Source organism: Acanthopagrus latus, chromosome 20 (assembly GCF_904848185.1).
Source record: "Acanthopagrus latus isolate v.2019 chromosome 20, fAcaLat1.1, whole genome shotgun sequence".
In the NCBI taxonomy this organism is placed as follows: domain Eukaryota; kingdom Metazoa; phylum Chordata; class Actinopteri; order Spariformes; family Sparidae; genus Acanthopagrus; species Acanthopagrus latus.
Window position 1 is genome coordinate 8,411,648 of NC_051058.1, and position 528,933 is coordinate 8,940,580.

Here is a 528,933-nt window from a genome sequence, read left to right on the forward strand (position 1 = left end):
TCTTTACTCCTGATTGGCTAATGAAGCAGCTAAAAGGTCAATGCTGTACTCAATTAAAGGTGAAGGCCCAGATTTTTTAAGTGGGTGCATTAAAAGCTGCAGTGCTTCTTGACGCATGAAAGAAAATCACTGCGGTTCGTTTTTTCTTCTCTTTACATTAGAAGTACAGGTAAGATAAATGCAGTGACAGTGGGTGGAACCATGGAGGGCCACAGCTACCACTGAGAACACTGAGGTCATGCGCGCCATTTAATTTAAAGGTTTAAGGAGGAGTTTAATTTTCATGGTTGAAAACTCAATATAATAAAAACATTTGTAATTCTCTGTTTCTATTAACTTTGTCTAAATATCTGTAGATGGGAGGTCAGCTTCACAGGTAACGTTAGCAGACAGTTAAAGTGGCTTTACACTGCTTTGCTATGTGTTTTTATTCATTTTTTTTTCATAATACAAATTAAAAAAGAAAGTTTAAAAAAGTGACTGGACAAGAAACAGCTGTCCGTGATGAGAGGGACTTCCAAGCATAATTCAGAATTGTAGAAACTTTGTTCTCCTCTTTTCTACTATACTACTCTCTGGTACTAACGTCACTATATGTTCTGTTTGGTGTTTTTTTTTTTTTTTCTTTAATTTTTTTTGTCTTTAAACCATTAAATCCCCTAATCCCCACCTTGATCACAATATAACACAGTACATACAGTTGTTACAAAATGTTACATAGTGCACCTTTAAAGGATCTGTGTGCTTCCTCCACCAAGGAGTTCTACTTTACTGGGTCCAGATTCACATTTTTCCTCGATCATTTTTCACCACGACCTCTCATTCTTTTTAAAGCAAGCAGTGACAAAAGTGAGCTCATGCCTGTTCTCTCCGGACGACACAGACAGATTGATTTGTACGGAGCTGTAAATAAACCAACAGAGGGAGGCAGTGCAGAGGAGGAGGAGGAGGAGGAGGAGGAGGAGGAAGAGGAGGTCACCGTATCAGGTTGGTTTGAACTGAGATCTGATAAGCACCTCATGGTTCACTCCCATGACGAGGCTTCCTCTGGCGTCCTGTCTGCGGCCGGCCGCGCTGATTACAGCCCTTAGTTCTCTTCTGGTCACTCTCTGTCCCTCTGATGGTTGTCTCAGAATCCGCTTCCTCCATTCATAGCTCTGTCTGCCTGTGTCTGTGTGTGTGTGTGTGTGTGTGTGTGTGTGTGTGTGTGTGTGTGTGTGTGTGTGCATGCATTTATGTAAACCAACCAAGTAGCTTTTCCGGGGGCTGTTCTGCGAGGAAAGGTTATCAAAACACAACAGTGCACTGGGAACTGTAAACATGCTTAAACACAGATCTGGGGCTGAGGGCCATTTTCCTTTGCACTGTACTGTGCAGTCATCCCCACTGCCACCATTCACTGTCAAATTACACCGAGCGCTGCAGATAAGAAGCTCCAGAACAGGCCCGAGTTCACCTGGGTGTTCTCCCAGCTCCATAATCACAGTCGACTCGCAGGTCGGCTGTGATTACAGAGCTAATGGCTGCAGTTGAGGAGTGTTTTTTTCTTTTTCTTTTTTCTTTCTTTTTTTTTTTTTTTACAAAAGAGGAACTTATTTATTCAAGGCGCATTCATCAATGGTGCAGAATGCCAAGAATTATATATAAAAAAAAAACAACAACCAAAAAAAAAACAAATTACACCTTCAGCACGTTGCTTGTTGTGACACGATACCAGAGTATTAGAAGCTACATCTTATTAAATTTCAACATGGTTTTCTTTGGTAAGCAATGACTCTCCACAAAAATGTGAAAAATGTAATCGAATGATATTAGCGAGTAGTCTCCACCTGCTTCTAGTCTTCCTGCTAAGCTAGGCTAAACATGTCCAGGTTCCATTTCTCAGGTATCTGGAAGGTGTATTTTTTATTCAGTGGTGTAAAAAGTACATACAAGTCAAAGTTGAGTCAAAGTAAAGAAAATGTGTTAAAATATTAGATTGGTAAAAAGAAAATGGAAATACTCGAGGTACTCGAGTAAATGCACTCATTTACATTCCATCACTGATTTCCTTTCTTGCTTCATATATCGTTTTTACAGTCATTATAATAATGTCACATGATAACACAACTGTGCAGATGCCGTCAGGAAACTTTAAAGGTTCGAAGAGACGTTCAAAGAAAAGTGAAAAATGAAATGAAAAGGAATATTACATAAATAAGTTTTTGGAAAAACATAGGTTGAAAATACAAAGGGAGTAGAATACTGAAAAAAAATACAGAAATAAATCAATCTCCATATACATAAGTTCTAAAACAGAACGGGAAACTAAATGAGAAAGATGAAAATAGCTTAAATTGATACAAAGGTAAATAAATAAAGTTTATGAGCGGGTCAAAACAGAAATATCAATTCATCAAGATCAAAAATCTGTTATTGCCGACATTTATTTTCAGCATTATTTTTGGTGCAATCAGTGACATATTAATATATTCATTGAGCTGTTCATTTGTTTGTTTGTTTCATTCTTTTTTATTTTGTCAGTTTCTGTCCTCTGTACAGCACAATGGAGGAAAACAATAATGAGACGAAACAGCTTTTACCAGCAGCGACAGCTCCTGCAACAATATCAACCCTTTGAGACATTCTTCTATGTAGCTGTCTTTCATACTTTGTCTGCTTTGGCTTGTGCGCAGTGGTAGAAAGTATATGAGTATATTTACTCAAGTACAGTGCCTGCTTATGTGTTAAAGCATCAGAACTATTATTTCATTATCATGTGTAAAATTATTAAACTCTCTGAAAGGAAATATTCTGCCCAACAATACTTTACTGTAATAGTATAACTACATTTAGTTGTTAATATTTTTGCAAACATCAATATTTCAATTTAATTTTAAATTGGTGATGTACAGAAAATTATAATGCTCATGTGGAATTATATTTCCATTTTCCAGTTTATTTCATTGCTTATTATCAATAATATGTCACCTTTGGGCTTCCATAAAAGTGATTCATATTTTAAGAATCATGAATGATCAACTACATTACTTGTGTCGTCTCCCATGATGATTAAATATGAATCAACTCTTCTCAAACCATATGAAAACATGTTCATATCAAACTCTGAAGAAAACACCGAACCGCACCATTATTCTGCTTATTTTGTTTTATTGCACTTTTACCATGATGCAAAGAAATGGAAAAAAAAACAAAACAAAACAAAAGATTCCCACAGAAACAATGAGTTGAATAAAAAAGAGAAGCATTTTCATTTTAAGAACACATCATCTAAAAGGTTCTCCATGGATCCACCCGTACGTCCAGACACACTGTACTGACCTGACACGGGACTATGGAAACTTAAGACTATAACAAAACCCTCATGGAACAGGTGGAGTCAGCACACACGTACATGTAAGACCTCCTTAACTTCTCTACAGCTCGTATCCTGGAGGAATCGGGAACCTTTCCGCTATGAAAACCAGACATTCAAGTATTTCTATCATTGCACAGGCACTAGATTTTCCTACTGTATATATTAACTTTCAGCCAGCGACTGAACCGTTGACACTGACAGCCACTCTTATCAGCTGTCGGTTATGAATGAAATATACATCCTGAAAAATAATCTCTCCACAACAGCAACATCTGGACATCAAATATATTACAAAGAAAACAATAATATAAAACTATTTAAGTGTCACATTTGGCTTTTGGTACTGTAAATCTAACCTCATATCATGTCGGGCTGAAAGAAATGAGAACAGTAGTTGGGTTAAATGTTGTAAACACAGGCGCAGACTTGCTCATTTGACTTAAAAACCAATACTTGTGGCTGCTAGGAACCGAGTTTAAAGCGAGCTTGATGCTTGGAAACGTGGAGAGGGGTTCATTTGACTGAGAGGCACCGACCTGGTAGTTACTTCTGCACGTGCTCAGTTTGCCCTCTTTTGGACAAACGAGGAAGCACACCACTGTGATGTAAAATTCAATTCAGACGGTTCATTTGAACAAACAGAAAAGTGATGTTGATCTATTTTAAACAATAAATATGATTTTTCTTTTTTTCTTTTTCTTTTAAAATAAATACTCTCCCAAGTACAAGTAACATTTATGGGCAAAATTAAAAAGGACAAATCCAGGAGTAAACCTGCACTCCGATCAAATATCTCCATCTTGAATACCAATGATAGAAGCTGAATCAGCTCAGCAGAAATAAAAAAAAAATTTTTTTCTAAAAAAAAGACACTTTGCAATAAAACTTTTTTTTTCCCAGCAAATCAATAAAACATCATTTTTGATCATTAAGACAACGAGAGTCAACCTCCACCATTTCCAACATTTGCAATACCGACAATACGTATAAACACATAATTCAGCTGAAGGGAAGGGAGGGAGGGGTGGGGTGGAGGGGAGGGGTTCTTTACAAGTCCCTCAGAATTCACTGAATTCAAAAAAGGGGTCCTGAAAGAGACAGAGAGAAGGCGTCTCTTGCAAGACTTTCATGGTTTGGTAGTGCTGCGGTGGGTTGGTGGGTGTTCGGGTTCGGCTGCGTTGACACTATCCTACACTAGAGTCAGGCAGAGATTTTCAAGGAGTCTGGGTCGGTTTAGTCCGTGACCCGGCACCCAGATCTGTCCGGAAGGCTTCGACATTGCCTGCGTCTCGAGCAGTCACTGCACTGTTTGTCAAAGTCCTATCCAGCAGGCCTCCACGTCTTCCACACAGCTTATGTTAACTTCAGGCAGGTGGGCTTCACTGTGAGTTCAGCAACAAAAAAAAACAAGCCCTCTGAGAAAATCAGCACAGATGGAGAGCATCTGTGTTACAGGACGCCAGTTCAGTTCGAAGAGAAAGACTGGACCTCCCATCTCCAGGGATTCAGTCCGATCCAGCTGCCAGCGCCCTCAGACAGCTACCTCCGCCGTGGGCCGGTGTGGGCGTGGTCCGTCCCCTGGTGCCCCTGGAGGTCGTCCTCTACGACGTAACTGTAGCCCTCCTTTTCGATGCATTCTGACATTGCATTCAGCACCTTGTGACCATGACAAGAAGAGATAATAGGTTTAAGGAAGGAGAAAAGCTGCTGTCATTTGTTATAGTCACTATAAGAGGTCACAAAAGGTTCAAGTCATTTTTCAGAAAGTCACAGATCGATATCATTCCTGGATGTTTAAAGAAGTTGTTCAGTTTTTTGCCCCACGTTCGATGAGAAGTTTGATACCACACATGTCTGTACATTTAATATGAAGGTATGGTTCAGCAGCCAGCTAGCTTAGCTTAGCATTAAAATTGGAAGCTACAGTTAAGCTACAGTGACCCAGGCAGCCTACCAGCAGCTCTGAGGAACATGCTATATCTTGTTTGTTTAATCTGTACAAAAACAGAAGCGGGAAAACGTTGTGTGAGTTTTTAGAAGTGGTGGTAGGATAGTGTAATGCTAAGCTAAGCTAATGATTTCTAGGCTGTCAGGGCCCACTAATGTTCAGGTTCATTCTTTTATTTTGGGTGTTTTTAAATACTCAAAACACCATTATTTCTCTCACACTGTCCATTGCTGCAGCAGCTCAATTCACCCTCTCTGGGGATGCTCCATTTTAGCTTGGCCAGCTCTGATTGGTCAGCTCTGACAGGCTTGAGCAGGCACCACCTTCTGTGTTTTAAAACCATGGCAGGGAGGATTTATGGAAATCCTGACGGTGTGTTTGAAGGCACAGCTCGTGAATACAGGCTTTGTGCATATCTCCGCGGAGTGAGTGTTTTCATGATTTCGTAGTATTAATATTGCAGACCTGTTTTGACTAAACATAATCACAAAATGTTGAGTGATTTCTTTAAAGATTCGGGGAGGACTTAACACTGTACATCAATGACTGCAGTGCTGCTAGAAGGTCAGCGAGCCCTTCAGCATCTACTGCCGTCTCAAAAGTGATCAGACCTTCATCTCAGTCCTAAAGATAAATAGACTGTATGCGGCACTGACCAGGCGTAGTCGTCTGTCCATGGCTTCCAGGTGTGGCTGGATGAGGATGGGACTGAGGCGGTCCCTCACCAGGGATTCTGCCATGAGCACGGACAGCTTGTATTCTTCCTTAGCCAGCAGCTGCAGACGCAAGTGGGTCGACTTCCTTACCCTGCAGAAAGAGAGCAGCCGGAGGGGAAACAGTCAGTGAGGGCTAACATGAAAGTCCTGGTTACAGCTTGTATGACTCGCGGATCAGTAAAGCTACGCACTTTTTATTAAGCTGACATAAACACACACTGTCAAAGAAGCCTTACCTGCAGCACTGGGTCAGCGGCACCAGGATGGACAGCTCGTCATGGGAGTGCTTTCCAAAGCTGCGGTCAAAGATAAAAGAATGGATGGTTCAGAAAGTGATCATCGGTATTCAAATGTTCCTTCCTGTGTTGTTGTGCATGTTACTGCTTGCAACGTTCACTGTTTAAGGTTTAAAGCATCAAATGTTGCACCACCGTGATTCTACACTGGAACAGAATGGACAAACCGAACAGAAACTCAAGTGGGGGCGGCCACAGTGGAGGGTGAGATGAGGGGTGTTCAGTTGGTTGGAATTTGCAACAACATTGCTAGATGCTGCTTAATCCCACACAATGGAACTTTAAGGTTTGATTAAAAGTCATCCAAAAAGTATGCCAATAAACATGATTTTCTTCAGGAGATGCTTCTGCAGCTGTAGTACGTCTTTATTACTTAATTTGAGAGTTTAACACCGCGTGTTTTTCTTACTAATTCTGAACATTAGGTCCAAGACACCTTCACATCATGTATGTGTTCTAGTAATTCTCCTATTTGTAATTATTTTTGTGGACCTATATACACTGATAGGTTACAGCTGAACCGACGAGTGGAGTTATGATAGTTGTGAACAATGACAGACTGTAATGCAGCAACTCACCCTCTGCCGTTGTCCAGGTGGATGATAAAAGTCTCGTTTCCAAACTTTTCAAACGTCTCATAATGGTGGCGATCCATGTTTCCTGTGACGGAGCACAAGGAAATAATTCAGCAAAGAGGGAAAATGGAGGCATAATGAAATAAATAAAGCAAATACATGTGACTGATCATGTAGTTTACAATACATGAGTGCATGCAACAGTAATGTTTTTTTATTTCCATTCTTGACCTCTGAACTAGTGCACAGGTCACAACAGGACACTGAAATCTTGGATGATAACATCTGTTTGGCTGAATTTGTATCAACTCAGAACACGTCACACAAAAACCCGTTATTGTTTGTGTCACGTCAACTCACCCATGAGGAAGTCAAAGATGGTCATGTCCATGATGTCCAGAAGTCGTGTCCCACTGTCATAAGGTGGAGTCTGTTTGACCTCCTCGCAGTAGTCCGGGTCCACCTCCCACCTGAAAGTGAAATTTCAAACGATGTCTTGTTCACAGTCTCGTTTTTATTTGAAAAAACATCACAAAACCTGTTTGATTCCTCTTCAAGATGCTGTTTACTCCATGACAATTTGACGATTTTCTTTTTAATCAAAACAAGACGGCTGCTAGAGGAACCCTGTGGATTTTTTGGCTGCTAGTAGCACTAAGGAAAAAAGAAATATTTCTACATTAAGTGTGGCATGATCTGTACAGTTTGATTCAATTTCAATGAGGGTCGTTTTCATGATATTGTCCCTGGTCAGTGGGTGTGTCTGAATGCAGGGTCAATCTCTTACTCTGCCTTCTTGCGTTTGTGGTAGGAGCGTCTCCACGGGTTCCTCCAGGTCTTGCGTTTGGCGAGGGCCAGGTCCGGGAGGAAGGCGGCCAGGGATCCTTCGATCTGGTCCGGTTTACCGCACAGAGCGTGCTCAGTGGAGCAGTAGTACGAGCACTCTCCATAGAAACACACGTTGTTGGCTGACAATTGAAAAAAAACAAAAGAACACAGGTTGTCTTGGCTGCTTGCGTTTACTCTGTCATAGTACTCCCACTATGAAATCGACAGCACATATATTAACAAAACTATATTCTCAAGATCAAATTGAACTGGGGTCATTCAATCAGCTATATTAGTTGCTGAGACTGTCAGTAGATTTAATCCATGTGACAAAACTTCCTTGTGTATAATAAGTACAGTAAAGGTTGCAATCGCTAATTGTTCGAGCTAAAATCCCCTGATAACACTAATCCCATGCAGATGAATATCCCAATAACTGGAGGCAGAGCAGCAGCTTCTCTCTGCATTATGAAGAAGGAAACTCTTCATTTTTGCTTCACATTTTGAAAAACACGATGTCAATAGTAATATATTGTTTTCTGAGATCACCTCATAAATTCTACTCTTGGATGGAAGCTTTGTGAACGTGACCTAACTATAAAGAGCAGAACTGACATTTGTGCGGGGTTTCTATCAATTCTGTGGATGTACTGAAATCAATCCCATGATATCGTGATTAAATGTTGATGGACATTCTCAGTCATCCAGGGCAGTATAGGTCAGTGTAGCGCCGTCTTGATTAAAGTTTTCAATGCTTCCAATATGCCTTTCTTCTCTTTTACGGCGCGTACCTGGTGAAATGAAGAAGGTCCTCCACAGCTTTTTGTCCCGTGTGACGTCTCGGATCTCCTTTGTCATGTTGACGAGCCTGCCGGCCACAGGAGGGACGCGGCGGAAGTCCAGGACCCTGCAGGACAGAGGAACAAACTGAGGGGTCAGATTCTGCCTCCAGAGTAAAGAAAGAAATAAACACGCTTCTTACAGTACAACTCCAGAACTCACTTAAGAATCATCATGTTTGTAGGTTCTCTTCCTCGTCAGACTAATCCAGTGATGGTTGTCAGTACATGAATGAGTACAGCGCAAGCAGGAGCAGCTAATAAATAATTCTGAATACTTTTAATAGTGCCTTTTTGCCAAATGGGTGAACATATCTCTGGCGTCAGACTTTGAAACCATTGGAATACAGTGATTAATGTGGATAAAGATCGCGCATCATAAATGATACATTTATGAACACAAAGAAATTGTTTCAAAGTGAGAACGATACGGAACATGATCTTGCCACATGTTGTTCCTGGCTGAAACCCTGAACATGTTGCTTTGTTCGAGATATTTGTAGAGTGTTAGAGAGCAAGCAGGCTGATGTATCCACTGACCAAGAATAAAGGGAAATCCCACCCCAGATGGGACTCGAACCCACAATCCCTGGCTTAGGAGGCCAGTGCCTTATCCATTAGGCCACTGGGGCAGACAGCGCAAGCCTCAAACTAAAATCATGTAACTCCACATCACCGCCAACAGGGGGCACTGTGACGTAAGTAATGACTTGCCAGTTACACCACATGGCGGTAAACCTCCCTGTGGTTTTTTATGTGGCTATCATTCTCCATCAAACACACTTTTAACTTCCTCAGCTCTCTGACAAACATATTTCCAGATATACGGGACCAATATCTCTATTCCATCTCGAGAGGCCGCCGTGATTTTGTGTCTTTGCCTCATTTGACAGGAAACCAGCGTTAGTGTCGACGTGTGTGTTCGTCAGACGGAGAGCGAGGCAGGCCTAATAAAGCTGTCTTTTCACTGAGAGATGGCGTGGCTGCCTTCCTGCGTGCGTGCCACACGCCTGTTTTATGCACGTGTGGCCTCTGTCGTCAACACCACCCGGGCTGCAACATCAGCACAGCCTCTTTAAAAATTGATACCCCTGACATCACCTAATGGCCGGGCCCGAGGGCAGAGGCACACACTGGGAGAGAGAGAGAGAGAGAGAGAGAGAGAGAGAGAGAGAAAAGAGCTGTTAACTGAGAGCTTGTGGCATAAATGATGACATCAAGTCGCGAGGTGGCGGGTGCAGGGAGACAGACGCACACGCTCACGTCTCTATCCACGGACACAGGACGAGGCACGGCGCAGCACCGCCTGGCCTGCTGGGCCCGGGCCTGCTGCCATGTTACAGGAAGCAGCCAGGGACCGACTCCACTCCAGCTCATCACTCAGGTCTCTTTTTTTTCATCCCTTGTCCCTTTTGATAAACCTTACTCCCAGTGTGGCCATTTTAAACCTGTGATATATTCAGGGCGGGACTGAGAGACCAGCTCCGAGCCGTGCGTGACCGGCGGAGCGGGAAACATTATTGCAAAAAAAAATGTAGAAGAAGCCCAGTGGGTCTCGTGAATCTGGAGCTACGGGGGGCAAACTGCATGTTTGTCTCCAATAACTTCCAGGGAGAAAACCCCCCCAGCTGTCTACCTGGAAGTCACTGTGGTTGTTTTTGCATTATCGTGGTGATTCGGTCTGTATAACTTCATATTTTAAACTCATATCAGTCTATGCATCTCTTTATGTATTCTTGCTGAATGGTCTTTTTTATTTTCCCCACCCAATGCAGCGATACCAAGTGCACTTCCCACTGAAGTCCAATCATATAATTAATGATGCTTACAGCAGCGTAGCCTACATAAGAAAAGACAAGTGACTTCAGTGCCTGTGTGTACACTGCTTTTAAAAGAGCCCGTGTGTGCCTGTGAACCCCCTGGGAGGCAGTGTAGCCTCAGTCTCTGCACCACCAGCACCAGCACCACCAGCAGCAGCAGCAGCAGCAGCTCTGCAGCCAGGCTTTAATTTAGAACAGACAAAATAAGGAAAAAAAATAAAGTGCTGCTTTTGGCAAACCCCTTCCTGACTTATATTTAGAATGGGCACAGGGCCTTTCATGCCTTTGGTTTCCTCCTCTTCCCCTTAACCCACACATATGCCGGGAGTGTGTGAGCGTATTTTCGTGTGTGTGTGTGTGTGTGTGTGTGTGTGTGTGTGTGTGTGTGTGTGTGTGTGCGTTTAGAGGACCAGATGTGGAGCAGACTGGTGAAGAAAGCTGCTTCTAATGCAATTGCCGCTGAACTGTGTCATCGTGCCTGAAGGGAGAGCAGATTCAACATCACCCTCACCCTCCGTGGCCCCTATTGTGTGTGTGTGGACTGGTGTGTGTGTGTGTGTGTGTGTGTGTGTGTGTGTGTGTGTGACCTGGGTATCATCTTGTACCACCAGCACTCACGCACTCCAACACAATCCCTTGGCTCATAATAACAGGCGGCCGCGGTGACGTCGGCAGGGCTTTAACAGCAAACGCTTTCTCTGGTCCATCAGAGAGCCTCGCGAGGTTTTCTCTTTTCATTAAAGTCTCTCCGGCAGGCCGGCCGTAAAAGTGTTAACCTTGTAAAGGCGGTGAAGTCAGAGGAGCGTGGTGGTTAGCAACGCAAGGAGGCTGCAGTCATTGTTCAGTCAGATGCTAGCTGCGGGAGGGAGGCATTCATTCTCTATGACTCATGGCCTCTCGGAGCTCACTGCCTCTACTGTACAGGCCCGGCTCACACCGCTCACTGGGTTTGAAAAAAAAAAAAAGAGTTCTGAGGGAGACGGTGAAAAGGAGAGGCAAATGTACAAATAAGAGCAGACAGTGTGCGGAGGGCATTCGTGCACAGAGGAGAAGGCATGCCTGCACACAGATGCATGCACATCTGTACTGCTATACTTAAGGGGGTAAACTTGTAGACACATACAGCTGAGCTTTACTATTTTAACACAGGCACCCAGCAGTGGCCCTTCAGGTAAGGTGTTCAGCAGGTTTTTCTACCCCCCCCCCCCCCCACCCAAAGGTGGTTAATGAGCTGACACAAGGAGAGGCAAATTAGCAATCAGGGAGGAACAAAACCTGCGGGATGGAAAGAAGTAGCAGGGCTTGAAGGAGTGTGAAAAGATTCAAGAGCATCAGCTTTTTTCACATTTTGTTGAGAGGGTCTGCAGCATCGGGGCCCGAAGTTACTCCATGTCTTGGAGTATATGACCAAAAGTTAGTTTATAAGAACGGTTGATGTACGTTTCTTTATTACTCTGAATGGTTGTCCTACACCTGCTGACCAGTGTTAATTTCATTAAAGGAGCAGTATGTAGCTTTGTAATAGAAGTTTTATCAAAAAAGAAAGATCCTCATTGACTGATTTTTATTTTATGCTTCAACAAAATTAATAGACAAACTCTCTATGTTTTCAAGACTGAATAAACAAACCTAAAAGGACAATTTCATACTGTTTTACCTAGTTTATATGTGGCAGACCCTGCCGCCTCTGTGTTCTGTGGAGCTTGTTTTCCTCTGAGAACAGCTTGTTTGTTCAGTTATGGACAAAATAAATATTTTGTATTATTATCTCATTAATAGTGTAAATATCAAGAGTTCAGAGTTTGAACGTGTTCTCTGAAACTACATAGTGATGAAACATATATAGAGATGACAACAAGCTAAAAATAGATCTTTGATGATAAAAAATGTAGGTTTTGTCTTTGTGGACGAGGCAAGACAAGAAGGGACCGACATGTTAGTGTCGAGCTCTCGGACATTCAAACAACGGACGGCTTTTCCCCCCACAACCGTTCATCTAGTCTATCTGTCAGAATTCAATCAATACGTCCCTGTCATTGATTGACAAGGGCAGAAACCCAGGTGACGCTGTCCCTAACCGACAATATGATCCCTTCTCATCGATCAAGTGGAAATAAGACAAACACCCTGGAGAGACGGCTGAAGGTGTTCCACCCTGCTGTTAATCCACAGTGAGTCAGCTAACTTAACTGTCATCATTTAAGAGAGGCATATTTGCTAACGCTAAGCTGGACCAAACCATGTTGGCAAAGCCTGTCAGGAAGCCGTTTTCTTCTTCAGGGTGGTAATGACTGGCTTAATCTGTGAAACGTGATGTCATAACTTGTCCGGGACAAGTATATGTTTTGGTCGGACAAACGCATTGCTCTGTCACATCCTGCCCTTTTGTTGGAGTAAAACATTTGTGTGTCTCGATGCACAACACGTGTAAGAGGACAAGCAGCTAGAAACAGAAGTTCTCACTGAGTAATCTTGCAGAGAAAAGCTTCATGGCTGCTTGAACATGGTATCGCAGCTACTGTCTAGTCAACGTGTTGTTTCTAAGATAACAGCACACAAAAAGTTGCTGAAATAGATGCATAAGAACCGTTTTATGAAAGCTAGACCAGAATCGCTCACAGCGCTCACTGACGCTTATTTCACACCAAGTTGCCGGCTGCTGTTTCTGCGTCTTGTGTACGGTGGCCATTTTCCTCTGATGTCACGCTCGGGGCGGCAAGCTCAAATGATTGTTTTAAGTCGTATGCATGTGGGGATTCAGACAAATAGTTATCATTTCACAGCTTTTAAAGAAAAACTGGGCTATATTTCCAGAATTTAGCATTAGCATTTGACCTGATGCTTCGTGTAGGGGGCATCCAACAGGAATGTTAGCTAGGAAGTAGGAAAATTGCTAATGTGGGATGTTAGCAGGAACAGGAGAAATCGATGGCTCCATTCTATTAAGCATCCCAGTAAACCATGTCAGTAGGTGAACAAGCACAACACAAGAGCCCCTACGACCACCTTAACTAAATGGAATGCAGCCATCATTTAGCTGGTTGCACTTTTAGCTATCGTCTAGCTTCCAGGAGACAGATGGCCGAGTATGTGACAGGGCAGTGTCCCACGAGCATGAACAAGACACACACAGCACCCCCTGAGACTGGCTGAAAGAGACTCACCTGTCCAGGTGAAAGGCAGCGATCTCAGCGTTGTGTCTTTCAAAGTCAGAGAAATAGAAGAAGTCCGGCGGGGTCTCCTGCTCCCGGGTCTGCCTGAAGAGACACAGGGAGAAGGGATTAGAGGTCAGGTGTGAAGACAAGGTTATGACAGTCAGCAATATGCAAAAGGATCGGTGTCGACCTGAAGATGCAGCACCCTGAAGCTAGAGCTGCAACTAACCGTTGTTTTCTTGATCAAGTGGGTTGTCCTCCAGAGTGTCAGTGGCAAAAATTACCCATCACAAGATGAATGTTGTCTGGATATATTCAAGCTACTTTCGTAAAAGACTAAGAAAACCTGAAAATGGTTACATTTCAGAAGCAGGAATTTTAGAATTTTTGCTTTTTTTTTTGCTTGACAAATCACCCGGAGAAATATAATGCTCATTTTCATGTTCATCATCTCATTTTGGGTTCCTACGAGAATAGGTTTACATACTTTCAAATGTAGCTCTGTATTCCCCCTCTGTCTGAAATGATATGTTATAGGCTACTGTCTCTTTAAGGCCCTCCTGAATACACAGTCTGCTCTGATTGGTCAGCTCACACACACCTGAGCCAGCACCACTAACAACAACAGAGCAGCTGTGCCAAATGAACGCTTACCTGCCAAACTAGGGATAAATTGGTGACATATGTGTGTATTAAAAGCACGATGACTGACGAGGCTTTCAGGATCAGTGTTTTCTGTGGGAGAGAGGAGCTACTTTAGGTGGATTGTGACCTTTTTAACTTTCAACACCTTTTGTATTCGCTAGAAAGAAGAATATCTGGTCGTGGGTTTCACAGTTCAGGTATGCAAGACGACATACAAACAGGCGTTCAACATTACAGCACTTGTTCGGTATATTCACAATGACTTTGGCACGTTACAATCCAGAGGAGACGGGTAGGTGATAAAACGCTCTGTCTTTACACCTGTGTACCTAACTCTGCGAGCAGAATTTGTGAGCTATAAACAAGCCACAATAAACCGGTGTCCTTGCCTCGCAAAAAAAAAAAAAAAAAGGCTCCCCACTTCTGCTACTTTGGTTGTTTTGTGGGACAACAAGAAGCGGGAACAACTGAAGGTCAGACATCCTCCTGAAGCAGCACCCACTCCTGTTCTCCATCGGTACCTATTTCTGTCCGGCTCTGATCCCCCCCCCCAAAAAAAAGTGCTTTCCACACACATTCTGCCTTAAAGCTCTTACTGGAGGGAAAAGAGGCTCTTAAAGGCTTAAAACCCAGAGCTGATGGAACACAGGCCAGGACGGGGCAGGACAAACAGGACGGCTGGGGTAAAAAAGGTGAAGTCAAAGGAGCTGGAGGTAAAAAGACTTCCCTGAGAGGGTGCTGGTGATTGAAAATATGTCAATGTCTTTGAAGAATACAAGGAGAGCAGAGCGGTCCCTTTTTTTTGTCTTCTTTTTTTTTCTTTACAGAGAAGCTGCATATTTGAGTTAGTTTTCCTTTTATACACTGTCTCTGCCTTCTCTTTGCTTTTTTTTATTGACAAGAGTAAATACTTTCCAGGAAGGCAGCTGAGTGTAATGATTTGGACTGCAGCCTCTGCCATTTCTGCTTCAGCTAGCTGAGGGAGGATGAGAAGAATGGAAACTATCTTGGCAACTTCTCTTTCTCTCCTTCTCTCTCTTCTCCCTCCGGATGCCTCTGTGTTTATTTCGCTCAAAAATGCTCTATCTCACCACCTCTGCTTCTCTGCTCTCCCTCACGCAGAACTGTTTTTTTCTCCCTGCTTTATTTTTTTCTCCCTGCGTCCACGGCTTAATACTTCATATCTCTGTGCCTCACTCTTTCTCTCTCTCTCTCTCTCTCTCTCTCCCTCTCTCTCTCTTCCTCCCTTTTCTCCGTTTCCATCCGTCGCTCCCCTTCCTGGCTGGCTGATTGTAACGCCACAGCTGCGCGGCTGACATATGCACCAGTCATTAACTAACCCAACATGGAGCCCAGAAAACACACTCATCCACTAAAAAAATCCCTCACTCTCCTCCTCTGTATCGCTCCTGTTGTTGTCTTTCTCTAATCATCCTCCAACCTCCATCTCGCTGCGAGCATTTGACAGACAGCCACATCCAGATGGGTGGCCAGGTTCGACCGGAGTAAACAGAAAAATCATCATGTTGACTTAAAGTGACAGCTGCTCCTAAATGAAAAATACGACATTTTCTTTTAACCTGTGGTGGTATTTATACATCTACGGTGTGTTGGTATGTGTTGCCAGTTTTGAGGACTGTGACCTTCTATTGAATATACTAGTTGGCATAAAGCGACTAAAATACGTTTGAAATACTTGACATCACCATGTCTCTTTCAAGAAATCATGACATAATCCTGAAATAATCCACAAACCTTGTTGTGAGCGGTTTCAGGAACACATTTCTTTCTACCAGACATCACCTGCCAGCCAAGTCACCGTGCAGAGGGAAAAATGCATATATTCATAGATGAGAGGCAAACTTGGCTAGCTAATGTTACAGTTTAGCAAAGGAGGACACCATACATGTTAACATCCCGCACTGTCACACGTATACATATGATACAGCTGGCTATTGTTACAGTTTCATGTAGGAACTATTTTCTTCTGACCGAACTACACCAACCAATCATATTATACCACAGAGGGAAGCATTCATTTTTTCATACGCAAGAGGCCAGCTAACTTAGAATGCTAACTAAGTTTGCTACCGAAGCTTACTATCATTACAGCTTAGCCAAGGAGGATGCCATCTGAGTTCACATTTTGCGCATGAGTCTAGAGGTCATGGTCCATGACTCTAGAGGCTAGCTAGCTAAGCTATATCTAGCTAATGTTACAGTTTCTTGTCGGAACTATTTCTATCTGACCGAACAACACCTACCAATCATATTATACCACAGGGGGAAGCATTTGTCTATTCATAGGCAAGAGGCCAGCTACTTTAGCTAGCTAACTAAACTTTGTGTTCACATCTTGTGCTGTCACAATTATGAGTCTCTTGTCCATGACTCTAGAGGCTAGCTAATCAAGCAAACTAAGTTAGCTATCATTGCAGCTCAGCTAAGGAGGATGCCATTAATGTTTACGTCCTGTGCAAACCTGTTGTTGTCGAATGGATGCACCGTTCCTTCTATGTAAAACTGTTCACAACAAACTTTGCCCATTATCTTGAGTAACCTTTTCCAGTTTCTCAGATACATTTCTTTGGCGCTTTGAGCACCACAAGTTGATTGTCATCTAGTTCCCATTATCATGCAGAGAAGGCAGACATCTTTACAGCTGACATCTCCAAATGTCAGCGATTCACACCAAAACAGTCCAGGTGGATAAATAGCACTACAGGTGATCACGGGGTGAACTGTCCCTTTAAAATAGCTTTGAATACTGTTTGGAGGTGTTCAGCTCCCATTTTTACAGCAACCTGCCACGATCTGCATTACAAATGTAACGTATACAGTGTCAGGACAACATTTCTCAACCCCAATGTCCTCACTCTCTTCACCTCTCTCGCGCTCATCCCTCACTTCGCTGCCAGCAGAGGCCGAGCGCCTTCTGCTGATTGTATCGCTCCCCTTCTTCTGGATAGCCTTGCTTCAGGGACACAGCTCTCACTCTACATCAAGGAAAAATGAGGCTGACTTTGAAAGCGGAGAGCGGTGTCTATTTACACCAGCGCCGCTCAGCTGCGCAACGGGACAATATCATTCAGTCCAGCATATGAGGCGGCTACAACTGTTTTATCGATGAGGACAGTTGTGCTAAGTCAGGTCCTGGATTTATTTCCCGCCAGATGTCAGGAAGTCTACGGCATAAATCTGTGATGTTGGTTGGGAGACTATAATACATCAAGTTTGGGATAAGGGAGTGGGAGTGAGCGTCAGGTGGAGGGATTAAAACTGACATCCAGTGAAATTTTATACGGTGGAACTGCATGACCGGCAAAATAACAGCACGATTAAGAGGCTCTTCACAGTTTTTGTCCGGTTGACAACGGCTCATCAATTCTAAAGGAACTGGACAACACTTATTCATTGAAAGGGGAAGTCTGATGCCATTCTCATGTTTGTACGCAAAATATGAAGTAACTGTCGGACACCTCTTAGCTTAGCTTAGCATAAAGACTGAAGACAAGGGAAATCAGCTCGCTTTGCTCCGTCTAAAGGAAACAAATCTGCCTTCCAGCACCTTCTTTTTACTTTACACGGGGTATTTTTGTCAAGGAGCTTCCATTTACTGCAGGAAAACCGCAGCACTGATGCAGTGATAATTAAGTCGGTCATATTGCTGACTAAAGCGTGAGCTCAGCATGCCCCAGATTTACCAGAATGCGCTAAAAAAGCTTAACCCTATATTTTTCACTTAACAAGTGAGCAAAATAATTAGCAGCCACAGATCATGGTTCGTCTTCTATTTAATTATTTTTAGTAATTAATGATAAAACTACTATACGATAAATAAAATATACACTAAAATATTGCATGTATTTGTTTTGCGTGGGGTTATACGCTGGGCTATTTCTTAGCCAAACACAGAAACTTCTTCAATTCTTAGAGTCACCTTCAGTAATCTAATTAATTACTAAATAATCTAATTAATGAGCTTCGAGGCCAGCTTTAAGAGCCAGTGAACAGATTCAGACCGAGCTGGGCTAGTTGTTTTCCCTGTTTCCAAAATGTACGCTAAGATAGGCTAACCGCTGGCATTAGCTTCATATTTAAAGGAAAAAACATCCGAGTGGACTCAAACTGCTCGTCTGGCTCTCAGCCTGACAGTCATTTAATGTTTTTTTCCAGAAATCTAGCATTATCCTTCACGTCACTTTACAATCTGCTCATATAAGGTCAAGATAAAAGAGATGAAGACATGTACCTTTCTACAAATCGTTACATAGGGTCCCTTTAACCATCCCTCTGCATCTGAGCAAAAAAAGTCGATTTCCACCTCTGCCCGACACGATCGTGCATATAGTCTCATGACCGTGCTGACCATACACAGGTCATGGAGAGTATAAGCATGGGCAAACAGTCGAGTGCATTGACTGATGGTTATTCAACCTTAAAGAAATCCACCAGCATACTTCACACAGTCCCACTACATTGCTGTCTCCACGGGGCCGGGGACCCACAATAAGCTGCTTCATTCGCGCCTCCATCCGTGTGCGCTCCGGTGTGCTCGACGAGGTGCATGTGTGTCGTGTCGCAGCGGATGAATGCCAATGCGATCGAGCGCCGTGTGAATACGAGCATGTGTGGCCTTGTGGCCCCCGGCTTGAGATGCAGCAGCACACTGATGCCCTCCTCAGCGCTGAATGCCGGCCAGGAAGCAGGAAGGCTGGATAATTACTGTGATCCACATCCAATTCAAATGTCAATAAAGTTGTTTAGAGCATGGCATGACCCCCCCTCCCCTCCTCCTCCTCCTCCCGCTGACCGGGAGAGAGGACAACTGAAGAGAGAGGAAGGAGTAAAGAAAGGAGGAGAGATTACCAGTGACAAAGGCAGCCCAGCTAAATGGGGGGGGGGCAAACTACAGTAGATGTCTCCTTGTGTTCTTTGAACTAACAAACATGCAGCTGTTCAGGCGTTACGTAACGTTGTGCTCGGGGTCCCTCTAACAGCAGCACCTGTGTTCAGACAAATCCGAGCATGTTCCGATCAAGCGGACCATAAGGGGCGTGTTGTTTCAAGGAGAGCTGCGCCGTCTCGGTGTTGAGGCGTGGTGGGGGGGGACATACATAAATGCATGACCACATAATAAAGTCTAAAAATGTCTGAGCACACAGTATGCACTGAGCTCAGAGAAAACAGAGAGGAGGGCAGGGATGTCAGTTTGCTCGAGAGCCACTCGTCCCTCTCACTTTTGGCTGCCTGCTTGAGCTTAACCTTTAAAATATTTACAAATCCGGAGCGGATTTATGCTGAATGATAAGTAGATATCTTGTATAAACCTGCCAGAAAAAAAAAAAAGAATATATTTCTTTACCACCTAACTGAGGCAAAGTAGAACTGTCAAGCGCTATCCTTTAAGGGCGGCAGAAACAGCATATTTCCCTGAGTAGGATTTGGTGGCGCCGCCTGTCTGCACTGACATCACATCCTTTATCATCGGCAGCAGGTGAGACATACTGTGCCGAGCGCGGCCAGTCTGACCCCGGCCTCGCTGTAAACACATAGTTTACACTGGGTGGCCAGACAGTTTCTTGGCTCCGCTCCCCCCGGCTGCTCCGAGGGGCCCCCGGCAGCCAGCGGTGCAGCGGAGGTCTAACCGCCAACGCACAGCAGTGTGAGAACACAAAGCTGAGCTGAGCGTGCCGCATCTGGAAAATCTACCTGCGCACACGCAACACAGCTGACCTCCGCAACACCGGCAGGAGAGAGAGAGCAAGGACGGAGGGAAAAGGAAGAGGCATTTCCTTCTGCCCTGCTATCGACATCAAGTCAGGGAAAAAAAAATGGTATTTTGCCTCGAGCAGCAAATAAAAATACACTCATTAGATTGACTCTCTCCCTGTAAAATGCTAGCGTTGGACCCTTTCCCTGCCTTGGGCGATCAGTTGAAAGTGAAAGGAATACTCCTACACAGCAAAACTGAACACTGGCTGCCTTGTCCCCTTTGGTACAAGACTGACCAGGATGGCAAACCTGTAGCATGTGTGCAGTCGACTGGTATCAAAGATCAGTTGCTCCTGTGATTCAGTGTTGCTTTTTTTCCATGCAACTGGGAGGCTTTCAAGAGAAACATTCACAAAAAAGGGTTCAGAATGTTAAAGCGATAGAAAAAGAGAGTCCAGCTTGATTAAATCTTACATTTCTCATACTGCAACCATGTCATATTAAGCATGTTTAAAACTAGCGAGCATTTTCGTCTAAAGACTAGATCTAAAATTGCTGCCAAAAGTAACACTGGTAGTAATTTTATAATAATTAATCATCCCAAGTCTGATGCCGATATAGATCTATATGTAATAGTCCAATATCCACTGACGATGTCGGCCAAATGACATATCGGTCGAGCTCAAATGCAAAAAGGCTCCTTTTCTTGAGCCCTCCTGGGTGCTCACATCCCAAATCCATGTTCCCACTTTGAGACGTCACCGTCACATCCAAGCGGCCACAAGTTCTTCAAAAAGTTGTGACAGTTCGGCATTATGCAGGAAAAGCACTTCACTGTGACTTCCTTCCACACGGCTTCCTCTGAATGCATTTACTTTCCTTCTCCTTTCAACTTCGTTGCGGCACGGCGCCCGCTCACTTTGAACAATCCTTGCGCTCCGATCTCCATCATTCCGTTTGATCAGAAGGCCTTGGAATCGCAGACGGGGAAGCATCATCGATGCATTTTCCTTTTACTTTACAATGAGTGTGAATATCTTATCCAAGGTATAACACCCAAAAATACCGGCACGTCACGGTCCGTTTGGGGCGTAGTGTGAAGAGGATGTTTTAATGTAATTTCAAAGTCAAACTGCCAATCGATCACCATCAGCCTGCAGCCACGGTTGTAGGCCACAGGGCGGAGGAGAAGCGGAGCAGAGGAGTAAAAAAGATCTGCTGTAAAATATAAAAGGACAAGGGCATCTTCCAGCCCCAGCGGGTTCTCACCAAAGGGCTGACTCCACACACTTGTCACACATCATCCGTCAAACCCGCGGGCACGGCAAAGTGAGCACACACACTCAAAACTTACATCTATATATACCCATACGCACATAGGATCATACATGCGCGCACACACACACACACACACACACACACACACACACACAGAGGATGGGTTCTTTAAACCCTCAAGAGGGAGGTGTTGAGCTGCGACCAGGCAGGTAAGCTGTAAATGCATGAGAGGGTAAGATAGCGAAATCCCACCTAAGGGCAAAAAAAAAAAAAAAAAATACAGCATCACCACCTCAGGGAGAGCAGAGATGAGAGGAGGCGGCACATTGTTTTATCTCGAGCATAACGCGCGTGACGGCTGACCTTTTGAGCGATGACATTTGATGAATCGAGAGAAAAAAGCCATTCAGCAGCAAATGAGACAGGCGCACCTGAGTGTTTGCATTGGTGGACGATACGTGTTACTGTTTACTGGTGCTGCCGCCGTCGTAACCCTCCGCTGTAATCTTATACGGGTGAGGGGGGTACGGAGTGCAAATGGGGATCAGTGACAGGTTATTTTATATGAGTGAGAGCTGTGAAGGTGGTACACAGGGGTGACATTTAGTGTTGGACAGGGAAAAGACATACAGGGAAGGACAGAGAGGGAGGGAGGGAGGGAAGGAAAGGATAAATAGAGGCTGAAAGAAAGAAAGAAAGAAAGAAAGAAAGAAAGAAAGAATAATTATAAGTAGAGGCTGAATGAAGGAGGGAAGGAAAGAAATAAAGACAGAAGAATGAAGGGAGGAAAGAGAAAGAAGAAAAGAAGAAAACAAGGAAAGAGGAGCAAAAGAATGGAAAGGAAGAAAGAGAAACAGTGGTGGAGAAAGAAGACAAGAAAGGGAAGAAAAGCAGGAAGGATGATGGAATGAATGACAGCGGGGGGAAAAAGGAAGGAAGGAGAGAGGAAAGAAAGAAAGAAAGTTAAGCTCATCATTAAGCTGCTTCAAAGTTGGATATGAGTTGGTTACGTCACCAGCTGCCATATAGAGAGCTGAAGTGGGTCGTAATGGCCGTATGTTGTTTCAAAGGGTTTAGGATTGGCCTTCAAACCCCCCACAGTCAGACCGTGTGCGCGTGTGTGTGTGTGTGCACGTGCACAGTATAATAAGTCAGGTGTTTTCACTCAAGGATTTTTAACTAACTCACCACAAATATCCTGAAGGCTCTCCAAACAACCTTCACACCATGATCCAGGTGTGTGTGTGTCTGTGCGTGTGTTTGCCATGTGTTTGTGCACAGTTTGGGCTCCGCGTGTCGCAGTTTTTGGAGTAGCGTGATGGCTGCCATAGCTCCCCAGGCACTGCAGTGCTCTTCATCCTCCTCCCTCCTCCTCCTCCATTACTCCCTTACCCCTTCAGATCCTGGGCCTGACATACAGAGAGACAGCTGTTTCCTCCCAGCGAAGCTCTCTCACTCACTCTCTCTCTCTTTGACACACACACACACACACACACACACTAGTAGTTGCGTGCACACTCACACACACATTTGGGGAGACATATTAGGATAGACACAGAAGGAGCAGGAGAGCCACATATAAGCATATATAGGCTACACGGACACACACACACACACACACACACACACACACACAGACTGGCAAGTGATGAAAGTATAGAAAGATTGCGGACTGACAACAGGGATAACACACACTCATTGCAAAAAAAAAAAAAAAAAAAAAAAAAACAGTGTCACATCCTGCTTTCCATGTAGAAAGCTGTTCTCTGTGGAAACATCCACGTATTCACACTAAATGCATCTTCCTTCTGAGACCAATTCTTAGACGCAGCAGTGATTCACACACAGCGCATCACAAAGCGTATGAATAATGTCAATTTAATGAATTATGCAACAGAGATGATTTCTTATTTTAAAAAAGAAACTACATCCTGTTTCAAGTTCAGCCTCCGAGTCCTCGGGGGCCGGCACCATGTAAATGATGCCATCCTGAATAAATAGCCAACTCCTTCGCAACACAACAGATTGTTTTTTTTTTTCTTTCTTTTTTGTTTTTTTTTCTCAATCTGGAGCCACTTCAAAGAGGCTTTAGCAAAGAATAGTCCTAAATGAAAATCAGAGAGCAAAACACAGCTATTAGGGGTTTAACGCGTGGCAAGACGCCACGAAGAGCGTTAGCTGCGAGAGAGAGAGGAGGAGAAGGAGGAGGAGGAGGAGGAGGAGGAGGAGGAGGAGGGAGACGCAGGAAGAAGGATGTTCGGCTAGATGGTTACTGAGAGGCTTTTTAGATGATGTGGACGGAAAAATGAAGGTGCACTGTGTAGTTTTGGGAAAGAACTGATTGACTTGTATACGCCTAAACAAACTAAATAAACAAACAAACAGCACAATTTCATACTATTTTATTTTGTTTATATGTGGCGGACCCTGCCACCTTTCTAGCTTCAAACCTCATTTTCCTCCGAGAACAGCTTGTTTATTCAATTATTGTATTATTTACTCGTAAATATTGTAAATATTACATTTCTGACTTTGAATTTCTACATAGTGCCCCTTCAGGATTTGCATTCTCTTTGCAATAATCCTTTATGGAAAGGCGTGTAAACGCACGCAGTAATATCACAGGAGGAGATACAACGCTCTGCCCGGCCCCCTCTTCCTCTCCTGCCGCCTGAGCCGCTGTCATGTCATCCTGTAAATATCCCCAACAGATAAACAGGCCATAAAGATGAAGCCATCATCTCAACATAATCTGAGACAGATATACCGCTGCCTCTGACAACAGGGGATGCCGAGTGTACGCGTCCTAATACAGCACCACCTCTCGTCTCGCAGCTCTTTCCTCCTCACCGTCTCTTTGAGTCTTTCTTGATAACACATCACCCCTGCTACGTCTCAATGTCAGCCTCTCTCTCCATCTGGATCCGCCGCTCGCTGAAAAAGTAGAATCCTCCCAGGTCTGATGTTTTTTTGTATCTTGTTTTTTGGAGCACATGTTGTTTTTTTTTTTTTTGATGTGGTTTGACTGAGCGCCAGCGGAGCACAGCGGCTCTCCAACAGCGAGAGAGGACAACCGGCGGGACGCTTCCAGGAGTCCTCCTTTCCAGTGCCGGAACATTCCAGGAAGTGTCCAATCACTTTTTTATTTCATTTCAAATGCATCAAAGCCAGCGGGAAATCAGGAAGGGCTCCAAGTTAATTAAATTGTCTTGGATTAAAAATTCAGCTTGGGAACGCAATTATACACCGCAAAGCACCTGACGCCATTCCTTCGAAGGTGGAAGGAATAAACAGAAGGAGACTAGGATGGATGTATGGATGTATAGATAGATAGATAGATAGATAGATAGATAGATAGATAGTTAGATAGATGCTGCAAAGCAGGAAACATGAAGGCACGATAAAACCACGCCGAAGACTTGAACTGAGTCTCTTAACGGAAATGTAAACATGCGTCATTGAATTCCCATAGAAGCCATATAAGAGGACAACTGAACTGTTCTCCTAATCTCCATTTCTAAAGCAGAGGTGGATTACACATGTGTGTGTCTTGGTGAGTGGGAAGGGGAGCTGATGAATTTCCCCGTGCGGTACAAAAGATGATCCTTAATCTGCACCATTCATTCAGTTTTCAAAACGAACAGCATCAATGAAGCAGTGCCGCCATCGGTCGGCTCGCGTGTCAGAGCTGCGAGCCAGAGCGCAGCACGCCCGCCTGCATGTTGACCGAATAATCACATTGTGCAACGCAATTATATGGACCATGAACGTATGGCGAGTTGAATCATGCCTTTGAATATTCGCACTGTGATATTGCGGGTCCAACTTTCAGGACTAAATCTGTGTCAAGGGGAGATAATAAGAGAATGCAGTGGCCGACTTATGGTTTGCACAATTCAACTAAATCTGATATTTTTATTGAGATTTTGTTTTGCAGGTCAAGTGTAGGAGACCTCCTTCATCACAGATTCCCTTTAAAGAAACAGCAGCCAGTATATTTAAACAAGACCAAGAGTGTACAGCAACGCTAGCAGCTTTTTGAGGCTGTAATTAGCAGTGCTTTGAACTAAATGCTAACACGTGCATTCTAATAAGGTGTTATAAACCCTTGCATCGATCTAAAATGGATTTAAACAAGACTAAGAGTGTACAGTGGTGCTGGCAGCTCTGTGACTTGTACCTGTACTGCACTGTTCTGAGATAAATCTAAACATGTTTAGAATTATAATTCTAACATGTTTATGTTGCATAGGTATAATGTTGTAAAAAACCAAATAACTACTACCATACTACTTTTTTAAGGATACTGAAGAATTAATATAAGGTGTTTTTAGCCCTAGCATGTATCTAAAGTAGTATCCAACCATACATAAAGTGTCCAGTGGTGCTAGCAACTCTGTAGTGTCGTACTGCATTTTGCATTTGTTTTGAGCCAAAGCCTAACTTGGTAATACTCTTTTGAAAAAAACAAAAAACAAATTCAAGACAAGACAAATTCAAGATACAGAATGATTAAAATAAGGTGTTATTTGCCATAGCATCTGTCTAAATTTGATTTAAACAAGGCTACAACAATGTGGGCAGCTTTGGGAGGTGGTAGCCTCGGCAACATAGCAGTGCTTTGAGTTAAAAACTAACATCTGCTTGCAAACATGTTCGGAGTGCAGTCCTTTGAGCTAAATGCTAACCTCACACAAGACTCTAGTTACATTTGTTCAATTTAGTTGTGATTGTTATGACATTTGCTCATGATTGATTTGGATAGCGGTGCTTGCTGTGCTGAGTATAGCCTGTTTTTCAATGTGACACTGATCAACAGGCAGATCGATATAGCCATTCAAACTGTTAGCGCTGTTAAAATGCTAGCAGCTGAGACTGTGATTGAACCAAAGTGAACTTACGTGATCCATTTCTTTCATTCCCACCAACCAAAGTGTGTTAAACTTTACTGTATAAAATTATACTGTGGTTCCAGTTGCAATAATAAAACATTACAGATGACTGGTGTTTATTTCAGTAGAAGGGGAAGCGCAGTAAGAGCTTTGTATAGTGCAGATTAAACAAGCCTTTTCTCTGAGACGGAAATAATTTCTTTGGTTGAGCTCAACCTCAATGGTGGAGAGAAAGCAGCTAGAGTATCATTATGAAGCCCCGCTCTCTTGATGAATTCCAGCCATTTTTGATCAGGGTTATTTATTTGCTATTCAAGCTTGCCAGCTAGCAATCTGTGGTTTTGGCTCTGCCCATTTAGGTTTAAATTAAGCGCTGTGATTTTATCTGCTGCCCTCTGCCTCTGAGTGTCGTTAGATTAACTTAAAGTCTGGCCTGCTGCTTCATATACAAAATGTAGGCGTAAATAATAAAGAAAGAGTATCAAACCGCAGCGGTCGAAGATAGACAGTGAATGCGTCATCACGTTCAATTATCCATATCTGTAATTGCTGCACATTTGACTTCATTGGAAGTGCTTCAAGTGCCAGTTTGTAAAAATAGCTTCCATTCAGAATGAGAATCTCCACGGGATGATTAGGGGACGGGCTTGCCTAAGACTGATTGCCGTGGCCTTTCCAGAGCTATTCTGGCTCTGCTGAGTGTGTGCCTTCCACTCAACATTGATCTATCGACCCACAGTCCAGTAAAACCTCGCTCGGACCAAAAGGTGAATCTCATTTCTAAACACACACACACACCCTCTCGCACACACAACAACAGCCACACACACAGACACAGCCGAGCCCCGTGAACACACACGCGCAAACACACAGACACAGACTAACAAGCATGTTGATTTTTGATGACAAGATTGATGTAGCCCCTCTGAATTCTCCTTGCGTCAACAATAGCCAGCCCCTCTGGCTCTCCGTTGTGTGTGTGATTGTGTGCGTGTGTGTGTGTGTGGTCTTGCGCCATTGAACAGTCTTTGTAGACTTTGTGACAACGTTGCAATCACCGCGATGTAATTGGAATTGAGCAGCTCATCCATGTTACTGTAGGTAAGGGCGAGGAAAGCGATTGCTATTGTCTGCTGTAGTGAGATGCAGGTTGATGCCTCGGGAGTTAAAGGTTAATTATAGAAGATGTCGCCATATTCATGAACAAAAGAATCACTACATGCCACTATGAGAAGGCCCAAAAAAACATGCCAGCATATTTTAGAGCAGCTACAATGATTTTCTTCTCATGCTGATTCTGGCGGCCCCTGTGGACAGAATTGGTGTGAGTGCCACCGAGTCCTGTTCAACGAATGCTTTTGTTTCAGTAGCGAAGAGTGCACAGTCGTATTGAATGGAATTGAATTGAACACTGAATTGTTTTTAATTAAATGCTAACATGTTTAGAATAGCCTATTAAAGCTAATATTAAAGCTAATGTGTTTAAGTTGAGGGAGTGTAATGTTTACATGCTTCCAATTTCCTTTAAAGAAACAGATACAATTATAATTAGTTTTTGTTAAATAAAAAGCAATTCAAATGTTTAAAATAAGATGCCATTAGCCACATATCTGTCTTAAAACTAATGTAAACAAGGCTAAGCAGCTGCAACAATGCTAGCAGCTTTTACAGGCAGTACTTAGCTGTGCTTTAAACTAAATGCTAACATGTTCAGAATGTGGTGTTCTGAGCTAAATGCTAAAATCTGAATGCTAACATGCTCAGGATGAAAAAACTTGATGTAAAGCAACCTGCTTCAACCCTGTCAATATCAAAATCAGTCATAAGTTCCTTCTAGTATCTTTAAAGTAAATGTATGTTTCATTACAAGATGTTTATATAATTTGATGGTAGATCATATTCTATTAAACTTCATTTCAACATAATTCCTTTGTAAATACACTTGTTGACGTTTAATAACAGATAATTGCAGAGGGATTCTCACGAGGATGCGTAATCCTTGGAAGAGAGGAATCAAGTCTCTTAAATTTCAATCCTAACTGAAAGCCTTCCCCACTTTGTGTAACCGGCCTCCTCTGTTCATCACTCAGCCGCAATTTTCTCCATCATCTGTGAGCTCGCTCACCGACCATGAGCTTTCCTCTAAAGTGTGCGGCAACAAAAGCTTACGGCCTCCAGCCTCAATGAGACTACACGCGGGGCTGCTCCTTCAGAGCGCAGTCATGGCCGTTCTTTCTCTCAGCATTTCACCCTCTCTTTTCTCCCCCGCCCCCCCTTGTGTTTACAGTGCACACATGTCAGGGGTCTTCACTGAGCACTTTGTCGGTCAGGTCACATCATTTCTTCACGTTTTCTCATGGCCAGATGTGTGCCCTGTGTCATTGCAGGCAGTTTGGTTTTGCAGGTTGTAATTTGCACAATAGATAATCTTGTACCTCAATAGATTGTTTTAATATCTTGTATATTAGGAATCTTTTATGGCAAGACAAACTGAATCCTGCCTTTGTGTATTAATTGCTCAGTTATCTCATGCCATATGTCACAAAAAATCAAATTCCCTCTTTTGTCTTCTGAACAGGATGGCCGCTGCAACAAGTTAACCCTGGCGATCATATTAATCCTGACTTGACTGTTAGCTTGTGGATCATAGCAGCTCAGATAGCAATATCAGGGCAGGATGAGTGCTTTTTATTAATAATGTGAGATGTCGAGGTGGAATCTATTGACCTCCTCTCACCCCCCTCCGGATGTAATATAAGTGAAGAAGGTGTGGGTGGAGGTCAACAAGCTCTCATGGCCCCATCTCTCAGTGCTGCTCAGCGTAGCTATGAGCTCGCTAAACCATGCTGACCCTTGAGCAAGTCAGTCAAATCCTCTTGATTCACCGAAATCGTATTCAAATGATTGGCCTGATGAGGACACTGGCTCAAGATTCCAGAAGCCATCGACTGACAGAGCATGAGTGAAATTTGGCTGAAAATCCGAGAGATAATGATGTTGGCATTTGACAACCTGAGAACGTAACTGCCTGCATTAACATTACATGGTGTTGCTTTGACACAAGGAGAGGTTGCATCAGAATCAGCACATTGAAAGAGGAATGTAGTAACTGAGAGCGTCTCTCTGAAGAGCATGCGTGATTGACAACAGACGGGCGGCGAAGAGCGAGGGCAGACTATCCACTAGTTAAGTGATCACGGATAGCATCGTTCCCTTGGAAGGATGACAGAAAGTAACAAAATAAAATGCTAAAACAGGTCGCCAAATAAACTTGGGCTGCCATTACTATGCCCCTTCAAGTAAAATCTATGTGTGGGAAACACTGCCTTGATAATAGAGAGAGCCGAGAGTTGAACTCAAACAGCCAACCATTTAAAAGACATGTGAGAAATGAAAGCCGCAACAGAGATAAAGATAGTCGGGTTTCCAACTTTTCATGTTTCATGATACATTTTTCAGTTATATTGCCCAGGCTAAGGTCTTTGTGTTTCATTGTCACATCCTTCAGGTTGGACCCACCAGCCACTACTTACAGTGCTCTACCTACTGTAGCTAAGAGGCTACTTTGGTTAGCATATCATAAATGAAAGGCAGTATGGAAGATAGTACAAATATTTTATCCAAAATTGTGTTTAATCCTTTTTTTGTACTGATAATATGAATTTATATCAGTAAAAATGATCAGTGGATCAGATGAGAAATGTGCAGTCCTCATAAAATCCTCATTGACTATCACAGTGGTGCTGGGATCAGATGAAATACAAATACATTATTGTTTAAAAAACAAACCGAGCAGAAAACAGGAGAAGTTCTCTGACGTGAACAGAGAAGTGCCTGAGACGAAACCAATAAGCCAATTGCCTCTCTCTCCCTCCCCGAACAACATTTACTGCTAATTATCAGCTGCTCTGTCCTCCTCAGCTTCTCTCTTTAGCACTCGAAGCACGTAGCACTCATCCTTTCGCTCACTTCTCAGGCCATTCTTCTCCGGTCCTATCTCCCTCTCCCTGTGCACACGCAGCCTTCATCTGCCTGTAACCAAAACAGCACAGGAGGATGCCGGGGTGTCGCCGGGCCTGATGGGACAGCGTGAGTTCTGGCGCTTTTCATTATTCATGCCCGCCCTCCTCCTCGCTGCACTTTTCTCTTCTTCCTCCCTCAATCACCCCCCCATCCGCCCTTTTGCTCTCGCAGCGTGCAATGGATTTATTAGAAGGTATTACCAAGAAGGCCCGGTGTTACCGCGCTTACATCCTGATGGACACAAAGGAGAGGAGAGGAGAAGGGAGGAGAGGAAAAAATTGCCTGGAGAGGAGGTGGATCAGACAGGGGAGGAAGAAACACACGAGGTAATACAGCAGCAGCGCTCGGAGGAAGAGGAATGTTGCTTGAAATACATTTTTTATCATCTGTGCCTGCAACGAGACACATTTATGTTTTAATGATGCAGCAGGGTTTTAGTTAAGTTATGTTTTGTATTAACATGAGTATAAGCCCTCTCTTCTCCCATCAAACACTCACTTAAGGCTGGGAGATATGGCCTTTAGATTATATCGTCATACTTTGAGGCTATGATATATACTGTAAGTCTATAGTCTGCTCAAAGGAACTTCATAAGATGCTAGTTCTGGGCAAAAAATCTAATATTTTTTGTCAAATTCTTCTATATAAATAGAATGTTGCATCAATATTGTAGGAATGACTGCTTGTACTTTCATAAAACATTGACACAATGAGATTTTTGATTTTTTTTTTGAATCATTAATGTGCATGTAGATAGACATAGGACAACAAATTAGAACAGTCTGGTAAGTTTTAATATCTTTGTGAGGTGGTTGATATGATGTTTAAAGGATACATATCATTTTGAGACATATCATGTTCAATTTCAGGTTCAGACTTTCAAGAAATTACTATAATAAGTTTGTATGTGTTAATGCTCAAAAAACAGATCAGTTTTCTCATATTATCCAGTGCTGCAGCTCTGTATTGCCCCTCGGTCTGAGATGCTCTGTTTTAGCTCCTGCGTCTTTAAGGATCCACCTCCCGCAAACCCAGTCTAATATAATTGGTCAGCTCACACATGCCTGAGCCAGAACCGCTGCCTCTGGTTTGCTCTGTCGTGTTTCCAGCTTCCACTTAGCTTCACTTCTGCTGGAATATAGTGTTGATGGAAAGAGTTGGAACCTTTGTTGGCTCTGGTGAAAAAAGCAATTTCAGATCCAATAGAGTGTGTTGCAGGGTGTTAAAATCTGTCTGCAGACTTGAAAAGGCCATCTCTATGTTGAGGCAAAGGCAAGAAGTACATGGCCGTATTATCTGCATACAGATGGCACTTGCACAATTTAAGCCTTTTTGGATATGTTGCTTACATAGATTTATAAAAAGCAAAGGTCCCAGAACAGAACCTTGTGGGACACCCTTTGTAACAGCGACTCAGTCAGACAAGACATCATCATGTCTAACAGTCTGTGAAGTGTTAGTTGGGTTGTGGAACCACTTTATCGCTTTGCATCCAATCCACTCCAGACTGCATGTAATCAAAACATTGTGAATCCAAATGTGACTTTGTTTGGATATGATGATTTCCAAAAATCTAAGACGATATACAGCCTCATATCACCATAACAATACTGTATTTATTTAGCGCATCTGTCTCTTCTCATCAGATTGAAGGTTGGAGCCCCTGACTGAACACATTACGACACTTCTGTGATTCATGTGTTGCTGACGGAGTGGACAATTCTTAATCTAGCCGGTACATTAATGATGACCCAGTCAGCGTGCCTCCATGCCAGAGACGGTTCAATCCAGATTATTGCTCTCTGTTTGACACAGCTTAATGGCACAAACACACATTGCAGACCGGCGCTGGCAATATTAATCTTCTTTTGAGAGCGCGGCCCACTCATGTTACACACACACACACACACACACACACACACACACACATTCCCTGAAGCAGCAAAGATGTGCTAGGCATTTGCATACATGACTCTAGGTCTGATCATTTATGTGTATGCAAGTGCATATTAATGACACACACATACTCAAGATGCTCTATCGTGCCATGTGTGGCATCAGAAACAGAACATGAAAGCAGGCCTCTCCTCTCCTAAGCTCATCAAGCGCCTCTCAGAGCTGATAGACTGCAGCTTACTGTTGCAGTAGCAGTCGCTGCTAGAGGCTACACCACTGAGAACAAAGCCGAGGCTCTCCGAAACATCACACAGGCCAGCGCCATCCAAACCCCAGAAGAACCTCTCCATCGTGCCGCTCATTGTGAGGCGGACTTATCAGGCGGTTCCTGAATAGGACGCGCTAATAGAATTATGAGGAGGCAGTGAAAGGAGATGAGAATGGCAGCAATGTTTCTGCTGAGAGCAGATTCATTTCCAGAGGAGGCGAGACGGTCTCGTGGACATGTGTTGTAGCCATTGTGTAGACTGCAGTCAATAAGACCAGGGCTGACACTAAATGAACTCCCAGGCACGGAGTAAAGGCGCCCAGGGGAGTCCACCATCCACATCTGTGATTGGGGAGCAGGCAAAGAGAGAAGGAGGGGCAGTGATGTGAACTGCAAGCAAGGAAATTTCCAGCAAGGTTTAGATGCTGAGAGAGCAGGTGGAAAAGTGGAAAATTCAAATTGTATACACACACACACACACACACACACACACACACACAAACACACACCAGCTGTCTTCCACACAAGCACAAACATCATTGTACAGTGATCATGTGAAGAGTGTGTGTTACCCCAGGAGAGAGGCTGACTATCTGGAAACAGCTGGACACGGAGATGAACGCTGGTACGCGGCACACAACCTCACACCGGGGTCAATCAGCTCAGCAGCGTGACACAATGTGGTTTAATAGTTTGTAATGCTCTAGGGTCCTGTCTCACATTATTAACTCTGTCGTAAAGTGCTTAAGGTCATTTAAAAAGCATTTACGCAGCGTATATGGCTTCAGAAAGCCTTGTTTCCTAAATGGGTTTTGATTCAAAACATTGATAATCCTATCATCAAAAATTCTAATTAGGGTTTTAAGGTGCAATATATATATATATATATATATATATATATATATATATATATATATATATATATATATATATATATATATATATATATATATATGAGTTTTGGTATAAAATGAGAATCCGCAAACACAGCTCATCACAAAATGACTGCTGGAGAGGAAATTAGGCTGAAGCTCAAAAGGAAAAGAAATTCTTCCTCACAGCAGGTTCGGACATCTTTGCTGAGTCCAGGCTCCTCTTTGCAAAGTGCTCGCTCGCTCGCCCGCTGCTATTCACAAGACAGCTTTGTGTTTGGCTCTCGCTTCTCAGCACTCAGGACGGAGCATCAATTTATTTGGCAAATAAGGCAAATTACAGCGTCCCAATTAGAGGGGGGGCAGAGTGTTCCCTACACTGCAGACATCATTTTTTGACTGATAAGATGAGAATATTTTTAAGACACAAATGAAGTCCAGTGCAAATTCGAAATACACTTTTATATGTTTGGTTTTTTTTTTAAGATGGACTGACTGAAACCATTTGAAATTAAATGTGCTACTCCTCTTTAACTCTTCAGTCTTGCTGTAAAAAAGCACCTCTGTAATATATATGTACATCTACAGTATAGGTGCATGTGCAGGCAGGGACGGTTCAGGCAGCCATTATATTACTGAGGTTAAAAAAAAAAACCAACCAGCTTCACTGGGTGAACTGGGTGGATAACAACATGTCTGCTCTCTGAGTGCATGATCAGATTTTGTAGGACACACCGAAGCCCATAGGGACATGCATATGGCAAATTGGAAATCTGGTTATCCAAACATTTAAAGGAGCCGGAGCTTCTCCGGAGGCAGTCTCGTAGACTGAGACTAACCTCAGTGGGCAGAGCCGAAGTTGTTGAGGTGATAAATTATAGTTAAGAAATGACTCATTATTTTCATGACAGGGTCCCTGTGGTAGGGCTGCAACTAATGAGTTTATCTATACATATCTGCTCAAACACAAAGACATCCAGTTACTACGATCTGAGACGAAGAAAAGAAGTCACGTTTAAGAAAGCGATCAAATGATTTGGGGTTTTTTTGCTTGGAAAAAAAATCAGATGATGTTTAAGGTTGTCAAAATTCTTCAAATCTAACATTTGATTCGACATGGGAGATTATGGTCAGTTTCCACCTTTTAAATCCAAAAAATGTCAGCACTGATTGCTCGGCTATTGTGAGACTCGCATCTGGATTTTTAAAGATCATTGGTATTGTGCCCGGACAACTGGTAATTAAAATTTTCTCAATTATCTTTAAAAGAAGAGGCTTTTCATGTTCACAGCGTGACTTCTTTGTAGTTGCTTTTTGTAGGTTAGTGTTGGACAAGTTTAAACAACATTTTCCAAAAAATTAAGGTTCTAGAATTGAACAAAAATACCACCCTTCAGTGATCCAACAATAAAATCCACAAAGGACAGAAATTCACTTTGCTACAAAGTTCTGTTCCTCAAACCTGTCCCGAGTAGACCCTCTTCTCAAAGAAATCAATACAGGATCTCTGAAACATCTCCAATCAGAAACAATCAGCTAATTGACACACGGGATAGGAGGCAGAAAGTGCGACTGCAGCCTACAGGTAAAGTAGCTGTGTCGTCTTTGAAGTGTTGGATTTGTGCCGATTGCGAGTCTGCACGTGTAACAGGAGCGCTGGGGTTTGGTGAAACACCGATACTGCCTTTGAATTCAGTGATCATAATCGAAAGCTCATTTCCACACTCCTATTAATTAATTACTATTACTACTGCTACACTATTGATTGATTATTGGCTCACATAGGATGCTTTGAGGCGAGTGCTGCTAGTTTGGTCCGCCCCGGCTAAAGAGCTAACCTTGGAGAACCACGTTAATGACTCGAAATGCATAAATGGTGCATGCTGTATCTGCCGAGCTGACGCCAGCCCGGCCAAAAGAGGATTTTGTTAATTACGGGGACTATATGTTCTGGTGAATTAATGCACATATTTGATATACATCCAATCAAAAAGGAGCAACTTGTAAATCATCCCTCATCAGACTTCCTGACAGCTCCCAACACCTCAGGCAAAGAGAACTGCCCCTCGTATGAATTCCTGACATGTTCTGATTCCTCCATCCAAAAAATGTTTAATGCCTAAAAACTTCACTCTTTAAATAGATTCACACATTCTATTTCCCCAGAGGCATTATGGTCTACACTTCCTGTACCATGTGTCTGGACTTGTTTACATAATGCATATGAGCACAGGTGTGTAACTGAAAAGCTCCTGCAGAAGTGCCCATGAACATGCCCAGGCTCTTCACACACTACACATACATTTCACACAATGTAATGGTTACATTACACCATTTCTCCTGCAGAGATGAGAGCAGAGAGCCCGTAACCTCCCTAGTTACCAAACATTACCCGGATATAAAGATGAGAGGTGTTTGGCTAGAGGTGAGTGGCGCTTGAATAATGAAAGTGTGCCACCAGAGCCTTTCTGTGTGCTCCAAATGGCCGGGCCACATGTAGATGTCATCAGATTGCCTCTGATTGGGGCTGAAGTCATCCCTCTCCTCTTCTTGTCTTTCATGTTGGTCACATTAGTGACAGGAGAGTAATCAAAGCTGCCATTAATGCCCGGCCATTTCCTCTGCCCTTGTCATGTAGGCCCACGGGGCAGGACTGCGCTTCCACTGGACTGAAGTGCAGCTTGGGGAAAGGAGGGGGGGCTAAAACCACCCAGCTAATGGATTTTCCTCATTTCCTGCGGCTCTGGACTTGAAAGAAAAATCACAAAGATGCCGTTGATGGAAGGAGTAGTGATTTGTTAAGAGTGTTGATTTAGAGACTAAATGGGACATCTTTTAATCACCATACACTTTAGACATGTTAAATGCAGCCGTCCATCTCAGACCCAGGACCTCTGTGTTGTGTTTTAATGTAGGATCCCAAGCTTAAGCTTGGTTTGCTTATCTGTGAGCTTTAAAGTTGCCGTTTTATAACCTTTTCAGCAGAGCCAGGCTAACCATCTCCACGAGCTTTCAAGCTATAAGCTAAGCTCATAGCGTCTTTGCTCTAGCTTGATATTCAGCATAGAGACATGAGAGTGAAAAATGAATACGTGTATCTACCAAAATGTTGTGACAGTGTTTGGTTTAAATGCACATTTTTGAGTTTCTTCCGTGAGGGGTCTCTCAGTCAAACCAAAAAAGAAGACATAAGTAGCGAGGGATCATCGGAACTGTTGTCATCACTGTTACACAACCACCATTGCCAGTCAAAACATATCTATGTGACTAAGACATGAGTGCTCGCTAACGAGGTAATGTTTTAAAGTTTTCCCCACGTCACATTTAGTCACTTTCACAGACTTCCTTCTGCACCTTCTGACTCTCTCCTGGAAGTTTTTCGACATTTCAATGCGTAAGAAGAAGTTAAATATCATATCTGTAACAGCAGGTGCATCCTCATAAACACCGTTGCTGTTTTCAGCAGATACTTTACTATTTCTGCAATGTGAAGTACATCCGCGGAGTGTTCTCAAATGCAAATTTGTGCATTTTAAATGAAAAATTCACTAATCCGATGACAGGGAGCATAATATGTCAAGTACGAGACTACATTTAACCTATATATAAATGTCATTAAGCTGGGATGAAAGGACTTTTCCCTCTTATTCTCCTGTAGTGCCTCGCCTCATTCAGCTTGGCTGACAATGAGGACAGAGTGGAGCTGAATTAGACATGAGAAGATAAAACCATTCATACATCCGTTAGCAACGTCCCATTAAATCCCGCTGAAGTGGCCCATTCTGCCAGGCATCGCTTCATCCTGTCTGCCTCCCACGTCGTCTCTATCCCTCTCGCCCTTCTTTCTCTGACTCACACGGCACACTATAAACTCCCAAAATGCCTTTCTTTTTTTTTCTGTTCTTAATCTTGTGGTTGTTGTGCACGATTACGTTTAACTGTGCCTCAACTTGCGAGATTTACTTTAATCAACCCCGGCTTAAAATTACCCACCTTCCACTGCTACTAGTCTCTGGCATGTGACCTGTGTCTTGTCCTGGCGCTCTGATCACGGGCCGCAGACTACGTGTGTAATTAGCAACGTAAACCCCCACCCCCGCCTCAAATTCTTTCATGTCTGGATTGAAATTTATTGCCGAGACAATTAGTCTAATTATACTGTTTGCCACCTTGCTCAGAAGGCGGTGGCATGCCACTGTAGCAGGATCCAACTTGTGTGCCTCTGTGAGTCTCCACTTTTCGCCTCGCATGTTATTGCTAAAGCGCAAACAGGAATTGTGTAAAAATGTGCACTGATGTGATTTGGCAACACGCCCCGGTGGGCGACTGGCGCGTCTGATTTATGACACACAAATCTCTGTGGATCACGGTTCGCGCCTCATGGCTAAAGTAATACACACATGACGAGGACGGGGGTAGGGAGCGTTTATGCTTTTGCTCTCTTGTTGCTGCCGGAGAGAACCAGGGGCTCAAGGGTCCCTGAGCGTTTTTTTTTTTTTTTTTTGAGTGACAAGAAAGCAGCCCTGAAAAAGTGGGTTAGCGGAGGAGAGATGGTAAAAGAAAGGAATAATAAAAGCTGGGTGGTGAAAAGGAAAAAAAAAAAAGACATGAATCAGCAGGGCACAAATCAAGGGATTTGGGATTTGGGACCACTTTTGTCAAAAAAAAAAAAAAAAGCGGCAAATGAGAGAGAGGGGGGAGGACAGACATCGAGGTCTTGTGAGCTGTGAGTGACTGCAGCCAGAGCCTGTGGTGTTCTGAAATCCAAGGGCTGTGTCTGGTAAATTGGTGGGTGGGGTACATGGTGGCTGTTGATAAGCAGATAGAAAAACAGGGCCAAGCGCCTATAAATACACTATAAATACACACAGGGAAACCCTGGAGCCACAGGGCCAGCATGGTAAGGGTGCAGAGGGAGGGGAGGCTCCGAGTCGGAGCTGGAGAGCACTGCTGGAAAACAACAGAGACGGATGGAGAGGGAAGAGGGGCGGATGGAGGCAGAGAAGGGAAAAACTGAATGGAGAAACAACAACAATGGGAGCACCAGTCAGATGGCAAGAAGAAGGTATCCAGGAGACTTTACAACAAAACATACAGGCAATAAACTTTATCAGATCACACTTACGCCATGACTCAGCCCTGCTCTTACATAAGAGCAGCAAACGAAGGGGAAAAGGGTGCAGCAAACCAAACCACCGCTACAACCACACAAACACAATAGGATGGACGCTGCTGGAAAGCACACTTCAGAACTGACCTTGTTAAGTGTTTATTAGGCCTGTCTGGGAGGCTTTATGAGCAGGGGAAAACAAGTTTTTGCGAGAGGAGGAGCAATAAACGACAGATTCAGATTTTCCAGGGATGCAAGTGGCTGCGAGAGAGAGCAAGTGCTGGGGGGGAAGAACGGAGAGCAAAGTGAGCCTGTTTGTCCCAACTGAATCATTCCTATCATATCGGGAGAAAACGAGATGTCGGACGGAGGGAGAACTCTCGCTTTTCTATTCTCCCGAGACCAGAGACTGAGAGAGAGGTGTGGCCGGAGGAAAAAAAAAAAAAAAAAAGGAGTGATGGTGAAAGGGAGTGACGAGGAGAAGAACAAGGGACAGAGAACAACAGGAAAAATGGCCTGGAGAGGATTTCTAAAGAGGTGGAGAGGTGGATGAGGGAGTGAAACAGTGTAAAGTGACAGAAAGAGAGAGGAGGAGGAGGAGGAAAGGAGAAAAGGTGTTGATTAAAGGGGAACTTTGTAGTTTTTGAGAAGAATTCAAACTCATGAGGTAATAATACAAACTCAGACATATTTATAAACAAGCTGTTCTCAGAGGAAGTCCACGGAACACTGTTTGAAGCTAGAAAGGTGGCTGGGTCCGCCACATATATACAAAGTTAAACAGTATCAAAATGTTTTGTCCTTTAAGGCCAGTTTGTTTACTCTGTTTATTCAACTCATGAAAGCAAAGAGAGGTTCATTTATTTTGTTCAGGCATTTAAAAAAAAAAAAAAAAGTCGGTGGAGATCCCCCGGAACTACAAAGTGCACCTTTAAATATGCAGTCTTTATATTTTGGAGTCTCTGTTGCACTTAACTGCAGCTCTTCCATTACCGCACAGCCGAATAAAGGGGCGAATATCGGCTGAGAGCTCCGACAAACTCCTCTTAATGTTTCCTTACACTGCATGACAGATGTGAAAGCCCCTCTTCAGTCTGACAAATAAATTATGAGTTGTACTCTCGTATTAGGCGGAGGGAGCGTGCTGCACGGCGTGCGCTGTGTGTTTAAGCGGTGCGCCTGCTTGAGTTGTTCGTGAGCGGTGAATTAGGGGTGGACATGTGGAATGAGAGGTGAAGGCCTCTGTCCCGTACCAGACGGCGGGGCTTTTCATTTCGCCGCACCATTACCTTGAATGACGAGGCAGCCACGCCCCCTCCGAAAGTTCGCTCGTGCTTGGGCAGGAACTGGGACTCCAAAGCTCATATTTGCTGGACAAACATCTCAAATACCCCCACATCTCCTCCTCCTCCTCCATCTCCTCCATCTCCTCCTCCTCCTCCTCCTCCTCCTCCTCCTCCTCCTCCGCCTCCTCTTCCTCCTCGCAACGAAACGCTGCAATGAGTTAACAGCATCACAGTTGGTAGGAAAGCGTTCCCTCTCGCAGCACGATAATCCGTGCCATTTTGCCAAGCTGCTTTCTCCTCGCTGGTCCTAACAATGCTGAAGTCACTTTTCCTCCCTCTCTCTCCCTCTCGTTCTGCGAACAACAACAAATCATAATCCTTTGGTGAGCCCGACCATATGGTCTTTTCTTTATCCTTTCTTTATCCACACCCCACTGACATTAATAATCTGGACGACTGGGGAGATGGTATAGGGCCCAGAACGCTCCCAACATTCAAATAATCCCTCTGTCAGTTTTGTGCCGCTTTTAACCGAAGCTTGGCGCTCTCATTGAAGTGGGTTGACTGTGATGTGTAAGGACAGACACTCGCCACAGAGAATTACCACCTGAAAAAAACGCTACCTGCAGGGGCACTGAGCGCCAGACAACTAGCTGGTGAACACAGCTGAACGATTACAGGCTAAAGAAAGCAGACAAAGAAAGGAAGTGGAAAGACTAATGACCAAAAAAGCCAAACCATGACAGATTGCAAATGCTGATCCTTGTCTGCTTAAGCAGAACTAACATGTAAGCCTGAAGTAGCTTGTTTGTTTTCTGACTGTCGCAGTGCCCCCCCGTGCCCAACAGTATCAGTAACAACTGATTTAATACCACACAACACATGAAAAGCACAGCAGTAATGTTTCTTCACACCTTAACTTCAGACAGATCACACACTCATAATTCATTCTTCAGTAATCTATTTACTTTGTAACTGATGAGAAGATGACTACATTTGCATTTTTTAAATCTCTGCCATGTCACACTGTTGTCACTATTCGTTGTTTTGCATTTGCGTGAAAGTAATGAATCTGAACTGTTATGCAGTTAAAATTAAAGTGCGCCAATAAAAAACGTGCATCTCCGTCTGAGTATATTACGACGCCACTTAAGCAGCATACCATGCTGTCATCACTTTCTCATCAATTATGCTCACTTCCAAGACAACCAGAGCTCTTTGAGATTCGAGAGGGACCGACTGGTACGTTACAGTACGCGCAGCCTCTTTCCACTCTGTTTCATGTGAGGCAGCGATTCATGTTGGGACTTGGAGGTTATGGATGGCTTTTTAATCTCCCCATCTGAGCGCGGTTGCATCACTTGTTTTGACTATACAGCCTCCTCCTGTTTCCCTCTGAAGGGGATGTCAACGGTGGAGCTCGAGGGCGTGGGGCACGGGGGGGGTTTGCAGATACTGAATTGTACGAGCGAACTACTTTAATCAAGCGCATGCAGTATGCAGCCGCGTGAAACAGATGTTGTTTAATCCGCATCTATAGCAGTGCCAGAGCGCTGACAGCTGTGGTTCACACAACCTCTTTCCCACCGTAACCTTAGTCGCCACTCTGCTGTTTGCTAATTACGTATCGCAACGTACCCTCATAACGCCACTCTCCCCAACGCCTCCCCTCAGAGGGCCACTCTACGGGGGAAGAGAAAGCCTAATTAGACCAAGTGTCCATCTGCTGAAAGGGAGAGGTGGAGGGTGAGTTGGAGAAATTAGACAAATGCAGTAAAAGAAAAAAAAACCCACGATGCCCAGAAGACCTTGTGGGGCTATAATTAAACCTGACAATCAGGAATGTTGGGGAACGACGGGTGAACATGGTATTTTACCTCCTGCTTCATTACAGTCTAATGATCCCCTTAAGGTGTTTTCCCTGACACTAACTACAGCTTATAAAAGGGATCAGTTTCTGCCGCCGGGACAGTGCGAGGAGACTGAAAGCTTTAATGGCGAGTGAAGGTGAGGACAGAAAGCAAAGGAAGAAGATCACAGGGTGAAAGTTTGAGCTGTGCCGACCAGAATGGAGCCTCTGCTACACTATAAAATGCTGGATACTTCTGTAAAAACCAGAGCTGTGTCACCCTGTGGCAGGAGAACAGATACTGTGTGTTTTGTATGAACCATGGAGCACAGATGTTTCTTTGTGCCCCTCGCAGCTCTTGAAGAAAAAGTTAAAGGAGGTGTATTGTACTTTTTCGCTTTCGTCCTTTCATTCAGTATTTGTGCATGTAAAAGATCTCGGAAGGTGAAAAGTCAGCACTAGCAGAAACTGCTCTCTCCCACTGAAAACAGAGTTCCTGAAACGCCTCGTCAGTGGTCCAACGTTTCCTTTCCTTGACTTTGTGACATCACGCCATGTCACCATGTCACCATATCACACATTTGCATAATCTATCCATAACAGCTAGTTAACGACACATAAAAAAGGATTTAGCAAAGCTGCTCTGTTGTTGTTAGAGGTGCTGGCTCAGGCGTGCGCGAGCTGACCAATCAGAGAAGACTGGTTATTCCGGAGGGGTCCTTAAAGAGACAGTGACTAATAGGAAGTAGAATTTTATAAGAATTTTAGTTGAAAACAGTCAGCAGTTAGCTCTCTGATAATATGCTGCCCTTTGATGCATGTCAGCTGTTCTAGTAGTAAGCCGAAATAAAATGAAGGAACCTGCAAATGAGCATAATATGTCTCCTTTAAAGCAACTGTCTTTCTGGTTGTTTTTTGTAAGTGTGTTTGTCTCTTTAAGTGAAAGCATCCTCCCTCTATAATTAATGAGACTAATGGCACTTTCACCCGAAACGCATTTGGAGCAGTTTCATCAAAGTCTGGGAGCGTTTACAAGAACATTCGGCCAGAACATTCAGGCCCAAGACAGGTGGAAATGCCTCCTCCAAGAGAAGTTTGGTGCTGTTTCTTAGACATGTATCTAGGCCAACTGCAGGACACAACCCAAAAATGCGAGAGGCCGAGTGGTGCATGGAGATGGATGCTGACATTTGATAGCCGACGGCCGAGCAAAAGAAACTGCAGTCAGGAACGATGCTCATGTATTTCTTCACATGCTCCTAAGTGGAATTTAAACAGCACAGAAAGCAAATGAGCCCACAACTCTTGGCTAAAGTTAAAGGGACTGAAGTTTAAGATTTATTTTGATTCACCGTGCTGCCAAAATCCCAGACAGGTTTCCAAAACTCTGTCCAGCGAATGAGCAAGTTTTGGAGACTTTTGTTTATAAGATCTGTTTTTTCTTGTAATCATGCAGCCTGAGACTGAAACCAAAAACAAACATGTAAGAAAAAGCACATGGATCGCCCCATAACAAGCTTCTTCAATTGTGATCCCACTACATAAAGTGTAAAGAACAACAAGCTAAAGAATATTTGCTTTGTAATCTGAGCGATTAAAAAAAAGGGCTGGCGTTTCCAGTTAGCTCAAGTACCCGGACGCCAGATTCAGGACACATGACACTGTCCTCCTCTCCCTTTGTTCATTGATTCATGGAAAGACATAAAAGCCTCATTTCCAGTCATGAAGCAGCCTCTGTGCCTCTGCCTTCAGCATCTGGTCCTCAATAAGAGTGCCGGCGCGGAGGGGCCGGGCCCGGGCCAGATGAATCAATGTCTGCCGCGATTGTCACATCAGCTGTTGAGGTGTACTGTGTCCAGACAGAGAGTAAAGGCTTGCCTTTGAGTGACAGCTCCTTCAAAGCGGAGAGACAAGATGACAGATGGTATCAAAGCCCCGCATCCCCACAGAAACTCAGAGACGGATCGGGTTCTCTGAAATGTTTATCGGCGTAATTAAGCTTCTTTCATTATTATTTCGAAGAAACAATGAGGAAGTTTATCAGGGATGAACCGTGATCGTGACGGGCCAGGAACAACTTGCCTGTCAGACTGCAGAGAAATGGCAGCGCAGTTAAAAACGCGCGTGTGTGTGTGTGTGTGTGTGTGTGTGTGTGTGTGTGTGGCGCTCCGGCATGTACACACACTAACGTGCACACAGGCGCGTGCACACACAGATGGCAGAGGAATTTAGCCGAGGCTTTGATATGCAGATTGGATGCTGGCTTGTCATTTCTGCTGGCTGCGACACCGTGTTATCGTTCCTTCAGCACAACATTAAGAGCTGATAACATTTACCTGAAGGGGGCAGCTGACTGATAATATCGTCAAGACGTCTCCCGCTCCTGGAGGCCCTGGGCCCGGGCCTGTGTGGAATTTGCCACAACGGGATGGCACAGAGTGGGCACGCACGCACATGGATCAGCACAGCGTAGACAAAGAAATATGACCACTTTTCCGTCTCCTAGGCAACTACGGTATGAACAGTGTGACAGTTTGGAAGGCTGTATGTCCAAAGTCGTGAGAGGTGGCAGTAAGAGTGTGACACACACACTTGAGATCTCAGCGTGTGTTTGTGTGTGTGTGTGTGTGTGTGTCAGATCTCAATCCCAGCGACAGTGGTGCATACTGACGAGGCTGTGAGAAGACCCGATGCTGATGTTGTGTTGTTTTTTTTTTTTTTGGAAAGTCTAGAGAAAAAAAAAAAAAAGGTGCAAACCAGAGAAAAGGGAGTGGATGTTTTGCTTCTAACAGACGTGTCAAAGTTAACGATTATGCTAATCTGCCACAGTGATTAAAACTGGCACTGTGTGTTGGAATACATTACCGGGGAAAACATCACTGGTTTAATAATATCTACATTCTGCATAAATCATGATGGCTGATTACCGCAGATGGCAGAGTGCCAACAGTACATTAACAGATTATTACAGTGGGCTACTTGCTCATGTGCAGCTTTTTTCCCCATCCCCACCGGACCGCAGATTAGTTGCATAAGCTTCTGTTATTGAGTGTTCATAACATGTTTCTCTACAGTGCGTCGGGCCATAGGTCTGCACTGCTTATTGAACATTACCATGACAACTTCAGCCCCACATCAATAAGTCATCGTCAGAGTGGCACAGTTAACCATTTATGGTATTTCATAGATACTTGCTTGGGAAATAGGTCCTCCACCACTTTACATCAGAACATTACATTCATTTAACGCAGCAGGCTAAGAGGAGTTATTTTTGTCCTGTAGGAAGTTCAAGAGGTGGTTCGTTTTGTCGTCTGCAAGGGTCAGGGACATGGGGCTAAAAAGCCTTTTCATGTTGGCCGGAGTGCACTGGAACACACAAAATCTATTCCTATAACTCCTCCATATTCGTTCCCAGCTCTGTTGTAGGCCTTGACCACCTGGCTGAATAAGAAATAGGGATGAGCTGATGGACACTGTGATTCAACCCTATTTTTATGAAATAAGTTTTAACAAAAGATAACATTGTACTGCACGACTGCAGGCAGACAAACACCAGCACCAATAGATCTGGGCACAATCTGTATGCTGTTTGCTCATTGCCTCACTGACGCTGATGAGATAAACTGAAATTCGGTATTGAGTGACAAGAAATGTTTTGATGCTGGATAGTATCGAGGCAGTTCAGTTGGTGCCCTAGAAGTTCAATACCCAGCCCGACCCGGATGACAGGAGACAAAAAAGTTGGGACCACCTCAGCAAAGATGTTATATATGCCAATCTGGTAAACATCATCCAACCCTGATAAGAAGCCATGATTTACTGGAACCGGACGGAGTAGCACAGCTTGCACTGATGCCCCACGGCATGGACTTGTCCAATCCTGGCCACTTCAGCTGCCCTACTTTCCATCAAAAACTGAGGAGCATAGAAACGAGCGGATTCATTTTTCAGCACATGTGAATGGGGCAAGGTGGGAGTCTTGTGTAACTTCTCGCAAAGCAAGCTTTTCACAGCAATACTAGGCTGGAGTGCCCATTCTGCCCTTCTCCTGATTTCATCAGGGAGGAATACTGGTGTATTAGCCTCGTATCCATTACCAGTAAAAACTAATTTCTATCATATTTCTCTGTACCATCAGGGTGAATTTCACCATTTTCTGTTTCATCAGTTTCCTTCATCTCTCTACATGTGCGAAGATCAGAGACATGTCGGGGAAACACAGTTTGCACATGCTCTTCATTATTGCACCAATGGCCTGCAGTGTGTCACAGTCTCTGCAGGGAAGACAGTAAGGGGGTCAGATTACTAAGCCTGAGGGCTCCATTTGATCATACAGTATGTACTGCTCTGCTGCACTCTGAACAATATGTTCAACCCCTGCAAGTTTCACCTATGGTATACGTGACGACTGGTGCGTATGTGTGTTAATCTGAGCACTTGAACAGTTTTGTGGGGTTTTTTTTTTCCTGTTCCTCCACAAAATCTTTTTCCACAAACACTTTCTGCTCCGGCACGAGCGGCACCGCGCTCGATAATAACCCGGTGAAACAATTAAAACACAGGGGGAACAGTCAAAACATTAAGCATGGAGCAGCGCAGGGCCTTAAGTGCTGCTAAATCACACATCTCGCAGTGGCTGTAATTTTAGATTAATTATTCATCTGCTTTCTCGCGCAACGGAACCGGCGGTGCAGCCGAAAAATGAATAGAGCGGAGATTTGTCCTGAGGTCAGCCGGTGCATTTAAAAGAGATTATTGTATTCTGCTATTATTCATGATCCCCGAGTGTTCTGTTTAAGATGTGCAGCATGCGCACGCCGCATTGCATTTACGGTCCAGGTAGACTCATAACCTGTTTATGAGAAACGTGGATAGCTGGGAGACACAAAGATGTACAAGTGTGGTTAATTCTTTTTCATTATATTCAGAATGAGATATTTAGTTTATTCATTCATTCATTCATTCAGGGGGCAATTGTGATTGTGATTTGAATTGTATCTGATTTGAAAAGCATGTAATGCATGCAAATATACACACTGTGGATTTCATGTATGTGCTGTAAATATCCAATTATTCTTGTGTTACCGTTTACGTCAAGGTTCGGTGCAGCCACCTAAATGTGCCGCACCATTCCCACACATGTGAACCAGCGGTCTGAGGGTTAACATGCCACTTTGTAGCCTCTCAGCTCCAGCGTTGCCACTTTGCTGCCGTGAATTTCCTCCATTTCCAAACAGCGGCGTGCCCCCCATCCGAGCTCTGAATGACTTGTCCTGAGGCGCTTCATCCCTTTTATTTCCTGATCCAAAGTCAGCGCACAGCCACAGAAGCCCTTGTGAATACAATATTACACAGTAAATAAGCACACGCGCAAGCAGCCGAACCGACAATATATGTATGGAAAAAAAGAGCGGCGACAGTGGAGGTCGGTCCACAGAGAAGTCAGTTTGTTTGGCATGTCTTTGCGGGAACAATCGCTGAATTGTCCTGTCCTTTATCAGCCTCTCAGTGTTCAGACGTCGCCTTGTTCCAGGACAAATCTGGCAGCTTTAAGCGAGGATAATAAGGGTTTTTGTCGAGACACGCTCTCCCATCTTCAGCCTCAATCTTATTCTTTCACCTCCCACGGCTGATGCTGCTTGATGATACAACATCAGCCCTTCTGCTCAGCCAACTTCCAACTAATATTTCACATTTAACACAGACATTTCCTCCAGGCTGTTATTTGCGCCGCTGTCAATATGTTATTGACACAAACGAGGTGACATTATGTGGCGCCCGTCTCTTGTCTCCCTGACGTGTCAATCAAAAATTACTCACGGACCTGACTGAGCACAGATATAGATCGCTCGGTGGGGAGGAGCAGCGGAAAGGAGGAGATATCTCTTCTAGGAATACTCGCATTGATTGTGTGCGACTGAGCCAACGGTTGTCTGATTGACAAGCAATACAATTAAGTGGAAGCAAGAAGGAACGGAAGACCATCATCATATCAATCATCAGTCCTTCCCCCGCCTTCCTTCGTCGATCATCTTCGCTCATGATCTAATGAGCTTTGTGCACTCAGAGACTAATTTTGCTGTAAATATTGCGATCATGTCTTCTTGGTTCACAGCAGCACTAAGTCACGGCGACAGAAAGACAGAGAAAGACAAAGCAAATCAAAAAGTGTTCCCTAGGCAGTAAAACAGACTACCTCAGAGTAGACTATTAAATCTAAACTGTGGGGGCTGAAAAGTTTTAAAGGTACGATGTGTAACAATTTTAGTTTTAAATATTTTTTTAAAAATGACTCAAATTATCACCAGAATGTGAACAATCATCAGCTTTGAGGTTATGTTAAAGTATTGTGTTGCAGAAATATCTACTGAAGTTAGCATGCTAACCAGACAGTCCAAAACTCCTCTGCTCGCAGTGAGAAACAAAACTCCCCTTGTGTAACATGCTCACAGCCTGGATTGCTAACTGTTGATAAGCTAACAGCTGCTACAGCTGCAGTTAGCGGTTAGTCTTATGATATGCTGCATTGTCTGGAATGTGAATTTGACAGGTGCTGCTGCTAAATCAAGTATAATCATCAAGAATTTTAATTAAAAAGTTCAAGAATTTGCCAAAATTTTCATCACAATGTGACTAAAGAGCAGTTTTTACATTCTAATGTATTGCGTTGCAGAGCTATCTACTGAAGTTAACATGCTATACAGCTATCCCTAGCCCTGTCCCAGTCCAAAGCTCCTTTGTTTGTGGCGTTACCACTCCCTAGCCTGAACTGCTAACTGCACAGCTATCTGAGCAAACTAGCTAAGAGAAGCTACAGTTAGCAGCACTAAGCAGTTACTCTGGTAAAATGCTTTCCCCTATTTGTTTTGAATTTGCATCTCCTAAATATTGCACCTATAAAATTATTAGTCTACTTAAGAATTTTGAGGTAATCAGTTTCCTTTTTTTTCCCTCAGTAAAGTCACTTCATGTACCCACAGACTGAGGTTCAAAGTACAATGCAACAGCTGAGATTCAAACACACCATATATGGCATGGGTCTATTTCAGTACACAGAGGTACTTGTAACAAAGGTCTCCGTTGGTCGTTAAGGTAACACAGGCATTCCTTTTCATTGCACTAAAAGGAACATGGACATTCTGACAGCAAAAGGAACATTACATGTATTAGAATTATATAACAGGTACAGAGGGTACAAAATGTTATATTACTGGAGCAACTCTCCAAAAGGGACTTTTTCTCCCACTGCTCTACAGAGTGGCCACCAGTCCGAGCACCAGCTGAAGTTGTTTTCCTGTCTCTGATGGTCAGAACAGTCATAATTAGTGACGCTTCTGGCAACGTTGCATTAAGTGAGCTAATGAGAGTTATGATTAAACAGCACTTATAGTAAGGTCAATCAAAAGAGAAAAAGTCATTGTTATGCACTCACAGCCATAATAAGCCTCAAACCTGGAGGTTGTTGAGGGCACATACAGCCCACACTAGTCGGCACACAATAATTAAATGCACTATACAAGAAAGGATAAACAATTCTATGAGCGCTCTAGCGGTGTCCCTCCAGGTTGCAGTTTAGGTCCCCTTTTAATTTAGCATGTATGCTAATAATCAACCATCTGTCCAGAAGTTAATGCCCAAATGTTGCAAGCTTCATCTTTACTTCCAGTACCTATAAAGAAAACTTCAGCATGCTAATCAGATTGCTGTAGCCCATCCCACTCAAAAGCTAGCCGTGTAAACACCAACACTCCCCTGGTCCCTAAGCTCCCAGTCTGAACTTCTAGCTGCACAGCTAACTGAGCTAACTAGCTAATAGCAGCTACAGTTAGCAACATTTAGCAGTTACTCCAATGACGAGCTGCTCCCTATTTGTTTAAAGTATAAATTCGACAGGTGGGAAATTTTTAGATATTGCACCTTTAAACTGCTTTCATTGCTCTGTGTTGTTCACTAACGTTGTAAGCGCTGTTGTTGTTTTATGTAATTTATGTCTGTTTTGCAGTTGACCTGCCCCCAATTTTCCATGAGAAATAAAAGTATGTCCTCTCTGCATGCTGCTGTGCACCGCTCAGTGGCAAAGACAAATTTATAATTTTCATATTGAGTATTTTTTCCCAGCCAACCACTTGGATTTAGCAATAGTATTATTTTTGCATATTCAACTTGAAAAACCCTTGCTGAGCCTACAGGCTACAGCATAGCTGCACCATAACATGAAACTATCGGGACAATAGGGACCATTTTGTTCTTGTTCTGCCAAAGCACTCATTTGCATTTTTTTTCATTTAAGGAAGAAAAATCTACCTCAGTCCCTGTCCCTTGTCTTCTAAAGACCCATGTGCTGTGTATTTATGGGTTATGAGAAAAGTAAATGTTTTTTACCACATATGTTAGAAAAGTGTCCCGACTTGACAGCTTAAAGTGTTTGTGTGCCGGAACAAAAAGCAGACATTATGGAAATGCCGCAATTCAGGGTTATTTCAGTCCTGGCCACAGGCATAACAGGATGGAGGGGATGACGAAGATGATAATTGAGCTTAGTCATCAAACGCAGCTTTAGTCAGGTTACAATGCAGTTGTTGTGACAGAAAGCACAACTGTGATGTTTTCATCCGTCTACTTGAGCAACACAGGGCAGGGCATCAGCCGGGATTCTTAGCGGTGTCCCCTTGAAGACCTGTAGTCTTAACAAATATTGCCAAACAAGCCTTCAGTTAGATGAGACTAGTTAAGAGTTGGTTTATTTTGTGTCTGGAAAACTGGACCGCAGACAGCAGCTCAGTGGGCTGACTCATCTGCGTTACATCACAGTGGACAGGTAGGCCATTTTGTGGCGTCTCAGCGCGGTAGAAAAATGATTCAGCCTGGTCACCTAAGGTGTGTTTTACCTGATCTGCACATTAAAAGGGCAACCGCCGCCACAAAACACAGTGTCAGATCATTCTCTCTCCCTCTCTCTTTCTCTCTCTCTCTCTCTCTCTCTCTCTCTGAGGAAGAAGAAAAAGGGAAAACCTAAAGGATCAATACGGCAAGCCTTCAATGGATTTCTTCATCTGCGCCGTTCATTAAGGAGCCCGCGAGAGAGAAAAACAAGCAGCGCAAGAGTGTTGCAGGGACGGGGTGAGGATGATGGAGAACGCCCGCGAATGAGAAGAGAGATGAAAAGAGCGACCGATAAACAGAGAGTGCAGAGCAGGTTTCCACAGATATGGATGGTTAGAGGGTCGATCGTTACCCCAGACACCGTGAGCCTGCCTGCCTGCCTCTGCTGCCTGATTGCCCGGGACACATTTGCATTAGAGCTGAGAGGAGCCGAGCAGAAGAGCACAGCCGGGGAAGTCTTTGATCTCTCAGCCTCTGTCTCTTTGATGCACCATGTGGAAACACAGCAGCAGATTTGGGGGGGAACCAGGAGATGATGTTGGGTGTTAAGTGGAAGTGGTAGAAGTGCGCGCGTGTGTAAGTGCCTGTGCACGTGTGTGATGATGTACATCGCGGGAAATGACTGCGCAAATCTGCCAGGACTCTGATTGCAGTCCAAATGAGCACACACGCACACACACACACGCATGGCAGCACGGGTTGCCCTGCTTTGTTAAAGTCAAGTGCATTCAAGCAGGAGGGAATGAAAAAAGCCCCTCCACCCTCCACCCCACCCCAGCCCGCCGCTTCACTCTTCAGGATTATCAAACATCGCGGCAGCTCCGACAACCACAACTGTCAAGCAACAGATTTACATCCAAACCAATCACCCCTCGTGCGCTTTTTTCCCTCTGAAAATGTCATTTCACATTCCAGTCCCGGGTTAAAATTCGAGGCAGCGCGCCGAGATTATCTGCGGATTTCGACTCCGTGCGTGTATCCGCGGCACCCTCTGCCCACTCGCCCACATCCCCTCCGGTCCGCGCCTCCTCGCCTCTCCTCCGTCCTCCCTTGCACTCCACACCTCTCCTCTCCCGTCCCCCTTCCCGTCCTCTCACCTCGCTATCGTCTCTCCTCTCGCCCAGCCTGTCAGGATGATTTCAGGCTTGTCTGGCCTGACTTAGCGTGGTAAGATTGAAGCAGTAATTACAACAGTCTCTGAATAGCTCTTTCCTCCCACGGAAAAACCTCGCTACCTATCATCCACAGGCTTAACCCCGCTCTCCACGCTGACACGTAGGGGCCAGACAACGGGTTTTCTGTGTAGAAAACCATTAACCCACAATTAAATTACAATCACCATAACAAAGGACGGGTGACATTTAAATCCACCAATCGAGGGGGGATTAGGAGCAAAGACCACTTCTCTCGGGATGCGTTATCGTCTAAATATGACAGTGTGGATAAAGGAGATGTGAATTAATCAAATATTACAAAGTATCTACCAGTGGGGGCAGTTTTGGTGGACTTATCTTCTTCTACAAGTTAAGCCAAAGAGTCTTACAGGATGCACAAAGCTGGGGTGAAAAAGAAAAGGAGACTGTCGCTTTTGCTCCTCTTCACCTCTTCTGGTGAGACGTTAATGATATGCTGTAGTTCGCCAGTCGAACGGTCTCATATCACAACTGGAGTGGGATTCAGACAGAGATGAGGCGAGGAACAGAGGTTTAGCGGTTGGATCGCAAAAGCTCCCAGCAATTATGTCTGGTATCATTACAGAGAACCAGCTAAGAAAGCTAATGACAAAATATGTGGCCCCTGGGTTAGCGTGAGCGATAACTGGGTGGCGGCTGCCTTTAAGCACAGCTGGGCGTTGAACCAAAAATACACACCTCAAGCTACACACATGCAGACCACAACACTTAATTCAACAAGATGGGAATGGTTTTTAGTCATGCAAACAAGCTAAATGCTTATATCATGCTAACATTCGCCCAATAACGATGCCAACGATGATGTTAAACAGGCGTATCTACCATGTGCACAATCTTAGTTGAGCATGTTAGCATGCTGATATCTGCTAATTAGCAGCATATAGAAAAACAATACTAACAGGCTGATGTCAGACATGTAGCTAATTTCCATTTGCATCTTAGTTGTCGATAAGCATGTAAGCGTGTCAATATCTGCTAATTGGCACAGAGTCGCCTGAGGCTGGAACAAGAGACACTGTGGCGCTACATGAAAGGTGGTATCATCCTGAAGGGAACATGAATTAAAGCCACATGTGGTTAAAAGTTTCACACTGAAACTGCATGGTGACAGCAGGACACTGACACTTAGCTGACTCGATGGGTTGACATCATGGAAACCAGAAACCTGATTGGATGAATCAGTCATAATATGACATGGCCTGCATTGCCTGAGGCCTGAGGACCTCCAGCGTGACCACTAAAGGATGCGGCGTGTCACCTGACAGCCCTCCGAGGTGAAATGCCTACTCAACACTTGGCTCTGACACAGCAGAATGATGTCGGCCTTCAATCGAATATCAAGGTTGCCCTGATATGAAAGCAATTTGATATAGCCAGAAAGGAGAATGAGGAAATGAGATTGATGTTGTGGGGAGAATGAGTAGGTGGTCTAATGCGAAAAAAAGGAAGTCAGTCGAGGTAGAAAAGCTGCATAGTTGGTGTTTTATGCTGAAATGGCACTCGGGCTTTGACACGATATCAGAGAGAGCTTTTTTTGTGAAGAGAGCTTTTTTCCTCAGTGAGACCGGACCCGTCAGTGAGCAGTAGAGAAGGGGAGGTGAGAGGGCTGTCCAGCCGCAGGAACAACTGGGCGAGCAGGAACTACTGTTCAAAGACACACAACACATAAAATGCATTTTTGCCGCAAAGCAAAGTGACTTACTTCATGGGTTTAAAGAGAGCCTGGCCATAGTTCATGAAGGTCATGATGAGCTTCAGCTGAGTGCCTCCAGACTTCATGGCTGTTGAAGGGAAACAGACAACACGGCTTTTATCAATACAGAAACTAAAGGTAACTGTGTTTTTCTGGAGAAAAGAGCTCTAGTTATCCCTTTTGTACTTCAACAAACTTAGTCACCACAGTTAAGTTATAGTTGCACAAAAAAATGTCTAGCTAGATATCTAGATTAGCTTGTGTTGTTAGCTAGTTAGCCTAGCTACGACTCAAAACACTAGACAGACTATTGTTTTCAAGCTAGCTCATTTCTGTACATTTTTCTGTTGATTGTCCAACAACTTTAATCAACAGAAAACATCAAACTGAATATGAAGAAAATACAAGTTATTGCCTTTAGTGTCTTTTTCTTTTTTTCTCTTTTCTTTTTTACTAGTGTTCAACTTTTAGCCAACGGGCAACTTAGCCCGGCTGCATCTGACTGCACCGAAGCTCCTAACTATTTCCACCTCAAGCCAAATGCAACAAATTACCAAGGTGATCAGAAAATGTACCTGCGCAACTTCCCCAAACCAAATGTTACGTTTTAAAATGATTTGTTAGAAGTCCAACAGCTAAAAAATGTGAGAATCGAGACAATAAGCCGATCCACAAATATGACGAGCTGAAACAAGTGAATGTCTGAAAATTCTGCCAAATAAAATACTGAAAATAAAGACTTCAGTGTGACTTTCTTGAAAATACCCTCTTCTACGAAAAAAACACTGGAAATGAAAAACTCATGCTTGACAACCGGTTCCAAATTGCCTGATTCCTCAGAAATGCTAGAAAAGCTTATCAGTTACTTTCATCAATGCAGGCATGTTTTTTCTGGCAGTTTCGCATTCAGGTCACAGCTAGCTCGGCTCGCCCGTCAGCTCCAAGACGGAACCGGTTCGAGACTTAACACCAGTCAAACAGTGGACTTTCTGCGCAACTACCCGAGTCTCACGCATACCTTTTCTTCCCTGCTTCTATTCACTCTTCAGACTAAGAGATAAGAACACAGAAAAACCTGTTAGGCCAGGGTTGCAGCTGTATAAAGTCTGAATATACAGTCACACCATGGACATTTGCTTATCTACAGTATTGAATTCAACCATCTCAGTGATAACGAAACAAGAATGTTTCAGGATAATATCTAGTTTCAAGTCTGTTAGAACATAACATTAATGATGATTATACATAATTGAATAATGAATAGTGAGTGTGATGTTTTCTCAGATGGTTATCGCACTGTGTCACACAAACCGAGAATCGTCCGCGGCGCTGGTATCAATAACATCTTCAGCCCATTCACACATCAAAAAACAGGACTGTATGTTGTGTTTACCCACCAAATGCAATATTGACTGACGCTGATTTTACACTGTTGAGACACGTCAATCCACACCTGAAGCTTCAGCTTCCTCTGCTGCGCGCGTGTGTGTGTGCGTGCGCAGATGTGTGTTTTGTCCGCCCGAGTGCTGATGTCGCCGCGTTTGTTTGATGGGAAGGGAGAGTGAGGGGGTGAAGGACGGCCGGCGCTCGCTCGCCCGCCGCTCTCTGTTTACTCTCTCTGTGTATTCTCTGGTGGGTCCATCTGTCTCCCCCTCTCTTTCTCTCTCTCTCTCTGACTCTTTGTGTTTTCTAGTCATCCTCCTCTCCTTCATGTTTTCTCCCCTTCTGTACATGATAGCGCGGTCTAAACCAACTCCTGGGACCGGACTTCAGTGCTAGTGCGAGGACTTTGCTGTGCCTGAAATACAACTAAATTCAGACGCACAAAATGAAAGGAGCAGAGCAGCCGCCGTGCCTGCCCCCCCCCCCCCCAGCTGATCGATCGAGAGCAGTGTTTCGGTGGCCTTTTGCCCACGGACAGCCTTCTCAATCAATGTTCTCATTTATTTTTACATACGGGAATCATGGGGACAAGCGAAAACGTTTGCGGAGTTGGATCAATGTCCACCTGCTTCTGTGGTGAAGCTGCGTGTACCGGAGACATTTTAAAGTTGCACTTACATCGTTTTGTGTAAGAAGAGAAAGATCTTCATTGCCCAATCAAACCAAATAAACAAACTCTATTCATTTCCTTGACTGAATAAACTGAATAAACAAACTGACCTTAAAGAGCAACACAACTTCACGCTGTTTTACTTTGTTTACATGTGGCGGACTCTGCCACCCTTCTAGCTTCAAGCAGTGCTCCGGGGACCTTGTTTAACTCTGAGAACAGCCTGTGTATTCACTTATGTGAAAAATTGTCTCATTACCTCATTAATATTGTAAATATTGAAATTCTGTGTTTTCATTTCCTCTCAAAAACTGCAGAGTGCCCCTTTAAATGAAGGCGCGTCGAGCTGTAATTACTGGGAATAAGGCAGCGCGGACGTAACGTTTCATTTCGGCCTCCAGTCGCAGTAAGCAAACCGCGTTTTTTGTCCAGACTTCATGATGCGATGTGTTTACCTCTGTCTCTTTGCGAGACGTGCAGCAGCAGCAGCAGCCTCTCACCATAATCTGTAAAAACATTGATCATATCTCGAGCCTTTGCACGCCATGTCTTTATCGATAAATGCTGCTGGAAAGAGGTTACTGTATAATACATCCGAGCACTCTCCTATCCTTAAGTTTAGATAATAACCGACTGCTATTGGCTTCTATTGGTATTCTGCCCGAGGCCTGTGTTAAGGCTCTGTAATTACTGAGCCACCATGTATTTAGCTGGCTCGAGATGCTGAGAAACTGCTTCCCCTATCCACCCTGCCTGAGAGACAGAAAAGCAAGACGGAGAAAAGAAAAAAAAAAATCTGAGAGAATTAAACAACATCTGGAGTAGGAAGACAGAAACAAAAGGAAAGAAATTCTTCTGTTAGCGACCTGGCAAGGGTTTGCTAGTTTTTAAAAAACAGCTAATCCCACTCCAAGATAAGCATTTAATCTTTGCTGTGGGCCACTTACAGTTTTTTATTTTATTTTTTTGTTCTTTTTTTTTTCACACCATTGGCAGATGAACCTAAAAATCTGTAATCACTTTCCACAGCAAGCGCAAGATGGGCGACCTCGAGTTGACAAGCGCTCTTGGAATGTTGGAGCCAGACGGAGCCAAAATGAAAGACAATCCCTCCAAAAAGGAAAAAAAAAACAGAGGATAGGCTCCGTATAACTAACCCAGAGTGGATCAACACCTCCGTCAGGTACCGCTGTGAAGGCTTCGGCAGCTTTCTGCAGAAAACCTAGATTTACTAGTGCACTTCAATCAAATAAAAATGATGAAAAAAAGCAGTGAATCAAACTGTGATGTGTGGCTGCGTGGAGACCAGGTGTTCTCTCAGGGCTGTTGCACTCCGTGGGAACACATCAGACGAGATTGCGCTGTTCTATTATTCCCTCAGCCTCGCGAGGGAGGAGGAGGAGCACCACGGGCTGATCAGATTCAGCGCTGTCGTGCGATAGCCTGTGGCTGGCTTCCACCTCTGTGCAAACTTGTGCATCAGCGCCTATAGCAAGGAGCGCAACTGACACTCACTCACTCGGCGGCCCATTCCTCATACTTCAACCGGTAGACCTGCTTACATTAGACACACGCTTTCACCTTTGGCTGACTTATTTTAAGACTGACATGCAGCGTTGCCGGATTTGGCTGTTTTCCACCTTATTAGTTGTGGGTGACCATTTCTTCTCATGGGGTCACACTACAGAATTGTTTCCTGACTCGTATGCTTCTCATCCCTTGTCTGTCCACTGTTAACTGTGCCCTCGGAGATGTCTTAACTTGTCCTGCTGCTGTGTTCCTTTGCCTTTTTGCCATGCTGCTTGTGAAGATTATTCTGAAAAAAACCAAAATTTTTTCACAATTTTCTGTAATCACACAAAGAAAATGGGCCCCCCTAACATATACAGAAGCCTCTCGGGGCTTCCATATAGTCCCATTTCACATCCAAACATAACAGGTGTTTGCTACAGGCCTGTGTTCCACCAATACATATTAGGTTTGGCCCATCATTGACAAAATTTTGGGCAGCTCTGGTCTAAAGCATCTGTCTGCCAGCTACGTGCCTGTTGCTCATGTGCTGCACATAAAGATATAGTGGAGTGATGGCATCCTGATCAGAGAGAATTTGCAGCAACTGTGTTGGGATCCGAGCTTCTCTGTTCTTTGTTTACATCTTACAAGCTGCTAAAGGGCTCCAACTGATTTTTTAAATTTTATTTTGTTTTTCAAATATCAACATGAATGTTTGCATCCCGCAGCATGCTATGTCATTAGGATCAGATGTTTCCTGTTGTTCAGAGGCAGGTATTTGGGCTCGAGCTTTGTGCGTGCCTGCGGCATCTGGACACACAGCTGGCACACACAGACGCCGAGCACAAAACAGCGCAGCCTTACTCCACGAGACAAGCAATATCTGTGCCCATCAGTGACGAGTGACAAAGTGACCTCAAACAAGACAAGGAACTCCCTACAAGCTTGTGTATTATGGGCACAACAAAGGTAAACTATTTAACATCCAGCTCATGTCACATGTGATCACTGTTACACCTCGACACACCCCGAAACTCTTTGTAATGGCCAACAGTGTGAGCCATCTCCCCACTGAAGCCCTCCTGCTGGCTTCACCCCCCCCCCCCCCCGCTGTCTAATGACTCACCAACGCTGGTGATCCTCTGGGTGACGAGGTCCTTCAGCAGAGCGTCGATGACTGGGTTGTGTCTGGAGTACAGCTCGTATCGATTAATCCCAATGTGGAAGCGGAGCCAGTTGGGGTAGGAGTCGGCCGTCAGCTCCCCCGTCGGGCTGAACTCGTCCATGTTGCCTTCAGTATTCCTGCATGAGGGGAGCGGGAGGGGGGTAAGGATTGTCACGGATTTAATGTAAGGAGCGGTAGGTGCTGTGCAACAGCTGTGGAGTTACCAACAGTAATGTGATTGAACTATAAACCATGTAAACCTTTAAAGGGGCAATACGTAGTTTTGGGGAGGACATTTTAATCAGAGAGAGAGATTGTGAGTGACTGGTATTTTATGCAAAAACAAACTAAATAATCAAACTCTCTTTGCTTTCATGACTGAACAGACTGAATACAATTTCACACTGTTTTACTCTGTTTATATGTGGCGGACCCTGCCACCTTTCTAGCTTCAAACAATGTTCTGGGACCTTATTCTCCTCTGTGAACAGCTTGTTAAATCAGTAAGGGAAAAAAGAAATGATATTCCTGAGTATATATATATATATATATATATATATATATATATATATATATATATATATATATATATATATATATATATATATATATATTCTCCAAAACTACACATTGCCCCTTTAATGTGATCTCTGTCTAAATCATGACATTTGTTTGTTTACAGTCTTTGTAACATTTACCATGCCTGGTCCTCCGCTGCTTTGGGGTCGAACCTGATGTCCGTGTTGACGTTAAACAGCGTGTCCTCATCCGTCAGAGGTGGCACGGATCGCTTATACAGGGGATGCTCGTAGAGAGCCGACAACCTTGAACCCTTCACGGGCATGTTCTTGGCCACCGAGGCGTCCTGGATGAACTGTCTCTTCCTGTCGCCGCGCAGCCCGGGATGCTCCAGCGCCCTGAACGCCTGCGTCTTGTCGGCCGTCACCGGGACCCTCTCCAGGGAGTGGGAGGACACGTTGGAGCCGGGCTCGTTGCTGAAGTCCTGGAGGATCCGCAGGGTGTGCTTGTTAGGCCAGCCCTGCTTGCCCCAGCTCTGAGGCTCCTCGCTCGGCGTGTGCGAGCAGGAGCAGCCGCCGCTGCCGTGCCTCTCCAGCTTCGGCAGCAGGTCTATCATGATGTGCATCGAGCATGCGATCAGGAACACCATGAGGATCAGGAAGCGGAATTTGCGCAGGAGGATCATCTTCATGGTCTCCCGTTTGAGCAGATGTGAGTACTTGCTGCAAATGATGAGCACGCAGATGAACAGGCTGACTACATCGCTGATGATGTTTATTAGACTGGACGCCAATCTAATGAAATATACATTGAACACGTAGGAGCCATCTTCACTTGCCGTCTTGAGTAAAGGATTCAGTGTTCAGCCTTTATGTTGCCTTCAAACACCAGACTCCTGCCTTCATTCGCGCGGCTCGTCCTGGGCGAAGATTCCCGTCAGACGCGCAAAATCATCCGCAAGCGTCCAGGTAGCGCAGGTCGAGTCGGCTCAGACCAGCGGTCGATTTGCGCAAGCCACATCCTCCTCACGCCGCCCGCTCTCCCCCTTCAGCCGCCGACCACGAAGTGTCCGAGAGGAGAACGCGGAGGAGAAGAGGATCCGAAAAAAAAGCAGCCGTGACACGCCGGAGGGGAGCGATCCGTTAAGGGTGCGTGTCCAAGGGGGTTCGAGAGCGCGCGTCGGTGTCACCATCCAGAGCAGAGGAGCCGATCATAGATCGCCCGGAAAGTGGAGCTCTGTCACATTTAAATGTTGTTGTTGTTTCTCTTCTCCTTTTTTTGAAGGGAAAGTCCCCGAACAAAGTATTCTTGAGCTCTTCATCCACCTCAGCGATCCAGGCAGGGTGCGTAATTCTCCCGAGGGGGGCAAAAAAAAAATCACCCAACAGGCGTCAAATCACGCAGGTTAACAGGAGACAGGAATCCTCCCGCAGGGGCCAGGCAAACCTCTAGGACTACAGCGGGATAAAGAGAGAAGGCGCTCTCTGTAGCATGTGTGAATCCGGGTGGGTGTGTTAAATATGATGATGAAGCCAGGACTAGATCCAGCCTTTTGCGCAGCGTCACTGTACGCAGATTGGCTGAAGGGGAGAGAGAGAGAGAGAGAGAGAGAGAGAGAGAGAGAGAGAGAGAGAGAGCGAGCATGTGAAGCATATAACTGCTCGTCTGTATTCCACTTGGAGTAAATCCTGCCTGCACAACCCGGCCGCGCAAGAAGAGGGCGTCTTTCCACTGGACAATTTTTCAGCAGCAGGAGCGTTCAGCGAAGCGGGCCCCCTTTTTTTTCTTCTTCTTCTTCTTTTTTTTTTTCTTCTCTCCATTCTGAAATTCATCTGCTGGAATCCCTCAGAAATGTCTCCTCCGAGACGGCAGTCAATCCATCGATGATACATTAGACAGGCCTATTAGAGCGCTCATCAGTCTGAGGATCCTCTTCCATCCTGCACTGCTGCCACTCAGCCGCAATCACATCTTCAATAATGTTGAAAGGCTGCATGAAATGAAAACCACAAAGCACCTCTCAGCGCTGAGCTTTTTTTTTTAAAGCGGGGGAGGAGGGGAAAAAAGCGAGAAATAAACCGACTTTCTCTGGCGCTCTGACCTCTAACCCATATTCCACATGAAATCTCCACCCAGCCGGCGCACTAATGTTTCTTTTTTACGGCTAATTGGAGCGGCATTACAGCTGCATCCACGCTTCCTACTGGCTGTAAATAGGCAATAGAGACAGGGTAATAAACGGCCTGCATTTTTATAGTATGGCATATATGCATGAGTAAGTGATCATGCTGTCTGTGATTACCTCCCTAGATTAGTTTATAATTAAAAAGAGCCCAGAGAGAGAGGGAGTGGAGGGGGTGCCACTTGTACTAACAGAGTAGATTCATAAGAGAGAAGAAGAAGAAGAAGAAGAAGAGGAGATGGTTTAAGATAGTCTCAGTGGGGGGATTTACCCAGTGGAACAAAACATTTGTTGTGAATGTTAATGAAGGCAGAATTAAAAGAGCGTAGAGAGTTTTGCTAATCTGGAGCTCTGGTGTGTGTGTGTGTGTGTGTGTGTGTGTGTGTGTGTGTGTGTGTGTGTGTGTGTGTGTGTGTGTTTGTAGAGTGGAAATACAGTGACACAAAGTACTTGGTTTCAGTTGCTGTGTCTGAGCAGATGGACTTGACCTGCGGGGTTCCACAAGGCTCCATCTTTGGACCTCTCCTGTTCAGACTTTCCACACTCCCGCTCTTGCAAAGTTATGAAGTGGCTTCTTGCCATAATTCTGCAGGTGACACATCTCATTTACACGTGTCTCCTCATCGACTTCAAAATCTTGTTGCTAACACACAGATCGCTCCATGGCTCTGGCCCAAAATACAGCAAGAGTTGAACCAGAAAACAATCACGCATCATTTTGTCATCATGCCACCTAGACCTGGTGATAGGTGTGATAAAGTGCCCTCTAGGGTGCCCTTTCTGTGTGCGGGTGCCCCACCGCCTACAGCTGGTGCCCTGTCGATTTTTTCCACTCTTGTCCCTTAAACATCCCGAGTCCTCCACTGGGAAATCATTGATGGCTAATAACTAAATCCTCTTACATTTGCTTTTAAATTGCCTAGTTTTTTTAACATGTGGCTCATTCAATATCTTTTTAATTGATTTGTGCTATATTTGAGCACATAAACATGGGAGTACGTACTGTATTATTTGATTTTACTATCATCACCTTGATTTAAGCTGCACTGGTTTCATTTTCAGTTCCATGTTTCTTGTATTTCTTACCTGCACTTCTGCGCTTTCTAAGTGTAATCCTGTCATATGAATTTTCCTCTATTCTCTATTCCAGTAAAGCACATTGAGTTGCTTTGATGTATGAAATGGGCTATACAACTAAATTTGCAGGTTTAATCCAAAGAGAAGCATCAGGTGTCAAACAACCAACAATGGACTCGAGAAACCACCACATTGTCTATTGTGTCAGACGTAGAGAAAAGATTGTTGTGCTGCCAATAAAGGAAGTATTCCCCCATTGCCTAAATTGCGGTGTAATTGAGGGTTTACATACATAAGATACGCTGACTGCTGACATTTTGGGGCCCTTTAACAGTGACTAATTCCCAACAAAGCAAAGAAGGTCCATCAGATCGCCTCCTCTGGTGTTAGATGTCAGCGATAGTGCAAGCAGGGAAGACAAAGTGATGCTTGTTGCCTGTCTGAATCTCGCGCCAGCCACTGTAGCCTGTGGCCGCGTAGCCCGAGGTGAAACAAGCTCAGATGAATGTGTATTGATGTCAGTCAGACATGGATCACAGCAGTCGATGGGTCAATGGTTCCTCACAAGGCCTGTCTTGTGCAATCGTAGCTGAGCTTTTTCATGAGGAATCAACAGACGGGCTGCTTGATTCTCTCGCTCTCGCCGCTGGGCTGAGCCGTCAACACAATCTTTTTTTACTCTCATTTCGTGTGCTGTCGAATGACATTAGCGCCCCAGATCTGGTAATAAAAGCAGACTGTTGTGAGATGACAATTTGCAACTCCAAATTAATAATCTCACTCTATTACTAGGCAGAAATGCACGCTATCATGACAGAGCATGAAAAAAACAAAAGGGTTCCGACTTGAGGACTTCAAGTGTCCATTTTCACCCTATTGTCTGCAGTGTTCATATTATCTGTATGGCTGAGCTTTCTTCGACAGAAGCTCCTTTCGATCACAACCTGTGACGTAACAAGCTGATTGAGAAACACCATCCTCCTGTATCTCATGTGTCAACAGTATTAGAGGCGCCCGGGCCTTGTACAGGCAAGATCAAGAGGAGGAGGGCAGGGTATCCTAACAGATAGCTGACTATAGCACAGGTCGTAAATACACAAGATTTACTGTATGTCCTCTACGCCTCAAAGTGTCTCTCAGCGAGATAGCTCAGCGGATGGCAAGATAGCACTATCCGTGTTCCTATCTGCACTATCAGAGTGAAGGGTGAGCTTTGCCACTGTTCAAAGTCTGCCGCAAAGATTCAGGCAAGGGGTAATTCAAGTTCAAATGACGAATGACATTTTCATTTTGTCACCTACCCATATTTAGTGTAAAAAAAAGTGAATGACACAGTTTTCCTGGCAGAACCATCATCTTTAAATGGTAAATTTATAGTGAAGGGTGCACTGAGTAGATTTGGACAAATTCATTTGAATTTAGAAAACATACAAAAATAGACATTTATTTGATATAGTCCCATATCATAAGGTCCCCAGAGTGAAATACGGTCCCCACTTAAAGGTGTATCATCAATATAAACAAAGTAAAACAGCAAGTCATTGTGTTGTCCTCTGCTGATAGTGATGTGGTAAAAATAAAAAACTAAATAAATGAAATAAGAATTAAGATTTTTCTCTTCTATTTAAACTGTCTTCCCTGAAACTAAGTACTGCATCATTAATAAAAGTTTCCATGAAGTGGCTAATAGAATTCTAGTTTCTTTGGCATAGTTACATGTTTCTTGTAAAAAAAAAAACAAAAAAACAAAAACAAAACACAGGCAGTGCAGAATGTAGGTGACGCATCGCCCAAACAGAGTTACTGACGCCGACTCTCCCTGGACTGACAACTCCCAGAGAAGCCGGTCGGACCAGGACCAAAAAACAAAGGGAATACAGCACAGAGGTGGCTTTCTTGGCAGATTTAGCATTTAGTTTGGCAACAAAGCCACCAGTATCTGTCTGCCAGGAAACTCCATAAGTCATCTGTAGTTGTTTAAGTAACAGGTAAAGCTGTCTGTCAAGAATTTCTCAAGGGTCTAGGGCAACAGTGGGAAAACCAGCAAACATTTTCACCATGACACATGACCCAGTTTCACCCCAATCACTGAATAAAGTTGTGTTTATGCAGTAATCCATGGGGTCCATTCCCTGGCAACACACTCCTCTGGCGAAGTTCCTCTTTCCATGGCAGTGTCAGAAAATAAAGAAAGTGTTTATCGGACGAAACATGAACATACTCCCTCGAGTGCAGGAGGAGTCATCAGCAGTTTGTTTGTTATTTTTTTCATAAAGAAGGATGAGGAAGTTGCGACAGCACAATGCACCTTGATGGATCATGCCTCACTTGAACTTTCAGCCAGGAGTGTCCAAAGGACTAACATGGGTATGTTTTTTTATTCTGACGTGTTATAATAACATGCAGCTTGCCTGAGTTGTTTTCAAACCAGGCTCAGTTTTCAAATAGATGGGTTACAATTGCTGTATGGTTTCTGCAGCAGATGTAACCATCGGGCAGATTGTAAATGTACATTTGAGTGAAAATAAAATGTGAAAGTCACCCTGAAGCTGCACGGAAATAAAACGCTGACAGTTGTTTATTATGGTGAGAAGAGTAAGTGGGGCGTCGACCTTCTGTGCTTCACACCCCTCCACTGTTTTCTGCCATTCATACATCCCTCTATATCGCCGGCATTCCATATGTATTGTCTGAGTAAATTCATTTGTCTGAATTTGCCCTTGGCGTGACCAGGGCTGAGTGGGGAACAAGACTAATTTCCATCCCTGAGCAGCGCCACACTCACTGCATCTGATACGGCACATTTGAATGGATATTACAGATAACAATGCCCTCTGTTGGCCCCAATAAGCCTCACGCCGCTCTCGCTGCTCCTCCACCTTCTCCACCCTCCTCCTCCTCCTCTTCCTCCTCCTCCTCTGTCAGCCCCTCCCCACCGTGTACAGTTGCTCAGTTCAGGAGCCAGATGTGTAAACACAGGCACGTTTGAAGTGTCATGATAATCGCTCCTGTAAAAAACAGTCACCATCACAGGAGACCCGCTGACATTTCTAAAAATCACAGGCTTGTTTCCTGAGTCACTCTTGCCCAAAGCGGCTTCTTCTTTTATTTTCACGCGCGAGGGCCCCTCTTGATACAGTTTGTCTTCTTTTGTCAGCCCCTCGCATCTATTTCTTTGCAGTGTTTGAATGAACGATGCGCCTTTTGTTTACACAATTATCATTTGTGGGTGTCAGCGCAAAGCAAGGTTGACATTCTGCTTGATTGCATATTAGGGACGTGCGAGAGAGATGTGTGTTCTTCTTTGTGATCGTCACTTTGTTCTTTCCCTTACACAAGAATGGAAGTTGTTGATAAAAAATAATTGGCATCTCATTTAGAAGAAATGTAATATTCATAGACAATTCATTGTTCCTCGAGATGATGCCTGAGGGCTTACAAAAAAAAACATCTTGGCAGCTCTTTACAGATCCGTAGCTCTACACCAGTATTAGTGTATCTACAAAATATACACCGTATTCCCTCATGAATAATCATGACAGAACAGTAAAATTAAAGTGGGTTGTTTTGCTCTCATTAGGATAATCACAATCAGCGAGTTGACAGCTAAAAAGCTACCTGTAGCCCTTATTTTAATGCCAGTACAATATAAATGGCAGACAATTACAGAAAAAAAGTGCAATAAATAAAGTGTAAAAATGAAACTGATACACGGTGAAATAAAAGTGTTTCCCCACAAGTTGGAAAACACCTGCGAACCATCACCAGTCTGCAGTCTGCTCTATAAAGCTGTAATTAGGCATAGTGCTGGTTTTAGCAAAGCAGTCATGACAATGGCAACGCGCTGATGCAAGCAAGTCTACTGTTTACCGCATTCACCATCTTATTTTGTTTTTCACAGCAAAACAAATGCGTTTGTACACTTTCGTAAACCCACCAAAAAATATGCACACGACTCCTTTCACACTGGAAGGAGACAAGTTTGTTTTTCTGCATTTTTTCTCTTTTTGTGTATCACGTCTGTCATCACAGATGCGTTGATGAAACTGGGAAGACAGAAAGCATCAGATCATACATCACATCCGACTACATCCCTAACATTGTGTTAAAAGAAGTCTTAATCAATAACACTCTTAACTAGAACAGCAGTGCGATCTCTCGCCTCCCTGGAGGTCCAGCTTTTGTTTTTCTTGTGATTTAGTTCTGTTTCCTGTTTTATTGTTGTTTCTCATTATCCCCACATCCCTTGTGTATACAGTCTGCATGCTGCCTGCTTTCTGTGCCAGTTCATCTTTGTCTCCTGTAGCAAGCCTTCCAGCATTTCCCCCTAGTGATAGCCTTTCTTGTGTTTATTTTTCATCCTGTTTCTGACCTTGATCTGAACCTGTCTTCAGAAAAGACTTTTTGCCTTTTAAACCTAACTGTCTCGAGTCGTGCATTTGGGTCCTAATCTAGTGCGTCAGACCTTGTCAGGCAGTAAGTAGAGTGCAAACATGATCAAGCCTGTTCCACTATCAGACAGAACATATTAAAATCCTTCGGATCCAGATTTTACTTGGACCCGCATCTCACTTGCAGATACCAACCACATGAATACATCCGATCACAATTGTTCATTGAGATCCATGCATTATACCCAGAGAAATTCAAAAAACTGTTGAAACATTTTTAAGTGTTAAAGGTGCTGAGCTACCCGTAAAAATTCAGACTGCAAATAGGGAACAACATATAGCAGAGCACATCAGAGTTGCCATTACCTGCAGCTCGCTGTGGCAGCTGTAAGCTATTTAACACAGTTAGCCCTGCCACTAACTGTCCAAACTGGGAGCACGGGGAGATATTGTTGTTTACATCGCAACCACAGGAGCTTTGGATCAGGACGGGCCAAGGCTAGCAAATTAGCACGCTTTATTTTGTAGGTATCTGTTCAATGCAATACACAGACATCGTAATGTCATCAAAATGTTATTCCTTCATATTCCACTGATATTTTATCAACCAAAATTAGTGCACCATTAAAGAAAGTAAGAAAAAAAATCCTGGATCCCGTACCAAAAGTTGAGCTCTATTCTGTGCTGGGACCCATCTTCCATCTGAGTTTTGTGGAAGTCTGTTCAGTACTTTTTGTGTAATCCTTCTCACAAGCCAACATACACACGGACACAAGCGAAATCATTACCGCCTTAATGAGGGTAATTGAACTCATCACTTTTTCTGGAGCTGATAATGGAAGATGCTAAGGAGCGAGTCATCTCGACTCTTTCTCATCTCCACTGTGAGTTGCACATGAGCGGTGCACTCACAATGTAACACTGGTTACCTTTTTAATATCTTTTACTTCAGTCTCTCACTTCAGTCGGTTACTCACCTCAGTCAGAGGCTCTAGGCAGTAATTACCTAGCTTAAGATCAACGTAATTTGCGTGCAAATAAATCATTAAATTAACATGCAAATAATTCATAAAAACACACCAAAAATATGGTTGCCTACAGGAATGGTGCCATTCAATACTATGATAACTGCGCCAGGAGATAACAATTACGCCACCACTGATAACCCTGGGAATAAAACTTTCTCTTTCTGTTTTCGGTCATGTCATCAACCAGGCAAGTGATTTTGGTGATCCAACCCCAAGAGGGAAAGGATGAGATGCTGAAAAGGACGGAGTAACAAAAACAGAAGCAGGTCCTGTGAGCTCGAGCATTGTATCAAATATCACCAAACAAGGAAATAAAGGAAAGGATGCATGTTCCTCCTTAAATCAGGATTCTTAAGTTGTGCTACGGGCTCCTCAGGGTCATCTCTTAAAACATCTTAAAAGCCCAGACTGTCTGTGGCTATAATAAGATGTTATTGAGAAGAGTTCTCCTGACCCTGTCTGCCTCCCTCTGCTATCAGACTGTGGGACTGACTCTCCTTGCTGCTCCACCTTGGGGTTATTTTTAAGTCTGTTTTGGAGGCTCACGGTCAGCTCTATACTTACCCAGGTATATGTGTCATTTGGCTTGTGTGTGATGGGGTGTTAGTTCAAACTCTGAGTGAGTACGGCGTCCTGCGGAGGGGGAGTGAAAGGCGAGCACTGTGCAAATGAGTGTTTGGGGTTTGTGCAGGAGTGTGTGTGTGTGTGTGTGTGTGTGTGTGTGTGTGTGTGTGTGTGTGTGTGTGTGCGCGCCTGTGGGTGGATACCTGGGTCACTAGGTACAGTGATCAGTGTGTTTTGGGGCAGCTGCATCCAACCAGAGGCCCTTGCTGTGTTTGTCCTGCTGGCTGCCCTGTAATCCTATAATTAGAGGTTGGGCGGACCACTTTAATGAAGGTTGGCTTGGATGGATGAGTGTTCCTGTTTGGATCATTTTTGGAGCGTGTGTTTATTTTAGAGTGTGGCTCCGTTGACTGCCAGGCCTCCCCAGCATGAAACTCGTTCCGGTTCCAGACATAACAGCGACCCCTCAGCACCGTCCCTGATCCTCCACCAATAACAGTCATCTGCAGCTAATTTGTTTGTTAGCTCTCGCTCTGATTGCCTGGCATGCTCCTTGACCTGGAGGGTAACCTTTGAAAATATGCTGCTGCATGCAGAGCCCAATGAGAACAAAAAGAAATGAGTCAATGTTTTATCAAATACAGTATTCTCCCTCTTCCTGAGATAGTGAAAAGAAGAGAAAATTAATACCACTTCCACCAGCAGTTTGTTAGCTTGGCGTAGCTTAGCTTAAAGTCCACACAGTTTCAAAGAAAACAAAATCCAGTATCAGCACCCCAAAAACTCACTGACATACTAGTTATATCTCATTTGCTCAACTTAACCAAACTGATAAACTTGTGTTTTGCTGTGGGGTTAAAGCTGGAATACTATTGGACCAATCGGAGTGACTTCATTACAGAAAATGTGCCATTATTTTGCTTGCTTGTCAAATTTAAAAAACAGGGAGAACATATTGATAATAGCACAGAACATTACAGTAATTGCTAGTAGGTAAGGCTAACAGCTAACATTTTTTAAAGCTGAGCCAACAGCCACCTGGCTTCAGGTTCATATTTATGGTGCGGCCATGAAAGTTGGCACCTATTGCAGGCTATATTCCCTCTTCATTCTATGTGTGATCCTAAATCGAAACCTAAACAAGCTAGACGAGCACGCTAGCTAAATTCATTTGTGTTTGTATTTTTTTTCTTGCCTCAAAGTGCCTTTAGGCATGAGTATTCTGAAATTAACTGAGTGCTGGCTTGCTATAGTTCATTCATTCATTTCATCTTAGGTGTCTACAAGAACATGTTTACATGTTTTAATGTTCAAAAATCAAAAACTTTGTCCATTGCTGCGGCACCTGTATTTATCCTCTCTCCATTTTAACTCCTGTCTCTTTAAGGCCCTCCTCCAAAAATCCCAATCTGCCCTGATTAGTCAGTTCTCACAGACCTGAGCAGGCACCGCCCACCATGTGTCCACATCTGCTACGTCTGTGTTTTTGCAACCACAGCCATTGTTCTAAATGTAAGGATTTTCTGTTTTTTCTCAGTTGTATATCATTTTAAAACTGAATACCTTCATGGTTTAGAACAGCATTTTGAAGATGTCATTTTAGGTTCTGGCAACGTATTATGTGCATGCAATCAAACTTTATTTATATCGCACCTTTCAAAACGAGTCAAAATGCCATTCAAAGTGCTTTACAATTGATGGAAAAAACATGGTATATTAAGAAAACAAAAACAGATTGAGACACTAACGCACACCAGTTGCAACAAAATTAATAGTTAAACTAATAAAAGATAAATACAAATATAGCCTTTAAATTAATTTAATAGATAGATAGATAGATAGATAGATAGATAGATAGATAGATAGATAGATAGATAGATAGATAGAGAAGCAGGTTAATATGTAATTTAAAAAAAGTCAAAAGTTGCAGCCCAACACACAGGTCATTGGTTAATCATTTGAAGAAGTTAACTACACTAAAACTTTTGAATTTAAAAAGAGCACATTTTTAAATGAGCTGATGATTTCTTATTTTTAACTAAGCAGAGTTTGGCCTGTTTAATTTGAAACTTAATTTAAAGTTTCAGGAAATGATCTGCTGCATTTCATTTTTAGGATATGGTCATTTTTTTCCAGCCCCACTAAACTACCACGTCCTCTGACTGTACCATCACTCAGAACATTATTTTTCCACATGAACACGTATTTAATTCCATGCAAATATCAGAATTAATCCATTTCAGTCAAAAACATTCTTATCTTGTGCCATGCGCCCTTTGCTAAACAAAGTCTCGCTCCCTCTCTGCTTTCACATGGCCCCGTTCACAGATACCATCTTACAAAATCAACATTTATATTAGACCATTTTATGGCTTTGGTGCGGACCGCCTTCACGAGTAGAGGATGTGCTGCAAGAGCAGAGCCTCATGTTGGGACCTGAAAAAAGATTTTAACATCCTGGTGACTTGAAAAACACTGAAATCTCACTATTAATCCAGCTGTCTGCTTGGCGGAGACATGTTTTGCTTTGCTAAATGCGGTGGGGGGTGGGGTGGAGGAGCGGGGTCTGCACAGAATCTCAACAGTTGTGACATCCGTGCTAAAATAGAGCTAACTGGAAACAGATCCTGAAGTCGTTAAGCAATAATGAGAGAGAAAAAGAGGTATCTCAAAGATTTGACTCAAGGCCAACACCATTAGGAGAACGATGTATGAACCCATTTCATCTGGGATCTTTACTCATAGTGGACAACATGCACACACACACTCTTACGCACAAACTTGCCTATACCAGTGGTTGACTGTAGCTCACATAGGAGCTCCTCACCCCCACACACCTGTCTCCTGACTGCTGACTTTGCAATTCCTGACTCCCTTTACTTAGTTTGTCTCCACTGCTTCATCTTTTTTTTCTTCTTCTCCCAACTGTAGACCTGTCATAGGGCACCTCTCCTCTCCTCTCCTCACCTCTCATTACGTTTCTTCTTCTTCCTCGTATTATCTCACGGCTGCTTTTCCTCCTGCTTTCACTCATCTCCTCACTGCTGCTGTGGCATGTCAACAAAGTCCCATCACTGTCAGCCAGAAAACCGACAAAACGTCTGCATAAACACAAGGTTTGTAAGAGGTAGCGGGCTGTAGTTGGCAACGCTGCCCTGGCTTCTGTGTGTGTGTGTGTGTGTGTGTGTGTGTGCGCACTGCGTGGGAAGATAACCAGTCACAGTGACTGAGTGAAAGAGGCACTTGTCTTTGTTTTTCAGTGGGAGGTACAAGTCTGGTTTTGGACTCACACACACAGGATGGAACCGCAACGCTTCCACAAAGCCACACAACTGCAGTCAGGGGGATTTCAGTGGATATAGTGTGTTTTGAGGATATTGTTTCAGTGAGTTATTGTGCTTCTGGGTCATAAAGCCATAGAAAAACCCCTTTTATGATTTGTTTTATACGTCTGTTCAACCGAACGGCCGCTGTATGATCAATGTTGAATTGATCAACAATGCACCTTTCATTCAAGGGGTCTGTTTTACTGCCAACCTTTTTCATCTGAGTACCTGCTGGCTCGCGGCTGTATCAAGATAAACTTTGTGTTAGAGTGCCTTGTTGCAGGAAACTCCAGCATGTGGGTAGAGGGAGAATCACCCTCTTTGTTACAGTGATTCACAGGGCCACTAGACCTGTGGTGTGTACAGTAAGTGGGGGGTGATTTAGCAACAGATCTGACCTCCAGTCCAACAATCCAGTGTAATACTGCCCGCATTCTCCATCAAAACAGGCTAGATGGATGGTTGAACACCTTTCTGACGTTGAACTATGGAGGTGGACTTTCCAGCATTTCAAAACAGTCAATCTGACATTCATACCCACTTCTGCAGAGGTGAGAAATTAGATGTGGGATAAACTATCTTCTTTCTTTTAGGTGAACACATCAGTGCAACAGTATGGATGTCTTCCCAGAGAGACTGAAAAAGTGTGTCATTATGTCCACATCAGAGCTTAATCACATCTACCCTCCCTCTCTGTGGCATTCAGCTTTTCACCTTTCTTCAGGTGTGGCCGTTCGGAACAGGTATGAATGCATCTGATTTGGTGGGACAACACACAGACCACACAACTACTTCTTTTTGAACACAACAAAACCGTATAGGTGGTTCAGGTCTGTTAATACTCTTGAATACTCTTATCAATATCTGTGTGAAGTTGTAATTGCAAATGTGCAAGCTAAACTTTTTGTTTGCCTCTTTATGTTACTGCCATCTGTGCCTCTTCTGTTATAGTGTCTAAATAAGTAACATCTTCACCCGTTGGATATGCCTGCCTATCATCTAAGAGTCTACAATCATGCTAGTGTTTGTATTTAGCACTAAATGCTAAAATCAGTATGCAAACATGCTCAAAACGACAATGCTACCATGCTAATGTTATGCAATGGCTAGGGTGAGGTAGAATGTTTCCCTTCTTAGCCATCTCAGTTCAACATGTTAGCCGGCAAGATATTTCCTAATGAGTACGGAGCCCCCTAAGGGTCATGGTGATCATTTTTCACACAAAGCTAATGCAAAGGAACACTAAACATATTGCAAGAGAAAGCAAAACATATTGCGAAAGGTCTTAAAGGTATTGTGAGGCAACACAAAGGTTTTGTGGGGGGATGCAAAAGAAGTCTGAAGTGAACTCAAACCATGACCCTCTTGACTGTAAGAGTAGAGAAAAGTTAGGGGAACACCAAAGTTTAAACTATTCATGCTGTGGGGAACATGAATGTCTGTACTAATTCTCACAGCGCTCAACAGATGTTGAGATCATTTCATCCAGAATTGTAAGCATCAACCTTGTGGTCATGCTAACCATGAAGGTCCATAAAATTTTTTTTTTTTTTAAAAATCATGCCAATCCATCCAGTGGTTATTGAGATTCCTGTGGTGGACCAGACCGACCAACAGACAATGCCAATACCACTGTCGTGCTGCAAGCTTGGCTAAAAGCCTCTAGAAACAATTTGTGTGTTGATCCAATTCTGGGATATGTTCCAATTGACAATTTGAATCGTAAGAGTAACCCAATTCAAGCTTTGATTTTAAAAGTCTTACAGGATGAAGAAATCCATTCAACAAATGGCCTGAATGACAGTAAGTTGGAGAAAGCAAATGTAATCCCATTTTTTAAAGGTGCTATATGCCCTAAATAAAAATATTAAATGTTAAACTGGGGTGTGTTAAAGAAAGACAGAGCAGTGACAGAGCGAAAGGTCAACGCAAATGCAAAAGACACAGGTTGCATTTCAGACATCAACCGAGTGTTAGATGCCCATCTATATTCACGGCGATCAAAAGGTTACAGCGTTGTTCTGACATTTTCTGCACCTCTGGAGCTCATATCCTCCCGCCGGGTCGCAGAAATGTTATTGTAACAGAGGTGATAGCTGGATGGAGCCCAGTATGGCACAGGAAGTGTGTATCCCGAATGGAGTTTCCATGAGATTCGGAGAGGCTTGACCTTTCAGTGATATCCTCAGTGTGAGGTACTTTCCCCTCAGGGTGAAAAGAAAAGACGCGTTTGCTGTTTTCCTCCCCTCAATGGGTGCTTTATTGGACGGGAGGAGTGAGAGAAAGGAGGGTGACCGCTTCTCCTCAACTTTCCTTATCAAATGTCGGTCAAAATTGCGATAAAGTCTGACCAAACAGAAATCGTCTCACCAATGCATTAGAGACAGCATGTGTACTGACACCGTTCAGGGTTTGGGACATGTTCCAATGTATTTCTTGAGCCATTAAACACACGTGTCTTTATATCATTACTTTGTGCATCCATCATTTCTATTCTTTTTTGTGAATTTTTACTGCAGCTTTCACAGTTTTGCTTTACGATATCTGCGGTGGGGGCTATGATCATTTGGAGTACAATACGACAAACCTTGAAGGATTATTGCCTCATAAAACATATACGTTGGACTCTGTTACTGCTAACACTATCAGATAGACAGCGCATGCATTCAAGACCTCTGCCATCTGTGTTTTTTGCCATTCAAAGGGCATATTGATTTAGCTTTACACAAACCTGTCTTATTTCCCTCAAGACTGCGGTGACTAAAGCCCCTTGTGCTCACGCTGTAGGTATTGAACTGTTACTCTTAATAGATGAACACACACGGGAAGACACCTTTGGCTTCATCCAATTAACCGTCAGACAAGTCATTCATCTGTCAGGTGAAAACTTCACATGTATAATATTGTGTTTTCTGCATGTGGTGACAGCAATTCGCTCTTTGAAATGGATTGGCATGCTGGAGGGTGTTGAATGCTCTCCACCTGTAAAGGACCATGTAATTCTTCAATTGAATTTAAAACATAAGAGGAGTTTTCACATGACAACAGCAAAATGTAAAAGGGCTTTGAAATGAAACTCTGGGGAATTTGTCCTGCTCATAATGTGTGTATGTTTTACTTAATCCCATTTCGTTGAACATAAAGTCTGCACAAACCTGCACAGGATTGAGTTTCTGCGTCCCGTCTCTCATTCCTTCCACTTCCTCGTCCCCGTCCTTCTGAAAACAGAGGCTCTGTGTCTTTGTGCGTCAAGACAAAAGCTCTGTTGTAATAGGTGGTGGTTTGCGGTGGCCAGGGCAGGTGGCCGGCCTTGATTGCATTAGACTGATGACGAAGTCGAAACGCCAGAGGAGAGGAAAAAGGCAGAGGGTTTGTTTCCTGCAGCATGCCAAGGAAAACCTCTGAAGTATGTGAGATACAGGACAGTAAGCAGAAGGGGATAGAGGTGGGATTAAAGGTTCAGAATGAGAATAGAGTCATACGAAGCTAAGCGATAGAAATGACGATGGAATAAATGAATAGAATATGAATTCCGTATCAGCATTTCCTGATCCTTTACTCAGACAACGCTAATTTTCATCTGAACATAAAAGAAACATTTAAGCCTCAGTTTTCTGTTTTTACCAGATTGCCCTGCCTCAGTGTACCTCAGTGATTTCTTTCTATCTGATTCCCTGTTGTCTGTGCTCCCACCTGCCTGCCTAGGCTTTTTGCGGGATCTTTGTTGGGCCCTGAGAGAAGCTTAATACCTGTGGCTGATCTTAAATCAGTAAAAAGCTTTCTCTCAGGCCTCCCGCCACATCTCATTTTCTTCCCCCTATATATTGTACCTGACAAGATGCACTGGGAACGCTAAAATGCAAGAGGTGCAGCGATGATGGTTCACACTGATTACTGTCAGCCACCAAGGTCTTAAGGTTTGTGTAGCATGATGGACAAATTCAGACTGTTCTTTTACCAAATGGTCGAAGAGGGCTTCTCCTGAGGCCAAGGTCTCTGCAACTGCTTGGGTGATTGTGTGTCCATTTAGCAATGGCTGCAAAGCTCCTTGTCTCTATCAGACTCTTGAATTCACAAAGGGATAGGGATGAGATTGAAATGATTCTTGACAGGCCTCCCACCGCATCTCATATCCTTCCAACAATGGATTGTTCCTGACAAGACATGATGGGAACGCCAAAATATGGAAGATTAAGCGAATATGGTTCAGATGGGTAACTGTGAACCACCAAGGTCTTGAGATTTTTTTTACCAAGTGGTCCAAGAGGGCTGCTCGCAATCATGCAAAATTAGGTATGAGGTTGAGATGGTTGTCGACAAGCCCCCTGCCGTATCTCATTTCCTTCCACCAATGGATCATCATTGACAAGGCGCAATGGGAACGCTAAAGTACAGAAGATGACACTAAAATGGATGAGATGGGTTACTGTGAGCCACCAAGATCTTGCAGTTTTGTAGGATGATGGGCGAATCAAGAGTCTTCCTCCACCAAGTGCGACTGACAGCAGGGCTCATATTTGCTGCTTGTTTGTTGAGCATAATAGAGTGAGGGCCCCGTTGTGTTCTGTGTCCCAGACCAAGGTCCTTGAGTTGGTGTGGTACGATGGACACATTTTGGAATCTTCTTTTACCGAGCGGTCTACGGGGCTAAAGGTCTCTCCGACTTTTGGGGTGATTGGGTGTCCATCTAAATAGCATTGGTGGCACATAGCAATGGCTGCAGAGCCCCTTGTCCCCATTAGACTCTTGCTAACACCCAAAAATAGGGATATGGTGGAAATGGTTCATGGCAGGGTTCATATTTGCTGCTTCTTTGTTGAGCATAATAGAGTCAGGGCCCCATTGTGTTCTGTGTCCCAGACTTTCAAAGAGGCTTGAATTCAAAGGAAGTGCCTACAGCGTCGAGCAAATCTCAGAGCAATGGATGCTGTGCCAAGGTAAATACGACGGAAAGCCAGCTGATTTGTAACAGCACTCACCTAAATGGATACCACGCGCTACCACTGAAAAGAAGAGTCTGTGTACAATGACAAATCCAACCCAAGCGTAGATGTACTCGGTGGCCAGTGATCACAATCAAGCTCAAAGACACTAATACCCTCTGTCTCTATCTGTTATTTAGTCCACTTTAAATTAAGGAAAGCAAGGGAAAAACAATTTGGAGCCTCTGACTGGCCGTGGTCAAATAGGGGTAAAAAGTAAATTGGATTAGTAGTCTTCAATCATTCAATCCCACTATTGATCCCCAGCCAGAGGAAATATCTGTAGGGCTGCTGCAGTATCCAAAGTGGGATTGATTGGGAAAATGGGACGGACAGGAGCTGATTTAGTTGATGCATCCAATCACTTCTAAGCTTTACAAACACAGAGTAGCTTCTGTCCACCCCTGAAATACACACACACACACACACACACACACATAACATGAGACAGTACAGCTGTAAATCCCAGTAACGCTTGGTTACCTAGACAATTTGGGGATCAGCTTGTTTGTTGTCTTACCGGACGTTTAATGGAAGGTTGGTAGCAGTTCGGCATGGGTTGATTTTGTGTTCAATCCCACCACAATTTAGACAAAAATTGGCTTCTAGCATGCTGTTTTCTTACCATGTGTTCAGTGGTTGTTTAGTGTTGATGGACTGTGCTTGTGTTTCACTTTAAGGTGGTTACAAAAATAGCCAGTGCCAGAGCTGATGCAGTGGATTGTGAGCTTGACCACAACAAGTGGATGAGGACCCATAGAGGACTGGGTAAGGAAGCAAAATAGGTTGGTGCATTCACCAAGGGAAACTACTGCTGCTGAGTCAAGTGTGGAGAAAGCAACCAATCAGAGGCAGAGTATGGTGGGTTTTGCAAGAAATGCAGTAAGAGCATTGCAAATTTTGAGCAGTCCCCAGGACTAACATTAAGCTAACTGTTGATTGTCATTAAATTCCTCTGAACTGTTGTTTGGCTGCTTGTTTAAACACATCCCATTCTCTATTTCTACATTGTTATGTTTCTTTTGTTCCTAACAAGGATAAATCGGCAGACACCCATAAATTCCCTCCAGCAACACCACCATATCTACTGAGATGTACAGTAGCCGATATATCACCACTCAGCTGCCTGCTTTACCCACAGGCATGACTTTGGCATGAGCTGCAACACTGTAGAGATCAATAAAACAGAGTCGCAGAATTTGTCTCATATTTGATCTGATGCAGTTGCAACCTGTTCATGTAAGCACGAACCTCTACACGTTGACATACGCTGAAATACTTTTATTGAACAAATTGGACGGCTAAGACTTCGCTTTACCACAGCAGAACCTATAATTTAAATGAGAAAAACCCACTAAGTGCATGCTTTCCTCCTTTACCACTGAAGACCAGCCTGATTGGACTGATTTCAGTGATTGTGTGGTAAGGGGGGCAATCAAGACCAATTTCAGGTTTGATGTGTCTACTGAGGTTTGGTTTAAACTAGATTTTTGAAAAAAGCAATAACTTAAAATGTACCCATGCAAACTAAACCAATTAAATTGTCTCCATCAAACATATTTGATCATTTATATGCAGAGGTATAATGGTGCATCTTATTAAGCCCCATTATGATGTCACCAGCAGGAATTACAACATAATCAACAGAAGCTGAATAGATGGCAGGAATTAGATTATTAAAGCCATAATTCAACAGAAACTTTTGGTTAGGTGATGATATATTGCCATGCACAGTAGGGGCTTGGTAACACGGCTCTGCTTTGCTTTATCGCTAAAGAAAAAGGCTTTTTAGCCTTAGTGGTTGAGCAATCATCAAGTCACTGATATTGATCAAGCTTTATCGACTCCCATCAGGTCATTAGTTTGGCAACAAAATTCAAACGTGTTGGTCTGAGCTAAATAAAACAACCCGCACCGTAACAGGCCTGCCAGATTTCATTATGTTGTTCTCAAGTGTTTCCTGTTCATTATTTTATTGGGAATTGATACTGAATGCCTGCATCAGTTGAGCTGCATCATGCAGCCCTCCTCAGCTGTACCAAGTGAGACTCAGACTTGTTCATTACAGTCGAACAGCCAGGCAGCTCAAGTCAAACATGTGCACAAGCACACAGAGCCTGGCCTTGAGAAAGGAGTAATCATAATCCCAAAGGTTGACATGTGGGTGAAATCAAATGTGTATTACTCACAGGGTTGAGTTCTCCAGCCCAGGCCTCTCTTTTGCCATTTATGACAGGCCTCCTCACCGTTCCCACAATTACAAGGGCGTGATCTGGCGTTGAAAGGGTAAAAGACTCAATAACTCATCTGATCCGACTGTCAACATATTTCCACAGCTGCCGGGGGATGCTGTACGTGTATCTTGGTATGTCTCAGCCAAGGGGATGAAATAGTGATGTCTTGTCTTGAAATTTCCATGTATGACATTAACAGACCCCCCCTTCCCCCTTGATTAAAGCCTGTCATGATTTTGTAATTTGAATATGTTTCACTAAAAAGAGATTTAAAAGCCATATCTCTGCAAAACTCAACACTTTGGCTTCATTCTCAGGATGTGGTTTGTTGATCTTCTGATTCCAGTGAGCTGATGTACGCTGATGAATTAACATATATTTTCTCCACAAACCACAGTTTGAAAGAAATAACCAGTTTAAAGGTGCATTATGTAGTTTTAAGAAATTTTAACCAGAAGAGAAAGATCTTCATTGTCTTATTTTTGTATGCCTAAACTAACGAAGTAAACAAACTCTTCATTTTCATCACTGAATGCTTACAGGACAACACAATTTCATACTGTTTTTACTTTATATGTAGCAGACCCAGCTACCTTTCTCGCTTCATACCTTATTTTCTTCTGAGAAAAGCTTGTTTATTCAGTTAGTCTGAGTTTGAATTTCTTCTCAACATAAACAAAATAAAACTTATCAAACCCCGGAGTCACAGTCCTGATCGGAGCCACTGTAAATCACCTCCATACTGTATCCCCTTTTGTCAAACTGACTTGTGTTTGGGCCCAGTCTGCTCTCTGTGCTCACTAGGAATCGACTATCCTGTTGACCTGAGCACTGTTGCCCACAGTGACCACAGCTAGTTGAACTAATTAGCTAACAGTAACTAGCTTAACCCAAGGTTAGATGGCAAAGAGCAGCAGCAGGCCATTACTATGAAGAGGCCTCTTTTAAACTAACTAAACTAAGCTACCTTTGAGTGCCACATTTTACAAATGGCACCTTTAAAGGCCTATAAAATCTGAGCTAATGTTTGCATTTTTGACCTCACTTCAAAGAAATGATTACTCAATTCATCTTCTGAATTAGCTATTAGTCCGTTTGTGAATCAAGATGGCAATGGAAACTGATGTTTTCATTAAAATGGAAGGTAGAAACATTAGGCCTGTGGCATCTGTTATTTGAAAGATAGACGCATGGAGATCGTGATAACATACATGAAATATCACCATCATTATTAGCCACCCGGCACGTCTGACAGACGGCACCCATCTCAAAATGGCCGTCGTTGTCTTATCTGGGCAGTGGCAGACTGAAATGTTAATGAGGCCTTTTGATCAACAGCAGCCCTGTCTGTCAAGCTAGCCTTTAAACTGATCGGTTTGTTTGTCCAGGGGATGAAAAATCAAGCCTTCTGTCCGATGACCTCTCAGCTGAATTAGGACACACACATAGTTTTGTCTGTTGCTGCCAGTGGTTGATTCCTCACCTCCTGCTGCATTCAGGTATTGATTCAGTCTTGAAAAGAAAAAAAACAGAAGAAGAAGGTCTTTGATGGGGAAAGACGGATTTGTACGAGAAATCCCAAATGGCGATGGGTTTCAGAGAAAGAAAATGGCAACATTAGCAAGCAGAGAGAGACAGCAAAGAGATTTACGCCTGAAAGAGAAGCAGAACAGAGAGGAACTGCCAAGGGAGAAAAGGAGCAGATTGAGAGGGAAGGACTGAATATATTCATCTGGAATTTAGAAGACACAAAGAACAGATCTTTGATGTTTCTCGATCTCGGCAGCTAAAATGAAGAGTATAACTTCATTATGACTGACAATAGGAGACAGGGATGAATGGCTCTTGAATGTCTCACTATGTGGCCGTCATCAGCACTGAAACAATCATTGAAGAGCATCCGCTGCGCTGTGTTAATATGAGTGCTGATTGCAAATTGGTCCCCGGAGAGTAATTTGTCAGACAATTCCCCACATATCCAGAAATCCATTTCAAGCATTCCTATACGTCCAACAATGTGCATAAATTTAAGTGCGGGCACTAAGAGATGTCAATCCACCAAGACTCAGTCACACTGTTTTCACTTGCAGTTAGTGTCGTATATACTGAGAGTGCTGCTATGCGTCACTTCACAGGTTGTGGTTGTGCTGTCAGGAGCATACGAGGTGGTGTGAAGGAGGGACAGCACTGTTTATATCTCTTTACATTATGTACTGTCATATGGAAAGAAAACTAATTGAATAACAAATTCATGTTTAGTAAGAAGTCACTATATTGTGGTGTTTAATTTGACCTGCGTTCCTTTATATAATTTGTAAAACTGAGTTCACCAGAGAGAAGTTTTATTTTGCAGCCATGAAAGAATCGCCAAGAGCATCTTCTAGTGTGCATGTTTTTCTTAGTGCAAAGTGACACTGACAGTATTTAGCTGGATGAACATATTTCAAAGCCCCCAAACCAGGACCCTTATGTGTACCACCACACCTCCATGCATGTGCACATGTATGCACTTACTCATGCACCACCTGCATTTTCAACACTGTGGGCGTCAGTCATCAGCTCGAGAACCAACCAACGGCAACGTCTGGTTTTGAAATCCATTTGCTTCACTGGAGTTTAGTTTTTTTTACGTTATCTGCTTCATCATACTTCACAGGGAACACGGTGACATTTCACAGGGACATATTGTGCTCTGTTCACCATCTCAGTTACGCAACAGCTTCAGTTACTGATTCTCAGATTAAGCTTAACCAAAACATATGATGATCTAAAACGTTATGTAGTGCTTTACTATTACACTAACCAGTATTGTGTAAAGTAACTGACATACACATGGAAAATATTAATGACATCACAGCCTCAAAAAGAGCTTTTTACCTAGAATACTTTAAGTACATTTTCTTAACAATACTTGCCTACATGTACTTCAGTTACATTTTCAATGCAGGAGACTCTCTCTCTCTCTCTCTCTCTCTCATTCTCGCTCTCCCTCCCCCTGAAGCTGTCCATGGTTCTGAAACGCTCAACACACTGATCTGCCCGAGGCGGTAGATGACTTATTAACGCAATTTATAGCTTATCTGCTCTAACGTCACTGTTCAGAGGGGCTCCTACCCCACCTGCGCCCTGCAGATGGTTCAGAGCTGAACAGTGTAGTGCTGTTATCCTCACACTACCACAGCATAAACAATCTCATTTTGAAATAATCAAGTGACCTCTACCTCCTCTTCCCCCTGAGCAGCCAGGAGCCCCTCTGTCTGTCTCTTGACTTTGGGCAGCGGGGGGTTTTCTTCCTTGGACAGACGGCTGAGGAGCTTATCCGCCTCCAACCTCAGTGCCCCAGAGACCTCGACAGCCGCAGATTTAAAAAATAGTGTCCTTGCTGCCGTTTGTGCAAGACAACGGGGACTCGCCTGTGAGAGAATATCCCCTTATGATATAGCCCCTCTCCCACGGTGAGTACACCTCGAATGAGGTGATTCTAGTGACAGATTCTGTGACGCCAATTACTGCCACCCTGTTTGTCTCCGAGGCAGATACACCTGCATGAACTGTCCTCAAACTGCCACGGAGGACTCTCTCGGCTGGTCTTTCATGGCGACCACACAGACGTGCACCGTTGAGGTGCCAGAGTATCATGTCAAACACATGCAGCCATAAAGCCAATGCAAAAAATAGTCACTACAGATTACAAATAATTTTATCTTCATCAAAGTCAACAAAAGATTTGAGGACAGACACAAATACAGCCAGGTAATATTCAGCTAAAGGCCATTGATGCATTTATCATGTGTGACTAAATGACAAAGGGAAAGCAGAGTACCCTCATTGTATTAATGTCAAACAGGATTAAAAATTGTATACATGCATCACACGTCAAACTGTTTGTAGGGTCAGAATTATACCAAGGCTTGAATGAGAGGGTGAATAATTACCGGAATGGTGGGGTGATTTAATATAGCCTACTGTGGTGTAGCGAGTGCTCCCATTCACTAAATATTTTATGATATGTTTAATTCATTGCCTTTTTAATGTTCCGGCCCTTGTGGCTGATGGACAGAAAAGCAGGTGACGACGAGCTGGGACTGTCTGGTTCTGGCTGTGACTCTGGTCGGCATCGCTGTGAACCTCATACTGGGACATGTTACTGACATCCTCTGTGCTGAAGGACACACTTTGGATCCAGAAACATTGCATGTTGGTGTGGTCCGTCGAATACAAGCCACAACTGTTCACCTGAAAAGACTGGCAATAATGTCAGTTTAGCGGTGCGATACTGGATTAAACTGTCGTGTCTCCTGTCCTTCACTCCACATCAGACTTAGGGTGACCAGACGTCACAGAACAATGCCTCTTTTCTGTTTTGGTTGTGCAATGACAGAAGTGCTTTCTTCGTGTCATAAATCATTTCGCTTGGAAAACTGTCGCCCAGTAGCAGGCCAAATAGCGTAATAATCTTCTAGGGAAACTAATCTGTACTTGAAGGGTGTCATTTTCTGCACATTTACTTCAGAATGATAAGTTAAAGTGAAAATGTTGTCTACTGTCAAGTTCAATGACAAATTTTCTGCAAATTTTGTCCAAAAATGTGTTTTTCTCCCTTTACTGGGTATAGTAATCATTACCAGATACAGTTGACATTTACATGCATTAAGGTTTCACAGGTTTGTTTTAAATGTGCAACATGTACCCAAAACAAATATCGGGCACCATACTACAAGAAGAACCACTATCATGGGCTAGCTCATTAGCTTAGTTAGCAGTGTAGTTAGCAGCTCATGCGAGGAAAATTCAAAACAGACGGTGCTGTTCATGTTTACTTCAGTAGATACAACACAATGCATTTGCAGCATAGTGTCAAAAAAAAGTGTTTTGTCACAGTTTGTTGACAGTTTCAGTTATTTTTTTGGGTTGTTTGCGACCTACAATTCTTACATGTTGCACCTTTAAACATAAAAGACAAGCAAATAGCACAAAACAGGTTGTTTGTGTTCCCCGACTGTATTTAGAAAGTGGATGTTGGACGAAAGGATGAGGCGGACACGTCATGAGGGCATTAAACTGGCACCACGTTTCATTGAATTAAACCAACAACAGCCACCGAGGGCTCAACTTTGCATTCTTCTACCCCAGAGCTGCCTCTGTCCCTGCGTATCAGACCTATACCTGTCCACACCTACCACACTACACGGACACACTGCACCTATACATAGACTACCACGTGTTCACCCAGTAAGTGACACGATCACCTTGTCACTGAGTATCTCTTCATTTCCTGTGCAGCTACAATATGCGCAGAGAAACTCTTAAAATGTCAGCCATTTATTATTCTCACTGACATCAGTTCAATAATAAACTGCGCTCTTAGGAATTTGTACAATATTGTTGAGCATGGAAAGGACACACTATCACTATGCCTTTCACTGTAGCAGTGCTGCTGCGAGGGCAAACCTTGAGTGGTTTGTACAGCCGCTTTTTGCTTAAACTGAAGGCTCACATTCTGCTTCATGAGCTGAGAAATCTTTGGTTTAACATCTCTTTCAAACCTCACCAAGTGAACTCAATACATCTAACCTTCGGTTTAAGATAGAAAAAAAATTGTTAGTGCCTGCAGAGGAACATTTCCGAGCTGCAGGATTTTTTTCTTTTCACCTGACACTGACAATACCTCATGATTAATTGAAGGACTCAGAAATTGATATATATAATTTACCAGGGTTTGAAACCCATCCAAGGGCGGATATTTCAGTCCACTGTTGAGCGTGACAGTAAGTGGAAAAAATTAAAAAAAAATCTCAAGAGAAGGACCTGAATGAGACATCAACAGTGCAGCATTATCCAGTAACTTTCTGGACAAAGGCAAAGTGGTTCCAACTGTTGGTAAACATCTTATCTGCCCCAAATATAACGCGTTATTTACAACAGTGTTGATGTATCAGTACACTTTTCATGTTCATGTTTATTGACCTAATGTCGGCTAATGTTTTGCCGTAAGCGATAGCTGTCGAGACTTAACTCACCAGTGACACCGCTGCCCTCCTCTGTAGGATCAGGAGCCTCAGACAAGTTTTCCACACCATAACAGATCATGTTCGCCTGTTGGCGCTCTCAGAATAGATCATGCATCCGTCCGTTTGGGTCGGAAACACTTGTGGCGATTTGACTTTCAGCCATGTAACGTTTGTGGGCTGCCTTCAAATTTCTCCAGCGGTTCTTGATTTGGTCAGTGGTTCAGTGGATTCTGGCTGTGATCGTCTTGTTTAAACAACAGCTTTCCAACCACAGAGGCGTTCAACAATCTTTAACCTCCAACAAATATGTTTTACTGGCCACAGACCAGTTGCGCATTGCTCCCGCCATCTTTTAGCACCTTCTGGAAACGTCATCTTTAATGTCATGCCCAAGTGGGTGAAGAATATATTTATTCCAACCAGAGATGAATGATAATACTTCTGGATTGGAATATCAAAGGTTATAGCACCTCTCTCGATCTGATTGAAAAATCCTACAGATCAGTCTGGATCAGATCAGTCTCTTCTCACAGCGGAATTATACTCTGTTAGTGGCCAACATTGCTATTTTTTTATTTATTTATTTATTTATTTTATTTATTCAATAGATATAGATATATCTTTACATACTGTAGTAACCATCCTTAGCTCATGATTTTAAGCAGTAGATTCTTACCAAAGCAAAAAAAAAAAAAAGAAGTTTGAAGACAACAGTTTATCACGGCGGCCCGAAGCAAGTTCTAGGACAAAGACCTAATCAGCAGCCAAAAAAGAAATAATAACCTTAATTACCGCCATTCAAAAACCTTTTTTAAGTAATACCTCTTCCGTGTTGTTAGAACAAGGGTCACGAGCAGCATAACTGCTCCGAGTGCCCCTCGACTGCACATCCAGCGTCGCTCAATCATTGTTCCAACATGAGATATACAATGTCTCATTTATCTCGCTGTGCTCTCCTCATTAACCATGCTAGACTCTTAGACGGTCTCTGGAGGCTTAATAGCTGCAATTAGCAAAAGAGCTGCTCTAAGTATCATGGCACACATGACACCCAGACCCTCCTCCACACACACACACTCACACACACACATATACTGGGGCTGGAGACCTGTCAGTGGGAATTGCAACCCTGGTCTGTTGAGTAAGAGTAAGATGGAGGGAGAGACAGACCCAGCAGGCAAAGGCAGAGTTTCTTTTGCATTTGCTAATAATGTTGGGCTGTGGGTGCCAGGCTTGATTTCATTGGCTGTCGAGATGAGGACCACTGGGCCTGGATTAGCACTGGGGTTAGAGGAAGAAGGAGGGGGGGAAAAAAAAAAAAAAACTCACTATGAATTAAAGTCTGTTTTCCAAAGAGCTGTTTTTCATTTCACTAAAAGTACCTCCATTAGCTGCGTTTAAAACCACTTTATCCGTTTAAATGTAATCTCAGCTCTGGTGGATAAACAATTGACTTTGCTCAGGCCTCTGGCACAGATTTTCCATAATTTTAGTTTCATTAGTTAATCCTCATTTCACTAAGTGTTTCTAATATACAGTAAAGGAAATTGACAGGTCTGGGTGGATTGAAGGGTGTCATGTAATCCGATTATCCGTGGCCAGTGCTTTATAGTGATCAGCACCGTTAATTCCACATTTTTGGAATGTTGATCCGTCATTTCGTTAATTAATATGTCCTGACATTGCTGTTTTGTTTGCTCAGTGGAGCTTTTGTGTCTTTTTGACTGTAACACTGCACAGAAAACAAGCAAAAAAAGTGCGTCAATTAATTTCACATGGCGGCACCAAGGCAGTTCCTCTCATCTATAGCATTAAGGCACATTGTTGATGGAAGAAAGAGCCGGACATTTTGGGGAGCATGCTAATTACCTTTCCTGACAAGAATTAGATGAGAAGATCGATAGTAAGCTCGTTACTGTTCATCAACTACAGAGCCAGAGGCAGAGTCATTTAGTTTGGCAAAATAACTGGAAGCGAGGGGAAGCAGCTGGCATGACTCTGCCCGAAGATTAAAACAGCGCCTCGAAAGCTCATTAATTAACACACGTCCTGTTTTTTCAAATGGGAACACAAACTTCTGTGTAAAAACTAAATATTACGGAGTTATGCAGCCAGACATTGTGACTTCCTGGCAGATAGTCAGCCAGAATTGTTTCTGCAGCAAGAAACACAGAGCAAAGTTACTGCAGCTGATTTCCCCTGCTTGCAGTCTTTGTGCTAAGCTAAGCTAACTGACTCCTAGCTCTTGCTCCACTGAGATGCACACATATGTGAGTGGTAAAGAAGAGTGTTTCCCCAAATTTAAACACATTTTAAATCTATCACATAAGCTAGCTGACACAACACCCTTTAAGTTGATATGGAGGACTTTTTTTTTTTTTTTATCAAAATGGCTTTTCAAATGTCCAGTGACTCAGGAGAGAGGAGAAAGAAGAGAGAATGTATCCCTTGTCGATACGATCAGTTCTTTGCTGTTATAGGCTCTAGGGCGGGCATACAAGATCAAACGGCTGCCATCTCAGGATCTCCGGCTATTGAGGTGTTACTGCCGTCCGCTGTGAAATGAGTAGCCTTTTTACAGACTGAAGAGACATTTGTAGAAGCTTGATACATTTCTGAAACACTTTATGGGTGAGTTGGCAAATCTTTGCACATGCTAATTTTGTTAGCTTGTTTGTTTGCTTATTTGTTGATTCTTCCCTGCTTATATGATTTTATCTTGAAATGGCAGGCGCGACTATACACTCAATTTGAGACGTTTGCCTATTTGCTCAGCTGTGTTCGTACTGTTTGGCGAGATGGAGGGAGATGGCGGGCGGGCCGCTGAGTTTTTAATAGGTTTGTGAGCACACACACACGTGTATGAGTCCATTTTAAAGCCATTTTGATGAAAGCAGCCGTCTTGAAACATTGCAGTGAAAGCAGTGAGAGTGAATTAACCACATAAAGTGACAATGTGCTGGAATTCATTTGAACTGGTAGACCCAACCAGAACTGTAGAGTTGAGTTATAACTTAAAATAAAACTTTTATAGAACAGTCATGTGATCAAGAAAACATAACAAATGATTTTTCTAATTTTACCTGTGAGTGAGGTAGCGGTGTCTTGCTGAATTTTCCAAAGGACAAACAGAGGCAGCAGATGAACACAAGAGCCAGATGTGACTCTCAAACAGAGTGATGATTCATTGGTTTTCTTTCCAGCAAGAATTTTCCCAAAATGCGTCATGGGAGTGGACAGAATCAGTATTTGTCTCAGTCCGAGCTGCAGCTTTCTCTGCGAGGACAGCTGTCAAGGTCTTGCATAAAGGAGAAGGATGGAGTGGTAGAGTGAAAGGAAGGTATGATAAGGACGGTATGGCTGTGCATGATGGGCTGATGTCCTTTTGCCAGCCTTTATACAGTGTATGGGGGCAAGGGAAGCAGGAGAAGATGAGGAGAAAGATGGAGAGTGTGTGCAAAAGGAAAAATAAAAATAAAGAAGGTGACAGGAGGACTGTGACATAGAGGGAGTCGGTTTAATTGCGACGACAACCTTTACTGGAGCAGCGAGGAGAGGAGAAAGTGAGGAGGCTGCTGGGGACAGAACAAGGCCCAGTAATCTTCCAGAGGAGCTCCTATTATCTGCCATGCTGTCTCTGAGCCGAGAGCCAGATCCCCGGGGTACGGCTCGTGCCTCTATTTCAGACACGCGTGCACACACAGGTAAAAAAAAAAAAACGCACAACTACACACAGGAGACAGACGGATAATCTGACACACACGCAGCCATGCAGACAGACAGGTAGATGCGCAGACAGCCAGTCGGAGGCGGGAGGGCGGGCAGACAGGCAGGCAGGAGGGCAGGCCGGCTATGCTCAGGCACCCAATGTCCCCAAGCAGCTAGAGATATTGCTGCTCCACTGAACAGCATAATGACAGTCTCTTCTACTTCACATGGGCCGGCCGATGTGAAAATCTACTCATAGTCGTTCTTTGCTTCAATTTCATCAGGAGAATACACTGAGGCGGCGCCCCTGAAAGAGCAAATATGGGAGTAAATGACTGCAGGGGCTTAAGGAGGGGAAGTTTTTTTTTTTTTTTTTGACTAAGTAAACTAAATCGAGGGCAAGTCAAACTTGGGATCGTATCTACTCGGGGGTAAATGAACAGAAACGCTCAGTTCATCTGTTCGAGCGACAACTCAGGCCGCAACGTGGATACGGCGAGTTTGCGTGCGAGGGTTTTTTGTGCAGCGCAGATGTATTTCCACACGAGCTCTAACTGGCATCCACGGAGAGCTCGGGAGTTCTGGTGAGGTCCACACACAGAAACGCAACCTCGATTAAGACGGATGAACACCTCTCTAGCTAGCCGTTGCTATGGCTACTTTGTCAAACCAAGAGGTTTTGAATTATAGCTCTGGTTTCGTCGCTGCAGTCCATCTCACACACACACATCCACGCACGCTCAACCCCCCCCCGCCGAGCCAGTCACTCTGCTCTCCCTTCACCATCCAGATGATTCACAAGGAAATTATATCATCTGGCGCGATGATGCAGACTCCGGAGTGTGATAGCGTGTTTTATTTGGTCTGATAGGATGGCAATTAGCCACGTAATGGATGGGCAGCCCATCATACAAGGCTAATTAAACAAGCATTCACGCTACAGTAATTGGGGTTTTTAGTTCAGAGAGCCATCCAGCCGGTTTCCAGCCGTGCCTCAAGGTGCTGCTCGCTGCCCACATCACCTCTCTTCATGTATATACTGTATATATATATTTTAGGGGGGATTTCTCGCAGATTTTTTGGATCGTGTTTTTATTTATTTCGCCCGTATCCCCGCCGCAGACCTGCACCCATTTGAATTATTTACTCAGGCCTCACTCCGCCCTCCCCCCATGGTAATCTGTGTGTTTACCTGAATGCATATTTGCTTATACGGTGTGTTTTCTCTGAAGTGGAAAGCGTGTACTCGTGATACAACCGAAGAACTGTGAAATGAATCAATTAAGGCCATAACCACAGATAGGCGAATGTTACTTTTCCTTTGCTTTGTTTGAATGAAAAAAAAGAAGAAATTCTGCTCACAATGCCTGAAGGCCTTTATTTTTCATTTTCAAGATTGCATAGCGGCTATTGTGGTGTTTTAAATTACAGTAGTTGCAAGATGGTGCGTGAGTGTGTTTTTTTTTTTCTTTTCTCTTGCGCAGCACAGACTCAAACTTTTAATGCACTATTCATTAATGTGCTTCTTCAGCAGATAGTGTGGCGAAGATAACCTCAGTCACTCACAGCTATGCCTCCTCCTTTTGGGAGGGAACCGAAAAAAGACAAGAAAGCAATTATATCTCTACCACCACACTCATTTTCAGGTACTCTCTCTCTCTCTCTCTCTCTCTCTCTCTCTCTCTCTCTCTCTCTGTTCTTCCAGGCTGATGACAAATGGAGGAAGAGGAGCAGAGCTGCAGGTGCTGATGGTGTGACGGTGGTGATGGTGGGTGGCTGGGTGGGAGGATGGAGATCATGCTTCATTTCAGCTCATGTTATGGCGGGGGGAGCAGCGCTGACCACAGGTAGCAGCAGTTTGTCGGGCTTTTAGCCGCCACTCCTCGCTCCTGAAATCGGACTCAATGGCTACATTTCAGAGTGATGCGGGGCGACCCGTCATACTCTGTTTCCCGGGCAAGAGCTTTTTTCTGGTTGAGCTGTTGAGCCTACCCTGTGACTGACCCTATAACTGAGTGTCTGTCGTCCCGCAAATAGACCGGTTAAAGGGTCAGTTCACCCAAAACAGGAGAGAACATATTTTTCCACTTACCCCCCCCCCCCCCCAACCAGCGGTTTCAAGCCAGACTTATAGAGTACAGTTGCCTGGGTAAATCTGACCCTCAGAATCGAGCTGAAATTAAAATTTTTGCTTGCTCTGACTAAGAGCGTTCTTCAAAATCCGTATTACTCAAATGAAGAAGAGTGATATCAAATTTCAGTTTGAGTTTAAAAAAACTCTCAATGGCCTGAGTAATCGAAGCTCCACTGTCAATAGTTGTCATGGGTTCTATTTCTTTGGTACATATTAGCTTGAATAAAAGGGTCTGAGGTCTGTAGGTTATATAAATGTAAATATTCCTTTCCATTCCCTGCTGTTAATTTACAGCTGAGGCATATGTAATTCTCCGAGACGTTTATCTCAAAACCAAAACCATCTGTCAAGCTCTCAGCTCTGTTAGACTCCGTAGATCTAGGAAATTTAGTCAGGTTGCCACAAAAAAAATGCCAGTAGCAGTCGAAACAGTGGTAAATGCTGGTGATCATGACAACAGTTCTAGGTTATAAATATGATAATAGTAACTCTCAAGGTCAAGTTTACCCGTTGCTCAACATTGTTGTACACATTTTGCACAGAATTTTTTTTTAAGGTCTCATAAATTTTCTGTAACATTGACGGATAGAGAGCGTGGTTATGACGTCTTTACGTCTCCATGGCAGCTCATTGTCTGCTTCGGGTAAGGACGCGCTGTTATCGACTGAACGTTCCTCTCAGACAGAGGCAGGGTAGGACCGTCATACTGCTGATCCTGACAACAAATTCACAACCTTGAGAGATCGTGACAGACATTCAGAGTGAAGGCGTGGCAGCGCAGCCAGTCCTCATGAATAACACAGAGCAACGAAGCACAAGTGTCACTTAATTACGGGAAAGTCTAGTACTTGTCTTTCTTCTGCCTTCATCCCCCGCCACGTATGCGTGACGATAAGCTGGCGACTGATGTAAAAATCTTCTAACAGCAGGCAATACTGTGTGAATTGAAGATGACATTTACTTTAGAAAAACATTCACAAAACACGATGGATACCGCAATGTCTGTGGTTCTAATGAGGACGAGCAAATGACTTCATTGTATTTAAGTCACTCTCAGTGCCTTGTGATTGTTGTCTTAAGGCATAACGAGAGTCAGCCCCTCACGCAGATTATTGAGCAGCTTCCTTGTGGTTGTTACACATAATTCAGCCTCATTCAAAGTCTGAGAGATCAAAAATATATGATTTCTTAAAGGTCCTATGTTGTAGTAAGTTAGATCTCCATGTCTTTTTTCGTTTATAAAAAAGGTCAAGCTGCAGAAAAGATACTGTGAAACACAGAGGAATACCTCGCAATACAGACATAGTCGCGAAAATACCATCAGAGCTGATACGGACACAGGATGGGCGGTGCCTGCTCAGCCCTGTGAGAGCTGACCAATCAGAGCAGACTGGGCTTTTTCAAGATAGGGGGCCAAAAACAGCCAGGTGTTCAGACAGAGGGTGAATTTGATGTCATTCAGAAAAAGAGTGTGTTTTTTTGTGAAAGCATGTTAGCATTGTTCAGTAGAAACCCCAAAATAAAAGCATGAACATGAATATTAGACCTTTAAAGAAGGTTAGGAATACTGAAAGCTAATGCGTCAATATTTGCCAGGACTGTTGTGTCAGTTCACAACAGAATTTAGCTTTTTGCTTCCTTGTTTTCCGACTGCTGTGAATTTCTCTTAACATCCTTTCTTAAGAGGAGCAACAAACATTTCAAGAATGATGACCCTTAGTAAACCTTTCAGTAATGTGTTCCTTTGTTTGTTTACATCCATTCAGTTGATACCAGAGTGCTGGCGAACTTAAAAATGAAGCCGTAAACAGTCTATCATGATGGATCATTCAAAGGAGTGGAGAACAAACAATCTGGTACAAGATCTCTCCCATCACAACATATTGACATGCAGTGACACCGACGAAACATCAGAAAATGGATGAATTGAAGTGTTTACATGCCACAGTATCGAACAATACGACTGTGGAAGCACATTCAAATCTCATACACCAGCCACAGGTGGTGTTTTTACAAAGGTTTGTTTTCATTTCATTTTACTTTTCAGGGTATTTTTGCTTTTGTTTTCGAGCATCAAACGACGCATTTTTTCATATGTCGTATAGATTTTAAATCCTATGATGAAAACGCTGTTTACCCAGGTAGGCTAAGTGTTCAGTTAATTCAAAGCGTTTATGGATTTTGCACTTCCTTGTCCCATTATTGCACATTTTATAATCATTATGTCCCCCGGATCAGAAAATTGGAACAATTATAAGACACCAGCACTTAAAAGCCACAATTATTCTATTTCTACAAAAGCTGAACATTCACTAAACCCCAGCTAAGAACAGCAGCTCTCCAATAACAGCAAAGCTTTTTTTATCACAGCGCATGAGGTATCAAACTCTGAAAGGACTGTATTTCAAGTCTTTGGAGGATGGTCTCTTTTCGCTCAGGAACTATAACAAAAACTAATGTGTTTTTGAGCGTTAAAGCATGTAGATCTATTCTAGTAGTAAACCAAAAGTAAAATTACGAACCTGAACATGAGCATAATACGTCTCCTTTAAAGCATACATCAAATGCCTGTGTTGCTTATCACATTTGTTAGCATCCGACCAGATCAGAAATTATGTTTGAAAGAATTATAGTTTTATGATCTTCTTCCCAGGTGTTCTGTAGTATCATCTGATGAGGATGTTGACTTAATGGACTTTAATGGAGAATCGGAGGCCCAGTGTAGCGTCAGTGGGCTTTAGCATGGTATCCTGTAACCATCAAGTGCAAGATTTAAGATGCTTTTACTGGCTTTTTCTTTAGTATTTAAAAAAATAACAGCGACAGAGTTTAAAACTAACTTAGAGCTCCAGCTTTAGCATTTGCTTACTCTGGCAGCTGTAAAATCGGATAGTGACACAACAGTTTCCTCAACAACTTCCACGATTGTTGGCTTCCTTTTACTTTAATTGAGACCTACTGTTTCCTCTAGCTAACTACAGCTGATACAATCTTTTAAGGGGCAGTTACAGATAATTCCACAGTTGTTCGCTCAAAGTTTGTTTAAGACCCACTGTTTAAAAATTTACTGTGAATTTCGAGTAGCGAATCCGCTGCCAGTGTCAAATCCGCTGGGTTTGTCATCATCAATCGGTAAACATATTGTTCTTGAACTGAGTCCTGTACAAATGCCATCAAAATCAAATTCAGAAAAGGGATTTTGTTGGGGGACTAATATTTTTCCAGCAGCTTTGCAAGCATGAGAAGATGTTTTGTCTTGCTGCTTTTGGTCCCAGCTATTGGATGACAAACACCAACTGTGCAAAAATAAAAAAAATCATTCGTCCCACAGCAGCCCTGTATTATTAGGTACATAAAGATACAACATTTCCTACACATGTACATGTAACAGGAGCCGATTGCTTTTCATATCTGCTGTGACAGTGCACTGATATCCTGCCGCTCTTCCCTCAGAGGGAGAGAGAGAGAGAGACGGCTGAGAGACTGCCTTTCTTCTTGAAAGGATTTAGGAAAGCTGGAACAATGACTAAATTAAAGCGATATTGTCTTTTTCTCTCTCGCTGGCTCTTCTTCCACTCACTCCTTTCTCATCTCCTCCTCTCCCCCCATCATCTTTCAATCTCTTGTCCGTCTGTTTTGTTTTTTTTTCTGATTGATACACCCATTTCACGAAGATTTCACGCTCGAGGAATCCCAAATGGGTCTCCTCTCATGACAAACAGATCAATTTTTATAGACTTGAAAGTTGCTGGTCTTGAAAATTGTTTGACTATCTTCGAGACGGCGGCGAGGTTCTGTGGCACCGCTCTCTTTTCTCTCTCTTTTTCTCCGGGGCCTCCGTCTGAATCATGGGCCTCTTGTACTGTTGTTCTGTCGGTGTCACAAACCATTTACAAAGTTGCTAATACTCGTCGCCGCCCTGATATATTTTGCACAGCCTCTTCACACTCAAGTGAATTTGCAAAGGTGAGCTACAAAATATGTCGGAGGGGCCAAAGTGCTGCATTTTGAGGGAGTCTGAAACATTGTTAAATAAGCGGACACACAAGAGCTGCATGATATGCTTTATGGTCTGACGGCTTGTAGTGTAAACAGCAGGTGGCTGAGCTCAGAGCGCCGAGGCAGCCGCTGCGATGCTTCTAAGAGATCCACCTGCCTCTTTGTGATACCATTGGCAGCCCGGAGTCACATTCCAGCCAGCTAAGGTGTGCACATAGACCCACACTCATGCTTACTGTACAGACACACAAAGAAAATGCCGGAGTGCGCGCACGAGCACATTCATAATTCTCACACAATTACAATGTAATTAAAATGCCAGTGTCTCCACCCGCGGTGACAGTCTTCCGAGCAGATTTTCGCAGTAAGCCGAGCAGTCATGTCTCGAGGAAAAAAAAAAAGACAGCGCTTTGATCACAGCGGGATCCCGCGCTGTCGAGGTGAGCAGCACATTTACATCTCATTCACAGAGTACACAGCAAGGTGAGCCTGCCTGCCTCGCTGCTCCTGTGTGTGTGTGTGTGTGTGTGTGTGTGTGTGTGTGTGTGTGTGTGTGTGTGTGTGTGTGTGTGCTTTATCGCTAATACACCTCCTCTCCTCTACATTTTGTGTGTCTAAAAACCCAACAGGTTTAATTTGGAGGCGTTTTTTTTTTTTTATGCAGTGTGATTTAATTCATATATGCACAGGCAAGTAGAGGTTCCTCTCCCAGCAGACCTTGTGGGATGGGATGGGATGCTGTTATTTTTCTCTGCCACCAAGTGTCTCCTTTAAGTTTTATAAACCATGTTGGTTGGTTATTTTGGCTCACAAGGTGGTTTCTGTTGAGCTGTTTTTTTCTCTTACTGCCGTGGTGCCAACATTTTCTTCCACTTCAGACTGCACGCTCAAAAAGTACTCGGCCTGGATTATATAGGATTGGGTGAATTTCTTGGTGTAAATATTGACGGCTTAATGAATAAAATATGCACGGAGCATAATGGACATGAGCCAAGTCCAAATATAAGGTGCAATATGTAAGAATTTTTGTTAAAAATATTCAACGATGAAATAAAATTATCGACCAAATGTCAGAAAATAACAGTTTTGTCATTATCTTCGCACAGTGTTAGAGATATACCCATTGAAATTAGCATGCTAGCCAGCCAGCCCCTTGCCAGTTTGTACCGAATATGTAGAGTGAGCTAATAAAACCGCTAACTGCATGCTTAAGTGACCTTACAAGCTGAAAGCAGCTACAGTTAGCCGCAGTTAGAGGTTTACCTTGTGGTATGCTGCCCCCCTTTTTGTATAGAGTATGAATTTGTCGGGGGTCCGATTCTCACAAATTGTACCTCAAATCCATAACACAAGAACACGTTGTGATGGAAAACAGTTTGTTCTTACTATTGAAGATGCAATTTGTAATCTTTTGGGTTAAATCATTCAGAAATGAACTAAAGTTTTCAACAGAACGTACAGAAATAATTGTTTTGATGTTATGTGGATGTCTTTATATTGTGTTGGAGAGATATGTAATGAAATTAGCATGCTACAGTTAGCAGCAGTTAACGGTTTCTCTGATGATATGCTGCCCCTCATTTGTTTAGAGAATTTGACAGGTGTCCAGTTCTTACGTATTGCACCTTTAATGTGACATTTTTACCGTATCTCATTTAAGGGTGCCATTGTAATTGCTAACTCTGAGCTGGACTCTAAGCATCCGACAGAAAAACATCTTAATCTGACCCAGCTCCACCTCCCAGGGCAAAAGTATGTTATCCTGTGAGTGACTGTTTGCAGAATGTAGGCGAACCACAATTTCCAGGGCTGTAATTCTCAGTCTGTACGACCAACAGGAATTCTTGACACAAGGAAACGACAGAGGCCTTGAGTCCGTATGTGTGTGTGTACTGTGGATGACATCATTTACAAGTCTACTAAATCCTGTGCAGGCAGCTACACAAGCAGCCAGATCGGTGGATTGTGCTCCGGAGAGCAATGACTCGTAACAGTGATGGCGGGGGGACAGTAGGTGGAAGGACAAGTTGAGCTTGATTTACCTCTGCCGACAGTTGAGCCGCTCCGCCTGCCGGGATGCTAACAGTTGTCAATTCAGGCCCTTGGCTTGTCTGCAGACAAACATTCGTTATTTTTTCCTCAGGAAAACGCAGAGCGCACGGAATGAAATTAAAAGTTTGAAAGACGGAGCAAAAGAGGGAAAGAACAATGCACGAGCTAATCAGCTAACTAGCTAAAACGTGGAGTGACAGGAAGTTATGATGCAGTTTTACCTGGCAGAAGAGGCAGGTGCAGAGCCCCATGGTGGCCGCCTGCAGCCATCCAGCTCTAATCAGACCAGGTAATGACGCGCTGCTGTTTGTCCAGTCCCAGACGGCTCTGGAAACAGGTGAGTCAGATTAATCAGGAAGCATCTACACAGCTCTGGTAAACACCAAGCAGACACAATTCATATATCACCGCGTGATTGTTCTCAGCTGGACAGGATGGAGCTTATTCACCCTCAATCACTTCTGAAATACGTCCCTGTTAGCATGCAGAGATGAAAATGTCCTCTCCGCGTCTTGTGGCTGTGGTGGGAGGGAGTGAGTTTGTGTTTTTGTTCAAAGCATTGCTTTTAAAGTTCAGTCACTTTGGAAACGTTTTAGATAATATATCCCCCATCATGCGAGTTGATTCCAACAAAAATCTCATCAACTGCTTCACCGACAACCAATACTGTCCTTCAAGGCCACTGGCCTCCGAAAGAGTCAGACAAATCTTATCTTTGCAGCACATTTCTTCTTCATATTGAGATGAGCCCCGCGCAGAATCAAGCTGGGGTTATTTTTGTGTCGAGCGCGTCTCCGAGGACAACAGCCCACACGGCGCATCAACAGCGCTTCATTTTAAAAATATTTTCGCAAGCTGACAAGAGCCGAGGCAGTGGTCAACGGTCGAAAGGCGTATCTCATTACAGAGCTAACATCAGGATGTTAAGGAGATGCCTTTCTGATTGAATTTGTACTGTATTGGAGAGATATGCACACAGGCACGCCAGGCTATAGTCGGGACACTGACAGTGTTTTGGTCAGAATCGACTGGTGTGATGGAGGAAGGTGGAAAAATAGGGAACAGGTAAGAGGCGGCAGATTTTCATTTTCTTTTGAACGGGCGCAGGAGTCAGTCAAACGCTTAGTTGTTTACACATTTCGGCCAGCTCAGTGTCACTCCAAATTACATAGAGACGCAAACCAAAAATAAAGATAGTGGAAGATTAGACACAGGAAATTAAGCAACCTGTCACACACACGCCTCATTCCTAGTGAAGTGGTGTGTGTTTGTTCATCCGGAAAAAGACTGATTAATGCGCATAATCTTCTTTTCAGGTAAAAACGTGAGGACACATGTCAAAAAAAAAAAAAAAAAAAAAAAAAGCGAGAAAGTGCGTGCCTCCAGAAATATTACGTTTTCTGGCTGGATGACATTCACAACAGGAATGCCACACATACACATTGCCATTGAACCCATTACCTTTTTTTTGGATAGAGAAAAATTTTACCTTGTCACAAAAGTATCATTGTTGGGTTATAAACAAAAGGACCCAAGTGCAAAACCCCAAGGCAGATGGGTAGAAAAACAGAAAGCGAGCGTTAATAATCAAGAGATGTACTCTGCATCACAAAGAAATGCTGGCAAAAAGGCTGGCAACTAGTATCCCCAGTGCAAAAAACTAAAATAAGTAGAAACCAGGATAACACAAGGACCGACGAAAGGACAAAAACATACACACCAACGAAGAGTAAAGGAAAAATGCTGGCTTGAATACACAGGGGTTGATGCTGATAACCAATGGAACATAGAGTGTGGTGAAAGGACAAATACAGGAACATGAGGACATAATCTTCAAAATAAAACAGGAAATGACTAAACCAAACCCCAAACCATGACCGACAGAATATAAGTTGTGCTGTGTGAGATTTTAGTTTAAGCTTTGTTAAGTGTTTGCAAATTTCTTTAAAAAAAAACAAACAAAAAAAACAAAACCTACAGTGGCAGTGAAATGTCTGTGTGACGGTATACTATATATATAGATCACTCTGATGAAATGTACCAAATGCACTTGCTTTAGTGGAAAATTTCAAATTTCATGTTACCATCAGGTCACATGAAAGTAAAGTGAAGTAAAAATCACATGACAGTAAGATTTAAACATCAATAACGTACATACTGTATATGTTAAGTACGTCACATAAGCTCACAATGAGTCTTTCCCTGCATATGTCCGTACGTAGATATCATCATTGTGCAGATATGACTGCTCTCCATTTACAAATGATTTTCTGTCCCAAGCCGGCGCGTAACACGCCTTCCATTATCTCCTGAAACTCAAGAGCTCGACTGTAAGCGACAATTTTCACCAATCAATACGGTAATTTCATACAGGAATACACAAGGAGTTACAAATGGGGTTACGGTTGGGGGGGATATGTCACATTTTATCCCCAAGACACAGGGGATAAAAGCAGACATCAGTGGATCTGTCTGGCGGCGGCGGTGAGTATCAGCAGGAGCAAATGGACAACTGGACACTTTTATCTGCTCGCTTTGAAGCCGGCGAGGAGGGCTGACGGAGGGTTCAAGGACGACTGCAGCAGGGATGCGGCGGCTGAATGGAAACGTGCACGTATGCAAGAGAGGGAGAGAGAGAAAAAGAAAGAAAGAAAAAAAAGCAAGGACGGGATGAGATGAAAGAGAAACACGACAACCCGAGTGAGAAGGGAAGAGACAGGTGCCTCCACAGCGGCCGGTCTTTAAACATTTACCTGTGCCTGCCTACGCTGAGGGGAGAAATGGCTGTTTGATTCCATTACACTTCTATTACAGCTGTAGTTAATGGCTGTGTCACAGTCTATTAACTGCATTCATCTTTGCTTCTGATATATAACAGGACATCAGTGTTGAACAAAGACAGATGACTGTGGCTCCCTGCTTTCGCCTCCACAACTCACAGTCGCACCTTTATTTCCACGCACGGGGCGAGGCGGAGGACGCACGCACACGCACACGCAGACACACACACCCGGAAAACACATATAGCTTTCAATCTAATATATTATAGCGTATAAAAATAACCTAGTATCAGAGATTCATCTTTCTGTCCTCTCCGGCGTGTGACGGAGGCTGTGTAGAGAGGTGGTTTTAATCTCAAATGCGTCAGTGCATGTGGTATCACAACACGTGGCTGTGAGCATACATCCAGCTCTGACACAGACCAGATAAGCGGGCAGACGTGATATACAGTGGCGCGTACACATGACTGATTGTGTGTGTTAGCATACATATATGTTTCTGCCGCTTCACTCACAGCTCAATTGCAGACTGCTGCTTGCATCTGACAGTTTTTGAATGGCTGGCTTTTTCTGTCCCGGGATGCGAAATACTTAATGATACACTGAAGTGATGTTTACAGTGACGTATTCAGTGGATTCAGGCACTGAAGGTTTTTCTTTTAAGCCAAGAAATACAGCAATAAAGTTCAATTGAACTTGGCTGTCTTTGCTGCACAAGAGCAACACACTAGGAATATTAGGACCATGACAAAATAGGTCCATGGGAACACAGGACCATAGGACTAATAGCACAGGATCCTGAGAATAAAGGACCCTGAGAACACAAGACAGTGGAGCATAGCACCCTGAGAGTGTAGGCCCTTAAAATCATAGCACCCTGGACACACAGGACCCTGAGAACATTGGGTGTTGAGAATGTCTCTGCAGTATTATTCCTGGAATGAGGCAGTCGACGATGACACTGCTTCACCAAATTATTTAAATCAAACTGCTCCTCGCAGCTTCGGCAGAGTAAGTCAGCAAAAGTGGTTAACATGAATTTACCAAGAGGAGGACAGATGGGCCCGGAGCAGATTTTGGCAGGAAAAAAAAAACAACCCAAAATATAATTTCAAAGTTTACACTCTCAGCAGCAAAAAAAAACAAAAAAAAACAAAACAAAACACGTGGTTTTAGATTGTTGCTATGGCAACATTGCTGAATGTCAGTTTGAGTAATGGAAAAAAAAGACAGTGCGCTCAACACGTGTGTGCAAAAAAAACAGCACACACTTACTATACAGTGCACTTTATTTACTAGCTGACATTTTAGTTCCCCTTAGAAAAAAAAAAAAAAATAGAAAATCCCACAGTGGAACAAAACGGATGCAGTGTGTCACATCTAACAAACGATGCAAAATAACCACAATGTAGAGTAAACAGTGGAGTTGGAGTTGGGAATAGATAATAAATAAACAATCACAGATTTGGGACATGTATTGATCCAACAAAAAAAAACGACACATCTTTTCACACTGACCATAAACCACCCGATCTGCCGTAAATTTGAGGGCAAAACTTCCAGCTGTCGTGATCGCACGTCTGTATTTGTATGAGACAAAGGCTGGCACGGATAAAGAGCTCCCCGCACGTTTAGTTAATTTCATAAGGGGATTATGCACGGCCTCAGCAGCGCCTTCAGATGAGCCGCTCTGAGATGAGTTGCTGCTCCGCTCCCCGCTGGCTCTCGCTGCCCAGCATTAACCTATTTAGGGCAGCTTTTAGGCCTCTCCGTCGGCCCTATACTCTTTCACAATTTATGAGGCCTGATCAATACCGAGTGGAGCACCTACATGAGAAATGGTCGAGGGGAGAAACCGCAGAGGAGCACATCAAAGGGAGGCCCTCCCTTTCTAGGCAAGAGATACCACTCTGCAAATTAATATAACCTAATACACAACGTGAAGCGCCCAGACCCCCCAGAGGCTAATACCCTGTTAGAGAAGTTTTATTTTACCCTTCCTCTTTCCTGCCTCCGTCTACTCCCCCTCATAAAGCTTTATCAAAAGCTAATTATGCTCAAAAACAATGAAATAATTCAGACGACTGCAGCCTGTACAGAATTTATTGTATGAGCCTCTTGGCAAGAGTGCCCTACAAAAATTATATTGTCACTTACCTATTAATGAAGACAAGTTTGCAGGCACTCTTTGGTCCATTTTAATTTATATTAATTCTCTGTCAGCCCTCGTTATGGGCATTATTAAACCGCATCCGGAAGCAAAACAAGGCTTTTGACCTGAGCGGGGGTTGGAATTAATCTCTCTCTATCATTTAGCGGCCGTGAGCAGGCAAAATACCTTTACAAACAACCTGGCAGACGGAGGCGTGTGAGGAGAATTCAGAGGAGCTGACGACAGTTTGAACGAGTTTTGAACGTATTTTTTAAAAAGCCTCAACGCTAAATGTGCAGTTTTACGGAATGGGTCCTCAGAACTGAATCAAGTAAATCATACACGTCATAGTAGCAATATTATAATACCAACCTCACTTGATAAAAGGACCTTTTTCCTTGGTTTTGTTAGCTTATTCAGTTAGCTTCTCGCATGTGCTCGTATGTGTATCAGTAAATATTTCGGCTATCTAAATGTCAAGTCTGGTTTTTATTATTAATTAAAAAGCTGCAGATACAAATCCATCACAAAAGAGACCTTAGTCAATCAGAATACAATATATGATTCAAGTAGAACAAGCTGCGATTATTCTCTTACTGTGCTACTATGTCACTATCTTCGTTTTACGTCAACTGCACTAAGAACAAAGGTGATCTGTTATAAGACTGGTGGACCGCTGGCGTCTTTGAGGAGAAGGTCACGGTAAATGTCGACACCAGAAAATGCATCACAACACTGATTCTAATAGAATTAATGGGCAGCGATTGGCTAACGAGGCTGAAACTGCACCTTTCCAGTCAATTTAACCAAACACTCGGCCCTCAGTTTGCATTGCGATCACGTGAAGTACCATATGTACTATATATCACACCTCTCTCTATCCCCGAAACCCGAGGTTCTGACACTGTAAAGTGGACAGTAACTGTAATTCCATCAGTAGTGTCCAGGCCCGTGTCTCCAACCAAGACAAACCTTTATATGCTCAATCCTCTGGTGTTCACTGTTGTCTTTCTGGCAGCCATATTGGTCATTTTGTCCCCTCCACTCCCCACAACCATCCACCTATTTCAGGAAGAGGGAGCTATTGTTAAATGATCCATTCATTCTCTGTTGCTCCGCTGGCTCGTCCAGAGCTTCTAGTCAGTGGAGAGTGGCTAATCTGCCATGCTGTCTGTGTTTGTAGGGCTGTAACGGCACTGGCTGAATGTTATTTGTATTCCCTACGCAGCAGCCTACCTGCTGGTCTAACTGCCCCGTCTCTCCGGCTGGCATGAATATCTGCACTGTCTGCCGAACTGACTGACCACCTGTCTGAACACCTGATTGCGTCTAACTGCCTGTCTGGCTGCATTAACATTGAATTTTCCGGGTACAAAAAAAAAAGCCTTTATGTCTGAAACCTGACCAAGGCTGAACGGCACGGCTACCTGTCTGTCTGACAGCTCGTCTGCTCGACTCCTGATTGTTTGACTTGTTGACTTGTTGACTTGACGGAAAGTTTTCCGCGCACGCCTGTCGCTCTTCCCGCCCCACTCGCGGCGAAGCGCGGAAAACTTTCCGTCCTTTAAACTGAAGTCATTAACCGCTTCGACTCTGCTGCGCCGGCTGGACATTGAAGGTGAAAAGCTCGTCGCCACTGTGATAATCAGAGCGAGGGGGAAACCGGCCACAGCTAGTGCTGAAATGGATCTCTCGCCAGGGAGAAAAAAAAAATAATAAAAAATTGCATATGGTGCATTAATGGGTTTTTTTTCTTTTTTTTTTTTCTTTTATTAGGTCAAAAAATGCTTTGTAAAGCATTTACTGCTGCGAGAGGGAGCAGCGGATGAATTTCTCACTGGGATAATGTGCAGCAGAGCTTCTTCCTCTGCATGTTGTCTCTATAAATATTTAGAGCCACAGTCCAGGGGTCGTGTTGGGCGGACGGAAAGCAGCGGTTATTCAAACAGGGTTTCGCTGGCATGTTGCAAAAGGTTTATATAGGTCATGTTGATTGAACGACCCCACAGCCCGCCTCAGTACTTCTATACATAATATTCAAAAGCACCCTCTGTGTCATTGTTTATCTCCCTTGTCTTGTCTAAACCTTCCATCCCTGTACCTAATCTCATCTTGATGGCTACCTCTCTCAACCTTTACTTTCTCATTGTGTTCTCTGTTTACCCGCATCTGTCCCTTTCTGCTCGTCGTCCTTCCTTACCTCTGTCTGTTCTTCCCCTCTGACTCATCCTCAGTCTCGGCTTTTGTATTCCCTTTCTTGTGCCTATTCATCTCCCTCGGAGAGCAAATTCTCAGACAAAACAGAGCCACATGACTGTAACAGAGCCCCCATAACACCACATATCATTTCTACTCATCCGGTCCCTGTTGTTAAGGAAAAATGTGTTTGTTGGTGACTTAATTGGTGGTAATAACTTCAGAGGTGCCAGTAGGCAGATTGTGTTACCTTTGGACAGAGACAGGCCGGCTGTTTCTCCTTGTTTCTTCTCTCTCTCAGTCTTCATGCTAAGCTAACTGGTGTTAGTTTCATATTTTAGCTGTAATTTCTCTCTTATCACTGAAGGCTACTTGTCAAAGCAACAACTATATATTGTCTGATATGTAGCCACTACTGACCAGACAAGAAACTGAATCAGATGAGAGCTCACAGATAAAAATTTCTTTAAATATCCTAAAAAATATACCCAAATTTGGTAATAACCCATCATTGCACAGTCAAACCATGTGCATACACACACCTAGTGACAATTTGATTTCTAGATAAGTTTAGCTGAAATATTTGTGGAGGGTTATTGATTAATAGTTGCGAGCAGAGCGTAGCCATTTGGGGAATTCCCTTGCTTGCCAAGAGCGACACGAGACGGTAGATACCACTCGCACACAGTTAGCATTGAGTGTGAAAGCAGCGGGACACAGATAGCTTGGCTCTGCCCAAAGCTAAATTCTTCTACCAGCACCTTTAAAGGTGTAATATGTTGAATATGGCCAGAATTTAAAAAGGTAGCTCCAAAAGTATAGGGGGCAGCATATCAGCAGAGTAAATCACATCTGCTGCTTTCTGCTAGCTACCTTGGCTAGCTACCTTGGCTGTCGCTAGTTACTGTTAGCTGATTAACCCATGCCTCAGTTAGCGTGGCATCTTTGGCCTTAGTATTTGTCTGGAGGATTTATTTAGACCAAACCAGAGGTGACTATGGAAAGATGAACCAAGGCTCTTTTGGTGAGTTTTTAGTTCATGTCAAGTTTGAATAAAGTGTGTTTTAAGATGTGTTAACAAGGCAATTTAGCTTGTTTTAGTCCAATAAAGAGAGAGAATTCTGAATTCAGAAGGTGTACGGGCTATTTTATGGCTACATTTTACAAATTGCTCCATCAAGGCACACCAAGAAATTCTTGCTACGCTAGCTGTTTCCCCTGTTTCAAATCTTTCGGTTAAGTTTAGCTAACGGTTACCCGGCAGTAGCTTCAGAAGAAATGAGAGTGCTATTGAGCTTCACATGAAGCACTCGGCAAAAATGCAAATACAAATATTTCCCAAAATGTCAAATTATTCCCTGAAATCCTGTTGGCTGTTTGACTGTTGGCGTGCCTCGATCCATGTTCTCAAAGCTCAACTTAAGTACTTAACTTTGTAACTTGGTCTGAAACACTAAGAAGGTACAGGCAATACACTGGTCACTGTAAAAAAAAAAAATACAAGGGTGTGAAAGTAAAATCACTTGAATTAGTCTTAAAGTCATAGCTTGCAATGAAATAAGTTGAACAGAAATACCCCTCAGATGTACAAAACAGTGATCAAAAGTCAACATCTGGCATTTGCACCTAGTAACCTGTGCCTCTGGGTGTTTGGTCGTCAGGTACCGTGACGCACAGAAACCAAGAGACGCCTGAGTGATTTGTATCATTATGAAATCAGGAGATTGCCGGGAGAAATTACCATCCAGGGGCACAGCGGGAGAAAGGGTTAAAAATAGGTAGACTCCAGAGAGTATCGCTAATGAGTGTTGGCACCTATGTAATCATAAGGCATATGTAGAAATTAGTTGGTCACATGGCTCTGAGAGGTCTGTCTGCACACTCTTTACCTTTTCCAGCCTTTTCTGTTTTCTATTCCCCACATTTTCTTCCCACACATCCGTCTGCCTTCCCTTCCTCCCAGCGAGCATTTCCCAGACAGCAATGTAACGCAATGCAAAAAAACAGATCAGGTTTAGGATAATTCAAAAACAAGTGTGACATTTACACTGTCTGATATCGTGCGCTGTGAGAGCTTTGGTGTTAAACTGATATAAAACATTCAGTCTGGTGCCACATAGTTTGTCAGATCCGCTGCTGACCTTATATCCCTCAACTCCATCCTTTGTCCCTCCTTTTACTCGGCTTTTTCATCTCCTCCATCTCCCTCCCGGCCCGTTCAATTAGCCATCTGCTAGCCCGGCCGGCAGCGTGACCGGCCCGTTTGATAGAGCAACCCTGGGGTTCAGGACAGGTGAGCGTGCTGCAAACAGCCACTTAGATTACTCCCTTAACCACAGCAAAAGCAACCAATTTACCACAGGGTTACCACTGAACCTATTAACCTGTTAGCCCGCACAGCCACTACGAGGAAATTGGATGCTGCAGGAAGGATGTAATGTGGTGTTTTCCTAATGGAAATCATGTAACGTGTGGCCTCCAGGTGCAGCAAATAAGATTGAGAGGTGGTGCCGGGGCTCCGGGATGCTTGTGCTGCAGTCGTCAAACATATAATCAGGAACAAAATCAGAGAGATCACTGTAAATCATTTGAAATTACACTTCTGTGTCTCTCACTCTCAGGTCCCCATGTTTCGTTTTCTGTCCAGAGGGCCTGGCTTTTAATGATAGATTTGTTTTTCGCTGCCATCCAAACTCATTAGATCGCGGTCCCTCTTCACTGCGACACGATGGGAAACACATCTAGCTGCATGGAAATACATCAGTGTAGCATCCAAGAGTTTTACCTCTGTGTGCGTGATAAAGAGGTCAGTAAGAAGAGGCCGCAACTGGATCGGCCAGTCGGCCCCACAGATAATGCTTGTAATAGTTTTTGCTCTTTGCTCCCTAAACATGTTTTTTTCACCATTTGGGGGATTATTTGAATGTTCGCAGCTAATTATAATATTACAGATAAGACCAACATCCCCCCTAATGGCTTTACAATGATAACGTAGTTATTATTACTGCCATGAAAGACGAACAGGGGGACTCACGTTATCTTAAAGGACAGAAGGCTGAAGCTTACATGGTAATAAGGTGAAATGTTACAGCAACCGTACGTAAAATATGCTTCAAGGATCGCACAGAGCCAGAAAAGAGCTCACACCGGGGAGTCGAACACACTGTAATGAAAATGTGCGCAGTGGTTCAAAGAGTGGGGGAAAAAAACAAAAAGACTGCCAGTTTCTCACTATAATACTGTAAACTGTGATACCACTGTGAACAATCGCAGCTCTACTTACACTCGGAGTCAATTACAGCACGCTACACTCAAATGGGATAAATGAGCCCACAGAAGGAAAAGGGTGTCGGTGGGGGGACGGATGAAAGACCAGGATGGATCTGTTGGTTTGTAGCAGCACAGACCTTCCTCAGATCACCGCCGTGTGAGATTTTTGCTGAATACCAGATTAGCCTTCGATGTCGGCGTCCTGGAAAAGAAAAGTTCCCACTGTTGCACACCGTTTTTAACAAGGTGCCGGAGTGATGTGAAAATTCGCGTCCGCCGCTGGGGCTTTAACATCGTGGCGCACGTGAAAGTGTTCAAAGCGGCGGAGGTGGTTGGAGGTGGTTTGGTTTGGACATTTTTAAAGAGCTGGGAAGTTTAAGTGAAGAGTGTTAATCAGCGTGACTGAAAAGACAAAGATAACAGCATCACCGTCAGAAACTGTGACTCCAAGTCACGTTGCCATTTTATATTGATCTCTGCTACTTCACCTACGCTACTCTCTCAGCATACTTATTAATATCTCTGCCACAATGAACAATACAGTATACTGTTGGAAAGCTGTTCTCAGTCCCAACTCATAAAATTCAGCAGCCTAGTCGGTGGCCCTACGCGTCCATGATTCCCCCTAGTGTTACTTCCTGTAGTGCAGCAGTAGAGACATCCAGGAGTTAAGATGCATCAATGTTTTTTTTTTAAGTTATGTGATGCAAATTAAGGGACGTGACCACACTTAGTAATTTAACCCAAAGTGTGATCCTTTCCTGAACCTGCTCAGGTAGATTCAGTGTCAAAACCCAATTAAATAGCTTTAATAGTTTTTGGGTCTGAACCCATTTCACAACATTAATTACAGTTCAAGAGACACAGTATGTCACAACATGATAACTGTTGGCTTTATTTTGAAAAGTCTTGCCAGACCTTGCATATGTATTACTGCCAACTTGATGTCGGAGCCATTCCCATGCAGGACTGACTCTAGAGGGAAACAATAATATAAAGTAATTAGGTAAAATGTTTCCTCTGTCACGTGAAGCTGATCAATTAACAACACCCTGTGAGGTCTTACTAGAGTTTTATTGACTCATTCTAGGATTGTCCTTTCGAAATAAGACCTGTTTGCATTTGGTAAAAATGAACATCGCATATGTGTTGCAGACAAAAAAATTACTTGCACCCAGCTTCAATGCATATGAAATTCAGACTTCACCAAGTAAAGAAAACTGATGAGTTACATGTGTTACAGCTCATCCACATGCACTTGTCCACAAAGAGCTGAGCTACACAAAATGACACCAGTGCAACCAGTTTGCCCGTCATGAGATGTTGGCAGTGATGCCTTAGTACTACTGGTCGTACTGATGGCTTTCCAAACTAAAGGAAACCGATCCTGATGATGCCATCAGGGTTAAATGACTTCTCATTTTTAACTGAAAAGCTTATTACTTTAACACATTTGACCATTCATCAGGCAGAGTTGGTCTAATGAAGGTGCTGTCACATTGCATTGTGGGAATTGTAGGATTTAAGGTTTTTTTTTCATGTGGATTAAAATATGAACTAAAAGTCTGACATTTGTGGAAATAGGTTATTTTTGCTTGGGTTCCAAGAGTTGGATGTAAAAAAAATGATACTAATCTCGTGTCTGTAGTGTAAACACGAAGTGAGCTTAACTTAGTTTTGTTCAGGTGAGACAGTTGCCAAGCGAGACAGCACTGTTCAGAGTTCAGAGTTGGGACATTTTCCAGCCATCTTTGTGGCGACAAAACCAGGTATTTTTGAGAGATGTAGGGACATTTTTATCAGCTGTGTTTGTGGTTTATAAGCCAAAGCATGATCTTCTCCTAACTCTGACCAGGCATTTTTATAACTAAACCTAACCAGGCCATAAGTTTTGTCTCAAGATAAAAATGTAAAATTGAAATGTAAATTTATTCTGGTGATTGGGTTAGGGAAACTGCTTGCCTGGCTCGGTCTGGAGGAAACAAAATTCGCCTACCAGCACTTCTACAGCTCATTAATTAACATGTTGTATCTCATTTGCACAATCCACCCAAAAAACTTACCATTAAAAAAAAAATGGAGTAGTAGAAGTTACTTAGTGAGCTTCAGAGCACTTTGTCACTTTAGTCAGATCAGGATACTCTTATCGTAGTTCTTATCCCCTGTTTTCTGTCAAACTAAGCCAAGCAGCTGCCGATGGTACTTCATAGTTTTAGACACGAGTTGCATTAATCTTCTCATCTAGCCCCCTGTAATTAAAAGGATTTAAGTGTATTTCCCAGAATGTGGAAATATTCTACTCAAAGAAAAATCTTTTCTTTCGAAAGAACCCTTAACTTTTTTGGAAGAGCAGCACTTAATGAAGGAGCGTCTCTTTAAGCTCTAAGGTCACACACAGGGAAACTTGAACGCCTCTTGAAAGAAACTTAAGAGTCCTGATTATAACTCTGTATCTCTCACCTCTAACCCTCCATATACAGCACAGATATAGATCGAGCCCAGTCATTCGGCTTACTTTTATATACTCTCATGCATATGCTATCTGGGGAAAGTCTCGCTTATTAACTCTGAGCGTCCTGGTTTATATATTGGCATATAATCCAGAGCGACTGCATGCATGTCATGAATCCATAAGTGTCTCTAATTTTGGACGGGGAGTATGGAGAGCTGGGGCAAGGTGACCCCGGCTGTGTTCTTAATCATCAGCTGGTCCGGACGAGGTTAAGAATGGAAATTGGTTTGGCCCTGTCGTGAATCTATTATCATATCTCCTCAGCCCTCCGCCCCTCCTTCTTTGTTTCTCATCTCTGTCAGACACCATTTTACATCTCGCTCGCTCCCCTCGTCTATCCGTCTCCCCTTTGTCATTCACTCTTTTTTCCCCACACACTCACTTTTTGTACTCTTGCGTCTTTTTTCCCTCTGATGTAAAAACTGCCTCAGCATATAGATAATGGGATTTATTTAAATAGCCCTCCTTAAAGCGAAGGACATTCCCTATGACATCTGCAGTTGTTATATCAAATCGTGTGGGTGTCCGCATTATTCCTCTCCTGCCACTCGTCTGTATAACCCTAAAGACACTTGCTGACCAAGAATCCGGTGTATTTTTATCAGCGCTGTCTTCGCCGATTATCGATCTGCTTTTGGCACAGGAAGGGGAAAAAAAAGAGAATCCACTCAAAGCAAAAAGACTCTCCTTCCCCATCCATTCACTTGACCAGGAGAGGATTTTCACACAGTATGAGGCTTCCTTTCACTGCAAACACTTGTTGGTTCATTAGGAGCCTGTCGGAGTGACTGACTGACTGTGCCTTGTTAGGCTGATTAAACCATCGCGTCTAATTAGGGGCTGTATCACGGCTCAGTTCACAGCTGCTGTGGCATCAGAAAGATAGAGGATACACTAGAAGCATTAAAATTCCTGCCCACCACCTGAGTACAGAGCCTGTTAGTGGCCATCACCAAGAAAGTGAGAGCACTTAAACTAAATTGTGCACACATTAACAGAAACCTTTTATGCTTTTTGTTTTGTTTTGTTTTTTCTTCCCTTCAGTGTTTTTTTGTTTTGTTTTGTTTTGTTTTTTTTAATAGCTGGGCATTTAAAATATCTTGAAAGTTAAAACTGTCCAATTCTACCCAGCCAAAAGTTCGACTCTCCCACAGAGAAAACACTGCTCCTCAAATGCCTCGTCAGTAGTCCTGCCTTCACACTACGTCACCATGTCACACATTTGCATAATTTATGCCAGCAACTAGTTGGGCGCACAAAAAGGCACACAAGAATGAATTTAGCACAGCTGCTGTGTTGTTGTTAGCAGTGCTGGATCACCAATTAGCTCAAAATGGCCGAGCAAAGCAGATTCATCATTACTAAGATGTTGTTTTAACATATATAACTTAAGTATAATAGTCTCAAGTTGTCCATTTTAAAGTAAGGTAAACTTACAGTAAAACGTACAATGTAGTAACCCAAAATGATGAACCTGAAAAAGTGAGCTTGACAGGTCTACTTTAAAATCCCCATCATGTGAACCAAGTCACCAATAGTCCCTCCAGTATACATATTGATCACTGATCACAGTTCAGCCCATCCTCTGAGTTTATCATAATTCATCTGTGCTCATTACAGTTTACATGTTTAGTAAACATTAACTGAGGGAAAAGTGTCAATAAACCAATGCAATCAAGCAGATGCAACTAATTATAGCATGTGAGGGAAATCAGAAACATGCTGCAGGAACCGAATAAAAGGCACTGATTTAAAAAAATAATAATAATAAAATAAAATGAATTTAACCTGTGGGCGTCTGTTCATTTGTTAACATTGATTATGACTCATTGCTCGCTAAAATAATTAAAGAATGAGGGCAGGAATTAAGCAAACAAAGCATGATATCAATCAGACTCCACACTATCTGCTGCATTTAATGTTTCAACTTGTGGCTTGCACTTAATCATGCTTATGAGGGGGGGGGGGGCAGAGATGACAAACGGTCGCAACTAATGCTTATTTTAATTTTCAATTAATCAGCCAAAGTGACATATGCAAATGTCTTGTTTGGTTCAAACAAATTTCCAGCACGTAAAGATATTCAGCTTATTGCGAATTATGACGATGGAGCGTACCATTCGAGAGGCTGAAAGCAGCAAATGTTTGGCTTTTATTTTTTACCAGCTTTGCCTGTAAAAACAAACAATTAATAGACTAATCGCTCTAGCTTTGGAAAGGCCTTAGTATGTGTTTTTGTGTCCTCTGTGAGTCACTGATTCAATACATGCACACGCAGCCAAACAATAACAGAAGGACGGGGGGGAAAAAAAAAGATCCTGGATGTTTGCTCGGCTAATGCTGCCCATGATGACAGGAATAGAAAAACCTAGACTCTGAGGCAGCACTGAAGTGTTTGTGCGGAGAAAAAGAAAAAAAGAACAGCTCCGTCTAAACCGATGTTGTCACATTAAAACACACGTCTCAGACAACAAAGATATTCTCCGTCCTCACTTCCCTGACAACTCCTTGTTTTCTTCCCACAACATCAGAGGGGCCCTCTCTTCAAGGACGTATTTATCGACTTGGCACTCCTGGATGTGATATTCACCTGAGAGGACGTTTTTTGAGGGGGGCTGTTAGAGTCCATATCTGTCCTGCGTTAGCCGTGCAGGGTTTGCAAACAGTTTGGCAGAGGAGTTGCAGGTCAGGAAGCGGATGGAGAGCAGAGAAATGTTCGTAGTGTCAAGCGGAGGCCAGAGACAACATTAACCTTTCAGTGCCTTAGGAAACACAGTTGCGCAAGGTGAGAGAGGTCATGCTACAAACGGCAACCTAAATACAGTTCGGCACGCGCGGGCAAAGCTGCGGGTGGTGGTTCGTCCGGTTCGACCGATCACGTTTCGCATTATTCTTGTTTTATTTTGGCTGTGGGCCACGAGTTTGTCTCACACCTCATCACTGAATGACCATGGAATCTAGAAACCGCTTGAATTGTTCATGTTTATTCAGAGTAAACTGCTACGAATGCTGCTTTTTCAGATCACAGGTCTTTAGCAGGCTGCAGCGGTGTGATAGGCAGGTTGTCAATGACATTAGCGGGTGTTAATTAGTATTGTTAAAGCCATTAAAATGGTGAAAGAGGATTTTTGTTTTCATGATTGAATAAACTTTAAAGGACAAAACAATTTGCCACAACAGGTTATGGGGGTCTTATTCCCCTCTGAGATCAGCTTGTTTATTCAGTTATTGAAAAGTTTGTAATTATTCCCTTAATTTCGTCATGATTAAAGGAGACATACTGTGCTCATTTTAAGGTTCCTAATTTTATTTTGGGTTACTACTAGAATAGATTTACATGCTCTGATGCTCAAAAAACATATCAGTTTTCTCATGCTGTCCAAGTGTGTGTGAGACGCTTTGTTTTAGCCCCTGTCTCTTTAAGGCCCTCCCTCCCGAATACCCAGTCTCCCCTGATTGGCCAGCTCACACACGCCTGATCCAACACAGCTGGCTATAACAACAGAGCAGCTCTGCTAAATAAATTGTTCCATGCCAAACTACATGTTGGTGCAGCATGATGTCAGAAAGTCACAGATTTAAAGGCGGGACTACTGACGAGGCGTTTCAGCAGCAGTGTTTTCTGTGGGAGAGAGGAGCTTCTGTTGGCTGTTGAACTTTCAAGATCAGCCTGAACAACAAAAGATATCGCACAGAGAACAGATGATTTGTATTAAGTGGAAAAAATATCTTGACATTTTTGCATTCTGCCCACTTCTCCTGTCAGTTAATGCATCATTGTGATAGCTGTGTAATTACAGAACAAATGCAGGAAAAAACACCAGGCAAAACACAGTGACCTTTCGGAATCCGATTATGTTGACGCAACATGTTCCTCTCAGTTTTCGAAGATGTTACCGTATGTTCCCACCGTGAGAAACGTGATCAGTGAGTCGCTAGAGGTCCAGTCATTTCCTACAGGGCTCGGCGAGCAGGAGATCTCAGCCAGCACAATGACAGAGAACAGACTCGCTGGCCAAAAATAGCTGGCTGCAAGGAGCAACTCAATAAAAGGTAATGACAAAAACAGAGTTGATGAAAGTATGACTGAACTGATTAGTTCAGTACTTTTGATGAAGACACGGACGATTGACTAAAAGACAATTGATCTGGGAGAGGCAGGGGCGATATCGGATAGAAAAAGGCTTAATTCGGAAACCATGTTGTTACAAAAGATGCCTCCAAGACCACGTTTTTTCCATGATGACACATTCACACACAGATTCTTAAGGTGAAAACGATACCAGACCCAGTTCAAAGCCAAAGTGGAAGCCTTGTGGGCTGCGGTGAGAGACTTTGGGGAAAGACGGACGCTCATACTGGCGACTGATTGACTACACACTTGCCAGAAGAAATACTGGCATCGTAAATTTCTGAAAACCTTTGCTAAAAGTTTCTGTATGCTTTAAAACACGGCTGAAACATTAAAATATCCAGGTGTTTCACACTTACAAATGTTTAAACTTATTTTTAAGCACACCAACGTTCAACCCCAACTCACATTATGAAGTGCTTATGAATATGTAGTGTGAAAGTGATGTGGAATGTACTGTAGACATGTCTGGGTGGTGTGTTGCCTTTAAATCCGCAAACGTTTTATCCTGGTCGACTGGGCTATAAACATAGTGGAACATTTAGCAGCTAAGGAGCCGGATATTTCCCTCAGGAGCTTGTGAACCAAAACAGAATTTAAAAGAGATTGAATATTGTCCTTACAATCGTCAGGTTATCCACCTGGAAAGCCGACAAAATTGAAGGGAGATTGATTACAGCCGTCTAAAACCTTCCGCTCTAATATGAGACAACATCTAAATTGCGGCATTTAAATGATGCTCGGGGACTGGCATCGCTGGGAGTTGGTGTTAACACATCAAAAGGCAGCTACAGTATGAAAGGAAATACAAAAGCAGCAGTAAATACATGGTTTGTTTGAAACGAAGCTTCAGACCACATGCGGTCGCAGCCTCTCACACTTCCCATTCACGTGCATTATCATAGCAACACATCACAGAACAAGTGAGAATGCGCCATTTGAAATCATCCCAATTAACCCATTTGTGTCTAAACCACATTAGAACTGCCTCATTATCCGAATTGTTTCATCCAAAGCATCTCGGTACGCTAGTTTGCTAGCATGATGGCTGCCAAAAAGGCCCCCTCTGCCCCCGAAAAAAAAAAAAAAAGAAAACGTGAAAACATGCGGCCTGATAATACACACAGATGCTACAAGAAAGACATTGCATCCGAAACATCAGTGATACACAGTTTACTTGATTTCTTACTCCTTCTGCAACTGAATGGGCTCGTGAATGAGTCAGTGAGAAGATATCAATACCAGGAAATAACATGATTCACTGCACTGTAATTAGAGATTCAGCAAGATGAAAAGAGAAGATTCGCTCTTTGACATGGGTCACCCACAGAGAAACACAAATACTATCTAAATGTCATCAGGCCCACTGTAGCTGCAGAGCCCTGTGTGAGAATGTGCAAAGTGAATTCATTATTTTCATCTATTTTCATCTCGCCGCCATTATAACTCTGTCAAAGGACTGTGACGCACAGAAGAAGAGAAATTGGAAGGCGAAAGTTAAAAGTCGCAGCCGAGCAAAGCGCTCCATTTTTTATTTTTTCATTTTTTTCCCCCCCTTTCCTCGTGGAGGAAATGCTCTCCGGAACAAAACGCAGTCCAGCATTCATTTGTTTGAGCAGATTTTCCTGATGATCGAATCGGACAATCTCTTTATTACATATGACGAAGCGGCGGATTGAAAACTATCTGCTGCTTTATCTCTCTTCCTCGGACTTGGTGGCTGAAGCTATCAGAGCACAGATCAGTAATTACTGCAGGTTGTCAACAATTTATCACCCAGGTCCCATGGGCTCCTGCACAGAGGCCGGGCGTGATTGCACAACTCGCTCGTTCTCGGGCTCCAAGTGCAGACGCGGATGCACCAAAAGATGCACACAAAGTCACGTCGACGCAAGTGTCGGTGTGACGGTACCTCTCTGTCCTTAGTGATAATACGGGACCCTTGAGGTACGTTGTGTAGGACTCTTGTAGAGACACACACACACACACACACACACACACACACACACGTGCGCACACACAGAGACAGAAACAGCCGCTCATTTACTGAATTGTTTGTGGAGTGGCCAGAAAATTGCCTCCAATGAATACCATGTTTTCTTTTTTTCCTCTATTAGTTTTCATTTCGCAGGTAAACAAACCTCTCACACCTCGGCGCTACGCAACATTAGCATAAAAAACAATTAAACAAATTATGTTTTGGCCATTCATTAATTTTTACACGCACACGAGTGGTACATCACTTTAGTGTTGTTTTTTTTGTTTTTTTTTTGTACAGTCAGTGAGAGAAACCAGTTGTTCACTTGTCAGCGGCTCATCAGAATAATTTGGTTACGGATGTTAAGCAACACGGCGATCCATCATCCAACAGCTAAGGTCACGTTGTAAGTCATTTCCTGTGCGAGCACAGACACACACACACAAACGTGAAAGCGTGCATGCACACAAACCCTCCATCACCATACTGTTAAATTTGATTTATGGAAAGTGACAACAACATCAGTGTTTTTAATTATTAATGGGGAAGAGTCCATGGGAGTCATCTCTCAATCCTCCAACAAAGGTAATGGGGTTATTTGTTGTGGTGGAGGCTCTTAAACTTTGATTCATTTGACAAGCGTCCCTTGTGTCAAGTGGAACAGCAACGGCAGCTAGATAAGAAGGCTATTCCGGGTTGATCCGGTGACATTGACCCCACCTTGCAGAAAAGTATGCGCACGCTCACAAACGCGCACGCAACATCCGCAAGCACGGGCCACACGCACACACTCAGAGCCGTTTAATCTCCCGGCCGCTGTTACAAGTCCTCTTATCGAGACGCTGACACTATTACAGGAGTTGAAGGTCAAGGGGCACCTCAGCCGGACGGAATAAAAAAAAAAAAACACATTAAGAGGTGAAATGAAAAGGTTAAGTGATCCTACTCACACTGTGATATCCCTCCATAAAACTGAATGTCAACACACACTCATATTTCACGTTTATTCAGATTAAAAAAAAAGAAGAAGTACCTGTAAGTGCAGCCTCACGCGTTCACACACTGTGTTTATCATTCAAGGCATCTGTCACGCTCGCACAGGGGGGCACCAGGCACGGCGCGTCAGTCTGTGCTAATTACAGCCCTACTGTGAAGGTACACTGTACTCCGAAACCTTTTCCGCTGCTCCTCTTGCCGGTCTGCAGGAGCCCAGAACAAATTAGTCTAATAGCTGGAAAGTGCCTTCCGAGCAGAGGCAGAGGTCAGCGAGCAAGAATCACGCCCAGGTACGCTGGACAAGGACAAAGCAGGATGGGGCTCATGTCATCGTCTGTGGATCTGCCAGAGAGGCGTTTCCGAACAACGAACTGATCAGCATAATATCAAAGTGACATAAGCTCTTTCATGCAGTGTTAAAGTACTAAGAGATGTACCGCAGACATTCTTACTTAATTTGAAACAATTGCTTCTCGAGTCCAGACAGGTAGACTGAAGCAGGCTTTGCATTTCCAGCCATTTCACTCACCGGAAATGAGCGTTACTGGCAGACTTCATCGGCTTACACTGTAACTGGCTAGCTATCTAAGCTAGCGCTGCAAGTTGGTTGAACACTCCATCTCTCGCTGGCTTTGTTGCCTCAAAACCAGAGTCCTGCAAAAGGTTTATTAAACATTCACCCCAAGACTGAGTACAGTAAATAACATGGTGAAAAGAGTTGCATATCTGGGCCAAAAAGTAATCATTCTCACCACCTAATGAGGTGTTATTAGGAGTCCCACTGCTTTTCTCGAAAACACCCGCCCCACTCTGCCTCTGATTGGTTAACCTGATATTATTTTGCTAAACAAGTTACTTACGCTAACGGCAGCTCTGATAAAGCAGGTTGTGGACTGTTGCCGCTCGATTTCTGAGCGGCAATATATTCAGCTTGGAGCACGGGGTAACTGTAAAGCAAGATAAGATGCAAGATCAGACAATTATTGTGTTCTAACATTACCCCCTGTGGCTGGTTAGCTCACATATTGCTTGTTGTATCAACTGTATAATTTAACTATTACCATTACAAAAGAAAATGCACTCATCATGAGGACTAATCCATGTGTACATATTGTGACAAATGTACTTATCGTAAGTCGCTTTGGACAAAAGTGTCAGCTTCACCCATTTTTACACTTTTGTTCTTGTGTTTAACTTGTGTGTAACTAACTTCGGTTTTATTTATGAATGTTCCCTCCACATTAGCCTCCCTTACCCATCTTGATAAACACCGGTATTTGAATGTCATTTCAGCTTAAAAATCTCATTACCACTGTGTTACTACATGCTACACAAACAAAGTCAACCGTGAAAAAGTAACCAGGAAATCCATCTCTGCCTGTCTAAGATCACGGCGCTATCTATTTGTTTATCCCTCAGAATGCATCAGCAAACCAAATTAAAGCTCATATCTTTGTGCTCCAGGCTCCCCAATATTATTTCCAATCAGGAAGAGAATTATTCAGCGATGTGTGACTAGCGATCTGTTATATTTGTAAATGGTGAGGCTGCATTACCAGCATGGGAGGGTACAGTAAGGACAAGATTAAATATTAATTGGGTTGTTATTTATACTACGTGTTCATATTTATTTCACCTGCTGAAACGCGCGCAAGTCGTGCTTGGCAAGTGCCACTATTTTTTTTTTCTGCAAAAAAAAAACCAAAACAACTGTCAAGCCTATAAATATCTGCATTTTCAGTCAGAACAGATAAGCATTTTAAAGTTTAGGCTGTTAATTTAAGTTTCAGACTGTCTTGTAAGGAGGCGTTACAAGCGAGATGCAGTACGTGATCCACTGCTGCTGCCTCTGCTGTCTTTCGTATCGGATTTGAAAGGAGCAGCTGACACTGAAACCAGCTGCTTGTTGCACCTGCTGTGCATTCAGCGATAGACGAGGGTCAAGTCTTGTACATTTGACACTGAAATGGGTCTTTTTTTACGCTTGATTTATCAGTTGAGTAAAATGATAAGTTGCCCATGTCTGTGTTACTGTATCTTCCCTTTGAGACCTCCAGAAATCACCTCTGTAATTTGCAAAATCCTTTTTACTCACAGGTGTGAGGGAACTACTCAGGGCCATGGCGACCATACAGAGGATACAAAGGTCACGTAAGTAATCTGGGGGTTTCCTGAGTTACATTATGAAATGTCTCACATATGACACATATTAATGATTCTTCTGATATTTATTTTGGGCCAAAAACCTTAAAGTACGTTTGTTTTTGATAGAGCTGTACCTAGTCTTAGTGTGTTTAAGCTCCTATTGAGGTTTTCAGATGAAGCTTCGAGTGCCTCATATTTTATGACAACCTTAATTCAAATGAAGTGAATTAGTGACTCATTTTAGACTCATTTTAGACAGAAAGAGCTCTCTTTAATGAATATAACTGCACCAAAATGGTTATATCTTCGATTTTCTATATATTTGTGTAAATGTGATGACGTCCAATGGATTTGTTTCTTGTTGGCCAATAAACCCATTAAAAACAAGAAACAACAGACACTGAAATCCCCCGTCCTCATCTGGTGGCTACACATTCACTCATGATTTATAGTAAAATATATTAATTAAGAGAGAGCTGCAGGTCAGATCGGTGCACTATTTATCTGTTGTTTTCCCTTTAAATTTCATCACCGACTGGACACGTTTAGCTGCTTTATGTGTCAAAGGTAGCAGCTGACTGTTGGACTCACAGACCCTGGGACAGAATTTGACTTTGGTTGTCTGCTTTTCAAGACCAAATACGTGAAGCCTCCATGACTTTCACCTAAAAGGGGAAAAACAAAAAATGCCTCCCCTGCTACAGTTTTATAATCTTACTCTGTGAAAGGACTCTCAAAGAAACTACTTTTAACAAGGAGCCTCGGTCACCTACTGACCCCGTGGCTTTTTTAGTTTTCGCTATCATTAACAAGTGTCAGTGTCCTGCGTTGATATCGACTGCGGGTCCATTAATTCTGGCACATTCTTATTATTCCCTCCTCTCTTCTTCTCAAGCTCATCTTTCAGTGCCTTTAAAGTCAGCGGGTCTCTTTTCATCTGCAAATGCCAACGTGAGGTGTATTGTCACCGGCTGTTCTTTCCTCCCCGCGCTCTCTCCCATCACATCTCTTCCTCTGTCTGTCACCGCGCCGCTTTCGACAGCCTGCCGAGCCAGAATTATACATCGGGTCAGGACTAATGAGTGGGTTTGGAGAGTTTTCCCATATTTATCACGGTGAACCTGCTGATCCCCTGCCTCTCCCAACTCCTCTCTTATTCGGTTTGTTGTCTCCAGTTTTTCGAAGGATTTTGAAAGCTGCGTCTGCTCTCACCCAGACTGCCACAGACTCAGACTGACACTCAGGCTATAAACTTTACTTTTAATATCACAGCAAATGGAAGTTTGTATGTAGAAATAATGGGCATTCTGGAGTCTCAGCTGTCCTAAGACACCTGCTGAATCCTGGCTATGAGTGGACCTTTTTTTCCTTTATTTGATTTATTTTCTGCTGTCGATCAAGAGAAAGTTTTTTGAACAAAATGTTGTCTAATAATTAATAATTTAGTTTCTCAGCCTCCTTATAGGGATTTTTACTTACAGCCCAACCCACACTTTGGTTAGCTGATATTATTACCTGATGTTGGTCCGTCTCAGATGTATCATGTCATCTGTAATGTGTGGCTATGTAACCTTTAAAAGAGATCACAATGCAGGAAAAGTTGCTTGGGGTAATTGTAAGAATGTAAGAATTGGCAAATGGTGCCTTTAGTGGGCGGGATTTTACTAGAGCCACCTGCTAACTGCTGCTAACTGTAGCTGCCATTAGCTAGTTAACTCATTAAGCCATGCAGCTAACGGTCCACTGGGGGAAATGTTGATGTTAATGCTAGCACAGGAACTTTGGACCAGAAGACCTCACCTTAACCCAAACCCTAACTACAACATAATACTTAGATGTCATAATGTCAAACACTTTATTTATTCACATTCTGTTCATCATTTTTGTTAAATTATGATCACTTTCATCAGAAATCATATTGCACCATCACACTGTGAAATATTCTTTGTCAGAAATGTTTGGTGACCACAACTGAAGGATCCCTGAAAACAATTTGTGTTCATTGGCCGATATAACAATATTGGCGTTAATTCACTCCTTAATATCAGTATCAGTTTGTCATATAGTGTGGGCTCTAATTTTACTGTTACTTTTTTTTTTCTTAAAGTGGATAAGCCTGATACAAATGGACAATCCAGCTCCTTTTCCAGTTGCCAGTGGCAGTAGTTTGCCTTTCTGTTTTTCTTTCTCCAGCGTGTCATGTTCAAGGCCGTGAACGTGCCAGGAAACAGAATATGTGTTGCCTTTCCCATTGAAGAAAAAAAGACAGATTTTATTGGGTTTGAGCGTTTTTGGTCGAATGTGAAGCCAGTATAAGTGTCTCTGCCCCAGTAGGTAATCCCTACACACCCCCTCTCTCCCCTCAAATGAACCCCGCGAATGACTTTTACTAGCAGTCATGTGAAAGAGACGTTCATTGACTTTCAGTTACTAAATATGGATATGGGAACTGGCCTTATATGGAAATCTTGTAAAACTTTTCACCGGGGGGCAGCGAAATGAGATTTGCTCTACAAGTGAACATGGTTTCCTGCAATTGTCAGGTAATGGAGGATATATCCCTCCACGTCTCAGGCAGACAAAGGGATTTGCTTTCACTGAAAATCTTTCCCGACCTTGTTCCAAACCCATTTGGAGGTGTAAATTCACCGCGCTTCACTCTCAGAAGTCAAATTTACCCCAAACTCCCTTGATAATTTCCCTCTGATCCATTACCCAGCATGCCGCTGTGTTGTGCTGTTTGTAGCTACCGTGCAGCTGCGCCTGCTGCAAAACATACAATCAACCAGAGGCGGACCTAACAGACGCAGAAGAATTTATTTGGTAAACAGGGCTTTATTTGATTTCCTGTTGTGCCGCAGCGTACGGTAGTCGAAACACGATATTGTGTTCATTAGTTTATGTGCATTAGCAAAGGAAGCTAATGGTTTATGCATACGAGGCCAACAGCGGAGGGCCTGGATGATTTAGGATGATGCTCATTTTATGGAAATCAAAGCAAGAAATAAGAATAGTTCTGGTAGTGCGGAGCCGCTTCCCCTCCTCCTGGTTTCTCTGTCCCGCAGTTGTCTGTCAAGTCAATTCCTCTCCCTCCCCCGCCCTCCTTTCTTCTTCGATCTTTCTTTTGCACCTTCCCTCCATCCCCTTTCTCTTGTCGCTGTCAGAACACATTAGGACGTTGCTAACGAGTGACTTAAATTAGGATCCCCCGCAGTCCTATCCAGGTGTGGGTAATGAGGTGGGAAGACAGGAGATTGGGGCTCCTCCTCCGTTCCTTCAGTCTTTCGGTCGGTACGAGCCGCACATCAAAATATTCCCCTGCGCGTCTCGAGGTGAAATGAGGTTAAATGCTGCTAATGTGACAGACGGGATCAGCTTTAAAAGAGTGAGAGGCACCCATTTATGCAGGCGAGCCTCTAAACAACACGACACCAACGCCGTTTGATTCGTGACAACAGTTTTGTTATGAACCGGGGAGGATTTATGAAAAGTAGCAGGGAAACACGCTAACGCAGACAAGCCTAATGATATGGAAATTGAAGTCGTAAGTTCGTGAAATGCAGTCAGGAGCTCTCCTCTCAAGGCCATCAGTTAGATCTGAGCTCCGGCGGCTGATGGGCTGTGATCTGTTATCGTCCCTGTGGCCTGGCCTCTCACAGACAGGCTAAATAGGTGGTCTCCCTCCACTGGAGGTGGAAATGAATCTGGCCTCAGATCCCTGCTCCTTTCTGCTCCCCCTAACACCCTGCTTGTCTACCCTTCTACCTATCTAGGCCATCTCACTTCGTTTGACGTGACAGGTGCGAGCAGCAGATATGTATGTGTGTGTGTGTGTGTGTGTCTATGTGTGCGTGTGTGTGTGTGTACGTCTGTGAGCCTCAACTTTCCCAAACTACAGAATGATCAATTGCAGCACGGTTTTATTGAAACCAATTACCTTCGATTCTTTCTGCGGCTGATTTGATGCTCCGAAGCACCGCAGAGTCAGCTAAACACTCAGGGACTCGCATTTCTCCTGCTCTTCATCACTGTCCATCAAGCCAGCCGCGACTTATCAGGATCAACGGAGGGCCTTGACAGAGTGACACAGTCACAAATGATGGCCATCTGCCTCGCATGAAAGTTTTGAGAAAAACTAATCTGATTACCATCGCTCCCTGCTGCCTCAGCATGTTCCGGGAGATTTCACTGTCTGAGTTACAGGGGGGGAAGCAGAGGCACGGACCTGGACTTTCCATATATACATGTAATAAGGTTCACCGGTTGTCTTGTCTGTCTGCCGGGTTGTTAAGCTGTCACTCCCGACATATACACAGCCTTCTCCTCTCAGCCTCTGCACTCTTTTATTAAACCTTTTTTTTTCTTTTCGGGGAGCGCTGCCGTGTGAGGATAATAATGTTAAGTCAACTCGCTGGGTATCGCTCACAATAATGCAGGTGTTTGGCAGCCGAGAACAAGTCCTGGATCAGCGGGAATCTGCTGAGAGTGGCCAAAATTAAACTGCCACTCAAACGCAAAACAAATAAAGAATGGATTAAATATTAATTGAACTGTGGAGTTCACTGAAGAACAGTTTCTTTTCATCACTTCTCCCAGAGTGCCTCATCTACTTTTATTATTTGGTGACTTTGGGCGGATCTCAGAATGAGCCACCAGTCGAATGTGCATTTAAATGAAGCTTGTTAGCCTCCCTACGCACCTGGACACCCCGGTGTCTTATTATTGTTGAACCTCAGGATCGCTGGGTGTTAATATAACATGGTGAGTCTGAGAGGAACCCCCTGAAGCACAAACCTGAGTGACTATAACTTTAATGCTAATAAACTCCAGTGAACTTTTTTGTATGACATAATCTGTGTTCAGCATGTTGTCAGTCAGCAGGGGCCAGGAGTCAATTAGCTTAGCTTAGCATAAAAGACTTGAGGCAGAGGGGAGAACATCTGGCCTGTTTTGGGGGGTTTTTTGGGGGTTTTTTGCCAAAGTTCTAGGTAAGGTGTATGATGGCCTGAAGCACCAGATGGTTTGTTACACAGAACCATCTGGCAAGTCATCCTTGGAAACCGCTTGGACAAATGCAGGCACCTCAAAAGATATAATCAACCACCACCAACCACAAAGTAGTTCGTAAATCAAACCCTCACTCAAAAAAATCTTCACGCAGACAGACTCAAGGGGTGGCTTAACCAGCCACATGCAGGGGTGTAAGATGCAAGTTTCTCTCATTCATATTTTCTTTTGTGTTCCGTAAGATCTTTAGAAGTGTTGGCTGTCATGAGAGTGTATACAGCACAACAAATAAATACATCTGTTTCTGTTTGTAGATTGTTAACATCAACCCCAAGAAAACATTTTCATGGTAGGTATTTTTATGATTTGACATTAAAATGCTCAGAACAGACTTACTGTTCACAATTATCCACACGAAGTGATGCCACAAAAGATACCTACTTTGAGGTCTGAGTACCAGGAAGAACAATAAATGGTCATGTGGATTTTCGGAGGATTGGGGAAAACTCTCTCACATCGCTGTGATCTCCGCCGTCAAACGGGGAGTTAGATGATCTGCGTTGACAAAGTAAATGTGACAAATTTCAACGCAATCCATCACACACTCCAGGACGAGCTGTCTTGCCGGAGTCTCGGCGGAGGCTTATTGGACAGATTGGACGAGCTCCAGCACGTTGCTGTGCGGTAGATTGGTCCCCGGTAGCACCTGGTGCTTTGTCTCCACTTTAAACAGCTTCCGTCTTCGTAGCTGGCTCCCTTCCTGACACAAAACTCCCCGCTGGAAAAGGGAGAAGTGAATTGGTGTCTGCCTCCCTCTCAGGTACATCCTTCAACCCCCCTCCCACCACCTTCTCCTGTCCTCCCTCCCCCCTCCACTCTCTCCTGCAATCCGCTGCCCACTCAAGCAGCTGTCAAGGTGAGGCGGTTTTACATGGTGAGGCTCCAATGCCCTTGTCCAATTTCACTTTGGAGTGAAGCTGGGCTGAACATGCCAATCCTGATATTACCAAACAAATTAAATCACGCGGTTGGGCGCAGAGGAGAGGGAGAGTGCTGAGGATGCGGCATGGGATGGATGGGTGGAGGGAGGGGAGGGAGAGGGAACAGTTGTCAACCTGGGCTGAGCAGCTCTCTGCCCGGCCTGATCAGGACATCCTAGGAGGAGAATCGTTAATTGGCTCGGGATGGAGAGGAGCGCTGGTGGGAGACGGCTTTGTTGCTGCTGGCCATGTCCATGAAAAAGCCATGATGGAGGGCAATTAAAGGCCTTATTAGAGATGAAGCGGCCGCAAGCACTGCAGGCGAAGTGCGAACCCCACCAGTCACGCTGAAAGAAAAACACCCACCTGATTTATGTGATGTAATTTTGTATTTCTGGCCATGACATGTTAGTTGGTTGTCCGCTCTTCTCGTTCCAGTGGATCGGGCCAAACGTTGGTGGCGTGACATGTTTAGTGACAGCCAGCGCTAACATACCCGCAGTGACAATGCTAATGTGCAGATGTGCAGGCTCTATGTTTACCACGCTAACTATCTTAGTTTAGCATATTAGCATGCTTATATGTGCTAATTAGCGGCAAATAAAAGTACTGGACAGATGAACATGTTGGATAAAAACGGAATGACAAAATTGTCTCAAAATCAGTCTTTGTGGGACCTGCATGTGGACATATGATTTCATGCCTGTTGAGACAAAAAAAGATGATGTTACCTTGTGGTGTGTGTGTTACTTTTGGATTTAAAAACCGGATTCTTCACTCCTGTTTATCAACCCGACTGCAGCAGCAATCCCTGGAGGGGACCGCCATTGTCGAGCGTTTACGTACTGCAGTGTTGTCGGCTGGCAGGAGCGGCAGGGCGAATCTGCTGCACTTCAAGAACAAAGAAGAAAAGAAGAAAGGAAGGGGACAAAGATGAGAAAGAACCAGAGTCTCTGGTGAGGGCTGAATTTATTGAGAGTTGACCCACACACATACAGACGAACACCTAGCATTGCTAGCATTAGCACGGCTACGGTGAGGTCATACTCACAATGTTGGTAGTGAATGCACTATTAAACAACCACTGCTGCTGATAAAAATATATTTTATGTGACTCAGGCACAGATGAGGTGATGTTTTAATGTTTCATTCGCATTAAGTTTGTCTCATTTGCAAACTGTCCCAGAAGTAACAACGGGCGGCAAAATGAAACGCACTGTTACCTTGAGGAGTATTTTGGATGGTAAGTAAGTACACTAAAACAAAAGTCTAGATGTTTTGGGACAATTTGATGCAAAATTCGTACATATTATATCTTTTTTTGTGTGTCAAACAAAAATGTCAACTGGATGAGAAATCAGGGGATCGCTGGTGTCATTAGGGTCAACCCTCCTGGGACAATCAACGTAACTGTTGAGATATTTCCGTCTGGAACAAAGTGACGGACCAGAAGAGTTCCTAGTGTGGCTAAAGGCAACTGATCATATTAAACGTATCCATGGTACAAGGCAGCGTTTGGCATTACAGCCTCATAATCATACAGTGGAGACGTTCTCCTGCCAACACTAAATCATGTAGGGAGAAATCCATTACGCCAGAAACAGAGCTGCCAATTTCCTCACCAACAGTGCTCTCAATTGAGCGCAGCAGAACTTCCTGACTCCAGTCCTGCTGCTTTGCATTTGACACGTCTAATAAGGGAAGATTTAGGCCTGGGACTTCAGGCGCATGCCGCAACTTGGAGGAGTGAAATTGAGAAACAGCATAACACAGTATCAGGCGAGTCGGGGTACATTTTAAGTAACAAGTGCAACTAAACTTTTTTGATTGAAAAACATGTTTTTTTGCTCGCGCTGCCTATCACCGTCACCGCCTGTTTCTGCCATCTCCATTAACAACACAGCGCAGTGCAACAGTTTCAGGTGGGTTCAGTGGGGGTTGGGGGCGCTGTGGAAAGGTGGGGAGCTTCAGAGGAAGCAGATAAGGCAGTCTGGGGGAATTTCATTGCACCGAAAAGTATATTACAACACTTCATCACAAAATAACTCCTGGAGTGGATTGATCATAGCGTTATCAGCGGGTGGAATTCTCTTCAAATAAAACTGGTTTCGCTGACTTATTCCTGCCGGCAAGTATGATATATTTTCTGTAATACTTTTTCACTTTTCTCAAAAAAAAAAAAAAAAAAAAAGCTGTGAAATGTATCTCATCACCTGGGAAAGATACCTGAGTAATTTTTCTTAAGGTTGATGCCGGAGAGCCTGTGTAAGAAGTGCCCGTCGAGTGAGGCTTTATTACAGCACCACTCATCGTTACACATAAAAAGCTAACGGGGAAAATATAAAGTGAACGTGGCCATGAGTCAGACGTGAGCTTGTAGGAGACGGACGTGCCTCTGGGTTTTCACTTCATAAAACTGATTCCTGAATGATGCTGAAACTACGAATGACTTGTTATTTATTGTGTTTATCAAAAAGAGGGACACTTACTGGCTACTCAAAGTAAAACAGCAGCACCTGAGTCAGACTTATTACGTAGTCAGCCTTTAACTGTGCTGCATCTGGAGACTTGTCAGGTTTGGATTTTTTTTTTTTTTTTTGATGTCTACTAGAAAGCATTAACATGCTTTCAGGTTACTAATACATTATTTTTCTCATGCTATCCATTGCCGCAGCACCTCTGTTCACCCTTAGCCTGAACGCTGTGTTTCGGTGGCTGTAGTTGGATCGGCAGTCCCGGAGGCTCCTTTAAATGCCAGGTTTTAGAATACAGGCTGTGTGTGTTTCTATGTGAGTTAACTCATTTGATACTTTCATTAATGTTGCACCCAGGCCCGCCTCCAACCTTCTGCAGCATCTGAAAATGCATGAAAGCGAAGGATTTTGTAAATTTTGAATCCAAACCAACCCATACTGAGTCCAGAAGACATTCCAGGCTGAAACACTGTGAGATTGTCTTCTGTCAGACCTCCTTGTTCGTTTAAATCCACAAATCCATCATTGGAAATTGCCTTGCGGGTTGGAAAGCCTCCTCGTTCTCTTCACGCAGCAACACTGACCACAGCACAGCGCATTTCCAGATACGTAGCACCTAATCAGTGTGAGCAGGAAAGGTTCACACCAAGCCCTACCGCACAGGAATCAATTTCTGAAGCCCTGTGATGTGCTAAATACTGTTTGACATCGGGAATCATGTGAACAGCACTCAGCCAGCCACTTGCACGATTAGCACGAGGTTTGATCCATGGTGGAAACAGGCTTAAGAAAAAGAACCTGGTCGACGGCATTACATGAGGTGCCTTTGAAGGAACAACTGCAGAGCTAAGCAAGACTCATTTTTAGTCAGACGGTCCTAAAAACAGAAATCAGGTCATTCATATTTCATGTATTCCTGTTCTAGTCGGTGCTGTTTGCTCTCTTTAATGTTGTTCTGATGCAAATGCTGGAGCGCAAACCTTCCAAACACTTAAGCACATGTTCGACTGCAGGATGGTCTCACTGAACACAACAGTGCAGTATAACGCGCTGCAAATATTTTTGAAGCGTGTACAGCAAGCTTGGGTACAAAACTATGGACGTGCGTCCCGTGTTGGAGTGTGCCGCTGTGAAATACCCTTAACCAGCACTTCATGCACACTTACACTAATACCACTTCAGCGTGGTATTCAGTGCCAAGAGTACTTAATTAATCACGCTCCGCTGCTCCACTCCAGTACTGCTGATGTTGCCAACCCGCAATAAACCACAATGAAGGACAATGATGTAATTGTTGTCATTTTTATCCTCGGCTCAGTTCAGTCATATGGTGAAACCATCGACTCCCCTTCCGTTTTGATTCCTTTAACAATGTTTTCAATGTTACCAGGCTTTTGTTCATTCGATCCTGGCGGCCCCTGTGGACAGAAGGCGATGTGTTTCCTCGCCGACCCCTGCTGCAGAGATCTTGATCTGGCTAGCATGTGCGTTTGTTTTTGGAAACAAGCGAAAGACGCAGCACAGGCTATTGTGAGTAGCCGACGACTGTTCAGCCGTTTGCGCGATGCATTGTGACGAGGTGATGTGTCTGTGGGTATGTAAGATTAATGACTGCAATATGATGATGGCCAAACAAAGTCATCTCTTAGTAGCATTACACCTATCTTTACGGTGGCCCTGCAGGTCAAAACGCAGCAATTCATAAAACACAACATTTCACAAGCACAAACAAGAACGTTGTCAAACCCCTTCTGTAATGTGGAATGTTGTGTACTGACCTTCAGGGATACCGTAAGGGTTCCATGTGGTATCTGGCTGATGGCTAAGAAGATTGGTAGCACTTCATTTAACATTAAGCTAAAGCAAGAAAACAGTTAGCTTAGCTTTGCTCAGCTTATCATTAAGGCATGTATGTGAGCTGACCAATCAGAGGGACACTCGCTGGGAACTCAGGAGGCGGGGCCTTAAAGAGACAGCAGTGGAAACAGATCCTTTCAGGGCAGAGCTAGACAGCGTGAGAAAACAGATGTGTTTTTTGAGCATCAGTACATATAAAGCTATTCTAGTAGTAACCAAAAAATAGTTATGAAACTGAAAATATGCAAGCTGTGTCTCCTTTAAATTATTTTATTTTTTACAGAAAATCAGTCTTTCTCAGTAAAAAAAACAAACAGACTGTGTTGATTTGAACAGAATATCAAGTCATTTAAAGTTTTGAAAACAGCACTGTCCTTCTGTACAAAGTGTATAAACACATATTTTAATCAGCGTGTGAGATGCTGATGTGCTGCCGCATCACTCTCGCCGAGGAAACGGAAAAAAAAAAAAAAAAGGAGTGACTTTGATTGCTTCCCATACTGCTGTGTACAGCTTGGGCAATTAAAATCATAATGGCAGATTTTAGACACCAAACTAATGAGCTCAACTCCTCTGAGTGGAAATGCCATTAGAAGTCCTAATGGAGCTCCTTCGCTGAGTAACAAAACAAAAATCCTCAGCTGCTAGATATGAGCTGCGCTGCTTCACAGACTAGAGATCAACACACAATCGTATTTGATTAATACTGTTTGTTTACATGAAAATACAAAGAAGCGTCTCCCCCTACTGCGCTACGGCGCCTGATACATTGTGATATATAATTGGATGCTGGCTGTGAGAACAGAAAAGGAGTCTGTGGCATTCTGCTCTTGAGTGATGAATTGTGTGGAGGAAAGAAGTGGATAAGCCGGCTGGTGAAGTTCTTCTCCACCTCTGTTCTCTTTACGCTCACAACTGCACTTGCGTGTCTACTGTAAGTTCTTATTGCACTGTATCCAAATGCGCCTCTTGAGAAAAATGACAGCTTAGTTGCCACATAAAGCGAACAGACGGCTTCTAAAAAAGTCTCCTCCTTTAAGCCTTTCCTCCCCTGCCCCCACCTCCCCCAAACGCGGATGAGGATCGTTGGAGGGGGAAGATTTCATCATCTGGCCCTGCCAGGATCTATTCCTGCTTTGGTGTGTCCTCTGAGAGCTCTGCTCTGTGCCAGAGCTGATGATGATCCAGGCTCTACACCTCCACTCCCACCGGAGCACATCAATCACCTCCACTCCTCTCACCCCACTAGAGAGGAAGGGAGATGTGAGGGTGGGGTGGTGAAGCCTTCGCCTCCACTTCGCTCATATCGGGCAGAGAGAAAGGGAAAGAATAGGAGGGGAGGCAGAGGTGGGGTCGCTGCAGCCAACACCTCTGCTCATGTGATACCTGTCTGCAGTCACAGGATGCCAAGAGACGACCCCAGTAGGAGAGCTGTGACACATCTATGGGGGAGAGAGAGTGTGTGTGTGTGTGTGTGTGTGTGTGTGTGTGCTGCTGTTGTGGATTTCATATTTCACCTAATCTCCCTCACATCGGAACAGACACCTGGGGCGTGAAATGGATGTCTGTCCCAATAGAGGGCACCCAGAACTTCAAACACAATCATTTCAAAAAGACACCTGAACAAAACACACCGGACGATCATGTGTCGTTTCTGGAGAGGCAGTGGTTCCAGGTCAAGGGGTCAGCCCCGACTCCTACTGACACCAGCACGACTCCACAGGGGAAGAGATGCATCGGGGAGCAAGCTGCTCAGCCGAGTCAGTAAAATGATCATGTTGGGAGACATCAGAAATGAGGAACTGTTCAGCCAAAAGGGCACAAATGCCTTTTCATTCACTTCGTTTCAGTTAAATTCAGTGAACAGGACAGTTAGATGAGGCTGCTGTGAGGGTATAGTTTGTAGGTGAGCACTATATTTGGGGCCAGGTGCAGGACTGCAGGTTCATTAAAGGGAAAGTTGAGAGTATTAACACGCTGAATTAAAGCTTCAAAAACGTAATCAGCCTTTAAAAAGCTAATGTGTAAAGCCCCATCTGTCAGGCTGTTAGTCCAACACTTTTGGTCAAGGATGAAATATCTCAGCGACTACTTGCTGGATTGTCAAGTTCCTTTTTCTAACAGATGTTCATGGTCCCCGGATGATGACTCCAGATTAGTTTAAATTATCCTGGCTTTTCCTCTTTGCTCTTTTATGAGGTTACTATTTGTTGTTTATAAACGAAACATCGACGACTACTGGGTGGATTGCAATGAAATTTGGTTGACATTCATGTTCTCCAGATGATAATCCTAATGACTCGACTGCTCACCTAAATGACAACAGAACTGATCGCACTGCTATTAGCTTCAGCTGTACCTCTCCTATCAGAGCGTCTAACAGTATCAAAAGGTAATGTAAGCCTGGAAGTTGTTGAATGTCAACATCAGACAACAGTTAATGTTGGCATTCGACAATATACCGGCTCATGGATGATCAGATGTTGTTTTACATTGTAATATGCCCCCCGTGAACATGGATAACACTGTACCTGCTCAGCATTTAGCTTAAAGCACAATCATAAATAAATATGTTATGAATACATTAAATATTTCTTACAATTTTGAGAACACTTGTGCAACTGTTTGGATAATTCATGATGTAACTGCAGGGTCACATCACCATGATGTATATACCTTATTGCTTTGTCATGCTCGCCTTTTAAATAATGAAATACCGTCTGTGTGTTTGCGTGCGTCTCCTCTTTATCTCTCTGTGTTTGTACTCATGAACACGGAGGATTATCTTACAATGACGTCCGCACAGGAATGGATGTTGTAAACTGACATGACTCACCTTTTCAGGGAGCTTGAATTTGCTTCTAAACATTTCCCCGAGTGAAGGGAGATGGAAACAACAATCTGACAAGTATTTGTTCCACTAGTTTTTTTTTTGACGTACACAGTTTAGCAGCTAATAAAAACACCGCTCTGAAATGTAGAAGCGTACCAGGAGGGCGATTATTTGAAAAGTAGTAGATAATTAATGAAACTAGGAGGTTGGTGTTGGAAATTAGTAGCAGTCGAGAACTTTCTCGTGTGGCACAGAGAGAAAAGAGGAATGTTAGAGACGGCGTGTAAACATGTTGAGAGGCAGAGAGGCTGCGTATGCGGATTGTATAGAGGCGAACAGAGATATAACCTTTGTTTATGAGTGCAGGCGGGCCGGCTGACAGTGTGTATAAGTCAAGCGAGGCCGGCCCACTCGGAGATCTGCTGGCGCGCATTAATCAAGCGCCGGGGGGAGGAGGGGAACGCCTCAACACACCTCCGCAGGACTCTCTAACCAGAGGGAGGGAATGACCACAAGGTTATTGTACCTCTGCGAGACGGAGCGGCGCTTTGATTCGACACTGCTGCGCCGGAATGCCTTCTCCATAAATGTCTACTAACTGTGAACCGCAAGGATGGAGGCAGTAGACTTTTTTTTAATAAACGTCAGAGAATGGTTCATCTGGAGTCATTTCACAGCTTGAGTTATCACCGCAATAATATCCCAGAGTACGTCCTTCAGGGTGATTATAGCTGTGACAGTGATGCAGTAGATGTGAGGCACAGATGGAGATTACTGGTTATAATCGCTGTTTTACAACTGGTAAAGAAAAGAAAAAGACTCACAAAGAAAAGTAATGGAAGATTTACTTCATGGTAATTGTGAGCAAAGCTGAAGCTCATTTTGGAGATTCACTGGTTGAAATCGAGTAAAAGACCCAGCGGGGGGGTTACCGCAAAAGAGCCAACACAGCGTCTGTATTTAAAAAAAGAGCATTTTATTAAAACAAAATGCTTATTTACAAAGCAAGAGATAACACTTCTGTTGGAAAAGGTGTTGTACCTTTACAAAAAGGGGAGGAATATGAAGACACAGCCAGCTCGGGAATTAAACATTTGCATCGCAGCTGCTATAGCTTATTACACTGTCCAATCGCCCAGTAGTTTTACTTTGTTACATTACAACAAGACTGATGCAAAAAAAGACTTGACACGTGAAGCGAAATGGCTTTTTGGAAAAGTCGAACATGGTGACACAATTCCTCATTCGGCAGGGATACAAAAGAAGCTACACATTTTTCTGTTTAAATACACATTCAGGACAAATGGCTGTTTCAGAAGGAAAAAAAAAAAATCAAAGTAGAGATTGTAAGCTCTTGATGCAACATGGACGCCGCTAAAGCAAACTGCAGAAGATTTTCCCCACATCTTAAAAAAAAAAAAAAAGCAAAAAAACGTTGAGCTTGAGTGAGGGGCTCATTATGGTACCAACAGAAACATTTGTACTGTCTCCTTGTCATACTGAAGACAGGCAACTGGCGTGTCACGTAGAGTCCCTGTTGTGTAGTTATAAAAATAAATATAAGTCAAAGGAGAGATTTTCATAAAAAGATTCATCAGTCCAGACTGAACTACTGGCGAGCCCTGTTCATACCACCGGTGTGACAGCCAGGGCCTTTGTTTCAACTTGATTCCCACTTCCGTGATTAACTGGAGTTACAGTAAAGAGTGTGTTTGTCAGACGAGTAGTAAAAGTAACATCTTTATTTTGCCCTGCATCATCTCATCCCTCTCACTCTCTACGGGTTCCTCAGAGCCAGGGGTGCCAGGCAGGGTCCATGCGGCACAGATTGTCCAGGCTGTTTGCTGCAGCCACCAGGGTGTTGACTTTACTCTCCCCTCCCTCGAACTGAGCCAGGTTATGGAGGCGGGTCATGATGGCCGTGACAGCCTTCTGGACCAGTGACACCAACTGCTGGGAGTCCATGTTCTCTGGTTGGCCGGCGGGGGACAGAGGCATGGAGGTGTCCTCTTGGGTCTTCTTGTGCCAGGCGATGATTTCGTCTCGAAGGACTGCCTTCAGGATGCCGTCCACCTATCAGAGACAGAGGAAATGAGGACATGTAAGAATTAACGGTATAGATGCATGTACAATAAAACATCCTGACAGCGTAAGTCTGGCATTTTTTTAATTTATTTATTTTTAATTTATTCACTTAATTCTTTAACTTGCAATTAGTTTTGACCACCAGAAAATGATTCCCATAATAAACAGGAAAGTTGAGAGAAGTTTGAGCAAAATAAAGAAATAAATTAAAGTAACAAAAGCTTTACTCTGGACCCCTCAGACGATTTAAATGTAGTACAGTATCTAGTATAGTAAAATTATCCATAAGTTTGCATTAGTGTGGAGTAGGATTTTGTCAAGATATATCAAACTGTATTTCAGATTCTATTCTGTGTGACCTGAAAACTAATAAAGATACTTTTGGGAGAAAAGTTCCATTGACTTGGTTTTTCCAAAGCTTTCAATTTTCTTTGACCATAGACAGGGATAATGATTTCCCTCCACATCACTAAAGTTTCATACTTGGGTCACACGGTAACGACTGAGCACCATCCACTGATCAAGACCAAAGACAGAAAGATGTGGTTGAAAAGAGCTTAAAAAAATAAAATTAATATTGCCTGTAAGTGGACCTTTAGTAAGTATAGCTTATGGACAGATTTTCTTACTTTTTTCAAAATGATTTCCCTCTTTTCACTGATTTTAGCTTGCAAAAAATGACATGAAAAGCTCATATATCGACCTTTTTCATAGCATTGTGCCATGTAGCTTTGCCACCACGTAACATTTTTTTCACAAGACCACTTGCTAATCCGATAACCACTATTTCTATCTGAAGTTCTAAATTATGTGTCAAGGAATGCTGTTTCAATGCACACAGCAGGCCAATCTTCTGGGTGGACCATTCTAAGCCACGTGTTGAAAGTGTGCATCATGGGAATGAGAGCAATGAAACGTGATCAAACCTCAGTTTAAATGGAGCCAATTTCAAACATTCACATAAAACAAAGCTGCTAAGTCCAATTGAGGGCGTGTCAGTCATCCTCAGGGAAATCACTCGTGTTGTTAAGAAACCATTATGGTGACACAGAACTGAAATACATAACCGACAAAACCATGACAGGCCCACAACACTAGCAATCATCACCTAACTAGGTACGCACTGTTCCCTAACCTTACCTAAAGTGTTTATCTGGTTTCAGGCTTCAATAAATTTGAGTGGATGATTGTTACATGTTTGTTGTGTTTTGCTGTTTTCCCTGGAAACGTCCATTTTCTCCAACCACAAGAAGCTGGCAGTCGGCCTTAACTGGTTCACATGGTGGAGTGTTTTGTTTATTTGCATCTTAAGCACTTGTGCGCCGTCCACATCAGTCGGACTTAAAGCATGAGCCGGACCTATGCACAGACACCACACGCCTGTCATTACGGCCTGCTGCAGATACTTCACACAGCAGCTCCTGCTTTCATAGCATTGTTTTTGTTTGGTCGTGCCTTGGTGAACTTTCTCTCTGGGTAAGTCTAAGTGCTAAATAATATCTGGAGAATTCGTCAGGAGCTTGAATTTGACAACAAACCACCGGCTCCTCGTGACAGAATGAAATTACGCTCACTGGTGCTGCCCGCAGACTTGAACCTCAAATCTCTAAGCTAAAACCCAACCAACACTCATGTGTAATTTTTCAAGTGTAGGTATTCTAATATTTAAATATCTTCACAGTGTGATTGTTTTACATTTCATGATAGTGTTTTGAAAAGGATGCAAGAGATGTGTTAATTAAAGCTGCAATAACTAATTATTTGGCCAGTTTAGGACAGCGATGCAAACCCAACACCTGCAGTAGAGAAGGCAAACTCGGGAGCAAACATCTGATCCTCTTCACATGCATGTGACCCATTGTTAATAACACTATCTGACCAAATTTTTTTCAAACAATATTACCTTAACAATTGTTGAAATCCAACATCTAGCTCCTAATATGAAATATCTGAACAGGATAGACCTCTGATCATATGCCATGTTCAATCCTTCTATTCATTTGTATAATAAAGCATTTTTATTCTCGTCTGTAGTTCATTTGATCGTAGTAATGTAACAATTTTCCCAGCAGAGTAGTTACCTTGAAGTTGGGCTGTGCGAAGCATCGTGCCACGGCGATCATGGAGGCAGTGAGGGGGCCGGAGACGCCAATGGTGGTCAGGAACTCGGAGATGTTCGGCGTCAGGCGGAACGGGACGGGGCGATTGGCGTCCAGGTCGCCTGTGGCGTCGTTGATGTCAAAGCGGAAGTATGAGACGTTCAGCTTTCCTGTGTCCTATAAACAGAAAACAGAGTATGACATAAAGTTTAAAGAACAATTGTCTTCGAAGCAAGTGTACACAGGAGGTAGGTTTGGATATTTTATAGCTGCCGTTTATATATACTTTTTGGTGCATACTTTTTATTTTATTTTTTCAACTGAAGAATGTTTACATGATTTATATGGGGAAAAAATATGCAAAATCTGCTCTGATTGATCAGCTCTTGTAGGCCTGAGCAGGCATCGCTCAGGCCTACAAGAGCACATCAACTGTGCATGCGTTTTTGCAACTCAGCTGATGTCATGGCTGAGGGCGGTGACTGTATAGTTATGACATCACAACTTTAGAGAAGTCCTAATAGTTTGTCTAAATGCGGGCTGTGGGGACTTCTTTGTGGATTGAGCATTTTTATACTAGTGCGATATTATAAAGCACCTAGACCTGCTTTATAAAAGGTAAATAGGCAAGACAGTCCCACTTTCTTCAATATTGGACCTATAAATAAATAAAGAATTGTTCAGAACTACCTGCTCATAACCACTAGAAAATAAGGAGCTATAACCTATGAATATTCCTTTCTCTGAGGTCCTCAGCAGTCCTTCAACAACATGAGCCCCTGCAAGAAAATAACTTCTTCAGAAAGGCTAGGGGAGTTACTAAACAAGCTCACACCAACGAAATGGCTGCAGTTATTGATCTGCGTGCCCCAGACACCGTAACACGTCAAACTATCAGCAGCAGAACATCTATAATCCTCAGTTCACTCCCACTCCCCTCTCCCCGCCGCTCCCCGCTGACTTAAATATATACGGCCAAGTTTTCATCCATAAGCCTGCATTTATGTGCGAGAGGCCGCTACACAAGCAGCCATTCCAGGGAAGATAAGCTCCCTTATATGAAAAGGTGAGTGGCTCTGACAGCTTTATAGCAGAGCATTTCATTCCAGCTCGTGCTCCCTCTCCTCCTCTGTCTCGCCTCTTTCCCTCCTTCTCCTTAATTCCCTCCCCTCCCGTCTCCCCCCCCCTCTCCTACTGTCATTTGCTCCTCCAGGCCCCAGCAGAGGGCCTCAAGGCAGTGGGCTGAGACACCAGCGACCCCCAGGAGGCTCAGATAAGCCCGCAGAAGGTTGGCTGTGGAGGCAGCGCTCAGAATGCTAAATCGCCAGAGCAGCGGCCAACGATGGCTTCATTTTGGGGCTGGTGTGAATGGTATTAGTGAGTCACACCTAGTGAACTTGAGTGTGAGAAATGACAGACACTAGAGGATTTCCTGAATGTCAAAGGAGATGAGAGATGTGATGCTGTATATAAGACAGCTGTTGAGAGAATTAAGTTTGAATGAATGCCACAAAGCAGGGCCTTTTCTGTTGATACCTCGAAGCACCACTGAGCTCTGTAAGTGCCAACTTGAAGGAACTTAAGGTCTCTCTTTAGGCAGGGTGGGGCACAATGCTACGGCTATGATGTCCTGTCCTTGCACTCACTCTCTCTCTCTCTCTCTCCCTCTCTGTTTGTTTGTGTGTGTTTGTCTGTGCGCACACTCTCCGTACCGTAATCCTCCTGTGTCTAATGGGATCTGCGGAGTGGAACAGGCAGAGAGGGGGCTTAATACCAGTGCTTAGCTGCCCGGAGGAACGCCTGTCAGCAAAGGCCGATTAGGATCAGAGGGGAGGGGGTGGCCGGCTGACACAATCATCTTTAATAATGACTTTGAGAAAGCTGTCTGCAGACCCCAAGCACCAGACGGATGTGTGTAAGGACTGAGAATCTGACGCACGCACGCACACACAAACACGGACTCTTCAAATTGAAACGTCTTTGAAAGCTGTAGAGCACAGGGACTGAATATAACGTTCTGTCAAAACATCCTTCACATTGACAGCCGCGGGCTGACTGATACGCCTAGCGTGAATGTCATGGGGGAGAATGGTAATTCATATGGCCCGATACGGAGAGGGTAATGGTGATCTCTTAATGCATCTATGAGTGTATATCTATTGAATTAACCCTCATCATATTGATCCCGCTGCCCTTGACACACGGTCCAACATGTTTGTTGGTGGTGTATGGTTGCACTCCTACCTGTGCTATCTGCAGCATCTCGGGGTTGAGCCTGTTGAGGTGGAGCATGAACTCAGCCAGACCGATGAGGGCCAGCTGGATGGTAAACATCTTCCGGAAGGTCCAGTAATCAGTGGCGTTGGGGAAGGTGTGGAGAGCCCACTCCTTTAGCATGCTGCGAGGCACCATGTTGCCCTGCACCTCTTTCAGGATGTCCCGCAGAACCTGGTAGAAGACAAGAGGTGGGAGTAGAGATTAGTAGTCGGGCTAATATCAGGCCTTTCATAACGTATGATCCTTGCTACTGGCTGCTGCCTTTTTTAACTATTCACAAGCAAGTAGCACCACGTTGGCCATTTCAGGGACTTTAGGCAGCTGGGCTGGTTGGCCTACTTTTTCTTTTTAATGGGTAGTTTAGGTGATGATCAGTCTCCAGGAGCAGACCGCATAATTTCACAGTTTTGTCATCTAGAAGCAAATGCGAATGACAACACAGTACTGTATTTTACTGAAGACTCCATTTTTCATGTGTTGACTGGTTGATAAAGACGTATCTTGAAAATTAAGTTGGACCACCACAGAAAAAGCCCCTATTGAAAATGATCCCTCTACAGTAAAAACCATAAATCTCCAAATTTGGTAATTGTTTGTGTTTATAATTACCTGAAGAATTATTACCTTTATTTTTGACTAAACAGAACAAATTAAAAACAAATTGGAATACCTGAAAAATGCACTGTCACAAACCTGAAAACAAGGCTATTATTCTTTTAAAGATAAATGGTTTCACGGTATAGCAAAAAAAACGTCCATGACTGCTGTAAAAGTACAATCCAAACACCCAGGGTGCGTATCAATGCAGGCTGTATCATGCCATTGTAAGTGCACATCTGTTTACATGACCGTCTCCATACCTGGTGGCTGGCCTGTGTGCCTCTGGCCTGCACAGTTGCCAGACGATCGTAATATCTGGAAATGGGGTTGTCATGTTCGATGCCCTTCTTGGCGCAGCGTTGTTTGTAGATTTCCACCAGTGACAGAGATGAAGGGTTGTCCTCGACCAGCCGCATCTGAGGCGACACTGCCACCACTCGGGGCACTGGAGATATGGAGGGAGGGAGAGGAGGAGGACAGGACACAGGTGGGGAAAAAGAGGGGGAGGGGCAGAGCAGTGGGAGCAGAGAAAAAGAAGGAGAGAGCAGTAATAGGGAAGGAGGGAAAGGGAGAGGAAAAGACACAAACTGTAAACAATTGGTTGCACAGTCCCTGTTTTTGCCACAGTGTAAACCACAGATCTAAACCTACAACTAAAATACTCCAGAATTGGTAAACAGCTGCTCTGAAGGCATGTCAGCTCTCAGCACCAACTGGGGTCAAAGAAGGTAAAAGCTGCGCACGCATCTAAACGTTTACGTACACCAGCAGCCCCAAATTAAACCAATACCAGCCATTCCAGTTGGGAGGAAATGGGTTAGAAGGGACTGCTGAATTCCCCATCCATATTTCTGTTTTAAACAAACCAATCAAGTGCGTAAATGGAGAGAGGGCAAACATCTGGGTGGAGGCAAACCACGGGGGATGACAGGCGAGGAAATAGTGCTTGGAAGCAAATTGAAATTGTGTGTGTGGTGTGTGAGGGAGACAGAATGATAAGACAAATGAAAGAGGAGGGTCACTGCAAACAACAGCAATAGAAATGACCATGTATACGTAAAAATACGATGCTGTAAAAAACAAATACTCAATCATTGTATCCCTAGTCCCATTCTGGTCCCTGGTCCTACCAGTGAAGAAGAGGTGTCTCTTGGTGGTCTCCTTCCTCTTCTCCAGACAGGGGTTGAGGAGGCGGAGGAGCTGCAGGACCCTCTCCTCTCGGCGTGACTCAGTAAGACAAGCATCGTTCATCACCAGGTACGGGTAGATCTTGCCATTGTGGCCACGGATATACAGACGCCGTGCTGCTGTGTTGTGTTTCTGAACGATTTCCACTCTGGGCATGAACCTGAAAATAGGAGCAGAGAGAGTTGAAGTAAGAATATTTTTGGAACAGAAAAAGACCTTTAAATTCTAATGTGTGAAAGTGGTTGGAAGAGCTGCACGGGAGCAATATTTGGCTCATGTTTGGTGTTATTTAACACCCTGATTACCAGGCCCAGGGGTCCTTTACCTTGCGATCTTGATGTAATAGTGCGTTGGTTTGGGCATAAGGAACTCCCCGGGTATTTCCACCTCAGCCGTCTGCGCGGAGAAGTTGCTGAGGAAGCGACACTTCTCCTCGATGAGGAAGAACTTAGGCAGCTGCTTGGTCTTGGCCTCCAGGATCTTGATCCACTTCTTCAGCTTGGAGATCAGGTTGTGGAGCTTCATAGAGCCCGGCACGCTGAAGTCAAAGTCTGGGAGGAGGAGAGACAAGTTATTGTTACAAAAAGAATCTACTAAGTAGAGTCCGACGATACTCGACTGATGTGGATATTAGGGAGTAAAAAATTCTGATTTCGGTGTATCAGCCTATATTCACACATTTGATGTGCTTATCAAACATGGGTGCATTATTTTACAGCTGAACAATAAACTTAGTTGTTGAAAATAATAGCCCACACATGGTTTTTCTGAGTTAAAAAAACCTGAAAAATGAATTAATAAATAAAAAAATCTCTGCAACTTGGACAACATATGTCCTGATCTATCAAACATTCTCCTTCTTAAATCCCTGGCATTTTCATTTAATAATTTTTCTGACTCTCTTGGTGTACTTAAGGATCTAGTATCATTACTGAAACCAGAATGTGATATTAAAAATGTCAGAGAAGAAAACAACAAATATACCATATTAAACGCCAGCTGAATTCCTCAGGCAGGCGGAGAAAGTCTGAATGGAGAGTCCATGTGTTACACTTTCACCTACCAAATCAACTATCCTCAAAATGCCCTTCAGCAAGACACTAACCCCCCAACCACACAAGACTGTAACACAGTGGGCAGCTCCCAAGTGTGTTGGACATGACCTTTAACCTCTCCTGCAGCGATACGTTCCCACACCTGTGCTATAAATACTGCTATGTTTCTAAGTAACCTCGGCAAATGAAATACTATCCAACGTTAAGATACATGCAGGCAGCAAACACAAGGGACTCAAAGTGGAGTCATTACTCAAGAAAATGGAGCAGAAATAAATGGAGTCATAGAGATTAAAGTTTGTGGTATTAAAAGGGCTCTGCAATGTCTTTTTATTGAATTTTCAAATGGTTCAGATTAATTAAAGGGGGATCAGGGTGTTTACTTCGCTGTTGTTTGCCCAGTAACATGGGCTAACAACACCTTGTTTTTCACAGTGATGGCTTAGGGGAGGGTAGCGGTTACACAAACTTACATCTGGGAAATGTCCATTCTAAATATTGTGTTGCACTGTCGGCCACTCCACTCCAGCAGTGTGCTGCCTTGCTTGAGGGAACTTCATGGATAAGTTATTCATGGCAGGCTGGCAGCACAAGGAGAGCTGTTTGCTCTATCGACTTAAAACTCCCTGATGGAGGCTGGGAGCTGATTAAATTAGAGCTATAAAAATGAGAGTCTTAAAGTATTAAATTCCTGTTTCAAGTCACAACTCATATTGCACATAACATATTGTGATGAGCGGTGGCAATAACAACGGAAGGAGGGGAAGTGAGCAAGGCAGGTTTTCCATTTTAGAGTAAAGCCCCCAGGACATCTCTGTAACATGAATGCACACACACACACACACCTACCTCTCTCCTATTTCAGTACACCCTGTTGTGCCGCCTGTTATAATGAATCCATGAAACTGCAAGGCCTTGCCATTTCAAACCCGTTCAATCTCTCCCGGAGTGAGACCTCCTAATACTTTAAATAAGCCCTTTAAAACAGCCAATGTTCTTTTCAGAGTGGCCCTATTTCGCTATCCGTCTGCCTGCAATTCACCTGCCTCGATAGCGGAGGGAAAATTGAAACAGTCCTGAGGAATTGCAACCCGACAACAATTCAGCTCCATAAAAGTGTATAATGCTTACAAATAGAAAAAAGCGAGACATGCTGCACTCCACCATTTGAAGCCACGTAGCTATAAAGTTATATAATCCATCTTTATTGGATTTAAAACATTTTTAACTGTTTAAATTTGAAGATGGCTGCACATAAAATACATGTAGTCAAAAATAAAAGACAAACCAATATTTCACTTAGTTGTGGTCATTACCTGGGACTTTTTATACACAACTGAGTGCTCTGATGCGGTGGTCAGCAGCAACACTTCTGACTGTGGCTCCTTCAATTTACATTTACTACTTATTTACTACATTTACCAGATTTTCATTGCATCTGTTGGCAGCTGAAATGTATGCAAGGACCAACTGGTGTTCTGACATTAACATTACAGTTATGTTTTTAACAATAAAAGAAAGAATGGACGTGTCAGATTGTAATTAACCTAGTATAATATTAAACCTGCAGACAGTTTCTGAGAGAAGCTACAGAGGCGCTGAGTGCAGAGTGCAATACAGCCAGTGAGGCCAGAAGAGAGTTATTTTGAGTCCCCCTGAACTCATCTTTGACCCCTGCTCCATCGGCGAGCTGGGGGAATAGGATGCAGTGAGGAGGAGTGCGGTGTGGAAAGTATCCAGATTGCTCTCTGACCTGTGTATAGAAACCGAGGCTGCTATTCTGCCCTACCTGACAGACCACAGCAGAGGATGTGCACCGCTGCACCAAATTATGGATCTAGACTCAGGAGGTGGGCCACCTCTGTATAGAGAACCTTCATTCCCCCATGAGTGTGGGATTGTATGAATGTGTGTGGTGGGATGCAGCCAGCTTTATAGTGTCTGATTGGTGAGCTGAGTGTTGCAGAGGTCATCGCAGCAGTGTGTAAGGGATTTCTGGCAATAAAAGTTCACATTTAAACTTTATGACTGACAACTAACTGAAGGTACATAGGTGCTGAGCCAAACTGCTAATAGAATTATACCGAGTTACATTTAACTATGCTAAATGTCATTTTTGCATGACGAATGACTATTCAATACACACCAAATTAAAAAGCCAAGAAAGTTAGAAGAAGCTCTTTTGACAAAAGTCTCTGGAACAGATCCACTGCTAAAACAGTAACTCATGCAAATAGCATTCACCATAATTGGATTTGAATGCCTCCCTGCTGCCAAATGTTATATGTGCACACATAAACCCATATTTTCCGGCCCACAAACCCTGTGAAAGCGAGTGAGCCACTAACGCGGTGCGGGGAACGGGAGCTTGGCTGCTCAGCAGCTCTGTAAACCCTGTTTGTTCCGCTCTGGAAGGCTTGTGTGGTTTCAGTCTCTGTCGGCCCCGCTCCCACGTCGCCGGGGGGACAGCTGGGTAGCGATGGTCGGCAGGCACCCTGCGAGGCAGAAGCCCTGGTGACGCCTGGCTGCGTGAGCACAGCTGGCACCGTAACATCTGGAAAGATTCATCAGCACGCTACTCGCTCCGAGTCTCGCTCGCTCTTGTTTGTGTTGTTCATTCAGTCAGTCCGTGTGCCGCTCACATGCTTTTGCTCACTAATGACATCACACCTGTCTTCTTGCTTCCCCTCATGCCTATTGTTTTCTCTTTGATCATCTCCTCTCTCTCTCTTTATTCTCCTCGTAATTTTTCAAGCCTCGTAAGCTCTGGCTCACCTATATTATACATTTTTCCAAGTCAGGTGATTATTTTTTCACTAGCTGCCTTTCATTCACTCGCTGTCCTTGTCCCCCTCTATCCCAGGGCCAAACACATTAGCTCTATTGGCCACTCACAGGACCAGTGGAGGGGAAAAGCACAGGAGAGACTGAAGAGCAGAGAGGGGAAGGAGGAAGGAGAGGGAGGAGTTGCTGCACGGAAAAGCAATAAAAAGGAGAGACCAGACGGTTTACTATGAGTGCAATTTAGCGAACATGTATGTGCAGTCAGTCCATGTGAGTGGGAAGTTTTATTTGAACCCTGAAAGCTGGGGGAGCTGCAGACGAGCCTCGTTTAAACCGGGTCCACTGAACTGTGGTTCAACTCCCTTATGCAATGTAGGAAAACAGACACGTGGCTTCCAAAAACAGGGGAATGATTGTTTGGAGAAAAATGTCTCAGAGGGGGCCTTGGCTAAACTAGAACTGCACCTGTCCTGTTGGATTCCACAGCTCGCATATGAATCTGAACATGCGGGCCAAAATGACTGGAGGCTTCATCGCTGCTTTACTAGCTTACATATGAATATCACAGAATCACCGCTTTGAAATGTTTTAATCTGAAAACTGGGAATGGATCACAGAGTTGTCATCGCAGAGTGTCTTCTAACTTCTAATCTTTGATGTCACATCAGTGTACAACTGCTCAGAGACTAGAGCGGTGAAGCAGACATGTGCAATTAGGAATTTTCTGAGGTTTCAGAATTAAAAAGGGTATTCAATTTGAAGATAAAAGCTGCACACGGTTGCCAATTCACACTGTCAATGCACTCAGTGTGTAATTTCTAATCTCCTGTTGGAAGAGAAAGTCCAACATCAAGTGAAACAAAGCCCAGCAGATGTCTGTGAAGAGTCCCAACATTAAAAACCTCTGAGAGATAAATACAGTAGGTATATCATCCTATCTTGATGATTTAAGTGAATCTGGACAGTCAAGACCCGTTTACGATAGTAATTCAATGCCAGTTCTAACCTTCAATCAAGGATTTTGTCTGTAATGAGAACACAATAGCTTCCCTGCTATTGTTCTGAACTGATATAAAACAAGGGAAGGAAACTGTTTCATCTTAGTGCCATGGTACTTTTAGTAGCGGTATCCTTTCAAAATGCTTGGTTACCTGGCAAAGAGGAAACTTCCAGCTCCAACCACAATAAAACAGCACTCGACTGGTGGCTGGTGGTACTACATTAACATTTCAATATAACTGGCCAAAGTTGCTCAGTGCCAATATGGGTGGAATTATTTTAGTTAGCCTCTGGTGCACTATAAATACATAAAACCTGCATTGATGGTCAGTTTCACTCCGAAGCTGCCAAGAAATAAAATAATTTCATTACAGTTCAAATAGAGCAATGTATTGCATCAAATCTCTTTTAACAAACTTTTAAACGCCATTGAGACTAAAGGCTGAACTTTTATAGAGTTCACTGTTTTAAAGTGTCAGCTGAGGAAGGAGAACTAAGAGTCATCAGCTGTATTTAATCATCCCCTGACAGGTTTTGTGCTTGTTGAGATCATCATCGAAGTGCTGCACCATCTAAGATTAAAAATGCAGCTGACTTCTGTATAATCAAAACCACTGTAGACGTACACACACACTCACACAGTGTAATAAAGACAGACACACACACACACACACACCTATTTCTGACCAGTCACCAGAAACTACCCCTCCCATGAAATCCCATCATCTTGTTGGAAACCTTAATTACATTGCAGAACACCAATGCTCCAGCTGCTCCGCGCTGATATAAGCAGCACGAGTGTCCATGAGGATACAACGTGACCTGTTCAATCTATCGCCACAGAGGCCATCTCGTCATTTTAACTTGTGTGGACAAACAATAACAAGAATTGCGCTCTTGTTTGCTGAAAGGTGGCTGATGTGTGATTCCGGGCTTAAGGGAACAGAGCTAGGTGTTGCTGGTTTCACTACCTGGCCGATGGTCTCACCTTGTCAAATAGTCAAAAAAACCCAAACAAAACGTGTTTTCGGTCGCCTGAAAACACAAGCTTCACATTTTGTCTCTTTAAAGGTTCAAAGAGGTAAATCAGCAATGCTTCATGTTGTTTAAATGTTTAAAGCAACTAAGTTCAAAAAGTAAACACAGGAACAACCTGTGTTGTGAGAGCTTTTTAAACAGCTGTTTTTCTTTCTGTCTGTTCTGAGTCAATACAAGGGTGAGTATATCTGAAACTGACCAGTTGTGAATTGGCCTTTCATCTTCTGGAAAACAGGGTCCTGGGCTGTGGCCTGGGCCCGACGTGCCAACGACTCTGAGGCAGCGCTAGAAAACATGGTGGACACGTTGGAGACATTCTCCAAGCCAACGCCAAAGGTGCTGACCAGCTTCTTGACAAAGTTCAGTGTGTGCGGTGTGATCTTGGCGTCAGACACTGCACCGCTCTTCTCAAATGCCACCGAGTAGCATTTAGCCAGGCCCTGTTGAAGCTGCCTCAAGACCTGCAGAGAGAGGAGGAACATGGAGAAATAGTGAGGACGTTTTACAGTAATATTAGTAAGAGAGGGCCCAAAACATTTCATCTGAGGTATCTGTTGAGTCAGATCGCTGACAAATGGTCAGCAAAGAACAGTGGCACCCACATTGTTCTTAAGGAACAAAGGTGTAGCTCTGTGATGTCACACAGAAACCAAAGCAAGAGAGAGAGGGGGAAGGTGATGATAGCAGAGCACGCCTCTGCCCCTGCTTGCCCCGTGGAACGAAGCATAGAGTCTGCAGCTGCTGCCGAGTGCCCCAAACCATCACAGATAATCACAGAGACACACACACACCAACAAATTTCCGGCCCTAAATCCCTCGCCCCATCCTACACGCTCACTGCACCCATCCATCACCTGTCTCAGTCTTCTCGCCTCCTGCTGCCTCTTTCTCCCAGTCTTCCCCTCCACCCACAGACTAGCTACCTTATGTGGATGCTGCCTAGCATGGCTAAAACAATTTGCAGCAGCACCAAGTTGAAGTCAGCCCGACATCCTGCACTGACATCCACACAAGTAGCTACTGGTGAAAGGCAGGCAGATTTAAGTAGACGTGCTTCAGAAAATACCAGCCAAGAGGCAATGAAATTAAGGAGACCTACTGTCTGAAATGTGCAAGAGTCTTCTGCCAGTTCTATTTTGAATACAATTGACAATTAAAATGTCAATAGAAACAAAGTTTCGGATGAGAGACGATCTATTCACAGACAAGTCAGGACAACCCCTTAGACTGCTTGACCAGGTGGTGTGACAAACACATTGCTTTTTCTCATATGCAGAGATGCACTGCATCTCACAACCAGCTGTATTATTTTCTCACCAACTGATCCAGTGTAAGCACACACGTAGCACCAAAGTCTGGAATAAACGAAACCGGCACCTTTGTCCTCTCACCTCTTCATGCCAGTTCTCCCTGAACCACACCATCTGGTCCACGATGCCCTCCAGGGAGGAGAGCAGGGTTGGGTGCAACTCCCGCTGCATGTGCATGATCCGGCTACAGCGCCACATTGGGGCAGTGGCCCGAATAGGCCCTGGGTCGGAGGCCCCCGAGTGAGGCTGAGCCCCCACTGAACTGGGCTGCTGCTGTCCAGATGCATCTGGGCAGAGTGGGTAAGAGGGCGAAAGGATGGAAAGAGAAGAAAGAAAGGTAATCAGGAAACACGTTTTCTTTAACTTTACAAATATTATGTTTAATAATTCAGGATGTAGACAGATAATTTTTGTTGCTCAGTATCTACAACGAGGCAACACACGACAGCAATGTTTACTTACCACTTTTGTAGCGCTCCCTCTGCTCGATCTTCAGTGTCAGGTAAAGGGTGCGGATAGGGAAGTAGACAGCCTGGGGGTACACTCGTCCCACCTAGCAGATAAAAGAGGGTCACAGATTACATTTCAAAGACTCCCCCTCAGGAACGCAAAGGAGAGAAGGAGAGAGAAGGAGAGAGAGGGAAGGCAGACAGAGGTAGAGGTGGAGGGAGAGTGGGACAGAGAGACAGCGTTTGTGTGTTAGAGAGAGAGAGATCATACTGATACAGTCAGAGACCTTTGCTGTAACAGAGGGAGTGTTTGAAGCTTTGAGTCAGGGGAGTTACAAACACGTCATGGCTGAATTACAAAAACTGAATGTGACTGATGATGAAATTGCCCTCAAGACTTTCAAGAAAAGTCACCAACAACATTGGGAAAGGCTTAATGGTTGAAGCGAAGGCATGAGAGATTTCAAGTTAACACATAGCAAATTCACCTCCAACTTGGTGGAGTAGGATCCCTTTGATAAGTGAGGCAGCAGGTGAATTCAGTGTCTACCTTTGGTGTATAATTTATACATCTGTCTCTGATTCACAGTTCAGGCAGGAGGTAGGATCAGTACGCTACTGACTGTACTGTAGTTCAGCATCCAAGTGAGAAAATCAAGATTCAGTATTCACTTTTTCTTTCAGTTTTGACTTTCTTTAGTCAAGGCAAATTCACCTCATATAGGTTTATTTCATTCATCATCTCTTCATGTATTCCTGCTGGCTCAGATGGCACTATGCAAAGTGTTTGAGCTAAACACACTCTGTTTAAACACCTTAAATAAAGTCTGGAACATCCAGTGAAAGCTTTGAACACATTCTCAAAATGCCTCCTTTATGTGGCTACAATATCAATTCCACACTTGTCACCAAATCTCATTCTAATACATGAGGGGGGCAACCACTGCGACACAGCTATCACTGTGACTGTACAAAGCGAGTGCCTAAAGGTAGAACATGAGCTGAGACAATGCTCACTGAAATTCTACAGAGGCGACAACAGGAGCCTGCCATTTTTTTAAAAACCATACACAAATTCTACATCTTAAATATAAATTATTCATCTCTAAAAAAAGAACAGGTTTAGAAAATATGGCCACCTCGGAAGTTTATTTATGACATCTAGGACTGTCTGAGCAGTCATGTTCCTATCTGCCATGGTATACTCTGTTGTAGTCAGGTAAAAATGTCTTCTTCTTTTTTTTTTTTTTTTTTTTAAATGAGTACAAGTACAGGAACAATAACCAGGTTATAAAAAACAGATTTTCCTTAAATTTCTACAAAGGATGACTATTTGAGTCTGGCGTTTTTTTGGGCCATTGGATATTGGTAGAATACCAAACCACAACGTTCTCTCAGGACCCGGAGCGCAATTTCATAGGCTGCAATTACACAGCCACTTGATCCCTTTTAGACCCTCAATATGTCTGCAGGGCAGAAAGGGATACCTCCGCATCTCAACAACAAAACTGAGCTCAAAACGGGTAAAAGTGGGTAGGGAATGGATTGGGGAGGGGATAGACGAGAGAGAGATAGACAAAGAAAGAGAAGAAGCATTTTTCCCCACAATTCAGCCTAAGGCTAAATGGATTTTGGACCCTCCAAGCTTTCACTGACTCATTCCACATTCCTCTGACATGCAGTGCAGGTCTTCAGAGGGATCCTCAAACTGCACAAATCAAGATTTCACAAGAACTGGCTCAAGTCTAAAAGCTGCCGCTGAGAATGGGTTGGCCCACGGCTAACTACAACATACTGTAGTTCTGCTTAGACTGGACGACTAAAAGAGCTGTTCCAGATCCCGGCAGGTCTCAAATTCTTCAAGAGACTCAGCTCCGTCACTCAATGTAACGCTACATGGTTGGTCAGTCTGCGCTGTAAAAGCAGGGGAGACAGATAGGATTAACCAACAACTGCTGTTGTACGCCTAAGCCTGGACAGCCTGGAGATGGTACAAAGGGGAAGAATGAAAACTATTATTGCGTTGAACTACATCTTGGAAAACCACTCTTCACTTCCTCGGTAGTAAGGCAATTTTGCTATGGAGCACCTTCAATCACCACCAAAGCCTTTAACTGCTCTTTTGTGGCTTGAGAACAGCTGTATGCAGAATGCTTCCAGTACAAAAAGCCACAGACTTAGTCATGAGATAAGTTATTGTAACCTCCTCCTGCAAAATCTGCAGAAAAGGATACACAACCCAAATCTCTTAAGTCAACTGAATACATTAGTTCTGTCCTAAATACCTTTTTTGGGGCACACTGAGAAGAAATAAAGAGAAAAAAAATGATGAGCACTTCAAATACAGATTTGGACGTCTACTAAAATTGCAATAAAAGCACTGGGGTCAGCCCTCGAATTAGGTTAAATGTGGGCACATTTGCACACCCTTTACAAAAACGGTATTGTGCAATTGTTTATACACTACCCTCTCTTAATCTCTCACATTTCTCAATTTAATTTATTGCACATACAGCAAATGAGAAATGTTAATGAATCTCATCGTGACAGCACTCCAAACAGAGGGAAGAAAGATCGAGAGTCAGGGGTAACGGGAAGAAGGAGTCCTAAGTGGTAGCTAACAGCAGCATTAAAGATGAAAGAGGAAGGAAGGCAGAGAGGAAGAGGAGGAACTAGAGATCAGCCCACTAATGGGAAGATAAGAAATGTCATATTTTGGCGAAGCTGAGGTGGGCCGAGGGGGAGAGGGCGAATGGCAGACAAGGAGGAGACAGCGAGGGAGGGTGAGAGAGGAGCGCGTGTGGTGAGAGGTGTTGAGATTCTCTGTTAACTTCTGATTCATCTTCCCGCCTGGCCCCGGGCGCTCTTCTCCTCACCTTCATCAATATTTCAACATACGTTTTTTAAACATCCCGCCGCTGCAGAGAAACTCTAAATAATTCAGGCGAGTGCAGAGACAAAGCCTGCCATGCATTAAAATGTGGGTGTCTCTTTACATAAAAAAGGGGATGAAGAAGACGGTGTCAACCTTTTACCCTTCAGTCATTACAGGGTGACAAAGCAGACCAAAAGGGAGGTGTGCATCTCTGTAGCTTGAAAATCTCTACAGTCACCCATTGACATCCCCTCATATTCATGCAAAAGGCAGGTACGAGTTTAAATGACTCAACTTTACCCAACAAGTCACAACTTATAACCATGTAACAACCTTATCCTGTCCACACCTAAAAAGGTTAATGTGGTATATAAAAAAATAATTGACAAGAACATAAAAGCAAATGATTCAGTACGTTTCTGCTGCTGTGTTCATTTATTTAACAGCTAACTTGCCTTATGCCAGCAGTAACGCATGCTTAAAAGTACAGATAATTCCCAAAGTCATTATTTAATCACACACTTTGTCCGACTTCCCATGATCTCATCCACTTGTATTTGAAAACCCCCTTCCCCTCCCCCTCTTTTTTTTAATTCTCCAATTTCTCTCATATCATCTATACAATATTCCTTCTTTGCGGCAAAGACGGCTGTTTGTTATAGCAGACTACTCTTTGAAGATCCCCCCCCTTTAAATTGTGCGGAAATAATACTCCATTAAGCAAAGCAAATTAGTCCTCGCTTTAATTACCAGCTCTGTTCCCGCAGTGCGGATGCGCACGATATTAACTTTATAATCATTTCTTGAACAAATAATTTAAAAACCAATTCACCAGGGATCGGTGAAAGCCAGTAAATTGCTGTAAAAGGGGACAGTGAAAGAATCTGAATGCTTAATTTGGTAAATAGAAAGCAGGAGAGAGGCCACTTTGGCGTGAATGCAGTTAATTTATCTTGATTAGAAAGACGTGCATGAACACTGATGCTAACACACCAGCCAGATGTGCTGCCGCAAATGCACGAAAGAAGCCAAGAGGAGAAAATATGAATGATTGATGGGTGGAGCAGACATCTAGACATGAAACTGAAGGGAAAAAATGAAAAAAGCAACAAGAGGTGGAGAGATATGATTTTAGAACAATTATTTGAGATCACTGGTTGAGCTGTTTTCATTGATAAAAAGCTGATAACAGAGACTAAGAGGATTTTGGCTTGAGCTCAATGCCAATCTCAATCTGGGAGGTTTGAAAAAGGCTCACCTGGCTGATTAGGTTGAGCAGCGGTTTGCCTTCTGAACCAACCAGGCAGGTCAGGAGCTGCGGTATCCATGCCAACCACTGGATGGGCGGGACTCCGATGCAGTACTTGTCCACAGCATCTGCCAGGGTGTTCTTGTCATCAAAACTGAGAAGCCACAACACCTACAGATAAAAAAAAAAAAACCAGACGCGGGGGCGCGAGGTGAAGACATGCGGACAGACAGGTAATGAAAAACAACAAATTAAATGCAACACTCTTGCCATTCTGCCAAGGCAGTCACATGTTCCATTCACAAAAAAAGAAGTTACTGTTTGACACCAAATATTCAGAGGTAAAGTCTCCATCATTAATCAGACCGTTGCTGCTTCTCTGGCTCTGTTCACAGCAGGAGCAATGAATGTGCACATCATGGCGAACCTGAACATGATCAAAGCTGAGCCAGTGTGGTGTTGATCTCGCCTCCCCTGGTGTGCTTGCGTGTGCAACTACATTATAATGAAGACATTAACCCCACTCAACCCACCCCCAGGCTCTCGTCAGTGAGCCAACCCCGGTACACAGATTGTGTATAATTACTGGTAATGACTGGTCATCTCACTTCACCCGTCAGGACTAAGCACTGCCAACCCAGCTTGGCAGCACAATACCAGAGGGGGTCACCAGTATAACATCTAATTGGAATGAGGAGTTGCTAGCAGCCATTATTAAAACAGATAATGATAGTAATGCCTGATGCTAACCCTGGATGTGGCAACAGCATATTTATTATTTATCAAGCTTGACGCTGAGGTAGAGTCTCTCTAATCGGACTCTCCTGTGGCTCGTTGAAAGAGAGACCCAGCAGGCAGTTTAGTCAAGTTTTCACAATCTCTCATCCCCCGTCGGTTCATTAATAAATAAGAAAAATAAGACACAGTTTGTGTTTTTATTGAGGCAAATACTCAAAGAAATTACATAAATCGTAATAATATTCTTACTTTTTGTGCCGTCATCTAAATTGATGTTGCTGCATCTTCTGCTATAGAGAACCACCTGACCTCTGAACAGTATGGCAGAGCAGAGCAGCTTTCAGAGTTATATCCATTATAGGAGCATATAGAGGTCTTTCTGTGCTAACCTCTGGAGGGGCTGCGCTGAATGACTTGGTGTGTGTCTGTGTGAGAAGGTTAGGTGGTTGTTAGCAAGGAAGCCTTGCCTCCCACACAGGGCTTACTCAATGGGTAAGTATGGTAGCATAGGTCTGACTGTGAGGGAAAGGTCGGTCCATGTAGAGAGTCATGAGATTGGAGTGTCTCCAAGGGGAGGCCATTAGTCTGTTAACCCCCCCACACCACTGCACGCTAGGGGCTGGCCTCCACTCCACCATCGATCTGCCATGAGAACCCATCCACACACTACTGTCTACCGCTGGACTTTAATCGATCTAATCACTACAACTCCCTGTTTGAAACTGTGGCAGAGTTTGAAAAGGGGAAAGGGTTTTTTTCTCATCAGCACCAATAATAAATGGGCTAGATGGGGTCAGGAAACAAGGGAATTAAAAGTGACCTTGTCTGAAAAACAAAAAAAAACAAAGGCCTCACACAATCACACAAAAAGCATCCCTTCCACTTCAGTCATCACCTTTGCAAGATATTTGCGGGACTTGCTCTCATTTTGGTGGCGGCAGGCGTGGAGGTAGCAGGTGATGGCTGAGACACCCAAGTGGAGCTGGCGGTCCTTGACAAAGATGTTCTCCAGGTAGTCGCCCCACATGGCCCAGGCCTTAACCAGGACGTCGTGCATCTGCACCGCTGCTGAAAAGGCCTTGTTGGCCTCCTCTGACCTGAGATGAGAAGACGGAGAGCATTAGAGAGTAAAGGGATGGACTGTGGAGTAGTCAAGGGCAAGTGGCAAATAGCAGGAGGAAGGGAGAGGAGGTAGGGTTGTGTCGAAAGAAAGGAGCGAGAGGGGAGGGTTGAAAGAGATGGATGGATTTACTTGTTGGGAGAAGGGAGAGGGGGGCTGAAAACGAGAAAGATTGAGTGTGAAACAGATTACGATGATCACATTCTGAATTATGTACTACACATCAATAAGCACCATATTTCATTTGCTGTAATCTTCAAGGCCTTTCCCCTCGGCATTACAGAGTAAGCATTTAACCCAGCATGAATTAATGTCACCTAGAGTTCAGGCTTTTTGCTATATTGTAATATGAGTTGAACCCAACCCTATCATACTGTGTGGATCAATCCGTTTAATGCTGGGTGACATATGAGCTTAACGTCTTCCTATTTTATCAGAAATGACAGTGCCGCAGCAAGGTAAAAACCTCCTCGTAACGGCTATATTTATCTGTATACAAATACAGTGACCGTGAAGAGCATTGCTACAGCTCAGAGAAATCTGCAGGCTGATAAACTTGAGACTCCTTGGGGTTTTTTTTATTCTGGCACTGCAATCTAGCAGTCACACTTTGAGCATCCGATTTAGAAACTGTTAAATAGCAGGCAAAGAAATAGACAGGTGAAATCTGGCAGGGGCCCCCTTGCATTTTGACTGCACCATTTATGCTGACAGGGAAATATATTCTGAATCATCAGCTGTTTTCACCACGCCAAGCAGCTTCTAACTGCTCGTTGGCACGCAGTCTGAATAATTTTCGCACACCTTTCAGCCTTTGATTAATAAATAAGATGCAAGAGGCACCGGAGACGCACCACCCTGCAGTCAAAACAAGAAGACAGGCCTGTCAATGAAAAAGCCTTACTGAGCTACAGTTGGTAAATGGACCTCCATTTTAGGAGTGCTTCCAAAACTACTCTCCCACTTACTTACAGTGAAATGTCTCCCAAGCCAATCAATTAAAATGTGTTATTATAAAAGGCATTTTGGCATGTGATTAAGAAATGGGAGCTTGATTGCTATGGGAGTCAGAGCCGAGGACCCTCCAGTAATACTTAATGGGGTTGCCTCAGTCACTTTGCCAGTGTTAAAGTACATTAACAGTTTCCACTACCCGGCTCAACAGGAGCACAGGCACCCAACAGACTGTCAAATCTCTGACACCCGTTTAATTGAATGATCCCAAAATCCTTAGCACATGTGGTTGCACATGCGCACGCACATACACACACACTCTTTCAACCCCTAACCCCCACTCTGCTGTTAATTCTCCCCTGGTGTAAGGGAAACTTAATGATTGCAATAAACCCTGCTGAGGTGGAGGCAAGTTCTGCTGATCCCAGAGATTCCTGCAAATTGCCTCGAGTTAATTATTGAGCTGCATATACATTTAATAAGCCTTCCTCAATTTGTCTTTCACCCCTCAGGACACCATGTCACGTCAAAGATGACGGGTGAAAAGGGGGGTGCTGAAGGGGTGTTAAAGAGTGGGGCTTTGGGTACCCAGCAAAGCGTGAAAAGAGCAGTTGTACGCTCCACAGGCAATCCCTGCAGCTAAAAACACATTACTGACACCCTCACAAACTGATGACACAGATGCACATTAATATCTAAACCACATCACGGGGTTGACCCAGTAACATAATCTCAGAGGTGAGCCAGTCTGAGGTGAGGCAGATTAAACATGACTGCTGTGCCTTGATGTGCAACAAACGCCCACGGAGAGGTCAGGGACCACCTTGGGGACAAGGCAGTGACAAACAAATAGAGGACAGTGACAGACAAAAGGTTGAATTCAGATTGTGAAGACCTGAAAATGGAAAGAAGTTGAAGTTTACTACAAAGTGGCAACACTGAGACATACTTGTTGATTTGAGCAAGGAACATGCCCTTCAGAGCGTAGAACTCAGCCGTCATCTCCTTGGTGAAGTACTTCAGGTTGGTCGACTCGATCACTTCCAAACCCTAGCAGAGGCAGAGTGAACAACACAGCTTTAACTTTACACCAAACTGCAGCGAAGAAACTTTTGTGGACGCTGGGGAGAGGAATCGCGAACAAGATACCGCGACACTCGGCTTTAGACAGGGCCATAATCACAGGTGAAAAACAAACAAACTGCTCGGTGTTCATTAAGAAGTAAGAAAAGAGGTGTTCGGGGGACTAAACTTCCATTATGGTGAGCCTCTGATTAGGTGTCCCCTATGTACTGCTGTGACAAACGATGTGTAGCGGGAGAGAGAGACAGAGAGAACCAGAGGAGATGAGATAGAAAAGAGAGAGAAAGAGAGAGAAGAGTGTCTACTGGCACTTTTAATGACTTGTGGTGTGCTGAACTGCTCCTATTAATCAGAGTACTCCATGGGCTTAAGAGCAAGCTCCTGAGTTACACTCTTATAAGTCTCGCAGCTATAACTTGTCACCTAGAGCCACGCCAAACACTTCTTGCTACTAACTAAGCCTCCACCTACTACTCACAGAAATCAACCCAAGTATTTAAATCACACTCAGTGAATCAAATGTGTTGATCCTCAGTAGAGGCTGGCTTATTTCAAATTGGAGCATGCATTACCACAGTGCAAATGTCTTGCAGCTGTGCTGCATTATGGTGCAGGTGTTACATGGAACGGGATACATTTATCATGTTTTGATGACACATGACAAGATTGCACAAACTAAATAAGTTCTGCTCCTTGTATAAAATGAGTTTACCAAGAAAATATTTCATTTTACAAGCTGAAATAGAAATGTGCATGTCTATGCTAATAAATTAACAATGATTTTTAACACACTGACATTTGTATTCTATTCTTAATTATGTGCAGATGCATACCTAACAATCATGAGCCAATAGTCATGACTATTGTTCATGTAACAATCAACAATTTACTGTCAAAGCAAGTGTTCACGTGTCAAAGCATGTGAAAAAAGAAGTAGCAGTGAAATGATAGATGGGTCAGTTAATGACGCCATATGCATCGATACTGAGTTCACTGGACAAATGAAATTCTCTAATTTGAAATATAGTGGGTCTAAGACAGAGGGTGTATTATGTGGTACAGGGACACTCACCTGCATACACTCATTCTTGCCCATGACGCCAGCCAGCTGCAAATAACATTTGACCTGCTGTCTAATCTTCTGGAAGCAGTCAACAATGGGCACTGTGGGGATGGTATGGATACGACTCAGGATGTCAAGAGCCACATTCACCAAACCCTTAGGAAACAAGAGAGTGATATGATTTCACAAACACAATTAAAAGAAAGGAACTTCATGACTTAGTAAAAATGGTTCATAAGCCTAAACCACTACCTGCTTGCGTCCTATCTTGCCATACTGAATGATAGCAGAAGCTGATGCATGAACTCCCAACATGGCATTGTTGTTGTTTGGATCATGCTGTGTGTTCGTCTCATATGCCGTCACTATGGCTGTGGACAGAGACAAAACAGTGATGAACATGGTATTTTTTTCTTTTAACACAAGTGTCATGTTTGAAGAAGTACGCAAAAAAGTATAGCTTGGAGCAGTGTGGTGATCTTCTAGCACACTGAAAGCTCAGCTCTCATAATGCAGGAGGGCACTGGGGACACTAAACGTATTGAACAGTAAATGGGCCATGGCGATGAATTTCATCAAGAAAATTCCATTTCACTTTAACATAAGTTTGAAGGCTGTCACGTATAAATGAAGTGGATTTTATTGGCATGGTGCTGCAGAACCAGCGCTATCATTATTGCAGTGCCTCACTGTGCGAGTTGGAGCTCAAGTTGCTTGAGACATCACATTTTGCAGTGGCTGCCTCTCTGAATGGTTTCAAAGTCACCGCGGGAGAGAGCTGAACACTGAGCAAGGTAAATATGTGTGTGTGTCAGAGTGTGTGTGCACTGTGTCCTGCAGTGAGAGAGAGAGAGAGAGAGAGAGAGAGAGAGAGAGAGAGAGAGAGAGAGAGAGAGAGAGAGAGAGTGCTGTAGCAAGCTGACATCTGGAAATGTACAGAGACCCTGAAGGGGTTCTGAACATCGTGGCCTTCTTTGAGAAGAGCTCTTTGTGGAACTGGTAGAGTGTGTCTGCATGAGAGTGTTACCCTGCAAGATTCATACAACCTGCAAATAGTCTTGCATGTGGACATAAATGTATGCCTCTCTGGTGACAAATTTGACAGGCAGTGCTGGATCTGTGGTCATTCGTGTTGTACCTTGGTAGTGGTGCTGGCGCCACATGAAGATGCTGCTCCAGTGGGACAGATCATCAGAAACAATTGGCAGTCGGTTCCTCCAGGTCTTCACCACAGTCTTCATATCGTGAAGGCTGGTGTTGCGGCCCAGGTTAGCCGGCTGAAGCCCTGCATTAATTTGGGCCGCTTCTTGCAGCTCAATGATCTGCTGTGCCGCCTGGGGGTGGATGGAAGAAGAAAGAAATCTCAACTTTTTATATCATACACACAGGATCGTGATTATCTCTACAGCCCACTCACTACACTTGCACTCTTTAAACTTTTATGGTGATAGATCTGAAGCAGCCGCCAAATGCTTCTTGCGCCTGCAATGGCTAACTTTTTTGTTTACAGTTTACATTTCGTGTTCCCAGGCTGGCTCTATGGTCTGCTTCAAAGATTTTGTCCAGACAGTATACCAGCTGCACTTAATCTTGTTAATATTCTGTCTACAAAACACAACAAATCTATGCTACTAGCCAAATTTGGTTTCATTTGCACTGCATAACTCACACGGTGGCCATCTGCTGTCAATCAGTGACTGTCATACTTTTTAAGTTACAGGAATCTCATGTACATTTTTTTTTATTCCATTTTCAAGTTGATGCTCCAGAACCAGACAACTCTGGGTGTTTTAACATGCATAATAAGGTTTTTTGCCATCAAAAATGTCTTGTGTATTTCTGCCTCATCACCCTCCCATTATTACTTGTTGCTTTCAGTGTGTGGTGTACTGCACAATGAAGCAGAGAATTCCTTAAATATCGCAATCAATTCAACAAAGCAGAGCAAAAGGAGTGAGGAAATAGGGTGACAACATGGTTAGAAAGTAGATATAGAGTGTTTGGAGACAAGGTTTCAGATAAGAGGTGGAAAGATGGCATTGGAGATGTGGAGAACAAGGATCAGGAGATAGATGGAAGGAACAAGCCGAAAGGTGATGGCAAAAAGAAAAGGTGTGAGACTGTGTTAATGGAAAAAATGACTCTGTGTGAGGCTCTGAGGTAAAAGCATAGAGAGTGGAAAACATGAAGGATGAAGTCAAAGACAGAGCCTAAAATGATAAGAAAAATAGGACTGTTACTGTCAGGGTATTGACAGATATGAGGACATAAGACAATGCTGGCTTACTCAACAATCCCAGGGGCTGAAAGCCTCCAAAAATAAGATGGATCAAAGTGACACATTTACTTCTACGGACAGCTAGATCTGATGAGCTCGACCTCATCCCTGACAGTACACAATGCTTTACCATATGCTCTCATAGCAAAACATTATCACCATTATTGTAGACGTTTGACAACATTTTTGCATTTCCTTTTTTCAGGCCGATCTGAGTGAATAATGAAGTAATGCATACATTATATCTCAGGCGTACTGAACTAGTGATATTCAGATTTTATAAACAACATATATGAAGGAAGACAGGACATTCAGGTCCAAATCCTGTCGATTTATAATTTAATCCTATAAATCAAGAAAATAAGAATACCTTTAACTGACCCATATTTCTGGTGCCGACTAATGAGGGTAGTGAAGTTTAGTAACACGTTATAATAACTATCATTGATAATTTATAGCTATTTAAATTCTAGTTAAAAGGGGGTCTGTGGAACTTTTTTGTTATGTTGGAAGTTGTATGTTTAAGTTAGCAGACTAAGTTTCTAAGCTGACATTAGCTACTGCTATCTGTTATCGGAGCCAAGAGAGGCACTGAAACGAGTCACTCGAGAACTCGAATAAAGTCACATCCTTTCCTCCTTTACCGAGAGATCCACAGTCCAGCATCATTAAACAATTTCATCCATAGGCTTTTGTAGTTAACCAAGAGACGGGGAAGGTCTCATCTTTTAAGTCACATTACAATCTACTCACATATGGCTAAGAAAAAAGTGATTAATAGTAAATTATAACAAATTGTTAAAAAAGAGCCCCTTTAATTGTCAAGTCACTCTTAAACAATACAGTGTTTTATAAACCATGTTTAAATATTGCAGTTAATGGCCATCCAAATATTGTTTATAGATCAACTACACAGTATTTATTTTCCAATCACAAAGTATTCCAAACATCAGTCACAACTTTGCAATAAACAAATGGTTTATAAAGCATTTCACCATTAACAGTGAAATAACAACTAACTAAATATGACTAATGGTGCATGTCTGTAAGAGAAACTTAGTAGGATTCTGTATATAATAAAATATGTGCCTAAGAAAAACATAAACAATTATTGCATTAAAATACAGTCCAGCAATATGTATTTTAATGCCGCCAGAATCATTTTGCGGGGAAAATCATTATATCTTCCTATATTACTTCAACAGCTAATCTGCTCCTATATGGCACAGAAAAAAGGACAAGGTGATGGGAAAATGTGAAAATGATAAGTGAGGGCTTCTATCTCATTCCTTGGAAAGAAAAAAAAGCCTCATTGATTGGCCCAAAGCTGCTCTGTGAACATACAATCAATCATTTCATTATAACTACTCATCAATCAATATTAATGCCAACCCTCATAATCGATAGCGTGGGTGATAATCCATTGATCGTCAGTCACTGCTAAGAGCTGGGATTTGATGATAACTTGATTCAAATGGTATTTGAGCCCTACTGTATTTGCAGAGTCTGGGCTTCTCATTCTCCGAGGCTCATGGAGTCGTGAATATGAGATATAGAGTTTGGAATGGAGATTTACAACAGGCCGCTTGGCTGGGCAGAGGAATAAATAGCTTGTTTTCCCTTGGCTAGGGTAAATAATTGGACTGCACATATGCGAGCACACGCACACCCCAAAAACCACTCTCTCACACACATACACACGGTAAAGCAGAACGTAGTCACCCAATTCAAATAGCCATTTTGAAAAGATAAATGTAGTGAATCAGAGCTGTGCTGAAGACTTAAAACCCCCCCCGCCCCGAAATCAAATCTCCCAAAACAAAATAAATTGGGCAATACAATATTTTTCACAATTATCTGTTAATATCAGCTGATGGCCCATTTCTAACCTTCATTCAGACCGTCCCATTCATCATGTAAATGTAATTCTGCTGCAGGTATTTAATCAAATGGTATCTGATGGCAGGGAAGTAATTACAGCCATCCTAAACTAACTCTCTTTCTCCTGTTCTTCTCTTTCTCTCTCTCTTTTCTCCCCGCCTTCGCCACATTCTGTTCACTCTACCTTTTTTCAATTTCTATCGCCTAAGTCTCCCCTCTTTCTCCTTTTTCCATCTTTGCCCCAGTCTATTGTAATCTCATGTGGTGGAATCAAAGAGGCTTAAAGGTTTTTTGATTTTTTTTTTTTAATCATCTATCTCAATTTTATAAAATGGAGAGAGCTAGAAAGAGATAGAGACCGTTATCAGCAGTTACTCAACAACACAACATCTCGGGGCCTCTGATGATCTCTCGACATGCATCTCTTCAAGTGCTTATCCTAATAAACTGACTTCCTCTTCACCGCTCTTCCCGGCTTCCTGACTGCTGTGTCAGTCTAACTGGAGCCTTTCAACAGAGGAAAAGACAAAAATCCTTTTCATGCATTTTGGACACTGACCTGCAGCAGCGGTGTGTGCACGTGGGAGACGATGTGCGGCAGCCTCCTCCACTCGCGGATGGCCAGGCTGGAGGCCATCTCCACCAGCCGTTCTATGAAGTTGAGCTGCTGCTCCTCTGGGTGGCAGATGGCCAGGTAGCCTCGGTGCATGTTCACCTTCCATGCCATCTCCTTAGGACAGCTCAGCTCCACCTAGAAATTCAAACAAACTCTGTTTTCACACTTAAACTAGAGCCTGATTTTATCAGCTGATAGTGGCCTATCACAGCTGTATTGGTATATAAATGTATGCAATCTATACGGTTTATGCTGCAAGTGAACACTTTTTTCGAACAGAATGTGTTGCAGAAATAAAATGCTTGGGTAATTTAGTATTATTAGATCCTCAGTTTTTACTGCACTGATGTAATTATGTCATTTTGAAGTTTAATGATAAACACTAAAAAATCCTGCCTCCATTAAATATCTTTGTCACAAGCATTTAATTTGAGGGATCTACTTCAAGGGACTTATACATTGATATTTAAAGAATATTGACCAAAATACTGATTCAGATCACTCTCCAATATTGGCATCCACATAAGCCCCCAAAAAACAGAATTGGTCGGGCTCCAATTTAAACACCAATTCGTATTAGTTAAAAAATAATAATAATATCTAATTAATATAAAAAATATTTGTCTTTCAAAAGGTAAATCAGATTTTTAATGATCAATATACCACTGTCACATTAATTGTGTGCCTTGGTAAATTACCCTGAAAATATGAGATCATATCTGGGAGGTTGAGTCTCACTACAGGAGTGGTTCTGATGTCCATCTTCCAAATTTTGCTTGTTCGTCTCTACGTTCATCTGTAGAGCATAAATGGGATGTAATTTGATTCTTCTGTGAGTCTAACTTATTCTACCATCTCCTGCCTCCAGAAAATCAAGCTTTACTTGTGTTTGCACTGGAAAATAATCTCATCTTGCTCTTTTATGCTTTAAAGTAATTCATCAGTTTCCCTACAAGAATTCATACCAGCAGCATACAGGATTCAATGTTGAGATAAAAAAAAATTGAAAGGATCAAATATTGAGACAGAGTCTACACATGTCAGACACTTCAATTTAATGCTGTTTAAGACCTTTTCAAACACATTTTTAACCAAATTTAAGACTTCTTTTGGACAAATGATCTTCATTATTCAATCACTGCAGTTGTGTATAAAGACATGCAGCATGATTTTGGTCCAAATACAGGTACATTTGACATATTTAGGAAAATAGTTACTAGAGTGGGTTAATCTACATCTTGGTTAGTGCAAGTAAAATGTAAAATTATGGTATTAAAGGTTTAAAGATTTAAATATTAGAAATGCGGACTGTCACACAGATGAGCTTGAGTCTTTTTAATCAAAAGAAATTAAAAGAAGGATAAATTAAATTTGATCAAATGTTTGTGGTAATTGAGACCTCACAAATTAAAATTTATGAAAATTATGTCTAACAATTAGAAAAAAATAATTTAAGACTTCTTAGGGACGCGCAGACACGCTATGATAAGCCTACAAATCTAGTCAAATGAATATCTTGTTTAAGGTAATGATACTGTATTACTTTTTTTTCAGTGTACCTGTAGACAAAATCGATCTTCCTGTTGAGATTGAATTATATCAGAAATCAATGTGTAGATTTTTTTACATGCAAAATACAACTTTGCAGCAGCTTTGCATTTTTTGGGGGGGGATCAGCTGACTGATGGCAGCAGTCAGTTAAAGATTAAAATCTATTAGGAATTAATTCGACATTCAGTAGAAACAGACACACAGTTGTATGTGATATGCTGTTCTTCTGTTTGTTCCTATGATGTTAAACAGAAAGGAGCATGGCAGTTTTAATTAAATGTAAACATCCAAGGGAAAAGGGCCTATGACACTTTCCTTGCATAATTTAGTGCTTGGACAAATACACAACAATACAGTTTCCAATTCATTATCTGAATGGTTTCAGCAGGACTTTTGTAGTAATGACTAATCAACCTGACGAGTCTGACATGCAAGCGGAGGAAAGGAAATGGCCCCGCTATTGATTAAAATGCAGGATACATTAACACTACACAAACAACAGCCTAGGGGAGGCTGATACGTCAAACCTGCGGTTTGCTGTTGTGTGTTCATGAGGAAGACAGAATGAGAGAAGACCAAGAAGAGGAAGAGTGAAAAGAGCAAGAGAGTGAGAAAGCCTAGGTGTGTATTTGTGTAAGCTCTTCTGATGTTGGAGAAAATTACAGTGATCGGTCAAAGCGCACTTATCAGGGGTGACACTTGATGAATATCCTGGAGACAGGGCCGCCCTTATCAAGAGCCAGCTTTAATTGAAAGCGGGGGACATTTGGACTTTGCCTCTGAGGTGGTGAGCAGTGGGCAGGCAGGCAACTGAAAGACTTGCTCCTCTCCTCCACCATAAAACAAATCACCCCGCAGCAGATGCCAGGGTAATTATTCACAAGCACAGCTGTCGTAAATATTAGCTGCTAAATCCAGAGCTGCAGAGCGAGGGATGAAGAGATGGAGGTGGATGTGGAGAGGGTAAGTAATGACAAAAAGAAGTAGGGAAGAGAAGTCGGAGAAGTAAGAGACAAAAGAAAGAGAAATGGGTACACAGAGGAGGGAAGGAATGAAACACAGAGGAGGGGATACAGCGGACTCGGTGTGGCCATCCAGACAATTTAATTAGGTGTCACCTTAGGACAGAGCGGCTCAATGGATTGGTTCCAAGTCTCCTTGAAAGAGCAAAGCAGGAGTATTTGTTAAATGCAAGGTACTATCACGCGTTCGCCACCCGTCTACACTTTGTTTTAGAAAACATGAGGCCAATAAATTAACAGGCCAAACAGCTGAACTGCATTTCCACAGCTTTACGGCCAGCTCTCTCTTCCTCCGTGGAGGTGTGGGTTTGTGGAGCTGCAGGACGGTCCCAATATCAAGTTACTATACTTCACACTGACACAAGGCCTGGGCTGCAGCACGGTACTGGATACCAGGAATGTAATAGAGAAAAGGAGTCGAGTCTCCGGTTCAGCGGGTTCACGCCTAGAGGCTCCACTGCGTCTGTGATTTTGTTAGTGAGAACTTGTGGTTACAATTTCTATTTTCTGTCAAACTGTTGGGGGTTACTGCAACCTTTGGGAGACGGTGAGAGCGCTCATGTATGTGGGTGTGTGTTTATGTGAATTCCATGCATGAATACATTTTCACATGGTGACTGTGCGCCTCACCTGTACCAGAGCTTCTTTCATGGCCGCCCAATTGGAAACCCTCCAAGCACACTCCAGCATGAGATAAGGGTTCGAGTGGCCTTTAGATTGGCCGTATTCTGTCAACGGCTCCCACTGGTTCAATTCCTTAGAACAGCTGGACATGGAGACGAGGGAGATGAAAAGTTAGGCTCTTAAATGTGCTACAGCTGTGCTAATTAAGTTTTTGCAATAAAATGTATCCTTTAATTAGTCCAATTCACAGTTCTTCATTAGGGCTGTCCCCATGGGAGGTTTTCCTCTGTCATTTTGGCTTCACAAATTTCCTTCAGGGTTTTTAACATCTGCACAAGCTCCTTATGGTTTCTTCACCCATATAGCCGTATGCCTCCATTTGATTTGAATTACATATGCCAAATATTGGGGGTAAACTACACATAACATTAGACCTGATGTAAAGTAATAAAATGTTTTCTTAAACAGGCAGATATAACAGGGAGAGTCACTAGTCATCCTAGACTGCGTCAAGTTGTTATAAAGGAGACATTTATTTCAGATGCAGCACAAGAACATGGACTTGATGGAATTTCCCCTGCTGACAGTTACCTATTTTTTCCAGTGACAGCAACTACGCCACATTTTTTCATAAAAATTATGTCTAAGGCTGCAAAGAAAAAGGTGAGATCAGCAGATTTATACATAAAACATATATCATACAGAAATTCAGTTTGTCTAATATATTCTTCAAATATTGTTTCTGAAAGCCCTACTGTAAAAATTGGTGTCATGAATGGATTGTATGTTATCTGCTTTATAGGATCAATGGTGCACAGGATATATATGAAGGTATTAAAAATCCCAATGTGGTTTTGTGCTCTGCTGGCTCTCTTGATGTGTAAGATAGACTGCCCTCTGGGATAACCGCATCTTCTCTGTTCCTGTAATCTTACCGTATCCAGTGGTCCTCCCAGAGCTGGTATTCAGGGAAGATGGCCGGGGAGACATTGCTCCTCTCGTGTTCTTTTCTAGCCTTCTCCATTGCTTTCTCGTAGCTTTCTTGGGCCTGAACAGACACATTAAAGTTTTAGCACAGGCTTTTTGAGGCTGATAAAATAATTATTAAAAGTAAATCTGATACAATTTAAAGCCTCCGTAATGACCATTGAGTTGAATAACACTTTTATGAAAGAAGGAGTTATTTGTAGAACAGTGAGCCCAATTAATTGGCAACAGTGCATAAATTTAATAAAGGTCATGCTTTCTCTCACCTGTTCAAAGAAGCCATGCTGTTCGTAAGCAATGGCTGTGGCAGTCTCAGGAAACTTGCATCTTTTCTGCCACAGGCCGGCCCACATGTCCTCCTCTTGGAGCAGAGAGTAGAGCTCTGCCAGGGAGTCTAAAATCTCCTATGGAGAAGAAGAACAAAATGTAGATGGCAGCAGAACAAATTGGAAAGTTTTGAGTGAGAGCAGCTTTTCTAATGAGTCTAGTTCAAACAGTATAAGAGCCAGATTTGCCAGCTTTAAACACAAGGCTGCAACACACACGCCAAATATACTTTCAAGATCCTCTACTGTGGAAGAGAAGGATAAATAAAAAAATCAATAGCAGTTTTAAGAAGCATGTTCCAACCCTCTTTTCTGTTTCTGTGGCTTGCATTTTCCTGACATAGTGCCCTGGACGAAATACTACATTGTACAACGATTGTCAATTGTGGAAACTATGCAAAATTCAAAGACCTTCGATCAGTCATAAAATAAATAAATGCTGCCAACTCCAAATCCAAGCACATTACCTGCTGAGGTGGTGTGATGCTCTCCTGCTCGTAGAACTCGGTGCTCTGCTTGGGTTTGCTGTGCAGGCTGAGGCCCTTTTCAAAGGCCTGCTGCTCCAACATAAGAGTGGAGCGTAGCCAGAGGTTGTGCGTCTTTCCCAAGTACTTGAGCACACAAGGGCGGATGGGAATAGGAGGCACACACTGGGACATGGCCTCCACAAAGCAGTTTAGGGCACTGGGCTGGCAGTCCCTCTGGGCCTGATGGCTGCCGCTGCACAGGAAAGGACTCATTTCTCCTGACAAAGCCTGGAGGGTGGATAAAGAGAGCTCATCAAACTACCCAGCCACACTTAAGTACTAGTGCACTGATATTGATAAAGGCATTCTGTTGCATATATCTGGTGCCTTTTTCCAGTAACAAAGGTAGGAGGAAACAAGTGAGATGACTGGGAATAATACATTGTTTTCCGCCTGCTTCTGCATTCAGACTAAAGGGTTTTATGCACCTATGTTTGAGCAAATAATCAATATAGGAAAATATTGATGTCATGGAAGTGAATGCAATGATTTAACCCAGTCAATAATCATTTTTCATTTGAATCTTAAACGAGGGTAATACATAAAAACATTATTTGCATGTCTGAAGTGCACTTGGCCGCTCTCTCTCAACGCCTGCAGAACAGACTTTGAGCGTGCCCATGGAGTTACTGCTCTGATAATCATGACTGACACACACTCAGAAATAAATGATGTACTGGTAATGAATATCATTTTCACTGCCCACTGACAGAAAGGAATAATTAATGCCTTGATGTCACCTTAATTAGGCAGATGGTAGAGAAGGCCAATATGTGGACAGAAGTAAATTCCCTCTATAGAGGAATATGCTTTTCTATCATTCTCATGTAATAATCAGCACAGGGATATAAAGCCTGAGCGAGCAGCAATCATAACCCGCCCCACCAAAATTATTATGGTGTAATGTTGGCATTAAACGCAGTGCTGAGCCAGGCATCAGAATGAACACGACATATTTGTGACTTCATGCCTGTCACAGGCAGAAAATATCATCATTCTGAAGCCATCTTTCTATTGACTGCATCTTTCCGATGTTTAAGAGCTCAATCACTTCAAATCAAGGCCTTTCAACAAGTCTCAAAATACTCTATATGCATCTGGTTCGTTAAACTCATTACAGCTTTCCTCCTTCAGCTTTCTCGTTTCCATTTTTAGCATAAATTAATCTGTCCTCATTAAGTGGAACTGCACGTTTTGAGACAGATATGGGATGGCCAAGGTCAGAGTTACAGTCTGCTTGCTAACATCATTGATAAGATACAGAAAACAATAAAGAGAGTGGATGGATGAATGTGTGCATTCGTGCGCATGTGTGTACAAAATAAAACATTTAAAAAAGCCAAAGTCAAAAAACTGGGGATAAAGAGTAGAGATAAGTATGCCTCATTTGGGAGTGACCAAACTGTCATTTTGGATTTTCCATCCAAAGGGACACATTCTAGATTTCACATACTGGGAAGAGCTGCACAGTTACAAGCTGCATCAGCTTATCCTTACTCACAGACATAAATTTGCCTCTGTTGCGGCTCTATTACTACCTCCATGTTCCCCTTTCAGCGTCTGTAACTTTCATACAGATGGCAAGGAGAAATATGACAATATTCTTGCCTTGAGAAGGCAGTGTAAATGGGGCAAACGTTTTGAACATAAAATAATTTGGTGCTCCTATGCTCAGGGTGTAGCTACACAGAGGCCAGTAAGTAATACTTACATGCTGCTGCCTGTCAGAGAGGATCTTCCAGAGGCGAGGGAAGAGCTGAACCCAGGTCCTCTCGGCCAGCGGCGTGGAGATGTGACAAAGCTGGACCAGAGCATTCAGAAGAGCCCCCGTCTAACACAAAGCAGAGAAAGATGACAGCCGCTGACTCAGCTAGGCAATAGTGTCTTTAATCCTTGTCTTCAGGGACTCAAGAGTACCGCTGATTTACTATACTACTGGGCGGTTAATTGTATTTGACTGATGTCCCTGGTAATAATCAGTTCCTGATTTTATAGCTAGAATAAAAATCAGCAGGATCATGTATCACATATATATTCTGCACAGTATAGATGAGGGAAAATATGTTCAAAGTTAAACATCAGAAAGACTGCTTTCTCTAATACTGTCAGTAGTAACCTCTGGGTAATTAGGGTCATTTTGAAAACTCCTCATAATGGTTAGATATATCACTCTCCTCAGCTCACACTGAACTGAAAGACAGAGTATATGCATGTTTCAGGGGGACCAACCATACCTTGACCTCCCGTAAAGAGTCGAGGAACTTGTCGTGGCGGTTCGTAAGCATGTGTAGTTGGTTGCCTGCATCCCTCTCGGCCTGCTCTTTACTCTTGGGGATGGCCGTCTGGTCACCTGGAGCTAACTCTATGTCTATCTCCACATCCTGCCAGAAAAGAGAAGAAAACAATCATCTTTTGGGAAAGCTTTGACGTTCTTCATGTTGGGCACTACGGAAAGAAGACAAAGTTATGAAAGGACACATTAACTATCAGCAGCTTCGAAGTAATGGGTAGTAAATGAGAGCAGCCGCTAATTTTAAAAGAGCGAGCAAGGAAGAAAAGCTTTAATCTTGTCTGCGGACCATGGTATATAACACGTTCCTAATGGGATAATGTGCTAAATTATGTGAGAAAGCACGTCTCATGACACATTGTAGCGTGAGTGTGGGTCTGTTTGTGTGTCCCACCTCCTCCTTGGTCTCACTGTTCTCCCTCTCACGCGGCTCCTGCTTGACATGCGTTGCCATGGCGAAGGCGGCACGGTCATGGCTGTCGGCCAGGTTGATGACGTTTGTGATAGACGGCAGCATGGATCCCTGGCAGCTGGTGCCGATGATGGTGTTTCGTTCGCACACTGCCAGCAGCAGCTAACAAGCACACACGCAAGTACAAAACGTGATCAGTGACAGTAAAATGAGTGACAAGCACCTCAAAAGGCTAGCTGAGAGTGGAGGGGGGAAGAAAGACAAAAGAAAGTTGCGTTTTATGCATCAACAATACAATCTTTTTAATGCCAGACAAAAGGCTTAAGAGGCTCGCTGAAAGATCAGAGTCAGCATTGTTTACCTCTATGCACTGTTTGATCCAGAAGTGGCTGCCCATCGCCTCCCAGTTCTGAGAGCAGCAGATGTAGAGCAGCCTCTCATAGACGCGGCGCTTCATGGAGGCGTCAAACACCTCAAAGAACTTGGCTCTGATTAGTGGCTGAGTACAGCGAAGTCCTGAGAGGAAGGCTGGCTCCAACTTGGACGTGATGTCACTTCCTGAGAGGCTCTCATCCCTGTGTAGCATGATAGACAAAACAATTATTTCAGTGTCTGCACGCTGCATTATTCATGTGGGGAGAACACAGGCGTTTTGTCGATAATAAAATATTCAATTCACTTAGAACATCTGCTGGAACTGAAAGCAGTCATAGCAATGATGTGTGAGTCAAAACTACTGTGAGACAACAGTGAAAAACAACTTACAATATCAAACACAACAATAAAGCGCACACTGAAGCTAACAGGAGCAACTGTACCCTGGGATCATTCGACATTCATGAAGCTTATCATATTCAGCTGTTGTTGCAAGACATGCTGATTTAACTTTGTCGTCATCTGTGTTAGTGTCAAATACTTGTGTTTCTTGACAGACTTGAGTATAAGAAATTCTCTATCTAAATTCTCTGCCTAAGCTTCTTTTTTTTGTAACTTTTATGCAGCGTCAACTGCACTGACAAAAAACAAAGTGGAACTAATGGCAGAGTGTCATGTGAAGAGGATAAAGGTGATGCATGCCAATACTCGCTTGAACTGGCACAACACTTGCAGAATGTTTGAAACACATTCTTTATGTTTTTATGATTTTCACTTCATCTTTATATTAGTAAATAAATTAGAATGAATTTTTGAGCAAGGAAGGGAGTTTACATGCAGAATATCTGCATGTGTAGCTTTTTGCCTCTTTTTAATCTGTTTACTGAATAATGGGTCCAAATAAAGCAAACAATACTGATGAAGGATATTTAAAGCTCAATTTTGGGGGTACTTCAGTGTAACTGTAGTCATAATTATTATTGCTAATTAAGATAATCTTATTAATCTTGCTTGGGATAAAGGTGGTATTTGCAAACATTGTAGGCTGGCAGGTAGGTAGGATTCTAAACATATTACAAACACAGAAGGTAGTCTTGTAGCAATATCCAAACGCAACATGGCAGCATGTTTAAACAGCCGTGACATTCAGTCATGGGGATTACTGATGCATGAGGAGATGGCAGTTTACACTGAATATTGTGTGAAATTGAAGTAGTTTTGACATGGAGAAAGCAGTAATAGTAAAGCACTAATGGTCACACATTAAATAAAAAAAAAGGCATCATTTCTACATCATCCGGCTGCACTTAATGGGCCTCATGGGAGTGAGTCACATAACAGAGGGAGAGGGAAGGTGGTATAGCAGTAACAACAAAGGTGAGGCGACCACGGCTGCATATTGCACAATTCTCTTATTCATATATTGTTCTGGCACAGCTACTTTGTCATTTCATTATCATTACTCCCTGTCCATCATGGCTTTACGGCTCATGTTTAAATCTTCTGACATGTGGAGCAGATGTGGCGGAGAGATGCAGGGTACATTTGGCTGATTAAATATGTTTGTGTGTAAGACAGGAAGACAAAAGAGTGCCATGTTTTGATGAATAGCGGTCACTTCGACAGTCTCTCCCCTCTGGCCTCCACCTGCTGTGTGTCCTGTCATGAGTCCTGACACTACCGTAGCCCTGTGAAAGACCTTGGCACATTATCCATCTCTATCACTACCTGCTGTCTTTCTGACCTCTTCTGCATGATGCCACACTTCTATTCCCCAACCTTCCTCCACTTACCATCATCTTACTGTAACCATTTCCATCGCTTTACTTTCACCTCCTTCCTTAAAAATGACGAAGGGTACACTTCTTCATCATCATCACTTTCCTTAGCTCCTTGACCCAACCTCCTGTGTCTTTTCCCCACCTCAAACCCCCGACCATAACCCCACCTCCCATTAAGATGGATGCAAGGGCGGCATCAGCGTCGGGTGGCACGGCCATTTGGCCATGTGATGAATGGCGGTAATTACCTGTAGACGTAATTAACGAGGTCCAAGAACTGGGCGTTTAACTCAAGTTCATCGGGAAAACGCTTCTCTATGTAGGTCATCATCTTCACCAGCAAGATGGACTTCTCACGCAGGTTGGGCATCTGGAGAGAGAGGCAGCGGTTAGAGAGGAGAGATAAGAGAAAGAGACAAGAGGACAAGGAGAGGGGATAAAATAAAAAAATGCAGATTATCTTATATATATTATATTACCACCTCAGCCCTTTACCGCTTGCTCTCTTTCTACAGATTAAAAGACAATAAAGACCAAAGACACCTCTGTGGGTATTATGCTAATATCGACCTCGGTGGGTTTAGAAAAAAATGTGCTTTGCTTGTTGTTTGTCCAAAGGTTTCATTCCTTGTAAAATCTCCTTTGCTGATTTAGTTCTCTGATTCACACCTACTATTATCAAAGAACTAATGCAATTATCTGCTGAATCACGCATTTCTATTTGTTTCCATGCATAATATATATAGAGACTGTCTCAGCAAAAAGCCTCCTCACCTGATTGGCGGCCATGGGAGAATTGTTTTTCACCCACTCTTCCACAATTTTGACAACAGCACGGAGGATTTTGGGGTCAGGTGACTTCTCGATTAGCGAAGTGAGGATGACCTGGATGAAGTTCTTCCTCATCTCCATGCTCATGACGGACAGTCGGGTCTTCACCAGGTCGAGACTCAGCATTACCAGCTCACTGGTCACTGTGAGAGGAGAGATGCCAACAGTCAAAAGCAGGACTGACACAAAGCAGCTGCCAAGAAACACATTACTATAAAGTTAAGGATTAATACCAGTAGGACGTATTTCTTGACATTCATTTTCTGTTTTACAAATACTGAAGTTGAGCTTGTCAATATTAGCTAGGGAAGCAAAACCACTGCATTATTTTTTAGATCTAAGCACACAAAGAGAAGAAGTCTTACCTTGTGTCCTAGTTCAAAACACATGTATGCTCAGATTACCAATTCAGCATTTTGCGATGCCATTCATGCTTAATATATAGTGAAAACAGCAGAAATACAACTAAACAGTTTCAATACAATCAGGATGGAACCACTTCAGTTAAGCTTATTAGATTAGCGCAACATGAACAATCTTGAGAGGCAAAGACCTCTCTGGTCAGACAGCCGTTGGTCTTGGTGACTATAACTGCATCTAGTGGAGGGTAAATGTCTGTGTTTCCCGATATAGTCATTAGGGGCCCATTTAAAGCACTGATAGTATCTTACAGCCATTACCTCCCATCTGAGGAGTAGCCACAGGAATTATGTATTGCTTGACTTCTTTAAAGCTGGTGGAGCCAGGCTCAGAGAAGAAAGTGAACAAGGAACCATGATGAATTTTGTAATAGTCGTGAGAAAGCAACTTAACAACTTAAACACTTAAACTTTAGAACCTCTTCTCTATACCCTGACTGCCATACAAGCCAAGTTGTCAAGCATCAAACAGTGGCTACTCCTATCAAACCAAAAGCAAAGAAGCACAAGGTGACCATCTGTTTGCTTTCTCCTGTGAGAGACTAAGAGACAATTCAGGGTGGGAACTACACTGTGAAACATTCCCTGTGAAACCAGACTATCTGAAAAGTGGATCTCCCCTCACCAAGTCTGCTATTGTGAACACAGCTGTAGCCATTGATATAGAACCTTTGATACAGCCTTTGTATGGAGCTCTGTACTGCTGAGATCCACTGGATATCCGAACTCTAACTGAGTCTGAGGAAGGTCACTATGTGAGTGTGCCTATGTATGACTGGCCTCACACACAGTCCACCCCTTGTTGGATCAGGACTGGGGAAGGTACACACACTAGCATTCCTGATAATGTGAGCCAGGTGAAACTACAGCCTTGCAGAGTAACTGAAATGGCAGCTGATGTCTGGTGGATCTCCAAGCTCTAATTGTGTCTCAGATGCCGTGAACTCAAGAACTGGGTTAAATAATTGAGGCACAGAGAGGCAGGTCTGACTGTGGAATCAAACACTTACTGCCACTACACACAATTTTTATGAATGTGTTTGGGCTGGTGTGATGACATGTTTGATCCATTTTTAATTCATGCTAGAGTGTGTAATTCATTTATGTTTAATAGCTAGTTTTACTGACCAGCCAACCACTTGTCCATCTTAAAGAGTGTAAGATTTAAGAATTAACGGCTAACTGCTGTTAACCGTAACTGCCCCTGGCTAGTAATCTCAGTTAGCAATGCAGCCAGCAGTTCAGACTAAGAGCTTGGGAGCATGCTTGGTAGCTATCTCTTCAACAAAATACATTGTTATTTGTAGTTTTAAATGTCTGTTCTTAACAGTCACAATCTCTTTTATATTGGTATTCAGTCTTGTATATGATCACTCTTTATGGTGTTATTTAAAAAGTTATATATTGTCCAACTGAATTCACATCTGTTCGTGTACCTGTGCTTGTTTCAGTGACCCCTGGATTGGCCTGCTGAGGGCTCAGGTGTTCCCGCACCATCTTCTGCAGTGAGCGCATGAACACTGAAATGAGGCGGTCAATGTAGCTGGCATTGTAGCTGCATGCCGACTTCAGGATCATCAGTGTTCCTGGAAGAAAAATGTAGGTGAAGGAGGATTTTGGTGAGAAAAAGGGAAATACAATAATCTGATGAGAAACCCTAATGTCTGTGGGGCAAGGTAACACACACACACACACACAAAGCTTGTGTTCATTCACATGGCACAACGAGGACTTTTTGTTTTTTTAAAGGGGAATCTAACAAAAGTTCTAGTGTCACAGAGGCAGAGATGGGTATGAGCAACCCCCCCTCCGCTGTTGCTCCCTGGAGTGGAGACAAATGTTAAAATGTCACCCCTCACTGCTCACTGCGACAGCAGGATACCTAAAGCTTTTTTATTGACCACAACTGCCATTTTTGGAAACGTATCAAATAGCATTACCTCTTTACTCAAATAGTCACATTGTGGGCCCTTTATCTGGAGAGCTACTGTACATTCCAAATAGAAGAGTGATATATCAAATAACTTCCCCTTGGAATAAGCTTTGATGTACACTCTATCCATAAATACTCTGAGACATCTGGGCGGATAACGGTAATGTTCATAAAGGGATGGCAGCTGAAAGCAGCAATCTTTCCCGAGACAACCTTTCCCAAACCGCTGGACTGTGGCCTCTGTTTAAACAGACCAGATGTTAGCCCTAGCAGCACAACCCATCGGCTTATATCTTAACGACCCACTCACTGACTTAATTGCTAAAAGTGACTGAGGTAGCTTGGTTTTGTATGGAAAGGAATGGGAGTGAGTAAAGTATCTGAAAAAAAGACAGGGTTTATGAGCAACAAACAGAGTAACAGTGGGTAGGAAGGTTTTACCAAAGAGCTGTGTGGGGTTAGTGTTGCTTGTGGCTTTCTCATAGTTGGTGAGTCCCTCATAGATGACCTTGCCCACAGCAGCATACAGACACTCCAATTCCTCATACTTAGATGCGACTGTTGATGTGCCTGGAGGGAGAGAGCAGTGTTTGCTTCAGACAAGGAAAAGCTGAGAATCTAAATCAACACATAGCACATAAAATTATGAGCATCAATCAACAGAGAAATGCTCCAAATATTTTGGCACATCTTCAATGAGCAGAGAAGGGAGTTAGCAACTCCTCAGACAACTCAGATATCCAGTGCTTTCCAAGGACTACATTCCAGTTAGAATGAAGGCATTAGGCACTGGCAACTTACTGGGTTCGGTGGGAAAGATGCTCATGAGGCGAGAAAGGAGGGAATGAACAGCTCGAAGGACTTTGGTGTTGCCGCAGGTCATGCATGCAGCGATGCCCCGCTGGAGGGGTTTGAAATGGGCCAGGATAGCTGGGGACTGCAGCACTGTCAGGAGGAAGCAGAGAATCTCCAGTCCAGTGCAGATGTTAGAGATGTTAGCCTGAGCTGGCTGTTCCTGAGAGGACAATAAAGGGAAGCAGAAGAGAGAGAGAGATAATAAAATGAAATATTTACCACTCATCATAATTCTTAGAGTATGTGATCCGCAAGTCCAGGAAAATATCCAGGCTCATTTTTTTTAAAACATGAGTATACAACCCAAAACAAAGCAAGAAAAAAGGTAGTGCAAATTCATCAGCAGATGCATGAATCATTTAGGTTTTTATTCCATATGAATTCCACACAACTCAGAAATCAATATTCTACACACAGAGGTAATTCTCACACAAAAGAACCGAGGCACTCTGATTGCTGCTAAACTAAAGATCAATGACCAACATCGGGTCCTAATTTTTGTCTAAATTGCAATCAAGGTTTACAACGTTGGCAGGGCCAAGAGCATAATCTGGGACAGATCCATGGTACTAATCTTGGCTAATGAACAAGGTGACTCTTGTGATAAGGCTCCTGGTAGATATTAGGGAAGTATTGATTTGGCACTGTATTAACAGGATGGGACCTCTGGAGCAATGCAGATAGGGCACACGCATTTATGTTCAAGAGCGTGGGATTGTGTGCGCGGCCCCTCCTCATTTACCCTCTCACACCCCTCTTCCTGACTCTTAATCACTGCCATGGCAGTACAATGGGATGATAAAAGGTAATCCGATTTAGGGCATTGTTCATTAGTCTGAGTGAGATGGCTGGGCAGGTAGAGCATGCTCCCTGGGGTACGGGGGCCTGTGTATATGCATCTGCATAAGACCTGCAGAAAGCCATGTTTGTCAGACCATGCCCACGGGATGTAGAGACGCTGATTGGGACAGGGTGTGTGTGTGTATATGTGTGTGTGTGTGTGTGTGTGTGTGTGTGTGTGTGTGTGTGTGTGTGTGTGTGTGTGTGTGTGTGTGTAGGCAAAAAGAAGGCAGATGCAGTGATTCCCAAAAGGGAACAAGGGAAGTACGTGACAATTGGCAGCACATGGTGATAACCTTGTCTGAACAGTGGCACTGAATCAGACCAGAGAGATGAGAGTGGAGCAACAGATAAAAGGGAAGAGAAAGAAGAGAGGCTGTGATAAGGGGCTGAAAAGAAAAGAGGAGATGAGAGGAGGAAGTTGTGGAAAGGGAGAGATGCAGAGAGGCATAGTGGGATGATACAGAAGGCAAGGATGAGGGTTGAACAGGAAGGCACAGGCCAACCCGGATAGACCTCTGTTATCTCACCACTGTCATTATTTTGTCATTATGGGGGTTGGCGCCTCACTTCATGTATTACTGATAACGGACAAAGGACTAGGAGACGTTAGAGCAAACACTAAGACAGAGCTTTAACAGGGACTCAGAAACTTTGGCAGTCCGCAGAGACACATTAGTTATCCATTGCCGTTTCCTGTTTACTGCTCAGAGCTGTGACAACAAATATGAACATTTTGCATTTCATTCAAAAGAGTTTCTCTAAAACATTGTTGATGAGATACAACTTTAATCCGTGACAAACTCCAATAAATAATTTGGGGGGGATTTTTTAAGAACACCAACAGTCTCCATTTAATACATAAAAAAGATTAGACAGACACTTTCAGAAAGTTAATTTTCATCCATGGAAAATCCAAGAAAAAGCCATTACAAATAATCTCTCAGAAAAACAGTACGGAAACACGGCACAACAACACACAAGCATGATTGTAACCATAAAAAACATAATGGCTGTCTAATAAGTAATTCTGAAAGCACATGCCACCTTACCACTGTCATAAGCAGCTTGTCAAACCACTGTAGCTTGAGTTCGGCACGAGGCCACATATCAGGCCTGAGGGCAGACTTCATCAGGCTAACACAGCGACGGGACAGCAGCTCCCCTGGAGACCCAGCCACATTGGTGCTGTCGTTCACCTAGAAAGGAGATGAGAGGAAGGTTGGGATCACTATCAGTGACGATGGGTCTTCATCTTCAATATCACATTGGTGTCGATGATGATGTGTGAAATCACAGAGGACAGGAAGAGACAAGTAAGATCAAAAGATCAACACAAGCCCTCAAGTTGACCAACATCTACTATGTGGGAAAAGCCTTAGCAAGACAACGAAGCCTTATCAGCTCTTGGTGGGGTATGCTTTGGGACTGGTGAAAAGATATGATTTTTCAATTGGGATCAATTTAGCATCACACCACAGTGTTATCAAGTGGAATACAAAGAAAAAGATTATATTTCTTAAGACTGTTCCATGAGCTGTGAGCGATCCCCCAGCAGTCATATAGGAGCTTATATTCAACAGAGATGGTTGGATGAACAGTGAGAATGAAGCTTGGCCCAAAAAAGAAAGTAGGAAAAGTCAAGGTGGGTGAATTCTCAACAGTCTATTTCAGGCTTGTGACCAAGGTCGTCACTGCCACTAGACCAAGGGATGACTGTGTGAGGAGACACGTAAAGGACTGTGTGTGTGTGCGTGCGCGCATGTGTGTGTGTGTGTGTGTGCGTGTGTCTGAATTGTTTAGGACAGCCACCAGGTGTGTCCTTCCTTCACCACTGAGGGGTCAGGACAGTTGCGTCCTACCTGGCAGGCGCTATGGATGGCAGAACTGTACCTGGTGTGTGTGTGCGGCAGTAATTGTGGGCTTGTTACCTGGCATGCAATCCTGATGAGGAAGTTGACCACTGTGTCCGTATGTTGTTTCTCAACAGGCTTGGTGAGCATGGTCTCAGTACCAGGCATGGACTGACTGCGGCCAAACACCTATACACACATACACACATAATGTCAGCTTTTTTATTTCTTAGTTTATTTTAATACAGAGGACATAACTATTCTATAAACAAAGACTAATTCAAGTTTTAAGTCACTGAGACAACAAACATATTTCATAATAAAACTCACAATGACAGGTTTGTGCCTGCACTGCTTATAGTGAAAAGAAGGCTGTAACTATGATTTTCTGATAATTATCCTGGCAACATTCAGAGCAATTAACATGTCTTTGGCTCAAGCAGAAAAAATTTGCTTAATCTTGACATCAGATAAAAGGAGTTTGAAATAACACCATCATTAAGACTGCAGTTATTAAAATTTAAGCTAGTGTAACATATAAAAGGGATATTTAACACATAATCAGAAACAATCATTCTTAGAATGCACAACTTGTGATTTGAGTGGCTTTGCAGAAATGTTGTATGATGACTGAGGTGGTCAATATGCGGTGTTGGGTTAGATTTTAATGCTACAATGTTATAGAGGGATTAGTGTTGATTAATAATTATTATACTTTCCAAATACTGAATGAAATACAGCCACAAAGATACACAGCTGTTTTAGGGCTGCAAATGTAGTCAGTATCATCAGATTGTCGAGCGAAAGCCTGGATTTAAAATAACAAGCTAACGTTGACCAACAATTTCTAAGTTTTTATTTTTTAAAAAATGGCCTTTTAAAAGACTATATCAGAGGTTCACCATAGGGATTCAGCAACTTCAACTTAGATACTGAACAGGCAGAACAAAGACATCTCATCCAGTTTTGAGACTGCAGAAACAACAGATCACAGTGGGATTCCAGATGAAACAGATGTGAGGCTGCTTTGCTGTTGTAGGTAACAATGGATTAAGACAACGACAACCATGCTGGCATCTTCTGTTGGTAATTTTTGTTTCAGACAGATGTAAAAATGTCTCTTTGATCATTCATAGTAGTGTGGAACACAGGGACAGCCAGCGGAGAGTAGGTAGGAGGATTCAGCAGTTATAATGAACAATGTATAATGCACTACTGTAAAGCTAAGCCTGGCTAAAGTGACTGGCCATGGAGACTAACAGCCACATTCTCCTTCCCCCTTAGTACTGATAGACTGAGCTCACCGTGGAAGCAGCCCCAGTTGCTGTGCGGAACCTCTTGACATCTTGTCCGGCAGCAGCAGCAGCAGCCGCCGCAGCTTCCAGAGATAGTCCCCTTTTCACAGCAGCGCCACTAGTCCCTTCACCGCCAGCGCCTACTTCAGCCTCAGACTCCGGCTGCCACGGCAAAGAGAGGGACAGACAGGAGGAAATGAGGTCATCAGTAAACATAATGAAAGTCTATATCTTTTCAAGGTTTCCAACCAGCTCATGAATATTTATGGAATGTGACAGAGAATGTTTTAATCTCTATGATAAATGGCTTTTTCTCGTGAAATAATAACCATCTCCGGACAGCAGCAGTGATCCAAAGCAATGGGGCACAAAATAGTTTGTGTTAGTCACAAACTGATATGGATGCTGTGTGTATTTCTGACAGCCTCTCTCCATGGATTTTGTAGTTATTTTTTATATGTATTTTTTAACTAGTCCATGAGCAAACCTGCTGGTCTTTGATCCTCTGCAACTCCCATTTGATGACCACCTCAGCCAGATCGACAGCCAGCTTCCTTTGCTCTATGGTTACACTCGGGGTGAAGCCCAGACGCTGCATTGCACTGATCATGTGCTGCACCAGGTGGTGGCGCACAGGGTAGTACACCTGGAAAAAGATTGCGATAGTTAAACATTTAAGTAGTGATATGAAAATGAGTTATTGTATCAAATATAAGAATTGATTCCATACACTGAATATCTAGTTCATGAAGCTTCAATATTTGGCATCAACAGAAGCAAACATGAGCAATGATAGTAAATATGACTGAACAAATGACAGAGCAGTTTGTAAAGACAAACATCAACATAAAATGCCACTGTCACATGGGGCCTGCTTTTGCATCCTGTACTTATATTTGGACATCTCACTACCTGAGCAGCCACTTTTTGCAAAAGCCAGATGCAAGTTTGGAGTAGCAGAAAACGAGTGACACATTTTGTAAGATTATAAACTTACAAACTGTTCTGCATTCATATTCATTTCACATTGGTCGGTTACTGGTTTGTTGACAAAAGATGAGAATAACCTTGGACTTGCCTCAACTTCATGTTAAAATGACAGCATCATATCATACAACAGTATCATCATGTAATACATCAGGCTGGCTTCCACTGCCTGAGCAACCATCTCAAACAATCATGAAAGTGACCTTTTGTTTGTAGCATCCATTTTATTCTGTTATTCTTTCACAACAAGACCGTGCTTGGCTGAATGCATAAAATTCAGAGGTTTCCAGGCAACAAAGAGCCCCATAACTCCTTACAACCCTGCCTTACCTCGCTTCAACACCATCTTGCTGCAAAAATCCAGTCTGCTGACAGAGCATCGTTATCATCAGTGCTGACAAAAATAAAAAGTGAATGAAAGGCAACTGCATGTAATGCAATTTTTTTTCTACACTGCTTAAACCTTGCTCTCGATTCTGGTTGATAACGCATGCAAAGTTAAACGGGGTGCTCAATCACTTTGAGACACCAAGTGGCAAACTCTGAAGTCGTATTTCCACTTAGTCTCAAGGACATGATGACACACTTAGCCCCAAGAACTCACACTCTCAAGCGTCACACTCAAGAGTCACTTAGCTTCATCGCAAACTGAACTGGGACTCACAGACGCACGCAGACAAAAGAGCAAGAGATGAGATGTCTATCTGAGGGCTGTCGCCAGTGTCAAAGAATATTAAAGCTTCTCACTTTGAGGGTAATTATAGCCGATAGAGCAGGGCTTCACAGCCCCTTAATGACAGAGTGGCTAAGCCCTGTCCATCACGTGTGCACACAGACAAACACACACGCAATCTCCATTTCTTTATCAAACACACACACAAAGTCTCTCATCTGTCTGTCATTATCTTCTCCCCAGTGTAATTATGCTGATGTGATTACATTAGATTAGTCATCTAGCCCAGTGAGAGCAGCCTGTCAGTGAGATAGAGAGGGGAACTGAGGGAAATGCCAGTCTTCTACTAAGAGACTGTCGTTTTCTGACCGGCGAGGCGGCGAGCATCAGATGAAAGTAGCGAGAGGGCACAAAGTGTGAGTGAAGTTTAAGGAGGAAGGCGAATATAAAGGTCAATGATCTATCCCTGGGTTCACAGACTAGGATCTGTTTGACTCTGTTGACCATCACTGAGACGGTGTGTCTGGGACTGTATGTGCATTAAGGCGATTACAGGCAGCAGGTGGATAACATTAGCTCCACTGGCCAATGATGAGTAAGCTTTGTGCTGGAGAGCCATACCATTGCCTTGGCTACTGTCGATAACGAATATCATGAAAATTATAAATTGGGGCATACAAGATAATCCAACTTCTAATGATGATGCTCAGTTCCAGTTAGGGCTGATTTAGAGGCATCATACAATTCAGGGCACTCAGATAATCAGCAAAAATAGCTTCTCAACAGTTTTCCCAATGTGGTTCCCTGCAGTTGCCGAATCCACACTGAGCAGGGAGCTGGCAGCAGTAAAAAATGTGGATGAACTGAAGTGGCAGTCACTCTCTTACTTCAGGGAGTGTTAGACATTCATTAATCAGAAATTTTAGTGATTTTTTTTGTGGTGTCAGATAAGTCCCTCAAGGCTACAGGGACAGAAATTAGAATTTTTTGACTGTTCTGTCCAACCCGTTTACCCATATGCACACAATGGGAATCAATACTTTTTTTGATTCTATATCAGCTCACCCTGAAGTGCTGCACAATGAGATGCAGTATGTGGACCAGCTGTGGTACAGTGTGCCCCTCCTCCACAATGATCTTACGAGTCCAGTGGGTCAACATCTGGTGGCCGTCCTCCATCCGAGCAGGCACAGCTGGGGTCAATATAGCCATGGCCTGTCGCACAATGGCCCGGGCCTCCATAGTGTGAGCCTTCAGCAAGCTGTGGAAAACCTAGGAAAGTAAAGGTAATACACTTTCATCTCACTTTTCCTGCACAAGTGATGCTACAAATTCTTATTCCTTTTTTAATGGCCAATTCAACTACTGTATTTCTCTTCCAATACATGTTTATCACATTGATGGAATACTACTAAGCTCTCAGACAAGCACATACTCACTTCATTTCAATTCCTCTACTGTATTATTTTCAAATTTTCTTTGAGTACTACTTACATTCATCATGTTTCTCCATTTTTATGTTTGTTATTTTTTTAATCTTGCATTTATCTGCAATCATCTCATTTCAGTCTTTGTTTTGCATACATTTATTTTCAATAAACTTGCCGTGTTTCATTTCAATTCTCAAATCAACCCACGCTGCACTGAGTTTCTACTCTCTGCGTTCCTCCTCACCTGCAGGACAATCTTCTTGTGAATGGCGAACTTTGCAATGATGTGCGCCAGGAGTAAATGGCCGCTGTATTTACAGGCAGGGTCCACGCAGGCTTTGGGCAGCAGGCATGGCCAGGCGAAGGTCATGAGGCGCCGCAGCTTGCTGTTGCGTGACTTGTTGTTGTCATGAATGTGGTGGGGTGCGTGCTCCACCAGCAGGGTGGAGAACTGCAGCAGGCAGATTCGCAGCGAGTCCAGCAGGTCAGCCTGCTTCTCTGGGTCAAGAACCTTCAACAGAGATGGGAGCAATGTATGGTTAGAGATCGTGCCACCGGAATGAAGACTGTAGATCTGCGGGGGTGTTGATCACACTGAAAAATCTTAGTGTTAAAAATGTAGGCAAAAGTAGACAAAGGACAAGGTAGATGCTTTGTACATAGTACCTGAGGTATGACCTGCTTCATCACACTTAAACTTCACTTGAGTTTAAGGGAAAATACTGTAGGTTTTACTTTTTTTATAACTTTAGTTACTAATTACTTTGCAGATTGTCGGCAGGACAGTGACCACAGAGGGGTGACTACTGACAGAGATGGGTGGCTGAATCAGAGTCAAAGGGGCACATTTTTAAATAAAATGATTTGACAGTAAGAAAAGGTTTCAGACTGTGGTCAGTAGAAGTCATCTTACGTGAAACACATTCCATTGAGTGCAATATTTGCCTGAATAAGTACACTGTCTAATGTTTACTTCTCAAAATTACATTTGAATGACATCCAGCAGTTTTTAACATTTTGAAAGGCTCTTAGAAAGAGAGAGCCACCCATTCAAAATACCAATCACCATCAAAATTCCCTGAAGAGAGGTACAGAAGGGGAGGAGAGCACACAGACAGAGGAAGGTGAGTGAGGAAATGAGTTTTAACCAGACCGTAGAGGAGCCATTAGCAGCCATTAGGTCTGGTGTTAGTCAGTGATGAGATCTGCCACAGCACAAACAAACACGCTGACCTTTAGCATGGTCTCACCCTGACATTTACACCAGGAATTATAGTCCGGCCTGATGAATGAAATGTGATGGAAAGAGGGAGGGAGAGAGAAAAACAAGGACAGATGGAAGAGACGAACAGGAAGAAGAGAGCGACAGCAATTAAGTGATCAAGTAATGTGTGGAGGACACGAGAGAAGACGACTCTGACTAAGTGGGATGTAGCTGATGATGACAGAGTGTGGAGATGTGCTGGACTGATAAGACATTATGAGAGGAAATGCAGCAGGTAATGAAATCACAGAGACGGATGCAGAGACAAAGCTGGTGAGTAATGAACAAAGGGAGAAGTGAGGAGGCTCAATGTGAAGAAATACTCGAACATGCATTTGCATGTGCACCTTAGTGATGAAGACGCTGGTGATGCTTTCGGGATTGTCGCCTTCAGGGTTAGGCGGTCCAAGCAGCTGCTCACCTTCCCCCTTCTCAAAGCTGTAGAGGAAAGCTGGGTTCAGGATGTGCTGCAGCACCTAGGAAACGGGACAAAACACATATCAATGATTTTACTGATAAAAACATTTTTTCCACTTGCTGAGGGGAATATGCAACCTTCAAGAAAGGAGAAACTAATCAGTGAAATCACCTGGTGTGGTCTTTCACAAGCTGCATAAATGAAAAAATCTGCACACCCTCAGCTCTCCATGGCACGTAATTAAGTGATGAAATAGTAATCTACTCGACAATCTATTCCAAAATCAGACAGACACAGGTCCTTTTCACATTTCAGGGGAGAGACTTTGATTCATTTGAGAAGAAAAAGAACTTGGGAGTACAAAGACAGACATGAGACAGCAATGTCAAATTTCCAAAAATAATTGTCATTAAAATTTCTTGAGAAAATAAAACCCCTCCCAAAAAAGTTAAGAGTTCTCTTAATTCAGAAAGAAATTATTCCAATTATCAGTGAGGCAAAGCTTCAAATGCAATTTACTAGCATCCTGATCAGGGATTGTTATCAGGGATCTGATGAAGACAAAATCTTGATTAGCAGTAAAAAAATGCAGAATAATCCAACCACAACATGGTAGGGGTGTAAAGATTCACTGATACGAATTGGTAGCTGTTTTTATCGTGAACGATGAGACAACATCGATACGCAGACTCCTGTATCCATATAAATTTACCATTAAGTGGTAGATGGCCCTATTCTAAAGTTACGTATTGGTTGACGGAAGCTTTGCCGCTGATTCTGCAGAGTGTCTCTTAACTGTCATAAAAGGTTAAAGGTAAGCACGAGATTCTCACAAGAGTAACATTGGCGTATCTGCAGGAAAAACCACAAGAACAACAACCGACCAATGTCCGACAACTCCAACACTGTTTACAATGCACCAGCTAATTTGAAATCTAAAGGTTTGAAGGGATTTGGATTGTATAAGGAGGAACATTTGGAAAAAAGTCTGGCCATTTGTAAAGCCTGTAGAACAGCTATTAAGTACAGCGGTAGCACGACAAATCTGAACACTACCCTGGTGAGATGGCATGGAGAAAACTACGCAGGCGACGAGGAGTCTGTGGATGCAAACGTTAGTAATCACAGCATCTATAGCACATTTTATTGTGAAGGACAAACATTGTGTTTGAGAGTGATGGCTTTCGAGACATGGTAAGGTAAGCAACGCCACTATTATAGAATTGCTTATTTTAACTTGCAATGGAAAATGAATGTCTACATGAAACTAATGTTAAGATTTGTATCAGATTGCATCGTATCGAATCGCATTGCACCAAATCGTTCCATATTTGAAAATGTATCATCCCTGAATCGTATCTTAGCCCATGTACCTAGATGCATATCGAATCGTCTTATGAGGGAGAGATGCACACCCCTACAATATAGCTAACGACTGCATTTATTAAAGAAGCTGCTATCTGTTAATGAACGCCCCTGCTCAATCCATCACTGGGGAGGACAGGGCATCACTCAGTGGAGAACGAGCTGTGGCAGCATATGTTCGAGCTCCACTGTTAGCACATTATTCACACACACTCTGCACAATGTACATGCATGGCTGACTCACACTTGCAGAAACACACACACGCTAAATGAAGACCCAAAGAAAATGCATGGAGTACCACTCTGTTCTTCAGTCTCAGCTGTTCCTATTAATTCTGAGCGTCTCTGACATCAATCATTGTAGGATCAGAGCGTATATCTGTGATGCCAGGAGATGCTGTGCGCTACAGGCTGCGTGTGTTGGTGCATGTGTACATACACACGCACACACACATACAAACATGCACACTACCTCTGGGCAAGTATCCTATATCTTGTTCTGCAGGTGTCTTAATTATCTTAAATCCCATTTCCATATCCGTAAACAAATAACAAGCAAGTGTGCATGCGAATGTGTGTAGAGCCACTGCAACCACATTAGGAAAAAGATGGTGGCAAAGAAGTGGGGGGCAGAGGGCAAGAACATGCATTATGCCCCGTCCCTACCAGGCATGTGCAAAAAATGTATGGCCTTTATTGTGAAGTCAACACAGGAGGTCTTGAACAACCGGTGAAAAACATCTATGTTCGTAATATAGCTGCATTCGTCTTTTTAAACTGTTTTCCTACTTAAAACACTTTGGCCCCTCTTTTTTATGTGTTACTGTTTTATCTGTAAAATTGAAATACAAATAGTCATTAGATGTGAGTGAAAATCTAATTCACTATTGTTTACACACACACGGAGGATTATAACAGGTTTGAACGAAAATATGTTATGCTGTTTCAACTTAACACTTCGGTTTGATTTCATTCTCCACTGAGGGGATGATACGAGCACAGCATGTCGACATTTTGCTGCACTGTATGTCATGTCGTGAAGGAAAAAAGAAGCAGCAGAATGTGAAACAGATGCACTGTGCTTCATAAATTTCATACATTTGTTTGTTTGCTCGTCTGCTTGAAATCTATTCTGCGAATACTCAAGTGCCTTTGAACAAAAAAAAGTAGCACAAAAGCGGTTCCTGCAAGAACTGTTTAGACGAAACAAAAGAGGCGATACAGAAGCAGCATGAGGTCAGTCTGTGCCATCCTAGATGATTCATTGCTGCTGTCCCACCTTGTCCCTCTCTCCCTCTCTTTTACACACTCCTCTCTGTGTCGTCTTAAAGTGAAATATCCTCCCAAACCCATGAAGTGGTACACAAGAACCTGAGCCTCTACTGAACTCATACTGAGAACACACACGCACACACTTCCCTGTGTCATTATGCTTCTGGGAAAATGCTAAAGGCAATTATTTAAAATGTCAGTCGAGGTAACACCCACACTCATTTTCTTGCTCACAACACTCACACCACTCACCACAAACAAACATATTCAAAGACACACAATCTCTAATTCTGTCAGTCAGTCTGTCTCTTTACCTCTAACACAGCTAGCATCTACTGCACACCAGAGGACAATCAAAAGAAAAACAACAATATGTGTAAAATTCTGATGGGGGTAGGGGTGCTGTGGCTCTTCTAGCTGGGTGACTGAACTCTGCTCTGCTAAAAATTCAAGCACAGCATTTCCTCCTGGAAAGACAGCACAGTGAGGTGGATGAACCCTCGCCCATGCCGTTGTCCCTTTTTCATATCCGGCACATAAACAAATGAAGCAATGTGAACAGATTTGTTTCCCTCAGCAACCCTCAGCAATGGAGACAAGCTCCTGAAATAAAATAATTGGTATCCCCTACTGCCAACTCCCAACCCTCACACGACCCCTGCCAACCCCTCAACCCATGCTTCACCTTCCTTCCTCTTGGCGGATGACTAATCTGACAAATAAATAAAAAAAGGCATAAAAGATACTTTTGGAGGAGTTTTGTGCTCTCAGCTATGAGGGATTTAAAAAAAAAGCTAGGGCATTCTGTATTAGACTGGTGTTGTTTATAATTATTCTGTTTGTTTTTTGTTTATACCTTGTTCTGGTTTTTCTTTTCTGTGTACAGAATGTGAAAAAAATTCTCTACCGAGGCAATAAAGAATTAACTTGGATCCAAGTAAAAGGGCCAGGATGGAGTGAGCAGCATAATAAAAAATAAGATGTATGTCCTTGAATTTTGGGGGTCTTGTGTGTGTGTCTTTCTGTGTGGATGTGTGTGTACAGTTGTGTCTTTTTACCACACAGCCATTTGGTTATATGCTATGGTGTGCCAGGGCAGGCCTTCCCCACTGACCCGTTTGTACTTAACAGCAGTGCTGTTGCTCCTGTGTGCCCAGTTGTGTGCCTGTTACAGCTGTGCAAAATGTGCGAGTGTGAGTGTGCAAGCGAGCGAGAGAGAGCGATAGAGAGAGAGAGCATGCATGCGGGAGAGTGGGCTTAATTAAAAAGCAGCCTGAATGATTGTAATGCTTGCAGCAGCAGGTCAGGTAGAGAGGACAGACGCATTCATCTGTGAGCCTCTGAGGGTCTAGAACCAGACAAAATGACCTTCCTGACTCTATCAAAGAACTTCTGGTACAAAACACACCAACCAGAAAAGTCACACAGATCACGTCCCAAGCCAAGAAGATGATCAAAGACTTTTGCAGCCGGATTTATAATGCATTATTCAGTTAAGGACCGAAAAATCGATTAACGATCTATGATTTTAATCCTTTTTTCCTGCGCAACTTAAAAGCTATTTTTTCCCCAATTAAGGCCTCCATGTGTGCTGCAGTTTTAAAAAAGCATATTTATTCAAATAAGTATTTTTCCTTTAGCAGCCTATATACGAGCCAAAGAAAGTAATAACTGGTGTGCTGGAAAAAAGACAAATAGCAGCAAAACTGCAGTCCTTAATAATCCATCCCTGGAAACAGTATCTCACTGAAAATACCCAATTCTCACATGTTACATTATTTCTATTGCAAAATGTATACATTTTTGCATTTCTGAATAGGGGCTGGTTTGGATGTAATACGCCACCCACAAGCCAAACACTGATCATTTTTCACACGTGGTCGGTAAGAGTTTATCATTCCTCCAACCATCTGTTGAACAGCAATACCAAAAATATGGTTTAGAAACTTGCAAAAAGATCACTGGTGTTTTCAGGCCCCTGTGCCGTAAAGTCGCTATTTGAATCTCTGTGTTTGTTTGTGTATGTACCTTGGCTTTAAGCTCATCGTTGAAGTGTGGGTCATTGAACTCAACGAAGCGGAAGAACAGTGCACGTTTCTGGGTAATGGAGTACTTCCTAGGAATCTCCTCCTCCATGTATTCCTTCAGGAAGGTCATGTTGCATAAGAAGCGACCTGTAAAGGCCCGCAGCAGCTGGAACAGTAGTTCAATTTCTGAGTAGTTACATCTATCGAGGAGACAGGAGACATGTCAAATGTCAGTGACAACGATAAGTGATATTGTACAACAGAACTTTCAAATAATCTGCTAATACTAATGTGTCACAAGTAAAGAAGACATTTTTACACCCTTTAAACAAAACTTTGTTTATCCAAAGAAGGTTTACTGAACTCATAGACTCAAATTACTGGCTAGAGTGGTTGAGAGTTAATTGCAGGGTCTGAAATAAGCATCTGCTAAGTGCATGGTGCACCAATAGCACTTTCTCTGTGTTCAGCGAGAGAAGAGGGGTGAGAAGGTCATTCATGATTGGAATGCCATTAAGTTACTCAAAGTAAGATCGTTATTAACTTGCAGCCCTTTACATTTTTAAATATATATGTATGTATAACTCAAAGGTCATTTAAGTCATCAAGTTTTAAAATCTACGGATAGCATTGTCTTTCTCCAACATATTACAATTTGAATGAGTACATACTTGCAGTAACTAAGCAGGCAGTAAGCCAGCAATTTGGGCTCCTTCCAGTTGGTGGCAGCCATGTTGTCTTTGCGATGTCTCTCCTGGAAGGCCTCACTGACCCAGACTCGCCTCAGCTGGCTGACTAGAGAATGCTGCCCTGCGAGCCAACCCTCGTCATTCTTAACTATTATACTGATAATCTGAGCAGAGGAGATGAATAAGAAAAAGGTTACGCATATTGGCAATATTACAAATTATGTAGTCTTCATATTAGAATTAAGCCCTGTGGATCGATGTAGAAATTAATGATGGATAATGTGTATACCTTGATAGCCTGAAACTGTAGATCCAGCCTGGCTGTGGAGGTGGAGGGAGATCCAGGTCGAACAGTTGCTGCCGTGCCAGCAGGAACCAGCAGCGGGACGAAGCGGTTGGGATTAGAAGCCAGCACGTCTCTTAGCGGCTTGGCATCTTTGTGTTTCAGAAAACTCTGCACATGAACACAAAGTTAAGAATATTTACTGGGCAGATCCATCTAAATTTGGTCTTAACAGGACCACTGAGCCTTGAAACACCCAATATATCCCTGATTACAGCCCATTTCTGAGGCAGCACAATGCTTTTTTTATTGGCAAATGTGTCAATGAAAGACCGAGGGGACTGCTACTGACCATGAACATGCGGCTCCACTGAGGGTCGTTCAGTGTTGCCTCCATCATGAACAGCTCCACCGTCTGAGATGGGTGACGCGTCAGGAACTTGATCAAAGGCTCCCTGAATGGACTGCCAGCCTGGCACAGGAGGGAGGAGAGAGGGCGGAGAGGAGAAAAAGTAAAGGAAACAGGTACAAAAAGGAGGACAAAAATTTGATTTTTTTTTCTGTGCTTAATCACAGAGTTTAATGTGCCATTAAGACTATACATCAGATAGTGATCAAACAGGATTAGGAAGCTCATCCCAAGATGGAAAAAGTAATATCATGAGATCATCAAGCAAGCTTTCAGGGATTAACTGTAATATAATCATGCATTGCTTACTTCAGCTATTAAAAGTCTTATGTAATGTCAATGACCCTTTTTCTAGCTGAAACATAATTTATCATATCAATGGTCATTTTTTGTTTAGGTCATTTTCCTCTTCATCCTCATCTTTTTTTCTTGCTCCATTCACCTACATGACAAAAGTGCTCTTGTAAGACCACACTACCACAAATTACCAGAAAAGCGTCACACACATCTTTTTTAATTGTGTTTGCTTTCTAAAATATCATGGTGAAAATGTTCCATTTCTTGAATCATTGTTTGAGTTGTTCTCTTTAATTTTCTTGCTAATCTTAAAGTAAGTCATAAAGTAAGATTGGACAGTCTCTACAAGTCAATCTGAAGAGTCGTGATAAAGTGTCCTACCTCTATGAGCATGGCCCTCTCTGTCTTCATGACCACCTCCAGCAGAGGTTTGACCAGAGTCTGAGGTGCAGCTGGGATCAGGTGGAAAAGGTTAATGATGGCAGAACATATCTTCATCTCCTAGAGAAAGAAAATCGCAGAGAAAGGAGCAGAGGAAAGAAGGGAGTGAATGAAAATCTTGAGAAGATGCAACAAGACAGGGGCATCATGTCTGACAGAAAAGTCTTAATGGACGGCCACTGTGGAAAGACAAGGATGAATCTTGGTCAAACGACAGAAAATGCAATCTGTGGTCATTAGGTAGTTGTTTTGCATGAGATCTGAATAACGTGTACAAACAAGGGATAGTTTTCTGACAATTTTCATAAACCTTGTATTGTCTACATCTAACGATGCATAAGTCAAAGGGAAATGGGGGAAATTCAAAATTTCTTTAGTAGTCAAAATATTAGGGCAATGCTGAGATGACAGGAACAATTCTGGAGATGACCACAGACACACAGACACAGAAATACAGGGCAACTCCACCAGCACCACTACCACAACATTGGTTCAATTCACCAGCACGACATTGGTTCAACTAGGTTTAAAATCACTGACAAGAGAGTCACCAACAGAGGGCGCAACACCAGGTCACATCTCACCTCAACGCCCTCCAACGCAGGCTGTGCCGGAACGGGAGACAATGATCAGAGTCAGCAGAGCATTATGTGTGCATTTGTGTGTGTGGCTGCGTGTTGTCTGTCTTTGTTCCATATGGAAAGCGAGCAGATAAGACAAGGTGATAATGAAATGGGTGGCGAGACGGAAGCAACCTTTACAAGTGACCTCGGGAACAACTTTTCTCCACAGTGGATGGACAACGGGGCAGGGGCCACAGCTGAACGTCAGTCGAGCAACATTGAATCCATGGCATTTTGAGTAAAACACTCTCCTGGCCAATATCAGGTCATGAATACAAATACTGACATTTTGTTTTTGTTGTTTTACCTTTGCTCTCATACAAGCTCTTTACTCCTCCTCTCACCTCAATACACTTCTCTGACTAAGCCCTATTGCATGCCTACATGTCTTCAGATGATCCCACTCAACCCTGTTCCATCCCTCCTCCTTCTCTTTTTTTCTTTATCAGGCTACGCTAATTCACCCCCTGACCCAGGCTTTATTGTCACCGCCAGCCGTGCTGTCAACAATCACAAAGAGCACAAGTTGGAGGGAGGGGAAGACAAAGGGCTAATTTGCATCTAATTAAACAAACCATTTTGAGATGAGGCAGGATGAACTCACATAAAGAGAAGGGAGGGAAAAAATGGACATTATTTCTATGAGGGAGAGGCAGCTGGTCCCCCCTCCTTCCTCTCTCTCACCTTTTCTCTGCCTTTACAAGGTTATCTGTCGAGGAGATAATGAGGAGACGCAGCGCTGGGCCCACCACCGCCTGCCTGGCGCCTAATTAATCATTGATTGTAATATGGCCACTCACAACTCATCTGGGAGGAATCCACATTGAGGAGGTGTTGACTATATGTGACTGTGGCTTTGTGGGTTTGAGGGGCAATTTTCTGTCCCTTCAGTGAGTGCTGTTTGGTTTGGGCAGGAAATCAACTGAACAACAACAAAAAAAAATTGATCGAGTCATCAGCTGTATTGAGCTCCTATAGCCTCTGACTGCTTCTGTATTGCATCGAAACAAGATTTCTAGAAAAGATAACTAAAAGACACAGGGTGCGTCCACATGTTATGCATGATGGAAGCTTCACATTTGCATTGAATTTCTCAGTGCTGTGAGGTGTGTATGGGATTGTGTGAACTGTATACTTACACTGCCATCACTGCGCTGGCCTCCCTTGTGTGTTATTACAACCACCTCCATCCACTTCCTCAGGTGTTGCTGAGAAAGACAAAGAATTGTTTTGATTGTTGATGCTGTGCGATAAAGAGGAGAGTGGTCGACAGAATCTACAATTTCTCACCATCATCTGATCACAGAACTTGTCATTGAAGGAGTTGGGGAAAAGGCGCGTGACGGAGGTCAGGCGGTTTACCACGTTGAGCGTCAGGCTGCGGTAGTCACCCAGCATCATCAGCAGGGGGCGCATGTGTGTGTGGATCTGGTCGACCTCGATAGTCGCGCCTTCCAGGAACTAAAATAGAGAGCAGGGAAACATTATTTATAATTCAATGACATTTTAACTCTTTAAAGCTCTGATGCTGTCAAAATTCAAAGTATTTTTCAGATCTTTGGCCAGATAATTTTCCCACAACGCATAAAACAAATCATTCAATTTCCCTTTCACACACTTTTTTATTCTCTACATAAGAATCAGCCTTGTCATGTTTTCTAGCTCCATGAACAGATCGCTAGCCCCTGTATCTCCATTAAGGAACTAAGGCCACTCAAATGAGGGCATGACCAGTCATAACCAAGCACACTTGACAACACCAAACACTGATGACGCACACCCACACCCTCACACAGTCGGGAGGGAACGATGCATGGCAGCCACATTCATTTTCCTCTCAGTGCTGAGAACAAACACTCCATCCTGTATCGATCGGGCCATGGCAACGCTCATTAGTGCTAGCAGGGCAGAGATGAAAGAATGGAGAGGGAAGAGAATGGTGAGGCAAAAAAAACACACACACACACAGGATAGTGAAAAAGAGTGACGGTGGCGAAGACAGAAAAATGAAGGACACCAAAATGGAGGGAAAAAGAGCTTTGGATAGATGGATAGAAGCTAAGATTGTATGGATACTTTGATAAATAGAGGCAGGAATGGTTCAGGGCGAGTGTGATAAAGCAGAGGGAGGTACATATGAAGATAACTGGGTGGGGAAACTGTATGAGAGGAAGATTAACAAAGGACTTTTCAGATGGCAAATGACATGAGTGATGCAGATAAAAAGACTAATGAAGCCGGAAGGAGGAGGACCAGGAAAACAAGATAATAAAACTTTATACGTAGAAAACAAAACAAGCATAACAAAACATAAAATAACAAAAGTACAAATGGATAAATTAAGAGAGAGCATAAGGGGTGACACAGTCGAAGGCAATTTCAAAGGTGTAGAAAATGTGGTTCTAGAAAGTATTTAAAGGGTGCCAGCAAAATCACTAGTCTGATCTTGGGTTGACTGCTTCATAGTTTAAGGGCACAGTCTTTAATCTAGATTTAGAAAGGTCAGGTCTGTGACTCTGTGTTTGTGCTCAAAGGGAATTGCAGTTGAAGTAAGTGATATCACAAAGGTCTGAGCTTTCTAAGTAATCGATAAACTCTTGAAATTAATTCCAAATCAATTCAGAAACAAACAGGGAACCAATGTTAAGACGCCGAGACAGGAGTGCAAAAAATGGCAGTGTTGCCCTGTCACAAATGTCTTGCAACAGGTGGTATGGACTACGGATTCCAAAATCCACAGCTTTGGGTTTACAGATTTAGGCCACAAAAAAGCCAAAGAGTAACATTTTCTCTCAGACTTGGCATCGTGGTCTTGTATATGCTTACAATAAAATATGAGAACATCCTTCACTTTTTACAAGTGTCTATAACAAAACTGGATGCATTACACTTAAAGATGTTGGTTTTGAGGACTGTAACTAATTCCAGATGAAACATTTCCTATAAGTCATAACATAATTTGAAAGATTAAATAAACTAATTACAAAGCAACAAGAAAGGAGGAGAGCTGTTGCACTGACCTTCCTCATGCATGCCTCGCCAGCTTCCTGGAGTTCATTGTTGGTGGAATTGAGGGCTTTAAACAGGGCAGCAATGATCTTCTCTCTGGACTGTGGCAAGTAATTACAGGCCGCCAGGGCGTCTGAACAGAAAAGCATCAAACATTTAACTTCTGACAAGTGAATTATAAGTGATATTACCTAATACTTAAATACTATTTAAATGACTACAAATGTAAACAATGATTCATATTACTAAAAAAAACTGTGGTAAAACAAAGATAAGAGTGAGAAAATATGGTCCACAATCATGTTTATGACAGTTTTTGCTAACATGACAAAGTTCATGTATTTGGCTTCATCCAGATCAACTTGCATTGAATACAAAACACAAGTAGCAAATGAAAAATTCCAGCAATACATGGGACCAATATCAGGTTCAGCAGAGCCTACTCACTGAGAGCAGCGATGCGGAGGGGAACCAGAGAGGGGAGGCTCTTGTAACAGGGGAGCTTCATCAGAGCAGCATCCTCTGCTTCACACAGGTTCAACAGCTGGGGAGGGAGGAAACACATGCAAAAGGTTACATTCATCAATTTGGAGAAGTAGATCTGATCTATGTGACTGATGTGATTAATGACTTCAGCATCTTACACACCTCTGTGTAGAAGACCTTATGCTCCATGACATTGAGGTCCATTGTAAAGAGACGGGGCTGCAGGGTGGTGCAGAAGGTGTTGCCCTCCATCAGGCCGATCTGGGCGTTGGCAGGCTGGTGGCGGAGCAGATGTTTCTTGGGGGGAACCATATCTTGCAATACCTGAAGTGAAACAAAGCCCACAGAAAACAATAAATTACTGTAGATTGAAAGAAACGTTCTGTTAGACTCTCAAGTTAAATTTTAAAACTGACACTCTCAGAAGACATCAGTCCAGGGTGTTCAGACTCAGTCCTTGAATGTAGCTTATTTTGTGTTCAAGCTAAATAGACAGTTGCAATTCAGAGAAAACCCTGAACAACCACAGCATTCAATCCTTGTTTACCTCTTTGTGTGGTTCCATGATGACGGTAACACTCTTGCCGGTGACGTGGGCCAGCACCTGGAGGGAGTGCATGGCCTGCTTTCTGACGGTCGAGTTGGGGGAGGTGACCTCTCGAACAAGGTCGTGTGTGACCATGTGGAAAGACTTTTCCTGGGCAGCCAGCAGCTCCTCTGTCTTTTCTTCATCTTTCAGTGGAGTGGCACAGCGCACCAACAGCTGCTCCAGAGTGGTCTTGGCCATGGCTACTGCTCCATTTGACACCTTATGAAAATCGATAAGGTAGTTAGTACAATGCCACTGCAGTGAGAGTACAGTGGTGCAACACAAAAGGAAAGTTGGAAACAACATGTGAAAACAAAAGTCGACAACAAATAGAAGAATGGAATAGTAAGTCATTTACTATTTTTTACATTATTTATCAAATGGCAGATTATTTAGTAATTTCTTCTTACCTCTCCAGTGAGGTCCATCATGACAAAGAGCAGGGCCTTGAGAAAGGTGAGCTGGTTCTGTAGCACCCAGATCAGAGGCAGTCTCTCCATCAGGAACTTGATGGACACCACACCGCCAAGTTTGGCGTACCAGGCCTGCTCATAGCAGCAGGCGCACAGACGCTCCACAATGTAAGAGAACAAAGGCAGCTGGCACGCCTGAGGAAGTAGACGAGGGCTGGGATGATTTACTGATTTAACAACTACAAACATATGAAAACATACATCACACACATTGTAGAATAATCATAAAACTACAAAAACCCTTCAATCTGATTAAAGGTACATCAGGTCAAACTTCATTATGTAAATGCAAGTAATCAGCAATTCAGAGTATTTGTGCAAAATCGTTCACTTAAGTTATATTCAGATAGTACATATCTGAGCCTCCCAATACGCTCCTCTCAGTGACTTACCCTCTCCTTTGAGCCAAGGATGATGCTGGCCACATCGAAGATAACAGCCAGGGCCACTTCTCCAATCTTACAGAGCTCCTTCTCCTCATAGGCCATGCAGATAGCAATGGCGTCGATCAGAACCAGTGGATCCATGCCCTTTGAGCCATTCTCCTCACTGTGGAACATGGCTGTACTTGGCTGGCTGCCCAGCTGGTAGGACGGCAGCAGGAATGGACCTGGGATAAAGCAGGCAGACATGAGCAGAGAAATTTTGTCTAAAATATATTTCTATGTTGTGTTAAATTAAAATAAAATTGACAGAATATAAAAGCAGAGAAAGAACTGGAGTTCAAAGTGACAGATTTTCTTTATTGAGCAGCTGGGAATGCATACCAATGCCAGCGTTTAACAGAAAGCTAATATTAGACATAGAGAATACAAAGAGAACCAGTTCCTCACCACACTGCTGAGCCACAGCGACCATGGTGTAATGGCGTATCAGGCTGGCCACGAAGGGCAGCGCACTGGGCCTCAGGTCCTTTATCACAGCAGACATGAAGGCCCCAGTCAGGGCCTGTTCAAAAGTTCTGCGAGCAGGCGTGTCTTGTGCTTTGTAGCGGTGAGAGATGATGACATTGGGGATCCACTTCTCAGTGAAGCTAATGGATAGAAAGCCACACAATGAATTAAGGAATGACATACTAACAAGGACAATATATTAACATGTGTCTGTGACGCAGAGCCTTTATTTAAGCTCAAAAATCCTTTACCGATTTGTGTTCAGCCTGATTACTCTGTTCTGTACTCTGTTTACTACTGTTCAAAATTAAGATCCAAGTTCATTGCGTGTCTGCGGTCCCCAAACCTGACGCTCTGCTTCTTTGTCCTTCAATTTTCCCCTCCCCTTAACGCCTTCTGCCTTTCTATTCCTCTTCTATTCCTCCCTGTTTGTCCCCTGTTGGTATTTTCGTTATTTACTGCAGCTGAAGGCAACTGGGTCATGGTGTGATTGAGCAGCTGTTTTCTCCATGCTTGAGCTTGTGTTTTATAATGCCACACACCAGGGGCAGACCTGATGGATCGCTTCATTTCATTATTGCCATTTAAAAGACTACTCTTTGGAGGAGGAGAGAGTAGAGGTGGATGAAGGGATTGAGGAGAGGTGAGTGTCGAACGTGACAGGCGGAGAAAATTGGGGGTGGGTGGCATTGTTGATTAAAAAAAAAGTCGGATCAAATGCCCCTCTCTGATTCAGGGGCCTACCACCCTGATGCTGCTCCATTCCCCCCACTTGGCATTTCATAATTTGTTCGATGTATCTTATTCCTTTAAAAGGGAAAGGCTGTACTCACAGTGACAAAACACTGAGGGAACGAAAGATGGTTTGATGGAGATGACAGGAGGCAGAGGGAGAGAAAGAAAGGAGACAAAATCTTTCAAGAGAGAGGGCACTGAGAATCAACAAGAGGAAGCAGCAGGTGCAGGCCCCCTGATCATAACTGACACACTTTATTATCCTCGCAGAAACGTGTGCATGGACGTATCCATGTGTGTTAGTGTGGAATGACAGGAGCGTAAGGGGCATGGTGTCGCGTAAACAGACAGGGGAAAGTCAATTAGCCCCTGCCCGGAGATCAATGATGGTAATGTGACTAACCCACCCGACAACCAGCCCCCCTTCCTGTTTGTCTGTTCATGTATGTGTCTCCGACTCGCAGTGAGGCCTGCCAGAGGGTGGAAGGGGGGAGGCTGCGCGTTTGTAATTAGCAAGTCTTGCTCTTGAGACAGAATTGATGAGGCAATGTGTGGTGGGGGGGGGGGGGTGAAGACGTGACTGAAAGAGCGAAAGCAAGGGGATGTCAGCAGGTGGTGCGATGATTTACATAGAGATGGGGAGGAAAGCAGCGGGCAGGGTGGAGGTCGAGGTCAAGGTCAAGTCAGTCTTGTAAAGGTTAAAGTGGGTAATAATTGATAGAAGAGCAAGCTGTGTATGGACTCCAAGCTGAATGCAATTGATCACCTTTTGTCAGTTTTTGCAAGTGATAGGGCCTCAATTAATACTGCAATATTTTTTTTTTTATCAGGAATGTGGATATAATGACTAAGCCAGTAAAGGCCAGTATTCAAACAGTGTACTAAGTTCTGTACTTTCACTTTTAACAAAATAATATTTTAAAACACATTATCTTTACTTTTTCTTAAGTATGATTTTTGTGTACTTTTTTACAACACTGACTTACTTTCTGTGATACATCATTTTTAAACCAGGAAGAGACAACACTTTGCTCCATCGCGAAATGGCAATATTCAAAATCCAACACCATTTATAATCTTATATCACGATAACAATATAAGATTGATATTGCCTGACCCTACACAGAAATCCACTGAATATGTCCAGAATAACGAGTCAATCAAAAGATCAGGCCATGGTGGCTTAATTTACCCTACTTTAAACTCATACTCTACAATTTAGTATTCAATCATGCTTTACAATGGAAATAACAAACAATTCATTGTAAATAAATGCTACAAAAACAACAATATCAAGGCAAAAATCAAACCCAGAATGTTGACTTACTTGGGATGAGACAGAAGCTGGTAGAGAGCGTGCTTATTGTCATCCAGACTGGTCATGGCCACCAGGAAACACTTAATGACCTCCCAGGCCTGTCGCCTGTAGTAGGGCTCTGTGTTGGCACTCTTCAGGCAGTCCAGAGCTGTCTCTATGGCCTTGGAGGGAACACACAATACAAATCTTCATTCAAAATCTTCATCATTTTATATTCAGAAATGACCATGTTGCAAGAATGTCAATATTCCTAAATAATTAATTTGGCAATCATATTGCGATATACATATACGTGAGTCGTTTTCAGGAGGTAACACAGGACACCATCTGGCCAAGCAAAGGTCATTATGTTATCTACATTATGGGCTGACAACCCAGAGCAGCCAGGCACTTAAAAAGGGAGAAAATGAACTAATTAACGCCACTCAGAACAGAGGGGAGAAGATAAAATGAATTGCAGAACAGAGACAGGAGAGATGAGCGCAGCAGAATTGAATTGTAGGCCTGTCAGTGTATTTGGATGGTAGATTCTGACAAGTAGGCCATTACAAGAATTAGATAAGAAATTGAAGATAAACTTCTGAGAAAACACAGCTTTCTACTTCAATCTGTTGTTAAGAGAACAGGCTGACTGGAAAGTGGTCTGTAAAAAAAAAAAAAATCAGGCAAAATGAGGCAAAATTCTTGAAAAGGTAAAAGAAGTTCAAATTCAAATATATGCAGACAAATCCTACGTGAGTGTTTTTACATGTATCACTTTGGAGAGGGTCAAGTTACTCAGATCATTGTTATTTGATCTCACCGTCTACCCTACAGCACTCTCTCAATGTGCCAGTTAACCATGTGGCTGTGCCACAAGCCTGCTACAGATTCATGCCTTCAGTCTGTGCATGGGGGTGTGCAGCATTTGTGTGAGTGTGTCTCTGTGTGCTGCCTGCGCCTGTGATGATGGCAACCACACAGAATAGCCAGAAAGAAGGAGCAGCCATTAGTGAGAGTAAATAATGCCGTCATGGTGGCCCACACTAGATTGATGATTACTGACTGGGGATGAGGAGGAGAAGCAGGAGATGAATTTAATTACCTGGAGGACACACACATCTCCTCGCTCAGTCTCTCTCTCTCTCCCTGTCTCTCTCTCTCTCTCTCTCTCTCACACACACACACACAAACCCCCTGACAAGGATATATTGCTCTCAGTGGGGCACAATAATGAGGAATATCAAGCTCTTTACTTTTATTTCTTTGTTTCTAAAATTGAAATACAAAAGGTGAAAAAGGAATTGACTGAGTGAACCATCCAAAAAAAACTTTCTGCAAACAACTTAAAATAGAGAGTATGAAACACACATCCACTATAATGTCAATAGTGTAGTCTTACCTTCTCCATTGGTAGCTGTATGGACGCCTTGCAGTCAGTGAATTCGGACTTGATGCTAGGTCCCTGCACCTCAGTCACCACATAATGCAGCCTCTGAGACTCCTTCAGCATCTTTCTGTTGCTGCCACCAAACTTTCCCAACACCCTGTAGGCTACATGAGAGATGCTCTCGGCAGGGTTGCGGAGGGTACGCCACAAGGCCTGCAACACAGGAAGAGAAGGAGGTAAATTATAAGCATTGGTGTTGATAGGAAATATAGAAGCAGATAATTAAATTGTGTCGCTTCTTTATTGGATCCCCGTTAGCTTCTATAAAGTTGTTGCTTTTCTTCCTTGGATCCATATCAACAACCACAACAAATATTAATTAAAATGGTGTAGTATCAATAAAGTAAAACCGCAGTGTATTCCAAGAATAAAAAATCTGAAAATAAATTATACTGAGCAAACGGCACATAAATCAGCAAACAAGTTATATGAACACGAACAAAATCGTGAAAAAGCTAAAGCAAAAACAAACTAGGAAAGGTTGCTCAATTCTAGTTTCAAAGGTCCAGTGTGGAATAAAGTCTTACATACTGGATCTCTGTTTGTGGTAGTTTGTTCCAGGCAGAAGAAACTCAAGTTTTCACAATCTGCACTTTATATCTATCCTTACTATAGAGTGGAACTGTGTAAGTGATCCTAGTTCAGTGTTTGTCAGCAGATCCCACCATGTCCATTGTTGACCACTAGATGGCACAAATGCAACGTAATATTGAGAGAATTGTCTAATGAATGGAGACGAATTAGATTTTTTTTGGATCTGTAAGAATTGAACTGTGCGGTGCAAGTATTGGTCATGATGATAAGAACAACTCCCAACCTGCATGAGTTCTGCCCTGACAGGCTGAATGTGGTCATAGAGGAAGTCAGGCTGGAGGTTGTCCACACACAGCTCCAGGGTGCGAAGGCCCTGACTGACCAGAGTCTGAGAGCCATTGAGGGCAGACACCAGCGGATCCATCAGCATGGGTAGGTAGGGCAGCAGGGAGCTCAGACGCACTGGCACTGTCAAGCACAGCTCCACAAATAAATCCTTCATGTGCTGCTTGTGAAGGCCACTCTGGAGCATGTTCAGACCTGATAGCATGGAAAGGGGAGATCTGACATAAGAAGAGAACAAAGTATTACCATGTCACAGTTCATGATGTGGAGTGAGGCTTTACCTTGCAGCAGGTTAGGCAGAAGGGGTAGGAACTCCTGGTAGAGCAGGTCGTGGCTGCCTCCACCAATGGAGCGGAAGAGAGCCCGGAGAAGCAGGAAGTAGTTGTAGGGTTCCTTAGCTGACTGGGCCAGCTCCATCGAGCTGTTCACAATCTTGTGGAGGTGTGGCTGAGGAAACGGGGACAGACTTATCAGTAAAGAGCAACAAAGATAAGGGGAAAAACAGCCTTACAAAAAAGACACAGAAACACCTGCTTACCTTGAGCATCTGCTCATTCTCAGCAGCAAACAGTGACACAGAACCAAAGACTAGTTTAAAGAGCTTGAGGTAAAGGTTTGAGAGCTCAACATTGGAACCCATCTCTGGTAGTCTCTCAAGAAGATACTCCACTAAGATGGTGGCAAATAGAGCCGACGTTGACAGGTTAGCCAGGAAAGAATTTGCCACAATCTGAGGAAAGAAAACAAGAAATCTAAGTCAAGAACGAAGTGATGAATTACAGCTGAAGGTCATTTTGTTGGAACAGTTATGTATTGACTTGCATAATGATGAGAAATTAGAAAACTAATGATGCATATCTTGTCTCTATGTGAGACAGCATGTACCTGCAGTGCGTAGTTCTTAGAGATCCTCTCCACCATGTACGGCACAGTTGTCTGAAAAATCTCCTTAAATGTGAGGGGGTTCATCATAGTGAAGACACCGGCAAAGTGTTCCAGAACCTCTTTCTCCTCCTTCATGCGTACAGTCTGACAGTTGGCCACCCGAATGTACGTCTGCTGGTTATTGGCAACCTGTACCTGGTCAGAAGATAAATGAGCTGTTATATAGGGCTGATTTGGATTCACATAAATGGAATCATCAGAGCCGTACGCACTTTCTCCACCAAAAGACTTGCAACAAAATTACAGTACTGACAGTAAAGATCTTTGCCTGTACCTGGTAGATGTCCAAGGCCTGCATGGCGTATTTTACCAACTTAATGTAGATTTGTGTCTCTTTTGGCTGAAGTTGCTTGTTAGGAATGAACTGGGCCTCTGGAAAAAAGTTAAAAAACAAGAAAATAAGACATGCATGCATGCAAGTCCAAATCAAACAGTCACCGATCAATAGGCGGTAACATGCAAGACACCTGCTTTTGGTTGTTGAGCATGAATCTGTGGCCACTCACCTCCAGGGGCCTTACAAGAGGTGATGCCCCACGTAATTGTCTTCACTCCACACACCAGAGTCTTGACTAAGCTTCGGCAGTCAGACACCTGAAATGTCTGCTTGTCTTCTTTTTCACCAGGTCGGTCAAAGGACGTTGATGGTGGTGGAGGCGCAGCAGGAACGGGTGTTGGAGGAGCGGGAGGGGGAAGGGCCGGGGTGGTGGAGGGAGTGGGCGTAGCTGGTACACCAGGTAACGCTCCTGGGTCGACCACACCCATCTCTGACTGGGGCTTACACTTCTTGAAGATGGAGACAAGCTGGTAGCGTGCAATGGTGTGAAACTTGAGCACGAACACCTGATTTATAGGAGAAGGAGGGAAAATTTGACTCAATGTTTCCTAATCAATATGTATGAAATATAAAACAGTGTCTTTTCTATCGATCCAAGCTCTGTGCTGCTCACCTCTAGCATTCTCATTAGGATGTCCCGTCCGTTGCCGTTCTCCTGCTCGGACTTCGAGCGGATGCAGTCTACCAGGTTGAGCAGCAGCTTACAGGACATGGTCTGGATGTTACTTGGAAGCGACTCGTCATCAATGTTCTTAGCAAAGAGCTGCACAGCCAAGGATAAATCTGTCAGTGGCAAGTTCTGACGAACGTGGTGCACCAGGTCTGCTAATGTGCTGTAGGCCAAGGGTCTGGAAGGAAAGAGAAACATGTTACTATGGCATCTGCCGCAGTACTATATACATGTTTCATGACTTTTAGTAGTCAGAGACCAGCATTTTCTAAAAGGTAGAAAAAGCCATTAAAAGCTTTTCAGATATGATAAGTAGCTTTGAGATGCAACTGAAACAGTAAGGGAGAAAGAGAGAGAAGATAGCTAATGAGTGATGCTAATAGACCTGCCAGTTCTCAGCCAACTGCCTTATTTCCTATGTCGTACAAATGCATTATGACAGCTACTTGGCATGTGAAGAGGGTCAACGAGGTATTGAAATTGACCTAAGGGAGGATGTGCGGGCAGCCTGCCCTCTGGAGATGCTCCTGTACATGACAACTTGACAGTACGATCTGTGGTGCAGTGTTGGGAGTCAGCTTCCCCCCGTATTTCGACAGCATCAAAAACTGCCTGATTAATATGCCAGGACACTTAACATGCACCTGGCTGGGAAATCAACAACGAGAGAGCGGGGGGGTACTGACACAAAGGAGATCTAATGATTGCGCACACACACAATCTCACCTAAGAGTCTCCCGAGCAGTGTAACCAGAACCAATGAGGATGGCTTCATCAAAAAGTTTGTCCATGCAAGGTATAAACTCTGAAACACAAAAAGATATAAATTAATACAGACATGAGACCCAGAAAAGAAATGTACAAGAAAGTAAAATAAAATTACATACATAGAGTTATAGAAATATTGCATAAAATAATAATAACAAAAATGATAACTACCACTGACTCTTTCCCTGCTTTGGCAGCAAGAGCATAACTGTCACTCAAACACCTAATTGCAGTTAGATAGTTTCATCAGTTTTCTGCAACTCCACAATGTCAAATAAGAAGAATCAGTGGAAACGGATTGAAGTAACTCACAGCATAATGCAGAAAATGATCCAAAATGTGCATCAGATTTCACTGATGGCTGGCTGAGCTTTTATTCCATTTCAGTCTCACTTTCCAATGCTCAGTCACCAAATCAGAATGAGGTTCTACAGCGCAGTTTGACAGCTAATAAAAATGTTATTTCAGAAGTGTGAAAAGTGAAAAATGAAGAGTGACTTGGCAAGAATCTGGGCTGCTAATATTTTGACCAGGAAGGACACGTCAAACTACAATTAGCCTGAAAGTTTCTTCAACTTCTGCCGAGGAAAAAAGGCATGAAACCTTCTCACTTTCCTCTTTCAAATTAGGTTATATGCATTTGTGTGGAGTGTGTGTCCTTTTCGTGAGTGTGTACATACGGCTACGCAGGTCAGTCGTGAGGATGTGCTTGGCTGCAATGAGCAATTCCTTGCGGAGGTGAGCGGTCTCAGAGGGGCAGTTGGACAGCAGCTGCAGCATACCCTTTACCATCTGCTGAGAGTACTTCCCTACCAGGTCCTGATAGGACAGAAACACACACATAACTTATGATTAAAGGCACAATTTCTATTTAAAATTGCAGTACGGAGGCTAGCTGGTTTCTGCAAAAACATTATTATACATATTATACAAGTAAATCCCAATGCAGGCCAAATATTTGAACCAGAATTCAATGTTTTTATGAAATATCGAATTTAATTTGCATGGTGTCTATTACAGCACAAACAAAGGTAAACTAAATCCCTCCTAACAGAAGGCCTTTTTATGGTATTATCAGTATTCTTGGATGTTTGCACCAATTGTCTGAGGTTTTATTGTCTTACTCTGTTCCTGATAATGTATGCACACACTCAGTGAAGTTTCAGAAGACACTATTTGTGCCCTTCATTTTGTTCAATGTGGAAAAAGTAAAGTAGATATAAAGTCTTAATTTAATTTTTCAAAGTGTCTTTTGTGTCTTTATTTCTCCCAGCTTCGGTGCCTTCATATCAGCGAGTACATTATGTTACACGACAGGATTACTTCCTGCCAATCACCTGACACCTGCAAGAATAAATGATATCCAGGGATCAATCCTACAAAACAGGACCAGTGAGAAAAGCCATCCTATGATGCAAAAGGGAAGTAAACAGGGGTTTAACTATAAATGGCTTTTTTTTTCTTTTGGGGCAAAATGACTTATTAAATCTATTGACTGACAGTGGAAACTGATGCAACACATGGCCATCAAAACAGGCTTACCTGGTAGATTCTGATGATGTAGGCTAGAAATGACAGTGTCTTGATCTGTGCGGCAATGAAGTCTGCATACAACTCCTTGTTATAAAGCTTGTGTTGCCTGCAAAGGGAAAAGAAAAATTGAAAGACAATAATGACGGATTACTTGCAGTAGATGGCATTTACATAGATTGAGGTTAAGGGTCTACATATGGGACTCAATTCTATGCACATCAGGAAAGAACTTTCTCTATACCTGCCAGAGACTGCTGGGGTATTTCTTCTAAATTAACTCTGCTCCATTTCTGTCCTGTTCAGAATGCTTAATACAACCCTCTTCCTACCCCAAGAGGTTTCACCTCCTGCTAAGACAATTTCTACAATTTTAACATCCCCAAATGGATGCAAACTCCAGCTTTGGCAGGCAAAGTGCTGGGCAACACCATCAACAAACTTAGCACAAGAGAAGAAGAGGAGGGGGAAAAGAAAACAAAATCAATTCTCCTAAATGTGCCTGAGCTCATTTCTAGGGCTATAAAACGAAACGTGTTAAAGGCACGCTCAACCTCTTATCCGATCACACAAAAATAAGCCTGCATGGGGACACACACACACAGAAGCATCTTACCTGGCCTGCGGGGACACCTGGAGCATGATGGTGTTCATGATGAGGGGTACAAACTCTGACACCACGTTGTGAATGTTCAGCTTATATAGCTGAGGGCACAAAACAAATATGCAATCTTACTTACTATAATAAAAACTAAATAAAAAACTAATTTAAATACACTCACATTTTCTAGCCAAGTGATTCATTCCCACTCCCCATGGTAATATGCCAGAACTTCCATGACTCCAATTATTTCAAAATGCAGATGAGTCAATTCAGTAAGTGGTGTCAAAATCTTTAGTAAATGGAAACCTAATTTCCATCCCTAAAGAGGAAGCATATTTTTCTCTAAACTATTGTAATTCACTATCATTTCTATGTTTTTCCTTTTAAGACAAAAATAAGAATCCAGTTCACTTATCTCTTTTCCACTAAATGTTATAGCATGATGGACATAGTAAGAGAAGCTCAGGAGTATGTCACCAACCTGATACATCAGCACCACTATGATAGGCAGCTCTGCAAGCACCTTGAGAGACAAAGACCCCCTTGGGATGATGGTGTGCTAGAGGCAGAAACAAAGTGAGAACCATTAGGAGGATGACTGATGTAACCGAATGATGTAAATGCTGGACACTTGCCACACCCGTCTACCACTAAAGCCATTTACTTTGGAAATATGGACTGGTTTCCAGTTATTCTACACATTCCTGTATAAACGGTTTCAGTTGTAAGACTTTCTCAATTTGTGAGACCATGTCTTCAGTAGAAAGTAAAAAGTTGACTAAAATCAGTTTTAAGGAAAAGGAAAATTTGCAGTCAATGGTCCTCCATGAAACAGATTCAGTGCAGCATCATGGTCATCTTGCAAATGGCATGTTTAATTCAACCTTTAGTTTGGAAGTGTTTTGCTCTAAGAGAGCATAATGTGCATTTAATGCACTTTCTATTTGAATTCAAGTGAGGCGGTGTGTCCTGTTAGTGTGCGAATACGGAACACTACTACCATCCAGTGGTTGCAGACAGTACTGAAAGAGTTTAGTGAATGTATCAACTCCCAAAACATAGCTTACTGTTCGCGTTTCACTGTCTTCCCTCTCAGGTGCAGTCTTAACCAACACAGATGTGATCATCCCGACCATTTCTGGAGAGGGAACCGTGTTCTCTGCGATCACCTGCGGGTTCTCAAAGTACCTTGCCTGGTGGGAGTAGAGATTTGACAGTGGGAAACGCAGAAAGGTAGACAAGACCAAACACATCTTCATGGAAAGGCAAGCCACCTGCTGTGGAGGATGTACTTACAACAACTTTTGGAAGGTCTTTGTAAATCTGCTTCACAAAGTCCAGAAAATGATGAATCTGAGAAGAGAGGATTAAGAAAAATATGTTAATCCTAAGAAAATGTTCCTTTATTTTTATAAGGAACGACTGGAAATCAATTATTCTTTAATGCCTTAATGCTGTATTTGGCCTGCTTAAAGCAAAGGAGAAAAACATCTGTCCTCTTTAGTATTAAATACATAGTGCTGCCCATATCGTTTGTTACTCAGGTCTTGGTCAACAAATAATGTTTACTGCATTTTATGGCCATTGTTTACAATGAGGAACAAGGTATTAAAGGCCGTCCACACCAAGAACAATCACTTTAAACTATAATTTCAATAATGCTGTGAAAATCCACAGTGAATAACAATAACACTCTTTATCACAATAACTTAGAGAAACAAGAATGATATGTTCTTCAAAGACAAGGATTAGGAAAATCCAATGCTCTTTTATACGAGTCGTTGTCTTCTGAAGCTGAATTTCATTTATACTTCTGTATGAGTCAAACTCCAGCTAATTGTTGGTCCTGTAAATCTAATGGATTTTGATTGATTTCACAGTCTGATTTTTGATTGGCTGTCAGTGTTCAAAAAGCTCCTAAAGTGATCTCAATGATAGCCACTGTTGGTATAGTTATGATATTGACTGTGACATCCAGCTGAGTTGGTTAGTGTTATAGTTATTGCTCTTGCTGTGGACAGTCTTTACTCAGCAGTTATGACTTTGTTGATAATCACATCTCTACTTTAACAAGAGTATTAACTAATGTGCTTTCTTTAAAATAAAAACTAGATCATAAAAGATGCAAGTCTACGATCATCAACACAAAACTACAAAACTGACAGATTTTTCTGACATTTAGTCTGCTAAGAATTTCTTAAATTGAGGATAGCAATATCAGCCACTTTGAAAAATTATTTTACAACTCTAACTTTTTTTCTAAAAGTAGTAATTCTGAGCTTCTCACCTCCTGAGAAATTGGAGGCCGGAACTGTTTGTGCAGCTCAATAATGATGCGAAGGCATATCAGCACATTTTCCTCACTTTCAATCTGTTGGGGAAAAAGGCCATGAATGTAAAATCACCACACAAATAGCTCCTGCATGTGAAATAAATTCATGAATGTTATGATTATTATCATGAATACTACTACTGTTGTTGTTATTATCATTATTGTCTAAAATAATAAACCGTTGAATGTTGTGTTTTAAAACAACAGGACTCGTACCTCCAGGAAGCGAAACATCACAGACAGGATATTCTTTGTGTGTGGACGAAGGTGTTCATTTGTTGGAATGCGGTGGATGATTTCCAGCACTAGTTTCCTCAATTGCTGAAAGAGTGGACAACATTATAAATCCAACAATCCAGCTTCACATAAACCATTTCAACAATTCAGTGAAGCTCACTCATTTCAGGAAATGTGTTGCAATGAAGTTCAGTGACTGGTTTACCCGGAAGAACTTTCAAAAATCACCAATACAAAAGTTGTTGCTGTTGTTGAACCTTCACTAGACAGAAATCCATGAGCGTAGGAAGACAACCCAAACCCTTGTTCCTAGCCACACACCTGTGTAGGTTTCTCTTGAAGGAATTGCACTTCTCCATCCTGAAGAAATGTAAGGAAGCGAGGGATGATGTGTTCCAGGAAGGTGGAGTACTGAGGCGACGATGTCACATTCTGAAATTGACAAGCCAAGAACGTGTTATGTCAATATATCCTGCAAGCATGTTTCCGTGCAAAGCTTTTCTTTGCTGCTGAAAGCTCTTTTCACTGTATGAAAACACAGACAACATTGTTCCTGGGTACAGTAACAACTTAAAAAAATCTTAGAGAATCACACTTTTGGGGACACTATGAAACTTCTTAAAATCCATCACAATCCATCAGCAGAGACAAAGAAAATGAACACCCTCCATCACACACGCTGTGAGCATTCATCAAACTTACCTCAAAGTTCTCGCTGACCTCCTGCATCATCTTCAGCTTAGTTTCATCGGCTGGAAGTTGAAGGACAGAATGTCGCCATCAATCAAACATGCTAATGATACAGTTCCACTTTTCATGGCCACCTCCATGTGCTCGGCAGGGACTTTCAGATCTTATCAGTTTTACTTTCAGCGTCCAGATTGATCAAAAGGTACATTTAGAATCTTACACACACACACACACACACACACACACACACACACACACACACACACACACACACGCACGCACCTTTGACTGGACTAAAGCATATCGCTCTCATCACATCGCCCTTGCTGAGCACAGGTACCCCATCTAAACCATAACTTACTTCATATGTTAATATATTGAGAAGTTTAAGAAATGTGTTCTTAGAAATGCTACCTTTAATTGGTCAAATCCAAACAAGAACTATTAAAACACCCTTTTAATTTCTGTGGGGGATTACTACATTTAATCCCACACTAATACTTATTATACAAGCATCTTCTTTCTACTCTTAATAATTGCCAAATAATTCAACTGTTGACTTAAAGTAACTGTCAGCCAACTAGGATGACACCTTCACTTACCCCCGCAGCATACAGGTAAGTTTAAAAGCATGAAAATAGCATGATGAAATAGAAAACCATTGGCTCTAAATCATTTACCGACTATAACTAATAATTTAAGTAAATCTGTGTTTAATGCTTCAATATCTCGTTGAGATTACTCATGCCTAGCAAAGACATTTAAGGTCTATTAACTTACGTGTGTTGGTGTCTGTGAGTGCTGCCACAAACTGCAGGTACTTCTTCATAAGTGTAGTTTGGTCCACCACAGTGGGGCTTGGTGCAGGCACAAAGGCCATGGTGGCCGCTGGAACAGACTGCACTGTTGTGGAAAAAGGGGGCAGACCGCAGTCTGCACAGATCTCAGACTGATATCATGAACACTGAAGGGATGAGAGGAGATAAGAAGAGAAGAAGAAGAGAAGAAGAGAGCGTCGTCAATCTGCAGAAATTAATGTCAGTTTCTCAAACTTTATGTAAAAACAAGCAGTGTCACGGGGATTTTACTGTCTTTGACAAACAACCAGGTAACAGACACAAACATGCCTCTTTGAGGGCGCACAATGATGACATCATCAAATGCTGCAACTAGCGCGATTTGAACACTACGATGGACATTTCTGAATTAAAAATGGGGTTCTCGGCGTCAAAATGTGGGGTTTTGCATTGCTAAGAGGTCTATCTGTGCATGGTATAAACCCGCAAACGGCACATACAATATTAATTTCCCAAAGCACCTTAGCAACCGTTAGCTTATAAGCTAGCTTTCCCAAAGAAAGAAAGCGCTCGCGCATCCCCTAACGCTAAACTCTGTTTAAGACTAAATAAACACACTCCACAGGGACAAAGCATCCTTTTTCAGACACAAACCTGTTTAATAGCTCGCCCCACATAAGAGGCTATAGAAAACCGCCGATAAAACGCCCAAAGTTTAAAAGAAAAATTGGACCATTTGCACTTACCCAACACGACAGACAGGAAACTGTCGCTCTGTATCCGCCGCGCTCGCGGCGCTGCTCAGTTCTTGCGACCGGTAGAAATGCGTGATATCCCTCCGCGAAGTGCATTTAATATTTTTTTTGATAAATGTATGAATACAGTCTCGTAATGTTTGCTTTACATAGTTATATGCAGAAAAAGTACATAATCGATGTTCTGCTCTGCAAGAATAGGTTTTATTGATTAAAACGAGTTATTCTAGTACAGGCGGAATGATATACACTGAGAACAAGTGGCTATATGACCATCGTTTTCGATGGTCTTGGCTTTCAGGGTTATCAGCGGAGGAAGTAAATTTGCGGGTAACTGCACAGGATCGCCCACCGCTGACGATGGTGTAGAACATTTTTGGTGGTCGTACCCTGTGTGAGAGGTGTAATTTATGTACTTGTAGTAATCCATGTTGGCCTAAAGCATTCAACCACAGCTTGCAGTATTGTGTAAACTATCTATATATTGCATTAAACGTTTGCCAAACGGTGAACTTAGTCAGCAGTTAATGCATGGGAATTACACAAGCAACTTAAGCCTGTAGTTGTGTTATTATCATTTTTGGTTTGTTTACATTTGTAAGCTACTGGCTGTATTTACAGTAAACGAAAGATTTACTGATCTGCTTTAACTTGATGCAACTTATAGAAACTTAAAAGTTTTGGGTTGCCAGGTTGTGAGTGTTGTTTCTTATCCTTATTAATAAAAAAAAATGATCTGAATCTATTTTTTAGATTATGAATTCTGTCAATCATTTATGAAATATTTTAGACAAAAAAAAACAGTGAGACTGCAATTAAAAGTCTTTATAATTTGTTTAAATCATTTTTGGTCTATTTGCTTTTCTTTTATAGGTAAGATATTATTTGGTTGGAGTTATTTGGTCGTCCTTATACATACAAAAATAAAAGAATGCCCATGATCTCTAGGGGCATTTCACAGCCTGGCAACCTAAAAGACCTTGATATTATCGGTATAATAACTGCTGTGTGAAGAATTGTGGTGGATGGGCTATGAGATATGACACTGGAACATACAGTTGAAGTACTAAGCATGGTTTGTTTTTACCACAAGATGGCAGCCCGCTGAAGGAGACAGAAGGCCTGCAAACTCTCAATGATCGGAGATTTGCACCGCTTATAGTAAAACAAACACAATGCAGACCTTTTAGAAATAATAAGCTGGCATAAAATACAACAAACATGGAACTTGCATCCATTTTTTATAAAGATGTGATATAAACTCACATGTTTTTAAAGGAATGAAACTATAGAAAATGGATCTCAGATCTTGATCTTGAGAACTTAGTCCACTGACACAATGCAAGAGGATAGATGTGCAACATTAATACAGGACAGGGGAGCCAGGAGGATTTATTTGTTCCTTAATTATGTCAGAAAATATATTAGAGGATGGGTGCCAAAAATTTGTATTTTCATTGTCACCAAATTAAAGTTCAAAAACTTTCTTTTTAGCAAACTCTGTGTACACAAACAATGTTCTCAATGCTCGTGTTCATGTGTAGAGACCCTGGTGATACTGTGAACAAAGTTTCATGTTGTGTCGAGCCTTCTTAGTGTTTTAAAAATAGCTAATTTGATGCTATCACTAATTTGCCCCTAGCACTCCCATTGAAAATGAGTTTGACCCAAAAACAAAAATACAGTCCATCTTAAAAGTGCCTCTTTCGTCGTAATTAAGCTTTTACACGAAGGTTTGACTCATATACATTCACACAAAAAAAAAGCCTACGCTGCATTTTGGCGAGAGTTTCACTTTAAGGTGCATTCACACTTCTGTAGTGCATAATTGGCAATATGGCAGCAACAAAGCTTGAGATATTTTCTCATAATGCTTGTTTTAATGGAGTTGGAATTAATAGGAAAAAATGCTCATTATTTAACTGGCCTGGTCTATCAAGCCCTGCTTCTGCCCGCTTGCTTTGTTAATGGGTTTTAATTCATAAGTCTGTCCTTCACAGCCTCCCACTTCATATGTGGACCCACGGGCAAAAGACTGCAGAATGAGATGTTCCTTTCACTGAACGTTGTATATAATGTGAAAGGTAATTTGACATATAATGTGACATTCTCATTCTCTTTCTGGCTCCGTTCCCTAAGTAATAATGATCTGCTAAAAGATGTTTGTCTCAGGCTTATTGCGCTGTCCTGTTCATTTCATTAGTGTTTTTTTTTTTTTCTGACAGGGGCTTTATCCTGAGAGGGGAGAGTGGATGACACACTGGTTCTCCGGCTCTCCAAAAACCACTCATGTGTCCATTAGAATTGTGTTTCCTCGGTGCGCTGCTGATGCCCCGATGATGAAGCCGGATCACCCCTGCATTATTTCTCACACATAAAAAAAAAGTGCACTTTCCTTGAGACCTTGTCTGAAACATCAACAATGCCCTGGGAATCTATTCATGCACCCAGAGTCCCTAATGCGTTCATTCTTTTTACCAACATGTGCTCATGTGGACTGCAAAATAACAGCCTCAGTGAACCAGCAGGTGCACATCTGTGTAAAAGACTCTGACAGCTCTCCACTTTGTGAATGGTTGTTAATGGGAATATTAATTTAATGAGTGTTGTCCCCAATGAAATCAAAGCTGAATTTTCGATCTCCCGGAGCTGTTTTAAACCAGCTGCGGTTGACGTTGAAACTGGTACGTGCCCTTTTGTCTTTGTCACCTGGTGACCACAAAATGGGTACCATGTCAGCGCAACATATCCTGCGCCCAACCGAGGGAGGCAGAGTCTGTCACCAATCACAGTAATTGGTTCTCACAGGCTTTGCAAAGCTACCAAACCCTGTGACCAGCAAACTGAAGGTGTTGATGGTCAGTCGCTGCTGCCACATCTTGCTCCTGCCTCTTCTTTCTTTCTTTCTTTCTTTCTTTCTTTCTTTCTACATAATACAAAAACTACATTTATCAAAAGCATGCTAACCAGCTACTGCCAGCCTGGCCTTTCTCTTGAGACCGCACAAAGCTCCTAGTCTGGACCGCTTGCCGCGCGGCTAACCGAGCTAACTAGCAGACGATATCTACAGTCGGCAGCAGCTGGCGTATAATCTGGTGACATGCCACCCCCTGTTCATTTGGAGAGTGTTTGCATTGTGTTCCATTTAAGTGTGATTTCAAACGTACCAAAACTGGAAAATGTTTACCTTCATTTATCAAAATACTTTCAAGTACAATTTTGAGGTACTTGTACTTGATAATGTCCATTTAATTCAACGTTTTACTTCTTCTCCACAACATTTCAGGGGGAATTGTTGTCATTTTTACTCCACGACTTGTATTTGCCAACAGTTATCGGCTACTTTCAAGATGACAAGAAAAGACACATTGTAGTCCAATCAGCCTCAGCGTGAAAAGAACACGTCCTTGGCCGGTGCACAGCAAGCGGCATCCGCTTGAATGCCACGGAGGACCCAGGGTTTCTCAGCAGAACATTTAATTGTAACAGTATGGTAAGTGTTATTTGCTTGACCTGTTTTTCCTTTTAATATTGTGGCTGATCACTGTAAGCTTACACAATACACTGTACTGTGTAAGATTAAACCAGTGGTTTGAATCATTACTTAGTGCAGTGGATGTTTTACCAGTCTCCAAGTCCCCAGGCCACTGAAGCTGCACAGTTTCTTGCTTTGACTGAATTATCGGCAACCTTCTGGTGAAAACCCAGTGCACTTACCAAATAATATGTACTTAAGAGTCTCTTACTAAAATAGTTTAATTAACCTTTATTTATTTGGTGAGGGTTCATGAAGAGCAATTCTGTCTTTCTCAGGAACACCCTGATTACATCCACACATTTACACCTGGAACACTTTTAAGGTGAAAATACCCAAATGTCACCTAAAGTTAAACATTGCTTTTCCTCTCTCCTGTGCCATTAATCATGTCGTGACCTCCCCATATTGCTTCATGACCTTTTGGAAGGTTGGGCACCTTGACTGGGAACAAAAGTTCTAAACCACCTGTGTGTGCACAGTAGTTTCAACTAGCTCCACTTCGACCACTGACATGCTTTTCATGCATTGATGCATCAGGAGTATTAAACAATTTGTTGTATTAGTGCTTTTTCCCGAGGTTACTTCCCTGAACGCTCCCTCCACCACTAGTTTAAAAAAATAAGATATGAAAACGACACTTTTCATATGACTGGGTTAAAAGAGCAGAACACTCACAACATGGGACACTGACTGGCTGACGACCAAAGTGATTTAACCTATGTAAGTAAAGAGTACCTTTGGAAAAAGGATTTCCATTTCAAATGGAACAAAGTGGCCCAAACTGACGGATTCTGGAAAATGTTTTATTGCCATGAGTCAGTCACAACAGTGTACTGATGTGATGTACTGATGTTAGTTTGAAACTGCCCGTAAGACTGTCAGCCTTTAACAACGGTGAAGACATTGCATGTGATCACTTGAATAATTTACTGACATGTCTTTATTTTATTGTTTATTAAGAGCAAATAAGACTTCCCCATGGCTGCGCTGTTTCAAATGACTAAATAGGAAAATGTGTGATCGGTGAATAAAACCAAACTGCTTCCACTGCCTTAACAAAGCCCCTGATTGACTGCGTGATTTGGGGCATGGTTGGACGCCATGTTCAAAGCACAGTGGTATGTCTTCCAGTCTGCACACCAGGCTTTATTGACCTTTCATGGCCAGGCAGGCAGCTGCTGCTAATTGTTTACCAACCACATCCTGTTTCTCCACTGCTTGGCTTATCGAAGAGACTCACCTGCATTAAGATTGATTTATCATATTTTGACTGCTGGGAAAAACGTGATTCTGGCCTCAAATGGCCTCGAGGCTTCTGCATGTTTTTCAAAATGTGCTTGTGAAGCGCCAGCGTCACACATCTTTCCTCTCTGTCCGGAATTCTAAAGTTATTTCACTGATTTTATTAAGTGACTGTGTTCTGTTTTTGCATGTTACATTTATCTATGACTTTATACTGTACACACTCCAATATGTCACACGAATATCACCCACATAACAAAATACAAGTGAATCAGTGGTGAAAATGTTGTCAGGCAGACATATTGAGTACAGCACATAACTAAAATTTCAAATAACCAGAATCAGAATACTTCATTTATAATATGAAATGTGTTCTGCTTTCACATATCTGAGACCAGATTAAGCCAAACCTAATGGAATTATCTTATTATCTAGTTTACAAAGGTTCACCATAAAATCAAAATTAGGTCATGTTTCATATGGAGCTTTACGGAAAACCAGTGTTGCCGCACTCACCTAAACAACTTAAGTAGACTGGGACATGTTTTAGAACATACAAAAACATCATAATATGGCTTTAACAACTCATTGTCAATCCAAGTCTTGGGAAGCCCATAGACAACAGCTTTGAGAAGACAGTTTTTTCATCGTGAAAAAGATGAAAATGACATCTTTGAAATCGATGTGGCCTCAGAAGATTTGAATCATGCCAGCAGACATGTATGGAACCATCTGTATGGTCCCCGTCTGCTCCAGTTGTTGCATGTTGCTGACTGCATGCCAGGGATGTTACTGACGTCTTTTCAAATCAATTTGCCATCTTTTAGGCTCTGATTAGATCGGAGAAAGCTACAGGCGGCCATGCAGTCATGGGCGTGCAGTGTGAACAGGAGAGGGCCAAGCATAGAGCTCTTCTGGTGTCGAGCACTAACGTAGAGGAGGTGTGACTGCCAATCCGAACTGTCTCTAGTCTGTTTGTGAGAGAGTCCAATATCAAATTGCACGGTTTGGTACTCAAGCACAGAGTGTTAAGTTTTTCCAACCAGGTTAACGAGCGAGATGAATGTACAGGTGAAGACAACTAACACCATCCTGATGTAGCTGTTCTTGTCCTCAGTGTGTGTGGAGACTGATAGGAGGATATGGCACGATCCTCTGTGGATATGTTAGTTCTGACTGCATACTGAGCGCACACAGTGTTTCGCTGTAAAGCTCCAGAAATGCTTTCCACCAGCATGAGGATGAGTTCATCATGACTGAATTATTATTATTATTATTACTATACTAGTGATAATGCTAATAATAATAACCATGATACAAACCATTTAAAAAATTTAATGGTTATACAACAAATGAAGTAAAACATGCGAAATAGAGCAACATAACATACAGCTTTTAACTGAACAGATCCAGGTGCCGGTGCTCCTCACAGAACTCACTGCTTAATTAACTTCCAGCATTCATACATTAACACATGTATGTTCGACCCACCTGGTCGGTGACGTCAACCTACTACGACCAATCAGGGGAGCTTCCACGGACACCTTTTTTCCCGATAATCCTCTTTCCTTAGAGGAGCTGTCCGATCAGCGCCACTCTACGCGCTCGGTTTGTGCCAGGAATAGTCCCGTTACAAGCCACATTACCAGGGCTTACAGGGAGAGAGAGAGTCACCCCTGATCCGATTTTCTGCCCACACTTTTCTCAATTTGGCCGCTCAGACATGGCGTAGTAGTAGTTTTACCTGATTTTGTTGTAGATTTGACCCTTTTGGTGGGGGGGTGGACCTGTTTTGGGGTGCGCTTTTACGCACTAAAAGTTGAGAGTGGATTACGTTAGAGAGAGTTTTGATTGTTTAGTGTTTGGCTTTTTCCACTTCCCCCTCGACTTTCCATGAGGGTAAACGCCGCCATGTCTTCCCTCTGGTGCGGACTGTTGTGTTTGTGCGCGCTCGGCTGGAGTCAACTAGCGAGCGGCCAGCCGGACGATGGGAAGAGGTACATCTGCCGGGCAGTACCCCTCAGCGGCGACGCCAGCTGCCCCGTGACATTATTGCCCGAGCTGAACGCCGGGAGCCAGGAAGAGGAGCTCAGGAACACGGTCATGCAGCTCCGAGAGACAATTCTACAGCAGAAGGAAAACATTTCCAAACAGCTCGGCACCATCAACGAGCTGACCACCAAGCTGTCGCTCTGCGCCTCGGCCACCGACGACAGGAAGTACGACAAGGCGGGTAACTGGGGTAAAGAAAAGCAAAACACAATGGGGGATGTTCCCAGAGATCCGAATGACAGCATCGAAAGCCTTGGGAAAACCATGCAGGGGCTCAAGGACCGGCTGGAGAACTTGGAGGTAAGTCGGCGCCAGTTGCGCAAAGCGTACATCCTGTGCCACGGCCACGCGTAAGAGCACCGTTTGCTTCTCCATACGGATTTATAGGATTACGACACATTGTGGACTCACTGCTCACCCCTGAGAACCATTATAGTGCCCGTAATGGAGATCAAAGGGGAAGCCTCTCTGTAGGCGGCAGATTGATTATGTAACTGACCTTAAACTTTCTGTTAAGCACGACTTATTTGGTGACAGCAAATGCTTTAAAGGTGCTGTGTGTAACAATATGTAGCCATTTGCACGTATCAGTCATTTAAATTAAGATCTTCCCCCTCTCTTTTTTTCCTATACAAGCCCTTTTTTAAAAAAAAAAAAAAAAAGAAGTTGCTTAATGCTACTGGACTGTGGATTTCTTTGAGAAAGACTCGGGTCAAATTTTCGGTCCAAATGCTGTGACTTTATGCAAGTTCTCCAGTGCCTCTCTCCCCTCTGCTAACAGAGAGTAACAATAACATGTTGATTTTGAAATCAAGTCCAACAGTTGGCTTCCTGCACAAGGTAAAGGTTCCACAGAGCCCATTTAAAGTCAACAGTGTCCCACCCACAATCTTGAAATGATGTTTTGCCAAATGTGAGTGACCTAGATTGTTAATTTCTACCAACTGATTGTTCCTCTCATGTATGATAAATGAATAACTGGCACATGCTGAGATTTGTTTTGGGTTTTTTTTCAACTACCAGTGTTTCCATTCTTGAAACCACATTTGCTTATAACATTCAGATGAATGGCGACTTGTAGAGCGATGATGTAACCCCCCTCACTTGCAGCTGTCATTGTCCCTGACCACCTCCATGCACTTCCTGTCCATCCACCCCTTAGCAACATCAGATGCGGGCCAACGCATCCGGCGCCTCGTTCCCCAGCGAGCTCCGCGACCTGCTGCAGCGCCGGCTCGGGGAGCTGGAGAAGCAGCTCCTGAAGAAAGTCAGCAACCTGGAGGAGGAGAAGAGCATGCTGTCCAACGCCACGGCCGCTTACAGGCTGAAGACGGAGAGCACGCTGAACGCCCTGGTGGAGAGGATCAGTGAGCTGGAGAAAGGTAATGCAACACATCATCGTGTGTCCAACTGTTCAGATAGAGTCAGAACAAAAAAAGGAGGGGACTGGATAAGTCACCTTGAATATGCAGAAATGTGCGAAGTTTAGCCGGCACTTCCAGCACATTGACACACCCTTGACGTTATAAAAAGCATGCATGAATCTACTAACAAGGAGGAGACAGAGGAAGGCACTCATGGGAATAATAGAGTTAAGAGGGTCTGATGAGACAGTGAACAAGGCTGCACATTTCTTGCAAAGGGGCGCTTTGTTGAGGCTCTGTCTGAGTATTAACATAAAGCTATGTGCTGCTGTTGTTTCCTCACTTTCATCCCCTGGCAGTCATTGACAATTTTATGGAACACCTCTCACCTCTCCCTCCCTCCCTCTCCCTTTGTCTCTCTCTCTCGCTGTCTTTCTCATTACAGGGGGAGGAGACTTCAAGTCCCCAGAGCAGTTCAAGCTCTCCCTCCCCCAGCGGACAAACTACCTGTACGGCCGCATCACCAAGACCCTGCCAGAGATGTACGCCTTCACACTCTGCATGTGGATCAAGTCCAGTGCCACTCCCGGCATAGGGACGCCCTTCTCTTATGGTGTACCAGGGCAAGCGAATGAGATCGTGCTGATCGAATGGGGCAATAACCCGATAGAGCTGCTCATCAATGACAAGGCAAGCAGTTTGTGGTGACCTAAACCTACCGGACCTGTGGGGTATATAATACACTGACAACTTAGAAAAAGACAGAATAAATTACCAAAATACAATTCCAACAGGAGCAGGAAGAAATAAAACGTATATTTCCTGCCCTTCACTTTTTTTAAAGGTGCAGTATGTAAGAAGTGACCACCTGTTGAATTTACACTGAAAACAGATAGTGGGCAGCATAATCACTGGACTAACCGCTGCAAACTGTAGCTGCCATTAGTTAGTTGCCCATGCAGCTAATGGTCAGGACTGGAAGTTTGGAGAACTGGGGAAGTGATGTTGTCTACCAGCACACTAGCCAGTCGCACAGGAGCTTTATATAGGGACAGGAATGCGGCTAGCTGGTTATCATGCGATCTTAAGCATATCTTTGAAACACAATACAAGCACATCATAATGTCAGAAGTGTTATTGAGATTTTATTGATAATTCTATTTGGGTTTTTTCACCTAAATTTCTTATGTGACAAAATAAACAGCAACATGTTGGAAAATTCACAGATGTCATTAATATATATGAAAATGTTTTGGGCCCGGAACCAACCCCTGTGGAACTCCACATTAACCTTCTTAAACTCTAACTTGTCACCAGTATACTGTTCAAATTGCTTTCTATTTTCCAAATGTGAATGGTGTCCCAATCCCATAAACAGGAATTTCGATGATAACTAATGGTGGTCTATCATGTCAACCTCATTTTTTAAATCAATAGATGCCCCAGTGTGTATTGTTTACTTTCCTTGCGCCGCTAAATCCAACCACTCTGTATGTTTGTTAGCCATCACAAACTGTATCCTTTCTTTCAACAACCATACCTTACATGTGTTTTATAAAAGCAATCCATAACTAAATGCATTTTGTTTGGACCACAGGTTGCTCAGCTGCCCCTGGAGGTGCGTGATGGAAGGTGGCACCACATCTGCATCTCCTGGACCACACGGGACGGCCAATGGGAGGCTTTCCAAGATGGTGAAAAGCTGGGAACTGGCGACAACCTGGCAGCCTGGCACCCCATCAAACCGGGAGGAGTCATCATCCTGGGGCAGGAGCAGGTAAGGAACGCCAGCAGGACCCCAAAGTCTGTGACAAAATTACAGATAGGACTTTGAAGTGTTTGATGCATGCTTGTGTTTGTTGGGTTAGTCAGTACTCCAGGTCCTTTGTCGTGATCAAAGTAAGCAGCCACTTACCAGGAATTACATCATCAATGACTTCTCTTCTTTATAAAGTGACATTAGGTCTTTTTTTTTTTACATGGAACAGGCTGAAGAAAACTAACAATGCACCAACAACCAAAGCCACTTCAAAGTGTAATGTCAAGTAGTTCTACAGATAAGCCGAGTTATTTATGAAGCATCTTTAAAAACTGCAAAGTAAATCAAGCGGACATGAATCAGCAGTGATAAGGAGGTGGCAGGTCATCATGACAGAACAAAGACAGTGAACCGCTCACTCCCCTCAGACGCTGATGTCTCCCTCTGAGCCAATCACCTCTGATCGGAAATCAGTTCAATCAGCAGTTTTTAAAGATAGTTACACTTAACTTACACTAACACTTAATCGGCTGTTCAAAGTTTGCAGCTATCCAGGTTGACATTTGTGGTTTTAAAAGTCCAACGTTATGTATATTTTTTATGTTCATACTTTTATTTTGGGCGCTATCAATAAACAACATTATTTTTCTCATATTGGTTCATTGCTGCAGCACCTCTATTCACCCCCTGGCTGCTCGCTCTGCTCTGACTGGTCAGCTCTCCCAGGCCTGAGCAGGCACAGCAAAAGGTGCCTAACACTGCTGGACTCATGTCCCCCTCTGGATAAACTGAAACCACAGGATCTGATTTTAGGAATATGTAGCTCCATCATCATGGGAAAAAACAATTGTAATCAGTTAAACAAGTCGGCTTTCGACCACACCTGAACTCTCAGTTCAACGAAAACGGAGCTTCTCCTTGTGTGCATGTTAGCATGCTTATGCCTCAGTCAGCTCCAGTCAGCGTCACCTCAGAAATGTCCGGACATTTACACAGTTTTATGTTCCTCAGCATTTGTAACATCAAACAGAATGGAGAATAAACACACATTAAATCCAAAAGTTTAATGATGAGTCCATCCATAGTCCTGCAGACTGCCTCCTCTACCCCATAAAGATAATTACCTTTGATGTTGTTGTTGCTGTTGATGCTGTTGAAATGTACATCTCGCCGTTTATGGCCCTTACAGGACGTGGTGGGTGGGCGATTCGACGCCGGACAGGCCTTCGTGGGCGAGCTGAGTCAGGTGAACATTTGGGACCGCGTTCTGAAGCCGGTCGAGGTCCAGTCTATGGCTAACTGCAGTTCTTATATGCCTGGGAATGTGATCTCCTGGCTAGCGAGCAACGTGGAAGTGTTTGGGAGGGGAGCGTTCAAGCGGCCCCTGGAGATGTGTCAGGAGCGACTGCCCAATGCTTAAAACCCATCTGTACGCCTCTCTTTAGATTAGCTGCTGTTTCCCATCACTCAGCACCTTTTTGTATTGTCTGCTCTCTGACCGCAGGGCTGCTTATGGATGTTGTGTTACATTAATGTTTAACAAATTTTATCTATCTGCTTGGCTCAAAGAGTTGTTTGAAATTTGTGACAGGGGTTGGGTTAGATTACTTTAAAATGTCGACAGTAACTGAAAAACAGAGTACTAGAGATGAGCAAGTATCTGCATCTGTTCCATCACCTAAATTATCTGTGTCTAGACTCGTACTCGGAATGAGCGGGGCTGAAAGCAGAAGCGTGTGGGGCTAACAGGAAGTTGACAAAAAAGCCTGAAAATGATGTGGATTGATCAGAAGTTGCTATATTTGTTATTTACTTGAAAGCTATGAAGAGAAAAGCCTCAGAGCGGAGCTTCAGATCAACGTTTTTGATCAAAAGAGTGGGAGAAATGTTTACAGAGCGAGTGTTTTATACACTCGAAATAGGGAAATTCATTCAGATGCACAATGAGAATTTAGCACTAATATTGACACTTTTTTCTTGATACACTAATACTCATTCTTATTCAAAAGAACTTTATCTGTGTCGGACATCCCTTTTAACGGAGTGTTCAATCAACCCTACAGATAACTAACTATAACATGTGACGTGCTGTCAAAGAAAAAAAGAGGCCATTTTAAAAGAGATAAATGTAATCAAGTAATCCTCGACTACAATCTAAATCCACATTTTTTCTAAGGTAATCTGGTTTAATTTTTTGTAATCTAATTACTTAATCCCTATTACATTTAATCCGTAAAAGAGACCAACCCTGGGATCTGTTCAAATCAAAGCTGCTGTGAGCATTGTTGTCAGTTTAGCCTACTTCCTGTCCGTTTTGCAGTGACTCGCCCCCTCCCTCCTCTCTACGTCACCACGCGAACGAGTGGGCAGGACCGCCCCTTTAAGGAGTTCTCTGTCCTGATTGGATAAAGTGGGCAGGGACAGAAAATGGAAAAGAAAGTTTGAAGAAATATCACTTGCGGCAGCTTTAAATGCCTGCATCCAAATTACATAATGTTTCCACAATAACATCCGTGGCTTTGTGAATGTGTGGACGCACCATATTTCAAATAGCGTGGAGGCTGAGCACCATCATCAGCTGGAGGCAATTAGGGACTATACGTATTTCTTTACCATTACTAAGGCACTTAAATCGTTCAGTCCACCCACCTCCATGGTTAAAGGTCCCCTCAGGTGTTGGTGCTAAGACGTAATAGTCATCCCTATCTCCGCACTCACCGGCTTTGGAGTAATGAGAATCCACTCTAGTTCTGCACAGTTGCACGCATGAACCGCTACCACTGCAAATACACCGAGGTGCGGGCTAGCTTAGAGTTTGCAGGTGACATGTGAGTTGGCGTTGCGTGCCACGGGAGTAGGAGGGAAGATTAAAGGTCTGGCTAATGTTATGTCTGTTACTTAATGAGGAAATGGGCTTAGAGCCAACATCGATCAAACCTCTGACCCTGACATGTTCAGTCAATTTTAAGGGGAATATAACCGGTGAAGTACAATATGGCATCTTAGCAGTCATGGGCTCCTGGCTGGTATGTTGGAGCATGTGTGCAATAGACTTATTTCTCTGGTGGAAACATACATTGATTTAGTTTTCTAGCTTAGCACTGAATTAGAAAAACTCCACCCTTTTGGGAAGCTTCATTCTTGGCATGCATAGCTGATACCAGTGATACTAGTGAGTCTATCACAGTGCTCTTTTTTTTTTCTTTTTTTTTTTTTAACTTGCCTTTCCCGTTTGAACAAAATCTATTTAACTGGTGAATCATGTTGAAAATATATTCATTGCATCAATGTTGTGAAATATTTTTATTTGTGATTTGTGATTTTGTTGCGGTGTCTAACCAAGCAGTCAACGGAAGAAGAAGACTTGTCAAAAAAGATGTTTTAAAAGTACATTTATGTGTAGTGTGATTTTCATTATTTAGTGTTTTTTATTGTAATCTCAATTTTAAGCACATAAATGGTCTTATTTATTTATTTATTTTTTCTAATGTGTCTTGTGGCCTTATGGAGAATTAAGTGCCAATGAATGTTCTGCAAATGTTGACTTTGCCAATAAATCAAAATGTGGAAAAAAAAAAAGAGAATGACTGCTGCAAAAATGAATATGTAAGTGTCTGTCTTTTATCTGTCAGCCAGTATATTGCAAGCTTCAGATTAATCAGCACATTTCCTGTGAATAGTTTTCATATTTAAAGGTGCAGTATGTAAGATTTTTTTGTTGAAAAGATTCAATTCAACAAGTGACCGATTCTTACATAAAACATTTTTTATTTTAATTTATTTTAATTTTTGTTTTTTTTTAAATTTCAACACAATCATAGTTTCTATGTGATGACGTCTATGTTTTGTGTTGCAGAGACATCGACTGAAGTTAGCATTGCTAACAAGCTAGCCTAACCAACACTTCCTCTGTGTCCTGAACTCCCAGTCTGGACCACTAGCTGCATGACAAACTGAGCTAACTAGCTAATAACAGCTATAATTACCAGCAGTTAGCGGTTACTTTTGTGATATGACCCCTATTTGTTCTAAGAATGAATTTAACAGGTGGCCAGTGCTTACGTACTGCACCTTTAAAGAGTCATGTGAAATAAATCACAGGACATGAATTAAGCTGAGTCGTTGTTTAAGCATATCGCCGATCTACAGCAGTTTAAAATCACCTTGTTTCTGTTTAGCAGTGTTTGTCAGTCTGTTCAGGTGACACATGGGCAGTTAATTACACAGAGCTGAGCAGGATCTTTAGACTCAGATGGCTCGGGTCAAGACAACAGGTGTCCTGGGTGGCATTAGCAACGCTTAACAGATGACCGAGGCCAGAAGGTCGCGGGTGGCGTCATAGACACACTCCCTCATACGGAGCAGCTCCTTCTGACCACATTCTGCTCTGGGATACATTTTGAATTTAAAAAAAAAGGGGCCATGATGTAAAAACTAGAATAAAACGCAAACTCAAAAACATAATGTTTACCAGCTCTTCAAATGCAAGCTGAACATTACACTGTATGGTTCTCTGGAGACAGGACCAGAGCTTGAAGATTGCAGCCTGCACTCAATGATTTCTTGTTAAGTCATCTGATTAATTTGTGTTATTCACGCAGGCTGTTTTTCATGTGGCCTCGCCTGAGCACTAAATTTATGTTGCCTGAATGTTCATGTCAGACGCTGCTTTGTTCCGATCTTCAAAACATGCCGTTCTCCAGCAACAGAGGATGCTCTGTATGTTACGGCCTTTTATCTTTGCTGTAATGAAGGAAAAAGCAATAACATAAAAGTCTCCACCAGGCTTTTCACCACTGAAATCAATCATTCATGGTCATGGAAATGGAAAAACGGAGATGTTGAAGGCCACATTGAATCAGTTCATACTTTATTAGCCTGTGTTTCTTTTTTTGTGTGTTTTTACAGGATGAAAATGGACAAAAACAGGGTTGGTTGGTTGGTCAGTTGATGATCTAACAAATGCTCCAAGTAACATAAAGAAGAGGTGTTTTGAAGAGTCATTCTCACAAGCAAATTACCTTGAACCTCGAGCAGCACACACGCAGTGTTTGCAACGGTAAGGCTCAGGGCTTTTCGTTATTTGGAGAAAAGCGTGTTGTGGCTGGGAGCGCTGGTCCGCCACTTTGCTCCAAAAGGAGGAGGGGCATGATGACTTGCTCTTACAAGCGATTTACCTTGAAACTAAAACAGCACAGAGGTGCAAAAATGTTCTGTAATAATCACATGAGGCTCAAGTGAAAATAGAAATAACAAAGTGGAAAATGTTTTTTTTCTTGGAGTAAGCTGAACATCACAGATACAGGAAGGTTTGACAGTCACTCGATTAAAAGCTGCACTAAATATAATGAACTATATGCAACAGTTTCTTTTTATGGACAACAGAGTAACTAACTGTGTCTAATATGAAAGGTGTCACACAGATGGACAAACACACACACATGGATGATCACCTGACTCTCACCTTTACGGAGCGTTTTAGTGTCCTTCAGCTCGTTGTTTTGGTTCAGTCCTATACAGGCTTTTCACTTGTAATAATCACTACAGCTGTTAGAAGCTGCTGCCTGACAACAAACGTACACATGTAATGAGTAGATTTCATTTTCGGATGAGGACTAATTCCATTTTCATCTACAGTGGGCAGATGTTTCCACTAATTACGCTCTTCAAACCCACAGCACAATAACCTGTTCGCCACTAAACAGCAGAAAGACAAAGTTAGCGACCTGCTGGGGAACATAGCTTAGCACGTAGTCCTTACTGAGCCAGATATTTTCTTCAGGAGTTGGTGGAAACTAAACCAGAGCTACAAGTGAACTCCATAATTCCAAATAAACTTTAATTCCAGCTCCACAAAGTGATAATGTATCAGTCATAATTTCATATCTTGTTCAGCTGTTCCCAAATGGAAAGTGCTTCTTAGAAGTGAATGCTGCTTTGAATGCTGTGGTTTTGTTTGAGGATTTTAAGCAGCACATTTATAATCACAGAGCCACCAGTTGTCAATCCAACCATTCTCCTGAAAGGCCGATACATCTACTTTTAGTCCGTGTTTACAGAAACAGGAACGCATGTAAGTCTTCAATAAAAAGAAGAGTTAACGCCCAAGATTTTAAGAAAGTTATGCTTATAGCCACAAGCTGTTTAAAATTTGGGATGTATTAAAGGGATTTTTATAAAAGATTATCTGGCTTTTGCACAGAACACCTTCTTTTTAGCCAAACAGCAATCAGAGGGATCAGAAACATTACTAATCCTTCTCTTTCTTTCTCATTTTGACACATGAGACAGCTTCAGCAGATGTGAGCGAAACAGAGAAAGTTAACTATCAGAGTTAAAAGCCACCTGAAGACTTTAAACACAGCAGTGCTCTAGCTCAAGGTCGATCCCCTGATGGAAGTCAAGGGCTCCTATTATCACCGGCAGCACCCTACAGTATCTCTGACAGCTGGCATTCATCAGGAGACTCACAATTAATAATTTCATGACATCTCTAACAGAGGACAAGCTGTCATAAACACCATCAAGGTACTAAATGGCACGAAAATAAAGTGACTGACGTCAGCGCAGCTGGAGAGGATTCAAGGATTTTGTTTTGTGTGAGGTTATCCTGTGTTTAATTCAGTTGTATTCAGTCGTTTCCCTCCTGACACTGACATTTTCTTTTAATGTTGCTGTCTGATGGATTGCGAGGACATTTGATGCAAACATTTACACTGCCCAGTGGATGAATCCTAATAATTTGTCGATCCTCTGACTTTTTATCTCTCATGCCAAAAACAGATAAACAATTTAACTCTTCCAGTGAAATATGTTTTTCTACAAGTCAGAGGGGTTCAAACTATTTTTAACAGCCAGTGAGCTTTACATCCACGCGCTTAGGTGAACATTATTCGACAACCTTGCACCCTTCTGGATGACTAACTTTAATCTAGCGTCATCGTCAGGTTATGTGTCCAATACTGTGGATTTTACAACCAAGTACGTGCCATTAAAATCAGACATTCGTGTTTAGTGGCTGGCATTAGCATTTATTTCAAGCCACTGCTGTGGCATTGATGGCACATCCTCACAGAGCTGCCAGCATTGCTGTAGACACTTGTGCTCTGTCCCAAATCCATAAAACATATGATTCTAAACACCTTTTTGGTGTTCACACTTGAAAAATGACCAAAAAAATGCTTCCTTAAAGCTGATGCCTCTACGCATACTAAGTATGTTTGCTTTACTCTGCACAAAGGAGATGGTGGAGCAAGTCAGAGCTGACAAAAATTCAAATTGCTCTGAAGATATCTTTGAAAATAGATCTCAGGAAAAGCATATTTTTGTTCCTCTCTGTGAAGTTTAATTGGCATTAGCTTTCCAAATGATTGACATCAGACATTGGATGCATAATTTATATTGTTTGCTTCTTCTGCAAAGTAAAATTATGTGGATGTTTTTTGTATAATGGCTGCTTGAACAGTGAAGTCTGAGTGAGTGTTTAAGTTGCCTTTTGTGTATTTGCTGTTGAATTTTATATTTGATGTATTTCACAGGCACATCCAGGGACAGACATTGTAAATTTGCTTATGCTGCAAATTCTGTGGTGTGTGGCATCAGTTTATGCCACATACATATATACACATATACCAGTAAACAATTAATGAATTAATTAATTAGATATATTGTGGTGATAAGTATGTCGTACCTGCTGTGGCCTACATGCCACAACGTGTAGATCAAAATTAACCTTACTGTAAAATGGATTATATGGTTTTTAAGTTTGTTTCATATATTTAGGACTGCAAGAAAATGGTTCTAACAAGTGAACATGTATTTTATTATCATTCTATAATGTAAAGCAAAGCAAGGAGCAAATTTATAGGTCGACATGAAAAAAAATCCATTCACAGCGTGCTTATATTAACACTCATTGTTTAAACATGAGCTGCACTTGTGCTATTAATTTATTATGAGTTGATTTGAATGTCAGCCGAAGCTCTGTGGCTCATTAATTGATCACCATTAGCTGAATAACAAAAATGCAGAAAGCACTTGACCTACCGGCTTACTGAACAACAGTGACTCAACCATTCATAACCATGGCTTAAACCATAACCTTAAACACATACAGGTGCTGCTTATGCAACCACAGTAATAATATCCTATCAGGTGCACTGGTCATTCACAGCTATATACAACGCTATTCAAGATGAAATATTGCGTCATGGGTGCATATATGCAATAAAAGTCATTAAAATGTGTCACATTATTTAAAAAGCTTCACAAAACACAGAAATAAGAATTCAGATATGTCACAGAATACACAATCAAGTCAAACACCTAAATATCCCAGTCCAATTCTGAGTCTGTGACATGGTGATAATGTGGAGGATGAGAGCTGTTTTTTCTAATGTGACGCCATAATTTGTGCATCGTCTTCTGGCAGATACCCACATGTACCTGTAGTCACACTCACCAAGGTGGTTAAGAGGAGTATTGAGTCCCAAACTCCAGCAGGAGCGGCTCTTTCTCTCCCATCTCTACGTTGGAAAAGTTAAAAAGAATTGAGCTTTGGCCTTCAGAGTCCTGGTTCTTCAGGAATAATGCATTACCGGAAGCAGCCATCTGAAAAATGTCCATACGAATGTCAGTCAGCTTTAAAATACATATTAGTTCGAAAGTTGCTTTTAGATTGAAGAAAAAGTTATGAAGAATTCCAGTCAGTCCCATCACAGCTCCACGTTTCCGTGCTCAGGTGTAATTTATTTCTGGGCTCAGAGAGCCTCCCTGTGGTCATAAGCTGCATTCAAGTGCAATCACCCAAACTCTTTATAAAGAACTTTGGATTCTGTTCATCAGAGCGAATGAAAACATACATGAATAAGTGGTTACTCGTGTCACTTTCACCATCACTTCACCTTACTTAACCAAAACAATTCCCAAATGCACCTTGGATGCTGTAAAGCCAAATATTGATCTTCTGTTTCATGTCCTTCATTCAGTTCTTATCCCCAATTCCTATCCCTTTAAACCAAGAGTTATATTCAAGTCACTGAAGCATAAATTCACCCAAATTCAGTCATTTTTTTACTCATCCCTGTACTGATGGTGCGTTATGGGGTGTTTCATTGTATAAAAACCATTTGTGGAGCTTCAAAACAAAACAGCAAAGCAGCATTCTCCTAAACAACTAAGGGAGATGGAGACTTGTTTTAAAACATGAATAAACAACCGTATTAAAATGCAAAACATGTACAAGGGCTTTATTTATCTATATTTAGCTATATTTATCTGGCATAATCCAAGTCTGCAGAAGCCCTGATATTCAAGCTGATGTGAATAGACATTATTTACACTCTTGAAAAGCTGTGCTGTTGCTAAATGCAAATGCATTAGCACACATCCCATCCTGCTTGAACTTGCATTTCAAGGGTGTCAATAAAGTCTTTTCAAATCAGTGCTGGAACTGGTGACTTGGATTATGCTCAGTGAGCTGTACGGAGCCATTTTATCTTTGTCTTATTATATTTTTAAACAAGTCCCTGTCTACTTCAGCTCTCGACTTACCATCAACGTAAGGGGTTACATTTTTGGGTGAGCTCATCCTTTAAAGCAGTGGTGTCAAACTGATCCAGTAAAGGGCCATGTGGCTGCAGGTTTTCATTCCAACCAAGCAAGAACACGCCTGATCCAAATCAGGTGTGTTCTTGCTTGGTTGGCTGATTGGTTGGCTGATCCAAATCAGGTGTGTTCTTGCTTGGTTGGAATGAAAACCTGCACCCACATGGCCCTTTACTGGATCAGTTTGACACCACTGCTTTAAAGAATACCCATTATTTGCAAATGACAGTAACAAGTACAATGTAACTTGTCATTGTAAGATGAGACATGCGCAGTCCATCACCTGTGATCTGTTGAAATGACGAGGGCGGCAGGCGATCACCGTGATGAAGGAGAAGGTTGCCACGAGGATGGCAGCACACGACAGGACGAAGAAGATGTGGGTGTTACCTGCAATTAACGCAGAAGCAAACATGCTGCCTGTGAGTGTGCGATCCAGGGTTAAGGTCACAGTGAAACAACATTTCAGCAACGTCTGATTTCGACGTGTCTGTTTCCAAAGGTGGATGTATTTCCATATTTCAACAGCGATCTCGTGTCTTGAATGTTCTGGCTATTCATATTGGTATCAGAATACTCAGAACAACTTTGTTCCATTGTCTCACACGTAAGAATGTGGAAAACATCCCATCCGAAGCGTGTCACAACCATGGTAAAGGTTCATTCAGTATCTGGATGTCGTGAGATGTCAGTATCTCAGACAATCTGATACAGATGCTGCAAGTCACACAGCAGAATAGCAGCAACAGATGTCAAAGACCTCAACACAATGTTCAGATTTTCCTCTGAAAAAGTTGCTGACTAGGTGAGATCGTCTGACACTTAAAGCTGTTAATCATTAGCTTGAGTTGGATCAGAGCTGCAGTGAATCAGCTGAACCCAGGAGTCATGTGGTGAGCAGTCAGATCAATCTGTGCCCGGATTCCTCCATTTACACTGCTCCCCCCTCCACGTCTGTGGAACTAACGCAGCTGAAAGGCACATGGTGAGTTTTATCTGAAACACCTCATGACAAGCTTCTGTTGCTTTCAGGAATCTTTCTGGCTGTGGAAAACTACTTAAAAAAACAACAATAAAAATACACATTCAAATTATCATGAATTACTATCAGTCCCAGATTTTAAATTTTATCGCAATGCTTCAGATCACATAACACCACACACTGAAATATATGGAGGGCTAGTATCGTCTTGCAATTGGCCAGAAAAAGGTTTTTAATCGATATTAAATAGGGGTTTATCAAAAAGTTAATACCTTAATAATTCTGATAGATACAACATAAATAAATGTATGCAGATTTGACTTCAGTTTTTGAAGACAGAAGGACATAAAATTATAGTAGCAAAATTGAATTAATTAGATTACAGCAATTGGTATTCCTGAGTAGATAGAGTAGATTTATGTGAATTGATCCTTTAAGCATCTGCCCCTTAACTGTTTCATGCCCTGTTCCTTTTTTTGCCCACCTTCCTTATCATCGAACTTTTGGTTATGGAAAGTAGCTGTTAGCCTGCAGACATCAGTGTGTGTGTGTGTGTGTGTGTGTGTGTGTGTGTGTGTGTGTGTGTGTGTGTGTGTGCGCGCGTTTGTGTGTGTGTGTGTGTGTGTGTGTGTGCGTGTGTGTTGCCACTCACTGCCTCTCTTGACGTTGAGGCTGAAGGAGGTCTGCAGCTTGCTGATGTCATTGCGGATGGTGATTTCCAGGCAGTGGATCCCGATGGAGGTGAAGGTGTGGTTCAGTCGCAGGGTGTTTTCATACAGCATGCTCAGCGTGCAGCCCCCCGATGTGTCCGGCACACAGTTGGGCAGGACACGCCAGCACACCCACATGGGAGGACTGAAGACACACAAACGTACACATACATAGTGAATATAATTTCAAATCAAAGCTGCAATATGTAGGAAGTTTGTTTGTTTTCTATTCTGTTGATGCTGCTCCCTATTTCTTTTGACAAAGGAATAGACAGGAAGCCTGCTCTTATATACTGCACCTTTAAATGATAGAGAAGTAAAAGGATAGAAGGATGTTCTTATAATTTTATCATTTCCTTCTTGAATTGATCAAAAACATCAGATTTAATTGTGACTGCTTGTTTCTCTGCAATCAGGATAACCTGTTTTTCTATTGCAATTAACAGAAAATTTAAAAAAAAATAAATAAAAAAAAAAAGCAGCTGCAGCTTACCTTCCATCAACATGGAAAGCCAGACTGGTGTTCTGAGATACCTCATAGTCTGAAGGCCCCTTCAGCTCTATGTTTTTAATGGCATCTACAGAATAATTTCAGTTATTAGTCATGTCATCATTTTCTGGGGTTAGTTTAAGCACGACTTCACTTGGAAAGACACAGCATGTAGATTTATACAAATCCATTTTGACTACTAAACATCAAATGAGAGTTAAACATCATTTCACAATTCACATTTGTTATTTAAAGGCACTCTCTTTGATTAAAGGAGCAATATGTAAGAATTTTGGTTCGAAAAACAGAATGTGAATATCAGCTCTGAAGTTATGATGTCTTTGTATTGTGTTGCAAAGATATACATAAGTTAGCATACTAAGCAGCTAGCACCGACCCGGCCCGGTTTGAAACCCCTGTGCGAGTTGTGTAAACACCAACAGTCCCCTAATTCTCCAGACATCCAGTCTGCACTGCTAACTGCACAGCTAACTGAGCTAACTAGCTAACAGCAGCTATTGTTTGCAGCATTTAACGGTTACTCTGGTGATAACCCTGCATTTCCTTTGTATGAATTCAACAGGTGGCCAGTTCTTATCGTTTCCAAAGTAGGGAAGGAGTGACCTGCTTCATTTTATTGACATTCACTGAAACTCGACTAGGAACCCACGACATTACCTCACCGCACCATCTGATCGCTTTTATGCTTCAAGAAAAAACTGCAAATTACGGAAGCACTATGTACTTTTGTACTTTCTACTATATCAATGAGGTAATAACACCAACTCCAAAATGTTTCCATAACTGAATAAACTAGTTGTTCTCAGAGGAAGACAAAGGTCCCCAGAACACTGTTTGCAAGCTAGAAAGGTGGCAGGGTCCGCCAAACAAAAACAAACTAGAACACTATGAAATTTTACAAAAGTTTATTTAGCCTTCTTGGGCATGAAAAGAAAGATTGTCGATGACGATCTTTCTCCTCTGATTACACTTTCTTCACCAAAATCACATATTGCACCTTTAACGCTGAAATATTTGGACTCACCTAGCTGCAACTATTTGTTCATGCCTAAATGAAAAAAAACACAAAACAAAACTACAAACCGAGTACTTGGACATCCATGGAGTAGAAGTCAGTGAGTAGAGGTGCATATTCAGTCACATTCACCCCAACTTTCAGCCGCAGTGTGTAGTTCCCTGATTTTGCGTAATTATAGCGGACCACCGGCTCAGTCCCTTTAATCACCTCTCTGCAGCAGACATCAGATCATACATGAAAGGTAAAGAAAAGCCAAGCATTCATTTTATGTATTTTTTTCAGATAAGGACAAAGTCCTCGTACCCGTTCCCCAGGTCCCAGGTATAGGTGAATTTTGCCTTGCTGAAGCTCTTCTGGGGGTCGAAGAGTTCGAACATGGTCTCAGTGGGGATGTCTGAAGCCAGCTCTCCTGTGTCCCTCACATAGGTGGCATTTCCATCCATCTGATAGAAAACCAACTTCCCAGCGATATTTTCTGTTCAAATAGAAACGGATATATTTATCTGCGACGCCTGTAAGAAAAAGTTGAGATGAGAAATGCCGCGTGACCTACCCAAATCTGTCAAAGGGTCTGCGGTCTCTGCCACACCCAGGACGGCCAGGAGAAGGAGCATCAAGATCCAGGCGACATTGTTTCTGGAAGCACATCCCACAGTTTAAAGAGAGGGAGCAAAAAGTATCAAATATCTTAAATGTAAAAGATGTTACAAGTACCTTTCCATATCTGCGGGTCCTCTCAGAGGACCTCAAACAGAAGATGTTAATCCTGAGAGGAGGTAAAGGCGTGATGAGGCTCCTTCTGACCGAGCACACAGATGAGAGCTGCATGAAGGCTTGAAATTGTCACCATGCGTTTCAATCATGTGGTTCGGGGGGGAAACAACGAGCTTCTGAGTAGGAGGCTCTGGCCTGGGTCACATTCCTCTCAGAGATATCTCTCTGAGATATACAGTATTTATGTGAAAGAAGAAATCAAAACAAAGTTTAGATTTGATAAGGAGGCTGGATACAACTTTGCTATTGGAGATATCCACATGGTGGTGCTATCAACTCAAGAAATAGACAATAGTTCGTTCTAATACTAAATATGCCTTATATAAAAGTTATTAACAGTTCTACGTTCATATTTGATTGTACATTTTGGCATATTGTTTTGACTTTTGTCTCTTGTTTTCAGTAAAGACAATAAATATGTTTAATAAATAAATATAATTGCACATTAAAGAACAAACCGACTGCTTGGGCCAGAGATCCCCTCCCTCTGACCAATAAGGTGTCAGCAATCAAGCTGAGCAAGCCAATGATCAGGTCCAACCTGTTCACATCAGAAACACACACACACACACACACACACAGTGAGAGACTGCTCACACACAACACTGAGGAGGAAAGACAGATCAGCAGCAAATATCACACAATAATTACTCTGAGTCAAACAGGGTCTTATGCTAACCCTAACCTTAGCAAACAGATCTGTAGCTGTGCCTAACAATGGGATGAATACAGTTTCTTTGTCGGCGTCATTGACAAAGACTGCATGCTATTAACGGTCACAGTGGGTTGCTGACTCTTTTTTGTTTGATGACTCTTTATGGCCTCACACTGCCCCACATAAAACTGATTCCAGATCCACATAATGAAGGTAGTACAGATTTTAAATATAAATTAAAGAGAGTGTTAGTATTTGATTGGTACTTTGAGAGAGGAGGTGAATCAGTAATTGTCTGACACTGTTAGACGTCACTTGTTCCCCCGAGGCCTCCGGCTGGGTTAATCCAGCCATGTTTGCAAACATATCAAATATGTTGCAACTAGAAAATGGTGGGTGGTGTATTTCATATTTTCTGGGTCACTTTTGTATGTAAAATGTTCACATTTACATGGTTGATGATAATTTACATCGTGTAAGTGTGCAGCCTTCCCTGAATCTTAATAAGTTTAAGTCACAGCAAAAAAAAAAAATCCCAACTGGTGATTCAGCCCTCATGGCTTTTCAAATGAAGGGGTTTATCGCCCCCATCAGGCCATGGGCAGTAATGTTTTACAGTAAAGTTTTCACAGTTTCACATTGTAAAAACATGTGGCCCATTCAGGGGTGAGTTTATCATGATCTCGGTGGCCAAGTACGTTTACTCAGGAGTCAGGGCTTAAAGGATCGGTTCAGACCAAAATTCATATTCTTTCAGTGTCTACTCACCCTGTTGCCGACTGGAAGTCTTGAAGCTTTTGTTGTCCACGAAACATTTCTGGCAAACAGTGTTCCAGCATTCTCCTCAACAACTGCGGCGGATGGGGACTTGTTTTAAAACAACCAAAAATGAAGGCTTCATAGAGCTCATCTGCCATAAGTCAGGTCACGTAGACAATATATGATACATTTTAATATGTAATCATTTAGGTTGTATAAAAACAGCAATTCACACAATTGACGGCTACATTCAATTCCTTTACAGATTGTTTAACAATATTTTCGTACAAAGCGCGGAACATGTGGCAAAGAAAAGGAAATTGTACTGAATGCGACTCTATGCCAGTATACAGCGTTATCAAAACCAGCTCCACCTCAATCAGTGGCAACATTTGAATGCTGATTATTATCATAACAATTATAAGAATAATCTTAGGTCACCATATATAATGGCAGTGGGGCAATTCTGCATAGTGAGTACTTTTCAAAGAAAGAGTACTTTTTAACGAAATACTCACATATTTTTCCTCTGAATGAAAGAGTTGTAATAAAGTATTACTGCACTGCACTATTGTTAGAATGCTTCTCCTTTAGTAGAGGACCACTACTACACAGTGCTGTCCAGACATTTGTATCACAGCGCTCCCTCTGGGCCAATCAGGGCTGTTGTTTTTGTTTTGTTTTGTTTTGTTTTCAACACAAACACCAATGCCAAAAATGCGTCATGCCTTCAGCGGTTGTTTATTATTTTATATATCTATAACACATGCAGCATCACACGATCTCATAACTTTTTATTACACCTCATGTTTCCATTTGTTTAGCGGCTCTCGTGACGTCACGCTCCCCCCCTCTCTGCTTCTCTCTCTCAGTCAGTCAGTCAGTCAGTCAGTCAGTGCGTGAGCCGTCGGCCGCTGTGCGTCTCCCTCACCACAGGCGCGGAGTGAGCGAGGGTGCGGACACAAGGAGCGGGAGCGTCTGCGGGGATTTATTGATCCGGAGCGACTGAGACACCTGGATTTAACTGCTGCTGCGTGTTTTTTGTTGTTCATCTTTTATTTGAATTCCTTTGACTTTCTGGGCTTGAGCGAACCGAACCTGCCAAACCATGTCTGGGGCTCCGGAGGATGTGAGCAAGCTTACCGAAAACACATACAAGGTGAGCGAAAGGCGATGATTGATGGATCATTGATCCCTGCGTTTGGATGAGGGTTTATATGGGATTATCAGATTTGTTATAGTTTAACCTCCTCCTTTTTTTTCTTTCTTTTTTTTTGTACCTTAAATCACGGAGATAACAAAAGTTAAATTGTCAGGCAGTTTCCCCCCTTACCTGACTCATTATTTTACTTTCTCCCACAGTAGCTTAAACTTTCTACGCTACAAGGGCAGCAGAATTAATTACAAGCCTGCAAAGTCCAACAACAACAACAACAGCAGAAGCCACTTCAGGCACGCACCTTAACGTTTAATAAGTGGAGGATAAATAAGTCAAAGCAAACCACAGGTGAAGTCTGTCTGACAGGCGATGAGCGCCACTCAACTTGTTGGGCCATGTCAAATGATTTAATCACTAGTCATTTGATCACTGGATTAGTTCAGTGACAGTGGCTTAATCTAATCATGCTGCCACCCTCTGCCTCTCCCCTGTGATAAGCAGCCGAGAGTGTGTTGAAATCTACAAGACAGAGTTTAGAGGTTGGAAGGTTGTTTTATGGTGTTTAGATTTGGTTTAAGTTTAAACTTTTATAATAGAATTAGGGTAAAATACGACTTTATCAATGGGAAGTCCTCCCAGATTTAGCAATATAAACTCTCAGTCTCTCTCTCTCTCTCTGTGTGTGTGTGTGTGTGTGTGTTATGACAGAGACAGGGAGAGAGAGTCAAACCTGTAGTGTGCAGGGTGCCACAGTTTCAGCTGGGAGGGAGAGACGAAAAAGAAAGAAAGCAAGGAACCTGTTTCCCTCTTTCTCTCTCCTCCTCTCTGCTCTTTTGCTTCATGTAAAGTCATACCTGCCCCTTCTCATTGTTCTATTGAGGGTGTGCCAGGGGAATAGAGACTGGGAGGTGAACAGCACTTGATTGTTGAGGCATTTCAATAGAGAGAGAGAGAGAGAGAGAGAGAGAGAGAGAAGGGGGGGCTGGGGGTTTGGGAAGGGAGAGTCAGTGATGAAGTTCATGCCGCAAATAGCAGTGTGGGACTTTGCTCTTTTGACGGGAATTGTGAGGCACACGTGCAGGGGTCAGGTTAAAGATTGAAAGTTTTATTGTCCTCACATGGCGGTATTTATAGAGCAAAAGCACAAACACTTGCACTTGTTTTCATGCATCTCTCTTCTTCCGCCCACTCCCGTAAAAATAGCCCCACGAGTTGTATTATCCTCGCCGAGCCCTTTTATTTATTTTAAAAAATTTTTTTTTTTTTTTTGCAAAAAAACTTAAGAAACTGGAAATGTTCACGAAAGAGAACGTGGCAGTACAACAAAATGTGTGCAACTGTTTTATTTTCATCTTGCTGATTGACTCCACAACCCCTCAATCTGTGGCTGTTCATTCCAGATTGTGATGGACCAGCTCAACCCGGGCCTGAGGAACCTGGTCAACCTGGGGAAGAGCTATGAGAAATCGGTCACAGGTCAGTGACATTCAGCGTCAGCAGCATCTCCCTGCCAATCAGAGAGTTTGTTTTGAGTGGGTTTCGTCAGAACATTATGTGATCCAGTCAGTGACCTGATGATGTTTGTCTGTCTCCCGCACGCAGCGATGACTCTCTCCGGGAAGGCCTACTTCGACGCCGTCTCGAAGGTCGGAGAGAACGCGATCGTGTCTCCCGTCTCCAGAGAGCTCGGTGAGTTTCAAGCGAGTCCAGGTTACATCCAACACCTGCGGTGATAAACAGCAAACCTCAAGGGGGCCTGCTGGATATCCATGTTCGAATGTCTCTGTGGTGACGCCAGGGCTCGAGAAACATAATGAACCCTCACCCTCATTCTGACAAAATGTGCTACCAGGAGTAGTATGACATTATGGGATTTAGATGTATTCACTTTCTTGTTGAGAGTTAGATGAAAAGATTGACACCACGCTCATGTTTGTACAGCAAATATGAAGCTCGAAGTTAGCCTGGCTTATCATAAGGACTGGAAACTGGGGGAAGAGCCAAGCTGAATAGCTCCAAAGGCAACAAAACCCACCTATCACACCCTCTGTAGCTCACTAATGAAAATATAGCTAAAAACTCAAAAAGTAAAAAAGAGCCAGTAGCTGTTGCCATGCTCCAGGATCAATAACAACCACATCCAGTTTTCTATGCTTACCAGTAGTTACAGACTTAGGTACATGATGTTACATGGAGTTACCCTACCTTACCCTTACCCTAACCCTGGAGTCAATAATATCCTTTTTTAACAGAAACACAATCCTTTCCTCAAGTTTCCAAAGTATTTTTCTGATTAGTAACAGTGCTTAAACCTAACCAAAGTGATCTTTTCCTAAACCTAACCAAGTAGTAAGGATGACCAAGCTGAGCCTAAGGTATATTTTCCATAACCCAACCAAGTAGCTTTTGGGGCTAAACTTTATCAAGACTTCATCGAACTGCAACCATTTCAACATTTACTCATGTAATGTTTGTTATGTCACATTCGTAAGCTCCTTTTTCATCTTGTTGCCAGGTACAGTGCTGCCGGCAACAGACATACCTCGTAAAAATGCCAATTTGTCATCTTGTCATCTATGAGTTAGGCATACACAATATGCGTTTTTAATTAGTAATGATTAAAGGGACAGTTCCACAGACTCTGTTGCCTTTGGACGGATCCATGCGAACTGTTTGCGTCAGTTTCTAGTCTTTGTGCTAAGATAAGCTAGCCACCTGCTAGCTGTAGCCTTACTGAGTCATACTGATCTTGATCTCGTCATCTAGAAAGTGAATACCGGTGAACCCCCCCAAAAAGTCTGTCAAATAATAGAAACTGGACGTCATCTAAACACTCTTTCTACGCAGCTTCGTCACGGTAACACATTTTGCCTCCATACATTCGTGATCACAAATACAAGTCAATTATGCAAACATCTGGAGATAACAGTGATTGAACCCTCGCGGCACAGCAGCGGCAGAAATTCATCATTGCCTGCTGTCTCCCTCTCGCTCTGATTGAAGTGCCTCCTCTCCTCTGTCTCTTCTCTGAGGCTGCCATCGAGCTCGTACAGGTTGTTTTTTCATCCGCGGAGTGACTCATCTCCAATTATTGTATTAGTGGTAAAATTTGGAGCTGACCCACTTTGTCCATTGGCCCTAATTTTGTGCTATAATGATCAATCAAGCTGTTTTCGTATTCTGCCGCGTCACCCCTGCAGGGTTATAAATTGGCCTCACGTAAGCTCGGGTTGATGTGACACGCGGGGAAGCAAGAGTAGAGCAGGAAAATGGAAAAATAATGCTCTGTCATTTGGTCTTCAAAAGGATAAACTGTGACCACAGTGGGTACTGTTTCCATTTACATCATCGTACGTGTCTTTGCAAAATTGCTGCAGACTTTCCTTTTCGGGACGGCTTTTTTGCATTGCTTCAAATGATAAACAAAATGTGATGACATGTCAGGCCGGGTGAAGCGACTTTCACAAAGCCGTCACTGTGCGACTGAGACATGATCGGGTGTGGCTGTCACGTTCGGACGAAGTGTCAGTAAATGCATAAGGAAGTTGGCGAAATACCAACGCAACCAAGCCATAGGTTAGAGCAGCGTCGGCGTCGGAAAATGAAACCATGAAGAGAACATTTCATCCCAATGAAAAACTGAAGAATTAACTTTTACTGTGATTGAAGAAAATGCTCGTGCTTCACTGTGATGCAGATTTGATTGAGTTTGTCAGGGCCGCACCTCAGTTAACAACACTTCATTGCTTCATTAAATGATATGTTTACCTCACATGGCCGGTCGTCTGACATTGTGACTGCGTACCAGAAACAGCGAGGTGGAAAGTTAGCAGGTTTAACATCCATTATTGCACTGAATGACTTTAATTATGAGGAATACATTTTAATCAGAAGAGAAAGATCTTCATTAACTGATCTTTTTTTTTATGCCTAAACAAACTAAACAAATTCTCCTCTTCTTCATGACTGAATAGACTGGAAAAGCAAACTATAAGCCTCAACGGTATTTTCCTCTGAGAACAGCTTGTTTACTCAGTTATGGAAAAATATATATGAGTTTGTATTATTACCTCTTTAATAGCACAAAAATTGCGACCCTTTAAGACAAAAAATACATTTATGTCATTAAATCCTAAAGAACCTGATATAGCCTTTAAAGGGATTGACATTTTGTGCGGTCACTGGACCCCGATGGTGAGAATCCATCCTTACATTAGATTGAAATGGCTCCTGGTACAAAGGCACATGTAGTGTCTCTCGAGTTTCCCGGAACAGACGACGACAAGACTGTGTGAATTCTTTCACACATTGCAGGAGCATGGCAGCAAACACACTGAACAAACAGACAGACAGAGGAGACTGTCTTCCCACCACTGATCCTCCTCATCCCCCTGTTCCTCCATCTGCCTCACCAATCCCCCGCCAGTCTTAACTGTCTGTTTTTGGAAGCCTGGATCAAACTGTGCAGAAATGAAGGAACATTTAGTTCTGTTTTTTTGTTTTTTTTGGAACAATACAACTAAACACAAGACATGAGACAGAGTCAAACAATGGTGGATGTGTCAGAACCTGAAGACGTTACGGCAGTACAGCTGTCCTCCTTGTTTCCGCGTGAACGCTTTTACGGGATTCACTGTTTCTCATTATTGCCTCAAGTGAATCTTATCACTCGCTCCATCTCTGGCAGTAGCATGCTCAAAGAATCCAGTATAATTTCCTTTAATCTGCACCCCTGTCAAGAATGACGGACAAAACACCTAACCATTTTGTTATGACGAGCTCTCAAACTGCTTACAGACGAGACGGGTTGTGGGGTTTTTTCCACTCTGTGTGAATGGAGTGGTGTAAAAAGCACTTGCGTCACAGTGGTTGGCAGGTATTTGCAGAAAGTTACCTGAGGCTTTGACTTCATACCGCATTGCTCCTTTTTTCCAGGACCACATTTTTCTCTTTCACATCGATGGTATAATTGAAGTGAAAGTATAAGGGGCGGCTTGAAGCCAAATGTCACAAAAGTCAGACGTGAGTAAACACCTGTAGCAAAACCTGTGCACTTTGTTCGCTTCCTCTTAAAAAAGTTACTTGAAACTTTTGAGGCAGTTAGCTACAGCTACTAATAGCCAGCCTCCTTTTAACCCTCAGATGAGATTTTGTCTCATCATACTTCACCTAATCTAGTCCCAAGTTTTCCATCTGTGGTCGTGTAATGGGCTGTTGGCTGTTTCCAAAAATAGTTGAGAATCTTAAAGGTTTAAAACTAGGCTATATAATGTTTGAAAGAGGAAACAGCACTGCCAATTAAAGGATGTAATCTGTAAGCAATAAAACACACCTTCATTCAATAAACGTTGGGGTTTTGCCACTTTTCTTGACGTGTGGATGCTAATGTTCGCTAATGTAAGACAGATAAACAAAACACAGTAGATCCAAGGGCTTTAGGGTTAGGGTTTGGTCTTGGACTGGTGTAGCTAATGGTCTCTACTGTTGGCTAACATAATGTGTAAAAGTAAATAACAGACAATAGATTAAGGGATTTTAGGCATAAGGCTTCTTCTTCTGCCCTGGTTGGTTAGCACCTGTAGCAAGGTGGCTAATGTCAGGTAACATAAGGAAGATATTCAACATATTCAGGGGCTGCATGTTTCTTTGGACTGGCATCACCAGTCGTATTGCTTTGTTACTGATGTTACTGAGCTTGACTCGGCTAATTTGTGCAAGGTAATGCTTTGCCACAGTATCATTTAGCATGAGTAGTTTGTTGTTTTCTGCTTTACCACCCATTCTTCTGGCTTCGGACAGGATGCCTGATGATCTCGTTTGTAAAGGAAACTTAATGTAAATGTTAATAATGTGTTATCAGTTTTCAGTGGCCTCGGCCACTACACCAGAAACATCAGTCTTGTTTTAGAGCTAGTTCCATCTGTGAAATCACTTCACATTAGAATTAATAGATTTCTTTTTGCCGTCATCCCCCCTGCCAGTGCAGTGCAGCTGGCACGCAATATATCACTCTGTAGATTTAAAAGTCATAGTTTTCAGTGGGTGTACAATTAGAAACTTCCTGTGCATTAGCGCATGACTGGACTCTGTAGGGAGTTGCCATTCCGCTCTGAAAAGCAGCAGGTAGTGGGGGACTGAAAATGTAACAGCAGAAAGAATAGCACCATCCCCACCCCTTCCACCTTTTCTCTGCACTGTTTGCCACGCCTCAGTCAAAATTGTTTTTTGAAATATTGAAGCACAGTCAGCATGATAAAAATGGTAATGTCTGCCAGACGGTTTTTTTTTGTTTTATTTTGGGGGGGGATTCATACTGCTGAGTGTTTCCTGCCGATAGCTACTGAGGCAGGTTTTTGACTTTTGAGAGGAGCCACTTTGCTGAAGGGTTGTTGATGTTATGATTAATGATAAGAGTCTGTGACATTTCAAACATCTGGCTGGGAGCTATGAAATGAGATTACTCTCTAGACTCACCACGCGGTATCGCCTGTATAATCAATACACGGAGGGCAATTTAACTGTAATTACAGACATCATCACCAGAAGCATCAGGGAGCTAAATGGTTCCCAAAAGTCAGAAGATGCTCCTCCCTTTATTTTTCTCCCTGTGTTATAATTTGTGTCTGAGAACACCTGGAGCAGACGTCTGTCCTGGCCCCCCAAAAAACTTTTAGAATCTCAGAAGTCTTCTCGTTCTTGTTGCAAGTGTGGGTAGTTAACTTCCTTTGTGTGAGAGAGAAGACTGTTATGTCTCCTTAATGAATGCTGTTTATATCTCGACCAATTAAGAATAGGCCTATAGGGTGCCCTGGTAGCTCGCGCCCCATGTACAAAAAAGTACAGTTGTTCAATTTTAAGCCAAGCGATGTCAGCATGAGTTAGAATAGCATAACAACTGGAGGAGGATACAGATCGCCTGGGTTTGTCCCAAATGAAAGATATCTGCTAACCAGTACCTCTGAATTATTAACACATTATGTTGTGTATTTCCTTTGTTAAAAATTAGTTGTGATTATTTCAACAGAAGCAGGCTAGCTGTGCCCGCCTGCTTCCTGTTATATACCATGATAAGCCAACGGTCTCCTGACTCCAAACAAACACCCGGAGCACAGGCATGAAAGTGTTATCAATCTTCTTATCTCGCGTTTGGCAAGAAACTGATAAGGCTAAATATGTTGAACAATCGCTTTAAACCCCAGAAGTGGCATCCGCTGAATGTCTCACGGTGAAAGTAAGTGTTGTTTCTGTGGAAATTAGCAGGACAACGTCCTGTCAACATTTCTGGACCATAAAATATCAGTGACAATACCTGCAATTGTGTTTTTACAAACCAGATATAGATTAAAAGCAAAACAAACAAGGAAGACTGGAGGTTGTTTCAAAGAGTTCACTCAGTGTTCAGTCAGTTATGACTCCTCTCGTCACACCCCACAGCCCTCTAATGATCCCAGACCCAGATCTAACACCCTCGTCCTGCGTCCACCATTAAACTAAATGCACTCAGGCACGCTGGGAGTTTCATCCATGGAACCTCTAAAGAGACCAGAGACTTACTGCTCTTAAACCCCGTCACACTTGAGTCCATTCACAAAAATACCCCATGATTCTTCTTCAATCGCTCCTTTGCTTGCTTGGCGTCTGGCGTTGTTTATTAAGGATTTCAACCAGTATGTAGTGGAAATCCTTGTCTATAAAACCTGAAAAACACCTTGTTCTTTTTTTTTCACAAAATGTACACATGAACCACACGTCATTTTTAGGGTTATTTGAGGTTTACAGTTTGTTTTATTTGCTGTAGTAATGAACGATGTTATGTGCTGTGCGTGATGGCAGGTCATCGCTCTTTGTTAAGGAAGCTGTCATAGCCATCGATCTGCAGCAAGCACAGTAGACATGCTGAATGACACTAGACACTCAAAACACTGATCAATAATAAATTAGCACTAACCCAAAAAGGTCACACTTTATATTCATTATCATGAGAAACTGATGATCAATATTCAAGGTGGCGTGTCTGTAATAATGACTGCAGAGTGATGTCCAGTATGCTCTGTGAGTTGTTTGTGTGTGAGGTTTGTGTGCACAGGAGAGCTGAGATGATTAGTTGACTGACAAGAAAAAGAAAAACGTCTTGATATTGATTCATTATTTAGGTCATTTTTAACACAAAAGTTGTGATTAACTGCCAAATGTTGTCTGGTATATTCAAATATGAAGACGTTCTGTTTTTCTTTGCCATACAGTCTATCATTATTGATTTCTTGAAAAAATAATAAGCAGATTATTCGCTAAGCTAAATAAGTAGTCTTGTTGTGGCAGCTGTTGGCCTATTGGGGAAGCCAGCACTGTTGTTAGCCTGTTGGAGAAGTTAACACTGATGTTAGCCTGTTGGAGAAGAAAAGATAGCATGTAAGCTTTGAATTTCTTGAACTATGTATTAATGAGTGTACTCTATGTTCTCCTTTCCACCAAAATAATTAATGTCTTGAAATCGTCAAAGCTAAAACTGAACGCCCACTTATCTGTCGATCATAATAAGCATTCCATCATATCACATGGTCTTCAACAGCACATAAAGTTGGCCAGTGGTCATTTAATTGTAGATGTATTTTAAAATTATGAGCGTTTTTGAGCCTTCCAGTTGTTGGTGACAGAGTTTCAGCTTATTCTTGAACTTGAGAAACAGCCATTACCAAGACACTCTCTCTGTTTATCGAGCTGAGATTCTAATAATATCATGATTCATGCCGTGGCTTTTGGTTGTGGTTGCTTGTATATACAAGTTGTGCAAATGTGCATTAAGTCCCAAGAGTTTTAGAATGTAGTTGGTTTGATTCAGGAAGATTTTTATTTTAAGTCTTTATGATTGTGGTGATATTCCCATGAGATGACAGGACATCTGTTCACCCCACAATGGATGACAGAAGCGTTTCTAAGATCTGAATTCTTTTTTCGAGCGACCCGTGTCACAAGGAACACTCTGTTCTGCACTCGAGAGGGAGTTTAACCACAGTCACCTCTCCATGTCTTTCTGCCGCAGTGGATTTTGCATTAATCACATTGACATCAGTATGATAACAGGAAGGGAGTCGCTCATCTATGGCAACCTCCAAACACCATCTCTCCCCACCTGCACTGGAATGCGTATAATTTAGATACCATTCGATCCTGAGGAGGTGTCCTCATTCCATTACCCACACTGCAAGCACCTTGGGCAAGCCGAATGATGCATTTCAGCGATAAAACCTTGCTACGAGGCGATGACCAATGACTGCAGCCAAGTTCAACTCTGGTGTCACTTGCACAATAGAGGGAAGTTTGTTTGTGAAGTGGTGAAATGAAGGTGAGCCAGAGAAAAGGCGCAAACAGGTGAGTTGCCAGATCTTGCCCAGCCAGCGTCATCCCATACAGATTGCTTATCAAACCCCAGTAGGCACTGGTTGCAAGGCACTCCCAGCTCATAAATGGCATCACCTGTTGAGAATGTCAAAGGCGTTTCCCTGTGTCCTGTCAGCAGTCATACATTTTTACATTACATTTTTTGAGCACCTATAGTCAACAGAACAGTTGGTAGGCTATATGGATTTTTCAAACCCCTCAGGCCACGTGACTCAAATCCTATTTTTTCTAAGTTTATGGCTGCATTTAGGATTTTGGTGTTACAGAAACACATTTGCTGTATTTAGGATAGAAATGTCGCTACTGCAGAGCCGTCTTAACTATAAAACATCAGGAAGGAAATCAAAGTTAAAAATGGCATGGCAATGACATTAGCTTGTTGGAGAAGCTAACACTGATATTAGCTTGTTGAAGTTAACAGTGATATTAGCTTGTTGGAGAAGCTAACACTGATATTAGCTTGTTGAAGTTAACAGTGATATTAGCTTGTTGGAGAAGCTAAAGTCGATGTTAGCCTGCTGGAGAAGCTACCACTGATGTTAGCCACTTGGAGAGGCTGCCTCATCAAAGCTAAAATTAAATGCCTGTTTTTCTTAACCATCATACTAAGTCAGCTCAGCTCATTGAAAAGCAAATTGAGACAGCCATTTTCAAGAACATAACAGGCAGTCTTGTGAATGTTCCGAACGCTGATACAGGCATGACAAGACAAGTGCTGATTAAAGACTCAAGATAAGACAGTTAGGAATTCCTAAGCTAAGCTAAGATACAAATCTGAGACAGGACACGGTCATGACTTCGGTTCTGCAGTTGGAAGATAGGACTTCCTCTGGTTGTCAGCTCAGGCTACCGAGCTACATGTGTTGGGTAAAATAGTAATTGTCAAAGTTCATGTTATCTGGTCGTGAGCTACTGCATACTATTCACTATTCACTGTGATAAAGTCCAGCATGGCGTAAGACAGTGGAGGAGAGAGAAAGCCAAGTGTTCATCATGAATCATAAGTCGTATGTGTGAATCATCATGGATTGTGTACTTTTCCACGGGTATCTTTTATGAACCACGTCCTAACCTATGATGACATTCTGTCAAGAGAGAGCAAATCGCCAGCAACAGACAGAGATGCGAGATGAGATAAACAGGGAAACGGTTGCTATGCTGTTGTTGTTCTTTTGAGGTGATGAACCTGAATAGCTGTCCACATCAGCCCAGTGGTTCCAGTTGCTTTTTTTTCATTCACACTTCTAGCTAGAGAGAATCCATTTTTACCTTTACTTTTACACCTCAGCCCTCACACCTTATTTCGTCAGAGAGAAAGCCAAAAAGCATCAAATCTTCTTTACAGCGTTGCACTCTGTACCTCTCAACACCGCCTTAAGTTGCTCATGTGACAGATTCACGAGTCACTGTACAGATTATTAGCCTGTGATAGCTTTCTGTAGCATTTAGCCTCCCTCAGGCAGACTTTCACACCTTGTTAACCCCAAAGGTGAAACCTGCAGGTGTCCTCTTTGAACCCCCCCCCCCACTGCCCCTCTCCCGGCCTTTCTCAGCCTCCCCCTTCCAGCCCAGCGCACGCTGTTGTTGGGGCTGTACAAACAGCCCCCGAGCCCAGCGCCACCCCTCCCCGGTCTGAGCACAAAGGCGGCATTTACCAGTACGTTCTGGTGACCTTCAGAGGGCAATGTTGTTGTAGCTGGACGCTGCCCGCTGGATCACCAAAGTTACAGCTCTGTATCAGCGGGTGGTTATATGTGTTTGCCCAGCGTGGAGGCGTGCAGGGAGGAATGTCAGGTGTCGGGTCAAACGTGTATGTGTGGTGAGGTGGCTGACGTGGGCAGCTCTCGCAAGAGGTGAACCCAACACCTGTGCTCGCCCAGCAGTCTTCAGAAGGTGTTGAAATCCTTGCAGGCTGTTGCTCTTTTCCCCAGTGACACAATCACATGTCCAGATATGAGGTCCCCGTACTGTTTGCACAGGATTTACCGGAGCTCCGTGTCCTATAGTAAACCTTGAGTCTAGATTTCACCCCATTGTGACAGAGGTAGCACTATAAACTGCTTAGCTGCGATTGTCCACTTCTGTTTACAGTATTGACTCACAGCCATTGTCTCATGTCATACGCTGCTCTATCTGTGCAGTAGCCTGTCTGTGAATGAATGGAGACTGTTCTATATCTGACCGCACAATACCAGAACCTTTTCATGGAGATTACTTATTGACAGCTGTTCAAATATTGAAAGGAGATAAGTCATCTGTAAAATATGGGCTGTAACGATGTATGCAAGGCTTAATGAAAAGTATAACGTCTACACAGGAAATTTAGAAAGTGTTCATGTTTTTGATGGTTCTCTTCTCAAATGATTATGGATTCCTGGCTCGTTGTTGTCCTTTTGGATGCTCAGTTTCTCGTTTCTGAACGGTCAATTCAGTTGGTTGTTTTCCAAAACTATATACTTCTAACTGCTGCTCACTTTAGTCTTGGTAGCTATCGTATCGTACTTAGTTAACAAGAAGCTCAATTGGCGTTCAACTCCAAGCTGGAACTACATCGGGGGCTGCCAGACACATCTTGAGGGACAAAGTGGCTAGCTGGTTAGCATGCTAACTTCAATAAACATCTGTACATAACAGCACAAATATGTCTTTAATATAACACCAACACTGCTGTCCCCTCACACTCTGTTGATAATATTAGTTTCCTTTTTTGGAATGTTTTGAAACAAAATTTCCCTTTCTTTGTAATAATCTCTGAAATATACTTAAAGTTGTTCCTGATGTCTTCGTAGGTGTGGTTCTGATGGAGATCGCAGAGGCCCACAGAAAGGTCCACAATGAACTGGAAGAGAATGTGAGTAGCCATAAAATACATGTGTTAATATCCTTTATTTCACCGTTTACAACTTCTATAGAAAGACCAAAACCAGCTGTGAGCCTACAAATGAGCGCAAGCCTGATACATCTTACATCTCCATTACTGTATTGTATTATTGTTATTGTATTGTTATTGACAATTTGTCATCATTTCCCCGCCTCCTGGCTGATCAGCAACTGAAAAGACAATGGATAGTTCAGATCTAGAGGGACATCAGGCCATATTTCATTGCAAAAAAAAAACAACAAAGAAAAACATCTCCTGGCTAATGTTGGCTTTCAGTCACTTTATAGCTAATATCACTTCAACATTAATGTAAAGTTTGATTGTGATGAGCGATACAATGGCAAAAGGTTTCAATTTATCCTGGAATTTCAATATTTTTAGCCTCTAGAATTGAAAAACACTGGGTTTGATCAAGCCTTTGTGTTGGCTAGGAAGTTGTTGATGCTCATGTTAGCTAATGGGCTATCAAATGTGTTGTTTTACCTTGAAATGTGGCCCTTTTCAATTGTGGATTAATTGGGAAGCTGATAGCAATAATTTATCAGACTGTTATGTTAATACAACTTTCAATGTCGAACACAGCAGCATAACATCCAAGCATTAGAGCTTCCCACCCTGAGCGCAGCTGTGTGAATGTGAATGCTCTATCCTGCTGCCGTAAATACGCACCAGCTTAATAAACCAGCCAATGAAAAGAGCGCTGTCAGATTAGCAACATGTCTGAGTTCTGTTAATTAACAGAAAGCCAAGCTTGGTCTTTTTAATGGAAGCAGTTGACAATACAAAAAATATGCTAGGGAGTGGAGCATAGAGGACCATTTCTTTATGTTGTTCCTGTCATCTTGTGCTGAATCAGGAGAAGGAAAGCAGCACAATTAGAGGAGAGGAGCTTATGGACATTGCAACTAAAGAAATACCAAGCATCGAAATGTCACCTGTTGAACATGTGGAGGAGAAAGATGATAAGTCCTAGAAGAGCCCTGTGGCCATTAACAACCTTGCCTTGCGATTCTTCTATTTGCTGCAGTTTCTCCTCTGGACACATGACCTCTGCAACCTTTTAGGCTCATTCTTTTCATTTTAGAAAGTTTGACACAGTTGAAACAAAAGGTGAAAGAAAGTTTGACGAGAGTGGAAAGCCCGGGGATGAAATACTTCAGATTGTCACGTTGGGGTAAAAGGGAAAACTATGGAAGGGAATGGTGGACCCAACGCAGTGAACTCAGGAGGCAAAGATAAGGGAACAAACAAAGGGCGAGCTTTATTAAAAAGCTGAATACAAAAACAAATGGCAGACAAAAAAGAGCAAAGGCAAAGTAGCAAACAAAAATCAGACCAAGTAACAAACAAGAATCAGACAAAGTAGCAAAAGAAAACAGCGAGACAAAGTACAAACCAAAGATTCAAAGTTCAACTTAAACATGGCAAATTCAAAATCAAAACATACCAAAACGGGACTGAAGACTGGAGCATGGAGCATGGAGCATGGAGCATGGAGCATGGAGCATGGAGCAAAACACACAAGACAGAATCCAAAAAAGCACAAGACAAAATCCACAAGACAGAATCCAAAAAAACAGAATACAATGACTGGGCGAGGAGTGAAGGAAACACAGAGACTAAATACACACACTAATGACATGACGAGGCACAGGTGAGGAGAGAGGAGGAAGGAAACCAGGTGAGATAACGAGGGGGAGGAGCACAGAGGAACAGACCAGGAGGGAACAAGACAACAGACAGAGGGAGCCAGAGGGGAGAACTTAAAGGACACATGAGGGCATGGAAGATCAAAACAAGAGACACAAGACATGGAGAAGGCAAAACGAGACACAAGACATGGAGAAAGCAAAACATAACACAAGACAAGATACAAGGATGTAAATCAAATACAAGGAACCAAAAACCAGAAACAAGAACAAAACAAACAGGAGACATGACAGAACCCCCCCCTTAAGGGACAGCTCCCAGATGTCCCTCAATACTAGGGTTCAAAGTCCAAATGAAGCCGGGAGGGTGGAGGGGGTCAGGAGGAGGGCCAGAGTCAAAGCCGGGAGGGTGGAGGGGGTCAAGGGGAGGGCCAAGGTCCAAACAAACATGAGGGTGGAGGCGAGGACTGGAGCCCACTGGAGTCCAGGGACCAAGGCAAAGGCGCAGGCTTGAACCTGCTGGAGGGCGACGACGAAGACGTAGGCGCGGTCTTGAACTCGCCGGAGGGCGACGACGAAGGCTTAGGCGCGGCCTGGAACTCGCCAGAGGGCGGCGACGAAGGCGTAGGCGCGGCCTGGAACTCGCCGGAGGGCGGCGACGAAGGCGTAGGCGCGGCCTGGAACTCGCCGGAGGGCGGCGACGAAGGCGTAGGCGCGGCCTGGAACTCGCCGGAGGGCGGCGACGAAGGCGTAGGTGCGGCCTGGAACTCGTCGGAGGGCGGCGACGAAGACATAGGAGTGGCCTGGAACTCACTGGAATCCGGCGACGACGGCGAAGGCGAAGGTGCGGGCTGGAACCCGCTGGAGGCTGGCGACGTAGACGAAGGCGAAGGCGAAGGCGTAGGTGCGGGCTGGAACCCGCTGGAGGCTGGCGACGTAGACGAAGGTAAAGGCGTAGGTGCGGGCTGGAACCCCCTGGAGGCTGGTAACGAAGGCGAAGATGCGGGCTGGAACCCGCTGGAGGCTGGCGACCTAGACGAAGGCGAAGGCGTAGGTGCGGGCTGGGTTCCCCTGGAGGCTGACGACGAAGGCGAAGGCGAAGGCGTGGACGGAGACCCACTGGCGACCAGACCACTGGCTGGGAAACCCTCAAGGTTCTTGGCCGGACCACCGACGGAGTTTTGCCGGGAGCTGGTGGTCTGAGAACCGATGAAGGGTCTCTGGCAACAAACGACCTTGGCCGGACCCCTAACCGAGGAGCAGGCACTGGACTCGGCTGGGTCTCCGACCGAGGACCTGACACTGGATTTGGCGTGAGACTCGTTCGGACCTCCGACCGAGGAGCAGGCACAGGGCTTGGCGTGGGGCTCGGCCGGGCCTCCGACCGAGGAGCAGGCACAGGGCTTGGCGTGGGACTCGGCCGGGCCTCCGACCGAGGTGCAGGCACAGGGCTTGGCGTGGGACTCGGCCGGGCCTCCGACCGAGGTGCAGGAGCAGGCGCAGGACCTGGCGTGGGACTCGGCCGGGCCTCCGACCGAGGTGCAGGAGCAGGCGCAGGACCTGGCGTGGGACTCGGCCGGGCCTCCGACCGAGGTGCAGGAGCAGGCGCAGGACCTGGCGTGGGACTCGGCCGGGCCTCCGACCGAGGTGCAGGAGCTGGCGCTGGACCTGGCGTGGGACTCGGCCGGGCCTCCGACCGAGGAGCAGGAGCAGGCGCTGGACCTGGCGTGGGCCTCGGCCGGTCCTCCGACCGAGGAGCAGGAGCAGGCGCTGGACCTGGCGTGGGCCTCGGCCGGTCCTCCGACCGAGGAGCAGGAGCAGGCGCTGGACCTGGCGTGGGCCTCGGCCGGTCCTCCGACCGAGGAGCAGGAGCAGGCGCTGGACCTGGCGTGGGCCTCGGCCGGTCCTCCGACCGAGGAGCAGGAGCAGGCGCTGGACCTGGCGTGGGCCTCGGCCGGTCCTCCGACCGAGGAGCAGGAGCAGGCGCTGGACCTGGCGTGGGCCTCGGCCGGTCCTCCGACCGAGGAGCAGGAGCAGGCGCTGGACCTGGCGTGGGCCTCGGCCGGTCCTCCGACCGAGGAGCAGGAACAGGCTCTGGACCTGGCGTGGGCCTCGGCCGGTCCTCCGACCGAGGAGCAGGAACAGGCTCTGGACCTGGCGTGGGCCTCGGCCGGTCCTCCGACCGAGGAGCAGGAACAGGCGCTGGACCTGGCGTGGGCCTCGGCCGGTCCTCCGACCGAGGAGCAGGAACAGGCGCTGGACCTGGCGTGGGCCTCGGCCGGTCCTCCGACCGAGGTGCAGGAACAGGCGCTGGACCTGGCGTGGGCCTCGGCCGGTCCTCCGACCGAGGTGCATGAACAAGACGTGGCGTGGGCCTCGGCCGGTCCTCCGACCGAGGTGCATGAACAAGACGTGGCGTGGGCCTCGGCCGGTCCTCCGACCGAGGTGCAGGAACAAGACGTGGCGTGGGCCTCGGCCGGTCCTCCGACCGAGGTGCAGGTACAGGCCTCGGCCGGTCCTCCGACCGAGGTGCAGGTACAGGCCTCATCTGGACTGCCGACTGGGGACCACTGGCAGGTGTCGACCGGACCGCTGACTGGGGGCCACTGGCAGGTGTCGACCGGACCGCCGACTGGGGGCCACTGGCAGGTGTCGACCGGACCGCCGACTGGGGGCCACTGGCAGGTGTCGACCGGACCGCCGACTGGGGGCCACTGGCAGGTGTCGATGGGGTTGAGACTGAGGCCTGGACTGGGAGCTCGGCTGTGGCTGAGGCCTGGGCTGAGAGCTCGGCTGTGGCTGAAGCTGAGAGCTCGGCTGTGGCTGAAGCTGTGGCCTGGGCTGGAAGCTCGACTGTGGCTGCGGCTGTGGCCTGGGCTTGGAGCTCGGCTGTGGCTGTGGCTGAAGCGGCGGCCTGTGCTGGGAGCTCGGCTGTGGCTGAAGCAGCGGCCTGGGCTGGGAGCTCGGCTGTGGCTGAGGCCTGGGCTGAGAGCTCGGCTGTGGCTGAGGCCTGGGCTGAGAGCTCGGCTGTGGCTGAGGCCTGGGCTGAGAGCTCGGCTGTGGCTGAAGCTGCGGCCTGGGCAGGAAGCTCGGCTGTGGCTGCGGCCTGGGCTGGGAGCTCGGCTGTGGCTGCGGCCTGGGCTGGAAGCTCGGCTGTGGCTGCGGCCTGGGCCGGAAGCTCGGCTGTGGCTGCGGCCTGGGCTGGAAGCTCGGCTGTGGCTACGGCTGTGGCCTGGGCTGGAAGCTCGGCTGTGGCTGCGGCTGGTAGCTTGGCAGTGGCTGTAGCCACCAAGGCCTTTCTGAGGTTATCTAGGTCCACTATAACCTGTGCGACCCAAGGGAGTTCTTTTAACCAAGGCCTGATATCCAGTTCATGGTTATAGTCTGCTATGGCCTTTAGCTTCTCCCCTGTGTTAGCCTTGCCGCTCAATATCTCCATCATCTTGTTCCCTAGCCTACAAATAAGTACACTGTCTGGTGGGTCCATTTCAGGCCCAGTCATTCTGTCACGTTGGGGTAAAAGGGAAAACTATGGAAGGGAATGGTGGACCCAACGCAGTGAACTCAGGAGGCAAAGATAAGGGAACAAACAAAGGGCGAGCTTTATTAAAAAGCTGAATACAAAAACAAATGGCAGACAAAAAAGAGCAAAGGCAAAGTAGCAAACAAAAATCAGACCAAGTAACAAACAAGAATCAGACAAAGTAGCAAAAGAAAACAGCGAGACAAAGTACAAACCAAAGATTCAAAGTTCAACTTAAACATGGCAAATTCAAAATCAAAACATACCAAAACGGGACTGAAGACTGGAGCATGGAGCATGGAGCATGGAGCATGGAGCATGGAGCATGGAGCAAAACACACAAGACAGAATCCAAAAAAGCACAAGACAAAATCCACAAGACAGAATCCAAAAAAACAGAATACAATGACTGGGCGAGGAGTGAAGGAAACACAGAGACTAAATACACACACTAATGACATGACGAGGCACAGGTGAGGAGAGAGGAGGAAGGAAACCAGGTGAGATAACGAGGGGGAGGAGCACAGAGGAACAGACCAGGAGGGAACAAGACAACAGACAGAGGGAGCCAGAGGGGAGAACTTAAAGGACACATGAGGGCATGGAAGATCAAAACAAGAGACACAAGACATGGAGAAGGCAAAACGAGACACAAGACATGGAGAAAGCAAAACATAACACAAGACAAGATACAAGGATGTAAATCAAATACAAGGAACCAAAAACCAGAAACAAGAACAAAACAAACAGGAGACATGACACAGATACCTGCTAGTGTTCAGAAGTTAAATGAATTGTCACCAGCATTTGAATACGGCAACGACTGAAGCACAAGACTCGGCCTGATGTGAGAAGTTTGAGACCCGAGTACAAGCTCTCTCCTGAACTCAGTTTAATTACTCTTTGAGTGGAGAAAGTTGTTAATCTTTAACCTTAACTGGCTGATAAGCCATCCCTGGTAGGTGGGATATGACCCTCTCAGAAACCCATTATCATACATTCCACCAGGTCACGCCACTCTTATCGTAACGTTCCTCAACTGTACATTGCGTTTCGAACAGCGTGCATGCAGCATGATGCATGGGGCAATGAATTTGAGTTGTGTGTGTGTGCATTTTCTCTTCTTTTTCTGCAGTTCAAGAGGTTCCACAGAGACGTTATTATCGAGCTGGAGAAGAAGACAGAGATGGATGTTAAATACATGAATGTAAGTGCATCCATCAGTGCCACCAGACCATAAAATACATGGAGTTTTGTCAACAGAAGAGAGTAGGTTTGCCATTCAGATGCTCAAAACTGGTTCTTAAGTTCTGTGTGTACTAGGAACACACTGATTTATTGGCCGACATTCGCCTCACTGACTTGTTGTCCTCACAGCAAATCAGATGACACTGACCATTATCAGTGGCTGATGTTTATCAATCATGCCACATGAATTTTGTGCTGGCAAATTCATGAGTTGCTGGTTTATATAATCAGTTTGTAAGGTTATGTAAGTATTGACATAACTTTCAAATAAAGATTCTCTTACTAAGCTAACAAGCTAACAGTAGCTGCAGTCACGTATGTCTAAAATGAATGCAGTTAGCCATAAATCTGGCGAGCTGCTGCCTCTATTTGTTGGGAAAATGAATTTGAGGCGACCAATTCTTACATATTGCTCCTTTAAATGTCATCTCATAAATTTGTATGAATTGATTTGTGCTCTTTCGAACAACACAGTAATGATTAATCAAGATGAATTTATTTCCCTGGCTCAAAAGGGAGAATAATAACAGCAAAAACATGAAGAAAAAAAAAACAACTAACATCAACATCGGCTTTTGGCTTAATTGTTATTTTGGTGTCTGCCAAGAATTTCACAATTGGCGTTTAGTGCATGGACGCTCATTTCAGCTTCTGTGCATCTGAGGAACACTGGATTCATAAAAACTTTGTCAGTTCATCTCTTCACCCGTCTCGTGCCTCTCCTGTCAAACATCTGCAGGCCACCTTCAAGCGCTATCAGTCCGAGCACAAGCTGAAGCAGGACTCCCTGGAGCGCTCAAAGACGGACCTGAAGAAGCTCAGGAGAAAAAGCCAGGGGAAGCACTCGTCCAAGTACGAGATCAAGGAGAACGAGGTGAGACCAAAACCAAACCGACCCCGACCTCTCCTTTCCTTCTAAACGTAGCGTGCACTTGCAGAATACTTTACATTGTACTTTATGCTCTGTTGCACATGAAAAGAATATGGCAAGTGTACAGTTTATGTCCCTGGGGTGGAGAGATGTGGCGAAGATAGTTTTTCATGATAATCGCATACCAGTGGAAAGGGGAAAGGAGGAGGTGTGCTGCACGTGGTTTCCATGTCGAAGAAAATGCTTCATAGGACCGAAAAGCCCAGGTTGTGCTCTCCGGGCCGCGCTTTGGTATTATGCAAGGGCATGACATCACAGAAGACATTAAATACCTTTAAATAATAACTCTTTTGGGTATGGCGGGCAATAAAAAAACCATCAAAGGTGCCACCACACCTGTGTCTGTCTGTAGTTTCTCTGTTTTTACACGCACTAGACTGGGATTACTGCACATAGCGACAGACTGAGGATTGTGTTTTTATTGAGGGCGCACACGCCCAGATTTGCACAGCCGTAGCCTATGCATGAATGAAGCTAACACACACAGTTTCACATGTATGTAGAGATCCAGGCTGTCGCGGGTGCAGCAAGTGGGATTAATCTCTACTGAACATCAGGGGCTTCATTCCTGGAAACCAGTAGTGTAGTTTGTCATAAAAAGCCAGACTTAAACAAACTGAATGTTATTTCCTTTCTAACTATTATTTCATCACCCAAGGACTGACAGTTTGATGGTGCGTTAAATATGTTTTGTATCCCAAAATAGAGCTGGTCGGGCTTCAACACAGAGGAAAATCCAATTCCCCGAAATTGAGACCTTGCTTAAAATCTGTTTAGGTCTTGCACTTGTCTGCCCTCAGAGGATATGACTGAGGTTTTCAGGTTACTAACAGCATTCACATGGGAAAAAAAAACAGCCGTGTGGACTCATAAAGCTTTATCTGTTGCATCTCAAAAGCAGCGTGATGACAGGCAGAGCTAAAGCAAGTGTATACAGACTTGGCTCTGAAGTTAAAACAGTCAGTATCGACGTCGCCACGCTTGAGTAGTTTGGTTTTGTCGCGTTTAGTAACCCTTGGATGAAGTGTGTTGCACGTTAACATCTGGACAGCGATTTGCTTTGTAAAATCAATTGTGTTGAGATGGAGGAAGGACCGCAGCGCCTGGGTAACAACCCCTGTCCGACTTTTGTTTTATTTAATCTATCAGCCATTTTATGGCCTCGCTTTCGTGATGGATGGTTTGTTCAGAGGGAATTACTAAACAAACCCTTTAACTGAAACGTCCAGATTGTAGGTCGTAAAAAGAGTCGTTAAGACGCATGCTTTGTCTGATTGTCGCTGCTGCTAAGGTCTGTGTCAGCCTCTGGTTTAGCCTCGCATTCGAGTGGTGCCTTTTAAGTGACACCCACACAATAAGTCGTTGTGTCCGGGCGGAGCTTAATAGCCCGAGCCTGGCTCTCAATCTGAGCTGAGACTGGGACCACTCCTCTCTGTAAATAATGAGCTCGGTCCTTTCGGCCTGTTCTCACCTCCACCCACTGAGAGTCTCTGACGACTGTTGCTGCGAAAATGGGAAATGAAGAGCCTTGATTTGGCGTCTGATGGACTATGATAGAGAGAGAGTGAGACAGAGAAAATGAGACCAGACAGTAGAGGAAGGTCTTCAACGGAGCCCTTAGAGACAGCTGCTTTACCGTCACCATGACAACCCCCGGGAAAATGGGCGAGATGGAGGGGAGTCGGTGTCGAATAATAGGATGCAGTGGAGGGCTGAGGAGTCATTTTCCTAGAGTTAGATATGTCAAATTCAGTCGCCCATCTGCTCTGTTTGAATGGCAGAACAGTCCTCAGCCCGTCTGTAGGGAGGGTGTGTCGATCAGGTGGTTCCACACAACACTGGGGTCGAGCCACAAACATGAATATTAAGTTGTGGACACTGAAATACATAGAGAGAGAGAGAAAGCCAAAGTCAGGTCAGAGCCTATCAGTACATCACAATCAGGCTCGTTGAAAGTCCTTATCAAAGATTTTGATAGTTATCAATTTTATTATCTATATCATTATTGGTGATGTTTTTTTATTGATTGATTTTATTTTTTAGAGCCAGTTTTGGTCAACGTGATGAAGTGCTGATCAGAACACCCTGTTCTTGGTTTTGTTTTTGTTGCACTTTGCAGTGGAAAATACAGTTCTGGAAACATATTCCAGAACTGTATTACTGACTCATTATGAATCCCGTGTCCTGACCTCACTGCTGTCCTCTGACCCTGCCCGCAGTACATGGAGACCATCTCGACGCGCCAGATGGACATGCAGAAGTTCATCGCTGACGGCTGCAGAGAGGCCCTGCTGGAGGAGAAGAGGCGCTTCTGTTTCCTGGCGGACAAACACTGCATGTTCTCCTATCAAATTTGCAACTTCCATGAGAAGGTAAGCCTGGCCTGAGCGCTAATCCTGCACATTCGGACACACCACCTGCATATGGCGTGTTTAACACTTGTTCCCCCTCTCGTGTGTCTTTCAGGCCAAGGAGATGCTGTCCATGAAGCTCCCCAGCTGGCAGGAAAAGTGCAGCGACATCACGAAGGTGCCGGACACGGTGATGACCATGATAGAGGAGCTGTCCACCACTCCGGAGCAGTCGCCGGAGGTTGAACGCTACAACAGGGTGGGTATTAGTTCAGCGTGTGTGGACTCTTCGGGTTACGCCGTGCACAAAAGTGGCATAATTTTTGAGTTCTATTTACTTATCTTTAACTGTTCTTTTCATCCATAACTTTGATCCTCATCTAACTGTCTAAAGGTGTTAGAAATAGTGAATCAGTAGAAGAGATTGTGTAAAAAGGTGTCCCTGGAGCATTTATCTCGTCTCGTTGCTCGGAGTTTATCTTGCGAAAGGTGCCGATATCTGATCGAAGCTGCTGTGTGTGAAGTGGCTGGTTATCATCATCTGGCTGTCGGCCATGGGAAACCTTGCATGTGCTATTGTTGTTTTGTTTAAAGTCCACCGAGGGCCTTTAGGCGTCGGCTATTTATTGCTGTGTGGGAGGAGGACAAAAAGCTTCAATTACAGTAATGACTGTTTGCCTTAAACCTGGTCACTCAAACAAAAGCGTGTTGTCATTTTATTATCGCCGACTCGTATTTTGTCACTGATCGTGTTCTTCTTCGTCTCCTCAGAACAACGTGGAGCCTCCTCCAGCACCGGCGCTAAAGGCACAGATCAGTCCGCTGGCCAACATGTTCAACCCAGAGCCAAGATCTCCACTCACCTCCTCTTCAGACCACAACTCAGGTAAAGATGGCCATTAAAGGTGTAATGTGTAAGATTTAAGTTGAATTCATTAAAGGGAATAACTCAAATGTCCATGTGATGTGAAGGAATAACAATTTTTGATGTTACGACAACTATGTGTAGGAGATACTTACTGAAGTTAGCATGCTAAACAGGTAGCACCTGCCTGTGCTGGTCCAGTGCACCTGAGCTAGCTTTGGAAGTACCAACAATTTCCTGGTGCTCCAAGCTTACCATTCGGATTGCTAGCACCTAGCCACTTGTTAGCTACAGGTAGCATCAACTAGTGGTTACTGTAGTGATATGCCGACTCCTATCTGTTTTACATATTGCACCTTTAACTTCAGTTTGAAATTTTGTGTTGGATGGAAATACACCCGTACTGCTGATAATTAATTCACACTACTGCTTTAAATGAATGACCTTTTAACTCTCCTGTCTCCAGACCAGGGCAGCATGGGAGAGGGCAATCTGTCCCGCTCAACATCCCAGTCGTCTGGCCTCAACGTGGTCAGGAAGACCCGGGTCATTACCATCTTTCCCCACACGGCGGGCAACAACCACACACTCCTCAGCTTCGACCACGGTGACATCATCAGCCTGCTCATCCAAGAAGAGAAGGACGGCTGGCTGTACGGGGAGCTGGAGAGGACACAGCAGTAAGTGTCGAAATATTTTTATATTATTCAGGGGTGCGTTGATGGTGTCATGATGCCCTAATTCTGTTTCTCTAACCTGTCGATAAACTTTGCTTTTTCTCAGCATTTCTGGTTTTAAAGTCTGGTGATTTTCTTTTTGTCAGAAAAACCAACGAAAACACCAAAACCCACAATATATATATATATATATATATATATATATATATATATATATATATATATATATATATATATATATATATATATATATATATATAATGTATTATATAAATGTCGTTGTGAAATCCCTCCCTAACGTAGTCAATCTAAACACAGCCTATGGCACACCCTCGAGAGGAAATGTGCTTTCGTTACAGCAAATATGCAGCAGGCGTTATTCACATAACTCAGTTTAGCCGTACTAGTTTCTGCTTTGTGTTCCTGAATATTTCACTACGCCAATACATCATGCCTCAAAACAGAGTATGTCAGGTATGTTCGACGTGACAGTCGTAAAGCTTGATCCCTCTCTCTCTCCCCCTCCCCCTTCTCTTTCTCTCTCTCGCCCTTCCCCAACAACACAACACACACATGTAAACTGGAGACCATCTTGCAATGGGATCACGCCCGCGGCAGCACCCCTCAACGTATTTACATTTTAACCATGTTATACCATGACAATATTCAATACTCATGGGTGTGGCCATGTTTTTTTTTTTCTTTTTTAACTCTGCCTTAATTTTGATCTGAACACCTGTTAGGCATTTTACGTGATTGCAATGTGAGCTATCACGCTGACAACGTCTGTCCACAAACAGGAAGATCACCACCTCACAAAGTACTCAAAGACGCTCCTGTGGTAGATCTTTTCTCAAGTTAAAGTACAGATGCTTGTGTAAGAATAAGACTGGTTAAAGTCAAAGTACTGATTCAGCTTCTTTACTCAATTAGAAGTAAGAAAGTACAGACTCTAAAATGTTCTGCCTTTATTTTGATCTCAGCCTCACACCTGTTATGTTTTAGTGGCTGTACCAGTTTGGCATTTGTGACGCTATCGCACTGACAAAATTATCTGTTCACAGACAAAGAGTTGCAACAGTATGAGATTTGTACAGTACGATAACCATCTCAGAAATTATAACAGCGTGATAGCCACTGTTATCAGTTGCAATTACTCATAACAGAATGAAAACAAGTGCTTAGCTATAATTTTGAAATAATAATGTCTGGTAAAATTCAAAACCGTAGGTCAGTAAATGTACACTGTATGATAACCTTCTACTTTCATACCAGGGTATCTCAAGGAAACAGTTTATTGCTGCAACCTTACCACAGACAGACAGACAGACAGACAGACAGACAGACAGTCAGACAGACAGACAGACAGACAGACAGACAGACAGACAGACAGACAGACACTTGGCGAAATACTCAAAGCCACTTCTGTGTCTCCAAAGACGTCTCCAGGATCTTCATTTTGTCATGATGCAACACACATGCACACACAAAGACACACTCAGACCCACAACAAGAAAACATTACCAGCTGATCCTGTCACAGCTGGTTAAAACCCCGGGTGCTCACACACACACACACAAAAAAGAAGCATCTGCTCTTTTATGTGTCACTCAACAATTAATTAGTGCGTCATTTTTTCCTCCATGTTACCTGCAGACAGGAGACAGGGGAAAAATGTTTCCATTGGAGTGAATTCTCCCCTGCTTAATATTCTCTTCACTCCCTGTTGGCTCTTGTGTGTCTTCTTTGCTCAAATGATCAGGTTGGAGAAGTGTATGTACAACATGTCATGTAGCTACAGCGGCACTCCGAGTTGCTTGTATAATTACAGTCATCTTCAGCTCCCCGCTCGATCAATTAGGACCCATAATGCAGGCGAAAGGATTACAGGGTGCTTACAGAGCTCGTGTCGAATTATTTTTCATTCCCAATTTGAAGCAAATTAACGAAACCTTATCTGAGTGTGCGTGTGTGCGTGCGCACACGAACATGTGTGTGTCATTAAGTGGTCTTTTAAACTGAAGTGGTTTGAATGCAGTCGGTGGCGGTTTGTCAAGAAGAGAGGACAATTTTGAGATAAATCACATTACATTCTGTTTCTAAGCAACAAATCCAGTGCGTTGGTCTGATAAGCCATCTTTTTCTCCCGCCGTGACTTGGAGACAACTCCTGAGTCTTAAGTGAACAAAATCCATCTGTCTGTCATGTATTCTATGTCTGGTCTTTGCATCTGACTCAAGTGTGCTGTTTGTAGCAGTGATTCATAATGATTTAAACTCTATAACCCTAAAATTCAGTGTTAGTTTTCCTGCTTTGGATCTTTTAAATGACTAATCATTGATGTTAAGCAGCTTAACATAGGGTATTTAATCATTTTGGCAAATTTTTAGATATTATTATATTATAATGCGACCCACCCAGGTGAAAAGACAGAGATCAGCGATCTGTTTTCCTGTAAAGACTTGTGTTCAAAGGTTGTGCAAGATTCTACCAGTTTCAGTGACCATTATTGTTTGATCCTTTTATTTTACTGGTTAATATTTTAAACCAAATGTGCCATAGCTGTAATATTGTCTTCAAATAATAGTTTTACATTTAAGAAGTATATTAAAGCTTTTTTGCTTTCTTGTTACTGACCGATAGAAGAGATGATTGACGCCACTCTGATGTCTAATATGTTGCAGCTAGTTAGCTTAGCTTAGCTTAAAGAATGATAATGGGGAAAGAGTTGCTGGTAGGTGTATTTTGTTGCTTTTGGACAAAACCAAGCTAGCTGCTTCCACTTGTTTCCAGTCTTTGTGCTAACAGCAGCCTTATGTATACCATACATCCTTAAGAGTGTTATCAATCTTGTCATCTAACACTGTGCAAGACATGTGAAGCATCCTTCTCTTTTAAAGAGTAAGGTTTATTTCTGTAGTAATATTTTGATAGAGCCCAGGTAGAAAACAACTAATGGGCATCCAAGTAATCAATGAACAATAACAAATCTGCATTATTGACTGACTAAAATTGTTTTTTAATGCTACTGTGTGTGTGTGTGTGTGTGTGTGTGTGTGTGTGTGTGTGTGTGTGTGTGTGTGTGTGTGTGTGTGTGTGTGTGTGTGTGTGTGTGTGTGTGTGTCTTATTAGACGGGGCTGGTTTCCCTCGTCTTACTGCAGACCTTTCAACGAGACAATGATCTCAAACAGGTAAGAATAAATAACAACATTATGGGAAGCGTATCAATAATTTGCTTTACAGCTGGTGTTTTGAGAGCTGAACCTTCATGTCACATGTCTTTGCAGCAATCTGGGCACGCCGGTGCGTCAACTGAGCCTGACCAGTCTGCCTGAGCCGGAGGACGAGGAGGGGCCGGTGCTGCTGCCACCACCGGACTACAGCGACGACTCCAGACCGGTGGTCCCCTCAATGCTCTCGCCACACAACACAGTCAGTATTCATGAGCATTAGTAAAAGCGTTTACTCACTAAATGTTACCTGCTGTTACCAGTTGTATTTATTGACTGAGTACAAATTCTTTCATTTTTAATTTTAAAAAGCATCTAAAAAAGAGGTGAACCCCTTTATATTTAACCTCTCGTGTGTCTTTGGAATGTTGGTTTTGTTTGATGTGAAGCGTCATTCATTGGTGGAGATGGTATCAGTGTGCTGTGTACAGTTTAATGATGCGATGTTGCAGGAATTCTAGTTATTGAATTCCCTAGTTGTGCCAAGAGCTACCGTAGAATCTAATCTTAACATGGCCTTAATGTCAGGGTTTGGTCAAGTAACATAACTGACGTACTGTTCTTCTAAACAAACACCCTTTTGAGCGTCTTTATTAATGCTCCCTGGTTGGTGGTTGTGACTAAAACGAAGCTGTTGGATGTGGTTAGCTTGATTTTTGTTTGTTGCTAACCAGAAAAAAGAGTAGTAGCACTGAACGTAGCACCATGCAAACGTAAAATTAAGGGTTAGCAAGTAAACTTGTGCGTTTAGTAGAAGAAGGTTGCCAGATGATTATGCCGAATGAATGTTATTGTTTCTCCACATACTTACAAGGAAAACATTTTGCTTGCAAGTTGGCTTTATCAACTAAAATAATGCCAATTGGTCAGTTTTTTTCAGAACTTGTGACAAATGTTTGTGTAGCGGTGAAAAACCTTTTACGCTGCTATTAGCTAACACAAATTTATGCTAATACTATGAAGATGAAAAATAAGCATCTGTCAGTAAGTGTCTGCTAACAGAGATGCATTGTAGGCTGTCACATCGAAGCTAGCTAGCTGCGTTGAAGCTAACCAGCTGCATCTTTGTCAGATGTCAGTTTCTGTGACAAACACAGGGTGGTTTTAAGTCCTCTTCTGTGACAGCTGTGATGTGCCTTTAGGCAAGGCACTTAAAGCTGCATTGGCGGAGTTGACTCTCCTTTTACCAGACAGCTGCCATGTTAAAATGGCTGTGAAGTGGGTCATCGCAGGTTCGGGAAAAGTACGTTTCCTCATCGCATATCTTTATTGCCTTGCCCAAGTCATTACTGACTCCACGGTCAAACCACAAATAAGAAACGCCATCACACGTCGAGTCTCCAGCCTGACTAATCCTGACTTTATCAAAATCTCCTGACTGCATAGTCATTGCCTCCACGCCCTTTGAGCAGAGTGGTGCCAGAAACACACCTTAATTCCTCTAACAGTTTGAGGAAGTGTACTATACTTATTCATGCAGCTATTTTGCAAAACAATTTGCGTGCCTTAAGGTAGTCACGTTAACAACTCTCATGGAGCCCCTTTGAAATTTCGCCCCCGGCTCAGACTTCAGTATTGTGTCAAACTGAGCTGCTGGCCCAAAACCTTGACATGTGGAAAATGCTCCCAGCTCAGGTTTTGTGCAGGAATGAGCTGAAGGAGGAGAGAGTTACAGCTGGAGATGTTAAGGACAGGAGGGCACACACACAATTTCATTCTGCGCCCGCTGCACTGTGCCAGCTGATTGAGAGTGAACTGTACGGCCAGCAGACAAGCCCGGGCGGGCACACTTCTTTCTCCCTCATCATCACCTCTTCACTGCCGCCTTTGTCTGTACTCAGTGTCCTTTGTATCTGCTGCCTCAGGGTTTTACCATAAAATAAACCAATCGGGGATACACCCTCCCCCCAGCAGTGCTTTTCACTTTCACTTCTTCCCACCCTTTTAGTCTTATAACATATATTCTTTTTAGAAACTTAGCCAAGCATGGACAAAGCTTTAATATTCCCACTATTAGAGGTAGTTATAAGTAAGCTATAAGTAATATGTCCTCATCCTCCCTTTGGCAATTTGTTCAGATGTCACTGCTGACTCCGTGCATCAGATTTGTTGTTGTTGTTATGGTGGGCGAAGTTGGACCTTGTCACTTTTGTTCTGGTTTGTAATTCCCTGAGTTGAGCCTCTCAGGCAGCATTAAAATCCTGTTTCCCCTAGAGGAGACCTTAAAATGTGCTGCCTCGAGCACTGTAGATACGTGACTTTCCGCTTGCCCCCTTGGATCATTTATGTTTATCCTTTTTCTTTCTCTTTTTTTTTAAACATCAACCTGAGAGGAGGTGCTTCCTGAAAGGTTCAATTCTGGGAATAAGTCTCATACCTGTCGACTCATGTGTGGTCACTTCTGAATGTTGTCTGCTCTCTAATGGAAGAGCAGGGTAATACAATGACAGCCATTGCTCTCAGCTGGAGGCTTAATAACATGTTCACAAACACGCACACACACACACACACACACACACACACACACACTCTCTCACACACACACACACACACACACACACACACACACACACACACACATATATGTATATATATATATATATATATATATACAGATAGATAGATAGATAGATAGATAGATAGATAGATATTTGAAAAATGTAATAAAATCAGTAGGTTTCCATTCTTTATCAGTCCTTGTCATGCACACTCAGTGAATAACTGATGACATCTTAGATAAAACATGCATTCTTACGTGATCTTAAATGAAAACAACACCATAAACTACACTCACAGGTTGACAATAGTTCCTCTGACATGTTTATCGCCTGCTGAAGCATCGCCGTAAACTTTTCTTTACAGTGTATGTTCTGTAGTTGCCCTCGGGGTACATCGCCCAGGTATTTACGTTGCTCCACTCTCTTCCACATGCTCACTTGGCCCTGTGGAGGAGATAAGATTATCGTCATCCTCAGGTGAGAAAGGAAGAGGAGCGTGTCTCTCGCCAGCCTTTCTAGATTGTCAAGATTCCAGACTTGGGGAGGTCTGAGGTTTTAGCTGAAGTACGTGTCAAAGCGCCACTGTGCTGATTAGTAAGGTGGGAGGAGGAGGGGGGCCGACTGTTGATGAGAAATCTTATCAAACCAGTTGGGCAACACTGACTTTCACAGCTGGAGGCAGGGTGTGGATTTGTGGTGACTGTGGTGGTGTGTGTTCAGTGTTGTGTGTTGTTTCTGGAACTTTAAGGGTCTTCTCTTCTGTGTTTTTTGACAACAGGTTTCTTTAGTCAATGGGACTGCAAAGGCTCCCTTTCTTGGGTGAGTGACCTAACACACTAACATTAACTCCAAGGTTTTCACTGCGTTCCGTGATTAAAGGTCGTTTCATAAACAGCAGAGGATTTTAAACATGTAATACCAGTAATGATGGTTGATTTTCTTCCGTTTTCTCCCCGCAGAGGAGGGAATCCGTTTGCGACCGTCAAGCTGAGGCCGACTGTCACGAATGACAGATCGGCGCCAGTCATCTAACGCCAAGGAGGAGGGTTTTCACCGCTGTCATGCCTTCAGGGGAATCGTGCGACATGTGACCCCTGCAACACACTGAATATCGCCCCAACTGGACATCTCACCAGCCTGCATGCTAGTCTCTCTCAGTACCAGTCTGCTCTATCAAAGGGATCCATTGTTTCTCGGCGTGTTTTACTGTGCCTCTGTGTGTTCTATGTAAGCCACAACAGTGAAATGTTGCATAATGATTACACGGAGGGAATCTGAAAAGGTTTGCTGCACAAAGAAAATATTTTGTGTTTGAGTCTGTGTTAAAGTAATAAGTCATCCCCAAAATGAAAATTTAGAGTTTGTCTCATCACTGAAAGTTGTTACTGAATTGACGCGCGCCACTGTGTTTCCAGTGGCTGCTTCACAATAAAAGCCACCACGTGTTTCGAAAGTTGAGCACACTTAATTTGAAGCAGTGAAGCAGTGGGTTAATACAGATAACACATGACAAATTCATACTCAAAACAAATGGGGGGCAACATATCACCAGAGTAATCGCTAACTGCTGCTAACTAGAGTGTCCGCTAGCCAGTAAGCTCAGTTAGCCGTGCATCTGTGGTCCAGACTGGGACTTTGGAGCACCGGAGGAGTGTTGGAGTCTACTAGCAGAGGAGCTTTGGGGTTAGCATGCTAACTTTAGAGGATAGCTCTGCAACACAATACAGTGACTTCAGGAAATAAATCAGGAAATAAATAAAAGTAGCAAAGACATTTTATTGTCAGTCTTCTTCCAAAGTACTCTTGGGAACTTTATACTTAACTAAAGTGTTTGGTAGACCAATGATTGCAGATCTTCTAAAAAGAAATGTCCTACCTGTTTAGCCCTTTGAGTATAAAACACATGCATTATGTGACATTTGAGGGACATTTTATGCTGACATGTGCTGTAATGCCTTCTGCTTTGTAATACCTGGCTGAGAGAAAGCTGTTGATGCTCATCGTGTGTCTGATGGTCCCGCCAATTCTCGTTTCTTTGGACGCTTACAGTGAGACAACACCTGAATCTTCATTTTGGGGTGAACTGTTCCTTTAAGATTGCTCAGACGGTGTCATAAGGTCTTTTTCAGGCCCATCTGTGCTGCAGCCAGTGCAGTGTTTGAATACCGAATGAAGAGCTCCAGATGTAAACAATAGTGACCTGATGCTGATGGGAAAAGCCCGGCACCCAGGCTGTCTTCCTGACTTGCTACGAAAAAATATATATATATTGTCATTTCTATTTTTATTAATCATTCGTGTCTTTGTTTTTTTAAGAGGCATTGTGATATACAAAGGTTGTGAGAATGAAGGGAGAGTGACGTGTTGGGGAAAAAAAAAAAGGGTTTGTCATTCGAGTGAAAGCGCAACAGTATGTTTATAAGGAGAAGGCTATTTATATACAGTACGTTTGTATGAGATATTTAAATAAGATACATAATACAGGAGTCCATTCTGTGGAGGTTCTCATGATCCTGCGCTGATTTTGATTTGACTGCTGGTATGTATTGTTAATGGACAGAATGACCTTTTGATGAAGGGAATATCTTTTCGCTCCTTGCGGTTTCCCCCGTTGTTTAATGTAGATTCTGTGTGACACACAGTTTATATGCAAATTTTAAAAAATGTGCCGTTACTGGTAGACACTTGCATTGTACGAGTAAAGTGGGTCATTGTTTGAAATCGACAAAGTATTAACCTGTTTTGTGAGGAAAAATGACTTTTTCTGCCATATTTTGCTTTAAAGAATGTAAATGTATGAGGAGGACCTGATTGATGAAGCAGTGTATTGATCCTCAGAGGCCACCGATGTTCAGTGTGAAGCCATCATACTGACGTAGGTAGTGCCTCATGCTTTCCTCAGAGTAGCTTGCCACTGTGTTGACCGATGTAGTCCTTTTTTTTTCTCAATAAAAAAAGGTAAAGTAAAAGTGTGTGTGATAAATGTTCAGTGTGTTTTTTCTGTTTATCCCTCTCAGGCTAATGTAGCATGTTGCCTTATGTTTTCACATGTGAGTCTTCAGTATGTTGTGGTCAAAATGCGACAGTTGGAGTCCCCTAAACTATAAAGTAAAATCTCTTTTTAACAATACAGCTGACAGTTACACATTATGACTTCTTAAAGATCCACAGAGATCCTCTAACTTTGTAAAGTGGTGTCATTTTTTTATGAGATTAGGTCTTATAGTGTTTATAGAGTATAAAAACAGCTTTTAATGCACTGCAAAAATATAAATGAACACTATAAACACTATAGATGACACATTGCTGTTGCTTTAGTTACCCTCTGTGTGTGGCTCAGTTTTGTAATCCAGCAGTAATTACTGTAATCCTATCACAACATCACCTGCATTTGTGGACAGTTAAGAAAGAAAAGTGTTTGTCAAAAACTCTGCAGTTATCAAAGACTGTATATATAATAACTCAGTGTTTCACAATCGCTAACATCCTTTTGTCACATTTATAAAAACTCTCTACGATTAGCACAGCATCCATCTGTTGAGAGCCACAGTAACACTTTATAATATCCACCATTAACAAAAGATACATTTATAGTTCATTAAACTTTAGTTGATATTTAGCAATCAATTAAATGTTTTATAAACCACTTATTAAGCAATTATAGAGGTTTATAAACCTCAGTTGCAGCTTCGTAATGGTCATCTAAAATGATGTTTATAGATGACCTTACACATTATTCACCAGTCACTCACGATGTATTATAAACATCAGTTACAACTTTACAGTAAACAGTAGTTTATACTGCACAGTTTCCTCTGTGTCTGAATTGTTATTGTAAAATTGTAACAGCAGACATGGTGGGGGTTTTTTCTGCTTTCAACTCTGCAATAACATATTTTTGGCCACCTGGGGGCAGCAGAGACTGTCTGTACTCAAAACATTGACCCACCGTGATCTTTCAGTGGATATTAGGAACTTGCTGTTTATTTCCACGTTCAGCAGATACATGAGCATTCATTTTGACTAGTTTTTGGATTTTACCACCTGATGAATGCATGTCCAACATTCACACTCATGCAGCTGCTCCTGAGGGACAGGCTGTGAGCTGGAACATTGTTTGTGAAAGGTGTTTTTTTTCTGTGAAAGGTGAACAGACGACGAGGCCTTTGTCCACATCCGGTTTGAAGTTGAAAGTGAAAGGAGAAAAGACGTTCACATCACGGTGAGATGGCTGTCTGAGGTCATCCAGCTATGTGTGGTTTCAGTGGAGGTTAAAATAAGTTCATGTTTTTGCCTTCAGTTGTTTCACAGGCTTGTAAAAGACGTTGTGACTATGTACAATAAATGAAATGCTTCACTTCACAGCACATCATATCAATGTATATATATCTGTCTTCCTGCTTGTGTCTAAAACCAGCATAAAAAGGACATTACACACGGCTGTCTCCCCATTTATCATCAGGCCTTGACTCCAGAGCGCCTTTACACCCTCTTGGGTGCTTGATTCACCAAAGGAAGGACAGACTGCAGACGCTCTTAGGTGTAATTCAGTTGGTTGCAAAACCATTTGTGTCTCCACAGGCAAGACCCTGTTGGACCAGTTGGATCTGAAGCGCAGGCTGTAGTCCAGACTGATCCTGGCTCTGAAGTGAGTATCGCGAATTGTAACACGTTAGAAACTGGTTGGGTTTTAAAATGTGTGTCTTTACAGATACACTCATGACGTCCAGCTGGTAACATGTCTGAGGGAGAGGACCCTGGGTAACATCCCCACCTTGCTGGGTCAGACACCTGAGGAGGCTGAGATTTGGAGCAGGCCTGGAGCACATCAGTGACAGTGTAACGTCCACATGAATGTTTCTGTAGAATTCTAGATTTCCAGCAAAGATTTCCTAACCATTATGGTAGAGGCAGGCGAAACATGAAATGTGCTCACTGTCTTTTCTGTGTACAGAGGATGTATAATCTCGGTGACCCATCTTCATGGCCAAACTCCCCCACAAGTTCCTGTGTCACCAGAGGTTGGCCTTATCGCTGCCTCCCACCTTACTATAAGACAGGAGATACTTACGCTCACACTTCCTCTCCAGAATACTGGTGTGCCACTTGATGTTTTTTAATGAATTTCGTCCTTTATTTTTCTAAGCACTAATTTGAGCATTAATGGAAAGTTTATGTTAGAGAGTGAGTTGTGTGATAAAAATACTCTGAACCCTGTCTGTCCAGTAAACTATTGTTTCTCTTTTGCTTTGCAGTCTCTACAGTAAAAATAGACCTTGATTAATAGTCAGCCATCACATTTAACTTATTATGGCACTCAGAGTATTTTGATGGGAATACTTGTTTGTTATAAACTTGTTAGATTGAAGGTTATTATCCGCAATAACCTGGATATTGCTGATTTACAAATGTTAGTGCTGCATCAGAGCTGATTTATCTTGATTACAGTTTCACAGCTTGAATATTACCCAATGTTTTAATAATAATAATCACTGAAGGGTTAGTCACCAGGTGTAGCTGATACTGTGGAGATGTGCTGTGTCACTATCAGCACTGTAGGGGGATGTAGCTCAGTGGTAGAGCGCATGCTTTGCATGTATGAGGTCTCGGGTTCAATCCCCGACATCTCCATCTGTAAATGCATCTGGTATGATAAAACTGGTACTGTACCAATAAGAGTTCAAAAATGCATTTGGCCTCTTAGTGGATTACTCACTAAAGGTGAGATGCTTTTAAGTCATGTTGATTCCCTTCAATAGTGACCTTCTAACTCGATGCATGTTGTTATTCTGCAAGGAAGAGGTGAGAGTTTTCTAAATATGCATTTAGGCAATTTGTTGTTATTTATTGATTCCTGTATTTGTCTTAGGGTAGTATTTACCTCTATACAATTATATGTTAAAATAATTTCTTGATGAATAAATCATTTGAAGCTCCCACACTACGAAAGAGACAGGGAGTCTGTCTTAATATTAAATTAGTATAGAGTAGAAGGTAATATATTATATCATTAATTTCTATATATGAATATGAGTCATTTTCATATTGTTGGTTGAAAATATTTCACCAGTACATCATCAGATATTAAACCTGCATTAAACTAGTTATTTCAGTGCACTCCCTACAAGTTCCTGGAGGAGGCTAAATTAAATGCAGTCAATCCCACCAGCCTCGCAACATCAAATATCTGGTCACATATTTTCTCTCCAAAATACTGGTGTGCCACTTGATGTTTGTTAATGAATTTCGTCCTTTATTTGTTTTCAAAATGTAAGAAATATAGGAATGTATGTAAAATAGGAATTCTTACACTCTAGTCAAACACACATTTTTGTGAATGCTAAGAGTCTACGGACCTGAATCCCCCTGAATGTGTTTGTTGTGAATGTAGCAGGATGAGAAGAGGACCCAAAGAGGGGCGGCTGTAGGTTGTTGTGGCCGAGTGGTTAAGGCGATGGACTTGAAATCCATTGGGGTCTCCCCGCGCAGGTTCGAACCCTGCCAACAACGTACTGATGTTGATAATGGTTGGAAACTGTCCTCACCAATGGCGCTTTATGGAAAGAGCTGTGTGACAAACATACTCTACACCTTGTCTATCCAGTAAGCTGTCTTTTGGTTCTGCAAAATCTTTACAGTAAAGATAGAACTTGATTAATAGAGAGCCATCACATTTTACTTATTGTGGCAGTCAACCTGTTTCAGTGGGAATACTTGTTCCATCAGAGGTTATTATCCACAATAACCTGGAAATTGTTGATGTTGTCAGTGCTGTGTCAGAGGTGATTCATCTTAATTACAGTTTCACTGCTTGAATATTACCCAATGTTTTAATAACAAAATAAACTTAATTATTATTTCTCAGCTGGAACTGATACCATGGTGACGTGCTGTGTCAGGGCCCACTGTATAGGGGGATGTAGCTCAGTGGTAGAGCGCATGCTTCGCATGTATGAGGTCTTGGGTTCAATCCCCGACATCTCCATCTTTAAGTGTATCTGGTGTGATAAAACAATACTATTCCAATAAGTGTTCCAAATGCTATGTGTTGGATCAATCACTGAAGGTGAGGTCCTCTTAAGTCACAACTGAAAATTGTGTTGATTCCCTTGTGGTGTCAAACTGATCCAGTAAAGGGCCATGTGGCTGCAGGTTTTCATTCCAACCAAGCAAAAACACACCTGACTTTATCTCAAGCAATTGATGAGTAGCATTTCATCTATAATCAGTATTAAAGATGTTAAATGTAGGCCGATCAAATCTTCATTGATGTTTACCTATTATCCTTAATAATAGTAGCCTATCTAAATCCAACATATTTTTATATTTCGTTTCCCACATCCAACATGTATTAAGATGATTATATGCAAAAAGAAAATAAAAACTATATTTCTTGTATTACATTTCAAACATTTTGATGATAATAATGATAAAAATAAAGAATTAAAAAAAAAAAAGAATTAAAAAAAAACCCAATGTTTTGGTGATGGCTGACATCTTTAGCTGCTTTAGATCAAACTTCATTCTGCACCTGAGCGCTGAACAGGAGCTGAAGTGTTTACAGGAGAACCTTACCAACATTGGAACAAAGTCAACCTCTCAATAAAGAAAACATCTGTGTTGAACATCTGGCATTGACAAAGCAGCTGCTGCAGTGAGGACAACATGGCTTTCTGCTTCAAGTGGTGAGAAATACTTGTTCATCATCTGGCTGGGGACTTATGAAGTCAGTTGAAAAATATTTATCTACAGTCACATGAGCAGAGATGAAAGGATGTAAATGGATCTTTTACCTAAGTAGAAGTTGCAATACCACAGAGTAAATACACAAGATGTTCCAAGGAAAATTTTACTGTATTATTAGTTTATTATATTAATTATTGTTGTTTATTATTCTATTTTATTTTACAAAAGTAAACACCCAAAGAAAAGGACTCATTTTCCATTGTTGAATTTTGGTGCTCCCAAACTCCTTATAGAAGATGTCAAGTGAACAAAATAACATTTTTTAGGTCTTCTATTATAAGTTTTGTTTCAGTTCATATTCAAAGCATTCCTAGTCTGCCAGCTAAGTGAAAACACCTGTGAGGATGTGCATGGCTTTGAATCCTTGAACATATGCAAGCTATGTTTGTCTAATCTTCTTCGTGGGTTTTTGTGGGTCTAGTTGCCTCCCTCTCCTCGCCTCTGAACTCTGAGCTAGCAGCGCCCCCTGCTGCTCACGGCCACAAACACCTGCCGCCGCTGAGACAGCCAGTAGGAGTGAAGAAGCGGCCGCACTTCCTGTTTCACGTAGCGACAGGAGACTGAAGAGAGGAGACGTCTCGGTGTGTTCAGATGTGAGCGGCGGAGGACGGCCAGACGCGCTATGACCCAGCTCAGCTGCTCGTTCATCTCCAGCTGCTGAATGAGCGGCGGCGACATCCCACCTGCGCCGCGTCACGGTTTTATGAGACGAAGCTCGAGGTTTGTTTGTGTGTTTGAGCGCCGCTTCGGTGCTATTTCCAGAAGGGCTAAGCTTGTAAACCCGCAGCGAAAAAAACAACAACAACAAAAGCTGAGCTGAGTGTTGTCGTTTAAGCCTAAAGCTGGTTTTTACTATACAGGGTCCGTTTATTCGTAGCGTTTAGCTGACAGGACACTGTCCTGACAGTCACACCTGCTGTACATTAGCTCTTGATTAGCCGCTGAAGCTCGCTAACGTTACCTTAGTACAGTGCTAATACCTTGGTTTAACTTCATATAGACCCGCCTTGTTATACAGTAACAAACCTCATGAACAAACATTTAACTGTTTATTTTACTGCCGAGTCCTTACACAGTTACCCAAATGTCTACTCTATGTTTATTATTATTAGTAGTAGTAGTAGTAGCAGTATTGTATTAGAGATACGAGCTGACAGTTGGTGACAGAGGATACGCCTTTTAGCAGCAGCATCCCTGCCGGTTACGCAGTGTTGTGAAATGGAGAGCACTTCACTGTAAGCCTTCAGCTGCCCCCCTTTCATTGTTCACTGTATTAAATGTCTCTGAAGAAACGTGCCGTATAGGCTTAAATGTTGTGATGACACGGATGCAGTACGTGACAGTAAGTAGAGCAGATTTCGGTTTTAACAAACGGACAACAGAGCGAGAGTGGATCACAGCCATCTGACCACATGACCCTGAATTTTTTTTAAAGATTGAATTAGAAGTTACGTGAGCAAACGATCAAGAACAGTACCCACATTGTGCTGTAGATGAACTAATATATTTGAATAAATTGGTTGTTCAGTTTGAGGGTGTTTTCAGGGTGGCTTACTGGGCCAGCTCAATAAATCAGAGCCATCCTTAGTATATTGGTTGGCAAATGTCATCAGCCGATATTGGCATACATACCCTAATTGGTAATATGTTTTCTGATGTATAAATATATTGCTACACTGTTGAAAAAGTTGCTGGGAATATATGAAAAAAATATATCAAATTCTCAGTGAATGTTCTGTTCTAGTGCACTAACGTTGTTTGCAGATTATGAGTTTTATTGTCAAACTATAAATTATCTAACCTTCGTTACATAAATACACAGGTGTTTGGTGACCACATATGCAGGATCATTGCATAATGTCTTTGTTATCAGCAGATATATTGATATTGGGCTTTTTAGTTCCTAATATCGGTATGGGCAGCAGTCCCAGAAATCAAGTATTATTCGGGGTCTAGTTATCAGTGTAATCTGTGCTTTTCCTGCTAGTCAGACTGTCGGCTGTACTGTAAAGAGGAAGTGCAAGAGAAAGGTTTAATTACCCTCAAGCATGCATTGTTTGTCTTATACCATTTCCCAGTAACCTCCGGGATGCATGGGTCATCAGTTTATATGTGTACTTTTCTACTCTGAGCACTGTCATTATTTGTGTAACATGCTGCAAATTTTCTGTGCGTGTTATTTTATCACAGAATCAAATTTAATGCTTCCACTCAGTTCTCTCTCTGATTCTTCTAATTAATTTATCTGGCCTAGTAAATCTATTTTGTGCTCTCTGTCAACCTCTGTCCTCCTTAACCTTTTCAACCCAGCTGACCCATTATCCAGTCCATTGTAGCAAACACCATTTGTGCAGACCTGCATTTATAAACTGTCTGTACAATGTTAAGATTCAACACTTTCAAAGATTTGACCATTTGAAATGTGTATAAAATGATTCACATGTAGCTGTAAATGAAGGTGTCACAGTGATTATCAGTCAATAATTTGTCAACTGTTGACTGAAATCTCCAACTATTTTGCTAATTGAACAGTTGATTTGAGTAATTTTGGATTTCAGCTTCTTGAATATGAATATTTTCTGGTTTGTGTACTCCTGACAGTAAACCGGTCTTAAAGACAAAACAAGACATTCATGGAAGACTTTGTTTTTTGACATTGTTTATCATCTTCTGACATGCTTTTGACTAAATACCTTGTTATTAATTGAATAAAGGATTGACAGATTACATTGAAAATAGCCTTATTTGTATTAGTGTATAATTCAGCCTAGACACACAGGAACTCACAGATACAGATTTTTTTTTTTTGAAAACAAAAAAAAACAAAACATTATGTAACTTTGAAGCTACATTGTTTTCATTCACCTCCTCCTGATGCCCAGGTTTTTGCTGCAACCATGCCTGCCTCCAGGCTGTGGGTGGTGGATGTGTACGGGCGGGTTTTCAGCTTGTCGACGGCAGGGCAGCAGTGGGAGCAGTGCCGTGATGCCCAGATGGAGTTCAAGCGGGTGACGGCAGCTCAGCAGTGCTGCTGGGGCATCGCCTGCGACAACAACGTCTACCTGAACGTGCACGCCTCTGACCTGCCCATCCGCTACCAAGAGGAGACCTACGAGAATCAAGTGAGCATCTTCCACCAATAAGGGGTTCATTGTTTAGTTTTTGACAGAAGATGTTTTTTCAAGTCAAGGTTAAAAACACACACACAAAAGGGAAGCTTTGGTGTTTGTTCTCAGTATGCAAGATAAAAACACTCTTATGTCTCTACGTCTTCATTTCTTGCACAAAGTGTAGTGAAATCGAAAGTGTTTTTGTTCCCTTAGAATTGTCCTATGTGATTTTGTGACTTACTTAATGTGCAACATCCACGTGCAGTGGTGTTGCACTTCCTCTCTTGTTATCCTCAGCATGTTTCAGCTTTGTGCCTTTACAATCACATTCAAAGCACATTGAGACAGTTTTTCAGAGAATTACCAGAGGGAGTGAAAGCAGAACTGTACGTGGAGCTCAAATGACAGAAAAAATACAACGTAGACTCATGTGTCCTGTGACTGATGGGAAACGGGTTGTTCTTATATGGTGGTGTCAGCTTATGTGATTTACTACTGTTGTGGTTGTTCTTGTGACTTCCTCTCGGGGGTTAGGGTAACCTAAAGTTCACTTTGGCAGTACATCTTTCAGGCACAATGAAATTAGGAGGCAAGGTTTTTATGTTGGATTACAGGGGTAGGTTACTTTTACTTTGTTTGATTTGTCCCTGTGTGTGCTCTAACATGCCATCTCTATCCATTTCTTTCTGTCAGCGATGGAATCCAATCGGTGGCTTCTCAGACCATTTATTGCCAAGTGACCGCTGGCAATGGAGTGATATCACAGGTCTGAAGCACCAACCTCTGGACAGCTTCGAGCTCCCCTCCAGCAGCTGGGATTGGGAGGGTGACTGGTATGTAGATGAAAACTTTGAGGGAGAGCCCACAGAGAAAGAGGTGAGTGTCCAGTTATTGTTAAAGATCAGTTTCCATCTTCTTTTAATTCTTATCTAGCTGTAATGACTGTTGTGATTGTGTCTGCAGGGATGGACCTATGCCATTGACTTCCCCGCCTTCTACACCAAAAACAAAAAGATGACCTCCTGTGTCCGTCGCAGGCGATGGCTCCGATACAGGAGGTACAAAGACATGGACACCTGGGCTAAGGTGTGTGTATAGTTTGTGTGTGTGTGTGTGTGTGTGTGTGTGTGTGTGTGTGTGTGTGTGTGTGTGTGTGTGTGTGTGTGTGTGTGTGTGTGTGTGTGTGTGTGTGTGTGCGCGTGCATGCTTGTATGCATGTGTAAAGCTTTCAGTTTGTTCACCTGTGTCTCCCTTCTTGTGTGTGCTGATAGATCCCCTCACCACAAATGGAGACACCAGATCCCTTTGGCGACATTAGCTGTGGAGGCTGGGAAATCAGTGAGGAGCCCAGAGGGCGGCTGTCATTATGGGCTGTCTCCTTACTGGGCAAGGTACACACACACCCACACATAAAGGTTCCCATGGCAGTATACTTTAAGTCTTAATTCACTTGTGATTTTCACAAATTAAGTCCTTGACAGAGTCAGAACATAGGGTTTTACTGTCCCTTTCATATAAACTGCAACACAATTTTTCAACTTTTTAATCAACTAGAGCCACTGTAATTCATTTGGATTTTCTAATATGTTTTAACAAGTATAGGAGTGTATGATGCTTTTGACCTTGTTGTTGCCCGTGGCAAGATCCCACACTTGATGCAGATTTCTGACTGTCCTGCTGTCACTTCTCTCTCCATCCAGGTGTGGTTCAGAGAGGGAATCTATCACCACAATCCTGAGGGCTCCATGTGGGAGGAGGTGTCTTCCCCTGGGGAGGTGCTCCAGATCAGTTGTGGCCCCAGGGATCTGGTCTGGGCAGTGCTGTGGGAAGGGCAGCTCATTGTCAGGCAGGGCATCACCCGAGACTGCACCAAAGGTACGTCGGGACGCTGGGGGTGGAGGGTTTGGTTTGTGTGTCATCGTCTCTATTAAGGATAATATTGTCTGCATGTCAGGTACCTCCTGGGTGGAGGTGGAGTCTCCAAGTCCCGATGTAGGAGCCACACATGTAGCTGTGGGGATCAACACTGTTTGGGCTTTGACCAAGGACAACAAAGTAAGAACATTCTATAATGAACATTTCAAAAGACCCAAAAGTTAAATCACTCTCAGCTTCCATTTCATAAAATTGTTATCTTAATTACATACTCTTACATAGTTTTTTTATTATTATTATTTTCATATCCAATAACACGTATTTTAAAAAAAGTTTTAAATGTAAGAATTTTCTCTGACTTCAGTACTAAAACCATCACGCAGGTTATGGACAAAGTAAAATTTCCCTAAAATATGTTACTATAGCCCTGCATCAAATAAACATATGGTACAGCTAAGTATATAAAATGAGAAAAGAAGATCTGACTGTTCTGGTAAACTAAGGCTGAACTAGTATTAACAGTAGTGTTTAATCATATTTCTGTTATGCTAAAGAGCCCTTTTCATCCCACTCTCATGCTCTGCCAGGTGTGGTTCAGACGTGGCGTTGACTCCCACAACCCCTGTGGCTTGGGCTGGATCAGTATGGTGGGAGAAATGATCACAATCAACGCAGGACTCAATGACCAGGTGAAATACAGCCACACGACATCACATCCTGTATAAAACTGTAAGAAAGTTACGCATCAAGTGCCATCCTCTCCGCTGGTTGACTTTTAGTGTCAAGTCATGGGATGTGGACGTATTTAAGTCAACCTGCTGCTGTTACTGTTGTGTGTAGGTATTTGCAATCGGCTGTGAGGATCGGGCTGTGTACATCAGACAAGGTGTGACCACCAGTGAACTGAGTGGGAAAACTTGGAAGGCCATCAGCGTCCCCCGAGATGGAGACCGATCACACTCCAGTGCCAGCACAAACAGCCTGCAGAGGTAGAGAGGCCTCAGTGATAAAGAGGGATTTCTGTCATCATGTTAGGGAGCGGGACAGCAACATTAGTGACACCATCCATAACCACCTGATGATAGAGGAAGCAGCTATAATAAATTCCAGCTTCCAGTGCAGGCTGTCATGTCAATATACATGTGATGCAAAGTGTACCCTGGGAAAACAATAGTAAAGTAACTCAGCTCCTCTTTCTCACCTTCCATGTCTCAGTGCTGGATGCTTCTTCTCCGGTGAGGTACGTGCTCAGTCAGTGGTGAGCGACGTGGAATTAGACACAGAGAAAGCATCCACAGACGGAGCCATCTGCCTAGTAACCTCCACCTCCCCTGAGTCTGTTGTTGATGCCCCCACAGACCACTCTGACCAACCCATCGAGACCCCCAAACCCCGCATCCCAAAAGTCACCAGCGACAGCTTCATCTCTGAACTCATCTCTGACCGAGAGCCAGCCAAGACCTTAAGGGAGGGCGGATCTGCTGGTCCAGCTGTTCCAGAGGAGGAGGAGACCCTCCCCAGTGAAGGAGAAGCCCCTTGTGCTGATGTAGCTTTATGCCCCAGCCAGTCTGGAGGTCCTCTTGACCCCCAGTGGAGTAACGTGGATCTGGAGGAGGCACAGGGCCAGCTGGCTCAGACCGGAGCAGCACTGGACTTAGCTGACACCAGCAGCTTGTCATCAGTGGCCACATACACTCTGGCCATGGAGGACCCATATGGGACAGATGAGCACCCTCTGTGGGCGTGGGTCAGTGGAGGAGGCTGCTCTGTGGACAGTCACTCCCACCTCAACTGGTTCAACTCGATGAACACTTCATGTGAGTTAAATGAGATTGATTGAATTTAGGCTGTTTTGAGGTACAAGACTGCTACGACTACAACACATGTATGAAGTAGTGTAACAATTATTCAGTAACATCTGAGTCCCAGAACGAACAATAAAAGTGACTCTTCGTGTGACAGCTCCAAAGTCGAGGCTAGCATGATTACATTTTAATTCTACTCCTGCAGTTTGTGTGCTTTTTATCTTCCAGTTATCAGTTTTCCTTTTTGTCCTTCCTAGCATTGGTCGGATCAGTCCAGTCCATGTGTCTGTCTGTCACTCCAGCTCAGACGGCCGCCTGGCGCCGACAAATCTTTGAACAACTCAGTGAGAGGACCAAAAGAGAGATGGATAATTTCAAACATTATGAACAAGCCATAGAGCAGGTAATGCAGTACAGAAACAGTTGTGACTGTACTACAGGGTTTCCTTGAAAGTGCTTGAAAGTGCTTGACATTATAACTTGGGATCAGACTGGATAATTAATTTCTGAAGTTTTTGCCATTATGAAACATAATTTTAGATGTTTACAGCATAATTCAATGCACATAATTGTGATTAAAAAGTGAAGGAAAAAAGAGTCATGAGTGTATATATATATTTCTGTAGATGCATATTTTACCCCAGCAATAAGGTGCTGGAAAATCTTGAAAATGACCCTTAAAAGTTATTGAATGACCTTGAAAAATGTGTATGAATCCTGGTACTATGTATTTGTTCACTTAGATGCATCTCTTCTTCTGTTTTCCTGTGGTCTTACCTCTATTTTATTTTATTTATCATTAATCACACCTCTGACTGAAATCTTGCCCTCATTGCAGTCAGTGTGGGTGAAGAAAGGAACCATGCAGTGGTGGAGGGACTGGAAGCCATACAAGTGGATAGATGTTCATTTTGCCCTGGAGCAGTTCTCAGGACCAGAGGGCAACAAGGATGGCATTCTTTTCATCTATTACAACTTTTATGAAGAGAAGAAGGTGAGCAAGAAGTGTGCATTGGGTAGAATTTTCATATTTCTTCTTGAGCTAAATAATTCAGCATCAGGGTCAGATAATGCTTGTTAACACAATGGATAGCTCTGGTGATGGACTGAGTCATTCAAATAATTCAGTACTCTTGTTCCTCTCCTAGACTCATCATCTTTCTTCTTGTATTTACATTCTCTTTTACTATCTACTTTTATCTCTCCTTCCCTCTCTGATGTCACTCTCTCCAGTACATGCATGCCTTTGTCAATGAGCTCACCATCCTTGTTCCTGTGCTAAATGAATCCAAACACACTTTTGCCATCTACACTCCTGAGCGGACCAAACAGAGGTTTCCAATCAGATTGGCAGCTGCCACAGAGCTAGAGATGCATGACTGGGTATGTATGGATACATCGCAGCATTCTCAAAAAAACACTGTATTACCATTGTGTATTTTGTCTCCTCTGACATAAAAACCATTTTATTTATTTATTTCTGTCTTCTCAAATCACTTGTGGTTGGTCTCTCCCTCCCCTCCTGACACAATTTGTCGACTTTCATCTCCGTCCCTGTCTCTAGCTGGCGTTGTTGAGTGTTTCGTGCTGCCACTCCAGGGGGATCCAGGGCCCTCCCTCCAAACAGGCCATCTGGTCAATCACCTGTAAAGGGGACATCTTTGTTAGTGAGCCCTCCCCTGCTCTGGAGGCCATGCCTTACCCCACACCATGTGACCAGATGTAAGAAAACCATTTCACTCATGTCAAGCTAAGTTCTGATGGATCATGATGTAAATCATTGGAAGACTTTTGTGTTCATCCTTGCAGACAACAGCAGAACAGTTTGTGTGCTCAGCTCTTTGCTTTGTGCTGGCCCTCGTCTCACTAAATATATCGGGTGGTTTCACACTTAGAAATGGTGAAACTCTGTGGTCTGTTGTTAAAACATTTCCACTGAAAGCTGTGTTCTTTGGTTCTTTGTTTGTAACTTTCAAATCTTCATAGCACAAGCAGACAGTGAGGTGGGCGTTAGAGGCACGAATCTTCACTGGCCTCACGATTCAATTACAATTCGTCTGTCAGCAATTAAAGTATACGATGATTTTAAATGCATTTTACTGTATGCCATCATCAATATATTTTTGATTAAATTCCCCTTTAATTTTGAAAGTCTTTGCGATAGTTGCGGTATCTGTGTGACCCATCAGTACATACATGTTACAAACAGCTCTGGATTTGTAACCTTGCAGACTTCTTACATGCACAAAAAGCAACATAACACACTAAAGGAAAAGGGGAAAAAACAAAGTATGAAATGTAATTTAATCGCTCAGCCTTTATGACGCTTTAATTTTGAAAATCTTTTTGCAGGTTCTGGCGGCAGGTTGGAGGTCACCTACGGATGGTGGAGTGTAACACTGTGGGCGTAGTGTGGGGGATCGGCTATGACCACACTGCCTGGGTCTACACCGGGGGTTATGGAGGAGGTTTCTTCCAGGGACTGGCCAGCAGCACAGATAACATTTACACACAGACGGATGTCAAAAGTGTCTACATCTATGAGAACCAGAGGTGGAACCCTCTTGAAGGTTTCACCAACAGGTAGAGTTCACTCTCCAGACAGTGCTGGGGTTCATGTACTTATGTATGAAATACATGTGCTTAGTTTTGTGCTAAACAATTTGATTTATTTTTTTCTGTTACATAATAACATTGTTTCAAACAAAGATCTTTTCAGGCAAATATGGCTTGACTGTATGATATGTTAAGTGTCGCTGTCGACACTGTGTCTAAATAAATAGAAATTTCAAATTTAACCACTGATAAAAATTGCAGACTTAACTTTTGTCTTTGTACTCCCTTCACTAACATCTCATGAAAACAAAATATAATAAATACTGTAGAAATGCCACCTGTAACTGCAATAGTTTCTCTCTAAACATCTAAATCTTTACCACTGTGATTGACAAATATAATGCAAACATCACTACTGCAGCTGAAGTACAGTTGTTGATTTGAAGTGTCAATGGCTAATGACTAATTTAAAGTGTATCTGGCTGATTTCAGAGGGCTACCTACAGACCGCTACATGTGGAGTGATGCATCAGGACTACACGAGTGCACAAAAACAAATATGAAACCTCCCTCCACCCAGTGGACGTGGGTAAGTACAGCTACATAGGGAAATGCCCTATGGTGATGTGAAACCAGTCATGTGGTGCACAGATTAACCACCATCCTTTCATTCTGACCATTAGTTAGAAAACTATAAATATTTGGTCTTGAATTATCACTGACAAAAAGACAGATGTGTTAACAGTGTTTCACTTCCATATTTGCTGTTTTCAGGTGTCTGACTGGGCTATCGACTACAGTGTCTCTGGGGGGACGGACAAGGAAGGCTGGCAATATGCAGCTGATTTTCCAGTGTAGGTTTTATTTATCACTTGTCACCACTGTCACTTGGTTCAGACTACTCTGCCCTCATATTTATGACCTTCATTTATTTGTTTTCTCCTATCGTTCTTCCTTCCTCTTCTCTATATCTCCATGCAGGTCATATCATGGCAGAAAAGGGAAGACGGACTTTGTGCGTCGCAGGCGATGGGCCAGGTACTATAAAAAGCAGGCTTATATAGTCTCCAATGTATTTGTTCAGAAGGTTCACAGTGGTCCCAGAGTGCATTTGACATTTTCAGTTTTGGTTTGTGTGGAAAGCCCACACAGACTTGGCAGACAAGACAGAGCAGAGTGTTTGACAAGGAGCACAACATCAGTGATATTTCCTTTACAAACTGTGAACAATTTAATGTTGTATTATATTGTATCATAATGCAGAGGTAATGGTTTTTATTCCTGTACAGGTGACCGTAGTCCTGGAACATTTGTATTTGTCAGGATGGCCTATAAACAAAAGTGTGTTTCCTGGCAGGCTGGCTCTGAGTTATCCAGATGAGAATGCAAATGAGAATCCAGTCTGGATTTTTCGGTTCTTCAAAACTGATAATTATTTCAGATGAGAGCCTGTGGGGTATTTATATAACGAGCAAATACAATTTCATAATGAAGACGTATACATAAACATGATTAAATGTAAAGTAAAGTGAAGTTTTAGAGTCAAAAGACACGGCTAAAGAGATGATGAGGCGAGAACACAGCATTTGATTTGACAATAAACTGTAATTCCTTCTATCAAACACTCATAAAAGGCTGCCTTTTAAAAGATTTTAAGACTTAATTTTAAAACATATGTAATACTCTCCGTAATATGGTAGTTTTTTGTTAAGGTAAAGTGTGTGACAAAAGAACATCATAACAAAGTACTGTGGTGCTGCTGGGATGTCCCGTCCTTCAAATACTGTTCTCCAGATATAAGAAAACACGTTTATTTGTAACAGACAACAAATGTCACTAACACCAACATTACTGGTAGGCTGACCACATCTCAACAGTGATCAGTGTTTGGAAACATTGTAGAGCTTGGTGTAGAACAAAATAACAGCAGCAACAATGCACATATACACATATACTGAGTCCATGAACCTATTGCCCCTGTGCAAGCTGCGAGGGGTCCTAACACGCATTGTTTTCTTGCGCAGGAAGTGTAAACTGACAACCACAGGACCCTGGCAGGAAATTCCGCCTTTAGCACTGAGTGATGTGACCATCCTGCCGTGTACAGCTCAGAGCAACGTGGATGAGGTTCCTCTGTGGGCCATCAGCAACAAGGGAGATGTCCTCTGCCGACTGGGAGTCACCACATTGACACCCACTGTGAGTCACATTTGCTGTACACATGCAGATACCCCAAGAACAGCTAGAACACCACTTAGTGAGCCACTCATAAACATTCAGAATCATTTTTGTTTTCTCACTGCAACTGTGCACGGGATTTAGGCAGTGTGTGAAGTCCTTTCCTTATCTTAAGACTTAGTGGAGTCTTGTCACCACCATCATTCATGTTTTTGATACAAGAGTCCAGGAGGCAAAGATACGTCGAGTGTTACTGCAACGAATACAATTTAAAAAATGCTTTTGAGGTGATTGTTTGAAACCTGTCTTAATGGTCTTTCAGGGATCCTCGTGGCTTCACGTGGGAACCGACCAGCCTTTCAAGTCCATCTCTATCGGGGCTGCCAGCCAGGTTTGGGCCATTGCCCGGGATGGTTCTGCCTTTTACAGAGGATCTGTCTCTCCACAGAGCCCAGCAGGTCAGTGGGAGAAACTGAGTTGTTCTTCAGTTTGATAATAATTCAGGCCACTGACAAATTTGAATCAAAAAACTTTAAATTGTACTTGAAATAAGCAGAGATGGGAATGACCCTGATGAAGGCCACACACCATACACTTCATTCTAATAATACATCTGTTTTTCATCGTATGAGAGTTGCTGGAGCTTTTGACCTCTTCAGACTTTCTCCCTTCTGCATGCACCTTGGCAGTAGGGCGAGTTGTTCCAGAAACCCCTGCTCTGCTCCCACAGAGTTAAAGAAACTAAACACGTCAGCCTCTGATGCTGCAAATACAGATCATGTGTTGTCTCCCTCTGCAGGAGACTGTTGGTACCACATCCCCTCGCCATCCAAACAGAAGCTGAAGCAGGTGTCTGTTGGCAGGACATCAGTCCTCACAGTAGATGAAAATGGTAAAGTGTTTAATTACCTGATATACCAGCTGCTTGATGGACATATTTTGATCATGATTCTGATTATACTATTTCCTGCTCAGGTAACCTGTGGTACCGGCAGGGTGTGACCCCCAGCTACCCTCAGGGCTCCTCCTGGGAACACATCTCTAATAATGTGCGCAAGGTCTCCGTAGGGCCTCTGGACCAGGTCAGTACCAGGGTATCAGTACTGCAATATAGAACTTTTTGATTTTAGCCATCTTTTGTTATTGTCTACATTAAAGTAAGTGACAGACGTGGATGTGACAGCGATCACTCTCTCTGCAGCTTTGATTTTTTTTTTTTTAGCCAACTCGACTGAGTTGTTAAATCATTTAAACCTTTTTTACATACATTTTTGGTTACTGATATTCAAAATTGACATGAATTGGTCTATTTTTTTGTGATTCGGAGCTTCTGTCAAAGTAAGTAAATGTGCAGCTTTAATGAATAATTCAGAACATATAGAAATACAGTACAACTTATGAACATCCTTGCATGTTGTTTGGTTGATGATATCTGTTGTTGTGTTTTTGTGGTGTAGGTGTGGATCATAGCGGACAAGGTGCAGGGCAGCCACAGTCTGAGCTGTGGAACAGTGTGTCATCGACTCGGAGTTCATCCTGTGGAGCCTAAGGGGATTTCATGGGACTACGGCATTGGGGTAAGACACCAAATAAACTAATCTGTATGACAGAGTTGTCAAGGTGTCTGTAGAAATGTCTTGGATTAAGATTTAATTGGAACAGTGGATTATGTTGCAGGAAGCTTTTCAGTCATTTTTATCCTTAAATCCAGACAGTGAATAATTGTACCTCATACCTGTCAATCATCCAGATTTTCCCATGAGACTTGGAGGGTTGGTTCAGAAATCCTCACTGTATTTAGGGTCTCAAGGTTGAAAAGTATAGTTGACTTTCCTGATTTCTCCCTTCCTCCCTCTTCCTTTCTTTTAGGGTGGCTGGGACCACATCACAGTTAGAGGGAACTCCATGGAGCCGCCTCACGTCCGTCTTCCCTCTTTAACAGATGCTTCCGCCTCTGCCCCCCGGAGCCCCCTCCCAATCAGGAACATGGAGGTCAACAGCAGTGCTGGGGACAGTTAGGAACACTCATCGGTGCTTACATACAGTACATGGACATCCAATGTTTCCTTTGTGGTAAACCTTAGTAGATAATTCAGCTCCAAAGTCAATTCAAAGATGAAGTTGTGACTTTCTGACAGTCTGAGCTGAATCTTTCTCCTCCCTGAAGACAATATTCAGTCTTCTGTTCTAATGTTCATTTAATGAGCTTTCATCTCCTCCGTACTGGCATGTCTCTTGAATTATTTTGCTTTTGTTTGTTTTTGGTCATTAACACTGAACTTGATGGTCTTTTTTTTAATTCATTCATCAGGATGTGATGTTTCTGTCGGTTTCTGTGTATTGTTTTTCATATGTACTGTGAAGATAGAACATATATTTTATGTTTATTTTTCAGAAGGGAAAAATGTGCTTCGCTGCTAAATTGTCAACTCCTGGGCTGGTATTGTGAACGTAATTTAAAAATTATGTCACGTCTTAGAACACATGTTCCAACAAACTACAGACTGATTACTCTGGAAACCAGAAGCAAGATTGATATGTGTATAGAGACAATGTTTAAGGAAACAATGTTTAAAGGTACAATGTGTAAGAATTTGCCACCTGTTGAATTCATACTCAAACCAATAGGGGTTTGGGAACCAGGGTTAACATGCTAACTCCAGTAAATATCTCTGCAAAAGAAAATTTATAACTTCATAATGTCCAAACTGTTATTTTTCCAATTTTGTTGATCATTTTTTAACCAAAATACTCACATATTGCACCTTTTAATCCAGGCTTAGATGGCCCCTTCTATTGTCTGATGCTGCTGTAAAACTTCAACCACAGACCTCAGAAAAACACGGATGCCGCATCTGTTTGTCTCAAATTATCTAGGTTTCTGATACGACTTAATGACCTCCTCATGTTTAGAGCCAGAAATGACATTTTTAAATTAGATTCATGTGTTGAAACCTGTATGAAGCTGAGCTCCAATATGTGAGAAGCAGCCTGAGTGTGAAGCGCTCAAAAACAACCTTTCAAAGCTTAGTCTGTTTTAATTATACAACTCAGATGCCGAACGTCTTGTGAAAAGCAAATATTGAATTTTTGGTCCCTTAGGGAATTTATGGAATTGATGGCTTAACCCTTCAACACAGCTTGAGGGGTTTTTTATTTGGAGCCATTGTCTGTAGCAGCTGCAACAACTGGCTTGCACTGGCTTCATTCACCCATGGTTTTTATAAAGGTTTCATTGTGTTTTTCTTAAAAAGTGTTTTGGTTTATTATGTCATTGTCTTGAAGTATGTGCAATGGTTAGCAACGTAAATAAGAGAAAAGTGGAGTCCTTGTAAAAGTCTTGTGGTTGAAATGCTACAACTGAACCTTCCTCTTTCTCAGGAGAATCTTTGCATTTGTGCGCCGCCTACTTCCTTTGACTGATGTTAGAGTGACTGAGCAGGTTAAAAAAATATATATATATTTTTGTTATAAATCTACAAGATATTAGTATTATACAGTAAGTAAAGTGGTGATATATTAAGGTGGAGTTGTGTTTGTATATTTGACAGAGAACAATAAATTAAAATTATGTTTGAGACGTATTCATAACCCACACACTGATGTCACGCCACGTCATAATGTGTGTAAATATGAGAGATCTGTGTGAACTATCTGTGAATAACTAACACTGTATCTGTAACACATCAGTGCTGTTCACATTGTGGAGTACATTTTTTCAAGTGTTGTGCATGGTCAAAATAACAGTCCTTGTCAATAAATAAACGTGTTTATTGATAATAACCCCTCAAATAGCATCCCCTCCCTTCTTCCTCCTAACTACAACGTTCTGCCTTGAGAAACAAAAAGTCAAACAACACACACTTTAAACATCATCTGGGCCTTCAAGCTACACACACACAAGACGGGTTCATTGTGTTCTCATCTGAGCAAACATGCAAACACATATTATACCTTCAGAATTTCAATATTTAAGCCCGCTGCTTGCCTTTCTTTTTTCTTCAATGATGTTATGAGGACAGTTATGACTAGAGGCTACGTCGAGCAGGTTTCTCAACAGACAAGAAAAACACAAGAAGATGGCAAGATAACACGAGAGAGGACGAAGAAGTTCCTGCTCGGGTTCGAACCATTGAGGACAAAAAAAAATAAAAGAAGATAGAATTGCGCAAGATTAGCCCTTCCTTTCTGAGCACAAGAACAAATTTCACTCTTCATTCAACACATCTGGTTTTCAGTCTGCAGTCTCTGAGTCTGCTCTTTCCTCAAATGCCATATTTGGATGAAGTTCTCTTGCTACGGTGCTGTGGGTTTATTGTCAGAGGTCTATGATCTGGAACAGGCACCCCGTTCCGGTTGAGATCTGGCCCTCAATGTCTACCCACTCTTCAGAGATGGCCTCCTGGTGGCTCTCCTGGTCTCCAAACCACCTTGCAGCCACTGTTAGCTGCGCTGGCTCAAGTTGTGCACATGGGTGAGGTACTGGGTGAGATCGTCCTCCCCGTCCTCCTCCAGGGTCTGTTGGTAGCACTGGAGAAGCTTGGCGGCGCTGGCCTCCGATGCGGCCCCGCCAGCAGGTTGGCAGGCCCCTGACAGGTCCAGGATGATGGTGGTTAAGGACTTGATGTAATTCTTTGCCAGGGTCAGAGTCTCGATCTTGGACAGCTTCTTGTCCATCTTGACGTGGGGGATGGCCTCGCGCAGAGCTTGGAAGGCGTTGTTGAGCTTGTGCATGCGCTGGCGCTCACGCTCGTTGCTCTCCAGCCGCCGGACGCTGCGTTCCTTGTTGCTGGAGCCGTGTGTCCTGCGTCGCCTGCCTCCGCCCGCTTTGCGGTTGCCGTCCCCACCCCTGAGCGACCCCCTCCAGGAGCCACCGATCCGGACGGATGCCTCTGAGCCCTCCTGCTCACTGGAGCCTGGTTCTGTATCTGGTTCAAGTTCTGGCTCGGGGTCAGACCAGGTCCTCCTGGATGCTTTCACAGCCTTCCCTTTGGACTTCATCCTGCTTCCTCCTTCACCTCTGACAATGGAGATCTTAAAGTTTCAACAAGCCTGTAGGACAAAATGAAAATATGAGAGAGAGGAAGAAAAATCAGACCTTTTTTTTTAACAGTGGTCTCCCAGTGAGCCTGTTATCCCCATTTACTGGACAAACCTCTCTCCAATTCAAACAGCTTTGCATCCTGTTGTATCTAATCAGCCTGTTGCAGTGTGAAAACTCCATGATGCTGGTGTGTTAATCTGCGCCTCTCTTATCCCCCACGGTCCTGCGATAATGCTCATTTCAAGGTTACACTCACAAAAACACGGAGAGCGGCCAAGCAGCACTCAGATAACTCACCCCCACGGCTCTCTGGAGTGTATTTAAAGGTGTACAGTGTAGCTTTTGGAGAAGAATCCTAACATTTACAACATTAATGTGGAATTAAAACAAACTAAGATGTAGATAATTTTTTTTCCATGAGTGATAACACAAGCTGTTTTCAGAGGGAAATAACGTCCCCTGAACTCTGTTTAAAGTTAGAAAATGTGGCAGGGTCCGCCACATATAAGCAAAGTAAAACAGTACGAAGTTGTCCTTTAAGGACAGTTTGTTTATTGAGTTTATTCAGTCATAGCAGCAAGGAGAGCTTGTTTATTAAGTTTGCTTTGTCACTGATGTTCATCTTAAACTACCGCATGTATGAAAGTCAGCGTGTCAAAACACGCTGCAGCTGTACATGTTGATTCACACACTTACTTTACTTTCAACCAAACGATAAAATACGCTAATGTGCCACAACTGCTGCAACGTTTCAGATAGAGCTGTTTTACATAGATTAGTGCACACAATGAGAAGTAGAAGAAGAAAAAAAAAACGGTAGTGCGGTGACTGATGCACACACAGCCACCACGAGAGTGAATGAAACAAGGGGGACATGATGTGAAAGAGCCGTACCTTGGAAGTTGAGCTGACTTTCCTCCTCCTCGGTGTTCTCACAGAGAGGTCGTCATCACGCAGCCGCTCGTTCACAGCACCATCATGCCAAGTAAAGGAGCAGACAGCAGCGGACAGCAGCGGCAAGAGGCAGCGGCGTCACACACACACACACACACACACACCCGTTCAGATAACTGTCACATGTGGGCTACCTGTAGCTGACAGATGTACACGTAGCGCTGCTCAGCCAATCACAGAGCGCGAACCCTCCCTCCCAGCTCCGCGCGCTGCCCAGATGTCCCGACCAGGCAGCTGTGATGTCACAGCACTACAACCTGCTGTGTGATGTAGACTCTGATCATTTCACAGTCCACATGGGGTTTGAGCCAAAATGGGTTGAATTAATCATGTTTTTCGACCCTGTTATTGTATTTGAGGCCGGTAAAAGCAGCCATACTGCACTGTAAAACTCTCCATTGCTAGTAAAAGTCCTGCATTTAAAATTTAGCTTTAAAGTACAACACTATCAGCAATATAGCATCAGCTACACTAAATATAAGTTACAGTGCTCGTGCACAGTGGCTGTATTCTGTCATTATCAGATCCACTGATGCTTAAAGCAGAACTTTCAGGTTGAAGTGAGTCTGCTAATGTTTGCTGCTTCAGGCTGTATGATGTTGGGTTGTTAAAAGTCACAATATGTAAGAATTTTAATTAAAAAGAAAGTTAAAATTGCATAAAAAGGAGCGCACTCAGCTGCAGTTAGTGGTTACTTTAATGACATGATGCCCCATTACTTGTTTTGAGTATGAATCTAGCCAATACCTATGGATTGCGCCTTTAACATGTAACAATACATCATCGTTTAGAAACCGATCACATGTTTTGTATGAAAATAGAGAGGACAGAGATTAAATGCAGTAATGTCAGAAAGAAAGTATCACAATTATAAACTTTACATGAGTGAATGTACTAGCAGTACGAAAAAATACAAAAACAAATGTAGCTGTAGTAGAAACATCATCATATAAGCACCACGGTGTTAGATCATGTTGTTGAAGTCTCCACTGAAAGACATTACAATGAAGATCAGTTTATGTGATTTGCCCGTTTTCAAAAGAAATGTAGGATGCGAAGGAAGAGAAATCTTTATGATCTTTATCTTGCTTGATGTCCCAGTGGATGGTTAACTGGTATCAGCCTGTATTGTGAAATAAATGTCCTCTACCAAATGAAATTTTCAAATGTTGTAAATGTTTGGTCATTTGTTGCCTACTTTAAACATTTTACCACTACACTAGTAGTCTACCACAACATAGTGAAAGAGAGCCTGTTTACTTAACTATACTATACTCATAGATACTATACTATTTTATTCTCTCAGTGTTCCTCACTAAACCTTTCCATCAGTTTGAAGCAGCAGAGGCGAGCTGACGTTTTAGGCCTCATCTGAGTAAAAGGCAGCTTGTTTTGGTTCCTCGCCCACTCCTTTAACTCCAAGCAGTTAACATAATTTCCATTGTGGCTTATCACCTTCTACTGCCTCATTTGAATACAGCCCTCCAGGCGACACCCGAACATACACAAGAAGGGCCACGTCCCATTTAAACTTTGTCACGTTATTTACCTTTTACCAGACTTTTCGCAATCTGCTGCTGTTTTCATTGTAAAATAATCCACTGGATGCTCTCAGACTGTAAAGTGAACAAACAAATGAGGGCTGACACATAATTAAGCATCTTTTGAATATTCACGACACACACCTTTGACACTTATTTGTGTGATCTGCAGTATTTGACCTCGTCTGTTTGACCTGAGGGCCCAACACACTGTTGGCAGTTGGGATTATTGCCCTCTCCTGCTGTGACAGCCAGTGGAATAGAGATAGGGTGGTGTCGCTGTGGTGGCAGCGAGATATACTGAATGACCATTCAGACAGATAAATCATGTTTCACAGGATGTTTTATATGGCCTCCCCCCGGCCTTAAACAATCAAAAACCCAAATTTAAAAATGTCATCTAACAATTAACAACAGATCAAGTGCAATTCTTGAAAGTAAAATGCTCTGTCTGAACTCCTACTTTAAGACAGGAGGATACAAGTTAAAATAAAAATCAAAAACTCTCATTCTGATTTTTATTTGTTGACATTCTGAATTCATCTTTTCCTCTTAAATGTTTCAGAAATGTATGTAAATATTCTAAAAAAAACAAGGGTTTTTATGCCATGGTGGGAGCTAGATAGTGCTAATCTTCTTCCTATGTGTTTTTATCACTTTTACAACAATTTCTAAATACAAAGTATATAACTAAATCAAGTCACATTGTCAAAATGTCCTCTAACAAATTTAAAAACCTGTTCATATCCAAATCAGAACATTAAGGGGCCACAGGTAAGCTAGCAGCTACCGCCTAGCATGCTCAGCATAGCGAGAAAATTTAACAACAGTGAGTAAAATATTCAGTGTAATAATGAGGGGAAAATGTGAGTAACATTTTTGTGTGTTCGGTTCTGCCAAAATAGGGTACTGATAAATGATCGGATGCTTTTGTTTTTAACGCAACAGTTTTAAGGCTAAGTGACACGTTAGCTCAGGAATGGAAAGGAAAACATGTCGCCTAGTAACGTTAACACTTCATTAAAAAAAAAAAATACTTGAAGTAGGCTTAATTTTAAAATAAGACATGACCCAGCTGTAGTTGAGAACATGCAAAATTTGGCTATTTGCAACATTAGCACAGAATAGGCTAACATGGACGTATAACAACAACAACAACAACAGTGTGCAGGTGTGAAGCTCCCAGCTCATAGAAGCAACAGTTTTAGCTTTAGGTGTCCTTGAACAACTGTGCGTGTGTGTGCCTGCGTGCGTGTGTGTGTGTGTGTGTGTGTGTGTGTGTGTGTGTGTGTATGTGCGTGCGCTCGTGAACAGGTCCTGCCAGGTTTCCTTTCCTCCTGCAGGTACACTGTATCTAATCAACCAAACCTCGCTGATGCTGGCTCTGTGGAAACATTATCTATTACTTTTAGTTTGTTCAGTTTCTGCCTCCATTGGCCACAAGGTTTATATTGTTTATTTAGTCACAGCCGCTGATAAATTCTGAGCTGAATACACTCCAGTAATGAGCCAAGCAAACAGGGCCTCCACGAGCACGCTCTGTTTGAGCAAAACAAACTGTATAAACAACATTGTATTTAAGATTAACCTGGAATTTGCTCAACACAACAATTTTAAAGATGAAGTAGGATTTCAGACAGACTTGACAATTTATTAAAATCGTGTAATTTGACAACATTTCTGTTTCTGTTTCACAGCTCGGGTCCAAGGTTGCAACCTGGCAGCTTCCAAAGAGCTTTGCGGCTGGAAAGGTACCAGCGCTGTTATGCAACGGGCTGTTTTCACACATCACAGCCAGCGATCGTGTCATACCAACAACTGTGAAGGCTGAATGCACCGTCGCACAGCCCTGCGTGGCTGTGATGTCATGAGCGACAGGTGCTTTGAATCCATTTGGAGCAAGGAGAGGGGAAAAAAACCCATTAAAATCCCTGACTCATCATAAAAGAGGAGGGAGGTGGGGAGATGAGTTTGAGGTGAGGAGGACGAGATCTGGGCGATTACTCAGATTTTCCATTAGGTCAAGGCTGGCTGTCTGATAGAAAAACAAGTGTGGATGACACATTAGGCCACGTTGGCGGCAGGATGGCCTTTGAATGAAGGTAGGCGATGTGATAGAAAGTCTGCCGACCGCCGTGTCATTAAAAATCAGCACCTACAACTCAGTATGTTTGTGTCTTTTTCTCACAGCTCGAGATCTGACTCGGTGACGTGAGTGAGAAACAGGCAGGTTTGGGAGAGAAAGCGACGCCTGGACAGAGCAGAGCAGCTCCGCGTTGGGAGGGAGAGGGTGCAGTGCTGAGGCACAGAGTGTTTGATCCACTGAAAATGGCAGCTCTTCTCCAAAGCTGAGAAGTCGTCTTCCCACTCCAAGCCTGCAGGCAAAACCAAGCAAACACACAGTTACTGATAACAAAGTGTCAACAGCCTGCAGCGTCTGGATTCTGCAAGACTCACAAGGACAGTTTGCTCACCCTGCGTCCCACCCTGATCGTGTTACACTGTTAGAGAGCTTCGGTCTGAAGTAGTAAGTGAAATGATCAAATTACCTTTCCATGTTGTAGGCCAAGTCTAAGTGTCGACTTTATATCTAATTCATCAATAAGCATTAAATTATTGTTTTTTGTACTTCCACTGCAAACAGAGTACAGCAGGAGTACATGTATTTCCAGCCAATACCACCAACACCAATCCCTCCAAACATCTTGGTTCAACATCCTGTTTCAGCCAGAATTTCATTATAATATTGTAGACAGATGCTCATTTACATGAAATATAGGCACAAACTGAAACTAATGACTTTTTCATTTGTGGTGTATTTCATCACCACTTCAGTTAAAGTAGCGATACCACACTGTAAAAAACTAAAAGTCTACATCAAAATAGTTTCACCTGGATAAATAATAATAACACTCTTTTATGTTCTCTGGCAAAAATGCCAGTTTCTACATAATGTCACTTTAAGTACGCACATTATGTAGTTGACAGGTTAAACTGTGCAAAATCACGAGAGAGGTTATTTAACATAGTACCACCATCCTCTAATGTGACGTCTGGCAGGTTGCAGGAATGGCTGCTTGGCGGAGGTGTGCAGCTCCCAGAGTGCAGCTCCACGGTGGGACTCTCCTGAGAGCAGTGATAGTGGATAGTCAGCGGAAATTAAAACGGGAAACTAAGAAACAAAGCACCAAACCCGCCATGCTACAGATGAACAGCCAACTCGAGAGCAGTACCTGATCAAACAGGTAGACCATGACGTCATCATCAAACGACACGCTCTTCCTCCTTTTTACTGCCCCGTCTCGCTCTGACAAACCTCCTGGAGCAGCGTGGATCTGACAGGACTTCAGAAGACTCTTCGGCTTGCATGTGTTAAAATCGTCTCTGCTGACCAGTTCATGTTGGATCCCCTCAGAGTTGTTGTTGTTGTTGTCTGGCAGGAGGGACCAGTGAGACGCGTTATCGGTGACTTGCCCAGCGGTATCTCCTGGAGACGTCCAACAATCCTCAGTGCGGAGAGTGTCACTAAAAAGTTGTTGCGGTATGTCCCCATCACAGAAAATGATCAACCTGTTATGTTGCTTCTCGGTTACAGCGTCCTGCTGGGTCACAATGTTCAAATCCTTTTTGAGGAAGCTGAACATGTCCTGCATGTTTAAAATGAGTCTTGTCCATGGGGCCTCCTTTGTGCACTCCGAGACAGAATGAGCGGAAGCAGTGAGTGTTGAATGATGTGTGGGCTCCTCGAGGAGACGACGCTGTCGAGGTGGGAAGGAGAGGCAGGGCAGCCGCGTTACTGAGCTTGATATGTGGTCACAGCTCCTCCATAACTGGGGGATTCCTCTTCCTCTTTGATCGAGGATACAGAAGCAGGTAATCGGCTGCGGCTCCTCTTCCGCCGGGATCATCTGACCTGAGGATATCAACACCTGGAGCTCGTCATCCCTGTATGAACGATCCACACGGACTGAGAGCTTTAAAAACAACATATTAAACTCAAATGACAACCTGCAGCCATGACAGTGTTTGCAGGAAAATTATTAGAGAGAATGATTACACATGTGCAGCTCATTTTAGCTCCACTAAAATGAGTTCTGCAGGGGAATTTAGAAACATAGAGTGTTTCTCATATATGCCTTTGCTGCTAAAGTAGACAACTGTTTTTGTGCAAAAAGCTCTAAGAATCCACTGTACACTACCTGCTCAGCACCAAGCAGTACATAGACACAGTTTGCAAATAGCTGGTGAAATTTAGTGAAGCATATAGCTGGTAAATAGTTAAAGATATTTGCCTTTGTGGTTGGTAGAGACCAAAAACAGAGCTAAAAGTGAGTGAATATTAGACACAACTCCAGTTGAATCACAATGATGCTCACACTTATTGGAGCATCATACCAGTAAACAGTATTTCTTGATTAGGACACTGAGGTGTTTAATATTTAGGCATTATTTATATTATGTAGTCAACATAGTAAAGTGTTGCGTGGGGATGGCTGGGTGGAGCAGGAGTAATTTTGTCCTCACTCCTGTTGATCAACCTGACTGCAGCAGCGATCTGTGGCGGTGACCTCTGTTATCTGGTGTTTATGTCCTGTAATGTTGGACTGGTGATTGGTTCCGGAGGGGAAATGTTCTTTACGTCATGAACGTTATGCTAAAGAGAAGATGTGGGAAAAATAAGAGGGAGAAGCAGAGGTGATTGCTGAATTCAGTGAATGACCTGAAAGCAAACAGACAGACACACACTTCCTCAATGTAGGTCACTGCTCGCTAGCTCATTGCTAGTGTACAGTAAAGTAAACTGGCTGTTTGGGGCGAATAAGCGCCTATAGTAACACAAATAAACACAAATGATCTAGAGGTAAAAATCACTCTGCTGGCGGCGATCACTGTCAGACAGCCACAATTGCTGACAAAAACCTGTGGGTCACTTCTGATGTAAGTAAGGTGCAAGTGTTCATGGACAAGGATACATTTTAGTTGCATTGTAGTTGTAGTGACAGGCTACCAAATGAAAAGCGCAGTTTTTTTAACACTGTTGGAGACATTTGGGATAATGTAATAAGAGGACTTTTCTGTCATATTACAACTTTAATGGGATGTGGCATTTGGTTATGGATGGAGCCTGTGACTGCTTGTTTGGGCACTTTCACGTAAGATGATATGCCTTTTTAGAGACAATCTCCATTTCAGTGTCTGCATTGTCTTCCTTTTTTTAATCCACCGGGTATTTTAGGAGCTGCAGAGCGCAGCCTTGCCCTTCAGTGTTCCTGCTCACAACAGGATGTACTAAAACTGATTTGTCAGCCTTTGTCCAGCGGATGAGACGGCGCACACACAAGTGCACGCGTGCACACAAACACATACATTATCTGGCCACTCACTCCTGAGCCTGAATAAATATCGGGGCCCATCCAGCCGCGGCGACAAAGACGCAATAGGAAACTTTCGCCGCTCTGCAGTAGCCAGGCAACCGATGGATGAGTGACTCAGGAAAGGAAGAGAGGAGCTGACTCACAGCAGCTGTGACGTAAAGGATGTGAAAGGACACACACACACACACACACACACACACACACACACACACACACACACACACACACACAAACACCACGGTATGGTCTGTCACACACACAAAAACACACACACGTATTCAGGACGCCGTGAAGGGTCTAATCTGCCCTGTTTCAGGTAAATTAATACATCACTGTGTAACAGGTGCAGGGGCTCAGGGGAAAGGTGGATTATAATAACTTTTCCAAACAGCCGCCACACAGACAGAGACACCAAACGCAGAGACAAAAAAAACAAAAACAAATAATACCTTTTTCTGACTCCTTTGTCATTGCATCTCCTTTTAGACAGCCAATTTAAACCATCCAATGAAATCACCAGTGTGGCCCCATCCCTCAAGTACTTAAACTCTGTAAAAGATAAAGAGAGGAAGGAAGCACGGTGAGAAGCTGATACGCATTGCCTCAAAAATGTTGCTGCATCACGATGCTGCAAAATGTGTTGCAACGAGCTTAATCTCTGAGCCTCCAGCATGCATGACACCGGCATATTTCTCTTCCTACCTTGCATCGCGCGAGCCCGGCTCTTCCCCCCGGCTTTTGCCGCAACCACAGAAACCTCATGGAGGGCACCGAAGGAGACGAGCCAAACATATGGGACAGAGAGAGGGGATAGAGAGATGCATAGAAAAGAAGAGAGGGGAGGTGCGGATGGATGGGGGATCAGGCGGGATAGAGAGGGAATGAACAGGGTGGGGGGTGAACTAGGGGAAGTAGATCAGAGGAGGTAAGGGGGGGTGAAAGAAGAGTGAAGGAAGGTGATGAGGAGGATGAGATGAGAAAGGATGCGAGGACAGAGGAAGGACAAAGAGCTCATATATACAGCAGTCTCCCTGGAGGCTGCCGGCCTCTCTGCAGCAGCAGAGTGCATGATGGGGATCGATAAGTTATCTGGTCTAATGCAACACAGCCGCCTGAATGATTTACAGCAGAGTGGATGCCACAGTGACTGTACCTCATCTTAATGATTTGACCATAAATACATTACTGAAATTGGCAGCTGTTAAGAAATAAACAATGAAAAAAAAAATCATAAACTGACTCCAATCAAGGTCAGCCAACCAATCCAAGGTTGTGCACAGTAATCCAAGTATCTGGAAGCCCAAAGATCGAGTGGACATTATTTACACCCTTGAAGTGTCCGCTAACATTTTGAGCTTCGCAGCTACAGATTAGTCCTGATGTCGATTCACATTCAGAGTCTCAGGGCTTCTGAAGACTTGAATTATATCAGCTGAGCTGTACGGGGTTTTATTCACGTTTTAAAACAAGTCCCCATCAACTTCACTTGTTTGGGAGACCGCCTCGACACTGTTTTGCCGTGAAGCTCCAGAAATGTTTTGTCGACTGCAAAACTTGACACGACTTTGCACTGACACGTGGGGTGAAAAGATGATGACTGACATTTCATTTTTGGGTGGACTTATCCTTTAAGAGCTTTAAGGATTTGGTAAAATATGCTTTTATTTAATGATCTGTGAAGAATTGGTTAATCATGTTGTGTGCCATTTATAAAGTCGCGACTAGCAACTCATAAACACTTGATCGTGGTTAAATAGCCCTGTTGAAACTCCTGCTCGTGCTCCATAACTGCAGAAACTGAACACGAGTGCCGGTTCTTGTGTCTGTATTCTTATTTCAGAGCCGCGTATCACAGGTAACAACGTTATTAACTGCAAATCCAGCTCGACATTGTCCGTTTCCACCAGACAAATGCTGTTTAATATGGAGATCTGTGGTTCCCAAAGTACAACACAAGATCCATCAAGAGTCCTTCAGGGTTGTTGCTTTGGGTTTTTTAAGTTAAATGAAAAAATAGATTCATTCTTTGTAGAAGTAGAAACTACATTTGTGTGTTACACTCTATAACTTCCCCCCTCAGTATACCCCACCTTCGACATGACGACTTGGGTTTGAATGCATCTTTAATTTGGGGCTTGGGTGCAGTCTAAACAGAGACCACAGTCTTATCTGACTGTAATGCATCATTTTGGACGCTAAATTAAGATGTGAAATTGCTCATTTTGCATAATTTTGCAACTTTTTAAAAATTTTCCATGAACAATCTTGCACTTTTTTAATCTGTGATATGTCATCCCTGTCTTGATGTTGTTAAGTTAACATTAGCTCCCTCTAGAGGACTAAAGCAGAAGAGCAGGCAGCTTCAGCCAGCATGGTGGCAGGAGACAGAACTGCAGCAGAGCTCTTAGCTTGTCCTCAGGGCAACAAACAGGCAATGAGATTTTATACATTTGGCTTAAAGATATACATTCACAATAAGCTGAACAAAAAGATGAAAATAATTCAATTAAATGAAATGTTAGGCCTGCAGTTTGGACGTTCAACTACTGTTTTTGGAGCCAGTGATGCAGCTATTAGCCTATAGCCTTTTTGTTTTACACTTACTGATGCTGTATCAAAAATGTAATAACTATTACTGCTGCTACCATACATACTGTACTTTACTGTCAAGTATCTTCCAAGGCAAATTTATTAGGACGTTTTGGCTGCTTAAGTCGTCCCCCTGGCAACAAAATCACTGATGCTGGAGTTCAGCTTTACACACCCAGACAGCATCAGGATGTTGTTCCCAGGAGGCAACAGTGTCACCATTCAGTCCACCTCTGCCTCCCAAAAGAGGGGAAATCAGGGAGAAAAAGGGCACCGAAGGGGAAAAAAGGGACATAGAGATGGACAGATGGTGTTTCCATTCATAATAATGAAGGCGATTGCATTTCTGTTCTTCTCCTCGTTTAGCTTTTTTTTGCTCCCTGCACCCAAGGATCCATATCAAATCCATATCAGGTCAGCCAAGGTTCTCTGACTGCTTACTGTACAGTGTTTCAATGTAGTCAACTCTTTTTTCACTGGACTTAGCAGGACACATGAGGATGTGATATAGTCGCTGAGCAGAAACCCGTCTCACCGGCACAAAATGTGAGCTTGTTCCGGTCCGCTCCACTTTCTATTTTCACATCGCAGTTATGATTGATGCCTGCTGCCTCATAATCTGATATCGCGACAACTTCTGCGTCCAAATGTCAGATTAAAGAGGGATGCGTCTTTGGTTTCAGGCCTCCCGCCTGACGCTGAGGAAGCCCTCGCAGTCGTATTTTATGACCAGCTGTAGTTTATTTAAGAGGATAAAACACTGAATATCATTTCTCGACTGCCGGGAGACGTGCTGAGAGCCATCAACAGATGAACGAGAAAAAAGAATGTGTTTGTTGTGCTAGAGGGGGTGAGAACAAGCCCGAGCGCTGAGGCGACACTCGGGCTTGGATACTTTTAATGAACTGCCGCCCTCCCGTTGTGTTTTACTGCTCCAATTGAGTTGTAACGTGCACAGCGCATGCCAAAAAGAACTGTAGAACTATCCTTTTACACTGCAGGCGCAGAATCATCATATCCAGACGGTGACTGACACCAAACAATCTATGAGAGGAGGGTAATTGGAAACCATTGGGCTTATTCTGAGCCCTCGGGATAGACCGTGCTCAAGGCCTGCCCGAGGAGGAACATATGGAGCAGGTCACTGTCCGACGCCAGTGGAATGGCGCTGCAAAGCTCTGTGGGTAATATGGGAGAATGAAACATGCAGTCAGGACGCTGGTGGTGTTGTTTGCAGCCTTTATTTGGACACAGCGGAGTCCCACGGCTGCAGAGGAGAGAGGCTGAGGGGGGGGAGTGCTGAAATGTGACACTAAAATAACGACATACAGAGTGGTAAATATGTCACAGTTGTGTACATGTTTGTTGAAGGGGTTTGGTTTCGACAGCAATAAAACGTAAAGCAAGCCGTGGACTTCTCCTGCAGCCAGGGAGCAGCTCTGCATCCGCCCGTGAATTGAACGACTAATTTGTTGCAGATCAGCACCGGTCCTTGCCCCGCGCCACAAGCTGCCTTTGTAGGGAGAAAAGTCTTTTCTCTTAGGCGGCAATTACAGAGTCTTAAAGGTTTGCTGACAGAGTGTCTTTAATATGATGACATAAATGTGTAATCCATCTCTGGTCGCTGCCTGAGTATTTATGAGCCTCTGTTGACAGCAGTACACCTGCTCCTCCCCAGTCCAGACCTGGGAACAGTGCCCGCCTGAACTAGCACCACCACTGCCAAAAGCACTGCCATATTGGGAAAAGTGTGTGTGTGTGTGTGTGTGTGTGTGTGTGTGTGTGTGTGTGTGTGTGTGTGTGTGTGTGTGAAGAGGCTAAGAGTTTGTGTTTGTATAGAGGGACAAAGGTGTGAGGCGAGAGTGGTGTGAGAGTCCATCTTTCCTTGTTTCCCGGTGTTGAGTAATTAATTCCTCCATAAACGAACAAACAGAATTGATTCATGATGTTTTCGCATTGTGTGTCTGACCTGGTCGAACCAGACCGCGCTGAAAGACTAAAATGTGAGTGTTTTGGGAAAAAGCACACTGACCAGAAGAAAACACTCTGTGATCTGATGTACTAAGTAAAAGACATCAAAGTAAAACATTATTAATGTCAAAGACGTATATGTATGGTGCTGTATAGGTGATGATTGACGAAAGCATGATAACTAGCCAGCCACTTGATAGTAAACATCACCAGCACTCCCCAAATGCCCTGAGCTCCCGGTCCAGGCAGAATAGGCTAATACAAAGCCACAGTAGTACAACAGTTGCTCTGTGTAATCACGATTTCAAGTTGTGTATAACAAAACATGAAAACCCAAAGATTATCAGAGGGAAGTGTTTGTGCACCTAAATACTGATGGATTTACAGGGACACATTTTGCTTTCCCTTGCATAGTTTGCATGTACAGATTCTGACAAATGAAGACCAGAAAAGCTAAATGAATCCACCAAACATGACAACTATGCATGACTACTACCACTGGACGGCAGCAGAGTGTAGCGGTTACCGTCGGTCGGGGGAGCAATGTGGTTGAGGATTTCACACGCCGAGCCCACAAGCTGTGAACCTAGTTAGGGACAGCAGAGGCGATGTTGAAGGAGCCCTTTCATCCAAAATAAAAGAACCCATTTCCTTCTTACTTTGCATTTTCTTCTGTCGTTTCCCGGTCACACATGTACCGGCTGTGAGCAAGCAGCAAGGAGCGGAGAAACAAGAACAGCTATTAACATTGGAAGTGTCATATCAGTCTGGTGCTAAAGCCCGTGGTGAAAGGCCTGCGCCTGTCCGTCACCTTCTGTGAGCCCATTTCATTTTCTCCACTTGTGCCATTTGAAAGGGTTGAGCAATGGCTGCACCTGTGTACGCATGTAAACACCTTTCCCCATCCTGTCGTGTCGTCAAACCACAGCTGAGAGAGCAGCTTATCGGGACCAAATGATATTTCAGCAATAACGTGAATTTAACACAGTTGTCACGCATACATGCACACACACACGCACATAAGTGGGGAGGAATTTGACTAGAAGATGGTGGGAAACGTGTTGAAAAGCGAGGCCGTGACCTGTGCAAAGACACTCGGGCAGCTGAGACAGCTGTGGGACTCCTCAACAGGGTTTAAAGTGTTTATGGAGGAGCTGGGTTCAAGCTCTCGTCGACAGAGCTCTTATTTACTCACACGCACTCACACACATAACCTCGATCAGATAAGCGCAGATCTGTTTCAACGGCTAATCTTAAATATGATGAGGTTCACAGGGGCCCGTGGAATATACATAAATATCTTTATTTGGGAATCAGGCGCTGCCCAGGGGTATATCACACTGCTTCACACTATAGGAACAGGAAACAGGATACTAGCTTTCATGTCAGACTCTCGCTTTGATATGGAAACTTGTTTCAGCTCAATCAATGTCAAATGGACGCTGTGACAGGGAGAACGGGCTGTGGGAGAGAATATGTTTCAGGGAAGTTCCAAGCTTTTACTGCATGTCCTGTACATCCATCCACATATATAAATCCAAACCAAGCCCCTCTCCCTGACACCACTATGTGTGACACCTTACTCTTCTCAGAGACGCCTGAGGGAGTCCCTGATCCCCCCCCACCCCATCCCCAAACCCATCCACCCAGTCTTAGCCCCACGCACAGATCCTATCACCAACAGCTTAAGCTGACTGGTATTCATCGGGCCATGATCCAGTTGCACAGCAGCAACCACATTTAAGTCCAAAATGTAATGAGTCAGGACTGCCGCTTGGTTACGGCCCAAACAGATAAGAAATAGAGTGGCCGGGACTCAGATGATAGAAATGGCTGCTTCTCTGCGCACTTAATAACAGGCATCCGCCGGGCTGAGGAGGATCCACTTCCAGACGACACCTGATTATTGCTGCCTTCCAGCAAGTCTGCAACATACAAGCACTTCTGCGATTGAGAAGACTTTTTTAACTTTAAAGGAAAAGATTAACGGTTAGGGAATATTTCTTTTCATAAGGTTATTACTACTGTCTTGTCTCTCCATTAACTGTGAAGCAGCTATAAGCTAGCTCAGCATGAACAGAACAGAAACACGAAACAGAGTTAAGACTTCCTGGAGTCTCTCCTGGTTACCCATTGTTTTTTATTGTATTAATTGTATTATTATATTATATGATTAAACATATGCGACAAAAACGTGTGCAAATTTTATTTAAGTGAGTTTTGGAGATGTTGGTAGGAGGATTTATCTACGTTTTGAGAGAACCTGTCTCGCTGTTTGTTCCTGTTTTCAGTTTTTGTGCGTAGCTAAGTTAACTGTTCGTTGGTTACATTTCATAGCTAGCACAGACAAGAGATTGTTTTTTTTAATATTCTCGCCTCGCTTGTGTCCCAGCAAGAAAGCGAATGTCAAATTAAATAATTAAATGTCAAATGTTCTCAGGGGTAAAATGAGGACAGCTAACAGTTTAGTGTAAACACTGGGAAACGGATAGCGGAGGGTTTTGAAAGCAACAGGATTGTTTATTGGTTGGGACCACTGACGTACCTGGAGTCTCCTGAGGTTACCCTTTAGTTTTAAAGATGTTGATATCTACATAGTTTGTTAGCCTACATTTTGACAGAGCTTGGTTTGCTGTTTACTTCTGTTTTCAGTCTTTGGGACAGTTAGCTGTTTGCTACCTTGCCTTCATATTTAGCTTTTGTCAGCCACCCTTTAACAAGGAAAAAGGGAATAGCTAACAGTTTAGCATGAACTCTGGAAACAAGGACAAACTGCAGTGGGGGGTTACATAAGGAACTATTTCTGTGCAGGCAGCAGTAACTTCCTGGAGTCTGCTTAGGCTACTCCTGTTTCCAGTGTTTGTGCTAAGTTAGCTGTTTGCTAGCTGACTTCCTATTCAGGCTAGCTAGCAAACAAACAAGAGACTGGTTTTAATTTGTCTCATGTATCCTTTCTTATGAGTGTGTTTCCAAATTAAATTTGTGATAACATGTTGAATTTTTTAATTCATTTTGTTCTCAGTGGAAAAATAAACATAGGTAACAGTTTGCGCTTTTTGTTCAGAAGGCTAATCAAACTCAGATTGGACTGGACCTCATCAACACTGAGAATGTGAACACATTTTAGATCATATCTGAAATTGACGTGTACTTGTTTGCTGCATTGAACTTCTATTAAAATGTTTTGTGGGCGATTTTGCCACAGGCCAACACTAGATCATGTAGAACTATGGGGGTACAGGGTAAAAATGTGAGGCTAGCACTAGCATAACATAAAGATCAACCCAGCAAACATACTGCAGTTTCACCATGGGTGCTTACTTGGCCAGCTGATTCAATGTGATCGCAGTGCAAAAGTAGTTCAAATGAGGAATATTTCAGAGAACTGAAAGGCAACAGCATGACCATCCACCCTGTAGATACATGCAGAGACACAGGCACTGACATACAGTAGACATACACCAAATAGATGCATGTACAGACACAGACTCACACACATCCAGTCTTGAGTGATTCGTGTCAAAACAAAGCAGAGAAGAAGAAGGACACACACTTGCACAGCTAATGCCACAGACAACCACACAGATTGAAAGACTGGTGCCAAAACAGCTGAGTGAGACAAAACCATTAACTAGAGTGGAGGGTGGTGGTGGTGGTGGTGGTGTCGGAAGGGTGGAGTGTGTCCGAGGGGGTATCTTGGCCGAATCTGAGAGCGTCACTGGCATGCTCACACCACAGCTGGTCTGATGGAAATAGAAGAGGCAGTAACTGAGCCCAGGAGAAAGGAGGAGTGACCACTTTCCTCTTCTTCTCTGTCTCCCCGGCTGAGAGGCCAAACGTTTCAGACATTACAGAGGGACTTACAGATTTAGTTTGGCCAGACATTAAGTGGACCCTGATGACATTATCAGCGGTCTGAATTAAAATTGCTTTCTATTTGATTTGTTGCAGGCATCACACGCAGAGTATAAAATCTGACTTATGTTGCCCCACACATCTACTGTTAAAAGTCACTGTGACTATTAAGGAAAAGTTTTCATTTATTTATTTTAAAATAAGACTAGTGATCAGTATTAATAAGTGAGAGTCAATGTAAACCAAAATTCATGATTAAAACAAAGTTTCCTAATGAATGTGCCAAGGGATCCCAGACTGCATAATTCTACCAGACACCCGCATCTGGCCCACAAACCATGTGGAATGATGGAACTTAATAAAAGCCAGAAGTGGCTCAATTCTGGGCCAGATCCAGCCCACCAGAATGGAATGGACTGTGGCCCAGATTTGGGCCAGTTCTGGTTTATTTGGTTCACTCATGGTGGACATCTGGCCATGGTGTGGCCTGCTTGTGGCTCAGGTCTGGTAAATAGGATCGGACCACCCAAGTGCCATCACCCCATGTGGCTTTGCACTCTGGGATCCAAAATTAATTTCAGCATAAACTGACAATAATGTTGTATTGTACCATAACCTGTCGTATCTTCTCACTGTACCATATTGTACCTTCTTGTATAGTGTTATACCGTACCAAATTGTATCGCACCATATCATATCATATTACATCTTTTCGTTGGGGTGGAGCCACAGCCTGGTAAACTAAATTGAACACACAAGTATCAATTATCTAGACAATTCTACAATACTAACTTAACTTTAGACCTAGTCATGAACATGATTAAAGTCTATATCAGGTGCACCTATATGGCCCTTTTAACCTGAGATAGACAAATTCCCTGACAAGGTCTTTCATCCACCCATTTCACACACTAGTGATGGAGGCAAAACTATCCTTAAACACTGCTCTGCTCACTGAGTGCAATTTGGGGTTCAGTGTCTCGCCCAGGGTCGATTTAACACACAGAGAGAAGGAGCCACATTCAACTACCTGACCTGAGCTATGTTCACTTAATTTTTTGAAAGTTTGGGCAATAATGATGCAGCCTATTTTGCAAAACAGTAACTTAAAGTGCGATGGAGAAAGGATGATGGTGAATAGAAAGTGAGAAACTAAACACCAGAGGCAGTTTTCTGCACTGAATATCTCGCGCTGCACTACAAAAAACATTGCAGTTGACCCATTCCACCTAAATGGTAAGTCAGCAATCTGTATAGTTGCTTATAACTTGTAAAAAAAAAAAAAACACCTAAGAAAGAAATTCTCAAATTTGTGTAAAATGCAACTTACCAGCTGTGTTTGTGCGATCCTTACCTCTGCTGGTGTCCTCGCCCTGTGCTGGTTGTCGCATTCGCTCAGTACTTTGCTCAGTGCAGAGCAGAGTTTGTTTTTCAGGTGTGTGAAAGTATAAAACTCCGTGTCCAAATCCCTGTCTGATTTCTGTAAATTCACAAAATTGATATGTTTTCCCACAAATTACGCCCGGAGCTGCTCCCCGCCAGTCTGCTTTGCTCAGATTTCCAGGTGCAGGAGGCAAAAAAAAGTCACTTTTCAGTCTAAGTGAAAGATTTGTGCTCGCACCTCCCGTGTCCTCAGTCTCCCTCCCAGCTGCCAGGAAGTGACTGACGCGACAAACTCCCCCAAAACCACTACGTGCACAGGACCGTCGCCCCCATCCCCATCCATCTTTCTCTGTGTCTATCCTTTCCTCTCTGTCCCAGCCCCCTCTTCCTCCTCTCATCCACTACTCCATCACGCAGGAAGCCTGGTCTTCCTGAAAACAAGCACTGGAGCATGGAAAGGGACAAGGCTGAGGGGGGCAGGTAGGTGAGCGGGGGGGGGGGGTCACGTAGAGGATGTTTTTGTCATTCCTCTGCCCCTCTGGTTGCTACAGGCCTCACTGTAGTCCATCCTGAGGAAACCACCCTCACGTCATTCTGGCCAGGCCTTGGGCCCACACGTGCTGCCTGTTAGGGCCAGTGTGACGCAGTAACTCCAGCGCTCCGGCAGCCCCTCACACATGGGAGCCATAAGGACATATGTGGAGCGAAGCTGCGGAAAACACTGCTTTTCAAAACCATAATGGCACCGCCAAGCAGGAAGAGCTGATACAAAACCACAGAGTGCACTTCAGACGGACAAAAGAGGTCAAATGTGGTAGAGAGAGATACTGCGAGGAAGGTTTGGCCTTTGCCAGAAAAAAAACCTGCAGTTTTGCCAGCAAACCACAATCTACTTCCCTGTTTGTCGTAGCTGCAAACTGCCAAGTATGAGAATTCCTCGGCAGGTGGTTTTCCAGAGATTCCCAGCGACTGATTTATCACGAATGAAAAAAAAAAATGTCAGTCTTTTGTTCGCAGTTTCCACGACAAACACTGTGATCACAACAGTAGATAGCTGTGAAAAAAGCCTCAAATCTATGGAGGCATGGCTCGTCTCTGTGTGGTCACCGTCAGGTTATCTGCCACAAGGGGCTTTACAATCTGTAGGCTACAACAGAGGACATCCTCTCACATAAGTCTCTAAGGTGAGGCATTTCTAAGGCTTAGAGGCTTGTATCAAAATCAATTAGATGCAAATATCAAAATTAGATAAAAAAAACTCATAACAACATTTAGTAAGACACTTATTTGAGACTAGCTACTGCAGTATTTGATGGTTAAGAACTTGTGAAGGCCTTTACACACAGACTTAGTGATACATTTACATATAACTGGTCCATCTAGCACGTTAGGCATCTTTTTAAATAAAGAGAGCACATGTTAGAGGTAGCATGTGGAAACAAAGTGTCTCTGAGTGGAGACAGCTCTATGGAGCGCAGGCTGAAAGTGACAGAGGCCATAATAACAGGATGTTTACAGCCTGCGGAAACACTGCCAGGGACGACCGTGAGCAGGCAGCAACTGTGGCTGGAAACACGAGCGAAGAGGAAATGCGGGCCAGCCAGGTTCCCTCCAGATCCACCAAATATAACCTCAGTGACTCGCTGTTTTGTTTACAGACAGACGCTTCCTGACGGAGGGTCTGTTTAGCTAGATTTCATCTCCAATATGACCCCTGACCCCTGAGGAGACCACTCTCCACGACACAGTCGTTCAGTGGCATGATTTTCTGTCTAAAGTCTCACTTTAACACACACAAACACACACACCGACACACACACACGCAGTTGGCTGAAGTGGTCAGCTGCAGGTGACAGCAGACAGAAGGACACTGGTGGTTTCTGACACCAGGGGGGTTAAATCTATCCACTGTCACCAGTAGTTTCTTTCTGCCCATCAGTGGTCACATACTGCACCCGGCTGCAACATCCACCACAACAGAGCCGCCGCCGCCATGGCAATTACCGACTTTCTCGCTGCCTCCGACATCACTTCAGCCATTAACGCTTGTAAAGGTGAAGGCTTTGAACTTGTTTTGGTCGCAGGATGCGAGGGCTTCGTTTTGTTGCATTTCACTGCAGTTGTGTGAGTCCTCAGATTATAGGACGTCATCGTTTCTCTGACTGGATCTAACGCAGTTGCATCTGTGATTTTGCTTTCAGGGAAGGATTCCTTCAGCCCCAAGATGTTTTTCAAAACAGTGGGTCTATCGAAGAAAACTCCGACAGAGATCGAGGGGGTCTTTAAGATTTTGGACCAGGACAAGAGCGGCTTCATAGAACAGGATGAGTTACAGTTGAGTTTCAAACACAGCTAATATTCTCCATAATTAATGTTACAAGATGGATTGTTGAGAGTTTTCCGCAGCATTATGTTTCCATATGAAATGCAGCACATTACATGTTTTAATCCCATTGTGTTTTCTCAATGTGGTGCCTCATCCCTGCTCTTCATCAGGCTGTTCCTGCAGAACTTCTCCAAAGGAGCGAGGACCCTGACGGCTGCCGAGACCAGAGCTTTCCTGCTGGAGGGAGACTCAGATGGAGACGGAAAGATCGGATGGGAAGGTAGGAGGATACGACGGGCCCTCGGCCTGTAGGGTGGCTGTATTATCATGAAGAGGAGATCGTGGTCTGTTTTTACAAAACTTATATGAATTACACTTAAGAATGTTCTAAAATACAAAACTTACAAGTGAAAAAGCTTCATCAGGCTATTTTAGTATTATGAAGTATGTGAGTAAACCCTCTAAAGTGATTAGATGTTTATGCTAAGGGCAGGAAAACTAAATCAGATACCAGGTACCATATGTTATTCTGAAAAAAAAAACATGTAAAGAAGGCAACAGTAGTATATTATAATCTATTAACATTAAAAGATAATTACTGAAATGATTTTACCCAATCAAAAAGAAAACCAACATCAGTAAAAACAGGAACTTTTGTATCTTGCTGACACGAGCAAACAAGCCATAAAATGTTTGATGAATATCTTTTTTTTTTTTTCTGCTATGAGTTTGTCAGTAGGAGTAAAGGTACATCATTTATAATTTTGTCTTTTATTGTAGTATAAAGTCAGAAAGGACCAAACTCAATGAGCAAAACAGCAGAAACTGTGATAAATCCTCAGGTAAAAAGAAAAACAAGCATTGTTAATCTTTAAATGTAAATTCAAAGTCATCACTCTTCATCGCTCTGTTGTGTTTCACCGGTTGCTAGGCAGCTCAAGTGCAGTTACATCAGTCACCTCATACATAAGTGTCACCGCCAGAGCCACACACTTCATGTTGGGCCGCGTTTGTAGAGTTTGTGGTGTAGAAATGAGATGATGAATTTAATCATTAAACATCTGAAATTGTTCCTGTCTTCCATTTTTTTTTTTCCTCCAGAGTTTTCTGCATTGGTCAAGTCTTCATAAAATCATGGCCGATCGCTATGATATGTCGTATGGTGATATTCTCAGGGCAGACCTCCCTCTTACAATGTTTGCTAGCTACAGTTAACACAACGGACTCAACCCGAAGATTCTTATGTGTTTAGATTAATAATGTATGTGGTAGATTGAATGGGAAGTGATGTAATAAAGAAATTAAAGTAGACCACAAAATCAATGTCAATCAATGTGTTTTTCCCTGCCAGAAAAGAGAATAAATAAACATACTTTTTCTCCATGTGATGTCCATGTTTTTTTCCTTTCCCTTTGATAGTACCTAGTGTTAATCTTATGAGCAGAATTCTCTCGTGTGCCCCATGTTATGATGTTATATCGAGCACTGGGAGAGGTCCAGCCTGTGCGGGAGGCTTCAGTTTCTCTAATTAACGGCCTGTGCAACTTTCCACTGTGCAAATGAAGTGTTTGACATTCTGGCAAGCTCAGCTGGACACCTTAGGTGGAGTAAACTCGGTGTAAATCATATGTTTACGTCGAGACTACATGTGCATAAAAGTGAACCCATTTTCTTTGGAAAGTTGACGTACTGCTCTGATATTAACTGTCATGAAACCCAACATGTTTTGACTTGGCTCATGCTGGCTTAAATAAAGTCACTGAGGCCATAAAACAGTATTTGCTCCGAGTAATTCTGACTTCTCTCAACCTCTCGTCCTATGGGGAAAAGTCTGTAGTTTGCACAGAGCTGATGGGCTCAGGCTGAAGAAACAGTACGTCCCTCTTGTGTTTGGCTCACAGACCGCATCACTTCCTCTGACTGATGAATTCTGTGGACAACGTTAATAAGAGACAAGGATAGTATCGGTTCATTTAGGAAGGGGAGGGATACAATAAAGTGTGGTAGCCACTCACTTTTTCATTTGAATGTTGCATGTAAAGTAAATAGCTCCATTTAGACAACTATGTTTGAGTCAAATCCAGAGGTGGAGAGTGTTCAGAATATACATAAAGTATCAAAAGTCAAAGTTTGCATTATGCAGCATTTATCTTACATAATCGGATTATAACAAGTGATGTAATTGCACAATGTGTTGTCTGGTTTGTCCCCCTTTGGCTGCCTTTTGTTGCAACTTTGTGTCACGTGCCATTTTATAATTCATACTCCTAATACTTTTTGGATTTAGGACTTCATCTCATTAAAGCTCACCTTTTGTTTTCACCCTGCCTGCCTCTGAGTGTCTCCCATTTGGGTCCCTTGGTGTAAATTGTGACATAGTCAAAGTTGCTCAAAATTGCACTCGAGTCACTATTACAGTTCACTGCTGCAGAATCACAGTTGTGTCCAGAAAATAGATGACACCCTCGAAAGAACTTGAGTCAATCCAGTGTGGATAGAAACTGTGTTAATTAGTTTTCTGAATGTTTTTTATTTAAGTTCAAGTACTGAAGTGTAAACAACACAATGCACTTCTACTAATCTTCATAGAGAACGGGGTTATTTTAAAAAAAATCAGTTTCAGATTATTATCACATTGGATCATTACTTATCAAAATGTAAGCTTCTTATCTACACGATTCACTGGATCAATACCAGACCCAGTGCAGCTTTCTGGCAGCGTGGGCTCAACCACTCCAGCCCAGAAATATGTATTGTGAATTGCAGATGGGCTTCAGGGGGGCAGAGGCAGGACACAGTTGGATCAGACGTCAGTCTGGCAGACAGAGAAGTAGATCTGGCAGAGTTTCAGCAGAAGCTGGCCTGAGGTGCACTCGCCCTGACCCAGCAGAGGAACTCTTGGACAGGATCGAATTTCTGTGCCAGCACATTTACAGGACTTCTGTCAATGAAGCACATTTATTTGCAACTTTCTCTCAGGTGGCAAGCCACCGGGTCAGAGAATGTGGGTCACTTCTTTTTCTGCCGCAGCACGAGGGGAACAAACTCAGGTGAAGCATTAGAAAAACACACAGATGAGCAAAATAAATATCTGCTGCAGCTTTGCACAGCAAAAACTACAAATCTTGTTTGTCTAGTTATTAGTCACAAATATCTCATTACACTCAACATAAGACAGAATCACATACAAAGTGGCATTTCAGTGGGATACAGGAATTGTTCTTCGATAAATTTCAATTGTTTCATTTGATTTTGAATCAGAATTTATTCCAGAGTGTACTAATTAATGAAGTGCTAATATCTTAAAAAGTCACATTTCTGTGTGTTTACAAGTCCTTATGTGCTCACTATAATATGGGAAATTAAGGTGCAGCTCTCTGAATATTCCACAAAATCTTTCCCAAATGTCCATTTCAAACATGAAGTTTGAAAATATGATGGGGGACCTGTCCTGTGCCGCCTCCAATTACAGACGTTCATAGCCTCGCTTGATGGGTTTCATCCCCGCTGTGAGATATTTGTAATTCAAACCTGATATTGAAGAAGGGCAGGAATAGTGTCAGTATCTATGGCCGAGTTCTCTGAGGTGAGAGACCTCATTTGACCAGAGCAAATGTTAAAGGCCAAAGATTGCAGAGCTTTTTGAGAGGATCTGAAATGTGGACGAAGCAGAGTGAGAAAATAAATAAATAAAGAACAAATATTATAATTGCCCTTTCTGGCTGCTGAGACATCACACGTGAAACCACTGAAGTGAAGGAGGGGGCTAATTAGGCAGCATAGTTGGGATTTTCCAGTCAGTTCATGCAAAAGTGAAGCTGCATTTTATCAGATGTGTTAATAGGATTTATTTATTTCAATATCATCTCTACATGATATTAATCAGAGGATCAACTCAACACTGCCACCTGATGTACAATAGGCACATAGCCGCCTGCAGCCATCAAGGGAGCAAATATGGGCATGGAAAAGACCCCCTGGACTAGTCCCTCCTTTAATGTCATTGTTTGGTGCAGAGGGAGAGCTGCGCTTCGTTACACAACTGAAGTGTTAAGTTGACGAGCATAATGGCGACGGTGACGATGAGGAGGAGGACACCGGTGATATCAGCTTTTGATGCGTCCCAAAATAGCCTCACAAATAGTTTCATCACCATAAGGAGAAATGGTCTGAATGGGTGTAAGAGGACCAAAAATAAAACCTGGCAAACGGTCCCCGGAATGTGTGTGAGTGGATGATGACGAGGTGCTTTTAAATGAACGGAGGTCTGGCTCTCCGGTTAAACCCCACCTCCTCTTTGGCACTACGGGCTATAGTGGGTTTTTAAAACTCGTCGTCCTGTTTTTTTTTGTGTGTGTGTGTTTCCTTTTTACAATTAACACCTTCTGACAAAGAGTGGCTTTACAATTATGCAAATGTATTACACTTTGCAGGAAGAGACAGCCTAAATGATGCAGAAACATCAATAACACCAGAGTCCATGAACGCTATTCGTCAGTTAAAGGGGCACTATGTTGTTTTGGAGACGAAACTCAAACTCAGATTTTTAATTTTTTCAATATTAATGTGATAATAAGACAAACTCAGACGTATCTATTTTTTCCATAACTGAATAAACATAAGGAAAATAAGGTTGAAGCTAGGAAGGTGGCAGGGTCCGCCAAATATACACAAAGTAAAAAAGTATTAAATTGTGTTGTCCTTTAAGGTTAGCTTGTTTATTCAGTCATGACAACAAAGAGAGCTTGATATTTTGGTTGGTTAAGCATGAAAAAAATAGTCAACAGAGATCTCTATCTTCTGATTAATATTCTTCCCCAAAACTACATAATGCGCCTTTAAAATGATCAAATGGATTTACTATGTTATTTTCAACTTTCAGCATGAGCAACATTAAAAAAAACACAAACAATATGCGTAATCTCAAATATTTTATTGATTTTGTGTTTTTAATTCTCCTCAAATAAGTTTCATACAGCCTCATGTCCTCAAATGTTGCCATTACACTGAGCCAGATTAGTCCACACATGAACATCTGTTACAACCTGCATCCACATTTTGCATGCCTATTTTTCACCTTGGTGAAAACGTTGCCACAACAGGCGATAATCAATCACAACAACGAGACTTTTCTGACACTGGAATGCCAGGAAAGTCATAGCTGGCATTTTACACGCGCCGATCGCACACAGGCTCGTTTTCACCAAAACGGTTCTGTTCCGAGGGCACGTGCAGAGTCATTAATCATCACAGGCGATTGAGATGTAAAAGTTCAGGGTGTCTACGTAATCAGAAACCATCACATTGTATTCCATGTGTCATTTTTTTGTGAGGAAGTCTCACAGTACAGACACGCTAATCTGCATTCAGATGGCCATTTCAACAAACTTTTAATAGGACAGAATGGACGGGACATATTTTACAAACAGCATAGCAAAGAGGACATTTAAAAGAGCTAAGTCTTGGCAATAAAAACATTTACACTTCTCAGGAGAAAGGTCTGGGATACAAAGTTTAACATACTGATATTACAGCACAGTCTATGAAATTAAGTCCATATCAACAAGGCAAAACTAGTCTGTCTGGTGAGAGAATAAGTGTGATAACTTAGACTACAGATACCTGCTTATCTGTCTGACAATCTGCAACACACAAAGTAAAAGTTTACCTCATTCTTGTCTCCGTGGCGCTCGGCACAGTCAAACAGATCAAAACGACATGGCCACAGAGTACGTTTCACCCAAATCAGCAGCGTATATTATTAGCCCTATGCAATATCAAGCACTTTTGCATAGACCTACACTTAGCCTACCATTTAAGCATCTTCATTTATGTGCATATAAATAGAACAGCTCTGTCTAGTGGACAAATTTTTCGCCAGACTGCTTTGACTGCTCTGCACACAGTGTCTATTACATAGCCTATGCATCATATTTCGGGCCAGTGAAGGTATATAAGCTCGCAAGAGCGGCTGGAGGCTTTACTGCAGTGAGCAGAGTCATCCTGAGCGAATCCACTCTAACCCCTTTAGAGAAAAAACCCCAAGGTGAGTTTCACTGAGGAGCTGCAGACCTTTAAGCACCCTGAGTGCTTCGGGGCTTCGACTTCACGCAACGGGATACGAATCAAGGAAAGGGCCAAACAGGGCCATGCAGATTCTGAACATCAACAGCTCAGAGTTTGGCTTTGGACTTACTGAGGAACCAAATGGGGGGAAAAAAATCTATTTGCCACCCAACCACAGCTGCAAAGGATTTTTGATCTTTTGCCTTGGAGGGCTTGGTTTTGGAAAAATTGGACTACCTTTTCTGATCATTTGGGGCTACCAGAGAGGAATACTCACAGAGAGGAATTCTAATAAATATTGCATGGCATAATGAAAGTGACACGTAGCTCTTTAAACTTTAAATGCTGTACTGTCCAGTGAGAAAACTTAACATGCTTAGATTCAAACTGCTTCATCCTGTCTGATGTGCCACAGCTGAACTCATGAACTGACGACTTCCTCTTTTCTCCTCCAGCAGGTAACAATGGCATTCGCTGGTATTCTGAACGAGGCTGACATCACTGCAGCCCTCGCGGCTTGCCAAGGTAAACCCCACCACGAGAATGACACACCATGCAGTATTACAACTTAGGAGAGCCTACATGGCGCTGCACATGCACACAATCATGCACTAGAGACAGGATCTGGACTCTAATTCTACTAATTTGTAGCTGGATATCTTGCTGCAAAATTCAGAGTCACATCTCAAATTGTGGTTAGAAGACATCTCCTTGCATCTTTTCTGCATTGAATACTGCAGAAATGTGTTTTTAAACACATCTTGGAGGTGGATCAATAGTGCAGCAAGCAAGCAGAATGTGACTTTAATGAGCGAGTGTCGATGTTGTTTACTATTGGAACAAAGCAGCTAGGAGCTAGTCACTTAGCATGGCAATAATAAAGTTAGTATTAGATCATATTATATTTATTCATTTTTCTTAAATTTAACGTGTAAGCAGTAGTGGAGTCAAATCATGTTGCAGGAAAAAAAATCTTACGTAACAGTAAGTGTACTCGTTTCAATCTCTAACAAATAATGCAAAGTGCCAAGTGACCAGCAGGAGGCGACTCCACTGGTTTCAAAAAGAAGCTTTTAAGAAAAGGACCCTAATTCTCACCTGATTTATTCAATTAGTAAAGCACTTTCTTACTGGTTTACAGAGTCAATCGCAGCATGATGTTCCATCAACAAATGATGTTGCCATTTAGACTAAGGTAGATGATGAAGCAGGGCATGCTTTAGGGTGTGTCCTTATTTTCTTAGTCGGATAAAACCAGTGTCGTCCCCAGCTCCCCCCTTTAATCCAAGTATGGTCACTTCTGCCTTCAAAACAAAACAAAAATGAGGACAGCTGTAGCACCAAACTCAAGGCTTCAAACCGGTAGTCTACAAGGTAATGGGCAACATCATGGGTTTGTTTGCACTTGATCTAACATGTTCCCTCCTGTGTCTCCTCACAGCTGCCGACTCTTTCAAGCACACAGACTTCTTTGCCAAGGTCGGCCTGGCTAGCAAGTCCGCAGATGACATCAAGAAGGCCTTCGCTGTCATTGACCAGGACAAGAGTGGCTTCATTGAGGAGGATGAGCTGAAGTGAGTGCCACCTCGAGATTTCATCGCAACGCATCCGATAAGCCGCCCGGCTACTCTAGGCCAGCTCTGTCCTCTGGCGCTGGGCGACACTGAGCCGAGGAGAAAACAGAGCAGACTTAAGCCTTCTTGAAATTTGGAGCTAAATTGAGTGCAGTTCATTCAGAAATACCAAATCACCCAGAGCTAAAGAAAACGAGATGACTAAAATGAGGTTTTTGGAGATGATCTGAACGATAAACTCTTAAAAATCATTGAATTTGGTGTAAAAAAAAAAAAGAATATTAAAAATACACTGAAAACCAAATATTTACAGGTCTACTTCTGTACATGTTATCTGTAATACCCACTCATCCTTTCTCTGTGATCGTTCTCTCCAGGCTGTTCCTGCAGAACTTCTCTGCCTCTGCCAGAGCTCTGACCGACGCTGAGACCAAGACGTTCCTCAAGGCCGGTGACTCTGACGGTGACGGCAAGATCGGAGTTGATGGTGAGAAAACCACAATCGCATCTTTGTGACTCTGAGAAATCTGAGATCTCGAAGTAGCGCTTAAAATTCCCTTCTCATTCTTTGTCTCCCTGCAGAGTTCACTGCCATGATGAAGGCTTAAATGAATAAGCTGACCAACATCTTACTTCACAACTCTAAAGGAACAACTTGAGACACCTCTTCGTCTCCTCTTCCCTCTCACTTTTCTCTCTCTTCAACCCCACACCACTTTTATACACTTGACCTCCCACGCAGCCGACCCCACCCCCACGACCCCCCTACTCCGCGACCGCAAACAAACTGACCCCTCTTTCTGACTGTGCTCACCCCTTTGCTGTCCACGATGAATGTACCTGACTAAGTGTATGGCGTGGTTGACTTGTGTCTTTCTCTCTCTCTCTCTCTCTCTCTCTCACTTCTGTCGTCGTTACTATGTGAGTTTTGCTTACTGTGAGATCAAATGATGCACTTTTATGGGAAACGGACGGACGATGAGACAACAATAAAGGTTCTTTTTCAATAACACAAGTCTGACCCTTGTCTTCAATACGGCTTTTGACAAAAAAAGGCACCCAGGAATTGCTCTTGATGTCTAACACCTTCACTTTTACACTGCAGAGGGTGATTTACACGATGAATGATGGAATAGGAAACACATTTGTACAAGAAAACTTGTAGACCGTATCAGGAAAGTGATAAAAATGTTTCTCAAAATGCACTTTTCATCAAACTCCTCATCCACTCATACATAAATCATAACAGCAACCGCTGTGAAAGCCACAAGTGACAGTCGTGCTAAATGCTACGCACTTGGCTAAGATGCTAATTCAATGTAAATAAACAGCACAGGTTAAGAAGGGTTATGAAGTTAGCAAAGCGACCCAGCAGTGTGCGTATTTACCTAGAGTTTGCGAACATTAGCTAGCATTAGCCACCATCACCTATTCATCATACCAAAGTCTGTTGCAAGTCTTGTTACACAGCAGCCATCTTGGCAACACCCCCATGCAGACCCCTATCTAATTTAATAAGGGAGCCATTACTTTACTTTCAATGCTCACTGGGACATAAAAACTGCTTGTAAAGAATCACTGGTCATATCTGATAAAAAAAAAAATACAAAATGATGTTGTGACTTGGCCCCATTATAAGTTTAAAAACATGCTTTTACACCACAGGGTGTGCCAATTTCTTGAACATTTGAGAACAGCTAACCTATAAGCAGAGCATTAACGTTAGCATCCAGCCACTTCCTAGCTAAAATCACTGTTTTATAACCTTACAAGATGCTTGACAGGAAAAACGAAATACATGTAATGTAAAATATCAACGCACATCTTTGGCACATTTATTTAAGCCTGGTGATGAAACGCATTGTATGTAATCAAACTGTGATGTTAGCTCGGAAGTGTTTCGCTTTACGTCGTAATATGGCCTGATGTTCCTCCAGATTTTCGCTGTCCGTCATCTTTTTATTTGCTGATCAATTGCCAAGCTGTAAACTGATGGCAGTTTGTCAGATTCCTTGTAAGATTTGCAACCCGGAACACAACAGCACAACATCCCACCCCGAGCGTGACGTCAAAGGAAGATGGCCGCCTTGCCAACATGGTATTATTGGAGCACTTAAACAAATGTGAGTTTATGTTTTAGTGTTTGAACAACCTCACCTTTCTCTGCAATCCTTTGACATTATCATTTTCAAATTGGAATCCTGTCTGCAGCCACGCCACATGGGTTGAAACTGTCTTGAATCTCGACTGCATGCTCACATCAGTGCAACAACATGACTGGATGATACAGTTAGGCGGCTATAAACCACGCTTTTGAGGAGAAGGGCGGGCTGTGGGTCACACAACCACCATCCCTGCCATGGCACTGTTTTCTATTCAAAATGCATTCAGTGGTTTGTCTCCTCGTTTTTTAACATCTCTGGTCACACCAAACCAAATAAGGCAGTAGCAACAAAACCACTGGATGAAATGATTTGACTGGTTTGATGTTTTGTTTTGTTTTTTTTCTTATGACTTTAACTTTTCTTTGCGAGAAGAACATTGCACCATTCTTTTTTTCTAAACTTACACAGTGTGACTTTAAAAGTTGCATTTTCTAACGATGTTGGAAATCCTATACCCTTGTGGTGATGTGATATCTGGCTCCAACACTCTCGCCTGCACCCAGCTCCTGCTCTATTAAGCAGCTCTCTCCTCTTGTACATTACAGGTGGTGAGGATTTCATTCCTCATACCCACAAAAGTAGTGGGCCCTGAATTGATGGGAAGCAGCCACAAGGTGGCGCTTCTGATCTGTCAATAGGTCTCAGCTGTCAGGCACTTTTACATCACACACTTGGAGGCTTGGAAAATCCAGTGAAAGTGTCCTCACAGCTTCACTCGACTTCACCTTTCTTTTTTCAGTCCAACAAGTAGCAGTGAGTTCATGCTGTCACTCTCAGAGTGTTGGAGTGTCACCGCTGGTGATACGTGGAGGAATAATGAGATTTATTCCCCTGGTTCTCGTTACAAAAAGCGTCCCTCCTGCCTCTGCTAATGCCATTAGTGCTGACTGGATTCACCAGAGGCGCTGCTGTGTCAGAGGGTTCAGAGGGCCTCCGTGTGCAGGCAGCCAGCTCATCAGTTCAGACCGGCCGGTTGTCATGGTGACAGGTGCAAACCCCCTTACAACACCCTGAGGTGTGCGCCTTACAGGAGGCCAGGTGTGACAGGTGAAAACCATCACAACGCACAGAGCGGAGAAGTCCACTCCTGCTGGTCATTTTAAACAAACACTTTGGTGTTTCCGGTCTACTGATCCTCACTTTTTTAAAATGAAATAGCTTTCAGTTTATTTTTTCTTCACACTACTCTCACTTCAGCTTGAGTTACTTACATGCATGTGAAAGTTCTCTTTTTAGTGAGGTTCTAAATCTTTATTCTTAAAGAATTTAATATTAGTGTGGAAAATAATGTCCCTTGGTGTAGCGTAAGATGATTTATGACACGCTGCTCCCTATAATCATCTGAATTTGGGGGGAGATTATTCACTAAAACCCAGGAGAAAAGACGCCTGATTGAATTTGAGATGTGTGTGTGTGTGTGTGTGTGTGTGTGTGTGTGTGTGTGTGTGTGTGTGTGTGTGTGTGTGTGTGAGCTTCCACGTGCACCTGCAGGGAGAGAGAGGGGTGAGGGGGGGAAGTTGATTGGACAAAAATCGCAGTGATATGACAGTGAAGAAGAGGAGAGGAGGAGGGGAGAGAGGAGAGAGCCGCGGATATAAACGGCGGAGGCTAATTGGCCAGGTGAGCAGGTGAGGAACACGAGAAAGAGGCGGCCGGCTGCGGGGAAAACTTGATCCGCGGACAGGTTGGAAACTCAAGCATCCGTCGGCGCATCCAGCCCGGCCTATATAAGACCGAGCCAGCTGTGAGCGGACACCACAAAGCCTTATCTGCTGCTGCTGTGCTGCTGTGCTGCTGCTTTGGACCTGGACGGAGAGGAGACCGAGCCAACAGCGGTGAGTCCCACAATACAGGTGTTTGGCCAGATGTGCAACTGTACCCTGCGCTGAGTTGAAGAATTTTTTATTTTTTATTTTTTTAAATCAATAACTGGATTGTTTCAAACAAGTAGTTCTGTAATCTTTTCTTATAAAGCTACAAACATAAGATAACACATGTCATGATAATATCTGAACTCCTCCAGCTTTCGGGAACTATACCAAAATGATTGGTAAAGTCAGAAAAGTGATGCATTTTAAAATTTGTGCACAAGTAAGGGCAGTGTATACATGCTTGGAGAGCATCTATACTTCATTCATTCTTTGACAAAAAAAGACTCCATCAGCACTACCAGATGTGGCTGACATTAGGGATAGTCACCTCAGAAAATATTAGTTGCATGGCATGTGAAGGAAATGTGTTGGACCAAGAAAAGAAGACAATGTCATTTAAGTTGTCAGTGCTGTAGACTTTTAACAGTTTAGAATTATTATTCGACCTTCCTTGATAATTTCAAGGTAATGGGTTTGCTGGATTTTAATTTTAAGTAAGTAAGATCACTTTGTCTGATTTTACAGTGTATTATTAGGCTATTATCAGTTACAGTGACCCTTAAAGAAATGGAAACAGAAAAGGTTCTTCGGGGGGGTTGCAAAATATTTTGTCCTGATCAAAATGTTGAATACTTGTAAATTACAGAACACGAATACAGAAGAATTCAGAACTGCAGATAAGCAAAAAATACACTGTGTGATAACAACCAAATTTTCCTAAAACTGCTATAACTCTGCAACCCTTGTGCTATGATTGAATCAGCTTGCATTTTCAAAGTTGTGGGGGTTTTTTGTGTGTTTGTTTTTTTTGCTGCTGGTGGTGGTCGTCCTGCACAGCTCAGCCAGCCCAATTAAACAGTTCAAGGGCAGCAGTTACCTCAGTTATTAAGAGACCACCGGGGGAAATGTGACCAGGAAACCTGATGACTAAGGCATACATCATAACATTATTATGAATGCATTAAATGTGGTGGGGAAAAAAAAAAATCCTGAAAAGTCGTATATCTTTTTTTTTTTTTTTAAATTCCACTGATTCTTTCACTGACAGTCGAGCATATTTACCAAACATTCGTGACTGGAGTTTTTGATGGGATCATAATATTAACCTAGATACATCTCCAAATATGACAAAAGTTAATCTGGCACGACACAAAGAAATGGACTGGGAGAATATCAAAAAGCCAGAATTAGGTGAAGAATATGTGTGTGTGTGTGTGTGTGTGTGTGTGTGTGTGTGTCTGCGAGAGGACGGGTATGTGTGTGTGTGAATTATTCACAGAGCTTTTCTTTGACTCTGCAGGACCAACATGTCGCTCACCTCCATCCTCTCAGCTGAGGCCATTGAAAATGCTGTCAAGGACTGTCAAGGTAGCATCTCCACACACACACACACACGCATGCACACACAGATATACACACATTTTGGAACAAGTACTGTCAAATATTTGAAACTATACTCATTATTCATTTAAAACCCTCCAATACAGAAAACATCACCTCCAACATCGCCCCATGACCTCAACACTAAGATCACTGGATCAATAGCTGTAACTTTACCTAACTACACACCTAATTGTGACACAATTGCACAGTAATCCTGATCCACGATTGCTGAATCGATCTGATCTGCTCATAATCTGTGTTCCAGACGTTTCTAACACACTCCCTATACAAGGTGCATAGTCTTCTCTACAGTTTTGTTGTTTCTGATATTGTACTGCGTCCTCTCCAGCTTTAACTGAATAGTGATGAAATCTGAATTTGGAAAGGCTTTCAATCATCTTGTCTGTTTTAGTGGAGGCATGTGTCGACTGGACTTAAGAGATGAAAAAAACAGGGGATGGAAAATCTCCCACCTGGACAGCAGCCACACGCTGCTTTAATCTCCACATCAGCACCCAACCTGCTTAACCTCATGTGTCAGCTTCTGTCTCTGTTATTATTATTTTATTTCTTTATCTATGGTTGTCTGTAACTCTGTGTGTGTGTGTGTGTGTGTGTGTGTGTGTGTGTGTGTGTGTGTGTGTGTGTGTGTGTGTGTGTGTGTGTTGTGTATTTCCAGCTCCGGACACATTTTGCTACAAAAAGTTCTTCCAGCTGTGTGGCCTGTCCTCGAAGTCACCCAAGGAAATCAAAGATGTCTTCCAGATCCTCGATGAGGACAACAGCGGCTTCATCGAGGAGTCTGAGCTCAAGTGTGTGACAAAAAGACCAAACATTTTTTTTACCTCTAGTAACATCTTTTCATATGGAATTATTTGCAGAGCTTTGTATTTGTGTGTCTATTAAAAAGATTTACTCGTACACAGTAGTATTATGAGGGGGACCATTAAGCTATCACCTAATAATCCACTATGGGCAAAGAGTTATGATCACATTTGGCGTGTGTGTGTGTGTGTGTGTGTGTGTGTACAGGTACTTCCTGCAGCGGTTCGTCCCCGGGGCGCGAACACTGACCGAGGCAGAAACCAAGAGATTCATCTCAGCAGCTGATGATGACAGTGATGGCAGAATTGGAGCGGAGGGTCGGTATCTGATTTCTCAGATTGTATTTGCACAGAGTCATGATGTGGGCAGGATTGATCTCATTGGTTGGGCTGAATTTCAGTGGGTGGAGTCAGACAAACACGATCTGACTTAATGGAGTGGAGCCAGCTAACTTTTAACATACCGAAGTGATGCGTTTAGCCATTGTGAGTCATTAACCACTGAGCAACAAACAAGTGATTTACTAACCTGCTTAAATACAGTATTATAGTCATGAGAGATAACATTGATTTGCTATTAAAGCAACATTAGGTAGAAAGTGGCGACGCTATGCACAGCCTTGGACTTCTTTACTTACAGTAACAGAGGGCCGATAATGAGGATGATACGCTTCCTTATTTATGCATAATCTCACCGACAAAATATGAATGGGCATAAATTGACTAATGATTTCCATTAATATTCTTCCACAGGATCGATTTAAGTACATATGCATTCATTATTGGCAGGCGGTGATTTATCAAAATGTCTTTGCGTTGATCTGATCCTCCTCTGATCCTCAGATGCATTAAGACGAGTATCGCGGTCGATCCAAACCACTCAAAGAAGCAATAGCTTTAACATTTTTCAGCAGGGGTTCGTTAAAATCAATCTTACACGCTCAGCTCTCATCGTGAAATGTTTCTTCAATGTTCAGTTCTTCAGATCAGTAACTGAGGATCTTTGTTCATCCATGTTGTTTCAGGTTTATCAGTGTAAAAACTATTTGCAGTGATACTAGAAGTCATGACCTCTTGATTAGTGCCCCAGTTTTGCCCACCGTCCAGTTGCCAGCAATGTCTGAGCTCAGCTGTCTTACATAAGAGGACAAAGACTCAGATTGGAGTCTGTATTGTTATTGTGTAAAACAGTGAAACAGTGAACCATCTGTCTGAGCTGCGTAGTGCAGAACACAGATAAAAGAGGTCATAAGATCGAAATAATTAAATTGTCACTGAAGATTTAAATAGATACCAAAGATAAGAATGGTTAGTAAGAATAGGGCGGGCATTAATTGGAATGTCGGGAAAAAGAATAACAACATAATGAAACATACATAGAAAAAAAAAGTTATGAAAAAGCATATGGAAAATTCATAAAACATAACTTCCATTCTGTATCAACTTTACATGATGGCTCTGCATGAGGTTAAAATGTCCTTGACTCATGGCCATTCCAACTTGTTTTCTTTCTCCAGAATTCCAGACTATGGTCCTGTCCTGAGTTTCACAGGTGAAAAGAGTTCGAGTCTTCAGGTCCTCAGCCCTCTACCCAGCTCTGGGGTCATCTGATCCCAGCTTCTGTTCCCAGTGGTTTATTTTGTTTTCTGCTAAACTCTGTGTGCTGTAATTGTTTTTAAATGACCTTTTGTCCATTTAAAGACGATAAAACCTTCCATCTGTCTTTCCATTGTGTTCGTCCATGTTTTTGTTTCTGTGCACAACTCTGACAATTAATGAGATGAATAAACCTGTGGAAACATAGATCCCCTCTCCATGGTTATCCTTTCTCATGACACGTTTGATGGGTAAACAAATGCTATGAAAATCATATTTGTCACATTATCTTTCAGCAAAAAATAAAAAAGATATTAGTCTTAATGACTGTGTGACAATGATACATGAATGTACAGTACTAATACCAGCTGATAGCTCAAGAGTATAAACCACATGAATGACAGAAGGAATAAAAGCATCAGCTGATCTGTTGTTGTTTGTGGTGCTGGCTCAGGCTTGTGTGAGCTGACCAATCAGAGCAGATTTGACAAAGAGACAGGGGCTGAAACAAAGCACTTCAGACAGAGCTGCAGCACTGGACAGAATGAGAAAACTCATGTGTTTTTTGAGCACTAAAGCATGTAAACCTATTCTAGTATGGACCCAAAAATGTCATGGACCTGAAAATGAGCATAATATGTCTCCTTCAGGTGGATTTTCCTAAAATACATAGTTTTCCACAACATGAATTTGCCACTTCACTAGAAACACATAAGGGAGATAAACCTGTGTGCAGACTGAGGTTGGTGACAGTGTATTTCATGACTACATGCAATGTATTGCTCACAGATCGTACACTAAGATAATTACAATTTAACAAACTGAATGAAGCATTTGTTTAGGGTCTCACTAAGATGTATATTTGTTTATAGAGAAAATATATAAGGCGTAAAACATTACAGGGATTAATGTGAAATAAATGTATGGTATAATCTAAACCAATTACTGAATGTGAGGATGAAAGAAAGAAATTACTTCCAAATGTAAGTACTACACAGTAGACTTCCTATTGTCATTGTCACTGCCTGGGATACAGAGACTTGATGTAATCAAATGCATGACCAAAGAGGTTCTTGGTTAATAATCCTCCTCCTAAAAACTCTTTGTAAACAAGAGAATCTAATTAAGTACACATTGAGTCAAATGTTACTGCATGTGAACCCACATCTTTGCAGAATCCGACTACATTAAATAATAATCAAGAAGATATTCTACAGTTCTTGATCCCCTTGGACTAGGAACCTCTGGCTTGACATCGATTGTACCCGAGCTGCTGAACTCGTGACGCCGCGCTGTCAAATACAGGAAGTTAAGAATGTGAAGTATAATGCGGCATCTCCTCTCATTGATCTCATTTCCTCATTTTTTATTTTTGTTTACGCAACCTACAGCCACAAGTACCTGCCCTTGCTGGGTGTATGCTTTGTAAGGTGAGTGTTGCCGTCGTCTAACGCTGTTTTTCTCCCCCCGAATCTCTGCAAACACAACTCAGCCGCTAGCAGATCGAGCTAGCAAGCTAGTGGCTGCTGGATCTGGCTCACCGTCGGCTTGTTGCTGAGCTCGACGGCAGTTAATATGAAGTAGTTGTACATGTTAAGTCACAGAGCCACGGACGGCACCCTGTGTGCTCAACTCGCAAAGTCATAATTAACAAAAACAAAACAAAACAAAACAAAACAAAACAACACGATTAGCTTGTGTGTTGTGGTTCCTCTCAGAGCTTTTAGCTCAGTTTGCACAGACTTCACCGGCTTAACTACAGCAGGCAACGTAGCGAAATGTGCGTGATCCTGTACACAGTGCCGGGAGCAAACATGCCTCAGATAGTACTGAAGTATAAAAACACACGGATTGATATTCTTACGGAATTTTTCAACGGTTGTTGACCTTCAAATTAAAACATTTAAAGCCTCATAAAACCTGAACGTCATGGTGAAGCTGCCTGGCACTGTGTGGTGTGTTGTTGGGCCACCATGACATGAAAACATTGCTCATGTGTTGTTGCATTGATTGATAGATTCTAGTTTCTATATACTGATCATTTGTCCACCACTTTCTGCTGTATCAAAGAGTGTTGATGAAACACTGATCGGTATCAGTACACTAAATAAGCTGGTAAATATGTGTAGATATCAGTTTTGTGCTTTTGTTTAATTTTGAGTACCTTCAATGGGATTATCTTTTAGAATGAGAATAGACTATTAAAAGGAAGGGGGTACACCGATTCCAGTGCCACAACCAGGCCTATACTGTAAACAACACATTTACCATTTTTTTTCCCAAATCCTGATACATCTGTACCTTCCTGCATGGAACTAATTTGTGTACTATGTTTGTAATGTAGTAACTTAAGACCAGGGATAACTTAGGCACTTAAAGCCACGTCAGTGGCCTGCCATGAATAAATAAATGTTAACAACTGTTAACGGAAGGTATAAATCATTGACAAAGCAGCTGTGGGTCAGTCATGTCATTCACAATACCTGATCCACAGAATATTGACAGTATTTGGTAGGGATATACAATCCACATTTTTTTTTTTTTTTTCAGTTCTGATCCAGTTCCAATTCCTGAATTTGAATATCTGCTGATACCGAGTTGTGAGACAAATAAATGCATAGATATATATAAACTGAGTTATTATTTTTCAGTCAAAATATTAAATGAACTTGTGGTAACTTTGTAAAAATCTTCAGAATTAACACAAATTACAATTTAAGATGTAAACATTTACAGAGTGCAGCTCTTGCACACCTTAGGGAAGACGGGTACATAGGAGAAGACCGAAGGCCGACACACTCTCCCCCATTGTCTTGTTAGATAATCTGATGAAGGTCTAAGTACCAAAATGTTGTTGTTAAGAAACTTCATTAGAAGTGGACAGTGTGTGTGTAAGTCCGTTTCCTGAAGATATAAACACCAAAATTAAGTCACAAATTATTGCAAATTGAATCACAGCTCACACAAATAAGATTCAAAATAAACAATCAAAATGATTCCAAACATTTAGTGCAAATAAGACATAAAAACATGACATATAATTGAATAGAGCGGCTCCGCATGAGCATTATTATATCCCTACTGATCCAGCATACCAGATCAGTGTTTCCAAGTATAGATCCAACTTTGCTCTAATAAACATCGGCTGTCCTCAGTGTGTTTGTTTGTGCATGTTTAACCCTCCAGTTAGAGCTTAATGATTCTCTCTGGATCTGTCATGCTACAGTTGATGATGTGCTTGTCCTCATTCTGCAGGCACACGGCATGCTAACCAAACTGCCTTTGGAACAAAGGAAATCCAGACACAAGTTACACTAATGCTAATGATCAGGTAAGGTGTACATGTTCGTGATGACACAAGGCTGACATTGATGTTAGCTGAAAGAAATCTAAAAGGTCTTTATTTTTTTACCTGGTTTGCGTTTCTTCATCTCTCTCTTTGTGTCTGTTACAGTCCCAGGATGGCCTCAGGAATGCAAGAGAAACAGTACACACCATCTCTGCTCAGTTTTTTCATTTACAACCCGACATTTGGACCCCGAGAAGGAGAGGTGAGGTTGATTCCAGATAAACACAGAGTTAACAGTTTGATGAGCTGTTTTCTTTTTAACTCTGGTTATTAGGAAAACTTGCCAAAAGTGTAATTGCAGTGTTGCAGTGCTAATCAAGGTGTTTTTGTATTCTCTAGGAAGAGAAGAAGATTTTGTTTTACCACCCAAGTGATGTGGAGAAGAATGAGAAGATCCGAAATGTTGGCCTTTGTGAAGCCATTGTACAGTTCACCAGGTAAAGAGTTCAGCGCTGTAGGCTTGGCATTCATTTGTAAGTGTCCAATATGAGCAACGTGGCGCAGTTTAACAAGCTGTGTTAAAGCAAACAAGAAGGAGGGCGTCCTTTCTTTGAACTGGAGGTATAACAGAACAGGGAAATGTTGCAATAAGGGTCGATAAAAACACTGATAAATATCCATTATCTGTGAAAGCAGAAAGGACCGGACTGAACTTCTTTCTTTTCACAGTCATGTCTTCTGTCTTCCAGGACGTTCTGTCCAACAAAACCAGCCAAGTCCCTGCACACACAGAAGAACCGGCAGTTTTTCTTCGAGCCCGAGGACAATTTCTGGATAGTCATGGTATTTTAAAAGCTTACGTGTACATCTCTTGTTCAGTATTTGCTCTGTTTGTCTAGGCTTTGTTGAATTTCTTTGGATGTTCTTAGGCTTTCCTTGTCTAATCCTGCTGTTTGTATTCCAAATTCTTTCCTCAGGTGGTTCGAAACCCAATGATTGAGAAACCAAACAAAGATGGTAAACCTCCCACAGTAGAATATCAGGAAGAGGAAATACTTGTGAGTGCTGAGTGATGCTCAACATCTGTATTCCTTTCACTAAATCTTGCTGGTTTTAACTTTAGCTCACCATATGCTTTTGCCTCTGTAGGACACTGTTTATGGTGCAGTGGTGAGGCAGTGCTACAGTATGTACAAGGTGAGTGTGAACCCAGTATATGTATTTTTAGATACTGTCAGAACTCTTCCTCTTCTAAGAGCCATACAATGATAACCCTGTACTACCAGTTAAAGGCCTTTGATACAAAAATAGTGGTGATTATTTTTTTGTGCTTTAGCTCTTCAACGGCACGTTTGGCAGAGCGGTGGAAGCCGGCGGAGTGGAGCTGCTCATTCAGAAGCTTGAGAAGTTCTTCTACAGGGTAAAAAGCTCTCCATTAAATCTTTGTGTCGGGGTGTGAGTTCACGTCATTCATTTTTCTTTACATGCCTTTTTAAATATTGGCTTTGAAAGCATGATTGATTATAGCCTGACGATGTGCACATGGATGTTGTACTAAAAAGTCACTAGAGCCTGAAAGTCAATGTTTTCACAAGGTCTCACCTCCAGGAATGATACTCTGTTAAACATACAGTGTTTCTGTCTTTACTAGCTGTCTCCACTTCATAACACAGTCAGCTTGCTGGAACGATAAACACATATACACAAGTATAAAAAATTAATTTCTAATTAGGGAATACCCCTCTTAAGTTAACACGGGCTTCCCTCTCCTCCATGTAACCCAAAGACTGAGACAAAGGGAGAGATGGCAGTGGTGTGCCTGTCAGAGGTTGAATGTCAGGATGATGCAAGCGTCTCCACACAGCATCAGTCAGAGTTTCTTATTCCTCTGGCTTTATTGCTCTGTAAGCAAGCACTTGTAGGCAGGTAAACTAACCCCTTTCACCTTCCCTTCTCCTGTGTCTCTGGCCTGTGTCTCCTGTTATTTCTTTGTGTGTGTGTGTGTGTGTGTGTGTGTGTGTGTGTGTGTTCATTCTGGGGGTTTCAGTATCTGCAGACTCTCCATCTTCAATCCTGCGACCTGCTGGACGTGTTTGGAGGCATCAGCTTCTTCCCACTGGACAAGATGACCTACCTTAAGATCCAGTCGTTCGTCAACAGAGTGGAGGAGAGCCTCAGTCTGATCAAATACACAGCCTTCCTGTATAACGACCAGCTCATCTGGTACAGACTTGAAACTTCTTTTGTAAATTGTGTCTTTTTCCTCCAGCTATTGATACTGATATTAAATTTGGAAGCCCTCTTGAACACACCACCTCAAGAAATAACACTTTCACCAACAAAATTAAACTTATTTATGCATCTTGCAGAGCTCTTTACAAATCAAAACTGATTGGTAGTGCCTGCCACCAGCACACAGCAGTGTTTAGCCATGTTGTTTTGCAAGCAGACAGAAGTTGCTAGGAAACACCTTCACACAAAACAAAGTTAGTAGAGATGATTTGTAGGGTGAGACTTCACGGCAAACTATCTCTATCCATGGTAAACAGAGGTGGGTCTCGTAATCCTCTTTGTGGTTAACACGCTCACTGAAATGTCACTTTCTCTCCTGGAACAGTGGCACAGTGTGTAAGCACGGGGATTACGTAATATCTAATGAAATTGCTCGAGAGCAGTGTGATCTTTCATTGTCAACAGAAAAACAGAGGAGCTGTTTAATTATTGTTTAAATTAGATAGCATTGCTCTGGAGTATTCATAGCAGCGCCATTTTAATCAATAAATATAATGCCTCACCCATGATGCACATTCAACTGGAAGCACACTGAAAATAGTCAACAGCCACACATTATTTGGTTTTTGGCAGGGTGCCTTGTAAAGGTTATAATACTGTCCCTGTGGTGTTGTCTGCAGGAGCGGACTGGAGCAAGATGACATGAGGATCCTCTATAAGTACCTGACCACTTCGCTGTTCCCCAGGCACTCCGAACCAGAGGTGAGGAAGTGGGAGTGCACATGGGGTTAAGATAAAACCACGGTGATTGTATTGAGCCTCCTTGCTGTCGGACTGAAAATGTGTGTGAAGCATCCACATTTAAAAAGAAATGTTTAGCTTCTATGTGTTCTATCAGAATCAGCTTTATTTGTGCACATACAAGGAATCTGTTTTTGTTTCACTCAATCAGTATATAGACATGCAGCATTAATACGCCACAAATTCATTGGTTTTGCAGAACGTCAGCTTCAGATGATTCTTGCACAAAAATAGTCTCTGAGTGAGGTCAACAGATTGACTGGAAATTATTCACTGTACTCATACATGTCATTAAAGTGAGAGCTTCTGTTTTGCCAGAAAATACACTTAATACCTTTCATCAAATTCCTTCAAAGACTTCACTACAGACAGTATATTGTGTGTTCTGGACAGATACAGTTGCAGAGTGTAAACAAACCCTGAGTTGGTAATTCTAGTTTACGATGGCAGCACCATCTTAGCACTGATATTAGGCATTCACGATACTATGCTCCTGCATGATTATGAAGAATGTAATGTGAGCTGATGCTTTTATTTTTTTATGTTAATGACCCAGACAGTATGGGATTTCAGTATGGGAGCCGCCGATTTGAACTGCGCTTCTGTTGTCAGTTGACTGTTTTGCATGTCGTAATGATGTGACGTAACAATTATATTAATTTGAGTAAATTAGATATTATTATTTTGTATGAGACAAAGTAAAGGTGACAGACAGATGTCAGGTGATAAGTGACAAGAGATGATTTTGTCAAAGCAAGTACAGTTCAAAGACAAATGTGTTGCTACATGTTCGGATAACAGGCAGTGGCACCAATGGGACCTCACACTGTCTGACTTAAAAACATTCGTCTTCATCAGGGAGGAGCTTATTATTTGGAGCACACACTATTAGTGCTAAGATGGTCATGTAAGAAAAAATGAATACACACTGTGGTTTTCAGTGACATCATTTTGGCATAAATGGAGCCTCATAAGACAGAAATTACAAGTCAGCTGTCCTGAATACGAGCTGTGAATATTGCTTGCAAAGCTTTGTTGAACATTTTCCACTAAACCAAGTCTTTTCCCCTCTTAGCTGGCTGGCAGGGACTCTCCTCTGAGGCCAGAGGTCGCAGGGAACCTGTTGCACTATGGGAGGTAAGTCCCCGATTACATGTATCTGTATCTGTGTTTACCTGCAGAGGGTCCTGTAAAAGCGAGAGTGGCATTTTCTTATCATATCATTTATCAGCATATCTGTCAGTGGAATAATCTGTCTTGAATGTACAAGTTGTCCAATATTAAACATCGAGGCGTACTGTTTACATCCACGTGCATGTGTCTGCAGCAGCGTCTTGTGGTCTCGACCCACTGACAGTAATGAGCTTTGCTTGCAGTCAACCAAATTATTTAAGGAGGCAACTCCCTTGGCTAGCACTTTGTATTTAAATAAGAGAGCAGGGGGTAGAGTTTCACTGCACGCTTCAGGGAAAGAAAATGAAATCTACTTTCTATTCAGTTTCAATGTACGTATGTAACCAGAGACAGTTTGCTCAAGCGTTTTCCGTCTGGAAAAAAACTGGTGTGTGAACGCTGCTTCAAGTCATTTGTCCCTGAAGGTGAAGTGGAGCTGCTGCAGTAGCCCAAGGCTGACGCCTGGTGACCTATAAGTATAGGCTCTGATTGGATGTCACTCAAGAATATAAAGAATATTAAATGAAGGGCAGCAAAATTGTTAGAAGTAGGTTGAAGTAAAATAGTCTACAGATGCACTTGGAGAGAGTTGGATACACACATGCAACACAAAGAGAGGCCTCAGTGCTCATGGTTTCTAATATGTGGCATCCTTGGAGTCACGTGTGTAAACAGTATAACAGTGAATCCTTTGTTCAGTTTGGATCTGTCATGAAGGGATAAGTGGTGAAGAAGAATGAATCTTTTAGTTCTTTTATAATCAGTCTGATATTTGGTTCAGTCTTTTCAACACTTTTGTTCAAGATATCTGGACAACTACTGGCTGTGTTGTTGTGTATTTGGTACAGATATTCAGGAAAGATAATGATTCATACCTGTAGTGGTAACCCGCTGTCCTAACATCTAGTGCCACCAACAGGCCAAACCTTCCCCCATGAGCAACACTTGGATCCGTCTCATGACGCCATAAAAAGTGACACACAAATCCTCGCTTCCAGTGCTTTTGCTGTAGATGTACAGGAACATCCCCTTTGAATGAATATATAGCGTTAATATCAATTAATCGAATGACTGAAAATTAGTTAGCAAAATGGTTCCGGTTTCAGTCTTGGTTCCAAATGGTAATATGTGATGACATATTAGTCATTAGCACAATTAATTGTTTTGCACTAGTTGTTGGACTAAACAAAAGATTTGATTTACTTTTTTTTTTTTACTACATGTTGACATAGAGATCAACTGATAAATTGTTAGAAAGATAATTAATAAAATGTTTGAACATCAGGACAATCTTAACATTTTCAGCTTCACAATTCTTCAGGCTCCTTTTTACAGCCCTACTAGCAATCTGTCCTAAATTTGTTTTATAAATAGTCTCTTAGGTGGGCTAGCAGTTTTTTTTTACTTTTTGGATTATTCACGCTCTCCTCTTGTTCTCTCCAGGTTTCTTACAGGACCCACCAATCTTAAAGACCCTGAGGCCAAATTCAGATTTCCAAAAATATTTGTCAGCGCAGAAGATGGCTATGAGGAGCTACACCTGATTGTTTATAAGGTAGAGTAAACATGATCTGCTGTAATTGTGACTGTCCATAAAGGAGGGTTTTTTTAATGTATTAAAATAGGGGGGAGTTGTCATTCATTTTCATAATCTGTGACTGGAGGATTTGTTTATGAACAGCAGATTTAGGATGAAAAAATTCCACTTCTCTATCAAACGATATGGATTTTTTGGTATTAGACAGCTGAATTTTAAAATGATGAAGTTTGCCCATGATGTTTATCATCATGTTAATGTAATCTCTAACCTGTGTGACCTTGATTCAGCACTTAACCTGCACCCATCTGCTCTTTTCCAGGCGATGAGCGCTGCAGCGTGTTTTATGATCAGTGGTAAGTGTGCACCCAGTCACCCATCTGCCCACTGAAATAAAGGAGTCCACTTTCATTTCCCATTTCCTGGTTAATTTATTTTGGTGCTGTCTAGTATTTTAGCCATTTTACTGCTCATATAAAACTAAAATGTCCCTTTTGTCTTCATATGTCCATAACGTTTGTCTCCTCCGTCTCTTTTCTAGCCTCTGTGGAGCTGACGAGGGACTTCTGTGAACAGCTGGACAGCTTGGTGGGCCCTCAGCTCACTTTGTTGGCATCAGACATCTGTGAACAGTTCACCATTAACCGCAGGATATCAGGGTCAGTTGACTGCTTGTTTAACAATATTTCTAATTGCTACCAACAATTTAATTACAGCAACAACTCATGTCTATATTCATAATAAAATACTTTCCCCCTCATAATGCAATAAAGGTGAAATATATAGCGACAAAGCCCAATTATTTATTGTTTAAAAATAATTTGGTCTGCATTTTACTAGTTTACTCCTTACTGAGAACAATTTTCATTTTTGCCTTTGCCTTTATTGATAGTAAATTGGATATTTTTATGTTGTTGAGTGTTTGGGGAAGTAAACAGCTAATTTGATGACATCACCGGGGGTGTTTGGGATGTGATGGGCATTTTTAAATGATTCAGTTTGATTATCATTGCATTAATTTAAAGAAGAAAATGTTGGTTGCAGCCCCACTGTACACTTATTTGTTCATCAGTTATTTAAGTAAGTGCTGCATCATACATAGTCAAAAACAGTTTCCAGCGCATTACCAGAATTAGAGAGAATGTTGCATAAGGGCACAAGATGATTTTAATGAAATGCAGTCCCATGATTAGCCGTGTTGTTGTCATCAGTTTGTATTAACTCTGCCTGGCTGCCAGCGTCAGATGAGACTCTAATACCACTGGATATCGTCAGGGCACTACTTAGGGGTAACTCAAGCAGAGTAGCCGTAAAGACTGGCATCCTGGCCCGCTCTCCTTTAACCCCAGCAGTTAGCTTCAGATTCGTGTGCCCCTGTAATCCAAGACTGGACTCCCTGGTCTGGGCAATTTGATGGGCTCCTTTTTTAATCACTCAAGTGAAGAATCCACTGAATAAATGATGGCGTTCCAAATTCCTCAGTTGTCGTTCAGGTGTGTGTCGTGATTTGGCCTGTTGGAACTGTAAATAATGAGATGAAGCACAGATAAAATCAGTTGTATGGCCTGTTTGAATACCTACACGCACTCTTCCAGAGATACTATTACAGTACTGTTGTCAGCTAAGCTGTGGTAATAACTGTATCCTCAGTTGACCTTAACGTGGGTGGACAATGGATTGGGCTTAATTAAAATGCACAAGTGGCTTTTTGGTGGATGTTATCATCCAAAGTGATTTGGCCCTCCTGTATCATCTATTAATAATGTGTGTTTCCTGAGTGGCTTGCCACAGAGACACCCGAACACTTTGACTGGACATCGTTAATCTCCTACTGATGTAAACAGGGGCTATAGTGGTAAAACAAATTAGCAAGATATGTCTTCCCTCCATATCAGCTCAAAATAAAAGCTGAGGGCAGCACCTCTAACAACCAAACAATGTCACCTTGAAAATGAAGTAGCACCCTTTCAAAAAGATGCACATCATAGACTGGGCCTTGTTTTTCACAAGCAGGAGGTCACACAGCTTTAACATTTTGTGTCCACTCAGGCCTGAGAAGGAGCCGCAGTTTAAGTTCATCTACTTCAACCACATGAATCTGGCGGAGAAGAGCACCATCCACATGAGGAAGACTGCCAGTGTTTGCCTCACCTCTGTCCACCCCGACCTCATGAAGATCCTGGGAGACATCAACTGTGACTTCGCCAGGTAAGGCAGGAAAAGGCTGTAGCTGTGTTTATCTCAAAGGCCTCCACACATTTGGTCAATAGTGTTTCCTAAGTAAATCACAACATTATGTTCAGGCCTTATTGCTCCCAGCAGTAGCAGGTCGATTTCCTTTTGCACAAACCTTCAGGAATAACTCTTGGGTACAATGAGAAAAATGACACGTCAATAGCAAAGCCAAGTATCCTTGATACTGAGCATCCCACTCCCTCCCAAAAAGGATAAACTTGTAGAATATGTGGGCGAGCTGATACACATTCCTTGCAGCATCAACACTTAGTCCCAGCTAATTTGTTTGATTTCTGCTGAGGGTTTTTAAACAACCAAAACAAAAATGTATTACAAAAATCCCTCAGCATCAATGATTTAGAGGAGCTACACTGAGATTCCCAGAGACATTTAGCATCCTCAGGATTTTCATCCAGTTCTCCCTTTCTCAACTCTGCCTGGCATGATTTGTTAAACTAGCTGTGTCATTTTCATAGATAATGTGATGTGAATGTGAACTTTGTGAGCTCACTCAGTTTAGATGCAGTCATGAGACTGGAGTCATGTGAAAGCCCCATTTCCAGACTGTGGGACATGAAATGGCATCGACATTCATAGCTTTTACGCCGTTATCAATATCAGTTCCTCTTTTTGCCGAGATGTTGTACAGATGTTTTTGTCCCTGGCAGCATACTCAAAACATACATACTATTACCTGTGCAATTTAGATATTTAAATGTAGGTGATTTCTTGTGGATTTCTGTTGTGTTTTACTGAGAAATGCATCCACTTCTGACTTCACAGTTCCAATCAGATACAAAGAATCTGCTGTAAATGTGACAGTTTCCTTCACTTGACTTTATATTTGTCTCCCAGGGTGGATGAAGATGAAGAAATCATTGTGAAAGCTATGACAGATTACTGGGTAGTTGGTAAGAAGTCAGACCAGAGAGAACTGTACGTGATCCTGAATCAGAAGAACGCCAATCTGATCGAAGTAAATGGTAAGTCTCCACCAATTGGCAATGACTACATCTCTGTCAGTCATCAGTACTTAACAACCTTAATGCCCTTTTCTCTTTTCTCCCCTACAGAGGAAGTCAAGAGGCTTTGTGCAACTCAATTCAACAACATTTTCTTCTTGGACTGATGCAGCAAACAGGCAGAGACTGTTCAACCACACTAAAAACTGTCAGCGTTGCAGGGTATCATGACAGCATCAACGTAATGCAATAATTGCATTGTAAAATAAGAAAAAAATAAAAAAGCTCTCTCACTAAGTTTTTATTTTATTTTATTTAACCTATAAAAATTGTAATTTTCTCTTGTAATTACATGTAAATCCAGATTTTTACTGTACATGTACTTTATTTTCTGTCTTTCTTTGTACATACTTCCAGGGTTTTGTTAACTGGACATATTGATTTGTTTCAAATTCCAACTTGTTCATGTTGTTTTTGTTTTTCTTGTTTTTTTTTTTAAATGACCACATCATGACAGTGTCTGAAATTAATTTAAAAAGTGATATGCACAGAACAGTTTACTCCAGGTTCCTTTGATGATCAGTGATAGTTTTAAAATAAGATGTCATTATGTCAAAACTATTGTGGTTTGTAAACAACTACGCTAACTTTCAATAAATTAAGAAGTCATTTTGTGTAGTGTAATTTTTCTACTTGTTGTTGAAGATGCACGCCTTCTTTCCAAATAACAGTATTGTGTTTATCTGGGCAATACTGGGCCCATTTTCAGACCACAAGAATAAACTTTGATTTTAGGAGATTACTGTTTCAGGGAGGTGATATACATTACATATACACATATAAGCATATTTTTTCAAAAAATGTTAAAGAGAAGTAATTGGTATGTATCAAGCAGACTGCAAGATTAATATATACATATATTGATTGTGAGATATATCGAGGAAAACGCCTGTATTAATATTGTGTGACAAAACACGAGTTACAGTAAATTGATAATGTTGTACTTCACACTCCAGACCAACAGATGGCGTAAAATCATGCAGTTGTCACCATCAAAAAACACCTGAAGAAGAACAACGACAACCAATCACAGCGCGCTGTCCCGTCTGGTTTACAGCCAATCAGCTTCACCGTAGATTCGTTTCAAAAAGTCACCCGCCATGATTGTTGTTTTTCAGGCACAACTGAGTCCGTCCGTTGTGTAGAAAGTTTTTTTTCACAGGACGGCCCGAAGAGGAAGTTTGTTTTTATACCTGCATTTTTTTTTAAAGAGTACGGTAAGATGGCTCTGTAATTACATTGTTTCTACATAAATTGTTTTAAACCTTTGGTTGTTAACTGAACCGTTAACAGTGGCTCGTGGCTTCCTCTTGTTTGGCAATATAGCTAGTTGAGTTTGTGGCTAACGTGTTACGTGTTAACATAACATTCGCAGTTTTCACGAACTTAAACATTAACGAGAGCAAGTTCACGTAACTTGGTTACTGTTACAGGCTACTGTTACTGAGTGATTGGAGTGAAACTGTTACAGGATTTGATAAGTTGGCAAAATTTGACGTTAGATATTTGAACCGCTGCCTTTAAGCTGTCGTTAGCTTCGGTTCTGTGTAACGTGACATGGTTCAGGGAAGTCTATCTATCTATCTATCTATCTATCTATCTATCTATTTTTATATATATATATATATATATATATATATATATATATATATATATATATATATATATATATATATATATATATATATATATCTATATATATATATATATATATATAAAATTGTAATGGTTTACCACAGAACAATATAGATACCATTGTGTTTGCTACTGCATCTTTTGATTCCCCCTTCATTACAAAAACCCTTTCGAAAAATAGTACCTCCATTATTGTGTCAGTTTAATTGTGGCTAGGGCAGTCTCAGTCAGTGTACTTATAATACATCATCTGTTGTTCTTCTTCCTATTGACTGCAGATAGCCGAACATGGAGTCTCGATTTTCTCACCTGCGCCAGAGGGACACCAGTGTGTCTATGCTGAGGGTAAAATTGTCCCGAAGAAGGTCTCAGTCCCAGAAGGAGAACCGAGAGCGAGCAGTGAACACACGCAGGCATCTAGACAAGCTGGTAGAGCTGGAAATCTCTTCCCTGGATGCCTCCATTGCTATGGCCAACATGTCAACTATTCATGAGAAGACGATGAACAGTACAAAACTTGATAAAAGTAAGGCTTTATTTGCCATCAAAGCTAAAACGGTGCCACCCTTTTTTCATGCCAGTAGTTCTAGCTGATTTGTGACTCATCATACACCTTTTTCTCCACAGAAATGGCCTTAGAAGAGAGGATGAAACAGCTTGAACGCTGGAAAGAGCGTAAGGCTCTTGAGAAGGAGAAGGAAAGGAGAGAGAAGGAGCGTAAAGGGATTTTCAAGACTGGCGTGTATCATCCGAAGGACACTCTTATCATTGTCCCAGCTGCCTCAACCAGAGCCAAGGAGGTGAAGGATGACTCGCATGTAGACTAGTATTTGATGTGCATATCTCCAAATGTGGGTCTCCAGTGATCAACATGCAATATTTGCTTGTCTTCCAGACAAAAGTGAACACCGCTCCATCCCAGAGTACCAGAGTCACTCGTTCAATGAAACAACAACAGCAAGCACAGAGGGTACGACTTTCTCTAAAATGTCTGTCACTTGTTCTCATATTTTCCACAACGCTAAAAGCTAATATGTGCTTTGTTGCTTTTCTTTTGCTAAAATTTCCACAGCCTCTCAAGATTCAAGATCCAAATACTGCAGCAAAGAAAGGTAATTTTAAGTGAACATGCCTTTTACTTTAATAGAACCATAGTGTGGTGCTGTATAGATCTGACCTCTGACTCTTCCTATAGCTCAACCTGCTGTGGAAAGATCAACTAGGAGCCGGGCAGCTCCTGTCAAGCCAGCTCCTGCACCTGCACCTGCTTCAGCCAAGACCAAGTCCAAAGTTTGTGCAGGTAACAAAATAAGAGTCAAAATCCTCCCACTAAACTTTACCTTCTGACCAGCTATCATGTTGGTTTCACCCTATTGTGTTCCCTTATTTGCATCTCGGTCTGTGTCTCTGTCATGTCTTCCTGGTGTAGTGGAACCTGTCGTAAAACCTCTGTCCACCAGATCAGCCAACAAGCCTCCTGTTACAACAGCTCATGTAGTGAAAGACAAACCCAAGGACAAGCCTGCAGGTACACACAGAGCCATGGCCATATTTGAAGCAGTTTTTTTTCCTAAGTATTATTTGTAAAAGCACTGGAGACTGAGAATGAAATGGGGAGAGACACTATTGTCTGTTGAGGCCACTTGTACATTTTAAAATTCCTCTCTTTCCCCTCAGATGTGAGACCTACCAGGAGCAGAGCGTTCGTCAATGCCCCCTCTTCTGACGAAGACAGGAAGTGTGAAGGTATCCTTAAATGCTAACAGATATCCATTTTGTTTTTCCTACATTGACTGTTTTCATTTCTGATACAATGTTTTTGTTGATAACCTTTTTTTTTATTATACAGAAACTGACAACTTTGTCCAGCCTGCTGAGCCCAAGGTGAGCATCTCTGTGAATTGTAAACACGTTGTTGTTTCTGTTTTTGATTAATGATTTGATTAATAAATTTGTTTCTGTCTTGTGTAGGAGCCTGAGCCGGATCCCGTTGAAGTGCTGACCTCCTTTGCTCCCCAGGGTTTCGTTTTCCAGGCTCCCACTGGCTTGTCGTCCTTTAAGTTTGAGCCTCTCACTCCTCGTTCCGCGGACGCCTTCTTGACACCAAGGTCGGTCTGTTTTCTGTCTTGTTTGAAAATTGATGATGATGATGATGATGATGATGATGATGATGATAATAATAATAATAATAATAATAATAATAATAATAATAATAATAATAATAATAATAATAATAATAATAATGATAAAAATAATAAAAATGATGATGATAAAATTGTTGAAGACATTTAAAACACTTGAAAGCGTTTGTAATATTGCACATAAGCCTTATTATGTAAATGGTCAGTGCTAAAGATTTTTGACTTCTGCGCTTCTAAGAAACGTAGGTAAAACATTATGTCATTTCGTTCCGACTTTAGCCCCACCTTCTGTGTTCCTGCGGCCCCTGTGTTCGACACTGACCCTCAGGCTGAGTCAAGCGAGCCCTCTCCGCCCAAGTCCCCTCGCCACTCTCCTCCTCGTACATCTCCCACAGTGGCTCCTCCGACTCCTGGCAGCCCCCAGGAACCAAAGCACGATGTACCATACTTTAGGTGACATAACTAAGTTTCTCTGCATATCTTCTTCTGATTTTACAATTACATTTTCATTCCATTGAAAGTTTTTAAATTAATTTCTTATTTGTATATTCATATTCAGATCAGAAATTGCCAATGAGACGGATGGACTGACGAGTCTTTGTGTAATCTGGGAGTCTAAAGTGGAGGATGAGTCCATCCCAGAGGAGAGTGAGTTTATCATCTCACCATCCTGAATATGTAGCCATGTTCAATTTAGTGCTATAAAAGGTGGCGGTGAACTTAATTCAGGAAACATGACCATATCCGCTTAACAAATGAGTGTAAATCGGTGTCAATTTCGCTTTTGTCTGTTCAGTGAGAGATCGTATGCGTACAGCAGTCGGCCAGGCGAGGCTGTTGATGAAGGAGCGCTTCAAGCAGTTCAGCGGTCTGGTGGACGACTGCGAGCTCGGCCGAGGGGAGAAGATCACCACCTGCACTGACCTGCAGGGATTCTGGGACATGGTTTATTACCAGGTGAGTGCCTCATAAGAAGAGAGGGATGTCTCAGACGTGTTTCAGAAACCAACCACACAAGGAATAAAAGATTAATATTGTTCTACTTTTTTGCCATCTTTCAGGTGGAGGATGTCAACAAGAAGTTTAATGCTCTGAAAGAAGCAGAGAGTCGTGGCTGGGTGGAGGAACACAAACCACTGCTGCGACAGAAGAAAGTAGTGAAGGTGAGAATATTTGAGTATATGAAACTCTGCATTGATTTAAAAGGAAGAAAAATAATAATAATACAAAAAAGCATCCTGGGGACTTCTTTATATGCCATTATATTGTGTGTATAAATGAAGTCTCTATTTCTGAGTTAAAATAAAGGCTGAGCAAATTATTCCTGTCCTGTCCTTTGCCAGAAACCATCAGCTGTACCTGCCAAGCCAACAGGAACCAAAGGAGCCGCCAAGTCTCGCCTGGCTGCAGCCAAAGCAGCCATGAAAGCCAGACAGCAGGCAGCGGAGGCAGAGAAAACTGAAACGGATGCTGGTACTGATAAGGACGACACCAGCCCCAGCTCTCAAGAACCGCAACCCTGTGCAGAACTCCGAGCAACTGACTCAGTGGTCTTTGATGGAGGCTTCTTCCAGGTGGAGAGCCCAGCCAGGCCATCAGGTGAGAGGAAACACAACTTGCTTTTCCCTGATCCTAATGCCTGATCTGTGAGACTTGGTCTTAAAAGTGTTTTGGATGTGTTGTTATCTGTAGGTACAGTGAGGAGATCCACCCGTCTTAGTGCCGCCGTGCTGCCTCAGGCTTCTCCCTGCTCCAACTACCTCTCACCCAGAAGAGTCACTCGGCGATCCCTGGCACTGGCACAGACTCCTGTTAACACTGCTGCCGCCTCTCCTGCTCCACCCCGTCAAACTCCTGCCCAACTCCGCCTTACTCTCAACCAGACACCAGGACAAGCACCAAAGTCTCAGCGTGGCACTCCTCAGTCATCCCAGGAGAGAAAGGACACCATCAATGTCTCTCTTTGTTTTTCACCTGAGAAGGAAGTGCTTTCAGATAACACCCAGCCTGAGGGAAGCCCTGCAGGCCAGTCAGAAACAGCTCCTGAAATGAGCATAGCAACACCCGTACAATCACTTCCGTCAATCTCTGTAGTCGAGGAGCAAGATGAAGACCTCTCACCAAGACTTTCCCCCACGCCGTGCAAAATGTCTCTCCCGGTCTCCCAGGCCCCTGAGCTCACAGCATGTCTGAGTTTCACGTTGTCACCCTGCGTGACTCCGAGCCAGCCTCCAATCTCGTCCCCTCCTGCTGTGCAGTGCCCCACGAAGACCCAGGAGTCTGTGTGTCACACTCCAGACAGCTCAGTTGTTGAGGTAAACACATTTTCAGGCTTCACAATACTGAAAAATCTCAGCCTCATGGGATACCCTTAAATCAAACCTCATATCCAATCTTGCTATACAACAAGTCATTCTCTTGCCATTTCAGGAACTTCCTGGGTTGGACTTTGAGCGTTACCTGCAGCCTTCACAGAGCTGCAGCTTGTCACCCATGGGGGAGCCAGTTGCCATGGAGACACTGTCACCCATGGCAGTGGATGTCGAAATGGAGAGTCCCAGAGGTCAGTCCGAAGACCTGCTTACTCGGCAAGAAACGGGTATGATTGATGCCCATAGGTACTGTTCATGCACGCAAAATGTGTATGCCTGTGTTTCGTAGCTCAGCACCACTAATGCATGATGAAGCTCTGGTTGAAATTGATTTCAGAGGACCAAAACTAAAATTCATACTGAAGGAATTTCAGCAATCGTGATAGCAAGATTATTATGGTTTTGTTCTTTCTTTTTTATTTTAAAGAAAATGTTGTTCCTGTCCTGGTTATGAGGGAGTTGCCACACTTTATCCTTCTGGCATGGGTTTATTTCGAACAAAGTGCACATTTGTCTGTTTTAACTCACTGCTCTGCTCACTTCTCACTGTCATCATAGCATTGCCAGCGCTGTCTTCAGTGTTCACTCTTCAGTCACCACAGGTCAAAGTTTTTCCTTTTTCTTTTTTTCTCTCTTTCAAATATAGACTTTGAATCCACACTGAATGATCAATTGAATTAGCTTTAATTTCTTTATTTCTTTACCGTAGCTTTACCATTGCTGACTATTCTTTCTGTATTTCTCAGGCCCAGACAGCAGACTCTGCCCTGCTGCTCTTCACCCCGGACATGAAGGACCGGATACGCCAGTCTGTCTGTCCAAGTGACCTCATGGTCTTCACCCCTCCTCTCTAATGTACAAAAAAATATATTTTCTTTTACATTTATAACTTTGATATATTTACTACTTTTAACCCTCTTTGGTGAAAAAAAAAAAACTTTTGTGATACTGACTTTTATTTTTAGATCAATGGAAAATAGTTTTGTCTGCAGTTTGATCTTATTAAAGTTTTAGTTACTACAAGGAAATGGCGAGTACTCTTTTATTACTGTTGCTTTTGACACAGTATGAGATTCTCACTGTAGTCAAAACCTGGATAAGTAATTTACATTACCACGCACTGGTACCATTGTATTTGAAGGCATTGTTTATTTTTTATACTGTTTGGATAGCTGAGGTACAGAACAATCTGTTCGTTACTGCATCATCATTCTACCTGTAACACAATACAACAGAACATTTACTACTATACACGTCTAATGGCAAATCATGGGCAGAGCTGAAATTAAAAGCTACATGGAGGGAGAGTGATGGGCGCCATCTGGTGGTTGACACAAACACATTGGAATGCAGTAATATTAAGCTATTCATTCTGCCTACATTTTATCAGAGCCAACTAGAGAACTACACAACTCTTGTACTTGGTTAAATCTTGTGAGTGTTATAAACTCATACATTGACTGAGCCATTGACTATATAATGAAGCCTTAAGTGTGCTACCTGGCTCTTTATTGGTTCTTCACCAGAGTGATGCATCGATGGGTCTCCTGGTAGAGCTTATCTTCTTTCATATTTCTGGACACTAAATGGTAATGTTCAAAAGCTGGGAAGAAAAAATGGTTGAAGAACTGATGGACGGTCTTTATCCAAAACCCCAGTTCCTCCATCCGTCTTGATTGCACCTCATGTCCTTCACCTCGAGGTTCTTCTGTTTGTTCTACAGGAAATGTGAGATGTGAGATTTTTGAAGATTACAGCCAAAAAAGTGAACTAGTGAATAACCCAGAAAACAAACCTGCAGACTGAGGTTCCTCATTGACTTTAGCCTCGACATCTTGTTGACCCCCCATGTCATGGGTGCTGGATAATTCTGCTGTGTCACTTGGTTTCTCTGGCTATGATAAGATGTAATTACATGATTATAAAGATTACAGAATATTTCAGCAATAGCAACAGCAGGGGTGGGCCAATACTAATATCAATATGGAATATTTGGATGTCTTTTCATAGAAAGGTGAGTGAATTGTAAATGCAATTCCACGGAGCAACCATCAGGATAGAACCCTGTAAATTATTTTCTTGTGTGGAATTTCCAGCTTTACCTTGTAGGCACAGTTTGCTGGAATAACTACATTCTTTACATAGTGTGGAAAGTTGCACAGAAGGCATCAGTGGCTCAAGAAAGAGTCTGACCTGGGCAGGGCTGTCTGTGGTCTGCAAGATTTTCTCGCTGGCCTCCCCCTCAGGCAGATCCTTGGGGCTGGGCAGTGATTGGCCCTCCTGGCTGACAGAAACCTGCTGACACTTCACCTCAGTGGAGCCCAGGAGTACTTCAAAAAACTCCAGGAATGTGATCTGCAGCAGAATGTGTGGGACATTGACAGAGACTGTTAATCTTTCAAAGGACACTGAGACCTAACAAATGAGTCTGTAGACACTAGAGGTGGACCTCCAAATCCAGACAGGAGGACAGGTTGCTGGGGTCACGGCTCTCTGCTGTGATGATCTCTATTAATTTCATAGTGGTCAGGTTATCGTCCAGCAGATGGAGATCCTAGCAGGGAGAAAAACACAGTCGACCACTTTGATGCAAACTGAATGTTAGTAGAAGTTCCTTGTATTTATCACCATAGAATACATTTAATTATTTAATCAAGTCATTCACAATTGGCCAATCCTCTGCCTTTTCTGTAGTAACAAGCAACAGGATTTGCATCCTTTTCTAACTGTTAGTGGGGGAAAATAAAGCAGCAGATATGGTTATCTTCATGCTACAGTATGTTGCACCTTAAACAGCCACAGCAGGTGCGAGCACGTCATGGTCTGATCATCTCTGGTGGCTGCACTGACTTTGCAGTAGGCCTGGTAGACTTCCCAGCTCTTCTTCAAATAGTTCACAGCCACCACGGCACAGTCTGGCAGCTTAAACAGGAGGCCTGGATCAACAAAGTCATAGTCAACAAGCACAGCTATTAGAGTAGGTTGTCATCTCAGACAAAACATTCATAAAACACAGGACAGACGATGAACCTGCACACTGATGTTCTTTGCATCATAATTATGCTAAATAATGCTTAAATATCTGGTTATGCTGCTGTATTTTCTCCATTTGAGGCTTCTGATGTAATAAATCAGTTTGCAGGTTCATTTGACATCTAATATGTGTGTGTGCACATGAGCCTTTACAGTGTTACCACCTTTTACATTCTTAGCATTGGGAAGGATGTTGTCTGTCATCAGTTTGGAAAAGCAGGCAACCAGAAGGTGCTTTTGTGACCTGTGAAAAGAGAAGTAATGTTAGAATAAAGTTTAGAATAATAGTTGTATTATTTCACTCAAAAAAAATAACAGCTACATGGTAGCACTAGAAGTATTCTAGCTTCATCTTATGTTACAAAATCGGTTACAAGTCATCCCTTACACCATGTCCTTATGGTAAATGAGGTAAGCCACAACCACAAGACAGCTGAGGAACCTATGAAGAAGTATAGTGGTGAACGGAGAGTGGATCTCAGCTGCAGTGTCATCCTCTGAGACACAAAGAGTATAAACATTACGCAGTGTCCAAAAATACTATCATTATAATGCTACTGATGTCCTCTTCTGTGTATGTGTAGGTTCTCACCTCTGGTAAATCTGTCAATCTGTGTCAGAGTGATGCCGTGATGGTGGATGTTACAGTCCTTGAGCAGGCGCCAGAACTGCAGGCGTGTCAGCAAGGCAGTGTTATCTGGGGAGCAGGCATGGCCAAGTCTGCTGTAAAAACTGTAGATGGACCTCAGCTCTGTGCCGCGCATCATCACCGCAAACTCCACCTGTTACACATGAGCATCAGGATCCAGGTTGAACATAAGGATGTGGGGAAAAGCTTTTATAGTGAAGCAGGACCTCACCTTTGTGCGCTCGGTGTCACGCTCTCTCTCAGGGATTACATCTAGCAGATATTCAATGCTTAGAGCCATGTCTGATGAGATAGATGAATCACTGCCTAACAGAGGAACTGCACCTGTAACAAGATGCAAAACTGTGAGCCTGTGTACCAGCCCAGAGTAACACTATCAATGATATCCTGCATGTGAATTTTGAAAATAGTGTAGGTTTTTACTACGCAGCGGGATGGGAGCTCCATTTCCACTCAGGTTGTGTGTCATCATCTGATCATCCACAAGCTCTCCTACCTTAAAACATATGTGTGTATCATAGTCTGTAAAACGTCCAAGATAATGCTACATAAAAGTGTGCATGGTCTCATACCTGAACTCCATTTTGCCACAATCCAACATACTCCTCACCCAGTTTGAGCCACCTCATCGTGCCCTCTCCATGTCTCTGGTTGTTCTTCCACTCACCAGAGTAAATGTTACCAGAGCGGTAGCTGTTAAAACGCAGATGTCACCTTTAGACATTTCAAAGTGAGGGCTGATCTCAGGCTACAGATTAGCCATGCACCAATACATACCGTCTCTCTCCCCATCCCTCTCTGCTGTTCTTCACCCAGTCTCCTTTGTACCAAGAGGTCTTATCCTGATTATAATACACTGTGCCCTGAAACAAAGACATCAATTTAAAGAGATCTGTAAATACTGTGCCTTAATTATAAATTGGTAGATCATACCTTTCCGTGCCTCTTGCCCCAATCCCACTGCCCTGTGTAGGATATGCCAGTTTTTGCACATTTGTAGGTTCCAGTCCCATGTTGTATACCATTATACACTTCACCCTTATAGGAACTGCCACCTGGCCAGATGTAGGTGCCCTGGCCCATGGGGATGTTGCACACAAATTCTCCCTGTTGGATCAGAATTTACCTCAATTTTGTTTAGATCGATTGTCAAACTATCTTATGATGTTCCATTCTTTTTTTCTTTTTTTAAATTCTATTCTATTTAATTTATTATGTATTATGTATGCCAATGAATACATAATACATTAAATAAAATAGATGTTTAGAATGGTTGAAGCACACATGGGGTCTTAAATGTTATTAAGCACACTGAAAATTCCTGCATTAAAATTTAAGTATTTCATTTTAGTGCCCTACCTCATATTTCATTCCGCAAGTCTGTGTGAAGACACCGTATCCATCCATAAATCCCTTTGAAAACATCCCCTTCAGGGAAAACAAAGCAGTGGTAAGCAATGATATAGTTTTGTTAAGCCTCACTGTGAATGCAATTTTTATTTTTGTTTTGGAATCACAGAAGAGCACGACAAAACAATGTATTTAAGGGAATACATTAATTGTTGTATGAACTGTACAAGTGGCCAATTCTTACATATTGCACCTTTAAAACTGCTTGAAACTTAGAACACCAAGAAACTGTTGGTGCTTACAGGGCTAGTTGTTAGCATGCTAAACATTGCAAAACAATACACAGATGTAATAATGTCAGTAGTTATTCCTGTTGATAATTTTAGTGAAGGCGTCAAAACTTTCGACTAACATTATTACATATTGCCCCCTTAAATGAATTTAAAAAGAAAATAATATTGTTACCCATTGCAATACTTGAAAAATATGTTATTATTATTTGCCTAATGTTTTTCAATAGATTTTATACAGTTAATATTAACTGTAGGCTTCTGAAAAATCAGTCTTTCCCCCATGGCATCAAGATATGACGTCATTCGCACTGTACCTTGTACACATGGCCTCCTTCAAAACAGGCGACTCCTTCTCCATGAAACAGGCCTTCACATGTCCCCCCTTCATATCTGTGAACGCGACACTACAATTTACACTTCAGCTACAGCCAGTTTAACGTAAGGGTGCTCTACAAAATAATGAGCTCATGAATGTTATTGGTGTGTATTTACCTCTGTACAACTAAGCTAAGTAGTGTTGGAAGTTTATAGATGTCTTCACTGTCACTCTCATCACTGACAGGAAGGCTCTGGTGGTCTTCCACATCCGCTGAGTGTGCCTTTAAACTAGCAGAACTGCTCGCTAACTTTCTTTTTTCTTTCCCCCAGTCCGCTGGCTGTGGTAATGCTGCGTTTCCGCACGTTTCCTCGGTGTCCTGTTTATCGTTTTGTGTCTTGTTTCTTGTCTTTTTCTCCCCCTGTGTCATTCTGCGCGGTTATGTAGGCTGTCTGTCGTGCAAGCTAGGATCCTCTCCATGGTAACGGTTTCTGTGGTAACGGACGCTTCCAACTACGGCGACCTTCATCAGTCAAACGGGCTAATGTGCTACTTTTGACACTTGAGGTCAATTGCGCTGCTAATGATTCATACTTTAATTTTTAAAATACAGGACTTTTACTTGTAGTGGGGTACAATCACAGTGTGGTATTAGAATACTTCCTCCACAACTGGATTTATTCATACATGTTGTTTATTACCAGAGGTGGAAGTACTCAGACTTTGTTTCCGTCACCTGAATGTCGAAGGTGGTTAAAGTGCTTTAGCTTCTTTCTATTGTTCTGCTGGGCAGCTTTTGAAATTCCCCTCGGAAATCAATAAACAAAATCTGAAAAATAAGTAGTCACTCAAATAGTTAAATCAATGAAGTGGAATAGAAAGTGCAATATTTCCCTCTCAAATGTAGTGAAGTAGGAGATATCGCAGAAAATGGAAGTACTAAAATACAGTACTTGAGTAAAAGTACTTTGCCTCTTTCCCCCACTTATGACACCCATTAAAGGGGTATTTCATCACTGGAAAGATGGTCTTTTCATAAAAGTGGGCTCTCTATGCAGCACAAAGATACAAATATGTTTTTAATTCTTGCTATATGACGGGAGAAACACACTTTTAACAACCACTGTGCTGCACCAGACCACAAAATCCTCCTGCAGCCCAGGACTACAGATGGAAATCTGGTAGAGGCAAATCATCTTTCCTCTATTTTGAGATTAATGTATTTTGAACATGTTCCCCAATACATAGTTAGGAGGATGGAAAAAGCAGCCTTGTCCGTCTCGTATTACAGCTAAACATCACACTAAACCTGTTTCTGATAACATTTGCGAGGTGTAATAATCAGTGCTGTGAGTTTTGTGGGCTTCCCCTCTCTCAATCCAACTGTCGGGGCAGGCATACAAAAAAATGCTAATTTAATCTGCAGTTCAGCGTTTTCCTTTAATTAGGTGTTAAAATATAAAAACTATGATTTTGTGCTACAAAATACCAATAAAATCAGAACATATATTAACAGAAATTAAGAAATACACACTAAACAATCAACACTGACCATCTGAACCATACAAATATACAGTATCTACAACTCTGTCTTCTATCATAGGTGAAGTTTAACAGAAATAAATGAAATGAAAGACAGCACATTCCTGTTATAACAAGCCAGCGTAAAGTAGGATTCTCTAACAGTTCCTTCCTTGACATCGTCAGTCTTGTGAGATGATGTCCAGGTTGGCGAGGTGTCTCATGGTGGGCCTGCCGTGGGGACAGTTCCATGGATGCTCAATCTCCCCCATGTGAACCAGGAGCTTCCTCATCTCGCTGACACTGAGAGCTGTGCCAATCATCACCTTGAGATGGACGTGAGCAAAACAAGAAATCACGTGTCAGGAATATAGCTATGTTAGACAATAAGTCTATAGCACAATGGAATAACAGCTGCCCTTATTGTAGCTATTTCTAATAACAGTCACAGTGTTTTTACACTTTAGATTACTCAAAATCACACCTTACTCTACCCTACAGATGTCTTGTTAGCTTGTTTAAAGGCACTGAGTGTTTTGATACTTTCAGTGTTGCATCTAGCCCTGTCCTTATAATAAAACAAATGGAAATCCCACTTTCTACCATAAGGGACCTTAAAAGTGTCTATAAACTCACAGATTTTCGACAGGCTCGTGAGGCGAACATCTGCCTGACGCGGGATGGTCGACACATGACCCCTGGGCTGTCGCTCAACATGAAGATCAGCTCTTCAATGTCCGCTGGGCCAAATGTCCAGTTTTTGCTGGTGGGCAGAGATACCAGTTTCACCCTCTCCATCACCTGAGCTGCAGTCACAAGCATAAATGTTAGTTTAGTGTTTGCGATCATCAAAATAGAAGGTAACTGTTTTTTAACATCATATAAAATTAACTCATAATTACTTGCTAGTATTTAGCAGTTAAATGATCGTACCATCCTCATCGACAAGGAAATCAAAGCCATTCTTTCTGAAGATCTCAATGTTCTCTATGAGTACATTTTCACTGACAGCAGTGAGGTGAAGCTTCTGAGGGCTGCGAATGTAAGGTGAAAAACAGAAAACAGATCATTTATTAGTAAAAAAGTTCATAACAAACAACAGAAGGCAGCAATCCCCCGATAGATTTTGATTCTTACGCAATGAGTTTCTGCCCTTGGAGCACAGTGTGCTGCTGCAGCATCTCAAAGTTGTATTTCTCATCTGTGGCATGCTGGTCGATCATGAAGATGTCCGAGTTGAGTTTGGTGATAATGAAGCCCAGGTTGAACTGACCAATGATCTCCATCTGTTTGAACATGTCTTTGCTGTATGGATGTAAGAAAGATAACTTATTGTTGCGGAAATTACACACCAAGATTGGCAAGTTCAGTCAGCAGCATTTACAGGAGCAAAATCCTACCTTATCTCCTTCCTGAGCTCATCCTCCGCACTCTGGTTTTCTCCAGGATCAATCTTGGCCCTGAAGCGTCGATAGCGCAGATTCTCCCCGTCCCTCTGTGCCTGCCTCTCCTGTAACCTTTTCATCTTCCCTGCTAGCTCTTGGAATGAGAACTTAAGAGGCACCGTCCTCTTCTGACGGCAGACGGACATGTCCACCATCAAGGATTTCTCTGAGTGGTTTGAAGAGGAGTTGGGTTTGTGCTCTTCAGTGAAATGTGGTTTATCTGTCCTGGCCCTCTTGGCATCCGGGCTCACAGGACAGTCCTCGCTGGAAGTGACTGGGCTGGTCTGTGGCTCTACTTCTTCAGGAACAGTGTAATTATCGTCGGACGTTTCTTCAAATGTTTCATCTTTCACAATGAGTCTGTCCGCAACTGGCTCAGGAGAACTGAACTCTTGGCCTGAACACTGAACATCTGGTGGTCCCATGGTAAAATCACAACTGGAGTCTGTATCCCTGACAGTTGTTCCGTACCTGAACCCATCCAGCACAGAATTCCTAACCGGGGAGCTTTTTGCTGGATTTTTTGCGGTTTTCAAAGGAGATCTCACACCCAGGGTGCAGTTAGTAGGTTTGACAGTTTCCTTAAAAAAAGACTGTAGTCTTTTCTGTGTGGGGCCGATGTTGGCAGCTTTTGCCGCACTCACCTTGTTCCCAGAAGGGAAGCTGTGATGACTTGAGAAAGCAGCTTTAAGGCCGGCCAGGTTTAGGGATGACTTTCGGCTCTGAGTGACTGGTTCCTCTCCAGATTCTGGCGTATTGTCATTAGATGGGACAACTTTGCAGATTTTGGGTGTTGCTGTTGTATCTAGAGACAAAAAGCACTCTCAGTATTACACTGCCATAATACAAAAAATATATATATGTTATACTTGCTATAAAGGTTCGAAATAATCATCTGCACTTACTGGTGCTGGTTAAGGGCGTATAGTTCAGGCTTATCTTATTGACTCCTGCCTCATACATGTTGATAAGAGAGGTCTTAAGAATAGCCAGCAAGAGTTTCTCCTCCTGAAGGAAAATCTGCCGTTTGTCTGGGGTGACGTTCACATCCACACACTCTGAAATAACGCCACAAAAAACGCTCATGTAGAACAGAAAGTCTGGGGTTTGTTTGAGGAATAACCTCAGTTCAGTTGTCTGCTTACCTGAGGCAACAGCTATATTCAAAGCAACAAATGGATACTGATGTCTGTTGTACATGTGATACACTTCATTCACAAGTTTGGTCACCTGCAAATTGAGATTAACCGGAAGTTAGATGTGTATTATTGTGTTTGTCAACAACTATGAATACTCCTGTAGAGAATAAGTAAAACACTGTTGTAATAATACATAAAAAAGGTCTCAGTCATATGTGCTAACAGCTGCATTAAAGTGAGCTATAAGACATTATTAAATGTTTCTATAGAATTACCTTAATGGGATCACATGGTCGGTTGTTAATGAAAAAGAACTGCCTGTCTGTGGCACTTCTCCCAACACCATGGTCTCCTCGTGACACAAACCCTGTGATACTACCGAAACAGAGTGTTTCATTTACAAAAGTACTGTTTTGTTTGCAGAGAAGGATTAAACAGGACTTCCATGAAATGGTGAAACTCACGAAAAGAGCTGTTTGGGTAGATCTGCTTCTTTCAGGCCATATTCTTCAAGAACATTTTCTGTGGCGAACGCCTGCTGAAAAGGCAGAAGACTCTGCAGCTGCAGAGGGCACAACAGACGCTGAAATTAAGTACTTACCAAACCAAATAAGATACATTTTCTTTTACACAGTTCCTCTAAGGTCCTGGGAAATTCTTTAACTCTTGGATTTCAACTTATGAACTTAAGAATTTTTGTTTATTTACGTCAAGGCAGCATTGTGGAGAATCAGACTGACACTTTCTGTGGTTTACAGATCAACAGTAAATTCAAGAACAGTCAAGAAACCAATGTTCCAACCTGTTTTGGTCCAAATATGGCCCCTATGTTGTCTCTCATACTCTGGCTGCCGCTGGTGCTGAGGACTGTGCTGCGCTTTCCTTGCCCATTTTGGTTGGAGCAGGTGATACGCACTCCTGTGGAGATGATACAGTACGACTGCAGGACATGTATCATTTTGGCATACTCCTGAAAATACAGAGGAATGAAATAAAGAAGAGTGTTACTTCAGAATTAGTTTGAATCATTTATGTGATGTTAAACACCTGCTGCATTTACATTGGTGCTTTTGTATGCTCTTGCTCCTTTACTGTGTTAGATTTCAGTTTCAAATCAACTGCAAAGTCTAAAAACCTCTTTGAGATAAAGTGGACCAGTGGTGTTATAATACACGGCTAAGCATGGATTGCTGTTAGACAGCTGTTTTAGGTGGTGTGTTCATGTGCTGCTGGGAAACTCAGACATTCAGGGCTGAAATGGAAATCAATAGTCAAATCAGTGGCAAAGAAAGTAGGAAAAACTGTTAAGCAAAATAAGTAAATGTAAAATGTATTTGAAAAAGATCCTTTGATGACTGGCCTTTTTAATATTGCGTTGGAACTCCTTGTGTCGAACAGGCAGGGTGTAGAAGAGCTGCTGCAGACTGACTGTGGTGCCCTGCTGCCGAGGATGAGGCGACTGCTGCACAAGGTGGCCTTTTTGGTCAAACACCAGCTTGGTCCCCACCTGGCTCGACACGTGGCATGTCACCACTGATAGGTTACTGGAGAATGGGGGGTTTAAAATTGAATTTCAGTCAATGGGATAACAGGTAATATAGGTTTACATGCTGCATTTATGTGGCTGTTACCTCAGAGCACACAAAGAGCTGAGGGCTTCACCTCTGAAGCCAAAAGTTTCCACATGGATGAGATCAGAGAAGTCCCTCAGCTTTGATGTGTGATGCTTCAGTGCTGTGGAACGATCAGAGGAAGTTTCACTTGACCAAAAAGATCAGCTAGACTTTGACTATCTGGGTGAAGATAAACAAAACTGACACTTACTCAGTCCCTCAAAATTGGCTTCCTCTACTCCTTTGCCATTGTCCGACACTTCCACTAGTTCGGCTCCACACTCTTTTAGCCTCACATCTGGAACATGTAATGATGTGAATCAGAAGTGTAGCTCTCATGAGCAGTTGGTGCGCTATCAAAATCTCGTTAGCAAACAGAAGACCCTAGTATCACGCTGGGTGCAGAAATACTCACCAATGCTGGTGGCCCCTGCATCTACGCTGTTCTCCACCAGCTCTTTGACAGCGGTGGCCAAAGTCAACACCACCTGTCCAGAGCAGATCTGATGCACTGAGTGCTTATCGATGGCCTTGATGGCTCCGGCAGGTTCAGAGCAGCTGAGCAGAAAAGCAGTGTTCAGTCACAGAACTTACATGAACTTTATGTTCTGCTGAATTCCTATTTGAGCAACAGATTTAATTGTTGGAATATAGTATTATTATATTATTATCCATTTAACACCTATTCTATTATAAGGGTTAAAACATATTGCAGCTTTAAACCCTGTGTTCTCTGATCTGTGATAAATGCATGAGGATTGTGGAAATAACAATAAAATATGATGTCTCAATAATAAATGTACATTGTTTGTGGAGTTCCTTTTTATTCTATGTATTGTAGAGTGGCTCTGTTATGTTAGTAAGCACATGTGCTTGAGGTGTAAATAAGAATGCATTATATACATGAACTTCTCTGGTGAAGCGGGGTGCAAACATAACACAAGTCTACACTTAACGATTTGCATATCGCCAAAACAAATACATCTGCACTCTAGACACAGAAACGATTACTCTGTTAGCGAACTTACCAAGCGTCAGACATCTTCGAAGACTGAAAAGCTTCACGAGGTTTTTGACATGCGACTCCTTCTAACGCGGTGGAAGGAAGAGGCACCCGCTAATGAAAAGTCACCATTGTCAAGTATAGCAAATTCGTTTTGAACTGTAAAATTTCTGCCTCACGGCATCATGCTGTAAACACAGAAGTCGAGCTGTACCGCGCGACTGCGCCGATAGTTCGCGAGCGTCAACTTTGCGCAAAACTGCGCAGGTTGTCTCTTGAACGTAATAATATAAAATTAAAATGCGTGGCAGAAGCAACCTCACAAAACGAACACAAATACAAGACTGAGGACATAATCAACCGACTGACATATGTTCGTGTAGCTTATCAAAATAGTTGCCCTACACTTTTTAGTATTTCATCACCAAACCAACCGGAAACTTGTTGTTAGGGCGCGTGTGCAAATAGCTCATATTCCAAAAGTACGAATAAATCGCTTTTTCGTGCAGGGTCATTCTCAGCGGTTTGGAGCTTGAAAAAATATATCTATGTCAGACCACACTAGTTTTGTTGATTTCATGCTAACATTTTTTTGTAGAACTTTTGTTTGATCGCCGTTCTTGGTCGAGCACGTGTGTTGTCAGGCGGTCTCTGGCTATTTCGGCTGTAGAAACATGGCTGAACATATGGGACTTGTGAGAGAAACCTTCCACCGTCTCTTTTGACATATTTATGCGATGTAAACACTTGTGAAGCCAGAATTCAATGAGTATTTTGGCGCCTCTCGCTGCTGACATGGGATAGCTGCGGTAAATTGAGCAGCATTTAAAAACAAACGCACTTTTTTGGACTAGTTATTATTCTTCGTGTACAATAATGTACAGTTCGACATCCAACCACGGACCCCTGGTGTCGGAGGAATGTTCTGGTAGCAGCAGTAATATTTTAGTCCACCACAACATTAAACTCATCGAGACACATGACGTTGAGAATATCGGCCTGATGAGTTTGGCCAGCGAGGACGACGATGATGAAGTCCAGTTTGACAGTAAGCAGCTTTACTGATGGTTGTTACTAGCTGAACAGTGTTTAAGTTACGGGTCCTAATCGACTGGACTTTGGCGGTGGTGCTGGTTACCGTATTCTATTCTATTTTACCTGACACAGTGATAACAGAATAAAACGTAGCTCGACACGTTCTTGCTTGTGTAAATAGCCAGGGGCGTAGTTGAGGGATTAAAGGCAATGGCAACAACATGACTCTCTGGGCCCCCCTTCTTAACTGTGGTACAGTGTCCACCCTACCTTTGCTCTAGATATCAGACATCTCCTTTGACTGTCACTTCATACATTTAACAGATAAATCAGTAAAGCTACTGTACTCTTAGAAACTCAATAAAAAGTTACGACTTTACTATGCACCCATGTCCATTTAGTTAAATGGTTTAATAATTCAAAATTATACATTCTTGGTTGGTAAAAGTGGAGTGCAAGCGTTCAACTCTGTCCACATAACACAACATTATTACAACATAACGTTTTGCTTAACACAGGGCTAGGTGGTATGACCTCAAGCTAATATTGCAATATTTTTAGGCCACATGACAATATACAGTATATACCGCTATATGTTTGAATCTTATGAAAAGAATTTCATTAATGTCCGGACTGGGCGACAAAATCAGACACCACAATAGTGTTGGACAAAAAGACCCTACTTCGATACAGATATTGCAACAGTATTGTAGGGATGACTATTGGTTCATTCACAAAGTACCAACACAATGAGATTGCCGATCAGTAATCATCAGTAATGTGGATATAATGACTAAGTGGGTAAAGGCAAGTGTTAGAACGAGTAGAACAGTCTGGTACATTCAGAAAATGACATCATATTACTGTAATGGTTCCTTTAAAACCAGGAGAGACAACACTGCCATATTAAGATGTAGTGATGTCCAAAATCTGAGATAATACATAGTCTCATAACACAATAACGAAATACATATCTTATATAGTGCCCAGCCATACTTAACATATTAAACACAGTTTATAGGTTTTGAATGGAAACCCCTTCAATACCAGTGTGAAACTTGATATTACATATTTTGGAGACAAAATGATTTCCAATCACACATGTTTTAGTCTCTTCCTCAGCCTAAGACAGTCTGTCATCCTATACAAGCCATAATAGATTCCTAAGCAGAATATAAATCTCTGTATGATGTAAGGTTCAAGACTGATTCTTAGATGTACCACTCAAATAAAAATACTTTAGGGTCAGTCATGGTGTCTATGAAGAGAGAGAATGCCAAAGCTGTTAAAGGCTTTTGAAGTTGTCGTACTTGATAATGCAATTACTAGTAGATTTTGTTGCAGTCTTATGATATTAACAACAATCAGCAATCTAATATGTTTCTTCCATTTCTACAAAGACATGTATATCACATTACAGTATAAATCAATATTAGCAGAAGGTCTTACAGAGATATTTTGCTTATTATCTTTATACAGCTCAGCTCTAATTACCAGGCTTAAAGGGGTAGTCCAGCAATTTGATACTGCACCTTCATAAAGTAAGAGGCCTTGCGCCAGATAGGCTGAAAATAGAACAGTTAAAATTGAAGCGACAGATGCATGGGTATTTATTGATATGAGTTAAGGTTCAAAATAGGTGAATTTTTTTTTCTCTTCATTTCCCATAATGCACCTTATGGTTAACAGTGCTCTTTCATTAGCCCTTCCCTGCCTATTAACTTTACCATCTTCCAAACTACATGCCTCCAGTTTTTTTTTTCTTTATTAAACGTTTGGAGTCTCAAGCCAGACCTAGGATTACCCTGATGACATCATCAGAATGTTTTACACAGTCTGAGAAGTAGCCTCATGCCCCTATACTCACAATCTTACATAAACTTGCATTCAACAGTAAATTGTCATGGTCTAGTGACATTGTCAGGATGTCATACCAAATCTGATTTTGGTTTAGCAATACATTTCTACTTCTCGTTTTGCCCAATTTTGGTCTGTATTGTTGAAGAAACGTTCAGAACAAATCAATTGTCCTCTGCCTGTATTTTCACCTATAAGATGATATTTACCAAAAGAAAGACAAGTCAGGACTTGCCCCTCTACATTTCCTGCTGTACAGAATAGTGAAATGAGAGTAGATGAAACAGCCCTTCCTTCCCATCCTGGCACAGTGACCAAGTGATCATGTGCTTATAGAGTACAGTTAGGTGGAGGAGGCTGGGGTCCACTGGAACTGGCAGATAAGCCTGACTGCTGTGCACACCCCCTCATGTGTACACAAGATGAGCTCATTTTTTGCCTTGGATGTGAGCAGGATAATTATTAGTAGAGCTCTGAGTGATTAATGACGGACCAAAGGTATTTTTATTCAGAAAAATGGACCAAGGAGACAAAAACCTTGTTGAAATGTTAGCAAAGGTTATTGAAGAAGGTAAGAATAAAGAGAAGAAATACTGCGGTTATATGTGTATTTTTTTTCTTAGCTTGAGTTCAGCAAAGTCAAATGTGTGTTTTGTGCCACAGTTTGAGCCTTTTAATTATAAAAAGAGTAAGACTACTTCTTCTTTCATTTCTCTCTTCCATTTTATGCGTTCAGCCTCAGACACAGATGATAACCATGAGGTGTTGATGGCCGGCAGGCGTTACCTGTCCATCCAGGAGTTTGCCTCAGCAATCCCCAACCACCTTCTGCTGGGCTCTCTGCTGGAGCACCTGTGCTTTGTCTACGAGAGCAATCCAGCACGCTCACGTATGCTGTTTAAAGGTATGTACTGAGATGAAGTGACAGCTGGTTTAAAGAATAATACATATATACATTTATACATTGTTTTGTTGTATCTCTGACAGTCATTGGCCAGCGTTTAGCCGCCATGAACCTCCTCTCACCTTTGGCTGTAAGTGATGAGTTCAGCACCGTCAGACTGCAGCACAACCGGGCCTTCACTGAGCTGCTTCATGCCGCAAGCTCCTCGCTATATCCACAGGTAACAAAATCTTCAGTATGTCTTTGCAGTAGTCGTATGTTGTCAGTTTTAATTTTGGGACTGACTTGATTTCTTTTTAACTAATTATGTAGAGTGGGTACTTGTACTTAATATAGTAGACATAGTCAGTGAGAGTGCTGATCAAAGCAGCAAACTCTGCCTGCAGATTTGTAAACTGGGAAGTGCTGTAGCCATTTATTAACTGGTACTTGTTTGTCCTCTTTTCATTTTTACAGGGTCAACAGCTTCTTGGCTCAAACGCACACAATCCAGCAGTAAGGTAGGCTGCACTTTGAGTAGTTGACTTGCTTGAAAGTAACATTTATTTAATCTTTGTTTGTGATCATAGATCGCTCTAGCGGACACCCGGTCGATTGTTCCCCTTCCAATTTCCCCACCTTTTTTGTTCTTGTCGTTATTGTTATATGGTATGTGGGTCGTGTGTGTGCGCGCGCGTGTGTGTGTGTGTGTGTGAATGAGAGAGAGAGAATCCTGTGTTTATGGTTATGTCAACTTGCTAAAAGTGGGTGTGGCAGTGGGAGTAGCCTACAACAAAATGTGCATCATTTTGAAGTAGCAAAGTTATTAAGTTATGTGAGTAACAGATTTAGGTAACATGAAAAAACTGTGTAGAAACACCCCATTTTGGCATGTAATAACGTTGGGTACATGTAAATGCATGTACGTATGATTGCCCTTGTTAACCTGATTGCAGCTGTGTCAGCTCACATGTTTTTTTAATATTACACAAGGTCAAAGAAGTGAATACACTTACACACTTAAACAAACGAACTGACAACACAAACAAATACCATCAGCCGAAACAACAGCATATTATGAAAGGGAAAAAAGGAGTATTTAATAAGAGATGTTTGTTTTTGCCTTCCCACAGACCGAAGGAGGGCCTGTTTCAAGCGCAGACGTCTCGGTATCTTAGCGAATTTGAGGAGATTTGTAGACTTGGAAAAGGATCATATGGAAATGTTTGGAAGGTATTTTACTCAGTTCTACTCCATACTATTTAAACAAACCCCTCCAAAGTAAAACATGCGTTGAGTTGATCGACACAGTCATGTTATGTGTGACTTCATCCTGTAGGTTATGAACAAACTGGATGGACAGTGCTACGCTGTGAAGAAAATACTCATCAAAAAGGTCTCAAAGGATGACTGCATGAAGGTGAGCCGTCAGTGTTTTGTCAATAGAGGCTTTATTTTTACCCCCAAGTACAGAGAAGTGATAGGCTGATATTTGTCTTATTTGGTTTTGCTTTAGGTCCTCAGGGAAGTAAAAGTGTTGTCCAGCCTGCAGCATGTAAATGTTGTGGGCTATCACACTGCCTGGATGGAACATGTTCAGCCTGCGGCCCCTGAGTCTCTCCTGCCAGCACTGAGAGATCATGAAAGGTAGGATCCGACACTAATTGTTCTTACATTCATTTATATTGATATTTTTCAACAGTGAAGTACAGTCAAGTACTTTTTACTACAACACGGTGTTGATGAACAAAAAAAATGAAAACAGTATTGCAGTCACTATTTATGCTGGTGTATTCATCTAATGTAAATGCAGTTATAGTTTATACAGTAAATAACTCCTGACTCTTTCATTCATAGTTCCGATGAGAGCCCAGACAGCAGCAGCACCAGCTCCATTGTTTTTGAAAGCCTCAGTCACGCACCGTCAGATGCAGCCCCACGTGCCAAAGCACACCCAGGAGAGACCCAGCCTGTCAAAGCTTTAGTTCCGACCCAAGAGAATGGCCAAGTGGTGTGTCCCAAAACGATGCGGCGCATCCCGAAGAACTACGTCCCCTGTGTGTTCCTGGGACACCGAGATCCCATGAAGGCCACCAAATGTCCTGCCACAGGCTGGGACAGTTCAGCACTTCTAGAGGAGGAGTCTAGCAGGAGTAGCATGGAACTGAACAACAACTCCTGCATTGACAAGGATTGTCAGCAGTGGGCTGACGTTTGCACAACAAAGCCTCCCAAAGAGGTTTGTGCTAAAATAGACTTTCAGTGATCAGACAAGCATTTGAAAAATAAGATTGCCATATTTAAAAGATTTGTTTTCAGAATTATTATTAAAAATTGGACAGTTTTGAGTTATGGTTTGGTTGTATCTGCAGGTCCAATTCCACCTGATGCTCTACATCCAGATGCAGCTGTGTGAGCGCTCTCTCAAGGACTGGATCTCTGACAGGAACAACAAGCCCAAAGAAGAACTGACCTCAACATGTAATTGTTAAAAACACACATGGTTTACATTATTACAGATCAGAGAATCACCGATTGTTTGAAATGATTATATTTCAAATTATAATATAACTTTTGTTCCAAGATAAACTGCAATACAATTCGGGAAAATTATTTAAATGTTTTTTTTGTTTTTTTTTTCAGGTCCATATGGATGTGTTGATACTGAACACACACTGAGCCTGCTGAGAAGGATACTTGAAGGCGTCGAGTACATTCACTCCAGGGGAATCATGCACAGAGACCTGAAGGTAAGCTACTGTGATTTATTTGTTTTGATCAGAAGCAGCTTTAGTGCAGTTTGCAGTCGACACACACAGGTGTTAGACAGGAGCCATGTCAGTTAGGCTAGTTAGTGAGTCCCGATCACCATCACTATCTGTCTCAAAGGAAATATGTAAATCCTCCCAGTAGTTGAATACAAAGTTATAAACACTCTCAGGCAGGACTTTTCTTAACTCATCTCTCTTGTCTTGGACACATTTTAGATAAATTACTCTCTTGCAAATGTCCTGAAGCCTCCTTGGCTGCTGAATGAGTTTTAGTAACTGTTGTCTCTGTTTGAAGAAACATGGTCGATTCAAGGTGGCGGGCAGGAGGCCTTTGTGGTTGTAGACAGTGAGCGGCGAGATTAGACTGAAGAGTTTCACCAGCAGAGAGTTTTTCGTCAAATTAGGCCTGCGGCTCAGGAACAGAAACAGACAGTTCTCTCCTGCTTTGCTCAGCTCATCGATGTTGGCTCCATACCTGAGCAGCAGGTCCACCAGCTCATTGTCGCCTATGGTGCACGCCTCCTGTAAAGGTGTCAATCCAGCTTTGTTTGTAGCGTTGACCTGGGCTCCATGTTTGACCAGCTCTGAGATGCAGCCACTGCTGTCCTCCAGGGTTTTAGTGGTCTTCATAGCCGTTGCCACAGCAGCTATGTGCAGAGGAGTGTTCCCAGAGTCCTTTACCCCCTTGAAAATAGTCAAGAATTTACATGAAGTTAATGCAGGGCATATTTAGAACCTAATGTACATATTTCAGCAGAATAAAGAGCACTAAAAGGATTGTAATATAAGGGCAAAGTTGGGTGTCTCTTGAATTTCTATGCCAGAAACTTTTTGCATGTGAATCAAAAGATTTGTTGTGTTGTCTAGCACATTTACTTGTGATTTAGATATCATCAGGATCACTAATCAACAGTTATGAACCTTTATTTATGTTCATTAAGAATCTATGATTGTTTGAAAAAAAATGTTTTTAACTACTTAAAACAGATGGTCTGTATGACATAATTCTAAATATATCTATAAAATAAATATAATATATATATGAAAATGCATCTGCAAAATTCACAGGAAATAATTGGCTCAAAATTCATTCAAATAGCTTGTTTTACATAAATGCCTGGTAGTTATTGAAATTATCTATTTGGGATGGTCATACAGTTTATCAGTTATTCTGCACTGTACCCATAAAACATGTCAGTTTACCCAATGATAGAAAAGGGTTGATAAAGGGTATTTTCAGCATTTTGTATTTGTTTGGTCTATTTCAAAAAGGAAATTGTTGAATTGAGACCTACACTATGGGTTAAATGAACCGCCACTAATCTGAATAATCAACTAATCATGCTGTGGTTCCAGCCTTGTAAATGTAGGAATTTGCAGGGTTTTGGTTTTTTTTTCATTTATGAGAGTAAATGTAGTCTTTGATTTTAGGCTGTTGGTTGAAAAAAAAAATGCAATTTGGAGACGTCACTTTGGGAAAGTTCACTCTGAACATTTTTCATAAATCTTTTCAAATTTCATGGACTGGTCGATTAAATTGGCAGAATAATTGATGATAAGAATAAAAATGAGTTGCCACCTTAGACGTTATGACTCACCATAACAGGAAAAACAGAGGCGTTGACTCATAGTAAGATTCAAGTTGGCTCATGTCTGTTCGGATGTCCCCGTAGGGCAAAGAATGTAGTCAGATTGGAATGTACCTTAAGTTAATGACAGCTGTGCTTCACTTGCTTTGGCCAGTCAATATGACTGCTGTGAAAGGGTCTTCAGTCTATTTTATTTTACTACGAGTCAAGTCAGAAGAAAAAGAAGAAAACAAAAGAACACTCCGAACCATGTTGATATCTGCTCCCTCTCTGACCAAGCTGGCTATAATGTCTTTATGAAGGATCCCAGCAGCCATATGCAGGGGAGTCATCCCATTGCTGTCCGCTGCGTTAACATCAGCACCATAGCTGGCTAGAATATGGATAGCAGACAGAGCTGCACAGCGCACTGAAAGGTGGAGAGCTGTCTGGTGAATCTTGCCATCCACCTAGGGAGGAACCACAAGGCACAGTTCAAATTTGTAGAATTTAAAGGCTGAACATGGATTTTGCAATGTGAAAAAGTTTTACCTCTGCGTTGACGTTAACACCGTGCTCACAAAGGAGGCGCAGACATGCCTCTGCCTCGTTAAACAGCTTGGAGCCTGGTTTTTGCCAAGTTGTTTTATCACTCGGCCAGCTGGTTATCAACAAGTGTAGAGTGGTTTGACCAAGCCCGTCCCTGTGACAGAGGCAAGGGAAGTGAAACTTGCAGATCCACCAAAAAAAACACTTGCTACATACACAATCTAACTTAACTACCCCACTGAAATGAGTTAATTCCAACAACTCTACACTGTAGAATTGATAGGTGGGATGTTTGGTGTGTAGTGTGTGTATAGGATGAGTTTGTCCAGACCTCATCTCAGGGTCTGCCCCTGCTGATAGCAGGCTCTGCATGCTCTTTACTCTTCTGTAAGTGGCAGCCAGGTGAAGGGGACGGGCAGCACGAGCCTAAGGCAAGACATGACAAGACAAGACAAACTGAAGCTAACCCTTCAAAAATACTTTCAATTTTGCCTTCTTTGTTAATAAATGGAATGATCACATGAGAGCAAATACGACTGACAGTTCTGAGTAAGTGTTGAATTTTCTTCTGGTTGTTATTAACATGTTGCAAATCTTACAGGTCATTTGTACAGAGAAAATGGCTGCGTTGTTGCGTTTACCTTACAGAAAACACCTGGGGTCTCTTGCATCTTTAGGAGATAGTTGCTGCCGTACTTTTTTGTCATTTCTTCCATACGTCCCAGGTCTTCGTCCCGAATAGCGTTATAGAATTCCCTGTCGTCAAACTTAGAAGTGTTACAGCTCCTGTTCTGATATGCCTCTCTCCCCTCCAACATGACTAGGCACTGAACTTCATTGCTGTCTGTATTTGGTTTTTGTCAGGGTGTGTGGCGGTTCAGAGCTGGTTATTCAGGTTTGCAGATGCAAGTCTGTATTTCTTCGAGGCGTGTCTGTTAATTTTTTTGTACAAAATGAAGGATGCTACTTCTGTTTTCTGCCTGACAGTTTCAGCAGCTATTTCCTTTTTTGGGGTTTGGTGTTTTTCGTCAGTCTGATGATATCGTGTAGGTTTGAGTGTTGCATGTCTAAGTTGGATGTGTGGGGTTCCTGTTACAACTGATAACTTTCTGTGTGTGGGGCCAATAATGGGGACTGGTGCGTCCTTCCAAAGTAATTTAGAGGTTTTTTCAGTGCTTTTCCAGTGCTTGTGCATCAAAGAATGCACCTTGCATAAGCTCACATGCTTTGGAAAATACATTACAAAAATTATATGTCTTAAATGTCATATTAAATGGCCTGAAATGCTTAAATTGTTGAAATCTGCCCTGAAATGTCTTGTTTGAATACTGTGATCCCTTATGCAAAAATGCCTGCATCTTTACACCCAGTCAGAAACTAATTGTGATATTATTGCATTTTCCCACAGCCAAGGAACATTTTCCTCCATGGTCATGACAGTCATGTTCGGATTGGGGACTTTGGTTTGGCCTGCAGGGATCTAATAATGGATGGTCATAAAGGGACCTCCTCTCCCAGCGCTGGTAAATACTGTGTACCTCTTATCTTGCTGATTTCATGTCACGGTTGCTCAAAGAATCACCACCAGATGGGGCCATATGCTTTGAAGTCACATTTCTGGTGTGTTTTTTGCAGATTCCTCACATACCACAGGTGTTGGCACATTTGTATATGCTGCACCAGAGCAATTTATGGGCTCCCATTATGATTCAAAGGTAAACAAATTAATAATATTCAGACAAATTCAGAATTGATTTTTCGTAGAACACAACATACACTATATTACCAAAAGTATTCGCTCACCTGCCTTTACTCATTCTATGAACTGAAGTGCCATCCCATTCCTAACTCATAGAATTCAATATGATGTCGGTCCACCTTTTGCAGCTATTACAGCTTCAACTCTTCTGGGAAGACTGTCCACAAGGTTGAGGAGAGTGTTTATAGGAATTTTTGACCATTCTTCCAAAAGCGCATTGGTGAGGTCACACACTGATGTTGGTCGAGAAGGCCTGGCTCTCAGTCTCCGCTCTAATTCATCCCAAAGGTGTTCTATCGGGTTCAGGTCAGGACTCTGTGCAGGCCAGTCAAGTTCATCCACACCAGACTCTGTCATCCACGTCTTTATGGACCTTGCTTTGTGCACTGGTGCACAGTCATGTTGGAAGAGGAAGGGGCCCGCTCCAAACTGTTCCCACAAGGTTGGGAGCATGGAATTGTCCAAAATGTTTTGGTATCCTGAAGCATTCAATGTTCCTTTCACTGGAACTAAGGGGCCAAGCCCAGCTCCTGAAAAACAACCCCATACCATAATTCCTCCTCCACCAAATTTCACAGTTGGCACAATGCAATCTGAAATGTACCGTTCTCCTGGCAACCTCCAAACCCAGACTCGTCCATCAGATTGCCAGATGGAAAAGCGTGATTCATCACTCCAGAGAACGCGTCTCCACTGCTCTAGAGGCCAGTGACGGCGTGCTTTACACCATTGCATCCGACGCCTTGCATTGCACTTGGTGATGTGTGGCTTGGCTGCAGCTGCTCGGCCATGGAAACCCATTCCATGAAGCTCTCTGCGTACTGTACTTGGGCTAATCTGAAGGTCACATGAAGTTTGTAGCTCTCTAGCAATTGACTGTGCAGAAAGTCGGCGACCTCTTTGCACTATGCGCTTCAGCATCCGCTGACCCCTCTCCGTCACTTTACGTGGCCTACCACTTCGTGGCTGAGTTGCTGTTGTTCCCAAATGCTTCCATTTTGTTATAATAGAGCTGACAGTTGACTGTGGAATATTTAGGAGCGAGGAAATTTCACGACTGGATTTGTTGCACAAGTGGCATCCTATGACAGTTCCACGCTGGAATTCACTGAGCTCCTGAGAGCGGCCCATTCTTTCACAAATGTCTTGTTTCACAGTCTGCATGCCTGAGTGCTTGAATTTATACACCTGGGGCCAGGCCAAGTGATTAGAACACCTGATTCTGATCATTTGAATGGGTGAGCGAATACTTTTGGTAATATAGTGTATGTTCTTTCTGTACTTTCCATTATTAGTATGTATTATTGTCATCTCTTCTATGACTTTTTGAACAAGTGTGAATCTAAACTTGTGTTTTTCCTCTCACAGTCAGACATGTACAGCATCGGGGTGCTCGCTTTCGAGCTATTCCAGCCCTTTGGGACAGAGATGGAGCGGGTCCGGACCCTTGGGAACCTGAGAGAGGGGAAAATCCCAGATTCGTTCTGCCAAAGATGGCCAGTCCTGACTAAATACATCATGAAACTGACGTGTAAAGAGCCAAGTGTTCGGCCCACAGCTAGCCAGCTTCTACAGAGTGAACTCTTCTGCAGTAAAGACATTGTATGTAGTACATGGACAGATCACAGCTCTATAAATAATTAACCCCTTAATGACTTTGTGTGCCATTAAATGTAAGAGTATTTTGTGATTACTGATTTATGTAAGCATGTCATGAATGTCTTTTCCCCCTTCAGGTGATCCATGGCTTGAAGAAAAGGGTTGAACAGCAGGAGGAAGAGATCATGCAGCTGAGGAGACAGATCAGCCAGCTTCAGAGCTCACAAGTCACAGTTCACATCTCTGAGCCGGACAAAGCCTGACCCTTTAATCTCAACTCTTCACAGACTGTCAATACTTGATTCATTCTACCACTGCTGTACTGTGTTTTGCTTACTTGGTACAAGTGGTAGAGTGTGTGTGTGTGTGTGCGTGTGTGTGTGTGCGCGTGCATGTGTAATCATTTGAGTGTGTCTTGTACACCTGGATGTAAGGGCGCAGCTATTTATCTTCATTCAGTTCAATAAAACCAGTTTCTGATATGCCTTGCCAGATTTATAAGCAGCACCATGTGATTATTGATCATTTGAGATGTTTCTAGTATGTCACTGAAAATAATTTTTGATGCGGATTTTTGTCTGGCTTTGTGAGCAGCCCATTATCAGCAAACTGTCAATCAATTGTGGTCACAATTAGCCCTCCAGTTTTGATTGTATTGGGACAGGGTCACATTTATTTAAATGCAAAAATGTACAAATGCCGTGCGCATGTGGTTGATGATGTTTTATGGGTTATAGTTACTGATCACAGGGGATGCTCCCTCACGTTTTGGGAACTTTAAATTGTGGAGATAATGTGTGCACTCGAAAAGCTCTTTAGAAATGGACATTACAGCATGGATATGGCAATCTGACTGTTTGTCTGTAGCCAAATAATTATGCATGTATCGTTTCGAGCATAGATGAATGGGTATAAAACAAACATTGTTATTGTACATCATGTACACAAAGGTCAGAGGTGTGAACATGCGACGGATCTTCCCCAAACACGTTCCTCACGGAGAAACGGCTGAATGAGCCAATCAGAGACCTCGTTTCATCGCAGGTACCCGGATGTACCCGTGGGGCAATTAGCTACGTCATTGTTCACCGCCGGACACCCGCTGGAAATAAGGAATGGATTTACAACCGCTATTAGCGTATTCATAACAGATTTCAGGTGAGTGTGTTGTTGCTATTACGATTAAGTGGCACTTTAACTGTGCAGCTGTGCTATTTTGGGAGGCCTAGGCCACTGAGATTTGTTGTAGTAGCCTTACACCGGTTCTCTGTCATGTCGGAGACAGCGGCGCAGTGAGCACACTCAGCCGCCGGTGTCGAGCCCCTCCTGTCTCAGCTAGCTAGACCTACCGTTACTGGGGCCCACGCTCGTAAATCAAATCTACTTCGAAGTAGAAAACAAAAGAGTGCCCTTCGACAATGATAGTACGCGGTTTTGTTACTCCCCGCCATGTCAGTCAGCCTCCATCGTGCCGAGCTAGCTAGCACCGTTAGCATCAATATTGCCGCACGAGCGCCGCCGCGCGTAATGTTAGCACCGCTCGGTAGCTATGTGTGTTACGTTCGCGGTTTCCATGGTGTCGCTGCCTTTGCGAACCGCTCTCTCATCATCAGTCTTTCCGCCCCAGTCTTTGACAAGAGCGGTGAGCTTTTAATCGGTGCTCCGTCTCCCACAAGTGCCAAAGTAGGTTTTAAGTCGTGTTTTAATGAGGTTTAGCATCGCTGCGTGTTAAAGGCCTAGCTGCCGTCTGTTAGCCAACGTGAGGCGGTGTGCCGGAGCTGGTGGGAGGGAACAGCTGTTGTTGTAAACGTGCTTCCGACCAGGAAATTTACTCTGTCGGGGTTTTGAACTAGTAACGCTCGCTTGGGAACTTTAGCACTGCGAAATCATTTCCATGTTTGCACTCAGCAGTAAGTCGATTTGAACATGTTCAAAGTAGAAGTTAATACTTTGCCATTGTTACTGATGTTTGCCCTGCAAGTAAACCGTGCACGGTGCCCACAAATGGCTATCCCTTATCGTAGACTTTTATTGACTTAGTTTTTAAGATCCAAGCGGAGGTTGAATGACAAATGTGGTAGTGAAGTCAGTAAGCCAAGACTGTTCTCCCACAGCCTCTTGTTTAGCCATGCGATATTATGCTTGAGTTATGATACTTCGTAACAAATAATCTGCAATTCAGTTTATGGCGCGTTGGTGTACTCTTGCATTGTTCTTCTCAAAATAAAAGAAATCGATGTTATATAACATCCTTGACTGTTTAGTAAAGGTCTAAGTACTGTATAAGCGCGATAAATTATCTAAATAGATCATTGCAGTGTTTTTAACTGATTGACTGCTTAACTGTACTTTGCAAGTGATCATTTGAGAAAATAAGTGATCCGATTGTACTTTGTGGTTGTAATCGCTATGTAAGTAGTTTGTGTTAACTGGAACAATTAGAAGTTAAGGAAATGTTAACAATATATTTGATGACAGCCTCTAAATACCATAATATTTTGGTTGTGCCACACCAACAGATTTGCCCGCATACAACAACAGTGTCGGAAAATGCAAAACCTTTGACTTAATCTCTCTTTTCTGCAGCTCATATAGTTGTATACTTCTGTGTTTCTGTCCCTCCTACAGCAATGAACAATGACCATAGTTGACAGATCTTCAGAAAAGTCTGACCACGAGTCAGTCGGGTGTAAGCGATCTCCCTTCACCAGTGGAGACGTGGGCATGGACAGCAGCTGTTCCAGCAGCTGGGCAGTGGGTCCCGCCACCATGCCCAGTGACTCTCCGAGGCTGAAGGCTCCAGGAGGCTGCCTGGGCCCGACACCTGGAGCTGTAGTCTACAACAGTACGCCCTCCTCTGTTGATCGGCCCAAGGAGCAAGGTAGGAGCAAGGACTCTTATCATCTGTGGTTTTGTGATGCATGTGTCCTGAAAGCTGAGAGGAAACGACTGAATGTTGGCAGGTTAGACTTACTCCATTGTGTACAGCCAAGCTATACTGTGCCTCTATTTAGCCATTAAACAATAGACAGATGGAAGAGTATCCTGACTTATATGGTCAAGCTGTAGATACATTTAAAGATACATGCCAATAGTCAGTAGTTTCCCGCTGATATTGGAAATGCTGGTGTACACTTTGGCAGATCTCATCTCAATTGTCAGTTCAAAGCCTCATGGGTATCTTAAGGTGAAAATGTAGTTCAATAAAATAATGTAATTGTGTGACATACTCTTGCCAGCAATCTGAGAACTGTTTACTGGAAACTTTATACATAAATAATACAAAGCTGTATCAACGAATCTAAACCTACGGCCAGTTTTTCCGTACAGGAGTGTGACACAACTGGTTTTGTGGGTGTTGGGTTGCTGCTTCCATTCTACTTTCATTCATCCAATTACATAACCAAGCTAGTTTTGAATTGAGAGCATGATCAATCACTTGCGCCTGTGACGCAATTGTTGCTTTGACATAAAAAGCAGCAGCCTGACTTAGACAGAAACAGAAGAGAAAGCAAACCCTGTTTCCTTCAGCTGCTTGACAGTCTTATTCAGTAGCCAGAACTTCTCTATAACTGTTTAGACTGATAGCAATGACTGCAGTTTCCTGGAGTTAGTGTTATGTGCCAGTACATACTTGCATTGGCAATGTAGCATTTATACAGATAATTACTGGCGTCCTTGACCTGGAAAAAGCATTCATTCAAATTGTGGTAATGATGCTGTTTCTGTGTGTCCAGTGATAAGCAGTGATGACGGCATTGACTTGCCCCAGAAGGTCCTCTTCTCTCCAGAGCGGCTCAACCTGAAGTGGACCCAGGTTCACCGCATCGGTGCAGGCCTGCAGAACATGGGGAACACCTGCTTCCTCAACTCAGCCCTGCAGTGTCTCACCTACACCCCTCCCTTTGCCAACTTCATGCTGACACGGGAGCACTCCAAAACATGTAAATTTGTCTTGTATGGTGCTTTTTCACCAGCAAAGTTCTTGTGTAATTGTACAGTCACACACTGATCATCACATCAGGCTTGTTCACTTCAGCAGTATGTATGAGTTGGTTTCTCGCCTGATTCATATCTTACTCATCAATGTTCTGTCCATCTGTCCCTGCTGCAGGTCACGAGCCGGGGTTCTGTATGATGTGCACCATGCAAAACCACATCATTCAGGTTTTCGCCAACTCTGGGAATGTCATTAAACCCATTGGTGTGCTCAATGAGCTCAAAAGTAAGTTTCTGCACAGCTAAAACATTGAAATTATGCATTTAGAAATTTTTTTTTTTTTACCTGAAATGAATGACAGGAGGCGCTGTGTGGCTGTTTACTTTTTTTAAATTTTGGAGGGAAATTTCTGGTGGGTGTTTGTATATTGCTCTATGAGAATTTGAGCTTTACATCGACTTGTTAGTGTGATATAATTGATTATCTTCTATTGCTTCATTTTTTGTGTTTTTTTTTGTTGTTTTTTTTGTTGTTTTTTCCCTCACACAGGGATTGCAAAGCACTTCCGCTATGGAAGCCAGGAGGATGCTCATGAGTTCCTGCGGTACACAGTGGATGCTATGCAAAAGTCCTGCTTACCTGGAACCAAGTAAGTGTGTTCCCTTTCAAAATCCAGATACAGCTCAGGATAATACACTTGCTTAGAAAAGTTAATCATAGTTTTGGCTTGATAAAAAAAAAAAGTTATGGGCCATCGATTGTTTAGGGAAATATTACTATATTCTGTGTAGTCTGTATCGTGCTAACCCAATGAATATTCTGCAAAGGAATCCTGTCGAAATCTTCCAGAAAAGCTATATGCAGATACTCTGAAGTATTCAAGATTTTATTTTATTTTATTTTTTTCTGAAATGTATGAAATCAGTGCAGAGCCATTTCCTTTCATCAGTGTGTTTGGCTGACCATTCAGGATATCATGAGACTTATAAAAAGGGATTTTAGAAAGTAGGTAATTATTCTGTAGTAACAGATGCCCTTTAAACAAATTACTCTTGATCTTAATCCTTCCTTTCCTTCTCCTGCACTTTTTGTGGCAATATGTTGTAACTTGGCAGTTTCAGAGTTCTGTAAAGTGATTCTCTGTGCCAGTATAGCCAGAAAAGATGTGTCTTTGTGTTGGATTAATAAGTATAAATATTAAATCAGTCAATTATATAATTACACTTTTTTTTTTTACATCCTCTTATTTGTGTTTGTAACAGATTGGACAGGCAGACGCAGGCAACTACTTTCATCCATCAAGTGTTTGGCGGGTATCTAAGGTCCAGAGGTAAGTTTTACTAGTGTTGATGAGTTTTCTAGATTTATTCAAGTTGTTGTTGTTGTTGTTGTTGTTGTATAGCTTTAATAGACTAAAAACAATAACTGATTTTCCTTTGCAGTCAAATGTTTAAACTGCAAAGCAGTCTCAGATACATATGACCCTTTTCTGGATATTCCTTTGGAAATTAAGGTAATGAATCATTATTGTCATCTTGGGTTTGAAGCATCTATTCAAGTCAAGGAATTCAGAGGATCTTAAGAACAGTATAACATTATTTTTCTTGCCATGCAGACGGCCCCTAGTGTCTCAAAGGCTCTGGAGCAGTTTGTCAAGCCGGAACAGCTGGATGGAGAAAATGCCTACAAATGCACTAAGTAAGTTGTTTCACAGACAAAAGCAAGTCAGAAAAGATGACGAAAAAGGGAGCTAAACAATCAAACATTTGTTTCACGTAGGTGCAAAAAAATGGTCACCGCCTCAAAGAGATTTACCATCCACCGCAGCGCCAATGTGCTCACGCTCTCCCTCAAACGCTTTGCAAACTTCAGCGGCGGCAAAATTACGAAGGTACCGTAACATATGATTCTATAAAATCCAAAAAAATTATAAGACTGTAGGACAGCACCTAGGTGTCACTAATTGGATATTAATCAGCTATTTGTTTTGGTCTTCAGGATGTGAAGTATCCAGAGTACCTGGACCTGCGGCCCTTCATGTCTCAGACCCAAGGGGAGCCCCAGGTCTATGGGCTGTATGCGGTGCTCGTCCACTCTGGATTCAGCTGTCATGCTGGACACTACTTCTGCTATATTAAGGTACTGGCACTGCTATGGACCACTGTTCTAATCCATCAGGATGCTGTTGCCAAGTCGCATGCACACATTTGTCTCTGCAGCACTCTATCAACAACTCACTACTAACAGTTTAATGCAGGATTTCCTATAACAAATCTTGTGGAACATAACATTTAAAAATGGAAGTGATGATGATTCTGTTACACAAATATGATCAAACCTGCCAACTGTTTTGTGGTGTCTCTCAGGCAAGCAATGGGCAATGGTATCAGATGAACGACTCCTCTGTGTCTGTCAGTGACATCAGGTCTGTTCTCAACCAGCAGGCCTACGTCCTTTTCTACATCAAGTGAGTAAACCCTGAGTAAAAATGTTCATTGCCTCATTCCAGTGTTTAAGTGCTCCTGTAAACACCAACACTTGTGACAATGGTTGTTTCGAGTGTTTCCTGTTGATAATTTTTTTGTGTCACTAGGTCCAGTGAGGTGAAGAAAACGGGGGACTACAGCCACATGAGCCATAATCCAGGCATTCCTGGTCAGTCGTCTCCACGACCAGTGGTGATACCACGCATCAATACCATCCACCACAACAACATTGGCTTCATAGGTCCCCAGCTGCCACCACACATGACCAAGGTACTGCAGACTTGTTTGTATCTTAATTCAGATTTGTCACAGTTTAAGACACATCGCCAGTGTTTTACCTAGACACTCAAAACATGCATCCTCTTTTGTTTCTGCCTCAGAGCACACTTCATGTTAATGGAAACGGATCTCTGAGGGACTATCCCGCCAGCTCTAAGCCCAGCACCAGCAGCAGTGTGGTGGGAAAACCTAGCCATGGACTGGCCTCTTCCTCTTCTTCCATTTCCCACTCAATCAGCCGGCCCACAATGATCCCAGACCACGACAAACGCCAGAAGCTTTCATTCTTCATCGGGCAAGGCAAACAGAACCGCCCGTCCTCGTCCTCTTACAGCCAGCCGTCCTCTGCCAGCAGCAGCTCCTCCTCCAGCTCGCTATCCTCCTCGCAGTCTACCTCAGACGTCCACTCAGACATTCGCTTTGTTCCACGTCAGCTTAATCATGTTAACGGCACGTCTTGCAGTAATGGGGATCGGCACCCTGGAGGAAATGGAGCCTCGTTCTTGGTGCCGTATGGCCAAGAGTCCTCAGAGGAATCAGACCAGGAGAACTGTGGCACTGTGGATAATGGCCGTTTCAGTAAGTCTCACCTTAATGGAAACAACAGAACAGGAGAAGTTTTTGATAAATCTCCTCAGGCCACCAATGGAGAGTCAGGGCTGCACCACAACGGTAATAGATTAAACGGACCAATTTATTGCACCTCTAAATCCACTCAAAATGGACACCATAATGGACACCACAAAATGAATGGACACAACACCCCTGATAAGGTAAATTATATGCTTTATGTTTTCGCTATGCTGTCATAATATATTGATAAGTGAAAGAACAGTAGTGTGTGTCTTTTGTGAATGAATAATTGTGTCTGGATTTTGCTCCTCAGATCTCTGGCAGTAATGGCAGTTCATCATCCTCTGTGGCTACTGTTGCTACTAATGGACTGAACTGCGAGCATAGTCAAACAAGGTATGATACACACTTTAACATTTTCATTGTTTGGTTTTTCACTTTTATATCTTTAATCTGAATGGGTTTTGAAGTTAACATAACTTTTATAAAGTTTCATTAACTTCAGTCTCACTTTCAGTTGTGATAGTGAGAAAAGTGTATACTGGTAGAGGCATCATGAGAAGACAGAAAACATGAAGGCACCAGCTAAATGTTCGCCATCCCCCCAAATTGTTCAATGCAGTCCTGTTCAGTTGAATGTTAATAAATTGATATACCTTCCAAGTAATTATGGAATTTTCCCACATAACTTTTTTGCCAATATTCACTTGATATAGGTCTTACATTGCATTAAAATGGTCTTTAAAAAGTCTTAAATGTATCTTTTTGAAACCTGCAGATACCCTGAAAGTGATGTAAAGCAGTATTTATATTCTTGTATATTTCAGCAAAGAGGCACATAATTCTGCACCATCCCAGGCCAGTTCCTCTCAGAGCATCCATCCTGCTGCCAGTGAAAGCCAGCACCTCTCTACTCTTGACACAAGGGCTAAAAGTGTGTCCGAACCCCTGCCTCAGCATACAGCGTCCTCAGCTGTTAGCGCTCTACCTTCAGCTACCGCTACAAAGACTCATTCTGTCACATCTAGAGAATGTGCTTCCACATCTGCCCATCATGGCGACATCAATGCGGCCTTATCCACCCCGCCAGACTGCTCCCAGAGCACCAATGGGCCCTCTGCAGTGCCACAGAAGGTAAGCAGAGGTGGGGATGAAGCAATGGATCTACCAGAGACCAGTGTTCTGTCAACAGGCACTGAAGGGCATACGGATGTTAAGGAACAGCAGCAGTCCAAGCCCAATTCTAAAGGCAATGAAGAGACGAAAGAGTTGAAAAGAGACAGACCGTACTCTGACTGGAGCAGAGACAGGGAGAGACACTACAGAGACAGGAGTCAGGAGCGAGACAGTGACGTCGATCGTCATCGCCACAGACGAGACTACAGAGATCACCGCTACAGAGACCGTTCTCACAGGGATCGCTTGCCTCACGATCGTTCCTACAGAGACTGGGAGTCCGAGCGCCGCAGGGAGCGGACTCACCACCACCCCAGGGAGCGAGATCGTGACAGGTGCTCGAACCATTATCACCACTATGAATACTACCGGTCCAGGGAGGACTGGGGCCGGGAGCGAAGGGGACGAGGTTATCCCTATCGCGAGGAGTCTCATAACCGTCGAAGGTGGCAAGACGAGAGTCGAGACTCCCGGTCAATGAAGGACAAGAGCAATGGAAGGGACAGGGACAGGAGTAGTGGCAGGGAAAGAGACTATTACCCGCCAAAGGAGGAAGCTTCCTCGCCTGCCACTGTGCAGGAAACCTCCACAAAGACCAAGGGATCGCCCCCTCGGGCTCGCCTCTCCTCGTTTGAATCGGCTTCAAACAGGGAGGATCAAAATCACAAGACTGCTGAACCTCGGAGCAAGGACAGGGATGACAGCTCTGAGGCCCGTCGCTCTAAAAAACACAAAAAGAGCAAGAAAAAGAAGAAGTCGAAGGATAAAGACAGACATCGTGAGAGCGGGTGAGCAAAACTATATTTGCCTCCATGCTGCTTGACATTCATTTTGTTTTGGACAGTAATATTGGCCATTTTGCTCAACAGTTCAGTGTTAGATCAGAGTTTCCATTGGTGCAGGTCCATGGGTCCTGGAAAAATTATGTCCAGTTGAATGCAAATCCAGTGATGCTGTGCATCGCCAAACTCATACCTTAGTGTTTGACAACCTAGGAATGAGAATCTCTTTTCTTAAGATGCAGGTGTTCATTTCCCATTTGAGTTAGAATTTTTTAAAATCAATAATAGCAAAAAAAATGCTGACTTTTATGCTTAGTATTTTGATGATGTCATCGATCACAAATTTGTTACGTTTATTTTTATATGAATATACTTGTGAGTTGTAGCCCTCAATTATGTCTTTAAGTGAGATGTCAGGCTTTGTTATCAACTAGTTTTGTTTTTGGATTCAGAGTAATCATGGCTTGTTTTCTGTCTTCTCCTAGAAGCTCCGATGCGGATTCAGACCGAGCCACTGAAACAAAAAAGAAGAAGAAAAAGAGGAGGCAGCGGGACAGTGAGGCCGAGCAGCACAGTTCGGGAGACGCTCGGAGCCACAAGAACAGAAGCAGCGAGGAGAAGGAGAGCCGCAAGCGACGATACTACGACAGCAAGGACACTAAACACGACAATGGTTTCTCTCCAGAAAAACGCCGGCGAGCAGAATATGCTGATGGCAGAGGTGACCATGTACTGCCCTCCAACCACACCTCACCCACAAACGGTTCAACTCACCGCCATCTCAATGGACACATAGGTATGACAGGTTTCTCATTTTCACAGTCATTCTCAAACATCACGAGGACACTGAATTAAATGCTGCTTCTAACTGTTGCTCCTGTTTTGTAGGAAATGGTTACAGCCAAACCAATGGCGACTCCTACGGATTCTCCGGTGGCTTGAAACACTGACTGTGAGTGGGCGCTCATTTAACCATTTTCTCATATGCTCTAGTACAGTCATTGTGAACAAACAGCAGAATCTCCTATTTTAAATGCAAACGATTTTAGCGCACAGCTCTTAAAATAGATGACATGGAGGCCTCTTTTTTTTCTCGTTTCAGACACATCGACACCATTTTAACAACAGCGGAGGAATGACATCAACAACTTTTTGATGTGGTGCTTCTTCACTGGGAATATATTGTATTTTTACCACACCTGAAGTGTTTTAAATGTTTGAAAATTTTATTTCTTTTGTTTGTTTTTTTAAATGCATTGATTTATTTGCTGTTATTCTCCCGACTATGGTTTAAAAAAAAAAAAAAAACCCTGTTGAACATTTATGATGAAAAATAGTAATATATACTTGTATGAACAGAAACAAAGCCTGGAGCTTAAACATCTCAACTGCTGCTCAGTGGAACTCAGGACTTGAAAACTTGTTAACATCCATCATGGATAACCACCTGCTTCAAATTGGAACGAGACAAAAGGGAAACGTGTTGCCTAAGAGAAAGAACTGCAAGGCATCATGTCGGCTGCAAGTTTTAAGATGTCACCATATCTACAGAGGTGCAACGTTTTTGAGTTTTTTCTTTGATCTCACTGGGAGCGGACATCCTAACAGAGGGAGTTATTCATGAATGAGACAGACTAGTGCAGTGGTGGGAACAAGGCTTGGCTGACTGATACCTCCACGTTAACCCTGGACAGACTTGAGGACATTTCCCAGCTTTTTTTTTTTTCCTTTCTGTATGTTTGTTTCCATTTTGCTCTGAAGCCTAAGATTCACTCTCTGTAATTTTTAAACTTTTTCACAGAAGCGGAGGTTTTTTTAACCCTGGATCATGCCTCTCCCTCCTCGCTTACACATTCTCTATTTCTTTTTAAAACGTTTAAAAAAAACAAAAAAAAAACAAAAAGCATCAAAAATTTGTCATCATGGCTGTGGACCATTTGTGTTTGCTTTTTAATGATTAAAAAAAATACAGTTTGTGTCTTCTAGCGTCATAAAAAATACTGTGAATTTAATTTTGAACTGTACTATCAGTTATTTTTATACGTAAACGATCCTGTATCAGGGTTACCAGTAGATGTTTTGTTTGTTTTTAGAGAAACTTCTCTTAATTTTGACCATATTTTCAGTGGGTATGGTTTGCTTTTTGTTTTGTTTTTGTTTATGTTTCAACTTTAGACAGAGGTTGAAAAACTGCTGTTATATCTTTAGCATGTCAGAATTTATACATTGTATAAGGTAAAAGCCTTAAAATACATTTGTTAATGTCAGAAATTGTAATCTGTTCCTGGTCTTTGACTTTGTTTACAAGCTGCGGTGAAATGAATGAAAACTGCTGATTGAGATGACTGACGAGTTGCCAGGGATTTTTGGAAAAAAATGCTCCCGTCTGCCTTTGTATTATACACTAGGTATAGACCGATTGTACTCAAGCCTCTTAAAATTATGCTGTAGATACATTTAGTGGAGAAACTGACATCACTCTTATGTATTCAGGTTTTGTTAAATACACTCACTTTTCTAGCCATCGAAGTCAACAAGGTGGCTCTGTTTTAATCACAACACTGTTTCCATGTTTGAGGAAATAACCAAAGACCTGATAAGTTTAGCGAGTCGAGCTCTTCTCACTGAACTCACATGCACACAAAAACGTGTTTTCTGATCAGCATGTATTTTTATTCCAAGTATTCAGGAGCAGTTTTTCCCAAATTCACATCAAGCCACATTTTAAAAACTCTAAACTCCATCAGCAAATGAAACAAATTTTAAAAAATCAGGCTGTGATTTTGGCTTGATCTGTTTGGGAAACATGGTCCTCAGATTCCAGTCAGCACCCACACACAGTATTCGCGGGTATTTTCAACCCGCTTATGTCCATAGTGAGTTTTTCTTTCATATAACATCATGTATTATCTGAACTTCAGTAATAAACACAGTGTGAGGAGGTTTCACTGCTCTGCAAAGAGAGCTGCACAAAGTCCCCCTCCCACTATTGTAAACTGTTAGCTGTTGAACTAAAAAGGTGAACGGGTATAGGCTACGGCCGTTATGATTTACATGCTACATAAACACAACGGAGAAAAAAAAAAAGGTATGTACATTATATACTATACATGCATAATGTAACTTGGGGGGGGGCTGCCCCCTTTTTGTTAAACAAATTCAGAAAAATAAATACAAAAGAAATGAACCTGATCACAGAGGTGGATCTTCAATACATGAAATGACAGTTTGAAAACACTTAAAAGGGTCATTACACTCAAATTATGTTCAGTATTATTCAACCTGCGTCTTTTTCTTTTTTTTTTTACCTTCAGTCAAATAAAAGATAAGGGAGCTTACTGTAAAATTAAAATAGCCTAAATTTAAATTTTCTTGAATTAATCAGTGTTTGCATATACAGATACAGTCACTTGAGGACTAACAATCAGACCAGCTGATTTATAAGCTTGAGGCTTTCTGTAGTTCGAGGACACTACAAAACATCATTGGTGTTGGCAGTTGTCCAAGGACATGTGAGGTGAAGATAATAAAACAGGTGATTTAGAGTCAACCAGGCGAGCCAGTCTGGATGATGGGAATGTCATATTATGAGGATGGATATTCAGGTTTCAAATCCTCCCACTGCACATGCAGCAAAGTAATTGCTCTCCTGGTGTGTCCAGCAGAGGGCAGTCTTGTTACAGGTTTCCTCATAGCTGTTCTTGATCCTCGTCTTTTTGTCCATTTATCAACCAACTTGGTGAAGACTTCCCTCATCTCCATAAAGTCTGTGCTGGGTAAAATAAAAACCTTCACATAAACCAAGAATTGTGTCGCAGACAATCTTCAGGTGGAAAAAAAAACACCTGTCACCCATCTGTGTCTGCTGCTTGTCCTGCAGCCCTGAAAGGACCAAGGGAGGCCTTAACGACCCCTGTAACACACACACACACACACACAGGGACTCTGCTAGCGATGCAGCTGTGGTCATAGAGTGGACGGTCCTCATTTCTTGTTGGCTATCCTCCTCTTCCTGGTGGCCAGCATGTCGTAGAAAGGATCCCTGCTGATGCTCGCCCTGTGGAGAGAGGACAGGAAGGGACGGATCAGTGATCGGCTGTTCCCAGCAGTTCGTGTCGATGCTGCACACAGCACACTGTCTAGACTATTCTATTGTCTGCAGGACTGATAATTACTGTGTACTAACTTGACCTTAATCTGTCTTGTCTCCGTCAGTCGGTGCATCTTCCCCAAAATGTGTCACGTCTGTGCTGCATTCTGAGGGCTGTAGAAATGAGCTTTGATTCTGAATGATCAACGGCGAAACCTGACATTTACAGTGAAACCTCTCCTTCAGTCCTGCAGCGCTATAAATAGCTCAACACCTCAGTTTTTATGTTACCCAACAGAGGAAAGAACACACACGACAAAGTGCACCTGGCAACGCAACAAAAATGTTGTCAAGCCATTGATTTACAGCTGTCTCAGAGGAGAAAGCCGTCAAATAACGCGTGTAAGAAAGCATGACGGGTTAGTAACATTCAGACCTGCGTATTTAAGTCAGGGTTAGGTGCAAACCCAACGGCATGCTATTACTGCTAGTTATTGCTACCAAATGTGAAAAACGGAAGATGAGGACAACGTTTGGGACTTTGATCAAAGGAAATGATCCACATCTGTTTTCAGCAGCAAACCAGCAATTTACGCTGCATTTATCTTTTAATGCTGTAGTCTGTTAGCTGACTTAAACCTGCAATTACTGTTTTTTTGGCCACTGGGGGGGTTCAGGAAGTAAGCTTTTAAGTTAAGATGTTAGCAAACAATTGCCTATTCACACACCCAGCACACATGAAGCAACATAATCAGTCATTTAGAGTCTCGTCTTGGGGCATTTAATGAATATGAACCCAATATTCGGTCTCTTTTAGCACTATTTTGGTCTCCACCAACTCTGGAGGGGAAAAATCTGGCTCTCTGGCCGGTAAATACTCTAATATGTTGACCAGCTGATTGCTAAATTTCCCTACCATTTGGTGTCAGACAAGTAAGTGTCCAGTGGGTTTGTTAGAGATCTTTTGCTGTGCTAAAAACAATGCTACAAGGGCAACCGTCGGGAACAAAAATCATAGAAATTGTGTGCAATAAAATCCAAACAAAGAGCTCAAAGAAGCTAAAATGCTCCTGCAGAGAGAACTGCACAGTCTGGTGATAATTATGTGTTACTATGGGTGCACAGTCCCATGGTACGTTCTTGTTATAAAAATAACATCTATGTATCGTGACTGGGGTTAGCATGCTAATTGGCTAGCCCCATCCTGTCCCGATGCAAAGCTCATGTGCTAGACATCAACAACCCCCCCTTGTGCTCCAAGCTTCCAGTTTGGATTGCTAGCTGCACGGCTAACTGAGCTAACCAGCTAACAGTAGCTACAAGTAGAAATTATTCTTGTGACATGCTTCCCCCTATTTGTTTCAGTTAGAATCTGATAGGATGCCAGTTATTACATACTGCACCTTCAACTACTCAGTAGTTTAATCTACAGTGAGGCATCATATTCTAACAGATCATCATCTACTGCCCTGTAAAAACTGTGCAAAATGTCAATAGTAGTTGTTTATTTAGCGTAAGAAGTAGGCAGATTTGCAGATAAAATTATTTTCACTGGACAGGAAGTGGATGGAAAAATTGGAATCTGAAAGTTAAGTACAGCTGTCTGACATGCAGTGGAGTATGATTTACATCATTTGCTTCTGAGATGTATTAAAATTTCATGAAATGTAAAAGAAACTTAGTGACATTGCTTTACGCTGACACACAGTTAAGATGGGAATAACGCTGACTAACCCTCTGCTTTCCCAGCAGCAGAACCACCAAGTCCCACCAGTCTCACAAGGGTGTGTTTGTGTGCACAGAGCAGGTTCCGGCCTCGCAGATGAGTCAGGTGGGACAGTGTGGGCACGCTGCGTGTCTGTGTGTGTTCGTATGCGTGTGTGAATCTGCTGACCACAGGACAGTCTGCCGCCGCAGCAGCTGAGTCAAATGAGAGTGTGATTGTCTCCTGCTGAGTCTAACCTGTGATTTTTATTATTCAACAGCAACGGGAAGACGATGTGCAACTGGACTAAAACACCAAGCGCACCTGCTTCACACCTGTGCTTCTACACTAGAAGCACTCAAGAGGCCGGCAACACCGCTGTGAAATGTGTAACACAGACCGCGTGTCATCTGAAGGTCAATCGACCAAATCTACCAAACCAAGAAGAATCTTTCCAATCTCTTTAACTGCACGTGAAGTGGCCTCACCCGAGCAAGATTTCCAGTAACTTGGCCGAAAAAGCCATCACTTTCATTAATGGACACACATATGTCAATGCTGAGTGGTTTTTTAACATCATTAGAGCATGGAAGCATCGTGTAATATGATTTCTGCTGTGATATTGATCATATTTGCTGGTGAAGCTGCAGCTGAGTGGATGATAACCAGTGAGCTGATCAATTACCCGCTGGGTCCAATTTACTGCTGCACCTCCACCCTCCTTCCTGGTGAACAAGGCAGCATTTGGATATGACAGATCAGGTGCGAGCGCTGCCAAAACACTTCCAAGAGTAGGGGTGTGTGTGTGTGTGTGTGTGTGTGTGTGTGTGTGTGTGTGTGTGTGTGTGTGTGTGTGTGTGTGTTTTTGTTTGCTGAGGCCAAATCAAAAGGGAAGTGAGCTTATCCAGCCAAGCAGAAATCACCACTGAGTGTTATCTGTGTGGAAGTGTGAGAAACAGAGTCACGTTTAGTCACCAGCGTTGGTGTGTGTGTGTGTGTGTGTGTGTGTGTGTGTGTGTGTGTGTGTGTGCACGAGTGTGTATTTATGCTGGTCTGCACATTTGTGATTAGGCTCACAGCTCTGTGTGTGAGATTGTGTGCGCGTCGGGGTCTCACACTGTCAAGGTCAGACATGAGAAAGTGTCACATGGGAGCAGCCTGGCCTTGGCTAAGTGCCCTCTCAGTTGTAAATGGATCCACACGAACGCCGCGTCTCTTACTTGATGGATTTGATCCACTCCTCCTTCTCCTCCGGCGTGGGAGCCGATATCCTGTACACTACATGGTTGCCCTCAACGACTCGCCCGTCCGCCTCCGTCTTGCAGGCCTTGATCACCTGACCTTTGTGGTTGGGGTTGTAGAGCTCGAAGCAGTTCTGAAAGAGAGAAGGGACAGGATTTTAATCTCTGAGCTCAAATGTAAGATGTTCTGCGCGCGAATGCAAAACAGATTAGAACGGATTTTGAGGGACAAGACAGTGGCTGGAGTCGCTCCTTACAGGTTTCCTGGGCTCGTCCACCTCTCTGATACTGAGGTTCTCCAGAGGAATAATCCCGCGAGGCTCTTTATCCTGCAACACACAAAGACAACACTTAGCATCCACACATCCCTCTTTATCTCCACCTAAGATAAGGGCAAAACAGACTTTAAGCAAGTTTAAGTATTTATTTATAAAACTTTACTTTGATGTTGAAATGATCTAATCTCCAAGCAAAGTCTAGACTTGCCAAAAGTGATGGTGTTTCAATGAGTTTGACTTTCTTTTTAGATCCATCTCTACTGCTAAACCTTCCATTTGTGCCGGACTTACATGAGGGGAAATCACAAGGCAATTTAAGTCGATTTGAGATTTTATAGATCACAGGTGCAGATTCTTGGAACCTGCTGAAGCAAGGTTTTTAGACCAAGTTCAAGTATGAACATTTTAATAAATGAGACCCCAGGACAACGGCAGGGACAAAATCAATGAATAATATATTACATTTCTGTCAATAAATCCCACTAACTCCCCCACACTGGACCTGTTAACACATTTTTTTATCCTCAATTTGCTGTGTAATGTGTTAAAACCTTCGCACACTTAACACATTGAACCTACGCTGCTCTGTCCATGCTGTGGCGAACGAGGATGAAAGTATGGGATTATTCGATTTCAAATTACAATTTCATACAGCCCAAAAATAGAAAACAACGAGCTCTTGTCACTAAGTTGATGCAGTAACATTTTAACGCCACGTGCAGCACCTTTAACTTCCCCTGCAGCGATGCTGAGCATTTTAACTGCCATTTGAACATACTGAACCTGACAGGATACGAGTAAATATCAAGGAGGTGATAAAACCACACTCCATAGAGGTTTTTATACATTCTGGTCACGTAGGGGACAGCACCCAGGGGAGACATAACCCTATACCCTCCAGCGACTGCTATTCTGTCTGCGGGGCCAGATGTGAGGGGTGTATGTGTGTGTGTGTGTGTGTGTTTGGGGGGAGACCTTGAGGAACAGCCCCGTGTCCTGCTTGTCATCTTCCTACTAATGAGGGGGCACAGCAGGGGGAGGAAATGCCCTGGGACAGCTGCTCACAGCTGGCTGTGTGTGCGCCTTTTTAAGTGCACGTGTGTGCGCCCGCCGTAGTGTGCTGAGGGACTGTTGCGTGTGTGTTTGGGGAGGGGGGTGTTCTCAGAAACGGGGATGCTGGGGTGAAGTGCAGGGTGACAGGCAGCGGGTTGGAGGAGGCACATGGCTTGCGGATTAGCGGTGCCAGATGTGGGCGGTAGACTTTGCAGATGTTTCCCATGATGCCTCATGTTAATTGCTGGAGTGAGGTTCATTTGGGTCAAAGGGGCTGCATCTGTTAAAGAGGCAGAGCTGGAAGGCAAATACCTCTGTGTATGGTGTGTGTGTGTGTGTGTGTGTGTGTATGAGGCATAGATTAAACATATTTTCTTAGGTTTCTACTTCACTTGAGATCCTGTCGCACTTTGACAACATTTATGTTGACATAAGCCATTTCACATGGACTGAACTACCGTTGTTTCCCCTCGTATCCAGTCTTCATGCTACGCTGTCTCCTAGCTACAGATTTGAGAGTAGTATCTTTTCAAATACGTTTCAAATCAAAAAGGCCAACATTTGTGTCCTGCCCACTTACCGTTGTGTACTCAAAGTAATAGAGGCAGTTGTCGGTCAGAATGAACCACCGTCTCTTCCACGTCTTCACCCTGCCGCCTGCCGAGAGAAAACACACAACATTTGAGTTCAAACTGAAGAGGTGGCGGTGTTTGTGCATGTAGAGGCTAACCTGCAGAAGACCTTCAGCTCCACGTGCCACATCTGGTTCTGATCATCAGCTCTCTGCGTTATTAGGCTCAATCAGAGGCGGGATACTCCCTCCAGCACCCCTCTCAGTCTCGAGAGATCGATGCCCGAGGGCTGGATAACTGTTCCCAGACATGCACACAACTAAAACATGTGACGACTGAAGCCGGAGCAAGTACAGTTAAACATCTGAACGTAGGAATGATATAAGAATATCTCCATCTGCCTCCATTGCCAGATAAAAGTAGATTACACTAGATGCATTGGGATTACAGGATTTTCTGTTAATTACACCATCAGTGATGCAATTTACCTATTTACTCAAAAGGAGATAATGCGTCTGATGTCGATGTACAGTCTGCAATATGTGCACCATAAGACCGTGTCTGCTGAGTTTACAGAATGAGCACAAAACAGCCGTTACTGACGTAATCAATGCGTAATGTTCACTTGACCCAGATTTTCATCCTATAGTGCAAGCTAGAGTAAAATCCACCGTCTACATAATGGATGAGCAAAGTTTACTACGGATGCAACCGCTGCATTTTACTCAGAAAATGGACTGAACATGCACATGTATAGTTTATAACGGTTGAGAAAATACAAAAATATAAAAAACGTGATTTTTTGTTATGGATTTCTGCTGCAGGATCCTCCATGTTTGCACTTTTCTAATGCAGATTAATCATTTACTTGTTTATTTATTGACACTCCAGAGAGGCATTACTCAATTTTCATAATGTGTATTATTGATCAGGAGAACATTTTTTACGATTAATGTGATGTAGTTCATGATGAACTGTGTAGCTTTCAGGAAGAGATTCACTGATTGACCTTTTTTCTGCCTAAACAAACCAAATAAACAAACTCTCTTTGTTTTCATGACTGATTAAACTGAATGTACAAACTGACCTTAAAGGACAACACAATTTCCTACTGTTTTACTGTTTATATGTGGCGGACCCTGCCACCTTTCTAGACAGGTGAAACAGTGTTCTGGGGACATAATATTCCTCTGAGAAGAGCTTGTTTATTCCGTCAATGAAAAGATAAATATTTCTGAGCTTGTATTATTGCCTCATTAATATTCTAAATATGAATAATTCTGAGTTTGCTTTTCTTTCTTCTCCAAATTGACATAGCCATCCTTTAAACGGTTAATTTTTGGGGTGAATTTGAGTCCTCACACGCAGAATGGCCACAATACTGCACACCAACAGGTCATTTATCTAATCTAAATATATAATAAGTTAGATGCTATGTTTGTCTGTTTACACACTGATTACTGAACAGAATTCAAATGCGACCACTATGACTACATAAATGCTCGATCAGCAGTGGTGCTGGGTTTGTGCTGGCCCTCTGAGATGCACTATAAGAACGTCTGAAAAGCTGAATTTGATGACATGCTGTTTACTCTGGATGATGATGATGGATTCAGCCACAGCAGAAGGCTCAGGCCTGGTTAATGTTGTGGTGTAATGAGAGCTTATGGAGCTTCACAGTCTCACAGCAGCGCAGCCATACGTCATATTGAACTACCTGACGGGCCAGCTTCATCCAAGCTAAACCAATCTTCTCTCATTAAGCAGCATCTCCTCTGATGGAGCTAAAATTAGTGTGGAATTCAGTAAATGGGAAAAATTGGACCTGAAATGATGTGGCAAGTGCAGTTGGTGGGGTAGAGAGCAGAGGAGGAAGAGAGAGGGATCTGTAGAGGAAGAGGAGAAGCAGCGATATGGACTACTGAAGCCTGTTGGACAGGAACAGGAGGGAGAAGAATGAGAATAGGCTTTACTTCACTGCATGAGCAGTACAGTAGGTACGCATTCCCACAGCGCAGACTCAAGCAGCCCATTCACTAAAGCTCGGGCATGACCGCATGTTCTGGCTACGCAGGAGCTGTATGATGTGCATGGCAGTCTCTAATCGCCGTTTATATCAGAGCAATGTATATTAGCGTGAGCATGCAGCAGGTTACTCATGAAGAATATTGTTGACTTGCTAATGTTTTAAAGATGCAATATGTAAGAACTGGCATATTTAAAAAAAAAAAAAAGGAGGTAGCTTAGAGTTAAAAGCGCTAACTGCTTTTAACTTTCGCTGCTGTTAGCTAGTAAGCTCAATTAACTGTGCAGCTGGTGGTCGTATTAGCTGACTGTGTCTGGGCTGGGAGCTTGGCTTTTAATTTAATTTTTAAATATTTTAAACTAAAACATAATGCACCTTTAAAGTTTGTCATATAATATTTTGAGTCTCCACAGCTTTACCAAAAAAAGTGGAAAATTAAAGCTAAGAGGATTGGTACCACTTTCATATCTGCACATAAAATATGAAGTTAATTACAGCCAGAAGATTGATTAGCTTAGCATAGCACAAAAGCTGTAAACTAAAGGAAGCAGCACAACACAATTGGTGAGTTAGTTAGTGTACTTTTCAATTTTGGACAGAGGTAGGTTAGGCAAGCAGTTTCTCACATTATCCAGTTATTGTGCTAAACTAAGCTAAGCTAACCGGCTGACGGCAGCATGGTCATATCTAACGTACAGACACATGAGTGGTGTCAATCATCTCTTTTAATTCTCAGCTAAAATAAGTTAACAAGTGTATTTCCCCACATCTTAAACTGTTCCTTTAAACAAGTGCAGTTTAAATGTATTGTCATAACCAATATGAACGTTAACTCAAAGGTGAAGGCACGTTACCTTCAATATCCACTGCATTGTAAAAGTGCATGCACCATAACTACAGTATTTATATGTAATGTTCACTTTAATTTTTGCTTTCAGCTTAAATTGATGTAGACTTGTGTAAACTTGTGTCACCAGATTACAAATAACTGCATCTGAAATAACATGGGCTTTCCATTTTTACTGCTAAAAGCAGCTTATGGCTCTGACACACCATACTTCTATGTCTTTATCCTGTAATGATGGTAAGCTTGTCTGAAAAGAGGCCAAACAATAAAGGGGATTTAGCAATTTGCACTGTGGTTTGATGAGGTAAGCAGTGTACTTATGCTGAAGGCTTCTCAGGATAAGAATTAACGCTCTGTGTTACATCGACTGAGACAAGCCCTGCGCATCATCCAGCCTCCTCCAGAGCCACGGAAAAAAAAAAAAATCCAGCCAATCCCCATGCAGAATGAGATCACTGACCTCCAACTCGCTTTGCCTTTGAATGAGATAACCCATCACCTTAAGATGCTGTTTTGAGTTGCCAAATAACGGCTGATACGATGAGCCAATTAAATGAGGCGGCTAGCATGTCTGGGGGCCCAGTGTGGTTATAGGAGCTAATGGCAGCCAGTGCCAGTATGAGGGCACTCTGTGATGAACCGGGAGGATGGTGGAAGGAGTGTTACCTACCTCCTAATACAGAGATTTAAGGAGGAACAGCCACCACAGTACAGAATGAGAGAACAGAACAAAAGGTGAAAGGGTGACAGGTTAGAAGAGAAGGAGCGGAGGAACAAAAAACACTGAGAGACTTTTTAAAGACGTAACAAAGCACAAAGATCACCATGCCAGAGAGACAGAGAGAGCATAATCACAAAAAAAAGAACATGCTGTAAGAGAGCAGAGGAAGGAGAGGAGAGGAGAGACAATACAAAGAGGAGACATCATGGGATGAAAGGACAAGGACAGAAACTTTGCGGTCAGGTCACAGATCTCCAAGCAACCTTGATTAGCTCCATCATGAAGGTGGACAGTTTTTGGGCAAAGGTAAGGCTGCATGGGTAGAAATAAGCTAACTAAAACATGTTTGCTATTTAATGTAGAGTAAAGTAGCTTTTTCAGTAGTAGCTCATGGTCTGTGAAGAATTAAGTCACTTTATAGCCACTAGCTAACTAGCTAAAAGCAGCTAGTAGCTACAGCTATAAACCGCAACAGAAAAGCATACAGTGAGCAGCAGTTAGCGGCTTCACCTGACCTGCTGCACCCCGTGTGTTTGGAGTGACTTGTGAGAGGTGGTCAGTTCTTACATATGCACCTTTAAAATGCTAACATGCCCTACATTCACACATTATTTAATTATTTAAGGGGCTGAAAGCTAAAAATCAAGCCAACAGTATACAGCCATGCTAGCGGCCCGTGAGGCTGTACGTAGGCAGAGTGTTGCTTCGAGCTAGGTGTTAACACGGACACGCTACTGTGTTATGCAGCTGGCTAACAGCTCAGGCTGAGTCACCAGCAAGGAGAGGTAATAAAAGCTAAAATCTGCAGGATTTGCCGTGGGCCAGAGCTGAAAGAGACACAGCTAGGCGAATTTACATATCATCACAAATCAAGTGGTGCTGCAGGCTTCGTCACCACTTCCACTCTTGTTCACTAGTAAATCCTGTCCCACGACTGACTGAAAACTATGTCACATTTTTTTTATGAGGCAGTTTATACGCAGAGCAGAGTAATATCACTGACAGCTTTAATGAGCTCACAAATTCATGAATATATTCCTGTCGCAGTGTACACCTTGCATCATTTTCTGTCAGTGAAAATGTAGGACTTAATCTTAAATTAAGTAGTGCAATCGGCTATTTTCAGCCATTTAATGCCCCAAGAGCTGTCGACCTCCAACATGGCTGCTGACAGCCCATCATAAACAAGTAAACACACACAAACAAACAGGGAAATGAAGGACACTGCTCCTCAATCTGACGTTGAGTGTCTTCTGACAAAAATCAACATAATCAAAGTTTCTTCTTTTTGTGTGTGTGTGTCTCCCGAATGCACATACCGAGCTTTAGGAGCCAGCCTTCTCTGTCAGGGTTGAAGAACGTGTGCGTCAGATCATTGCCATCGTCCTCTGGGATTTTGAAAGGCTCGTTTTTGATGCTGTCGTAGAGGTTCTGCAGGCGGGGGGAGGAGGAAAACGATTAATCAAACAGGTAAACAGTGGAGGAAATGCCTCTTTCGTATGGAGCAGGTGTGACAGAACGGTCCCAGAGATCATTCATCACACACACGCACACACGCACACACGCACACACTCATTACAGAGAAATACTCTACCCTGAGCAGTTCCTCTGGCAGATCTCCTCCTTCATTGATGCCTCTGTTCATGGAGATAAAGCGCTCCACAGGGGGCTTGTCTCTGACGTTGGGGTTGTGTAGGCTGGTGTTCAGCATGATGATGGCAAATGACAGCACGTAGCAGGTATCTGAGGGAACAGTAGGAGGATCCGATGTTGACAGTGACAATATTTTTATGTGCACAAATCATTTAAAAACAATAATGCATCCACAAAGTGTGTAGAACGACGCAGAATAAGAGTCTCTTTTCCTCAGAAACATTATTATGATAGTGTTAAATTATTTAAGCCAATAGCCAATTGTGAGCCAGTAGTGTAACAAGTAAAGCATCACGCGGTATCTGTGTTGCTGCTTTGTGGAGAAAAAACAGAAAAGGCTGATTTCGACTCACTACTGTGCTTAGCTGGCTAGTTTTCTTGACTAGTTGATTGACAGACTGATTATATAGATGGACCAAGTAATATAATAACAACATAAGCTGCCAACCGAGACCAAAAACATGACACAAGTAATTCACTTTGTATTGTTCATTTCCTGAGTTAGGCATTAACTGTGTACATATGACAGGGAAGGCAAATTTTTGACACATGCTGTAACATTTTTTGTTTTTCAGTACATAACGGGATGTCATCAGCATATTATGTTGATCCTTTGTGCTCATTATGACCTTTTGGGCTATAATTTCTTACAATTCTTGCATCACATTTAGACTCAGCATGGCAAGTTTTTCAAAAATACTTTGGGATTTTGTGCTGCATTTGATAGACGTGTGTGGTGTGAGTGAGAGAAAAAGTAAGTGGGGGAGGCAGGGCTTTAGTCTCTCTACTGTGTGTTAATGCTCAGACACACACGGGCCACTGGCTGCCTGTAAATGAATCATTCATTCCCCCTCTGTCTGATCCTCTCACTGACACACTTTGGCCCTGGCTGTCCTGCGCTGCCTATTGTCCGCCTGCTAACACACATTCTCCATAAAAAATAGAGGAGCTTTACTCGCAGCGAGTACGATGAGGCACGAGGAATGTCAGCGCAATCAAAAGGACGGTGAGCGTGATGAGGCAGTGAGAGAAACGACTTGCTCGTTCCCCCCGGTGATTAAAGATGCCTGATCGTTTTATATTTTTATGGGCTCAGTGTGTACTGACTGCTACACACACGGTTAAGCGGCTCTTCTGTCATCGACACACAATCATGACCGACTATGCACAGACAACTAAACAACTATTTCATCTAAATGCCCGACAGTGTTAGAGGGCTGAGAAACGTCACAAGGTCAGATTCACAAATCATGTCAATCACCGCCTGTAGAACACACCTCATGAACAAAAAGTCCCAAAAAGCCTTGTTTTCTGAGTCTGAATTTTTGCTAAATCCACATCTGAGCAGGAAGTGAATCGACAGAACCTGGTATTCCCTTAACGGGACTGATTGTATCCTCAGCAATCTTGTACACAATAGATTGCTCTGTAACAACTTTAATTATTTACAGACTGTTGTAGTCGTAGGCTTTGTTTATAACAAGACCGTGTATCACTCAGCCAGGCTGACTCTTCCTGAATAATGGATGTGTCTTGTTTGTTGCTGGTTGTTTACTCTGAACTCATCTCCTGCAGGGGACTGTGATCTGTAGTTACTGTAATCTGGTTAATCCTCATTGAGCTGTAGTTACAGTAACTCTTTTGGTTTAATGATTAAAATGCATTAAAAAGCAGGCCATCAGTCAATGCTTTTTAGACCCTCAGGCAGTAATTGTGTTGGACTGCTTGTCAGTGCATTGACTTTGTCCAACATATTGGATTTCACACTCATATGCATATAGACAACCTGACTATTGTTCATCATTGATCAACGTCCAACCAGAGTGACTTATCCCAAGGGGTACTTTTACAGTTTCCACAGGATACGTGGAAGTACTGGCTCAACAGCAGCCTGCGTTGTCTCTGACCTGTCGACTGGAAGACTCCAGGGTTGCACTGGCAGTACCGCGAGGCAAACGCCTCCATCATACGGTCAATCTTCTGAGCTTCCCCAGGCAAGCGGAAACTCCACAGGAATTGCCTATGACAGGAGGAGAGGAGGAGTAAATTATTTGTGGCACCACACAGAGTCCTGGTCCACAGGACACTGCTTTTGTCTTCTCCCCGCTCGATTATTTGGGTTAATCATCTTGCTGACCGTAGAGCTTGGACGAGGTTGAGGTCTGCAAACTCATGCAGCTCCACAAAAGCCTGCAGCACCTTGATGTTGAAGTCATCCCTGGTGGAAAGAAAGAAAGACGAGTAAAATCAGATTTTCAATGCTATCTCCAAGTCATTCTTTTTTTTTTTTTTTTCCAAAGAACAAGATTGTCCAGGAGATACCAAAACACCTCAGAGAAGATTCAAGATAACTGAGCACAACGTGAACCCAGAAGACAGGGTGGGGAGGCCGTATTTCCTCCATGAAAGCATTTCTCAACCTGAATTCCTGTTTTCTCAGCATTCCTGTCATGTTTGTTCCCTTATTCATACCGGCCGCCGAGTGTGAAGTCTGGAAGCAATTTAAACAGCTGGCCGATGCGGAGTGTTTCTCCGCCCTGAGGGGGGGAAACGGTGCGCTCGAATGATGGAAAAACAGCTCAGACTGAACCCACACAGGCTCCTTTTTGTCAGAGGTTTGTTTGGCTGTCGGAGGAAAAGTCAACAGCTGCTTTCAGGCTGCGGTCACAGCGTCTCTGATCCTGTTTGTCGTACATCATGATCCTCATCCTGTATCGTCTTTGTGTTTTGTATTGTTTCAATGAAACCAGGAATTTTTCTGACTTTTGCGTTGTTGTTTTTTTTTTTGTTTTTTGTGGAAAGACACAGTGGAAATGTTGAGAGGGAGTACAAGGGAGTGCTGGCTAACATGAGCCAAACAAACTTGTATTGCAATAACATTCTTTGATTATTTGGACGACGACTTCGGGGGCTTTTCTTCCCCACTGAGGGACTGTGATTGTATGCTGCCCTGTATAGGCCTCCGCAGCCAAATAAAATGAATCCTCTGAGGGTTTCATGTATATGGTTATTGCATTTATTAAACCCGAATGTTGCTTAAAAATGAAATAAAAACCGCATATATACCTCTCAGTGACAAACAAGGCTGAGTTATACAGAGACAATATAAAAGTCTAGTTGTGTAAATTAAGAATCAATCATGTGCTCAGCCTGCGTCAGTCTCCCACTATCTTCCTCTCCCTCTCCTCTCCGCTCAGCATGTAATGATAGGTTCCTGCTCCTTGCATAAGCTCAATTAGTGATAATTACCGAGTGTAAAGTCTCAGCCTGTGCTTAGTGTGATTTTCACCGGGTAGGTGGCCTCTTTGAAGATCCACTGTGAATAAAGCCTCAGGCCAACACGAGGAGTCCCCAGAGCCCCCCACCCCTGCCAACCCCCACCCCAAACTGACAGCCTCATTCACCTCGGAGTGTGTGTGTGTGTCATTGTTTCTGCCACTTTGCATTGGTACACTGATGCTCAGTCAGCACCCTGGGCTCAGATAAAATAATAGACAGCGGTTGAAGAGTTAAGACAATAAACGAAGGTCCCACGTTTTTTGCCAAACAAGGGCGTGTTTTTAAGTTCTGTATGCCAGGAAAGAAAGTGATGTTTTAACTTGGCCCGTGTGGGTCTGTGACCAACACAAAGCACAAAGAAACTGGCTGCAATCATGTCTTTTTCTCTCACCACCCTCTTTTACTTTCTTCACGCGCTGCTGATCACTCTTTGGTGTTGCTGTTTCTCTTCCGCCCTCCCAAAGATCACCTGGCAGTCACGGAGCCGCAGCTCGACTGCAATCAGATTTTTTCTGTTGATGACGTTCATGTTTTTTCCAGATACAGCAGGTATCAATAGCCATGCTTGCCACCCAGACTTCATTCCACATTCCTTCTCCAAAAGGTAGAGGTAGATTGATGTGTAGTTTGATATACCGCTTGCTACTGGCTTATTACGAATATGCTGGTGATGGTTTTAGCTAAGTATAATTTCAACATATAGTACTGTAGAGATTCTTACAAGGAAAAACTCTGTTACGTCCAATGTAAAATCTTTTCAACCTCAAATATCGATATTGGTATTGACTGATCGAATGTCGCCCTGGTAAAATATCACGACCAATCGTCAGCAGCTTTTTTGTGTCCGATTGTTAACTAAATGCATATGGAGTTTATGGTGTCAGAAAGCTAATAATAGTAGTAATAAAGAGGAAAATGGATGTACAATTCATGATTTTTTTTCCCCAAGTGTCACAAAGCTGTAGTTTTGTGTCAGATATATTCAAGATACCAAACATCTGATGTGCACTCCCTTGCAGCCTGGTTTTGATTCAGCGTAGATCTTGCCTGTTTGACTCATACAGTTTGTTCAGCTATCTAATATCACCATCAGATACCACCATCATCCATCCCACTAGTTGCAGGACTCCCTTTCTTCTTCGTTATCCATCGTCTGGCCTGAAACGTGAGCAGCTGGATGGCCCTTTTACTACCACTCATAAGCACACATGAGCGGACTATGACAACACACCCACACCGACTCTAAGATTCATTGGGGGGGGGTCAATCATGATCTCCCTCTTTAATCAATAAATCCAGCCCATAATTCCCTTCTCTAATCACAGAGGAAGCATGAATCTCATCTCATCTCATCTCAGGAGGACTTGACAGATGTTCTGTCTCACCGCTCGCCTAAGTAGTCTCCGATGACGGTCTTGTTGAGGCCCTCGCCTTTGTAGAGGAACTGAGCGATGTCTTCGGGGGTGTGTTGGAGGAGGTCGTTCTCCAGCAGGAACTGGATCCCCTGGGGAGGAAAAGAAGAGAAAACAGGATGGCTGTTCGTCTCAATCGAGGAGGGGGTGTTGGAAAATGACAGCAGGGTTTTCGTGGCTGAGCACCTTCTTCGGGTCCATGTTGAATTTCTTCCTGCCCATGGCGATCTGTTTGTTTCTCTGGGATGTTTTACTGCAACACACAAACAGAAATGTAGAGATTTCATTCAGTTTGCTTCATTTCTTTTTACCCTAAATAGCCTGTTAGGTACCGGGACGTCAAACACAACAATATACTTTATTTATAGTCGCAGCTACGATATTATTTCCTGCCACATCTGGTCTATCTATTATATGTGGACATGCTTGAGTCTAATCTAAAAAACATGTGCACACACGTCTCCAGACTTCAAAATGTGTGTGTGATTCAGGTGACAGTGATAGATGAGAGGACAAAGCAGACAAAACCATAGTGACAGACTGCACACACTGTTTACGTATGGAGAACATGCCTGTTGATTTATACCGGGCACATATGCCGCGCATCGGCTGTCACTGTTTGTTTAACGCAGCTGCTGGATGGAGATCATACGCCGTCTATCCGGACTGTAGCATTAAGTACACTGTATGGAACGGTGCTGTTATAACAGGTGTAATAAGTCAATATTTTATCGATGCAAACAACCAGGTAGATACGGCTGTCCGATACTGCTGAAGTCACATCCTCGTCAGCTATCGCCGTGTCATTCAAAACACGACACGTCATTCTAATCTAACCATGTCTGACGTCTCTGAACATGCAAATCCCAAAACCTAACAAAGACAGAGGCGCGACCAAGAGCCGCAGCTCTGGTGCTGGCTATCTGTAACCAGCGTTTGTGTTATTTAGAAATGAAGAGGTTGTGGGGATTTGTTGTTTTGTTGTAGCGACTTGAGGAGTAATACACATTCTACAAATCAATGTTACAAAAGGTTGATTTTTTTTAACAGCTAGTCATACTTTTAGAGAGCAGGATTACAAATAAACTAGTGATGGATTTCCCAAAAACTGGTAGCTATGAGTGAGGGGACTATTGGCCCCTGGTGGATCATTATACCTAAGTCTGCTTTTGATGATTTGTACGTTACTGCAGAGCTCCAAAAGTTCACGTCAAACAGAACATTTTTTAAAAAAGCCCCCAAATATTTTCAGAGAGTGATTGTTCGTCTTCAGTAATGTCAATAATCTTATGATCTTATCCAGGAGGGATCACATACATGATGTTTATCAGGGTTTGAACCCAAAATGATTCTGTATCAATGATGTTGTAGTTAGGGTTCAGTATTTCCCATGAATACATTTTTTTTTACATTTGCCATTACAGACACTGTGAAGTATCACACAGAATCTATGGTCTTTTAATTATTACTTACAATATCACCGAACTACTGTATGAAAACATAAAAATACCCGGAATATACAGACAAGCCGAGAGTGGCTTGAACGTGCTCTATTAGACACATCATATGCACCAACTACTATTGTGTCTTGGCTTCGGTGACTCACCTCTCTCCAACACACGTCAGCTGCTCAATCTCCGTCATGACTTCAGCTATCTCAAATTTCAACCTCTGAGAAGAAAGTGCGAGACACGTCACAGTCAGTTAAAACAGGAAAGATGATGTACAGCATGAACAGGACAGCAAACGCATCACACCAAATGGAAACTTCAGCCCTTTTTTTTGGAGTGTGCAAAGATGTTCTTCAGTTCAATTTGCATTGATGCCAGCATGCAAATAGCGCAACAGTGCAGATAGATAGGCAGAGAAGAGAAAATGATGACCAAACTTCAGACATTATGAAAAGAATAGACCATATGCAGAAATATTTTTAAAACCTTTTTTTCATTATTTTTTCTGCTATCAGCGCAGTGCATGATATCTACCAGAAAAAGCAGGACTACCATCAGATGCTCATTTGGTCAAACACACACCTCAATATCATCGAGCAGCTCTCTCTTCCTGCGTCGGATGTTTGACAGCTCATCCCTCTCCTCCAGGGACAGATCCTCAGGAACTGAAACACATGATGGAGAAAACACAGCACACATTAACTCCTGTTTGTACTCATATCGCATCAACATACCCACTCAGCTGGCTGCAGATGAGAGAAAAACAAAGGGAGCCCTCAATCCAATGTTGTCCAAACTTGTGGAGTTCACAACCAGAGATGTTAAATGGAAAATCATCATAAAAGTCATCCTCCCCCTTGTAAAGTGGAGTGAAAGCACTGCTGCTTCTGGGTTTGACTGTTTCACCCTGTTCTGCTGGAGCAACACATATCAAGAGCCTGCACGTTCGTCTTAATTAACTAGAGAAAGAGCGAGGGCGAAGGGTTTTAATTATTCCACTTGAAAGTGCTTTGCCCCCTCCCTCGTACTCCACTTGGCTCGGGGGAAAAATTCTATTAATAAAACCAATCCAGATTACGTTTTCTTTCATTAAAAGTGAATTTGGTAATTTGACACGGCCTATGACCCTGATCCACGGGCCGAAAAGGTTTCAGAGCTCGGAGGGGGGATGACTTCAGTTCTTTGCTCAGTTCTTTTCTTGTCTTTCTGGAGCAATCTTATTTGTCAATCTTTCATCCCACTCCCCTCGCTCTCTCTGCTCCATTCTCTCCCACGCACCCTTCATTTCTCAATTTTCCTCATCCCTCTGCAGTGCAGAGAGCCTGCGCGATCCTGCTTCATTAAGCCAGTTTAATAGCCAGAAAACGCAAGCTCAACAGGAAAATGGCACATCTAATATCACAGCCACTTTGTGCCTACATGTCGCTAAAAGAGCTATAAGTATATGTATATGTATATATATCCATATGTATATAAATATATAAAACATTACTTCTTATTTTCCCTCACAGGCGGGAAGCAGTGCCAATTACAGTAAAACAAGGTCACTGGGCTCGAAACGAAGCATTCAGCCCACTTTTTAATTCAACAGCTGTAAAAGAGTTGTGTTCAGGGGAGCCAAGTATTGTTACAAATGGTGTTCACATTAACAAAAGCGCTTCCTAACCTAGTTGTTTAATCCTGAAGCGCCGAGATGAATGTCAGGTAAACAGCAGCAGCAACAGCTGTGGGATTTCCTTTGTGGGCCGTGTAAGAGCACAGTGTAAGAAAGTATGAAAATAAAGGTCTTAATTAGCGTTCCTTACCTCGGGCAACCTCACAGCAGTTACACAACACAACTGTGAACGTACCTCCAAAGCCAGCTAGTGCTCATAAAAAAAAGTTTCATGGCTGTTTGAAACAATTCTGTAATGTTTTCTAGACCAGTTTTTTGCCTACAGGACCAAAAATGCTAATATCTGTCCATCTGTCATACAGGATGTCAAACACAGCTAAGGTTAGACTGTTGAGATGGGTTTTAAGTGTTAAAACTTAACAACAGTTCCAAACATAGGAAAATACTCTAATTTAGTCCCTTGCTGAGAGTTATGTGAGAAGACTGACACCACTCACATAAATATATCGGGTAAATATCAGGCTACAGCCAGTTGGCTTAGCTTAGCATAAAGACTGGACATGGGAAAACAGCTATCTTTGAAGAAAATCCTAAACTATCATCTACATCATTCTAACTAACATGTTTTTTGATCATATTTTGTTACTTTCATACAGCCAGGCTAGCTGTTTCTCCCTGCTTCCCGTCTTTATGCTAAGCTAAACAAGTGGTCCAACTACTGACTGTACCTTCGTGTTTAACAGATCTGAGAGTGGTGTCAATCTGTGCGCTAACTCTTGGCAAGAAATAAATGTGGAGCAGTTTCTTTAAACTCACTGGGCTAATGAGGGCATTCAAATGAAATGTCAAAAAGGTTTAACTCAATCACAACCAGTCAATTTTTGACAAAGCCTAGGGGGCTAAAGCAATGTATTTCTGTGCTTTGCTGGTTTAAAAGAGACAAGAAGTGATAGGCCTGAGGAGACACTGCAATTAAAGGTCAACCTATCTAGCTTGAAAAGGTCGTTAAAACTACTACACTGATCCAGTTTTGATGAAACTGATTTGACAGAGCTCAAACACAAACCTGATTATATTTTGCGGCGCTGAAACTTCGTGTAGCACCATAATCAGGGGAAGATATTTTTTTTTAAATTGTGGCCAATACCTGCTTCAGGGATGACATTTCCTGTTAGCTGCAGTAGTAGCCTACTTTGCGTAACTGCTAATTAGCACCTCACCTAAACTAAGTCATAGTCATAATGAGCCCATGTTGGAATGCTAATACCGTAAACTAAGATGGTAAATCCCTTCTAAACATCAGTATGTTAACATTTCCATAAAGAGCCTGCTAGCCTATGAACGTTAGCATTAATCTTAAAGCTGTAGTACAGCCTCACATGCTGCTAGCATGGCTGTGTACTCAAACCAAAAGTACATCTTCTCAAATGTGATTTTCCCATTATTTGTTGATATTAGTTATTATTGTCTTCGAAGGCGATTAACTTACTTCTAATTAAAACTACAAGTTTTTGATTTTTGCTTGGACAAAACCAGTAAAATGTTTCATATTTTTATATGACACAGACCAAAATGATAGTCAAGAAAATTACTGTCCCACAATTCAATAACACTAAAACTTTAAATATAATTTCAGCCCTAATATAATGATTCTTATTTGCATTTGCTGAGAGAAGGATAATGTTCCAGCAGGAGACAGCTCCATGTTTTCTATTGGCCTGAGGCTGCGCATTAGCTAATGGAGAGATCCAACGGCTCCAACAACATGCATGATTACAATCTTGATTCATTACAAATCAAATGCAAAGCAGAGGATGCTCCCTTTAACAGAAGCCTACCACTCTTAATGGCACAGCATTTCCATTATCCTCCCACCCAAGTTTCTCTTACTGAGTATTCTGTAACGCATCTCTTTCAAACCATACATTTGATAACAGAGAGGACTATAAAACCAGTGCGAATGTCCCTGTTCCAGTGGATAATCTTGTTTAGTGGCGGGGGGGGCTCCTCTACTCCTCTGCAGAGGTGGTCTCACCAATTACATTATTAACACACATCCCCCTGTGACCTTCTATGAGTCACTCAGGAAATTAATTTAGCGTCTTCAGTGGGCAGGGAGTGAGGCGCAGGGCTGAAGCTGGTTGTTGCCTCCATGTTGGCTCAAACCAAACACAGCCACGCTTGAATGATAATCTACTAAAATCAATGATGTTGTGAGTCATTGCCTCATAGCGAAGGACAGACACTAGGAGGGTCATACTGTCTAAAGCCGAGGCACTGATGGCAATTTGTGTGAGCTTAGCAAGCAGGAAACACGTTAACCTCTTTGACTTCTAAAAATCTATCTGCTGTACAAAAGCTCCAAAATCCACTGCATCTAGCCATGGGGTTGAGAGGGTCCAAAGGGTTTAAACTCCAACATGTGAGCCGCAGGACATGAGGCTCCAGTAATTTCCCCTCCCGAAAAACAAAAAATCCCTCATAATCTACTTTTAGGAGTAAATCCCCTGCTGCTCTTCACACCCAAAACTAACAACTGTCCCCCGGCCACCCACTGAAACCAGAGGCTTTGATGGCATTTAAACTAATGCCAGGATGCTTTAGCACCCACAAACTCAACACCACCTACATCAACTTTCAGTTTCATAACTTGTGCATTGAAGCCAATTGTTAGAGTGGAGACACACCAAGAGAGAGAGAAAAAGAATTTACAGGCCTTGAGAACTTATTCAAGGACTTCCCTCAACCAGTATCCATACCAGCTGCACAGGAAAGGCGCCGATGCACTCAAAGCACGTGGAGCTCAGAGAGAAAATCCCACGCTCACTTAACACTGGCTGCGGTCCCAGTTTTCACTCACTCGTGTCAGTGAGAGAGGATTTGTCCAGATCTACTGGCTATAAACTGGCGACTTCACCCTCTGTAATGTCTTTCAATGTGGGTGAGCTTAGAAAAAAAAAGTAACCCTGTTACCCCGGTTAGCCCTGCGGCGCACTGGGGCACAAGCATGGAAGCGGGACGGGCAAGAGAAACTTCCTTTGGACCTCAACTCTAATCTGAAACCCGTCACAGACTGTAGGCGATGACATTCTCTCCATTAAAGCCCGGGTCATACGTTAAGGCAGACGGACGGACGTGTGGATAGAATTTCTCATGAGCACATAGACACCGATGCCAGCTGGCAGTAATCCCACTCAGCCCGCCACTCTGTAAGTCTCTCAGAGCGGAAGTGTGATGTATGACAGCGAATGCACAGATGTTGTCGCCGACCGGCTGCTGCTCGCCTTTAACCAACTTTGCATCAACGATGCTGGACAAAATAACGTGACAGAGTGGCAGGAGAGTCTGGTGTAGCTGTCTGCAGAGGCACTTTGGCTCTGTGCCACAGAGCAGGAGCGCCAGGACCTCAGCACGGCACAAAGGTCGACGTGTGGAGATGGAGGTTATGATACAGAGGGTGAGAGGTCAGGCACACAGGCGTCAACGTGCATGTGCAACAAGCACGCTGCCATGCAGCAATAGAGTTGGGTTAGGGTTTCTCAATTAAAGCTGCTATAAATTTCCAAAAAATGGTATTAGATTTCATAAGTGCTGTAGGAGATTAAAAAAAGTTTACCCCAACAATACGGTTGATTTTTACTGAAAGACCTCTGACAAACATGCTAAATGAAAGATTGATTTGAAAGTAATGGAAGGGAGGTGTCTCAGTGGCTCTCTACATGGAGCACTCAGTATTAAATTAGGAATACTTCAAATTCCTTTTGTGTTATGTGAGTCTTGTTTAAAATTTAATCTCAGTTGTTCATCTGAAAGTCTTGGAGTGCGTTTTTATCTCTGCCTTATGAAAATCCACCATCATTTTTATCGTCTTTTTCCTTTGTTTCTTTAGCGCCATGAGTCATGATTTCTTTCATTACCTCGTAGTCGCATCAAACAATGCACTGTTTGGTCAATTAAATGCCAGAAAACAGTGAAAACGCACATTTTTTCATGGTGATAATCTCCTAAAGATGAATGTGACATCCTCAAATTGACTGATTTGTCCAAAAAAACAATATAAAACCTTAAGATACTGAAATATGCAAATCCAGCTGTTTACAGTTGCAAAGCAGGAACTAGAAAATGTCGTGTTTGGCATCTTTGCGTGAAAAATTACATAAATGATTAACATTGATGCGCAACTTTTTGTTCAAACGATCGCAAACAAATGAGTGAACTGACCAGTCATCCTAGCGCCACATTAAATTCATCACTTATTGCGCAACAAGCACAGAGGAAGAAGAAAGATCAGTCCTACCACACAGCAATCTGTCGAAACAGAGAACATGTTTGTGAGTGTGCTGATTCATTATCATGCTGAATTAATTATGTACTGGGGGACGCTTCAGGGACTAATACTGCACAAGTAACACAATTTGTCTCAATAAACAGATGACTTCCTTTCAAACGGTATGAATTCCTGATAAATTGATGTGTTGTGCGTGACATCTGAGAAATCCTGCATTATTACAGTACGGTGTTCGGTAATAACTCAGTAATGACAGTCCAGCCCCGGCTGTTGCGTGAGAGGAGAGATTTTTGGGGAGCTAATATGGCTTTGAGATTTTTAACTACCGCTGGCGACCCGAGGAGAATCTGGGGCTCGGGGAGCTGAAGAGCCCCCACACTGATTGCTCGGGTTAATCTGCAGTTTTGGGAGGGGACCCCCTGCCGCGAGTGCATTTGTGCGAGAGTGTTGTTGCATGGGAGGTGGTCCGCACACCATGTCCTCCTTTATATCACACATCTGCTCAGCATCAGCACTATGTCAACATTTGATTCGATGAACACCGCTAGTAGAATCCGAGGGGCTTCCACCGCCATATGCTGGCGGGCCAAAGTAACCATAATCTGATGATTTGATCGGCCTGAGAAGGAATTAGATGGATGCTGTTTCTTCTGGCACTCGGGCAGGATGAGGGGCTTTCACAGACGGAGTGCAGTTCAAGAAGCTCCCTGTCCGGTCACTGCAACAGATCTCAGACGATCATCCAGGTTTTAGGCAGAGGCTGTAAAAGCATCTTTTATTCTCTCACGGGGCTAGAACATCTACAATTTAACAAAAAGAGGCTGAATGCACACCAAAACTGGCATGTATATGTACTTTTTTTTTTTTTTTTAACTCAGGTAAACCAACTAAAAATATTCCAGTGACTCCTCTCCCATAGTCTGTGGATGAGTTTGCCTTCGTGTTTTTTTGTTCTGGTCTTTCACGTTCAATGTAACGAATAATTGACAAAAGAAAGCAGTGTGGAGGCCGGTGACAGTGTTACAATGGCTACTTCCTAATATCTTTTACTGCAGTTTTTCAAACTCAAGAGACTGAAAGATGCACTTTGACGGATGTTTATGCGCCAACGTTCTCCATCTTGGTGTCATGTTCCATCACCGCCAATTGGAGCTGGGTAGATACCTGTGCTTTCATTTGATCCAGCAATGAATTCTGATTGTGACCATCGCCTTTGTAGTGCTCCGTTAATTCACCCAATCGATTAGTAAGTGCCTATATTATATCTCATCTAGATGTAGACTAACTGCTAGCCGTTTTGCTAAGAGCTAGATTATACTTCTGTTTTTACCAAGTGGGAGATGTCAGCAGGGTCTGAAATAACCACTGTCAAGGTAAACGTTATACTGGCTGAACATCAGTGAGCATCGTCATTGTGACAAACTCACATGGCTGCTAGCATGGCTGCAGACTCTCAATGTGTTCTACCCTTTCCCGACTTTAAATACTGTAAAATCGAAGCTTTGCCGTGTCAAACCTGCCTCTGGATCCCGGTCCCAACAAACAAATACCGAAGACATGGATGTGACACTCGATTTTGAAAGGCGACATATATTTGAGGGATTATTTCCTGACAGGCACGGCGGCTGCTTCCCGCGGGTGTCAGGTGATTGACGGGGAACAGAATGAATGTAACGCTCTATCTGATACAGACACTCACCTCCGTTATTGTGATGGATATCAAGCTCAGGAGCAATTTTGAAATCTGTACCGGCCGCTTTTCCTTCCCCACACAACAGCGAATGAGAGGAAATATGTTTTTGTGTCGCTGATGACGCTGACTAGAAGAGAAGACACTGGCAGGGAGAGGGTCAACCTGGACGACTGGCATTCCAGTGTGCCGCTCTGTGTCGGCCCCCAGGCTGCTTGGAGGTACAGGACGTCCCTCTGTTGGTTGTTAGCCTGCCTGCAAAATCACCCGACTCTGGTGGACCACCCTGATCCCACTCACAACGAGACCACAGCTAACTCTGATCGCAACAACAGAAAACCACCCACTAAGTTTAGAGAATAGGTTCACTCATGGTACTACGGCTCTACGTTGACTACGGTTCGAGATGGAGCTTGTTAAACATCATAATGTCCCATGGCTGTCTGCTGGATCAAAGACTCGCCATTCAAAGCAGCCTTGTCCTCGACAGAAGACAAAATATTCGCTTGATCGCAGAAAAAAAAGGGGGGGCAGGAAATGAAACGAAAAGTGCCAGGACGTGTTATTAAGGTGAGTACGAGCTGGGCGTTGGTGTGGTTCTCCATTTCTGTTGAGCCAGAAGCCAAGAAACACACGTCTGCTCTCTCTGAACACCCTCCTCCCCCACAATCCTTGTCTGTATGGTCAGCTGGCCCCTGTTTTCTCTCAACCCTCCTTCCACTGAAATTAGGCGTGGATTACTCGAAACACAGTACATCTCTGCTGCCCTTAATGTCAGTCTGTGTTCCTCCCCGACTCCAGCTCATTTAATTTGCTGTTCCCTTTGTCTCCCATCTGCTCTCCGTCTCGCACTTAAAGGGCTTCCCCTCTGGACAGCTCCGAGCAATAATTCCAGGCAAAGAGTACCTCTATTCACAACAGCAGAGACGTTGCCCGACTGAAACTGCTCCGATGTCTTGTCTGCCACACACACACACACACACACACACACACACACACACACACACACACTGCCATGGTGATGGGAACATGTCAGGAAGCCTCCCCAGTCTCTCCTCTAATCAGGTCCATATGTAGTCTTCTCTTTCAGCTCTTAAATAGTGCAGTTTGTTACAAGCTCCCGCTCAATCCCTGCACATCATCCGTGGCAGCACTGTCTGTGTTTGTGTATTTGTCTTGTTGCATGCGGTGTAATGCAGTGTATGTTTAATCTTCTAATGTTGCGCCACAAAACCCATAATCTTGGCAGTCAAAATGAATTTCTGTTCTTTCCAAATCTCCCCTTAAGCCTTTCAACAACATAGCCAGCCTGCCAGGGTCAACCAATGAGATTGTAAAGAGTACATTTTAGCACATTTTTTGGCGTCTGTGCAGACACACATAAGAGACACGTCTTGTCTAAACCGTTGCAGACATTATAGTTTCAGGCTACTGTGCTGCAGGAAATTTGGATGTGGTGAATTCAGTCCAGCTATGTGTCTATGTCTAACCCTAAAGGAGAAATTCTGCCGGCTGCAAAGTTAAAGTTAATAAAGCTTAAGAAATGCATCGAAAGGTATTCAAGCAGGATTTAACACCATAAATAGTTAGTGTTATTGGTAATGGTCTGTTATTATGTTGAAATTATATTTTTAGAGTTTGAAAAATAAATTTTTTTGCTTTTTTTTTTTGTTTACCAAATGTTAGATGAAACGTATGAATGTATGAATTTAACATGCGACTTCAAAAGTGCTCATCGACAAGCTTCAGCTAGCTTTTTGTTACTTTTGGACATTGCCCGGCTAGAAGTTTCGCCATTTTCCAGTCTATATGCTTACAGAAACTAACAGGCATCAGCTTGTAGTTTCATTGTTGGTGTTTAGACGAATAAGAAAATATTCTTCAGACTGGGAAACACGCTATTTTTCTATTTTTGCCAAATGTTTGATGAAAATAAACTGAAGCTTATGCTAGCTGCTGTGAGGTTAGCTTTGGGCAGAGACTACCAAAGCGGGGGAAATGTCTGTCAAAAGAGGCAGTCATAGTTTGTCACATGATCTCCTGCAAAGCTCCAAAATGTTGTTTTCCACACTGCAGTATGTGCGCAAATTTAACACACAAGATTAAAAAAAAAAATGCTAAAAACAAGCATTAGCAAGTGTTTCGTTACCTTTGGATGGAGCCAGGCTAGCAGTTTAGCACATACACATCAATCTGCCTGTTTAAAATTCTCTGTAAGAAAATGAATAACCATATTTCCAAAACTGTCTAACTATTTTATTAACTAGTGATGTCTGGCCAAGTGTGGAACTGATTTTTGGCTTCTTTTTTTATTGAACTCGCAAAAAAATGCACAGACTGTTTTTCAAACCACATTCTTTCCTTTTCCCCAGCTTTAGGACAAAGTTAATTTTGGAGGGAAAATGCTGGAAAATGTTGTAAAAGCAAGTATCACCAAAACACATAACTTCATACCTATTTTATTACACATGGAACAAAGTTTACTGAAAGTTTCTGTGACACCTCTGCCTTTCATTTTTGAAGATGACTGACGCAATTCATCATGGATTTGATTGATCCATAATAAAGCTAGGAAATATTCACGCTTGAGAGGAAGGGACTATTGATTTCAGCATTTTTATTTTTATTTTTTTTGCTTTAATGAAATTACTCAAAATCAAATCAAAATGGTCAAATCAAACTAAACGAGCAATCATTTTTGGTTGATTCCGCAGACGTGCAGCGTGTCTACAGATGCAAAAAGAGACCGCTGTCTGAGCTCTGCAGTCTCCCCATTCAGCACCAACCACTTACAATAAGCCCGCCAGCCTCCCAGGACGAAGTATAGCTAGAGAGCAGCCACAGTCGCCTCAAGTGACTGTCTGATGTCCTCCCACACACTCACCCTAGAGCCACAACAAAGAGCGTACCCTAATCACACCAACTTCCCCGTCTTACCAGCTAATCCCCCTCAGAACTATGGTACTAGACGCCAAGAAATCACACACACACAGTGTGTTGGTTCAGGTTTTTCCAAAAGCCACCTTAGCTTAGGTTTCATGCCTGCTGGGGTGAATGTGATATGAAATAACTGCAAACAGTCAGATGTCCATTAAGTTTGAGGAGATGATTGCAAAAAAGGCAGGGGGGAAGAAAGGCACCGGTTTTCTTTCTAAGGGAGATATCTGAAAACCAATCAGAGAGCCAAGGTGTGCATTTCTGCTGCGTGTGCACCATTAATAGGACGCTGAAGACAAAACAGCCGTGCCTCACTCGGATGCGATTTGTTATTTTAGCACACACTCACACATTCAGTCCAAAGGGAGTAGAAGAATTGAAGGAAAAAGACTTTCCCATTCAACTTTTCCCACACTCAGACAGAAAGAGGAGCGCTGACTGATGCGGTGGGGTTATCACAGACGGCACTTACACAGGAAATATGGACGAGGAAACCTCGCAGGACCGCATAAACAAACATTTTGGCACTTTTTTGTGGCGTCAAGCACAAGACATGTTTTGTTTGGGAGCCTGAGTCGTCGCAGAGGTTTTTATTCAGGCGGAAGGAATTTTTAAAAGGTGAATTCTATTAATTCCAGCGCTTTAATACCCCAACCTCCCAAAACAGCCATTTACTCAGCCTATATTAATCCCCCGACTGAAGCATCACAAAGCTGCTATAAAGAAGAGAAAATACAAGGAGGCCAAGTGTTAAAATTCATGGCCTCCATCCAGCCGTTCAGTGAGCTGCTTCCCAGCCAATTTCTGCTTCTGTGTTCTTTCCACTTCTCCATCCAGCTATACAATGATGCTAAAAACAGACTCATGACTAATGAAAACACTTCAGATTTTTTTTTTTTTTCAAGCCTGTTGCTCATTTTCATCCATTTTGAGGCCAGGCCCTGTCTGCTCCGTGGAGTGTAAACGGAGCGGAGAAGCGCCAACTCTGTTTAGCGAGCGCAGTAAACATGCACTAATGAATCCCAGGCTATAAATGAGACCCACAAGTAGTTTGCTTCAACGTGGAGCTAAGTTTAGCCGAGAAATATGCACGGGTCAGCCTCCCCTTGTTCCTGCACCACCATTATTCCAGGAAATGATGTACCCTACTGAAGTGATCTGACATGCCTCAGACTTATTCTATATTTGCCTGGACAGGACTTCTCTACGTCTGCACAAGGAGCATGCCTCTAAAAAGCATCTGGGGTCGCTGCTTAGCTCAGTTGGTAGAGCAGGTGTCCCATGTACAGAGGCTTTGTCCTCGCTGCAGATGCCCCAGGTTTGAGCCCCAGCTTTGGACCTTTTGCTGCATGTCACTCCCCCTCTCTCTCATCCTGTTTCCTGTCATATCATATTTCCTGTACTATCAATTAAAAAACAAATACTTAAAAAAAACAAAAACAAAAAAAACTGAAAGCATCTGCGTAAACCTGCCTTGTTATATTTTTTGGCCACTAGGTGGCAACACAGCGAGCTGTAAAAACAACATTGACATACTTCCACCTTACAAAGCTGCCAACAATGTTTGCAAATGGTGGCTTATTTACACATCCAGAAGACAAGCGGCCACATTAGCATCGGTTTGAGAAATTAAGCCCAATATTCAGTCTCCTTTTAGCTCTGTGATACCCTTATTTAGCTGAAATCTTTCCTTTTAGCTACTTAGCTAATGGGTGAACAAGCTCGACCTTGCATATTTTTCAATTCTTTTTGGGAGGCTCCTGGAGACTCGGATTAAGCCAGACAAGATGTATGGAGCCATTTAAGGTTTTCTTTTGTCATTTTAAAACAAGTCTCCAGCTTCTTCAGTTGTTCAGAGGGAACGCGGCAATGCTATTTGAAGCACCACCTCCTAACAGAGATACGGGGCTCTCCCGCTGCTAAATGCTCCATTATGGTCACAAGCTAGACACAAGATAAATCATCGTTTTCACTGTGAATAGATGCCAGCTGCATCTGGAGAAATCTTTCGTGAAAGCGGTGAACCAAAACAGTGACAATATGGACCGTAAAAGCAAAATAATGAGTTTAAAGATGCTAAAATGCTCCTTAAAGCTAAGAGGAACTGCAGAATTGCCTTTTATCTGCCACTAAACACTCTCTCTTTAACATTACAGGTAGTCATTTACTTCATTGTTGATAAAATATAGAGTTTATAGCAGCTTTATTGCACTGCTCCTTCCTCAGTTTGGGGCCCTGAGTAATCAATAACTCTGATTGCCATAATGCAGCTCCTCTCACACTGTTTCAGCTCAGTGAGAGGTGGCTTGTGGGAGTCTTAACTGTTCATACACCATCTATTAATCCTAAAGAGTATCATGACATCTGTTGGCTCCGTTCTCTGTTGTTCTGAGACTCGTCCGCTGGTGCAGAGCAAATTATAGCCCCAACTTTGAACGTATGTTGTACAGTTTGCACGCATGCTGCACATGCAGGCATGAGAGCATTGGCCCTAATGTGCTAATGCATGAGGATGACTTGGGTAATGCGTTCGTTGGCATGCAAGAGAACATCCCAGAGCTATGAAGCGCAGCTTGTCACTGGATGGATCCACAGCCACTGCGATGGAAGGTCCCAAGGAATGGTTTAGTCTATATTCCTGTGATTGTTGATGTCCTAATCAAGATGTTCTCTAAGTCCTTTACTATTGGGTGTCTGCAGATATCAAGTCAGATCTTAAACGTTCTTATATTTCCATTTATTTTGAGAAAAATATATTGGACACATAGAAATAACATGTAAACTACCTAATCACCTTATTTGTATTAAGATACATGATCCAAATAAAAAAGGTGCTTTATTTAAACCATAATGTGATCAACTTAAATGATGTGAGCGAAAATGTAACGGGAGAATTTAACACAATCCACTTGAAAGAAGACTTATCACTCTTGATGAAGGTGTAAGTGTCAAATTTAGCACCTAGTGTCTGTGTGTGACACCAGCGTATCGAGGTGTGCACGCCAACAATGTTAAGTGGCGCGTGTGAGGCAGCGACAGCGTCAGCGAGCGAACGAGCGATCTTAATTGCTTTAACATTTATGGTAAGTTATTTTGGTGCACAGTGCTGCACGTATATCTCTGAGTCTGCGTTGTGCGTTTCCAGTCTGATCACATCGCAGACAGCAATGCCTCTGCTGCTCGCTGACATCCTGTCATATGATTCAGAGACCGGTATCTCTTGGACCGGCCTCGCGTATGGTGGAGCATGTGATTATCTCATTTTTGAGGTGACATTTATGGCTGCAGTGAGTCCGCATGGTTTGAGTTACAAAGACAGTCAAAAACCAGACCACAGTGACACATTCAAGCCTCTGCTCTGAAACACAATAGGTCTGTGGATATAACCGAAGTCTTCCTTCTGGATGACAATACATATCCAAATATAGCTCAAATTATCTGTAAATGCAATGAATAGTTTATTTTTTTATAGAAAAAAAAAAACATTTCTGAATCTCTCTTTAGAGTCTTTAAGGAACAAGCTCCTTGTTTTCACATGGCTGGTTGGAGAGCAACATCCAAATAATGATGAATTTTGCCATAACGAGTGTGATTTGCGACCCAACGAATAACCAATAACTACACACATCGTGAAAATAATGATGTTTTTCAATCATCATATCACAAAGACCTAAAAACACGCAACAAAATAAAAGTGAGATGTTGTTCACGCACAGTTGACTTCTGATGAAGTGTCCACAATCAGGGGGGTTCTCCCTCCTGGGATCATGAATATGCTCAGACAAGTTCAAGGTAATCTGTAAACAATTTCATTTGGACTTCTCCTGTGTGCAATTTCTGCCCAAGAAGGTAGGAGAGGAAATTTCAGACTGTCATCAAAAGCCTCAGAGCTCATCCTCTGGGACCATGAATATGATGTATATCCTGCATATATAATGAAAATGTATATATCAGTGTAAGGGAATGAAGAGTCGAGATCCTTGAGAGATTTGAGTTTTTTTCAGGGCCAATACCAATTTTTAGTAATCAGTAAGACCGAAAATGAATATTTGGAACCAATATACATTTGCATTAAAAAATTAAATCATTCGTTTTAAAATATAGACTAGCCAGTGACAGAATATAACTAACTACAATTCACTTGAGTACTGTACTAAAGTACTAAAATACTTTACTTAAGTATTTCCATTTCTTGCTTCTTCATATGTAATTTCCACCACATTTCTTTGATACAACTAGTTACGAGTTACTTTACAGATTCAGATTACGCAGTGTTGATAGGCTGTTACTCATCAGATAGTGTAGAGGAAGAGAAAGAATGTTACATCAGGGCAAAAGTATAGCAGTTTTGAACAGACTTATTCTATAAGCAATCAGACATGCAAAAAAACAGCAATACGGATAATCTGAAAAATGCTGAATACCAGCCAGGCCGATAATCGCTCTATCCCTAATGAAGAGTATGATTAGTGAAGGTTGTGCCTACTTAAGGAGCAGGCTCTGCTACTACACCATAGCCTCTGTACACACAAGTGTAAATTAAGATCACTGAAATAGGTCAAACTTGCTCATTCCCACTTCCATTCATATTCAGGGCAAAGTGTGCTGGTTCACATTCACACATGAATATACGTGGAGGGGGTCGTGGACATCCAGATGAGGGACTCTCTCTCCTGGCTCGGCTAATCGCTCACAGTTTAACTGACAAACTCTTATCTGACTATAACCATTTGTTTACACGACACTGGCTTGAAGGCCTTCAGCCCACAAGGCGGTTTGGATTATCTGCTCAGAAGTGTACTGCGTGTGTGTTTTGGCACTATCATAAAATAACTGATCTGAGACCCGGAGCTGCGACGGCAGCCACCATGAGAGGGAGAGTAATCCGGGCTGGACATGCAGCTGCACGGGTTCACTTCATGCAGCTTCATCAGTAAATCACACAGTCGAGTCTGTGGCATGAAATACTCTCACTTCAGTTTGTTAGCTTCTATTACTATTAAGTAATTATGCTCCAATGTGACTTTATTATACACTATATTTAGTGAGCTTCTAATATGCAAGTCAAAGATTTACTCCCATATGATTATTAAAGGCACTTCCTCCTTCTTTCCTTTCTTAGTTGTTTTTTTTTGCTTCAACTATAATAATCCATATCACAGCACATTACTAAATTTTGCACAATTTGCACCATTTATAAGAAGCACGTGACCTTGTCATAATTTATAGTGGATTAAAGGAGCACTATGTAGAACCTTAAACTCTTTTTTTGATTTACAATGTTAATAAGGTAATAATACAAACTCACCTTTGTCCACAACTGAGTAAACAAGCTGTTCTCAGAGGAAAATAATGTCAACACTGTTTGAAGCTAGAGAGGTGGCAGGGTCCGCCACATATGAACAAAGTGAATGGAATTGTGTTGTCCTTTAAGGTTGGTTTGTTTATTCGGTCATGAAAACAGAGAGTTTGTTTATTTAGTTTGTCCAGAGCATAACGAGTCCAACGCTGGAAACTACATAGTGCACCTTTAAAGGACCATTTTTTTTCTTTATTTGCTATATTTTTGTTGCGGGATGTAGATCCTGCCATAAGTCTGTCCTCCACATGGAAGGCTGCCAGCCAGATATCTTATCAATTTCCACCAGTTTACAGGCTCCCAACAGGCGCAGAGATACCCAGAGCAACTTCAAAGACATCAAAGACATCAGACAGACGGACAGAAAGGTGCATGCATGATAAATCTGCAGGCTTGTTTTTTATTTTTACACCATGACTTCAGCGTCTCAAAACATGTTTCTGTGCAGGAACAGACAGACTCTTTCTCACCAAGTCGCGCTGTGTTATTATTATTATTATTATTATTTCTCAGAATTGCTCCTTTAATGTCAGGTTTTTAAATCATGACAACCCACTCTGGTTGTTTTTTTTCCCATTTAGATCTGCAAATAAATAGGCTACATAATGCAAATAAGAGAAAAACTACACACAACATCCTGGTTCTGGAAAACCTCCGTGTCCCCCTCTGACTCAGACTCACACATCCATCTATACATCCCCTGCACACGGGCTGAGAGAGGAAACCAGTGTGGGGAGAAGGAAAAACAAGCCTTACCGTGATTGTCTTCATCCATATCGGCCGAAGCAGTGGCAGGGCAGCCCCGCACAAGACGTGAGAGACTGAAACCTCCCGGAAATATGTCTTTTTTTCCCCCTGACTGATTCTCAGCGTGATTGTGTTTGCTTTTTTCCCCCACGCTGACAGTCAGTCGAAGCCGGTGTGTGACAGAAAGATGGGTGAAGATGTCAGCGGTGAAATGAATGGAGAAAAAAAAAAGAAAGGGAAAATACGTCTGGGTGTAGATTAAACAGAGGTCTCCGTAAAAGAAATATAGGAGGGGATATTTCAGAGGTGTCTGACCGCGATGTGAGAGACTGGCCGCTGCGCTTCTCCCTCCTGCTCCATCCTCAGCTGCTCCGTCTGCATTCACATTAGCTACACTGCAACCGCGGCGACGTCATCAAGCCCCGCCCCTGCTAACAACCCCCCCCCCCCCCCCCCCCCCCCCCACACACACACACACACACACGCATACTAAAAGTAGTTGAATGTATTCAATCTAAAAATACTGTAATGAGCCTATATAATATACCAGCCATGTTTGAGTTGTGTAAAATGTGAATTCCAGCCTGCCCGCATGTTTGGAAAAAGCTTACACAGCCTTCTTGCGCTCCTACATCTGGTAAGACATGATAAACTACCCTCTAATGGCCCACTGTGCAAGAGGGTGCCCTTCCACTGAGAGTGAACATGATGAAGTGTCCTCCAGGAGACCCTTTCAGCAGAGAAAGTGCCGTCTAGAGTGTCCTCAAGGTGATAACGAGCCCTTGAAGGTGCGCATCAAGTGGAGAAAACCCAGTGCAGTGCCCTCTAGTGTGTACTTCCAGCAGAGAAAGAGGAGATTGCGTCGTATCATATCATATTGCACCTCATCGTATCGCATCGCATCGCATCGCATCGCATCGCATCGCATCGTATCGTATCGTATCGCATCGCATCGCATCGTATCGCATCGCATCGCATCGTATCATGTCGTATCATATTGTACATACATATTATGTATATATTTATATTCTTGCCTCTTTTTGTTGTTTATTTTTTTAATATCATTGTGACTTTCATCATGACTTTCATGACTTTTATCTTGAAGGAACAAACATGAAATAACTTCAGGAAATTCAGTGTCTTGAGGGTCACATCTAGATTTCATCATTGGTTACTGTGTTCAGTTACAAGAGACTGCAGTAGGGCATGTTGCAAGCAAACATGTAACAATAAAAGACCAGATTTACCATGATCTAATTGACTTATTTGGAAATTGGACACTAAGAGGAATGAGCAGTTTTATCACCCTGTCCATTTTCAATTTGATTCAGCAAACTGGGTTAAACCGGGGATTGATTTACGGCTTGTCTGACCATTCATGTGGCTTCTGTGGCATTGTTGCCTTCAATGGGCTGAACTTCTGACCCTCCATGGTGCAGTGAGCCGTAGCCACCAGTCTGTGAAGTCTCCATTTCAGCATTCATGCAGATAAGACATCAATGAATGTAAAAACACCTTTTGCATGTCAATTTGAATCACACACAGTATAAGATGAGTAACCCTTTGACTGTAAGGACTCCTAACATTACATTTACGTAGTCTTCCTTAAGTTCAGTTAGGGTTCAAACCACCTAACCAATAATGTGAAGGTAAAGTGATAAGCGGGAAACATCCCCTGGTTTTATTGCAGTTCTGACTGAGCTGTTTCACCTCGTAAGGCTACTCGATCCACGCATGCACATTCAAATCATAATATATTATTAAGAATGATCTCTTTACATGGTGTCTGTTTAACATTACCAGTTTACTTAAAATTATTTACTTCATTTAATATTCGCACATTTAATCAGCTGATTTTAGGAAGAACTTTATTTAAATAAACAAAAGAAAAAAACAATTAGTTTAATCCTGAAAATCTAAAGGAACTTCCCTTAATCTGACCTCACAGATCCACTCTACTTTCCTTACTGACGTAGGCTTGACGCCACCTTTAAAGGCTCGCGGCCGAACAGAATCCGGCTCGGGTATTTCCTGTCTCTGCCCGTGTGAGCTCACCACTGACGGAGGCTTTTCCAGGGAAGATCCCAACCACGCCAGCGGTGATGTGCTGCAGGGAGGAATATGAAGGCAGGACTCAGCATGTGGTCCCGTGTTCAGGAAGGGAGTTGGTGCTGTGGACTCATTGTGCAGCACTACAGAGGGACAATGGTAGAAAGTCACAGGAAGGGAAGTGATGTGATTAGCCTGCCCTCCTTCACCCTTACTATGTTATGAAACCTGATCCGACTTGTGTCACTTCACTGCCAGTGATGAAATGTAACTAATTGTATTTTCTATCAGTACAATTTTGACGTACCTGTACTTTACTTGTGTATTTCTATGTACATACATATCAATCTGCTAGACCAGAAGCATGAATACCCAGTCCAATTGAGTGTATCTATGAGTGTGTTGGATTTTCCTTCTGCGGCACGGTCTCACACACCTCTCAACCTGCTGGCAGTGCGGCCACACTCACATAACCGATGCATGTGTCCATTGTTTCAAACACCAGGAGTGACCTCACTGTTACTGGAACCAGTATGGCACAGACTAAATTTACACACATTTCCAATCCATGCAACTTTGCTCATGATGTAATACACTTGAAAATACGCATAACTCATAAAGGTGTAGTGTTGGTTGTTAAGGTGGAATAGGATTTTCCACATGTGGAAACAAAATATGCATCTTCACATGTGACCATTTCTATATTTGAATTACAAGAAATTAACACTTCCACATGTGAATTATGAATATTATTATGTTATTGGCTTTTTTCAACATGTGGAAATCAAGAGACTAAACATAACAGATTACTGCATGAGTTATGTTTATCAGAGCATACCGTATTAACACTGTAATATGTTCACCTCATCAGCCTTTAATGGTCAATTGATCAAATGGCCAGTGCTCAAAGAGCGGACATGGTTTAATTACCTTTAAATATCACTTAGTTCAGGCTCAAAAAGCGTCTCATGAGCTGATCACATGACACCGATACAAACTCTGCTCTCTCTGAGAATATATGTTTCCTTCGTTAACGTTCTGCTCCAAAAATAGAAAATGAATGGTCTCACATGTTTTCCCCTCATTAGCTGTGGGCATAAACAATACTGACATCACAGCATTTCTAGTTCGAATTAATTTATGGTCTGTTCCCATCAATTCTTCCTCATACACCCTCAGAGGCCCGCTCGCAGCCAGGGACCACGCGGAATGGGTTTCACATGACGTCTTCATCACCATCTCTCTTCTTCTGTATCTCCCTAACAAGCACACAGCAAGTTGAGAGGGAGGTGAATGCCGTCAGTTTTGGGAATAATCCTGTGTTAAGTGCTGATGTCCGGACCAGAACAGGAAACGGCTCTATTTCCAGCTTCAGCAGAACCAAGAGGGTGGAGTCCAGCAAGAGCTCTCTCCATCCCACACTTTAATTATTTCCATCTAATCAATGAAACCCTGGATTTAATGTATCTGCTGTTAATAATCAGCACAGTCTTTACTGGGATTAGGAACAGTTGGAAATGAAGCGCTTGGCTTCCCGATGAACCGAGACAGCAAAGACAGCGTCAAATGAGGCTATCTCATCTCTTACATCAAGTGGATTGAAAATAGAAACATAAGCAACAAGAGTCAGGCTTCTATGATTAATTTTTGACCCGTAAACTTGGCCCCTGTCTGACATCATTTCCCCCATCTTATTTTTCCCCATTTACAAGCCAGCAGAAAAGAAAAAAAAAAAATGTTGCATGGATGCGCTTTGTATTTCACTGGAAGCGGGTTCCTACAAGGCAGCATATGTCAACCACATTCAAACATCTCATGTGCAAGACCAGGGAGTGGATGGAAGGACCTCAAGCTCCTGTAAATGGTCATAGACAACCATCTGCACACTGATTACAGCACATATACACCCAGTATGTCTGCACGAGAGAGTAAGGGTAAGGCTGACACATGAACTGGGTGATATGTGCTCAGCTAAGTGGATGATATGGCTAAGATAGGGTTTTACTAATTTGCATTTGGGCCATTCTGTTCAGAAACTTGCTTGAGTTTAGAAAAAACAGACGTGATGTACTTTGAACTTGCTTGTTAGTTGGTATGGTTGTTGTTTCCCCGCAAGTCACCAAAGTGGCCAGTACTCATACAATTCAGTGTTAACTTCCCCTCAAGCGTCAGTAGCCTCCGTGGACCAGTATGCAATGCAGCCACAATGTACTTTATGAGAATGTGAAGACGTATAGTAAATTCATGTGGTGTCAAACTAATTGGAAAAATGTGCCCCTAGCAGGGAAAATTCATGTGAACGTCCCTTGTGACGATAACACAAAAGAAAACGTAAATTTCGGGACACGACTTACGGACTTTGACTTCATGTGTGCGGAAACATGACAGATGACACAAACTTTTTGGCTGACAATCTGAAACTTTTCATCCATTCATTCATTCAAGTGTGGCACATCAGTCATTTTCTTGCATCTAGGAGTACGGTATCAGGTTGTAACCTTCAATTGCTTTCCGTGTACTGTGCTCTTGTAAAGTCTTGTAAAGGACAGTTTTAGCAGTTTTTAAGACAAGCAGCAACAAGTCTCAAAATACAACATCACTTTCTTTTCTTACACATTTTGATTGGAGTGTCTGTGTTATATTCATGATATGACAAACACACACAGGTCAACAATGAAATGGGACCATAAGGAGCAACACAGATACCACATAATTCCAGCGGCGTTACACTATCATTTTGTATAATTTACAGTCTCCATCCTGTTCATTTCCATAGAACAAGGCGCGTTGCAGAGATGACACATGTAGCTGTCTAGAGTCTCACTTCATCTCCTACCAGGAAAAACATTTAGCTGTTATCACTCAGCATTATACCCCAAGGCCTGAGTGTGCAACAAGTTCTACTCTCTGGTGGTTAATGGGAGGTTCTCTGGGAAATGTGTAAGACCACAGACCCCGAGGGGGAGCGGGTACACCGAAATAGTAAATTACAACAATTCATCAAAACTGGAATCTCACAAGACAGAACAAACACTAGCGCACGGAGACATACAGGTGCATGCTCTCTGGCTGAGAAACACACTTTAAAACCCCACAGAGGTGATTATCTGTGTGGACAATTTCTGCACAGCACCTCAACGGTGAAACAAGCTCATCCAAAAATGTCATGGTCTGAACTCTTGTTGCACTCATCAAGGAAAGGAAGTAGTGGATTCACCCAGTGCATCTCTTGGCTGCAGTAGCACAGCAGCGTTGTAAGCGAGTACCCTGCTTCATGACCCATGTTGTTATAATGAGGTAAATGTTGAGCTGTGGAGCTTCAGAGCTTCACTCCTCTGTATTAAAATAATCATTTTTTGATTGAGACAGGCCGATTAATCAGTTTCTACTCATTCCTCTAATATGTCTGTTCGGCACGCAGTGAAATATTGGTACAAGTCGAAGCAATAAAATGATGCACTGCATTCATCTTGACTGCCCTCAGCAATTAGCCTGAGTCAGCTACACTTGATTCGTCACCTCTCATCTTTCACTGAGGTACACTGCTAGTGTTTCAGAGTTCTTTTGAAAACATAAACCCAGAAAACCCAGACTCAGGAGATGCTCATGTGCGCTGCGTTTCTGAGGAATTCCTGATTCTTGTGGAAAACTGTCCGCCATAGTCCCACACACATTCCTGCTAATGCAAACACACAAAGCAATGTGACCACACTTCCTTTCTCACAATGGCTGAGAGAGTGAAGCGGGCGAAGAACGGAAGAGAAATCGCAGAAAGAGAAACACAGGGAGAGTGGGAGGACAAAGGAAACTGCAAAGATGGGACATCTCCCCAACTGAAGGGGCAACATGCTGGAAACTTCCCCTCACTTCCACATCACAGCAGCATGTGACTCATCCAACAGCTCTGATTGCACAACTGAGTCACGGCTGATTATTAGATTGTCATCAGGAAAAAAAAAAGATGGGACTGGACACTAAACACAGAAGTCCCCTCTCATCCTGATGACTAAAGCTGTGCGTATGCTGCATGTCACTGTAAGTGCAGCGCAAGGACTTCAAAACAGTGCTTTATATATACGGAGCTGAGAGTTCGCTGCCACTGGCTAGTAAACAAGCTGCATGGAGCTGCCTGAAACTTGCCTGAACTGAACCACTCATACTTTCAGCTCAACATGCAATCCAAATGAGCATCTAGAGGCAGGTTACAGCTTTCTACTGATCAAAAGGAATTAAAGGCACAGTATGTAACTTTTGCTGTGAGGGGTCTCTGAATCAGAACAAACAACACATGCTTATACGTAAAAGGAGTGAAAAGGTTGACTGCCAGCAAATCCCCAAATAACATATATTACGGTTCCCAAAAACAACACAACCGTTGCAGCACATCAGCGACCTGTCATATGGTCACAGTTTTGTGAGGCCCTAAAACTATTTGGCTAGGTTCAGGAAAACACTGAGGTTTGAGGTTTGCCTTGAAATTTCTACGTTAATTCAGCAAATTCCGTTACAAACGTAACTGCGGAAATGTAACTCGATGTAATGCAATGACAGCAGACTCCTGTATAAAAGTCCTGTGCTTGTTTCACCCCAACGGATGGCAAAATGATGTTTTTCAGTGCAGCTGTGACATTAAAAAAAAAAAAAAAAAACACTGTTATGAAACTCTGTTATCAGATCAGATATGCACATTTGCTGTGCCCTAAGCAGACTCGCTTCGGCAGATGATTTCTGTGAAAAAACAATGAGATTCCACGGTCCGGTCTGAATGACTCATAGCATCGCTAGTTATCTACAGGATCTTATTACGGCGGCATATAGGCCTATTATTGATCATATGGGAACTGGAGATAGCAGCAGCACAAATGCCAACGCCTCAGCTGGGTTCAGCCATCTGCTTTATGAACTCTGTTCAGCTGAAGTGATGAAATCCAGGGAATAGCCTGTGAATACTCTCACCCTTTAGCTTTCACTCCATTTAAAAATGTTGACTCGCTCGGCGTTATGTGATTGCAGAAGTCCCGCGCTGCTACCATTACCGAGCACATTCTGGCATTTAAGCGTTGATTGCCTGCAGACTGTCAATCTGACTCCTATGCAAATGCGAGCACCATGACAGGGGTCATTAAATCTTGGTGATTATTTAGAGAGCTAACGGTTGAGCATAATGATCCGATGAAATGACTCTGAACTGCAGTTTAAAAAGGGAGATGCATATGGTCTGAGGGCGACAGGAGAGCAGGAGCAGAGCTGAGCGTGACAGCGCGCAGCAAACTCTCACCACCAAAGTTTTCTTTAATGGTCTTCTGGCTCGTTAAAACCTCTTTCCCTCCAATTCTGATGTGCGGCTCTCGCACCGATCCATCTTTCGAAACACAGAGCTGACAGAGCCCCGACATTTCTCCTCAAATTAAGGGTATTAAAGGCACAACAGTTCTTTACAAGTTCAACATAAAAAAAGCCACAACTGTATTCCTCAAGGAGACGTGCTCATTTTCAGATTAATGATTTCATTTTGGGTAAATAGCAGAATAGCTCTGTATTCCCCCTCTGTCTGAAACACACTGTTTTAGCTCCTGTCTCTTTAAGGTCCTCCATCCTAAATACCCAGTCTGCTCTGATTGGTCAGCTCACACACGCCTGACACAGCACTGGTAGCAGCATCAGAGCAGCTGTGCTAAATTAAGTTTAGATTAATAAACATGCTGCTGGAATACACAATGCGAATGTGTGCCATGATGACATAGATCAAAATGAACCTAAAACTAGCGAGCGACCCTTAGCTTAGCTTAACATAGGGACTGGAAACAAGGGTAAACAGCTAGCCAGACTCCAGCACTGAAAGCTGGAATATAATGACAGCAAATGCCAAACACAGACATGCTGCACTATAAAGAACCAGACAAAATGCGATCCTAACCGCTGCAGCGATATGTTGTGTAACTACAGTGGATCAAGTGCTGATAAATGCTGCTAATTAGCAGTCTATTGTGTACATTGTATTTGAAAATTCCAGTGTCTCTAAAACGTATTCAGAATGTACCAAATTCAGATTTTTCCGTTCGCAAGATATATGAAAACTGCCTCGGAGCAGATTTTTCTTCTTAATGTCTTTTCCCAGTTTTGACATCCCGGTGTCCCACAGCGAGACTCCGCTGTGTTTTACAGCCTCCCTGATGTGCAGCGACAGGCCCGTTTATCCTTCATTAATCTCTCTCCCCTGCTTTTTACTCCCCCTACTTAATGCTGACGTTTATCCTATTAATGTGTTGTTTGATGGGAAAATCCCCCAATAACATAATCCAGCGTCAAGGTTACTAATGTGTGCATCTCCACTGAGTGCATATGTGTGTGTGTGTGTGTGTGTGTGTGTGTGTGTGTGTGTGTGTGTGTGTGTGTCTCTGTGAGCAGAGTTGAGGCTTGACTCCCTGGTTTGGGCAGTGTCATTAACTGTAAAATTGTAAAATGCTGCCCCCCTATGTTCACATTCAAAACTGTGTTTTTATATAACAAATGAGAGGAAGAAGTAACCATGTACTGTATATCAATGGTAGAAGTATTCAGATAGTAAAATGTGCAAATGTCTGACTACTAAATCTAACATTTTAATTTTAACTGCTTAAAATTGCAAAGCTCAATTAATGTGACCGAAAGCCACATTTGTTTGTATTTAAATGCAATTAAATGGAGCCAATAGAATCAGTGCTTGATTGTTGATTTGTTGTTAACACTTCACACATCCATTCTTCAAATAAGTGCCGGTTTCATTAAGCAGTGCTGGAATAATAAATGAAAACTGAATAACAAAACAATCTTCAGTAGCTCTCTGATGGAAAACTGCTAAAAATGAATGCCACCTCAAACAACTACAACCGTGAAATTCTACTTTTCACCTAAATACTAGAGTAATAATAATCTACTAGTATAATATCTGGGCTAATGATCAAAGATAAGACTGAATGCATTTGAAATATTTTTGAATTGATGTATTGTAGTTTTTAATAGAAGCCCATTTCTGCCATTTAAAGTAAAGATGAAAACTAAGTTTGATGAATAAAATATTCCCATGCAAAGTCCTAATTTTGAGATAAAGTGAAAAATTAAGACATAAAAAATCACTTCTTATGACCCACTTTTATAGGCTTGCTTTTATGTGAAGCACCCTTTTCTAACTGAATGCTCATCTTTCCTTCCTTCATTCCTTATACTGCGCTCATTCTAATTATTTGTTCAGTTCCTGCTTTCTGATGTATTTTTTTCTTATCATTCATCACTGCTTTTATTTGTAATCTTCAGTCTGTTTATTTTTGTTCTTTATTCTGTATGCTGCCTCTAATCTTGTTATCTTTTCCTTGCTCCTTTGATGGGATGTCATCTTCTTATCATCCTTTATTGATTCTACTCTATTACTTTTTCTCTCTCTTTCTTTTCCCATGATTTTGCCTGTTTTATCGCATGTATTTCTTTTGACTTGTGATGACTTTTGTGTTTTTAAATTTTCTTGTTTTAACTCATCTTAGACTAGACTTCCTTGGGTTTGGCTTGACTGTTGCGGGTTTATTCTAACATTGTCTTCGTGAGTATCCCGCTTTTGCTTAATTGTCAAAGTACTTTCTAGGCTCTTTTTTTAAAGGTGCTGTATAAATAAAGTTTATTATTATCATTATTTCATCTCATCCCATCTCATCTCCAGTAATAATGAGATAAAACGTCAAAATTATTATAACGTTATTATGTAAAAAACAAAAAAAACAAAACAACAATTATCTCATAACATCGATTTTCTGTGACCTAGATTACCATGTGATTTTTTTTTATCATTTTTTTTTTTTCCAAATAGGACTCTCTTCTGTGAAGGTGTCGTGTTCCGGTGTGACCAGTAGGCGGCGGTGTTTCAGCGCCCCGCTCTGACCGGATGTGTGCAGGGCTCTCTGCGCCGCAGCCTCCAAACTGTGGGCGTATTTTTCCCTCTTGACTCCAGAGTTTTTTTTTTTTTCTTCCCTGGGTGTTGCCTGCCTGGATTACAACTTTGGAGTTTCACCGGGTGTTGCCGAGAACGACAGAGACAAGCCGGGGAATTTCTTTAACTACAACGTTTTTTTCCCTTTACTTTTCGGAGCACATTCTTGGACCCCCGCACTTTGGTTACGTTGGACTTTTCTAGCGACACCGGACCGGTTTACTTTAGCCGCCGTTAGCTAGCTAAGCTAACCGAGCTCGAGCTGCTGTAACGTTGACTGGGGTTTGCTAGCGACAGAGCCGTCCGATGCAGGCCATTAAGTGTGTGGTGGTGGGGGACGGGTGAGTTCAACTGTCCCTTTATCCTCACTTTGAACTGTAAAACTGACTGCAGTGGTCACACGGATAGTCGTAGTCTCTGACCCAGTTACCAACAGTTGGCTAGCGGCTAACCAGCCCTCAGATAACATGCCAACTTGAGCGACAGCTGTTGTTGTGCTCGGCGGTCCAGCTGGGTCAGACAGATTTATCTATCGACATGCTCTCGTTAGGTGTGACTGCCTCGATGGGTCACAGCAAGTCGTTTATTAGACATGACGAAGGCTGCCATGTCGACAGCTAAGCTAGCCACTCGCCCTAAATGAAACTTTTTGGATTTCTCGCCTGTGAATTGATTTCGTCATTAACCATACATATATTTGAGGCTTTGGAAAATCATATACTTTTATAATCTTTCATTGTGTGGAATTCACACGCAAGAAATATAGAAAAAAACTAGATGTTGACTTATTCTGTCCTATATTTATCCTCTGTGAGCCAAAGACTACAAGTCATTTTGGGGATGATATTAAATAGGTCATGACATTTATAGCCAGCGAGTGTTTGGTATTTCTGCTCAGAACACCTCTCAAAAATAAACTTGTAATTCAAAGAGAGGGACTGAACAATGGCAAAAGTTGTGTTGATGCAGAGTCTCACCATTTTTTTTTTTTTAATTTAACATGAACTAATTCTACCAAATTCATGTAAATGTTATTAGAAATGGTATTAGAACATTAGCAGGTTCAAACGAATGAATTGGTTTTCATAGAGATTATGAGCCACGTTAAATCTCTGCACTTGGCTGACCCCAAACCTTTATTTAAACGTCTGAATACATACTGATTTTTGACTTTCTGGTAGGACAAGTACATTTTTGAAACAAGCTTGCCAACAAACACCAGGCTGAAGTAGTGATCTTTGACAATTCACAGTATTAAAGGATCACATTTAATCGTGTCCACTGTTATTTAATGTGCGCAGACAGATATTCTTCAGGATCTACACCTGATTAGATTTAGTTTATGCTGTTAACCATTTTAAAGCTCAACTATGGATATTGCCCCAAATAAAGGTCACACCCGTACCAGTTTGTCAGAGAAAACTGCATTCTAGGACAGCACATTTAAAGTAGGAGGTCAGTTTACTGTCTGCTAGTCTCGTCATTTTAGAGGCCTTGGTTGTGTGCAAAATTTTGCCTGATCTTCTTCTTCTGATTTATTTGGACAAACAACCACTCCTGAAGTACAGTTACAAATCTAAAATCCACCCACTGATGACTGCTCTTTGAGTCAGGAAACTCATCTTGCCTGACTTGTCAACCCGTCAGGCAAGACGGGTTAAACACATACATATGTAGACTATAAAATGCCATTTATGTCGCCTTAATTCACTGAAGAATCTACAGTAACTAGTTCACTGTGTGCTAAAATATCTACTTTCTCATCTCAGGGCTGTGGGTAAAACATGCCTGCTCATCAGCTACACTACCAATGCCTTCCCTGGAGAGTACATCCCCACAGTGTAAGTAACACAAACAAACACGCACACACTTCTCATGAATAGCTGTGTCATGGAGATGGTCACCAAATGGTGATGTTGCAAGTCCAACAGTGCGATGAAGAAGATGACAGTCATATTTTATTCATTCGAAAACATAACGTTCACTTTCCTCTCTGCAGGTTTGACAACTACTCTGCCAATGTGATGGTTGATGGGAAACCAGTGAACCTGGGCCTGTGGGATACAGCAGGACAGGAGGACTACGATAGGCTCAGGCCTCTGTCCTACCCACAGACAGTACGTATATATCAGTGCATTCACACGCAGTGGCATCAGCCAGACAATGTTAGCGAGAACACTGTTTTCACTTTGCCCGCATTGATTTGGAGTCATTCACTGGCCTGTAATGCTTGAGACAGAGTCTTTGCACTCAGCAGAGTAGAGCCTTGTATCCACAGTACCTATACACTGTCTGGAGGACGGCTGGAGGAAGTGAAAGGCAGCTCTTGTTTGCGCTCCTTTGTCCTTACAACAAGCTGGCCTCTGTGCCAACGAACTTACAGGGAGCTGAGTGTGGGAGTCAGTTTGTATTTGACCTACAAAGTCCAGATTTGTCCAGTTGGGTGAACCCTCATGTCTGACCGTTTAGAGACTATTAAGTTAATGTTTCCTAATGTTATATCACTAATATTTGACATTTTCCCTCCACAGGATGTGTTTCTGATTTGCTTCTCACTAGTCAGTCCAGCCTCCTTTGAAAACGTCCGTGCAAAGGTGAGAACAATGTGATATTTATATCATATGGGGTAATAAATAAATATGAATAAATGCTCTACATTGTAGAAGCAGGACTGAGAACTATGCAGCATTAGTGGACGCTTGTAACCTTTTCATGACTGCAGAGTTCCTCAGAGGTCACATCTTGTTGAATTTGGATAAGAACCAGGAAACTGAGAGAGGAATCCATTCCTTGGACAACCCACCCACATTCCACTTAGTCTGCCATGCTGTCCTTCTGCATCTTGCCACATCTGACTTCATCTTCCTCTCTCTCCTCTGCCAGTGGTACCCTGAGGTGAGACACCACTGCCCCAACACGCCCATCATCCTGGTGGGCACCAAGCTGGACCTGAGAGACGACAAGGACACTATCGAGAAACTGAAGGAGAAGAAACTCTCGCCCATCATCTATCCTCAGGGCTTGGCCATGGCTAAAGAAATAAGTCAGTTGTAACACTACACATATACAGATACAATTTCTGAATAACATGAATGAAACAATATGAATGTCTCTTAATATTTAAAAAGAACCCTTTTTAGTTGGTAGTTTTTAGTTTAGTTTAGTTTTTTTTTCACAGATTAAGATTTTATGTTTCTTTAAGCTTAAGATTCAGTTTTACTGTCAGTTTTTGTAGCTATCTCACGGTATCTGGAGATCCTTAATCCTGAGATACATTGAAAAATTTTGTAACACGTTGCTAAATTTGTTTACATTGTTATTATTTTAGTTTTGTTGGAGTGTTTAATTACACTGTGACATGTGCACGTAACATTCTGCTACGCTGGAGTTACTCATAGTTTAGGGAATTGTATTGCATCAATTGCCTAATATTGTATTACTTCACATTTTAATTTCAATTAATGCATTTGGCATTATGCTCAACAATTTATGCAAAATGTCATTGCAATTATTGCAGCCTCTGCAATTTGAAGATCTACCTAGCCATACTCACTTCATTTTAAGTCAATTCGACCCACTATTTATAATGTGTTAAAACCCCCACTTGCTTTGAATACTAATGTTTCACTTAGTCTTTTTGACAGACAATCAAAAACGAGTTTGCTGACATGTTGCTCTCCCTCTGCTCTGCCACCAGGCTCAGTGAAGTACCTGGAGTGCTCAGCTTTGACACAGCGTGGCCTTAAGACCGTATTCGACGAAGCCATCAGGGCGGTCCTGTGCCCCCCACCCGTCAAGAAGAGGAAGAGGAAGTGCACACTATTGTAAAGAAGAACCACAGGGAGTAGAAAGTGTGGTCGCAGTCAGAACTCACCTATCAGAAGGAAGATGATGATGATGGCTGGGTTACCCAAGTATCTGTTCACCCCCTGTGTCCTTGCTTACATAGAAGCTCTGGTAGACCAGACACTGAAAGAACCTCACAGATGAAAGCAGCGCTGAAGGTTTTCTCTCAGATTTGGTGTCTGGTTGCTTTCATCCGTTTAGTTCTTTCAGATCGACAGGAATGAAGTGACTTTGCTAAGGCCTTGGGGAATGTGAGGGTGGGGGTGTGTTGGGGGTTTGATTAAGGAAAATGAGGGAGGATTTTACAAAAAATATTCATGTCATTTCTCTAAGACATTGTGAAGAAAACACTACTTGAAGTGAAAATAACGTAGTTCTAACTCCATAAATGAAGGAGGTCCTGCACTGCACTCGTTCCCCTACACACTAAGAGATTCCTGCTGCCTTGATGAAATTTTACTTTAAGAAAAAACTGTTTTTAGACGCAAATTCCTCCTTTTTTCATTGTCAGTCTTTTGTCAGCTGTGGTTGACAGACCGTTTTGTTTACATGTGTCATCTGACTAGACTGAGGTGTTGCCAAGACTCAGTCGACGGTCATCGCTTTGTCAATCCATGAACACTAAATTGTCGTTTCTCTTCCTTTTTAATTTTGTTTTAATCTTTACGATACCATCATGCAGTCGCGTGCAAACGGTTTAATCCTTAAACGACTTATAACGATTGTAGCAGCTGTTAAGATACCTAATAACAACTCTACAGTTAATGAGCATTTAAAAACAGTGTCCGCTAGATGTTTAACAGGTTGTGTTCCTTAAAGCTTTCTAGTTCCATCGCTCTGTTCTCGCTATGTGTTAAGTGAACACGCAGTATTTTATGACGGACTGTCGGGCATGTAAAGGTGCAGCGCAGCCGATGTTGTGCTGGTTAATTCTCTGTCTGTAAAAGTTAAATCACTTCATGTCAGTGCTCAGAATGTGGTTTTGATATTCAGGCTTTTTTCTCAGTATATGATGATCATATTGCTATGATGGTCTGCAACCATATCATATTGACCCCATCTGTAACTGTGTTTTATGAAGTCTATGAGCCAGTGTGTTGGCACTGATTTCAGTGTCTCTGTTGTACAACATCACCACGAGAAGTAAATAGTCAGCACAGGCAGTTTTATTTTGAAACGAGCAATGATCAATTTGCATGGGTGCCCTGGTGAGTGGTTGTAAATCTGGACTCATTTTATCAGTGTTTCAATGGCGCAGTGGAAGTGCACACTAAGAGTTACTTTCTTGCTAAATGTGGTATCATTTTCAGATAGTAATATTTAGATTTTTTTTTTTTTTATAAAATGCAAATAAAATCATTAAAAACGCTCATGTCTATTGTATATTTTTTGTCTTCTTTCCAAACATGTACCAGGGAAATAATATAAGTCGGGCTGCAACTCATGATGTTTATTTACCTCATTATTTAGAAAATAATTCACTACAACTTCATGTAGGTCAATCAGATATATTTTTAAAAAAAAATTATGATAGTCAATAATTTCAAACACAGCAAATGTATTCACATATAATCAAAAAAAGGAAACAAATCATATTTGAAGCTGGAAACAACTGATGCTTGGCAATACAAGGCATGCTGGGAACATGCCTCTCAGGATGGCAACGTCAGCTGTTCCACCACTTCCTCTAGCACCACCAGGGGGTCAAAGTTTAATTTGACATGTTTTTATGACACAAAACTTAAGGTGTTTCCATGACTGTCAGCCGTACCTAGTGTTCAGTGCAAGTTAGCAAATGTTAGCATGCTGCCACACTAAACTAATGGTGAATATTGTAACGATGGCAGCTGAACATGAGCATGTAACCATTAATGTCAGTGGGTGTATTAGCATGGTAAATATTGCATATGACAAACAGAATGCTGACATTAGCATCTAGCTAACAGCAGCGGCTTTATTTTTATCTAAGGATGGAAAAACTGAATTAAAATCCATATAGATCGAAAATTGCTATTTCTCGTCCTTTCTTGTGTTGGCTTCATCTCGATGAGCTTGTGTACGATGGCCTCCTCACAGTTTGCTGGCATTGGCTGTCCACTGGTCAAACACCAGCTGAGCAGACACAGCATCTTCAACTCCCATTCCTGTTATAGTAACACAAGGCATGTCATGGTCACACTCTTAAAGAAGCTTGAAAACTGGATTCTTAATGTACTGAACTGGGAAAAATACAGTTCATTCCACGTGATGTGGATGGCCGAGGCTTACCAAGTGATTTGAACACGGTCGTCTTGTCTCTGTGGGCGGGTTTTGTGCCGTTAATGACATCTCCGAGCTCTGCGAACACCTCAGCCTGAAAACAGGAGATCCACACTCTTATTCTTTTCTACTCACAGGGTGCTGGTAAGACACATCTTATTCATCTTATCAAGGCAGGGATAAAGCACAACAGCAGACGGACCCCAGAGAGGATGACGTCGCCGGCCTCGGCCATCGCTCCCTCTCTGCTGTCAACGTACACCACCGCCCCCTTCATCAGCACGTCGTCTAGCTCCCGCCAGTTTGGCCTGCAAGCTCCCACCGCTGCTCAGCAAACAGGAGGGAAAAACAGATTAACTGTTAATGGGACTTTTTTTTTTAAGGATATTGATAGAAAACTCATTTGAAATTGTGAACATTTTAACGGAAAAAAAAACAACCCAAAATTATTCTGTGTTTTAAATACAGAGAGATTTTGGTTTATTTTTCTATTTTTTTCTGCCAATTATTTCGAACCAAGAAATCCAAGAACCAAGAACCACAAAAGGATCCAAAAATTCTCTTGCCCCTCGTGTGCTTCAACACTACACTCCCTAAAATCTGATTTATTTATGAGATGCAGATCTAAATCTCACCAATGTCCTCTTACATTATTTTGTTTGAATGGTTCATTAATTCCTCTCACCTGCCACATGGGCGCCGGGTTTAACCCACCGACCGAAGAGCACTGGCTCTGTATATTTGGTCACTGTCACTATGGCGTCCGCTCCCCTCACTGCCTCCTCTGCAGAGAGACATATCTTCACCGGACCACCGACGGACTGGCAGAACTTCTCTGCTCGCTGTCTCGATTGGCTCCACACACGCACCTGTGGTGAAGGTCCAGGTAAAGTACTGTTTGACTTTAACATAATGTGTATAAGGTATCAATGGAGGGAGGTCAAGGGTTAGGAGCCTACACAGCGAGGGGTATAACTTGATTTAAAAGGACAGAGTTTGTTGAATTGGGAAATACACTTATTTGTTTTTTATTCCAAAGGTTAGATGATGAAAATTTTTAACTCTCCTGTCTTTGGGCTAAATATTAACGGAGCTAGGGAGGCAGAAAGTAAGAAGAAACCACTGTAGGTGAATTCAGCGGTAGCTTCATATTCAGCATGGTAGCAATCATCTCTCTGGGACAGAGGGCCAATAAGTGCATTTCCCAAACATTACACTGTCTTTCACTTAAACTGAGCAGCTTCTTTTCAAACTTGCTATTGATACATTTTATCAGGGGGGCACGTTTGCGGCTGTACCTCTTTGAATGGAAACATTTCTGTGAAGACATTGTAATGGCTCAGGGCCTGATGGCCGGTCCCCAGGATGGCCAGGACCTCTGCTTCAGGACGCATCAGCAGCTGTGTGACGCAAACACACCAGGACAGAGCCAAGAGTGTCAGTCAGAACACGAGTGCAAGTTAAGAAAAAAACAAAAAACAAAAACAAAAACAGGAAGTTTTTTAAAAATATGGAATAAGCACCTTAGCAGAGATGGCCGAGACTGCAGCTGTCCTCATACCTGTGATGACGTCTCCATTCATGACCTGCAGGGTTCAAAACACGTCATTCTTCCTGCTGCCTGTGTGCACCTGATCAGACTGGCTGTGAGGGGTGGAGGTGGAAACAGGAATTGTCCCCCCCCCCCCAATAAAAATAACCTAAATTATTCAAAATTGAACAAATTCATTTTTCAGCCTTAAATAAATAAACTAAATAATCATCCTACTATGAAACCTTAGCTGAGACTCCCTTTCCCCATCATTTTGTCTGGTAATGTTATTTAAGCCGCTCATCTCATACACACACAAGAAAGAGTACAGTGCATGCACACAGAGGGACAAATAAATAAACATATTTATTCAGATGTATCCATATAAATTAATCATGCATACAGTAGTCCGCTACACTAGGAGCTAAGGAAGATGGTGAGAAGAACTGGGGATCTGGAGGGTTGGAGGGAGGCGAAAGATTATCACTTTTGTATCCCCCCAGTCCTGCCATCAGATCTGCACCCCTGGGTTAATGGTTAAATGGACTCACAGCCTTCACGTTCCCATACTCGGGATCCAGCAGCACCACGGTGGCCTGTGTGCCAGGCAGAGTCGAGCCCTCCTGCCTGCTGTAGAAACACACGAACTTCGTGCACAGGACACCGTCGTTCTCCATGTATGTAGGCATCAGCCCCATGAAGCTGAGACAGAGGTGGAGGGAAAGATCAGACGGTGACAGAGAGAGAACAGAGCGTTGACTATTTCTTTAGTTCAGGCTTTACCCGTTGTGTTTCTGCAGGGGCACCGTGGAGCGCACAGGCTGGATCACCTCCGCGCTGTCCCGCCTGGAGAACTTCCCCAGGGCGGCCTCCAGCCTGGGGACCAGCTCTCTGTAGTGCAGCAGCCGCTCAACTTCATGCTCCCATATGACAACAGGAGGCCCGGCCATCGTGAATAACAGCCTGCCGCTGCGGTTCAGGGGAGGACTTGAGTTTATAAAGGTCGGTCCAAAGTTCGAGCGGTTGTCTGACAGAGCCCGTGCTGCATTCAAGAGCCGCTGGACAGCCAGGCTTTTAAAAGCCGCTTCCAAGAGGAGTGGCCGACACGGACGGAATCGGGAAGGAGGAGGAGCAAGCTTTATATAAAAAATACCCTCAAAGGAACTGATTAATGGAGAATACAATGCAGATGAGTATTCATTTTAGGCTACGGGTGGTTGTTTGTATGCTTAGCAGTGGTTTTGAAGAAGCTGACTTGAGTAAAAGCAGGAATACAACAATGGGAAACTACTAGTGAAAGTGAAAACAACAGGAGTATTAGGAGTAAGGGGTACAAGAATTAAAAGCTAGAATGCAATAGTGTCCCTCACAGTGTTACAAAGACCAGAAATGGAGAATAATTTTATTCTATTCAAGTATTTCCATCATTCCTATCTAAATAGTGGATAACAACTGGTGAAGCAATCTGAATTGCTATGCTGTTAGTGACCTAAGAAACATACTGGCAGCATCTCTGAGCAAAATTAGCAGCTGTTGTATCTGTTTGCAGTGAAAGGATGCCAGCTCCGTCTGAAGAGCATTGCCCAGTGTTGGGTTAAAATCTATATTCCTGCAGCAATTGATAAATTATAGCATCACTCGGAAATGCCTTTGGACACATCCAATATAGTTGAGGATTAACGTCACAATCTAGTTAAAAATGAAACACTTAAATGAACACAACCGGTTTAAATAAAAAAAATGTTTTATTATGAATCAGGGGATGTCATGGCAAACTGATACACTAACTGGACACAATGTCCTAAAAAGTAAAAAAAACAAAAAAAAAAAACAAAAAAACCTTATAACTGTTTTTTATCAAACAGAAGACAAATTACTCTCAATCTGGAAATAGTCTTCCCCTTTTTAGTCAAGGAGAATATGTCACTACAGTGCAAGATCACACAAGCAGTCTCTCGATAGCCATCTGGACAGACTGAATCTGCGGCTTGAGCTGAGACCCCTCCTTTATGGTGACTGAGGTAGCTATAACGGGGCGCGACACCCCACAGGCCCGACCCAGGGCCTGCTTGGAGCGGACAAACACGTACGGGACGTTCTTGTCCTCGCAGAGCAGTGGCAGGTGGAGGATGATCTCCAGTGGTTCAGCATCAGCGGCCATCACAATGAACTCAGCGATGCCTCTGTTCAGGGTTTTAGTGGCTGGGGATGAAGTAGAGTCAGAGAATACATCAGTGACAGTTTAGAGCCAAAATAGTCTATCTATTAATGCATGTGACACAAACAAGCAGCAAATTCTCCCAGCAAAAGTTTGAGAAGCTGAACCAGCAAATATTTTTGGATTCTTCCTTTAAAGATGACTGAAAGAAAATACTTGACTATCAATCATTTTTTAATCAGTTAACTGATTGTACTAGTGCAGTTTTATAACTAACAACATGAAACTGATTTGTTAAAGCCAAACAGTTAGGTTACTTTAAAGGGCAGGATCTTTGTAATGCACTCATCTGAGAGGCTTTAGAGAGCTGCTGTGTTTACACATGTGCCCCGGAAAAGACTCCACGTTTTGTAGATTTTTCAAACAGTACCAGCTCGTACGTTAAGATACATTGTAGTCCTAATATGTTCACTTCCTCACCTTCATTAGCCCCCTTCCTCAGCTGTTTGTAGTTCGATGCTTGCTGCACCAGGTCCAGGATGGTTTTGGTCAGCGTGGCGTCGGCCAGTGGGTAGGCCTTTGGGTTCACTTGAGCTTCAGTCTGATCATGGAATAAAATAAAACCAAATTAACATCACAAAACCACTATGTGAAGCTAACAAACACGACAATGTTGTGAGTTAAACGTTTGTTCGCCGTGCAGCCTAGTTTCGTTAGCGTGCTAACAGTTAGCTTGTCTGTTAGCGTGTTAGTCCATTCAGAACTCACCATTTTGACTTGTTTATCCTCGTATTCCGGCCCTCTCGGCGAAATGCTTCACGGAGGACTATTTTCTTTCACCTGGGGTTGAAAAGGCAACAAGACGAGATATTTACTTTCTGGCAGTAATAGCTTCTGTAGTTAGGAAGTCTCTCAGCTCTCTCGCATGCAGCAGGTCCAAACGTTCACCGCACGTGTGGGGTGACGCACATGCGCACTGGCGACATCAGCGCAAAACGACAGGAAGTGCTTTTTCCCTCTTTGCTTTGTTATCATGCTGCTGGTGGGGGAATGGATGCTTGATTTCACTGCCAATTCGATCAACTGTTAAGCAGTTTCTAATGAGTAAATATTGCCTTGAACAACATAATAAAAACAACAAAGAGGAAACCAATTCTGATCCTGTAAATCAGTTTAGTGGACATGTCAATTATATAAAAACAATGAAATAGTAATATTAGTATCAATAATCCTTAATGTTTTCACATTATAAGTAGGTATTTCACTTTGCTACTGTGTCATGGTTATTTATGCGCAATATCTTTTTTTATATACAATGTTAACTTCTTCATTATTGTATTCTACATAGGCCTATGTAACATTTGATTTGCTGTTACTAATTACTTAAATTAGGACTATGTATTGTATCCTTTATATTTGTATTTGTGTATGTCAGGAGTGTATGGATCTCAGCCTTTACCTTTAATACTTTCATTTCAGTTATGGCTAAACATTACACATTCTTTGATTGTAATCATTACATAATTATTACACATTTTTGAATTATAATCATGACATAATCATTACATGTTAAACACACTATAATAGGCAGAGCTTTTATATATTTCTAGATCACAATTAGGACTATGTAGTATGTCCTTTTTTACTTGTATTTGTGTATGGCAGGAGTGTATGGATCTCAACTCTTCTGACACTCTGTACTTTTACATTTCTATACTTGTATGTTTTGTATATCCTGATGTTTTTTCTTTCCTGACCCATGCAGAGAATTCCAAATAGAGTAAACTGCACAGTGCAAAAAAGTAAGAATATCAAAATGAACAATTGTAAGTTAAATGATAAAGTAAGAAATAGTATTTAAAAATTCAAAAAATTTGAATAAATTAAAAGCAATCCACTGATTAAACCACAGTTGTTACAGGTTTGTTATCAGTGCAGAATATAATGGTGTAAATGTATTCACAGTGTTATTTATGCAAAACAGAAAAGAGAGGACATTTGCGTATGGTATGTGAAATTTAAGATTATTATAAAACAGATGATGTGTGCTTGTTTTCTTTATTGTTTCTGACTACTTTACAACATAAACAGCAGACTATGGATTCATCTCATTCATAACAGAAAGTGTCAGTTAGAAACATGGAAAAGGGTGTAATGCTGAGACAGTGCTGTGCAAAATATAAATAACAGGATTTTTTTTTGTGTGTATATAACTTTAAAGGACATTTTTTGTCATATTTATAATGGTACTTTGGTGGGGCAATAGCCAAACCTGTTCCCATGAAACATGAGAGAGAAACCTTTCATATAGGTGTTGAGGTCAGGAAAATAAACCACATACTTTATAGTAAATAAAACATATCGCTCTACCGGGTCAGTATGGTGAAATAATAACTCATTATTAAGATATTAGTGCTCAGTCTTTACTGGACAGTCTGCTGCTGGGTCATACGCTGTTCATCTCCGTGGCAACAGAGGGCGCACGCTCATTGGCTCAGCGCTACTTTTGCGAGCGAGGACCTCGCTGTGCATTCTGGGTAGGGCACTTTCACGACAGCCATATTGCTCCATCGTCCTGACCGAAGGAGAGAAGGGAGATGAAGGGGATTCGGGGAATCAGTCAGCTTTCGGTAAGGACCCCGCAAATTCGTCCTACTTAGTTATGTATCTGGACAGCGGTACAAACATGAGCCGTCCGCTTCAGTCTGTGGGTGAGAGTCGGACGGTGTAGACTTTCGGGGTCGTGTCGGGACAAGGTGTGATGAAGAGCAGACGAGGAAGCAGTCAGCTGAAGCTTGTCGTGACTGCGCTTAACCAGCACTAAAGCAGCTGATAACGTTGCCTAATGAACACCTCATAGGCCGGCTGTTTATACATTTAAACTATTTTTAAACCCAATCCGCTCAACTCGGGGTCTTCAGAATTGTTGAGCCAGCCAGCCAGCTAGCTAGCTAGCTAAGAAGATTCCGCATCTCCTCAACAACTAATGTTGACGTATTGTGGCGGCTTGCTTATCTTACATTTCAGTTATAAGTTAATAAGTCATAATGTTGTGCTTAATGTACACTTTGAGTATTGTGTCTGGCGTTATACAACAAAGCCACTGTCCAAAAGCCCAACAGTGTTTGCTACTGTTGGTTATAAAAGTAACCAAATGTGGTGAATAAGACATGTTCCATCTTAACAACCTGGATTTTACAGACAAACATATAATGACTTGTTCATTAGTTGTGAAAAAGCACGATTCCCTATGTATTATACTGAATTAAGAACCTAAGGCTTTCAGTGTGCTTATCAAAATACTTACATAGATAGAAGATTAATCGCAAACTGAAACTATTGAGCTTAATAAAACAAATAAGGTCCATTTAATAGCTGTGCATGAGCTTTTGATCATATCACTTAAAATTCATCAGCAGTTTCAGTTTGCTTTGTTTGCCAATAAATGATAAATGTTCATATTTCCAGCACTTTTTTCTTGTGGAAGAGTGGAAAGTCTTGCTGATGAGGATGATCATGTGAAAGTGGCTGAAGAGATACTAGATGGAGATTCAGGGGCGATCGAGAGAAAGTCATTTTATGTGTTAGGAAGATAATAATATCAATTAATAATAATATTTGAACAGCATCAAAGCAGCACTACAGGGTGTTCAGGTAATAGTTTTCGTGAAAACATGTCATATTTCTTCTTACACTGCCCTCGCATCAGTCAGCAAGCCAGCAACATGTTAGTTGTAATGTACCGCCTTCCAATGTTCTCTATCTTTCCAGAAAAGGCTTTACGCGGCCCAAGCTGCCCGTAAGGTGGACTTCGGGGCCGCCGAACACGTTAAGTTTCAGCCACAGGATGTGCAGGTCAGTGGATGTTCACTTGTCTCTCTCCTCCACAGAGACGCTTCTATGCGGCTACCAGAAAAGGCCAGTCCCTTGCCCAGCCTCTTGCTGGCATCAAGCTCTCTCCAGGGGCTGCACACTCCTTCCAGGATGTCCATGTATGTTTGGGAGGGATGAGGATGGCTGTAATGGGCTTGGCTGGGTCCTGACAGTGTGGTTCTGGGTCTGAGAATGCCATGCTTTGATAGTGTTTTATGCCTTAGCCAATTATCTCCTCTAATGAATAATGAGATGATCTTAGATGACCCTTTCAAAGTACAAATTGAGGCTTATTGGCTTGCATATTTCATCTACATGTTAAACTTAAAGTCATGAAACTGAAGGATATTTCTGTATGTATCCTCAGGTCACCAGGCTGCCCAGTGGACTGGTGATTGCCTCCCTGGAGAACTATTCCCCAGCTTCCAAAATCGGCGTGTTCATCAAGGCTGGCTGTCGTTATGAGACCCCCGACAACCAGGGGGTCACCCACCTCCTCCGGCTGGCCTCCAACCTGGTATGATACTGCATATTTGTTGTATTGTGAATCAGGTATTTGGGCTTCATGATGTATCGTTTCAGCAATAAATACATGGCAGAAAAAAGATGCAATGACTATTTTTTCCAAGATCTTGCAGCTCTTGTACTATTCATATAGCTATAAAGCACAATTGTGAGATTGTATTCAATGTATATTTTCAAGCATGACTGTTGCCACCTTATTCATCTTGTTGTTGACTTGGCTCTGTACCTTTGCAGACGACCAAAGGAGCTTCAGCCTTCAAGATATGCCGTGGTGTTGAGGCAGTTGGAGGCAGCCTGAGGTCAGTTACCTCAAAGAAATGTCATAAAAAAAAAACACTTCACAGAAAATAACAGGGAGTCTATGTGGTCCTCAAAAGTATTAGAAATTGCTAATCAATTTAGTGAAAATTAAGGCCTTTATGAGGTAAAACTCATTTCTGAAAAAAAGTTCTGTAGCAATAAAACAACTTGTCATAGATTGTGAACCATTGGATGAAACTACCTAATGGTAAAATAATTAGAACTACAACATAATAGAAGCAATATTGATAATCTAATGTTAATTGCATTGATGTGGAGTTACCACCAAATAAGACTATTTGTTATGCTCTTACAATCAGTCTATAGTAAATGTAAATTATAGTGTGTCGCTGTTGTACCCGGTTAGAACTCAAAGTGGCACTGACATCTTAAAAGGTCTAAGAGGTATTAGATTTAACTTTGGCATTCCTGCATATACCCTGTATACATTTCTTCCTTTATCTGTTTTCTTATCTGGATATCTGTGTGTCTCTGCAGTGTGACTTCATCCAGAGAGAACATGGTCTACACTGTTGACTGCTTGAGAGATGACATGTGAGTTTTTTCGAATAAAATACTTGGTTCCCACAGAACGCTGAAATGCAAAAGTATAAATTAGTGGTTATTGTTTTTATGTTACATGTGATTATTGGAGGGGTTCAACCCTCATGTCACTAACATTTCTTTTCTCCCTCTTCGTTACCTGTCTGCAGTGACACAGTGATGGAATATTTGATCAACGTGACAACAGCCCAAGAGTTCCGGCCGTGGGAGGTGGCAGACCTCACACCCAGAGTGAAGGTGGACAAGGCCATGGCTGCAAGCAGTGAACAAACAGGTGGGGCGCTATATCCTTTGTAATGCACACACACAGAGTATTGGGATGTTTTTTATACATGATCTAGCTCGGCTCGACACGGTTTGAATCAATGCAGAGTGTTACAGAGCTACTTTTTTTAAATTCCCATTTTCATGCGACGTAGCATTGCCCGATTATTGACAAACTGCAACAAATAAAACTGCAATCCTAAACTTGTCCTCGCTTAAATTAACAGCAAAGATGATGAACTACAAGCGTCTAGTTTATGACGTTGTTTGATACGGAATGGCATAGACAGGTGTTTCAAATCAAGTAATGCAGTTCATAATCATTCCTCTTTCTGTTTCCTCCAGTTGTGGTTGAAAATCTGCATTATGCTGCCTACAAGAATGCCCTCTCCAACTCCCTGTACTGTCCTGATCACATGGTTGGCAACATCGGGTCTGAAGATGTACGTAATTTTTCAGTGTTTTTTAATGTTTTTAATGACTTGGTACTAATAGATCTTTTCAAAACATCTTTCTAATGTTTGTATTTCTCTCCAGCTGCACCAGTTTGTCCAGAACAATTTCACAAGTGCAAGAATGGCTCTTGTTGGACTTGGTAAGAGTCATTAGAGCTTTTAACCTTTTACTTTTACTATAACATTATAACACACTCTGATGTTTTCCTGAATGGCCAAATGATCTTCAAGTTTATGATGCGTTCTGACCTCAGGTGTCAACCACACGGTGCTGAAGCAAGTTGGGGAGCAATTCCTCAACATCCGCAGCGGGGCGGGCTCCACCGGGGCCAAGGCTCAGTATCGTGGAGGTGAGTTGAACTGATATTTTTAAAAAAAAAATTTAAAAAAGGGCAAAACATCTAAATGTTGGCACTTGAAACACCCTCCCTGTCTCTTGCTGCCTCTCTTCAGGTGAGATCCGTCTGGCCAACACCAGCAGTTTGGTCCACGCGGCGGTGGTGAGCCAGTCAGCAGCAGGGGGCAGCAACGAGGCTCTGGCCTTCAGTGTCCTACAACATATTCTGGGAGCTGGTCCGCAAGTCAAGAGGGGCTCATGCACCACAAGCAAACTGATCCAGGGCTGTGCCAAGGCAACCGCTGACCCCTTTGACGTGAGTGGTTGTCATTTTGTCATATAAACTAGTAAAACTACCCTTGACTGGCTCAACATGGGACTATGGAAGTGTGAAAACCTCTCTACAGAAAACCTCTGTAAAAAAATCCTTTTTTTCTTTTTTTTGAACAGGTCAGTGCTTTCAATGCAAGCTACTCAGACTCCGGTCTGTTTGGAGTCTACACTATTTCCCAGGCTGCATCTGCTGGTGATGTGAGTGTCTCATAGTCGTGACAAGAGTATTCTTAATAAATTGGCTGTAGTCTTTTTTTGTTTGTTTTTTGTCAAAATGAAACTAGAAAGGGAGTTGTGATGTTACCTTTGTTCTCCTGTCTCCAGGTGATTAAGGCCGCTGTTGCCCAGGTGAAGGCTGTTGCTGATGGTGCAGTCACAGCTGCTGACCTCACCCGAGCCAAGTAAGATATCAGGACAGATAGACACGACTTTTAAAACGATGCCGCCTCTTCCTTCCATGTTTTTATGTTAGCTGACAATAAAGACCACCAAAATGGAGTTAATGGTGAAACACAATGTGGATTAGATGAAGCCAGTCTACCACTACTTTAAAGTGATTTGGGATTATGATCTCTATAAAATCTGACTGCAAATTTGAGTTAGCATGAAACCCTTGGTGCCTGTTGGTGGCGCCCTAATGTCACATTCTTAAACTGCACTGGTTCCTTGTTAAACTGGCCGCGCGCTGTTTAAAAAACAGACTTAAAACAAGTTTAAGTTTCCCCATTGAGTTTGTGCCATTGTGGCTTTTGAAGAGCTTGTCTTGTGTTTCTCTGCAGGAATCAGCTGAAGGCACATGTCCTGATGTCTCAGGAGACTTCAGAGGGTTTGCTGGAGGACATGGGGGCTCAGGCTCTGGCCAGCGGTTCCTATGTCTCCTCTGAGGAAATCTCCAAAAACATTGACAATGTCTCCTTGACTGACGTTGCCAACGTAAGATATTTGGTTCCTGTCAGTGCTTGATTATTATTATGATGTTAAACAAGGGATGTAGCATATGGAGGACTGAAACTGCCAACTGTAACTTAATATGCCATTAAATGCACAGAAAACTGTAGGCACATAGAGTCTACCTGCGCTCTGATGTCGATCAACTAATATGGGAAAGGTTTACTTGTTGACACATTTAATTGGCCCCTCATCTGCACAAGGAGGCAGAAATACACAAAGGTAAAAAGAAAACAGAAATAAATACGCTTGGGAAAATCAAAATTAGTTATGTGCAAAAGGACATTAATACATAAAGAAAATCATAAATAAAATGGAAAATTAAGAAGAGTATATACGATATGGCATCTGTATATTGTTTTGCAGAGATATGTAAAGACATCAGCATGCTAACCAGCTATCCCAAAGTTGCTGAGCTAGAGGTGTAAACAACTACACTCCCTCAGTGCTTCAAGCTCCCAGTCCAGATCACTAGCTGCACTGCTAACTAGCTAAAAGCAGCTATTGTTTGCAGTTACTTGAGTGATATGCTGCTCCTTGTTGGTTTAGACAGGTGGCCAGTTCTTACATGTTGCACCCTTTAATGCAAAGGTTAAAACATTCATAAAGAAATCAAAACAGAAATATCAATTTGCCACAACTATAACTGAACTAACTTTAAAAAAAAATATAGATATGTATATATAGAATATATTTAAGTCAGAGAATGTAAAATTTGCTTCATTTATTGTGTCAAAAAAATGTTTTTGTAGTTAATAATGGCATTCTAAACTTTCTTGCTTTTTATTTCCAGGCTGCAAAGAAATTTGTGTCTGGAAAGAAGACGATGGCAACAAGCGGCAACCTAAAGAAGACACCCTTCGTGGATGAGCTCTAAAGCGCAGCTCGTCACCTCGTACTTTAACTATGGCGGCAAGGCAGAATTTGTTTCCTCTACATTTTGACAAAAAGAAAAAGGTCCTCCATCACTTTTTGAATCTCTGTTATTCTGAGAGATATAATGTCATAACACCACTGGGTATTTATAGGTGTTGTAACAGTATATTTTCCAGTGATGCTGCTCTGGCGCATCACAATGTTGTGCTTCATTCATCTGTCCACATTAACTGTATAGCTGATGTAAAATAATGAATAAATTCTATCTACCTTACACAGTTTTAAGTGTTTTGCTCAGGTGTGTCTGTGTTGCAATAACGTGTTTGAGTTTTAGCTTGACAGTGGAAACAAAACAGTCTTATCTCAAGGTCTACTCACTAGCCTGTTCTTGAGCTTTCAACTGAATCAGACTAAATAAGAATGAACCGTCAAGTCAACCTGGACAGTGCTGGAAAACTGAAAATCTGCATTTTCAGTCTGCTCATGAAGACAGTGTAGTCCTGAAGCTAAATGGAGCTTGAGTTAAGATTTGTTTACACTTCCTTTTAACCCGAAGCAGCATACTGCAAAATCCTCTCAGCAGCTCATTTACAATGCATAATCCACGGTGATGCAGAAGGAGCGTCGGCTATTGACGGATTTTCTCGCGAGACTTTGCCACAAAAGACATGGAGACGCGACCTGGCTGAATTTTTTAGTTCCCGTCGCTGGGAGAGGACAGCATCGCCCTGCAGAAAACGCACTTGCTGCGAGCTCAGAAGCTTTTTAAAGAGGTTTAATAAGAGTTGCTCCTTGTGTGAATGTGGAGTCCTGTGCTCCAGAGCAGCGGCTCGGTGTGAGCAGGGGCGGCGCTTTCTCTCAGAGGAAAGAAAAAGCTTTCATATGAGGACAGAGAGAGCAGACTCAGGAAATAAGTGGACTGCATGCATGAGTCCGTGTTCACTGCTCGAGGATTCACCAGCGATTAAAAGCCGTACATTGTGCACTCGCTTTCCTCCAAGCGTCACCGGGATGAAGTGATCCACGAGCAGCCGGCCAGCGATCCTCTCCTCCCGGGCTGGATGAGCGCCAGCGGGTCGGTCCAGACTCGGGACGAATGCAAGGGAATAATTTGAGCTCTGCGGATCTCGTCAAACACGATGCGCGGACGGACCGTGGATCAAACCGACCCCTTCATCACGATCACCGCCGCGAGTTCCCGTAACGCAGAGCCGCTGGGGGCGACGGGACAAGAGGTGAAGGTGTAGCTGACTGACTCCTAGATGTCCCGCCTCCCTCCAGGTGACACCGAGGCACACGAACACTCTGACCTCCACCTGTGTCCACCGACATGGATAAACTCACCGTGATCTCAGGATGCCTCTTCCTCGCTGCGGACATCTTCGCCATCGCCAGCATCGCCAACCCGGACTGGATCAGCACCGGAGACTCAGCTGGTAGGTCGCACTGAAAAAAATTAAGAGTTTATACTTTTTGTTTATGGGGACTAATAAGAGACCAGTTCATTAAGAATCACTGTGTGGACATGAAACTTTCATGTGACATGATTTGAAAGCGGGCTCACACGCCTGACAGATTCCTGTGCAGCTGAATATCAACAAACTTAAAGGTGCACTATGTTGTTTTGGGAGAGAATTTTCCTTTATAATTTTCATTTATTTTATGTCTTAAAGTTAACAAACTCTTTGTTTTTGTTACTGGGTGAACTGAACAGAAATAAACTCTCGATTACATTAAATGGCCATGACTAAATATGAGACCCTCAAGTTAAAGTTAATCAAATCAGCCTTAGTTATGGTTGAACCGTAAAAAGCAAAGGAATCTCTGTGTCCGTCTGTTATTCTCATATCTCGAGAAAGGTTCATCCGATCTACTCCACACTTGGCGGTTGTGTTGCTAAGGGCTTGAGGATTGGTGCAGCTTCGACGCGTGATGCCTTCAAAATTAAAGGTGTGCTATGTAGTTTTGCGGAAGAAATTTGAATCTGAAGAGATATTGACTCAGTAATTGATTTTTATGCTTTGTCTCCATGACTGAATAAACAAACTGAGATTGAAGAACAATACCATTTCATACTGTTTTACTTTGTTTATATGTGGCGGACCCTGCCACCTCTCTAGCTTTTTAGTCATCTGGGGACCTTATTTTCATCTGAGAACAGCTTGTAAATTGTTAATATGATAAATCGGAGTTTGAATTTCTTCTCCAAAACTACATATTGTGACTTTAAAGATAACAGTTGCACTTTTTTTATGCTTATGACCCTTTAAAATGCACTGGGCCGAATGTCATCACAAGTTGTGGTCTGTGTGTGTCCATGTTTCCATCAGATCCCGTCTGAAATGAGGGTAAGTTTTTAAGTTTAAAGCAAGATTGGAGAGAAATGTAAGGATGTAGGCCGAGAGTATTCGCAGCAACAAAACAAAAAAGGTCATTTCTGGAACAATAAGGACGGCTGATTGTATGAGAGAAAATCCGTCTCCTCAAATCATCGGTTGTCTCCTGATCTCAGCAAGACTCAAGCAAATGTAACCAAAAGTTCTGAGGCACTGATACGAAAATATTACATTGAACCGTGATGTGCCGGTCTGCTCGGTGGCATTTTATTGTAACATGTTCAAATGTCAGTATCCCTGCAATATTATCTCCATTCATCCTGCAGCATGGAAAGAGGAGCGTGGCGCCCACAACATCAGTAAATATGCCTCATTAAAGTGCCGCACACTTGTCTGAAAAGACATCCTCAGCAGCACTTACCTTGAGTCATTAACGTCTACCCGAGAAACACTTTCTGCCAAAGTCTCAGCAGTTTTGTTGGAGTGCAGCTAAAGGTTGTTTTCCATCACAGACCCATCATTCTGACAGTTAACCGTTTTGTCTGATATTGTAAAAAAAAAAAAAAAAAAGGCTTGTCTTGTCTTCAGATTTCTTCTCTTTTCTGATAATCAGTCCAGAATATCCAAAGATGCTTCATTCACATCATAAATGACAAAGAGAAGAGATGAGGAGAGGGCGGCAGAGGTCTGATGAACTCACTTTCTCTCTGACTCCGCACCAGTAGAGTCTTTCAGTCTCAGCCAACTGACACTGACCCTTGTGACATCACTTGAGGACTCATCAGATATCAGGCGGCTTGACCACATGTGCAGAAGTGCTACTAAGCACATGTCAGCACACTTTGATGTGAAAAATCTAACAAATCATAATGAAAGAAGACTATTTTGTTTCTTTGATTGTTTAATATTTAGTCCCGGATATTTAACGTAACAGAAGGTTCTTTGGGGCCTTTAATGCCCCATAACGGACGAATAATTGGGTCTGAAAAGATCCTGACCATCAGCTGAAGACGATTTGATGAACATCGTTGTCGGTATTCGCCGCGGACCTCCCTGATCGCAGAGTACGATATTCTGATGTAAAGTCCAAAAGCTAAACATTGACTAAACCTGATGCAACGGACAAACAAACCACTACAGTATATGCACAGCTGCCCGAGGCCTCCATCCTAATGCTACAGCAGAGAGATAAGCACGTGAACAGGCGAGCTGAGTGCTTAATACAGGATTTCAATTGTTGAACAAAAAAATAAAAAAATACTGACGGCGGCTGCAGGTTGAATACAGTATAACACGCCAGTTTCTCATTTGCGCAGTTGAATCAGCAACCACACACCCAGTTACAGTAGGAACAGACGTGGTGAGCGACAGCGTGTAATGACGACCGTACTTACTGTACTCTAAGCCTTTTGTTCCCGTTCAATTAGCCGAACAGTAATTACCTGGAAGCAGGAAGTGCTTTTTTGGGAAATGAAGGTGTGTGACTTTTACTGAGGCCCCCTGAGAGGAGGGTAATGCTCTCCACCTGGAGAATTAAAGCCCCTCCAGGCTCAGCAGTGACGCGTCTCAGGTTGGCCGCGAGCGCCCCGCGTAAACCTGGAAGTCAAGATGACGATCGTGTTTTATAATTTTCACTCAATCTGCACATAAACCAGCTCTGATAAATCTAATCTCTCTAGATTTTTAAAAAAATACCCACAGGAAGTAAAAAGAAGAAAAATAAACCAAACAGAATAAACAGATATTCCTCCTGACATTAAAGATTCCAGAGCTCACTGTGCACTCTGATAACGATTACTTATCAGGATCGTTTGGAATCACTTTGTAGCTGCTGATGTTTTTATGAGCAGGATTACGGTATGTGCACTCGGTGTGTTTGTGCGGCTGAGTGTTGTGCTGAGAGATGCGGAGCAGCAGCAGAGGGTCTGGGTGAATGGAGTGCTCACCAAGTACAGGTTAAGGTTGGCCACTTTTCAGACTCGCACGCGCGCTCGCGTGCACGCCACGGCCAAGGCAAACATCTGACGTCATAGCTGCTCGCTCGTGGGGGTGTAAACAAACAGAACCTCAGTGCCATGAGGTGAGGGACTTGTGGTAGGAATCTCCGCTCAGCAGCACCAGATCCAACTGAGTAGCACGTCTTCGATTCAGTGTGTTTATGTGTTTGGTCGATACTGCATCTTAACATATGTAAGTTGTTGTCATTTCCGATTGCCATTTAAAATATTCAGTTCAGTCCAGTGTAATGGTGCAGGTCAGGACGGTGGGATCTTGCATGTGACTTCCATGCAAGAAACCATACTTTGTGTCCTGTGTGTGTTTTGTGTGTTTTGACTTATAGACTATAGAAGTCCTATACACATGGTACTAGTATAACCAGGGGACTGGTTTGCGCGAAATAAAGAAAATCTGCTGTCTTTTTTTTTTTTTTTTTTTACCTGTATTTTGACATTATCTCCTGCAAAATATGTCATGGCTCCATTTAACATTGACTTCTAAAAGCAAAGCCACTGTTCCACAGCAGCCACATCATTTATATAGTTTAGAATTGATTTGCTCACTTTCTGCACATGGTACACTCGTAAATACACAGTCACAGCTCATTTAGGGTCAAGTCAAGGATGCATCAGGCTCACCACGCTCTTTGTTGTGCAGAATGTAAGGCGCTAAAAAACATGTTTTTAGGGAGTCCCCTCATGACATTCGATTCCTCATGCTCAAGGGCGAGCAGATCAGACTCTGGATGATTTTGTAACTACAGTCTAATTGAGTTTAGAGCTTATTGATCCTCAAATATTGCCCAGAAATATGTTGAGTAAATGTCCAGGTTTTGGAGATGGGGCAGACCTCTCTCGACATGCTGTCTTTTCTAGAGCTACTGTGTTTTATTTGTTTTGTGAGGCCACAGTATGAATGTCAGGACTCTGTTGGTCTGTGGTATCATCTTATTTATCATCATTTCTGTGATCTGTAAATTCTATTTAAACTATTACTATTGCACCAGCTATAGGCGTTGTCATTGCAACTGCCTGTCTCTTATGTCTTTCACTGACATTACAGGAAACTGTATTACTCAAACTGTGATTCATTCCCTAAACGATACAGAAGTAACGCCCTAGTAGTTTGCGGATCCTCAGACGTGTAGAATAAAATGTTTTAAAGTTCATTGTGTATCATATTATTAAAGTCTTTATGCCAAACAACGACCACTGGCACAAAGCAACAACACTTTCCTGTGGGGACGTGGGTATTTCTTTTGGTATGGAATCCAGTGTGCAGGGGAGTGAATGCACTATTTACATTGTCGCCCACCCTGCGGCGCGAGAGGGTGTGTTGAGAGGGAACAGGATGTCCTGTGTATAGGGGGGATAGGTCAGTCTGCAGGAGGATGTGGTTCAGGCCTGACGTTCAGGCCCTTCAGCCTGGCCGTGGCATCATCACCCAGCGCTGCATCCAAGATCAGGAGCTGAAGGAATTTGAAGCCAATGATGAATATTTAAAGGGCAGATTTAATTTTGGTGGTGTGATGAACACAGGAGCATTATGTGGCATGAAGGAGATCTGTTGTCTGTTTGGTTGTGTTTTGTTCTGCGTTTTTCTAAGATCCATGTTTTTCTTGTGCATCTTTGACTCAGTATACAGTTTTAAAAAACATTAAATGCAAAACTGAGTGGTCTTAATGGCCCTAAGTGCCATGTGTTTGTACAAAAGCAGCTTATAATATTTATTTTTTTCCTTAATTTACAAGATGCTTCAGTGCTTCCTTGTGTTCCTCCTGCGCTCTTTGTGATATCGGTAACTTGTAATTCTGGCCATCGGGACAATTATGTTAATTCTGTAGTCGCTTGGTTTGAGTTGCCCCGAATAAATCCATAAATCCATAAAATGTGAAAAAGCCTTCTTCTGTGTGTGCTTTGCAGCTTGCGTGCTGAAGATAATAAGTAAGAGAAAAGGGAGGGAAACAAAAGAATAAATGAAGGTGTGGGAGGATTTAATTTTGCATTAATGTGCTCTGTGTTGGGTGGACTGGACGCACAGTTGAGCCGATGCAGTCTCTCTTTTTTCGGGGGGCTCCGAATGTGTGATATGAAGAAGCCCCCCCGGTACCTGACATCAGAGCGCCCAGCAGGTTTGTGAGGCAGGAGGGCCGTCAGATGATTTGCCATCTGATGTGAGGTCACTGATCTCCTCGTTTTGGTCTTGGCTGTTAATTTTGCCGTTTCTTTCTGTGTTGCTTTGGTGGTCCCTGCCAGGAGGCTCAACTTGTTTGATGTCGTACAGGAATCGCTGGGGCTCATTGTTGCCGCCGCTGGCACGCCGCCCCTCTGAGTGTCTCCATACCAACAGGTTCCTCTTGCCCATGTGGGCAATCAGAGAGACTCCTGGGAGGTCATCATGTCTTGAAAGCCACAAAGGAACATGTGATGTCAGTGTAATGATGCATGTATGTATGGAGCGCTGTTATTGTTATAAACCACCGCGCCTCTCTGTCTCTCCACAGGCTCTCTGACTGTCGGCCTGGTGCAGCAGTGTCAGACCATCCATGGCCGGGACCGCATCTGCATCCCCCCGCAGCTGCCCCCGGAGTGGATCACCACGCTCTTCTTCATCATCCTGGGCATCATCTCCCTCACCGTCACCTGCGGCCTACTGGTGATGTCCCGCTGGCGCCGAGAGGCCGCCCGGTACGCCCGTTGGATCGCCTTCACCGGGAGTAGGTGTTCACCGCGATCTCACATCGTCTTGCATTGTGATGAAAGTTGAAGTTGCAAACTTTTTTCTTTTTTTTTTAGCTGTTAAGCACCACGTACGTCAGAGTCCGAAATGAACCTCAGCTGGCCCATTATAGTTCTAAAATGACCGCAAAGGGATACGACATGACAGTCTCATGAGGAATAAATGGGGCTTACCTTGAATTTTGCGGTTCCTTTCATGAGAAAGCTTTTAGTCGGGTAATTATGAACATCTTGGCAAAGTGACTGCAGAGGAGCTCTAATTGATGTGCCGGTTTCTATTTTTATCGAAACAGAGGCAGAGTTTGTCTGTTAGGGATGACCAGAGCAGGGGCTGTGCGTCACTCTGCTCTGGGTACAGACAGATCTGAAGCAGAGTAGACCCTCAGTACTGGGGACAGTTTTTAGCCTACAGTTTCAGACAGTCAGGGCAGAATCACTCGACACTGACAAGCATCCATAAGTTTTAGCTGAAGATTTCAGCTTTTACTCGCATTTGTGTCAACCATTTATTCAGTGCTTTGTAGTCACATTTATTACCTCGCAACAAACTGTTTATCCTTCACTCTAACTATTTCAACCATCATTTAGCTGACATGGCTGCATGAACTGTTTGCTCATTGCTTTTAGCTCGCGGGACCATCAATTTAAACAGATTCTCCATCACTGTAACTGAACTTCTTGAAAGTTTTACCCACCCGTATTAAAACAGTTCATCCGTTTGTTTGGGCTAACTTGTTTGAACCATTTATCGGCAGCTCGGCTCTCTGTTCCCATTTTATAAATCACCTTGAGCTGCTTCCCTTTTCTGCAGCCGACTTGACACTCGGTGAAATTTAAATCATGGTGTGTGTTTTGTCAAATTTGTTGAGCTGCTTTACACTCACATCTGAAGGTACCTGTGGATGGTGATAGCGGGTTTAGATGGGATGCTGACGCTCTTCTTCTCTTTGCCTCCGTCCCAGTGGTCCTCTTCTGTATGGCCGCCCTCATCTTCCCAATCGGCTTCTACATCAACGAGGTCGGTGGACAGCCGTATAAGCTCCCCAACAACACCGTGGTGGGCTCCTCCTACGTACTCTTTGTCCTCTCCATATTCTTCACCATAGTGGGGCTGCTGTTTGCTGGGAAGGTATGTTTGCCTGGCTGACGCGCCCTGCTCCTCTTTTTGCATCTTTGGAGAGGCGCCGTATCACAGGAGAACAACAAAAAAAAATCGAGAAGCACCTGTTTGTGTTGGGATGAATCGTTACGATGCCCCGGGAATCATTGCGCTCCACCCTGTTCCCGTCTGGTTGTTCGGCAGACAGATGTGCAGATTGCTCTCAAACACCCCTCATCGCCGTCTGTCCTGAACGATGAATGTGAAGAGATAAACAGACGGGAGAATGTGAAAATAAGGACATGATGGAAGTGGATAAAAACATCAGGATTTCAAGGGAGCCTGGCGGATGACGTCACTCTTCCTCAGCCCATCCACCAAGTCACCAAGATCGACCGATGTCAGGCCTGAATCTGGGCAAAGCACCAAATATCGGCCAGTCGCCTCCAACAGGGTCGAGGTTCTACATGGGGAAAAAAAAGCAATCTGTAATATATTTACAACGAAGTTTCACTTTCTTGGCACATTTTATTTATTTGTTGAATGGTTCAGTTCTGTTTTTTTGTAAAGGTGTTTTGTATTTAAAAGGCCTAATGTATCCCCAAGTTTCCCGGCCATTAATATATGCGGTGGATCACTTTGCCTTAATGAGCTGTTAACCTTAAAAACAACGATAACATCGCTGTGTTTCGTGGGAGCACTTCTAGAGCTCTAGATACATGAAACGATTTTAGCATAAAAATGTCAAAACCAGAATGTAAATCGGGGGGGAAATGAGTCAAACTCTTCTCTGAGTCGTTACGGGGAGTGTAAAGTTGGATCTTTTATATCTCTAGTGATGTAGTGAATGTATTATCCGCCCTTTTTGAGTGTTTCCTGTTGGTTCGACACTGTATCAAGACAAGAATGGATCCGTGACTAGTTTGTTTTATATATTTGTAACGCAGGTTGTGTCATTTCCTAGAAGCACTGTGATGTTCTTGAATGAGCATGGAGGATCCCATCACATTAAAAAAAAATGACTCACTGGAGCGCTGATTGTCTCATTGACTTGTTTTATCAATTTCTTGTACAGGGCCGTGGTTTTTTAATTATTTAAGAAGTTCAAGCTGTGTTCGTCACACAAATAAAGGGCAGTTAATTCTACACTTAAAGTGGCAGTATGTTGGAAAACCATCCATCCACCCATCCATCCATCCATCCATCCATCCATCCACCCATCCACCCATCCATCCATCCACCCATCCATCCATCCATCCATCCACCCATCCATCCAGTTTATTCCACTTATCCGGGGTTGGGTCTTCATTGCAGCAGGCTTAGAAGGTATTCCAGACATCTTTCTCCCCAGCGGTGCTTTCCAGATGAGATGTATATAATCCAGCCAGCGAGTTCTGGGTCTGCCCCTGGGTCACCTCCCACAGATATCTAAAAGTGTACTATTCACCTAAAAATGAAGTTTAAGTTATCATCTACTCCCCTGCACGCAGATGGAAAGCCAGTTTTGTAGTCTGCTTTCTGGAGCTTTACAGCAAAACAGCGTTGGATCATTTCCACGTCCCACTGAAGTAGATGGGAACTTGTGCTAAAACGTAAAGGAACAACCCACACAAAATGGCTCCAATCAGTTTATGCATTGTAATCCACATCTCCGGAAGCCCCGGGATTTCAAAACGATTTTGAAAGATTTAATTTACACCCTTGAGGCGCGGTCAAGCTTATGAGTGTCCCATCTAGACAGGAATTGTCTGTAGCTTTTGGCTAGAAAAAAATTAAAACATTTTTAAAAACAATTTGGGACAAGCTGCATGGAGCCATTTTATCTTTCCTTTTGTTTTTCCATGTTTTTTTGGTTGTTGCCTCGTAATGTTTTGTGGACTGTGAAACTTCACCAGACTTTCCATCACCATGGGGTGAATATATAATGGCTGAATTTAAATTTTTTGGTGATCTGTTCCTTTAAACTGACAGCTGATGTGTTTTTTTTTTTCTCTCTGGGTTGCAGAAATTCTTAGACTTCTCAGTCTCATCAAACATTTCTACAAGTCATTTAATAACGTCAAACATCTCAAGGTGAGGGCGAAAAAAAGAAAGAAGGCTCTAAAACACGATCTCCATTGTCCAAAATGAATCTTTCTTTTGTATTTATTGTTTATCTGCAGTGATTCAGAGCCTGTTTGGAGGCACAATCTCACACGCCCACTTTTCGTCCTTTGTCTTTATGGATGCACAGGATGTTTAGGTTGTCATAGGAACGTTTCAGAAAAGCATGTGACGACGTGTGTTTGTGTTTTTGTGAGACGATCCAGTCAGCTGTGGATGACAGCGGCAGGATACCAGTCGTCAAGTCTGCAGACTGCCTTTGACCTTTGAGCAAACCTCTCTGTCACAATTGCTGCTATTTTAAACTCTGGAAATATTTTTATCCACGTGTATCTACTTTTGTCCCTTTTTTGCCGAATGTTGCCATCTTCATGATAACAGGGTAAATAGGAAGAAAGAGAAGCTTTCGGTTCTGGTGCCTCAAAGTGATGAGTAGCTTCTCTTTTTCTCTCTCTCAAATAGGATTATTTTGAGACATCAGTTCAGATTAATATAAACGCAATCTGTACCAGAAATAGTGTTTTTATATGACAGATGCGTGTGAGAGAGAATGCCTAATCACTCTCAATGGAAGCGAGCGTGTCAGATTCACACATTATGAGGAAGATTTGCACAATTAATTAAAACATTCTTGAAATTGCGATACAGCCAAGCGCAATATCCGTAATATATTATAATAAAGTACTGTGGAGCTGCAGAGCCGACAAATCTTGTTCTCCATATCTAGAAAAATGACATGTCACACCATTATAATTGTAATAGTTTTATTGTCACTAATTGTGAAAGTGATTGTTAACACTCATTTTGAATCATCACAGAGAATAATCTGTCAAAGTCATCACTGTATGATTTTTTCTTTTTTACAATATCATGCAACCATAATTAGGAGCAAGACTAAAGCTCATAAACAGTGAAATGGAATCAGTCGTTCAAGTGTGATTGGTGAGTCCATATCAACATGACAAACTAACTTTATGATTAAAGATATAAAGTAGCTGGTCTCCAAGAAGAAACAACATATGATGCTGGACAGTTAGGACTTGGAGATTTAAGAGGTGATCCTACCACTCAATTCTCCAACTGAGCTCAAAATACAGACAAGTGGCTGCAATAGTGTCAGATTTTAATAGGCTGCAGTAACATGGAACAAATCCGTTTTCAATGAAACAATTCGAACACTGTGGACACTGAAAAACAACCAACAAACACAGCTAACATCGCAATAATCAGCTTGATTAAAAAAACTGACAACATCGATATTACTTGTTATGACATTCAAAATGAATCTATAGATTTAAAGTAACATGAAATGATCTTATATTTGTAAGCCTTGTCAGTTAAGTTTGCCAGTGTGACACAAGTACTGAGTGGACCTGATCATGAGAAGCAACCTCAATTCTCACCACAAGAGGGCGCGCTTGGTCAACTTTAACTCGGAGTAGTCCGCTTCCTCACTCACTGTGAATCACCATCTCAAATCTGAAGCAGTTTTTAGGACATTAAACTTAGAAAACACTCAGTCCAAAACATCTTCAGTTCAACTTCTTTTGCTAAAGCCTTTCGCACCATCCACATGTCGTTACCTTGGCAGAACCCAATAGCTGCATCACTTACAGGTCAGCTCAGTTCAGCTCAGCTCGGTTCAGTTCCCGTCCTGATTGTGTTGGATCCACTGTGGGGGTTTGTGCGAGGTCATGGTGGGACTGCTGAGCTGCAGCTTGGCCATTCGAGCAGCCAGGAGCATCAGTATGCCGGTGAGGACCTCCAGGCCGTAGGAGAGCCAGGCCAGACCCAGAGACCAGCCGAAAGAGGTGCGAACGTAGGCCAGACCCTCCGGCCCCACCAGCCTCTCGGTCTCAGCCAGGGCCTGGTATGAGTAAATGATGTAGAGGCTGACGCCACACAGGGTCAGCAGACCTAGAGGAATCACACACAAACACAGAAAGAAGTAGACATTAAAGGGCCAGTCCAGCCTAGAAACAAAAAAGGATCAATTGTCCCTTTAGAAGGACTCGATACTGAATCAAATGAAAACACTGCAGTAATGTAACTTTATTTACTCATTATTCTGCCAGGTCTTCATGCGGTATAAATCTTCACCTAAGTGGAGCTGAGATCAAGTCCCTCTATTCACTGAGAATCATGTTATTTATAGTTTTGGTTTTAAGCCACAAACACTCCAGACTTCTTAAGGCAAAGCACAAGCTATTATAAAGCGGAAATTCGTACCAGTCAGAGCTCCGTGCTGAGAGCTCATCAATAAAACCCAACAATAACATCAAGCCATTAGCCACCCAAAATCTCATATTGTGAGAGACAGGAAACGTGCTGACGCATGTGTTGCCTGCTTACAAAACATCCCAGTCTTCAGAGACTAGAATGAGACACACACAACCCCACACAGTCCCCACAACAGTGTTGCTATTGGAAACCATTATGATTTTGACGGCTTGCTACTGGTTTTAAGGGGATGCAAGTGGAGCTCAGAAGCGACCCACTGTGGGACTAATAATCCTTTTATTACAATTAGACCCTGAGGTACTACAAGCTCGCCAAATGATGAGGAAACTGTATCCGATTCTCATGCAGTTCACTGTGAAGAGCTGACAAGCAGAGAAACACAGAGACCGGAAAGTACTACAGCTGCTGCCAGAGACGAAACAACACTACCGCAGCAGTTCACAAAATAGCGGTGAAATCAGATTTTTTTTCAGCGTGGGTTAAGGATGGAAAAATGTGTATCCATGTACATGATTTGCAGAGAATAAATTTCATCAGTATCATAAACTGATTTTTTTATTAACATATTACCGAAAACATGATCTCCCCTTCCTAATCTGTGAATTATACAGATTCAATTTTGTGGCTGTATGACTAACTGAAAATATCTTTTTCTAACCCTGCCTAAACCTAACCCTGGACTACATGTGAACCCTAGATTCTGATGTGACGTTACCGGATTTTGTAAACCTGCCATCCACCCTAAACAATCCCTTTTTAGCAAAAATATCAAAAATCAACCAAATAGGCAAGACGTCAGCTTGTACTTGTACTACAAAATCACGGGATGCAAAATCATGGGATGGAGATGAGGTTCAGTGTCTCAATCTGTTGGTCAGTCCACCATTCTGGTCCAGGCAAAAATAGCTCAACAATTACTGGATGGATTGCTTTGAAATCTTGACAGGACGTTACGAAGGTCACCCTTAGAAACTTTTTTAAAAAGGGGAGGCACAAAGCTAGCTTTTTACTTCTGCCGATTTCATTCATGTTATAAACGCGTGTCTGCAAAAGAGTTTATTTTTCAGCAATAATCCAAAATCCTATTTTAAAAAAATCATGTTTTTGTGGAGGTAACCAGGATGATGCTAACTTCCAGATATGCCTTTAAAAATATGTCATCCCTGCAGCACTCTATGCATCCAAAACTAACAACATCCCCATGTAATTTGTGTTCAAGGTAAACACCACAGAACAACATATGAAAGTTAGCATGCTGATGTTAGCATGCTGACATTAGCCTGCTAACGTTGGCATTTAGCATTTAGTCTTCACTCTTGCTCTTGTTCACTACAATTTATAGGCCTTACCAGTACTACTTCACAAGCTACAACTAACAACAATTCAACGGTCTGCTCTCACTCCTCCTGTTTCCTGTAGATTTTCAGACACTTCAGTGGAAACAGCAGAAATAATAACAGTGATGTTAGTGCTAAGTTACACAATATTAATGACACCACCATATGCTACTTATTTTAAGTTATAAGTGTGGATTGACTTTGAACTTGGGGGCACTTTGTGAATGTTGTCATTTCAGAGGAAGCCTTAAATGAGACTGATATTTAAGTAGGCGGGAGGAAATGGAATGGTGCTGCAGACTAACACCAAGTGATAATCGCAAACATTTTAAACCCATGCAAAAAGTTTTTGCTGACACCCAGAGCTGTAAATAAACACATCTCCTCATATCGGAACAGGACAAATAAGGGAATGAGGGAAGTGAGTGAGAAGGTCAGACTAGCTGGTAAGTTTTGGAAATATGTCAGCACTATGATTGATCTGAATTACATTCAGAGAAGGAGAGAAGCATTTTTAAAAGGTCCTTACTTGTGGTCTGACGAAGCATGAATTCAGGCTTTTCACAAGGCAGCGTTATGATTTTGTTATTTCTCCGTCCTTTTGATCCATTTATTGCAGTCAGATTACAGAGAAATCTCTTTGTTTTAGGTTCATATCGACATGCGTTTATTATTTTTTTTGCACCATATGAGTGGATGTGATAAAAAAATGAGTCAATCCACGATCAAACACACGCGAGTACACAACACGAATATTTTCACCGCTTTTGGTCTGAACGCGACATTAGTGTCTTGGTAATGGTTGGTGAAGAAATAATGTAGTCACATCGGTTTTTACATTTATGTCGGGCTTTTGTTAGCACAACACATGCGCCAGAATGTAACTGAGTCAAACAGAAATATAATTTCAAGATCAGCAGAAGGTCAAACGACAAAAATTTGGGCTATCAACAAAGAGACCAAAAAGGAAGAAAATGCCTTTCTTTGCCAGAATCGGACTGTCAACAAGTTCACAAGCAGCTGAAATCTAATTCAAGCCACTCCACACATTACCATGTGCTGCTTATTAAAGGGAGACTATAAAGAGTCTTTTTAAGAAAGTGTTTATCCATCACAAGGTCTTCTTTATGGAGGTCATAAGGCGTCGTCGGACCGGTGCCAAAGACATCCAGAGGGAAGAGTACTGCCAGACACCACAGCGCTATCTCTAACTGCACATAAATAACCTGATTACTGTAAACAGCTTTAACATGGTTAACGGTAATCTAACTCTCCCAATAACCCAAATTTAGATGATTTGTTTGATAGTGAACTCATTATAAAGGTGTCAGGTGTGTGGTAGCAGGAATATAGCGACATGTAAGGCTTGGCTGAGACATGAACACCATTTTTCTATGTTTGCACAAAAAACATGTCTGTAACTACCAGCTGTGGTTCTCTTGGTTTTTTTTTTGTTGGTTTTTTTTCCTCAAATGCACGGCTTTCTATCCAGTTTACTCTGTCACCCGTGTGGCATTTAAAGAGATTAGATTTGAAACACACAGCCGAGAGAAAGAAGACTCCAGTGTGTGACTAGCAAGTTTAATTTGACTTTCCAATTATTAATTTATTTATTCTATTTTAGTTCAGATACCCGGGTTAAATGATAGTTTGGTTCTTTTGATGTGGGGTTGTATGAGGTACTTATCCCCGCAGTAGATGACTGTCAGCAACAAGCACCTACAGAGAAGCAGAGCATTACACTGATAAACAGCACCGACACCTTAAAATATGTGAGATTAACTTTTTATGCTATATTTTGAAAAAAAATTGGTGCTTTTACCCAAACAGCTGATCTGCAGCTCAACAGTGCAAGGCAGATGTGGCTGTGTGCGTAGGAACACGAACCTTGTTCGGAGGGAATATAGTATTAAAGGAAAGGGCTGTGTGAAGTAGATCTATGTCTCTTAGGTGTGCCTTCTTTTGGGTGGAGGAGTGAGAGGGGGCTGGGAAATCATCAACCTGGTCTTGGTGTCGTTGTCACCAACCTCTAGAGCTTTACTATCGAACCATCGCACCTTGTGGTACATAGTAGTATTACGAGACTAAGAGACTGACAAAAGAAAATAGTACGGATTAACAGTGGTTCCCATCTGGTCTCTGACCTTGGTAAATGATAAAGACCCGGCAGGTTCTGTCGTGGTCAGGAGAAACATAAAGCTTGAGTGAAGTGAGGCGGAGGTGGGGCATCATCAGCCTGCCGCTGGCGTTGTCTGCACCCAACTCTTGAGCTATACTCCCGGACAATCAGCTTTTGTAGTACATGGTGGTATTACGAGGCATGACTAGCTGGTAAGCACGCTAACGTCAGTACATATAACTGCAGCACAACACAAAAAATGTCTTTGAGAAAATGTCTAAACTATTACGTAACATTCTGTGGATTTTGTTATTTCTTGAAGTTTAAAGATCAAGATTTTGTGTAACTGCACTGTCTGCCAAGGAGTCACGAAGTAGTGACTTAGGCGAGTCAAATTAGCAGGGAAATCCATTTACAGCATTTTGGCACCAGTGCAGTGATGTCATACAATTTATTCCCAGATCAATATTTAGTTCCAACCCTAATATGAACACATCACGCCATTGTGATTATATTTTTAAAAAAAGTAGTTTTACCAAACTAATTATAATAAATAAACACTGTTTTTATCATTTACTGTGTAATTTGTCCTTACTGTGACATGCATCAATAGAAAATATTGTGAAAATTATTTTAATCACATAATTAACTACTATTACTTTTACTCATAACTTCTCATAAACATACATCATATACCTTATCTGTTAAGTTGTACCTGTCATTATTTCATTAATATGTGATACATTTTTCATATATTTCATATCTCACATTTTGAATCTCTTTGTTAGACACACGACCCACCAACCTGTTACCCCATTGGGAACAGTTTTCAGGAGGCCTTAACAAGAGCTATCCTCAAGTGTCTTGCTCTAACAGTATGAAATTAAAGACGTTATGAACGGAAATTTGGGAAGCAGTCGTTTCCAAGACAATTTGACTTCACTGTTGTGCCTCCCTACGGACCAATAGAAGCTCTTATGTAGACGGTCCCACAGTCCACGACGAAGCGCCTCTGATGTAACAAAGGGAAGAGCATCTATGAACACAGACGCCAAAACACACATAAACACACCTGCCCTGTCATGCATACCAAACCAATATGGCCAATTCAAACAGCCAATCTGTGTGGTGCTGAACGTCAGTCCCTTTGGCCACATGAGGTCAATAACTATAACTGAGGTCCGTTCCAGCTCTGCACATAAAGTGCCGCCGTCTGCTCAGGTGAACCACATGGCCCCGCTTTACTGCCACACTCCTGCTGTACATATTCTACCGAAACCCTCCAACTTTTTTCTGTAACAGCAACAGTGCAGTAAATGTTGAGAGAATGGAGATACTAACTGTGAGAACTGTCTCATCTAACCCAAAGAAAAGAAAAGGCATTATCATCTGTATGTGCTCCTTTATCTTATTTCAGATCACCTGCTTCTGTGTTTTCCATCGGAACAACTTTAGATTGTAAGTCATTATCTAGTAAAGATGCTGATAAATGATTAACTAAAATGATCACCAGAATGTGAAGAAGTAACAGTTTTGACATTATCACATCTGTATATTGTGTTGCAGAGATGTCTACTCAAGTTCACATGCTAACCAGCTAGCCTGCCCCGCGCCAAAGCTCCTGCGTTGCCGAGACCGCCAGATGCACGGCTAACTGACCTAATAAGCTGACGGCAGCTATGGTTAGCATGCGCTTGTGATATTGTTTTGAGTGTGAATTGGACAGGTGGACATTTCGTACATATTGCTCCTTTAACTCAGTTGCGTTCACATTACAACACAGCTGTTGTCGCGGTTAGTGAACGTGAACTTGCCGCTGATCACTGACCAGACCCAGATACCGCGTGAGACCAACGTCGTTACACTGTTCACTCACAAACCTTGTTAGAAGCTGGAACCAAATGTCGGAATCAGTTTGGACCTGACTAACATTTCAAAGTGATTGGTTCATACTCATAAGAATGTTTTTTAAGGAAAATAAATAATGTTTCTTTTCCATTCTGCACGTTTCTGCAAGCTCTGTATATACGTACATTATTTTCCAGATAACTTGTAATGTTATCATTGTGACCTTTAATGAAGTGTATTGGGACTGCCATATTCTTCCAGTTGCATGCTTTGCTGGAACAAAACAAACCCTGAGAACAACAGTTCCCAGTGTATTTACATTTCTAAAGCAGTGGGATTCAATTGTCCACTAAACGTTTGTTGGGAAAATCTTGTTCATGGTGTAAAAAGGGCTGAGATTGAGTGTGCACTTCTGCGGTGTCCTGGTCCTCACCGCACACGGCCATTTGAGTAAAAATGATCTTTGAAAGCAAGTGTCGAGACAATTGACTGTTCTCCCCTTCGTACCACCACCTAATGGCCCCTGCTTTATTTAACACCGAGGCAAATGATCCAAAGCAGAGCAGTGTACCTCTCTATTACCCTCACTGTGATATATTCTCTCGTTTCTATTAACGCCATCTCTCCAGCTTAGTGGCAATCATGTGTAATTTCGGTGCTTCAGACGCCACTGAATCTTAAACGTGATGACGCCTGCACAGACAATGCAGGCACAGAAGATGTGAGGCTACACTGTCCAGACTGTGGAGATGGAAATTCCCTGCGCTCTTTGAAGCACTGCCAGTATAGTAAAAAGACACGCCGGCAGCACTGATTGATCTGTGTGCACGAGTGCCACTGTGCATTGTGGTTTGCCTTTTAATGGATCTGTCTTGGATGGAGAGAAAAACATGATCCCCTGATAAATTCGCTGACGTCAACTCCAAGTGCACACTTGGGTGAAACAGCTCGACTCCAGAGTGACGGCACACCTGAGGAGTGGAAGTAGAGCAAACTTGAACTCACTGCAGACGAAGAAGTAGCAGGCCGTGCCGGTGAGGAGGACAGGGCTCCGGGCCAGGGAGCTGACCAACCCACAGATGCCACCGAACAGCAGCAGGACCAGGCTGAAGGGGAGCACCACCACTATGGCGCTGTGCATGTCTGCATATAAACAAACACACACACACACACACACACACACACACACAGATGGGTTATGGGGCATCTGCTGGGTTATGGCCGTCTTGACAGTGAATCTTCATTAGCAGATACGTGTAGTGGTGAGCACAGGGTTTCATAAAAGAGGAGAGACTCACACAGCTCAGTCTCAGAGTATCTGGAGTAGTCAGCTGTGATAGAGTCCACAGAGTCCCCCTGAATCTTCCCACCTGGAGGTGACCATACATACAAAACAAGAGGGAGAACATTTGAGGTAAAACTAATTGCCCTGGAATCTTAATAATTATTAAAACAACTTGTGGAAAAGTTGCCTACCTTTATTGGTGCTCCACAGTCCCGAGTGCGGAGGGACTATGTCTTCATAGTCGCTCGTGTTCATGGGATTCATATCTATGATGTACCAGTAGTCTGTTCCCAGCGAAGTCGCCAAAAAGGCGAAGCTCAGCATGCCGCAGATGCCGGCTGTGATCACCAGAGAGCCGAAGGTTACCTTCATCCCGCACAGGTGAGGGCTGAACTGGCGCGTAACGGCGATGGCGTTGGATTTTCACTCTTCTAGTGTTGATCCAGCCTTTTAAAACGTTGACGCGTTTGGTGCAGGATGCAGAAGAAGAAAAAAAAAAAAGGGAGGGAAGCCAGAAGATATTATGGTAGTGGAGGTTCCCTGTGGGGGCAGTAATTAGAATCTGCAAAAAAAAAAAAAAAAACTGATATGGAGATCAGCTGAGCCTCCACTGACTGGACCAAGTAACAAAGCTGCGAGAGGACGATACCAGAGCGGAGAGCGGCAGCTTCTGTCAGGGAGGGACTTGATTGTATTCGGGAGGCGCACACGTTTTACGCACCGACATGGAGGGAGACAATATGGGCATATGGGGAGTCAGCTGCGCTTAAACTAAATAAATGAAAAGAGAGTGAGGATCAGGAGCAACTATACATAAGAATCCATGAATTTTGTATATCCAAATATTAATCCGTCACCAAATGGTTTAAAAGACGACACAAGAAACAAAAGAATAAAGTCCGAGCTTTCAGTGGCTGCATAAGTTGGCCCGCCAGATGTCTCTGGCAAAAGTTTAATTGTTTAAAGTGTCTCTGAGTATCACGAAATGGGCGACCGAATGCATTATTATCATTATTTCAAGGGATTTAAGGGAGCAAGGGAGAGGCAAGGGGAGAAAACAAAAATTAAGGATCTTTGAAAGGTTAACCTGGCAAAACATTTTTCTCGTTGTCTTACCTCGTAAACACAGAAGAGAAAAAGATTTATATTAGACTTGTAAATGCATAGCCAGATTTTGTTTTGTTTTACCTGCCTCATTGGGCTTCTGTATGATACTGGTTCATATGATCCTGGCAATGCAATACAGACAAGGCTTGCTTTTGGCACATGGTTTACCATTAAGTTTCAGTTTCAGTTACCACCCTGCTTCACATATTTTCAGACTTATACAATATGTTACAAGTAAGAAAATTCACCATCAGAATCCCTCATCAATCAATCAATCAATCAATCAATCAATCAATCAATCAATCAATAAAGGTAACCAGATAGAGCATGTTTAATGAATAAAAACATAAGATATAAAAACAGAAGACATTAAAAGATGACAGAAGTACAGCGTTACAAAGGAGACATACAAAAGAACATAGAAATGACATCGGGGGAAACCAGACAGCCGCCTTCCATCTACAATTAATCTCACACTCCGCCCATCTCATTCATCAGCATCCATTCTCCTGTCACTCTTCTCCCATGGCCGTCTTGATGATATCTCCTCTTCTCAATTTGGCAGCCTCTTCCAACTTGGTGAGGGCCTCGTTACAGGATTTGTTCTGCAAGTGGAGGAAATGAAATCGGGATCAGAATTGATGCCAAGGTCCAATGTTAACACAGGAACCAAGGTTTTGTTAGTGGAAAATAATGACGATAATATCCTAAGAGAACAGACTGGAAAAATATGTTTGCTTTTACGTGGTGTTATTTGACTAAAACAATACATTTATTGCACTACGCATTATTTAAGTCAGTAATTTGAAAGTTATTGAGTCACTGAAGAACGTACAATGATGAACTTGTGCCTCTCCTTCTGTAGTTTAAAGAATTCCTCCACAGTCAGCTCCGTCACTGTCTTCTTCAGGGTGATGAAGTTGCAAGATGGTGAATGAGATTTGTGCTCCTTTCTGGCAACAAAACGAGAGAGTGGTTAAGAGGGACACAAATATTTAATTTCAAGGAGCATAACAGGAACACACAGCGTACATGTCCATTAGACTGAGTGGACATTGTGCCACAAAAAACTGCAACAAATGAATTCCTGTGAAGAGGTTTGTTTCCAAAACAAGTCTCCTTTCTGTGTAGAAGACAGCTGGTATAAACCATGTTACCGATTAATGATACATGTAAAGTTCAACAACAATGACAACTAAACAGTAGCTCAAGCAGTGTCTAATGACCATGGATACAAAACAAATATTTACATAGTTACAGAGAGTTCAGGTAGTTAATGCCTGAAGTGCTGATGCATCAGCTGCAAACACTGCAAAATTATGTAATACACCAAGGAGGAAAGTCTTGTGAATTATAACAACATAAGTGGAAAATTTCACTGGAAATGAAACAGTAGTCAGTACCACTGAGATGAGTTTATCTTTCATGTGAAGTACAACTATGCCTGAAAAAACTGTTCTATGTCTTTTATGGACATAGAACAATAAATATCCATAATGATGTCTCAAGACTACGATCTTCAACAGGAAGTTTTTCAGTGTTACAAACTGAAAGTGGGGTCTGAAAGACCTGGCTGCCTGTCAGGCTGAGAGGGTCAGAAAAAAAGATGCTACCGAGTTGCATTAGAGAACTTAAAGAATCCACTGTTTTTGGAGTTGACCCATTAACAGAAAGAAAGTGTCAAAGTATCTTTGCCTATGCAATCGCAAAATTGACCATTCTCGGTAAAATCCATCTCTCAAGCCTTGTGACTTGACACTAAACTACTGGAAAAACAAAAAATGTATTTTGCTTCACAACCTTTTTTGCTGTTGTAAATTCTTTGCTTTTTGGGAGCCATGTGTCTTTCTACAGTGCTAGAACAGATTACATTTGTTGCTAGTACACCATCCCGGTCTCTCAAGAATTCGCCTAATTAAAACAATAATTTGGACTTAAATCGATAAAGCAATGATACTGCACAAATCTCCTGTCCCTCTATTTGCAATCCTAACCCATGAGCCGAGTAATGTGGTTATCTTACTCAGGGTCATCCTCCGGCTCCCAGCCCTCTAGCTCTTTGAGGCAGAAGAAACACATGGCGATGTCTGGACTGTTCTCTGAAGGGGTGTGAATGAAGCCAGCTTTGGCCATCTGGAGAAACACATGAACAAACAGACACCATAAAAAAGCTGTACTTAATGTTTAAATTTCTGGATAATTCATTGACTAGTTGATAGACATACAATAAACAATTTTACTGTTCCGTAAAGCTTTTATTACCTAACTAACAGCCAACAATTGTTTCCAAATAAACCCGAAAGCAGTATTTATTTCTAGCTTTTTAAAAAGTCAGGAATTACTGTTATTCCTGTGTTTTGCACAATTTTAAATGGAATAGCTCTGGGATTTTTACTGAACAGACCAAACGATGAATGAGGAGAATAAGTGTCAGATTAAATCAGTAATTACTTTTTTTTACTTTACTTTATGTATTTCATTTGTTTATTGATAGGGACAGAGCAAGTCAATCAACATCAGTATAAAAAAAGAGAATATAAACAGATTTATCAAGAATGATAATTTGTTTTCTAGTCACTAGGCAAGTAACAGAAACAGTAACATTACAGATAATATACAGTTGTACAATACACGATCAAAAATGAACACATACTTTAAACTACATTTACATAATGGTTAGGTGCAGTCCTACAGTGTCAGTTGTTGGTTTAAGTCATTGTAAATTGTAGTGACCAAATCCAGAATTCACTGAAATTTCATGGACAGATGTTTAATCAACTGCTTCAAAACAAAACTGAAAAATGTGTTTAGAATGAAAAGAATTATTAGCCTTAATGCTAGTTAACTTACCAAACACAACTGCTGTCTAAGCCAATCATGTGCTTAATCATGATTTCCTTCAGAATCATAGCTAATAACAGACACAATATCTAAAGGTTACAGAAGTGGCTTTGTTAGCTGACCTAAAATAAGAGGGTCCTTTGTTATATAAACAACAACACTTGGCTATAACGTTAATGTTACATTAGACACCTCGTTAGTCCTAGCCTGTCTATTTACCCATTGTCAGAGTGAACATTTAGATAAAACGATTATAATACCTAGCTACTGGCAAGAGTGATTTAACTAATCCGTTAACTTAATTGTAAACCAAGAGTTAAACCCTCGGGGATGTTAAATCGTATTTCATTTTAATATCAGCTGTTTTCCTTATTAAAGCTAACTCTTGTTGTGCTAGCAGTAGCAAAAGTCAACCGTTTTAAACGTTCGCTCACGTTCTCCGGCGTACACGAGCAGCCCTCGTCGAACGGCCACCCCTCGAAAGTTTTCAGTCTGTTTTCATAAAAGTACATTTTGATATCCTCTTCGTTACAAGCGTCCATTGCGTCAAGTGGTTAAAATAAAAGAATAAACTATCGATAACTTTGGTTTGAATCAGTGTGTCGGCACCACCAGAAGCCTCCGAGCTAAACGGTGTTTTCAAATTACGGCGACAACTCGCTTCGACTGCTTTGATTGGCGGAGGAAGACCACGTGCTTTCTGTGTTTTCTTCTTCTTCTTCTTTTTCGTGCATTGACAACATGGAAAATGCGCACGTTCGCCACCAAGTGTTCTCAGCTCTGCGGACTACAACTGGCTTTAAAACTCCAAACAAGGGCATGTTTTTTTTTTTAAATGCTAAATTGTTTTAGAAGAAGAGAGAACACACTCCTCTAGTCGTCTGGCCTCTACGCCGAGGCAAGAAATATTTTTAAACAGCGAACCCACATTCAGCATCAGACTTCCCGTTGTTCCTCATGGGTAATGTAGTTCTTGGCCGTTATTGGTCCAAAAGTTGACGCGCGGAAGTTAGAGAGCGCCCCATCCACTGTTAACAACCGGTTCATGAATACCACGTATAGTTTTGACATTAACATTTTTTGACTGTCCCCTGACAGTGTGTCTTACGTGACATATGCAGACTTGTAAGTCTCTTCTTCTTCTTCGGTGTCGTGGCTATGGAAGGACGGTGTGCTGTTGAGACTTGGGCAGAGTTTGGCTTCTCAGGAACATCATGCACACCGAAGGTCCAGCTCGGTGTTGGGACAGATGTGTTCATCTGCACTGGCAGCGGCGAGGTCTACATCTTCAGTGCTAAAGAGAGAAAACTCACAGTAAGTAGCTAATATACTGTACTGTACGCTGATCTGACATCCTAAATAGACTGCAAAGCTTCACTGTGAGAAGGTCAAGTTGTAATAATCTCCTTATTCTCTTTGTGTTGTGATGTTTTGTTGCAGGCTGTCCTACAGTTTCCTGGTCCTGTGAGTGACCTGGTTGGGAGTCATGACAAGCAGGTCCTCTATGCAGCCTGTATGAGTGGAGTTTATTGTGTTAGTTCACAATTTCTGTTATCCAGGTATGAACCATTACATCCAATTTGACTGCATTCAAAGGAGCTAGATCCATGAATACATGCCCATGTATTATATACAACGTGTTACATGCAGTCTCATCAGGACTTCTGACTTACGTGACCTTTCACCTCTGCAGAGCTCAAAGCTCCCTTGCTGATGCCGCCTCCAGTCCATTTGAGCTGAAAATCTCCTCTGAGTTTCTGCTTGTTCCAGAAGAAGGAGTGTTGTCACTGCTGCATCTCGGCTCTGTACTCCTGACTCTTTCCCAGAGAGACACGTCCTGGATTTTGACTCTGTACAATTGTCCAAAACAGTCATCCTCCAGCAGCTGTGAGAGTCTCACTTCATTCAGTCTGCCGCTGGTCTCAAGTGTTGTTCAGGATGACGACGAGAGGGAGACGAGAGTGAGAAGGAGGCCTGTGCTGATTTGTGTCTGTTCTAGTGATGCTACACCACTGCCTTCCTCCTCCACTTCTTCATCAGAGGCGACTTTACCTGATGGACACATCCGCCTCGAGCCCGTCCTCTTCAAACTTTTGTTTGGGGTCGACGCTGCCCTCGCCAAGTCACCGGTCATCCTTTGTGGCCTGCCGGATGGGTGTCTTTGTTTCCTTCCTCTGCGACTCCCAGGATCCCGGCTCCGGGTCCTGCATAACCTGGAGCAGCCAGTCGTATTTGTTGGAGCATCTGCTGTCATGGAGACGGGTCTTAGGCATGCACAGTGTTTAGTGGCTGTGGGCGAACTAGGGAGAGTGGTGCTGATCAAAACAGACAAGGGAGGACCAGAGGGACGGGGCAGCAGAGCTAACTTTACTGAGAGGTGTGTACCGGGGCCAGTGGTGTGTGGCTGTGTGGATAAGACCTGTCTCTACTACAGCACTGGGTCAGACCTGCTGAGACTGGATCTGTCAGGGGGATCGTTGGGTCAAGAAGGCCAAGAAAGCAATGAAGAGACATCGAGTACGACAGTCGCTGCCCGCCAAACCCCCACCAGTTTAAATGTGTGTAGAGTCATTGCCTTGGCTGAGCCTACACACAACCATGCAGGTAAGCAGAATCAGGACCCAGCATAGATGTGACTTCACTAATAACCACCGGTGAGCAATTTCCTTCTGGAAGCCATTGCTTTAAGTTAATTTAACTGCTGAACTAAATGAACCTACCGTACACAAAACTGAAAAATGTGGGAGTTACACAAGAGACATGCTATGATTTATTCAGGTTTGATGACAGTTTTGAAAAGTGACAGCTTTGAAAACTCCTTCCTGATAAAGTTTGTTTAGGTGTGTCTGAGTCAGCTGCAAAACTGCAACATTTTGATGCAAAACAATCACCAAATTCGCATTATCATCTTCAAAGAGGCTAGTGTGACTTTGTCGACAAATATATGTGAAAAAAATAGTGACAAAATACTGATTGATTTGCTTGTGATCGATGACTTTCTATAAAGTAATAAACCAATGGCTGTTTGAAGCACAAAAAAAGAAAAGCAGGAAGCCAACGCTCTTTTTAAGAAATGGGGTTATTGTTGAACTTCCAACATAATTACGCTTCATGATACTATCCTGATAATCAGCAAAATATTCTTAAATCTTTTTAAATAAAACATACAGTAATCACGTTAACCCTACATTCTGTTAAGAAACAGACACACATCTTTTTTCAGAGAAAAACAATCAAACTTAAAAATTTTCAGTAAGTAATCATAAATCAAAAGGTCCATGAAAAGAATAAACACATGATGGTAACATCATCTCCCTGTTCTTCCTTGCATGCATCCTATTAAACTTGTTTTTGTGGGGGATACAAAGAGCAAGCCAAGCCTTCAGCCATGGTGACAGGCTGAGGCAATTAAAACTTATTCAGCAAACTAATATAGGACTGTAAGTCAGCAGGCTAGACAGCTGTTTCAAGCCATTTATGTGAAGATATTCATGAATATCTCGATTCACAATTATTCCAATAATTCACCACAATCAACTTATTGTGGGTGTTTTTATCATGATTGCCCATAAAATCTTTTAATGTCCTATCCCGAGTTGACCCTAATATCTAACTCAAACTAATAAATGCCTAAATTAATATATAAATCTGGAACTGAACATCAAACTAAGCGTAAAAAAATGTAAGAGGGAGCTTTTTCTTTTTAAATTTCCTGTTAATTTCCAGTTGAGAAGGCTGATATTATAACAGAGGAAACAGCTTGTGCAGGATCCTGACCTCACTGAACACACACTCACCTGTATGCATGACATTGGCATCTATTGGAGCCAAGTTCTGTTTGTAAAACATTGTATGAGTGCAGATTTATTTGACAAACCCATTAACCAGTTGACCTCTAGTGTGAAGCCAGTGGAATATCTCTTTCTGCTGTTCAGTCTGCATCAAGTGATGTGCATCAAGTCAGCAGCAGCTGATCCTTCTTCCTGTTAGTGGGCAGAAAACTTATCTTTTCTACTCTGTGAGGAACAGCTGTCCAATAATACGTATGTGTCAGACAGCTGTACTGGATTATAAATTAATTACACTGGTGTGATAACATATTTTTTAAGCGACTTTGTGTCTCTTCATTCTGTATCTGAAAAGCTCTTCAAGCTCAGTGGCAACAATGTTAAGCAGTGATGTTATGCAACATGTCTGCTTTGCAATTAGGCCTCAGTCTCTTTTCTGCCTTTATCTTGTGTCCTTGTACTCCAGGCGAGGTTGAGCTGCTGGGGCTGTCTGTCAGGGGGCAGATCCAGAGGATTACCTTACCTGTGGAGAAAGAGGATACAGGATTGTCCAAGATGCCCTCCACACAGGTTGGCCGCAGCGCCAGAGACCTCCTGTCTGCTATTGGGGATGTTTGTGAGAGGTAAACCCAACATGATTCCTTTTTCACTGTTGAAATTGAACACAGTAGACATCAATTCTAGTCAATATGTTATTTATGTTGATTTGAATGTGATTTTGCTTTGCTTTCTTTAGAGCAATGGTGCTGAAAACTGCAATCAAATCCAAAAACCAGATTCTGAGGCACCTGAATCAGGTTCTTAACATCAGCTTCCTGTTGGTAGCCGGTACAAACAGTGAGGAGAATCTGATCAGATGTCATGCCACGACCAAGTGGAGCAGACTGCTTCAAAAAGACTCCCTGAACCTGACATGTGTCCTGGATAATTCAAGTCCTTATGTTTTGGAACATGGCTGGACACTGAGCGTGACTGTGTTTCCTCTGTCATATCCTCCCAGCGCAGGAGGAGAAAGCCCCTCCACAAATTTTTCATTCCCATTCCACAGCCTCCCTGCAGGGGAATCATTAGAAGTTTCACTGCCCCTGGCAGCTGCAGGCGATGCATCCTTCCCCGTGACAGTTAGCTGCTCACTCATCTTCTCTCTCTCAAGTCTCCTGGGCGAGGAGGCAGCAAACCTTAATGGTTCGCAGCATAGCTGCATCAGTTTGCCCTTGAACACACTGACAGTGGATTGGTTGCACGCCCTACAGGTCAGCAGTCCCATAGACGCCCAGAAAAAGGCCACATCTCAGTGCAACAACACTGCAACGGATACCATCCAAGCTTTTTTAAACTCACGCCAGATTAAGTGCAGTAGACGAGGGGAGGGAGGAGGAGAAAATGCTTCGAAACCTGAGCGGGAGCAGTATTCAGCAAGCGTCCAGGTGTTGTCAGAGTTAGTGAGAGATATGCTGGTGGTGAAAAGCTCAGGTGAGGACCCTCAGGGGCCAAAGTTGGCTCCTCAAAATGTGTGTGTCTCTCTGCTGGAATGGCTGTTGTCTGAAGGTTCTGGAGGAGTGAGGACAGGACACCAAGGAGACAAGATGAGCCGCTCAGTGATCCATGCTCGAGGCCCAAACGGACACACGGTCAAACTGACAGCAAAAGAGGTAAAAAATGATCTAATAATATATTGATAAGTTTAGCCTGTATGTTTGATATGAATAAAACAGGTGAATGCTCTGTTGCTCCTCCAGGTAAATGTAGAGGAACAGAGTGCAGGGAAGGAGGACTCCCTGACCACAGTGGAGGTTCAGGTTGAGAGCTCATCTATAGCAGCAGTGTGTGGACTGCATCATGCTGTGCTGGGCAGGGTCCAGGTACAAACACACACACAAACACACACCCAAACCATATTTTCAGAGTAACTTACAGACGAACAGTTTCTTCTTATACATGGAATGGGGATGTTCTTAAAGACTAACTCCCGCGGTGTTCAAACAAAGGTTTAAACTCAGATTAGTCGACTAGCCTAAAAGTAGAAAACAGTCAAAACTGAAAACTATTCAAGTTTTCTAAACGTAGTCAGAAAAAAATATGCATATGTTACAGCTTAAACAGACATATGATAACCATCCTTTCTGAGACCACGGTATGCTAACACAACCCCATTATAAGGCAATGATGCGGCTTTGATCCAGCTAACTTGATGTCTAGCTTTGATCTGCTTCGAACAAGAGAAGACAGACACTGTTTGTTTCAGTGCTGGTAATTCTATCTTGTTCAGCTTTACAGAATTGGACCTCTTGTTGATACAGGGAAATTCAATAGCAAAGAAAAACAGAAAAGATACCAAGGTTGATGTTTTGTTTTTCCTCCTCCTTCTGTTGCAAGGTTTGTTTCTCAAAAGTGGACACTACAAGATTAGGGTTTTAGATAAATCAACTATGTATGGTTTGATTATTCCCACTATACATTTGGAGGGCACCACAAAATGGCAAACTCACTCTATAGTGGGTAGTGAGTGATTTCTGACACAGTGATAGATACTGCCAATTTGGATTGTATGAGAGAGACCTAAATCACCCCCCTTACACATGAATGATGATCAGCCGTAGCTATAGACATATGTGTCCGTACTTTTAGATGCCAAGTTTAATGTGAAATTCTGTCACATTAGTCGTCTGCTCTGTTCGTTCACACAGACTCTGCTACAGAGGGTTCCTGAGAGGGCAGCTTCCACAAAGAGCATCCGCAGTTTAGGTTTGAGACAGGCACTGAAGCGGGCCGAGGTAACCAATTAAACATTTGCTCTTCTTCTCACTTATTTATTTACCACCTGTCTCTTCTAAGTAATTAAATATATCCAGTTTATTCCATTCCATGACATGAAATGGAGAGAAACTCTTATTTCTTAAATACATTACATATCCCTACACGTTTATAAGACCCAAAAGCTTTTAGTTCCTGTCCATGACTGTGTTTAATCCAAAAGTATCTTGGTGTTATTTCTTTTTGAACTTCCATCTCCTTCCTCCGTCTCTTATGTCAGCACCTGCTACAGCAGATCCAGCAGAGTCGAGTCTCTGGGGCCTTTGGTGCGGGCGCGTCCACAGGGCAGATGACCCGATCTCTTCTCTCTGTTTACCGAGAGCTCAGGGAAAATCCTCTCCTCATAATTTAAACGCTTATTTTATTTATCGAGCTGGGCCTAGACAGCTGCACTCGACCTTGTTCGGTGTTGTGTAAGCTACCTTTGCAGCTGATTGGCAAAAAATGTCCATGATCTATTGTAAATGTATTTTTGTAACACTAAACCATTGTTAACATTCACGGTTATTCTCATGTGACTCATTATTTTCCATTATGATTTAGCTGCACATATTTCACGGCTCTGATTGTAATAAATATCGCCCATAACGTTGTTTTTTATTATTTGTGTGCTTTAGCTTAACTCCTCTTTTATGAACAGTTACATCCAGCACAAGGTCATCTAAGAGCTCAGGTGCAGTAAAAATATATGCAATTACAGTTGGAATGGAAAAACTGCCCTACAGCTGGGTAAAGGTCCTGTGGTTTACATGTGTCAGACACGTAGGCGTAACAGTGACAAAGAACCACATGTCCTGTACAATAGTTGTTGCGTCAGAAACATCAGAAACATGCACACATTGACTGACGACTGATGGATTGTTGACATTTGATTATGAAGAACCAACAATTACAAAAGTAAGGAAATAATTTGATTAAAACAAATAATCTGCAGAGGTTGTTCAGGTGTACAGCTACTGAAATGAAAACTCAGTCCTATTGATCCCAAACTAGATTGACAGGAGGGATCATTATACCTTATATAGTCAGCCTTCAGATGTATGATGTAGTCTGCTTTGCTGTGCCCTGTTTATACATTTCAGGTGTTTTTCAGGAGTAGAGGGTTGTCAAAGGACAGGCGGTCCACTGGCTTCTAAACACAGGCAGGGATTAAGGCAGGGGTGTTGTACATTTCTTCAGGTCAAGGACTCCCACTATAATAGTATTTTATTTTACCATTTTCTGACATTCTTTTAGACCAAGCAACTAGCAGATTAATTGAGAAAGAAAATCTATATATTATGCGAGCAGCTCCACTAATGTCCTCTTGCAACAGAAATGCATAGTCCTGTTTTTTGTCACCATGAGATAAGCTGGGTCCGATATCAAAAAGACTATTGTTGACTGTTTTACTGTATTAAAACTTGTGCTGTTTGATTCTCAAAAGGCAATGCTGTAGAGCTCTTGTCATTTTTGTGAAAGTCACATATGCACCACAATGCGTGTAGGCTTTAAAATGTCTTCTGATGTTCAGCATCTGGGGCACTTCACCTGAAAAATGAAGGTAAAATGTCACATCATCTCCATTAGGTGGCAGTGATGTGACTTTAAAACAGCCAAAACATAGTGGTGCTGTAAGACTGAGGCATGTTCCTTAAGATACATATTAGAGACGCTGATCTGGAACTTTAGAGAAGAAACACGTATGAGGCCCTTTTCAGCTTTCAGAGAGTCTTTATATAAATTGTTACAGAGATTGATCGTGATGTCATCTCTCTTGACAGTATATCAGCTCATCCACCAGAAATGGACCAATAAGCAAAACAGTAAAACAGTGACCATGACTAGTGGGAAACTAGTGGTATCTTCTGCTATCATCACAGCAACATCAATACTTTTGTCACAGAAACAGCAGCAGAGACACCCGCTGGCATCCACATGACAGCTGCTGCAGGTCCTGACAGGAAATGTCTCTGCTTCCTTCACAGATGCTGGCCTGGCCCCGAGTTTATAAAGATGCTATTGACATACAGTAATAATAATGGACTAAGAGTTAATTAACACAATAATAAGTATTAAGTAACTATTAACATTTAGTAAGGATTTAGTCAGGATTTAAAGCCGCAGTAAGTGATATGTTTTTATTAGAATATGGGTTAAATAGCTCTATATTCCGGCAGTAATCACCGTTATAGAGTGTTTGGTCAGTAACCCTTGTCTCCACCCCCCGTCCTTCTGCCATTATAGAGAAAATACATTGCCTGGTATACGGTCTGGCGATATCTGCTGCACGTTCATGTGGTGATGTAAAGAGGAGGGAGGGGATTGCTAACTACAAAAGGGACAAGAAGTTGAAACAATGACAACACTTACAGCACATGAAAGTTTACATTTAACATTATCAACAAGTGTAACAAAACAGTGTTATTGTGCCAAAAATGTCTAAACATCTGTGAAGTTAGCATGCTAACCAGCTAGCCCCGTCTTGTCCTTGCTTCACTTTGTACTGCAAAAGGTGAGTCTGAAAGCAATGATTGTTTCAGCAGGGAGATCTAACTATCTAAAAAGTAAACAAAGTAAACTCACAAATTCAGGAAGGTTCCTCTGTTATACCAAAGTAGCACAGTCTTAATTGCCTCATTTTGTTTAAATAAATCCCAAATCCTCAAAGTAAGGAGTGAAAATATTCTAGCTCTTGATGATGTTTTCACCCAGTGCTCCTTTGCCGCTTCATGTCCCTCCTCTCCTTGCCTGTCGTTTCTTCTTGTTCCTGGAGTCATAGTCCTAGTAAGGGCTGCTGTAAATCACCTCCATCCCCTGTCCTCAAACTGACTTCCTTTGGTCTCAGAGGCTGTATTCAGTCACAGTCTGGTGTCCAGCCCTGCTCACAGGAAGGCTGATTGACTGAGCCCTATTGCCTGTGGTTACTCCCTGTACATCTGAGGTTGCGATGCAATATTATAGTTCAATAATATAAGTATAGTAAGTGTTGCCCTGAAACAAAACATAACTAGACATAGAAGTGCATTTTGTATCTTTATGTTCATGAGAGGAAGAAGAAATGTAGAAAAACAGAAGAGAGGGACAAATGATCAAGGTGTAATGATCCTTCTAGTGCTGCTTTGCACACGAGACTTGGTTCCAGTCTTCTAATGTTTCTACAGCTGACTACTACAGCCCCATCATTCGTGTCTGTTAATAATTATCCTTAGACAGCAGTACCATGCTGATGACCTGAACTCCACTTACAGGTGACCTCACCTCTAATGTCTGTCTCAAATTGCACCCTGATTGGCTGCAGGCTACTTCTTCAGCTAGATGAGTGTCATTACACACCTGTTTGACCACTTCTGTTGTCCTGCTGTAAATAATGTAAAGCCTGGCTGACATGTCACACTGATGTTTGGTTTTACTGTATACATCTACAGGTCTTTATTGAAAAAACAATATCTTCAATCTGTAGTTTAGCATCAAACAATTGTTAAAGGTGTATTATGTAAGAATTCCAACTCAGAGTAAATAGACAGCAGCATGTCATGGGAGTAACTCCTGCTAACTGAAGCTGCCATTAGCTAGTTAGCTCAATTAGCCGTGCAGCTAGCAGTCCTGACTGGGAGCATGAAGCACCAGTGGAGTGTTTACATAGCTAGCACAGGAGTTTTATACTTGGAGTGGGCTAGCTGGTTAGCATGTTAAATATACTATAATAGTTTTAAATGTTTTCAGCCACAATTCTTACATATTGCACCTTTACTTACATTTTACAGCAGATGATCATTGGAGAAAACAAATCTAAATGAATAACACGAACACTCTGAAGTTCATTCACACTAATTCTGCTGTTTCCAGATCAAGCACCGACTCAAAAGTTCACGTCGTCAAGACGTTTCTTGGCTGAATCAGTTCCTCTTCTTTCACCTTCTCCCCCCTTATGGGTCAGTCATCCCTGCAAGCTCACTGTGACCACCTCTTTGTAACAGGAAGGAGGAAAAAAAGTGGGATGCAATGCGTACAGGCTGATGAGTAACTGTGTTTCACCAGAGTCAAGTCAACAACGAGAAGAGTCATTGTCAGGTTTCGTGTTAGGACTAATACTGGATTGAATCAATACTCCCACAGGGCTGAGCTGCTCAGGCTGTGTCCGTCTCCTTTCAGCGTGCCTCCCTGGTCTCCACGCAGGTATTTGCCGTTCTTGCCACGGATTGCGAGGCGACCGGGCTCAAGGAGCTCAAGGGAAAAATCTTCTGGGACCTCGCCGTCAGAGCACACCAGCCCAGCACTGTTCACGTACCAGAACCGGCCGTCCACACCTGCAGGATTAAGAGGCAGATAGTCAGACACCCCAGAAATGTGTTTATAATACAATCATGATTAAATTCATAGACCAATTTTCATTGCTGAAACACAGATTTGCTTCAGGGCTGGGATCAAAAAAAGAAGCAGGGGTTACATCAATCTTGTTCGAGAGGGTACAGCCTGACCTTTAATATGGTAGGCCCCATTACTGAACTGCAGGGTGAAAATGTCATAGACTGATCGGCTGGCGTCCAGTGTGTTGGAGCTCCTGTGGTGGCAGATGAATCCGTTCTCTCCTCTCAGGATCAGCATGGGTCGGTTGATCAGTTTTAAAGTGAGCTGCTCGTCCTCGCCTGGCAAAGGGTGACAGCAGAATGATGGAGACACATCATAGGAAACACTAGAGGAGTCAGAGGATGGGTTTGAGGGAGGAGGTTCATCAGTGCTGAGAACAGAGGAGGAGAGCATAACCTGAAAATGGTGTATTACCTGTGGAATCACTGACAGCCAGCAGCTGGCCGTTCTTCTTAGTGCAGATGTATTTTCCATTGTTAGCTTTTAGTGCCACCTTGTGGCCGAGCCACTCCACTGAAAACATGGTGTTTGCTGACCTGCAGGAGGGCATGAACAGAGAAAACAAGAGTTTTTCCTTGCTATTACATCACTTGGAAATAATGTGATTACATTTTTAGCGCATATGCAAGACTTAAAAAAGTTAAAGCAGACCAACACAGAGAGAAGTAAGTTTCTATCAAATCAGATTTGCCAGTACAATATTATCTTCATTCTTTGAGTTGTAGGCTTCAATCACTTCTCTATCCAACTGATTAATTTCCATGACTGACTTGCATTTTCAGTGATACACTGTGTTGTGTGCTGTGACAGAGTTGCATTATTCTTTGACTGAATATCCATGATAACACTAACCAACATTGGTAGTTAAATTTATAGTTAATCAAACTTTAGTTATCTAACTGTGAAGTGCTTTTAATAAGCCAATTATTGAACGAAAGGTTTATAAACATAAGTTGCAACCTCTTAAATAACAACTGCAACAGTGAAATAACTATTAACTAAAGTGTAATTAATTATAGATTTACCATTCATTAATGATGGTTACATAGTGTTACCACTTAGCTGACATCTGACTGGTTACACAATTCTGTGTACAACCATCTGTGTGATTAAAGGGAAACGTTGATGATTTGATGATGAGGCGGGGAAAAAAAGTCACTCAGCTGCAGAACTGATGTTTCTGTATAAACATATCAGTGCTATAAAATGCAGAACTGACACACACAGTTAGTGGTGTACTGATTTGATATGACAGTATTCACTCACACTTCAGTGGCAGTACTCTGGATGCCTCCGTGGGCCACCAGAGCCCAGTAGTTTCCTTGGCTGGTGCGGAAGGTACATTTCTTGGTTTCCTTGTCAATCTCCATCTGAAACGTCTCCATGTCCGTCTCATCATCCTGATTGGCTGCGAGGCTTACTCCTGGGAGGGGCATAGTAAGCACATCATGTCATTAAATCTTCAGAAATCATGAAAAACACTGCTGCCCACAGTTTGTCTCTCCATATTCCATTTTAGTCATTTCTTGCAGTGTTATATGTAACATATGTGCAATTAGTGCAGAAGAAGATGTGATATTACCACGTTTACAACTTGCATGAGGGATGAAGTTCTTAGCTCCGCTGCAGACCTACTTTGTTTTCCTCTCAGTGGCAAGTCACAAAACAGACTAAATAGTTTGGGGGGAAAGACAACATGGCAGCTCGCTAATCAGTTTGTATTGTTATGTTTAACTTGGCCCAGCATGACAGAGTTTAGTAATCACGTCTGATCCCGGGATGTTAGGTTATTTTTAAGTGGTTCCATCTTCCACTGATCTGACGTGCCAGGCATATAGTTTCCAGAGGCTAAATACATTGCCACTGATTGTGGTTCTGGATGCATTCATGGACAGAATAGATGGTAAATAAAATGAATACACTAAATCTGCCCATGCAGGAAAATCCTGCAGAGCAGAGCTAACGCTCACTACATGTTTGGAATGCAGGTATTGCATGATAATGCCTCATCAGCTATGCAGAGACAACACTGTCAACCCAACACAAATCACACCTTTGAGCGTCAAACATTTTTATAGGAACCAATTATTTTAGCATAACAAACACGCGGAGCGGAGGAACACGTGCTAAATCACACGGGAATGCAAACACAGAGACATCCACACTTCTCTGCTTTGATTTGCACTTTTGCTTTGATTTGTTTCAGAAGTCCTTTTGTGATTGCTACTTCAGCTGTTAACATTATGATACAAGTTGGCAGGAAACACAGCAATTGTTTATCACCACCGACAGACAGATTGCAAAGAGCTACGTAAATCCCAAATGAGTTGCGTTGCAGAATATCTCAATACATTTTCCTAATCCTTCAACAACACCGATCTGTATGCCTCGCCCTCCTCTCATCTGGTCATCCCTCCCCACGTTCCCTCCCTTCCCCCATGCCTCCCTGCCTCCTTGCCCCTGACCCCCTCCCACCATCACCCCACCTCCGGCACTGCCTATCTGCCCTCTTCTCAGCGGGGCTCTGATATAATCAGCTTTCAAGTGCTACCCAGTCCAATCCCTCAATCCCCTCAATAAAAGAATAAAGGAAAAACAGGAAAAGACCTGAGGATTTTATGGTGCACACTTAGCAGGATGTACAGATAATTACCAACCGCTCTCAACCCTAAGCTGTGAATGACCGAGCATATGGCAAACATGCTAAAAATGTAAAAGCATTAACTAGCTACTATATGTTGTTATGCATTTCTTAAACTATACTCATGTACAGCCGGGTACTTTTGTTTAAAAAATAACAGCCACACTATTTGAGAACAATGCTTAAAAAAAAGAGGAGAAATAATTTACAGAATGAATCAACTTCAGGAATGAAGATTTTATGGTAACTGCAACTGACTGCATTGGAGAGCTGCAGAAAAATGCAGAATTTTGTCCTAAAAAACACACTGGGTTACAAAGAAAGAATCTAAACAACACTAAGCACTGTAGGCAAAGACAATACAAGTCATGCTAGTTGTTTTGTTTATGCACAGCAGTGCTGTGATCTAATTGTAAAGTTAGTATGATAATATGCTCGGTAGAGAAAGGCTACATCGTTTCATATTGTAATGTATTGTATCCTTTCGTATTGTATGGCATTGCAACGTAACGTAGCGTAGTGTAGCATAGCATTGCATAGCTTGAAGTAACATAAGGCAGCATAGCGCAGTGTAACGTATGGGGGCTGAACAGACTGCTGGACTGAAAAACATCAGAGTCAGTATTAAATATTTCAGTTCTTTTGAATGTATAGTGCATGACTTGATTGTTTATGACATATTCAGTGACTGCGATCTTGGAACTGAACTAAACTGTGCAAAATGAATCAACAAAGTGATTCCTGATCTTCACCCCTAATGCTCATAAGGACAGCTCTAACATTTAGATTTTTAGCATGTATGTTTATCATATTCAACAAATCTTTCATAGTAGCAAGCTAACCATTGCTAATTGGCACTAAACATTAGTCATTAGATATGCAGGTATTTGTTCTGTGGACAGTGCTTTACCATTAATGTCAGAATTTAATGACAATATATCCACCATGGACCAACTAACAGACCAACAATGCAAACCAAAGAGGCTTCAGGCCACTAACAGGGATAAAGATGAACAAGACATTGTCTGCATGTTCTAAATGAGACTGGCCCAGGTGATGCACTAAGTGTTCTTATTGCATCACAAGAAATAATCCTGAAATTACCATGATAGGCTGCATCAAGTTATTTAAGGCTACTTAACACGCACATAGATTACATCTGCATAATCCAGCACCAATTTTAAGGGCCTGGTTGCAGCCCAGTTTTATGATGATAAAAATAATAGTGATTATAATAATTAACAATTCTAACTTTGAAAAAATATATTATGCCAGTTGTTCAGCCCCAGCTTCTGGTTCAATACAGAGTAATTCCCTGCTATTCTATGTTTCTTTTGTGGCATTTTCTCTAATTTGATATCTGGCTCTCGATGCAGTCTGCAGGAGGAAGAAAGGGAATCACATGCGACAAAGATGTCATGGTTACTGAGCCACTGGGACGCTTTAATCACATCTTATTCACACCCGATAAACTAGGTATCATGAGGTCTTACAACTGGTTAAATTATCATTGATCTTAAGTGCATTTGAAGAATACATTTCTGCCCCTCCACTCTGCACCCATGCCTGGGGGCCCATCACTCTCCTTCTAGCTCATCCCGACTCAATGTCATGCTTTGTCTACCTATTCCATGTGTCCATTTCACACTAATTCAACCCAGAAATGATCCTCCGACAGGGCTCAGCTGGGACCTCAGCCACGCTATCTGATAGATGGGAGGCAGAGGAAGGAGAGAAGGATGGAGGAAGAGAACGAAACAGAGAACAGGGGGAGAAAGGATTAGATATGCTGAAATCCAAGCCAGCAATCTGAGGGTATCAATGGCTGTGTTGATGGCCATCTTTGACACACTAGTTGGTCAAGCATACAAAACAAGATGTCATCATAGCCACGATCGCTGATCAACTATGCAGAGTACGCAGACACAGTCCTACAAAAACACACATAGGTAACATCAGCGGTGGCACATTTTGGATCAGACCCCAGATCCAGCTCCACTTTCTGTCCTACCTGCAGCCTGCAAGTGGAGCAAGCCTAACTAATCCATCAGCGATAGATGGCTCTGACATCTATTATTAATGGTAAGCTGATGCCACTATCCCCCTGTTCCTTATTTTCCTCTTTCTACCAATCCTTCATCCTTCACAACTGCATGTTCTGTTGTTTTTTTAGTTCGGTCCATTCATTCTTTCCTCCCCTCACTTATCTGTTCTGTATGTGTCTGTGCACGCATGCATCGCGTATACGTGTGTATTTGTGTTGTGTTCATGTGTGTTAATGGAAAGTTTGTGTCTCTGGACTATCATCTCTTTTTCACTTTCAGGGCAGAGTGGACCACTTAGGCCCGAGGAACACAGGGAGGCGATGAGAGACATGATGACAGATCTACATGACACACAAAGACACACACGCACGCACACACACAAAGACACACACACACACACACACACACACACACACACACACTGCAGACAGAAAATACTGTATCCCACTGCAGCCTCTCACTTTTACACTTTTACATCTAAATTCATGCTGTACCTCATAACAGCTGACCCTCTTTTATTACTAACCCATTTACTGCATTGCCACTCGCTTTAAAATAGATGGCCAACATGACTCCTCTGCACTAAATGGAGCAGAAACAAAGGTACTAATTTATGTGTAAAGACAGGTGACATTAGGGAGGATGAAGTCTCCACACCTACTCCTATTGTCCTAAAGTCCTCTGAGAGCTGATTCCTCCCTGCTCTGCTTTCCATTTTCCCGTTCTTTAAACATCATGTTGAAAACCAGAGGCAAAAAGCCATAGTTAGCCAAGTATTGAAGGATTTTGAGGTCCTAGCATGTCAGGATTTTCCATTTTGTGCTTTTGTCCCACTTTTAGTCAAATTTTACAATTTAACCTTTCACATCTTTCACCAAATATAGATTTTTTTCTAGGTCTGTTGCACACTATCATCCATTCTCCCTGACTTTATTTTAGTCAGTGTTACCAGGTCTTCCCATTACAAGCACATACACAACAAATTGCTGGGAAGTTGGGAAACCAGGGAAAGTCAGATAATGTCTTGCATGGCCATTTAAAGGTGCGATAGTTAGGAATCTTGGTTGATAACAATGAAAATGAACTGAAATTCAATATGAAGGAATATTTTGGACATTATGACATCTATTTATTGTGTTGCAGAGTTATCTACTGAAAGCTTCTGTGTTAGCAGTGCACACACTAACACACTCACCCAGTCCAGGCTCCTAGCTGCATTGGTAAGTTAGCATGCTCACTAACGGCAACAAAAGCTGGCAGCAGTTATGCTGCCCCCCCATTTGTTTTGCATAAGAATTTGACAGGTAGCGAATCGTTTAATAGTTGTTATAATGTTGGTAGCCATTCCTTTTTGTTAATACAAGCTTCAATATTTTGACATTTGACAAGAAGTTGATTTAAGTAATTCAATAGTGAAATGCTATTGCTGCAAAAACTAAAAGAAATGTCATCTGATTTTCAGCAGCACTGACTGAGGCCGGGGTTAGCGGGTTAGATTAGCAGGATAGAGTGGGACTCGGAGGGGCAGAAGCTTTGGCCCCAGGTGAGAAGCAGCTTGGGTTTCTGAAAGCAGACTCCCCCCTTCGCCTTCCAGGAACAGGGGCCAACTTCATCAATAATTCAAAACACCACCTCACCACTTGCCGCAGCAGGACGGTATGGTTGTGTGTGGGCGAGTGTGTCAGTAAAAGATAAAGCTTTTGTTTGTGCAGAACAAGTGTAGGAAGAGAGAGGGGGAATGAGAGACTGTAACATAAAAATGTGAGCATGTGGCAAGTATTTCTGTCTGTGCATACATTCGTAGATGAAGCTACTTTATATACATTTTGCATGTTTTATCCTGCACCATATCTATCCGTCCCTTCAACCAATCAACTTACAGTGCTTCTGGTTGTTTAGTTTCCGCCTGAAGCTCCCACTGCTAACCAGGAACAATGAGCAGGGAGAGATTCAGTTACAGCACCGGGGGCTGAGGTAACTCGACCCTGCAGACAAGAATCTGCAGCCTGCCGATGGGTGTCATGGCCAAGTCTGCTGACAAGCACTGTTGGTGTATGCTAATCCACCCCAAATCCAGTTTCAAATCAGGCCATTTCGACCATCCACAACTGAACACTTGGCAAGTACGTCTAGTGCACTGCTGCCCGGATGAAACGTGATCTTCACAATTACAGTTTTTCTAGTTTTTACACTGATCAAAGAAATTCTGCCTTGTTTTTGAGGGAAAACTACTTTGAAGCCAGTGTGTAGCAGGTGTAATCCATCAGTGTAGTAGTGTGGTGTCATGGCTGCATACTGATCAAATAACCTCCACAGCCCTTTCACAAGACTGAGGAGTAAATACATAATACAGTATCAACAGAGCATTACTGTACAGCATATAGGTTACAAGCAGCTGTTTCAGTAAGCCCAAGCAGGCAAAAGCGTATTGTTAACACCATCATCCTACAAAGCCAGGAGGTTTATCTGAGAGGGAATGAAAGGGGATTTTCTGTAAGACCACCATTTATGATTTGGGATTTATATATATATATATATATATATAAAAAAAAAAAATATATATATATATATATATATATATATATATATATATATATATATATATATATATATATATATATATATATATATATATATAAAATCCCAAAGATTTGCCGCATTTTTACTACAGGTTGTCTACTTGAATAGCAGCAACGCCTCCTCTACCAATGCTCATTTTCAGCACAACACTAAAACTCAACAGAGATAGCAGTTATTCGCAACACGGCTGTACAATAAATTCATTATTTGACCATATCACTCACTAGTGTGAGACTTAATATGGACAGTAGACTAACCTAAATCAATTGCAGCCCTACAACGATTGGTGTATTCGTCTCAGGTCTCCCAGATGAGGCTGATAGTCTCCCATGTCAGCCTCATCTATCTTGTTTTCCTGGAAAGATGCTACTGTCCAATGGGATGTCAATGCATGTTGATGTGCAGACTACATTACCCATAATTACCACGCATCCCTTATCAGTTGTCAGTCATTAGTTTGGCCTATCCCCTTAACCATGAATATTCAGTAGCGCGTCCGCAATTTAATGTACTTCCGGTGAATTGTAAGCTCTGTGCAGTGTATAGTATGTACTGTATATAGGTGAGTAGTAGTAACTGTAGTAGTAGTAGTATTTGTTACCCCCTGCTATATTATGTATGTGTGTAGGTCAGTTTGTGTCGGCTAAAGGCTCATGTGACCATCCTCAATGGCACATGAGGTCAGCCTCCCTCTGTTTAATCAGACATTTGGGACTCAGTGTAAGACTTAAAGGAACTGAGAAAGCTGGAAGAGTTGAAGCTTGTGTGTGCATGCAAGGCTTCAGGGCAAAATCAGATCTGTGACTATCATCTCTTGCTGATGATTTCTTACCTTGTCTTATGGAGACATATCGCCCATTGGCTGCCATCAGAACCACCTGTGGGTGGCTCTCCTCAAGATCAAACAGTTCATCTTTGCCCGGCTTGGAACACCGTCCAGACCTCAGGGTGCCTGTAGGCCCCATGGGGGACAAATACTTCCCCTCACAGTCTTTAAAGGCCAGCTTCCCACACTTTAGCTCCAGTGTGTACGCTGTGGCCCTCCCATTCTCCATCAAGAGCTTCCCGTCATTGCTAAGGAAGCGGCTGTCGCAGGTCTTAATGCAGTACTTCCCGTCCAGGTAGACAAGGGTCAGGAGCGATGCCACCCCCCAGGGAATGTTCACATCCACAGCGATTTCACCATCCTCCATAGAGAGGTGGGCATAACGTTTGCGGGCCACCGACAGCAGGTTGGCCTGCGGATGCAGAGCCAGGTGAACTGCCCACAGCTCGGCATCTGTGATTAACTGGGCAAAGCAGGACAGGTAGTCCCGAGACCCACCGAAGAAGCGGAGGTGCTGCTCAGACTGCAGGGCCCAGCGACCGTCTGACTGAGCCACGATTAGGAAGCGGCAGTCGGAATTGTGCCCGTCAGCCTCACAGGTGACTCTGCCGTCCTTGTCAGAGGCAAGGTAGCGTCCCAGGTGGCTGCGCAAGTAGACCACCTGGGTATCCTGTGAGTCTTGCTCTAGAGTCCATTTCTGCTTCTTCTTCAAACTTGGTGCTGATGCATTCACCTGAACAAACAAAGAACATGAAGACTTTCAATCATTAGTCCTTACTACAACAACCCTGTGGCTAAAAGAATAAAGTACAGCTACATGGCACAGCATGCAAATATGTAATAATTCTTCTTTTATATCAGTATGCACCTTGAAGCCAAAGGACTCAGCAGTGAGGTAGCGACCCTCGTGGTTGATTAGACCAAACTGCAACTTCAGTGGACGGTTCCCATTAGCAGGCATCTTCACCTGTGGATTCAGGAATGTGAGAGACAAAGGGAGAACAAGGGGTGACACAAGTTAGGGATGGGGGAAAGAGCTAGGAAAGGAGAAAATGAGAGGTAAATAGACCTTACATGCGATGCAGGAGTGAAAGGGGGGATAAGGGTTTTAAAAGAGGTGAGGAATAAGGAAGGAGATGAAGTCATGGAGAATGATGAAATAAGAAAGTCTTAAAGACAGGAAATCAATTCATTAAGGTACAGTATATAAAGCACTCCCAAGACCACAAATTCCTTCCCCCGCCCATGGCTTCATTATAAATTTTTCCAGCTACAGCCTCCTAATTTACTTACAGTGGTTTTGTGGCTTCCCCTCTGCAGTTTCTGCGGCTCTAATTCCAGCTCCCAGATTTAAGAGGCTTTTTTCACCAAGCGTCCTCATGTAATTCTTTCTTTCTCTCTCCTCTCCTTCTCTTGCTGGCTCCCACGTTCGGCTGATCGGGTCTCCCGGCTCTCCTCCACCCGCTCCCTCTCGTCAGCCTAATCAGGTTAGAGTCAGCAAAGACTTGAGTCAACCTTGATCTGTCTTTAGTCCCGACTCCATCAACTCTTTTTCTCTGTAGACTAATTTTAATCTCGACAGCTTGTCTCCACTCCTACAGTCGACCCTGTCCCTCTCCCTCCGGTTGATCTCTCGTCTAGCTTCACTCCTGTCCTTGCTTGACTTGTTACTCACCCTGAAGGCTTAATCACCTGGTACCCCCTGACTAGCACTCCCTGGGGTTTTTCTGCCCCTCCTTTGGCTCCTTTGCCTACTATCTTTGGATCACGTCCAATACTCTGACCCTCTTCCTCACCTTCCTTGAAGTCCAGACTCTTCGTTCGTCAGACAAAAGTTTGATCAGTCAAGAAGAACATCCTCAGCGGTCCTGTAAATTTTATGGTAGCACACTGAAGGACTCCTTCACTCTTTCCCTAAACACAAGCCGTCCATCACAGCTGAACTCAGCAACAAAGGGTGCTCGCCTCTGTAATCTTAAGCCTCCCTCTGTCGCTTTTTCCTCCCATCCTCTCCTTCTCTCTCTCTGGCTTTCTCTAACCTGCCATGTGTATAATCCTGCCTTTCTCTGCCTCTGCGCTTTATTCTGAGCTCCTGCACTTCACCTCTTTCTGTGACACATAAAGACAGGTAAGTAGAAACAATGCGCACACACACATACACACACACAGCCGGGTAACCAGAGCACTCCCCGTGCCTTTGGGGTAGTTGCCTGAGTGCGGCTCCACTTACTTGCCTATGCTGAGGGTTTAGTTACACACCTTCTCTGATTGCAAGCTCTCTGGGTCAGTTCTAATGGGAAATGTGTCCAAGAAGCCGAGGGAGTCACACTTCACATCTGAATTTGGAATACAAGTGAAGGGGAGGGAAAGGAGATGACGAGTGTTGTAAAGGCAACAATAATAAGCTAATCAACATATGGGGTTTTGAATGAATGTGTGTGTGCAGCTCAAGTGCCTGCATGTGTGTGTGTGTGTGTGTGTGTGTATGTGTGTGTGTGTGTGTGTGAGTAATCAACCCTGCCAATCAGCCTATTATAAGTCTTCTTTATGGAGTAAACAGACGTGTCTGTTCCTGAATCCATCTAATCCTCAACCCAATCATCCCAGCCTGGCTAATCTATTGGCTCTACCCCCTCCCCACTCCGGTAACACACACACACCCTCCTGCTTGTCAATGGCTATAAACATACACATAGACTCAATGACCCACAGCAACATATATGTCACCACCACACACACAAACACACAAACACACACACACACACACACACGCGCGCGCACACACACACACACAAAGGTCAGAGGAGGGTCTCAGGGTTCATAGCAAACACCACCCACCCAAAGATTTACTCCTCCTGACCCAGACTTGAACTGCTGTGCTTTCCGCAAAATGTGATAAACAATGCGCATCTCTCACACACACACACGCACACACACACAGATACCGAAGGACATGAGTGATGTAACTGAGTGTGTGAAGACCAAACAGACGGACACTGCACATTTCTGAGAGGCTTCACTGTTTTAAGTCGGAAACTTTGCTTCTCAAATCTTTTCAAATCAGCACGTATATTGGTAGTTTTAACCCCATTGTATTTAACCACCAAGAGACAAAACAGGAATATAACAAAGACAACACATTTCAAAATCAACAAATGCTCCTCATATGATCAAACTTATCACGTTTACTTTTGCTTGCTCTCGATATTTGAACAGGAGCCTGATAAAGCCAAACAAATCCTTTTAGTGTCTCCTTGAACCAACAGGAATCAGACGTGAAACCTGTGGCTGTGATTGTTTGGTCACATTTTAATCATTACAAATAATATTTTCCTTTAAAAAGTTTTTTCTATTTTATTGAGAATTTCAAAGGAGATGATTGATACTTAAAGGGTCTCTATGTAACAAGTTGTAGCAATTTACATTTACGTTTTTTTATTGGTCATATGTGAATTGATTATAACATGATGTGAAAAATGAGACCTTCCTTTTCTCTCTCGGCTGCCCAAACATGTCTGTTAATGATTTGGCAGCGAGATGCTAGTTTAGAAAAAAAGAGTCCGCTAACATAAACTAACGACTGGCTTCTACCACAACACAGAAGCTCCACAGAGCCCCTTTAAGTTGATGCTGCCACATGTATGTCACATGTTTTTAAAATCAAAGGCCAAATGATAAAGAATGTGCTCATTATATTGAGCTCATTTAATTTATAACTGCTGTTGACACACAAGAAAAATATTTACTGACACTTTATTCAAAACCTGCTGGTGAAAATGATGGCAAGTAGTTAATTAGCCAAAAGATGAGAACAAATACATCATTTTTATTTAATTTTACATCACATCATGCTGATGTACTACATTAGTCTAAATTGCTTAACCTTCAGAGGGCGTTTGTGTTCTGCAGACATTGCAGATTAATCTGTCGATCATTTTCTTGAGGAATTGATCACTTGTTTGGGCTATAAAATGATGGTCATTGTCTCCTAAAGCCCATGCTGACGTTCCTCATGTGTCATGTTATCTTTTACAACCCAAATACATTAAGTTTACTGTCATAAAGGAGTAAAAAAAACCAGAACATATTCAGACCATTGTGCGCCTTTCCCTAAAATTGATGCAACTACCCAACAAATAGTTGGCTATTCATTTTAATGGTCGACACCTTATCGACTAATCCTTTCAGCTCTAGTTAGATTTGGACCCTAAAAAATCATCCTCAAGAAACACAGTATATAGATTTTCAGTTCACCTGACATTAAGACTATTACATTAATTGGAGATTTAGGGGTGTTAGTTGGGTGCAACATGGTTGCAGTTTCATGTACTTTATAAAGTGCTGCAGGACAAAAACATTTGACGAAACACTCCGTCCCACCTGTCTGTTCATCAACATACTTAATGATGTTGATAAATCAGATCACCATAATTGGATCTGCTTGGATCTGATCTCCTGTCGGTAAGAGGATCTGCGAGGTGCGCACGTGTATGCATATATGTGTATTCTGACTAGTCCTTATCTTTAAAATAACATAGATGACTTAGAAATCAGACCATCACATTTGAATTCCTGAAAGCCTCATCAGAGAAACATCTCCTTTCTCTTTCTCTCCCTTTCCCTTATTTATAACAGTGAATACACACACACACAAACATGTATGTGTGGGAGAAAACAGACAGTGCTCACAAATCAAAAGAGTCATATGCTGTTATTGTTATCAGTGCCATTATTTTCATTACTATCACTATTATCACTATTACTGTACTTCCTCCTCATATGTATCCTATCCCACGCATCATTAGCTCGCTCTCTGTGGCCCCCGGGGGCTGCGTCATCGTCTGCTGATGTGCCGACGCTCCTGCTGCCGTCTGCGCGGTGACGCCTGTCGATAGCCACCCAGATGTTTTTTGTTTTTTTTTTTCTTCTTTTTTTTTTCCCCTCGCCCCTTATTCTGGGACGGCGGCTGTGCCAGGTTCACCGTGGCAACCGTGGGATGGTGCTTTAGAAGCCATTACGGCGGTCCTCTGATGACACTCAAATAGCTATCATTACACCTCCTCCAAGGAGACACAGAGGGAGGAGGGGGGAGGGAGGTGAGAAGGGGAAGGGAGAGATGAGGCAGGGAAGGATGGATGGAGAGAGAGAGAGGTTGTGGAGCAGCAGATGAAGAACAAGAGAAGGAGGTGAAGGGGGGAGGAGGAGGAGGGTGGAAATGTGAAAGGTGAACGGTGGGAGACAGGTTAAGGGTGCAGGGAGACAGAGGGGGAACCGGCAAATTACACAGGCAGGCAGGGATGGGAATCCAAGTTAAAGATATAGAAGGTGCATGGAAGAAGGGATGAGAGGGAAGGGAGTGACAGAGGGAGAGAATGGGGAATTCAAAATGACCGTTTCTGAGTTAACAGCCTCCAGCCTTTTTCTACCCTATTAAGTTCTATTCTGCCATTACTTGGGACTGCGGGGTGCTGCCTCGTACCCCACAGTGTCCTCCTACTCTCACAGACACCCCCTCCTCCCCTCCCACACACACACACACACACACACACACACACACACACACACACACACACACACACACACACACACACACCCATCCACAAATACATTCACTCTTCCTTCCACGCTTTTTCCTCAGTTTCCTCCTCCAGTCGTCCTCTTCCCCCCCTTTTTTCCCCCCTTTAAGTCTTTCTCCCTCCACCTCCTTCTCCTCCTCCTCCTCCTCCTTCTCCTCCTCCTCCTCCTCCTCCTCCTCCTCCTCCTCTCTCTCTCGTCTTCGGTTCAATTCCAGAGGTTGTGAACTGAATGAAAGAGAGATCAGCTGGATCAATCTCTGAGTCCACCGGTTGTCCTTGTTGTTGCCGGCGGAAAAAAAAGCACGCCAAAACAAGCTGTAAGAGGTTTCTCGCCGCTGTCTGGCTTTGTTCACATCTTTGTCTGTTTCCTTCCTCTCTGCACTGACCCAAAATGAATCTGTTCCAGTGGAAAAATCAACCCGTGTCAGGGCGCAAATGTATACTTGGGACACTGGGAGTATGCATTACATCTCAGCCTCTTTAACCCAATTAAACATGACTATCTAAGGGAAATCAAAGTGCAAAGGGGAAGAAAACACTGTTCTTTTTTTTCTCTTTTTTTGGGGTATTCTGAGTACTTCCAGATTGATTTGTTATATTTGAGATGTAAGGGTGCCTGCATTAGTAAGAACAAAACCAAAATGTTTGCATGCACATCCTAGGATGGAGAAAAACCCAACAGTACTCAAATAGCCCTTACTTGTTTCCCCAGAATTTCTTATTTCCCGGCGATATTTGTGCCAACACATGTTTGACTTTCACATGAATGAGGTTGAGAACAGCCAACAAACTAAGTCTGAGAACATCTGCAAGTACTTCAGCAACAATCGCTATCCGACTGAAATGTCATTAAAGGGGCACGATGTAGTTTTGGATGGGGGGGGGGAATCACTTTTAATGGCTGATTTTTCACTTTTTATGCATGCTGGACCATCCTCACACACACCGGGCACAAGTGTAGTCCCCCAAACCACCACTGAGGGGCGGTGTCAGCCTTCTGCTCCGGCTCCTCTATGAGAGCCTTGCCTATATGTTTTTTGGAGGTTAAAAAAAGCGAGAGAGAAAGAGAGAGAGAGGGGGGGAAGATTGATGCTTGGTTTGTCAATGTTGGTGCCTGTGTGACTGCATAGCGTAGGAGGGAAGGACTTTAGTGCTATTTAAAATGGCTGCTTTTTAATGTCTTCTTTTTTGGTTGGGGGGAGAGTCTGGGGGGACTCTGCAGAAACTGAAAGGCGTCAACAACACGTGAAGCGTTATCAACTGTAAAACATCAGTGCAATTAAAACGGGAGGGCTGACCCCCCCACTCCAGTTTCAATAATTTCCAGTCAGTTTTAGAGCCTGAATGTGTGAATGTGGGTTATACCTCAATGCTAAGCATGCATTTCTCATGTGCTTTTAATCTCATTGGTTTTCTTCCATGCTGATTTGATTATGATCAGGGCAACGCTGCAGCGCTGCTCTGGCCGCCCCATGTGCTCCCACTATAGTACAGTATATTACCCTCGCTTTTCTTTAAATGTGTCTGAAACGAGGCTTTGAAACAGTCCGGATTAACTGATGTATCGCGTTTCTAAAAACAAACCGCCTCTGAATCATTCATTAATTCACATTTGGCTATTACAGTGCGGGTTTGTGTTTTATGGGCAGAGCAGCTCCTTCCTGTGTGGTAGGAAAGAGTTAACAACAACGGGCTGAACGTGATGAGTGAGGGGACTGAAAAGCAGCGAGCCAATCCGCGTCAAGATTAACACCTCGCGCGGCCGTGATTGGCCTAAAGCCCGCGCGTTGTTGTTTGGAGCTCTGAGCCCACGTGGGAGCGCGGACCCTCATACGAGCTCTCATTGGCCGAGACCCCGCGCTCAAGACCCGCCCATGGCGCTGCTCGCCGCGTCATTGGTCGAGTCGCCGCGACCGCCCCCCCCCCAAACTCTTCGTTGTTTTTCCGTCCGAGGGGAGAGGAAATATCCCTCTCGCGAGCTCCGTGGGCTCGCGCGGACAGCCGCGCCGCCGCCGCTCCGCATCTATGAGGCGGCGCGCGAGCTCAGGTCTGACATTTCGCAGCGACCCTCTTCACGGGCCGAACACAAGGAAAAAAACACGATTATTAGATATGATATTTAACTCAGCGTCGACGTCTCTGAGCCAGGAGCTTCCGGTTGTTTGACTTCATCGCCCGTGTGTCTCTGTTTCTTCATTTTCTCTTCATAAAACAGCCAGCCGCCTCACTCTGCCTCACACACACACGTGCAAACGCTTCTCTATGTTATATGTGCAGTTTTGCAGTGACAGGGCCATTAACCTTTAATGAATTAATTATATGACTAAAGATTCAGGTAAGGCTTAATCAAATTTGGTGTGTGAGTGAAGCCTCTGGCTCCTATCTATCTATCTATCTATCTATCTATCTATCTATCTATCTATCTATCTATCTATCTATCTGTCTATCTATCTGTATAGAATGTGGCTGAGATGAACCGCTGTAACAAACACAGTTGTAGTGGTCCAAACTTTGGTCTTTAAGCCGAGAGGAAAATGTGACAGCGCGGGCTGTGTAAGGGATACTTTAGTGGTCCTTATTACAACCCGTTACGACACAAACACGCATTGGCTCTCAAGTCCTGTCCATGCTTTTGCACAAGGCTTCATTTGTTTTTATTCCTCCCCAGCAAAATAGGTTAATGGATCCTCTGTCCTCTCATGAAGAAACCAGAATTGAACGGCGAACAAAAACGAGTAAACAGGATTTTAGTGTGGGTTTCCATTTTAATTTTAGCCCATTACCAGTCCGTTGCAGCTTGTCTTCGTGGTTATAAGTAGCTGGAGCTGCCGTCGATGATTAGTAGCTAAAAAAAACAACAACATCTATTTCAGTTGCAACGCCTGATTCCGTTTTTTTTTTTTTTTTATCATGTTTTATCAATTTGGACGATGTGATGGGTGTTGCTGCAAAAAATTTCCCTCAGCAAATCAAATAACAGAATCCGTCTCCAAGTTGCTCAACTCTGTGTAATCAGGACACATTTCTTTACAATGTGAAAAGGAGTGTGAAAAAAAAAGAAAATGCTCAGGCAACCAGGCCTCAGAGGACACTCACAAAAAACTTTAAACTTGTTGGACTACAAAATGTTGATTCGCAGAAACGTGCAGTGCATTTTAAACTTTGACACTGACACGCTGCCAAAACGGGGAACAGAAAATAAAGTTAGTGTAAATGATAAATGTTCAGACTTTATTAGAATATACATTCAGCTTTGATGTACTCGCCAATATTTCCTGTTTCTGAAAAATCAAGAAAAAGCCTCCATGGTACAGAGCAGAAGCTTGTGGAAATGAAGCAACGTGGGAGGACTCGTCAAATAAATCCGCAAACGAAGCTGCGATGAATATTTGCCACTAGGCGGCAGAACAGATCTGTATGCTGCCGTAACAAGCGCCGAGGAGGAGTGCCAGGCTTGGAAGCCAAACATAGTGGCCAAACCGTGTAGTTCACTCGATCGCTACTGGCCCAGAAAGCCTCTCTCCCATAAACTTAAATTGTGAAAGAAGCAGATATAAAATAGAGGATAAAGTCTTTCTGGTGTCACGACCTCCCCGGCTCGTTTCGGTCTGATAACATTTGGGGAGTCTGGAAGAGTCGTATTATTAAATCGTTTTCATCCCGTTTTAAGTTGGTGGAAACCGGAATTTAGCTCACTTGGACAGCAGATGTCTCCCATGGAAACTGTGCGCAAGACCCAGGATTTTTTTTTTTATGAAGGGTACTCTGCCTCCGACGCTGCATCCAGTTCTCATTACACGTGTATGTCCATGCGCTGCGACAACATCACAGCTGATGGCCGGGGTGTACTGTCACATCCAGCTGACATCATTTTAAGTCAAGTTTCTGGTCCAACATTCAATCTGCTCGTATTTCTCTGTTTGTTGGCAAAATATTTGCCTCTTCAGCCTGTCAGGTTTATCAGCAGCAGCCTATGGAGGAAAGATGGGGAGCAGCTCAGACGGTGAAGACGTGGTCAGCAAAACCAAAACAATGAAGGAAGGAGCAGCTGAAAAAGCTTTGAGAGCTGCAGAGTTGGAATTTCTTCTCCCCGATTTCAGCATTACGAGCGAATCCTTTCACATTACAGAGTCATTTCATGCAGCGTTAATGTCAAAAATATGAGCTAATGCTGGTTCAACAATGAAGAACAATTGTTTTTTTTTTATGAATTAGTTCTGCATGTATACGTGCTTTCTGACAGGCACGTACACATGCAATTCTTTTAAAAATTGCCTGCCGTGCGGGTAGCCTCACAGAGCAGCTAAGGTGACTCCTTTTAGGATTTCTAGCCCGCGAGCATCCCTTCCCCGTCCTCCTCCTCTTGAATTGTTGAATAATTCCCCTAAACTCGGCTCAGATTGAATCTCCTGTCCATTCAGTTCACCTCAGAATCGAGATCAGTCAGCTTTTTCTCGCCTCATCCTATGCCGGAGCCGTGCTGCGGATTTAGCTTGCTTCTGATCCAGCAGCAGCAGGCACGGCGGCCCTCGCTGTGCGGCGGCTGCAGGAGGGGAGCTGGGCCAGCGGGGAAGGGGGATACCCCCTGTGTGCGCTCGGCAATTGTTGTCGTGGCAATGGTGGCCGTAGTGGTGGTTGCCAGGGAGATGGCGGTTGCTTGTCTGACCCGTCCCCCTCGTGCTGTCACCGGCATTATTGATGCACGCCGCTGCTCGGCATTGTGGGAGTGCGGGAGGGAGGGCGGAGAGGACAACGGTTAATGAGTTCAGGAGGAACAGGGACTCTCCCTGCTCTCTTTCTCTCCCTCACTCTGTTTCCTCATCACCTCCCCCCCTCTCTCCCCTTCATTTCTCATGGGTGTCTGTCTTGTGCGAGTGTGCATTAAAAATGTGGGTCTCTCATGATCCATCATGGCAAGATGCACTTTCCCTCTCCTTCACACACACACACACACACACACACACACACACACACACACACACACACACACACACACACACAAGCTCACACACCTAAACGGCGTACGGACGGTGCGCTCACAAAAACATGTTCTCACACACCTTTACTCACACAGCGTAACTGACTCATTCGCAGCCACTCCTTTCACTCTGTCTCTCTCTCTCTCTCTCTCTCACACACACACACACACACACACACACACACACACACACACAGATGCTGCCCTGCTGTTCCGCCTGAAGCTAGGAGAGCTAGCAAGATTAATAATGACCCCTGACTCCCCACAGACAGACCCAAATATACACAGTTTGGAGAGAGAGAGAGACAGAGCGAAGGTGAAGAGAACTAGGGGAAGAACAAGGTGAAGCCAAATGGTGACTAAAAATACACAGTTTAGACACAAAGACAGACAGGAAACGTATACAGTTTAGAAAGTGATGGAGGTGAGAAAAGTAAGAGCAGGGAGGAGGAGAGGCGGGAGGCCGAACATGCACAAATGGACGAGAGACGGCGTGGAGTGGGGAGGCGGTGGAGAGGACGTCAACACTAAGCCGGCCCCGTCGCTGCAGTTATGGACACCTGAAAATGAAGCTTCTCAGGGTGGATGCATCTGAAAACACAGACAAAGTGCGGATGAGGTAAACTCAACTGGAAAACAGTGACGTGAGCCTGGTTACCTGTGGCTGCTCTGATTAAACATTCACCTCCAGTCAAGTCACACAAGAGACAGAATCAAGACAGAAGAAGTTTACGGTGGACAGCCAGGCCAAACTCCCAAAATGTTGGATCCTATAGTGCAACTCAATAGTGTTCAGGCCTAAATATTTGTGTTTTCTAAGTCCACGCCGAGATCAGACTTCAGCAAACGGCTCCAGAACCACACAAGAAGTACAAATGTTTTTGCATTCTGAGTGGTAGCTATGATGAGTAAACCGGTGTGTGTATATCGGTGCAGCAGCCCAGTGGATTTTATTACCTTTCAGGAGAGCCAGTGCGGCTGTTTTCAATTTTTGTGCTCAGAAAAGCTAACTGGCCGCTATGACCTGTCCTACTCTTCCTCCAACCCTGGTATTCATTCCCTTTTCTCTAACTGATCTCGCTCCTAATGCCCGAACATAACAACTAATCAGAGGCAGAGTAAGGCATGTCCTGAATACACATATGAAATTTGCATCGGTATTGGTTAATCTTCTCTTCTTACTCTCTGCCAGTGAGACAATAATCGTGTTTCCATCAAACCCTTCCTTTAAAGGGGGGGTTTTGGAGAATTGATTTAAACTCAGGACTTTTGTGTACAACATAAATGAGGTAATTATACAAACTCAGTAATATTTATAGTTTCATAACTGACTTAACAAGCGGTTCTCAGAGGAAAATAAGGTCCCCAGAAGACTGTTTGAAGCTAGAAAGGGGGGCAGGGTCTGCCAAATATAAACAAAGCAAAACAGTATGAAATTGTGTTGTCCTTTAAGGTCAGTTTGTTTATTCAGCTTATTCAGTCATGAAAAATGAAGAGAGTTTGTATGTGTTTTAGTTAGTTAAGGCATAAAATCAGTGGATGAAGATTTTTTGTCTTCTGATTATAATTAAAATGTCTTCCCCACAACTACACGGTGCTCCTGTAAGGTTACAGAAAGATTATTGTCACGGTTGACTGCTGGTAGGAAACAGGATATAAACAGCATCTTTGTTGACCCGACCAGGGACATAAAACCCCAGTTACACTCACTAACAGCTGACTTTTAATGTGAAAGGGTAAAATCGGCATTCATCACCGGTCAAATGACTACTCCAATCTCACAAGTGGACTCGCTAATTTTTGCACCCAATTATTGTTTAGACTGCGTCGAGTTTGAAAGAGAGACTGAAGGGAAAGATTGTCACTGTCATTGTCGCTGGCCTCCATGCTGCTTCCTATGGTTCCCTGTTCCCCAGCATGTTTTTGACAGATGTGACACACAGAAAAAGAATTGAACATGTTGAGGCAATAGGAGAGGATTCAGTCCATTTCCAGTAGATTTACCTGTGTTGAAAAACCCTGCAAATAGCCGCTGAATTTGGTGTAAAAAAAGTGTAAGATGTGGACCTCATCAAGTAAATGTACTGTCAACAATGAACAGTTAATGCATTAAAGGACACCTGTTACGATGTTGTTTTATTATGTATGTTTTAGAAAGGTTCTTGTGGATGTAAAAGATCTAGAAACTTAAAAAAAAAATAATGAAAAAATAAAAAAATCAAAGTCCGCACCAACAGAATCCATAGTTGTAAAAATTTACTCAGCACAGCTGCTCTGTGCTTGTTTGTGTTGCAGGGTCAGGCTTGTGTGAGCTGACCAATCAGAGGAGATTGGGTATTCAGGAGGGGCCTTAAAGAGACAGGAGCTGAAACAGAGCGTTTCAAACAGATGGTGAACACAGAGCTGCAGCACTGGACAGTAAGAGAAAACGGATGAGTCTTTTGACCATTAAAGCGTCGAAACCTGTTCTAGCAGTAACGCAAAATAAAATGATGAAAATGAACAAAATAGGTCTCCTTTAAGCTTCCTTGGTTTAATGTTCTCAGTACAGGTGTTGTCAGTCTGTTTTTATGTTGATTTCATTTGACAACTTCATAATTATTGTACAATATAATTGAGGTCTCTGCTAGCTGAGAACATTAGTGTGGACGCACATTGTTTTCACACGTAAACAGCGCGTGAACGTAGCCTAACGAGAGTGACAGCGAGAGTATTTGCTTTGACAGTGTGTTACTACCTCTCACTTTCTCACGCTAAAGCAGCTGTCTCTTTTTACACACACACTCGCACGCATGCACACACACAAACACACGTATACAAGCTTGTGTGCATGCACGTGTGCATGTGCTCACGGATACCAAAACAGGGATAAACAGGGACACACCCTCATGCTCTCTCACACACACACACACAAAGGCACACACACATATGCACACAGACACACACACACACACACACACACACATATGCACACACACACACACACACACACACACACACACACAAAAGCACCGGCATGGATTAATGTGTTTGGCTCAACTATTTCATTTATTACTGTTGGACGCCTTTTGTGATGAGGGCATTTTTCAGGTTGCTAACCATTATTCCCTCTAGGCCTCAGGCTCATCAAAGGACTGTGTGTGTGTGTCAGTGAGATTTACCCAGCCTTATGGTTATGGTCGAACCAAGTAGTCAGATTTTTTTTCTCTGTATTCTTCAGGGGATTCACATCGCCATTTCTGAGTGTACTTAATGCTCCCTCCCCATTTGTCAACACAAGCCTAAGCAGCTCGAAGCCTGTTTGTTTTGCCATGAAAGGGCTTTTTTTTGCACCTCCATCATACCTTGAAATATTGCTGAGTGTGCCGTATCCATCAACGTCCCGAAAGTTTCTGGGAGAGAGGGAAAAGAGCAGGAGGACAGAGACATGGAGAGAGAAGAGCACTAAAGTGAGCGCTACCACGCCACTCTCTCCCCTCAGTGTATTAAAATGTGTTTACACTGTGCTCGGATCAAGTGCGGCACAAATTACATGCACATAGAGATATAAACTCAAACCAGATGGATTGCTCCTGCCCTGAATAATATTTGGTGCTTGGTTCGGTTTTCACAGGCTTGACACTGCCGTGGCCTCAGGAATAAATTAATATAGTGGTTTATTCTTGATTTTGATTGTTTGCAGAGGAATATTCTTTACTGGCCAGTGCTGTGTGAAAGTAACAGGATGATTTATTGAAATGTGTCATGCGGTAGGACCATGCCACCACCATCAGTAGCTGGTACGGTTGCGTGAGTACTCGGCTGAAAGGAGTATGTTCAGTTACTGAACATGAACTATGTAAACACATTGAGTCTCCGTTACTGAACTTCAGTAACGGAGACTCAATGTGTTTACATGACACTCAAGAAAACTGAATTACTGTGTTAGTCCGACTGGATATTTAAGATGCATGTATACATCTTAGTCTGACTCAGATCAGACTGGATCGGATTCAGTCAGGAAAACTATGTTGCTCATCATCCATAGTTCACTCTCTCCCTCTACTCACGCTTCCTTCCTAATCAGCTGACTGTTAGTTCTCTTTTGGTTTAACCCGACCAGATTATGCCACAGTCTTCTTCAACCAGTCATATCATTGCTGCCAAAGTTTAAAATCGTTCTCCTCTCCTCGGGCACTCAGGTGGTTGAGTGGTTAGAGCGCGTGTTACAAACACAGCCGACCCCGGTTTGATTCTGGTCAGGGGCAATTTGCTGCATGTCACATCCCCCTCTCTCTCCCATGTCTCCTCTCTGCCTGCTGCTAATAAAGGTGTCTATGCCACAAAACATGAATAAGCAAATAAATAAATAAAATAAAATAAATAAATAAAATATCGTTCTCCTCTCTGCTGCACGGTCAGTTGTCGTTTCAGTGCATCTTCCGAACCAGTCAACTCCGGTGCCCCAGATCTGAACTCATCAGAAGCCCGCCCCTCTTCACATCCATCCAGATCCCGGCTGTTCACTCCATCCAGTCACCACCAACCGTGTCCAGACTCCATCAGGGGGATCCTACATCACGTGCTGCTTCCTAGTGCGATAATACTTACGGTATGCTGATGACATGATAGAGTCTAATTGCCAAACACTTTTCACAAATTTTCATCTGTATGTGCATGTCAATAAATACTTGTTCACATATATTAAAGGAGGTAGAGCAGGTCGACTAGTGATCGGAAGGTCACTGGTTCAAATCCCAGCTCCGGGCAGGGCTGAGCTGCATGTCGAAGTGTCCTTGAGCAAGATACTGAACCCCACATTGCTCACTAGTGAGGGCCCTGCGATGAGCTGGTGACTTGTTCAGGGAGTACCCTGCCCTCGCCCTGAGACAAGGCTGGGATTGGCTCCAGCAGCAACATCCCGCAACCCCATGGAAAGGGATAAGCGGTTCGGACAATGACATGACATGACATATATTAAAGGAGCACTATATGGTTTATCAGGAAACCATTTTAATACGAAGAGAGCGATCTTCGTGGACTGATTTTTTAGGTCAAGCGAACAAAAAAAGCCTCTTTGTTTTAATGACTGAGTAAACTTAAACAAACTGACCTTCAAGGACAACACAACTGCATACTGTTGAACTTTGTCGATATGTGGTGGACAAGCTTCAAACAGTGTTCTGGGAACTTTATCTTCCTCTAAGAACAGCTTGTCTGTTCAGTTATGGAAAATATAGATATTTCTGAATTTGTTTCATCACTTCATTAACATTGTGAATATCAAAATTCTCTAATCAGACATCTTTGTCAAACTGTATAAAAATTGACAATTCCTCTCAAAATGTGAACCTTGGTTGTGACTTTCAGGTGTGAAAAGGCACCCAAAAACACTGAGTTACCTTGGTTTAAAATGTGTATTTCTCAAACTAATGTTTGAATAAATCAATAAGAATAAACGTTCATTCTCGCTACTAACATTTATAGAAGATGTTCAAATAATTGTCTAATCCGGCACACTGCTGACCTGACCTTTACTCTCGCTATCAAGTGCCTATTAAGATCCATCAGTCTTCAGAGCTGCATTGTCTGAACTGAACGGGACAGTGCGAGTATACACATTTTTCCTTTATTAGTGTCCTTGAGCACTATAAAATGGAAAATCTCAGCCGGTATTGTGCTGTTGTGTTCCTGTGATTGAATAGTTTTCATGTTTTTGCTTTCATTAAAGGGCTGGATGAATTGCTGTGGGTTGAGAAAATAAACCTGTGACCCTGTTTGGTCTAAATAATGAGCTGTCATAAATATAACAAAGATTAAAAACATGACATTTTGGTCATAAAAGAGCACTTGTAAGTATGTGATTTTAATGAAAAACTGCATGTGTAACACCCACAAAAGCTACAAAATATTATCGTGCATTGATTTAATGGATGAAAGGGCCAGGAGTTAAAGTGGTTTCGAGTCAGAGCTCATAGAGAGACAGACATTTACTCCAACAGCAAATCTGCTCAAATTTATAGAAATGCTGTGTCAAATTTGACCACAGATTTTAATCAACCCTTCAACCCAGTTGGTGCCACGGTGTCAACCGACACTGTACAGTGTGAGCGTCACAAAGACGAGTATTCAGCGCCGCCATTCACAAACCCACGATTACCAAGGCCGGCGCACAAAGATGCAGTCGGTGGAAGGACCTAAAAACCCGGAGCCTCGAGCAACAGACAGGAGAGTGATCTAATGAGCCGTCTTCTTGGTGTCACAAGAGACTATTGGGTCCGGCGCTTCCTTTGTACGGCTTCAAAACAGCCGAGGAACACGAGGCCATTTTAGTGCACCATTTCCCCGTATTCCAAAATGATGATGTCTGCACGCACGCTGCTGGAGAAAATGAAGAGGGGTTTCACGAGCCCGCTATTAGCTTTAATGCTGTCCCTTCATTGCAGAAATCCATCTTTGTCGTCCCTGAAAGAACCGGATGTTTGTTTGTTTTTTTCATCATGCAAACATGTCCACAGATAAAAACACACACCGTCCAGGGCTTGTCTTAACAGCACTGCACAATCAAATGTGTAGTGAGTAATGAGTGCAGCCTCTTAGCTCCAGTCTTTCTCCAGCTGCTGTCGTGCAAATCCTGAACACTCTGGATTTTTTTTTTTTTTCCTTTTAAACCAAAAATTACACCGGACAATTAAAAGTAAAGAATTCTTGTCTCTGATTGGATCTTTCAATCAAAAGCATTTCACTCCACTTTGCTTCTAAAAGTGTAATTAATTTTTAAGTTTATCTCATTATCTATCTAAATTGAGTTCCAAGTCTTTCGCTCACTTTAACAGGCTTTAAGTTTTTTTCTTTATCATTATGTTATTCACATAACTTCTTGCAAATTAAATCAAAATATAGGAAATAATTTCTAATTAGTTAATTTCGATGTACAGTATGTCCTTGGGGTAAAACGCACTGCGCTATCTGTTAAAACACAGTAAAGTGCAAAGTATTCCTTAACAGGAGGTGTTAGGGTTTTTAGTTCGGAGGTAACACAGGAAGTGTCGGGATGACTGCAGCGGTGTCACATAGTTTTGTCCTTTATATCCATTACATATCAATTCAGCATATTGTTATTGTTCAACATCTACCTCAGATAGATTTTCGTCAGCAGTAACTGGTTGTTCGTTAAACAGTGAACACAACAAATCCCATGATCCCACGCTACTTCATGACATCATCGAGCTACGGCTTCTGTTTTCATCGTTTATAATTGAGAGATCCTCGCGGCAAAAATGACGCATCGCGCATGTGAGATATGTGACATGTTGCACCGACACCACTCACGACTGTTTCAGCACTTACTCAAATCTCACTGGTCTGGCAAGTGGCTAAGATGTTCCCGGTCTGAGCTTGTGAAAGAGTCTTCTGCCTGGGCATGCAGGCAATGTGCAGTATGTTGTGGGTAAGGAGGCATCCTGAGAATATCAACCACATGCGTGTAACTCGATTTTCACAGCGAGCGCTGTCCAGAGTGGATGATGGACGCAGCTAAGGCCAGAGTGAGATGTCTTGCTTTCCTCTCATCTCAAGTGAGAGCTGTACATGTGTAGTGCTGATCAGGCAGACAGCGAGGATCTGGTGCTGACATGGAAGCCAGCGATGGTGTAACTTTTTTATCCGCTTTATTTACTATTACATATTTTAAAAAGTATATCTTTCCATCACCGCCGATAAGAGTCAGTGTGAAAGGAGAAGAGCTGGAGTTAAGTTTTTAGCCAAACCCAAATAGGCCATTATCTGTAACCCCAGATGGGAACCAGAGCCTGGTCACATTCAGTCTCCGAGATCCAGAAATCAATCCAGTGCGTGGGCACTCACCCGACCCATCTCTATTGCCATTTTTGGTTCATTTTTGGGCCACCACCACGGGAGGAAAGCTGCGATTGATAGGAGAATGCCGAGCTGATATTTAAATCAGTTAACATAGGGTACAACACCTTTTACAGCTGTGACAACCTCATCCACTCTCGTTGATTTTGTTTTTTTTCCTGTTGGTATTTTCACGGTATTGCTTGCTGGCTACGTTGGAAGATGAAGTCCCAGTTCAACGTCTCTGCTTAGCTCCGGTTACTCAGTTGTTTCTCTTACCAGGAGAAAACAGCTGGAGCTGAAGCTGCTGAATGAATGGCAAGAAGAAAAGAGGAAAGGGAGCGTGGCTGAGCCTGTGCCAGCGTGAGCTATTGACAGATTTTGTCACTCCTAACCCTGGCATTGGTTAACGGGAAGCTGGCTGTTGGACACTTCCTCAGAACTCTCAGATGTGGGCTGCACACACTTCTCAGCTATTAAATATTGTCTCATCTCTATTAACAGATCAATGCGTATGAACACAGATTGAGTGGGCAGAGGACGAGAGCATCCTGATCTGTTCTGTTTTCTGACCAGTCACGTTTGAGCAGACTGTACCCTGTTTGTAAACAGTCTGCGTGGTGAGCAACAGAGGTGGAATACGGATGCAGTCAAGACAAATATGGACATCTGTTAACCTGAAAATCGCTTTGTTAAGAGACCATATATGTGCCGCTGACGCGTACTGAGTAATGGTAAAGGAGGCCCAGCGTGGGGAGTGTGAATGGTAGACTTCCACATCCGAACTTATCTTAAATGTATCAATAACCAGCTCTGTTGTTTTCACGATCACTGACCGGACTGCAGCGCCGTCTAACATGTAAGTGTAATCTTTTCATCTTGTGTATTATCACTTTTGGAGTTTGTTAGTTCAGGGGTCCTTGATATGAAAATGTGACTCGCTGTTCTGAATATACCGTATATATAAATATTTAAATAAATATATAGACTTATCTACATATATATACATATATGTTAAAAAGAAGTGCTTATGTAAACTTTTTCGTGCATTTTTGTATTATTTGTTCTGTTTAATTGTACTTTTTTTAATCAACATTTATCATTTCTGGATGGCTACATTAAAGGTGCTCCATTTAGTTTTGGGGAGGAGATGTCAATCAGAGTAGAAAGATCTTTATTCATTGATTTTGAGAACCTCATTCCCTTCTGAGGAAAATCTCGTGCAATTCTTTGCACGAGATTTGCCAACAAGTGCTAAAACATAAGCTGTTTTCTACAGAAAAGTGTGTAAATTTCCCCCACGTCCTTTTCCTTTTTTTGGTTATTTACTCTGGCGCAATGAAATTCGAAGGAAAGCACCAATGGGGGCGAGAGCAGCAGGAAGCGTATTTTGGGCCTATTTTCTGGTGCTGCTTCCTGTGACAGGTACGTGACACATCACATCACATCATTGCTGTTCTTGTTGGAGAGCTGAGTGTTAATCGACCAGCTTTGTGCTTTATTTCAGTTGGACTCTCAGCATCTCGGTGTGTGACCTACAGACACAGAGAGATCTGTGGCTTTACAGGCTCATCGGTCGAGCTCTCCTGCTCCTACCCTGAGACATTATCGTCCACCTGGGGGTCAGGGTGGTTCAGAAAATCTCCTCCTAACATGAAACTTGAACCCTTGACACTTTTGCCAGGTTATTTGAACCGAATTACCTACGTTGAACGTGGAACAAATAACTGCACTCTGAAACTGGCAGACTTGAAAAAGAGCGACGCAACTGTTTACTACTTTATCTACAGTTACAGGAATTTCATGGGTTGGCATGTGGCATGTAAAGGCGTCCCTGGTGTGAGACTCAAAATTTTCGACTCTCCTGTTGGCATCCTGGTGGAGAAGCTTGTTAGGGGCCAGAATGGGCCTGTTGCAAATTATACAGTGACAGAGGGTCAGAAGATAAGGCTGACTTGTGTCCACACCTGCGCCATGAATCTGAACTACAACCCAGGCTACATCTGGTACAAGAACAGCTTGCAATTAAATGGCAGCAGGGCGAACTCGCCCTTCTTGTCTTTGGGCTCAGTCAGTAATAAGGACACAGGCAGCTACGTCTGTGTCATGATTGGCTACAAAGATCTCCCCTCGTCTGCTGTCATCCTCACAGTCCAGAAAAAACCCAGAGGGGTGTCAGACAATCTCCCTGACGGCGGATCAAAGATGGACCGTGTACCGACTGCGGCACATGATTGTGATACGCAGAACTTCGTAGACCACATCTTTAACTGTTGCCAGACACGCAAAGGCAAAAGAATGTTTATATACGCCATCGCGATCGTCAGTGTTTGTGTTGGATTGGTTATTGCTATAATGGTAGCAGTAATATTGCTTGACGCAAAGAAGAAGAAGAGCAGAAGATGTGATGGTTCAGTACCTGCGCATCCCAGCCCCAACAGTGACGTCTACATGGATCTGGGTAGCATCTCCACATCTGCTGTATATGACACACTGGACACGGAGAGATGCAGCTCTGCTCCCCTCGCTGTTTACAGTAACATACGCCAGCCTGAATGAGAGAGAGGTGTAAAAGCATCTCATAGCCCCCGTACAAAACATGTAAATTTCATATTATTTGTACCACAGCTTTTTAAATGTATAATAATCTTGCAACTGTAATTGAAGGTAGTTGATTTTAATACAATATGGAAATGAACTTGACTGCAAACTAATGCTGCATTCAATTGCTTTCAAGCTGTAACAGTCATTGTCACTGGAAAAAGACTTGAAGATATATTATGTAACATTTCTGCATGAAAATGTCTAAAAATGACTAGACTTCTCTTCTATATTGAGATGTAAAGTTACAACTTGTGGACCTACATAAATGTGTCCAACAATGTTCAAACCCAGAGAAATCTGTGATTTTATTCAAGCTTTCAAACGGCGCCTTTCAATTTGTCAATTTATGCTATAACTTCCAGTAAAACATCAGATGACGTGAGAGAGCAAGGAAGGAGGTGAATGAGACTGAATGTAACGCAGATACAACTTTAACACATTACCTCATTCACAAATGAGTCTGTCTGAGCCACGTCGGATAGATTTTAATCGGCAATGGCGGTTGACGACAACTTCCATGATCCCATGATCGTGATCCTTCCAGTAGTAGTCGAGATATTTCTGGCCTTGTCGGCAAGGTTTTTTAGAATGCTTTCTGATGGCTGATTGTTCCAAACCCCCAATTGCTGAATTTGAAGGAAGAGGGGGAAAAAAGGACCTCTGACATGGAAAAGTGCAATGAAATGGTAATCCAAGTTGGAATACCAGAAACTCAATATCCACGAAGCCTGACTTCTCCGACGTAAACACAGATAACACCGCACCAGTACGGCAACTTGCACACTGAACAAACACCTTTTATCCTTTCATCACTTTTTACTTCATGTGGTGTTTTTGTCTTTGCAACCACACAATCTGAGCCTACTCCTCCCATCTCTTTTTAAGTGCCCTTATCTGTTAAATCGGCGGGTGCAGTAGCTCGTGAACTTCACAGACTTTTCCAGAGCAGACGCAATGGGGGGCATCGGGAATACACACTGGGAAATCCCGCCTTCAAACTTGCTATCGATTGCAACATTAGCTTCCTATGCATGCTCAGAATGTTCTTCTCCGGTGCTTGTCGTGTCTTGGATGTAGACGTCATCGCCACCTGCTGGCCCGGCATGCTTGTCTGGAATTGTTTTTACTTTCTCGTTTCTGCAGAGATATTTTATAAAACAAAGGTCGTGTAAACAGATTTATTTATTTTTTGTTTAAACCGAGCCGGAGAATATCTGTTTTCAAAAAGATATTTATATACACGTGTAGACAGAGCTTCGGTCTGGACCAAAGCGGTTCACTGACCGCTCACCAGACCGACTGACATACCAACCCCGGAGCCACACCGCCGTGTTTAAAAATGATCAAAGCCTCAGAATGCAAGTGGTTCAACTTTCCCAAAAGTGTGTTTTAACATCTTCACGTAAAAAAATACAATTATCTTTTCAAAACCTTTTGGGTTTCATACACATTTCGAGTTTTGTGAGACAAAATGCTCAAACCTAAAAGTGTGTGTTTGTTTTTTGCATTCATTCGTCTGTTTTATGAGAGTCGTTCGGTTTAAGTAACACAAACCTTTGAACATGAGTAGGACATGAAAAAAAAAGGGTGTATCTAACTGCTTTTATGTCTTTGTGTCATCCCTCTCCTGTTTCCGTGTGTGTGTGTCTCTGTACCTGCATGTGCCATCTTCCGCTGTGTGTGTGTGCGTGCTCAGTAGCTCCAGCTAATGACATAAGTAAGCAGACGTGTTCAACAACGTATCGGTGCATGTAAACATTGTACGCTGCAGCAGTTTCCTCCTCCCTCCCTCCTCTCCTTCTGTTCCTCCATGCTTTTATCTCTCCTCTTATCTCCTGCCCTCTAAATCTGCTCATCCATCGCTCCGCGCCGCTTCTGTCTCCACTCGCCTCTATCTGTTTATCTGTCTCTCTTACCCCGGGCATTCAAATCCTGCCCCGCCATGCTTTCCTTTCCTTTCACCCTTCTCTCTCTTTATTGTAATTTCCCCTCTCCCTTTTTTTTCCCCCTCCTCTTCTCAAACACCTCCACTGGCATTATTTATTTCCTCCCCGCAACTCCATCTGTCTGACGGTCTGCCTCGCCTTTTCAGCCACTCATCCACCATCACTCTGTTGCTGATGTGGTGTGATGGAGGAAGTAAATAAACAGAGCCAAAGCCAGGAATCCTTAAAAGATCTTGTCTTTGCATGAATGACAGTAATTCATCACTACCTTGTCTGCCCCCCCACCCACTGTTTCTGCTGCATACAGTGGGGGGAGATTTATCTCTAATTGTTACGGTGAGTCAGGTGATCAGGGAAGGGAGGAGGGAATGATTAAATGTCACCAGTAGTTTGATGCCACCTGGGGCCAAGATGCCATCTTTGTTTTGCTTTACAGTTTTACAGTTTACAGTTTTACAGTTTGCCGCTGGTCAGATGGATGTGTTTGGCTTATAGGCAGGTAACCTCATTTTGGCTACACCTGCCGACAACGCCTTTTTTTTCCGTAAAAAGACGGGCCGTGTGAGACGAAAGTGAGAGGGATAGATGTGGCGAGTGACTGCAAACAATAGGTGTTGAAAAACAGAGGAACTGCTCCTGTCGTGGACATCATGCACTAAACCACACAGGCTTCCTCCCTCCAGGTATTCTGATTGGGACTTCACCGGCCGACAATGCCTTCCTTCCAAAGGAGAGGGAAGAGGAGGCGAACTCCGAAAAAGTGCCTCTGTCCGGTTGTGAGGTGTTAGGGAAAGTGGCAGAGATGTGATGAGTAATTGCAAACAATGGGTGGTGAAAAATAGAGGAAATATCCTCATTGTAGAAATCCCCCACCAAACCCAGGCTTCCTCCTCTACCCAGCCCTCCCTCCCTTCCCCCCCCCCCCCAACCCCCCCCACCTCACCATCCCCCCCTTCCCATTACCAATTAGCTCTGAGGCCATAATGGATGTTGTTTGCCGTGTTTCCCTGTCAGCGGATTGAATTAGCGCCTCTGCCTAGCGCGAACGTTTGTGTATGTGTGCGTGAGTGATCATCTTATCGGCTCTTAGTACAGTAATGAAACACAGTTATAAATGGCTGCAATCCTGTTAACAAAACAGCACCTGAGTGTAGCCCGCTAGATAAATCAGAACTGGGCCGTCGCCACACCGACCCGGCGGCTGTTGCTAAGGCGCGGAATCACCAGGAGACAATTGAATCATTTGCTCACTGTCTGATAAAGCGTCTGTCTTTAACAACCAGATCACTGCTATAAAAAAATAACACTATTTGTTATCAGCGTGTTTCACCCACCTCCCCACCCCCCTCGCAGGGTTTCAGGAAGCACCTACTTGCATTTCTGGTTTTGTAATCAAACTGATATTACGGAGAAAACGGCAGCATGTTTCTTTGTTTTGCAACATTCGGAGCTTTAAAAGCAGCCTCTGCTTTGCTTCTGGTCTTTCCTCATCGCACCATGGTGATACGGGTTGTCATGCATGCACTCTCGCTCGCTTTCTCTCTTCCTCACACACACACACACACACACACACACACACACACACACGCACACACACACACACACACACACACACACATTCCTCTGTCTTTGTGCTGGGGGACTATTAAGACAGTGTCTAATGCTGCGACATACTCCAGTGCTCACACACTTAATTGTGTTAATGTTTGAGTTCACATAATCTTTCAAGGCTGTCATTCTCTCAGATTATTCAGCCCTGTTTTCAATTACTGAACGCCTTGGCACTGTAGGCCCAGAATGCATGATATACCTGTCCCTGTGCGTATGTGTGTGTGTGTGTGTGTGTGTGTCTGTGTGTGTTTTCACACCGCTGTTTGCGCGTGTGAACTAAACCAGAAAAACAAAGATTGAGGATGAAGTAGCGTGAATTATTCCTTCATGCTGCCATTTTATCAGTTACTTATTCTGCTACAAGGCTGTGTGTGTGTGTGTGTGTGTGTGTGTGTGTGTTTGTGCATCTGAACATTTTGAGCATGCGCGCACACGTGAGTGTGTGTCTTTGTGTATTTGCACAAGCAGCTCAGGCTTTCAACGGCCAGTCAGATGAAAAATTGAACAGCTCCTCCTCCAGCTCATTTTGAAACCTGTCTGCAATAGTTTTGGCTACAGTCACCGATCACACCACATCATCAGTTATTGTGAACGCGAGAAGAGTGAACTCTGTTAGCGTTTTCGACACACGTACACCCACACATACTTGCAAACACACACACGGACACACACGGATGCTAAGCGGTGCATGAGTCAACTGTATGGGAGCAAGAAAAATAAAAAACACATAGCGCAGTCATTACGTGCTGAGCAGAGCCCACTCAACCACAACGCAGGTGTGCGTGTGTGTAATAGATAGAAAGAGATAATGCAGTTTGTGCAAATGTGTTTTTGTGCGTTCATGTCAATCATCCCTCCGTTTCGTTCCTGCCAGTCCACAGCAGGAATTTCCTCACCACGGTTTACCTTGTCACACAGAGTTGTGTAACTGTGTACAGTGGGGATTATGGCTGGATGTGATGTGAGCAGGTGAAAACAATGTATTCTTCTGCACCGTGTTCTGTTATTACTTAATGGTGTCGTCCATAAAAAGTAAAGATTAGAAGTGATAAACTGTAGGTGTTGTGTTGTTTCAAGTCTGCATGATGGACAGCCGGAGTAATGCACAGGGATAATGGTAAATATTTCCATATAACACGCACTTCTGTGTCAGTGTGTGTGTAAATGGTGGCAGCAGCCTACACAGTAAAGAACTTCATCTTCAAACCAGACTTATATCATATATTATTACACTGCTGTGGAATTTGGTTTGATTTACCAATGACGACTACCTTGTAAGAAGGATAAGGTTGCAGTATTTCCTCACTTAACCAGTTGACAAGGACAACACAAACACAAGTGAACCGAAACGATGGTTTCATAAAGCAGCCCTGACAGCACAACACCCTCATCCTAACCCTAATATGGTAAAAACAACTAAATATAGAAAACACAGACAAATACACAAATACATGCCCTGTATTTGAGTTAGTTTCTCACAGATAGCTGAATTACTTCCTGATATCCAAACAGTGGAAAACAAGCATGACATTATTTCTGGGTCTTTAATAGGGATGAGCGAGTACACCAGAATTTGCATCTGTATCTGTGTCTGTTTAAACAAACTTAATTAAATGTAACCTATCTTTACCTGTACTCGGAATGGGAGGGGCTTAAACCAGAAGTGGGTGGTGCCCAACCTAGAAATTGTTGATCTGAGCCTCAAATTGATGTGGGTTGATATTTATTATTTATTAGAAATCTGTTTGTTTTGTTTTTTTCTTTTATAGAACAACCTCTTAATTGAGCTTTGTCATGTTTTTTTAAATAAAGAGTATGAGAACTATTTACCAAACAGGTTTTTCATGAACTAACACCAACCAGCAGTGAGGGGTACAAATGCTGACGGATGTGATTCGACGATCCCCTTAAAACTTTGCGTCAGTCGAGCACTCACTCAACCCTCGTCTATTTACCAAGAGACATTTAACTAACATACACAGCATATGTTACGTTGTACGGTTTCCTACAATGCTAACCAAAAGAAGACCATCGCCATGAAGAACTGTGTTCTCGCTTGTGCTGAAGTCTGACTCATCTCGCTTGTAAAGAGGAGTATACGTTGGAATTAACCCGCGGATGACCTGCAGCTGAACACATCAAAAGTGAGGCCGACTCTTCTGCTTACCGCTAATTATCTTTGAATGTCAAAAAAGGTGTGAGAGGAGTTGACATACCTGTAATCGTGCAAGGACTTCGCCCTTCACAAACACTCTGTTATCTGCAGCACAAATGTCAGTTATCCAATGAGCCTGTCCTGTATGTTTTGCATGGTGTGTAGATTAACTGATTTATGGCTACTATCTGCGTAACTGACGAGGAACTCTTTCCTGTGGCTGGTTGTGTTTATCTATCTAGGATCACAAACAGGGTGTCACTGTGTGCACCTAAGTTTCTATTGTTCTTTCCGATAAGTATATAGGAGGAGAAGGCCTATAGGGAGAGAAGAGAGGTAATCTCACTACGCTGACAGATTTATGAGGCTCTGCCTTTGTAGGTGGTTGGGCTAACATCCCTGAAGGTTTCTGGAGTCATAGCTTGTGAAGGTGGACTATTTTATTAATACCTGCAGTTTAGCTACTCTCAGGAGGCATTTCATGTGAAAATACACTCATTCTATTTCATCAAATTCTTTCTGGGCTAGCTGATTTGTAATAAAAAATGAAGAAACAGTCAAAAATGATTTGGGAAATTCTGTTGTCGGCTTAGATAAGTTAGATAAAGTTATATAATTGGTAAGCAGTTAAGTAAGTTAGGGTTAGGGTTAGATATAGTGGTAAAGTACTTAGAGTCTCTCATTATGTTGCCCACCGACAAGCATATTTTGAGACACCCAGAGGATACACTGGGTTGAATTTGTACGCAAGCAAGTACTCATACAGTCATGGCTTATGAATAACAAGGCTGGCCCCACCGTTTAAAGGATACAATAACCCTAAAATGAAAATCTGGTCCCTACTCAACCCAATGTGGGTTAGGGTTAGAAAATAAACAGCATGAAACAGCACCATACAGCTCATCGTCAGGCACAATCCAAGTCTCGGGCAGTGCCAAGATCACACATTTATTTGAAAAGAAGTTAAGAACACCCCTTTTTTAAAATATTTATACATACAGTATATCTTTACTGTAACTGCAAGGGTCAAAGCGCCAGAATGAGCTTGACAGCATAGATGGGATGTCTTTCTGAATCTCAGTTTCACTCTCAGGTATTGGGAACCTGGTGATGCTAAGCGGTGAATCCTGCGTCAACATCCTGTGGATGTTGATGGATGAGCTGTATGGAGCCATTATATTCTTTTTTTTTTCTTTTTTTTTTTTTTTTTACTTTTAAAACAAGTTCCCATCTGCTTCAGTTTTTTTCTAAAAATGATGCCACAGTGGTTCAATCTGGAGCTCCAGAAATGTTTTGAGGACTATGAATCTTCCCCTGACTTTTGGCGTGGGAGTGAGAAGATAATGACTGAATTTTTATTTTTGGGGTGAACCATTCCTTTAACAAAGGCTCAATAGATAAAAAAAAACAAAGGAAAAATAGGGAAATCGACCAGAAAATGAGCTCAACTGAATTTCATTTTCTCTGCTAACATGGGAAACAGTGGACCGCTATTCAGTAGAATACATTCTCATTTTTAAAACAAAATGCAAATGAATTTCCTCAGTTGCTCAGGAATCCAATTTTCCAGAGAAGGATTTTTTCTTTTTTTTTTCACCTGTCTGTTTCTGTCCTTTGACAAACAGGGCTAAATAGCATGTTGGGGCTGACCCTTTGTAAACAGGCTGTGGGTCCGGTCAAGGCTGCAGGAGCCTGTTAGAAGAAGGACAGGCCGCCGAGACAACTGAGGTTGTTTGCCATCAGGTGTGTGTGAAGATATCTCCAAACATTTGGACCCTGGAGATAACAACATGCCAGAGAGGGGGAGGCAGAGAGACAGACAGAGATGAGTGTATTTCCCCGGGACCACCTAAGCCGCTTAATCAAGATGTGACTGTGTGTGTGTGTGTGTGTGCGTGTGTGTGTTTGTAAGAGAGAGTTTCTGTGTGTCCGTATGCGCCCAAGATAAAAGGCGGTGAATCAGAGGTTTCCCTCATCCTGATCCCCTTATAGCAGGTGAAGCTAGGTGCGTGTGTGTGTGTGTGTGTGTGTGTGTCAGACAACTGGGAGGTTGCTCCCACAGCCCCCATCACATCACCCAGACCATGGAGACCAGACCTGCACAGAAGTAATGAGCAGTGCTCTGTTGTGTCTATGTCACTCAGTATATATGTGTGTGTGTGTGTGTGTGTGTGTGTGTGTGTGTGTGTGTGCGTGTGTGTGTGTGTGTGTGTGTGTGTCTGTCTGTCTATGGGGGCGAGAGACAAACGTTAGCGCTGTGATGTTGCATTAATTGCGTGCAGAGTCTTTGGTTCCCTCTCGCACAGTTAATGAAGACACGACACGGCGCTCAGCCCTCTCCGACGCTCCGCTTTGAGTGCCACTGTGGCCTCCGCTGCATTTGAGCACTGTAATTTGGCTTTTAAATGAAATAAATTAGTTATCTGGGAGATCCTAAGGATTACGATTATCATTATTTTTCCCTTAGTGACAAACGCCACGCTGTGATTGGTTAATGACTTTCTTCTGAGTGGCAGCCGTCCTATGGGGTCGTCCGGAGCGAGGAAAATGGAGAGGGAGTGGAAGGCGCCAATCTGTCCGACTAATGAGGTGCAATTATATCACTGACTGTCTGTTGACGTGACCCCACCAAAACCCTCTAAACACACACACACACACACACACACACACACACACACACACACACACACACACACACACGGTTATAGCAAGCCCCTTAGCGACACAATTTTAGGTGGTCATGTGTGGACATTAGCTGAACTGACAGCTAGCTCATAGCAAGAACACGTTTCGGTGGTTTATGTCTTACCTCCACTCCTCCTTTTAGTTCAGTTTATCGTCATTTTCCATTTGTGTTTGTCGTATCTTGAGAAATAATACTGTGTGCGGGAGAAAAGGGTTTTTTTAAAATCGGCCATTGTGAGTGTGACAGTGTTGAAGAAATACAATGCCAAATGCTCCAGTGCTTCGTTTTTACCTACTTCAACCTTTTACACAGGACCACACACATTGCTCAAGGGCTCCTCAGTGACCCATCCTACCTTTTTGTGCCTACATCTGCAGACACATTTACACTTAGACTTCAAAAGTAATTTCCGTACAGATTTCGATCAGAACTGCAAATGAATATACGTTTCTGTCCACTGCTGCTGTGCAATTATTAGGAGTTGGTTCGTCGGGATAAACAGCTGGTGGTGCTAATTTTCCAGCCAGGTGCCATTAAACATAGAAGAAGAGGATGCAACAAAATGAAGTAATTTAATGAGTGTTAGTCAAACCTAAAAAGGTGCACAACTGTTTTCATCTGCTCTTGTTTTTTCTATCTTCACTGAATGGAGGCCTCGGCTGTAGTGTATGTCATGATTTGTTTGTTGAGTCTGGTTCTATTTCACTTTGTCCCATTTTGCTTTGGTTGATGAACCAACATTTCCATCTTAGCCAAGCGTGAAAACCATAGAAAATCATTAGCCCTGTGCTGTGGAAAACCAGAGTGTACTAGCTTATCTGATGCAAAGATGCTGAATGTAATAAACAGTATATGATAATAATAAGTACATGACATTCTTGACGAGGCTCCATCTGAACAAATGAATGGACCAATGGGCACCAATCTATAATATCCCTTACCCTTTAGGTCTGTTTGGGTCTATGGTTTATTTTCCATGTTTAGCCCCCCCCTCAGGTTGGATGAAAAAGGCTGCTGCTTTTCTATTTTAATAGTCGTGGCACAAGTTTTTAGATGATCTCTATAGGTGGTTGTCAGTCCACCTTCTTTTATGCGTACTTTCAGTTTTCGCAGAAAAAACAAGAGTAGAAATGGCAAAAATCTTCAAAACTTTCATGATGTCTGCACTTATAATAATGGAATTATCTAAAAAATTCACCCCTGCACAATTGTCATGAGCAGGGAAGTAAGATGTAGAGACCACAACTGCTTTTGTACCAGGCTGTAAATGTGTATTTCTACTGTAAATTTGGGCATTTTAACATGGACTCTTATGAGAATTGACTTATGTTTGTCGCCAACCTCAAGTGGCCATTCCAGGCATTGCACCTCACTGTCACCACATAAATTGTGTCTTGTTGTAAACTTGTTGTAAACTTAACACACGTCTGTCATCGCCAGTGACATTTTTATAGTTCATTTGATCAGCGGGGAAATTGTTGTTTTTGTATATTGACATATATGTTGTCCATCAGCAGTCTGAGAGTAAAAATCAGTATTGGATTTAGCCTTTTAAAACCTGGTGAAAGGCCTAGTGTATCTATACATCTGTGTGCAGGGGAGAGTATACCTGGGGAGAAAACACTACAGAGAACCTTTGACAAATAAAAGGTGGGAGACAAAGGGGAAAACTGAAAGGAGGAAAAGCATCACAGGGGCCACGATGGAGAGAAAAACATCAATACTGTGTGCATTTAGAGGAAGTGAGTGAGAAAGAGAGAGAAAGACAGAGCCATGGGAGAGAGGCAGGGAGCTCCGCTGAGAGAGAGAGAAGGAGGCTTGAGAATCAAGAGGGGAAGTCTAAATGAGATTATCTGAAAGAAGTCGAAGACAATGAGAGAAGCATTCAGAGAAGCAGACAAAGGGACGAGTGGAAGGCTTTCTACAAGCTGAGCAGGGAGGAAAAATCCAGCCTAGTCAGTTCCATGGATTCTGTTCAAGCTGAGCTTCAGTTCTGCTTTCAGGGTCGACATAAAGACTTCTAGTCTCCATTAATATGTGAGCATACATTAATTAACATCATTATATTACCTGCATATTCAGGTAAGGTATCCATGGTGATAGACTGAAAGAGCACTGTGATATACTTGTGGAAAAGAAAGACATGATGGAAACATAAAAATACAGCTACTCCCAAGAGATGATCAACGTTTTTCCATAATTTTTGTATCATCAATCATGATCAATACTCCCCTACACTTTTGTACTTTTTAAAATGACTGGATAGAATGAATGTCTATGACACACATGATTAAGCTGCAGTACATTGCACTTAGTATATGATTCTTTGTTGGAGTTGGTAATTTCTTGGGGAGAAAACCATAGAAAATCATTAGCCATGTGCTGTGGAAAAACAGCGTGTACTAGCTCATCAGATGCAAAGATGTTGAATGTAATGTACAGAATGTGTGCATAATTACGCACTGTGTCTTACCTTTTAGGTCTGTCTGGGTCTGTATTTTGTTTGACATGGTCAGTTCCCCTCAGGTTGGATGGAAAATCAGTATTGTTTTGTTGTGGGCAGAGCCCGAGCCTCTGGGAGAATAAACACCTGGGGTCAAGAAGAGCACCGTGTTTGGGATTTAAAAGTGGATTTCTTTTTTCTTGCCTGCCTGAACATATGTTTAAACACAGGGCCTTTGCTTTGGCCCTCACTTGCTTGGTAGCATCCAGCTAGTTAGGATAGTTTAACTTTCTGGTCTCGCTTCAGCTCCACCCACACTCCACCATTTTGCCCACTTTTGATTAGCAGACAGTTAGGCAGAGTGTGGGATTGTCAAGGTGGCGGCAGCTAGTACATTCACCTTCACTTTTGCTCTTCAGAAACCTGAGAGTGACATCACATTGGCTCTGTGCACTATTAGTCAATGGCAGTGGCTCAGATCAGGTTATGACAGGACCTTTGTTGCAATGTCCTCTCATATCCCACATTTCCTTGTTTGCTTCTTGACTCTACACCATCAACTAAAAGCAGAATTTCCCAATCTTATGATGTAAAAGTCCTCTCCCTTCCATTTCTTTCATGGTGACAAAACCTCTGAAACATTATTTATTGTACTGTAGGTCATTAGTGGACCCTCGTCTCCCAGAGAGATGATATTTCTTTGCAAGAAGGAGTTAAACTCACAGCCCTCACATGACAATTAATTTACAACAAAACAGATATTTTGTGATATTTAGTAAAGATAATTTCAGCTTGATATATTGGTTTGAGCATAATAAAACACATACTCCAACACACACACACACATATCCTTTGCACTCTCTCTTTTGACTGTAAAAAGCAGTGGTAATGCAGAGCCGTGCACCGTGTCAAGCTGTATTTTACATTTACAAGCATATCTCCCAACAAGCCAATCTCAGGTGGTGAGGCCAGATGAGGCTGACTATATCACGGCCCATCTAGTCAGCAGTTGCTGGCCTCATAACACGGCCTGTATCTGAGCAGAAAGGATATTTAGGGAACGATATAGAGGAAGATGAATGATGGGTGGAAGGGAGGACGGAAGAGAGAGAGGGAGACGTAAAAAGAGAAGGCTCATGTATAAGAGAGGTCTTAAAGAGCAGAGAGGTTGGTTTCAGCGTGTTTAAGAGCTTGGCAGAGTAGTGGCTACCGCTACTGCGACTGTGGTTTCTGGGGAATCACTGTGTATGTGTGTGTGTGTGTGTGTGTGTGTGTGTGTGTGTGTGTGTGTGTGTGTGTGTGTGTGTGTGATAGGGGGAAAAGGATCCAGGGTATTTTCCTGGCATTTGATGGACAGCTTAACGCTTGGCTTGTAAAAACAGCAGAGCAAAATGTTCCACGTGCCAAAGGACAGGGGGAGGTCACACACACACACACACACACACACACACACACACACACACACACACACACACACACACACACACACACACACACACACAACATGCGTAGGCCTATGCGCAGATAGACACTCGCACAATAAAAGTGAAGTGTGGAGTTGTCGTCTTATTTATTAGGGATCCTGCGGTGTGGGTGAACAGTCACTGGGTGGTAGGGCAATGCAAGCGAAAACCAGATGATGTTTTCTTAACATTTCCCCCGATTACATCCAACATCTCCCGCCTGTAATCAGATTTTCAACATTTCCCCTCGAGGGGTTGGGCGAGCCTCTTAAAAAAACCCTTGGTGACCACACAGCCTCTACCGGCTCTTGCTGAAACTTGCCTCTAATAAGATCAAATGTGACACTTCATGCTGTATTGTAATTTGCCCACAATTAAGGACACTGTGAGAGTGAAGGAGATCATTTGCACAATGGCAGACGTCACTTGGTCTTGATGATGAAATTCCCAGATGAGTGAGTGTCATCCGCCACCTTTCTGTTTCTGCAACACACTCTTTGTAATTGTAAGTCGTTGGGGGTTGGGGTAGGTCGGCGGCTGCTCGCCTATTCTCATCTGGTCTTCTCACCGTCCACGTCACGTTTGTGTCACCTCCTCATTCTTCTCCACAAACCTCCAGATCGGTCCAGTGAACCACGTTGGTGGTGACTTTTACCCCACTGTGTTACAGCCAACATTGCACAAGCTCTCTGTTTCACTGCACCCTACCTCCACGTCCCCTTTCCTATTCCAATCCCAACATGACAGTCCTGAACGAGTGTTACAACATTTCGTGTTGTTGCATTTTTGTTGGACGATTGAGCAACAAAATCAGAGGCTTGATTGAAACAGCCAGTTGGTTTAGGACATTTTCCTTTTCGAAATGCATAGTTGCACCATCAGGAGAGGCAAACGAGGCACATTTTAGGGGCCTCCCCAAAAACATTTGGGAGAAGGGGCCCCTGGTGGCCACTCATCGGCACGTTTGGCAATAACAACTACAAACCTCTTTAAACCTCCCATAAAGCCGCTGTACTGTGCACCGCTGCTGCCTCAAAATAAATGCTTCATGTGGGAGTTTTTGCAACAGATTTGAGAGTCGCCCCTGTCGGAATGAGCAGAATAAGTGAAGATTTATGCAAATACTATAAATGCTGCTTGCCAAGCTCCAGATGTATATCTTGTCAGGAACGGAGAAAATGAAACCAGAAATGTTAAGTGAATGAGTTGTCGATGTCATTGCTGATATTGGAGCTGACCTTGTTTAGGTTTTGCCTCTGTTCTTCTCATTGGAAACATACAATCAAATATCACATAGTATTTGCAAGAAAGATATTGACTGAACAACGCTGACCTTCAACAAATCCAATCTGGGCTTAGACGCTATGAAGATAAAAGAGGCGGACCATACAGAGTTTTTTTTTTATTTTTTTTATTGTTGGTAGGTTGTATTGTATTGTAGGTTTCTCGGAAATATCTCAACAATTATTAGATCGATGGCATGAAATTTGGTATGCCAAATCATGTTCGCCTCAGGATGAATTGAGCTTCGGTGATCCCCTCTTTTTCCAAACAACTACATCATTCATCTAAATGTCCATTTATAGAACTCTACATGATGCCTCAAATGACTTGTCCATGCTCATTTTAAATATCGAATATTAGGTAACGAAAAAATTGTCAGTGTTGAGACTGGGAATGGAATTTTCATTGGATGGCTATCCTGTCGGTAGAGCCCCTTATGATCAGTGGGTCATAAACAACTTTTGTAAAGTTGTTTGCTGTTTTTGTTTAATTACATTTATTTAACTGAATATAGTAATTATGATACATTAATGTAATTAAATTCATCGACATACTATTTAAAAAGGTTTGATAAATTGGCCAGTACTACCGGTATTAAACATTTGAAACAGTTGTTTAAATTCCTGAATTGTTGTTCTGCTCCTTCTGTGTTGTGTTATATCGTTGTGTCCGGTATCTTGTTATGGGGACAAGAATGCAGTAACGGGAGACTTTTGATCTTTTTGGTGTCTCCAGTTTCACACATTACATTTCAGTCCATTCTGTATGCAAACTCATGTGTGCATGTTATTCTTTCATATATTCTGACTCAGCAAATGTCATGTCATGTCATTATCCGTAACCGCTTATCTCTTTCCATGGGGTCACGGGGTGTTGCTGCTGGAGCCAATCCCAGCCTTGTCTCAGGGCGAGGGCAGGGTACTCCCTGGATAAGTCGCCAGCTCATCGCAGGGCCCTCACTAGTGAGCAATGTGGGGTTCAGTATCTCGCTCAAGGACACTTCGACATGCAGCTCAGCCTTGCCTGGAGCTGGGATTTTGAACCAGCAACCTTCCGATCACTAGTCGACCTGCTCTACCCGCTGAGCTACAGCCGCCCCCTCAGCAAATGTTGTATTTTCATACTAGCAGCCCGACTATATGAATGAGTGAGATGCTGCAATTGATTTCCTAGACTAACGAGAGTGATGAAGTATTGATTGAGTGAATGAGAAAAGAAGTATTAGTAACAGATGGCTTTATGGTTGTCTGACGATTACATGATGAAAAAATGGTGAAAAGACTGAATGACTAATTTTATTGTAAGCAGTTGTCGCGTCATGATTCAAGTCTGACAGCGAAGAACATGTTTTTCTAATCTGACTTTTATAGCATCTACCATCTATAATATATATGAAATGTCCCTGAGTTAGAGAATCATCCCGGTGTGATTCTGGCAAGTCAAATGTGTAAAAAGGATGAGGTGCTTTCAACTTTCTCAGGATAAAACAAGCAAAAAAAGGATTTAAAATGCAGACGCTGAAAATAGCAAAATCCACAGCAATTGATTTGTCTTCGGGCAATTATTTTGTTTTTCTCCAATTAACTTTCCTGCATGGAAACTGACATGGTCTCTTTTTCATAGCTTAGAAAAAAGACATTTGTCAAGAATTGTGTGCTCAGAGCTCTGGTGGAGAGAGTCGGGTGCAGAGCCAGGAGTTCTGGAGGAATAACAGATTCTGCCCGGAAGCACTTTTTTTTTTTTTTTAACTTTTAGGATAGAAAAATGATTTATCTTGACTGTTTTCCACCCTGACTGATAAGGAATTTGTAAAAAAAAAAAATAATAATAAAAAAGTTTACTTCACGTTAAGTTCAGTCTTGTTTGCCAACTGTCCTTTCCTCATGAAGAAGCAATGTGGCAACCAAAAAAATATAATCAGTACCTTGAGTGAACATGTGGATTCTCTGGGTTTGAACATTGCTGGAAATACTTATAATGTAAGTACATAACTATAACAAAACATGTCACAAAAGGTCTAGTTGTTTTTAGACATTTTGAGGCAGAATTCTTCCATATTTTATCTATAAAATCCTGGATGTGGATTCCCGGCCACCTTACAAAAGGAAAGTTTAGGTTAGCATCGTGTCCGCCCCAATTTAAAAAGGTGTCCCTTGGGCCAGAAATTAAGAAGGTGTGTCAACCCTCCAAACTTTCTCACACAGCTTGAAATCAACACCTACACTGGGTTAACCAATGTAAATGCCAGAACACAGTTATACATCATCATCATTCATCTGCCTGAGCTCAACATTCACTTCTACTGAAGTAACACAGGCACAGGGTGAGCCAATGTGCTTCTGCCAATCCTTGTGCAACAAGAGGCCTAAAAACTTTTGAGCACAATAGCTGGCCACATCTTATTGTATAATGGCCACCAGAATTTCTAGGTTAACTTGATAGATAAATGAATGTGACACCAATCCCTGTAGCCACAGGAGTTACCTAATATTGGATGACTGCGCGCCCCACAATTCTTGTCCAATTCTGTTATTTGGTGAAAATGCAGAGAGCAAGATGTTGGTAGATAGGATGTAGAACAGCTGATTTTTATGGAGGAAAATGGAGTTGATCTCTCATTACTGACCTGACAATGGTGATCCTGGCCATACATTAACCATGTCTTATTTACCAGATTGTGATTTTTTAAAAATACATTACAAGTAGTTATCATACAAAGACACTGTAGAGAACAAGACATTTTAAAGGTTTGGCATCGGAGATTGTCTGGAGTCCTGCAGTGTCATTTAACATCTGCTTTATATCTGGTTTCTTCTCCTTTAACAGACAGTTACTTGAGGTCTCTTGATATGATGACCCAAATGGTGTCCGGAGGAGGGTTCACATCACACAGCCCCAGATCATCTTGAACAACTGTCCATATCACGAAGACAAAATTCAAAGTTTTTGAGCGAACGGCTCCATAAGGGGACACTAAAGATTGCGATCCTTGTCCAGGTTGGTGGTTTCGTGAGGACAGGACATTGCCCATTAAAGCAACAACATGCCGACTGGTTGTGACTCACAGGAAATGAAGGGCTCGTCTTTAGCTTTAATCACAAGCAGAGTGTGACGAGGCCTCTTTTCACAATCTCTGACAGAACAACCAATCTGTTCGCTCCCTCCCTCCCTTCATCCATACCACACTTACTCTGTCATAACGAGGAGCTGCCACTCAAGCCGCTTCTCGAGCTGCACTTATTGCAACACCGGCGAGGTTACAGGACGAGCCAGCTCAACTGGGATTAAAGTCTCAGTTGCATTTGTTGAAACAGAGTTTAGAGCAATACAGTGGGCAAATCTGGAGGAAAGAGTTGGGGAACAAAGACTGCCTGTGCTGCAACACGCTGGATGGGCCAGATGAAATTTAGCTTATGAATTGAAACACATGCATTATGCATAATGAGCAGAGGCCGAAGGGAGAGAGAGACAGAGAGGAGACATCTTGTCATCACTAAAGGAGAGCGATGGAAAGATGGACAAAGGAGATGTCCCAAGGGACTATGCACTCATTCTGCATGGCTGCCTATCCGTCACCATGGAAACTGTGTGTATGTGTGTGTATGCACTTGCGACCAACAGTGAGCTGGAGGGTGTGTGTGTGTGTGTGTGTGTGTGTGTGTGTGTGCGTGTGTGTTACGAGGAGGGGGAATAATATGTAGGTGCTATGCAGGGGAGGCCTCCTACTGTGTTCACAAGAATACCTTAGAAACTCTCTATGATCACATTCCACGTCATGTTTGTAGTGTGTGTGTGTGTGTGTGTGTGTGTGTGTGTGCGCGTGCGTGTGTGTGTGTGTGTTATAAAGACAGAGAGAGTCTGTGGACTGAGAGATCTTATCACTTAAAAGCAGGACCCTCGGTTGATGAGTGATCTGCTGGATGGCGTGATTGATGAAGGACGGAGTGATGAACGCTTGATGAGATGAAAGAGTGAAGAGCCATCAGCACACAAACGTCGACCCCCCCCCCCAACACACACGCACGCGCGCACACACGCACAATGAGTGAGAGGCGAAGCCCATGACTAAGGCCTCCGATTTGCATGTGCAGGCAGCACATGTGCATGCGTGCATACTTGAGCAGACACACCAAGTTCTAGAACAAAAAGACACGTCATGTAAAAAACACACTCGCTCAATCGCACAACTCCGAGGAAAATGAAGGGCCGATTAGAGATGAAAAGTTTTCTTTGAGGTAACAGAGACGTGACATGAAAAGCACAGAGGAGGCTCTATTTTCCATATACATGCACAAACAGCTAGAGATAGATAGATAGATGTGATGGCCACAGAGGACAGATTTCCATCGGCGTATGTGTTTGGTTTGGTTTGGTTGTGTAACAGCCAAGCCAGCGACTCCCATGATCCCACGCTGCTTCACAACGTCATCGAAGCATGTCTTTCGGTTTTCAGTGTTTTGATTGAGGGACCCAGACTCAGACTCAGACAGATATATTGCGCAATTAAATAAGTCATTCACACAGCACTGTTCAACATCTGTAGACATGTTGTTATGGTGATTGTGTGGCCAAAATAACCCTGTGATGTCTTGTTATCAACTGGTATCGCTGAAAATGGCAAGCACAACAAACTCTTTTCCCCTAGGCGTCCATCTTCGGTTTCAGACTTGTGCTGGAACGCGGTTACGACTTCCAAAGTCTGACGTAAATGAAAGGTAACAATAGACACAGGACAGACAGACAGACAGACAGACAGACAGACAGACAGACAGACAGACAGGCAGGCCGGCCTTGCTTGTAATTTATTTTGGGCATTTTTTCTGCAACTCCCTCAAGAGAGGAGAGTAATTTGTCTGTGGTCAGGCCCACTCATTAACTCAAAAACAGACACGGAAACAGTCATTCTCTCTCAGTGTCTCTCTCTCTCTCTCTCTCTCTCTCTCTCTCACACACACACACACACACACACACACACACACACACACACACACACACACACACACAGACACACACACCCTTGGCACCTGTGGAGAGTGCCCTTGCTGTGCCAGGCTGTGCCAACATGTGGGTGCAGTTACAGTAAAGAAACACTGCCAAGACCACTCTGGGCAGGGCAAACAGCTGCCAGGGGCGCACACACACACACACACACACACACACACACACACACACACACACACACACACACACACACAAGCGCGCGATCCCTGATCCGAAACCTGCAGCCTGGCTCTCACACACCTATCCTGTGCTTTTGCCACCACAAGAACATAGCCACAAATTCTCCACACAGCTCCCTCTCACACCAACGCGCTGCACGTAATCCACGCATAATCCTCTGCCTCTTCCTCTGTCTCCCTTTCTAATGCAAACGCACACACACATACATGCACACGCACACACTTTGCTGAGTCAATGTGGATAACAAAAGACCAAAATATAAGCAGGATCTCCCCCGCCTGTCTTGATTTCTGTTTTGTGATATATAGGAAGCTTAACTGTTCCATTGATTTTGTTCTGTACATTCCTGGTGTGTTGGTTCAGCTCTGCTCACTCAGCGTGGCGTCTTAATCTCTCAGGAGCGCTGTCAGTTGATGAATCGTCAGTCACACAGACAGAGCAGAGCAGCTTTCAGCTTTGGGGAGTATAAGCGGAGAAGTTTAGACAGAAAACGTAAAATAGACTTTGTGTGAAGGCAGCCGTCTTTGTTGTATATATCAGCATTTACTCTTTGTGTGTCTCACATGGTCTCATGTTAGCAGTGTGAGCCTCAGAGACGAGAAGCAGGTCTACTGAGGCTACTTTCACCGCAGAGATTGCCATGTTCACCAATTGTTCTCTAAATTGTTAATTAATTTTCTGCCATTTATTACCATGGTAACCATGTCTTGACATTAGCCTTGTAGGAATGGGACTAGTATTACCTGAGCTCCTCTTTTGATTTGTAATAATTGCAAGGTTGTCAGTTTTCTTAATTGTGCGTGGTCTGCCGTGTGTGTGAGGTAAAAAAGATAATTTAAAAATCCATAGCAAATTACCTTCCATGTTTCACCACATAGGTCATCAGTAATATTAGTTCTGCTTCTTAGTAATTACATTTTTTTTTTATTTATTTATTAATATTTTATTTTTGTGTGTGTGTGTGTGGGGGGGGGGTTCTTTCTTTACAGGTGTATTTCTTTTTTTTGTTTGGGTTAACAATTCATGAGACTGTAGTGGTTAATCTTGATCAAGTGCTTGGATTGAATTTTGAGTGAAGCTCAGTGTGGAGAACTATTTGGAAATAGGAAGCTCACTGTAAATCAGTAATAAGGGGGATAATGTGGTGAATGTGTTTTGTGCTGAAAACACAGAAAAAAGGCTGTAAATTCCCAAATTAAATATGTTACATGTGACTAGTAAGTACAGGGCTGCATTTGATTTTCAGCTGTGTTGTTTAGAGCATGGATTCATAGATGTTCATGGCTCATAATTCTGAATTTGAAGTTCACAGCCTCAGAAATGAACTAGTTCATGTTCATGCCAACTAATGTGTTTGAATCTGACCTCGTTGTCTGGGCTCATGTTCTTTATCCTGATATTTTTTCATGACGTACTGATAATAAGTGTACTAAAATACTTACTTACAATGCATAAAAAGTATACTTTTTAAGTACACAGAATCACTACTTAAGATAAATGAACATTAAAGTGCAACATTAGTAAATCTACTGAAATGTGCCATAATGAAATTCAATTTAAGTACACTTATTACAAGCAGTATTTTGCATTGATATACTAAGTACACAGAAGTACAGCTTAAATTATATGAGCATTAAAGTGCACTGTTTGTACATCTGCTAAAATATACATATAATGATGGTATAATACTATTATCATGAATTAAAGAACACTAGATTACTAATAGTATTGCAAATTGGTATACTTTTTAAAAGTTTATGTGTACAATTTAATGTGTACAAAAAAAGTACATTTTTTAGAAGTACCACTTGAAGTATTATTGAATTGGTGTACTTTAGTACATTGAGGTAGAACTTAACAACATCTACTTTAAAGTTTAATTTTACTGAATATTACAGATTTGAAAGGACATTCAGACATGAAACACAAATTTTAAATAAAATACACTTTAATTTAATTAAGCACAAAGTATCCTGGTAAAAGGTTTTCATTATCTAAAATATGCTGCCTGCCTTTTGTGATCATTTATACATCGCTCATGTTGAAAATAAATTCATTAGCTGTTCAGTTCACGGTATGAATATTAGCACATTCCATGAACCCTCTTTAACCGCGTTAATACACAACACTGTCTAACGCTGAACAAAAGAAAACCGCATATTTCCCAAACTGTACAACTATACTTCACAGCATCAGGGCAGATATTCCCATTGAACAGGCCTACAGAACATTTCTGCCTTCAGAGCATGTTTACAGCTACACTTGAGTAACTGCTTCTGCGCTCTCATTGCTGTCAATGTAAAAGCTGAAGTGACATTGTGGTGCAGTATTCATTTAATGTGAGGAAATCTGATGAAATGTAGGGAAATGCAACCTGACTGTCTGCCTGTTAACATCACGAATGTTGCATCAATTCACTTAAAGTGTTGATGGAAGCACGAGGAGATAAATCCTACAACACTGTCACACTGTTCGGGTTTCACGTTAATTTACTGTACGAATTACAGCCGGAGAGGTGTACAGTTACAGGTATTTTGATGACCCCCGCAGTGAAGCTGACAACACATCAAGAGGAAAGAACATACAGGGCTGTGTGTGTGTGTGTGTGAGTGTGTGTGAGAGTAGGTTTGCAGCAGTTATTTTATATAAATACACTGTACATATCTTTTCCCCCGGCTGTCGCTGGGGTAGAGTTGGCAAGCCTGGCAATCAAGTGTCTCTCTGTCACATACACACACATGCACGCACATATAAATTCCAGCCTGCATCCAGATCGTATCATAAATATCACACACATTCCCACACAGCTGCTATCAGGTGACTGTGGCTCCGGTTGCTGTGTCCACTAAGACTTTACAGGATGTTTGACCTATTCTGACTGTCGGAGCAGGCGGCCTCGAGTCGGCCAAGACTCCTCCACTATTCCAAATATCAAATACCAGCATCAGCGATAACCACCAGAACTGCTCTGAGTAATGCACAACCTGGTGTCTGTGTGTGTGTGTGTGTGTGTGTGTGTGTGTGTGTGTGTGTGTGGGTAGTCTGTATTAGGAGAGAGGAAATCATGATGGTTTTCCTGCAGTTTTGTGTGAAAATCTTGTGGATTAGGAGGTTACAGGGGGAGTTTAACCGGAGATGACCTCGAGCCATAAAACGCTCGTCATCTCCTGCTCTTCCTCTGTCCTCCCGCTCCTCTTCACTGTTTAGCTTCCTCTTTCCTTCTCCTTTTTCTACCGCTTCTGCTCTGTTTACTTTATAATGTAAGATAAAGCACAACATCAACATTTGTTTCCATATGTGTACATGTACAAAACATATGGAACTACAACAACTTTTATTTGGACATATTTTTTTTTCTTGATTAATATATCTGAAATTTGCTGACATTAAAATGAACTAACATTTGTAGCATCAGTTTAAAAAGGATTTCCCTGTTGACTATCTGCAAAGATTATATATGTGATGCACATAAATTCTGTTTATAATTTTCTTTACTAAATTAACTGAATTAAAGGCATACAGACATACTATGAATATTTTCTTTTTAAAAAAAACTGGTGTCCAAATAAAACCTGTGAAGAATGGTTGAAAAAGTAACACAGGCTAAATAAATAACTAAATATACATATTATATAATACATTTATTTATTTTCTGTTCTCAGGATGTCAAATACAGCTGGTACAGTACATAAAGGTGAGTGACGTGGTATGTTTCACAATGTATCTGTTTCAGATACAATTTACTACGATACTTCCAATTAAATAACAGGAAAAGTTGTTAAAGATCATTTTACCAGTGTCATATACAGGGCTGGATAAATGGATAGTTAACACTAGGCACTCTGTATTTGGTCAGTTATTTAATTGCAGGACAGGTGCAGTTAATGCGGTGCATGTTTTATAAAAC

At 42.7% G+C, this 528,933-nt stretch overlaps 28 protein-coding genes, 5 long non-coding RNA genes and 4 other non-coding genes across 63 annotated transcripts; 20 read left to right on the plus strand and 17 right to left on the minus strand.

Moving 5' to 3' along the window:
* Positions 1 to 3,130: 3,130 nt before the first annotated feature.
* Positions 3,131 to 61,015, minus strand: fam20cb (FAM20C golgi associated secretory pathway kinase b). The gene is made up of 11 exons (XM_037082182.1): positions 58,567 to 61,015; positions 57,830 to 58,005; positions 53,148 to 53,226; positions 13,545 to 13,637; positions 8,513 to 8,628; positions 7,681 to 7,861; positions 7,254 to 7,363; positions 6,897 to 6,978; positions 6,259 to 6,318; positions 5,963 to 6,113; positions 3,131 to 5,014 (listed from the first exon to the last, which is right to left on the minus strand). The coding sequence occupies exons 1-11, from the start codon at positions 59,076 to 59,078 to the stop codon at positions 4,898 to 4,900; spliced, it is 1,677 nt and encodes a 558-aa protein (XP_036938077.1). The 5' UTR covers positions 59,079 to 61,015; the 3' UTR covers positions 3,131 to 4,897.
* trnar-ccu lies at positions 9,120 to 9,192 on the minus strand. The gene has a single exon. It is a non-coding gene; the product is annotated as a tRNA-Arg (tRNA).
* On the plus strand, positions 48,564 to 53,136 carry LOC119010208. Of its 2 annotated transcripts, XR_005071934.1 has the most exons (3): positions 48,564 to 48,721; positions 50,366 to 51,419; positions 52,434 to 53,136. It is a non-coding gene; the product is annotated as an uncharacterized LOC119010208 (long non-coding RNA). The 2 variants fall into 2 exon arrangements; XR_005071933.1 differs by lacking the exon at positions 52,434 to 53,136 and having other exon boundaries at positions 50,366 to 51,596.
* LOC119010209 lies at positions 55,507 to 57,664 on the plus strand. 2 transcript variants are annotated; one of them, XR_005071936.1, is made up of 4 exons: positions 55,507 to 55,597; positions 56,221 to 56,374; positions 56,573 to 56,739; positions 57,472 to 57,664. It is a non-coding gene; the product is annotated as an uncharacterized LOC119010209 (long non-coding RNA). The 2 variants fall into 2 exon arrangements; XR_005071935.1 differs by having other exon boundaries at positions 56,221 to 56,739.
* Positions 61,016 to 96,064: 35,049 nt separating the features above from the next.
* On the minus strand, positions 96,065 to 99,977 carry LOC119010151. Its single transcript, XR_005071918.1, has 3 exons — positions 99,900 to 99,977; positions 96,297 to 96,402; positions 96,065 to 96,134 (listed from the first exon to the last, which is right to left on the minus strand). It is a non-coding gene; the product is annotated as an uncharacterized LOC119010151 (long non-coding RNA).
* A 24,116-nt stretch (positions 99,978 to 124,093) lies between these two features.
* LOC119010105 lies at positions 124,094 to 128,613 on the minus strand. The gene is made up of 3 exons (XR_005071901.1): positions 128,476 to 128,613; positions 124,955 to 125,109; positions 124,094 to 124,570 (listed from the first exon to the last, which is right to left on the minus strand). It is a non-coding gene; the product is annotated as an uncharacterized LOC119010105 (long non-coding RNA).
* Positions 128,614 to 132,342: 3,729 nt separating this feature from the next.
* Positions 132,343 to 210,741, minus strand: LOC119009398 (transformation/transcription domain-associated protein). Of its 3 annotated transcripts, none has more exons than XM_037080623.1 (72): positions 210,695 to 210,741; positions 209,932 to 210,115; positions 209,164 to 209,213; positions 208,783 to 208,893; positions 208,441 to 208,545; positions 208,180 to 208,263; positions 207,189 to 207,245; positions 206,960 to 207,085; positions 206,374 to 206,451; positions 205,905 to 205,993; positions 205,301 to 205,397; positions 204,439 to 204,577; positions 203,717 to 203,795; positions 202,934 to 203,168; positions 202,490 to 202,826; positions 202,258 to 202,355; positions 201,924 to 202,118; positions 201,577 to 201,768; positions 201,320 to 201,485; positions 200,977 to 201,233; positions 200,112 to 200,312; positions 198,740 to 198,891; positions 196,618 to 196,817; positions 196,177 to 196,394; positions 195,722 to 195,919; positions 195,270 to 195,530; positions 194,885 to 195,046; positions 194,684 to 194,780; positions 194,248 to 194,369; positions 192,518 to 192,688; positions 192,367 to 192,435; positions 190,545 to 190,664; positions 189,810 to 189,929; positions 189,464 to 189,628; positions 189,157 to 189,338; positions 188,487 to 188,685; positions 183,751 to 183,879; positions 182,384 to 182,650; positions 181,775 to 181,981; positions 179,537 to 179,695; positions 179,059 to 179,211; positions 177,833 to 177,943; positions 176,954 to 177,100; positions 175,008 to 175,221; positions 174,648 to 174,776; positions 173,710 to 173,859; positions 171,798 to 171,997; positions 171,272 to 171,393; positions 169,229 to 169,442; positions 168,850 to 169,029; positions 168,400 to 168,546; positions 167,877 to 167,996; positions 166,106 to 166,393; positions 165,579 to 165,716; positions 165,261 to 165,373; positions 164,332 to 164,467; positions 161,072 to 161,263; positions 157,492 to 157,687; positions 156,606 to 156,724; positions 156,363 to 156,509; positions 155,157 to 155,257; positions 153,029 to 153,230; positions 151,405 to 151,566; positions 147,285 to 147,375; positions 146,904 to 147,109; positions 145,712 to 145,973; positions 139,962 to 140,187; positions 139,579 to 139,796; positions 138,709 to 138,893; positions 137,816 to 138,019; positions 135,554 to 135,748; positions 133,176 to 133,460 (listed from the first exon to the last, which is right to left on the minus strand). In XM_037080623.1, the coding sequence occupies exons 2-72, from the start codon at positions 210,029 to 210,031 to the stop codon at positions 133,176 to 133,178; spliced, it is 11,547 nt and encodes a 3,848-aa protein (XP_036936518.1). In that variant the 5' UTR covers positions 210,032 to 210,115; positions 210,695 to 210,741. The 3 variants fall into 3 exon arrangements, with proteins under 3 accessions (XP_036936520.1, XP_036936518.1, XP_036936519.1); XM_037080624.1 differs by lacking the exon at positions 210,695 to 210,741 and adding an exon at positions 210,603 to 210,621; XM_037080625.1 differs by lacking the exon at positions 210,695 to 210,741 and having other exon boundaries at positions 132,343 to 133,460; positions 209,932 to 210,031.
* Positions 210,742 to 217,053: 6,312 nt separating this feature from the next.
* On the plus strand, positions 217,054 to 224,229 carry nptx2b (neuronal pentraxin IIb). Its single transcript, XM_037080628.1, has 5 exons — positions 217,054 to 217,835; positions 218,698 to 218,917; positions 219,345 to 219,589; positions 220,497 to 220,676; positions 221,848 to 224,229. Exons 1-5 carry the CDS (start codon positions 217,377 to 217,379, stop codon positions 222,076 to 222,078), a joined length of 1,335 nt encoding a protein of 444 aa, XP_036936523.1. The 5' UTR covers positions 217,054 to 217,376; the 3' UTR covers positions 222,079 to 224,229.
* Positions 220,025 to 236,298, minus strand: tmem130 (transmembrane protein 130). Its single transcript, XM_037080629.1, has 12 exons — positions 236,192 to 236,298; positions 235,683 to 235,765; positions 234,718 to 234,800; positions 234,200 to 234,424; positions 234,039 to 234,121; positions 233,789 to 233,960; positions 233,551 to 233,696; positions 232,450 to 232,534; positions 231,899 to 232,101; positions 230,548 to 230,654; positions 229,120 to 229,268; positions 220,025 to 220,704 (listed from the first exon to the last, which is right to left on the minus strand). Exons 4-11 carry the CDS (start codon positions 234,205 to 234,207, stop codon positions 229,128 to 229,130), a joined length of 945 nt encoding a protein of 314 aa, XP_036936524.1. The 5' UTR covers positions 234,208 to 234,424; positions 234,718 to 234,800; positions 235,683 to 235,765; positions 236,192 to 236,298; the 3' UTR covers positions 220,025 to 220,704; positions 229,120 to 229,127.
* A 261-nt stretch (positions 236,299 to 236,559) lies between these two features.
* On the plus strand, positions 236,560 to 268,376 carry baiap2l1a (BAR/IMD domain containing adaptor protein 2 like 1a). 2 transcript variants are annotated; one of them, XM_037080626.1, is made up of 14 exons: positions 236,560 to 236,832; positions 238,233 to 238,308; positions 238,435 to 238,521; positions 249,021 to 249,082; positions 255,420 to 255,491; positions 256,272 to 256,406; positions 258,683 to 258,835; positions 258,930 to 259,073; positions 259,586 to 259,700; positions 260,146 to 260,359; positions 263,489 to 263,548; positions 263,642 to 263,789; positions 266,864 to 266,904; positions 267,045 to 268,376. In XM_037080626.1, exons 1-14 carry the CDS (start codon positions 236,782 to 236,784, stop codon positions 267,115 to 267,117), a joined length of 1,431 nt encoding a protein of 476 aa, XP_036936521.1. In that variant the 5' UTR covers positions 236,560 to 236,781; the 3' UTR covers positions 267,118 to 268,376. The 2 variants fall into 2 exon arrangements, with proteins under 2 accessions (XP_036936521.1, XP_036936522.1); XM_037080627.1 differs by having other exon boundaries at positions 236,561 to 236,832; positions 263,645 to 263,789.
* Positions 268,377 to 270,062: 1,686 nt separating this feature from the next.
* Positions 270,063 to 271,630, plus strand: LOC119010097. Its single transcript, XR_005071899.1, has 4 exons — positions 270,063 to 270,307; positions 270,667 to 270,733; positions 270,797 to 270,924; positions 271,040 to 271,630. It is a non-coding gene; the product is annotated as an uncharacterized LOC119010097 (long non-coding RNA).
* Positions 271,631 to 271,644: 14 nt separating this feature from the next.
* Positions 271,645 to 271,716, plus strand: trnaa-ugc. The gene has a single exon. It is a non-coding gene; the product is annotated as a tRNA-Ala (tRNA).
* A 797-nt stretch (positions 271,717 to 272,513) lies between these two features.
* On the plus strand, positions 272,514 to 272,595 carry trnas-uga. The gene has a single exon. It is a non-coding gene; the product is annotated as a tRNA-Ser (tRNA).
* A 403-nt stretch (positions 272,596 to 272,998) lies between these two features.
* Positions 272,999 to 273,070, plus strand: trnaa-cgc. Its single transcript has one exon. It is a non-coding gene; the product is annotated as a tRNA-Ala (tRNA).
* A 1,277-nt stretch (positions 273,071 to 274,347) lies between these two features.
* tecpr1a (tectonin beta-propeller repeat containing 1a) lies at positions 274,348 to 289,138 on the plus strand. The gene is made up of 24 exons (XM_037081523.1): positions 274,348 to 274,551; positions 276,714 to 276,953; positions 277,635 to 277,817; positions 277,905 to 278,027; positions 278,213 to 278,332; positions 278,642 to 278,816; positions 278,896 to 278,996; positions 279,404 to 279,505; positions 279,657 to 279,805; positions 280,032 to 280,633; positions 280,879 to 281,024; positions 281,460 to 281,615; positions 281,855 to 282,004; positions 282,186 to 282,343; positions 282,974 to 283,204; positions 283,670 to 283,766; positions 283,952 to 284,031; positions 284,159 to 284,215; positions 285,202 to 285,376; positions 285,678 to 285,813; positions 286,155 to 286,247; positions 286,331 to 286,437; positions 286,813 to 286,932; positions 287,225 to 289,138. Exons 2-24 carry the CDS (start codon positions 276,729 to 276,731, stop codon positions 287,372 to 287,374), a joined length of 3,636 nt encoding a protein of 1,211 aa, XP_036937418.1. The 5' UTR covers positions 274,348 to 274,551; positions 276,714 to 276,728; the 3' UTR covers positions 287,375 to 289,138.
* bhlha15 (basic helix-loop-helix family, member a15) lies at positions 289,109 to 291,711 on the minus strand. Its single transcript, XM_037081524.1, has 2 exons — positions 291,294 to 291,711; positions 289,109 to 290,407 (listed from the first exon to the last, which is right to left on the minus strand). The coding sequence occupies exon 2, from the start codon at positions 290,354 to 290,356 to the stop codon at positions 289,799 to 289,801; it is 558 nt and encodes a 185-aa protein (XP_036937419.1). The 5' UTR covers positions 290,357 to 290,407; positions 291,294 to 291,711; the 3' UTR covers positions 289,109 to 289,798.
* A 3,330-nt stretch (positions 291,712 to 295,041) lies between these two features.
* Positions 295,042 to 299,112, minus strand: LOC119010449 (serine/threonine-protein kinase LMTK2-like). 4 transcript variants are annotated; one of them, XM_037082605.1, is made up of 5 exons: positions 298,972 to 299,112; positions 298,719 to 298,818; positions 296,128 to 296,807; positions 295,927 to 296,020; positions 295,042 to 295,269 (listed from the first exon to the last, which is right to left on the minus strand). In XM_037082605.1, exons 2-5 carry the CDS (start codon positions 298,738 to 298,740, stop codon positions 295,079 to 295,081), a joined length of 987 nt encoding a protein of 328 aa, XP_036938500.1. In that variant the 5' UTR covers positions 298,741 to 298,818; positions 298,972 to 299,112; the 3' UTR covers positions 295,042 to 295,078. The 4 variants fall into 4 exon arrangements, with proteins under 4 accessions (XP_036938500.1, XP_036938499.1, XP_036938498.1 ...); XM_037082604.1 differs by having other exon boundaries at positions 296,128 to 296,839; positions 298,972 to 299,106; XM_037082603.1 differs by having other exon boundaries at positions 295,930 to 296,020; positions 296,128 to 296,839; positions 298,719 to 299,091.
* A 10,807-nt stretch (positions 299,113 to 309,919) lies between these two features.
* Positions 309,920 to 311,789, plus strand: LOC119010450 (parvalbumin, thymic-like). The gene is made up of 4 exons (XM_037082606.1): positions 309,920 to 310,121; positions 310,269 to 310,401; positions 310,564 to 310,673; positions 311,495 to 311,789. Exons 1-4 carry the CDS (start codon positions 310,061 to 310,063, stop codon positions 311,521 to 311,523), a joined length of 333 nt encoding a protein of 110 aa, XP_036938501.1. The 5' UTR covers positions 309,920 to 310,060; the 3' UTR covers positions 311,524 to 311,789.
* Positions 311,790 to 316,352: 4,563 nt separating this feature from the next.
* LOC119009244 (parvalbumin beta) lies at positions 316,353 to 319,040 on the plus strand. 2 transcript variants are annotated; one of them, XM_037080289.1, is made up of 5 exons: positions 316,353 to 316,439; positions 316,915 to 316,984; positions 317,901 to 318,033; positions 318,411 to 318,520; positions 318,616 to 319,040. In XM_037080289.1, exons 2-5 carry the CDS (start codon positions 316,924 to 316,926, stop codon positions 318,639 to 318,641), a joined length of 330 nt encoding a protein of 109 aa, XP_036936184.1. In that variant the 5' UTR covers positions 316,353 to 316,439; positions 316,915 to 316,923; the 3' UTR covers positions 318,642 to 319,040. The 2 variants fall into 2 exon arrangements, with proteins under 2 accessions (XP_036936184.1, XP_036936185.1); XM_037080290.1 differs by having other exon boundaries at positions 316,359 to 316,439; positions 316,918 to 316,984.
* A 2,709-nt stretch (positions 319,041 to 321,749) lies between these two features.
* On the plus strand, positions 321,750 to 326,079 carry pvalb9 (parvalbumin 9). The gene is made up of 5 exons (XM_037082209.1): positions 321,750 to 322,033; positions 323,370 to 323,437; positions 324,132 to 324,264; positions 324,485 to 324,594; positions 325,794 to 326,079. The coding sequence occupies exons 2-5, from the start codon at positions 323,377 to 323,379 to the stop codon at positions 325,817 to 325,819; spliced, it is 330 nt and encodes a 109-aa protein (XP_036938104.1). The 5' UTR covers positions 321,750 to 322,033; positions 323,370 to 323,376; the 3' UTR covers positions 325,820 to 326,079.
* Positions 326,080 to 327,119: 1,040 nt separating this feature from the next.
* ccz1 (CCZ1 homolog, vacuolar protein trafficking and biogenesis associated) lies at positions 327,120 to 338,771 on the plus strand. Its single transcript, XM_037082208.1, has 17 exons — positions 327,120 to 327,302; positions 329,128 to 329,203; positions 329,327 to 329,423; positions 329,561 to 329,658; positions 329,911 to 330,004; positions 330,139 to 330,219; positions 330,311 to 330,358; positions 330,498 to 330,581; positions 331,209 to 331,384; positions 332,074 to 332,155; positions 333,270 to 333,331; positions 334,811 to 334,922; positions 335,227 to 335,260; positions 335,446 to 335,563; positions 336,954 to 337,112; positions 337,995 to 338,122; positions 338,213 to 338,771. Exons 2-17 carry the CDS (start codon positions 329,190 to 329,192, stop codon positions 338,266 to 338,268), a joined length of 1,443 nt encoding a protein of 480 aa, XP_036938103.1. The 5' UTR covers positions 327,120 to 327,302; positions 329,128 to 329,189; the 3' UTR covers positions 338,269 to 338,771.
* Positions 338,772 to 339,228: 457 nt separating this feature from the next.
* Positions 339,229 to 345,337, plus strand: dlgap5 (discs, large (Drosophila) homolog-associated protein 5). Of its 4 annotated transcripts, none has more exons than XM_037081667.1 (19): positions 339,229 to 339,378; positions 340,075 to 340,322; positions 340,424 to 340,596; positions 340,692 to 340,766; positions 340,869 to 340,908; positions 340,992 to 341,096; positions 341,226 to 341,324; positions 341,474 to 341,542; positions 341,646 to 341,680; positions 341,768 to 341,904; positions 342,217 to 342,390; positions 342,497 to 342,585; positions 342,734 to 342,894; positions 342,999 to 343,100; positions 343,281 to 343,536; positions 343,630 to 344,252; positions 344,368 to 344,536; positions 344,868 to 344,911; positions 345,056 to 345,337. In XM_037081667.1, exons 2-19 carry the CDS (start codon positions 340,085 to 340,087, stop codon positions 345,161 to 345,163), a joined length of 2,697 nt encoding a protein of 898 aa, XP_036937562.1. In that variant the 5' UTR covers positions 339,229 to 339,378; positions 340,075 to 340,084; the 3' UTR covers positions 345,164 to 345,337. The 4 variants fall into 4 exon arrangements, with proteins under 4 accessions (XP_036937562.1, XP_036937563.1, XP_036937564.1 ...); XM_037081668.1 differs by having other exon boundaries at positions 344,368 to 344,500; XM_037081669.1 differs by lacking the exon at positions 344,868 to 344,911.
* Positions 345,338 to 345,438: 101 nt separating this feature from the next.
* On the minus strand, positions 345,439 to 350,444 carry rsph10b (radial spoke head 10 homolog B). 4 transcript variants are annotated; one of them, XM_037081673.1, is made up of 17 exons: positions 350,127 to 350,443; positions 349,949 to 350,024; positions 349,351 to 349,419; positions 348,925 to 349,098; positions 348,769 to 348,854; positions 348,564 to 348,684; positions 348,415 to 348,487; positions 348,203 to 348,315; positions 347,935 to 348,124; positions 347,731 to 347,839; positions 347,507 to 347,586; positions 347,097 to 347,245; positions 346,759 to 346,863; positions 346,503 to 346,664; positions 346,105 to 346,204; positions 345,810 to 346,026; positions 345,439 to 345,525 (listed from the first exon to the last, which is right to left on the minus strand). In XM_037081673.1, the coding sequence occupies exons 1-16, from the start codon at positions 350,378 to 350,380 to the stop codon at positions 345,818 to 345,820; spliced, it is 2,070 nt and encodes a 689-aa protein (XP_036937568.1). In that variant the 5' UTR covers positions 350,381 to 350,443; the 3' UTR covers positions 345,439 to 345,525; positions 345,810 to 345,817. The 4 variants fall into 4 exon arrangements, with proteins under 4 accessions (XP_036937568.1, XP_036937569.1, XP_036937567.1 ...); XM_037081674.1 differs by having other exon boundaries at positions 345,439 to 346,026; positions 348,418 to 348,487; positions 350,127 to 350,444; XM_037081672.1 differs by having other exon boundaries at positions 345,439 to 346,026.
* Positions 350,445 to 351,371: 927 nt separating this feature from the next.
* Positions 351,372 to 356,908, minus strand: pms2 (PMS1 homolog 2, mismatch repair system component). The gene is made up of 15 exons (XM_037081671.1): positions 356,697 to 356,908; positions 356,084 to 356,226; positions 355,880 to 355,966; positions 355,687 to 355,789; positions 355,416 to 355,599; positions 354,858 to 355,025; positions 354,520 to 354,617; positions 354,331 to 354,430; positions 354,062 to 354,146; positions 353,822 to 353,974; positions 352,872 to 353,721; positions 352,609 to 352,776; positions 352,405 to 352,505; positions 352,108 to 352,277; positions 351,372 to 351,797 (listed from the first exon to the last, which is right to left on the minus strand). The coding sequence occupies exons 1-15, from the start codon at positions 356,708 to 356,710 to the stop codon at positions 351,654 to 351,656; spliced, it is 2,568 nt and encodes an 855-aa protein (XP_036937566.1). The 5' UTR covers positions 356,711 to 356,908; the 3' UTR covers positions 351,372 to 351,653.
* Positions 356,909 to 357,224: 316 nt separating this feature from the next.
* eif2ak1 (eukaryotic translation initiation factor 2-alpha kinase 1) lies at positions 357,225 to 369,190 on the plus strand. Of its 2 annotated transcripts, none has more exons than XM_037081676.1 (14): positions 357,225 to 357,719; positions 360,300 to 360,467; positions 360,551 to 360,687; positions 360,924 to 360,967; positions 361,580 to 361,679; positions 361,786 to 361,866; positions 361,963 to 362,093; positions 362,304 to 362,685; positions 362,819 to 362,927; positions 363,090 to 363,196; positions 366,743 to 366,857; positions 366,970 to 367,049; positions 368,462 to 368,695; positions 368,830 to 369,190. In XM_037081676.1, exons 1-14 carry the CDS (start codon positions 357,548 to 357,550, stop codon positions 368,953 to 368,955), a joined length of 1,986 nt encoding a protein of 661 aa, XP_036937571.1. In that variant the 5' UTR covers positions 357,225 to 357,547; the 3' UTR covers positions 368,956 to 369,190. The 2 variants fall into 2 exon arrangements, with proteins under 2 accessions (XP_036937571.1, XP_036937572.1); XM_037081677.1 differs by lacking the exon at positions 357,225 to 357,719 and adding an exon at positions 359,936 to 360,134.
* Positions 363,192 to 366,731, minus strand: LOC119009932 (ankyrin repeat domain-containing protein 61-like). 2 transcript variants are annotated; one of them, XM_037081678.1, is made up of 5 exons: positions 365,976 to 366,731; positions 365,666 to 365,760; positions 365,338 to 365,488; positions 365,055 to 365,255; positions 363,192 to 363,901 (listed from the first exon to the last, which is right to left on the minus strand). In XM_037081678.1, the coding sequence occupies exons 1-5, from the start codon at positions 366,150 to 366,152 to the stop codon at positions 363,269 to 363,271; spliced, it is 1,257 nt and encodes a 418-aa protein (XP_036937573.1). In that variant the 5' UTR covers positions 366,153 to 366,731; the 3' UTR covers positions 363,192 to 363,268. The 2 variants fall into 2 exon arrangements, with proteins under 2 accessions (XP_036937573.1, XP_036937574.1); XM_037081679.1 differs by having other exon boundaries at positions 365,981 to 366,118.
* Positions 369,191 to 369,688: 498 nt separating the features above from the next.
* usp42 (ubiquitin specific peptidase 42) lies at positions 369,689 to 379,919 on the plus strand. 4 transcript variants are annotated; one of them, XM_037081662.1, is made up of 18 exons: positions 369,689 to 369,850; positions 371,321 to 371,573; positions 372,430 to 372,636; positions 372,807 to 372,917; positions 373,182 to 373,281; positions 373,895 to 373,962; positions 374,075 to 374,145; positions 374,248 to 374,330; positions 374,412 to 374,523; positions 374,631 to 374,771; positions 374,999 to 375,099; positions 375,226 to 375,388; positions 375,499 to 376,170; positions 376,284 to 376,366; positions 376,798 to 377,934; positions 378,414 to 378,724; positions 378,817 to 378,880; positions 379,031 to 379,919. In XM_037081662.1, the coding sequence occupies exons 2-17, from the start codon at positions 371,330 to 371,332 to the stop codon at positions 378,876 to 378,878; spliced, it is 3,666 nt and encodes a 1,221-aa protein (XP_036937557.1). In that variant the 5' UTR covers positions 369,689 to 369,850; positions 371,321 to 371,329; the 3' UTR covers positions 378,879 to 378,880; positions 379,031 to 379,919. The 4 variants fall into 4 exon arrangements, with proteins under 4 accessions (XP_036937557.1, XP_036937561.1, XP_036937559.1 ...); XM_037081666.1 differs by lacking the exon at positions 369,689 to 369,850 and adding an exon at positions 369,947 to 370,116; XM_037081664.1 differs by lacking the exon at positions 369,689 to 369,850 and adding an exon at positions 370,153 to 370,375.
* LOC119009933 (cytohesin-3-like) lies at positions 379,206 to 415,259 on the minus strand. The gene is made up of 13 exons (XM_037081680.1): positions 414,902 to 415,259; positions 398,839 to 398,921; positions 398,412 to 398,476; positions 396,992 to 397,058; positions 396,779 to 396,897; positions 394,252 to 394,332; positions 394,022 to 394,134; positions 392,056 to 392,204; positions 391,781 to 391,892; positions 386,876 to 386,952; positions 385,222 to 385,293; positions 384,944 to 385,098; positions 379,206 to 381,985 (listed from the first exon to the last, which is right to left on the minus strand). The coding sequence occupies exons 1-13, from the start codon at positions 414,918 to 414,920 to the stop codon at positions 381,913 to 381,915; spliced, it is 1,185 nt and encodes a 394-aa protein (XP_036937575.1). The 5' UTR covers positions 414,921 to 415,259; the 3' UTR covers positions 379,206 to 381,912.
* Positions 415,260 to 424,880: 9,621 nt separating this feature from the next.
* Positions 424,881 to 430,113, plus strand: LOC119009703 (ras-related C3 botulinum toxin substrate 1). The gene is made up of 6 exons (XM_037081202.1): positions 424,881 to 425,239; positions 426,668 to 426,739; positions 426,898 to 427,015; positions 427,430 to 427,492; positions 427,782 to 427,941; positions 428,596 to 430,113. Exons 1-6 carry the CDS (start codon positions 425,205 to 425,207, stop codon positions 428,724 to 428,726), a joined length of 579 nt encoding a protein of 192 aa, XP_036937097.1. The 5' UTR covers positions 424,881 to 425,204; the 3' UTR covers positions 428,727 to 430,113.
* Positions 430,114 to 430,236: 123 nt separating this feature from the next.
* On the minus strand, positions 430,237 to 433,606 carry crym (crystallin, mu). Its single transcript, XM_037081201.1, has 8 exons — positions 433,318 to 433,606; positions 433,086 to 433,236; positions 432,527 to 432,589; positions 432,302 to 432,403; positions 431,689 to 431,872; positions 431,206 to 431,327; positions 431,013 to 431,097; positions 430,237 to 430,888 (listed from the first exon to the last, which is right to left on the minus strand). The coding sequence occupies exons 1-8, from the start codon at positions 433,482 to 433,484 to the stop codon at positions 430,815 to 430,817; spliced, it is 948 nt and encodes a 315-aa protein (XP_036937096.1). The 5' UTR covers positions 433,485 to 433,606; the 3' UTR covers positions 430,237 to 430,814.
* Positions 433,607 to 434,328: 722 nt separating this feature from the next.
* On the minus strand, positions 434,329 to 435,683 carry snu13b (SNU13 homolog, small nuclear ribonucleoprotein b (U4/U6.U5)). The gene is made up of 3 exons (XM_037081203.1): positions 435,461 to 435,683; positions 435,173 to 435,293; positions 434,329 to 434,736 (listed from the first exon to the last, which is right to left on the minus strand). The coding sequence occupies exons 1-3, from the start codon at positions 435,461 to 435,463 to the stop codon at positions 434,474 to 434,476; spliced, it is 387 nt and encodes a 128-aa protein (XP_036937098.1). The 5' UTR covers positions 435,464 to 435,683; the 3' UTR covers positions 434,329 to 434,473.
* Positions 435,684 to 437,173: 1,490 nt separating this feature from the next.
* Positions 437,174 to 443,445, plus strand: LOC119010297 (cytochrome b-c1 complex subunit 2, mitochondrial). 2 transcript variants are annotated; one of them, XM_037082327.1, is made up of 14 exons: positions 437,174 to 437,322; positions 438,464 to 438,547; positions 438,933 to 439,082; positions 439,325 to 439,389; positions 439,889 to 439,945; positions 440,104 to 440,228; positions 440,564 to 440,661; positions 440,756 to 440,813; positions 440,928 to 441,023; positions 441,127 to 441,326; positions 441,461 to 441,541; positions 441,668 to 441,744; positions 442,123 to 442,276; positions 443,085 to 443,445. In XM_037082327.1, the coding sequence occupies exons 1-14, from the start codon at positions 437,290 to 437,292 to the stop codon at positions 443,166 to 443,168; spliced, it is 1,362 nt and encodes a 453-aa protein (XP_036938222.1). In that variant the 5' UTR covers positions 437,174 to 437,289; the 3' UTR covers positions 443,169 to 443,445. The 2 variants fall into 2 exon arrangements, with proteins under 2 accessions (XP_036938222.1, XP_036938220.1); XM_037082325.1 differs by lacking the exon at positions 438,464 to 438,547 and adding an exon at positions 438,583 to 438,684 and having other exon boundaries at positions 437,184 to 437,322.
* Positions 443,446 to 443,807: 362 nt separating this feature from the next.
* LOC119010406 (uncharacterized protein C16orf52 homolog A-like) lies at positions 443,808 to 452,369 on the plus strand. The gene is made up of 3 exons (XM_037082534.1): positions 443,808 to 444,603; positions 450,005 to 450,217; positions 451,202 to 452,369. The coding sequence occupies exons 1-3, from the start codon at positions 444,498 to 444,500 to the stop codon at positions 451,384 to 451,386; spliced, it is 504 nt and encodes a 167-aa protein (XP_036938429.1). The 5' UTR covers positions 443,808 to 444,497; the 3' UTR covers positions 451,387 to 452,369.
* Positions 452,370 to 454,194: 1,825 nt separating this feature from the next.
* Positions 454,195 to 463,014, minus strand: tmem235b (transmembrane protein 235b). The gene is made up of 5 exons (XM_037081586.1): positions 462,921 to 463,014; positions 462,463 to 462,833; positions 462,285 to 462,356; positions 461,992 to 462,129; positions 454,195 to 455,358 (listed from the first exon to the last, which is right to left on the minus strand). The coding sequence occupies exons 2-5, from the start codon at positions 462,641 to 462,643 to the stop codon at positions 455,084 to 455,086; spliced, it is 666 nt and encodes a 221-aa protein (XP_036937481.1). The 5' UTR covers positions 462,644 to 462,833; positions 462,921 to 463,014; the 3' UTR covers positions 454,195 to 455,083.
* Positions 463,015 to 463,685: 671 nt separating this feature from the next.
* Positions 463,686 to 466,901, minus strand: birc5a (baculoviral IAP repeat containing 5a). The gene is made up of 4 exons (XM_037082171.1): positions 466,654 to 466,901; positions 465,402 to 465,511; positions 464,214 to 464,331; positions 463,686 to 463,983 (listed from the first exon to the last, which is right to left on the minus strand). Exons 1-4 carry the CDS (start codon positions 466,759 to 466,761, stop codon positions 463,891 to 463,893), a joined length of 429 nt encoding a protein of 142 aa, XP_036938066.1. The 5' UTR covers positions 466,762 to 466,901; the 3' UTR covers positions 463,686 to 463,890.
* Positions 466,902 to 467,015: 114 nt separating this feature from the next.
* On the plus strand, positions 467,016 to 473,409 carry faap100 (FA core complex associated protein 100). 4 transcript variants are annotated; one of them, XM_037082168.1, is made up of 9 exons: positions 467,016 to 467,180; positions 467,318 to 467,533; positions 467,660 to 467,778; positions 467,913 to 468,823; positions 470,474 to 470,630; positions 470,744 to 471,659; positions 471,747 to 471,869; positions 472,695 to 472,781; positions 473,042 to 473,409. In XM_037082168.1, the coding sequence occupies exons 2-9, from the start codon at positions 467,378 to 467,380 to the stop codon at positions 473,171 to 473,173; spliced, it is 2,601 nt and encodes an 866-aa protein (XP_036938063.1). In that variant the 5' UTR covers positions 467,016 to 467,180; positions 467,318 to 467,377; the 3' UTR covers positions 473,174 to 473,409. The 4 variants fall into 4 exon arrangements, with proteins under 4 accessions (XP_036938063.1, XP_036938064.1, XP_036938065.1 ...); XM_037082169.1 differs by having other exon boundaries at positions 467,341 to 467,533; XM_037082170.1 differs by having other exon boundaries at positions 467,385 to 467,533.
* Positions 473,410 to 476,101: 2,692 nt separating this feature from the next.
* On the minus strand, positions 476,102 to 486,224 carry fscn2b (fascin actin-bundling protein 2b, retinal). 3 transcript variants are annotated; one of them, XM_037081715.1, is made up of 6 exons: positions 486,132 to 486,224; positions 485,270 to 485,996; positions 478,438 to 478,594; positions 477,586 to 477,707; positions 477,282 to 477,449; positions 476,102 to 477,110 (listed from the first exon to the last, which is right to left on the minus strand). In XM_037081715.1, the coding sequence occupies exons 1-6, from the start codon at positions 486,222 to 486,224 to the stop codon at positions 476,905 to 476,907; spliced, it is 1,473 nt and encodes a 490-aa protein (XP_036937610.1). In that variant the 3' UTR covers positions 476,102 to 476,904. The 3 variants fall into 3 exon arrangements, with proteins under 3 accessions (XP_036937610.1, XP_036937611.1, XP_036937609.1); XM_037081716.1 differs by having other exon boundaries at positions 476,102 to 477,112; positions 477,278 to 477,449; XM_037081714.1 differs by having other exon boundaries at positions 477,282 to 477,529; positions 477,585 to 477,707.
* Positions 486,225 to 528,933: the final 42,709 nt, after the last annotated feature.

Excerpts from the sequence above, each read along its gene's own strand:
- LOC119010449 (XM_037082602.1), bottom strand. The coding sequence starts at position 298,978 with ATGCAAGGTAGGAAGAGAAATATGCCGGTGTCATGCATGCTGGAGGCT. Across the intron at positions 296,840-298,718 it reads GACAAAGGAGTCAGAAAAAG|GGATGACGAGCTCCAGGTGT; the intron begins GTATTATTTGTT and ends TCGTTCATACAG. Across the intron at positions 296,021-296,127 it reads TGGTCTACCTGTTTGATCAG|GAGAGTCCCACCGTGGAGCT; the intron begins GTACTGCTCTCG and ends CACTGCTCTCAG.
- LOC119010406 (XM_037082534.1), top strand. The coding sequence starts at position 444,498 with ATGGATAAACTCACCGTGATCTCAGGATGCCTCTTCCTCGCTGCGGAC. Across the intron at positions 444,604-450,004 it reads CAGCACCGGAGACTCAGCTG|GCTCTCTGACTGTCGGCCTG; the intron begins GTAGGTCGCACT and ends GTCTCTCCACAG. Across the intron at positions 450,218-451,201 it reads TTGGATCGCCTTCACCGGGA|TGGTCCTCTTCTGTATGGCC; the intron begins GTAGGTGTTCAC and ends CCTCCGTCCCAG.
- ccz1 (XM_037082208.1), top strand. Across the intron at positions 330,005-330,138 it reads ACAATTTCTGGATAGTCATG|GTGGTTCGAAACCCAATGAT; the intron begins GTATTTTAAAAG and ends TTCTTTCCTCAG. Across the intron at positions 337,113-337,994 it reads ATCAACTGTGACTTCGCCAG|GGTGGATGAAGATGAAGAAA; the intron begins GTAAGGCAGGAA and ends TTTGTCTCCCAG.
- faap100 (XM_037082168.1), top strand. The coding sequence starts at position 467,378 with ATGGAAGGACGGTGTGCTGTTGAGACTTGGGCAGAGTTTGGCTTCTCA. Across the intron at positions 468,824-470,473 it reads GCCTACACACAACCATGCAG|GCGAGGTTGAGCTGCTGGGG; the intron begins GTAAGCAGAATC and ends CTTGTACTCCAG. Across the intron at positions 471,870-472,694 it reads CTGTGCTGGGCAGGGTCCAG|ACTCTGCTACAGAGGGTTCC; the intron begins GTACAAACACAC and ends TCGTTCACACAG.
- tmem235b (XM_037081586.1), bottom strand. The coding sequence starts at position 462,643 with ATGAAGGTAACCTTCGGCTCTCTGGTGATCACAGCCGGCATCTGCGGC. Across the intron at positions 462,357-462,462 it reads ACTGTGGAGCACCAATAAAG|GTGGGAAGATTCAGGGGGAC; the intron begins GTAGGCAACTTT and ends GGTCACCTCCAG. Across the intron at positions 462,130-462,284 it reads ATACTCTGAGACTGAGCTGT|ACATGCACAGCGCCATAGTG; the intron begins GTGAGTCTCTCC and ends GTTTATATGCAG.
- rsph10b (XM_037081673.1), bottom strand. The coding sequence starts at position 350,380 with ATGACACAGGGGGAGAAAAAGACAAGAAACAAGACACAAAACGATAAA. Across the intron at positions 348,125-348,202 it reads GTGACACCGAGCGCACAAAG|GTGGAGTTTGCGGTGATGAT; the intron begins GTGAGGTCCTGC and ends CATGTGTAACAG. Across the intron at positions 346,665-346,758 it reads CCTCCTGTCTGGATTTGGAG|ATCACATTCCTGGAGTTTTT; the intron begins GTCCACCTCTAG and ends ATTCTGCTGCAG.
- fscn2b (XM_037081714.1), bottom strand. The coding sequence starts at position 486,224 with ATGCCTGCTAATGGGAACCGTCCACTGAAGTTGCAGTTTGGTCTAATC. Across the intron at positions 478,595-485,269 it reads ATATGTCTCCATAAGACAAG|GAGTAAGCCTCGCAGCCAAT; the intron begins GTAAGAAATCAT and ends TGCCCCTCCCAG. Across the intron at positions 477,530-477,584 it reads GCTGTCAGTGATTCCACAGG|TCCTCCCTCAAACCCATCCT; the intron begins TAATACACCATT and ends CACTGATGAACC.
- LOC119009932 (XM_037081678.1), bottom strand. The coding sequence starts at position 366,152 with ATGTTGGAGGGGAGAGAGGCATATCAGAACAGGAGCTGTAACACTTCT. Across the intron at positions 365,761-365,975 it reads CCCCAGGTGTTTTCTGTAAG|GCTCGTGCTGCCCGTCCCCT; the intron begins GTAAACGCAACA and ends GTCTTGCCTTAG. Across the intron at positions 365,256-365,337 it reads GTGTTAACGTCAACGCAGAG|GTGGATGGCAAGATTCACCA; the intron begins GTAAAACTTTTT and ends GTTCCTCCCTAG.
- eif2ak1 (XM_037081676.1), top strand. The coding sequence starts at position 357,548 with ATGTACAGTTCGACATCCAACCACGGACCCCTGGTGTCGGAGGAATGT. Across the intron at positions 361,867-361,962 it reads CAAAGGATGACTGCATGAAG|GTCCTCAGGGAAGTAAAAGT; the intron begins GTGAGCCGTCAG and ends GTTTTGCTTTAG. Across the intron at positions 367,050-368,461 it reads GCTCCCATTATGATTCAAAG|TCAGACATGTACAGCATCGG; the intron begins GTAAACAAATTA and ends TTCCTCTCACAG.
- pms2 (XM_037081671.1), bottom strand. Across the intron at positions 353,722-353,821 it reads TACGCCCTTAACCAGCACCA|ATACAACAGCAACACCCAAA; the intron begins GTAAGTGCAGAT and ends TTTTGTCTCTAG. Across the intron at positions 351,798-352,107 it reads CACGAGCCTGTCGAAAATCT|GTGATGATTGGCACAGCTCT; the intron begins GTGAGTTTATAG and ends GTCCATCTCAAG.
- LOC119010450 (XM_037082606.1), top strand. The coding sequence starts at position 310,061 with ATGGCAATTACCGACTTTCTCGCTGCCTCCGACATCACTTCAGCCATT. Across the intron at positions 310,122-310,268 it reads AGCCATTAACGCTTGTAAAG|GGAAGGATTCCTTCAGCCCC; the intron begins GTGAAGGCTTTG and ends TTTTGCTTTCAG. Across the intron at positions 310,674-311,494 it reads CGGAAAGATCGGATGGGAAG|AGTTTTCTGCATTGGTCAAG; the intron begins GTAGGAGGATAC and ends TTTTTCCTCCAG.
- LOC119009398 (XM_037080625.1), bottom strand. The coding sequence starts at position 210,031 with ATGGCCTTTGTGCCTGCACCAAGCCCCACTGTGGTGGACCAAACTACA. Across the intron at positions 207,246-208,179 it reads GGCCTCCAATTTCTCAGGAG|ATTCATCATTTTCTGGACTT; the intron begins GTGAGAAGCTCA and ends CTCTCTTCTCAG. Across the intron at positions 169,443-171,271 it reads CTCGTTAATTACGTCTACAG|GGATGAGAGCCTCTCAGGAA; the intron begins GTAATTACCGCC and ends CATGCTACACAG.
- bhlha15 (XM_037081524.1), bottom strand. The coding sequence starts at position 290,356 with ATGAAGTCCAAAGGGAAGGCTGTGAAAGCATCCAGGAGGACCTGGTCT.
- LOC119009244 (XM_037080289.1), top strand. The coding sequence starts at position 316,924 with ATGGCATTCGCTGGTATTCTGAACGAGGCTGACATCACTGCAGCCCTC. Across the intron at positions 318,034-318,410 it reads ATTGAGGAGGATGAGCTGAA|GCTGTTCCTGCAGAACTTCT; the intron begins GTGAGTGCCACC and ends CGTTCTCTCCAG. Across the intron at positions 318,521-318,615 it reads CGGCAAGATCGGAGTTGATG|AGTTCACTGCCATGATGAAG; the intron begins GTGAGAAAACCA and ends GTCTCCCTGCAG.
- pvalb9 (XM_037082209.1), top strand. The coding sequence starts at position 323,377 with ATGTCGCTCACCTCCATCCTCTCAGCTGAGGCCATTGAAAATGCTGTC. Across the intron at positions 324,265-324,484 it reads ATCGAGGAGTCTGAGCTCAA|GTACTTCCTGCAGCGGTTCG; the intron begins GTGTGTGACAAA and ends GTGTGTGTACAG. Across the intron at positions 324,595-325,793 it reads TGGCAGAATTGGAGCGGAGG|AATTCCAGACTATGGTCCTG; the intron begins GTCGGTATCTGA and ends TTCTTTCTCCAG.
- LOC119010297 (XM_037082325.1), top strand. The coding sequence starts at position 437,290 with ATGAAGGGGATTCGGGGAATCAGTCAGCTTTCG. Across the intron at positions 440,662-440,755 it reads GCAACATCGGGTCTGAAGAT|CTGCACCAGTTTGTCCAGAA; the intron begins GTACGTAATTTT and ends ATTTCTCTCCAG. Across the intron at positions 440,814-440,927 it reads AATGGCTCTTGTTGGACTTG|GTGTCAACCACACGGTGCTG; the intron begins GTAAGAGTCATT and ends TTCTGACCTCAG.
- birc5a (XM_037082171.1), bottom strand. The coding sequence starts at position 466,761 with ATGGACGCTTGTAACGAAGAGGATATCAAAATGTACTTTTATGAAAAC. Across the intron at positions 465,512-466,653 it reads GCTCGTGTACGCCGGAGAAC|ATGGCCAAAGCTGGCTTCAT; the intron begins GTGAGCGAACGT and ends GTGTTTCTCCAG. Across the intron at positions 463,984-464,213 it reads AGAGGCACAAGTTCATCATT|AACAAATCCTGTAACGAGGC; the intron begins GTACGTTCTTCA and ends CTCCACTTGCAG.
- fam20cb (XM_037082182.1), bottom strand. The coding sequence starts at position 59,078 with ATGAAGATGATCCTCCTGCGCAAATTCCGCTTCCTGATCCTCATGGTG. Across the intron at positions 6,114-6,258 it reads CCGCTGACCCAGTGCTGCAG|GGTAAGGAAGTCGACCCACT; the intron begins GTAAGGCTTCTT and ends CTCTTTCTGCAG. Across the intron at positions 5,015-5,962 it reads TGGACAGACGACTACGCCTG|GTGCTGAATGCAATGTCAGA; the intron begins GTCAGTGCCGCA and ends CATGGTCACAAG.
- LOC119009933 (XM_037081680.1), bottom strand. Across the intron at positions 398,477-398,838 it reads AGCTGCTCGATGATATTGAG|AGGTTGAAATTTGAGATAGC; the intron begins GTGTGTGTTTGA and ends CTTTCTTCTCAG. Across the intron at positions 396,898-396,991 it reads TCAACATGGACCCGAAGAAG|GGGATCCAGTTCCTGCTGGA; the intron begins GTGCTCAGCCAC and ends TTTCCTCCCCAG.
- crym (XM_037081201.1), bottom strand. The coding sequence starts at position 433,484 with ATGGCCGGGCCTCCTGTTGTCATATGGGAGCATGAAGTTGAGCGGCTG. Across the intron at positions 433,237-433,317 it reads CCCCTGCAGAAACACAACGG|CTTCATGGGGCTGATGCCTA; the intron begins GTAAAGCCTGAA and ends CCTCTGTCTCAG. Across the intron at positions 431,328-431,688 it reads ACCCGGCGCCCATGTGGCAG|CGGTGGGAGCTTGCAGGCCA; the intron begins GTGAGAGGAATT and ends TTTGCTGAGCAG.
- tecpr1a (XM_037081523.1), top strand. The coding sequence starts at position 276,729 with ATGCCTGCCTCCAGGCTGTGGGTGGTGGATGTGTACGGGCGGGTTTTC. Across the intron at positions 276,954-277,634 it reads AGGAGACCTACGAGAATCAA|CGATGGAATCCAATCGGTGG; the intron begins GTGAGCATCTTC and ends TCTTTCTGTCAG. Across the intron at positions 285,377-285,677 it reads TCACCACATTGACACCCACT|GGATCCTCGTGGCTTCACGT; the intron begins GTGAGTCACATT and ends ATGGTCTTTCAG.
- usp42 (XM_037081662.1), top strand. The coding sequence starts at position 371,330 with ATGACCATAGTTGACAGATCTTCAGAAAAGTCTGACCACGAGTCAGTC. Across the intron at positions 372,637-372,806 it reads ACGGGAGCACTCCAAAACAT|GTCACGAGCCGGGGTTCTGT; the intron begins GTAAATTTGTCT and ends TCCCTGCTGCAG. Across the intron at positions 375,389-375,498 it reads TGCCACCACACATGACCAAG|AGCACACTTCATGTTAATGG; the intron begins GTACTGCAGACT and ends TTTCTGCCTCAG.
- snu13b (XM_037081203.1), bottom strand. Across the intron at positions 434,737-435,172 it reads GAGGAAGGGGGCTAATGAAG|CCACTAAAACCCTGAACAGA; the intron begins GTGAGGAAGTGA and ends CTTCATCCCCAG.
- nptx2b (XM_037080628.1), top strand. The coding sequence starts at position 217,377 with ATGAGGGTAAACGCCGCCATGTCTTCCCTCTGGTGCGGACTGTTGTGT. Across the intron at positions 218,918-219,344 it reads GATCAGTGAGCTGGAGAAAG|GGGGAGGAGACTTCAAGTCC; the intron begins GTAATGCAACAC and ends TTCTCATTACAG. Across the intron at positions 220,677-221,847 it reads TCATCCTGGGGCAGGAGCAG|GACGTGGTGGGTGGGCGATT; the intron begins GTAAGGAACGCC and ends TGGCCCTTACAG.
- dlgap5 (XM_037081667.1), top strand. The coding sequence starts at position 340,085 with ATGGAGTCTCGATTTTCTCACCTGCGCCAGAGGGACACCAGTGTGTCT. Across the intron at positions 341,905-342,216 it reads GACGCCTTCTTGACACCAAG|CCCCACCTTCTGTGTTCCTG; the intron begins GTCGGTCTGTTT and ends TTCCGACTTTAG. Across the intron at positions 344,912-345,055 it reads TCACTCTTCAGTCACCACAG|GCCCAGACAGCAGACTCTGC; the intron begins GTCAAAGTTTTT and ends TGTATTTCTCAG.
- baiap2l1a (XM_037080626.1), top strand. The coding sequence starts at position 236,782 with ATGTCTGGGGCTCCGGAGGATGTGAGCAAGCTTACCGAAAACACATAC. Across the intron at positions 236,833-238,232 it reads TTACCGAAAACACATACAAG|ATTGTGATGGACCAGCTCAA; the intron begins GTGAGCGAAAGG and ends TGTTCATTCCAG. Across the intron at positions 263,549-263,641 it reads GAGACAATGATCTCAAACAG|CAGCAATCTGGGCACGCCGG; the intron begins GTAAGAATAAAT and ends CACATGTCTTTG.
- tmem130 (XM_037080629.1), bottom strand. Across the intron at positions 233,961-234,038 it reads AGACCCTTTGACAGATTTGG|AAAATATCGCTGGGAAGTTG; the intron begins GTAGGTCACGCG and ends CTATTTGAACAG. Across the intron at positions 232,102-232,449 it reads GCTTTCCATGTTGATGGAAG|TCCTCCCATGTGGGTGTGCT; the intron begins GTAAGCTGCAGC and ends GTGTGTCTTCAG.
- LOC119009703 (XM_037081202.1), top strand. The coding sequence starts at position 425,205 with ATGCAGGCCATTAAGTGTGTGGTGGTGGGGGACGG. Across the intron at positions 425,240-426,667 it reads TGTGTGGTGGTGGGGGACGG|GGCTGTGGGTAAAACATGCC; the intron begins GTGAGTTCAACT and ends TTCTCATCTCAG. Across the intron at positions 427,493-427,781 it reads TTGAAAACGTCCGTGCAAAG|TGGTACCCTGAGGTGAGACA; the intron begins GTGAGAACAATG and ends CTCCTCTGCCAG.